Source organism: Geotrypetes seraphini, chromosome 12 (genome assembly GCF_902459505.1).
Source record: "Geotrypetes seraphini chromosome 12, aGeoSer1.1, whole genome shotgun sequence".
NCBI lineage: Eukaryota > Metazoa > Chordata > Amphibia > Gymnophiona > Dermophiidae > Geotrypetes > Geotrypetes seraphini.
The window spans coordinates 61,629,817-62,206,532 of NC_047095.1; the positions used below are offsets into that span (position 1 = coordinate 61,629,817).

The window sequence follows — 576,716 nt, forward strand, 5'->3', positions numbered from 1 at the left end:
CTTAACTTTCCTACTAGTACAGAGGTGTATAGGCATGCCTATGGATGCCTACGGCTGGCATAAGCGTGGTTTAGGACCATATTAGTCCATATTATCATTTACTTCATTGGCTGCCTTTGGAGGCAAGAGTATTATTCAAATTTTCCTGTATCTGCTTTAAGCTAATATCGGGATTGTCTCCAGCTTACCTTTTTCCTCATTTTGTATTGTGTAGACCATCAAGAGAAACTAGAAACTTCTACTTATTTGCTTATCCAAAAATTAATGGGTGTAGATATAAGACCTTCTTAGATAGGACCCTAGCATTTCAAGCTGGTAGGCAACATTGCAGTTTTCGGAAATTAATTAAGACCACTTTGTTCGATAAGTTTTTTACTTAGTGAGTTTTATTATTGAAATTCTATTTTACAAATATTTGTATTTTTTTTACTGTATTATTGTATTTCGCTGATTGTCCAGCTCTTTGTATTGTAAACCGCCTAGAACTTTTGGTTATGGCGGTATAAAAGAATAAAGTTATTATTATTAGGCATCTGTAGGCGTGCCTAAGTGCTGTTCGTAGGCAAGAGTCAGACATCTTAAATGTAGGCTTGTAAAATGCTAACTTACATTTAAGGCGCCGTAGAAGAAAATATACACAATTTTGGATGGGGCGCCTATCGGTGAATGCAGTAGACGCCTGTTTTTGTAGGCATTTACTACAGCAGGAACCATTTCCAGAATCAGGCCCTTGATGTATTGAGGGAAAGTTGGGTAGTCTCATTAACGGCTATTTGCCAGACTGTTATACTGTGCTATTAATTCTCTTCCAATTAATTATTCCAGTTTTCTAATGTTTGTCTTAGTTGCATGCCTCTGTGCACCTACTTAACAGTCTACGTGCAGAGTTTTTCAAATTTCTCTTTTTTTATTTTTAGCATATTATCTCCACACAAGATATTTGTTTTTAAACAGCAGCAAGCGGGAGAGCATCTGTGCAGATTTTCTTGGAAACTGTAAACCACCATATTTCAAATGATAGTATATCAAACACTAGGGAAAAAATGCATAAATAAACTGTTCAACAAGCCCCCCCCCCCTTAAGATTAAAGGCCTAAGGCACTCCCTGCTGAGGAGTTAGTGAAGACATCATGAAGGGTGTCGTTCCACTCCGATCAGCAGAGGACTCAGGGATAAATTCAGGGATACTTTCGATCCATTGAAACTCCAACTGAAGAATATATATCCTTCTAGGGAAGTGAGTCATTTTAATTAAACTTACTTTAATATGTTTCCTCTTGGCTCTCTTTAATTATCTTTCCTCTTTTTACTGTACTTTGTGGTCTGAGAATAATTTTTTTTGTTACTTAAAGTGATTAAAATCATTTTTTTTCCCTTTTACAATGTTGCAATTCATGTTTCCTTAAACAAGCGCACACTTGCGATTGTATTTTCAAAAGCTATAAATAAAATATATATAAAAAATAAACTTATTCTCCCATTTTGAGACAATGTGAAGCCCCTTCATCCCTGTAATGTTCATTTTAACTGTTCCAAAAGAGGCCCTACACTACTCTTATCAAATTCTTAAAGAGTTTCTTCCAGTAACAACCTAACGCCTTGTCCCAGTACACCTCCCAAACACCCTTCTATATAAACCCAAACTTTTATCTCTAAATATCCTTATAGCTGGTGCCCCAGAGTACCCACCATATGTCTGCTTTTTTAGCCAGAGATCCAACAAAGCCTGCTGGAATCTATATGTGATAGGTAAACTCTGAGTAATTCGTTAAGGTGCACTTCTCTAAATTTGACTTCTGTAACCAACTACACTTAGCCATGTTAGCACCACCCAACTCTATCACAGATTTCCTCGGCCACTTCCACCGTAGGGCCACCAAGGAATGGATTCCCTCTATGCAGCCTAGATATAGTCACCCTGTCAGAGACCTCTGTTACGTTTCCCTGGATTCTATGAGGTTCATAATCAAAATGGAAATACGTCTAAAAACCCACCTAAGTCGGTACTTGGACGATCAAAAAGACAGGTTGTCCAAGTGCCGATAATCGAAACGGGTTTAGAAGCAGCTTAGGCCTTTTCACTGCTGCTGTGCGCCCAGAGTGAAAAGGGACGTTTTTGAAGGAGTGCTTAGGGTGGGAGGTAGGCGGGATGTGGGCCGACCTAAACTTAGTTGTCCTGCAGCAATAATCGAACGTTTAACGAGACTGCCTAGACTGAACTTATACGTTGTGACTTAAGCGATTTAAAAACAGGTCAAAGTGCCCAGAAGATATCCAAAGAGACCACATAACCACTGCAGGGATAAAATACAGACTCCCACACACTCCCCCAGTGATCAATGGCCCCTCCCCCACCATAAAAATCAAAATAAAAAAGTACATACCTGCCTCCAGAACATCAGCATCTGGCATAGGAATGTCTAGTAGAGCTGCACAGAGGTGGCTTAAGTAGTCTGGGGGTGGGCTAGTGAACCATAGAGAGGAGGACCCAGGCCCATAAGCCACTACATTAATGGTGGAAAATGTGCGGCCACCAACCCCCCCCCCCAAAAAAAAAAAGCCTACTGTAGTGCCTTATAGGTGCCACTTGCAGCCATAAGGGCGATTGGGGTGGTAGACAGGTGGGTATAGTAGGTTTTGGGGAGCTCACCATGACCTGCAAGGGAGTTGTGAGATGTTTATGTGGCACCCTTTCTGTGAAGTTCATAGCAGTGCCCTGTAAGGTGCCCCACTACTCTGTTGCCATGTCTGGGTAGCCAGTCCATCACTTTGCTGACCCCTTCCACACCCAAAAGGTCTTGTTCTAGGCATTTGGGACTTGGATGATTTTTTGGATGAGAATGGGGTATAAATATAAATGACTTAGCGGTATGGATGATCAAACGGCTGGACGTAGAAATAGAGGATTCTCGAAAAAAAATATATTTTGGACGCATTTTTCGAGAATGGACTTTGGACGCTGCCGACTTTGGTGCATGCAAATTATAAAAGCAAATCACATCCTCTGGACCAGGGGTCCCCAAAGTCCCTCCTTGAGGGCCGAATCCAGTCGGGTTTTCAGGATTTCCCCAATGAATATGCACATAGATCTTATGCATATTCATTGGGGAAATCCTGAAAACCCGACTGGATTCGGCCCTCAAGGAGGGACTTTGGGGACCCCTGCTCTGGACTCTGTGTGGACTTCTGCTGAACAATTCATCTCTAGACCCTCTCCATGTTCTACCTTCCCCACCCCCCATCCACTCTGCAAATCGAAGGCCTCTGCCATCATAAAGATCAACCTCAAGCTTCCCCCTGCAGCAAGAGCCTCCATCACCACAACGACCAGTAGCAGAAAAAAAAGAAAGAATACATCTGGACCTCAATCAAAGTGACTTCATAATGATCTAGTATAAGTAATAATTCAAAATTTCTATCTTGTGACATGTTTCCCTTGCATAAGATCCCTAAAACCGAATGCTGTAAATTAATGTATTGCCTGTACAGATCCATTAAAAAAACTTGCTCTTCTAATCCTTCCTTAACTTTGAGTGTATTTTGAGCAGGGATTGTGTGAGTGTATTTTGAGCATGGATTGTGTGAGTGTGACACAGCGGTTAAAGCTACAGCCTCAGCACCCTCTTGTTGTGGGTTCAAACCCACGCTGCTCCGTGTGACCTTGGGCAAGTCACTTAATCCCCCCATTGTCCCAGGTACATTAGATAGATTGTGAGCCCACAAAGATAGGGAAAAATGCTTGAGTATCAGAATAAATTAATGTAAACCATTCTGAGCTCCCCTGGGAAAGCAGAATTAGAAAATGAATAAATAAATATAATGTGAAGCCATGAAACTTACATGCTATTCCACATTTTTTTGTTTCAATGGGGCAAATGCATCTAGAACATGGGCACAAGTATAGGGAAACCAAGTCGTGACATCACTGGCTCTTAGGTATTGGTGGAATGAAGCATTATGACATCACAATATGAGGGGCCGCTGAAAAATTCTCAGTCCAGACGGGAAGTTACAGCTACAACCTCAGCAGCCTGAAGTTGTGGGTTCAAACCCCTGCTGCTTCTTGTGACCCTGGGCAAGTCACTCCACCCCCCCCCCCATTGCCCCAGATACATTAGAAAGATTGTAAGTCCACTGGGACAGACAGGGAAAAATACCTAAGTACCTGAATAAATTCATGCAAACCAGTAGTAGAAATAATAAATATTGAATAAATAAATACTACTACTGTATTTGGCTTCAATATTTTGCTGTGCAGGTTGGTGTTGTTCCCCCAACACATCTATTAAATTCCTCTTTCATTACTAACATTCCCAGAACCATCTCCCACGTTGACTTGTCAGGGGTATTCTTACTTCCCATCCAAACAAAATTGCTCCATTAGTTTCTTGATTACCAAGAGGCCCTTCTTCAACAATCTTTTTAGCTCCAGTCAACGAATATAGAGTATAACCATCTTTGGAGTAGAGTCATGGGAAGCCCCCTCCATTCCTGTTTTCATTGTTCCAAAAAAGGCCCAACATTTCACTTATGGAGCTTCAATGGATCAGCAGTAAGATGTTATCCTAAGCCCTGAAATGAGTCTTCAGTTGTTCAGAGCAGAAAGACACCTCTGCACGATGTATTCATTGACTCCTAAGTAGGGAGTGCCTAAGGACTTACTTAAGTTTAGTTGCAAGCCTACAAAAGGCCTAGACCAACTAAGCTTCACCATTAGGTTCTGCAGGGATGTCCAAGGAGCCATTATATGCACTAGGATATGGTCTGCAAAAGTTGCCACTTTGAAAACATGGGTAGCCAAGCACACCCCTTGAATATAGTGCCTCCTCCCTATACCCTTCAACAATAGTTCCCAAAGTAATTTTAAAAAGTGTGTGTGTGTGTGGGGGGGGGGGGGAAGGGCACCTCTGATGAGTGCCCCACTGAAAGCTAAAAAAATTTCTGATGCCTGTTCATGAATCAAGACTGCCACCTGATACCTCATTATATATGGTTTTTGGTAAGTCAAAAAATTGACCCTGAAATCCAAATCTTATAAATTATTACATAATAAAATCCATATTGTGGGTAATTAAATCAAGGCCAGTAAACCAGATTAACATTATATCACATTTGCATGTACTAAAAAAAAAAATTTGCTGAGCTGAATACATCACCATTTCTTCATTTCATTTCAGTATTTGGAAATGTGTTCCATTATTTAAGACTGGGGATTTGGTGATTCAATTTATTATTACTTTGAAAATCAGATTATTACAACAATGCAGACATGTAGACAGATGTATTCTTCTTCCAAAGTGCTTGTTTTCTATTGATTATTCAGAACTGGAAAATTAATAGGTATTTTTCGCATTGCTGAAATACCATTAGAATTGTTTTGATGGAAAATCGTGCCAACAGTTTCTAGACACCCTGGCCTTTACAGGTTGCAGATTTGCATAATACAGGATATAAGAATGTAAGAGAAGCCATACTGGTTCAAATCAATGGTCTCTCTAGCCCAGTATCCTGCTTCCAATAGTGGCCAATTCAGGTCACAAGCATGTGGCTAAAACCCAAATAGCAACAAGATTCCATGCTTCCAATCCAAGGGTATGAAGTGGCTTCTTCCATGTCTACTCAATAACAGACCATATAGGGCCATGCCCAAACTTTTTTTAAACCCAGATATGCTAACCACTGTTACCACATTCTCTGATAATGAGTTCCAAAGCTTAACTATTCATTCAGTGAAAAAATACAGACACATAAGAATAGCCTGACTGGGTCAGAACAATGGTCCATCAAGCCCAGTAGCCTGTTCTCATGGTGGCCAATCCAGGTCACTAGTACCTGGCCAAAACCCAAGCAGTAGCAACATTCCATACAGAATCCTAAAGAATTACAAAATATTCCGGAACCCCAAATAGTAGCAACATTCCATGCTACCAATCCAGGGAAAACAGCGGCCTCCCCCATGTCTTTTTCAATAACTATGGACTTTTCCTCCAGCTTAGTAAAAGGAGCCCAATATTTTAAATTGTGCATCAGTTTTGTAGTGCCATTCAAGTCAATTTCATTTTTTTTATTACCATCTTTTTGTATTCCATTTGTTTTTATCACTGTCCATTAGGTCCTTGATTTGTGTTTGATCATGTTTATTTTTTATTTGTATTTTGTTTTAAGACTCCTGATGCAGGCCTTTGGCCGAAACACGAATTGTATCACCAAATAAACCTAATCCATTACAGTATAGCCTTTTGGTTTTCATCTCCTTCGTTGTAGTATTGGCTGTTTTTTAGGTGCCAGTAGGCACCTTGAAATTTATTTTAAATGCTCTTTTAAACAGTGTCTAGGCAAAACCCAAAGTCTTCAAAATATATGGCACAACCCCATCAGGAAACTCAATGTCAACTGAATGTGTGAGCTTGCATTGAGTTTCCTGATTGGATTGTACGAGGAACCACTCGTACCTTGAAGACTTTGGATTTTGTCTAGACACATTGGGGCAAATTCTATAAGAAGCGGACAAAACTTAGGCACCGTTCAGCGCGATTCAAGTCAAATTGGGAGCTGTTTAGTGAATCACGCTCAGCGGCACCTCTTTTGGAGGTGCCCAATTAATAGGCCAGCTCTAGGCACAACTAAAAATTAGGCGGCCATGCGCGCGCTTAAGCACACTTAAGAGAAGCGATTCTGTAACAAGGCGCCTAACACGAAGCCACGCCCAACATGCATAGCGCCTAGATTTTTGAAGGCCGCCTAAATTGTTTGAGGCGCCTTGTTACAAAATCGCTCTTTCTTGCTAGGCGCCTATCAATCAGCGCTGATTAAAAAGCTTAATTGAGCTTGTTATTCCGTTTAGATAGGCGCCTATCTAGTTGGGCGCCTCCGAAATAGGTGCCTAACATTAGGCCCTGGTTACAGAATTTGGGCCTTTAAGACTTTTCATCTGGATCATTGGTTCCACTTTTTTTTTTTTAATTGTTTTGTTTCTTCTGTGACTTTGTGGAACTCAGTGGTTTTTCTTTTTTGTTTTCTGCTCAATATTAGAACATTATTAGCAGAATTATTTGGTAGTTTATAGTAAAAACATTTTTCAAAAATAGCTTGAATAATAGAAACTTGATAAAGAAATTCTCACATAATGTTCAACAGTGATATAAGCTATTACTTAAAGGGGTCCTTTTAAAAGGACCCCTATATTCTATGGGCGCCTTAACATTTAGGGCTCCTTTTACAAAGGTGCGCTGGCATTTTTAACGCATGCACCGGATTAGCGCGCGCTAGCCGAAAAACTACCAGCTGCTTAAAAGGAGATGGTAGCGGCTAGTGTGCGTGGCAATTTAGCATGCGCTATTCCGCGCATTAAGGCCCTAGTGCACCTTTGTGAAAGGAGCCCTTAGCGCACGCTACATCGGTTAGCTTAGTAAAAGAATCCCCACGTTACTTATCTGGCCCTTGATATAACTGAGATCATGACAAAAAACAAATCTGAATCAACACGTTTAAAAATCTGGAAAGTCCATAGCCATTCTACACACTTTCATTTATTGTCTGGACAAGTTAAAATACAAGTAATTCAAACACAACAAGGTTATGAAAATAATAATAATTTAAAAAAAAAACAAAACATTTACAACATTTTCCCTCAGAAATGACCTAAACTAGCAAGAGTAACACAAATCATCCATTGTAACTGAAGTATACAACTGCCTGGCCCTAACAAAGTTTTATTTCCTCATCGCGATATGAAAACACACTGACAGGAAAAGATTTTCACATGCCTTCCTCGTGAATGCATCACAACTTTCCCAGTATACTGTGCTCATTCATAACAGATGATGTATTAAGGTTTCCCCGAACACCGAGCGAGTGTTCTGTAAACTAGAGTCCATTGTATTTATATAGAAATAAATTAAAAAAAAAACCTGCTAAAAATATGTCTACTACAAAAAGTTGACCTTTAGTGTGAAAACAATACTCAGGTGTACATGCAGTTAGTGGATACAGCATGGGAAAAAATGCACAAAATAAGCACGAGTTATATATAACCATAACAACGTTTTATTACCATTAAAGACTAAACTTGTATTGAAAAGATTTTATATAACAAGACAAGAAAAGCAATAGCAAATTTAACTATCAACTAGATTATGCATTGCGAGTAACTGTTTCTAGTACCCAGGGAAGAGCATGACCCTATTTTTTTTTTTTTGTTGTTTTGTTTTCTTTTTAAAATATAGAACCGTACAAAGCACAGACATTCTAAAATAATCAGTGCACTGGACACGGGCGAGCACTCCCTCAGTCATTTTGTTCCCTTACCTACATTATCCCCAGTCTGAATTACATTAAAATAAAGACCCGGTTGTTCTTTTTCTACTGTGCAGTAAGAAAGAAAAAAAAAAAAAAATATTCACAACAAACATGACAATATATCAAACAATATTTTCTACACAAGTTACCGTGATACCTTTGCCACTTAAGTATCATAAGAAAACATCTTAAGACATACAAACAAAACTAGCAAACACAACTTAGAATTGTTACAACTTATAATAAATTAAATAAAAAAAGAAAAATAACTTTATATATATATATTATTATATTTTATATACACACAAACACACACAACAAAAGGACTCAATAATATGCTTCTTCCCATAGCTTAAGTAAACAAATATGTAGATTAGCCAAACTAGCTATATTGATTTTGGCCATATGCATCACATCGGCATTAAATAAATAAGTGTTTCAAACAACAAAAACAGTGTTTCAAATGTGCCAACACAGCCCAATTATATCAGCATGGGCTACAAAGTGAAGTTGAGAATTCTTAACAAATTTAAAGCAAATGTATTTGTTTTTTTTTCTAAACACATTACATTTAACTATGACACTAAGATATGTAAATAATTGCGTAGCACCTACTGCTCAAACTAAGGAAGTATTTGACCCAAAAAATCAATATATATATATATATTATTTTACTTTTGTTCTGCTGATATCCCGTACTGATGACTTAAAGAAAAATTGTCTTGCAACTCATCTCCTTGCTTTTGGGTTTTGACTGTGGGGACCTGTGTGCCTGGGACGAACACTCTCCCTTTGCTTCAAGGTATTTGTTACATGCTATGAAAAGATAAGATCATCTGTTTGTAGTCCATCCTTCAAAAAAAACAATCAGTTATTCCAATTTAAAACACACTTCTTGATCTCTAAAAAGTTACCAGTGCAGTATGAACACGACAAAGTTGTCAATTTCCCCTAAATTAGCCAGTCAAAATATTTTTTTTTTCTCAAATCCAGATTCTCTTGTAAAAATTCTTTATATTTTTATAAAAATAGATTTTTCTCGAAACCCATTTTCAGCAAAGAGACCACCTCTTTGGCAACATTGTTAATGCGATTTAAACTGTTATGTCATCAGGTATCCCCCTCTACCCTATTCCCTAACAGAAAAAGACTGTTTAGTTCACATGATATAAAAGAAAAAGGAAAAATAAAAATATTTGCAAAAGTAATTATTTTGCAACTTTTATTGTTCCTCTTTAATTTAAAGTTAGGGGACTTTACCAATCTGATTGGATCGATTTTGAAAAAAATAACAAATGGAGAAAAAATAATTTTTCTCTCTCCTTTTAATTTCTTTAAGTTTGTAAAAAGTGTTTGTTTTTTTTTTCCTTCAAATGGTGAATGGTCATCTTAAAAAGAGCCACCTTCAAGGAAGGTAGAAAAACTAGCTGGCCGGGTAAAAATCCCTGCCCATTGATATCTATGTATATTATATTCAATGACGACAGCTATGAAAGAACATTCAATGCATCAAAGGTTTGCTTTTCTTTTTTTCTAAGCATTATAAAATCCTTTCCTGTTTCACGACAGGAGAGTCAATGTTTTAATACTTAGGCAACACTGGCTTATAAAGTCCATGGTTGAGTATAAGCCTTGAAGAGTCTTATTTTAATTTTTTTTTTTCCATTTCACTTTTTGTTCATATATATATATATTTTTTATAATATATATATTAAAAGGTAATCGATATGAAATTCAAGATTTATGAGTTTTGTTGGTTTTAAAGGAAACTTGTAATACTCTGTCTCCTAAACGATATCCATTAAGGCTGGCGATTGCCATAGCAGCTTCATCGTAGTTGGTCATGGTAACAAAGCCAAAACCCTTGCACTTGTTGGTGTTGAAGTCGCGGATCACCTTGACGTTGTTGACCGCGCCGAACGGGCCAAAAAGCTGCCACAAAACGCTTTCATCCGAATCGGGAGACAAGTTGTACACAAAGATGCACCAGCCAGTTCCAGTGTGGCCTGGGATGTTCATCCCAACAAGGCTTGTCATTCCATCAATTGTGATCGGAGAAAACCTACGATATAAAGAAATGTACTTTTCATGATATGTTCTTTCTCATTTTTATTTTTATTTTTTTTTTTAGCATGAATTGCATGCAAATAAAACTGAAAAGCTGGAACACCTCCCCCCCCCCAAAATACATATGGAAGCTTTTTTTTCAACATTTTGGATCCACTTTTCAAGATGGAAATTGTTATCAGTGCATTTACAAAATAATACCTCCGCGCCCCCCCCTCCCTTTTTACGAAGCCATGTTAGGCTTTTTTTAACAACGGCTATGGTGGTATTAGCGCCAAAGCTCATAGGAATTCTATGAATGCAGGAGCTAATACCGCCATGGCCAGCGATAAAAAAGTCTAATGCAGCTTTGTAAAAAGGGTGTGTGTGTGTAAATCTGACCTCAACTTGTGTTTAGCTAAACTGTGTATCTGTAACTGGTGTCTTTATGTACTTGATGCCATCAATGCCAAAATATACCTTAGCTGTGCTATCGAAAGCTAGAACAACCTTAACCCACAAATTATTAAAGCTACAATATACTGTTTAGTGTGTGGGATATCTAATCAGTCTGTTGCTGCCTTTAGGTGTCTTCCACTGTTTCTTTTCCTTCAAAACAAAGTACACCAAGGTGCACATATGTCCTTTGTATAAAATCTTCAATTGGCAGAAGCCACAGGCGTAGTTTCACTGTTTATTTTGTGGGAGGGGCAAAGGTGGAGCTTGACACATTAGCATATCATTTGCATACATATTAAGAACATAAGAATTGCCATTCTGGGACAGACCGAAGGTCCATCAAGCCCAGCATCCTGTTTCCAACAGTGGCCAACCCAGGTCCCAAGTACCTGGCAGAAACCCAAAGAGCAGCAACATTCCAAAGCTTATATTGTGATGCCATAATGCCCCATCCACCAATGCCTAAGAGCCAAACTCAGCAGTGATGTCACAAAGGCTTGATTGTCCTATACTTGGCTCTCATAAAAATTGCCATATTGGGACAGACCGAAGGTCCATCAAATCCAGCATCCTGTTTCCAACAGTGGCCAACCCAGGTCCCAAGTACCTGGCAGAAACCCAAAGAGCAGCAACATTCCAAAGCTTATATTGTGATGCCATAATGCCCCATCCACCAATGCCTAAGAGCCAAACTCAGCAGTGATGTCACAAAGGCTTGATTGTCCTATACTTGGCTCTCATAAAAATTGCCATATTGGGACAGACCGAAGGTCCATCAAATCCAGCATCCTGTTTCCAACAGTGGCCAACCCAGGTCCCAAGTACCTGGCAGAAACCCAAAGAGCAGCAACATTCCAAAGCTTATATTGTGATGCCATAATGCCCCATCCACCAATGCCTAAGAGCCAAACTCAGCAGTGATGTCACAAAGGCTTGATTGTCCTATACTTGGCTCTCATAAAAATTGCCATATTGGGACAGACCGAAGGTCCATCAAATCCAGCATCCTGTTTCCAACAGTGGCCAACCCAGGTCCCAAGTACCTGGCAGAAACCCAAAGAGCAGCAACATTCCAAAGCTTATATTGTGATGCCATAATGCCCCATCCACCAATGCCTAAGAGCCAAACTCAGCAGTGATGTCACAAAGGCTTGATTGTCCTATACTTGGCTCTCATAAAAATTGCCATATTGGGACAGACCGAAGGTCCATCAAATCCAGCATCCTGTTTCCAACAGTGGCCAACCCAGGTCCCAAGTACCTGGCAGAAACCCAAAGAGCAGCAACATTCCAAAGCTTATATTGTGATGCCATAATGCCCCATCCACCAATGCCTAAGAGCCAAACTCAGCAGTGATGTCACAAAGGCTTGATTGTCCTATACTTGGCTCTCATAAAAATTGCCATATTGGGACAGACCGAAGGTCCATCAAATCCAGCATCCTGTTTCCAACAGTGGCCAACCCAGGTCCCAAGTACCTGGCAGAAACCCAAAGAGCAGCAACATTCCAAAGCTTATATTGTGATGCCATAATGCCCCATCCACCAATGCCTAAGAGCCAAACTCAGCAGTGATGTCACAAAGGCTTGATTGTCCTATACTTGGCTCTCATAAAAATTGCCATATTGGGACAGACCGAAGGTCCATCAAATCCAGCATCCTGTTTCCAACAGTGGCCAACCCAGGTCCCAAGTACCTGGCAGAAACCCAAAGAGCAGCAACATTCCAAAGCTTATATTGTGATGCCATAATGCCCCATCCACCAATGCCTAAGAGCCAAACTCAGCAGTGATGTCACAAAGGCTTGATTGTCCTATACTTGGCTCTCATAAAAATTGCCATATTGGGACAGACCGAAGGTCCATCAAATCCAGCATCCTGTTTCCAACAGTGGCCAACCCAGGTCCCAAGTACCTGGCAGAAACCCAAAGAGCAGCAACATTCCAAAGCTTATATTGTGATGCCATAATGCCCCATCCACCAATGCCTAAGAGCCAAACTCAGCAGTGATGTCACAAAGGCTTGATTGTCCTATACTTGGCTCTCATAAAAATTGCCATATTGGGACAGACCGAAGGTCCATCAAATCCAGCATCCTGTTTCCAACAGTGGCCAACCCAGGTCCCAAGTACCTGGCAGAAACCCAAAGAGCAGCAACATTCCAAAGCTTATATTGTGATGCCATAATGCCCCATCCACCAATGCCTAAGAGCCAAACTCAGCAGTGATGTCACAAAGGCTTGATTGTCCTATACTTGGCTCTCATAAAAATTGCCATATTGGGACAGACCGAAGGTCCATCAAATCCAGCATCCTGTTTCCAACAGTGGCCAACCCAGGTCCCAAGTACCTGGCAGAAACCCAAAGAGCAGCAACATTCCAAAGCTTATATTGTGATGCCATAATGCCCCATCCACCAATGCCTAAGAGCCAAACTCAGCAGTGATGTCACAAAGGCTTGATTGTCCTATACTTGGCTCTCATAAAAATTGCCATATTGGGACAGACCGAAGGTCCATCAAATCCAGCATCCTGTTTCCAACAGTGGCCAACCCAGGTCCCAAGTACCTGGCAGAAACCCAAAGAGCAGCAACATTCCAAAGCTTATATTGTGATGCCATAATGCCCCATCCACCAATGCCTAAGAGCCAAACTCAGCAGTGATGTCACAAAGGCTTGATTGTCCTATACTTGGCTCTCATAAAAATTGCCATATTGGGACAGACCGAAGGTCCATCAAATCCAGCATCCTGTTTCCAACAGTGGCCAACCCAGGTCCCAAGTACCTGGCAGAAACCCAAAGAGCAGCAACATTCCAAAGCTTATATTGTGATGCCATAATGCCCCATCCACCAATGCCTAAGAGCCAAACTCAGCAGTGATGTCACAAAGGCTTGATTGTCCTATACTTGGCTCTCATAAAAATTGCCATATTGGGACAGACCGAAGGTCCATCAAATCCAGCATCCTGTTTCCAACAGTGGCCAACCCAGGTCCCAAGTACCTGGCAGAAACCCAAAGAGCAGCAACATTCCAAAGCTTATATTGTGATGCCATAATGCCCCATCCACCAATGCCTAAGAGCCAAACTCAGCAGTGATGTCACAAAGGCTTGATTGTCCTATACTTGGCTCTCATAAAAATTGCCATATTGGGACAGACCGAAGGTCCATCAAATCCAGCATCCTGTTTCCAACAGTGGCCAACCCAGGTCCCAAGTACCTGGCAGAAACCCAAAGAGCAGCAACATTCCAAAGCTTATATTGTGATGCCATAATGCCCCATCCACCAATGCCTAAGAGCCAAACTCAGCAGTGATGTCACAAAGGCTTGATTGTCCTATACTTGGCTCTCATAAAAATTGCCATATTGGGACAGACCGAAGGTCCATCAAATCCAGCATCCTGTTTCCAACAGTGGCCAACCCAGGTCCCAAGTACCTGGCAGAAACCCAAAGAGCAGCAACATTCCAAAGCTTATATTGTGATGCCATAATGCCCCATCCACCAATGCCTAAGAGCCAAACTCAGCAGTGATGTCACAAAGGCTTGATTGTCCTATACTTGGCTCTCATAAAAATTGCCATATTGGGACAGACCGAAGGTCCATCAAATCCAGCATCCTGTTTCCAACAGTGGCCAACCCAGGTCCCAAGTACCTGGCAGAAACCCAAAGAGCAGCAACATTCCAAAGCTTATATTGTGATGCCATAATGCCCCATCCACCAATGCCTAAGAGCCAAACTCAGCAGTGATGTCACAAAGGCTTGATTGTCCTATACTTGGCTCTCATAAAAATTGCCATATTGGGACAGACCGAAGGTCCATCAAATCCAGCATCCTGTTTCCAACAGTGGCCAACCCAGGTCCCAAGTACCTGGCAGAAACCCAAAGAGCAGCAACATTCCAAAGCTTATATTGTGATGCCATAATGCCCCATCCACCAATGCCTAAGAGCCAAACTCAGCAGTGATGTCACAAAGGCTTGATTGTCCTATACTTGGCTCTCATAAAAATTGCCATATTGGGACAGACCGAAGGTCCATCAAATCCAGCATCCTGTTTCCAACAGTGGCCAACCCAGGTCCCAAGTACCTGGCAGAAACCCAAAGAGCAGCAACATTCCAAAGCTTATATTGTGATGCCATAATGCCCCATCCACCAATGCCTAAGAGCCAAACTCAGCAGTGATGTCACAAAGGCTTGATTGTCCTATACTTGGCTCTCATAAAAATTGCCATATTGGGACAGACCGAAGGTCCATCAAATCCAGCATCCTGTTTCCAACAGTGGCCAACCCAGGTCCCAAGTACCTGGCAGAAACCCAAAGAGCAGCAACATTCCAAAGCTTATATTGTGATGCCATAATGCCCCATCCACCAATGCCTAAGAGCCAAACTCAGCAGTGATGTCACAAAGGCTTGATTGTCCTATACTTGGCTCTCATAAAAATTGCCATATTGGGACAGACCGAAGGTCCATCAAATCCAGCATCCTGTTTCCAACAGTGGCCAACCCAGGTCCCAAGTACCTGGCAGAAACCCAAAGAGCAGCAACATTCCAAAGCTTATATTGTGATGCCATAATGCCCCATCCACCAATGCCTAAGAGCCAAACTCAGCAGTGATGTCACAAAGGCTTGATTGTCCTATACTTGGCTCTCATAAAAATTGCCATATTGGGACAGACCGAAGGTCCATCAAATCCAGCATCCTGTTTCCAACAGTGGCCAACCCAGGTCCCAAGTACCTGGCAGAAACCCAAAGAGCAGCAACATTCCAAAGCTTATATTGTGATGCCATAATGCCCCATCCACCAATGCCTAAGAGCCAAACTCAGCAGTGATGTCACAAAGGCTTGATTGTCCTATACTTGGCTCTCATAAAAATTGCCATATTGGGACAGACCGAAGGTCCATCAAATCCAGCATCCTGTTTCCAACAGTGGCCAACCCAGGTCCCAAGTACCTGGCAGAAACCCAAAGAGCAGCAACATTCCAAAGCTTATATTGTGATGCCATAATGCCCCATCCACCAATGCCTAAGAGCCAAACTCAGCAGTGATGTCACAAAGGCTTGATTGTCCTATACTTGGCTCTCATAAAAATTGCCATATTGGGACAGACCGAAGGTCCATCAAATCCAGCATCCTGTTTCCAACAGTGGCCAACCCAGGTCCCAAGTACCTGGCAGAAACCCAAAGAGCAGCAACATTCCAAAGCTTATATTGTGATGCCATAATGCCCCATCCACCAATGCCTAAGAGCCAAACTCAGCAGTGATGTCACAAAGGCTTGATTGTCCTATACTTGGCTCTCATAAAAATTGCCATATTGGGACAGACCGAAGGTCCATCAAATCCAGCATCCTGTTTCCAACAGTGGCCAACCCAGGTCCCAAGTACCTGGCAGAAACCCAAAGAGCAGCAACATTCCAAAGCTTATATTGTGATGCCATAATGCCCCATCCACCAATGCCTAAGAGCCAAACTCAGCAGTGATGTCACAAAGGCTTGATTGTCCTATACTTGGCTCTCATAAAAATTGCCATATTGGGACAGACCGAAGGTCCATCAAATCCAGCATCCTGTTTCCAACAGTGGCCAACCCAGGTCCCAAGTACCTGGCAGAAACCCAAAGAGCAGCAACATTCCAAAGCTTATATTGTGATGCCATAATGCCCCATCCACCAATGCCTAAGAGCCAAACTCAGCAGTGATGTCACAAAGGCTTGATTGTCCTATACTTGGCTCTCATAAAAATTGCCATATTGGGACAGACCGAAGGTCCATCAAATCCAGCATCCTGTTTCCAACAGTGGCCAACCCAGGTCCCAAGTACCTGGCAGAAACCCAAAGAGCAGCAACATTCCAAAGCTTATATTGTGATGCCATAATGCCCCATCCACCAATGCCTAAGAGCCAAACTCAGCAGTGATGTCACAAAGGCTTGATTGTCCTATACTTGGCTCTCATAAAAATTGCCATATTGGGACAGACCGAAGGTCCATCAAATCCAGCATCCTGTTTCCAACAGTGGCCAACCCAGGTCCCAAGTACCTGGCAGAAACCCAAAGAGCAGCAACATTCCAAAGCTTATATTGTGATGCCATAATGCCCCATCCACCAATGCCTAAGAGCCAAACTCAGCAGTGATGTCACAAAGGCTTGATTGTCCTATACTTGGCTCTCATAAAAATTGCCATATTGGGACAGACCGAAGGTCCATCAAATCCAGCATCCTGTTTCCAACAGTGGCCAACCCAGGTCCCAAGTACCTGGCAGAAACCCAAAGAGCAGCAACATTCCAAAGCTTATATTGTGATGCCATAATGCCCCATCCACCAATGCCTAAGAGCCAAACTCAGCAGTGATGTCACAAAGGCTTGATTGTCCTATACTTGGCTCTCATAAAAATTGCCATATTGGGACAGACCGAAGGTCCATCAAATCCAGCATCCTGTTTCCAACAGTGGCCAACCCAGGTCCCAAGTACCTGGCAGAAACCCAAAGAGCAGCAACATTCCAAAGCTTATATTGTGATGCCATAATGCCCCATCCACCAATGCCTAAGAGCCAAACTCAGCAGTGATGTCACAAAGGCTTGATTGTCCTATACTTGGCTCTCATAAAAATTGCCATATTGGGACAGACCGAAGGTCCATCAAATCCAGCATCCTGTTTCCAACAGTGGCCAACCCAGGTCCCAAGTACCTGGCAGAAACCCAAAGAGCAGCAACATTCCAAAGCTTATATTGTGATGCCATAATGCCCCATCCACCAATGCCTAAGAGCCAAACTCAGCAGTGATGTCACAAAGGCTTGATTGTCCTATACTTGGCTCTCATAAAAATTGCCATATTGGGACAGACCGAAGGTCCATCAAATCCAGCATCCTGTTTCCAACAGTGGCCAACCCAGGTCCCAAGTACCTGGCAGAAACCCAAAGAGCAGCAACATTCCAAAGCTTATATTGTGATGCCATAATGCCCCATCCACCAATGCCTAAGAGCCAAACTCAGCAGTGATGTCACAAAGGCTTGATTGTCCTATACTTGGCTCTCATAAAAATTGCCATATTGGGACAGACCGAAGGTCCATCAAATCCAGCATCCTGTTTCCAACAGTGGCCAACCCAGGTCCCAAGTACCTGGCAGAAACCCAAAGAGCAGCAACATTCCAAAGCTTATATTGTGATGCCATAATGCCCCATCCACCAATGCCTAAGAGCCAAACTCAGCAGTGATGTCACAAAGGCTTGATTGTCCTATACTTGGCTCTCATAAAAATTGCCATATTGGGACAGACCGAAGGTCCATCAAATCCAGCATCCTGTTTCCAACAGTGGCCAACCCAGGTCCCAAGTACCTGGCAGAAACCCAAAGAGCAGCAACATTCCAAAGCTTATATTGTGATGCCATAATGCCCCATCCACCAATGCCTAAGAGCCAAACTCAGCAGTGATGTCACAAAGGCTTGATTGTCCTATACTTGGCTCTCATAAAAATTGCCATATTGGGACAGACCGAAGGTCCATCAAATCCAGCATCCTGTTTCCAACAGTGGCCAACCCAGGTCCCAAGTACCTGGCAGAAACCCAAAGAGCAGCAACATTCCAAAGCTTATATTGTGATGCCATAATGCCCCATCCACCAATGCCTAAGAGCCAAACTCAGCAGTGATGTCACAAAGGCTTGATTGTCCTATACTTGGCTCTCATAAAAATTGCCATATTGGGACAGACCGAAGGTCCATCAAATCCAGCATCCTGTTTCCAACAGTGGCCAACCCAGGTCCCAAGTACCTGGCAGAAACCCAAAGAGCAGCAACATTCCAAAGCTTATATTGTGATGCCATAATGCCCCATCCACCAATGCCTAAGAGCCAAACTCAGCAGTGATGTCACAAAGGCTTGATTGTCCTATACTTGGCTCTCATAAAAATTGCCATATTGGGACAGACCGAAGGTCCATCAAATCCAGCATCCTGTTTCCAACAGTGGCCAACCCAGGTCCCAAGTACCTGGCAGAAACCCAAAGAGCAGCAACATTCCAAAGCTTATATTGTGATGCCATAATGCCCCATCCACCAATGCCTAAGAGCCAAACTCAGCAGTGATGTCACAAAGGCTTGATTGTCCTATACTTGGCTCTCATAAAAATTGCCATATTGGGACAGACCGAAGGTCCATCAAATCCAGCATCCTGTTTCCAACAGTGGCCAACCCAGGTCCCAAGTACCTGGCAGAAACCCAAAGAGCAGCAACATTCCAAAGCTTATATTGTGATGCCATAATGCCCCATCCACCAATGCCTAAGAGCCAAACTCAGCAGTGATGTCACAAAGGCTTGATTGTCCTATACTTGGCTCTCATAAAAATTGCCATATTGGGACAGACCGAAGGTCCATCAAATCCAGCATCCTGTTTCCAACAGTGGCCAACCCAGGTCCCAAGTACCTGGCAGAAACCCAAAGAGCAGCAACATTCCAAAGCTTATATTGTGATGCCATAATGCCCCATCCACCAATGCCTAAGAGCCAAACTCAGCAGTGATGTCACAAAGGCTTGATTGTCCTATACTTGGCTCTCATAAAAATTGCCATATTGGGACAGACCGAAGGTCCATCAAATCCAGCATCCTGTTTCCAACAGTGGCCAACCCAGGTCCCAAGTACCTGGCAGAAACCCAAAGAGCAGCAACATTCCAAAGCTTATATTGTGATGCCATAATGCCCCATCCACCAATGCCTAAGAGCCAAACTCAGCAGTGATGTCACAAAGGCTTGATTGTCCTATACTTGGCTCTCATAAAAATTGCCATATTGGGACAGACCGAAGGTCCATCAAATCCAGCATCCTGTTTCCAACAGTGGCCAACCCAGGTCCCAAGTACCTGGCAGAAACCCAAAGAGCAGCAACATTCCAAAGCTTATATTGTGATGCCATAATGCCCCATCCACCAATGCCTAAGAGCCAAACTCAGCAGTGATGTCACAAAGGCTTGATTGTCCTATACTTGGCTCTCATAAAAATTGCCATATTGGGACAGACCGAAGGTCCATCAAATCCAGCATCCTGTTTCCAACAGTGGCCAACCCAGGTCCCAAGTACCTGGCAGAAACCCAAAGAGCAGCAACATTCCAAAGCTTATATTGTGATGCCATAATGCCCCATCCACCAATGCCTAAGAGCCAAACTCAGCAGTGATGTCACAAAGGCTTGATTGTCCTATACTTGGCTCTCATAAAAATTGCCATATTGGGACAGACCGAAGGTCCATCAAATCCAGCATCCTGTTTCCAACAGTGGCCAACCCAGGTCCCAAGTACCTGGCAGAAACCCAAAGAGCAGCAACATTCCAAAGCTTATATTGTGATGCCATAATGCCCCATCCACCAATGCCTAAGAGCCAAACTCAGCAGTGATGTCACAAAGGCTTGATTGTCCTATACTTGGCTCTCATAAAAATTGCCATATTGGGACAGACCGAAGGTCCATCAAATCCAGCATCCTGTTTCCAACAGTGGCCAACCCAGGTCCCAAGTACCTGGCAGAAACCCAAAGAGCAGCAACATTCCAAAGCTTATATTGTGATGCCATAATGCCCCATCCACCAATGCCTAAGAGCCAAACTCAGCAGTGATGTCACAAAGGCTTGATTGTCCTATACTTGGCTCTCATAAAAATTGCCATATTGGGACAGACCGAAGGTCCATCAAATCCAGCATCCTGTTTCCAACAGTGGCCAACCCAGGTCCCAAGTACCTGGCAGAAACCCAAAGAGCAGCAACATTCCAAAGCTTATATTGTGATGCCATAATGCCCCATCCACCAATGCCTAAGAGCCAAACTCAGCAGTGATGTCACAAAGGCTTGATTGTCCTATACTTGGCTCTCATAAAAATTGCCATATTGGGACAGACCGAAGGTCCATCAAATCCAGCATCCTGTTTCCAACAGTGGCCAACCCAGGTCCCAAGTACCTGGCAGAAACCCAAAGAGCAGCAACATTCCAAAGCTTATATTGTGATGCCATAATGCCCCATCCACCAATGCCTAAGAGCCAAACTCAGCAGTGATGTCACAAAGGCTTGATTGTCCTATACTTGGCTCTCATAAAAATTGCCATATTGGGACAGACCGAAGGTCCATCAAATCCAGCATCCTGTTTCCAACAGTGGCCAACCCAGGTCCCAAGTACCTGGCAGAAACCCAAAGAGCAGCAACATTCCAAAGCTTATATTGTGATGCCATAATGCCCCATCCACCAATGCCTAAGAGCCAAACTCAGCAGTGATGTCACAAAGGCTTGATTGTCCTATACTTGGCTCTCATAAAAATTGCCATATTGGGACAGACCGAAGGTCCATCAAATCCAGCATCCTGTTTCCAACAGTGGCCAACCCAGGTCCCAAGTACCTGGCAGAAACCCAAAGAGCAGCAACATTCCAAAGCTTATATTGTGATGCCATAATGCCCCATCCACCAATGCCTAAGAGCCAAACTCAGCAGTGATGTCACAAAGGCTTGATTGTCCTATACTTGGCTCTCATAAAAATTGCCATATTGGGACAGACCGAAGGTCCATCAAATCCAGCATCCTGTTTCCAACAGTGGCCAACCCAGGTCCCAAGTACCTGGCAGAAACCCAAAGAGCAGCAACATTCCAAAGCTTATATTGTGATGCCATAATGCCCCATCCACCAATGCCTAAGAGCCAAACTCAGCAGTGATGTCACAAAGGCTTGATTGTCCTATACTTGGCTCTCATAAAAATTGCCATATTGGGACAGACCGAAGGTCCATCAAATCCAGCATCCTGTTTCCAACAGTGGCCAACCCAGGTCCCAAGTACCTGGCAGAAACCCAAAGAGCAGCAACATTCCAAAGCTTATATTGTGATGCCATAATGCCCCATCCACCAATGCCTAAGAGCCAAACTCAGCAGTGATGTCACAAAGGCTTGATTGTCCTATACTTGGCTCTCATAAAAATTGCCATATTGGGACAGACCGAAGGTCCATCAAATCCAGCATCCTGTTTCCAACAGTGGCCAACCCAGGTCCCAAGTACCTGGCAGAAACCCAAAGAGCAGCAACATTCCAAAGCTTATATTGTGATGCCATAATGCCCCATCCACCAATGCCTAAGAGCCAAACTCAGCAGTGATGTCACAAAGGCTTGATTGTCCTATACTTGGCTCTCATAAAAATTGCCATATTGGGACAGACCGAAGGTCCATCAAATCCAGCATCCTGTTTCCAACAGTGGCCAACCCAGGTCCCAAGTACCTGGCAGAAACCCAAAGAGCAGCAACATTCCAAAGCTTATATTGTGATGCCATAATGCCCCATCCACCAATGCCTAAGAGCCAAACTCAGCAGTGATGTCACAAAGGCTTGATTGTCCTATACTTGGCTCTCATAAAAATTGCCATATTGGGACAGACCGAAGGTCCATCAAATCCAGCATCCTGTTTCCAACAGTGGCCAACCCAGGTCCCAAGTACCTGGCAGAAACCCAAAGAGCAGCAACATTCCAAAGCTTATATTGTGATGCCATAATGCCCCATCCACCAATGCCTAAGAGCCAAACTCAGCAGTGATGTCACAAAGGCTTGATTGTCCTATACTTGGCTCTCATAAAAATTGCCATATTGGGACAGACCGAAGGTCCATCAAATCCAGCATCCTGTTTCCAACAGTGGCCAACCCAGGTCCCAAGTACCTGGCAGAAACCCAAAGAGCAGCAACATTCCAAAGCTTATATTGTGATGCCATAATGCCCCATCCACCAATGCCTAAGAGCCAAACTCAGCAGTGATGTCACAAAGGCTTGATTGTCCTATACTTGGCTCTCATAAAAATTGCCATATTGGGACAGACCGAAGGTCCATCAAATCCAGCATCCTGTTTCCAACAGTGGCCAACCCAGGTCCCAAGTACCTGGCAGAAACCCAAAGAGCAGCAACATTCCAAAGCTTATATTGTGATGCCATAATGCCCCATCCACCAATGCCTAAGAGCCAAACTCAGCAGTGATGTCACAAAGGCTTGATTGTCCTATACTTGGCTCTCATAAAAATTGCCATATTGGGACAGACCGAAGGTCCATCAAATCCAGCATCCTGTTTCCAACAGTGGCCAACCCAGGTCCCAAGTACCTGGCAGAAACCCAAAGAGCAGCAACATTCCAAAGCTTATATTGTGATGCCATAATGCCCCATCCACCAATGCCTAAGAGCCAAACTCAGCAGTGATGTCACAAAGGCTTGATTGTCCTATACTTGGCTCTCATAAAAATTGCCATATTGGGACAGACCGAAGGTCCATCAAATCCAGCATCCTGTTTCCAACAGTGGCCAACCCAGGTCCCAAGTACCTGGCAGAAACCCAAAGAGCAGCAACATTCCAAAGCTTATATTGTGATGCCATAATGCCCCATCCACCAATGCCTAAGAGCCAAACTCAGCAGTGATGTCACAAAGGCTTGATTGTCCTATACTTGGCTCTCATAAAAATTGCCATATTGGGACAGACCGAAGGTCCATCAAATCCAGCATCCTGTTTCCAACAGTGGCCAACCCAGGTCCCAAGTACCTGGCAGAAACCCAAAGAGCAGCAACATTCCAAAGCTTATATTGTGATGCCATAATGCCCCATCCACCAATGCCTAAGAGCCAAACTCAGCAGTGATGTCACAAAGGCTTGATTGTCCTATACTTGGCTCTCATAAAAATTGCCATATTGGGACAGACCGAAGGTCCATCAAATCCAGCATCCTGTTTCCAACAGTGGCCAACCCAGGTCCCAAGTACCTGGCAGAAACCCAAAGAGCAGCAACATTCCAAAGCTTATATTGTGATGCCATAATGCCCCATCCACCAATGCCTAAGAGCCAAACTCAGCAGTGATGTCACAAAGGCTTGATTGTCCTATACTTGGCTCTCATAAAAATTGCCATATTGGGACAGACCGAAGGTCCATCAAATCCAGCATCCTGTTTCCAACAGTGGCCAACCCAGGTCCCAAGTACCTGGCAGAAACCCAAAGAGCAGCAACATTCCAAAGCTTATATTGTGATGCCATAATGCCCCATCCACCAATGCCTAAGAGCCAAACTCAGCAGTGATGTCACAAAGGCTTGATTGTCCTATACTTGGCTCTCATAAAAATTGCCATATTGGGACAGACCGAAGGTCCATCAAATCCAGCATCCTGTTTCCAACAGTGGCCAACCCAGGTCCCAAGTACCTGGCAGAAACCCAAAGAGCAGCAACATTCCAAAGCTTATATTGTGATGCCATAATGCCCCATCCACCAATGCCTAAGAGCCAAACTCAGCAGTGATGTCACAAAGGCTTGATTGTCCTATACTTGGCTCTCATAAAAATTGCCATATTGGGACAGACCGAAGGTCCATCAAATCCAGCATCCTGTTTCCAACAGTGGCCAACCCAGGTCCCAAGTACCTGGCAGAAACCCAAAGAGCAGCAACATTCCAAAGCTTATATTGTGATGCCATAATGCCCCATCCACCAATGCCTAAGAGCCAAACTCAGCAGTGATGTCACAAAGGCTTGATTGTCCTATACTTGGCTCTCATAAAAATTGCCATATTGGGACAGACCGAAGGTCCATCAAATCCAGCATCCTGTTTCCAACAGTGGCCAACCCAGGTCCCAAGTACCTGGCAGAAACCCAAAGAGCAGCAACATTCCAAAGCTTATATTGTGATGCCATAATGCCCCATCCACCAATGCCTAAGAGCCAAACTCAGCAGTGATGTCACAAAGGCTTGATTGTCCTATACTTGGCTCTCATAAAAATTGCCATATTGGGACAGACCGAAGGTCCATCAAATCCAGCATCCTGTTTCCAACAGTGGCCAACCCAGGTCCCAAGTACCTGGCAGAAACCCAAAGAGCAGCAACATTCCAAAGCTTATATTGTGATGCCATAATGCCCCATCCACCAATGCCTAAGAGCCAAACTCAGCAGTGATGTCACAAAGGCTTGATTGTCCTATACTTGGCTCTCATAAAAATTGCCATATTGGGACAGACCGAAGGTCCATCAAATCCAGCATCCTGTTTCCAACAGTGGCCAACCCAGGTCCCAAGTACCTGGCAGAAACCCAAAGAGCAGCAACATTCCAAAGCTTATATTGTGATGCCATAATGCCCCATCCACCAATGCCTAAGAGCCAAACTCAGCAGTGATGTCACAAAGGCTTGATTGTCCTATACTTGGCTCTCATAAAAATTGCCATATTGGGACAGACCGAAGGTCCATCAAATCCAGCATCCTGTTTCCAACAGTGGCCAACCCAGGTCCCAAGTACCTGGCAGAAACCCAAAGAGCAGCAACATTCCAAAGCTTATATTGTGATGCCATAATGCCCCATCCACCAATGCCTAAGAGCCAAACTCAGCAGTGATGTCACAAAGGCTTGATTGTCCTATACTTGGCTCTCATAAAAATTGCCATATTGGGACAGACCGAAGGTCCATCAAATCCAGCATCCTGTTTCCAACAGTGGCCAACCCAGGTCCCAAGTACCTGGCAGAAACCCAAAGAGCAGCAACATTCCAAAGCTTATATTGTGATGCCATAATGCCCCATCCACCAATGCCTAAGAGCCAAACTCAGCAGTGATGTCACAAAGGCTTGATTGTCCTATACTTGGCTCTCATAAAAATTGCCATATTGGGACAGACCGAAGGTCCATCAAATCCAGCATCCTGTTTCCAACAGTGGCCAACCCAGGTCCCAAGTACCTGGCAGAAACCCAAAGAGCAGCAACATTCCAAAGCTTATATTGTGATGCCATAATGCCCCATCCACCAATGCCTAAGAGCCAAACTCAGCAGTGATGTCACAAAGGCTTGATTGTCCTATACTTGGCTCTCATAAAAATTGCCATATTGGGACAGACCGAAGGTCCATCAAATCCAGCATCCTGTTTCCAACAGTGGCCAACCCAGGTCCCAAGTACCTGGCAGAAACCCAAAGAGCAGCAACATTCCAAAGCTTATATTGTGATGCCATAATGCCCCATCCACCAATGCCTAAGAGCCAAACTCAGCAGTGATGTCACAAAGGCTTGATTGTCCTATACTTGGCTCTCATAAAAATTGCCATATTGGGACAGACCGAAGGTCCATCAAATCCAGCATCCTGTTTCCAACAGTGGCCAACCCAGGTCCCAAGTACCTGGCAGAAACCCAAAGAGCAGCAACATTCCAAAGCTTATATTGTGATGCCATAATGCCCCATCCACCAATGCCTAAGAGCCAAACTCAGCAGTGATGTCACAAAGGCTTGATTGTCCTATACTTGGCTCTCATAAAAATTGCCATATTGGGACAGACCGAAGGTCCATCAAATCCAGCATCCTGTTTCCAACAGTGGCCAACCCAGGTCCCAAGTACCTGGCAGAAACCCAAAGAGCAGCAACATTCCAAAGCTTATATTGTGATGCCATAATGCCCCATCCACCAATGCCTAAGAGCCAAACTCAGCAGTGATGTCACAAAGGCTTGATTGTCCTATACTTGGCTCTCATAAAAATTGCCATATTGGGACAGACCGAAGGTCCATCAAATCCAGCATCCTGTTTCCAACAGTGGCCAACCCAGGTCCCAAGTACCTGGCAGAAACCCAAAGAGCAGCAACATTCCAAAGCTTATATTGTGATGCCATAATGCCCCATCCACCAATGCCTAAGAGCCAAACTCAGCAGTGATGTCACAAAGGCTTGATTGTCCTATACTTGGCTCTCATAAAAATTGCCATATTGGGACAGACCGAAGGTCCATCAAATCCAGCATCCTGTTTCCAACAGTGGCCAACCCAGGTCCCAAGTACCTGGCAGAAACCCAAAGAGCAGCAACATTCCAAAGCTTATATTGTGATGCCATAATGCCCCATCCACCAATGCCTAAGAGCCAAACTCAGCAGTGATGTCACAAAGGCTTGATTGTCCTATACTTGGCTCTCATAAAAATTGCCATATTGGGACAGACCGAAGGTCCATCAAATCCAGCATCCTGTTTCCAACAGTGGCCAACCCAGGTCCCAAGTACCTGGCAGAAACCCAAAGAGCAGCAACATTCCAAAGCTTATATTGTGATGCCATAATGCCCCATCCACCAATGCCTAAGAGCCAAACTCAGCAGTGATGTCACAAAGGCTTGATTGTCCTATACTTGGCTCTCATAAAAATTGCCATATTGGGACAGACCGAAGGTCCATCAAATCCAGCATCCTGTTTCCAACAGTGGCCAACCCAGGTCCCAAGTACCTGGCAGAAACCCAAAGAGCAGCAACATTCCAAAGCTTATATTGTGATGCCATAATGCCCCATCCACCAATGCCTAAGAGCCAAACTCAGCAGTGATGTCACAAAGGCTTGATTGTCCTATACTTGGCTCTCATAAAAATTGCCATATTGGGACAGACCGAAGGTCCATCAAATCCAGCATCCTGTTTCCAACAGTGGCCAACCCAGGTCCCAAGTACCTGGCAGAAACCCAAAGAGCAGCAACATTCCAAAGCTTATATTGTGATGCCATAATGCCCCATCCACCAATGCCTAAGAGCCAAACTCAGCAGTGATGTCACAAAGGCTTGATTGTCCTATACTTGGCTCTCATAAAAATTGCCATATTGGGACAGACCGAAGGTCCATCAAATCCAGCATCCTGTTTCCAACAGTGGCCAACCCAGGTCCCAAGTACCTGGCAGAAACCCAAAGAGCAGCAACATTCCAAAGCTTATATTGTGATGCCATAATGCCCCATCCACCAATGCCTAAGAGCCAAACTCAGCAGTGATGTCACAAAGGCTTGATTGTCCTATACTTGGCTCTCATAAAAATTGCCATATTGGGACAGACCGAAGGTCCATCAAATCCAGCATCCTGTTTCCAACAGTGGCCAACCCAGGTCCCAAGTACCTGGCAGAAACCCAAAGAGCAGCAACATTCCAAAGCTTATATTGTGATGCCATAATGCCCCATCCACCAATGCCTAAGAGCCAAACTCAGCAGTGATGTCACAAAGGCTTGATTGTCCTATACTTGGCTCTCATAAAAATTGCCATATTGGGACAGACCGAAGGTCCATCAAATCCAGCATCCTGTTTCCAACAGTGGCCAACCCAGGTCCCAAGTACCTGGCAGAAACCCAAAGAGCAGCAACATTCCAAAGCTTATATTGTGATGCCATAATGCCCCATCCACCAATGCCTAAGAGCCAAACTCAGCAGTGATGTCACAAAGGCTTGATTGTCCTATACTTGGCTCTCATAAAAATTGCCATATTGGGACAGACCGAAGGTCCATCAAATCCAGCATCCTGTTTCCAACAGTGGCCAACCCAGGTCCCAAGTACCTGGCAGAAACCCAAAGAGCAGCAACATTCCAAAGCTTATATTGTGATGCCATAATGCCCCATCCACCAATGCCTAAGAGCCAAACTCAGCAGTGATGTCACAAAGGCTTGATTGTCCTATACTTGGCTCTCATAAAAATTGCCATATTGGGACAGACCGAAGGTCCATCAAATCCAGCATCCTGTTTCCAACAGTGGCCAACCCAGGTCCCAAGTACCTGGCAGAAACCCAAAGAGCAGCAACATTCCAAAGCTTATATTGTGATGCCATAATGCCCCATCCACCAATGCCTAAGAGCCAAACTCAGCAGTGATGTCACAAAGGCTTGATTGTCCTATACTTGGCTCTCATAAAAATTGCCATATTGGGACAGACCGAAGGTCCATCAAATCCAGCATCCTGTTTCCAACAGTGGCCAACCCAGGTCCCAAGTACCTGGCAGAAACCCAAAGAGCAGCAACATTCCAAAGCTTATATTGTGATGCCATAATGCCCCATCCACCAATGCCTAAGAGCCAAACTCAGCAGTGATGTCACAAAGGCTTGATTGTCCTATACTTGGCTCTCATAAAAATTGCCATATTGGGACAGACCGAAGGTCCATCAAATCCAGCATCCTGTTTCCAACAGTGGCCAACCCAGGTCCCAAGTACCTGGCAGAAACCCAAAGAGCAGCAACATTCCAAAGCTTATATTGTGATGCCATAATGCCCCATCCACCAATGCCTAAGAGCCAAACTCAGCAGTGATGTCACAAAGGCTTGATTGTCCTATACTTGGCTCTCATAAAAATTGCCATATTGGGACAGACCGAAGGTCCATCAAATCCAGCATCCTGTTTCCAACAGTGGCCAACCCAGGTCCCAAGTACCTGGCAGAAACCCAAAGAGCAGCAACATTCCAAAGCTTATATTGTGATGCCATAATGCCCCATCCACCAATGCCTAAGAGCCAAACTCAGCAGTGATGTCACAAAGGCTTGATTGTCCTATACTTGGCTCTCATAAAAATTGCCATATTGGGACAGACCGAAGGTCCATCAAATCCAGCATCCTGTTTCCAACAGTGGCCAACCCAGGTCCCAAGTACCTGGCAGAAACCCAAAGAGCAGCAACATTCCAAAGCTTATATTGTGATGCCATAATGCCCCATCCACCAATGCCTAAGAGCCAAACTCAGCAGTGATGTCACAAAGGCTTGATTGTCCTATACTTGGCTCTCATAAAAATTGCCATATTGGGACAGACCGAAGGTCCATCAAATCCAGCATCCTGTTTCCAACAGTGGCCAACCCAGGTCCCAAGTACCTGGCAGAAACCCAAAGAGCAGCAACATTCCAAAGCTTATATTGTGATGCCATAATGCCCCATCCACCAATGCCTAAGAGCCAAACTCAGCAGTGATGTCACAAAGGCTTGATTGTCCTATACTTGGCTCTCATAAAAATTGCCATATTGGGACAGACCGAAGGTCCATCAAATCCAGCATCCTGTTTCCAACAGTGGCCAACCCAGGTCCCAAGTACCTGGCAGAAACCCAAAGAGCAGCAACATTCCAAAGCTTATATTGTGATGCCATAATGCCCCATCCACCAATGCCTAAGAGCCAAACTCAGCAGTGATGTCACAAAGGCTTGATTGTCCTATACTTGGCTCTCATAAAAATTGCCATATTGGGACAGACCGAAGGTCCATCAAATCCAGCATCCTGTTTCCAACAGTGGCCAACTCAGGTCCCAAATACCTAGCTAGATCCCAAGTAGTAAAACAGATTTTATGATGCTTATCCTAGGAATAAGCAATGAATTTCCCCAAACTATCTTAATATTCATTGTGGTTAGTCAAAACACTGACTATGAAACCAGCATATCAAAACGGAAAGTTTCTCTTCTTATGCTCCCTCTCATTTTCACATAAATTAGCAAGCACTTTCCCTCACCCTCCTGTTTTCTCCTGCAAATCCGAACTCTATCTCTTCCTCCCTTCTTACCAGCACTTTCCCATATCCTGCACCCCCCACCCCAAACAGGCAGAATGATTTTCTTGGGGCCATCCACATGTAGCACTTTTTACTCCTTCCCACCCCCCAGAGGCAGCACTTTATTTTCTAGCTCTTCTCCCTCATAAGAACATAAGAATAGTCTTACTGGGTCAGACCAATGGTCCATCAAGCCCAGTAGCCCATTCCCACAATGACCAATTCAGGTACCTGGTCAAAACCCAAAGAGTAGCTTCACTCCATGCTACCAATCCAGAGCAAGCAGTGGCTTCCGCCATATCTTTCTCAAAAACAGACAATGGAACTTGTCCAAAACTTTCTTAAAACCAGCTACGCTATCCGCTCCTACTACAACCTCTGACAATGCGTTCCAGAACTTAACTATTCTCTGAGTGAGAAAAATTTCCTTCTATTGGTTTTAAGAGTATTTCCCTATGACTTCATCGAATGTCCCTTAGTCTTTGTAATTTTTGACAGAGTGAAAAATTGATCCACTTGTACCCGTTCTACTCCACTCAGGATTTTGTAGACTTCAATCCTATCTCCCCTCAGCCGTCTCTTTTCCATGCTGAAGAACCCTAATCTTTTTAGTCTTTCCTCATACGAGAGGAGTTCCATCCCCTTTATCATCTTGGTCGCTCCTCTTTGAACCTTTTCTAGTGCCGCTATATCTTTCTTGAGATAAGGAGACCAGAATTGAACACAATACTCTATGTGAGGTCACACCATGGACTGATTCCTAGCATTCTGTTTGCTTTTCTAGCTGCCACTGCACATTGGGCGGAAGGTTTCATCGTTTTGTGGACCCTAGCATCCAGTAACTGTGATTCGGGTTATTCTTCCTAATGTGCATCACTTTGCATTTGTCCACATTAAATTTCATCTGCCACTTGGATGCCCAATCTTCCAATTTCCTAAGGTCTGCCTGCGATTTTGCACAATCCCCCTACAAAATATTTTCCTCTTGGACCCCTCCACTGTCAGCACTTACCCCCCAGGGGCAACTCAAGGCAATCTTCTGCCTGAAGCAAGGAATAAGTTGGCATCTCCCAAGGAACCCAAAAGAAAGGTCCCTCTAAAAACTCTGATCAGGAAGGAGGGCGAGGAGCTCCCTTAACACTAGTTAGGCAGTTGCCCCAAGAAAAAAAGAATGTACACTTCCCCCTCCGTATTCGCAGTGGTTTGGGGCAGAGCCGGCCTGCGAATATTAAAAAAATGCGAATAATATTCAGGCTGGTTCTGCCCCTAACCCCTGCTTCCCGCCAGCTATTTTAAGCCCTGAAAGTCTCCCTTAAGCCTTACCTGGTGGTCTAGCGGGTTTTTGGGGCAGGAGCGATCTACCTATGCTCCTGCCCTGTGCAGATCGCTCACAGGAAATGGCTGCCTTGAGCTCCCGTAGTCTCTCGAGCCATTTCCTGTGAGCGATCTGCATGGGACAGGAACGTGGGAAGATCGTTCTGCCTCAAAACCCGCTAGACCACTAGGTAAGGCTTAAGGGGGACTTTCAGGGCTTAAAATAGCCTGAAAAATGAAAATGTATTTTTGATTTTAAAATCGCGAATAAACGAATCCATAGATATGGAATTCGCAAATACGGAGAGGGAAGTGTAATTTACATATTCCTGAGCAAAAAAAGAAAAATACCTGCCAACATTGGTTATAATTAACAAAAGTTATCTGAGTTAAATTGTATTGCCTGGAACTTTGACTATAAAAAATATTGATCCCTAGGTTTACCAGATTTTTGATGTAAAAAGAAAATGTGTGGCCCCGCCCTATTCCACCCAGGGCCCCGCCTCATTCTGCCCACAACCCCCAACCCTGGCCTCATACAAATCTTGTCTCTTCAGGACCACATCTGGAGTGTCACTGCGCATGCCCCGAGCTCAACGCTTTTCAAAATGCGAACTGCCGGGCTTTGAAAACCTGTCTGGACGTCTAGACAGTCCTGTAAAAAAAAGGACATGTCTGGGTAAGCCCAGACATCTGGAAACCCTACTGATCCCTGACTCTGCATTGTCACCCACCTTTTTGATATAGCTTTCAATCCTTAACCTTACTCCTCTGCCCTGCAACCCAGCCCGCTGATTAACCGTTCCCCTTAACTTTATCCATGACATCCTGTTTGTCTGTCTTGCCAGTTTAGATTGTAAGCTCTTTGAGTAGGGACTGTCTTCTTTGTGACTCTGTACAGCCCTGCGTGCGTCTGGTTGCGCTAAAGAAATAATTAATAGTAGTCACAGTGTTAAATGCAAACATTTAATCTGCATTCACAGGTCGGGCGCAGCGGTTACAGCTATGGCCTCAACACCCTGAGGTTGTGGGTGCAAGCCCCACGCTGCTCCCTGTGACCCTGGGCAAGTCACTTAATCCCCAACTGCCCCAGGTACATTAGATAGATTGTGAGCCCACTGGGCCAGACAGGGAAAATACTTGAAGTACCCTTATATAAGAACATAAGAACATAAGAAATGCCTGCACCGGATCAGACCCGGGGTCCATCTAGTCCGGCGTTCCGCACACGCGGAGGCCCAGCCAGGCACACCCTGGCGAATACAATGTCACTCGTATCCCTCAATGTCTTCTGCAAGAAGATGTGCGTCCAATTTTCCCTTAAATCCTAGAACGGTGGTTTCCTCCACCAGCTCTTTCGGGAGAGAGTTCCAGGCGTTCACCACTCGCTGTGTGAAGCAGAACTTTCTGACGTTTGTCTTGGCCGTGTCCCCTCTCAGCTTCAGGCCATGACCTCTGGTCCGAGACTGGGTTACATTTGCCAATGTGAATAACGCTGTTTCTTGCTCACCATCCTTTCCCCCTGTTGGTGAGTGAGCTTGCTCCATTATGTCAATTCCTTTTAGCAATTTAAAAGTCTCTATCAGATCCCCTCTCAGTCTTCTCTTCTCAAGGGTGAATAGTCCCAGTTTTCTGAGGCGATCTTTGTAGCTCAAGTTCTCCATACCTTTTACTAGCTTCGTCGCTCTCCTCTGCACCCTCTCCAGTAGTGTTATATCCTTCTTCAGGTATGGAGACCAGTGTTGGACACAGTATTCCAGGTGTGGTCTGACCATTGCTCTATAAAGCGGCATTATGACCTCCCTTGATCTACTCGTGATTCCTTTCTTTATCATGCCTAACATCCTGTTAGCTTTCTTTGCCGCCGCTGCACATTGAGCCGATGGCTTCAGGGTTCTATCTATCAGTACTCCCAGGTCTTTTTCTTGATCGCTCTTCCCCAATGTTATACCTAACAGTTTGTACCCATGCTCCTTGTTTTTACTGCCCAGGTGCATCACTTTGCATTTTTCTACATTAAAACTCATCTGCCAATTTTCTGCCCATCTCTCAAGTTGCTTCAAATCTCTCTGGAGTTCTTCGCTGTCTTTTTGTGACCTGATTGCTCGGCATAGTTTTGTGTCATCTGCAAACTTGATGATAGCACTGGTCGTTTCTTCTTCCAGGTCATTTACGAAGATATTGAATAAGATAGGCCCAAGAACTGAGCCCTGAGGCACACCGCTAGTTACTTTCTTCCAGTCTGAGTACTTCCCATTTATGCCCACTCTTTGTCTTCTGTTTTCTAGCCATTTTCCTATCCATCTCAGTATATCCCCTTCTATTCCATGACTTTGTAGTTTCTTGAGAAGTCTCGCATGAGGTACTTTGTCGAACGCTTTCTGGAAGTCCAAGTATATTATGTCAACCGGTTCTCCGCTATCGACTTGTTTGTTCACTCCCTCGAAAAACTGAAGTAAGTTTGTCAAGCATGACTTCCCTTTCCTGAAGCCATGCTGACTACCTCTCAGCAGGTCATGGTTATCCAGGTGCTGTACAATGCTGTCTTTAATCAAAGCCTCAACCATTTTCCCAGGGACCGATGTGAGACTCACTGGTCTATAGTTTCCCGGTTCTCCCCTTGATCCTTTTTTGAAGATTGGTATTACGTTCGCTATCTTCCAGTCTTCTGGTATCTGTCCGGTTATAACTGACAAGTTAGCGAGAGTTTGCAGTAGTTCTCCGATTTCCACCTTTAGTTCTTTTAATACTCTCGGGTGAATTCCGTCTGGGCCAGGGGATTTGTCACTTTTTAGTTTGTCAATCTGATAGTATACCTGGTCCAGATCCACCTTCACTGTGGTGAGGCTCTCCTCTATTTCCCCCTTGAATACTTTCACTGTTTTGGGTATCGATGTGGTGTCTTCCTTGGTAAAGACAGAAGCAAAGAAGGAATTTAATCTGTCTGCAATCTGTTTGTCCTCTTTGATGTATCCTTTTCTTCCTTGGTCGTCGAGAGGGCCCACTGTCTCCTTTGCAGGTTTTTTCCCTTTAACATATCTAAAAAATGGTTTGAAGTTTTTGGCCTCTTGGGCTATCTTTTCCTCATAGGCCCTTTTAGCTTCTCTCACAGCCTTGTGGCACTTCTTCTGGTCGTCTTTATGACTGTTCCAAGCCTCAGTTGTTTTCTCACGCTTCCATTTTTTGAACGAGTCTTTCTTTTCCCTAACTGCATCCTTCACCTCTTTGGTTAGCCAAGCTGGTTCTCTTTTGGCTTTAGTTTTCCTTCCTTTGGCTATCTGCGGGATGTATAGATTCTGTGCTTCGGTGATAGTTTTTTTTAGTAGGGACCATGCTTGTTCTACCGTTTCGATTTTGGATATCCTTTTCTTGATCCGTTTTCTTACCATGGCTCTCATGCTATCGTATCTTCCTTTTTTAAAGTTGAAGGACTTGGTTAGGGTCTTAGTTCGCTTCCCCTTCCCGATGTCGAGTTTAAAATAGATCATACTGTGGTCGCTCGTTCCTAGCGGGACCGTGACTTCTACATCTTTGGTTTGCCCAGTTATGCCATCTAGGACTAAGTCCAAGGTGGCGTTTCCTCTTGTCGGTTCTCCTACCATTTGTTCTAGGAAGCAGTCTCCCATCATTTCCAGGAACTTTATTTCTTTGCCGCAGCTTGAGGTTACTAGGTTCCAGTCTATTCCTGGGAAATTGAAGTCTCCCATGATAGTTACATTGCCCGTCCTACATTCATGTCTTATTTCATCTATCATATCCGAGTCTGTTTCCTCCGTCTGACCTGGAGGTCGATAGTAGAGACCTATTTTTATGTCTGCTCCGTTTTGTCTGGGGATCTTTACCCAGAGGGACTCCAGTTTCGTTTTCTCCTCCGCCTTCCCTTCTCCAGTAGATTCTACTCCTTCCTGGACATATAGGGCAATGCCTCCCCCTTTCTGCCCTGTTCTGTCTCTTCTGTAAAGCTTGTATCCCTGTAGTACTGTATCCCATTCATTTTCCTCGTCCCACCATGTTTCTGTTATGCCAATGATATCTATTTCTTCGCATCTAGCTAGTGTTTCCAACTCCCCCATTTTATTTCTCAGGCTTCTGGCATTCGTGTACATACATTTAAGCTCCCTTTGTGTTGCCTTCTTAGATTTTCTGGGCTTCACAGGCCTTATTGTATCTTTTACTGCATCTATTTGCGCTCCATTGTTGTCTCCCTCATTTGCGTCGAGTTCTTCCTCTTCATCTGAGCGGATGTCCTTATTTCCTGCTGTCCGGGCCATCAACTGGTTGTCGACTGTCCGCTCTCCCCTGATCTTCAGTTTAAAGTCTTCTCAATGATCTTCTTCATGTTTCCAGCCAATATTCTCGCCCCTTCTTTGGTGAGGTGTAATCCGTCCTTCCTATAGTACCTGCTCCTTCCCCAGAACGTCGTCCAGTTGCGCACGAAGTCAAACCCTTCTTCCTCGCACCATCGTCTCATCCAGGCGTTGATTTCTCGCAGCTCATCTTGCCTCTTCGCATCTGCTCTCGGTACCGGGAGGATCTCAGAAAATGCCACTGTCACCTCCCTGACCTTCAGTTTTCTTCCAAGTGAGCGGAGCTGGTTCTTCATATCCTCCCTATCGTACTTCCGTCCGCTCACGTCGTTGGTTCCCACGTGGATAAGTACCGCAGTGTCCTTCCCTTCTGCGCTGTCTATGATCCTGATGATCCTGCCAGCCACATCCTTCACTCTTGCTCCGGGCAGGCAGGTGACCAGTCTGTCTTCTCTTCCTCCTGCAATGTGGCTGTCTACATTGCGTATAATGGAATCTCCAACAATGATCCCTATCTTCTCTATTCGAGGGTTTCTTGGGGGTCGCAAGTCCACATCCATGGTGTAGGTCCTGTCTTCTTTCTTCTTTGGCACATCCCCAACCTCAGCTGCAGACTCTTCATCAATTGTAGTGGTATCTCCGCCCATATCACCATGGCCTTCTTCCTGGGTAGTTCGGGTACAGCTGTCCAACCCTGGGACTTCCACATGTTGCTGGTGGGCTTCCTCGATGAATTTCTCAAGTTCCTCGATCTCTTCGCTGGCACTAGATGTCTCCTGCTTGCTGGGTTCTTCTTCTTTACAGTGTGGTTCTAAAACTACAAAATCCCTTTCCCTGATGTCATAATGCCTCATTCCACCAACAAGAGCCAACCTCATCAGTGAGGTCACAATGGCTTCATTGTTCTATACTTGGCTCACTTCTGCTATTGTATTGGAGGAGAGTATGGTGCAGTGGTTAGAGCTACGGCCTCAGCACCCTGAGGTTCTGGGTTCAAACCCTGTGTTGATTCCTGTGACCCCGGGCAAGTCACTTAATCCTCCACTGCCCCAGGTACAATAGATAGATTGTGAGCCCACTGGGACAGATACGGAAATGCTTGAAGTACCTGTATGTGAACCGCTTTGAATGTGGTTGTATTCAAAAAAGCAGTATACAAGTCCCAATCCCTTTCCCCTAGAGCGTTTTCAGCTGGATTTATTCCAAGATATTCAATGCTAGGTCATATCTAGGCACCCTCATTGAATATTTGGGAATGCACATCCGGATAAAACACTCACTAGACAAAAATATTCAAAGAGTGATCATCACATCAGGAAGAGAACACGCTCGTTCCACTGCCTCAGACACTTTGTTTAAAGCAGATGGGTTTTTGCTTGTGTGATGACCGTGCAAAATGTTTAGACAACGGGTTGAGTATATTTGCTCATAGCCTGCTTTAAAATAGGGCCAGACACTCAATGAAATAACACAAAATCCTGCAAAGAAAGACACTCAGAACCTATGCAGAAAACTTAATGCACCATAACAGCCCTAACCCCAATACGAAAAGACAGTGCAATAAATGATACACCGGGCCCTAGAGCACCAATATACCTACTGCTGGGAAACTGGGACAAGCTCGATCCAGGGGTGGACAATCATGGTCCTCGAGGACCGCAACCTAGTCGGGTTTTTAAGATTTCCACGATGAATATGCATGAGACCAGGAAGTGATGTCGGAAGGCAGCCGAAGCCAGCGCCAGCAGCAGGTGGAAAACACTGCTTGCGCAAGTGAACGTTTCAAGAGGTACGCGAGGGACAGGGGTTGCTCAAGTGGGGGGATGCTCAAATGGGGGAGAATGGGGGGGAGAGCATGGTGTGGCAATGCTGGGAGCTACCGCCCCTGGCGCCAACCTCCCCAGCTTCGACACTGAACCCAAGATATGTAGATTTCACTCAGCCCTCTGTATATGAGTGGGGAAGATGATTCAGTGACGCGGCAGAGGGAAGGCCCCGGTGGGGAAGGCCATGTAGCAGCCCATTCAGAGTGCTGCCGCCGCTGCTGTTTTGGGAGGCCTCTGAATGGAGGTATGTCAGGTCCCACCAGGGTGGGAGCTGCTGAATTGACGAGTTCGTTTTTTTTCAGTGAATCGGGCAGGGATGGAGTCAGGAAGTGTTGGGGACATTTGGGGGGGGAGGGGGGCTTCGGGGTTTGATCTTAACTAGGGCCAATTTTGGGGTAGGGCTTATATTAGGAGCATCTTTAAAAGTCATGCTAGGGCTTATTTTCAGGGAAACGGTAATATCTTTTTTTTTTCCTTCAGATGTACTTGAAAATATTTTTAGCAATAGGTCTTATCTCTACAACAAGCTGCTGTTCAAAGTCATCGTTACCCTATGGGGTAGGCAATTCCAGTCCTCGAGAGCCAGAGCCAGGTCAGGTTTTCAGGATATCCACAATGAATATGTATGAGATGGATTTGCATGCGCTGCCTCCTTGAGATGCAAATCTGTCTCATGTATATTTATTGTGGATATCCTGAAGGTGACGGGATAATCACGCAGCGCCGACAATTTGGCGCAAGACAGAAGCGTGCGGGGGAAAAAGTAATTTTTAAAGAGCTCCGACTGGGGGTTTGGGGTGGCAACCCCCCCACTTTATTAGTTAGTGTTCATACTGCCGTTGCGGGGGGGTGTGGGGGGTGAAACCCCCCACATTATAGAGAAAACGGAACTTTTCCTGAAAAAAATAATGGAGGTTTCCAACCCTCCGAACCCCCCTCCAACAGCAGCGCGAACACTAACCAATAAAGTGTGGGGGTTGCCACACCAAACCCCCCGTCGGACCTCTTTCAATATTACTTTTTCCCCCGTGCACTTCTGTCTTGTGCCGAATTGTCGGTGCTGGATTGTCAGAGCGCTGGTGTCTTGCGCGCCACTGTCTATGAACCATCCTGAAAACCTGGCCTGGCTCCGGCTCTCGAGGACTGGAATTGCCTCCCCCTGCCCTATCTTATTACTTTAAGTGCTGGTGCTCATTCCTATTTCCCCAGACATGTCCTCCTTATAGAGGACGTGTCCGGGCGGCTTTATCAAAACCCAGCACTTCCAGCTAGGAGCGACGTCGGGACGGGATCTGCGTATGCACGGAGGCAACGCGGTGACGTCACACATGCTCGCATGGTGGCAGGTGGGAGTTGGCATCCCTCCTGCTGTTTGTTTTGGGATGGGGGTGTGTGGAAGGAAGGAGCACCGATGGCAGGAGGGAGTCGGAATCCCTCCTGCCATTTTTTTTAAAGCGGTGGGGGGAGGAAACGTAATAGTGAATCAATCGCTGTTGGAAAATCAGCCAGAGAATTGGCCAACAGCGACTGAGTTGCTATTGTTAGTGAATCTAGGCCATAGTCAACAGAAAGTAGTAGGAAAGTTGAAAAGGTTTGGCGGTTTCTTTTGAAAAGAAACCATTAAGGGAAACTTGTGAAGAAACACTTTTCCCTGCTGTTTAACAAAGAGTTCTTTTTGTTCTGAACACTACAAAGTGTGATACATGTGTCTGTATAAAATGTTTCCTGAACACTGTCGCAGGCCCTTATATTTCGTAACTCCCAAATCCCCGTCCCCACAGGAACTCATTTTCCCGTCACCGCAAGTTCTTTTCCTGTCCCTGTCCCATTCCTGCAAGCCCTCTCCTCATCTGCACAAGCTCAAAACACTTTAAAATCGTAAGTGTTTGAGGCTTGTGCGGTTAAGACAGAGCTTACAGGAATGGGGCGGGGCTAGGGATAATGACAAAATTCATACCTTTGGCCTACGTGGCACTAAGCACGCACCAATGTTTGTTAGCGCATACTACATTTTAGTAAAAGGTCCCAAAGAGTCTTTCACCTTACATCAGGCCTTCAACTGTTTGGGTCATCATCTATATATGACACCAAAAAACTGGCGTCAAAAAGAACGGCACTCAGTATGGTTCTATAAAGCTCCTCCAAAATTATGCACAGTTTATAGACTCATGCTTAAGGGCCATATGCGTGATTAACATTTAGGCCAATGAAAGCCAGGCCTAAATACCTGTGCTTAAGCTGAGCACAAATTGAGCCTAACTTTTAGGAATGCCCATGTCCGACCCTTGCGCCTCCTCTGGCCATGCCCCCTTTTGAGATTCACGCACTAGAATTTATACTCACTACTTTATAGAATATGCATAGAGCGTTATGTGCGCAAATTCTAATTACTTCCAAGTAGGGCCAATTATTACTGGTTAATTTCCAATTATCAGCGTTATTGAAAAATTGAAAAATTCAATAAATAAAATTAAAAAAACAAAAAAAAACAACAAAATATTATTAGAGGTGCTGTAGAGATGTTTCTTGTATGACTGGATGAGCTATATTTTATCTTTTTTTGTTGTTGTTTAAATTCATGCAGAAATAAATGGCTAGATTGAACCTAAAAAAAAAAAAAAAAAAAAAAAATTCTCAGCGTTGATTAGCTTGTTAAACAATTAAGCTGCAGACTAGAGAGTTGCACTGGGACAGAAATCCCACCCATCCCCGCCTGTCCCCGCCAGGTTCCTCTCCGTCCCCACCCATCAGTGCCAGGATCCTTTCCGTCCCCACCCATCCCTGTCAGGATCCTCTCCGTCCCCACCCATCCCCGTCAGGATCCTTTCTGTCCCCATCCATTCCCACCAGGATACTCTCCGTCCCCACCCGTCCCCGTCAGGATCCTCTCCGTCCCCACCCGACCCCGTCAGGATCCTCTCCGTCCCCACCCGACCCCATCAGGATCCTCTCCGTCCCCACCTGTCCCCGTCAGAATCCTCTCTGTCCCCACCAGGATCATCTCCATCCCCACCAGGATCCTCTCCGTCCCCACCCATCCCCGCAAGGAATTACCTCCATCCCCGCCTGTCCCCATAAAAAGCAGCAATTACTTCTGACAGGATCATCAATTCCACAGTTTCTTTTGCTGTTTTCCTTGTGGAATCTCTTTGGTGGAGCCCTTTTTTTGTTTAGGTAATTAACTTATATACCCCCTCTTTTACTAAGGCTGACGTATCCATTATGGACGAACCCTGCTTCCAAAGCCTTCCATCTCCGTGGGAGTCCCGTTGGCTAGAGGGGAGTCCCGTGGGTTAGGAGGGATTCCCGCGGGAGTCCCGTGGGTTAGGAGGGATTCCCGCGGGACCCCTGCGGGAACCGCGGGATTCCCGCAATCCCCGTTCCCATGCAGACCTCTACTGCAGACTTAAATCGTCATTGTGCACAGATTTGCAGGCCCAGCATTGGTTGCATTACACAGAAACAGGACCTTTGTGCAGAAAATGCTTCTCCTGCTAAGTACCTTTAGGACAAATTATTAAAGCTACAATTGACATATTTTCATAATACTGTTTAGCGTGTGTGTATGTAATCAGTCTGATGCTGCCATTTTAATGTTATTTCACGCAACAGAATTTATGCCATAGGTGTTCTGAGGGCTGTTTTAAATATTTATCTACCACGCACGGCAGGCTCAGAGGCTAAACAAAAGGCTTTTGTAGTTTCTAGTGTACAATAGAAACAAATCCCTCGCCTGTAGTATTCATCTAGTTAAAAAGTCTTTAAAGGAGGATGAAAAAACTCTTATACATATCAATTTCATGCTGCAATTTTCAGACTACTGTATATTTGGAAGGCATCCATTATGAGCCATGACAATTTCCGACACTTGAAACATTCTAAATTAAAACCTCTTTAAAGCAAATAAAATTGGCAAGAAATATTTCAAACCATTGTTAAACCTGTAAGAAAAGATCCCCTGATGGATTAGGGTGCACAGAAGAAAGCATAACATAAATTAAAACTGAGAAAAGACACCATTTTACTTCTGTTTTTAGCTTCAGGCAGTTACTCCAAATTAAATTTTCTAATGGGAATTGCCAGACAATCAACTTTTCAATTAGCAGAACCTTGGTTTATAATTTTGTTTGCCTGATAGCAACATTTTTGCATTAATAATTGCTACCAAATGGTTCATAAAATGTTCAATATATGGTTTTCAATTAATAGGATTTGCTTTTGTTCCCAATAATAATGGTAAACGGGTCTATTTAGGTAAGATTAGGAGCTAGTTGCACCTAAGCCATCTTGGGGGTCCTTTCGCAAAGGCACGGTGGCGGTTTAACGCGTGGAATACCGCGCGTTAAACCGTCTGCTACGCCTCCGTTGACGAGGCGTTAGGATTTTAGGCTGCCGCAGGGGTTAGCGCGTGATGACATGTCTGACGCGCTAACCCCCGTAGCGCGCCTTGATAAAAGAAGCCCTTAGAAGCCCACCTGTAAATAAAAGGTGATAAGACATGCCTTCAAAAAAAAAAATCAAAGTGAGTTCCAAACTTATAAAGATGTTGACATGCTGGTGGAAAAAAAAAAAGAAGGAATTAAAGCAAAAATAAAGTTAGTGAATTAAAAATAAATAAATTATAACACCAAGCTATGCCAACATGGACATCTGGCATTCTAATTACCTCTTTACGCCATAGGCCATATTAAGCAAATTGTCCAGCCTGAAAGAGAAGGAGGGTCTCTGGGTTAATGTTTCGCAGATGGCAAAATTGCTCAATGGAACCATTATTATGAAAGTTCAGTGTTAAGAGTAAAAAAATTCTAACAACTTTATATGTCGAAGGACGTCATAAGCAGCTCCCTATTAATGGAGCTGCATACAACCAGTAAGCATAAAGCATCCAAATTGCTACTTTTTCATAACAGTGTTTAGTTAAAAAAATGCTGAATTAAAAGCTTTGACCTGGTAGGTTCTTGAATCTTATTTTTATCAAATCAAGGCAAACCTTTGGGCTTACTATGGTCATTCATGAAAATATCTAATGAATAATCACAAAAGTAAACTATTCGTTAATAGCTTTACATATGAATAAATTGACACATCCATTTCCATCAGTAATATTTCAATACTATAAAGAGTTTGGTTGTAGTGGGGTCCTTTTACAAAGGTGCGCTAGCGTTTTTAGCGCACGCACCAGATTGGCGTGTGCTACCCGAAAAACTACTGCCTGCTCAAGAGGAGGCGGTAGCGGCAAGCACGCGCGCTATTCCGTGCATTAAGGCCCTAACGCACCTTTGTAAAAGGAGCCCTAAGACGTGCTAGCCGTTTTAGCGCGCGCTAAACACTAACGCGTCCATAGACTTTAATGAACGCATTAGCATTTGGCCTGCGCTAAAATGCCTAATACGCCTTCGTAAAAGGACCCCATTATGATTAAAAAGTGAACTTGGCTTCCTATAGAGGTTAAACACCTTGAGAGGTTTATGTTTCTAACCCCACCCCCATTACAAAACCACAGCACAGTTTTTAGGGCTGGCCGCATCGGAGCTGTTACCACCGCGGTCGGCGCTAGAAACCGCACTACAGTTTTGTAAAGGGAGGGGGGGTGTAAGGCAGGTATTTGGTGTTTACTTGCTGTTGAACTTTAAAAAAATGTTGAAAACGCAATTTTTTGCCAATGCCTTCCTGTGCTAATGCTTTTCTCGATGACGGGACAAATCCACACCAACATTTGAGAGCAGACAATTGCGCGCAAGGCTCCAGCGTGCCGCTGTAAAAGTTTATTTTAAAAGGCTCCGACGGGGGTGGGGGTTAATAGTGTTCGCGCTGCCGTTGGGGGGGTGTTACCCCTCATATTATACAGAAAATGTAACTTCCCCCCCCAAATAGGGAAAAAGTTAAGTTTCCTCTATAATGGGGGGTTACAACCCCCCAAACCCCTCCCCCAACGGCAGCGTGAACACTATTAAATAAACTGGGGGGGTTCCCCTCTCACACACACCCTCGGAGCTCTTTAAAATATACTTTTACGGCAGCTCGCTTGAGTCTTGCGCTCAATTGTCTGCTCTCAAATGTCGGCGCGGCTTTGTCCCGCCCGCTGACTGTAAACCCTTTTCTCTCGTAATGCCTTTCTGTCCTGTAAATGATTTTGTGGAATCTTGTGTTTCCATCTTGTAGGATGAATTTAAAAGAAGATTTTAATAATGATACCGTTAGTTAATGTCTTCTTGAGTTTGTCTTGTTGAAACATGTTTAGCATTTCTTAAATATGTATGCATGTAATTTTGTAAACCGCATAGTTATTATGTGGTATATAAATTTTTAAATAAATAATAACATTTACTATTTGTTATAACATTCCTTTCGCAGAGAGCCGCGCTGAATGGCCCGCACAGCTCCCGACGCTCATAGGAACTCTATGAGTGTCGGGAGCAGCGCGGGCCATTCAGCGCGGCTCACCGCGCTAAAAACTGCTAGCGCAGTTTAATAGAAGAGGCCCTAAGTGGCATATAAAGTGTTTTAACAAATGTCACTTTGCTCTTTCTAACATGCTCATGCCCTGAGAGTTAAACCAAAGCCGAAGCCTTCCAGCATCTCAACATGGCATGATCCTGTGATAAAAAGGGTGACGGGTCATAAGCGCGCCGGACAAACGGGCGCCGACAACTGAGCGCAAGACAGCAGTGCACCGCACAAAAACTTATTGTAAAGGGTTCCGACGTGAGGGTGTTGGGGGGGAACCCCCCCACTTTACTGAATACTGTTTGCACTAACGTGTTGGGGGGGTGTGGGGGGGTGTAACCCCCCACATTATACAGATAATTTAACTTTTCCCCTAAAAAATAGGGAAAAAGTTGAAGTTTCCTCTATAATAGGGGGGGTTACAAACCCCCCAAACCACCCCCAACGGCAGCACAAATAGTATTTAGTAAACTGGGGGGTTCCCCCCACACACCCCTGTCGGAGCCCTTTAAAATAAGGTTTTTGTGCAGCGCGCTGCTGTCTTGCACTCAGTTGTCCGCTCCAATTTGTCGGCGCCTGTTTGTCCGGCACGCTTATGACTGTGAACCAATAAAAAGAGAAAAAAAGTTCATTATTTAAAAATATTCCTCAAACTTCATAAAGTCCATTTCAGTAATAGCAACACTTGTATGCTTCAGGCGCTCACTTTTCATTGCAAATGAAACTCATTAATGGAGTGTCACAGTTCAGAATTCAACTAACAAGAATTTAATGATTACTTTACAATTAGTAAGAGTACACTTCCACCCTTTTAAACATGACAAACACTTGAAACTGCGAGGGATCTGCAAAAAGTTTCCGCACTCTTATTTTTTTTAAACACCATTTATTAAATATCTCAAAAGCAAATGACATCACGTCCTGCGAGGTGAGCCGGCTTGCCTGACTGGCTAGTCCCACGACATTCTAGGACACGCCCTCTTACCACTTCTCCCGCCCCCAACCATTTCCTGCGAAACTTTGTGAAGAACCCTCAATAGAGTGAAATTGCTTACCTGTAACAAATGTTCCCTGAGAAGAGCAGGCTATCAGTACTTACAGGTGAGTGACATCATTCAGCAGGGCCCGTGTTGAACATATATAAACAAAGTCTTTTTTTTTTTAATAAAATTTTATTGTTTTTCAAACTAAAAACAGTGCAATACATTTAATTGAACATAAAATACTACAGAGATTGCACTATTTTTATACAAATATTATATAGACTATCATCAATTTCACCCATCCACCCTCCTCTCAATCATTAATATAATAAAACACATTTAGTGATTACCTTGTTATAAAGAAGTAATATTAATTTTTCATTCCTTCCTCCCACCCTGGATGTGTAAGAAAAAAACTTATATAAACAAAGTCGTTTGAATTTTCCAGAGCTATGCACTACTTGTGAAACGAGGGTGAGAGGCGCCCGGGTTGGTGACGACCTTTTCCCACCCTCTTCTCTGATTCCCCCCGCCCCCTTTCCCTACCCTGAGCCTCTTTTAACTTCCCCGGTGTGAGCAGCATCACCAACTCGCTGCCCACGTTGGCTCTCCCTCTGACATCACTTCATAGGCGTGGGACCTGGACATGATATCAGAGGGTGAGCCGACACTGGCGTGAGCAGCGGGTTGGAGCAGGGGGTTGTCTGGGGGCAAAGGTATGGTGGGGGAGAAGTGAAGGCACGCACGCGGCGGGGGTGGGGGAGGAGCGGTGGTGCGGAGAGGAGGAGGGTGCCAGCGCCCTTACCAAGATGGCGTCCAGGGCGGACCGCCCCCTCCCACCCCCCCCCACCCCTTAGTACGCCACTGCATATGTGGGCTCCTTATAAAGCAGTGGTCTCAAACTCGCGGCCCGCCAGGTCTTATTTTGAGACCCTCAGTATGTTTATCATAATCACAAAAGTAAAATAAAACCGTTTCTTGATCATACGAGGTCTCTTTAGCTATAAATGACAATATTATTATTAAGACTTAGCCAAAAGGAAAGAGTTTTACCTCATGCAAAATTGTCATTTCTTTAATAAGACATTCACTATTTTTTTCTGAGGCCCTCCAAGTACCTCCAAATCCAAAATGTGGCCCTGCAAAGGGTTGGAGTTTGAGACCACTGGCTAAACTGTAACCATGACATCTTGTTTGTCTTTGGGAAGCAGAGCTGAGATTGTGATGTCATAATGCCTCATTCCACCAATAAGAGCCAACCTCATCAGTGATATCACAATGGCTTGATTGTCCTGTTCTCCCCTCTGCCCTCCAACCCAGCCAGAAGATTAACTGTTCCCCTTAACTCAGTGGTCTCAAACTCGCGGCCTGCCAGGTCCTATTTTGAGGCCCTCAGTATGTTTATCATAATCACAAAAGTAAAATAAAACAGTTTCTTGATCATATGTCTCTTTAGCTATAAATGACAATATTATTATTAAGACTTAGCCAAAAGGAAAGATTTATAAACTAGAAAGAGTTTTACCTCATGCAAAATTATCATTTCTTTAACAAGACATTAACTATTTTTTTCTGAGGCCCTCCAAGTACCTACAAGTCCAAAATGTGGCCCTGCAAAGGGTTGGAGTTGGAGACCACTGTTATAAAGCTAGTACCAGCAAAAGATAACTCCTATGCTTTGTGTTGAGCTTTATGATGACTAATATCCTGTTGGTTTTAGAACAGGGGTGGGCAACTCCGGTCCTCGAAGGCCGGAATCCAGTCGGGTTTTCAGGATTTCCCCAATGAATATGCATGAGATCTGTTGGCATGAACTGCTTTCAACGCATATTCATTGGGGGAAATCCTGAAAACCCGACTGGATTCCGGCCCTCGAGGCCCGGAGTTGCCCACCCCTGTTTTAGAAAATACCCGCAACAGATACAGACTGAAATCTTCAGAAGTGGAAATCCCTAGCTACAGTTTGTTTTAATAATAATAATAATAATATTAATAAAAAAACTGGGGAAATGAGCAAAAGTAATACCAATAAGCACAACCCTTCCCCCCTTGCTTTAAGACTATAAGAATAGCCATACTGTGTCATGGTTGATTCGGACATTGCAATGTTCTCCAGCATTTGTTTGCCATAGCGATTGACCCCTGATATAGGCAGATTTGCCGAAACATGGCCCATGTCGGGTCCATTAAATTAAGCTTGGTTGCCCAGATTTGAAGGCACCTTTGTGCTTTTTTTCTTTAGATCATTTATTGTTCTATTGTCCATTTATTATGGCTTTTTGGAAATCAATTTGGGACCAAATTAATTGTTTATTAGAAAATCCGGTGGCATTGACCTATGATACTATATTATTTGGCATGTCAATAAGGGCAAAGAGTCAGATGTCTTCAAATAATAACAAGCTTTTACTTATAATGACAGGGGTGGCCATACAACAAATTACATGTAATTGGAAAAACTGGAGTAGATTGAACTATAATTTTTGGTGGAACTCGTTATGCCAAATATATAAAATGGAAAGAGCAATATCTACACAGAAGGGGTATTTAAGGAAGTTTCAAGATGTATGGGAGCCGTTAACAAAATATCGTACTGAATAGATATCATTTTTCCTTTAAATTTACGAGTTCAATACTGAGGGAGGGGGAGGTAATTTTTAGTTTATTATTGAACAATATAAGAATGATAGGGGGAAATTTTATCATATGATACATATGTTTTATATTTGCTATGGAAGGGTGGGGAGGGAGATAAGTTATATGATTTGGATTATTGCTGATTAAGTGTTCTATTTAATGTTAAAATGTTTTAACTCACTGTCATACTTATTGTAAGTTTTCAAACGAATAAAGATTTTATTAAAAAAAAAAAGATTATGTCCGCTTAACTAAAATAGAAGCATTTAAAAGTACATTTCCAAAATGGCTGACACAAAAGTATGAACTGAAATGCAATGTCGCTGTCTGCATACAGTCTCTTCCCTTGTAAACCGCTTAGAACTGTTTGTGATATGGCAGTATATAAAAATAAAGTTATTATTATTATTAACTCTCAGCGACAGGCATTAAGGGTTCCTTTTACTAAGGTGCACTAGCGTTTTTAGCGCCCGCAGGATTTTAGCGTGCACTAAACCCACGCTACGTTTCTAGAACTAATGCCAGCTCAATGCTGGCATTAAGGTCTAGCGTGCGTGGCAATTCAGCGCGCGTTATTCCACGTGTTAAAGCCCTAATGCACCTTTGTATAAGGAGCCCCAAATTTACAGGCTTTTTTGGGGCCAGCTGAGACACAGCCAGATAAGCCGCTATTCATCGTCTGGATGGCTAAGCCATAGCGGCTAAAGATAGGCATTTCTTTTTTCTGATGCGCATGTGAAAGATTGGTATGGAGAGAATCCTGGAAAGACGATTAAAAAAATGTATTTTTATGGTCTGTTTGTATTGATCATTGGTTTGTGTATTTCTGAATCGTTTATAACAGGGACGATTAATGATGTTGTTTAGACATGTCTATGTTATATGTGATAATCGTAGGGAAACCAGATTTTATGTATGTGATATGGAAACTGCATAGTTGTATGCGATATATAAATTTTAAAATAACTAACTAAATTGTTTTAATTTTTATATGATTTACGTAAACCTTTATCGATTGGTCTTTTAGGGTGTAAGCCGCCCAGAAGGCTTTGACCCTAAGAGCGGGATAATAACCCTATATAAACTTGGAAACTTGGAGATCTGCATTTTAGGCAGGTCTATCTGGCCGCTGAATATTTGGGGTGACTGGCTATATCGTGCAACACAGCCGGACACCCCGCTATCCGCCAAATGGGATATTTAGTGGGAGACAGCCGGAAATCCCCTTCTGAATATCAACAGGCAGCCAGCTACGTGCTATTTAGCCGTCCGAGAACGGCTCTCAGACAGCTGAATAGCGCTGAATATCGTACCCATGTGCAGCTAAGTGAAGCAAATTCTTCATTTAATGCATTCTGAATTGTATTTCGTGGACAGCAGAATGTGGAAAAATAATCAAGGTAAAAAGAGTTTCCCAAAGCACTTTATATTAAGGTCCTCTTTTATTACACTTCGGTAGAGGTTTCTACCGCGGCCAGGGGCACTAAATACTCGAACGCTGATAAGAATTCTATGAGCGCTGGAATGTGTAGCGCTAAAGGCCGCGGTAGAAACTTTACCGCAGTTTAGTAAAAGAAGGTGTATGTGTGTAAATTACTATTGCATGAAATGCATTCTAATACATGTTTGCGTCTGCATTCTAGTCAACCAATAGGAAAGCTATATCAAAGTCTACGACATTGTAGGGAAAAGCAGGTACACCGACCTTAGCGCGCAGGACATCGGCGCGCCAACCATTCCGCTCAATCGAAGGCACGCAGCGACAAGTGTGCGCACGGAGGGAACGGAATTGTCGAGGCGCAATTGTAAGTGTAGTGGGAGGGGGTGCGGCAATCTTTTAATTTAGAGCGCGTCGGCATTTGAGAACCCCCCCTAAGAACGCGAGAGTGCATAAATGTAAAAGGTTCCCCCCACACACCCGCGTCAGAGCAAGAGCGCGAGTTGTTATCAAGTTCTAAGTGTAGTGAGGGGTCGTCCCCCCACCCTCCTGAATGAGAGCACCAAACCTCCCCTGAACGACAGTGGGGGGTTCCCCCCCACACACACACCCCCTGAGAGCGGAAAACGGAAGGAATAGGGTAGCGTGCGTGTGTTTTGCACGCAAATGTCGGGGCTGAATTGTCGGCGCACCAATGTCCTGCGTGCATTGGATGGGTCACCGAAAGCACGGCAGATGCATGTCATTTTGGTTAATGAAGCACACATTAAGGACAACATCTGCTCCACGCACGACAACTGTACCGGTTCAAATGTTAGTTTCTTCACTGATAATTACCTGAATCTCTGAGCCTGATGATGAAGGGGCCCAGGGTAACGTCTGTTTGGAGACTGGTACAGCTGCGAAAGCAGTGCCTGGCTTGTTTTCTGGCTGGGGTTGTTGGCAAACTTCACAGTAATTGGTTCAGTAGCACCACTAGGTTTCTGGCCATTTAATCCCTTTATGGCTTCTTCTGCCTCTATTCTCTTATCGAAACGGATGAATCCTACGCCCCGAGACACACCTGAGAATAAAGCAAAAGTCGGTGTTACAACAGTTTTGCCAGAGATCAATATGGAAACGCTCGATTCAATAAATGACAATGTCTTATAGTCTACATGTACCAGCTCTCATATATAGGATGCGCTTGACATCTGGTTATATTATATGTACTGTAATGTTCCACGTGCCATGTTGCTGGCACGTAACGTCCAGAGCATCATAGACTTGGTTTTAAACTGAGAAAAAGGGGAAAGCCGATAGTCGATCTGGCCCCGACACATCGGACAAAAGTATCAACTAAAGATACTGAGCAAGGACACTGTAAACAAGGGCTCGGGACTGAGTGGGAATTATTGGAAAAAGGACCTAAGGACGCTATGCAGGGGCTCGGGACTGAGTGGAAATTATTGGAAAAAGGACCTAAGAACGCTATGCAGGGGCCCAGGGAGCAGAGGAAACTAGTGGGCAGTAATAACAGAGAGCAACCGGAACCAGAGGGACAACCAAAAATGGGGAATCAGGCTGAGGACGAAACAGGCGCACCACAGGAGGAGGATGACCAAGGCGAGGCTCGAGGTCCAGCAGCCCATGAGGGGGACGGCAGGAGCACCAGACCACGAGGAAAACCAGCAGGGAAGGCAACCAACCGGGACTTACTTTGTCTATATACCAATGCTAGGAGCCTGAGGGCCAAAATGGGAGAGCTGGAAGTCATAGCCAGCAAAAAGGACTTAGACATAATTGGAGTCACAGAAACGTGGTGGACTGATGACAACAAATGGGATGTGGCCATACCAGGGTACAAACTGTACAGGAGGGACAGGACACACAAAAAGGGTGGAGGAATAGCACTATACATAAAGGAATCCATACCTTCAACCAGGATTGAAACAACAGTAGGGGCTGATGGCTTAGAATCACTATGGGTCAAGCTACCGGGAGGATCTGGAACAGACATGAAATTAGGTCTGTACTATCGACCACCTGGGCAATCGGAAGAGATCGACCAAGACCTGGAAGCTGAACTGAGGCAGGTAAGCAAAAGCAGAAGGGTGATGGTGATGGGGGATTTCAACTACCCTGGGATAGACTGGAGTATCGGGCACTCAAACTGCACAAGGGAGGCCAAATTCCTGGAAGCCACAAGGGACTGTTTCTTGGAACAACTGGTCATGGAACCAACACGGGGAGATGCCACTCTTGACCTAATCTTCAACGGACTAGGGGGACCCGCAAAGGAGGTGGCAGTACTAGGCCCACTGGGGAACAGCGATCACAATACGATCCAGTGCAGGTTAGAAATTGTATCATCGAAGGTGAAAAGGACCGCAACAACAACACTCAACTTCAGAAAAGGAAATTATGATGCCATGAGGAAAATGGTGGGAAAGAAACTCAACAACGCAAGGAAGACGGAGTCCGTAGAAAAAGCCTGGACCCTACTCAAGGGCGTGGTACACAAAGCACAGAACCTGTGCATCCCCAAGTTCAGGAAAGGGTGCAAAAAAAACAGAACGAAAAACCCAGTGTGGATAACAAATGCAGTGAGGAAGGCGATAAGTGACAAGAAAGCATCGTTCAGCAAATGGAAAAAGGATCAATCAAAGCACAATCTAAAGGAGCATAAAAAACACCAGAAAGAGTGCCACCGAGTGGTTAGGAAAGCAAAAAGAGAATATGAAGAGAAATTAGCGGGGGAAGCAACAAACTTCAAATCGTTCTTCAGATACGTTAAGGGGAAGCAACCAGCAAGGGAGGAAGTGGGACCCTTGGACGATGGAGACAGAAAGGGGGTGGTAAAAGAGGAAAAAGAGATGGCTGACAAGTTAAATGAGTTCTTCACGTCAGTCTTCACGAGGGAGGACACAACCAACATTCCGGAGCCAGAAGAGATCGTAAATGGTGATCAGGAAGATAAGCTGGCCCAACTAGAGGTAAGTCAAGAGGATGTCCTCAGGCAGATAGACAGGCTAAAGAGCGACAAATCACCAGGCCCAGACGGCTTTCACCCAAGGGTACTCAAGGAACTGAGGAACGAAATAGCAGAGCCACTTCAACAAATATGCAACCTATCCTTAAAAACTGGAGAGATCCCAGAGGACTGGAAAATATCAAATGTCACGCCAATCTTCAAGAAGGGTTCGAGGGGCGACCCGGGAAACTACAGGCCGGTGAGCTTGACCTCGGTCCCGGGAAAGATGATGGAAGCGCTGATCAAGGACAGCATCTGTGAACACATCGAAGCCAATGGACAGCTTAAATCAAGTCAGCATAGCTTCTGCAAGGGTAGGTCATGCCTCACTAACTTATTACACATCTTTGAAGGGGTGAACAGACAGGTGGATAAAGGGGAATCCATAGATATCATTTACCTTGACTTCCAAAAGGCCTTCGACAAGGTACCACACGAAAGACTGCTTAAGAAACTATGGAACCATAGGGTACAAGGGGAGGTCCACCGATGGATCAAAAACTGGCTGGCAGAAAACAGAGGGTTGGAGTGAAGGGCCACTATTCAGATTGGAAATGGGTCACGAGCGGGGTGCCGCAGGGGTCGGTGTTGGGACCGCTCCTTTTCAATATATTTATAAATGACCTGGAGGCAGGAACAAAATGCGAGGTCATTAAATTTGCAGACGACACCAAACTATACAGCAGGGTTGAAACAACGGAAGACTGCGAAAATCTCCAAAAGGATCTGACGACACTGGAAGAGTGGGCCAATAAGTGGCAAATGAGTTTTAACATAGGGAAGTGTAAGGTCATGCATGTAGGAAAAAAGAACCCGATGTTCAGCTACAAAATGGGGGGATCACTGCTGGGGGTAAGTAACCTTGAAAGAGACCTGGGAGTAATGGTTGATACAACACTGAAGGCATCGGCACAATGCGCCACAGCCTCAAGGAAAGCAAACAAAATGCTTGGAATCATTAAGAAGGGCATCACGGCCAGGACAAAGGAAGTCATCCTGACACTTTATCGCGCAATGGTGCGCCCACATCTGGAGTACTGTGTCCAGTATTGGTCACCGCACCTCAAGAAAGACATGGCAGTACTCGAGGAAGTCCAGAGAAGAGCAACTAAACTGATAAAGGGTATGGAAAACCTCTCATATACTGACAGACTAAAAAAGTTGGGGCTGTTCTCCCTGGAGAAGCGGAGACTTAGAGGAGACATGATAGAAACCTTCAAGATCCTGAAGGGCATAGAAAAAGTGGACAGGGACAGATTTTTCAGATTATGGGGAAGCACAAGTACAAGGGGGCACTCGGAGAAATTGAAAGAGGACAGGTTTAGAACAAACGCTAGGAAGTTTTATTTCACCCAGAGGGTGGTGGATACATGGAACGCACTTCCGGAGGCTGTGATAGGCAGAAGCACGTTACAGAGCTTCAAAGAAGGTTTGGATAGGTTCCTAGAGGACAAAGGGATTGAGGGGTACAGATAGGAGTAGAGGTAGGTTATAGAAATAGTCAGGGACCACTACTCAGGCAATAGGCCTGATGGGCCGCCCCGGGAGCGGACCGCTGGGCGACATGGACCTCTGATCTGCCTCAGCGGAGGCAACTTCTTATGTTCTTAAATAGCTGGTTAATTACTTTGAATCGAGAGAAATCAATAACTATTTCTTTAATACCTTATTTTGAACCAGGCATTAACAGCACTAAAAAAAGTCTAATACATGCTTAGAATTATCTTTTAGTAAGTAACATGTTTAGAAGCATGCTATTTTACATATTGTGCCAATGTGACAAGAATATTGAATAAACAAAGTACTTTCTGATGAATAAAATAAAACTTCTTTCCTTTTTTTTCTCATTTTTCCTTGGGAAACAGCTTTTCAGTCTCAAACAGCAAGGGAGCAAGGTGTCTGGATGAAGGTACCTGGCATCCTCCCACCCAGCAATGGGAGGAGGGGGTGTGCCTCTTAGAGTACCTACTCAAGTCTTTGCTGGAGATGAGCAGGGTCTCTTCTCTGCTGCTCATGCTGGCTCAAGCCTGTCCTCTGATATCACTTCTTCAGGAAGTGATGTCAGAAGGAGGGCTTGGGGCCAGGAGGAGGAGTGGAGAGATGCCGCCACCCACTCCAGATCAGCACCCAGGATACTCTGCCCCTCTTGTATCCAGGGCAGATATTGTGATATTATAATGCCTCATTCCACCAATGCCTAAGAGTCAACCTCATCAGTGATGTCACAATGGCTTGATTGTCCTAGACTTGGCTCACATAAGAATCAGAGTCTGAATGGGCCCAGCCACTGACCCTCAAGCCTTGCATCGAAGAATGCTGGTGTAGAAGGACTGAGGTTGAGAGAGACACTAAAGAATGACACAAGATGGTTTCCTGTGGTTATCTTCGGGAATGGTAAAGAATTTTGTCACCCTGTCATTCTCTACGACCTAATACAACTTGTCATTTATAGTATTCTTTAAGCTACATGCCATACTGAGAGACATGCCCATGGCCCGACCATGCTCTGCTCATGTGTATGCCCCCCCTTGCAGCAGGCAATATGGCACTTAAGGCTGAATTCTATGAATGGTGCCTACATTTTAGGTGCCGTTCGGCATGGTTGTCAATCAACTGCTAGGTGCTGTTTAAAGATCCAGGCCTAGCGTGATCTAAGCAGACTTAGGCATCCTAGACGTAGGCACCGCTCCATTAGGTCAGCTTTTCCCTCGACTCATTTGGCGGAGCCTATGTTGGACACCTAATTAGGCTTTAAGTAGCCCTACTTTTTCCGATAGGCATTGTTAGGCATGGGAGAGTGCCTCAGGGAGGCAAAGAATTTGCTGCTAAACTCTTAAATTGATTAACATAGTAACATAGTAGATGACGGCAGATAAAGACCCGAATGGTCCATCCAGTCTGCCCAACCTGATTCAATTTAAATTTTTTTATTTTTTTTTCTTAGCTATTTCTGGGCAGGAATCCAAAGCTCTACCTGGTACTGTGCTTGGGTTCCAACTGCCGAAATCTCCGTTAAAACCTACTCCAACCCATTTACACCCTCCCAGCCATTGAAGCCCTCCCCTGCCCATCCTCCCCCAAACGGCCATACACAGACACAGACCGTGCAAGTCTGCCCAGTACTTGCCTTAGTTCAATTTTTAATATTATTTTCTGATTCGATTAATAAATTCTGATTCGATTAATAAATCTATTTTTTTTTTTTTTTGATTGGTTGAAAACTGGTGCGATCAATTACCACGCCAGTTTTTAACCAATTAAAAAAAAACCTGGCAAGGATCCTGAACTTAGGTGTCGATAGGAGGCCGCAATTAGGTTTGCATTCAGGTAATTGAGCATTTTTCCCTATCTGTCCCGGTGGGCTCACCCTCTACTTACCCCCTCTTTTACAAAGGTGCATGTTATCCTATGGATGTGTTCACGGTTAGCACACGTGTTGATCTAGCGAGTGCTAAATCTACGCTAAAATGCTTAGCGCGCCTTTATAAAAGAGGGCAATGGGGGATTAAGTGACTTGCCCAAGGTCACAAGGAGCAGCATGGGACACCTTGCATACCAAGGAAGCAGCGAAAGCTTATGCATATTCATTGTGGATATCCTGAAAAGCTGGCTGCTTGAATGTACACTGAGGACTGGTTTGAGAAGCCCTGCCTTAGGGATCCCTATTTTTCCTTCTTGTACTTCATATATGTTCATGTTTTGTGAGATGAAGCAAGTCAATATTTTGTTGTGGCTGTAACCTGTTTTAAAAGTCTCCTTCCTAGAGATCACTTTTCATTTATTTATTTGTTTGAAATATTTATAGACCGTATTATCCCACGGTTCTAAGCGGAGTACAAATCAGTAATCCAAACACAATAAAACAAAATACAAGACATGACATATAAAAAAATCCCCAAATTACATACTGCTTTGGATAACTAATACAGTCAAACCTTGGTTTGCGAGCATAATTCGTTCCAGAAACACGCTTGTAATCCAAAGCACTCGTATATCACAGCAAATTTCCCCATAGGAAATCATGGAAACTCAGACGATTCATTCCACAACCCAAAAACTTTAATACAAAATACTATACATACTTGCATTGCAAGACCTCACTCATTTAGAAGAGTCACTACACTCCCGCAGAGTCAGAGAGAGAAGAACCATCGGCTCAGTTGTGATGATGTGACGCGTGTATACTATATGTACTCGTATTGCAAGACCTCGCTCATTTAGAAGAGTCACTACGCTCTTGCAGTGTCAGAGCGAGAAGAACCATCAGCTCAGTTGTGATGATGGGACGCGTGTATACTGTATGTACTCATATTGCAAGACCTCGCTCGTTTCGAACAGTCACTACACTCCTGCAGCGTCAGAGAGAGGAGAACCATCGGCTCAGTTGTGATGTGTGTATACTGTATGTACTTGTATTGCAAGATCTCGCTCGTTTCGAACAGTCACTACACTCCTGCAGCGCCAGAGAAAGAAGAACCATCGGCTAAGTTATGATGTGTGTATACTGTATGTACTCGTATTGCAAAACTTTTCTCGTTTCGAACAGTCACTACACTCCCGCAGCGTCAGAGAGAAATGAACCATTGGCTCAGTTGTGATGTGTGTACAGTACTCCCCCGAGATTCGTGGGGTTTCTGTTTCAGGAACCCCCGCGAATCTCAAAAAAACACAAATTTGGTTTTTCATGGGGGAGCCTAAAGAGGGCAGCGGAAGAGAGCAGCAGAAGAGCAGCTGGAGTGCAGGAAATCACTCGCGGTACGCTCCAACCGCCTCTTCCTGCACTAAGTTGGGCCTCATCCAATCAGGAGCTGCATGTCAAAGCTGCTTCTGATTGGATAAAGCCCGACTTAGTGCAGGAAGAGGCGGTCGGAGCATACCGCGAGTGATTTCCTGCACTCGCGGCGCTCCGGCTGCTCTCTCCTGCCTCTCCCACTGCCCTCTCCTTGTCAGCGGTTTGCGGTCGGAAAATACCGCCAATGACCGGGGCTGCGAACCGCGAATGACCGGGGGAACACTGTATACTGTATGTACTTGTATTGTAAGACTTTGCTCATTTAAAACCGTCACTACACTCCTGCAGCGTCAGAGAGAGAGAAGAACCATCGGCTCAGTTGTGATGATGTGAAACCTGTATACTGTATGTACTTCTATTGCAAGACATTGCTTGTATATCAAGTTAAAATTTAATAAAATGTTTTGCTTGTCTTGCAAAACACTTGCAAACCAAGTTACTTGCAATCCAAGGTTTTACTGTACTTAAAATACAGCATACAATCATTAATCACACACAACATGAGGCGTTCAAGCTTTAAATGTATCAGGGATTTCTAGGATTCATGAAGAGGAATGGCTAGTTGTAAAACCTGGAAAAAGTAGATTAAGGGGTCATTTTACTAACCCCCATCTTTTACAAAGGTGCGCTTAAAAGCTTAGCTAAATGCTAACGCGTGCATGTTATCCCATGGACGCATTAGCAGTTAGCGCATGCGTTGATTTAGCTCTTTATGGCGCACTCAGGCGTCCCGAAGTAGTTATTGCATGTGCATGCGCTACCCACACACTAAAAAAATAAAATGTACTTTTCAGCACTGGGGCATGTCTGGGGGCCGAGGGTAGGCATGGGTATACTAATTGGTTAGCATAGACTGCAGGGGTGTCCAACCTGCGGCCTGAGGGCCACATGCGGCCCCGTGAAGTATTTTGTGCGGCCCCGGTCGAGGGCGATGCAGTTGAAGTAAAAGGCTGCTAACTTTTCTTCACTGGGAGTGTCCGATGTGATGGAAACTCCCCCCCCCCAAAATATAAAAATAAAAACAAAAAATATTACATTGTATATTCCAAAACAAATAACTTTTTATTCTAGTAATTAGTATTATAGCAGCATTTGTCAAATCAGAAATAAATTAGTTTGGACATATACAATGGAAAGAAAAAAACAGTGCCGGCATCTTTCTGTAAGCATGGCATAGTTTCTCTAAACTCTAAAGAGACTCTGCTAGAGCATGGGGGTTTTATACAAAAAGTATCTTTTTCAAGTAAGACCTTCCCCTGGCTATTATGTACCACCCTATTGGATAATTCAAATGCCTATCTAACTCCCTCTCCTAGTCCACGCCTCCATTCTTCCTTGGGGGGCCCTGGACAGGCATAGCTTCTAGAACTTTCTTCTTCTTGAAGTTTTCATTCTTCACACGAGTACAGCATCACGTTATCGGTTCTTAGGTTCCCGGATGGCGTGTTTTTTGCTGACTTGCATTTTCCTTTCAGCACTGTTCATTGTCTTCCCAGCACTGGTTAGTGTCCTTGAGAAACTGTTCACAGCAAGAAATCTACACACTCACATACCACACATTAGCATCTCAGCATCTGAACTGAAACCAGTTTATACAAGCCCGTGACTAACAACTTCAGTAAAATGTAGGAATAGGTCTCACAACCTGTAAAAGTCTCCCATAGGCTCCTGTCATCCATCTCACAGTGTTTTCCTCTGCCGCCCCCGGGTGTTTACCGTATTGCCGGCTCCCTCCTCTGTCTTGCAGCAGCGTTTGCATGGCCCCAGAAATTTTTTTTTTCGGACAATGCGGCCCAGGGAAGCCAAAAGGTTGGACACCCCTGGATTAGAGTATAAGCCCTTACAACCTACAAAATATGTGATAGTGGGCAGGGCCGGATTTAGATGAAAAGATGCCCTAGGCTATTCCACTTATGAGGCCCTTTCACCTCCCATTTTTAAGTTTGTAAATTACATGAGAGATAATAAAATACATCATTACTGTGATATAGATCAATATGTTAAATGAAACATGTTATTGGTACTAACCTTTATAAAAAATTTGACATGGATAATTAATAAAAAAAAAGTTGAGAACACTTATTTGGCCATTTATTTTCAGCACCATATATAGTACTTGTAACAATAACTAATCAAACATAACACACAACATTGCCCCTTCCTATGTCCATAGTGCCCCCAGTGCGTCCTTCCTCACCTCACCCCCCTCCGATGCCCACCTGCCTCCCATCCCACTTCCATTGAACACCCCCCCATGCCATCCTTCCTGCCTCCCATCCCCCTTCCACTGAAACCTCCCCCCCCCCCCCCGATGCCAGTCTGGGCCACCTTGTCCTGACGGATCCACGTTTTGCCTCTCTCCCCGCGGGGCTGGGCTTTGCCCAGCTGTTTCCGGACTGACGTCTTTCCCTCCCTGATCCTCCTTCCAGGGCGAGAAAAAGAAAGGAAGAAGCCGAGTCGGCGCCCCGTTGCGGCCGGAGCCGGTTCCGATCCAGAAGCATAGAATTTCTCCTTATTTTCGGTTCAGTGTTTTAGTGTTCACTGTTTTTAGAATAGTGTAATTTTAATTTTGCTAACAATTTGAATGTAGGCCCCTCTTGATCTTGAGGCCCTAGGCTGAAGCCTAGTTAGCCTATAGGAAAATCCGGCACTGATAATGGGCTTATGTGCTAATGGAATAATTAGCGCATGGTCATTATTGGAAAAATAGAAAAATCTGCCTTTTATCAGCGGTGCAAAAAGTGGCGTCAGCGCATGGGAGAGACTTGCGTTGGGGCTACCACAAGCCACTTTTCAGTGCTGCTTGGTAAAAGGGCCTCTTAGAAATGAAGCAAAAATCATGAAACTAAGATATTCTGTGTTAGCTAACACATTACTAGTATGAGACATGTGTGCAATAGAAAATTACTTAATAAGCCTTGTAAAAAATACTGCAGGGTTCCAATTGGAAGTAATTTAATGTATTTACACTGAACCATATTTCACATCAACTAAACTTGTATAGAAACAAGAGACAAACACAGTCTCTGCTCATTTTGTAGTTCAAAGCACTATTAAGATAATTTCTGCAAGGTCAAGCAATTTGCATGCATGTGTCTGCTTGCTGTTTTGAAAAGCTTATACAACTCTTAACTTCAGAATTAAAAGAAAAATATATGTAGGTCAAATAATAAAACCAGCAGAAATACCCCCAAAGAAATACACAGACACTATTATACACCCTCAAATATTATATACACCCCCAAATATTATTATACACCCCAGATAATAATAAGACCAGCAGAAACACCCCCAAAGAAATATATAGACACTATTATACACCCCCAAATATTATTATATACCCCCAAATATTATTATACACCCCAGATAATAATACCAGCAGAAACACCCCCAAAGAAATACACAGACACTATTATACATCCCCAAATATTATTATACACCCCAGATAATAATAAGACCAGCAGAAACACCCCCAAAGAAATACTATTGTACACCCCCACATACTATTATACACCCCCAAATAATAAGACCAGCAGAAATACCCCCCAAGAAATACATAGACACTATTATAGGGTTACCATATTTGGAGCATCACAAACCCGGACGCATGGCTCCACCCCGTTCCACCCCCACCTTGTTCCACCTCCAGTCCCACCCCATTCCAGCCCCGCCCCTAACCTGCGCCTGTGACATGGGATCTGCTTAGAGAATCGGGCAAGTTAGGCGGGGTTGGGCATCTGTCCCTTAAGGCAGAACCCGCATTTTTAACATTATAGTTACAGTTATAATACTTCTAGTCCACTTTTTCCGGTGTAGGTTCTAAGTGGATTACATTAAGAGCTAGGAATTAACATAGTGTTACTATTGTATGTTATTTGTTAATATTGAAAAGCTTCAATAAAATTATTGAACAGGAAACATTAATTCTAAAAATACAGTTATAATTCCCAAGCAAATTAAAGAATGAACGATCTTAATCAGGACTTGGTGAAGCTTGAAGAATGGTCCGGAATTTGGCAGTTAAAATGTAATGCTAAGAAATGCAGGGTAATGCATTTTGGCTACATAAACCAGAGGGAACAGTACAGTTTAGAGCAGGGGTGTCCAACCTTTTGGCTTCTCTTGTCTGCATTGTCCGAAAAAAATGTTTCTGGGGCTGCACAAATGCGCAAATGCTGCAGCAAGACAGAGGTGGGAGCCAGCAAGACGGTAAACACCCAGGGGCAGCAGAGGAAAACACGGCATCGCTTTTGACCAGGGCCGCACAAAATACTTCACTGGGCCGCATGCGGCCCTCGGGCCACAGGTTGGACACCCCTGGTTTAGAGCATGAAGAACCTTTGAGCACAAAGAGGAGTGGAACTTGGGTGTGATCGCATGTGATTATCTTAATGTGGCCAAACAGGTAGAAAAGGCGACAGCAAAAGCTAGAAGGATGCTAGGCTGCATAGGGAGAGTAATTCACCCCTCCCCCAAATCAGAGATGTCAAACGCAATACAATGTACGATGGCCTACTGGCCACCCAGGCAGGGCTTCAATAGCTGGAAGGGTGTAGATGGGCTGGAGTGGGTTTTGAAGGAGATTTCGGCAGATGGAACCCAAGCACAGTACCGGGTAGAGCTTTGGATTCTTGCCCAGAAATAGCTAAGAAGAAAAAATTTAAAAAATTTAAATTGAATCAGATTGGGCAGAGTGGATGGACCATTCGGGTCTTTATCTGCTGTCATCTACTATGTTACTATCCACTGAAGTAACCCGCTCAGCTATGTAACTCTTCTGGAAATGTCCAGATAACTTCTTATGTAATCCGCCTTGAACCGCAAGGTAATGGTGGAATAAAAGTCACTAATGTAATGTAATGATGATCCTGTATAAGACTCTGGTGCGACCTCATTTAGAATATTGCGTACAATTCTGGAATTGCACCTTCAAAAAGATATGAACAGAATGGAGTCAGTCCAGAGCAAGGCTACTAAAATGGTCAATGGTCTTCATCATAAGATGTTTGGGGACAGACTTAAAGATCTCAGTATGTACACTTTGGTAGAAAGGTGAGATGAGGTGATATGATTGAGACATTTAATTACCTACATGGCATAAATGTGCATGAGAAGAGCCTCTTTCAATTGAAAGGAAGCTCTGGAATGAGGGGGCATAGGATGAAGGTGAAAGGGGACAGACTATGAAATAACCTCAGAAAATACATTTTTACGGAAATGGTAGTAAATGCATAAAATGGCTTCCCATTAGAGGTGGTAGAGATGAAAAATGCATTTGAATTCAAGAAAGCTTGGGATAAGTACACTTCTCCATTCAAATCCGTGGTTTCAGTATCCGTGGATTCGGTTATTCGTGATATTTTTTTTATACAGGAAATGCTGCATTGCGGACCTTCCTGGACCTTACCTGGTGGTTTAGCAGGCTTCCGGGGCAGGAATGATCTTCCCATGCTCCTGCCCGGTGCAGATTACTGAGACAAAATGGCTCCCCGCAGCCATTTTGTCTCAGTGATCTGCACGGTGCAGGAGCATAGGAAGATTGCTCCTGTCCCGAAAGCCCGCTAGACCACCAGGTAAGGTCCAGGATGCCGGGGGGAAGGCGGTGGGGAGGGAGGTGGGGGTGGGTCAGAGCCGGCCAAAACATTATTCATGAATTTTCAGCATTCGCGGGCCGGCTCTGCCCCTAACCCCCGCGAATATTGAGGGAGAAGTGTAGATTGGATCTGTAAGGGAGAAGAAGAGATAGGCAAACTAGATAGGCCACATGGTCTTAATCTGTCTTCACTTTTCTAGGTTTCTGTTTACTCATAACATATTTCTGGTATAAATTGGTTTTAACCCTCTTTCATATAGGTTATAATTTAACAGAGATACAGTAAAGGGGCTTATTGTCAAAGCACTTAGGCACATGCACCATAATAACCTATTCTACTTTGTATGTCTAAGGCCTTCTTTTACTAAGGTGCGCGAACCGATTAGTGTGTGCTAAACGCTAATGCATGCATATTAGTTTATGGACGCATTAGCGTTTAGTGCGAGCTAATCGGTTCGCGCACCTTAGTGAAAGAGGGGGGGATAAGTGCTTTGAAAATGAGTCCCTTAATATTCACTGGTAAAACTGACCCAAAACTAGCCACCTGATAGGAAAACAAGGTTTTGAATAGTTTCCAGTAATATATATTTTTAGGGTTCGGATATGACAAAAATCTACAATTTGGCGTAAAATTATATCTTACTAATATATGTCTAAAGATTAGGGAAAGCGTATAGAGGAGGTCTTATCTGCCAATTCTGGAACATTCTTTAGGTCAGAAAAGCAAAGATTCTCATACTTCCCAGTAGTTAAGTATAGCCCAACCCAATTGCCAAGAAGACAAACTCCAGAAGTAAAATACATATCTAACTACATCTACCTAACTACCGGTCTACGACCTTCTAGCTACTCCTGTCACTAGCAGACCACACTTGGAAATTTAGGCTTAATGAATGCCAGGATAGTCGATAAAAATGTCCTATGACTTATACTAGTATTAGTGACCATGACCTAGACATCCTCAGAATAACTGAGACCTAGCTGCAGTGACATAGTATGGAGGGCAATGGGGGGGGGGGGGGGCTGTCCACCCCAGGTGCCATCTTGCTCGGGGCACCCGTACCTTTATAAAGTCAGCGCGAGCAGCCACCGGCTTACTGCCTGCGTCAACTTCGGCGCTCTCTCTCTGACATCATTTCCAAGACCCGCAACTAGGTCGTGACGTCAGAGAGAGTGCTGAAGCCGACGCGGGCAGTAAGTTGGTGGCTGCTCGTACTGAAGTTAAAAAGGTGCGGGGAAGGGATACGCACACACGCGGGAGGGGGGAAGGGAGCAAGGGAGGAGCACCACCGCCCCTGGCAAAGCTCACCCTTGCTACACCACTGCCTAGCTGGAAGAAAGTGGAGTCATCCCATTGACTGAACTATGCCAAAGGTTGCACCCTCCAGCATCAAGGAAGAAGGGTGTAGGGGTATCGGTCCAGAGTTCATATGTTTATCCATCCAACAATAAAGGCCTGCCGATACAAAAGATACCTGGACAGAACACCTGCTTTCCAAGCAGGTCAACTGAACGATTGGCTGGGTAACATTATTACGCACTCCTCATCCTATCTAAGTTTTAGAAAACTAGTAAAAACAAACTTGTTTAACCGATTTGTAACCTAAGAACTCTTAAAGCCTTATCTCTGTATTCTGCTTACATGTATTCGATGACTTTACATTGTGCCTATTTCGCTGATTATCCAACTCTTCATATTGTAAACCGCCTCGAATTATTATGGCTTTGGCGGTATATAAGAATAAATTATTATTTTATAAGAGACAGTCAAACTGCACTGAATGACCATCTGCCATCTGTCTGACTCAGAATGCCTTTTAACCCATCTATGAGAAAAAGGAACATACTAGTTGCTCATGGTCTACTGAGCACATTGCAACAACATGTCATCTGTATACAAACTCCTGGATCTGGTGACAGAACTTCTCTAGGTTAGTGGTCACAGGCAGGGCCGGATTTAGATGAAAAGAAGCCCTAGGCTATTCCACTTATGAGGCCCTTTCACCTCCCATTTTTAAGTTTGTAAATTACATGAGAGATAATAAAATACATCATTACTGTGATATATATCAATATGTAGAATGAAACATGTTGATATTGGTACTAACCTTTATAAAAAATGTGACACGATCCATGTTTTGCCTCTCTCCCCGCGGGGCTGGGCTTTGCCCAGCTGTTTCCGGACTGACGTCTTTCCCTCCCCGATCCTCCTCCCAGGGCGAGAAAAAGAAAGGGAGAAGCCGAGTTGGTGCCCTGTTGTGGCCGGAGCCGGTTCCGATCCCGAAGCAGAACCGAGGTAGCCGGCTAAAACCTGAACCGGAAGCAGGATCGGACTGGGGATCGGCGCGTGCCCCCACCCGGGACTGAGACCGATTCCCCTCTGGAGCCGGGAAAGGGGTGGGGGGAGGAGAGAGGAGCAGCGGGATCCAATCTGGAGCTGGAGCACGTGTGCAATTCGGATTCCCCACCCCCAGCTGAATTTTGATGAGTCGCTGGCGCAGGCGCCATGAGGAGTGACACAGAAGCACACCTCACGCTACCAGGACTCACGATATTTCAACAGCGCATGCACGCTCTAGGATTTTATTATTTATGATATAATCATGAAAATATAAAATAAAGCATGTAATATACATTTTAAAATATGCAAATTAAAACATATGTTAAGAACTTACTTAGAATTCTGCGAAATGAAGATATTGTCACAAAAATTTTTTTCAATAGTCTATAAACACTTCACTAAAGTATTGAACCTACTGAACTCAAAAGGCGAGAATCAAATGATGTTGACGCAATCCTAAAATAAGAATCTTTTCTAATAACATTAACACGTGTTTCATATTATCGAAGTAACACGAATATAACCGAACGTCGGGATATCAATAGGTCTGTTTGTTTGTCTGTTCCAATCTACACCAATCTGCACTTTATTGATGCAAGAACAAACCAGAGCTTAGTAGCATAAGGCACGTCAATCAGTGAACGTATGAACTATACTTTGGTGCAATCTAGTATATACAAAGGAACAGACCCAATGAGCCAAACGCGTTGACCTTAACCAATACATTTTTATGTTTGTTTATTAGTCATATGCGTAGAATTTCTCCTTATTTTCGGTTCAGTGTTTTATTGTTCACTGTTTTTAGAATAGTGTAATTTTAATTTTGCTAACAATTTGAATGTAGGCCCCTCTTGATCTTGAGGCCCTAGGCTGTAGCCTAGTTAGCCTATAGGAAAATCCGGCCCTGGTCGGCGTGCTGGTGTCTGGCGCACAATTATCCCATCACCCTGGAATGTACACTGAGCAGTAGCTATAGATGAAGGTCTTATGCTCTATAAGCAAATGCTCCCCAAGATTCCTCCTAAACTTTGGGTCCTTAGGCATCAAGGACTTAACCTGGAAAGAAAATGGCATAAATCTCACTTAGACAAAGACATGCTCAGCCATAGAAAATGCATGCCAATGTACCCCACCCCCCAGTATTTCTGGCAATGCATTGAACAGGCTGCATATTCAGCAAAGCCACTATTCAAAACAGTAGAAGGTCTACTGCATCCCCCATAACACAACTGATCTGACCTGCAGTGATTTTGTCACATACTTTGCCAGCAAAATCAAAGGTCTACATCAGGACCTATAGACAGACCTACTGAGCTTCCCAGATACTTACCCTTCTTTCTACAGTTTGGTATAAAGAGGTTGTGGTGGGAAAAAGTGCAATGGAGTTATCAGTTTATAAGATGATGTGATTATTTAATTTTTGATGTTTATTTTATGAGTGTTGAGTGTTTGTGTTTATTAAGCTGGTATTGTATTTGTATGCTTGTGTATTTTTAGTGTATGTCTCTGTGTATTTTATTATGTACGTGTAGGGGTTGTAAAATCCGGAGCCCTAGATCCACCCAGTTGCACCTATCCCCGCTCCATTACGCCCCAGCTCTGCCTCAAGCCCCGACCCCGCTGCCTGTTCGTCGGGCAGGAAGGCATCCGGGCATGCACGGATGCGCGGCGATGATGTCCTATGCATGTGCATGTGCTTGTGACATCACCGCATTGCATCCGCGCATGCCCAGATGCTCCCTCCTGGTGTGATTTCTTTTCATAACCCAGACAAAGTGCCGGGTTTTGAAAAGCCATCTGGACCCCCGGACCTGTCCTCAAAAGAAGGTCATGTCTGGGGAAATCCGGACTTCTGATAACTCTATGTATGTCTTTGGAAGCCGCTTTGTACAAGGCAGGCTAAAAATAAAATCCATACGCCATAAACCAGATAATGAGATGAAGACTCCTTCCTCTTCATGCACAGCCAACCAGATAACAGAGAAGGCTCTCAAAATTTATGAAAGGCCTATAATAATAATAGCTTTATTTATATCCCGTCATACCTTTTCAGTTCAAGATGGTGTACAATAATAACAGAGAACAGTGAGCTTACCGTGCAAATAGGTAGGCATAGATATTACAGCATTAGTATAGAGTGGGAAACATGCAAGTAGAGGTTACACATTGGAACTGGTGTGGGGATTATACAAACTGGGATTGAACGAGTGCAGGGGTGGGCGTGTAGCTTAGGTAGTGGAGTGGGGCGAGGGGGGAAATAGCTGGGAGGGGTAATAGCTGGAGCAGGGGCTCAGACTGTTAGATGAATCTGTCAAATAAGTTGGTTTTTAGTGCTTTTCTGAATGAGTGGTATGACGGGAGAGATCAGAAGGAGGCCACTTAGGGTGTTGTTCCAGATTCCTGCTTGAAAGGCTAGAGTCCGGTCAAGGAATCTCTTGAAATGACAGCCTCTTGGCGTAGGGAATGTGAAAAGTAATGATCTTCGGGAGAGGCGGGGGTTTGTCTTGTAGGGAAAAGTGACTCAGGAGATAGGTTGGAGCAACGCCAAATAGTGTTTTGTAGCATAGGCAACCGAATTTGAATATGATTGAGAAATTTCTTGAAATAAGCGGTGATATGGTCGAATTTTTTTAGGCCAAAGATCAGATGTACCGCCGTGTTTTGAATTAACCTGTTTCTTGATGGTTTTCTTGTGGGATTCAAGGTAAATGATGTGGCAGCAATCTAGAGATCCTAGGATGAGGGTTTGAACTAGCAATCTGAATGATGTGAAGTCGAAGAGAGGCTTAAGTGTGCGTAGTTTCCATAGCATGTTAAAGCATTTTTGGATTACGATGTTGGTATAGGCATCAAGTGTCAGATGTTGGTTGAGGGTGAATCCTAGGATTTTTATAATAATAATAATAATAACAGTTTATATAATCGCAGGACCATGAAGTTCTATGCGGTTTACAATGATTAGAAAGATGCTAAAATTGAGTAGAGCTTACATAATTGAAGAATAGTGGCTAACTGTTTAAGAGAACAGTTGTAATGGGGGGGATTGAGATGGGAGATTGTGATGGGAGAGATTGTGCAGATCTGCTACCTAGGTATTTCAAGAACAGGTATGTCTTTAGGTGTTTCCTAAATTCACCATAGTTATTTGCATTTATAATTAGTTTTTCAGGCCTTTGCCCCATAATGCTACCTGGTAAGAGAGAAGATGTTGATGGTGTCTTTTAAATTTACATCCTCTAACAGGTGGGGAGATGAACTTCAGGTGTGTACTTCTCTTATGTCTATTGGTTGAAAAGTAAAAGAGGTCATTTATATATTTAGGGGCTAAACCGGATAGTACCTTAAAGCAAAAACATCCCAGCTTGAACTTCGCACGTGCCTCCATCGGCAGCCAGTTTAGGAGTCGGTAGGAAGGGGTTATGTGATCGGACTTCTTCAACCCAAGGATCAACCTGACCGCCGCATTCTGCACCAGATGCATCTCTGCATGTTCTTCTGGGAGACTGCCAGATGGGCGATGTTACAATAATCGAGATGGCTTAGTATTAGGGATTGTACCAGAATTCTGAATGATGAGGCGTCAAAGTATGCTCTAATAGACCTAAGCTTCCAAAGAGTAAAAAAATTCTTTCTGACCAAGGAGGTCACTTGGTCTTTCATGGTTAGGCCTTGGTCCAGTATTATCCCCAGAACCTTCATTGTAGGTTGAATAGGGTAGCTGGGTTTGTTGATGCATAGTGATGTTGTGGTGACAAGTGGGTGTGGCGAGGCCACAAAGAATTTAGTTTTTTCTGGATTAAGCTTCAGTCTGAATTCTGTTGTCCATTGTTCCATCAAGTTTAGTACTTCTGTTGCCATGGGGTTAGCTTCAGAGAGAGAAGTAGCGAATGGGATAATGATTGTAAAGTCGTCTGCGTAATTGAATAATTTTATGCCTCGCTGGGCCAGCTGTGCGCCTATTGATGACATATACATTGAAAAGCAGTGGAGATAATGGTGATCCCTGTGGACGCCAGATGGGTTTCTCCAGGTATTAGAGAGGTTGTAATTGAAATGTGCTTGATAGGTGCGGGACATAAGGAAACCTTGGAACCAGTCTAAAATCTCACCTCTGATGCCAATTGCATCTAAGCATTGTAACAATTTCTCATGATTGACTAAGTCAAAGGCTGAACTCATGTCAAATTGCATGATCAGGGCATTATGGCCCTTGCTGAATAAGGAGCGTAAGTAATCCAGGATCGCCGCAATCACTGTCTCGGTGCTAAACAGAGGTCTGAAGCCAGATTGGGTTTCATGTAAAAGAGAGACCTGATCAAGGTATTCCATTAATTGGGTATATATACTAGACCTTCCATGATTTTTACGAAGAGTGGGATGGATTCTACTGGTCTATAGTTGGTTACCGATGCTAAGGATTGTTTACGATTTTTTGGAATTGGTGTAATTATAATGTGACTGTGATTAGTTAGGAATTTTCCATTTTTAAAATTATCAGTCAGATAGTTCCACAATGTTAGTTTAAAGTTTAATGGGGTTGCTTTCATAATGTCAGGGGGACAGGGATCCAGAATGTAGTGTGATTTAGTATACTTGTTATATAGTTTGATGTAATTATTCCATTCTAGATATTGAAAGGAGTTCCAAATCATATCCGCTGGTATTTCATTTCCTTGTATGTTGGCTATTTGTTGTGCACATATGTTGTTTGTCGAACAGTTGTTTCTTAGGTTTATAATTTTTGAATCAAAATGCTGTGCTAGATCATTTGCTGAAGGTGGCTTAGTATTATGTATGGATTGAGTATGGCGTGTGGTATCAAATAAATTTGTAACCAAGTTGAACAGTTCTTTTGTGTTGATTCCTTTCAAACTGTTATTGGATGTATTAATTTTGGATGAATAGAATGCTTTTCGTTTTTCTTTTATCAATAGTTTGTAGCTCTTTATATTGGATCTCCAATTGTATCGGTCTGATATTTTTCCCATTTTTTTCCAGATCTTTTCTAGTCGTCTAACTCAGTGATTCCCAACCCTGTCCTGGAGGAACACCAGGCCAATCGGGTTTTCAGGCTAGCCCTAATGAATATGCATGAGAGAGATTTGCATATGATGGAAGTGATAGGCATGCAAATTTGCTTCATGCATATTCATTAGGGCTAGCCTGAAAACCCAATTGGCCTGGTGTTCCTCCAGGACAGGGTTGGGAACCACTGGTCTAACTAATTGTTTCATTTTTAATAGTTCAGAGTTGAACCATTTATTATATTTATTTGAGCAATTTTTACTGTTTCGTTTAGGGGCAATTTTATCTAGAATGGATGTGCTTGTTTTCATCCAATGATCCCAAAAATCATCCCCTTCTCCTATTTCTTCTCGTAATTCTTAATGTGCCCAGTATTCCTCTGGGTTCATATGACCCCTTGTGAGATGTTCTTTTTTTATCTTTAGCTGTGTTTTAGATTTTAGATGATTCCAGATTAAGTTAAAGTAGTAGGTAAAATGATCAGACCAGATATCATGACACCAGGTACCGTCAGATAGAGAGATGGAAGGATCTAGGATCTCCTTTGTGGACATAGCTACCACATCTAACTGATGGCTTTTTTATGTGTTTGTGTGGGTAAAGGGAGATTGTAATTGAGCGAAGATAGGAAGTTTTTTAAGTCTTTTGCATCTGGATTGTCCTCGTCCTCTAAATGTAGGTTTATGTCTCCTGCTATAATATTATATGAAGGAGTAATTTAATTATGTAGAACGAATTCATAGAAGTCCTCTCTGGCTTTTGACTAACTTTTTGGTGGGACATAAAATAGAATACAAGAGAGGGATTCTTCTAGTTCCTTGTTACAAATTTTGCATGCTAGTATTTCTAACTGGTTGGTTATTTTAGATTCTAAGTCAAGTTCGATTTCTTCCTTCAGGATGACTGCTAATCCTCCCCCCTCCTTCTGTCCTCGTGATTTAGCATCTGGATTTTAAAGTTATCTGGAAGAAGGTCATTTAATATTGGATCCTCTTCAGACAGTAGCCATGTTTCCGTTAGAAAGAGACAGGCTATTTGCTTGCTGATGATCCAATCTTTGATTAAGAAAGCTTTGTTCCTTACCGATCTAATGTTGAGGTAAGCGCAGGGAACGGAAGTGGATGTGATGGGTCTGGTGAGTGTGGTGGTTCTGATAGGTTTTACTTCCCTTGTCCGTTTTTTAAGGGTACAATGTTGTCTTCCGTTATTTGTGATTACTTTAATTTGATTTACTCTTTCTTCCTGTTGGTTAATTAGAAGTCTAATGGGAGCATCAGGGTGATATACAGAGTGAAGTTGTGGATGGAGTGAGTTAACATCCTTAATGTTATTGCTTATTAAATAGATCAATAGAATCAATAGGAAATTCATTTTTGCAGATTGTTGTGATTCTTTCCTGTAACAATAGTTATGTTGGTTTCCCTGTCACTTCAATGTTAAGTTTGGTTAAAAGCCGTGGGGGGGAGGGGGCATCGGGAGGCGGAGCTGGACTCCCACACCGACCCGGTCTCTCTCCCCTGCCGCGGGACGCTGCGATTCCATTGGGGCAGCTCCTGATAGCAGTGGGGTTGATGGTGAATTTTGTTCTGTTTAGGTCGATTGAGGGTTCAATGGATCTGTTTGGTGGGGAGGCCATGAAGAATTTGTTTTTTTTAAGGATTTAATTTAGGTTTGACGTTTTTTGTCCAATGTGTTACCTGATCTATGACTGAAGAAATCATACTGCCCCCTCAACCTCTGTCCTGCAAAGAAAGTGCAACTAGCAGGCAGAGGACTCATTGAAGAGGACCTTGTGAGACTGGGAGAATGGGCATCAAAATGGCAGATGATGTTTAATGTGAGCAAATGTAAAGTGATGCATGTGGGAAAGAAGAATCCAAACTATAGCTATGTGATACGAGGTTCTGCGTTAGGAGTCACCACCCAGGAAAAGGATCTAGGTGTCACTGTTGATGATTCGTTGAAACCCTCTGTTCATTGTGCAACGGTGGCTAGGAATACAAATAGAATGTTAGAATTATCAAAAAAGTATATGAACCCACTATTAAGAAGTGACTTCAGATTTTAGCTTGGAGTTCAAATAATTGTATACTACTAGACGAATTAGTCTGTGAACCGGTCTAATTTGACTACTGTTTTATTTATTTATTTCCTTATATTATTTTCTTTTGTGTACGAATTTACAGATTTTTGTTTACTTGAGATATATCTTTAGAAAATAGGTGAATGTCTCCCATAATGTGGGCTTGTTGGAGTTTCTTTTGGTTTAATGTTTTAGACCTTTTCTTTTGTGGAATATTTGTATTATTATCTTCATTTTCTTTATTCTGTAAAGAACTGTAAACTTGAAAATCAAACTGAAAAATAAAAAAAGAATTATCAGAAAAGGAATGAAAACCAAAAATGAGAATGCTCTGATGCCTTTATATCGCTCCATGGTGTGACTATACCTCAAATACTGTGTACCGTTCTGGTCACTGCATCGCAAAAAGATATAGTAAAATTGGAAAAGGTACAGGGAAGGGCAACAAAAATGATAAAGGGAATGAGACAACTTCTCTATGAGGAAAGGCTAAAGTGGCTAGGGTTCTTCAGCTTGGAGAACAGATAGCTCAGAGGAGATATGATAGAGGTCTATATAAATACAGGGTGGAGCGGAAAGGATAGATATGAATCGCTTTTTTACTCTTTCCGTAAATGCCAGGACTAGGGGGCATGCAATGAAGCTATTAAGTATTAAATTTCAAAGAAGCCGGAGAAAATATTTCTTCACTCAAGATGTGGTGAAAGCAGTTAGCTTAGCGGGATATAAAAAAAGGTGTGGATAATTTCCTAAATGAAAAGTCCATACGTCATTATTAAGATGGACTTGGGGACATCCACTGCTTATTTCTAGGATAAGCAGCATGAAATCTGTTTTACTCTTTTGGGATCTTACCAGGTACTTGGAACCTGGATTGGCCGCTGTTGGACACAGGATACTGGGCTTTATCGATCTTTGGTCTGTCCCTGCGTGGCAACTCATATGTTTTAAAATTGTTAGCTCCTTTTTCATGGAAAGGCAGCTATTAACAGCAGTGGGGAAAAAAAAAAAAAGACTATGGGGCCCTTTTACTAAGGCGCACTAACCGATTTAGCGTGCGCTAAAGATTATCGCGTGCTAAATGCTAAGGCGCCGATTATATTCTATGGGCGCTTTAGCATTTGCTAAATCGATTAGTGCGCCTTAGTAAAAGGACCCCTATGGTTTGTCCCCTTACTGTAAATATCTCCCTTGACCAGAACTAGCTAGAAAACTACTGGCCAGATCTAACATTCCTTTACTGGGAAAACTTATAGATAAAGACTGTCTGCATTCAACTCAATGACTGGTTAAATGAAAGAAATGAGAGGTAATTTTACCTTTACTGTAGATAAAACAGGTTTGCCCACAGGTAAAAAGTTATAAAATACCCCCCCACACACACACACATACACTTCTAAAATAAGTCAGATGAAAAGCATACCATATAAAATATAGTGGTTAAAGCTACAGCCTCAGCACCCTGGGGTTTTGGGTTCAAACCCACGCTGCTTCTTGTGACCCTGGGCAAGTCACTTAATCCTCCATTGCCCAGGTACATTAGATAGATTGTGAGCCCACCAGGATAGACAGGGAAAAATGCTTGAGTACCAAGCCATTGTGACATCACCAATGAGGCTGGCTCTTAGGCATTGGAGGAATGAGGCATTATGACATCACAATAGGAGGGGCCACTGAAAAGTTCTTAGCCCAAACAAGCAGAGAATGGGGAGAGTGTGGCACAGTGGTTAAAGTTACAGTCTCAGCACCCTGAGGTTGTGGGTTCAAACCCATACTGCCCCTTGTGACCCTGGTACATTAGGTAGATTGTGAGCCCACCAGGACAGACAGGGGAAAATGCTTGAGTATCTGAATAAATTCATGTAATCCATTCTGAACTTCCCTGGGAGAACACTGTAGAAAATTGAATAAATAAATAGCGTGAAAAGTTTCAGCTTCTGATAACCAAAGCTGGTATTGTGACATCACAATGCCTCATTCCACCAATGCCAAAGAGCCAACCTCATCAGTGATGTCACAATGGCTTGATTGTCCTATACCTGACTCACTATTACTACACTTTGATTTCTAGAGTGGTGCAGTGGTTAAAGCTACAGCCTCAGCACTCCAAGATTGTGGGTTCAAACCCACACTGTTCCCTGTGACCTTCGGCAAGTCACTTAATTTGCCCCAGGTACATTAGAAAGATTTTGAGCCCACCAGGACAGACAGGGGGAAATGCTTGAGTACCCTGAATAAATTCATGTAAACATTATAGAAAATTGAATAAATAAATCAATCATCAACCATGGCTTTCAATTACAGTGAAACATGAATGACTAGTGGCAGTGGACCCAAGAGATGCCCTTCTAGTTTTGTAAAATAGTTGGTATTTGGGGTTTTCTTCAAAAGATTTACTATCCTCTCACTTCTTGCTTGCATAATAGAGAGTGGATGTACTAAAGTACGATTAAGGTTTATTATTTTTTATATTCAATTACAATATATATATATAGATACGTATATCCTTAAAGGATCAGATGGCATCGCCCAGGTTTACAAAGATTCTAACAACAGACATTTCTTACACGCTTATAGCAGGAAAGCAGATTATCTGTAAAGGTAAAGTGGAAAGACTATTTCCTCAAGAGAGCCACGATTGCAGTTGGGTAACGTATCGTCATCATGTCACTGGCAAAAAAGGTTTGAGAAGATGCAGCCCAGGAATTTAATCTATGTTTGAAATGTTGAGAATGTTCCAATATGTATATTTATAGAAATGCTTATATCAAAAAAAAAGATTTTAACCTGTAACTTGATCAACCAGAATTCGTGAGGTGATGATGCGTCCATATTGTGAAAATAATTGTTCAAGCTCTTTCTGAGTCATTGTTTTAGGAAGGCCGCTAACATATAAGTTGGCATCTCGGATTGATGCTGAACTTGGGCGAGCATATGAAACCTAGTGGGGGAAAAAAAAAGAAAATAAATTAACAGAAAGTGCTTAAGTTTCTTTCAGGAACAATTTATTTTCCTTAAAGCACCATAAGTTCTTATTTGCAACGACCAAGGAACTTCCCTCCTATAGTATAACCTCTGCCTGCAGACTGCCGTTCTCTCCAGGACCACAGTATCTGTGCACCATAAGACTATCCAGTAGATGTGACCATGGATTAATGGTTGAGATACTCCTACCTTCATAGTATCCTACCTCCAGATGTCCAGGGGGAGCTGAAGCTGGGCCCAGGAGGAATTAATCCTGAGCTCTCTTCACACCACTTCTACTAAGACAAAAGCCTGGCTGTAAACTAAAAGCAAACCAAGGAAGTTGACCCAATGACTCCACAGTAGAAAAATATGATCCAAACAAAAGACTCTGTGGAGAGTTGATGTTCCTGATATAGATTTTATTATTGATTCAACTTAATAATCCACAAAAAGACATATAGGATCCAGTCCAAGATGGGACCCAACATGAGATCAGTAGATAATCCACAAATTTTTTCTTCATGGACCTCAAGGTCCACTGAAGAAGACATCTTTGTCGAAACATGGACCGTGTTGGGTCCCATGTTTCTAGTGGATTGGGTCCTATATGTCTTTTTGTGGATTATCAGTAATAAAGTCTATACCCGGAACATCAACTCTCCACAGAGTCTTTTGTTTTGTAAACGAAAAGCCCCATAATATAGAAAAACAAAGCTCCTAAATTTGTGCCCTGTTTAAAAATTATGAGGTTGAAATTCTGCATGATTTAACTGGCCAGAAGAGGCTCCTTATTACTTAAACTATGCTGAGCCGACCAGTCACCAATATTCAGCAGCTCTTAATCAGGCAGTGCCCCTAAATGTTGGCCCAATCAGAATCTAGGAAGTGCCGGGTATTTTGGGGTCAGGGATGAGTCAGTACTTATGCAGGCATAGGTCATATTCAGTGCCAGTGTCTGCATAGCTAAGAGAGCAGATAGGATGGCAGAAAAGACATTCCTATCTTTGGCTGTTAGATATGCAGGTGCTGGAACTGAATATCAGCTGCCACCCAGAAAAGAGGGTCTTTCACCAGTGTGACAGGTCCACTGCCACAATCCTGTTTTGATCCCCTTAATCCCACTTCCAACTTTCCCCCCAGTTTGGATCCATATAACCCCCCTTTCAAATGTTCCCTCTTAAATCCAAGCTTCACCTCACCTGAACCTACCCCTCTGGGCCCTTCAACCTGTAGGGGGTAGGAGCGTAGCACCCTGGTCATCATCTTGGCAGAGTTGCCTGCACCTATTCTCTACCCTCCCAGTGATAGGGGAGGGAGTCTTTTAAATGCACTCCCTGCTCTTGTACCTCTTCAAGTCAGCGAGCAGGATCTCTTACTCGCTACTTGTGCTGGCCTCAGCCCTTCCTCTGTCATCACTTCCTGTTTTCAGGATCAGGAAGTGACGTCAAAGGGAAGGTTCAGCAAGCATGAACAGCGAGTAGAAAATCCTGTTTGCTAAGGGCGACAACTTGAAAGGGGGAGGGGAGTGCCTGGGCACCTGGCACAGTGATGCCAGGTTCCTTCCACTGCTGAGAGGGAGCCCAATACAGTGGTGCATGACAACTCTGCCTTGGGCACAAACTTTCCATGCTATGCTACTGCCTCCACCACCCACAAGGTGATCTTTGGTGGTCTAGTGGGATGAATGAGAGCCCTTTTGCTTTCGCCCCATCTGGATCTGGGTTGAAACATGGTAGCACTGACCCCTAGTAGTTCACAGAACTGCTAGGGCTCAGCTTTCCATGTAACGGCAGCTAGATAATTGCCAGCAGGCAGTTCATGCCCAGATATGCCCGGATATATAATGCCTGTGTTTGGACATTGCCCAGCATTGAATATCTGAGTCTATTTTAACTGGCAGTAGTTGGTGCTTAGAAAAATACTCACCGCTTCTGGCTGAATATTGACTGGTACTCTTATAAATATAGGCCTGCCATTCATTTGCCTAGATTTATAAGGCTAATGCTGAAAATCAGTGCAAAGCTCATAAGAATTTTCTCAAGCCTTATATCTGCTCCTGTTACCAGACACTTTTTATTCTCCTAAATTTGTATTTAATTAAATTTTGTGAATAAATTTAGGCACTTGGGGGCCTTGATTCTATAAATGGCACCTGAAATGTAGGTGCCGAGTAGCGTGGCGTTTAGATGTGATTCTATAAAAGTTTGGCGTGCCTAAAGGCAGTAGGTTGCACCGTATTTATGCCAGGGGTTTTCTTGGCCAAAGTACTGGTGCCTAATTCTAGAACAGGCGCTAACATGTAAACCACACCCACGATTTGCTCCCTAACCACACCTTAGACTAGGTGACTACCATATTAGGTGCCTACCATCCAATTAAGTGCAATTAACATCAATTACAAGTTGCTAATTGCCAATTGTCTATGCCAATTAACCCCTCCCCTTTTCTAAGTCACGGTAGAAGTTTCTACTGCGGCGCAGAGCACTAAATGCTTCGACGCTGCTCCGATGCTCATAGGAGAGTTATAATTAAAAATGAAAATTTGATAAAATTGAGCCTTGACCAGTGAGGATTTAACACAATAGTTTCCCCGTACAATAATACCTGAATGGGACGGACGGAGGAGTGGTGTTTCTGAGGTCTCTGGCAAAACACTGGATATATGGTGGAAGAGCTGAAGAGAATAGAAGCACCTTAGAACAAGTGTTGCAGAGACTTGTTGGTAATTCAAAGGTAATATAAGAGCCATTGATACGTATTATTGGACAGGGGCATAGGATTTCTATGAGCATCAGAGCAGTGTTTAGTGCTCCGGCCAGGGTAGAAACCTCTACCGTGGCTTAGTAAAAGAGGGCCTAAGATTTTTAAATATATTGACTAGGCACATCGATCTAAGCACCTAACTTTAGGAGTCATTTATAGAGTCTGGGCCTATGCCTTTGCAAATTTTCAAAGCCTCAGCGTTGGGAGCATAAATTCCTTGAATACTGGACCCTAGTTTTTTTATAATCAAAATCCCACTAAACTTGTTCTTTTTTTTTTTTAATTTTTTTATTTCTTTATGCCTATTCATTAAGTAGTCCTCAGAGGGCTAAAAGACCCTTATGGTTTATGTGAAGCAAGACACAAAACCTGATCGTAATAGGATCAATAATTTCTACTCTTTTATATTTTTATACGTTTTTTGTGACTTTTGTAATTTTTTAAGTTGTAATAACTTTAACATGCACATGTTTCAAGATAACTTTTCATCAGGGTTGAGGTTCCCGTGTTTAATTATCATGCTTCAAAGAAACCGCTCCTCTCCATGAAGTATCATGAAGTATCATGAGTATCATGACGTTTCATGAGTATCATGAAGTATCATGAAGTATCATGACGTATCATGAGTATCATGACGTATCATGAGTATCATGAAGTATCATGAATATCATGAAGTATCATGATACTTCATGGAGAGAAGCGGTTTCTTTGAAGCATGATAATTAAACACGGGAGCCTCAACCCTAACCCTAACCCTGATGAAAAGTTATCTTGAAACATGTGCATGCTAAAGTTATTACAACTTAAAAAATTACAAAAGTCACGAAAAACGTATAAAAATATAAAAGAGTAGAAATTATTGATCCTATGACGATCAGGTTTTGTGACTTACTTCACATAAACCATAAGGGTGTTTAAGCCCTCTGGGGATCATATAAAGAGACTGGATAATGTGTATATTGAAGCTATAACCAGAATCCAGTCTATGAATAGCCTGTTGTATTAAAACTATTCATTACGTAGAGCATTTCACAGATGCTCTTTCTTAATGTTCTTCTCTGATTCATTTAAGTTTCCATGTATTCATCATGGAAAGATTGTTGGCGTAAAATGGAACTCCTATTGCTCTATTTTGAAAATAAAAAATGTAGCTCTGACGTCTATAAGTAAATTTTGTTACTCGCTCTATAGCCCTGAGTATGACATTAAAACTCCCTGTGCTCAAACTCTGAGGACTCTCCAGGTCATTGAAAACCAAATAATTTTATACAGAAGAAAGTACATCAAAATGAAACTATTTTACTAAGGTACGCCAGCGTTTTTAGTGCATGCAGGAAATTACCAAGCGCTACGCTTCTAGAACTAACGCCAGCTCAATGCTGGCGTTAAGGTCTAGTGCACGGCAATGTAGCACGTGCTATTCCGCGCGTTAAAGCCCTAACGCTCCCTTAGTAAAAGGAGCCCTATGTTCATAACTAAGAAATAGACTCCAGTCATTATCCCCCTCCTTTACTAAGGTACGCTATGCTTTTAGCGCGCGATACATAGCGGGCGCTAAACACATGCTGAACGCAAACAAGTGCATGTTGTCCGCTTAGGGTTACCAGATGTCTGGATTTCCCCGGATATGTCCTCCTTTTCGAGGATATGTCCGGGGGTCCGGATGGCTTTTCCAGGTTTTGAAAAGCTTCCATCAGGAAAGGGAATCCACGCATGTGCGGACGCAACTCGGTGACATCATTGCTTCACGTCCGCGCCTACGCAGATGCCATCTGGGGGGCGGGACAGAATGGGGCGGGACAGAATGGGGCGTGACACAGGCGGAAGGAGGCGGAACTGGGAGGCCTGGGGCATGGCCGTTGGTCTGGATTTTCCTTTGGGAAAATCTGGTAACCCTAAGTATGCTGGCTTTCCTCTGTATATCTTGGATCTGCTTATTGCCTACGCACTCATAGGAGGCTATGTTAGTTCCAAAACAACAGCTTCATCTTCCTCCGCTGGCAGGAATCAGGCCTGAATTAACTCACTTTACAGTTTTCAGCTATTTTGCCCCATCAGTACGGAACTATCTGGTGCTCTCGCTCAGATCTGGGAATTCTTATTTCCCACTGGGCTACTAGCGCTGGATAGCTGCTTCCTGAAAGTGATCCTGGTGCCGCCAATATTCAGTGCTGCAATATATGTGGTCCTATATGCTCAGACAGTTATCACGGGATAGGTACTGGCCCTGGATATTGGAGATGCCCAGATAACTGCTGATTCTGACTCTGCTCTGTCCCCAGATTTCCCCCGTACCACCTAGATAGTGCTGTAGAAATCACAAGATATTCAGTAGCACTATGTGGAGACTGTCAGTGTGATTTAACCAGGCAGAAGACCTCTTTACCTGGTTATATCAAACTGAATATAATTTTACAAAATTATGATGAATACTGGTTCCATGGATTTCCTCTTTGGTCTTTACACTAGCCAGGCTTCACTTAAAATTGTTGAGCACCTAGGACTCATGATTTTTATATATTTTATGTATTTATGAATTTATTTTAGATTTTATGTTTATTTTTCATTTTTATAATGTAACTAATTATGCTCAAACTACTTTTAAAATTCTTTTTTTTTTTTTTTACTATAGACTGCTTTGATATTTTTTGAAGGAGAAATTAGTCTACACATGTTGAGGAAAGTGAGATCCTGCTTCCGCCAACAACATTTTGCTGTCCTTGTACAATCAATCATTCTTTCCAGGCTGGACTACTGCAACTCCATCTATCTAAGTCTAACCAAGAAAAGTCTTCAAAGACTTCAACGAATCCAGAACACTGGCTAGGTTGATCTTCACAAAAAGCAAATTCGATCATGTTTCCCTGCTTCTGTCAAAACTGGTGATTTCTAGGATTCACTTTAAATGTACCTGCCTAACATTCAAGATCCTAAATGGCATTCTTCCTCCCCTAATTCCACTATCCTGGAATTCTTCGAGACCTGATACTTCCAGATCCACCCACAAACTTAAACTATCTTTCCCCTTGTTAAAAGGCGTCATGTATGCAGGTAAATTAAGGAAATCCCTTTTCTTCAAATTCACTGAGCTTTGGAATAACCTCCCTGCCCTGCTGGGGAACCTAGGCTCATTCCAATTATTCCGAAAGCATCTGAAAACCTGGCTTTTCTCCAAAATGTAAAGCTATCTATCCTCTTTATAACCTCTAATTTCTTATTATGTCTTTCCCTCATTTATTGAATTACCTGTAAACCGTGCCGAGCTCTATCTTTATGGAGAGGATGCGGTTTAGTTTAGTTAGTTTAAATTAAGTCATATCCACTAATTTCCTTTAGTTCCACAAGTCCATTCCTGAATGTTTTTGTGAATGTAAAAGGGAATGATTATGTTACAAGTCTGCAGCTGCAAATCAGAAGTTTCACTCGCAACCTTGCCTACAAGATCAAAACACCTCTGGTAGAATATTTTCAAAACTTAGGAGCTCACTTTCTTTTGAAATGAAATGTATATGTCAATAAAATACTACCTTAGCTGCCGGGCAATGATAGTTTTAGGAGTTGGTTCACCTTACCTAAAACCTACAAGAAGCACAATCAATCTGCAAGTAGAAAAATCAATCTGGAACCCTCCAACCATGGAGAAAAAGTAAAGACTTGATTTAGCTGAAATGACGATACAACCTTTGGAGAAAGGGCAAAATTATTTCATCAACCTTCCTGTTTCTGCAAACTGGAGAAAGGGATCACTACACAATGGGTGAGATTCTTTCAAGATGCTCCTTAAAGTGGAGCCAAAAGACCCAGTGCGTTAAGCAGTGGAATCAAACTCCAGTCAGAAGAAGAGAAATGCACAGAACTTGTAGCATCTCACCTTAGATATTGGCCCTGATTCTAGTAATAGTGCTCTAAGTTGGGCAGCGGTAGGTGTCCTATTGCTGCCTAACTTAATTGTTTTAATTGGCGATAATGGTGTGGTAATTGATCATGCCATTTAAAATCCCGTCTATGGAGGCACTTTACAATGCCTAACATCACTGAGGTGCTGCTGACGCTGGAAGTGGCATTAGACGTTGTAAAGCACCTCTGCAGCTGCAATTCTCGCAAAAGGTAGGTGTAGGGTTGACAGATTTTCCAATTGGAAAATCTAGATCCCCCTAGACCTGCCCCCAGGCCCGCCCACCCCGCCCAAAACCGCTACCATGCTCTTGTGCTAATGTGGAAATTAGCGTGTGGCCATTAACTGAGAAACTAGGAAATGAGGTCATTTTATCGCCATGTTCAAAATGGCCTCAACATGCGTGAAAGCCCTGTGCTAGTGATAGCACTGGCCATTTTTTAGCCCTGCTTAGCAAAAGAGGAATGGGGCGGGGCCACGCATCCTCTTTTACCAGATGCAAAATCTGGTAACCCTAGTAACCCTACCCTTCCCCTTCTGTGATCAAAGTTGGACATCGATATTTTGGGCCCACTCCAGTCCTGCCCTAAACATGCCCTGCCCTTGCTCTTTGGACATATTGCAGAATGAGTCATCCATATCCTACTTTGTAAAATTGGGATTTGGACATACATTTACTAAGGACGTCTAAATTCCAGTTTTCAGATAGCCCATAGAACAGAGCTTCTTATACATGCACCATGGACATATAAACACACACCACTCCACTTTTACCCATAAGGCAGTTATTCCTGTACTATACCTTCAAAGGAAGTTGCTTAATAGGATAGAACACAAGGAATTTAATATTTAAAACGACTTATGTGGTTGGTATTGGTAGCATGGACTGCTACTGTGCTGCTACGGTGAAAGCAAAGAGGAATTACTTTTCTACAGCTACCTTGCTTGCCAAAATTAGGTCTAAGGAGTTATTTGCCTATACGAGAAAAACAGCTGTTTATACATGTAGATGGCACCTGACTCTCCTATAATGGCCTAGTTAGTGAGTTCCAGGAGGATTTTCTTTCCAGCAGTACTTTAGCCCCTGCTAAGCCTGTCTGAGGTAATTATGCTCTCAGTGTAAACATGATTGACCTGGATAGGGCAGGGTTCTTCATACGTAGGTAGAAAAAGAGGCACATGCACCACAAAAAAATAAAACAGAGTATCCAATCCAATCTTTAGTCATTCCCCTGAGGGACTCAAACCGGTTAACAAAAGTTAACTTAAGGAGACATTAATGAACAACAATAGGACAGTCAGGCAACAACTAGAAAATTCTTAACAGATACATCATCTTTCAATTCTCAGTTAGAAATTTCTTAAACATATACATTTTCAGGGTTTTTCTAAAGCAAGTCAGTGAAGAGAGTTCTAATATCTGAAGGGAGATCATTCCAGATTTTCACCTTAGAAAATGCCAAAGGGTGTGAGAGTCTACCTAAAGTTTGAATCCCTCTAATAGAAGGGAATATTAATTTGAATTTATCTATATTCTTAGTATGCAAGCACAAGAGACCAGCAAGCTAAATGTATTTTTTTATGGATAAAATTTTATTCAAAAAACAAATTTTGTGATTATCTCCATCTGGAAACCAATCGCAATGCACATTTTTAGAAAAAAAAACCAAAAACCTCAGGCGAGGAAGGTCGCCTACATTGTAGGCATTTGTCATGGATCTACAGAGCCACGTAGGAACACTTAAGCATGCCCAAGGCTGGGCGTGGGTTTACCTGGAAGTGACCTTGGGTAAGTTTAAGGGCTCATAAGAACATAAGAATTGCTGCTGCTGGGTCAGACCAGTGGTGCATCGCACCCAGCAGTCCGCTCACGCGGCAGTCCCCAGGTCAAAGATCTGTGCCCTAACCGAGACCAGCCCTACCTATGTTCATTCTTGTTCAGCAGGAACTTGTCCAACCTTGTCTTGAATCCCTGGCGAGTGTTTTCCCTTACAACAGACTCCGGAAGAGCATTCCAGTTCTCTACCACTCTCTGGGTGAAGAAGAACTTCCTTACGTTTGTACGGAATCTATCCCCTTTCAACTTCAGAGAGTGCCTTCTCATTCTCTCTACCTTGGAGAGGGTGAACAACCTGTCTTTATCTACTAAGTCTATTCCCTTCATTATCTTGAATGTTTCGATCATATCTCCTCTCAGTCTCCTGTTTTCAAGGGAGAAGAGGCCCAGTTTCTCTAGCCTCTCGCTGTACGGCAATTCCTCCATAAGAACATAAGAATTGCCGCTGCTGGATCAGACCAGTGACCCAGCAGTCCACTTGTGCGGCGGCACTATTTGAGTCTAGCTTTACCTGCGTATGTTCTGATTCAGCAGGAACTTGTCTAACTTTGTCTTGAATCCCTGGAGGGTGTTTTCCTTTACGACAGCCTCCAGAAGAGCGTTCCAGTTTTCCACCACTCTCTGGGTGAAGAAGAACATCCTTACGTTTGTACGGAATCTATCCCCTTTTAACTTTAGAGAGTGCCCTCTCGTTCTCCTTACCTTGGAGAGGGTGAACAACCTGTCTTTATCTACTAAGTCATTATCTTGAATGTTTCTATCATGTCCCCTCTCCGTCTCCTCTTTTCAAGGGAGAAGAGGCCTAGCTTCCCTAGTCTCTCACTGTACGACAACTCCTCCAACCCCTTAACCATTTTGGTCGCTCTTCTCTGCACCCTTTCGAGTAGTACCGTGTACGGCGACCTTTTACTAAGGTGCACTAGGGCTTTAAGACACGGAATAGCGTGTGCTACATTGCCGCGTGCGCTAGACCTTAATGCCAGCATTGAGCTGGTGTTAGTTCTAGAAGCGTAGCGTGCGGTAATTTCCTGCGTGCGCTAAAAACGCTAGCGTACCTTAGTAAAAGGAGCCCTAAGTGTCCCTACACACCTCCCTAGAGCTGCAACAGATGCCTGAAATGTAGGACCGCTAAATGCTGGGCTACATTTCAATCGTAAAAGTAGACACCGCAGCCGACTGAGCTAATCACGGTGCAGGAATGCCCAATTAGACACTTGAACCAAGATGATGGAAAACCAAAATGTCCCACCAGCTAAAGCAAGGGAGATGTTCATTTTGAGGGGCTAAGCTCATGGTTATGAAACCAATTGTGTTTAGTACAAAATGAAGTACTTGCTGAGTTTGTTTTGGGGTTTCCAGTTCAGTTTTGGCACATTTTTCTTATGCAACCATTGTCCTAAAAAGTGCCTCTTTCAATTCTGCTTTTAATGATTTTGATGCTGTATTGTTTGATTCTTTACTCATTGCTGGGCATCCAACAGGGATTCTTGTTCTCTGTCTTCTTGCTGGCATGTTCTTTCTTCTACTGGATACCTAATTGTTTTGCCTTGTTTCTATTTGATTCCCTTTTGGTTGTATGTTCCCTTTTGCAATTGCTAATATATATAATCGGAAAAAAAACATTTGTGGATCTTGGAAGGACTTTTCACAAGTTACCTTTGCCAGATGGTGGAACCAGATTTGTTTGCTCTACAGATAAGAGCTTTATATTGCCAAAAAATCAAACTCTTTTAACAAGAAATGGTTGACTCTACAGTCACATGACCTAATGTCTATTCTAATTCTTTCCAGTGATGTATGCATCTCTTATTTCTGTTCACTGTTTACTGTTATTTGTTTATTTTGTATTTTATTGTTGGTTTAAATAAATTAAGACTTAAAAAAAAAAAAATCCAAAGTGTCAGAAGTAATTGCTGCTTTTTATGAGGACAGGTAACTTTTATGGGGGGATGGGCGGGGACAGAGGAGATTCCTCATGGGGTCGGGCGGGGATGGGTGAGGACGAATGAGATTTCTGCCCCCATGCAACTCTCTGTTTCTCTCCCCTTCCCTCTCTTTGTTACCCCCCCCCCCACCCCTGTCTATAGTACAATGTTCAGAACTCGCTGCTCATGCCGATGTCAGGCCTTTCTCTCTGCCAGGTCCCACCTACTTCCTGTTTCTGCAAAGGCAGGGCCCGGCAGAGGGAAAGGCTCAATGCCAGAAGAGTAGTAAATTATGACTGCTGCCGCTGCCAGAAGTTGTTCCCGGAGTCAGATCATGATGCCGGCCCTCTCTCAGAGCACCCTCTTACGGGCTTCACCCGGGGTGGACTGCCCCCCTTGGTACTGCCTGCAAACCTGTTGAAGTGGTGTACATTCAGGTACAATAGGTATTTTTCTGTTCCCAAAGGGCTCACAATTATAAAACAAAATCACAAACGGCTGAAATGTTTTCGAAACTGGGTTCCCCGATTCTCAACCCATTAACCCATTACTATAACCATTAGGCTACCGTCTGCTCTACATAGATGTTTGTGTTACCATTTTATGTGATGGGCATTCCTTTACTCTTCATAGTTTAGATTTTTCAGTACGTAAAATGGATGTTCACGCTAGACGTTTCCAGTACATGGACAACCATCTCACGTGCGGTTTAGAAAAGGCTGCATCCTCTTCTAAGATACATTAGAAATGGACGCCCATTTGTGATGTTCTGACGGACTTCCATAATCTTCCTCTATGCACCGCCAAGCTTTTCAAAGCTCTCACAAGGAGCATCCCTAATTACATTTTTTAAATGTATATTCTTCTTGACTGTGAATTCAAGATGAATTTTAAAAGTGCATAGCAAGGATACAACACACCCTTGTACAAATGATATTCACCACAAGTGCATAGAAAACATACAAAAGATTCTCTTATAATAATAAAATATCCCCGAATACATTGAAATTAAATGAACAAGAATGCCATAACTAAGAAAGTTAATATGTTTGGAATATCTATGTTTTAAGGGTGCACCAAAGGAATTCCACAGTTGAGGGCCTCAACACAGAATGGTTTTGTTTCTAGTTTTCTCTGAGCTTTGTGACTGGCAAGACTCATTAGACATCATCTGCTAAACGCAGATGTCAATGTGGAATATACAGTAATTCAAGTGAATGTGAGTGAGATCGTGCTAGATCTCGCAAGATCTTAAATACGAACAGCAAAAATATGAACAAGGTCTTCACCTGCACAGGAAGTCAGTGCATTTGGATCAGTAGGTATCACCCTGTCCCTAGTCTTCTGAGGAGTAGCTCCCACACTCTGGAACAGCCCCAGAAAGTCTTGCATTAGATTAAGCCTATCTCGTCTTCAGGAAGTAGGTAAAAGCCGGGCTCCTTTCCTAAGCCTTTAATGGGAGCAGCAACTAACTAGCTAGTCATACACAAAGGGTTAGATTCTGTATATGGTGCCCAAAAAAATCAGCACTGATAAAAGCGCTATTCTAGAAGCTGCACTTAAAGTCGAGCGCGGTTTACAGAACAGTGCTTATGCCAGGAAACCGTGGCTAAATTTAGGCAAGAACGAACAAAAAAGTATTTTTGATGTAAATTCCACACTCTCAAATAACAAATTACACCCAAAGGGGGAGATATATAGTCAACAGGCCCAGGACAAATGTCAGGAAGTTCTATTTCATACAGCGAGTGGTGGACGCTTGGAATGCTCTCCCATAGGAGGTTGTGATGGAGACCACCATTCGGGGATTCAAGGGCAAGTTGGATGCACACCTTCTTGCGAATCACATTGAGGGATACGGGTAAACAAGGTATTCATCAGGGAACACCTAGCTTAGCCTCCGCGTGTGCGGGTCGCCGGTCTAGATAGACCTAAGGTCTGATCTGGTGAAGGCATTTCTTATGTTCTTATGTTCTTGAAGGAAGACAAATTCTTCTGAAAGAATTGTCCTATGATTTTTAATGTTGAACCATCATGTCTATTCAAGGAGAAAGAACCTCAGACAGGTTTTTCATTCCATACAAATTAGCTGAAACAGCTGTTCAGATGAATAAAATCATATTTTAATCATTGGTCCTCCTCCTCCTCCTAAACTTCTCTAATGTGTAAAATATAGCAATGCTACAAAAATCCTTAAATTATTTAATTAAATATGCTCGGTGTATCAAGTTCACTTGTCTTATTAATTCAACACTGATCCTGACAGGCCGCTTAATATATTGCGGTCAAAAATGCACATTAGAGAGACACCGCCTTATGGGTCTCATAAAGCACTAATACTCATGCAGCCGCTGCCGCCTTATCAAAATTTAAAATAGTGCAAAACACAGCAGTTCGTCTGATCTTCAGATTGAGGAAAAACGACCACATTACCCCTTACTACAAAAAGTAGCACTGGCTGCCAATGGAGGTGCGCATTCTGTTCAAATTTGCCTGCATTTGTTTCAAGCAGGTCTGGGGTCTAGCGCCTTCCTACCTGCTACCACCTTTCATATTTCACAACCCCATAAGACCAACCAGAAACTGAAACATATTTACTTACCCAAAAATCACAGGCTGCAAATACAAATCCTTTCTGGACAGGACTTTCAAGGTCCAAGCAGGCAGACAGCAGTCCTGGCTGGACAACTACATAAACGGCGCATTCCGAAAATCAATCAAAACCATTGTGTTTGACAAGTTCATCTCCCAAACAGAAGCCTCCAAATGATATATTCTCCCTCGATGAAATTTCGCTGTTTTTTGCTGTTCCTTTACCTAATTCTTATGTAACCCTATCTTCTTACATCCTGTACTTCGCTGATTGTCCAGCCTTCTCCAAATGTGAACCGCCTAGAAGTCTTTCGACTATGGCGGTATAGAAGAATAAAGTTATTATTATTATTATTTGCACCAAGGAAATTATGTGATCCAAATACCTGCACCTTATTCTATAATTAGGCATGCAACTTGTAATTGATTTTTAATTAGCACTAATAATTTCTTGTTAAAAAGCCCATTATTGGCCTTAATTGGCTTGTTGTTTAATTCAAATGTACACACAATTTTTAACATTTTTTTTATAGAATTTGGAGGTCAAGGACTTGCATTGGCTGCACCTTCTACAAATAGAATGTTAGGCATGATAAAGAAGGGAATCACGAGTAAATCAGAGAGGGTCATAATGCCGCTTTATAGAGCAATGGTCAGACAACTCTTGGAATACTGTGTCCAACACTGGTCTCCCAACCTAAAGAAGGATATAAAACTGCTGGAGAGGGTGCAGAGACGAGCAACGAATCTAGTAAAAGGTATGGAGAACTTGGAGTATGAGGAATGACTTAGGAGATTGGGATTGTTCTCCCTTGGGAAGAGGAGACTGCAAGGGGATCTGATCGAGACTTTCAATATACTGAAAGGAATCGACAAAATAGAGCAGGAAAAAAAGTTATTTACAATGTCCAATGTGACACGGACAAGAGGACATGGACTGAAGCTGAGGGGGGACAAGTCCAGGACGAATATCAGGAAGTTCTGCTTCATGCAGCGAGTGGTGGACACCTGGAATGCTCTCCCAAAGGAGGTTATTGCAGAATCCACCGTTCTAGGATTTAAAAGCAAACTAGATGCACATCTCCTTGCGAGAGGCATAGAGGGATATGGGTGACTAAAATTACGCCAGGTATACACCTGGCTGGGCCTCCGCGTGCGCGGATCGCCAGACTTGATGGACCAAAGGTCTGATCCGGAGATGGCAGTTCTTATGTTCTTAGAACTTGCTTGACAAGGGGAAGGTGTTGCTCACTGGTTGAGCTGCTGCCTCTGCACCCAGAGGGTTGTGAGATCATATGCCAGTACTGCTCCTTGTGATCCTGGGAAAGTCACTTAATCCTCCAGTGCCCACCACTTTGAATGCCAAAGCCACAAAATAGCAGCATACGAGTCCCTATTCCCTTTCCCTTACATCAAGCCCAGTGTCCCGTTTCCAACAGTGGCCAACCCAGGTCACAAGTTCCCGATAGAAACAAAGAGTAGCAACATTCCAGAGCTGAGACTGTGATGTCATAAGCCTCATTCCACCAATGCCTAAGTGCCAGCCTCATCAGTGATGTCACAATGGCTTGATTGTCCTATACTTGGCTCACATAAGATTGCCATACTGGGACCTCTGAACCCAGAGGTTATGAGATCAAATCCCAGTGCTGCTCCTTGTGACCTTGGGTAAGTCACTTAGGCCCAAATTCTGTAACCGGCCCCTAATGTTAGGAACCTATTATGGAGGCCCCCAACTAGATAGGTGCTTCTGTAAATTGAATAACAAGCTCAATTAAGCTTTGTAATGAGCAATAAATGAAACTTAGGCGTCTATCAAGAAAGAGCGAATCTGTAACAAGACATCTTTAAAAATTTTGGCGGCCTTCAAAAAAATAGGCGCTATGCATGTTAGGCATGGGTGTGGCTACGTATCAGGCGCCTTGTTATAGAATCGCTGCTCTTAAGTGTGCTTAAGCGCTCACATGGGCGCCTAACTTTTAGATGTGCCGAGAGGTGGCCCATTTACTGGGCGCCCCCAAAATAGGTGCCGCTCAGCGCGATTCACTAAACAGCAGCCAATTGTACTTGAAGCGCGCTAACTTTTAGGCGCCTCTTATAGAATTTGCCCCTTAATCCTCCAGTGCCCACCACTTTGAATGACGAAGCCACAAAAAAGGCAGTACACAAATCTCCGTTCCACTGATACACATGATCTAGCTGAGATCAACTGCATGTGGAATTTATGTTTGTCCTTCACCCTTATCTATCTAAACTCCCATTACTGTGGCTTACTTGTCTGCTTTATCTGTTTTAATATATGTCGTGTGACATTATAAGTAGCATACTATGCTGTAAATTGTACTATTTGTATACTTTACTGACAGAATTATTTATTGCTTACTTCTGAGTTATACTTGCTGCACTTGACCTTGGGCAAATTTCTTCCAAAAGATGGTGCATTCCTAATAAAAATGCCAATATTTAATAAACAGTAGACCGCTGCAAAGTACTTGTGACAGATGCAAGGTCAAACACTACTCTTCATTTTCGGCAGTTGGAACCCAAGCACAGTACCGGGTAGAGCTTTGGATTCTTGCCCAGAAATAGCTAAGCAAAAAATTTAAATTGAATCAGGCTGGGCAGACTGGATGGACCATTCGGGTCTTTATCTGCCATCATCTACTATGTTACTATGTTAGAGTCCAATAATACGAGGGTAAATCAAAAATGAAAGCCAATTGATAAATTATGCGATAACCAGAACAGGGATAACGCAACGCAACATATGCACTCGTACATTGCCTGTTGGATAATTTGTCGACACACAGTGCGCGGCTTTCCTCCTGCCTCGATGTGATTTAGAGGAGGCTTTTCAAAACCCAGCCAAAGTGTCGGGTTTCGAAAAGCTGTCCGGACCCCCGGACATGTCCTCAAAAAGAGGGCATGTCCAGAAAAATCTGGATATCTGGTAACCCTAGTCTTGTGGTAACACTGAACTACTAACAGATCCCGACGCATACTACATCTATTGACCATGTATTCTCCCTGGAAATGCCCAGGCCAACTCTTGTTGTAAACCGCCTAGAACTGAAAGATATTGGCGGGATAGAAGACACCAATGTAATGTATAAATAGGCAACCATATGAGCTGTACAAATAGCCCAGTGGTCTCCAACTCCAACCCTTTGCAGGGCCACATTTTGGATTTGTAGGTACTTGGAGGGCCTCAGAAAAAAACAGCTAATATCTTATTAAAGAAATGACAATTTTGCATGAGGTAAAACTCTTTATAATTTATAAATCTTTCCTTTTGGCTAAGTCTTAATAATAATATTGTCATTTATAGCTAAAGAGACATATGATCAAGAAACTCTTTTATTTGACTTTTGTGATTATGATAAACATATCGAGGGCCTCAAAATAGTACCTGGTGGGCCGCGAGTTTGAGACCACTGAGTTAAGGGGAACAGTTAATCTGCTGGCTGGGTTGGAGGGCAGAGGGGAGAACAGGACAATCAAGCCATTGTGACATCACTGATGAGGTTGGCTCTTATTGGTGGAATGAGGCATTATGACATCAGAATCTCAGCTCTGCTCCCCAAAGACAAACAAGATGTCATGGTTACAGTTTAGCCAGTGGTCTCAAACTCCAACCCTTTGCAGGGCCACATTTTGGATTTGGAGGTACATGGAGGGACGCAGAAAAACTAGTTAATGTCTTATTAAAGAAATGACAATTTTGCATGAGTAAAACTCGTCATAGTTTATAAATCTTTCCTTTTAGCTAAGTCTTAATAATAATATTGTAATTTATAGCTAAAGAGACATTTGATGAAGAAACTCTTTTATTTTACTTTTGTGATTATGATAAACATACCGAAGGTCTCAAAATAGAACCTGGCAGGCCGCATATGGCCCACAGGTCGTGAGTTTGAGATCACTAAAATAGCAGGTATATGAAGAACCAATGGGATCTGTAGCATGTAAGTTTCTTTCAAATTTCTTTCCTAGACAGTTGTTTTAATCGTAGCTAGGGTTGCCAGATTTTGCATCTGGAAAAAGAGGAGGCGTGGTCACGCCCCGTTCCATCCCCGGCCCGGCCCTGCTCTGCCCCCCCCCCAACTCCACGCAAACCTCAGCTCTTCAGGCCGAGTCTGGAGTGCATCTGCGCAGATGCGACATTATGATGTCGCATGCATACGCGCATGTGTGTGACATCACCGTGGATGCATTCCCGACTCGGCCCCGATCTCAGCAGCTTTTCAAAACCCTGACAAAGTGCCGGAGTTTGAAAAGCTATCCGGATGCCCGGACAGTCCTCTAAAACAGTGGACACCAACCCTGTCCTGGAGGACCATTAGCCAGTCGGGTTTTGAGGATCGCCCTAATGAATATGTGTGGGGCAGATCTGCACTCCTATCATCTTCACTGCATGCAAATCTCTTTCATGCATATTCATTAGGGCGATCCTGAAAACCCGACTGGCTGGTGGTCCTGCAGGAAAGGGTTGGGAACCACTGCTCTACAAAAGAGGACATGTCTGGGTAAATCCGGACGGACGTCTGGTAACCCGAATCGTAGCTGTAACTCTTTCCAGAAGAGCCAGTGAACTACAAGCATTGATGTCATATGCTTCATCTACCTAATTATTTTGAAATAACTTATCCCCCTCTTTTACAAAGGTGCACTAAGCTTTTTAGCGCACGCTAAACGCTAACGCGTGCATGTTATCCTGTGGATGCGTTAGCAGTTAGCGCACATTGATTTAGCTCGTGCTAAATCCACACTTAGAGATCCTTTTATCAAAAAGCGCTAGCGGGGTTAGCACATTGGACATTTCATCACGCGCTAACCCCCGCGGCCGGCTAAAATCCTAACGCCTCGTCAATGGAGGCATTAGGTACTAGCGCGGCAGGCGGTTTAACATGCGGTATTCCGCGCATTAAACCGGTACCGCGCCTTGATAAAAGGACCCCTTAAACTTAGCGCACCTTTGTAAAAGAGGGCTTTAGTGATTCTAATGCAGCCTAAGTTTCTAACAAGGTGGTTTCAGCTCTCCACGTTAACCAATGAATAATATTGCCAATGACTACCGTAAGCCTCATATTTTCTCCGGAGAAAGCTTTATCGACCCTTGTTTGTAGAATGGAACTTGCATTCTATTTTAACAGAGCACAAGAACAGCAGAAATTCATTCAAGTTTGTATAGCATGTGATCATCTCAAACTCGTTAGGGGAAGCCATCTCAAAGAGAACAATTACTGGTTAGTGGAACGTGTTCGGCTTTCCTACCAGCAAACTGGCCTTTTAACTCAAGATAAAGGAATAACTAACGTAAATAAGGGTGATAGCAGACTCATAGCAATCCAAGACACCTGAAAAGCAGTAACAGTCTTCTCTATGTACAATAATACAATAGATCAATCTCTAGACCGCATAACCAGGTAGTTCAATGCGGTTTACAAAAGATTAGTAATATGTACAGGATGAAATAGTTAAAGAATTAGTTGCCTGTGAATTTTTTTTTTTTTTTGAAAAGATGAGTTTTCAACTGCTTTCTAAATTGAAGATAAGAGTAAGAGGTTAGGAACAGATTCTTAAAGTCACTATCATGCAAAGTTGTCGCTCATGACATTTTTTGTACTTGCATCCACTAACTGAAAGCAAATAAAGCGTGAGTTTTTCTTGCATTTTTCTGAGTTGAAAAGACAAATGAATCGATCAAATATTGTGGAGCTTTACCAGTAGCGACTTTATAATAGAAACAACCCAACTTAAATACAATACGCGCCTCCACCGGGAGCCAATGCAGCTCTCGATACAATGGAGTAACATGGTTATACTTCCTTTAATTATATATCTAAGAGAGAAAGTGCTTTGGGTTAAGGAGTATTAAAAAAACCAAAACACTTTGCACAGTTACCTCAAGTCATTAAAATACAAAAAAGAGAGAAAGAGAAAAATCAAATTGGGCAAAACTACTACCTATTAGAGATCATATCTTAGAAATAGCTCCCTGAAAGGAAACTCCAGTCTCTAGAAGTTCTCATATGATCCAGAGCACGACCCCATCTGTATGGCTGATTTATCATAAAAACATAGAGTATGACGGCAGAAAAGGGCCAGCGGCCCAACAAGTCTGCCCACTCCAGAACCCTCCCTCCCGCAAGACTGCCCACTTAATCAATACGAACCCTCCTCCCTGGGGTATCCATATTTTGGGCATAACTCTGTGGTGCCCCCCACCTGTTTGTCCCATCGACTCTTGAAGTCGAGCACGCTACTGGTGTCGACCACCTGGCATGGAAGATCATTCCATCGATCAATAACCCGTTTGGTGAAGAAATATTTCCTGGTGTCACCTGCTTGTTGACAGAGAAAATGAAACTGCTATCCTGTAATGAGTGTTCTCCAAAGGCAGCAGCATAAATCAGATCAAATCCCACCTATCTCCTTGAGAGACAAACTGGGGTACACAGGGTAAAGAAGAAAACCAAATCTGAGTTCTGATTGCCGTGTGTGTCTGATTTATCCCTTACCATTATTTTTCAGGCTCACTCATATATGTCCTTTAGGAAACTACTAAAAACTGATTTATTTGACAAACTTGTAAACTGATGTTTTAGAATACTGGTTGGTATATGCATATTCTGTTCATAGCTTTCATATTTTAGTGGATTTTAATATATTTTTAGTAAATTATATTTTATTCACTGATTGTATCATTTATACTGTATGTGAACCGCCTAGAACTATGTGGTAGGGTGGTATATAAAAATAAAACTATTATTATTATTATCCCTTTGTCTACAGAGAACATCTGTTACAGGTAAGCAACTTTGTTTTCTCATAGAATCATGTCTTTTCTTCAAACATAGAAACATAGAAAGATGACGGCAGAAAAGGGCCACAGCCCATCAAGTCTGCCCACTCTATTGACCCACCCCATTAAGTCTGAATGCTAATGACCTAGTTCCTTAACTCGACCCTCGTAGGGATCCCACGTGGATATCCCATTTATTCTTAAAGTCGAGTCCAGTGATCTACCACCCTTTCTGTGAAGAAATACTTCCTGGTGTCACCACTAAATTTTCCTCCTCTGAGTTTGAGCGGGTGCCCCCTTGTGACCGAGGGTCCCTTGGGAAAGAATATATCGTTTTCCACCTCGACACGACCCGTGACGTACTTAAATGTCTCAATCATGTCACCCCTTTCCCTGCGCTCCTCTAGGGTATAGAGCTGCAGTTTGCCCAGTCTTTCTTCGTATGAGAGATCCTTGAGCCCCGAGACCATCCTAGTGGCCATCCTCTGGACCAACTCAGCTCGAAGCACATCTTTCCGGTAATGTGGCCTCCAGAATTGCACACAGTATTCCAGATGGGGTCTGACCATGGTTCTATAGAGTGGCATAATGACTTCAGGTTTACGGCTGACGAAGCTTCTATTGATACATCCCATCATTTGCCTTGCCTTTGATGAGGCCTTCTCTACTTTTTTGGCAGCCTTCATGTCTGCACTGATGATTACCCCCAAGTCCCGTTCCTCTGAAGTCCTAGCTAGCGTTTCTCCATTCAAGGAGTATGTTCTGCATGGATTTCCTCTGCCGAGATGCATGACCTTACATTTTTTAGCGTTGAAGCCTAGCTGCCATGTCGAGGACCAGTTTTCTAACGTGATCAGATCTTGTGTCATACTATCCTGGAGGTTACTTTCACTTACTATGTTACACAGTTTGGCATCGTCGGCGAACAGTGCTACTTTACCCTGAAGCCCCCGGGTCAGGTCCCCTATGAATATGTTGAAAAGGGATGGTCCCAGGACTGAGCCCTGCGGCACTCCACTAGTCACCTCCGATGTCTCAGAGAGGGTGCCGTTGACCACCACCCTCTGAAGTCTTCCACTCAGCCAATCCCTGACCCATGCAGTTAGTTTCTCACCCAAACCCATCGATTTCATCTTGTTTAATAGTCTACGGTGTGGGACACTGTCGAAAGCTTTACTGAAATCCAAGTACACTATGTCCAGAGACTCTCCCAGGTCTAGCTTTCCTGTCACCCAATCGAAGAAGCTTATAAGAAGGTCAATCCTATTACTCAAGGGTAGCCTTGAGAACAAAAATGAGAATTTCATAACAGTTTACATTTATCCATGAAAGCCTGAATCAACTGACTTCCATCAGTCATTTCCGTCTTCTGATTTAAATACCTAGTCAATCATTGACGTGAAGCTCTTATACGAGGGCTCTTCAAAAAGTGCGGGAGAAGTGGTTAGAGGGTGTGTCGTAGAATGTCATGTGACTAGTCAGTCAGGGAACAGGGTGATTATGTGGAAGAATGATGTAATTTACTTTTGAGATATTTAATAGCGTTTACAAAATTAAAAGCGCAGAAACTTTTTGAAGACACCTCATATTTAAAAATGTTAGCAGAGGGTAAAAGGTTTGCAAGTTAGATGAAAGGGAGCGTCAAAGAGGAAAAGGTCATAGCAGAAAAACGACATGAATTCTTTTCTTCAGCCTTTACTGAAGAGAATGTTGGATAAATACACATGTCAGGAACTGTCTTTGATAGAGATAACTAAGAGGCAGTGAAGCACATCACAAAAAGCCTGGAGGAAACCAACAGCTAAAGAGTAACAAATCAGCAGAGTTGATCTGAGAAGCTATAGAGAACATTGAATCTGACCTTGGTGCCAGGCAAAATGGCTGAAACTATACCAAAACAACAAAATTACCGACCATATATATATAGACACAGCTTAATCACGGCCAGTCCAAGGGTATCTAGTACCTTTGGCAAACCTTCAGCCATGCACTCCCTCCCCCAATAGTGCAGCATCTTTTACCCTTATGTCCCTTTCCTAAGTGTTCAGGATTTGTCATTGAAGGACCTGATTACATCTGTAGTAAGGGCTTTGTTTGCAAGTTTGTGATTGCATAGACGCTTGTGTTCACTGTTGGATGGGGGGAAGGGGGGAAAGGAGTATTACAATATTGATACATGTCCTTGCAACAAAAACACTTCCAGGAAGCGATACCCCATTTTTTCCTCTCGTTTTATCCTCCCTTCCTCATTTTATTTTTCTTTATACAATGTCATTTAAAAACCTTCCCTTCCCTTTTGTCTCATACCCTTCGTAATCAAGTCTTTGTATCGACATTATCCCCCTATTTTTATTTTGTTTTTTAAATAATTTTTATCTTTTATTATTGTAAACCGACCAGATACTTGTGATGGTCGGTACATCAAAATATTAATAAACTTGAAACATCTAGGTTAGACTACTGCAATAATCTGTACTATGGATTACCCAAGCAACAGATGCAGCTAGTACAAAATACAGTGATGTGCCTACTGATGAGTAAGTCATCAATGATCATATTTCCCCAGTATTAACAGTCAAGTGAGTACCAGATCTAATTTATAGTTCTTTGACTAGTATTTCATATAATTGCAAGACTTGTATGAACCCTTGAGATCCTGTATATAACCTCTTTGGATGTACTGCAGAAAGGGGTATATCAAATGTTTTACCCTTTGCCTAATCCTCCCAGCAGTTTTTGCTTTGAGTTCCTAGGAATGTTTGATTGCGCCGTACTTGTTAGCATACATCACAGTACATGGTTCCACGTTATACAATACATTGCCTGCTGAGTTGTGTTTTCATAGGCATTACTTGTACTTTTAGTGGAAAAAATAGCTCACAATATGATTTTTCGTTTGGGGGTTTGGATAAGGAACCATGGCGGTTGAGCACAGCTTCCCCCTCCTCATGTATTGATCCCTTACTATCTTATCAAACATTGTAGTTCTAAACCCCCTACTCTTCCTCATTTTGTATTGTCAAGACTCCATATTTCTACTCTATAATTAGATTATTCGCTTCTCAGATAACCCTGTTTATGGGCGAGACAACAAATCTTTACTAAACTTTGCAATCTGGAAACTTGGGTTAATAGGAGGTAGGCTATAGGAATCAGTGAATTTCATGGCCCTGGGTAGGGAGAAGGGTCATATTATAATTATGTTTTATACTGAGCTTTACACACTTCGGGCTATTTGGTAAGATGTGTTATCAATCTTTAGAAGCAAACAAAGAAATTTCCCATCCCAGGTGTGCAGCATCTCAACTTCCACCTCCCTACCCCCCTCCATGTCCAGCATCTCTTTTTCCCATCCCTCCACAATGTCCAGCATCTCTCTTTTCCTCTTCTTCCCTCCTTCACTTTATCCCCTGCCACTACTGCCAACGCCACTCTGTTTCTGTCGAAGCAGGAAGCACAGTGCGGGGGCCTTCAACTGCATATTTCCTATCAGGTGGTTGGCCTAATGGGCGATGGGTCAAAAGCGCGCGAGAACAAAGGCGCGCCGACAACCGAGCGTCGGCGCGCCTTTGTCCTCGCGCGCTTTAGACTATGAACCGGCCTCAAAGGTCCTGTGCTGCAGCTGTGTTGTGTCTTCCTGGCTGTGCCTGAGTGGCCGCTCCTGATATAGAAGTGAACATTGCGTAACTGTATGTATCACCGTGCATTTGTCTACGTTACATATTGAATGCCGTTTAGACGAGTCCTCCATCTTGCAAGGTCCTCTTGCACACCTAACAACCTAAACTTTGGCATATTACATTCATCATGGCAATCTTATTCTTCCAGTTCTCTAGCGAGCCAAGTTTAAAACGCTGGCTCCGATCCACAATGTCTTGTGTATGTGTACTGCATTAAAAATATATCGGCCCCCACCTTTAATGTGATCAGCAGGACCGAATTTGCTGGACATTCGCTCAGTCTGAATTGTACATCTAGCCGAGATCCGTGCTCAGGTTTTTTTCAGTAGCAGGCCCCAAATTATGGAATTCACTCCTGGAAGAATTAAGAGCAATCACCCATACCTTCAAGAAGCACGTTGAAGTAAGTTTGTTCAAGCAGGGTTTTAAATTGCCTAGTGTTTGAACCTCTGAATCACTATTTGTAATGGGAGCATTTTGCCAAATTTTAAAATATTGTTTTTGTTGTTTAATGTGAATTTGATTTACGCATGCCATTTATTATGTATGTGACTCGTAATTCATCTAGAATTATAGATAGTGTAGGTCCTACTTTTTTTTAATAAAGTGAATAAGGTTGCATTATCTACTGTTTACTAAAGTGTGTTAAGATTTCCACTTACTTTGCCTTACATGGAAATTGTAAGATGTAGTATTAAAAGTGCAAAGCCTGTGTGACTTATGTTCTTTATGTCCAACGCCTAGCCCATACCTACCACACAGTGCTGACTGTTAGCTTGAAGGCCAATGTCAAATACTTTATCAGATAGCACAGACATACCCACACCATCCCTGTAATTATATGATGGGGACCTTTCATGAATGCGCAAAAAACCCCCCCAAAAAACCAAGCTACTCAATTCCCCCTTCATTCACTGCCCACTTCTAGTGGCAAAACCACAAGACTACAGCTAGGGGACATAGAAGCCAGGGGCCCATGAGCAGGAGAAGGAGATACCCTTGGATAAGTCTTGGGGGGAAGGCTTTAGGGTGGTGGAGCAAAGGTCAGATCATTGTCTTTGAAGAGGTCTTGGATTAGGAACGGGCTTTGCTTTGGGGATGAGGCCTGTAGGGGGGGACCTCTTGACTTGGGGTGAGGGTGGGGGGCCTCTTGAATGGAAGGGGCCTGTGGGATAGGGTTACCAGATGCCCGGGAAAACCCAGAGATGTCCTCTTTTAAAAGGACTGTGCGGGCTCCCGGATGGACTTTCTAAACCCGGCATTTGTCCGAGTTTTGGAAAGCCCCAACGAGCTCCAGCCACACCTGGAGGGCCTCTGAGCATGAGTGGATGATGTCACACATATCTGCGCATGCTCCAGGCCCTCCAGATGTGACTGGAGCTTGCCTGGAAGAAGAGAGGAGGCATTGTGGGGGCTGGGCTGGGGCAGAACAGGGTAGGGTCATTTATCCGAAGTTTCCAGGAGAAAAATATGGCAACCCTGATGTGGGCTATCTCAACTTGGATGGTGTTAGGGGGGCTCTTGAGTGGAAGAGGATCAGATCAAGGGGAAAATGGGAAAGAAGGGCTTGTCATAGGGAGGGGGAATGTTGCTTCGGAAGGGTGGATCAGGCTGCCCTTTATTTTGCTAGGCAATGGCCATACTAGTGGACTGCTTGTGACACACCTGCACACAGCGCTACATCCTTAATCACCTAAGTGTGGCACATCAATTGCGCGCAGATCATTGATGCACCACCACCTGCGTGTAGGATGATTGTGTGCCGTTGTTTCAAGTGCTTTTAAGGCTTACCGGTAGCATTATGAGGGGGTGTGAGGGAGAACCCCCCACACACTATACTTATAAATGCTCACGCACCCACTCCCGAACAGCGAGAGAATGGAAGTTTTCAGTGTACTGGAGGTTCCCCCTCCCAACCCCCCTCCCCCAGAGGAGCACAACCACATACAAGTGTATGGGAGGGATTTTACCGGTAAGCCATAAAAGTGCTGGAAAAGGCAGCGCGCAATCATCCTGCGCGCAGGTGTCAGCGTGCCATTATCAGCGCACCATTGACCTACGTGCTTTATTTACGGAACCCAAATAGCAGAGATAAAGACTATAAAAGTTTGGAAGGGCAACTTTTATTTTTGAAAGTTTTGCATACTATAGGGTCAATGGAATGGCACTATCTAACTTTTTTTTTCACAACTTTGATATTTTTCATGTTCTAAAGCCTAATAATTGCAGGTATCTAAAGTAGGTTATATAACTTCTGGGGTTAGTCCTTTTTCTATTATTGCTATAAATTTTTAAAAGTCATAATTAGTCCGAACCTTTAAAAAATATTACATTTAGAGACCTCTCAAAATTAGAAACTAACAATATCACTCCTTTTTTCAGTTCCTCTAAAATCATCCCTAATTTTGAATCTATTGATGATCTATTACTTTACTGGAATTCCTCATTAGAATCTTTCTTGAATGACAAAGCTCCTACAATCTCAAAAACTATTTCTTCCCACAAATTGCGTAATCCATGGTACTCAGATGAATTATCCCTTTTAAAAACACAACACCGATCTCTAGAAAGAAAATGGCGTCTATCAAAAACACCCATAAACCTTCAGCGATATAGAGAACAGGCACACTTTTATAAAACAAAAATTAATCAAGCAAAAAAAAATTTTTACTCAAAAAAAATCTTTAAGGCTAAAAATAGCTCGGAATTATTTTCTATTCTCAAATCCATTACTCCAGAGTTTAAAAATAAAAATAACAATTCGGAATCTATTCCCAAAGCTCAAGATTTGGCCGATTATTTTTGTGAGAAAATTGCTCTCATACGAAAAACGTTTATTACAAACAATCTTGATGAGCCCATATCCAGTAGCTCTTATTCTTCCATACCAATGTCCAAATGTACAAATTTTGCAATTCCATCTTTAAAAGACATAGAAGGAGTATTCCAAAGAATTAAAATAAAAAGTTCACGTTCTGAACTAATCCCCCCATTTTACCTGAAAAATTTTTTTGTTTGTTTCGGCCCCTTCATTCATTTACTCATTAAAAATAGTCTGCTTACAGCCACTGTCCCTACCAACTGGAAAAAAGCTATAGTTACTCCGATACTGAAAAAACATAATCTTAACCGTGAAGACGTATCCAACTATCGCCCTATCTCTAATTTACCCTTTTTAGCAAAAATCACCGAAAAACTGGTTTTCGAACAGCTCTCTGATTTTATTGAATCTACAAACGCACTGCACCCTAATCAAATGGGATTTCGTAAATACCACAATACAGAATACTCCTTGTTAGGCCTTAATACTAATATTCATTATTTCTTGGATCATCACAAATCGGTTTCCCTATTTTCTTTAGACCTATCTGCGGCTTTTGATACTATTGATCACGCTCTATTACTTAATCGTTTGGAATCCTTTGGCATTGGCGGAAAGGTTCTAAACTGGTTTGCTTCTTTTCTCTCTAATCGATCTTCCACGGTCATAACTAAAGATGATCACTCTACTTCTTATTCTTCTTCTTTTAGAATTCCCCAGGGATCTATTCTGTCACCTCTTTTATTTAACATCTTTCTTTCTCCTCTGCTTACTATCTGTCAATCTTTGGGCTTTACCTCTTTCTCCTACGCTGATGATATTCAACTTCTTCACTCATTTGACCCCGAAAATGATGAAGAAATTAAATCAATCAATACCAAACTGGACACAATAAAAAACTGGCTTAGACTTAATAAATTGTCTTTAAACCTACAGAAAACTCAATCTATGTTCTTCACTTGGAGAAAAGATATTCTTCTTCATTTGCAATTGATAACACCCCTATTGAATCAGTATCTAAGCTGAAAATTCTAGGTGTAATTATTGACACTAATCTTTCTTTTCATGACCACATTAGTCACATTGTTAAGTCCTGTTTTTATAAACTCTGACTGATCCGATCTATCTCAGCTTTCTTAGAACCCAAATCCATCAATATACTTATTCATTCCATGATCATCTCTAGATTAGATTACTGTAACTCTCTATTATTTAATATACCGCAAAAAGAAAAGAAGAGACTCCAAATAATACAAAATACAGCAGTAAAACTTATTCACAAAGCACAAAAATATGACCATGTAACACCATTATTAATTAAGTCTCATTGGTTGCCTATCAACCATCGAATTACCTTTAAAATAGCATTTCTGGTATTCAAAATACTATTATTTAATGAACCGCAATTTTTATCTAGAATGATCACTCCGTATCATTCATCTCGTTCTCTTCGATCATCATCTCAAGGTTTACTATCGGTCCCATCCCTAAAAATTGTGGGAACAAGGAGAAATGAAATGTTCTCTGTTTTAGCTCCTCAAACCTGGAATGCTTTACCACTTTATATTAGACAAGAAAAAGACATCCTCTCCTTTAAAAAACTTTTAAAAACATTTTTATTTAACGACGCTTTTAATACCTAAACGACTAAACTAATTTGCATGTCTTTTTAAAATTATTTCCCCCTTCCCTATGTTTTTTATCCTTTTATGTTTTTTCTTGCTTAAAATATTGTAACTTTTCCCTTTTTCCCTTTTATATCATGTATGTCACTAAGCCACATGTAAAAAGAAACTCCCTAACACTTTGACTTTTTACTTGTTCCTTATTAATATTTGCTGTCTAACATATTGTCTTAAAATTGTTTTAAAATTGTTTTAAAATTTGTTTGTTTCCCTTTACTTTATTTTAATATTGTTCATCGCTTAGAATGTTATTAATAGGCGATTTATCAAATAAATTTGAACTTGAACTTAGTCCCTACCTGAGGCTGGAACTTTGCAAGATTATGCAGTTGATATCCTTCCATACTGTGGTACAAATAAGTCATATGCCTAAGGTGACCATATGTCACATTTTGAATGGGACCATCCTGTTTTTAGCTCACCTGTCCCATTGTCCCGACGCACAGCTTTGAGACGCAAAAATGTCCCATTTTCAAAAGGAGCGGGACAGGTGAGCTAAAAACGGGCCACTGCTGCCTATTTATCCAAGCCACCGCCACACTAACATCATCTTCATGCAGCGACTGCACAAGTCTCCCTTCCCCCCCCCGATGTCAATTCTGGCCCGGAACTTCCTCTTCGACATCAGAATTGACGTTGGGGAGGGGGGGGGAAGCTTGTGCAGTCGCTGCACGAAGATGATGTTAGTGCAGCAGTGACTTGGACAAATATGCTGTGGCGGTGGCTTGAGGAGGGGCCAGGCCAGGAGAGAGAATGAAAGACAGAGGAGGGAGGGGGCATGGAGAGATAAAGAAAGATAGAAAGGGGGAGCCGGGAGAGAGAAAGACAGAAAGAAGGGGGAGGGCAAGGAGAGAGAAAGAAAGAAAGGATGCACAGTCAGAAGGAAGTACAAGCAGAGACTCATGAAATCACCAGACAACAAAGGTAGGAAAAATGATTTTCTTTTCAATTTAGTGGTCAAAATGTGTAGTTTTGAGAATTTATATCTGCTGTCTACATTTTGCACTATACTTAACGTGTTCTTGGGGGGGGAGGGGGGTACGGGATCCAGGATACGGGGTAGGGCGGGGGAAGATCCAGTGAGGGTCCGGTCCCGTTTAGTTGGAAAAAAATAAATGATCACGTTGCATATACCCCACTTTTGTTAGCTTTTAATTCAATGGGTCACATGCGTTTAAAAAATACCCCAAAAACCACTGATCCCAATTCAGATTCCTGGGGCACTCCACCATTTCTCCACTCTGAAAATGTATCATTTAGTCCTACTCTCTATTTTCTATCCTTTAGCCAGTTACTCCTTCAGGAGTCTCTACTGAGTGACTTTATCAAATGGTTTTGGAAAATTCATTATCTCAAACAGCTTATCCTTATCCACTATGGCAGATTCTCCAAAGACATAAAACATAAAACAAGAAAAACAACATATAAAAACATGGTAAAATGCTCCCATTACAAACGGTGGATTGGCAGTTATGAGTCTAGGCAAGTGAAAAGTCTGCTTAAACAAAAATGCTTTAAGGAGCTTCTTGAAGGCAGGAATATGGGTGATTACTCTTAATTTTTCAAGGAGTGAGTTCCATAAAATGGGTTGTGCTACTGGTAAAACCTAGAGGATGTCTAGTAACTTCTGTCTTGCTGATCGTAATAAATGTGGGGGCGGATATATTTATTGCAGGACACGCACAATAAAAGGCTTTATGGATTAAAGTCACTAGGCCCGATATTCAAAGGATTTATGCTTCAGAGTTTAAGAGCTATGCTCATAAACTGGCCTCTGAAAACTTACTGGAGTTGAATGCATAATTTTTTTTACACAAAATTTCACTAAGGCTGATGTTCAAACAATTTAACTGGCTAGAAATGGTCACTGATCGGATAAAAGTGGCTTATTTGGGGCTATCTGCTAATTTTTAGTAGCAATTAACTGGTTAATGATACTGAAAGTTAGAGTTTAGGACCAGCGACATAGTGAGGGAAAAGTGTAGACAGTGGCATAGTGAGGATGCCTGGGGCAGTGGCGCCCCCATGCCTTCTTCTCTACCTGCACTCCTTCCTCACCCTCTTCCGCCATGTAGGTTCACTCCTTCCCTTCCCCATATCTTGTTAACTTCCCCAGTGCGAGCAGCATCTCTAACCTGCTGCCCACACCAGCCTCGACTCTCCCTCTGATGTCACTTCCTGATCCTGCAACCAGGAAGTGACTTCAGAGGAAGAGCCGAGGCTGGCGCAAGCAGAAGGTTAGAACTGCTGCTCGTGCCACTGGAACTGCTGCTCATGCCAGTGAAGAGTTAGAAGCACAGGGGGAAGGGAGGGGCGGGGAAGGACCGGGGGAGGGGGAGACAGAGAGGAGAAGAGGTGTCAGCACCCCCAGAAAGACAGTGCTTAGGGCGGTCTGCACCCTTACTATACCACTGGCTGTATCAAAGAGGTGGGTGTTTCCAAATGCACTCTCTTCATAAGAACATAAGAAGTTGCCACCACTGGGTCAGACCAGAGGTCCATCGCGCCCAGCGGTCTGCTCCAGCGGGGGCCCATCAGGTCTGTGACCTGTGAAGTGGTTCCTGACCATTTCTGTAACCTACCTCTACATCTATCTATAATCCTCAATCCTCTCATCCTTTAGGAACCTATCTAAACCTTCCTTGAAACCCTGTAGTGTGCTCTGGCCTATCACAACCTCCGGAAGCGCATTCCATGTTCATCTATTGAGAAATGCCTTGTCCTTCAAGGAATGGGCCAGGTGATCTTTTATTAGAAGATAAGTGGATTTTTGCAATGATTCACTTTAGAGCCATATGAATTGAAAATTAGAAACGGAGAGTGAAACAAAATGTATTGAAGGAATGAAAACCAAAGTCAAACCTCCACTATATATATGTTCAAATCACAATAGTTCCTCAGAATGCAACACAATAAAGTAGTGTGGTATCCGTCCTCACTGGAACATTTTTTTGTGAATATTGAACTAATGTGCAACTTCTTATGTCTTGTAATAAGTTATAAAAATTTATAAAGTGTCAGTGCATTATTTATAAAGCATAATGGTCTCTATAGTTCTATTTAGTACATAGTAAATAACTTAGCTTTAAACCGGGTCTGCCTCATTCCCCACCGACGCGTTCAAAATTTTCTTCAGGGTCGGGGACAGAGAGAGCAGAACTATCCGGATCTTACTGCTACTGCTCCAGCAATCAACATAGAGACTTAGCGTTTGCTAAAAATCCGGATAGTTCTGCTCTCTCTGTCCCCGACCCTGAAGAAAATTTTGAACGCGTCGGTGGGGAATGAGGCAAACCCGGTTTAAAGCTAAGCTATTTACTATGCACTAAATAGAACTATAGAGACCATTATGCTTTATAAATAATGCACTGACACTTTATAAATTTTTATAACTTATTACAAGACATAACAAGAAGTTGCACATTAGTTCAATATTCACAAAAAAATATTAGAGGCTACTTCTTATTCTGATTTTAGAAAATCATTAAAGACACGCCTGTTTGACATGTTTACATCTTAGTTGTGGTACTGTTTAACTGATGTATACCAATTTTTAATTGATTGTTTTAATATGTATTTTATCTACACTGACTGTATGTATTTTTCCCTTTGTTGTCAACCGCTTCGAACCTTCAGTATAGCGGTATACAAAAATAAATTATTATTATTATTTAAAGAGTGAATACACTTGTAGGTCAATAAGAAGAGTTTGAACTATGCGGAAGTGGATGGGGAGCCAGTGAAGTGACTTGAGGAGAGGGGTGATGTGAGCATAGCGACTCTAGTGAAATATAAGTCATGCTGCAGCATTCTGAATGGACTGAAGGGGAGAGAGATAGTTACGCGGGAGGCCAGTGAGAAGCAGGTTGCAATAGTCTAGGCAAGAGGTGATGAGGGAGTGGATAAGGGTAATGGTAGTGTGCTCAGAGAGGAAAGGTCAGATTATAGTGCTGTTATAGAGAAAGAAGCGATAGGTTTTGGCAGTCTGTTGGATTTGCACAGAGAAGGAGAGATAAGAGTCAAAGATGACACCAAGATTGTGAGCTGATGAGAATGTCATCCATTGAGCTAGAGAGAAGAGGTAGAGGAGATGTAGGTTTGGACAGAAGGATAAGTAGTTCAGTCTTGACCATGTTTAGTTTTAAGTAACGGCAGGATATCCAGGCTTGGATTCCTGTAGAAATTTCAGGTGTAGAGTGGTAGATCTGGGAGTCATCAGCAAAGAGGTTATATTGAAAACCATGGGAAGAGATCAGAGTACCAAGGGAATGAGTATAGATGGAGAGAAGGTCCCAGGAGAGAGCCCTAGGGTACTCCAATCGATAGTGGTAGAGATGTGAAGGAGGATCCACCACTGGATCCCCTAAAGGTGAAATGTAAGAGATGGGAAGAGAACCAGAAGAGAACATGGCCCTGGAATCCAAAGACAGCTGGTCAAGGAAAAGGCAGTGGTCTACAGTGTCAAAAGCAGAGGATAAATCAAGAAGGATGAGGACAGATTAGTGGTCTTTGGATCTGGCTAGGAAGATGTCATTAGAGAGTGCAGGAGGCGAAAGCCTGATTGGAGTGGGTCAAAGATGGCTAGGGATGATAGAAGGTCCAGGCAGCGGTAGTGAATAGCACCACTTAGATAAGAAGGGGAGGAAGGAGATTGGTCGATAGTTGGTAGGGCAGGTAGGGTCCAGTGAAGGTTTTTTGAGGAGCTGTGTAATTACAAGATGTTTGAAGGCATCAGGGACAGTTGCAGTGGAAAGTGATAGATTGAGGATGCAAGAGGTAGAAAGTGTGACCGTAGGAGAGATAGCATTGAGTAGAGGGGTAGGAATCGAGTCAGAGGAACAGGTATGAGTTTGGAAGCGGAGAGAAGTGCTGTTTCCTTTTCAGTGATTTTAATAAAGGAGGTGGGGACTGAGGGAGGGTTCACAAAGTGGGCAGGGGGAGGGAGTGGTGGAGGTGGCTTGGTTGAGAAGTCAAGGTTTTGTGGACCTTGTCATAGAAGTAATTGGCCATAGTCTGGGAGGGAAGTGATGGAGAGGGTTGGAAGTGGGGCACTTTGAGCAGAGAGTTCAGCGTGGCAAAGAGATGGCGAGGGTTGAAGCCAAGAGAATCAGTCAAGCAGGTATAGTAGTCTTGTTTGGCAAGCGTAAGAGCAAACTATAAGGTCAGGAGGAATTTGAAGCGAATGAAGTCAGCATGGGTGCAGGAAGTGAGCCAGAGATGTTCAGCAGATCTGGCACAGAAGCATAAGTAGCAGATTTTTGGGTACAACCAGGGCTGGGGTTTGATGTGCCTTACAGAGTGTGGGGTGGGAGAAGCAAGGGTATCTAAAACAGAGGAAAGAGTGGTATTATAGGAGCTTTGTTTACAGACTGGTGTAGCATAGTGGCAGAGAGTGTAGGGTTCATTAGCTGAAAATTCCTAAACATTTTGGTGGAGATTGGCCAGGTCTGGGAGGGGGGAGGGTGATGGGCTGTGAAAGTTATTAGATGGTTTTCCGAGTGGAAGAATTGTAGTACAGAAATCTGTGATAGAGCAATTAGAGAAGAGGACAAGATCAAGACAGAGGTTGTTCCAGTGGGTAGGGACGGTAGAGCACAGTTGAAGATTGAATGAGGATGTTAAGGCTAGATGCATAAGAGTTGAAAGGGTCATCAGTGTGAATGTTCAAATCACCAACATTGAGAGAAGGAGACGAGGGCTGAAGTAAGAAGGAGAGCCAGGAATCAAAGTCAGTGAGAAAGGAAGAAAGGGACTTATCAGGGGGGTTGATAAATGACCGCTATCTAGAGGGGTAGAGGAGCAAATAGTTGGATGGGATGGACCTCGAAGGAAGAAAAGCAGTGCAACTGAGGTGGAAGAAGGGGTTGAAATCTACAAGAAGGTGAGAGCAGTAGCTGAGCACCAACTCTGTGACCAGCTGGGAAAGTATGGGTAGAGTTGCCAGATTTTCCTTTCTCCTCATCTTCCAGCAAATAATTTCAGGGCTCTTTTATCTCAAACAGTGGTACAAAGCGTCCTTAGCACACCCTTACGTGGATCATTCCTGCAAGCAAGGACATTTTTACCACTGCCTATTTCATAGGCAATAGGGACTCAAGTGCACCAATTGGTCACTGCGTGGCAATGAAGCTGCTCTAACCAATGAGCGCAGAACATGCCGCTCATCGCCCAAGACATGGCCCCTGTGTCTCTGAATGCATGCTCCTACAAGTGACTTTAACCTTCTCTGGCAAAAACAGCACTGTTGGTTACATTAATTCTTTAAGATTTTCTAAAGTTCACTGGTTGTAAAGCCCTGATTTACAGACTTGCTCTGCCCTGCTCTTTGCAATCTCAGGTTGAGATGCTAATGAACGTCTCAACTAAGGATTTTTCTAATTTAGTCTAATGGTTTATTGTATTTGCACCCTCTTACCTTTATGGTTTTGGTCTGGAGTCTGAGTCCGTTTAAAGTGTTAATGGCTTTCTCTGCATCCTTTGGGTCAATATAGTTAACAAATCCATATCCTAAACTCTGCCCTGTTGGAAAAAAAAATGGAAACAAACAACAAAGAAAAAGAACTCAGTAATTGTTTCAGCACACGTGAGATTTACAATTGTGGCTTTATAATGCCCTTCTATCATTTCCCCCCTCACTTTTCACCACTTCTTTCTGCCTGCAACTCTAAGGAGTTAATTATGAAGGTCGCTTAAACACTAACAAATGTTGTTTGGTCCTCCAAATGTGTTATATAGCAATAATGAAATGCATGTTAATTAAGTTACTGCGAGATGCATAATAATGAGATGCAAAGGTAACATAAGGCCCAATGCTCCCAGGCTCCGACCTGTGAGCATCAAAATAAAGAGTTTCCCCTCCCCCTGGGAGGATACGCCTGAGCCTTCCCCCCAGCAACCAAGCCCGCTCTCTCCCTCTCCCTTCTCACTCTAAGGCTCTCCACCTTCTCTAGGTTTCCCCAGGCCTGATGAATATCTAATTGTGGTAGGGCAGGAGTTATTCCTAGTCACTCTTGCCCATGCTGGCACCAGGTTAAAAATGGCAGCTAGCAAATACTGTTTGGATGGGTATCTCTGGGAGGGGGAAAAGGAAAGCTGCTTATCCACTGTGGTCTCTTTAAAATATGCTCTCTGGGACCATGTGTTAATCAAGGACCATGGGTTGTTGTCTCCCATGCTAAATTAGGGTGTGCAATGACATGTAAATATGTTCTATGCAGTTATTAAAGAGATCCCATTAATTTTAATAAAGCTTATTTACTGACAATGCAAATTAATGTGCAACTGTTTGATAACTAGGCCCCTTAGAAAGAACAAAGCCTGACAATGTTGATGCTTTAAGTAATGACAACGAAGTCCACTTAATTATATAAACTCGGTCCTCCCGATATCCAGCCAATAGTGGTAAGGATTTTCCTGCTGCCACCAGGATATTCAACGAAAGGTCCTGTCTGGACTTTGACATTGAATGTCTTTTTTTTTTTTTAAGCTGGCTAACATAGTATAAACACAGCCAATTTAGTCAATATTCAGCCCTTGACCATATAAACCAAATGCTTAAATGACTGCTAGTTATGTGGCCTGATTTAAACGGTGAGTGGCTGAGTATCAGTACTTAACCCAATTCCGCCCCTGGAATGCCCACAACGTGCTAACCGGCCATTTTCAGTGGAGAAAACTGGTTAAATGTTGCTGAAAATGACTGAGCAGCCATAGACAAGCAACTTAATCGGTCGGTAGCCGTTTCTGGTGGTGAAATCATTTTGAATATTGGCCAGAGGGTTTCCAAAGTAAATATTAATTTAGAAAAAACAGAAATATACGATCACACATTTATAATGGACCAACACAATACATTGTAGGGCTAGACTTCAGGAGCTAAAACTTACTCAGGTCAAGACAGAATGAGCATAAGATGGCAATACTAGAAACTATATGTGAATCATGAAGAGCATTACAACGATAGTTTAAAGGGTCGCGGTAGAGGGAAAGATGGATGGGCGATTAGAATGTGTCAGGCAGCAAAGTTTTGTAATGATAATAAATTAGATCATCCAGATCTTTGCTAAGTCTTTCATTGTTAAGTAGTAGCATAGGTGGCAGAACGGGGAAGGCCACTGGGGCTATGGCCTCCCCCAAAAGTCTCGGTTGCTGTGGTTTTGGCCCTCCGGCGCACCCTTTTTCTGGTGTTTGTTTAATCTTTGGACAGCCACCGTGCAGCTGGTCTGCCCTGGAACCCTTCATTCTACTTCCAGGGCCAGGCCTACCCGTGGATGCTGCATGGCGGTTGCTGAAGACGTAAAACTAAAGCGCTAGTAGCAGGGACTCGGGAGCTGTTTAGAGGTCATGCCCCAGGGACCCCCCCTTCCCCCCCAAACAAAGCAGCCTTCTGCTGCCTATGAGTACTAGTACTAGCATAAAATCTGTTATTACTACTTGGGATCTAGCTAGGTATTTGGGATCTGGATTGGCCACTGTTGGAAACAGGATACTAGGCTTGATGAACTTTTGGTCTCTCACAGTATTACAATTCTTATGTTCTTATGTGAGCCTAATATAGGATAACCAAGCCATTGTGACATCACTGATGATTTTGGCTCTTAGGCCTTGGTGAAATGAGGCATTATGACATCACAATATCAGCTCTGGAATATTCCTATTCTTTGAGTTTCTGCCAGGTATTTGGGACCTGGGTGGACCACTGTTGGAAACAGGATACTAGGCTTGATGGACCTTTTTTTCTGCCTCAGTATGACAATTCATATGTTCTTATGATCATTTAACTTCAAAAATTTTATACTCCTGGATTGTTTTAAAGTTTAATTTGAAGGGTCCTAATTAAGATCATTGACTCTTCTCTAGTCCCAAAAAGTGGAGGTGTCACCTTGGTTTGTTTTGTGCCATCTTTAATATTTGGCCTGTTTCACGCATATAACATCCTTCTTCGCATTTTTTATACCTCGTAATATATGCTGTATTAGAGAAGGATCATGAGTAGTATGCCCTTATAGGTAACAGATGGCAAGGCCAGCTCAAGGGGTTGTGGCTCCCTGAGCCAACTTTTGCTTTAGGAAGGATTGTAGTGTGCACGAATGCGTTAGTGCACGCTAACCACTAAAGACGTCCATTATTCCCATAACACACTTAGCACCCTTTGATGAATTCCCCCTATCCTGGGATTAGTCTTAGGGTTACAGGATGTCCAGGAAATCCCAGACATGTTCTTTTTAGAGGACTGTCCAGATGCCTGGACAGACTTAGACTTTCCAAAACCCGGCAGACAGGTTGGGAAGGCAGGGGCTCTTCTCCCTTGAAAAGAGGAGACTCAGAGGAGACATGATAGAGACTTTCAAGATCATGAAGGACATAGAGAGGGTGGAAAGGGAAACACAGATTATTGGGAACCACAAGCACAAGGGGACACTCAGAGAAGCTGAAAGGGGACAATTTTAGAACCAATGCTAGGAAGTTCTTTTTTACACAGAGGGTGGTGGACACCTGGAATGCGCTTCCGGAGGTTGTGATAGGACAGAGTACACTACGGGGGTTCAAGGAAGGATTGGATAAATTCCTGAACGATAGGGGGATTGAAGGATACAGATAGAGGTAGAGATAGGTTTTAGACAGAGTATGGATAGAAGGATAAAAGGGATTGGAGAAGGATCACATTACAGATCATGGGCCTGATGGGCCGCCGCGGGTGCGGACTGCTGGGCACGATGGACCTCGGGTCTGACCCAGCGGAGGCAACTTCTTATGTTCTTATGTTTTGCAAATCCCCGAGCCTTGGCTGTGTCTGGAGGGCCTCTGAGTATATCACATGCATCCGCAGACGCTTGGAGGAAAGAAGAGATGAGGCTTTGTGGGGGAGTGGCTGGGGGCGAAATGGGGCAGGGCCATGTATCCGAGATTTTATGTCACTAAAAATGGTAACCCTAGTTAGTCTTGCAATATGAGCTGTGTAAATGGGTACACCGTCAATAGCGCGTAGGAGATTGGCACGCCGACATTTCTGCTCCGTCACATGCACGCACCGACAAGTGCGTGCATAAAGGGAGGGGAATTGTTGAGGTGGAATTCAGATTGCATTGGCATTGAACACCCCCCCTCAAGGAGAATGCGAGTGTGTGGGGAGGTTCCCCCCCTCTCAGAGCGCAAACGGGAAGGGTGGACACGGGAAGGGCGAAATGCTCAGAGTGGAGAGCGGAGAGCGCGAGTTGTAAGTTTAGTGGAGGGAGTTTCCCCACACACACCACTTCAATGAGAGGATGAGTGTAGTGGGGGGTTCCCTCCCCCCCCTCAGAACGCATAAGGGAAGGCATAGGGCGGTGGTCATTTGTCCTGTGTGCAGATGTCAAGGTGGAATTGTCAGCGCGCCAATGTCCTGCGTGCATTTGACGGGTCACCTTGTAAATGTTAGGGCTCATACCACAAGACTGGCTCCATGCTGGAAGAAAGTTGGTGCCATCGCTTATCAAGGTTTTGAACTTATACTCCGTACATTTAGGGAATAAGTGGTAAGTGGCATCTAAGCTACTTCCACCCATGGGTTGACCTAACCCTGGATATTCATTGCTGGGACATGCAGCTTCTCCAGACAGAAATCCCTGCCCAAAACCTCCGAAAAACAAATCCAAAGGAAATCTAGTAACATAGTAGATGACGGCAGATAAAGACCCGAATGGTCCATCCAGTCTGCCCAACCTGATTCAATTTAAATTTTTATTTTTTTTCTTCTTAGCTATTTCTGGGCAAGAATCCAAAGCTCTACCTGGTACTGTGCTTGGGTTCCAACTGCCGAAATTTCCGTTAAAACCTACTCCAGCCCATCTACACCCTCTCAGCCACTGAAGCCCTCCCCAGCCCATCCTCCACCAAACGGCCATGCACAGACCAGACCGTGCAAGTCTGCCCGGTACTGGCCTTAGTTCAATATTTAATATTATTTTCTGATTCTAGATCCTCTGTGTTCATCCCACGCTTCTTTGAACTCAGTCACAGTTTTACGCTCCACCACCTCTCTCGGGAGTGCATTCCAGGCATCCACTACCCTCTCCGTAAAGTAGAATTTCCTAACATTGCCTTTGAATCTACCACCCCTCAACCTCAAATTATGTCCTCTGGTTTTACCATTTTCCTTTTTCTGGAAAAGATTTTGTTCTACGTTAAAACAGTGGTCCTCCTGGGTGCTTTCCCCAGCCACTGGATGAAGCATTGAGGTCTGGACCTCCCTGTCCATCCTCTCATCCAGACACACGGAAGGCCATTTTTGATAGTGTGAATAAACATAGAAACATAGAAATAGACGGCAGATAAGGGCCCACGGCCCATCTAGTCTGCCCACCTTAATGTCCCTCCCCTACCTTTGCCCTGTGAAGAGATCCCATTGCCGATCCCATTTGGCCTTAAAATCAGGCACGCTGCTGGCCTCAATCACCTGTAGTGGAAGACTATTCCAGCGATCAACCACTCTTTCAGTGAAAAAGAATTTCCTGGTGTCACCTCGTAGTTTCCCGCCCCTGATTTTCAACGGATGCCCTCTTGTTGTCGTGGGACCCTTGAAAAAGAAGATATCTTCCTCCGCCTCGATGCGGCCCGTAAGATACTTGAACGTCTCGATCATGTCCCCCCTCTCTCTGTGCTCCTCGAGCGAGTATAGCTGTAATTTGTCAAGCCGTTTTTCGTATGGTAGATCCTTGAGTCCCGAGACCATCCGGGTGGCCATTCTTTGCACCGACTCCAGTCTCAGCACATCCTTGCGATAATGCGGCCTCCAGAATTGCACACAGTATTCCAGGTGGGGCCTCACCATGGATCTATACAATGGCATAATGACTTCCGCCTTACGACTGACGAAACCCCTGATTTGGATGTCCATCTTTTTTTTTTTGGGGGGGGGGGAGGTTTAAAATCACCTATTCAAACATCTCAGCCAACAGGACATCCAACCTTAGAATGCCTAACTTTTTGGGCCATTTTCAACCACAAAAATGTCCAAACCCAAGCCATTTGGACGTAGGAGGGACCACCATTTATACTACACTGGCCACACAGACATGCCAGAAGGTACTGCTGTAAACTTCATGTAAAGGGTATCAGGTACACATTTCACCATAGCCCCCTCATAATGTATGATGAGCCCTCCAAAATTCCCTCAAACCCCACTATACCCACCTGTCTACCACCCCAATAGCCCTTATGGTTGCAGGTGTCTCCTATATGGAAGTACAGTAGGATTGGGGGGAGAGGAGGGGGTTGGTGGGCTCACACTTTCCACCATAAATATAGTGGGTAGAATAGGATATGCGCCTGGATCCCCAACCACCTGCTTTCCCATTCCAGATGTTGCTGTTCTAGAGACAGGTATGTCCCTGTACATATGCCCTAACTTGGATGTCTCAGCTCCATCTTCAGCATTCTATATAAAAAGAGCTTTCATATGTCTTCTCCTATTAAAAATTCTGAACCAGTTCCCTATGTTAACTGGTACATTGAATATTTATGTTGATTTTTTTTTTTTTTATTGTTTCCAAAAACAAAATCCATAAATGTGAGGCTAGAATAGGATATGTGCTGTTCTAGAGACATGTATGTACTGTTTTATTCAGATATATTGAGGGTGGGAGGGGGGTCAGTGACCAGTGGGGAAGTGGGGGGGGAGTAATGACTTAATCCCTCCAGTGGTTATCTGGTCAGTTTGGGTACCTTTGTGGCACTTAGAAATTTCAAAAACAGGTCTAGTTCCGGACATCTACATTGCGTCCTGGAAGTTTTAGAAAATATTCGATTTTCACTGCAAGGCGTCCAAATGCGAGGCATGTCCAAAGCCCGCCCATAAAATGCCTCCAACGCGCCCCCTTGAACTTTGGATGCTCAGCGGTAAAAAAGTCTAATGAGACATCTAGAAAGATGGTTTGGAAAATCGGCATTTGGACGCCTTGGTGGTTTTTTGGGGGAAGTCTTTGTGTTTTGAAAATAAACCCCACGGTGTCTCTCATCCATCGACAGTTTTGCAGCGGGTGCTCTTGCTTTGCGCAGCTCACGGGGGTTTTCACTTTTTCACCCCTGAGCTCGCGCTTACTCTCTTCCGTTATCCCAACAGAGGTGAACTCCATGCCTCGCGGGCTGCTCTCTTTCCTTTCCCTCCCGGTCAATGGCAGGGAGCGTGGGAGACCAAAAACACTTTCTCTAGCCACACAAACACTTTTATCTCCCTTAACTCTCCTTCCCCCTGTGACATCTACTGTCGCTCACCTACCATAACTGTAGAATTCTGTAACTCTAAACTGTAACTTTTAGCGCAACTTTTAGGTGCCACTCCTCGCCAATTTAACACTTGAGGCATGCTCTGGCCCAGCCAGTTTCCAGCAATCCCTTGGGGAATCTTACCCAGACTTCTAAACTCTCATTCCCCAGAGGGATTACATGTGCTTTTTAATGATCCAGTTATAGGTAATTCTGCCATGATTATTGCTTTTGCAAGTAAAAGGTAACTAGCTGGATGGGACCTTTGCTTCGAATTGTCTCTTAGGTATTATGCCAACAATTCCATATTACGGGAAACTATTTAGGTCAGTGGTTCGCAACCCTGTCCTGGAGGCTCACCAGCCAGTCGGGTTTTCGGGATAGCCCTAATGAATATGCATGAGAGAGATTTGCATATAATGGAGGTGACAGGCATGCAAATCTACTCCATGCATATTCAGGACAGGGTTGGGAAACACTGCTATAGAGCACTGAATATATCTGATAGCGTTCTAGAAATAACGTAGAAAACTTCTAAAATAGCTTCCACTGTGTGCTAGAACAGTGGTTCCCAACCCTGTCCTGGAGGACCACCAGGCCAGTCGGGTTTTTGGGATAGCCCTAAGGAATATGCATGGAGCAGATTTGCATGCCTGCCACTTCCATTATATGCAAATCTCTCTCATGCATATTCATTAGGGCTATCCCAAAAATCTGACTGGCCTGGTGGTCCTCCAGGACAGGGTTGGGAACCATTGATTTAAGTAACTGATTGGGAAAGTTATCGCTATTAAAATTCCTTATCTATATCTATCTATCTTTACACACAACTTTATCATGCGAATTCATTATTATTTAGGGGCCCTTTTACTAATCCCCAAATTCTTAAAGTCCGCCTAAAGTTAAGCGCCTAAATCACTGATTAATAGGCTTAATCAGCACCAATAAATGGCCCTTAACACCACCTCATAATTGCCATTAATTGAGCTCAATTGAAAGTTTGGCTCCTAACTTGAAAACCACGATTCTATAAAAACTGGGCGCCTGTTCCAAAGTGCGCCGTCGAAAGTGGGCATGGTTAGGGGTAGATTGTGGGCGAGTTTTTGAATGAAGTGCCTAACTTAGGCATACGCATTTAGGCCAAGAAAACTCTGGCATAACTATGGGGCGTCTAAGAATTTAGGATGCCTAGCGACGCCTACAGCTGCGTAGGCAGCGCTAAGCATGATTTTATACAGTGTGCCTAACTTTTATAGAATGTCACTTAGTGCCACACTATTGATATTTTAGGACATATATAGAATCGGGGCCTAAAGGCTAAGAAGCCCATTTTATACCGATGGGCTTCTTAGCATTCAGGCCCTGATTCTCTAACCGGCGCCATTGTCAGTGGCTCTCTTAAAAGCGGCTGCCGATCATGTGCCAATCACACAATGCGCACCGGTTAGAGAATTGCACCTCCGGCAAAGGTAGGCACCGTGAAATGTAGGCCAGGATTTTTCAGGCTTATATTTCCAGCGCCTGTTTTTGACGTGAATCCTGCCTTCATAGACGCTTCACGGTGCCTAACACTACTTCTGGCGTTAGCCACACCTGCAGTGGTGTTAGGCACCGTAAAGCGCCCATGGATATGTGTGATTCTGGCATCATAGGCGCCTTGAAAATCAGTTTAAAAGGAACATTGGATCATATGCTTTTTTACTGTCCAATGGTATATGCCTGCTGGCAACAGATATGGAGTCATGCTCAAATATTGTTATGTATGAATGTACCCTTAACATAGGCAGGAGTTATATTTAATCTCTTTGACACTTCTATTGATATAAGACCATAAGAATAGCCTTACTGGGTCAGACCAATGGTCAATCAAGCCCAGCAGCCCGTTCTTACAGTGGCCAATCCAGGTCACTAGTACCTGGCCAAACCCAAAGAGTAGCAATATTCCATGCTACCAATCCAGGGCAAGCAGAGGCTTACCCTATGTCTTTCTCAATAACAGACTATGGACTTTTCCTCCAGGAACTTGTCCAAACCTTTCTTAAAACCAGCTACGCTATCCACTCTTACCACATCCTCTGGCAACGCGTTCCAGAGCTTAATTATTCTCTGACTGAAAAAATTTTTCCTCCTATTGGTTTTAAAAGTATTTCCCTGTAACTTCATCGAGTGTCTCCTAGTCTTTGTAATTTTTGACAGAGTGAAAAATTAATCCACTTGTACCCGATCCACTTATACCCGATCCACTTGTAGACTTCAATCATGTCTCCCCCTCAGCCATCTCTTTTCCAAGCTGAAGAGCCCTAACCGTAAGTAAGAATAATAGCTGTATTGACAGCTGTAGCCATTCAGTCCATTTTGAGAACATGGAAAGATTCATCTTCACTATCATTTCAATTCTGGTGGAATTCAGTTTATTTAAAATATGAAGCAAAAAAAAGGGGTAAAAAAGCAGAATTTGATAAAGTATGGTTGCCCATTAAAAAAAATATGTGGAAAGTAATCAGGTTTGATTGTCATGAATGATTGGGTGTCTATGTATGTAGTGGTATGTATGTATGTATGTGGGGAAAACTGTGGGATGGGATATGTTTAGGATACATGTATATCCCTTGCTTATGTTAACATTATATGAAAGGTTTTGTATATATATTCTTGTCTGGATATTTTGTTATGAAAAAATTTTCAATAAAATTTTTGGAACTTAAAATGTCATTTAAATGACCTTTTTCACTTAGCTTAGGCGCCTTAGCAAAACAGTGCTGTTTAGAGAAACCAGGCCTTAGTGCTTGCTAAGCTTTTGTAAAGGGGCCCCTAAATGATAGACTGCCATTCAAACCAATAGGGCAGTTCTTCAAAAGGTGTGCCTGCAATTCCGCATTAATATAGGAGTATAAGCTACTTACACATGTGCTTGCCTTAAGTGCTAAATTGTAATCTAATATGCAAATGCATAGTGCAAATTGGGAAGGGGGCATCCATCGGGAAGGAGCACAAGAGGGATGTAGGTATGGCAAGCATCAATGTATGCAGCTTATAGAATACTATAAGATGCCTGTGTTGAGTGGAGCATTCAGATGCACGCACTTGCACTTACCGTTGACCTGGCTTTTTTGGTACGCCAGTGCACGCTCTGTGCTAGTGTTTCACAACAGCGACAGGGTGCCTTGATGCCATTATGGAAGTGGTGTGTTGCCTGGGTGCCAAAAAAGAGAGGCCAATTTGCAATTTGCACATCTTAGGAGAACTGTATTTATTATTCCCTGCTCACAATTTTTATTTCATATAATTGCAAATGTGACATCACATGTTTAGTCATGTCTCCATATTTTGTAATCCACCATATAATCTACAATATGCAAGTTTTAAAATTAGATTTTAATGTACAGTTCCATTTGCTTTTTGTCAATTTGTTTTATGTATTCTTTTGCTTGATATGACATTAGCAATTTATTTGGCTTATATAGGTTTTATTACTACCAAGTTTCCCCAAAAATAAGACCTACCCCGAAAATAAGCCCTAGCATGATTTTGGGGGTAGGTTTTAATATAAGCCTCACCCCCGAAAATAAGCCCTAGTTGCCGGCGGCAGCAGCGCTCCACCTGCGACCCTTCCATCTCTCCCACCCATCCGAACCCCGACTGCGAGACCGAAATACAGTACTTTATAACAAACCGCATCATCGGCAGCACAGCCCCATTGCGGCTTTCTCACGCCCGGGTATCATCAGCAACGTGGCAGAAGAACACCCGGGAATGAGAAAGCTGTGATGGGGCCTGTGCTGCCAACGATGTGGTTTGTTATAAGGCACTGTATTTCAGTTGCACGGTCGGGGTTCGGATGGGTGGGAGAGATGGAAGGGTCATCAGGGAGAGGGGGATACGCGGCAGCGGGGGGGATGGGTGGGATTAAAAAATGCTCCATGGGGGGAGGGATATAAGCTGCAAAGGCTCTGCTGCACAAGGGGAGGGAAGGATATAGGATGCAAGCGTTCTGCTGCACAGGGGGATGGGAGGGATAGAAAGATACTGCATAAGGGGATGTGTGAGAGGGGAGGAAAGATGGGGAGAGAAAGGAAATAAGAAGAATTGGGGTGGAGGAGAGGAAGGGAGAGATAATCATTGTACATGACAAAAAATAAGACCTCCCCAAAAATAAGACCTAGTGCCTTATTTTCGGGGAAACACGGTATATATATATTTTTGGTTTTAATTTATCATGGCTCCTTAGACTCTTCACAAAGGCACAGACGTCGAAACACTGCCAGTGTCCAGTCTTCAAGTCTTCGGAGCAATAAATTTGAACTGTAGACCCGTGGCTGATTGACATCTTATAGGACAATTCTGCACAATAGGGAAGTCGTGAGAATAACGGTTTACAATTTTACAAAGCTAAGGAGGTAGATGATCTATTGACCGTCAGAATAGTAGCAATGATGGGAGCTGAAGATTCTTTTCTTTCCAGATAATATAAGAACATAAGAGTTGTCATACTGGGCCAGACTGCAGGTCCATCAAGCCCAGTATCCTCTTTCCAAGAGTGACCAACCCAGGTCACAAGTACCAGGCAGAAACCCAAAGAGTAGCAACATTCCAGAGCTGATATTGTGATGTCATAATGCCTCATTCCACCAATGCCTAAGAGCCAGCCTCATCAGTGATGTCACAATGGCTTGATTGTTCTATACTTGGCGAACATAAGAGTTGCTATAATGGGTCAGACCGAAGGCCCATCAAGCCCAGTATCCTCTTTCCAAGAGTGACCAACCCAGGTCACAAGTACCAGGCAGAAACCCAAAGAGTAGCAACATTCCAGAGCTGATATTGTGATGTCATAATGCCTCATTCCACCAATGCCTAAGAGCCAGCCTCATCAGTGATGTCACAATGGCTTGATTGTTCTATACTTGGCGAACATAAGAGTTGCTATAATGGGTCAGACCGAAGGCCCATCAAGCCCAGTATCCTCTTTCCAAGAGTGACCAACCCAGGTCACAAGTACCAGGCAGAAACCCAAAGAGTAGCAACATTCCAGAGCTGATATTGTGATGTCATAATGCCTCATTCCACCAATGCCTAAGAGCCAGCCTCATCAGTGATGTCACAATGGCTTGATTGTTCTATACTTGGCGAACATAAGAGTTGCTATAATGGGTCAGACCAAAGGCCCATCAAGCCCAGTATCCTCTTTCCAAGAGTGACCAACCCAGGTCACAAGTACTTGTCAAGATCTCAGAGTAAAACAGATTTTATACTGCATATCCTACTGTTGTTATGCTCACATTACCCCTCCCCTCAAACTGCTTCACTGGCTCCCCGTTCATTTCCACATACAGTTCAAACTCCTCTTATTGACATACAAATGTATTCACTCTACAGCTCCTCAGTATCTCTCCTCTCTTATTCATTCATTCAATTTTCTATACCGTTCTCCCAGAGGAGCTCAGAACGGTTTACATAAATTTATTCAGGTACTTGAGCATTTTTCCCTGTTATCTCTCCCTACACTCTTCCCTGAGTACTATGTTTTTCGGGCAAGTATCTCTTGGCGGAACCCTTCTCCTCTATGACCAGCTCCCCCAAATCCGTCCTTTCTACCTTGCTGTACTATGTGCCTGGAACAACTTGCCTGACTCAGTATGTCAGGCCTCTTCTCTGGTGATATTCAAATCCAGGCTGAAAGCCCATGTTTTGAAGCTGCGTTTAGATCCTAACTCAACCAACCTGCACAGCACCCAGTTCTGCTGGTTATTCCCTCTACAGCCCCCCCCCCCCCCACTCTATCCGCCTCATCATTCCCCTTCTAATTCTCTACCTGATCAGCATATATAGATTCACCCTTTTGTCCTGTGTGTCTGTCATAATTACAGTAGATTGTAAGCTCTATCGGGCTAGGATTGTCTCTTGCGTGTTTAATGTGTGGTGCAGAGGTTAGAGCTACAGCCTAAGTACCCTGAGGCTGTGGGTTCAAATCCCTCACTGCTCCTTGTGACCCTGGGCAAGTCACTTAATTCCCTCATTGCCCCAGATACACAAGATAGAGTTTGAGCCCACCAAGACAGATACCTCCTTTTTCCTACTAGCCATACCTCTCCCTATGCAACCTAGCATCCTTCTAGCTTTCGCCATTACCTTTTCAACCTGTTTGGCCACCTTAAGATCATCACATACAATCACACCCAAGTCCCGCTCTTCCGTTGTGCACATAAGCTCTTCACTCCCTAATCTGCACCGTTCCCTCAGGTTTTTGCAGCCCAAATGCATGACTTTGTATTTCTTAGCATTAAATTTTAGCTGCCAAATTTCAGACCATTCTTCAAGCTTCGCCAGGTCTTTCTTCATGTTATTCACACCATCCGGTGTGTCTATTCTATTGCAGATTTTCGTATCATTCGCAAAGAGACAAATTTTACCCGACAACCCTTCAGCAATATCATTTATTATGCTCACATTACCCCTCCCTTGGGCCTGTTTAAAAGAACAGGCCCAAGATCAGAACCTTGAGGCACACCACTGGTAACATCCTTTCCTCAGAGCAATCTCCATTGATCATTACCGTCTGTCGCCTTCCACTCAACCAGTTCTTGACCCAGCCTGTTACTTTGTGACCCATCCCGAGGGCACTCAGTTTATTTATTAGACATCTGTGTGAAACACTGTCAAAGGCTTTGCTAAAATCTAAATACACCACATCTAGCGCACATCCTCTATCCAAGTTTCTGATTGCCCAGTCAAAGAAATTGATCAGATTTGTCTGACAAGACCTACCTCTAGTGAATCCATGTTGCCTCCAGTCCTGTAATCCACAGAATTCCAGAAACTTGACCATTCTCCGTTTTAAAAGTGTTTGCATTAATTTGCTTACCACAGAAGTCAGACTTATCGGCCTATAATTCCCTACTTCTTCCTTACTTCCACTAGAGACTCATTGAAAAGGTCAGTTAGTGGAGCTACCAGAACTTCCCTAACTTCCTTCAGCACCCTCGGATGTACACCATCCGGCCCCATTGCTTTGTCTACCTTTATTTTAGCTAGCTCCTCACAAACACAACCCTCTGAAAATCGATCAGGGTCTATTTCTCCTCCATCCCTATTCAAGTATCTCTTCTGTAATCTCACACCCGGCACTTCAGCCGTGAACACAGAACAGAAATATCTGTTAAGCAATTCGGCCTTTTCTTTATCAGCTTCTACATATTCCTCCCCTTCACCTTTGATTCTCACAAAGCCACTTTTGCACTTCTTCCTATCACTAATATAACTCAAAAAATGTCTTGTCTCCCCGTTTTACCATGTCAGCTATTTTTTCTTCCATTTGCATCTTTGCTTTTCTGACTACACGACCAGCCTCTCTTAATTTTTTCAGATATTTTTGCCTGTCTTCCTCTCTCTGCGATCTTTTGTAGTTTATGAAAGCTAACCTCTTATTCCTTACCTTCTCAGCTACTACTTTTGAGAACCAAAGCGGCCTTCTTTTCCTCTTACTTTTACTTACCGGTACTTGCCTCACAAAAAGGTTTGTCGCCCTTACAATCGCGCCTTTCAGTTTTGCCCACCGCATTTCCACTCCTTCCACACGTTCCCATTCAGACAATAATTCCTTGATGTAAACCCCTATCTGAACAAAGTTAGTTTTTTTAATGTCTAGAACCTTTGCTTTTGAATGAGCCCTCTCTATACCATGCAATGATCACTGGATACCCTCTGTAACATCAGAAACTCTAGTCTTGGTATTTTTGGAAAGAATAAAGAAATGACTCACATCTACCCGCTCCACTCCACTCAGTATTTTATAGACCTGTATCATATCTCCCCTGAGCCGTTTCTTCTCCAGGCTGAAGAACCCTAGTTGCTTTAGCCTTTCCTCATAGGGAAGTCATCCCATCCCTTTTACCATTTTTGTCGCTCTTTTCTGTATCTTTCTCTAATATCCTATTATGGATTAAGAACTGGTTAAAAGAAAACAGAGAGTAGGTTTAAATGGTCAATATTCTCAATGTAGAAGGGCAAATAGTGAGGTTCCCCAGGGGTCTGTTTATGGATCACTGCTTTTTAACATATTTATCAATGATCTAGAGACGGGAATAACTAGTGAGATAATTAAATTTGCTGATGACACAAAGTTGTTCAAAGTTGTTAAATTGCAGGAGGATTGTAAAAAGTTGCGAGAGGACCTTGTGAGACTGGAAGACTTGGGGTCAAAATGGCAGATGACGTTTAATATGAGCACATGCAAAGTGATGCATGTGGGAAAGAGGAACCCGAACTATAGCTACATGATACTGGGTTCTCTGTTAGGAGAAGGGAAAGGATCTAGGTGTCATTGTTGAGGATACGTTGAAACCCTCAGCTCAATATGCGACAGTGGTTAAGAAAGCAAGTAGAATGTTAGAGACTTATCAGGAAAGGAATGGAAAACAAAGATAAAAATGTTATGAGGCCCCTATATCATTCTATGGTACGGCCGAACCTCGAATACTGTGTGCAATTCTGGTTGCCAAATGTCAATAAAGATATAGTGGAGTTAGAAAAGGTACAGAGAAGGGCACCAAAAATAATAGAAGGGATGTGACAACTTCCATATGAGGAAAGGCTAAAGCAGCTAGGGCTCTTCAGCTTGAAGAAGAGACAGCTCAGGGATGATATCTATAAAATACTGAGTGGAGTAGAAAGGGTAGATGTGAACCGCTTGTTTAGTCGTTACAATAATATTAGGACTAGTGGGCAAGTGATGAAGCTACAAAGTAGTAGATTTAAAACAAACTGGAGAATAGGTTTCTTCACACAACATGCAATTAAACTTTGGAATTCGTCGCCAGAGAATGTAGTGAAACCAGTTAGCTTAGCAGTTTTTAAAAAAGGTTTGGATAATTTCCTAAAAGAGAAGTCCATAGGCCATTATTGAGATGGCTTGGGGAAACCCACTGCTTATTCACAGAATAAGTAGCATAAAATTTGTTTTAGTATTTGGGATGTAGCAAGGTACTTGTGACCTGGTTTGGCCACTGTCCCAGTGTGGCAATTCTTATGTTCCTAAATTTCAAACATTTTGCGAAACTGTTCCTTTAGGAAATCATATTCTTTCAGAGTCAGCTAGCCAGCTTGGTTCCCGATCTCAAAAAGAGAATCTATATGGTGTTTTAAAGAATCTGTTGGATTTATTTTTAAACGTTTGTAAAACCTATCATCTCTGACTTGTCTGTAAATTTCATTGACCTATAAAATAATTGTTTTAAGATCTGTAGCTTTGCCCCTGCAAAGGAATAAAGCAAGGTTATTTGATATCTTTTTGGGTTTGGCTTTATAACAGATTTTATCTTTATAGAAGGACGATACAGCTTTATCAGATAATGCTTGGTAGGCTGGGGTTTGCCTTATTCGTAAATATGAAGAAGTGGCTGCAGTTAAGAGGGTTTGGGCTCCTTTGAATGTTTTGATGTGTAATGTGTTGGGATTTTTTCTATTGGACTTCTATGTTGACTTGTAATGCTTTGATTTGTACTGAGGGGGAGGGAGAGGAGGTTTTCTACAGTGGCGTACCTAGGGTATGTGACACCCGGGGCTCATTGATTTTTGACACCCCTACCATCATTTTTGACACACACCCCCAATGTAAAAAAATATTTTTAGTAATGTTCCCCCAGTTGCAAGCTGTGAGGGGGGTGTTCCCGGCCTTGGAGTCATGTTGCGGGAACTTCCCTTCTCACGGCCCAGTGCCAAGGCTCTGGATAGTCCCCGTGGCCCAGCATGTTCCCAGCCTTCTCTCCTGTCTGATGGCCCTTTACCTTCCGTGAAGCTGAAAAAACTGCCGGCCTTGGCAGTGATTCAGCTACGTCGCCCGCGGCTCCCCTTCCTGCTTTCTATGTCTGCCTCTGCCACAATCCACCCAGGCAGAAACAGGAAGTTGTGTCATTGGCAGACGCGGAAAGCAGGAAGGGGAGCCGCGGGTGACGTAGCTGAATCACTGCCAAGGCCGGCAGTTTTTTCAGCTTCACGGAAGGTAAAGGGCCATCAGACAGGAGAGAAGGCTGGGAACATGCTGGGCCACGGGGACTAACTAGAGCCTTGGGACCGGGCCGTGAGAAGGGAAGTTCCCGCACCATGACTCCAAGGCCGGGAACACCCCCCTCATGGCTTGCACCCGGGGTGGACTGGCCCTTGGTACGCCACTGGTTTTCTATATTTTTCTTTAAAATTAATAAAGATATTTTCTGGCTTTCATGGCTGCCAAGATGGTACTGGCCTTTCAATGGAAGAGCCCTATGGTGCCCACTCTGCAGATGATGACAGAGAAATTGGGTTGGGTATGCGAGAAATGCTTTACTGACTAGATGTTGGCAACAATTTGGGGAAATTTGGGGTAGATTTCTAGAGGTGGAGGGCAGGGATACTCTTGGCCTTGTAGAGTGATGTTGGTTTTGGGGGACATTATGTTTTGAGGGTGCTTTTGATTATGTCTTTGTATACTATGTTTTTGCTATATATCAAGCTGGAAGCTCTCGTGGATTTGGGGTATCTCAGTTGTCTCTTCTGGGGGATGGAGGCGGACGGTGGATGGTTGGGGGGAAAGGGAGAAGATTTGTTATTGGTTTGGGGGAGAAGATATTGAGGGGGGGGGTTTATTAGCGGGTTTATGGAATTTGTCAACACTGTTCATGAGTAGTTTGTCGGGGTATGGAGGGAGTTTCTGCTGTGTGCACTGCTTTGTTGTACTTTCTCAGTTGTATCTGAACATGTTATAAATAAAGAATTAAAAAAACAAAATTAATAAAGATATTTAACAAGAAAAAAAATCATCTCTGTTCATGACAACTACAGAACCCCCTTATCAGCCAATTTAATAACAATATTTTTATCTTGTCTTAAACTGTCAATAGCCAATTTTCAGCTTTTGTAAGATTAAAAAATGGTTTCTTATTCTGATGTTCCATATTCTTCACTTCATTTAGGGCCAATGGATGCCTCCCCTTTCTGGATGCAATGATCAGAAAGCAGTCAGATGGAAGCCTGGGACATCCGCTATATTGGAAACCCACCCATACCAACTGCTATCTACATGCCACCCATCCACAAAAAGAGGAGTTCAAGCACACTAGTGAACAGATCGCTAAGAGTTTGCGACCCAGGCAGCCTTCAGAAAGAAAAGGACACTCTCCAGGACACATTTCTTGCTAATGTCTACAGCACGAAGGCTACCTCTTGAGCCCTAAAACTGACGGACAGCCCAACCCAGAAAATCGGCAACAATCAACAACCATTAGAGGACAATGCTGCAATGGAACAAAAAAATAGCAGTGCTTCTCTATGTCCAAGGAGTAACAGATAGAATAGGGAAAATAGTAAAGAAAAATAATATCAAAACAGCCGATGGTGCACCACAGAAACTTACATCTGCATTCGCACATGTGAAAGACTTGTTACCTCTGCTCCAAACCCTGGAGTGTACAAAATCCCATGCAGAGACGGCCAGTCCTACTTTGGTGAAACTGGACGCCCTATAGAGGAAAGGCTGAAAAAGCACAAGAGACACCACAAGCTATGCAGCACAAAAAAATCAGCTGTAGCCTTCCATGACAGGAAAACTGGTCATATGATTCGATCTGAAAACACCTAAGTCCTGGAGAAAGAAGACCGTTGGTGGCCGAGAAGAATCAAAGAGATAATAGAGATAGCAAGACACCCCAATAACTTCAATGGAGATAAAGGGCTCTCTATAAACAAAGAATAGCAACTGCTCATCCACAAGAATTTAGCGCAAAAAGGACTGGAGCTGAAGACAAACGCCTTCTCCCTCCATCTAAAAGTTTCTACCCTTTCGTCTGACGGAAATTTAAAAATGTGACAACAGACTTTCCCACCAGTATTTAAAATTGTGCCCATGGATGCTGCCACCAAAATTCAAATTTGTGTTATCAACGATCTTTCCCGCCAAAATTCAAATTCACAACCAACTGACCTCTCTGTTCTCAATCAGGCCCATGGACCCACTATATATATCGAAACAAACTTCAGACCTCACAGCATACCCTGAAGAAAGCCACAGCATGATGTCAGAAATGTCAGTTCTACCTACTCAGACGCAGCGAGACCCAGGAAGCAGCAACAATCATGATGCCAGATGCGGAAACCTAAGAGAACATTATGGGGATAATTCTCCAAAGACTGCCTATAGTGAAGTGCAGGTATGCAACATAGTAACGTAGTAAATGATGGAAGATAAAGACCTGAATGGTCCATCCAACTTGCCCAACAGTTACACTCATTATAAATTCAGGTTTATATTGAATCATCTTTTTCTTTGATATTACTGGATGCTAGACTGTAGACGTCTGCCCAGAACTACTGAAGTTCCTATCGAAGCTCGATACCAAGGGTAACAACTACTAGCGTTGAAGCTCACTCCAGCCTATCCAAACCATCACATCATTTGCGGGATACTAATTGTAAAAGTCTGCCCAGCACTTTCATCATGTTCCAAATTACTGCAGTTCCCTTCGAAGCCCTCCCCAGCCCATCATAAACTGAAACTGAATTGCCATATACGGGACATAGGGGGCATAGACCATACAAGTCTACCTAGTGCCAGTCCTTGTTCTTCCATTAATGCCATTCGTTCCACGCTTTTTTGAATTCCATCACCGTTTTCCTCTCCACCACCTCCCTTGGGAGGGCATTTCAAGCGTCCATCACCCTCTCCATGAAAAAGAATTTCCTAACATTACTTCTAAATCTACCACCTCGTAACCTCAATTCATGCCTTCTTGGTTTTTTTAAATTCTTAATTGATTTTCAAACTACAAATGCGCCATAAAGGAATCACATCGCTTCTTCCTCTCCACAGGTCCCTTGCATTTCAGTCACTTGGATATCAGTTTTTACATAGAGAGCTACTTCTCCACCTTTTTGACCATCTCTGTCCTTCATAACAAAGATTATATCCCGGTATGTTTGCATCCCATCCATGGGATTCACTGAACCATGTCTCAGTGATAGCAACAATATCCAGGTCTGCCTCTAACATCAGGACTTGCAGATCATGAACTTTGTTGCTTAGACTTTGAGCGTTTGTGGTCATTGCTTTCCTGCTATTTATTAGTGGTAATTTCTTTTTTTTTTTTTTGTATAGTTTTTTTTGTTTCGTTTCGCTTCCTATTGCAATGCTAAGAAGTGAGTTGCTAATATTGTTTATGTTGCAATCTTTACTACCATCACATCTTGTCTTTTACTAGGGGTGGCCTCTATAATTGTCCTTCATACATACACCACCCACACCTTCTAGTTTAAACGCCTAGAAACAAATTGTCTAAATTTTTCCGCAAGGGTTCTTTTTCCTGCTGTAGTAAGATGTAGCCCATCAGTACAACATAATTTCTTGTCCTTCCATGTATTTCCCCATCCTTCTATGTGCTCAAAGCCTTCTTGTTGACACCAGGCTTTGAGCATCTATTTAAGTCCTCTGTGTTTTTAACTCTTTCCTCTCCCTTTCCATATATAGGCAGTACTTCTGAGAAAGCTACACTCTTTATAAAAGGTTTTAAGCACTCCCCTAGCTCCCAAAAGGCTTTCTGCATTGCAAGTGGGGAGTTGTTGGCCAGGTCATTTGTTCCCAAATGGATAACAACACCAGCTTTAGAATTCTTAGTTTCTTCCTTAATTATAGACAGTATTTGTTGTTGGGTACTTCTGGTAGCCGAGGATCCTGGGAGACACATTACTATTTTAGATTCCTTGACTTGTGTTCCAGTGTTAATGCCTCTGATGATGGCATCCTCTAAAAGCAATCATTTATTGGATTGAGCTTTCTTACTCTTCCTTTGTGAGTGCTTTTCTTCATGAGTTACCTTCCCTGGTTGTACATATCTATTCATCCTGATCACAGAAAGTTTCTACTTTTTTGGATAGCTCATCATCACTTCCAGTACAAAGTTCTGCTATTCGACCTAGCATCTTCTCCAAGACTATTCACCAAGTGCCTTGTAATAGCAGCAACCCTACTTACCCACGGGTTTCAAGTGTCTCCATATCTGGACGATGAAAGCTCCAGCTCATCAAACAGTGCACTCAGCACACAGATGATAATAAATTTTCTCCAGCTTCTAGGGTTTAAAGTCAACTTCCCCAAGTCGCAACTTCAACCTTCTCAAGAGCTGCAATTCATAGGAGCCCTCCTCAACACCACTCTTCTATGGGCTTTTCGACCTCAACAAGGACAAGACACCTTACTTCATCTTTGCAATCATGTCTCCACTCTATAAACCATCTCAGCAAGACAGATGATGTGACTCATAGGTCACATGACATCCACAGTTCATGTTACCCCCTTCATACAACATCATCTCAGATCAGCTCAGTGAATCCTAGCATCTCAATGGTCTCAAGCCCTCAATCCCTTATCCCAAAAGATCACAGTTACTTCACATCTTTGCCAGTCTTTTCAGTGGTGGATGGATCCGACAAATCTCTCCACATCAGAGAGTGCTTACCGTAGACACTTCCATGTATGCTTGAAGAGCCCATATGGATGGTCTCAGGACACAAGATCAGTGGTCTGCTCAAGAAAAGACATTCCACCTCAAGATGCAGGCAACTTGAAATGCTCTAAAAACCTTTCAGGAGAGTCTTTCCAACCAAGTCCTCCTTGTTCGAACAGATAATCAAGTAGTGATGTACTACATCAAGGAGCAGGGGAAACAGGCTCTCTTCCTCTGTGTCAAGAAGCTAAGCACATCTGGAACTGGTCAATTGCTCAAAACATATTTCTCAAAGCCATATATGTACAAGGGAAACAGAAAGCTCAGCAGATTTCCTCAGCCACATGAGAGGACTCTCAACTCCAAAGTCTTGCGCCACATCTTCTCACTATGGGGGACTCCTCAGATAGACCCGTTTGCATCTCCCCACAACCACAAATTGCCTGAATTCTGCTCCAGACAGAACTCACTTCAATGTCTCGAAGCAAATGCATTTCTTCTGGATTGGACAAACAAGATCATCTATGCATTTCTGACAATCCTTCTCATTCTCAAAACCTTAGTCAAGCTCAAGCGCAAATCAGTCACCATGATTCTGATATCCTCAGTGGCCCAGACAACCTTGGTTTTTCCTTCTACTTCAGCTGAGTTCCAAGGATCCAGTTCCTTTACAGATCTTTCCATCTCTGCTCACTCAGAGTCAAGGATCTCTTTTTAATCCCAATTTGCAATCTCTGCACCTAACACCTTGGTACCTCTCAGTCTGACTTCATCAGATTTTAATCTTTCTGACTCAGTAGAAGCCATTATAACTGCATCCAGAAAACTAAACTAAAACTTAGTTTTATAGACCGGGTCATTAACCAAATGGAACTCGACTCGATTTACAGTAAGTGGTAACATAATACTTTAAGAGAACAGAGAACAGAAAATCTAAATTAACAAAAGGGGCTAGTTTTCAAAATGTTAGGCAAACAGGAAAGTCTTCAGAGCTTTCCGGAAGTACAAGCGGTAAGTATAAGTGGTATGTTATTCCATAGCTCAATTTGAAAATGAAAGAGTAGCTGAATCTCCTGGTAGATCTATTACTACCCCTAAGGGAAGGAAATAAAAATGTTAATTTTTGAGAACTTTTTGCAAGGTGAGATCTATGGACATTCCAATCTAAAGGAACCAGAGTAGTGAAAATGCCAAATAGGATATTGAAAGCAATTCAGATGTATTTAAAATTAGTTCTAAGATACACAGGAAGCCAATGTAATTCCTTAAGCAAATGTAATTCCTTACTTTTACCAATGTAATTCCTTACTTTTACCAAAGATAAGCTTAGCAGCAGCATTTTTTATCATCTGAAGTCTCTGAAGTCTGACCTTTGAAAGGCCCAGATATATTGAATTGCAATAATCCAGCCTTGACATGATGATTGATTGAACCATGACAAAGAAGTATTGCTGATGAAAAAGTGCTCTCACTCTTTTCAAAGTGCTATCAACATAAGTGGACACACTTCAATTCGTGGTGTAATCTCCATGACCCTGATACTTCCTCCTCTTCGCTTTCTCCATTTATCCAATTCTAGACTTAAGACTATTTTGATCAGAATTCACCTCAGTGCTATTAGTGCTTTCCATGTTCCTGTCAACAATAAACCTCTGGCCACTCATCTACTTGTTTCTCGGTTTATGAAAGGACTTTTCAACTCCAAACCTCCATTCAAGCCATCTCCAGTTGTATGGGATCTTAATATAATCCTAGCCAGTCTGATGAAGCCACTGGCATCTACTCATATTAAATTTCTCACTTGGAAAGTGGTCTTCTTGATCTCTATCACGTCTGCTCGTCGAGTGAGTGAATTTCAAGCATTGGTTTCTGACCCACCATTCACATGATTTCATCATGACAAGGTCAATCTCAGGACCCATCCTAAATTCCTCCAAAAAGTAGTTCCAGAATTTCTCCTGAATCAGTCCATTGTGCTTCCAGGGGTTTTTTTTCCCCAAAGCCTCATTCCAATTCTGGAGAAACAGCTGTTCATACATTGCACTGTAAGCATGCCTTTGCTTACTATATAGAAAGGACTAAGCCACACAGGACTTCACCTCAACTGTTCATCTCTTTTGATCCTAACAGATTGGGCCAGCCTGTAACCAATAGAATTATTTTCACATGGTTAACAGCCTGTATTTCCTTCTGCTATGCTTAGGCTGGGCTGCAGCTCGAAGGACATGTTCCAGCACACAGGGTCCGAGCTACGGCAGCATCAGTAGCTTTCTTGCGGTCCATTTCACATCTCACTACTGTCTAGAATCCTATTCCAGACAAGATGGTCATTTTGGCCAAGCAGTATTACAGAATTTATTCTCTTCTTAATGGCCAACTCTCCCTCCATCCCATTTCGGTAAGCTAGGAAGTCCCACATAGGAGAATATGCTGCCTGCTTGTCCACGGAAAAAGCACAGTTGCTTACTGTAAACCTACTTATTTGAAGCTGTATTTAAACACTTATTCAACCAACATCTCTGTCTGTCATCCCCTCAATAGTCCCCTACCACCTTTTAGCCCCCCTCTGCATGTCTGTTATAATTAGATTGCAAGCTTTTACTCCACCAGTGGTCACGATCCCCTTCCACCACCCAAAGATGGGGAAAAAACTGCATATTCCTGCCAGCTCAGGATCTTGAATAAGAAAATAATGGTATATATTGAAGAACTAAGGCCAGTACTGGGCATACTTAAGAACATAAGAACATAAGCAGTGCCTCCGCCGGGTCAGACCATAGGTCCATCCTGCCCAGCAGTCCGCTCCTGCGGCGGCCCAAACAGGTCACAACCTGTCTAAATCACCAGAAGGGGCCCCCTTGCCACCTTGGTTTCCTATTGAGTCCTATCTTCCCATCGAAGTACTAACCCTCCGGTCTTGCACATGCACGACCTGGTTGGGTTTCTATACTTATTTTCTGGTTAGCTTTCTCAGTATCCCACGATCCCTTTATCCCTCAGGAATCCGTCCAGTCCCTGTTTGAATCCTTGTACCGTACTCTGCCTGATCACTTCCTCCGGTAGCGCATTCCAAGTGTCCACGACCCTTTGGGTGAAAAAAAACTTCCTTGCATTTGTTTTGAACCTATCTCCCTTCAGTTTCTCCGAATGCCCCCTCGTACCTGTTGTCCCCTTCAGCCTGAAGAATCTGTCCCTATCCACCCTCTCTATGCCCCTCATGATCTTGAAGGTCTCTATCATATCACCCATGAGCCTCCTTTTTTCCAGAGAGAAGAGCCCCAGCCTATCCAACCTCTCGGCGTATGGGCAGTGTTCCAGCCCTCTTACCAGTTTCGTTGCTCTCCTTTGGACTCTCTCAAGTACCGCCATGTCCTTCTTGAGGTACGGCGACCAATATTGAACGCAGTATTCCAGATGTGGACGCACCATCGCTCGATACAATGGCATGATGACTTCCCGCGTCCTGGTTGTTATGCCCCTCTTTATGATGCCCAGCATCCTGTTGGCTTTTTTCGAGGCTGTTGGAGTAAAAAATCAATCCACTTGTACCTATTCTACTCCACTTAGGATTTTGTAGACTTCAATCATATCTCCCCTCAGCCTTCTCTTTTTCAAGCTGAAGAGCCCTAACCTTTTTAGTCTTTCCTCATACGAGAGGAGTTCCATACTTTTTATCATCTTGGTCGCTCTTCTTTGAACCTTTTCTAGTGCCACTATATCTTTCTTGAGATAAGGAGGCCAAAATTGAACGCAATATTCCGGTTGAGGTCACACCATGGAGCAATGGAGGAACATTATAACATTCTTAGTCTTGTTAACCATCCCTTTCGTAATAATTTCTAGCATCCTGTTTGCTTTTTTGGCCACCGCCGCACATTAGGTGGAAGGTTGCATTGTATTGTCTACGATGACATCCAGATCCTTTTCTTGGGCACTAACCCCCAGGGTGGACTCTAGCATCCAGTAACTATGATTCTGGTTATTTTTCCCAATGTGCATCACTTTGCATTTGTCCACATTAAATTTCATCTGCAACTTGGATGCCCAGTCTTCCAGTTTCCTAAGGTCCGCCTGCAATTTTTCATAATCCGCATGAGTTTTAACAACTTTGAACAGTTTAGTGTCATTTGCAAATTTAATCACCTCACTCATCATTCCATTTCCAGATCATTTATAAATAAGTTAAATAGCACTGGTCTCAGTACGAAACCCTGCGACACTCCACTGTTTACTCTCCTCCATTGAGAAAAATGATCATTTAACCCTACCCTCTCTTTTCTATCCGTTAACCAATTCCTAATCCACAACTAAACTTTGCCACCTATCCCATGACTCTTTAATTTTCTCAGGAGCCTCTCATGAGGAACTTTATCAAAAGCTTTCTGAAAATCTAGATATGGTCTGTGTCCATATATGACTATTTAGTTAAGGATGGGCTGGGGAGGGCTTTGACAGCTGGGATGATTTAGATGTGCTGGAGTGAGCTTTGACAGAATTCAGTAGATGGAACCTAAGCACAGTACCGGGCAGAGCTTTGGGTTCTGGCCCAGAAATAGCTAAGAAGAAGGAAAATTTAAATTAAATCAGTAATTTAAAGAGAGGGTAAGGTTGGGCAGACTGGATGGACCATTCGACTCTTTATCTGCCATCATCTACTAAGTTACTATGTTACAAACAGAGCAGCTGGACATAAAGCTGGTTATGGACATCCAAAACCTGAGTCTGAAAGGGGAAGTGATGTTACTAGGAGATTTCGACCTTCTTGATGTGGACTGGAATGTCCCGATTGCAAATTTGGAAAGCAGCAAGAGGTTTGTGGATGTTTTTCATAGCACTCTACTCAGACAAACGGTGATGGAACCCATGAGGGAATGTACAACGCTGGATCTGGTGCTTACAAATGTAGAAAGTGTGTCTAAAATCTGTGTTGGCGCTTACCCTTGGTAGCAGTGATTATCATATGGTATGGCTAGATATAAGAGCTAAAGCGGACAGTGGGCACACAAAACTCAAAGTCCTTGATTTCAAATGTACAGATTTCAGTACAATGAGAGTTGTTCTGAAGAAAGAACTGGTGGGATGAAACGATATAAGGGAAGTGGAAAGACTGTGGTCCACACTGAAAGGAGCTCTAAAAAATGGCAACTGAACTCTACGTAAATTCAGGACTTTGAGTTTTGTGTGCCCACTGTCCGCCTTAGCTCTTACATTGAACCATACCATGTGATGATCACTGCTACCAAGGTGGGCTAAGCACAGATTCTATAACTCCCATTATAGAATACTATAGTTAGGTTGCATTTACCCGCATAAGTTTAGGTATAAATACTTATTCCAGCCAAATGGTAAATGCAGTTATGCGAGTAAATGCTAGTATTCCATAAACCACGTGCATAACTTCCTTACTTGCCCCTCTCAGATCCTCTTGGAGTTGTGCACTCTAGAATTTGAGTGTGCAACTTAAAGAATACCAGATAAATGAGTGCTAATTAATGCCAATTAGCCAATAATTGGTTGCACAATTAGCATCTAATTAATCTATTAAATTTCATTCGCAACTGACCTCATTCTATAAACTGAACACGTAATTTTGCACGCTTGCTGCAAATTGGGGTACGCAACTTTATACAATTGGGGGTATAGGTCAAATAGACCAAGAGAAGGAAGTTCGCTGAATTCTATGTAGGAAAAACTCAGTGAACCTTAGGATCTTTTGGGATCAAGAAGGTTTGGTAGGATATTAAGCTGCAGTTATTTAGTATCATAGCAAATAACAGAAGAAAAAGATCTGCATGGTCCATCTGTTCTGCCCAACAGTTGCATTCATTATCATATTGTTATTGAACCAACAATCCAATTCATTACAACATTTTACTCACTAAGGGCTAGATGCACTAAAGATAGGACTCGATTGCTGTTGGCCAGTTCTCCAGCAGCAATTAATGCGCTATCAAGTTTGCATGCAAATGATTTGCTTCTTTTTTTTTAATGTCTGTTACACATGTACAATCTGTCCCATTAAAAAGAAGACTCCCCTCACACACCAGGCACCCCGAGCCACAGCTCACCCCCCCCCACACCCCCCGAAACCCAAAAAATGGCAGGAGGGATGCCCATTCCCTCCTGCCACTGGACATACCCCCACTCCTCGAACCCCCCCAAAATGGTAGGAGGGATGCCCACTCCCTCCTGCCACAGGACGCCTCCCCCGAACCTCCCGCTTACCTTTTAAAATATTGGAAGCAGGAAGCCCTCTCTCAGGCTCCTGCTTCGGGTCCGCCCATCTAAATGACAGGCCTTCCCCTCCCTGGTGCATCATGTGATGCATGGAGAGGGGCCAAAAACCTTGATTGGTTCAGATACCTGAGGCCTTTGGCGTCTGAGTCAATCAGGCCTTAGGCATGTTCCTCTGTATCCAGAATACTGAGGTAGGAGCCTAAAGCCCTGATTGGTCAAGCCAATCAGGGCTTTAGGCTCCTACCTCAGTATTCTGGATACCAAGAGACGTGCCTAAGGCCTGATTGACTCCTCAGTATCCAGTAGCCTGAGAGGGGGCTTCCTGTTTCCACCATTTTAAAAAGGTAGGGGGAGGTTCGAGGGGGAGTCCAGTGGCAGGAGGGAGTGGGCATTCCTCCTGCCATTTGGGAGGGTCTTGGGGGCGGAAATGGCTCAGGGGTGCCTTGCGCCGGGGGGGGGAGAGAGCCATGGTGCCAGAATATTATGCATAGCAGGAGGGATTGGGCATCCCTCCTGCCAACTGTTTTGGGTTGGGGGGACAGTGGTTCGGGAGGGGGGGCCTGGCTCTGAGGGGCCACATTTGTCGGGGATCATTGGAGAGGGCCGTCATCGGCGGAACTTTTTTTCATTTTTTTAATAATGGGACAGATATTTTGCATGTGTAACACATGCAAAATATCTGTGCCATTGAAAAAAAACCAAACCAGTTAGATCTGTCGGTAACACAGTTACCTATTACTCCTATCGTTTTCTTCTACCTACTACTATCTCCTAACACAGTTACCAACAGGTTTAGAGCATTCGGTTTCTACGATCACTAAAACTCCATTTGGAATAGCCAAGTGATGTTAGCGCATCAATTGCTTGGCTATTTTGTATGGGGTTTTAGCTAATTTGCAAGACCGGATTGGAAAATGGGTGATCGAGGGGAAAAACATACGGTGGGCCATTTTGTGCATCAGGTCGATAACAGCGATCGTTGCTAAAGCTGTGAAAACAGGTTTAGCGACAATTGCTGACTTTAGTGCATCCCTTGGTACAGGGGTAGGGAACTCCGGTCCTCGAGAGCCGTATTCCAGTCAGGTTTTCAGGATTTCCCCAATGAATATGCAGGAGATCTATTTGCATGCACGGCTTTCAATGCATATTCATTGGGGAAATCCTGAAAACCCGACTGGAATATGGCTCTCGAAGACTGGAGTTCCCTACCCCTGCCTTGGTAGGTTCCACTGTATGATGTAGTGATAGCTAATGGTTCGTACAGTAGGCTGAAAACCCGGAGAACTGGGTTCATTTCCCACTACAGCTTCTTGTGACTGTAGGCAAGTCTCTTAATCCTCCATTGCCCCCAAAACAAAAATAATACCTGTATATTATACCTGTGTAGTAATACCTGTATTACATACCTGTGTAATAATACCAGTGTAAACACAGAAAAGCAGTATATCACATCCTGCCTTCTTTCCCTTTCCTGCAGTGAGATATATGGGGCCCATACTCATTTAGCATAAGATACAAATGTGGTTTAATATATGCATACTGGATACTGATCTGTCCTTGCCATTTTCAGAGCTCAGACCATTAAAAGTATGCCATGCACTGGCTCTATTCCCAGCTACCAAGGTTGCTGTCGAAACCCACTCCAGCCTACCCTGTCTTGCAAAATAGGGGGGGAAAGGGGATGGGGCTTCTTTACTGCTTTTTTGTGGTTACATGTTCAAAGCGGTTTTCATATACAGGCAGTCCCTGAGTTACAAATGCCCAACTTAAGTACGACTCGTACTTAAGAACATAGCCATTAAGCAGTATTTCCAATGACATAGACTCCTATACTTCTCTTGCAGCAGATCCAGGAATGAGGCAAGAACAGTCTGGACAATTTCCTGGAGGAAAAGTTCCTAGTCTGTCATTGAGACTGACGCGGGGGAAGCCACTGTTTGGTCAGGATTGGTAGCATAGAATGTTGCTATTATTTTTTTTGGGGGGGGGGGGGTTGCCAGGTACTAGTGATCTGGATTGGCCACTTTGAAGACAGGCTACAGGGGTCAGTAGCATGAAATGTTGCTACTTTTTGGGGTTTGCCAGGTATTAATAATAATAATAATTTATTCTTATATACCGCCAAAGCCGTAGTAGTTTGAGGCGGTTTACAACGAAGAAGAGCTGGACAATCAGCGAATGTAGATACAATGTAAAGTCATCAAAATACAGGTAAGCAGGATACAAAGGTAAGGCATAAGAGATCTTGGGAAACAATTCAGTTAGAGTTGAAGAGATGAGGCCTAAGAGGTCGTAGGTTACATGGGGACAGGCTACTAGTCTAGATGGATCACCGATCTGACCCAGTAAGGATATTCTTATGTTCTTATATTCTTACATCTCCCCTCTTCCGCCTTGCCTCCAAAGTAAGCATATGACGAAGAGTACTGACCATTTTAGTAGCCTTCCTCTGGACCAACTCCATCCTTTTTATACCTTGTTGAAGGAAGGGCACCAGAATTGCACACAATATTCTAAATGAGGTCTCATCAGAGTCTTATACAGAGGCATCAATACCTCCTTTTTCCTACTGGCCATACCTCTCCCTATGCACCCAAGCATCCTTCTACCTTTCGCCATCGCCTTTCAAACCTGTTTGGCCACCTTCAGATCATCTGCTGTGGAGACCAAGCTGCCTTAAGGACAAATTACTCCCTGTTATTTTTCTTTTCTTCTTCTTGCATTTCTCTTTGCTGTTATGAGAAGATTTTTATTAATATTTTAATATTTAGTTATTTTCCCTCTGCTCTGATTCTCTTCCTGCTCTTATTTCTCTTCTCTGTCCTTTAATTTGAACAAATTGCAGCATCGGCAGCACAGGTTACATCGCAGCCTTTTCACGCCCAGTCGTTCCTCTGCCGCATCACTGATGATGTCATCAGCAATGCGGCACAGAACACCCGGGTGTGAGAAAGCCGCGATGCAGTCTGTGCTGCCAATACTGTAATTTGTTACCAGGTATTTTGGTCTCGTGGTCAGGGTTCAGATGGGAGGGAGAGATGGAAGGGGCAGCGGGCGGGGGGGGGGGCAGGGGGGCTTGTGTGGAGGGACAGGAGGAAGCGCTGCTGCCGGCAACTAGGGCTTATTTTCGGGGTAGGGCTTATATTAAGACCTACCCCAAAAATCATTCTAGAGCTTATTTTCAAGGAAACACGGTATCATGCGCACCAATACCAATTCCTAAGGCACTCCACTATTCACCCTACTTTCCTGTGAACAAAATCCATCTACCACCACCCTCTATCATCTGTCAGTCAACCGATTTCTAATCCAGGTCACCTCTTTCTGTTCTAACTTCAGTCTGCTACTATACATTTGTAGGTTTAAGGCAGGAAGCTACAGGCCTGGATATGTATTACCTTGCTCTTTCGTTAGAAATTGATCAGTTGGGTGGTTTTGGCCAAGTCTTTCTTTGCTGACCTCTAACTAAAATGCCGATGCTATAATTTTAAACTGTACCAGCACATTATTTCAATGGAATGAATATAGCATCTCCCAAATTCTATATATGGCGCTCAAAGCTATGCATGCAAATTTGGCCACATGCCGAATTTGCATGTGCAATTTATTTTAATAAGTCAATAGTCGGTCTCTAAGAATGTTTTGGACATGAAGTAGGAAGAATTAGAATTTACGTACGCAACTTCCTATAAAGATGTGTGCTTACATTTTCCACCTGGATCTGAAAAAGGAGCATGGCCACTGGAGTGCCACGGATGTATCATACGTACTCCTAGCAATTGCGCACAATGTTACAGAATATAGTAGAGGAGAGTGTGGTGAAAGTGGTTACAGCTACAGCCTTGGCACCCTGAGAATGAGGGTTCAAAACCCCGTGCTACTCCTTGTGACCCTGGGCAAGTCACTTAATCCTCCACTGCCCCGAGATATGTTAGATAGACTCTGAGTCCACCGGGACAGATAGGGAAAATGCACGAGTACCTGATTTGTAACCCATTCTGAGCTTCTTTGGGAGGACAGGCTATAAAAAGGAATGACTAAATAAATGCCTAATTTAGGCGCAATGATTTACACGTTTCAGTTGGTGAAAATCCTTCCGCCCCAAACTGAGCACGGATCCTGGCTTTTTTTTTTTTTTTTGCTTTTTGGGCGCACAAATGTAGGTGTCATTTACAGAATCTAGTCCTCTGGGGTAAATGCTCTACAGGTTCCCTAGAGTCAGGGTGACGCACGCTAAGCGTGAACGCTGAATCCGCAATTACACGTGTAATTGCCAGAGCAGCATGCTAGCGTAAAGTCCACAGTTACGTGAGCACGTGCGCATGTGCGCTGGCTGAATGGCGGCTGGAAATGCTCGCACCCGATTGCTTTCAGTTCGACGAGTAACTGACAGTTTTCGACAGTATTTTAGGCCTGACACACCCATGCCCTTCCACGCCCCGTTGCAGTTGCACGCTGGGTATCTTGTGTACTCAGTTTGTAGTACACCGACTAAGGGCAGGTGCACATAATTGCAAATTAGTAATAGATAACCCCAATTACAGTCAATTACTGGTTAGTGCAGAGGGCTGAGGAACAGTGACCCATCAAAAGTACGCCAGACTTTGGCGCGCTGACCAAGGTGCGCCTACAATTGTGCGCTGCTGGTCCCACCACTTTAAAGCCTTACAGTCACCGCTGTGATGGGGTGTGGGGGGGGGACCCCCCACTACATGTACAAGTCCTCGCGTTCCCTTTGTGGCGTATAGAAACATAGAATATGACGGTAGAAAAGGGCCATCGGCCCAACAAGTCAACCCACTCTAAGAACCCTCGGGGAACCCCCTGCTACACTGAAAAACTGCCGACCACCCAAAACCGAAAGGAAAACGGAAGTTTTCAGTGTACTTGGGGGGTTCCCCCCCCCATGGGAGCACGAGGACTTGTACATGTACTTGTTCCCCCCATCTCCCCTTCACGGTAAGGCTTTAAAGCGGCGGGACTGGCGTCTTGCGTGCAACTGTCGGCACGCCTTTGTCGGAGCGCTTTGGTCCTGCGCTTAATTGTTATGGTACCCTGAGGAACTGGGTTCAATTCCCACTGCAGCTTTTTTGTGACCCTGGGCAAGTCATGTAGCTCTCTATTGCCCCAGGTGAAGAACTTAGATTGTGAGCCCAGTAGGGTACCCACATACAGAAGATATGTAAACCACTTTGATTGTCACCACAGAAAGCAGTATATCAAATCCATTACCCTATACCCTTAGTATTTTATATTTGGTACAAGCAATTTTCTGCGCTACGCATCAGATTCTGTATGCAAGTTTCTAGAACAAGGGGGTATATTACTCATGTCCCTAAAAGCAAGACAAACTGATTTAGATATTCTACTATTCCAAATTTGTTTACATTAAAAAACAACAACACACAGTGTATGCACTATTTCTCCCAATGTATTAATTTTAACTGGCACATTCATAATGGTTGTATACAAAGTGGCATGACTTGTAGAGTTGACATCACAATACACATGCACATTAACCCCCCCCTCCCCTACCAGAAGAGGACATATCCAATCCAAATTAAACGATATCTAATTCAATGGATTGTTCTAGAACACCACTGGAACGGGAGGTATTCTTTGCAGAAAATCACACTTTTAGATTTGTTTGATTTTTTCATTTCGACAGAGGGAATTTTAAAGAAGAACTATCACGCTTTTATTTCGGTCTGTGGCGTTATCGGATTATACTCTCCCACCAAACATATCATAAGTACAATATCATAAGTTAAACTCTCAAAAAAATCATCCACACTGTTATGCAAATGATGACATTGGTTTGGTTGAACTTATGAGAGCCGTGCCAGAAAAACGGCTTTGACGTGAGCTACGTTGTCATTATTTGTTCCATTGCGATTGTTTAATAGTTCAACTTTAAAATGGATATCTAAATTGAAGGATGTTCGTGCATTGGGGGTGCTATAGATTGGCCCATGCATATATTATTTTATGCTGGCAATTTATTCCAGCCCAAATGTCCTTGAAATCACTTAAAATCAGTTAAGTAGATAAAATTTACTTGCCATCAACATGCTTCCTCCCCTCCGACTCTGCTCCTGAAACGTGGAATAAGAAAAATGTTCTTTCCAAGCTGTTGTTGTGGCATATGTAACAAGTCTGGACGTTTATGTTGAAAAATGTTGCAGTGTTACAAACCCCCCCCCCCCCCCACACACACAAATCCTTTGCAATTATAATCAGTTTCAACTTTTCAGAAAACTCAAGTCAGAGCCCTCTTTTAGCATCAAAAAGGCTCTAGAGCCCCAGAAACTGTCTGTCAGTTCGTTCACTTGTGTTCATAAAACATGACTCTTTCACTTACCCTCTCTAGTCGAACTAAAGATGGAAAACAGTGACAATTCATTGAAACACTAGAACGATTCCTACTTCATGCATTCCTCCTCCGCACTCTTAAAGCAGTTCTGCGTGAAAAGTGCTGTCAGAACTGGGGCTTAAACCTCTTGACACTGCGTCATCACTTCAGAACCATATCGAAATATTAAATTCAGGTGAATATCTAAGTCCGAGGAAGGACAATCCACCTAGATTAAATATTTGAAATGAGACGCGGGTTTAACCATTTCCCACGGTCACGTCAGAGTCCAGGTAAGATTTGAAATAGGAAGTCAGAGGAATCAGTGGATCTACTGATTTATTTTAAAAAAGCTTAACTATCCAAGCACTAGCACTGTTGGTTTGGGGAGTGATAGGAATGCGCCTATAAAGAAGGAATTTAATTGGGGGAGAGTGTGGCATAGTAAGTGGGGGGAGATTCTGCCCTGGGCATCATCTTGGTGGGGGCGCAGCACCCCTCCTCCTCTCTGCCCCTGCTACTTCCCCATCCTCCCCCTCCCGCTGCATGCGTGCCTTCACTTCCCGCCCATCGTACCTTTAGCTCCAACCTGATGCTGCTCACGCCAGCGTCGGCTCTCCTTTTGGCGTCGCTTCTGGGCCCTGCACTTAGGAAGTGACATCAGAGGAAGAGCTGATGCAGATGGCGAGTTGGCGATGCCGCTTGTTAAAGAAGTAAAAGAAGTACGGAGAAGTTAAAGAAGTACGGCGGAAGGGAAGGGGTGTGCATGTGCAATGGGGGGCAGGGAAGGAGCGGGAGGGCATAGGAGGGGGTGCTACAGCCCTGGGCACCTCTCACCCTCGCTATGCCACTGGCTACAGTCTCAGCACCCTGAGGTTGTGGGTTCAAACCCACACTGCTCCTTGTGACCCTGGACAAGTCACTTAATCCCCCCCCCCCCACTGCCCCAGGTATATTAGATAGATTGTGAGCCCACCAGGACAGACAGGGAAAAATGCTTCAGTAACAAGCCATTGTGACATCACCGATGAGGTTGGCTCTTAGGCATTGGTGGAATGAGGCATTATGACATCACAATAGGAGGGGCCACTGAAAAGTTCTCAGCACAAACAAGCAGAGAATGGGGAGAGTGTGGCACAGTGGTTAAAGCTACAGCCTCAGCACCCTGAGGTTGTGGGTTCAAACCCACGCTGCTCCTTGTGACCCTGGGCAAGTCACTTAATCCCCCCCCCCCCATTGCCCCAGGTACATTAGATAGATTGTGAACCTGCTGGGACAGATAGGGAAGAATGCCTGAGTATCTGAATAAATTCATATAAACCATTCTGACTCCCCTTGAGAACAGTATAGAAAATTGATTAAATCAATCAATCTATGAAGTTGTACCTGCATACTGTTGAAAGCGAGATCATCACATAACCCATTTGGAGACAGAATTTCCATGCCATGCCCCACCCATGTCACCCTAGGTCTGTCCTAGCCCCTCTTCTCTTTAGTCTTCCTAGATGTCTGCGTATGTATGGTACGTATGTATGTACAAAAGTACTGCATGTATGAAGGAAACTGCACAAGATTTCTGCATAGATTTGGTGTTTAACACCCTTTCTTAACCGCATGAATTAATTTGAAAACTAACTACATTTTTTGCAAGAAACCATGGATCACTTAGCTCTATGCATACACTCACTGATACCCGGATTGAATAAGCAGAATTAGGAATCCAAGCTGTGTACACAGAAGTCTGAATGTTTACAATCCAAAGAACACCGGCTCAATAATTACTTCCTCAGTTTGAGAGAAGACGCTGCTGTGCGAAAAAGTGTAATTTTGCAAAGTCAATGTTAACTACATATGACAAATATGAATAAATATGAGGTTTGGGTACAGCAGTAGGTTCTATATTTCGTACAGAGAGCTCAGTTGCAACTGATGTAGAGCGTATATTTATTTTGGGTAGTTTAATTTAAAAATAAAAAATGCTTCAATCAGTTTAAAAGGCTTAGCTTACAAATTGCTATGGAATGATCTATTCCCGTGGTTCTCAATAGCACCTCTATGGGTGACTCCCAGATCTACCTCTCCAGACCAGATATCTCTACAGGAATTCAGGCCCAAATGTCAGCCTGCCTGCCTGACATTGCCGCTTGGATGACTCACCGCCATCTCAAACTGAATATGGCTACAACCAAACTCCTGATCTTTCCACCTAAACTCACCTCCCCCCTCCCACTGTTCTCTCTTTCTGTGGATAACACTCTACTCCTCCCTGTCTTGTTGGTTTGCAACCTCGGGGTGACCTTTGACTCCTCTCTCTTCTTCTCCGCTCAGATCCAACAAACCGCTAAAACCTGTCACTTCCACCTCTATAATATCACCAAAATCTGACCTCTCCTCTCTGAGCATACTAACAAAACCCTTATCCACGCTCTCATCACCTCTCCCTTAGACTACTGCAACACACTTTTCTCAGGTCTTCCGCTCAACCATCTCTCTTCCCTTCTATCCATTCAAAATGCTGATGCATGACTCATATTCCACGAGAGCTAATATTCTCACATCACCCTTCTGCTCAAGTCACTTCATTGGCTCCCCATCCGTTTCCGAATACAGTTCTAACTCCTCTTGCTGACTTACAAGTGCATTCACTCTGTAGCCCCTCAATATCTTGCCTCACTTATGTGCCCCTATGATCACCCCATGAACTCCATTTGTACCCTTCTCCTCCACCACTAACTCTGTCTTTTCTTTCTTGCCACGCCGTATTCCTGGAACAGACTGCCAGCTCAACACGTCCCGCTCCTTCTCTGGCAGTATTCCAATTCAAGCTAAAAGCCCACTTTTCTGAAGCTGCTTTTGGCTCTTAACTGAGCCAAGTCTAGGACAATCAAGCCATTGTGACATCACTGATGAGGCTGGCTCTTAGGCATTGGTGGAATGAGGCATTATGACATCACAATATGAGCTCTGGAATGTTGCTGCTCAGATCTCTTTATCCATTGCATCATGCCTCCTACCAGAAACTCCTCAATCCTCAGTTGTCCTGTCTGTCCAATTTAGACTGTAAGCTCTTCTGATCAGGGACCATCTATTGTAAGTTAATTATACAGTGCTGTGTATGCCTTTCAGCACTATAGATATGATAAATAGTAGTAGCAGTAATAGTAGACTGGGAAGGGGAAAAATTTGTCCCCGTGCCTGAACGGACACGTATCAGAACTTTAGTAAGTGTCCTTAGGCATATGTTGTTTAAAGATGCAAAGGTAGGCCCTGTTTATCTTTCCCTTCTTTGAAGATGGTATAAGGACATCTATGTTTGTCTTTCTTTCTTTGACATGAATGTTTAAACAGAGTTGTAGTGAAGTGAATTCAATTGTTTTGTTAAGCCGTATTTACAGACAGATTTAGATTAGGGTCTCTGCTGGTTAAGGCTTTTTCTGACCCTCTGTGGACTTCAATCTCCAGATAGGAAAAATGCTGATGTGTTTAAAGTTTCATGTGACCTGTATCCATATATGGTTTGCATTTACGTCACATGCTGACACATGCTGGCAAACCTGATTCGTATAAAAGATGTGAAACTCATAATAAACTTTGGACATGTTTTGGAAGACGATTTCTGGTCTTTAAGATGTGTCCCCAGGTACCTGACTTCCAAATGACAGAGACAGAGAAAGTATGGGGCAGGAATTGGGACCTGAATCCTTTTCAGTTGGGGGCTTGTCCGCGATGGGCAGATGATATCACCAATATTTTGTGAGTATTTCTGAATTTTTTCTGTTCTTTAATACTCACTGGGTAGTGGTGACCTGTACCCAACCCTTTATTTTAAGTTCAAGCTTTGGGTTCTATTATGGAGTTTTTTTGGGAAAAATCTCGGGGTACTTTCGGTAAGCGCCCCTCATGAATATATAAGCAGCTGCCATTCTTTCGGGAAGAATGAAATTATTTATAGAACCCCCCCTGCCCACTCTGTCATTTGTAAGGTTAAAACTTTTATAGAGTATAAGATTTTATTGTCTCTTATTACTGTACCTCGCTTATAAGGTAAGATAAGCGAATATTTTTGCATTGTTATATTGGGTTTTGTAATGAGTCATAAAGGCACTTACTCCTAGACAAATGAGACTTGTACGGCTGTGTGTGTGTATGACATTTTTCCTTCAGCTCCCATCTTTCTGTGTCACCAATGTTTACTACTGAGGTAGGACATGCTGTTATGTGGAATGAATTGAAAGCGCTGTTTGAATCAGTCTAAGATCTTTCCCTTGTAGTTAAAAAAAGAAAAAAGAAAAAGAAAAAATTCCGTTTTAAAGGTTTTCTTTCTTGTGCAGAGCAAAGCTAATCTGTTCTTTGCTTTCATTATCAGGGTCTGTGCATGAATGTTTTTGTCCCTTCCCCCAGACTTCTCTGTTTGGGCTTCCACTGACCCCCTATAGTGCTTCTTTGAAGTTACTCATTCTTGGTTTTATCAAGCAGTAAGGTGAGATTCCACTGCTTGTCTCTTGACTTTTCTCCGGCATTATCAAAGCCACCATCTCTTCTTATAATACGCCCATCGCTCTTGTTGTCAAAGCTGATGGCATTCCCCGTTTCGTGTTTTGGTAATTCTCATTGCACTTATGTTTCTTCCACCATTCCACCGGCAGCCAATGATTTTTTTCTGTCATTGTCCTAAAGAATGGTTTATTTTTAGTCCCTGTTGGTGAAGCTTTTCAGCTCCTTTTTTTGCCTTCACCTTTAAGCAACAGTATACCTAGTGTGGAATGTCCTTCGGGCTATTCTACAAGTCATGCACTGCCCCTCATGGTCCTATTCTCATTTTGTACAACTTTTTGTGTTCCATAATTCAGGAGACCTGTCAGGCTGATAGTTTGCACCTTTTATAATGGTTGTCTGTGTGTGGTCACAAGGTGTCACGAAATAAACTGCACTGGTGTACATCTGAAGTGAAATACCTGGGTTTTGTCCTGTCTCATGGTCAGAGGAAAATCTGCACTTTCTGCATTGCTGCTGTTCTGGGTCGGCCCCGCCCAGCTACCAAGAAAGACATGCTTACTTTTCTTGCTATGATTGGTCACTGCCGCCAATGGATCTCTGCTTGTTCCTTCTATGACCAGATTTTGAGACAGACCCTGGTTTCTGAAATGACTGCTCTTATCAGATGGACTTATGAAATGTTGGACATTTAAGATGTGCTTTGGTTTCTAGCTCAAGTCTGGGTTTTCCTGCTTATGCCCACATGTTTTATCTCTTTGTTTGGGACTATTGTAACACCATGAAGGGAGAACATGGCGGTAAGTTACGCTCTGTTGCCTTTTTTTTATAGTCACTCCTGTTCAAGTTCCCTGGCTGCTTGTGCTATGGTGGTAGAGATGGTTACTTCTCTGACCCTAGGTCACCCCATTACCCTTCATACTCTTCACGATGTTCAAGCCCTTCTTTTAAATGGGCTTTTGGGTCTCATGGGTGAACAGGATTCTCTTCCTCTCTTTTTTCACAGCTCCCTCTGAATTTGATGCCTGGCGTTTGGCAGGTGCCCAAAGCCGCCCTTTTGGACGGACTTTGGTGCAAAGAGGGGAAACCCTGGATACCAGCTGCTAGCTCCCCCTTATTCATTGCCCAATATCATGGTATTGGTTATCGTAGTGCTCACTCGACATTTTAACTTCTTGCTAGTGATATTTTCATTCTTGACCTTTTGCTCCTTGATACAGAGATATATAGCTCAATAATTACAGCTGGCACGGTTGTGAATTGAAAATAAATTGGAAAATACAATTCCTTTCTATTGTTTTAGCTGAAATTAGGATGTTGCTAATTTAAAATGTTTTTTCCGGATTTATACATAGCCATCCCAGATCCGTTTTGGCACAGATATTTCTAATGTTTTCCACGGGTCCTCTTTATCACTGCAGAGATAGAGACGCTCCAAAGAGACATTAGCTTTATGCCTTTTTTCAAATATGAGATGGTTATGATATACATTATTTGTTGTTTTGGTTTTTTTATATCAATGTGTTTATTTGCAGAGTTAAATTCAGCCCTGCACACTTGACAGATGGAGTAATAGCTCCACGTTTAAAAACTTTATGTTTTGTCTGTGTCATGTCTACTTGTCTTAGTTTAGTGGGTACCCCAGGATACATAATATTGGCCATTTCTAGAGCTCTTTTTCCACTTCTTACTAGCCTAACTGCGCAATGTTCTTTTACTTTTAGCTTTTATATTCTGAATATAGTTTAGTTAAGGGTTATATGTTTAAGAAAAAAGTTTTACTTTATGCAGCGTTTATTTCGTGGTGTTCCCTACATATGATCCATACATTTCTGAATACATTCAGTACATCAGTATGGTCTCTCTGAAGTGCATAATAGTTATATGAAGCACGAAAAAACATATCCTTTTGGATTGTTCAATTAAGAACCTTAAGTAAGTGAGTATTGTCTCTCTTTTGCCATGGCTATGCTAAGTGAATGAATTGGTATTGTTGCATGTTGCCACGTTCAGTGCAGGCAACATGGTTTCTCTTGTTTTCTATCTCTTATTTGGATCACATTGGAGTACAGCTGCTGAATGATATTTGGAATGCTTTTCAAGCATTTCTTTTCAAGTATCTCTTTCTGTATGCACAGACATCTGGCTGCTCTCCCTTTGAGATTCTCACGGGATGACCTTTCCCCGCCCCATGGGTAGATTTTCCCTTGATACAGGAGGAATAGCTAATTGAAATATTAGGGCTTGTTCAAAGAAACGTGTCTTGCACTTATCCTTTTCTCTCCACAGATTCCTACCCATTTTTTCCAGCCTGGTGATTATCCAGCAGCTTTCCAAGGATCGGAAGCAGACGGATTTCCCCTTTGGCCTTCCCACTACTGTGATCGCTGTGACCAGGCCCGCTGCACTCACTGAGGAGTTTCCTGTTTGGATCCACGCAAGTCGCTTGAAGAGGGTTAACCTAAAACCCCAGAAGCAAGTCTTCCCTGCGCAGATTTCACCTCCTCCAGTGGAACAACATAATGATCTCATTGCAGCATTCTACCAACTTTATCATTCTCTTACTGGCACTGCTGCTGCTAGTTTTTCTCCCTGTATGGATCATTTCTAACTGGGTCTACAGGGATGATGTGTTCTGGGTTCACGACACTTTCTGCCCATACCCATCTGTAAATGACACTCCTGCTGTAAACAGCACCCCCGACACCTCTTTGCGAACACGACGTCAAGCTGGACTACTCCCTCGCAAAGGCTGTCCTTCAATTGGAATCCAGAAAAGACTGATAGTATGCTACCCTTTGGTACATTTCCAGCAGTGTGCAAGTTGCCACCTTCTCCTTTGAGTATTGTGACATTGTGGACTGATATCCCAAGGCTGTGCCATTGGTCCTCAGAGATTCCTAAAACTAAGGACATATATGTATATGTTACTGACTTACGTTGGGGGGATAAGTGTGCATTCTGGGGAGTGGTAGGGTGGAATATTTATACTGACTGGGTTTATAAACTAGAAAATACTCTGAAAAACAGTGGACCAAAATGGTAAATCACTGCTTACTTGTATGACCCTTCATAAGGTTGGACACTGTTATAGGAAAAGTGTTCCTGCACAAATTATTAAGCTTTCTCTTACTATTGACAACCCTAGACCTACTGATGAAGGTATGTACATTATGGACATGTGGTTTAAGGGTGGGTCTAGCTATCCGACCCATCAGTTTTCTTACGGGATCTATCTACCTCCACTCATCTTCTCCCGCCATTTTGTGGGGGCCCCAAAAAATACTAACCCACTGGCCCCTACATTCAATAAACTTACTGACATGATGGCTATTGCCAATCCCACTTTTGAAGATATTGTGGCTGTTGAGGTAGGGTTTTCAGAACGTAACCTTTGGTTAGAATGGATGAAATTCACTGCTGATCAACATAATAAGAGTAATTGTTACATATGTGCTCAAGCTAGACCCCATCTAGGAACCGTACCTCTGGACCTCCCTCCTGGTATCCAACCATGCCTTTTTGGGTTATTTATCAGTATCTCCTCTAATTTTACCTATCCCCTTTGTGCACTGCAGTGTTCTAAATACCCTTTGTTGCCAGGACAGCAAAAGCTTGATATTGCCGTTACCATCTATAAGGGCAATTACACATGTCATGTTTCTAATCTGACACAGGGTAGTTTTGTAGGTAATTTACCCCCAGGTTATTGTTCTGTTTTGGCTCATAGGTGTGCCCCATTGTTGCTGCATCAGATTTGATATTTACTGGCTTTATGGAGACTTTTGGCTCCCTGTTAAGCTACCCAGCCAGTGGATAGGCCAGTGCACTTTAGTTAAGGTTACTATGCTTCTGCATATTTTTCTGAAAGGCATCCTTCCTATTCACATGGTTTTTCCTTTTATTTGTCTTGATATAAATCTGATCACATGTATATATAAGATGCTATAGGGGTCCCAAGAGGGGTCCCAGATGAATTTAAGGCCCGAGCTCAGGTTAAGGCTGGGTTTGAGTTCCTTATTCCCTTTATTACTATTAATAAGAATGTTGATTGGATTAGTTAAAATTATTATAATCAGCAACGCTTTGTGAACTATTCTAGGGACGCCTTGCAAGGTATTACTGATCAATTAGGCTCCACTTCTCAGATGGTTCTCAAAATCATATGGCCCTAGATATGATTCTAGCTGAGAATTCTGTTAAATTCTCCTCAGTATTTTATGCTGTTGTACTTTTCTTTCTGACAATATAGGTCCTCCTATGGACATTCAGAAATTAGCAGACCTCTTTGCTGAGTTCAAATGTAAATCTAATTCTTGGGATCAGCACTTTAGTTGAATGCATAATCTCTTATTATTTGCACTCTTATCTTGACTGCTCATGTACTGTGTTATTCGTATTACAGCTCCTAAAAAGACCCCTCCTTGAGAGACATACCTAGAGTATCACTCCCTTCCAGCTCATGCTGTGTATTTGTGACGTCATTTACATGACGTAAGAGGGGAATTGAACGGACACGTATCAGAACTTTAGTAAGTGTCCTTAGGCATATGTTGTTTAAAGATGCAAAGGTAGGCCCTGTTTATCTTTCCCTTCTTTGAAGATGGTATAAGGACATCTATGTTTGTCTTTCTTTCTTTGACATGAATGTTTAAACAGAGTTGTAGTGAAGTGAATTCAATTGTTTTGTTAAGCCGTATTTACAGACAGATTTAGATTAGGGTCTCTGCTGGTTAAGGCTTTTTCTGACCCTCTGTGGACTTCAATCTCCAGATAGGAAAAATGCTGATGTGTTTAAAGTTTCATGTGACCTGTATCCATATATGGTTTGCATTTACGTCACATGCTGACACATGCTGGCAAACCTGATTCGTATAAAAGATGTGAAACTCATAATAAACTTTGGACATGTTTTGGAAGACGATTTCTGGTCTTTAAGATGTGTCCCCAGGTACCTGACTTCCAAATGACAGAGACAGAGAAAGTATGGGGCAGGAATTGGGACCTGAATCCTTTTCAGTGCCAATGTCACCATAGTTACCCAGGTAAGCCGGCTAAGAAGCCTTCCCCGCTGGAGCGTCCTCCGGTCTCTATTGCAGCGAGCCCAGTCCTGCCGACCGTGAAACGCCAGCGGAAGCGCTCCGCCCCGATTGAAGTGAGTCCCTCGACCTCGGGCTCTTCATCTTCGGGGCGTCGAGCGGCACCGCAGGTACCGCAAAAGAAAAAGGCGGTACCGGTGCCCTCTTTGGATGAGCGCATTGCCGCCGTCCTCCAAGTGCAGCTAAAGGAACAGTTACAACAACTCCTTCCTGCTCTATTGACACCGAACCTTCCGGTGCCGGTCCGGTCTGAACCACAGGTACCGGTGGTAGACCAACCTCTATTATCGGCAGCATCCATTTCGGTACCGGCCCACTCGGCCTCATCGGTATCGATGCCTGTTCTTGCTCCGGAGCCGAGAGCCCAACATCATACCTGGGTAACTATGGAAGAAAACTATATGACAACCTAATGGCCACCAGAGCAGCAAAACTAGACAGACAAATCACCAAACTGCTATCTTCAACCACTGACTACAAAACCTTCAAAAAAGAAACAAAAACTCTACTCTTCAAAAAATACATAAAACCTTTTTAACACAACCAGTTCCTTCCCAAGCTCCACCTACCACACTGTCTACTCCTATCAAATCTAAAATGTTCAAAATACCCAACATGTATTACCTTAATTTCTCAACAATTCTTATATAATTCGCCTATATATCGTGTAACTTCATGACAATTCTTATAATCCACCTATATATCTTGTATCTTCATGACAATTCTTAGTAATCCGCCTATATATCTTGTAACTTCATGACAATTCTTATAATCCACCTATATATCTTGTAACTTCATGACAATTCTTATGTAATCCGTCTTGAACCGCAAAGTAATGGCGGAATAGAAATCACTAATGTAATGTAATGTAATTCTCTACTCCAAAGCTTACTTGATGCTTAAATGTCAAGAAAAATGACGTTGCCTGGATTAATTACAAAGAAATGTATATTGGTACCAGATCCCGGTATGTGTCGCATTAGGAAAAATCCTGTACTATAACTATGGCAAATTGTAACCTGTAAACTGTATATTATGTATGTTTAACCTGTAACCCGTTCTGAGCTCTTTGGGGAAGATTGGATAAAAAAAAACAAATTAAATAAATCAAGATGAACACATAAGTTACTGGTTTATGCGTGTAAGTCAGTAGGATTTAGCATGAACACAGTACATAATACTAGCACTATGTGTGTATACAGTATACATAGGATGAGTATATTGTGGTATAAATAAGTAGGATGAGTATATAGAGAGAGTGACTATGGGGCTCATTTTCAAAGCCCTTAGATACATGTGTGTCTAAGTGCTTTGAAAATGGGCCTCTATAGTATTCGCTGGTGTATATATAGCAGTGGTCTCAAATTCAAACCCTTCGCAGGGCCACATTTTGGATTTGTAGGTACTTTGAGGGCCGCAGAAAAAAACTAGTTAATGTCTTATTAAAGAAATGACAATTTTGCATGAGGTAAAACTCTTTATAGCTTATAAATCTTTTCTTTTGGCTAAGTTTTAATAATAATATTGTAATTTATAGCTAAAGAGACGTATGATCAAGAAACTTTTATTTTACTTTTGTGATTATGATAAACGTAACGAAGGCCTCAAAATAGTACCTGGCGGGCCGTATGTGGTCCCCGGGCTGCGTGTTTGAGACCACTGATATATAGGGTACAGAAAGTATGTAAATACTATGGCCCTCTATTACAAAGGCACGCTAAGCGTTTTAGCACAGATTTAGCGCACGCTAAATCAACACGTGCGCTAACTGCTAACGCGTCCAACAGGATAACGTGCACGCGATAGTGTTTTGCGCACCTTTGTAAAAGAGGGAATATGTACTCAGTCAAAAAAAAAGACTAGGATGCTCTTGTATGGAAAACCATCACAGAAACACTCTCCACGGTAGGGAGAACGAGAGGGCACTCTCTAAAGTTGAAAGGGGATAGATTCCGTACAAACGTAAGGAAGTTCTTCTTTACCCAGAGAGTGGTGGAGAGCTGGAACGCTCTTCCGGAGTCTGTTGTAGGGGAAAACACCCTCCAGGGTTTCAAGACTAAGCTGGACAAGTTCTTGCTAAACTGGAACGTACACAGGTGAGGATGGACTCATTTAGAGCACTGGTCTTTGACCTGGGGGCCCCCGCGTGAGCAGACTGCTGGACACAATGGACCACTGGTCTAACCCAGCAGCGGCAATTCTTATGTTCTTAACTGTTTTGTACCACCATTACAGAAGCTCGATTTAAGGTTACTCCTTTACAGAAGCTCATCTAAACCGCTCTGAATTGACCCCTTCACCCCAGTCATTATTTATAGGCCACTCAGAGCATTGCGATCTTCGGGGGCAGTGCGACTGACAGGTTGACAGGTTTCTCAGCAGTACGCTATGAGAGTACTAGGTCCTCCGCTATCTCTTTCATAGGAGTAACGCTATGGAATAAGTTGACTGGACCGCTAAGAGCTCTTGTAGATTTTCATAAGTTTAAGAAACTCCTAAAAGCTACATTATTTGTAGAAGCATTTCATTAAATGTCTATCTTGGGTTATGAACAATCTTATATTGATACATTGTTGAGTGAAGTAAATAATGGCTGATATGAAGGAATCGCTGTATTTATTGTTTGTATAACATGTATTGTATTTTTTCAATAAAACAAGAAATCTTTTGAATAAATAAAGAACGTCCACATTAGTAGCAGCATAGAAGCTTTCAATAAACAATAAGTTTTAAATGCAAAAGAAACAACTGAAATGTCATCAAAGAAGAGAAGTTATCTTAGAAAGTTAAAGTATTATATCCATGGGCGATAGCACCATATGTTGCATTACATAGTAACATAGTAGCTGATGGCAGATAAAGACCTGAATGGTCCATCCAGTCTGCCCAACCTAATTCAATCTAAAAATTTGTTGGGTTTTTTTTCATTCTTCTTCTTAGCTATTTCTGGGCAAGAATCCAAAGCTCTGCCTGGTACTGTTCTTAGGTTCCAACTATTGAAGTTGCCGTCAAAGCTCCCTCCAGTCCATCTAAACCCTTCCAGCCATTGAAGCCCTCCCCAACCCATCCTCAACCAAAAGGCCATAGACAGACATAGACCGTGAAAGTCTGCCCAGTACTGGCCTTAGTTCTTCAATATTTACTATTATTTTCTGATTCTAGATCCTCTGTGTTCATCCCACGCTTTTTTGAACTCCGTCACCATTTTCCTCTCCACCACCTCTCTCGGGATCGCATTCCAGGCATCCACCACCCTCTCCTTCAAGAAGAATTTCCTTACATTGCTCTTGAGTCTCCCACCCCTCAACCTCAAATTATGTCCTCTGGTTTTACCATTTCTCTTCTCTGGAAAATATTTTGTTCTACGTTAATACCTTTCAAGTATTTGAACGTCTGAATCATATCTCCCCTGTCCCTCCTTTCCTCTAAGGTATACATATTCAGGGCTTCCAGTCTCTCCTCTTATGTCTTTTGGCGCAAACCTTCTATCAGTTTTGTCGCCCTCCTCTGGACTGCTTCAAGCATTAAATTTATATTGATCATCCAAAAGATTTTGCAGCTGCCATACAAAGACTTATTCTATGAGTTTGGCTAGAAAAGGGAAACAAAATTGGTGGGGGGGGGGAGGAGGTGTTGGGTCAAACTGGGTCACTAGTTCCCTGTAGTGTCGCTCATTTTGATGGGAAAGGGAGAAGTTTAATGGGCTGCCCATGGATAAGTGAAGCTAACTATTTCAAACTAACTCTAAAAATACTTTATTTTAAGTCTAGGTACCACTAAATATGTATTTTTAGGTTCCAGTCAGAAGCTTCAGTGCTACTGGTTTTATCCTGCATTTAGGAGAATTAATTATGTATCAAGAAAGACAAATTAACCAGCAAAATCCAACTATTTCTAACAGGTAAATTCTGTGAGGGAGACACATTTAGGTCAGACACTTTGAACTGAGTCATAGGATATTTTACATTGATAAATTATTCTCCTTCAGGCAATAAAGTTGCCAGATTGTGCATTGTCTGGCTTGCTTTTTTAGATCAGCGTTTCTATTTTTTAATCATTTCTGATCTGCTCTCTGTTTGCTTCCACCCTCCCTCTTGTCTTCCTGCCTGTTCTCCTTTCCCCATTCCTCTTCCTTTTGCTTCAAGGTGTTTGGGACCTGGGTTGGCCACTGTTGGAAACAGGATACTGGGCTGGATGGACCTTCGGTCTGTCCCAGTGTGTCAATTCTTATGTTCTTTTGTGAGCTAAGTATAGGACAATCAAACCATTGTGATATCACTGATAAGGCTGGCTCTTAGGCAATGGTGGAATGAGGCATTATGACATCACAATATGAGCTCTGGAATGTTGCTGCTCTTTGGGTTTCTGCCAGGTACTTGGGACCTGGGCTGGCCACTGTTGGAAACAGGAGACTGGGCTAGATGGACCTTCGGTCTGTCCCAGTGTGGCAATTTTTATGTTCTTATGTTCAATTCTCTCTCTCTTCTATTCTTCTTTCATTTTTTTCCTGCATTATCTCTCTTCCCCACTTCTCATGTCCAGCCCTCTCCTCCAATGCTCTCAATCCTTTTCTGATTCCTGTCTTCCTCTTTTCCACCGCAAGTCGTTTCTAACTTTTCATCCAGCTAACATGCAGAACATCCAGCCAACCTCCAGGAAGTGATGTCATAAGGAATATGAGGCTGGTGTGAGCAGCGGAAGATTCGGCATGCACCGGTGAACTTCTATGCGAGGAGGGGGGGGGAGAAGAAGAGGCATTGGCACCCCCTGTGAAGATGGTGCCAGGGGTGGTCTGTCCACCACCATCACCCCTCCTTACTATGCCACTGGTAGGGGGTAACTGTTGTTACTACCCAGGTCCCTAGTACCTGGCCAAAACCCAAAGAGTAGCAACATTCCAGCATCTCAAGAATAGCAAGATTTCAGAACCCCAATGAGAGCAGCAATCCAGAGCTGAGATTGTGATGTCATAATGCCTCAGTCCACAGTGCCTCAGAGCCAACCTCATCAGTGATGTTAAAATGGCTTGATTGTCCTATACTTGGCACACATAAGAGCATAAGAACAGCCATAGTGGATCAGACCAATGGTCCATCAAGCCCAGTAGCCTATTCTCACGGTGGCCAATCCAGGTCGCTAGTACCTGGCCAAAACCCAAAGAGTAGCAACATTCCATGCTACCAATCCAGCACTTGGTATTCAGACATGCTGTGCTGCTTTTCCTTCCATCATCTTCCTGGAGGATTTGGAGTTCAACAGAAGGAATAGAGGGGAAAATTCTATAAGAGGCACCTAAAAATAAATAGGCTCCTAACTTAATTAGCAAATTGACTACAATTACGAGCTTTAACAAGCTTACAACTGAAACAAATAAAAAATGAATTGGGAAAAATGGTGCCGATCCTCTTGGGCACAATTCTACAATCTATCACATGGTGCCTAGCAGCGTCTAACTCCAAAGTAGGCATGTTTAGGAGTGGAGAAAAACGTGGGTGCCACTAAACACAGCTCTCTAAAGGACTTAGGGGCCTATAATGTAGGCCTTGAAAGCCTTGGCCTATATAACAGGCGCTGCTAAGCACGACGCTGTAATGGATGCCTAAGCGTGATTGACATGCAATAGGCAATCCAGCCCAGAGTGTCCACTACTACTACCATGTTTTCAATAGGGGGGGGTCTACTACTTTTTTTAATGAGGGTGGTGGGGTCATTTGGTTTGTAATAGTTGGGGCCAGCAAAGAGGAAGATCAGGGGCCTTATGCTTTCAAATTAATCCTGCTGTTTTATGGCAAGCCTTGAAAGTATAAGTTATAATAATAATAACTTTATTTTTCTATACCGCCAATACCCAAAAAGTTCTAGGCGGTTCACAAAATAAAAAGGACTGAACATTCCAGTGATGACACAAAGCACACGAAAAGGCAATAACGAAAAATACAGAATGAAACTATGACATGGGGCTCCTTTTACGAAGCCGCGTTAGCGGTTTAACGCACGTAACAGCGTGCACTAATTTGCCAGCTGCGCTAGCCGCTTCCGCCTCCTCTTAAGCAGGCGGTAGTTTTTCAGCTAGTGCGGGGGTTAGCGCGCACTAAAAAGTTGCGTGCGATAAAGCCGCTAACGCAGCTTCGTAAAAGGAGCCCATAGTCATCAATCGAGTGATACATTTTTTGAACAAATAGGTCTTAACCAGTTTTCTAAAGGTGCAATAAGATGCCGATTGATAAGCCAAATATCGATCAAAATACTTTTTAGAACAGCAATTTTTGGGATTAGGAAAAGTGAATAAATCAGTGCGCCGAGTAGACCTAGTCGAACAGTACAATTCAAAATGAGAGAAAAGATATAATGGAGCTAATCCAAATAAAATCTTATAGCAAATACAAGCAAATTTAAAAAGTACTCTTGCTTCCACTGGCAATCAGTGCAGCTGACGGTAGTAAGGGCTGACATGTTGCTGCTTTTTTAATCCAGACCGTTGTGTTTTGGATTAGCCTTAATTTTCCTAAAATGGTTTTAGAAGCTCCCACACAGATTATATTGCAGTAGTCAAGAATAGATAAAATTAATACTTGAATGAATAATCTAAAAGAAGTAGGGTCAAAGTATTTTTTAATGGAACGCAATTTCCATAATGCAAAGAAACATTTCTTAACAAGCATATCGGTATGTTCCCCCAGGGTTAAATGGCGGTCAAGTATAACTCCTAAAATTTTAAGAGAAGAGACTATTGGATCTTCTTGTCCTCTTAAATAAAGAGTTTTATCCGTAATTTTATCGTTAGGACAAGCCAGGAAAAATCTGGGTTTTTTTCGGTGTTTAATTTCAACTTATGTTCTTAACTTAAATTCAATAATCCATTGTTCAATCCGATTTAGGATAAAAGTGATCTGGTTTTTTATTTCACTAGTAAAAGAAATAACTGGTATCAATATTAGGCTCCTTCACCGTACAGCCTCAAAAGAACTCTACCATGACAAAAAATGAGTCCTAAAGCTTTTAAGAGCTCCCAGGCCACAGTTCTTTTAAAACAGCCTTCTGAAGAAGCAGAGCTAAGATCGAAAATGCAGAGCTGCATAAGTTCTCCATTCTAGCACAAATGGATAATGGCATGGTCAACAAGCAACCATGCTGTGACTGCAGAGTAGAGAATGACACGGTGACAAAATTCATCACCGTTCCCGTCCCTGCGGATAACCGCGGGAAATAATCCCATGTCATTTTCTAGTGTCTATTTCAACCTCGGTCCTTCTACACCAGCATTCTTCAAAGCAAAGCTTGCGGGTCAGAGGTTGTGCCCAATTATACTCTGATTCTTTCCTCTTTCCTTAAAGAATGACATGAAGATGGTTTCCCGCAGTTATCCGCGGGGACGGGAACGGTGATGAATTTTGTCACCATGTCATTCTCTACTGCAGAGTACGACCAGATGTACAGGATATCGCAGCCTTAAAACAATATTTGCGAAAATGCATTTGCAAGAGCTTTAATATGCTGTTTAAATTGAATTCTAAACAGAACCAGTGACTTCAATAAATAACGGTGTAACAGGATCAAAGTGCTAGGTTTTGTAAAGCCGTCCGGATGTCTGGACATGTCCTCTAACAAGAGGACATGTTGGGGTAAATACGGGTGTCTGGTAGCCCTATGTATCCTCTATAATAAAACCCTAAGCGCGCATACGCACTTAGGGTTTTGTGATCCCTGCCACCGTGCTTTGTCCACCCATGCCAAATTTGATTTCCGGCGCGTGGGGCGGCTTGCGGTGCATGGAGCAGCTTGCGACAGTGATTTCAGCGGCGGTTTGACTCCTGTGCTGCCGGGACGCCTCTTCTCACCCCCCGAACAGCAAATGCAGCAGCCGCGGGGCATTTGCTAGGCCGGCCCATTTTGATAATGCAAGGTGGGCCAGCCTAGCAAAAGCCCAAAGGCTGCCCGGGCTAGCGGATGCTGGACAGGGGGAGCAGGGAAAGGAGAAGGCCTACTGCTGGACAGGGGGGGGGAAAGGAAGGAAGAAGGCCTACTGTTGGACAGGGGGATCAGGGAAAAGGTGCTCCTGGACAGTGGGGGGGGGGGGGGTAAAAGGAAGGGAGAAAGGCTGCTGCTGGACAGAGGGAGCAGGGAAGAGGTGCTGCTGGTCAGGGGGGAGGTAAAAGGAAGGGAGAAGGGCTATTGCTGGACAGGGGGAGCAGGCAAGAGGTGGTGGTGGACAGCTGAGGAAAGAGAGAGACAGAAAGAAAGACACAGAAAGCGGCCAAGGAGAGAGAGAGAAAGAAAGAAAGAAAGAAAGACAGACACATACATCTATTCTAGCACCCGTTAATGTTAAAGACTAGTATTCTATATATAAGTTCCAGTTTAATTTTCAATGTAAAATGTATAGGGATCTGTGTATACAAATATATAATTTATATTTACATAGAATATACTTCAAAGATGTCTTTGGTTTGTGTGAAGCTGCCAGTTTTAATTGAAAGGATCTTTTTTGGAATGTGACATGTTTCTTTTTCTAACCATGTAGTTCATCATCCCTTTTTATATTTAGAATTCTGCCTTTTTTACACAGTCAACAAATCAAAATTCTTTTGTTCAACTATATGGAATATGCATATGAATGCTGCAGTGAGGTGATAAAGAAATGACAGATGCAAAATTGCCCGATTCTCTTCTTCGTTCTGAATAGACATCAAATCATGCAAAATATGGCTTTAGAAATACTGGAGAAGATACTGTTTTGTTTTAAAAACAAGTCCTGAAGAAACCCACAATTATGAACATATCTTGGAAAATTAGGAGAAGCTTTCTTCAGTGAATCAACTTTGAAACACAGATCCATATATTCTAAAGGAGAATGTATAGTTTTAACAGTATTTGTAATTGTTATTATTGTGAGGGTAACACAGTAAATGATGGCAGAAAAAAACCTTCATGGTCCATCCAGTCTTCCCAACAAGGTGCGCAGAGCCCCCATCCCCCCCCCCCCATCACTACCACACCAAACATGATGGGGGTGATACCTGGTGTACTACTGACAGTATTCAACTTATCAGTCAAGATGCCTTCCCTTCCCTCCTAGGTTGCCTAGGGAAGTTTCTCAACACGCTGTATGAATACCCTTAGGGGTATGTAAGCCGCTTGTTGGGGGTATGTGGCACTTCGCGGATATCCCGCTCCACTTCCTCTTTAATGGCTGCCACCAAGGATCCAATGCCCTCCTTATTGTCTGCCCACCCGCCCCTTTCTGCTGAAGCCACCGCTGCCACTGGGGATCCCATGCCCTCATTCCTGCCCGTCCCCTTCCACTGAAGCTGATCCAGAAGGCATCCCTCTGATGTCAGAGCTGACGTCGGAGGAAAGCCTTCCGGGTCAGTGGGGGATCCCAGTTAACTTCTTCCAGGTGAGCTGTTCATTCCTGTCTTCAGCGACATTTGTTGCAGGGACGCGTCAGGAAACCTTCTCCAATGTCAGAGCTGATGTCAGAGGGAAGGCTTGTGGGTCAGCCACGTGCAGCATGTGAGTAGCTGCCTACGCGTCCCTGTAACAAGTGCCGGTGAAGGCAGAAGGAGCAGCCCAGCTGGTTGGCCCTGAAGGAAGCGAGTGCAGCCCTGCAGCAAGCAAGTAAGGGAGAGAGGGGCATGAACTGGGACAAAGGGAGGGGGGAAGGAAAGAGCACATTGGAACATGGGAGGGGCATGATTTTGGGACAAAGGCTGGAAGGCAGGGAGGGTGGCATGAACTCGGGACACAGAAGGCAGGGAGGGGGCATGAACATGGGACACAGAAGGGAGGGAGGAAGGGGGCACTAACTTGGGAGATAGGAGGGAGGAATAGAAAGGGAGAATTGTTGAGTGTGCGAGTGAGAGGCAAAGAGATGGTGCACATGGGGAAAGGAAGAAAGAGGAAAATTGGGCATAGATAGAGAGAGGTAGAAATGCAAGGCGAATAGAAGGATGAGAGGGATCAAAACGCATGCACAGAGTATTCTTGATACATGTACTTGTGCTTCGCCCTTTACTACACAGTTCATGGGCGTGGTTTATTCACGTCATTTAAGAACATAAGAACATTTCCTCTTCCATGGGTAAGGGCAGCAAGAAGATAGTGGAGCCGACAACCATTGTCCATTTCGCACAATAATACATGTCACGTGCAGGCAAAAGTATACACAGCTAACACACATGGTTAACAAATGCTGGTACCACACGTGGTTTTATACAGTACAGCAATCCCATGATGCTCAGCGGCTTCTTGTGCTGTGAAGCAGACAATGTGACCCTGTGATGTCATATACACGCGACCATCGAGCCATAAGGAAGGGGGAAGGGTGAGTGCAGTTTACTAGTGCTGGCCCTATTAGACATTAATTTTTAAAAAGGTAAGATTTGTGACCGCTGCCATGCCTTACATTTTTGTGTAGGCAGACTACCGGCATGTATCGAATAGAACTTTAACACGCTTTAAACACACATACTCGCAATGCTACATGATACAGCATATAACACACAAATGAGTTCTTGTGCATATCTATAGTTATTTTTAATAGTTGTATTATGCGGGATTGTAACCGTGATACTGATATTTCAGGGCAGAAGAGTCGGCAATGATAGTACGCGACAGGTCCTCCGCAGTCGCTCTTTTTCGGATCGGCAAACCCGATTGGTATGTCTTCTTCTGGTTTGTGATTGAATCGCTGCCTACTTTTGCATGGCATTTCATTACTAATCCCCTCGTTAGCATGCTCGGATCGGAGATTGGGTGAATGCTCGGAGAAAACATCAGACAGCAGTTTTGTGAATTGGGTCGGGGAACAAACTGGTTTAGCGACGATTGTTACAGGATCGGTAAGTTTAGTGAATCTGGCCCTATGTATGTTACTGATTGCATTTTGCCAAGAACATTTGAGATTACACTTTTTCCTCCGTATTCGCAGTTTCGGCATTTACGGTTTCGATTATTCACGGTTTTTAGCTTGCTGGCTCCTCCTCCCAAAATGACATCAGCTTGCATAGAGAAATCGCTGATTCCAAGCGTTTACAGAGAAAATCGCTGATTCCCAGCACTTTGTTCACCGTGTTTTGCCTCTCCTTCAGGAACAGGCCAGGTCTCCCACTATGTTATTCGCGGTTTCACCATATTCACGATGGTTTTTTAATAGAAAACAGCAAATAACATATAAAAAAGTTATTCGCAATTTTTAATACGGAGGGAGAAGTGTATGTAGACAGGCCCAGATTCTGCAAAGTGTGTCCCGATTGTAGGCAGCTGTAGGTGTCCTACAGATGTCTAATCAGCCAATCTGGATGCATGTTAAAAAAAAAATGCTCCCCAGGCAGGCCTCTGGGAGCCTAGGGAGGCCTGCAAGCCCTAAGGATAGGAGGTAGCCTTAGGCGAACCTAGGCAGCCCTACACGTCTCCCTAGGCCAGCGGGAGATGTGTACAATATAGGCCAGCAAAATGCTGGCCTACATTGTAAGTAGATGTGACCACTATATTTATCGCAGCAAGGGATTTCCCTGCTGTGATAAGTATAGCAGCCACGACTATGGCTGCCAGTCTACCCCCCTCGAACGATCGAGGCAGGAGGGAGCCCAATCCCTCCTTCCTGAAGACCCCACCCCACGATGAAGATCGCGGCAGGAAGGAGCCCAATCCCACCTGCCCAAAGACCTAAGATACCCCCCACCCCCAACGAAGATCGCGGCAGGAGAGAGCCCAACCTCTCCTGCCCGAAGACCCAAGACATCCCCCCACCCCCCAATGAAGATCGCAGCAACCCAGTCGGGTTTTCAGGATTGCCCCAAAGAATATGCATATGGTCTATTTGCATTCATTGTCTATGAATCTTGCACCCACCAGAGTTGGGCGTACTGACTCAGTATTCTATGTGTGCAACTTTTTGGAATGCCTTGATGCACCCTATGCCCCCTTCCCACGGCCATGTCCTCTCTTGAGATTTGTGCTTTAGCTACACTGCCTTATAGAGTGCAGCCAGATGTGTGTTCAGATTCTAATGTATGCCAACGAACTTCAATAATTGGTTTTAGCACTAAATTATTGATGGTTATGAGCTCATTCCTCAATGAGTTTGAGAGCACACCCAAATTTGGGTGATATATAGAGAATTACATTACATTAGTGATTTTTATTCCGCCATTACCTTGCTATTTAAGGCGGATTACAGAAGAGGATTTCTGGACATGTCCAAAGGTGTTACAGAGTAGAGCGGGTTGCTTCAGAAGATTGAAATGTTTCATACGGTGTTAGTTTGTCTTCATGGAATCCAGAAGATAATCTGTCAAAGCCTCATCCACCTAACAATGAGTGCTGAAAGAACTAGGACATTTCCGAATAGAAATCACCACACACACACACACACAACAAAAATGTCTGATTCTGGTTTCATCTCAGCAACAGCAACAAACCCTCTCCATCACCAGGCATATTATGATAGAAATATAGAAACATGAATGGCTCATCCAGTCTGCCCATCCGCAACATCATAAGAACATAAGAATAGCCTTATTGGGTCAGACCAATGGTCCATCAAGCCTAGTAGCGCGTTCTCATGGTGGCCAATCCAGGGCACTAGTACCTGGCCAAAACCCAAAGAGTAGCAGCATTCCATATAGAATTCCAAAGAATAGCAAGATTCCGGAATCCCAAAGAGTAACAGGATTCAAGAACCTCAAAGAGTAGCAAAATTCCATTCTACCGATCCAGGGCAAGCAGTGGCTTTTTCAATAACAGACTATAGACTTTTCCTCCAGGAACTTATCCAAACCTTTCTTAAAACCAGCTACGCTATCCGCTCTTACCACATCCTCTGGCAACACATTCCAGAGCTTAACTATTCCTATGAGATCCCACATGCCTGTCCCAGTGACACTAACCTTTTAAATGTTGCTATTGAACCTACATATATAGGGGTCTTTTTTCTAAGGTGTGCTAGCCGCTTTAGAGTGCGCTAAATGCTAATGTGTCCATAGAATATAATGGACGCGTTTAGCGTGCCTTAGTGAAAGGACCCCATAATGTGAAACATCTGCTATTTGTGTGGCTTACTTGGATTCTACAAAAAAAAGTGCAAGCAAATTGAGGCTTAGGCCCAAATTCTCTAAATGGCACCTTAGGTTAAGCAATGGTAGGCGCCCTACCGCTGTCTAATGTAATTGTTTTAATTGGTGGTGTTAATTGGTGTGGCAATTGTGTCATTTAAAACCAATTTAAAAGCAAACAATAGTTGAAATACAAATTTAAGAAGACAGGGGGCGACAAAGACTTTTGGAAATGGAAAACCATAACAGGTGGAAACGAGGATAATGAGCAAGAACTACAATTTTCTCAGTCATGGCACCACCAATCTGGAATTCATTGCCAGCATATTTGAGGGACGAAAAAAGTCTAGATACCTTCAAACTTTCCGTTTAACGATGCATTTGTATCTTAGGAAAGCACTTGAGGCTCTTTCTCATATGGACACCCCTACCTTGTGTTAAAACCTTCTCCACTTTCCTGTAACAACTGTAGTTCTTCCCTTTCCCCTCTTGTGTATTGTCATGTCTATGTAATTGTACATTATTTAAAATTGTCTGTTTTCCTATTAATTTTAAAATGTACATCGCTTTGAAACTCTGTAAAAACGATCCGATCACATTTTAAATATACTTAAAACTTGAAATACGAGGATTCTTCAAAAGGTTTCTGTACTTTCATATTTTCGTGGGATATGGTTGGGCGGGAGAAAATAAGCCCTAATGCGTTTTTTGGACCCCAAATTAATATAAGACACTGTCTTATTTTTGGAGAAACATGGTAGCAATAAGAAAATCAAGTTCAAGTAAATCAAAACACGGCACAAATGCAGAGCTCATTGCCATCTTGTCCCGTCCCCCCTGGGAGCTTTTTGTGAAATTTTCCTTTGAGGCTTCATAATCTGGACTTATGCCACTTCCACCCAATGCACATTTGATAAGCTGGACAAGCATATTAAGAGTGGAACAGGCCTGACCACTGTGGGATAGGAAGGAGGAGGCGGCTTTTCAGACAGCATCAGTTTGGGGGTGAAGGGGAAGGAGGTTTCATCTGCAGTGAGAGCAGGGCCGGATTTAGATGAAAAGAGGCCCTAGACTATTCCACTTATGAGGCCCTTTCACCTCCCATTTTTAAGTTTGTAAATTACATGAGAGATAATAAAATACATCATTACCTTGATATATATCAATATGTTAAATGAAACATGTTGTTATTGGTACTAACCTTTATAAAAAATGTGACACGGATAATAAATAAAAAAAAGTCGAGAACACTTATTTGGACATTTATTCTCAGCACCATATATAGTACTTGTAACAATAACTAATCAAACATAACACAACATTGCCCCTTCCTATGTCCATAGTGCCCCCAGTTCATCCTTCCTCACCTCACCCCCCCTCTGATGCCCGCCTGCCTCCCATCCCCCTTCCATTGAACACCCCCCCATGCCATCCTGCCTGCCTGCCTTTCATTAAACCCCCCCACCCCCCTCTCCGATGCCAGTCTGGGCCGCCCTGTCCTGATGGATCCATGTTTTGCCTCTCTCCCCGCGAGGCGGGGCTTTGCCCAGCTGTTTCCGGATTGACGTCTTTCCCTCCCCAATCCTCCTCCCAGGGTGAGAAAAAGAAAGGGAGAAGCTGAGTCGGCGCCCCATTGCGGCTAGAGCCGGTTCCAATCCCGAAGCGTAGAATTTCTCCTTATTTTTGGTTCAGTGTTTTAGTGTTCACTGTTTTTAGAATAGTGTAATTTTAATTTTGCTAACAATTTGAATGTAGGCCCCTCTTGATCTTGAGGCCCTAGGCTGAAGCCTAGTTAGCCTATAGGAAAATCCGGCCCTGAGTGAGGGACTGTAGGGCAGAAGCACCATTTCTGAAGCCACACACCAGGCCTGGATCTCTTTATTGCTGACCTGCGAACTGAGTCAATGAGGGCCACGCTGTATATGCCCTGCAATTAGGCACAGAAAGAATTCTCCCTGTTCAGAGCTGATATTTAAATCTTCTGTCTGGAGTTAACGGGACATATTTAGTGGTAGTTAACCCAACAGTGCCTCTGAAAATGTCCAGTTAGTGTCCAAGCCAAAGACCAGCTATTTTGAGAGCATTTCGGGGGGCAGACTCAGCACTTACGTGGCTAAGGAATAAACGTCAGACCTGTCTTTCTACAGTTCACAGCCGGTTAAGTGTCGAATATCGCACTTAACCTGATATATTTTTGCTGGCTCCGAATTCTCAGAAATTCAATGCTGGAGCCTGGGCAAGGCACAGTAAAGAATTTCCAGGGATAACACTAGTGGTGTTGAGCACACGGCTGAATTTAAGTCCCTTAATTTTAAAACTCTGCTCTGTTTCAATAGATGTGTAAATTTCAGTGGTATTCAACTGCCTAGAAAACAAAGGTTTTATTTTACTGAAAAAAAAGACCTTCGGATTATATAAACATGGCAGCAGATAAAGACAAAATGGCCCATCTAGTCTGCCCATCCACAGCATCCACTATCTCCTCCTCTCCTATTGGCTAAGGCTCTTAAACATTTGCATCTCCTCTTCCTATAGGCTAAGGCTCTTAACACTTGCATTGTGAGGTCATAGAGCTTTATGGTTATGCAAACAGAGAAACATGATGGCAGATAAAGGCCAAATGACCCATCCAGTCTGCCCATCTGCAGCATCCACTATCTCCTCCTCTCCTATTTGCTAAGGCTCTTAACACTTGCATTGTGAGGTCATAGAGCTTTATGGTTATGCAAACAGAGAAACATGAAGGCAGATAAAGGCCAAATGGCCCATCTAGTCTGCCCATCTGCAGCATCCACTATCTCTTCTTCTCCCTAAGAGATCCCATGAGCCTTCATTAAACAACATTTTGCTCTGTACTTTGGGCATCACTAATATCATTTGTTTTGTTCATATTTTCTTTTAACCTTACCTATTGAAATAAAGTCTGAGGCTCTACCAAAACAACCAGTTTCCAAGACAACATTTGGTCTACAATACAAATGAGAATTCACTCACTTCAGGATATATTTCCATTATAAACTGGCCATGATTATGTTAATGTCTAGCACAAGGAAGGTTAAAGAAGTACATGGTATACCACACCACCATTAGAGCAATGGCTGACAGCATGAAGAATCTCTATTCCCTGATAATTCTCTTTGAGGTTGATCTCCAAAGCAATTTAAAACACCAAAAAATGACTTCTGGCCATTTAAATTGCTTGTCTTGGACTTACCCGGCATATTCAGCGGAAATTAACCGCATTGGTTACCTGTGGAGGCACATATTATGTTTAAGGCCACCTTTTATCAAGCTCGTTAGAGGTTTTTTTTTTTTTTATATTGCAGTGAAAACTCCGATGCTCAAAGGAATTATATGCGCGTCGAAGCTTTTACTGCAGTGGCCGGCGATTAAAAGAAAACCCTAATGCAGCTTGATAAAAGGGGGCCTAACTTAGGTTGTTTTTGTTATAAGGCACTTCACAGTTTGCTGCCTGGTTATTTACTGGATCACTTTGTATTTAACAATTCTCATCGCTCTTTGTGAAATCTGGCATTCTTTGTCTTTCCCACAGCCAGAGGATGCATGTTTAAGAAATTTCAGGATAGACTGCCTTCTTACCAGGCAGCAAGCTGGGAATCAGAAATTCATCCTCTATAATAAAACCCTAAATGCGCATGCGCACAGGGTTTTGTGATCCGTGACAGCATGCTGTGTCCTTTCGTGGCCATATTCTATTTACGGCGTGCAGCGACTTGAGGCGGCTTACGACGGCTGTCGGAGATGCAGGCATTTGAGCGGTGGTGGCGGTTTCACTGCTGATAGCTGGTGCCTAGAGGAACGGCTGGAGGGTGACGTGAGGTGTCCCATGCTGGTAAACATTCTGAAATGCTCAGGGAAGTGGAGGAGGAGCAAGGAAGAGGTGCTGCTGGATGGGGGGGGGGGGTGAAAGGAAGGGAGAGAAGGTCTGCTGCTGGACAGAGGAAGCAGGGAAGGGGTGGTGGTGGACAGCCGAGGAAAGAGAGAGACAGAAAGAAAGAAAGACAGATAGAAAGCTGTCAAGGAGAGAGAAAGAAAGAAAGACAGACAGACACACACATCTATTCTAGCACCCGTTAATGTAACGGGTTTAAAGACTAGTGCTTTTAGAAAAAATTAAATTCTACATCTTATCTCCAGTTTAAAGAACTGCTTAAAACCTACTTGTTTAAGAAATGTTTAGATGTATCGCATTTAAATATTAATTTATGATTGTCGATTTATTAATTGTGTGAATTATACTTGTAATTCGCTGTATATGAACAGTTATTTTATTGTTTACTGCCCGCATTGAACTGCAAGGTATTGAGTGTAGAAATAAAATTTTATGTTATGTTTAGTGCCTAAGCTGAAACTGGCTATTTTATGAACGTTCTGGGGATGGATTCAGCACTTAACTAGCTACAATAACTGCATAAAACATAGCCCTATCTTTATGATTTAAAACGAACTGGAGAAAATATTTCTTCACTCAACCTGTAATTAAACTCTGGAGTTAATTGCCGGAGAATGTGGTGATAGCAGTTAGCTTAGCAGGGTTTTAAAAAGGTTTGGCTACTTTCCTAAAACAAAAGTCCATAAGCCATTATGAAGATGGATTTGGGGAAATTCACTGCTTATTCCTAGGATAAGTAGTACATAATATGCTTGTTGTAAACAGGATACCTTTGGTCTGTCCCAGTATTGCAACGCAAGTTTTTATGTTAAGTGCTAAATATCACATTACATTACATTATATTAGTGACTTCTATTCCGCTTGTACCTTGCAGTTCTAGGCGGATTACAAAAGCTAGCTGGACATTTCCAGGAAAAACTACAGTTTAGGAATTAGGATTACAAAGAAGTTAACTGGACATTTCCAGGAGAATTGCAATTTAGGGAGCTGTATACATGGTTGATACTTTGGACAGAAGAAATTACAAGAGAGGGTGAGACTTTGGTGGGGGGGATTTACAAGGGAGGGGAGAGGACAGGGGAAGAGTTAAGATATCTGGATAAATTTTTTGAAAAGCAGGGTTTTGATTCCCTTTCGAAATGATTTGAAGTTGCTCGTTGTTGTCAGCAAGTTGAAGATGGAGTGGTCTCCCTCCTTTACAATGCCATGCCATTTTGAGCGGCAGCCAATCAGCTAGTGGCTCTGCACGGGCAGGAGAAAAGGAAGGTCGCTCCTGCCACAATTCACCGATGGACCACCAGAGATACTAAAGATGCACGGGGGAGGCAGGAAGGAGGCACAAATTCTTAGAATCGGTTGGGACAGGAGGCGGGAGGGATCCATCCTGTCCCGGACACCACTGGACCACCAAATTTCACAGCAGGCCTGGCAGAGGCCTGCAACAGGTTTAGGGGCGGGTCAGTGCTGACCCGAATATAAACTGAGACCTCCTTTTTGGGCCATAAAAATCTAGATTTATAATCGAATATATACAGGAAGTACAGTGGAACCTTGGTTTACAAGCATAATTTGTTCCAGAAGCATGCTCGTAAACCAAAGTTAACATATATCAAAGCGAGTTTCCCCATAGGAAGTAAGGGAAACTCACTTGATTTGTTCACCCTCCCCCCCCCCCCCCCCCCCCCGAGGCCACTGGCGATGCTCCACCTCACCCACACCCCCGAGGCCACCAGCGCTGCTCCACCCACCCGAGAACTGGCATCGCCCCCCCTCCCCCCCCCGTGAACCAGCATCCCCCGCCCACCCAAACACAGGCCTTTACCAGGATCTGGCACCAGTACACAGCACCAACCCACAGGACATGCCGGTTCCCGAAGATCCTGCCTCTTGCCGGGCTAGGCCTTGAGTATCTGCGCATGCTCAAGGCCTTCTGGCCCCCGCTCTTTCCGAGAATCTCCGAGAATCTTGGAGAGAGCAGGAGCCAGAAGGCCTTGAGCATGTGCAGATGCTCAAGGCCCAGCCCAGACAAGAGGCAGGATCTTCGGGCACCAGCACCGGCACATCCTGTGGGTTGGTGCTGCGTGTCGGTGCCAGATCGGGGTAAGGGCTTATGTTTGGATGGGTGGGGGTTGCCGGTTCACGGAGAGGGGGGCTCGCAAATCGAATCAACGCTTGGTTTGCGAGGCACGATTTGCTTGAGTGTTTTGCTCGTCTTGCAAAACACTCGCAAACCACGTTACTCGCAAACCGAGATTTGATTGTATATTCTCGAAAATCCTCAGAGAGCTGGGATAAAAATAGAATAAACCGAATCAGTGGCGTAGTCTGGGGTCTAACCACCATGGGTGCCTCTCATCCTCTCCACCCACCCACCCACCTCTTGAAATCCTTGAGCAGCACCGCTGCCCTGCTGCTTGCGCCGGCCTCTGCTCTCCTTCTGAAGTCACTTCCTGGTCACGGGATCAGGACGTGATGTCAGAGAGAGCCGAGGCCGGTGCGAGTAGCAGGGAGGAGGTGCTGCTTGCTGCCGGCCAAGATTTTAAGAGGTACGCGGGCGGGGAAGAGTGCGGGGTTGGCTTGCGTAGCAGTGCCTGGAGCCTCCTTCCCTTGCTAGGCCACTGAACCGAATAGTCACATCTAGTAACACACCATTCCAGCCCACATACTGAAAACAAACATAATACTGTATATGACCCTTATTGTACAATGCAATTAATAGGATTTCCCAAACCAGATATATTTCCTACCTTTCTCTCCCCTCTCTCCTGCCCTTGCCATCTTTCCTCTCTTCCTTCCTCATGTTTTCACATCGCCTTCTCTTCCTCGCTCATCAGAGATCTCTGCCTTCCCAGTGATGCTGTAGCTGCAGAAATCTCATTGATGCTTGCAGAGTGATTTTTTTTTTTTTTTTTTTTTACCCTTGCAGCAACAGTGGAAAAGATCTAATAACTGTGCTGACTGAGGCATGGAGGGTTTAGATGAGAGAATATAGAAGATGTTAAGACAGAAGAGAGATATTTACATTGAGATGGATAAGAAAAAAAAAGCTAATGGAATCTACGGCTGAGTGAGATACAAGACAGTAGAGTTGAGATGTCTGGAGATTTTTGCACTCTCAAGAGCACATTTAGGGCTCCTTTTACAAAGCCGTGTTAGCGGTTTAACGTGCGTTATAGCGCGCGCTAAACTGCCGGCCGCGCTAGCCGCTTCCGCCGCCTCTTGAGCAGGCGGTAGTTTTTTGGCTAGCACGGGGGTTAGCGCGTGATAAAATGTTGCGTGCAATATAAAGGAGCCCTTAATTACTACTAGAGAATCAGCTTTCTTTTATCTTATTCTTTCTTTTTTTTCCAGCACTTGGAATTCACTCCATCATCATCTAAGGCTAGAAAATGCGTTAGAATCCTTTAAGAGAGATCTCAAGACGTTTTCCTTTAAACAAGCATTTGGAGATTATAACTGTTGAGGTGAGACTTCGCATGTGTGAGATCCCATGTGGTGTATGGGATTCCCTTTCTTATGTTGGACTTATCCGGTTGGGTTAACGATGTTTTATTTGTTTGTATTGCTCTTAGGGTAATTCAAGTGATAATTTTTACTTATGCTTTTACCTAGCTGAGCATTTATGTGAACTGCCAGCGTCAGCAGCTGGAAGCGCACTGCCAACTTCTCCACTGTTCAGACCACACAGGGAGCTCCTACAGAGGATCTCTTTCACTGGCGTGACCTCTTTCACTGGCGGGGCTTGGGCATACCCACTGGCTATTGCAATATATACCACCCGAGGCGCCGGGCGGTGGCGTCCGCATGCAGGTGGGTGTGGCATGCTGACTGAGTGATAGCTGCGGCCTCCCGCTTCCGACCATAACTCGGTGGATGGTTCTTGGCTATTCTTGTACCCCCACGGTCAAGGGAAATAAATAGGGACACCAGAAGCACTGCCTGAATCAGGTTGGGTTCGTTCTGTTCGCTCGCAAAAGGCAGTTTTATTTCTGGATATCAATGACGGTACCTCACTACATAACCTCCAGGTTGTTGCTGACCCAAAGTTGGAGAGCAGGGATCTGGGTTTTGGCAGCTCGGTGGAAGTCCAGGGAAAGCTGGTGAAGAGCCACAACAAGAAGCATAATGTGGAGCTGCAAGCTGAAGATATTAACATTGTGGGCCCTTATGACCCCCATGGCTTTTCAAGGTTTAAGGTTTCAAGGTTTATTAAATATTTGATGAATCGCTATATCTTTATACAAAGTGATGTACATAATAATAAAATAAATTAAGTTAAAATACATACAGTATATATAAACCATAGAAATCCAACATGACCAACAACAATTGGGAGGGAAGGGGGGTTAAAGTTACATCTATTCTATTGAGAAATACATTTAAGGAAAAAACATTAGGGAGTAAGGGGATTTTAAAAGCAAAAATTAATAAAATAAAGTAAATTTTAGATATTAAAAGCCTGTTTAAAAAGAAATGTTTTCAGGGATTTCTTGAAAGATGAAATGTCTTTTTCAATTTTTATGTATTGGGGCAATGAATTCCACCATTGGGGGCCAACTACAGAGAACATATCTAATCTTCGAGTGCCTATTATTTTTAAGGAGGGAACAACTAATAGATTTTGGGAAGATGATCTAAGTGCGCGTGTGGAACTATGGGGAATTAACATTTTTGAAATGCACTGAGGTTGATTGAATATCAAATTTTTAAATATAAGTAACAAGACCTTAAATTCTATTCGCTGGCTAATAGGAAGCCAATGTGATTCAATGAAAAGAGGAGTTACATGATCAAATTTTTTGGCATCATGGATTAATTTAATAGCAGTGTTTTGAACAATTTGCAGTTGTCGTTTTTCTTTTTGAGTAATATTAAGTAACAAAGAGTTACAATAGTCTAATTTTGCTATTACTAGAGAATGAATTAAGATATTGCGGGATTTGGATTCAAGGAATTTGGATATAGATCTAATCAAACGTAATTTATAGAAACAGACTTTTCCTTTTAAATTAAAAGAGAGACATGCCACGGACTACACAAGGCAGTTCCCTCATTTGCGATGCAGGACCAACGCGTTCGGCTCTCTGTTGAGGATACGCAGAAAAACCACTGCGGCTATCCACTCCTATTTCTAGGATAATGGATATGTGCACATCCCTGTGATCACCTCAAATCACTGTGAAGCTCTTCCAGATACAGACTACCAGCAAAACCAGTGAACCCGGTAGAAACCCGCATTTCTTCAATGTTCCTGCATTTCTGACTGTGTCTGGACAGCTCCATTTGGAGGTGGTAACAGGTGGTTTTATGCGAGCGTTTACATTTGGTCCTACATTTCGAGCTGAGAATTGTCAAAGTCGTAGACATCTATCAGAGTTTTACATGGTAGAACCTCTCCCAATAGCAAGAAAATAAAATGATTATTATTCTGCCCAAAAAACCCAAAAAGCAATATATATCACCCAAACCTCTACATGGCTATGCCATTGCTCCACGCTCCCTCAACACTGGCGCTAAGACCTACAGCCTTACAACCAACCATACCAAATACATCTGTCCATATATTCAAATCATAGAGTCACCTCTGGAAAAGTAACACACTCTCCTTCTACTGCCACACACTTTGTGATATAACACAAACCCCCTAAAAGAGAGCCATCCCAAACCTACATAGCAAAATTACCGTAACAGCCCTACTCCCAGGACACAAACTACAAAAACCCTAACTATGGAAAGACAACACTGTAAATATTATGGCCCCCTTTTATCAAGCTGCATTAGGGTTGTTGTTGTTTTTTTAATTTAAATCACGAGTCGCTGTGTTAAAAGCTCCGACGCTCATAGGAATTCTAGGAACTTTTACTACAGGGTCTGAGATTTTAAAAAAACCCTAACGCAGCTTGATAAAAGGGGGCTTATACCAGTTTCTAGAGCTCCAATACAGTACAACACCATACAATAAAATCAATCTTAAGAAGCTGGTCATTTCCGGGATAGGCATCACAATTATCTAGAAAACCTACAAATTTCAGAATTAACCAATATGCACAATATAGAGCAGGGGTCTCAAAGTCCCTCTTTGAGGGCCGCAATCCAGTCGGGTTTTTAGGATTTCCCCAATGAATATGCATGACATCTATGTGCATGCACTGCTTTCAATGCATATTCATTGGGGAAATCCTGAAAACCCGACTGGATTGCGGCCCACAAGGAGGGACTTTGAGATCCCTGATATAGAGGTTGAACGCGGGAATAATTGAAATATAGTAAGTATATCATCGGACTCAGGTTTATTCATTTGAGTGCAAGATGTGGAGTGGTAAAATTTTGGAAGAAAAGTGACCTGCTGACATGAAGGAAATGTTTTTTTATAAATATGGAAGTTGAAGAACTTTACTTACTAAATTATAGAAAGGAAGCCCAGGTTTATTCAGATAGTTTCAAGTTTTATTAAAAATTTGATACAACGCTTATGATCAAATTATATTTATTGAGTTAAAAACTAAACCAGTATAGAATGCACTAAAACCATACAAGACTCAAAATTTTGCACAGATGCAAAACAAATGATGGCCAACATACAAAATGCAATCCACACTCAAAACACACTCCCACCCCCCCCCCCCTTTGGAGTCCCAGGACCAATACATTAACTCATGTATAAAGAGGAGAAAGTACTAGCATATAGCACTAAAATGATGGAACAGTCAACAATTCAGGATACGACTTCTCGCCAATGGAGTCATACTTGTCCAAAATGGCTCCCAAGTCGCTACGAAACGAGACAACGCTTATAAAATTTCTAAGCGATTTCCATAATGAAAAAGGGGGGAAAGTGAACATATAACAACAGACATCGACTTTTAATTACTTGAGGCTCAGGGAAGGAGGGGGAGAACTACAAATTATTATAGTAAAGAAGAATAAGAAGGGCTATCTTTCCTCTCTTATTTCTCCTTATACTCCTCCCTGGGTAAGTCTCTCTTATCTGCAACCTTCTCCTCTGCTGCCAACTCCAGACTCCGTCCCGTCTGTCTTGCTACACCTGGAACAGACTGCCTGAGTTGGTATGTCAAACTCTGTCTTTGGCAGTATTCAAATCTGGGCTAAAGGCCCACTTTTTCAAGGCTGTTCTTAACTCCTAATTCCCAGTTGTAAAGTACCCGTGTCTGTTTTGTCATTTCCTTTGTGAGAAACTCCCTAACTACTGTTTGTCCCATTTGTTTTAATTAGATTGTAAGCTCTATTGAGGAGGGGATTGTCTCTTGCATGTTATCATACAGTGCTGTGTACGTCTAGCAGTGCAATAGAAATGATATACAGTGCTCCCCTGGTCATTCGCGGTTGGCGGTTTGCGGTCATTGCAGTATTTTCCGACCACGAACCGCCGACAAGGAGAGGGCAGCGGGAGAGGCAGGAGAGAGCAGCCGGAGCGCCGCGAGTGCAGGAAATCACTCGCTGTTCGCTCCGACTGCCTCTTCCTGCACTAAGTCGGGCCTTATCCAATCAGGAGCTGCTTTGACACGCAGCTCCTGACTGGATAAGGCCCGACTTAGTGCAGGAAGAGGCGGTCGGAGCGTACCGCGAGTGATTTCCTGCACTCGCAGTGCTCCGGCTGCTCTCCTGCTGCCCTCTTTAGGCTTCCCCATGAAAAACCGTATTTGTGGTTTTTCGAGATTCGCAGGGGTTCCTAGAACGGAACCCCCATGAATCTCGGGGGAGTACTGTATAATAGTAATAGTAGAAACACAAAAAACTAAGCTCAAATCTTAATAAAATACACACTTGATAACATAACACTATGAAAAGACATAAGTAAGACAAATTAAAAGAACAACAAAAAACACGACAAACAGTGTCCATGGTGAGTCTTCCACAGCGTTCCAATAAATAGAACAATTTAGAGAATCAACCAAGAAGCCTGAATAAACAACACCCCTTTCAACTGCTTTTCAAATCTTGCTGGACTCATCAATAACCTAAAGCAGACATGTCAAAATCTGGCCTGCGGTGTAATAAAATTTGGCCCGCCAGACAATTACAAAATTTCACTTAAGCTGGCCCGCCGGCAGACAGGTACAAGCGCCGCATCAGCTGTAGGTTCACGCGGCTTCCCGGTCTCACATTAAAGCTGCCTGCAGAGGATCGCTGGTCGGCTGTAGTGATCGTAGCAGGTTGCCGTAGCCTCAGCAGCACGCTCCCTCTGCCGCGGTCCTGTACGTCAAAGGATGGGCGTGACCACGGCAGAGGGAACGTGCTGCGGAGGCCGACGGCAGCCTGCTAGGATCGCTACAGCTTACTGGTGATCCTCTGCAGGCTGCTTTAATGTGAGACTGGGAAGCTGGGATGGAGAGAGGGAAGGAACAGAGGGCCAAAAGAAAAGATACCAGACCTCCAGGGGTGGGAAGGGAAGAAGAGTTATCAGAAGATAACCAGAGCCTGGGACCAACATGATTTGAATAATGACCAGGCAACAAAAGGTAGAAAAAATAATTTCATTTTCTGTTTACATGATTACAATATGTCAGATTTCAAATGTGTATCCTACCAGAGCTGGTGTTAGACAGCGAGCGTGAACTAGGCCCTAAAAGAGAGGAAAAGTCTTTTTATTTATTTTGTTTCCATCACAGAGCCGGTGCGGGGTTGGAGAGATTGTAACCCTATATTTCTATTAAGACTAAGGGGTCCTTTTATTAAGGTGTGCTAAATCGTTTAGCGTACCTTAATAAAAGGACCCCTAAGTATCTTAATAAAAAAATTGGCCACCAACTTAGCCTATGTTTTAGATTTCGGCCCCTTATGTGATTGAGTTTGACACCCCTGACCTAAAGGAACTACCTTTACTACTATTGATCATTTCTGTATCACTGAGAGGCGTAGGCAGCTAGGAGCTTAGTTCACTCCTCAAAGGCACAACAGAGAAAGAACATGTCTCATCTCTGAGAAATGAATCTCCCTCAAACACTGCATGCCTTCTGAATGTAAACATTTGCTCGGTCTGTAAAATTTCAAAACCCATGACAAATAATATGGGGCATCACGCTGGAGGGCCTGGTGAAAGATTTAGGCCCGGAATCGGTACATGGTGCCGTCGGTGGCGGCCGCCTTAAAAACAGTTGCATGTCAATCGTGCGACTGCACCATTTATAGAATCTCGCCTTCGCGAAAGGCAGACACCGGAAATATAGGTCAGGGTTCTCGAGGCCTGCGCTTCCGATGCCTACCTGTCATGTGAATCGTGACTAACGCCACCTAATGCCATTTCCAGAATTAGCCACGCCTACAGTGGCATTAGGAATAGTAAAGCACCGCCATAGGCACAATTCCGGTGATGTTTTTTTAGGCACCGATAGATGCCTACATTTCTGTTTTAAATTCTTTTTTTTTTTTTAATGGCGTTTTCAACTTAACCCCCTCTTTTACTAACGTGTAGCATGGAGCAGCTACCTGCATCTAACTTAAGATGCCATTTATAGAATCTGGGCCTTAGTATTAAGAGTTACAATGTAAAGCTTAATCCAGAATTGAACAGGCAGCCAATGCCAAATGATTTTAGATAAAGTATAATGTGATGATGATGAAGAAGCTGTAATACTTTAATACTCATCTATGAAAGTTCCAGATATAATTACAACAATCAAAGATGGAGAAAATCATGCTTTGAAACTTAATTTTGAAGTCATCGCCTTCCTTTTGATCAGCCAACGCCCACCATGACAGACATACTACACAGAACTCTAGAAACCATAGCAACATGGATGAAAGACCACAAACTAAAACTGAACCCCGACAAAACAAAATTCATACTTCTCAAAAAAATAAAAAATAAAACCCCAACCATAACAAACCTAGTAATAAACTCAATCACATACCCCATTCAACCCACTCTAAAACTTCTGGGAATGACGATAGACAGATGCTGCACCATGCAACCACAAATCAACACAACAATACAGAAATCATTCGCGGTCATGAGAAACCTAAGGCAAGTTAGAAAATTCTTTGACAGAAAAGAATTCCAGCTCATGGTCCAGTCCCTAGTCCTAGGTCTCCTTGACTACTGCAACATCCTCTATCTCCCCTGCCCAGCAACAATTATAAAACAACTACAAACAGTACAAAACACAGCCCTGAAACTAATCTATTCACTAAGAAAACATGACCACATCACCGAGGTATACCTCGACTCACACTGGCTTCCAATTCAAGCAAGAATACTATTTAAATTCTACTGTCTATTATTTAAATCTATAAATGGTAACAGCCCAGCCTAATTGAACAACTGCCTAACCCAAACTACCACAACCAGACACAGGAGAACCCAGACACCATTCACATACCCTCCAATCAGAGACATCAAACGGGAAAAACTGTACGATGGCCTTCTAGCCACATAGGCAGCAAAACTAGACAACCAGCTCTCCAATCTACTAATCGCAAACCCAGACTACAAAATTTTCACAAAAGAAATAAAAACCCTGCTATTCAAGAAATCCATGAAGACTAGCTAACACCGTATGAAACATTTCAATCCTCTGAAGCAACCCGCTCTACTCTGTAACACTTCTGGACATGTCCTGAAATCGTCTTCTGTAATCTGCCTTGAACCGCAAGGTAACGGCAGAATAAAAATTGCTAACGTAATGTAATGTAATCTATAGACAAATAGGCTTAAATCTGTGCAAAAAATTTTTTTTTTAGATGTTGGGTCAGTCATTATACAGTACTGGGCTGTTTTTGGACTTCATAGCTGCTAGGAGCATCTTAGCTATATTTTGCCTGACATGAAACCTGAATTTTCCATTGAGTCACCTCTGAGGATAGGCCACGCCCACTGACATCATCAATGCCTGCAGAGTTTAAAAGTGAGCCTTTCCTGAAACGTTTACCATCTATACAATCTTAGTCCTCAACAAATGATCTTTAGAACTGTTATTCACTAACTCTGAACTTTGTTTATTCCACTCGATCTGTAATACCTTTTAATCATTGTAAACCGCATAGAACTTCACGGTCCTGCAGTCCTGCGGTATATAAACTATTATTATTATTATTCTGAAACATTTTTGGACTCTATAGTTGTTGGGAACATCTAGCTATGTGTATTTTGCCTGCAAAATGACCTTTTGTGGGCACCTTTTTTAAATAATTATTTTAGTCTACATAGTTTTATTTTTAATCATTGGTTCTCAAATTGTCAAAATACTTTGGCTCACAATTTATATAATTCTATGCTTAGGTATGGGTGGCTGAGGATTGGGGTTGAGAATGAATAGTGATATTTGTTACATCCTAGTTAGAATAATGGAAAGATATACCGTAAACACGGAGCTGGATTTAACTCTATTATTAGAGGTTCTAACTTGGAAAACAATAATAGATAGATGTAATTATAATGAATATAGAAAATATAACCAAACCAGTAGACCATATTCACATAGCAATCCCTCGCTGCTCCTTGTGACCCTGAGCAAGTCACTTAATCCCCTCATTGCTCCAGGTACACTACATAGAGTTTGAGCCCACTGGGACAGATGGGGAAATATGATAGAGTGCCTGAATGTAAACCACTTAGGATATAAGTGGTATATAAATAATAAAAGAAAGAAATAAAATAGCAGAAATTTGAAGTTAAGTCTAGATTATTTGACTCATGACTCCTATTTACCTGTACCAAGCTATTACGTGAACGCAAGATCATTAAACAATAAGACACATATTTTTAGAGATCTTTTAGAAGATTTTCAACCAGGTTTTTATTTAAAACAGAAATATGGCTTACCATGCTAGATTATCCTAAATTAGGATAATTTTTGGGCTACTTTTACTAAGCTGCATTAGCGTTTTTAGCGCATGCAGCATTTTAGCGCACGCTAAACCTGCACTATGCGGCTAGAACTAACGCCAGATCAATGCTGGCATTCGCGTCTAGCGCGCATGGCAATTTAGCACGCGCTAATGCCCTAACGCGACTTAGTTAAAGGAGCGCTTTGTGTCTCGGGATATAAAGTTTAACATCAACCACAATTAGGTAAAAGAGGAGGAGGATTGGCATTAGTTTATCATGATTTTTTTCAAGGTTTATTTATTTATTAATTTAACATTTTCTATACCACTTAAGAACTACACAGTTTACATGAGTTAAAACAAACCTAGGGATCCATTTACTAAGGTGCGCTAACCAATTTAGTGCGCGGAAACTGATTTAGCATGCATACACTGATTTAACATGTGCGCTAATGATTAGCGCACGCTAAATGCTAACACACCCATTATATTCTACGGACGCGTTAGCATTTAGCGTGCACTAATTGTTAGCACGCGATAAATTCAAGGTTTCAAGGTTTCAAGGTTTATTAAATATTTGATAAATCGCTATATCTTTATACAAAGCGATGTACATTAAAATACAATTAATTAAGATAAAAACATACAATAAATATATAAACATTAGATATTGGACAAGACAAACAACAGTTGGGAGGAAAGGAAGGTCAAAGTTACATATCTTATAATAAGAAAGACATTTAAGGGTAAAACATTAAGGAGGTAGTAAAATTCTTGAAACGGAAAAATTTTGTTAAAAAGAAAAAAATTTTTATGTATTAAAAATTTTTTTAAAAAGAAATGTTTTTAAAGATTTCTTAAAAGAGGGAATGTCTTTTTCGTTTTTTATATATTGGGGCAGTAAATTCCACCATTGGGGGCCCACGACCGAAAACATGTCTAATCTACGGGTGCCTATAATTTTTAAAGATGGAATAACTAATAAGTTTTGGGAAGATGACCTAAGTGCACGTGCGGAGCTATATGGAATTAGCATTTTAGAAATGCACTGAGGTTCTTTGAAAATCAAGTTTTTAAAGATAAGTAGTAAAACTTTAAATTGTATACGCTGACAAATAGGAAGCCAGTGTGCGTCTTTGAAGAGTGGAGTCACATGATCAAATTTCCGAGCATCATAGATTAGTTTTATTGCCGTGTTTTGAACAATTTGTAGTTGTCGTTTTTCCTTTTGAGTAATATTAAGCAACAGTGTATGCACGCTATATCGGTTAGCGCGCCTTAGTAAAAGAGGGGGATAATGATTATGACCAATTAAAATCTTACAATCAACAGGGAGAACTATCTTTCTTTTCCAAAGAACTGTTAAAGTCATAAGAATGCGGTGATAAACAATTAGGGTTTTAGCTGTTTCTTGAATTGAAACCGATCAATCCATTGCCGAACCGACCCACCAAAGCATTCCACGTCTTAACACCAGCTATGCAGAATGTCATCGTTTTTACAAAGAAGAACACACGTCGGGATGCTGTGGAGCAAAACAAAAGGGGGGACCCGTTCTTGAAAAAAGCCTTCGGGCGAAATTGGTTGAACCTTAAGGTCCTTTCCAAGGTTTAAAAAAAAGAATGAAGAAATAGCTAAAGCTAAGTACAAAAGTTTTAAAGTTGTATAAGAAAAGTTTATTGATTTGCACAAAACATAGAATATAGAGCACAAGCACTTTAAAAAAACACTAAGGTCTGATGATGAATAAAAGCCAGAAAGAGAAACAAGCCTTCAAATAATTTGGCTGGTGGTTGGCTGGAACTAAAGACCATAGAGGTACTTAGAAAGGTATTATCTGAAAAAACGATCACTTAGAAATTAGGCGCTTTGAAGTTTATTATATGCCGTGGTGGATTGATGGTGTGTATTGCTCTGGTGTCTGCATAGTAACTTTGCTTCCTTGAGGTTACTACATTTTTATTTTAAGATCTGCCTGGTTTATAGTTCGCAATGACTTGTTGAAAATACCACGGCGTTTGATGGTCAACAGTATGATGGATCACAGAAATTACCTTGTGTTGTACTCGAAATAAAACTGGTAGCCAGTGTAATTTCTTCAAAAGTGGTGTTATATGTGTCATTCTATCTAAACCCAAAATTAACCTCCTCCTCCCCTTCTGACCCACTCCCCTCCCCTGTGTCCCTCCCTCCACCCCTTCTTCTCTCCTTGCTATTCGCAACTCTACGATCAATTTGATATGCAACCACTTGTAACTACTATCTCCATGTTGTTTGGATCACAGAAATTACCTTGTGTTGTACTCGAAATAAAACTGGTAGCCAGTGTAATTTCTTCAAAAGTGGTGTTATATGTGTCATTCTATCTAAACCCAAAATTAACCTCCTCCCCCCCTTCTGACCCACTCCCCTCTCCTGTCCCCCTCCCTCCCCCCCTTCTTCTCTCCTTGCTATTCGCAACTCTACGATCAATTTGATATGCAACCAACACTATCTCCATGTTGTTTGCAACTCTATGACCATCTGGATATGTAACCACTTGTAATCTCTGTCTAACCAATGTGAACCGCCTAGAACTCTTCGGGGTATGGCGGTATACAAAAATAAAGTTATTATTATAAAGTTATTATTAATATATCCTCTGAAATTGAGATATTAATGTGTGAAATTAGCGATTCTTCTGTTATGAGCTCTTTCTGCTGTATTCTTTTTTTATTTATTATTTAATTATAATTTCTATACAACCAAAAATGGTTCAGGAAATACTGAAATACATATGGTTAGTCAACACTGACTAAAGAAAAATGTACAAAGCAATTCAAGGAGGTATATATTCTTTTTTATTATCCTTCAGGTAAATGAAACAAAGCTAAAGACATGTTTTTTTTTAAATTGTGACACAATACTCTATTAAATACCATTCCGTATTATTGTTAGGAGATTTGAATCTCCATTTAGAAACCTTATCTAATAAAAAGGTTAAGGAATGGTATTCTTTTATGAGTAGTTTAAATTTTTACTTCCCTTCTTGTCAAGCTACACATTTAAAAGGTCACCAGTTAGATGTTATAGGAATAACTAAAAAAGAGGGAATAAATCTGTCCCTTTCACTAGGTAATTGGTCCCTAGATCCATGGTCGGATTATTTCCTTTTAGATTTTACATTAAATGGGAAAGAATGAAAAACTGCTCTTAATGTTGAACAAAACATAGTAGAGGCCGAATTTAGACAGAAAATCCAATAAGAAACATTTTGGGAAGGTATTGACTCTGAAATTTATGATAGAAATATGTCTCCATTAGATTGAAATAATAATTAGAATCAAATCACTTCTTGTCTATTAGGTAGGTAAATTTACGCCATTACAGAGGAAGAGGAAGAAGATTAAACATAATGCAAGATGGTTTACTGAAAAATTACGAGATTTAAAATGAAACTGTAGGAAGTTAGAACGTATTTGGAGGAAAGATAATACTGAAGTGAATAAAAATAACTGGAGGTTAGCTATTAATCATTAGAAATTACTGTTAGGAAAAGGGAATATTATGCCAAACAAATGGGATTGGAAAAACTGGATACTAAGAAGATATTTAAGGTTACAAGCCAATTGATATCAGTAGACGGTAAGATATCTACTTCATCTTAAACAGCACCGGATGCTGAAAATTTAGCCTTGTATTTTGAAAGCAAGGTGGAGAAATTACGTTTGCAACTAAACCTATCTCTGATCGAAGAAAAAGAGGATCTATTAGCAGATAAAGGTTATTCTTCCAATAGAATATGGCATTCATTTCCAAAATGAGAAGATAAAATTTTGGAAAATATTAATATCTAAGAACATAAGAATTGATGCTGCTGGGTCAGACCAGTGGTCCATCGTGCCCAGCAGTCCGCTCACGTGGCGGCTCTTAGGTCAAAGACCAGCACCCTATTTGAGTCTAGCCTTACCTGCGTACGTTCTGGTTCAGCAGGAACTTGTCTAACCTTGTCTTGAATCCCTGGAGGGTGTTTTCCCCTATAACAGCCTCTGGAAGAGCATTCCAGTTTTCTACCACTTTCTGGGTGAAGAAGAACTTCCTTACGTTTGTACGGAGTCTATCCCCTTTTAACTTTAGAGAGTGCCCTCTTGTTCTCTTCACCTTGGAGAGGGTGAACAACCTCTTTTTCTCTACTAAGGGCTCCTTTTACTAAGGTGTGCTAGTGTTTTTAGAGCGCGCTAAAGATTAGCACACATAAACCATGCGCTAAATGAAAAATACTAACACAAGCTTCATGGAAGCGTTAGTGTTTAGCACGTGCGGCATTGTAGCGCGCGCAAAACCACTAGCGCACCTCAGTAAAATGAGCTCTAAGTCTATTCCCTGCTAAATCTTATTATCAACTAGATTCTTGCTCTCCATATTTGATGAAATTTCCATCTCATAATTTTAAAAATATGCTTTACGTGAATGGTTAAATTTTAAATATTCTCAAGGTATATTCCCAGAGGAATTAGGGAATATTATTTTGACACACTGATCCCCCCAAATAAAAATAATAGCTTAGCAGAGGTTTCTAACTATAAGCCAGTAGACTCAATGCCGATTTTTGCAAAAATTATGTATGGTTGGGTAGCGGAACACTTAGGGCTCCTTTTACTAAGGTGCACTATGCTTTTTAGCGCGTGCTAACCATATGCTAAACGCTAATGCATGCATGTTAGTCTGTGGACGCATTAGCGGTTAGCAAAACACTTAGGCCCTGATTCTCCAAAGTGCATCCCGATTTTAGGCAGCAGTAAGCGTCCTATAGCTGTCTAATCAGCCAATCGGGATGCACGTTTTTTTTTAAAAAATGCTCCCCAGGCAAGCCTGAAGGCGCCTCCGAGAGCCTAGGGAGACCCGCAAGATGCCTAAGCTCGTCTAAGGGCCTTAGGCGGGCCTTAGGCTGAACCTAGGCGGCCCTACGCCTCGTCGAAATGAAGCGGGCCCGCCCCTTCCCGGCCCATCCCGGCCTGGGCCAATCAGGCCTTAGGCTTCGGCGGGATGGGCCGGGAAATGGCGGGCCCGCTTCATTTCGACGAGGCGTGCCTGCCGGCTCAAGACGTGCAAGACCCATCTAAGAACAGGTTTGGTGGAGTGGAGGTTTGGGGGTTGTTAGCGCCGGGGGGGTGCGTCTTCAGGCAGGAGGGTTTGGACACCCTCCTGCCAGCGAAAGATATTGTCGGGGGGGGGAGATCGGTAATGTCGGGGGGGCGGACAGTCGGTAGTGTGTGGGGGGGTGAGTCTTCGGGCAGAGGGTTTGGGCAACCTCCTGGTCAGGGGGCTGCGGCCCGCTATACTTATAGCGGCAGAGAGATCCCTTGCCGCGATAAGTGTAGCGGGCCGTGTCTAATCTAACCCGTTTCTCTAACCCGCATCTGTAACATGGACGCCGGTTACAGAATCGGGGTTTAGTTTAGGCCGATTCTGAATAGGACGCCTCTCCCGGGCGTCCTATTCAGAATCAGGGCCTAGGTGTCTTGCGGGCCTCGCCTTCAATATAGGCGGCCTGCCTGTGGAGCATTTTTTTTTAAAACATGCATCCCACCTACAGCTGCCTAAAATCGGGATGCACTTTTAGAGAATCAGGCCCTTAGCGTACCTTAGTAAAAGAGGGGGTCAGTTTGCTTCATAATGCGCAATCTGGATTCCATAAAAATTTTAGTACGGAAACAGTTATCTGTGCAATAGTTACAACAGTAAAGTTATGGATGAGGAAAGGTATACTGACAATAATCCCCCAGTTTGATATGTCCTGCACCTTTGACACCCCCCCCCTTTACAAAATCGCACTGGCCACGGTGGTAACAACTCCGGTGCTAAAAACCGCACTATGGTTTTGTTAAAGGCAGGGGAGGGTTTCAAGGTGGATTGCAGAAGAGGATTTCAGAATTACAGAAAAGGATTTCTGGACATGTCCAGAGGTGTTACAGAGTAGAACGGGTTGCTTCAGAGGATTGAAATGTTTTATACGGTGTTAGTTAGTCTTCATGGATTTCTTGAATAGCAGGGTTTTTATTTCTTTTTTGAAAGTTTTGTAGTCTGGGGTCGCGATTAGTAGATTGGAGAGTTGGCGGTCTAGTTTTGCTGCCTGTGTGGCTAGAAGTTGAACTTATTATATCCCCAATTCAATAAGCTATTTCTAGTGCTTCACATCCCATAATGCACCAGGATAAATTTTCAGAAAAACAAGACTAGTTCAGAATTTCCCTCCAGGAACTGGGGAACTTGGCAGCTCTCCAGCTCTAACCATGAAGCTCTAACAGGATGCTGGGCATCATAAAGAAGGGCATAGCAACCAGAACACGGGAAGTCATCATGCCTTTGTATCGAGCGATGGTACGTCCACATCTGGAGTACTGCGTTCAGTATTGGTCGCCGCACCTCAAGAAGGACATGGCGATACTTGAGAGAGTCCAAAGGAGAGCAACGAAATTGGTAAGAGGGCTGGAACACTGCTCATATGCCGAGAGGCTGGATAGGCTGGGGCTCTTCTCTCTGGAGAAAAGGAGGCTCAGGGGAGATATGATAGAGACTTTCAAGATCATGAGGGGCATAGAGAAGGTGGATAGGGACAGATTCTTTAGACTGAAGGGGACAGCAAATACGAGGGGACATTCTGAGAAACTGAAGGGAGATAGGTTCAAAACAAATGCAAGGAAGTTTTTTTTCACCCAAAGGGTAGTGGACACTTGGAATGCGCTACCGGAGGAAGTGATCAGACAGAATACGGTACAAGGATTCAAACAGGGATTGGATGGATTCCTGAGGGATAAAGGGATCGTGGGATACTGAGGGAGGAGCTGGGAGGTAACACAAGTATAGGAAGTAAATCAGGTAATGAGTATAAACTAACCTGGTCGTGCATGTGCAAGACCGGAGGGCTAGGACTTCGATAGGAAGGCAGGACTTAAATGGGAAACCAAGGTGGCAAGGGAGCCCCTTCTGATGATTCAGACAGGTCTTGACCTGTTTTGGGCCGCCGCGGGAGCGGACTGCTGGGCGGGATGGTCTGACCCGGCGGAGGCACTGCTTATGTTCTTATGTTCCATCTGAGGCATGTGCTTGTAGGGTCCTCCTGCTGACCCACAAAGCATTCCACTTTCTTTGCCACTTCTGGAGAACTGAAATGTTGAGGTCGGAAGAGTGAGAAAAGAAGTAAATCAAAGACAGGGGATGGGGAAATCCTGGTAGGGGGACTTTTGTGTTCGTTATCTATAAGAAACAGTGGCTTTCACAAGACATTCACATGATTATGTGTAAGTCTATATACAAAGACAGTTTTCCTGTTTTCTCTAAAATCTTTATCTTTCACTACCATGATTAATTAAACAATGGTAATGGTATATAAATTTGCACAAACATATATTTGCCTATGGCCCAATATAGTGTTAATCCGGCCCTGCATCCGACATGAACAATGATGTACATCTTGGTACTATGTGATTTCTTGACACCATATTGAAATGAATCCAGCAATTAAGTTTTATGCATCAAATCATACAACTGAGTTAATACCACTCTCTTGATCACCCAGTCTACTATAGGAATTTGGAATAATCTATCTGTTACATTAGGACGGATATCAATTACTTAAGGTTATGTAAAAATTTGAAAACTTTTTTTTATATGACTTGTAATATGTTATGATTTTTAAATTATTGATTGTTTTTGTATTTTCCCATAGCTTTTACAGCCTCTTTGAATGTAAATCGCCTTGAACCTTTTTGATATAGTGTGATTAATAAACTGTGGATTAGATTAGATTAGGAAGACACAGGACAATAGCCACAACTAAGGGATCCAAGTACTCTTTCTTCAGAAGAATACGGACAGTGGCTACCTTGAAGAATTCACTACAACAATCAATACTGAAGTAATCTCTTCATTCAGTTGCCAAAACGATGAGGCTGCAAATCTAGCATCGTTATGAGCTACAGCTGAAGGCAGCAGATCTCATTCTGAATAACCAAATCAAATTCTGTCCAAAAACAACCAAAATCCAAAAATGAATTTCATCATAAGAAAAATGAGCATCAAAAAGTATTCATAAAACAATCTTTCAACTAAAGGAGAAAGATATGATGTCCTTTAGCAGATGTCTTTTCCCGAATCAAGTAGTTCATGTGAATGACTCAAAGCAAATTGGAAATTTGGATTTCTTGCCCGATCAAGCACATGTTTATTCTCCAATACAGTAAAATCTTGGATTGCAAGTAACTTGGTTTGCAAGTGTTTTGCAAGACAAGCAAAACATTTTATGAAATTTTAACTTGATATACAAGCAATGTCTTGCAATACAAATGCATACAGTATACACACAACATAACTGAGCCGATGGTTCTTCTCTCTCTGATACTGCAGGAGTGTACTGACTGTTCTAAATGAGCGAGGTCTTGCAATACGAGTACATACAGTATACACACGTCACATCATCACAGCTGAGCCGATGGTTCTTCTCTCTCTGACACTGCAGAAGTGTAGTGACTGTTCTAAATGAGCGAGGTCTTGCAATACGAGTACATACAGTATACACACGTCACATCATCACAGCTGAGCCGATGGTTCTTCTCTCTCTGACATTTCAGACGTGTAGTGACTGTTTTAAATGAGCAAGGTCTTGCAATAAGTACGTATAGTATTTTGTATTAAAGTTTCCTATGAGGAAATTTGCTTTGATATACGAGTGCTTTGGATTGCAAGCATGCTTCTGGAACAAATTATTCTCGCACTTTCTGGAACAAATTATTCTCTGTACTTTCAAATTATAGGATTCCACATCATCACTGGGGCATGATTTTCTCCAAGCCTTCTCTGTCTTCTTGAGCTTGCTCTTTAGCCCCTTAAAAACTGAATTATACCAGGTGTTTTTAGATCTAGAAGAAATCGCAACTTCTTTCATCAGTGCAATCAGATCAAAGACCTCACCTAAGGAATCATTTCGCAAATACACCACATCATCAACATCAAGAATTGTTTGGCTTTGAGAGAAAAGGCGCATTGATATGAGGTCTTACAGTATTTTCCTGTAGCCACCACTAGGGGCTCCTTTTACAAAGGTGCGCTAGAGTTTTTAATGCACGCTAGCCAAAAATCTACCGCCTGTTCAAAAGGAGGCGGTAGCGGCTAGCGCGCATGGCAATTTAGCGTGCGCTATTCCTTGCGATAAGGCTCTAGCGTGCCTTTGTTAAAGGAGCCCTAAGTGAAGGGCACATCTTTAAAGATGTATTATTACCATTATAGTTGATTTGGAGCATTGGTCATTCATGTCTGATTGTTGTATACTTTAAAACTGACAATAAAGATGGCTGAACTCAAAAAAAAAAAGATGAAATAGAAATGGCAGTGGGCAAGGCTAATAATGAGCAGTTCTATAATTATTTATGTAATGAAGGTTGTATGTTGACAGTAAGTTGGAATTTTTAACAAAGTGGATCGATTTTTCACTCGGTCAAAAATGACAAAGACTTTGTGACACTCGATGACGTTACAGGGAAATACTTTTAAAACCAAAAGGAGGAAATGTTTTTTTTCACTCAGAAAAGACTTGAGCTCTGGAACGCATTGCCAGTGGTTGTGGTAAGAGCGGATAGTGTAGCTGGTTTTAAGAAGGGTTTGGACAAGTTCCTGGAGGAAAAGTCCATCGTCTGTTATTGAGAAAGACATGGGGGAAGCCACTGCTTGCCCTGGATCGGTAGCATGGAATGTTGCTACTCTTTGGGATTCCGGAATCTTGCTACTCTTTGGGGATTCTATATGGAATGTTGCACCTATTTAGGGTTCCGGAATCTTGCTAATCGTTAAGATTCTGGAATGTTGCTACTCCTTGGGTTTTGGCCAGGTACTGGGGACCTGCATTTGCCACCGTGAGAACTGGCTACCAGGCTTGATGGACAATTGATCTGACCCAGTAAGGCTATTTTTATGCTCTTATGTGGGCAAACCACACGATACAAACAATTCTTGAATTATTCTCAGAAAGGATGTGGGGGTGGGGTAGGGGGTGGAGGGCAAAGAATGGGCATGACAGCACGAATCATTTACTGCAGCCACATTCCCACGCTTTAAGGAGCTGTATCTATAAAGGGAACCTAACTTAATTGACAAAATACCCTTAATAGCCTCAATAATTGGAAAAAAAAAAAATTAATTCTATAAAAGACGGCACCTATCAAAATGCGCTTAGCAGCACCTAATGCCTTAGTGGGTGCTTCTACGGACAGACTTAGGTGCAACGAAGCCTTTAAAACCCTGGCGTACATTTCAGGTGCCTATGTTTTTACATAGGTGCCGCTAGCTGCGATTCTGTAAATGGCGCCTAAGTGTGACTGACACATGGCCAGTGCCATTTCTCTAGGTGCTGTTTATAAAATCAGCCCCTAACTGATTAATGCAGGATAAATACGTGAGTCCGCACCGCCTACAGAATTGATGGTAATAAGAGCTTCCTCATTAGTTTATGTCAGTGGCTGTGCACTGAGCCATTAATTGGGAAAAATGACCATTTCAAGCTGCTGTAATGATGGCCTTAGTAACATAGTAGATGATGGCAGATAAAGACCCGAATGGTCCATCCAGTCTGCCCAACCTGATTCAGTTTAAATTTTTTTTTTTTTCTTCTTAGCTATTTCTGGGCAAGAATCCAAAGCTCTACCCGGTATTGTTCTTAGGTTCCAACGGCTGAAGTCTCCGTCAAAGCTCACTCCAGCCCATCTACACCCTCACAGCCATTGAAGCCCTCCCCATCCCATCCTCCACCAAATGGCCATATACAGACACAGACCGTGCAAGTCTGCCCAGGACTGGCCTTAGATCAATTTTTAATATTATTTTCTGATTCTAGATCCTCTGTGTTCATCCCACGCTTCTTTGAACTCAGTCACAGTTTTACTCTCCACCACCTCTCTCGGAAGCGCATTCCAGGCATCCACCACCCTCTCTGTAAAGTAGAATTTCCTAACATTGCCTTTGAATCTACCACCCCTCAACCCCCCTCCCCCTTTTATGAAGCTGCGTTCGGATTTTTAAAAAAATCTCCGGTCGTGGCAGTGTTAGCTCTGACGCTCATAGCTAGCAATAAAAAAGCCTAACGATGTGTTGGTTCCATAACTAAAGCGTGGAGGTCAATGTCGCGCAGACAATGGCGTGCCGACACCTGCATGCAGGATGATTGCGTGCCACCGTTTCCAGTGGTTTTACGGAGGATTGGCAGTACACTTGTAAGTGGTCGCGCTCCCGTTCTCTCACTGTTCAGAAGTTTTCAGTGTATCGGGGGGTCCTTCCCACTCCCCCAGCGGGAGTGCGAGCATTTGTAAGTATAGTGGGGGGGTCCTCCCACACCCCTCTTAAAACGCTCCCAGTAAGCCGTAAAAGCGCTGGAAACGGCGGCGCACAATCATCCTGCGTGCACGTGTCGACGCACCATTGTAGGTACACCATTGACCTATGCGCGATTGACGTGCCACCAGTGTCACAGGGAAGCCCCTGTGAGCACCAGAGTGCGTCTGGAGAAACCCGCAGTAGGTGAAATGCCCGCTGATCTGGCCCAGGGTTTCAATAAATATAAACCTGTATCACAGCCTAGAGCTTGGGGGAAGAAAGGAACATCTATCATTTTTATGGTCAGATAATGTCCTGGAAGGTTGAAATGTTCCTTCTACTGATTTCTGGATGTTGCCAATTCCAATGTGTTCATCCTGTATTTATTCTTTTTCTTAGGGACTGACCTAGCTATCCTCTTTAGATAGCAGCAGGGCAATGCTTGCAGAAAAGGGCATGACTTACATTTAAAAAAATCACACAGGTAAATGAGTTCTAGATGTTTGAACTGATGTTGGTGGGCCCTATAATGATACATCCTGGGTAGATATGGGGACAGAATTGGCATTTGAGTTGTGGCAGGACCAGGTCCCTGAGCTGGTGTTATTGTTTGCAATTTGTAGTTGCTGGTGAATATCCATTTGAAATTAGAGGACTGCTGGTAAGCCAAAATATGAATTAATACCCAAGAACTGAGTGTGTGGTATCATCTTCCATTATGGGTTAAAGATCTTCAATCATACATCACAGTGGTTTTATCTGTGTACTACAAATAATGACTAGAGGTATTCTATTTTATTTTTTGAGACAGTCCTATAATAGAATGTTCCTGGAGACCAACTTGTGCTATGAGCCTGATTGTGTGGGAGAAATTGACAGGCAATATGGAAGGCTACTCCTGGCACATGACATCACTTGAGAGGTCCTTGGATGTCTCACAGCAAGCACCCTTCCACAGAATATGACCACAAAGAATTGAAAACTTATCTATTTAGAAAGTTCCTTCAAGATATATATTTTATTTTTATGTTATCTGCTTTGAGCATGCCTGAAAAATCCAGACATGCTCGAAGTAGGAAGGAAACGTTGGAGAGTGGCGGCAATGTAGTTATTTGGCTGGCAGGGCTTAGTATCCATGCCAGCAAGGTAAAAGAGGGTGCTAGAGTTCTAGAGGGAGCCTGAACCCAAAATGGGGGCCCAGGCACCTATGCCCCCCCTCCCCTGTGATTATGCCACTGGTTCTTAGGACTATTTTTAAGCCAGGATGGGTAAGAGAAAAGTTGTAAATAAAGTGACCATGATTAAAATACGAGGGCCTATAGACCAACATGTGCAGCCTCAGATATCTATGATATCCTCTAGAACGGTAAGTACTTTATCACCGGACAGAACCTCCTTGACCTGTGGTGAACCTCTTAAATCCAGTAATGTTTCCCTAGAGAGGACTTCAATTCTAGTAGAAAGTAGTAACATAGTAACATAGTAGATGACGGCAGATAAAGACCCGAATGGTCCATCCAGTCTGCCCAACCTGATTCAGTTTAAATTTTTTTTTTTTTTCTTCTTAGCTATTTCTGGGCAAGAATCCAGAACTCCTATTATTTTTGAGTAGTGCATTGGGACCTGCAGAAGACTTGTGTCTGTAGCCTGTTTCAGTCTCCTCTCCCTGCTAGTCTCAGTTAGGGCGCAGATCTTTGACCAAAGGGCCGCTGCGTGAGTGGACTGATGGGCATGATGGTCCACTGGTCTGATTCAACAGCGGCAATTCTTATGTTCCGATCAAAATGAAATCAAATGCTGGCCCAGTATTATCTAGTCAGAAATAGATTACTCTAGAAGATGCTTGACAGACTGTTTGTCATATTGAACAAATGTAATAGCATAATTGTGTAAGTTTTCGTAAGATTCAGCGGTTAAGCTTTCTGAACATGAAGAAAAGATCATTGATCTTGATTCCCGCATACAAAAATCTGAATGTTTTAATCATGCTAATACAATCTGTAATAGCATCCCAAATGAGGAATAATTTGGTTGTTTCCTTGGCTTTTTTTTGTGTGTGGACAATTTCTCCCCCCCCCCCACACGCTTTTTTTTCTAAGCTGCTGTAGAGGTTTCTACTATGGCTCAGAGCGTTAAATGCTCCAACTCTGCTCCGATGCTCATAGAATTCCCATGAGCATCTGCACATTTAGCGTCCCGGACTGTAGTAGAAACCTCTACCATGGCTTAGAAAAAGGTGGTGGGAGGGGGGTGCAAATTGTCCACGCAAAAAAAAAAAAAAAAACCCCTTGGTTTTCATGCTCATGTAGAAAAATTGGAGAATCTTTTCTGAGCTAGAAACTTAAGACTTCTGAATCTTCCAGTTACTCGTGCTATTTAAAAATGTAATTGAAGGATATATTCCAGTATCTCCATGTTGAAATAATTCCTGTATTGAATATTTTTTATGTTTATAGCAGTTCAAGGGAAGTTAATGAGGAAGGTAATTTAGATCAAATGGCTTCACCAGGTATGTTGGATATTTCTCAGTTTTTAGAATCTTCTCAAGATATTATTGCAAAGAGTTACCTTATTGGTTACATTTTATATGTATTTAGATAGAAAAAAAAGCATATATTAAAGCTATGTTTTCCTAAGTAAAACATTCCTTTCTGTGGTCAGAAAATTTCTATATTTCCAGATGTAACTAGGCAGACTCAGTTGAGACATAGAGGCCCTGATTCTACAAAGTGCGTCCCGATTTTAGGCAGCTGTAGGCGTCCTACAGCTGTCTAATCAGCCAATTGGGATGCACATTTTTTAAAAAAATGCTCCCCAGGCAGACCGCCTATATTGAAGGTGCCTCTGGGAGCCTAGGGAGGCCGGCAAGACGCCTAAGCTCGCCTAAGGGCCTTAGGTGAACCTAGGCGGCCCTACGCATCTCCCTAGTAGAGACCAACAAAATGCTGGTCTACATTGTAAGTAGACGCGGCCGCTATACTTATTGCGGCAAGGGATCTCTCTGCCGCTATAAGTATAGCGGGCCGCGGCCGCCTGTCCAATCACTGGCAGGAGGGTGCCCAAACCCTTCTGCCAGAAGATGCCCCCCCCCCCGACAATATTGATCGCTAGCAGGAGGGTGCCCAATCCCTCCTGCCCGAAGACGCACCCTCCCCTGCGCTATCAGCCCCCAAACCTACACCCCACCAAACTAACCTTTTCTTTTGGCCAGACGGGTCTTGCCCGTCCAGCCGGCAGGCCCGCCTCGTCGAAATTAGGCGGGCCCGCCCCTTCTCGGCCCATCCCGCCGAAGCCTAAGGCCTGATTGGCTCAGGCTCTAGAAGCCAGGACCAATCACGGGTCCGCCCATCCCCAATAAGTTTAAGGCCTGATTGGCCCAGGCGCCTAGAGCCTGGGCCAATCAGGCCTTAGGCTTCGGCGGGATGGGCCGGGAAGGAGCAGGCCCGCCTCATTTCGACGAGGCAGGCCTGCCGGCTGGACGGGCAAGACCCGTCTGGCCAAAAGAAAAGGTTAGTTTGGTGGGGTGGAGGTTTGGGGGTTGTTAGCGCAGGGGGGGGGGGAGGGTGTGTAGGGGGTGCGTCTTCGGGCAGGAGAGATTGGGCACCCTCCTGCCAGCGATCGATATTGTCGGGGGGGGGGATCTTCTGGCAGGAGGGTTTGGGCACCCTCCTGCCAGATCGGTAGTGTCGGGGTGGGGAGGGGAGATCGGTAGTGTCGGGGGGGGCGGTCAGTAGTGTCGGGGGGGAGCATATTTCGGCATGAGGTTTTGGGCACCCTCCTGTCTGCAATCGGACAGGGGGCCACGGCCCACTATACTTATAGCGGCAGAGAGATCCCTTGCCGCGATAAGTGTAGTGGGCCGTATCTAATCTAACCCGATTCTCTAACCAGCGTCTGTAACATGGACGCCGGTTACAGAATCGGGGTTTAGTATAGGCCCGATTCTGAATAGGACACCTCTCCCGGGTGTCCTATACAGAATCAGGGCCAGAGAGTCTAGAACCTTCTAGAACTTTAGCTGAGGGAGCTACTTTCATTTTAAAATTTCCCTGCAAATGGCTGTGATGAACTTGTAGTGCATTTCAGAGATTCACTACCAAACGCTATTTTTCCAGGCTTCTTTTTGTGATATATTTCTTTTTACCTTTATTACCATGGACCCCTGATGAAGGTTGTCCGAAACACGGACCGTGTTGGGTCCCCTGTCTGGTAAAAGGTTTTTAGTTAAGATTTATTTGTCAAAATAAAATTTGCCTGCACCGTGTACAAGTCTGCAGTTTTGGTTTGTTTTCCCTGCAAATGGCTAGTCACATACGAAAACATGGAGTATATTTTCTTGGATCCCACTCATTTGGATTCTTTTTCTTCGTGATAAACCTGTTCCATAAAATAATGGTAGCTAATTATTGTCTAATGCTAGGATGCCAAATACTTTATTTAGATTGATACTGTAGCCTGTCCAATGTTGTCGATCGCAATTTGTTAATCTGACAGGTTCATGGTTAATTGGATGGTTTCCAATTTAAAAGCAAACTAGATGCACATCTCCTTATGAGAGGCATAGAGGGATATGGGTGAATAAAATTACGCCAGGTGTACACCTGGCTGGGCCTCCGCGTGTGCGGATCGCCGGACTTGATGGACCGAAGGTCTGATCCGGAGATGGTAGTTCTAATGTTCTTATGTTCCATAATGAGGACTTGTTAATGTGAATTTTTTTCCTTTTTTGTATTGTTATTTTTTTTTTCTTTAATTTCTTATTCTATCACCAATGTAATGGTATATATATAAAAAAAAGAATGCACCTGGGTATTTGTTTGGCTTTCTTGATTTGCATTCTCACTTCTTTGGGTGGATGCTGAAATCTTAAAAATGTCTGTGGTAGCTCCTCAAGAGTCTCTCTTTGAACAACTGGAACTAATATGATAGTACTGTGTTTTCATACATAAAACATGTCCACGTGTAAAATGCCCCCATATGCAGATTGCAAGCCTATGGAAAAATAAATTGATATAATGTACCCTTGTACCCGGTTTATTTTTCTAAGACATGCTGATTGGAAAACTAATGCATTTGTGTTTAAGGACTTTTCTTTAGCTTTTTTCAGTCATTATGGGCCAGATTCTATAAACAGCGCCTGACTCGGTAAGCACTTGGCAAAGCAGCGCATGTCAGTCAAAGTTAGGCGCAATTTGTAGAATCACGGAACAAGCTGCCCGAATCCCTATGTCACTGGCAGTGTTCAAGGCCCAGTTAAAAGCCCACCTCTTTGCAAGTGCTTTCGACTCCTCTCACTTCACCTATCTGCAACTCTATGTCATGTCTGTCAGTCCAAGTTAGATTGTAAGCTCTTCCGAGCAGGGACCGTCTATTAAATGTCAAAATGTACAGCACTTTCGGCGCTATATAAGTGATAAATAGTAGTAGTGCCGGTATATTAAGCCAAGGTTTTCTTGGCCTAATGTACTGACGCCTACCAGCGTCTAAGTCAATCTGTGCCCAAACTCTGAATCTAACCATGCTTACTTTTCGTGCAGGCACCTCGGGGCAGGCGCTTACTGTGAAGTGGTAGGCACCTACTGGCTGATTAAGAGCCTCTTTTTTTCAAGCCAAATAGTGAAGGCCTGCACGGTAAATGCGCCAAAGCCCAAAGGGGTTGAATGGGCTAAAGAGCATTTGCCGCACGGCACTTGCTACTGCAGCTTGATAAAAGAGGGCCTCATTTTAAAAAAAATCGTTGCTTTCAATTATCAGCACCAATTACATAGTAATATAGTAACATAGTAGATGACGGCAGATAAAGACCCGAATGGTCCATCCCAGTCTGCCCAATCTGATTCAATTTAAATTATTATTTTTTTTTTTCTTCTTAGCTATTTCTGGGCGAGAATCCAAAGCTTTACCCGGTACTGTGCTTGGGTTCCAACTGCCGAAATCTCTGTTAAGACTTACTCCAGCCCATCTACACCCTCCCAGCCCCTGAAGCCCTCCCCTGCCCATCCTCCACCAAACGGCCATACACAGACACAGACCGTGCAAGTCTGCCCAGTAACTGGCCTAGTTCAATATTTAATATTATTTTCTGATTCTAGATCCTCTGTGTTCATCCCACGCTTCTTTGAACTCAGTCACAGTTTTACTCTCCACCACCTCTCTCGGGAGCGCATTCCAGGCATCCACCACCCTCTCCGTAAAGTAGAATTTCCTAACATTGCCCCTGAATCTACCACCCCTCAACCTCAAATTATGTCCTCTGGTTTTACCATTTTCCTTTCTCTGGAAAAGATTTTGTTCTACGTTAATACCATTCAAGTATTTGAACGTCTGAATCAAATCTCCCCTGTCTCTCCGTTCCTCTAGTTGATCAAGTCGATCACTAGGCATTCTGATCTAGGTGCCTACAAGTAGGCGCTTTTTATAGAATCGGGGCCAATTAGAGCAGTGTTCTTCATCCACCAGTCCATGGACCAGTGCCGGTCCACAGAAATTTCCTGCCGGTCCTCAGGGCCAGCACGTGCACCAGGCCCAAAACAGTGTTCTTTAACCGCGATCGATGCAGTGTTATTTTGGAGCCAGCTGCCTCTTCCTAACTGATTCAGTGCACAAAGCCTCGGATAGTGGCTCCTACGGGCATCCTGCGCCTGAACTGGAAGCCTTCTCTCTGACGTTGCAACGTCAGAGGGAAGGCTTCCAGATGAGGCACGGGATGTGCAAGGTGCAATTAGTACTATTATGGGGGCGGGATCTGGGGTGGAGATTGGATAGAGATGGACGGGGGTCTGGCCCATGACTTAGCCCCGTGTTCCACGGACTGATGCCGGTGTAAAAAGGTTGAAAAACACTGAATTAAAGCACAAAACCTGCAAAAAGTTTAAAAAGAAAAAGCCTTAATGCATCTTTGTAAAAAAAAAAAAAAATACACCAATGCATACATATATACCCCCGGATTCTATAAAGGTGGCCCAACTAAATTATTTATTTTTAGTATTTATATAGCACTTATAGTCTAAGTGGTTTACATTCAGGTACTCAAGCATTTTTTCCTATCTGTCCTGGTGGGCTCAAGTTCTTTCTAATGTACCTGGGGCAATGGGGATTAAGTGACTTGCCCAGGGTCACATGGAGCAGTGTGGGTTTGAACCCACAACCTCAGGGTGCCAAGGCTGTAGCTTTAACCACTGCACCACTCTAGAAATCAAAATGTAGTAAAAGTGAGCCAAGTATAGGACAATCAAGCCATTGTGACATCACTGATGAGGTTGGCTCTTAGGCATTGGTGGAATGAGGCATTGTGATGTCATAATACCAGCTCTGGAGATCGGAGGCTGAAACTTTTCACACTATTTATTTAAATTTTCTATAGTGTTCTCACAGGAGAGCTCAGAATGGTTTACATTAATTTATTCAGGTACTCAAGCATTTTTCCCTGTCTATCCTGGTGGGCTCACAATCTATCTAATGTACCTGGGTCAATGGGGGGATTAAGTGACTTGCCCAGGGTCACAAGGAGCAGCGTGGGTTTGAACCAACAACTTCAGGGTGCTGAGGCTGTACCTCTAACCACTATGCCCCCACCCCCCCCCCAACTTCCCTTATACTCCTTCAAGAAGCCGATGTTCTCTAGATGCCTACCAGTTAATGCTTCCCTCCCCCACCCTCGCTTTTTTCTTTGTAGCCCAAAGTTTGTGAAACTCTTTACCATTAACAATCTGTTTGCTCCTCTCTTTTACTCCTTTTAAGAAAGCCCAGAAATCCTAATTTTTCAAACACGCTTTCATTTGTTCTCAATGCTGGAGCACTATGTGTGGTGGGGGTGTTCTGGGAGGGAACTCACAGCGTCTCCATTAGGGGTTTCATTTTTTTAATTTTTAAATCATTTGTATGCGTGATTTCTTGGATATGTTTGGTTCTGTCCTATTAAATATGGCATTCTTTTGCATGCTATTCCTAGTCCCTGTAAAAACGATATAGAAAGTTCCTTAATAAACAATACCTAAAAAGTTAATTTGCTGCAAAGTTTAGATTTGATAAAATGTGGTCTTTTCATATCTTAGACTGGCCATTAAAATTGTCACTATGGTCACTAAGCCAAGTTAATTTATTTAAGTTACTGTACTTCTTTCTGTTCAATTTTTTAAAGCACTAGAGGAAACTTAAGCAACTCACTGCTGGACAGAATGGCTCTATCTCAGGAATGGTACAGTAGGGACAGCTTCACTGTTAATTTAAAATGCTAGAATTAATTTGGCAGTCTAACTGGAAAAAAAATGGTAATATGCTGCATACTTTACATATCACAAACCAATGAACCTAAGTCTTCCCTATTTCTCCGTTCTTAAATCCTTCAGGGATAGGCCCTGCCTCTTGGGAGTAAGACAGAACAGCGACATCTCAAAAAGTCTTCAAGCTAAGAACCCCTCCCTTCCGCTTTGCTGGTCTCTGATGGGGAAAGACGGCATCAGTTCAACTTGTAGCAGATTGAGGTACTCAATGTCTTTAAGTTTCAAGTTTATTTAAAAAATTTTTATACCGCTCAATTAAAATAGACTGTGTAATAAATTAGACAAAACGAATAGTGTTTATTTGTTTTGGAGATGGAACTACAAGAAGGTTTTGTGTTATGGAGCGAAGCGTTTTAGATGGGCAATGTGGAATTAATAGGTTATTAATGAAATCCGGTTGGTTACTTTGTCGTATTTTGAATGTGAGTCGTATAATTTTGTAGCTAACCCTATGTTCCACAGGCAACCAGTATGCTTTGAGTAGTAGGTATGACTCAACTGAAAAATTCCTATCTTTGATCATAGAAGAAGACACCTTTTCCTCTACCATGGTTTTATTCCTAGAATTCTGCATAAATACTTTGAAAATTCTCCACACCTTACTTTAAAATCTGCATGCTTATGGAGGGAAATTCTATAAAAGGTGCCTAAAGATAGACACCCCTCATAGTTGAAAAAAGTAAAAATTAATTGGATGATAAGCTCCTATCTTCATAGGCACGATTCTACATACAATGGGCACCTATCACTCAATTAATTTTGTAAATCTCTTAGGCACAACTGCCCAGATCTCCGCCAAGGTGGTCACCCATATTTGTGTGGAATGCATGCAAAGCCAAACCACAACAGCATTTCAATGAATATATGCCGCCTCAATCGCTACCTTAATCCAATGCCGTTCAAAGGACTTGAGAAGTAGCATCTCCTTTGCATGAACCTTGAAATATGATGAAAAGTTTATTGGATTTCCAGAAGGAATTTGCAATGTCTGAATTAAAGCAATTTCAAGCTCTGCAGAACACTGTGGCCAAGATTCTAGGCCAAGCACATAGATGGGACCATATTTCTCCACCACTTATCAGACTTCACTGGCTACCTATAGAGTATCATGTGACATTTAAGATACTTTCTTTAGCTTTTAGAGCATATCATACTGGCACCCCTGAGTTTAATTCTGTTATATCTTTTTTGAGATGTGGTGACCAGAATTGTACATGATACTCAAAGTGAGGTCACACCATGGAATGATACAGAGGCATTATAATATTTTTGTCTTATTTTCTAACCATATCCTAATAATTCCTAACATCCTGTTTGCTTTTTCGGCTGCCATCACACACTGGGCAGAAGATTTCCACACATTGCCTACGATGACACCTAGTTCTTTTTCTTGGGTGCTGATTTATAAGGCGGAACCTAGCATCACATAACTACAACTTGGATTATTCTTTCCAAAGTGTAACCCTTTGCATTTGTCCACATTAACCTCTCCCCCCTTTTACAAAACCGTAAAATGTTCTGCACTGTTACCGACGCTCATAGGAACTCTATGAGAGTCAGGAGCAGCGCAGAGCATCCAGCATGCCGGCCTGCACTAAAAACTGCTTTTGCGGTTTTGTAAAATGGGGGAGGGGTAAAATTCATTTGCCATTTAGATGTCAAGTGTCCCAATTTTCTAAGGTCCTCTTGCAGTGTCACTGTCTGCATGCATTTTAACAACTCTGAATAAGTTTGTGTCATATGCAGAATCTAATCACCTCACTCTTTGTTCCCATTTCCAGATCATTTATAAGTATATTAAATAGTACTGATCCCAGGATAGATTCTTGGGGCACTCCACTGTTGACCCTTCTACTCTTTGTTTTCTATCCATTAACCAGATCCTATCTCATTGCTTTTTTAAAAAAGTTTTCTTAGGAATCTCTCATGAGGGACTTTATTCAAAGCTTTCTGAAATCTAGATATACTACACCACCTGCTCGCCTTTAGCCACATGTTTATTCACGCCATCAAATAAATTAAGAAAATTGGTGAGGCAAAACTTCCCTTGGTTGAATCTATATTGACTCTGTTCCATTAAACCATCACTTGTCTATGTATTCAATAAGTTTATTCTTTATAATAGTTTCCAATATTTTGCCTGGCACTGACATCAGGCTTACCAGTTTGTAGGTTCCTGGAGCACCTAGCGTTACATTGGCCACCCTCCACTCTTCAGGTTGTGGATCATTAACAGCAGATCAACAATTTCACATTTAGTTCTCTCAGTAAACATCCAGTCCAGTGTTTAAAGATGGGTAACTAGAGTCCATGCAGAGGGATGGGTGTGTTACTGGCCATATTGTCGGCAGACTGGATGAATTTAGTGAGTCTTTAACTTGTTGATTTGGCTTGATATGTCTTTCAAGTTTACCAAGATATTTTTCAGTTCCTCCACATCATCGCTCTTGAAAGGTGCAAGTAGATCTCTTACATCCTCTTCCGTAAGGACCAAAGCAAAGAATTCATTCAGTCTTTCTGCTATGGACTTGTCCTCCCTGAGTGCCCTTTTTACTCCTTGATGATCCAAAAGTCCCATGGTTTCCCTCACAGGCTTTCTGCTTCCGATATACCTGAAAAAGTTATTAATATGAGTTTTTGCATCTGTGGCAAGTTTTTCTTCGTATTCTCTTTTAGCCTTCTTTATCAATGCTTTGCATCTAACTTGCCAATGCTCATGTTATGTCTTGTTTTCTTCCTTCAGATCCTTTTTTCCTTTATTTGAAAGATGTTCTTTTAGCTCTAATAGCTTCTTTCACTTCGCCCTTTAACCATGCTGGCTGTCATTTGCTCTTCTTTCCATCTTTTGTGATAATGTGGAATACAACTGGTCTGGGCTTCTAATATGGTATTTTTAAACAATGCCCATGCCTGATTTGCAACTGCACCTTTTAGCTTATTTTTAACCATTTTTCTCATTTTATCTTAGTTACCCTTTTGAAAATTATATGCTTCTACAGTAAATTTCCATAGTGACTTCCATGTTATGATCATTGTTTCCTAATGGGCCCAACACCTCTTGTACTAAGTCCTGCATTTCACTAAAGACTAGATCTAAACTAGCTCCCACTTTTGTCAGTTCCTGGACCAGTTGCTCCAAAAATCAGTCACTTATTACGTCTAGGAATTTTACCTCCCTAGAACTCTATGATGGGACATTTACCCAGTCAATTATATTGTGGAACTGCTGGTGACATATTATGTTAGTGGAGAAAAAAATACCTCAAACCACACGTCTATTCTCTGACTGAGTGGACAATGTTCCTATCACTTGGTCAAAAAACTCTGGCCCTCTTTAACTAAGCTGATTACTGTGGTGACATGCGATAATTGCACCAAGCCCATTGGGAATTAACAGACTTTGGTGTAATGTAAAAGGGGGGGTCGGGGGGGTCTGATTTTAATCAATTTTTTTAAATATAGCAATAATTTCAGCAAAAACAAAAAGTGGCAAAAATTACCAGAACATACATCATCACCAATTCTCACAATACTAGGAATGAAAAATTAGGATTTTGAAACAGGAAGAACACCTTATCATTCAATAATCATGTATTCAAAATTGCACATAACTTCTACTCGTATAATTAGATGTCATCCAGTTTCTACAATCTTCTGGGTTCTCTCCAACAAATATCCCCTGGTAACACAGTGTCCCATTGATTGTCCTTTCTCCAGATTTCTGAGATGCCTATTAGATCTATTGCTTCATCTAGTGCTATATTCTCTATCTCTCCCAACTCATTTTTTAAGGCTTCTAACATTTGCATACAGACTTTTCAAAGTATGTTCTTTTTTTTTGAACCTTCAAGCTACTTTGAAGTTGACAGGGATAATTTGCAACCTTTACTTTGCTCTCCACTTAAACACTCCTAGCTTTCTTTCACCTTTGTTGAAGCCTCTCTTTGCTCCAAACCATGCACTCCTAAATGACTGTTAGCTCTCCACCATCACCACCACCACCACCACCATTTAGTTTAAAAGCTGCTTTATCTCATTTTTAAATGTTAGTGCCAGTAGCTTGGTTCCATCCTTTCAGAACAGGCTCCCCCTTTTCCAGAATGTTGCCAGTTTCTGACAAATCTAAATCTCTCATCCCTGTACCATTGTCTCAGCCATCACTGAGACTTTGGAGTCCTGCCTGCATCATGGGTTCTGTGCACGGTAGGGTTAGCATTTCTTAAAATGCTACCCTGAAGGATTTGGATTTCAACCTCCTACCTAAGAGCATAAATTTGGCTTCTCCCACATTTTGATAAGTTATTGGTACCCACAAGTAACAAAACAGCTGGCTCCTCTCCAGCACTGACTAAAATACTGTCTAGGTGGTGCGTGAGGTCTGCCACCTTTGTACCAGGTAGGTAAGTGACTAAGGGATCCTTACAGCCACCAAACATAAAGCTATCAACATGCCTAATGATCGAATCACCAGCTACCACAGCTATAAAACAGAGGGGGAAAAGGTGAGAATGGGAAGAGGAAAGGAATGGAGGGGAAGGGAAGAGATAGCATGTGAGGAGATGAGGGAGGTACAAGGGATCGAAGTTTGAGGACATGAGTGCATAGAGAGAAGGGAGCCATTCATTCTTGTTCTCAAACTCTCACCCCAATGCTGCCTGCATGTTGGCACGGGGTAGGGTTACCAGACGTCTGGGTTTATCCGGACATGTCCGGGGATCCAGACGGCTTTTCAAAACCCAACACTTTGTCCGGATTTTGAAAAGCTGCGTCGGGCAGGGAGAAATTCCGCGCATGCGCGGCTGTCACGTGACGGGCGCACATGCGCGGACTTCCTCCCTGCCTGACAAGAGCGGGGGTGGGACTAGGGCAGGCTTGGGGGTGGGATTAGGGCAGGGGTGGGCGGGACTAGGCGGGGCTAGGGGGTCTGAATTTTCCAAAAGGAAAATCTGGCAACCCTAGTATGCCAGATGGCAACCCTAGTGGCATTATGGCAACCCTAGTCCCATTTGCCAGGACTGATCTAACAAGGTAAGGAAACTAAATTACACATGGGGTCAAGATTCAGTCGATAGCTGTGAGAATTTTGCTGACTGTTGCTGGAATTATTCCTGGATATTTGGTGCAGGGCCATCTCCAGGCTTCAGCATTGAGTACCTGATTTATGCGGTGCTGGCTAACGCATGGCCAGTTAAGTCAATATTTAGAACTTAACCGGCCATGGGTAGATGTATAAAGATAAGACTGTGTTTTATGAATATCCAAATTAGTTAGCTTTTAATGTATGCGCTAACTACTAATTTTCAGCACTGATAACCAGTTAAATGCCACTGAAAATTAGTGGATATCCCTGAAGCAGCTTTTTCTGGATTCAATCGACCTGTATGACCTCCCTTTTATCACGCTGCGGTGGTAAAACCTCTAACGCTCATGGGAATTCTATGAGCGTTGCAGCTTTTACCGCCACGGCCGGCGATAAAAAATCCTAATGTGACATGATAAAAGGGGCCTATGTTTATTTAATTCATTAGTGTCTCCTTTAAATTAAAATACGAGAATGCCCTGTCTTGCATTTGGGAAGACCACAAACAAAACTGCACAATTTTAGTTTTGCATATTAATTTAAAAGATGTCTAAAAAGTTGTCATTTATACCTATTCAATTTTGATCACAAATTTGATCACAAATTAACATATTATTTTCTTCAGTAAAGGCCCAGGGCTGAGACAACACCATAAAACAGTATTTTCAACACTCCATTACTGTACTGAAAATCTTGAAATAAGAATTTGAAAACATCCTAAAACCTACAGGTAATAATAATATACACCGTGACACTCATTTTAATTTTACTTACAATAAAACAATGAGTCTCTTGCAAGCAAGGATAATTATTTTATACTTGGGGAGGAATGCGATTTTTCAAAAACTTTTTAGCGCACGCAGGAAATTACTGCCCGCTACGCTTCTAGAACTAACACCAGCTCAATGCTGGCATTAAGATCTAGCGCGCGCAGAAATGTCACGTGTGCTATTCCACACGTTAAAGCCCTAACGCGGCTTAGTAAAAGGAGCCCTAAAACAAAAAGAAACTGCAGACGAGCATACAAGATGCAGGCTATGTTTATTATTGCGGTTAATGTCACCACCTTTTTACAAACCAGGGGACCCAACATAGTCCATGTTTTGGTTAACACGCCTTCATCAGGGGTCCCTAATTTGTAAGGTATCAAATTAAACCGCAAACGGAAATAAACATAAGCCTGTATAGTCCAAAAATAGTCGCTGACCAAAGGTCTCTGTGTGAACTTGCATTATTAAGCAAGAAAACAACAATGGCAAAAGATTTTTTTTTTTTAAAGGGTTTAAAAGCTGCTCATAACTTTTCATAGAGCCTAGGGAAATTCTTTAGAATTACTCAAAGTAGAATTTGGACAGAATTCCCCACCTGAGCTGCTGCACTGAGATCTATACCGATCACAGCAACAGAAGGAGGAAAGCAGCTCCAGAGTGGGCTGCATCTTCCTCCTGGATCTGACTACACATTTGAGCTGTGCAGGACACCAGGCAAGCCATATTTTGAATCAGCAGTCTGATCGGATGGCCTAATGTGCAGTTACTTTCCTACTCCTCTTTTTGTCTGGTGATCAGATCAGCATGCATGGGTGGGGGGAGGGATAGAAGACTATAGAAAGAAAGAAGGCTGGGGTTATGTGCTGGGAGAAGAGAAAAGAAAGCTGTGCCTTGGAGTTGAGGGGATGGAAGAACATGAGGGGCTAGGGGAGGGGATGGTTAAGAGTGCTAGAGCTCTGTGCTTGAGGTTCAAGCAATATATGGGGTGGGGGGGTCTTGGGGAAAGAAAAGCCACTGCATTATATTTTTACTGTATTAATTGACCAAATGAAAGAGTTCTTGAATAGGGTGGGGGGGGGAATGTTTTGTAGTATTTCTTTGAACGATTATAAGTGCTGTCTTGAAGTCAATTGTACGTATAATTCAATGCACTGTTTTTGTATGGAAAATTAATAAAGATTTATTAAAAAAAAAAAAGTGCTGGTAGTCAAATGCAAGGGCTGGGGTGATCACTGAGGAACTTGTCCTACAATAGCCAGGTCCCTTGCAACTCACCACAGAAAAGGCAAAATTGGTGTTAAGAATCTGGGCTTTTTCATGGAGTGTGCTGTTGCTAAGTGGACTCAAGCCTGAAGAGGGAAAAAGCTGGAGGTGGAGGTATCAGTCGCAGGGCACAAAGGAGCAAGGCCTTATGATGAGGGAGTTTTGCACAAACACCCCCCACCCTCACCACCACCACCACCACACATAACTTTTATAACATTGTGCTCTATTATAAGCAAACAATAAAGCATTAATTATCATGTTTTTCTACTAATTTTGACATAGGATATGTCACTGATATTCCCAATATCACTGCAAATGAATCCTAGTGGATATTTTTCTGAAATAAAGGCCTTAATCTCTCAACATGCAAAAAGCAGGCCGTCCATGTTAGCTCCCACGTGCCCTTCAAGTTTTATTAGGATTTTATATACCGCCTATCAAGGTTATCTAAGCGGTTTTTACAATAAGGGACAGATAGGGAAAATGCTTGAGTACCTGATTGTAAAACCACTTAGAAAACCTTGATAGGCGGTATATAAAATCCTAATAAACTTAAAAAAAAAAAACCTCTTCACCTGACTCCTCAAGACAAGCTAGCATTCAGACCGTTACTCCCAAACCACTGTATTCTTAATAGATGTTCAACCGACTCTCTCCCTGTGCATGCTTCTGACTTCATGCGTCTCCCTGTGCACGCGTCAGGCTCCAAGGGTCTACGAATCCAGAACAACTGAACTAGACGCATCTCACAGTACACTATTGCCTTAGTCTTCTGTTCCTTGTTGCTAATTGTTATAGATCTTGTTGCTAACTGTTATACATGTTACCAAGTAACCCGTTCTAGGCTCCTTGGGGAGGACGGGATATAAATCGAATTTAAATAAATAAGCTATAGAATTTGGATATAACGTTAGTATTTTAACCGCATTCTTCTAAAGTGAGAGCCCGATGCAGGCTAGGCAGCTTTTCAGATCTGTTTCTTTGATCCTACAGGGTAGTTTAATGGTAGCTTAGTAAAGAATCTATTTACCAGAGAACATAGGTTTAGTAATATGTATCCGTACTAAAAGGTCAATAGAGGTAAAATGGACGATGAGGCAGAAATGAAGTAACAAGAGATAAAAGCAGTGCACAGAGGCCTTTTAAAGAACAGAAAAGGTTTCAAAGCAAACATATGCTCTGTTGTTATGTTGGATGTTATATTCTTTACACAGAGGGCACTGCTACAAAAAGTACTTTCAGAAACCAGGGGGGTCAATATTCAAAGCTAGTTATGAGGTAGCTGCAGCTGTTTCCTCGGTAACTAGGTCTCACCGGGCCTAGTCAGTGATATTCAGCAGTATTATTTGGATAATCCTGCTGAATTGGATATTTCACTGCCTCAGCACTATTCAGGCGGTGCCGGATCAGTCCAGTGGCAGAGCTAAGGCAATGTCAGAAGTTACCTGGGTATCAAATATTAAACAAAATGGCTGTCCTAAGTTATCCAGATAGCTATTTGTGTACTGACATTGAATAATTTCCTGCAGCTTCCGAATGCTCAGCTATTCTGTGCTCAACACTGAATATCTGACTGTAAAAAAACAGTGCCCACTACTTAAATATTAACCCCTGGTTACTTGTATTCATGCTTATTTACCAACTTTACAAGACAAAATATCAGGATTTCGCTCTTTCCATTGGGGTTTTATTTTTGGGAAAAGATAGCACTTAATCTGCCCTTATGATGCAAGAAGGTGCCGTAGGAAGAATATTTAAGAACATACCCGTAATTTTGTCTCGTACAAGCTTGCAGGATTCTATTTCGCCGATGCTCCCAAAGAGACTCCTGAACTCCTCTTGAGTCATATTCTGGGGCAAATAGTTGACTATGAGGTTGGTTTTGCTGTCATCAGTGGCAGCCCCTGTCTGCATAGGTGACGGACAGTTTCTACTGTTGCTGGAGGGTCCATTGCTTGTATTAGACGTTGGGCCATTTGACACCTGAGGTTCCATGGTGCTAATTATCTGCAAAGAAATAAAACATAATTATGCCGTGTGTGTTTTTAACAGATTAAGTGAAAGCACTTCTGAATTATTCTATCGACAACTGTCCAACAATAACTTCTCTGCAACCAAATCCTCTGCTTCTACAACAATAGGCTATGACAGTACACTCTCAGTTAACCGGCACCCATGGGGATTGGTAGATGCCGGATAACTGTAGTTTCTGGTTGCTTGAGAGTTACTATTAAAAATAGGCCTAACTAATATTATACCCCATGTCTTGTTAAAATGTTTATTTTATTTTTATTTTTCCTCTAACTCTACTTTTCACTTCTCTATTACCCTCCAGGTACTTTAGTTAGATTGTGAGCCTTCGGGACAGTAAGGGAATTTTTCAAGTACCTTTCTTATTTCTAATCTTAATGTATATTTTCTGTAAACCGCTTAGAACCTAACGGATGTAGCGGTATATAAGAAATAAATTACATTACATTACATTACATATATGCCATACCATAAACTGTTCCAGACAAGTACCCAATATGTGGTAGGCAAAGCGTGGGTGTACTTAGTGTAGCGTGCCAAGTTTACCCTTGAATTTCTTTTTTTTTTTTTAATTTAAATATAACAATTATAATACATACAGTATTCTATAGCAATATGAGTCCACATCAAGGAAAAGAAAGAGGTCATTCTTGAACATATATAACCAACAAATAAAAGGAAAAAAAAAAAAGCCTGTATATCTCTATTTTAAGTTTTAGTTTGAACACCCGTTTCCCTCTCTATCAGGAATCTTTCCAACTGATCAGGTTCAAAAAAAGCATATGACATATTTGAATAAGTAATCATACATTTAGCAGGAAATTTTAAGAAAAAAGTTGCTCCCGATGATAATACACGAGATTTGTATTGAAGAAATTGTTTCCGCCTAAACTGGGTAGCTCTACAACCGTCTGGAAACATTTGCAGTTTCTGCCCACAAAAGAGGAAATCTTTTTTCAAGAAATAATTTTTTCACCTTTAAATTTCTGACAGAAACTGATTTTATTTTCATTTTTATTTAAAGTATTACAGTATTTCTTGTATTTTTTTTTATGGTTGCTTGAATTCCAGTTAACAGAGAGTCTATTGTACTTGCCCTGTGCTAGCCAAAAAACTACCGCCTGGTCAAGAGGAGGCGGTAGTGGCTAGCGTGGACGGCAAATTACCACGCGCTATTACATGCGTTAAACTGCTAACGCGGCTTCATAAAAGGAGCCCTTAGTAGATAGAGACAGGTTGTTCACCCTCTCCAAGGTAGAGAGAACGAGAGGGCACTCTCTAAAGTTAAAAGGGGATAGATTCCGTACAAACGTAAGGAAGTTCTTTTTCACCCAGAGAGTGGTGGAAAACTGGAACGCTCTTCCGGAGGCTGTTATAGGGGGAAACACCCTCCAGGGATTCAAGACAAATTTAGACAAGTTCCTGCTGAACCAGAACATACGCAGGTAAGGCTAGACTCAGTTAGGGCACTGGTCTTTGACCTAAGGGCCGCCGCGGGAGCGAACTGTTGGGCACAATAAACCACTGGTCTGACCCAGAAGCGGGAATTCTTATGTTCTTATGTAAACATCTCCATTATTAGCACATGGTAAGCTCAACATGCACCAAACTTTTTATTCCTATGCACTGACCCTCAAAATCAGAGGTTTTCAACCCAGTACTAAGAGCACACCCAGCCAGTTAGGGTTTTCAGGATAGCCCCACTGAATTCTGAAAACCAAGACTGACTAGAAGTACCCCAAGAACAAGGTTGAAAATCCCTAATTGTATAAATATTATGCATGGTAATATGCACAATTAGAAACATAGAAACACGATGGCAGATAAAGGCACACACGTTATAGACTATTATCTGTTATGCCCAAGGAGCTGCAGTTAGTGTGAGCATTTACACCTGCCATGGACATGGCATAAGTAGTCAAGCCTAAATGCTGACTTATGCTAGTATTATATAAAGGCAATTGCGCGTTTTATAATCGCTGTTATGGAATTTGTGCTTCGTGCCCAAAATTTAGGTGGGGAACTTTAGGCAACTTTCTTGAACTGACCCCTTAGGGGGGAATTCATCAACGGGCAATAAACAATTTAGGCCACACTAATCCATTATATTCCAATGGGCAGTGCGGGGGGGGGGGGGGAACTATCCTGCGCAATATCTTCATTGGGGCTGCCAGCACCTCTCCTCGTCTTCGCCCCCCCCTTGTATCTCTTTGAATGCGCTAACCGTGTTAGCATGCGCTAAACACTAAGACCCCCCCCTTAGGCAGTAGGGTAGCAAAGGAAGTTGGCACCTGGGGCAGGGGCGCCCAGCATCTCTGCACCGTGTGCTCCCCACTCTTCCTCGCTGCTTGAGTGCCCCCCCACCCCCGCATAACTCTTGAAAAGTTTGCTGGCACGAGCAGCATCTTCCGCTTGCTGCTCTCACTGGCCTTGGCTCCCTTCCCTTGCTACACCACTGCCTAAGGGGGTCTTAGGGGCCCTTTTACTAAGGGCACTAACCGATTTGGCGCGTGCAAACTAACTTAGTTTGCGCTAAAGATTAACAAGCACTAAATGCTAGCGAGCCCATTATATTCTATGGGCGCCTTAGCGTTTAGTGCGCGCTAAATCGGTTAGTGCGCCTTAGTAAAAGGACCCCTTAGTGTTTAGCCCATGCTAACACGGTTATCTTATGCTAAATTGCTTAGTGCTCATTGATGACTTCCCCCTTTAATGTTAGATAAAACTGTCAAGAATGAGGAAGATTATTTTTTTAAATGTGTCATTTCATTAAATTAAGCCAACTACATATAGAAGTGATTCTGATTCAGTGTGCTTTGGCTCTGGGTGCACACTGCACAGAATTTGGAAATTTATCATCCATTATCCCCCTCTTTTACTAAGGTGCGCTATGCTTTTTAGCGTGCAATAAATATTAGCTTGCGATAAACACGCGTTAAATGCTAATCCGTGCATGTTATCCTATAGACGCGTTAGTGGTTAGCGCGCACGTTGATTTAGCGCATGCTAAATCAGCGCTAAAACGCTTAACGCACCTTTGTAAAAGAGGGCCTATGTGAACTCCTTAGTCAATATTTATTTTAAATGCCAGCCATGGCGTTTAAAGATATACATTACGTACCCTGATTTTCAGCATCAACCTTTGTCCGAAATAGCGATGCTTACAATCCAGATCTAGAGTTACAGTTTACATTTTATTTCAAATACCACTTAACTTCTAGTACTCACTACCAGAAAATGGTGTTCTAAAAAAAAAAAAGGTTTTCAACAGCTTCTTAAATCTTTTAAGAGAGCCCTCCATCCTCATCCTCCCTGAAGGAGCATTCCACAGAACAGGCATCAGATTGCAAAAATGCAGTGGATCTCATGAACGCCCACTGAGAAGGGCAGTGATGTTATTACCAGTTTAGTCCCACACTCAGATCTCAAGATACCAGTCAGACCGATCTGAGATCATTGATACTCAGTCCAATACCCCCTCTTTGCTGGCCTGTTTACCAGATAGGTTATATAGACGCCAGTGCTGAATGTCACCAATCCCTGGACAAAATCTGGCTCCGCCCACAGACCACCCAGATAGTGCTAGATTTCCAGGGGCATTATTCAGACAATGCCACTAAAAATCTGGGTATAGCCCTGGTGAGCGGGACTTATCCTGGTGATTGTGGTTCTTACTTGGGTAAGTCCTTTTCAGTATTGGATCTTTTATCATTGTGGTTAATTTTTAATATAATAATTTGGACATTTGTTCCATTATATAATTCTGTCTATGACTATAATCCGCTAAGATGTCTACCAAAAAGCAGTATTATAATCAATCAAGCAGCAGTTTATAATCCCATTTCAAAATACAGTGCATTCTCGCTATTCATGGCAGTTTGGTTTTCAAAACTCTTCGTGAACCATTCTGAGAAATGAAACAATGCATCTGTGGAGAAAATAGATGTTAGGCTCCAGCCATATATGTGGTTCTTCAAAACCGTGGGAAGCGAATAATCGATCCTATAGGAAAAACAGGGTTTCTTTTTGGAGTTACTGCTTGCAACTCCCTCCCTGGATGCTTGGTGGCCATTTTCAGAAGTGAAAGTGAAAGCAAATAAGGCCAATTTTTTTAATGTGCAAGTCTGTGAATACCCAAACACAATAGCATGAATGGCGAATAGCAGTCACAATTTACACACTCATGGATATGCAAATTCACGAATATTGGATGCACTGTAGAAGGTTTCCTTAAAAACAATATAGTATGGTTTTCTTTGGTAATGGAGTCCCAGATTTCAGGATTTGTTTGATTTTAAAGAGGTGGCAATGCTGTGCTGGTTCTTGCAAAGCTCATACATCAACGTTTCAGAACCTGCCGTTGGACGGCCATAGTCTTCATAGTTGGGTCACCGTGAGAGGAAGAACTTTGTATGTTTCATCATGGCAATTGAGGGGGATGTGTCTGTGAGAGTTTGCAGCACGGCTAATTGCTTCACCACCATTTGCTTGCCATAACATTTCAAGAGTTTCATTACTGCACTTTCCAATTCAATCACACACCTCTGGCGTACTCTCACAGACACGTCTTCCTCATAGAACATAGAACATGATGGCAGAAAAGGGCCACGGCCCATCCAGTCTGCCCACACTAATGGCCCACCCCCTAACTACCTCCATGAAGAGATCCTACGTGCCAATCCCATCTTTTCTTAAAATCAGGCACGCTGCTGGCCTGCCAGATTTTAAGAAGTTCTTCCTCTCGCTGTGTCCCAATAATGAAGTCTACGGCAGGTCCAGAAACATCAATGTACTAAAGGATCTTCACCAGAACCAGCACATGTCTACTTTTTGGAAGGAAAATTGAGGCAGTCTCATTACTTTTCAATCAGCCCTCACAGATGGCAGAGCGAGGTCTCAGAGTTGCGTCATGCAGATTCACTGAAGTGCCACAAAATTATCTCATTCAACATAAAAAAGGAGTCTTGTCAGTGTTGTACATCAAAGTCAAATGTGTTACTAGGTTGAATTGGATTACCAATGTTATTCTTATTCCAAATCAAAATCATTTGTTGTGTGTTGCTACTCTTTAAACAAAGTACAAAAACACTCCTCTCAGTTTAAAAATGAAGATTATTTTGTTTTGCAATATGGGATGCAAATAAAGAACACACTCTACAAAGAAAAACACAAAGAAAGGTAATTACACAGTTGGACATCACGCTGAGATAAATTCTTGTAAAGGGCAAAGAACAAACATTAGTGAAGCCTGAAAAACATTCAATCTGTACTGCAATTAAATAGCACAGTTGCTTACCTGTAACAGGTGTTCTTCAAGGACAGCGCAATATGGGTCCTTACAGATAAGTAGCATCATCTGGTGGAACCTTGGCAGGAGAGATTTTTAATATGCTGCACTGAGTATGTGCAAGATGACCACATCAAAACGATCTCATAGGGAACCAACTCCTCTCTGGGAAGCAGGAGGATTTTCTGAGGACTATAAGGGGGTGCTGAAAAGTTCTCAGCCCAAACAACCAACTTCCTAAATTCTGAGCGTTATTTTGCCACTGGAGCTGAAGAGAGTGTTGCGTTATTTCGTTAAATGCCAATTTGTAGAAACGAAATTCTCTGTTTTGGCACTGTTTCAGATCATTGATTGAACGTCATTCTCTTCTTGGTTGGGCTGAGAACTTTTCAACACCTCTTGGTAGTGTGAAGAGTTTCAGTCTCTGGCAACCAGAGCAGAGATTGTGATGTCATAATGCCTCATTCCCCCAATAAGAGCCAACCTCATCGGTGATATCACAATGGCTTGATTGTCCTATATTTGGCTCACATTTATTACATATGAAGAGGTGCTGAAAGTTCTCAGCCCAAACAACCAACTTCCAAAATTCTGAGTGTTATTTTGGTTCTGTAGCTGAAAAGAGTGTTATCTTATTTCATTAAGGGCCAATTTGCAGAAATGAAATTCTATGTTTTGACATTGTTTCAGATCATCGATTGACCCAGATCCAAGTCATTCTCTTCTTGGTTGGACTGAGAACTTTTCAGCATCCCCTGGTAGTGTGAAGAGTTTCAGTCTCTGGCAACCAGAGCTGAGACTGTGATGTCATAATGCCTCAGTCCACCAATAAGAGCCGGCCTCATCAGTGATGTCACAGTGGCTTGATTGTCCTATTCTTGGCTCACTTTTATTACATACGAAGGAGTGCTGAAAAGTTCTCAGCTCAACCAACCAACCTCCTAAATTCTAAGCGTTATTTTGCTACTGTGGCTGATAAGAGCGTTATCTTATTTCATTAAGGACCAATTTGCAGAAACATAATTCTATGTTTTGACTTTGTTTCGGATCATTGATTGAACCATATCCACGTCATTCTCTTCAGCACTCCCCTCGTAATATGTAACTGTCCTTGGAGAAGCACCTAACAGAACAAGCTGGTTATATAATCATCACAGATAGAAATCTGTAGCTAGAGAAGGAAAAATACAACTAAAACAATGTCAGTGAGAAAACCACATATTTTAGTTGGCAACAGGCTATTTTAACATATTTTATCTGTAAAAAGCAATGGAGTTGGATTCCAAGGGCTCCTTTTACGAAGGTGCGCTAGCGTTTTTAACGCACGCACCGGATTAGTGTGCGCTAGCCGAGAAACTGCCGCCTGCTCAAGAGGAGGTGGTATAGGCTAGCATGTGCGACATTTTAGTGCGTGCTATTCCACACGTTAAGGCCCTAATGCGCCTTCGTAAAAGGAGCCCTAAGTCTCAGATAGTCTGCAGGACAGAGTAGCCAAACTGGCAGTCAGATTGAGAATCCTTATCTAAATAGTATTCTGATGTGAAAATGTGGACAAACGTAACATTGAAGCCCTGCAGATCGCTTCCATGGACACTGATCTCAAGTGCATCATCGGCATTGCCTAGGTTTGACGTTTGTAGGGTTTTATATTAATTCACAATATCCCTAGCAGTGGGGGCTCCTTTTAGAAAGATGCGTTATGGCCTTAACGTGCGGAATGGCGCGCGCTAAAATGCAGCGCACGCTAGCCGCTACCACCTCCTCTTGAGCAGGCGTAGTTTTTCGGGTAGCGCATGCTATAACGTGCGCTAATCCAGTGTGTGCGCTAAAAACGCTAGCGCACCTTTGTAAAAGGAGCCCTGGATTTTGGATTTAGCTAAGTAGCAGCTGAAGTTGAGCTACATTCAAGTAAGGGTTACCATGTGGCTCTAGAAAAAGGAAGACAGATTGAGACATCTGGGATTTATTTCCATTGGAAATAAAACTCATGTCTCAATCCATCCTCCTTTTTCTGGAGCCATATGGTAACCCAATTTGGGTACAGTAGGTATTTTTTTATGGGACTGATATTCAGAGTGATTTAAAAGGGCAGGCTCCTGTCCACTTACATCACTTCCAGTCACCTAAGTGGGGATATTCAGGGGCAAAATATAGACAGCCGATATAAATTCTCAAAACTGGCATATTCCAATCACTGAATTGAAACTAAAATTATTTTTCCTACCTTTGCTGTCTGGTGATTTCATAAGTCTCTGGCTGCCCTTCATTCTAACTGTGCATCCAATATTTCTTTCTTTCTGCCTCCTGCATGCTTCCTCTCAAGATCTCATTCCATTCCTCATCTCATCCATTCCTCACCAACATCTCTCTCTGTCCCTCCATGAGTCCAACTTTTCTTCCTCTCTCCTCTGCCCCCATTGTCTCCTTCTCTCTCTCTCTCACTGTCCATCTATCTTGAGAGATCCAGGCATCTCTCCCACCCCCTCAACTGCCACATCCAATATTTCTCCCTCTCTTATCTCCCGGATTATGTGCAGCATTTTTCACTACTGCCCACCAGCTCCATGCCCATTTCTCCTTCTATTACTCCTTCTATCATCTCCTTCTGTCACTATCTCCAGCTCAATGCCACATCTCTCCCTCCATCACTATGTCTAACATTCCTCCCCCTTGAAATCCCCTTCAGTCTATCCCTGTATTCCCTCTCCAACATCATATCCATCCCGAGGGCACTCAGTTTATTTATTAGACATCTGTGTGGAACACTGTCAAAGGCTTTGCTAAAATCTAAATACACCACATCTAGCGCACTCCCTCTATCCAATTCTCAGTGCTTATTGTTTTGTAAACTGCATTGGACCCTTCTGTAGGTACTATAGCCTTATATAAGAACCATACTGACATTGACCCCTAACTAAGGGGGCCACCCCACACAATGACTGTGACATAGAACATCTTACCCATGTTCAGTTGAGCATGTTAAAACGTTCTACCAGGGTTCCATCAGATGAAACTACCCATCTGTGAGGTCTGCAGAGTCTGCTTGTCCTTGGAGAAGTGAAACTTATAGGGTTTGCCTTTTCTAATTAGTTTTTACAGACTATGATGAAAATAATGAGTATTAAAAATGTACTCACTGACTTTTATAGACTTCTTACATTTTCAACTCCTGACAAGTGAAAATGACTAATGCCCTCATTTTAAAATTAAATTTTTTAAAACCCTCTGTATTTCTTTTGAAGCAAATTTTAATTTTCCATAGAATTTACAGTTTAAAGGTACTAGATTGAGAGCACTAAATACTGATGGACAATGGTCAGCATCTCTCAACATATCCATGGACAAGACCTCTTCTAGAGGGTTAAGGAACAGTTTTTGCACATCCAATTTTCGGCCTCTACTGCAGCCAGTATCTAACGCCTAGTTAATGTTGGGGGTCACAGATTCTGCCACTTAGCCACCAGCAAGCAAACTAAGACAAGATCAGTGGTGTAGTAAGGGACCGCCCCGGGTGCTGTCTTGGTGAGGGCACCAGCACCTCTTCATGACCCCCCCCCCCACGCCATGCTCATGCCCTCCATTCCCCCTTGTACCTCTTTAAATATTTGCCATTGTGAGCAACTTCTCTGGCCTGCTGCTCGCGCCGCTCTGGCTTCCCTCTAAAATCACTTCCTGGTTGCAGGGCCAGGAAATGACATCAGAGGGAAAGCCAGTGCCAGGACGAGCAGAAGGCCGGAGAAGCTGCTCGCGCTGGCGATGATTTAAAGAGGTTCCGGGGGGGGGGGGGGAGGGAGGGCATGAGTGTGGCATCGGGGTGGTAAAAGAGCAGGGAGGTGGAGAGGAGGGCATGAGGGGTGCCCTGGGCACCTCCTAACCTTGTTATGCCACTGGGCAACATGACTAGTTATTATACTGTCTGGTATTTTTATGTCATAGGGTTTTTTTTGTTGTGTGGTTTTCTTTGTCTGTATTGTTGGAACCCGCTTAGGTTTAGGTGGGCTATAAGCTTTTAAAATAAATAATTGGTTTTCATCACCAGCAAGCTAATGCAGTGGTTTTCAGGTTAAGTCTATCCTTGAGATGCACCAGTCACTCAGGTTTTTGGAATAAAAAATGAATATGCATAAGAACAATTTGCATGCAGTGAAGGCAATGTATGCAAATCACATGCTTATTCATCACAGACATTCCTAAAACCTGACTGGCTAATGTTCCCCTAGGATAGATCTGAGAACCACTGATCTAAAATACACCAAAGGCCCCATTTACAAATAAACAATGTGCAAAATGACAACTGTTAATTTTATTCTCAAAGTACACCATCGCAACGCGAGAGTCTTTTCATCAAGTCTGAATTTTAAATCAGTTAATTTAATGAAACTGAAAGATATGGAACACAATCTTTAATAGGATCATGTTATCAAGTGGCAAAAATGTGACAGCCAAGATGTGGGGGTTTTTTTCAATCTAGTTTGCTCTATTACTGTTCTGACTTTTTCTCCCAAAAAGAGGACTCAAAACAGATTACAACTTAGGGCTCGATTCGCAAAGCAAACCGATCGGTTTGCGACCCCTTTACTATCAAATTTCCATCCGGCCTGATTCACTTACCTCTCCTGCGATCCACTTCGAATCCGTGCATGCAAATGAGGTGAAACGCATGCAAAGTAGGCTGGGACGCGATTCACAACACCAAATTTCCGATCCGACTGGGCTGGCCGATCACCTGAAGAAGCGACTGCTGGGGAACCAGTCGAAAACGTCTTCCCCACTGGAAGCCCTGCTCTCTGCCCTGCAATCTCTCCTGCCCGCGTGCTCCGAATGCTGCCCTGCTCTGCCCTGCTTCTTATCTCCTGCTGCTCTTCTTTCCGATGCTCTTCTCCTGCCTGCCCAAACTGCCGCCTGCCCCGAACTGCGGGACAATATCAAACGTGTCGGCGTCTCTACTTCACAATGAAGCACCGACACATTTGATAATTGTCCCCTGAGGAAGGCGACCCCATCGTCGATACTTGGATCCTAGTCGGGACTTTGTTTGTTTTTACATATTTGAATAAAAGACTCGTAACCATCAGTTGGCTGTGACATCTCCAGTGCCTCTATTTGTTGCTGTCTATACCAGTGGTTCCCAAACCTGTCCTGGGGGACCCCCCAGCCAGTCAGGTTTTCCAGATATCCCTAATGAATATGCATGAGAGCGATTTGCATACCTGTCACTTCCATTATATGCAAATCTCTCTCATGCATATTCATTAGGGATATCTGGAAAACCTGACTGGCTGGGGGTCCCCCAGGACAGGTTTGGGAACCACTGGTCTATACTGAGGAAGCACAGAAATTCGATCACATAACTCCTCTTTTGATAAAGGCTCATTGGTTGCCAATCAGTTACAGAATTATTTATGAAATTGCCCACCTAGCATTTAAAATTCAAACCACTAATGTACCAATCTTCTTAGACAAACTGTTGACTCCCTATGCACCTGCTGGCCCACTTAGATCAGCTGATCAGTCATTACAGTACTTTAAATTTCATCTTTAAAGAGAATTAGTACGAAACGCCCCGACATCTTTTCAGTTACAGCACACCATACATGGAATGCGCTACCTGCGGTGACCCGTCAAATGCACGCACGACAATTGTGCCCTGTGAATCGCGCCCCGTCAAATGCGTGCATTGATAAGTCCGCGCAGACCAATGGCGCCCCATCAATCGCGCTCCATACAGTGGATACTATTATGTCTTTTTGAGGGTTACAAAGTAATCCTCTTTTCTGAGGGTGGGTGGGGGAACCCCCCTCCCCACAGTACACTTAAAATATTCATTTGGTAACTAGTGTTAGGGTAAGGTTTACAGATTATGAGCATGGACCAAAGCACTTGTGCACTTTTCAAGTTATGTATAAATTAAATTTTTATCTGAATTTTTACACTATTCTGCCGGTTCTGTTATCTGAAATGAGCTGTTAGGCTAATATTTGTAGTAAAAAGTGTCTAAAGTCTTTAGTACGTTTTAGATAATGAAATAGAGAGAGCTTTTGGATGAATTTCACTGTAGCAATATGAGATTAAATAAAGTAAAATAAAATCAAAATTCTGTTCAAGTGATGTAAACAGGAGCCGGTGAAGAGGAAGTTCTTCATAAGAAGCCCAAAGTGGGTCTAAAGCTCCATAACCTGAGGTTTGTGACCCATATAGATAAAATATCTTCAGTGTCATTTCTGATTTTACTGGTGGTTTTGAATGTTTGATTTGATAATCTGGTAACCACTAGTTTTTCTAGTTTATTGTTGTATAACCCTTTAGGTTTAAAAGCAAGTTAAAATGCTTTCTTTTTAAAGATGCTTTTGACCGCTAGCTTTTTATAGTTAGGTCACACTTTTTAATTCCCGCTTTCGATCTTTACTTTTTATCCCTCCCTATTGTTAGATCCCTAACTCGTCTCATTAACTATCATACATTGTATTTCTTCCCCTACTTCCCTTTCGGGCCTGTTTAGGTTATGTGACTTGTCTATGTTATTTGTACTGATTCTCTGTATGTGGTACTGTATTATTATTATTATTTTAGATTTGTTCATCGCTTTGTATTAAGATTAAGTGATTCATCAAATTTTAAATAAAACTTGAAACCATAATCCTCATCTAAACCTTACTCTAACACTAGCACGATTGATGGGGAGCCATTGTTCTGCGCACACTTGTCGATGTACCGTTACCCGCCTATATTAGAGAAGAAAAAACATGGAGGATCGATTCAAAAGCAAACTAAAATGCTACTTATTCAAAGATGCTTTCCCTTTACCTTAATTCATAGACAGGGTTGCTAACTTTTCCTTTGGATTTCTCAATTCTATTCCCCATCCATATTGTTCTTGCCATCTTTCTGTCCTATTATAAAATGTATTTCTTCCCCCTTTCCTCTCGGATCATGTAAACTGTAATGTGTTTGTTAGGTTTTTTTTTTTTTTTTTAATTACATGCTACTTCCCTTTTATGCTTTGTACATCGCTTAGAATTTGGATAGGAGATTTATCAAATTTTAATAAAAACTTGAATGCATGTAAATTTATCTCATTGTGTTTATTGTTTATTGAAAGCTTCTAAACCGCTACTAATGACTGGGGTGTCAATTCAGAGCACTTTACATGAGCTTCTGTAATGGTGATACAATACAGAGTTAGCGCTTTCTGAGACGGTTTTCAATATAGACACGTTTAATAACATAATCAATCATCCTATGTAGTGTCTATACACATATAATACTAGTATCGTGTATTATGTTCATACTAAATCCTACTTATTTGCACACATAATAACTGTATCGTGTTCTAAGTTCATCTTAGATTTACAAACATCCCGTTCATTCTAGTTCTCTGTACTCCGTTTATCATATCCTCAGCAATTCTGGGTATCTAAATGCACATTCATTGTGCGTATCCTAAAAACCTGATCAATCCTTGGGGTGTTTCCTGAGGGCTGGTTTGGGAAACACTGCTCTACGTGATCATATTTTTTCACAGGCAGGTTTCCTCGCTAGAGCGAGTGCCTATTAGAAAGTGTAAATCAGTCCACACGCGTCAGTAATCGAGTGCTTGTGTGGCTGCACAGCTTTAGAAAAGCTGCTGTGAACGCCGTCCATGTCAGAGAAGGAAACAGGGCCAGAGAAAGACAATCAGCAGTGGTTCATGCTTGCAGCTCTTGCCGCTGTTGAAGGGGAGAAGAACCGGGCGTTCGTGTCCCCCGCGCCTACCACCGTGCCTGCAGCGTGGGTGGCAGTGTCACGCGACATGTCTGCCGTGGCTAGTAATTTTGTCAGCGAGGGGAGAGAAGCAAATTGCCAGGAAAGCTGCCTTTTTGAACTGCCTATTGCATATACTTTTCAACCTGTGTTTGGAAAAATCAATTGTTCCCAATTAAAGAAAATAATATTGTTCCAATGCGCTGAGCTAAAATAAAATATCTCTTGCAGTATGGATGTCGTCGAGAACTGGACACGTTCAAAGAAACCTTATGTTTGTCAAGAACCTGATTTTACAAAGAACAGAGACAAGAATTCAAATGTCATTTCTTGATCATGACAGGAATAGCCATCCAAATGGTCACACATAACTGGAAGAGCCACGACAGAATAAATTACACATTTTGGTGGGCAAATGTGTGTATCACATATAAATATGAGAGAATGAATGCGGAATGTAAGGGGTTTAGTAGTTCAATTAATAAAGTGTGGAGCCCATTGACTACATTTGTTACCTCACAATAAGGGTCATATATCTCTCCTTTTCTTAGATTTCCTTACACATCCAGGGTGGGTGGGTGGGGGGAGGGAAATGTATTTTGAGGATTTAAATTACTTAATTATAATATTGTAATCACATCATATGTCTATTGTATTAATAATTGGGAGAAGGATGGGAGAAAATGATTGTTTTATGTATTACTTGTGTAGTTAATAGTGCGTTTTATGCAGTATTTTATGTTCAATTAATTGTATTGCACTGTCAAAGTTTGAAAATCAATAAAGATTTAAAAAAAAAAAAAAAAGAACTCAAATGTCCAGGCGGTTTTTTTAAAAAAGAATCTGCTGATGTAGAGGCTTTTTTAAAATACACATCGCAGTATACATTTAGGAATTGATATTCATAACACCAAATCAAAACGTAAACATGCTGCTTTCGAAGAATTGTTGGGGCAACCGTTCACACATAATACCACCCAAAAAAATAGTGAAATTATAAAGACAAAGTGGAGAAAAACAGACCGCAATAAATTGACTCCCAGACTCACAAGAACCTGTATAATCATGAGTCTGTGAAAAAAACTCCACTTAACATGAAAGTAAACTTGAAATTAAAGAATAACACGGGGACAAATTTGTCCCGTGGGAACTCAATTTCCCCGTCCCCGTGAGTTTTGTCATTGCCCCTGCCCCATTCCTGTAAGCTCTGCCTTAACCGCACAAGCCTCGAACACTTTTGATTTTAAAGTGTTTGAGGCTTGTGCAGATGAGGGCAGAGCAGGCAGGAAAAGAACTTCCGGAATGGGACGGGAAAATGAGTTCCTGTGGGGGCAATACTAAGCGTGATTCCATAATTGGCACCTAAGTTTTTATAGAATCGGTGCTGATATTGTCACCTAACTGTAGGCAGATTTTCTACAATCAAGGCCTTTGTGTTTAACTTTAACCGTGCGATTCAGCAGTAATTAGTTAGGTAAGGGTCACTGAATATTAATGACTAACTGTGAACAAGCGATTTAACCAGTTAGCTAAATTGCTTTAAATATCAGGCCCACAGGGATTATCTACGGACAATGGAGGTGGTCGAGTGTATATATTTTTTTATTTCATGCTCTATTACAATGCAATCTATAACAACACATCATATCCATTATTCTTAAAACCTTATTCTAAAATCTTAAGACTTATTTTTAGTTACATTATGGAAACTTCAATTTTAACAGAGCTCAAAAATATGGATTTTAAATAGTTTAATTAGCGTGTGATCCGTTAAAATGCAACTTCAATATGGTTCATTGTTTAAATAGACAGTAACATTCACATCAATTAATGCACGATGTCAAATTGTGTAATACCAGAACAGCTCAGGCTCTACAAGTTAAGTAGGAGTCAGAAGACGCCTTCGGTGTCCCATTTCAAAGTCTGATCGGTCGTGCTACACCCTGAGGCAGCAGATTTGTGAAACGCTGGCCACCGTCGGAGCACCGATCAGCTGCAGATAAGTTGAACTATTTATCATCTATCTTTTTGAGTTTTCTACAGCTTAGCACAGAGTTTTCTCAATTTTGATGAAGGTTTTTTTGCCGATGAGGTGACCGCTCAACCACCTTTAATAAACCACGTTTGTGGAGGTGGGAGGGCCCTTTTTGGAGGCTTTTTCCTTTTACTTAACTTATTGTACAGCCTGTGCCGTTCTGGTATTACACAATTTGACATCGTGTATTCATTTATGTGAAAGTGTTACTATCTATTATCGTGGATTGTTCACTGTTTAAATAGAACATGGAAGATAAACTAGCTAAATCTTGTCACCAGCCCCTTATCAAAATCCCACCACGAGAATGTCCCTAAAAATCCTCTGACTCTTCCTTGTGACTAATGCCTCATATGAAGCTTATTACCACCCACCTTACCTCTCCCAAACCTACTCTTACCTTTTTCTTTAAATTAATTTTAAGTTTTTATTGTTTTGTGTATTGCCCTGTTATTGCTTAAGGAAGGGCGATATATAAAATAAAATAAAATCATAAACCATACTCTCACCTTTCCTGCCCAAACTCATAACCTCCCCCTCCCCCTTCACCCCATTTCATCAATTATTTCTCCACAAAGGATCTACTCAACCACTGTTATTAGCCCTTCAGTGTAAACTGAGGGATCTCAAATAGTAATTTCTCTTAGGTGGCTTCAATGAAATCAATGGTTGAAAGTATTGACTGAATACAGATCAAGAAGGAATAATGTGTCCTTATCCCCTGTCTGCCTGCATTTGATCTCCATTCAACTCCCAAGAGCACTACCTCTGTTTCTTCTCCTGGCAGAATCCAATGGATGCTATTTTCAGAAACGAATTCAGCCCAATTCCTCCAGTGAACAGGAATCGATGTTCGTGCTTTATACACTAGCAACCTGCTCTTAGATTGGTCTTTCCCTAGAAACCTACAGTTGAACAGTTAGACATCCTCTAGTCATGTTTTTCACAAGTTGAATGGTGTTATGAAAAATAAGAGCAAATCTCTCTTCCGTTCCTACGAGGTCCTGCTGTATAAATAAAAGTGAATCTGGCTGAACATGCTTGGGAGATGCTAAATGTTTTATTCTTGCTCAAAACAAAATCCAAATTGCACCGAAAGGATCCACAAAGGAAATGAAGCATTAAAACAACAAAAAGATCGTGGAACCAGTTTGCAGTTTTTAATAAGCATCCAGATAACTTAAAAAGAATCCACAGAGGGTGTATCCAGTCATAAGTGACCCACCGGATAGAAATCGAATGTATAAAATAAAAATGACCCAACCTTACCGAATACATTAAAATTTCTTGAAAAGATCAAATTGTGAATAACTGAAGGTTTATTTTCCGGATGGATCCAGCGCTAATCAATCCATCATTCAATAAAGGGTGGTAACTGATGCGTACACTTTGAACCCTGCTAATTAGCAGTGAAATCAAATCACAGGACTCTAGAGACCTCTTGAGGTGCCCTTCTGTCATGAATAATGTGACCATACATCCTGTTTTGAACAGGACTGTCCTGTTGTCCCCATGCACAGCTTTGGGACGTCAAAATGTTCCATTTTCAGAGAGAGCATCCCGAAGCTGTGTGTGTGGACAACAGGACAAGTGATCACAGAGCCCAGGATTTTTCTGACGCAGCAACAGATCAGGTGCGTGCAGCTGTGACTGCACAAGCCTTCCCCCCTCTCCCCCCCATGTCAATTCTGATGTAGGAGAGGAAGTTCTGGGCCAGCGAATTGCTGCCTGGCTGGCTCGGAACTTCATCTCCGATGTCAGAATTGATATCGGGGGGGGGAGGGGAAGGTTTGTGCAGTCGCAGCTGCATGCACCTGTTACTGTGTTGGCTTGGAAAATCAGCATGCATGGTGGCTTGGAGAAACCCGTTGCACGCATCTGTTGCTGTGTTGGCTTGGAGAAATCGGCATCGGTGACTTGGGGGGACAGGGAGAGAGAAAGAAGAACAGAAAGAAAAAAGGGGGGCAAGGAGAGAGAAAGAAAGAAAGAAATATTGGATGCACAGTGAAAAGGAAGTGCAACTAGAGACTCATGAAATCACCAAACAACAAAAGCAGGAAAAAATATTTTATTTTCAATTTAGTGATCAAAATGTGTCAGTTTTGAGAATTTATATCTGCTGGCTATATTCTGCACTATATTTAACGGGATCCAGGGAGAATCCAGGGGGTTCGGGGGGGAGGGTCCTGCCCCGTTTTGAGGAAAAAAATAAATGGTCACGTTAGTCATGAAGAGACACAATAGATGGGGTATATAACAAATATATGTAAACCACTTAAGCTGTATGTGGTATATAAATACTAAAATAAATAAATAATTAAATATAGTAGCCTACAACACAGAGCTTCCCAACTCTGGGTCATGTTCTCAAATAGGGTTACACCTTTGAGGGCTTGTGAGCTATCTGTGGCTGTGATAACGGGGCCACAGCCACAGAAACTTTGACTGCTGCTATAAGAGAGCTGAAAAGCTATCAAACAATGCAAAATTCATCAGCATTCATTCTTGTATGAATTTATAAATCGTATCTATATCCCAACAGAAAACAGGCATGCAAGATATTAAAGAAGTACAAAATTCAAACCAATTAAGACTAATTAAAGCTATCAATTGAACCACAACCTAAGTTACTGCTTGGCAATGTCAACACGTTAACGCTACACAGTCCGTACATATCCAACGGGCAGAAATTTGGAAGAGGCCCCAAAACCTGCCAGCAAGCTGTGTCTTCTTCAGCTCTGGACAGGCCGCGGGGCTCAGTAGGCCTTAGTTTGATTCAGCATTGGTCTTTCATATCTTCTTGTAGAAAAATAAAGGTTCTATATATTTTATTGTAGAATTAAGGAACTCAGGCCCAAATTCTGTAACCAGCGCCTAAAGTTAGGCACCTATTTTGGAGGCGCCCAACTAGTTAGGCGCCTATCTAAATTGCATAACAAGCTCAATTAAGCTTTTTAATCAGCACTAATTGAAACTTAGTTGCCTATCAAGAAAGAGCGATTCTGTAACAAGGCACCTCTAAAAATTTAGGCAGCCTTCAAAAAAATAGGCGCTATGCATGTTAGGCGTGGGCGTGGCTACATGTTAGGCATTTTGTTGCAGAATCACTGCTCTTAAGTGTGCTTAAGCGCTCAGCTAGGCGCCTACCTTTTAGTTGTACCTAGAGCTGCCCTATTTCTTGGGTGGCTCCAAAACAGGTTCCGCTCAGCGTGATTTATTAAACAGCACCCGATTTGGCTTGAATCGCGCTGAACAGTGCCTAATTAGGTGCACAAATTTTGGGCGCTTCTTATAGAATTTGCCCTTCAGTATTTTGGAAAGCTGACAGGAGGCCAGAATCCAAAGTGATGTATCCACCTAGCAATTTAAATATCTAAGTAAAGAGTCTGTGTTAGAGGGAAAAACAGAAATGCTGGGATAAGAAGCCTCATTGCTGTTCCATATACACTCTGGTATAAAGTTATGCTAGAGGACTGAATGTTAGCAGGGGAAGACTGGGGCCCAGGGAATATCCTCCCGGTAGAGTAATGCTAAGAGACTGAAGTCTGAGATATGTAGAGGCAGACAAGCCAAGAGCTGTAGTCGTCAATTGAGAAATCACAGGGAAAGTCAAATGGCAGAAGACAAACTCAGGCCGTAACTGTACTATGGAGGCTGGGAACAGCAGCAGTACTGCCAAGTCTCCCACTTTAGCGGGTCAACTTCCGCACATGAGGCATGATCTCCCCTTGACAATTACCTGGACAACACCAGTATTCAACAGCAGTACTCGATCAGCTACCCAGTTAACTTAGGAAAAGTCTTTTTTGCACTAAAACCAGGAACTAAGGCCCAGATTCTCGAACCGGTGCCAATATAGGCAATCGCCTTAAAAGCATCTGCCGAGCGCATGTTAATCACGCTTCGGTGCCGGTTTCAGAATTGCACCGACGTGACGGCAATGTAGGCCCAGAAAACCTTGGCCCGCATTTCCGGCACCGGTCTTCACGTGAATCACACCTATATAGATACTTTAGGCCACATAATGCCACTTCCAGTGTTGTCCACAATCCTTAGTTGAATGGAAATACTTAGCTTGCTAAGCAGCAACACCTCTCCGACAGAGTACCCGTTTCAACCCTTTCTTCAGGGAGCAGGTGAGCTCTTAAAGCAAGAAGTGTATGAACGCTGCCTAAAACTTCTCAATCTTCCAATGTTGGCCATGCCTACTTTGGCATTTTGTGACCTAAAGCGCCTACATAGGAATGATTCTGGGGCCGATTTTCTAGGTGCCGGTATGGACCTCAAATCTCAGTTAAAAACATCCTAAGTACTGTGGAACATCGGGCCTAGATAGCTTAAGAGCTAAACGGAGTGCTGATGTTTGACTTTAATGAATTTCAGTGTCCCATTTACAAAGTTCTTCTATTAATTCCTTCTTTACTACAGTTTTCTGGATCAATTAGTCGTGTTGAAAGCATTACATTTAAATCAACATACTATGGATCAATCTGATCGGGACACATCTCTCTTGGGTCCAGAATGCTGCCTCATGAGGATTCCAACACGTTTTGGATGGTGAAGCAAACTTGAACTGTTTATTATACCCCATCTGAGCACTACCTGTTGATGCACCTTCTTGCCCACTTTGTCTGTCTTGTCTAGATTGTAAGCTCTTTTGAGCAGGGACTCTCTCTTCCATGTTTTGATGTACAGCACTGCATATGTCTAGTAACATTATAGAAAGTAGTAGTGGCAGATGCCCAGGAATCACAATGCTGTCAGCAGCATCTTCTACCAATAGAAGATAATCATGATTAGGGAATAGTAATTTGTAGTGTATAATAAAAACATAGTAACATAGTAGATGACAGCAGATAAAGACCCGAATGGTCCATCCAGTCTGCCCAACCTGATTTAATTTAAATTTTTTTCATTTTTTCTTCTTAGCTATTTCTGGGCAAGAATCCAAAGCTCTACCCGGTACTGTGCTTAAATCTCCGTTAAAACCTACTCCAGTCCATCTACACCCTCCCAGCCACTGAAGCCCTCCCCAGCCCATCCCCCACCAAACAGCCATACACAGACACAGACCTTGCAAGTCTGCCCAGTACCGGCCTTAGTTCAATATTTAATATTATTTTCTGATTCTAGATCCTCTGTGTTCATCCCACGCTTCTTTGAACTCAGTCACCGTTTTCCTCTCCACTACCTCCCTCGGGAGTACATTCCAGGCATCCACCACCCTCTCCGTAAAGTAGAATTTCCTAACATTGCCTTTGAATCTACCACCCCTCAACCTCAAATTATGTCCTCTGGTTTTACCATTTTCCTTTCTCTGGAAAAGATTTTGTTCTACGTTAATACCCTTCAAGTATTTGAACGTCTGAATCATATCTCCCCTGTCTCTCCTTTCCTCTAGGGTATACATATTCAGGGCTTCCAGTCTCTCCTCATACGTCTTTGTATATGAATTCTTTGCTTACAATTTTCTAACAAAAAAAGTTATTCTATGCACCAAAGGGAAATCTAGGGAGACCAAAGTTAAGCATTAGGATGGCCTGCACTAAGCTAAGCTCATTCCACCTAGAACAGCCTTTATAGCATATTAGCTTAGTGTGCATCTTCATACCTAGCTTTAGGTGTGAGCATGTAAACCTGCCAAAAGCTACTGTAAATGCCCACTCCCAACTAATGCAGCTGGGTTCATAAATGATATTCTATAATCATGCAATTAAATCCTGGAAAGGTCTATGATCCTCCCACGAACACACCCTCCTCTGGCGTACACAATGAAAATTAGGCACGCATGCTATAGAATTAGGCACACATGCTATAGAATGCTAATGACTGCCAATTAAGTGCTTGATGCTAATTATTGATTGTTATTATCAATTAAGCCAATTACTTTGCACATCAATCTTCAACCCACACACAAAATTGCTACTATTGGTCTAGTTCAACTCCAGCATTATCCGCTCATAAGTAACCAAGTTTTAATCTATCAATTACAATGTATATTCAGCTACAGACCAAACTTTGGCTTAGCGCGGATTACAATAAAAAATAACTAGCTATACCCAGCGACATACAAGTGCAAAAATCTAAATTAGAACATTCATAATCATCACTACAGATTTCTGAAACAAGAAGGCCTTTACCAATTTCCTAGATGTCAGTTAACATGGTTCTAATCTGATTTATAAGTGGAAGATGTTCCAATGTTTTGCTACTTGATATGCAAAACTGACCATAGGAATAGATTTACAATTTACCTGCCTAGGCATCGGATATTGGCAAATAGAAGTATTGTAACTCTAGAATATAATTACTATGTGGAAGATGACTTTATAATCAAATTGACCATATATTTTGTCCATACACAATCTTATGTATTAGAGTACAAAGCTTAGACTGACATCAGGCCTCAATACTCGTAGGAAGCCAGTGACAACTAATAATAACAATGTTATTCTATCCGGCTTATAACTTCCAAAAATCAGTTTTGTGACAGCATTTTGTGGTACTTGTAAATGCCAAATTATAGCAACAGCACCTCCCAAGTACAGCGAATTACAGTAGTCTAACTGCGATAGTATAATTGCCTGTTCCACTAGCTGAAAATGATCTTAAAGAAAATATTTTTTTATGCACCAAAGCTGTAGTAATTTAATACATCACACCCTTACAATATATCAAAGACAAATACCATAATAATCAAAAATGATGAGAAAGAGAAGTAATATCTTTTCCAAACTAAATTACTCACTCATCAATTTCTTCTTTAATCTTCTTATGATTATTCAAACTGATTGATCTTTTATCCTCTTCAAACCACTCGTACTTAACGTTCATAGTCAACTGGAAACTCACATTAGTTATTGTTGGAAATAAATAGGGGATAAAGAAACCTCAACTGCTCATAGAAGTTTGTCTTTTAGAACTAGTCTAAGTTATAACTGCCTAATGCGAGCTATCACCGGTTTCAGCAATCTCCCTATACACTAACAGTACTTCTATTTAACTTTTGTTTGTATGCATATTAAAGGTACATGGTTAATCGTGCGTATACAGTATACTGCTGGGAGGGGAGAGGAAAGAGGGCAATTACAGTATAAGGGAAAAGCATCGGGTATATGCATGAAATGTTGCGGAGGAGGGTTGGAATGAGCACCCACTCTTGGCTGGGGCCATTAGGTTTGAAGCAACGATACTCTGTCAGTAGCGATGGTAGCCATGGTATTTAATCCTGATTGGATTTACATCATGTCATGTACTCCGGCGATCGCATCGAGGCCAGGTCCATGAGTTTAGGTCAATGGTTATAAAGGCAGAGGGAATGTCCGCAATTGGACTATTGACATGAGGAGGATAGAAGGCATCTAACCCCTGCATTTACTGCACAGGCTTTGCATTTACTGAGCCTTAACTTTTGCAGTTAAGGGGCAGTAACATAGAAACATAGAAACATAGAATATGACGGCAGAAAAGGGCTGTAGCCCATCAAGTCTGCCCACCTTAATGACCCACCCCCAGACTTCACCCGGCTAGAGATCCCACATACATATCCCATTTCTTTTTGAAATCGAGCACGTTGCTGGCGTTAATCACCTGCAATGGAAGTTCATTCCAATGATCGACCACCCTTTCGGTGAAGAAATACTTCCTGGCGTCGCCATGAAATTGCCCACCTTTGATTTTCAGCGGATGACCTCTTGTGGTTGAAGGTCCTTTAAGAAAGAATATATCGTCTTCCACCTCGATGCGGCCCGTGATATATTTAAAAGTCTCAATCATGTCCCCCCTCTCTCTACGTTCCTCGAGCGAGTATAGTTGTAGTCTATTCAGTCTTTCCTCTTATGGGAGGTTCTTGAGTCCCGAGACCATCCTGGTAGTCATTCGCTGAACCGACTCGATTCTCCGCACATCTTTTTGATAATGTGGTCTCCAGAATTGAACACAATATTCAAGATGAGGTCTCACCATGGTTCTGTACAGGGGCATTATAACTTCGGGCCTCCGGCTGACGAAACCTCTTCGGATGCATCCCACCATTTGTCTAGCCTTGGATGCAGCTTTCTCCACCTGCTTGGCAGTTTTCATGTCTTCACTAATGATTACTCCCAAATCACGTTCTGCCCCAGTCCTAGCTAAGGTCTCACCATTCAGAGTGTAAGTTCTGCATGGGTTTTTGCTGCCTAGGTGCATGACCTTACATTTTTTGGCATTAAAGCCCAGCTGCCAAGTCGAGGACCAATGTTCCAATAAGAGCAGGTCCTGCTCCATACTGTCGGGTAAGGTGCTGTTATCTACTATGTTGCATAGTTTGGCGTCATCGGCGAATAGTGTTATTTTACCTTGAAGCCCTTGAGTCAGGTCTCTTATGTATATGTTGAAAAGGATCGGTCCCAAGACCGATCCCTGTGGCACTCCACTGGTCACCTCCGATGTATTGGAGGGGGTACCGTTAACCACCACCCTCTGGATTCTACCGCTTAACCAGTCATTGACCCATGTCGTCAATATCACTCCCAATCCCATCGAAGTCATCTTGCTCAACAATCTGCGGTGCGGGACGCTATCAAAAGCTTTGCTGAAGTCCAAGTACACGACGTCTAGAGACTTCCCCATATCCAGTTTCCTTGTAACCCAGTCAAAGAAGCTGATCAGATTGGATTGACAGGACCTTCCCTTTGTGAATCCATGCTGCTGGGGATCCTGTAGATTCTCCTCGGTCAGGATCGTATCTAATTCTTGTTTAATAAGTCTTTCCATGAGTTTGCTCACTATTGAGGTGAGACTGACCGGTCTGTAATTTGCAGCTTCCGTTCTGCAACCTTTTTTGTGCAATGGAATGACGTTAGCTGTTTTCCAGTCCATGGGGACTTTTCCGGTACTTAGGGAAAGATTGAACAGCACGGATAGCGGCTCTGCCAGGACATCACACAACTCCCTAAGAATCCTGGGGTGTAGATTGTCCGGTCCCATGGCTTTGTTCACCTTGAGTTTTGATAGTTCGCCATGGACGCTGCTGGGTGTAAACTTGAAGTTTTGAAACGGATCTTCCAATGTTTGCCTTGCAATTGTGGACCAGTTTGCCTTGCAATTGTGGACCAGTAAGCACATAAAGATACTTTAATAAAGGGGCTCCGTTATTTATTTATTTATATTATTATTTCTTGAACTTTTAACATAATTCACAAGAATATCCTCTTGTATAAGCAAAACAGAAGGAAAAACAACTAAATACAAACTAGCAATTTGCCGCTATATTAACAAGGAAAAAAGAAACACAGAAGAAAAAAAATGCAAATTATGAAAGGCTTAACAGCTTTAACCCCCCCCCCCCCCAATTCTTTCTGTGATTACTTTAAACCTTCCCAGCAGCCAGGTTCTTCACATCTAAGAAAGCACGCAATTGTTCTGATGAATAGAAGACATATTTAACTCCTTGGTATTTTATCAAACATTTGCACGGATATGCCAGCAAGAATGTTACTCCGAGGGTTAAAGTCTCTGCCCTCATAGCAAGCAATAACTTTCTTCGTTCCTGCGTTGCTCTCGTGATGTCGGGAAACATCCACACTTTCTTTCCATGAAACAATAATTGAGGACTTCAAAAATACAATCTCATGATTGCATTCATAGCTTGTTCAAAGACAAAAGATATGAACAGTGTGGCCCTCTCCGTAGATTAAGAACATAAGAATAGCCGCTGCTGAGTCAGACCAGTGGTCCATCCTGCCCAGCAGTCCGCTCACTCAGCGGCCCCTAGGTCAAGACCAGTGCTCCAAATGAGTCCAGTCTCACCAGTTTAACATGAACTTGTCCAACTTTGTCTTGAAACCCTGGAGGGTGTTTTCCCCTTTAACAGACTCTGGAAGAGCATTCCAGTTTTCTACCACTCTCTGGGTGAAGAAGAATTTCCTTACGTTTGTACGGAATCTATCCCCTTTCTAATAGTTCAGTAACATTAAAGGAATCTGGTTGTGGAAGTTCCTCAGCTGCTGGGGCAGATTCAACGATTTTCTTTGTAGGCAAAAAGTAGATTCTATTAAGTGGTGGAATATGTTCTGGGGGATATTTTAATATTTCAATTAAATATCTCTTCCACATATCTATAGATGTCACCCCAAAGGCTTTCGGAAAGTTCAATAAGTGGACATTTAGGGCTCCTTTTATGAAGGTGCGCTAGCATTTTCAGCGTGTGCTACAATGCCACACGTGCTAACCCTGCGCTACACAGAAAATACTAACGCCAGCTCTATGAAGGCGTTAGCGTCTAGCGCGCGCTAAAACCGCTAGCGCACCTTCGTATAAGGAGCCCATAATCTTCGGTTGTAATTTTCCAACTGCTCAGTTTTTGTTACTCAACCCTGTTCTTTCCTTTACCAAACTATTAGTTGGCACTTGAATGTTTGCCATTCTTTTACCTCCTTAGAAAAATCTCCTCTAATTTTATCCAAGGATTTCCCCAAGGCGTCTACCATACTTACAAGTGTTGTTAGTTCTTGTGAAGATTTGGCCACCTGGGTGTTCAACCACTTCAGAGAGTCCCAAATTCTTTCGAGGGTAATCACCGCCAACTTTGTTGGTTCGCGAGTCCAACCCCCTGATTCGGGGTCTCCCGAGCATCCACTTCCACGCTCCCCCGATCGGACCGCAAGCTGTGCAGGGGGCGGAACAGCCACTGGAGGGGAGAGGGAAACCTCCAGTTCGCCATCCCCGGTCGCTGTTCCAGCCAGAGAGAGCTCGAGCAAACCTCCAAGTACAAAGGAGCTGCAGTGAAGTCCAGGATTAGTCTCTGGGTAGGGGTAGAAGTCCTAACCGTAGTGGGCTCGGGATGGACACTACCCTTTCGTTTTGAATGCGGCATTATTGAAGAAAATTGTATATGATGAAACACTCCTCCCCCCAAAAGGGCTCCTTTAGAGGGATGTTGAAAGTATGTTTTTCACTCAGTGGAATGTTTAACTTAGAATGCTTGGATTAATTTTTATAGGTATTCTAAGAACTGAAGGCGGACTTCTACATTTTATGAAAGGATTACTACTTTATTACTAAGTCATTTTAAATATTTAAAAATTATATTAGAAACATAGAAAGATGACGGCAGAAAAGGGCTATAGCCCATCAAGTCTGCCCACTCTACTGTCCCACCCCATTAAGTTAGAGTGCTGCTCGACCCACGTAGAGATCCCACGTGGATGTCCCATTTATTCTTAAAGTCGATCACGCTAGTGGCCTTGATCACCTGCAAGGCCACTAGCGTGCTCGACTTTAAGAAACATGATGACAGATAAAGGCTAAATGGCCCATCCAATCTGCCCATCCGCAGTAACCATTATCTCTTCCTCTCTCTAAGAGATCCCACTGACTATCCCAGGCTTTCTTGAAATCAGACACAATCTCTGTCGCCACCACCTCTTCTGAGAGACTGTTCCATGCATCAACCACCCTTTCTGTAAAAAAAAGTATTTCCGTAGATTACTCCTGAGCCTATCACCTCTTAACTTTTATCCTATGCCCTCTCATTCCAGAGCTTCCTTTCAAATAAAAGAGACTCATCCCATGCACATATATTCCACATAGGTATTTAAACATCTCTTTCCTACCTCCCCTCTTCCACCATTTAAGTCTGTCCCCATACGCCTTCTTATGAAGACCACTGACCATTTTAGTAGCTTTCCTCTGCACTGACATCATCCTGTTTACATCAGTCTCCAGAATTGTACACAATATTCTAAATGAGGTCTCACCAGTCTTATACAGTATGGATGGGCAGACTGGAAAGGCTGTATGCTCTTTCTGCCCTCATTTGGTCTATTTCTATGTACAACACATATTTAAATATTCAACTTATTGCTGACAGAAAGATGTGGAGTCCTACAGTTTGTTGTGCTACTGAATTAAAATCTGATTCATTTGTGCAATAGGGCTCCCTACTGAAGAACAAGCTGTTTCAGCCAAATATGTTTTTTTAATAGTTTACAGAAAGAAATCAAGGAAAACCAGACTGCTTCTATATCTCAGAAAAGAGAAAGAAAAAAAAAAATAAGGTAACAAAATTTCTGACGTTATATGGCAAAATGTATTCATACTTGATCATTTCTTTCCCTTGAGTCTTGCTAGACCAAACAAATGGGTTAAGTCACCCTCCCTGCCAGTAGAGGGGGACAGAGATGCTGAACTAGTCAAATGACATCACTGATATTTATTTACTGAATTAGGATTTATTTACCACCTTTATGAAGGAGTTCACTCAAGGCGATGTACTACAAGAATAAGTCAAACATATGCAATAGTGTGAAGTAATAAAATTCGCAGACGACACCAAACTATTTAGTGGAGTTGGGACTAAAGAGGACTGTGAAGATTTACAAAGGGACCTGAACAAACTAGAAGAGTGGGCAACGAGATGGCAGATGAAGTTTAATATAGAGAAATGTAAAGTCTTGCATGTAGGAAACAGAAACCCTTAGTACAGCTATACGATGGGAGAGCTGGTAATGGGTGAAAGTACCCAAGAAAAGGACTTGGGGGTAATAGTGGACAACACAATGAAGCCGTTGGCACAGTGCGCAGCGGCCTCTAAGAAGGCAAATAGAATGCTGGGTATTATCAAGAAAGGTATTACAACCAGAACAAAAGAAGTTATCCTGCTGTTGTATTGGGCGATGGTGCACTTACATCTGGAGTACTGCATCCAATATTGGTCATCGTACCTTAAGAAGGATATGGCAATACTTGAGAGGGTTCAGAAAAGAGCAACACGATTGATAAAAGGTATGGAAAATCTTTCATATGCTGAAAGATTAGAGAAACTGGGGCTCTTTTCCATGGAGAAACAGAGACTTAGAGGGGACATGATAGGGACTTACAAGATCATGAAGGGCATGGAGAAAGTGGAGAGGGACAGATTCTTCAAACGTTCGAAAACTACAAGAACGAGAGGGCATTTGGAAAAATTAAGAGGGGACAGATTCAGAACCAATGCTAGGAAGTTCTTCTTCACCCAAAGGGTGGTGGACAACTGGAATGCGCTTCCAGAGGGTGTGATAGGACTGAGCACGATATTGGGGTTCAAGAAGGGATTAGATGATTTCCTGAAGGAAAAAGGGATAGAAGGGTATAGATAGAAGATTACTATACAGGTGCTGGACCAGATGGGCCGCCGCGTGAGTGGACTGCTGGGTGTGATGGACCTCTGGTCTGACCCAGCAGAGGCACTGCTTATGTTCTTATGCAGTAGACAATTCCAGACTTTGCTCCTTTCATCTAGCTGCCCCTTATGCCTGGAATAAATTACTTGAGTTCATCTGTCATGTCTCTTCTCTTACCTTGTTTAAAAGCAGACTGAAAACTCATCTTTTTAAAATTTAGCCTTCAGTCCATAACCCTACTCCCCTCTGGCCACTGCTCAACAACCTATCGAGCAGATTAATCATCCTCCTCCTAACTGAATCCCTTCCCTGGCATCCTGTTTATCTTCTCTGTTTAGATTGTAAGCTCTTTTGAGCAGGGACTGTCTCATTCATGACTCTGTACAGCGCTGCATATGTCTGGTAGTGCTCTAGAAATAATTAATAGTAATTGTAGTAATAGTAAAAAAAAAAAATTTAGATTACAATACAAAGTAGGTACAAAGCTTAATGCAGCCTGGAATTCTCCAGAATGCCACTGCCAAAGTAAGATTAGGTCCAATGTATAGGGTTACCAGATTTTCCAAATAGAACATTCGGACCCCATGGCCCTGCCCCAGGCCCGCCCTGTTCAGGCTGTCCATGCCCCATTCTGCCCCCAGACCCACCCTCATATCCGCCCCACCCCCACCCCCTCGACCTGCACGAGCAACGAGTGATGTCGGATGGCATTCACACATCACCCAGTTGCATCAATGCATGTGCGAATGCCATCCTGACGTCGCTCGTTGCCAGAAGCTTTTCAAAACCCGGACAAAGTGCCAGGTTTTGAAAATCCTTCTGGACCCCCAGACATGTCCTGAAAAGGAAGACATGTCCAGGGAAATTCTGACGTTTGGTAAACCTATCCTGTGTTATCTATGTGCTAACTAGCTATCACACAATAAAGCAGATTTACTAACTGGTAGGCACAGGAATGCCCACTCACCACCCTGACATGTCCCTAAAAAAAAAGACATATTTTTTAGTGTGCAGGTAACGTGCACAGATTTCAGTTTCTGCTGGACGACTGAGTGGGTCCTGTGGCACTCCATTTTTTTGCTGCATTAGGTCCATGTTAATGCCTAGAACAAGGGCCACAAGTGAATATGCATGTACACTTTTCCGTCCATATCTGCAGGTTCAGCACTCGCAACTTCGATTATTCAAGGGTTTCATCTTGCTGACTCTGCCCCCCCTCCCCCATCCTGGAATGCTGAGAATAAAAGTTCCTTTCACCCCCCTTCCCTCCCCCTGTGCCACCAACTTTCCTTCCTCTCCTCCCCTGTACTCCAAGGTTTGCTTCTTTGGGTCATGGTATCAGCAGTGACTCTCACATGGTGCCTGCCGCTAACCCGGAAGTCTCCCCATCTGCTGCGGAGAGACTTTGGCAGCGTGAGGGAATTGCTGCCAATACCGCAACACGGATGTTTGTTTGGACCTATTTGGCTTGTACTACAGCCACGCTGTAGAGTCCTTTAATTAAGCTACATTATAAAGTTGCCTTACTGTGTCTTTATGAGGGGTTTTCCCATGTGCAAAGGCCATTTTTATTGATGCAGTAAAATGGCCATTTTTCTTTTTTCTGTATTCATTAAAGTTAACAAATTATACGAGGACGCATAACATATAACATATTCATATAATGAGTCAAAATGTTGTGTGATGGTGGCACCGAGGTTCCCCCCTCTTCAAACCCAGCATGCACCCAAAAAGAAGGAGAAAAACACTATAGAACCAAAAGGTACAAATCAAAACTGCTATAAATACTTTCACTGGCAAAAAAACTCCCTCACAGAACAGCTCAGGTCGTTTGTTAGGAAGATTGGAGAAGACATGACAGCGTTGGAGATCAAGTCGTCTTTTGTCAGCTAAGTCCTTGATCATGCCTCCGGGTGACTCTTCCCTTTTACTAAACCTGAGCTGTTCTGTGAGGGAGGTTTTTTTTGCCAGTGAAAGTATTTAAAGCAGTTTTAATTTGTAACTTTTGGTTCTATACTGCTACATTAGTCTGAGGCTTTTTCTCCCTCTTTTTGGGGGTACCTCGGTGCCACAATCACACAACATTTTGGCTCATTATATGAATTCATTAAAGTTGCCATTAGAACATGGCCATTAAAAGAAAATTACTGGATTAGCACTTACCGCCGCCTACTTTGCAGGCGATAAGGGCTCGCGCAGTAATCCTGTGCTAATCAGCAAGCACGTAGTAAGGTAGCTGCCCAAACTGATTAGCACAGAAACACCCATTATCCACCCCCAGATACACTTCCTCTATGGAAAATGCTAGCGTGGTTATCGTGCGCCAATTTGGCATTTACTGCAGGGCGCTGGAGCACATCTCACAGTAAGCCATTTTACGCTGCAGTAATTGCTCACTCATGGTTACTGCAGCCTACTAAAAGGATTCCTTTACCATCCTGTAAGATCTCTCAACACAGGTGGCTGCCTCGTCTGTCTAGGGTTACCATATGGCTCCATAAAAAGGAGGACGGATTGAGACATCCGGGTTTTACTTCTATTGCTTTCAGTGGAAGTAAAAGCCGGATGTCTCAATCCATCCTCCTTTTTCAGGAGCCATATGGTAACCCTAGACCGTCTGCCTCGTGCTTAAGCTAGCCTTGCCTATTTCTGTACCCTTGAAGAAAAGCGCACAATAAAATCAATTCTATTTATTATGCTGTTTAATTTTGGAAGAAACCGAGTGAGGCCTTAAAAGAGAGAAACAGGCAATTGCAGAAATAAATTACAGGCTTTTCAAAATGAATGGAATAAAAACTATTCTACACTGATTTTCTTGCCAATATTCTCAACACTCAGAGCCAGAGAAAATCTGTAACTGCTGAAGAGGAGGAGTTGGGCACGGCGTGCGTATCTAGCATAGTAGCAACAATAATAGATTTCAGGCCCAAGGGTGACTCATTCAATAAATATATGGTTGCTGATGAAGCTTCAAAGAAAGTCACATCAGTGAGTTTATAGAACTAAAGCAGGGCTTCTGAACCCTTTTCTAGACACAGATCTAGCCAGTCTGGTTTTCAAGAATACCACAATTAAGATGCATAAAATGGATTTGCATACCATGGCTGTCCAGTATATGCTAATTTATCTCTTATATACTTGTGGTAACCCTGAAAACCTAACTGGGTAGGTGTGCCTCCAGGAGAGGGATAAGAAGCACTGCACCAAAGCACTGGGATAATTCAGTGGCGAGGTAATCCAGGGGGTAATATTTAGCCTGCGATGGTCAGTGTTTTTTTAAATACTGACAACTACGAGCACAAACAGCCCCAGATATTTGGGGCTCCTTTTACTAAGGTGCGCTAGCGTTTTTAGCGCATGCTAACCCCGCGCTACATGAAAAATACGCAAGCTCTATGGAGGCATTAGCATGTAGCGAGCGCTAAAACCACTAGCGCACCTTAGTAAAAGGAGCCCTTAGTGCCCGGTGGAGATTTAGCAGCCATTTTTTTCAGGCAGCCACAAGGAGCAGGAGCACCTGTTTCCCTCCACCCCCCCCCCCCCCCCGCATACACACACATTGGACAACTATGGATATGAAGTAGTCTTGGGAGGGCCTGTCTGGAACCATTGAGGGGGAGGTTGGAGATGTTCCTTGGGGAGGGGAAAAGGAAGGGGGGCTGCGTCAGGAGGCAGAAGTAGGATTGCATGAAGTAAAACAAAAAAAAAACAAAAAAAAAAAAACCCACCAGTTATGCAGGTGCTGGTCAAAATTCAGTGCCAGCACCCACATAGGTAATCAGCAGCGTCAGAGCATTTAGCACTCTGGGCCACGGTAAAAAAAACCTCTACTGCGGCATAGCAAAAGAAGTCCAAAGTTAAAAAAAGTCCTATAGTTATATTTATGTCCTTTTATGGAAGTATATTCCTCCACTCCTGTATTATTGTGATATAATAAGACCTTTATGGAAGTATACATACTGCATATACTTTTACAAGACTGGTATTATTTTGTGCTTCTGGAACATACACCTTGGAGGGATTCTATAAACAGTGTCTAAATTAGGTGTCACTGGGTGCCCCTTATCAGCAATGCCTAGTGACGCCTAACTGAATTCTGCGCATACCCTAAATTTTTTCATTTGGCTTAATTGGCGTGGTAACTGACCATGCCATTAAAAAACAATTTTTAAATTAAAAAAAAAAATGACTTAAGCTTGTGCACGGAATTGTGCCTAGCAATACCTAAGTGGAGGCACCTAACACCTACCTTAAAAGTAGGTGTGGTTAGGGGTGGAGAGTAGACGTGGTATGACTTAGGTGGTGTTAGAAGCCTACCACTAGGAATGCCTAAGCCTGCTGAAACACTGCTAGGTGTGATTCTGTAAAAGGCACCCAGTGGTGGGCAACCATGCTGAGAGGCGCCTAGGAGTTGGCGCCGTTAGCTGCCATTTATCGAATCTGCAATACAAGGTCAATGCTGCTGAAATTTAATCTAGTTTCTGTTCTTGATCTTCTCTTATCCTCCCTCCAAGAGAAAATTAACCTGATGGTCCTGGCAAGCTGGTCCTTCCTATTGTGCATGATTATAGCCCTTGGTTTAGAAGCTCTAGTAGCGTCACCTCCTTAATCCCCTACTAGTTGTTGTCCCCTTCCCTCTCCCCCAAATGTGAAGCCAGCAAGAGATACTATGACAGCTTCAGGAGCTAAGGTGCTAAAATCTTCTGTAAATTAACTTCTTAATATTTAAAATCTTGGGATATTTTCCCCACTGGTTGCTGTCTCTTTCAATTCCCAACAGCCTTCAAATTCCAGGGGAGTTCACAAATACAAACTTGCCTTTCCTTCTGTTAAAGGAATCAAAGCTTTAGGCAATGTATGCCAATCTTTTGCTTTTTCTTTTACAAAAATTTAGAATGAACTTCCTTCAGAAGTTGGACTTCTCCCTTTCCTATTAACCTTTCAGAAAGCTTAGAAAACATATCTCTTTCAGAAATTCCTAATCAATTCTTCTATTTTAAATTAGTGATTATAAATGATGAAGCTTGTTACTTAATACTCTTTCCATGTCCTACAATTATTTCTGTAAACTGAGTCAAGCCCTAGGGATGAATCGGTATATAAAACCAAGGATAGGATTAGATTGGATTAATAGATCTCCAGGTACGCTTAAGGAATGGCCTAGTGGTTAGTGCTATAAGCTGAAAATTAAGGAACTCAGGTAGGTTCAAATCCCACATCAGCTTTTTCCGTGTGTGTTTTAACATTATGATCCACACTTCATATACTCCCCTTTTTTACAAAACCATACAACAATGGCTCCGAAGCCCTTTAAATCCCTATGGGCTTCTGGGCAGTTTCCACAGCAGCCCACGCTAAACGACTTTCTAAAAGAGGCCTATAAATTGATGCTCTTTTTTTAAAAAAGTGAATTTTTATTAAGGATGTTTGTTTGTGATGAGCTACATTTCTGCTTCATAACTATCAGTCAATCAGAATTTGAGTCCCAATAAAAACAAACCATTTTATAATGTGAAAGCATGAATTTTTATCATGTTACTTATTAAATCGTTTGTATTCTCTTTGCCTCTAGCATCATGCAATACAGATACTTCAATAAGAGGCCTATGCATCTCTACTGTAAAAATCCCTTTTGAATATTACTTCACTGCATCGCATTTTTGTTAAATGCCACAAAAGCTAAGGGGAATTTAGATTGCAATCTATTTTTCTTTATAATATTTCTTCAGCATCAAAAACTGGCTTAATTTATTCTATATTCACTGTGCTCTGAAATGTGCTCTGTACATTACTGTGAATGTTATTAACTCAAATGTCTTCTGCTAAAGTTATTACCCGCTGTACAGTGCTGCTTTTCTCAATGTGGATAAATATCAGCAAACTTTCACCTAGAGCTATAAATGTGTTATTGCATGAGTAATAATATGCATTATTAGTGACTAGTTCTTATTACATAAAATAAGCCTACGGTACAATAATGCATGTTAACAGCACTGTGGAGGGCAGCTGACACGTAGGCCAACATTAAGAAAGTTGTGGGTTTTTTTACCACTAACTTATGCAAGTTAGCACAGGTTCAATTCTATTCAATGAGACCTGGGAATATGTCTGCTGAAGTGTGCTGGTAAATGGGCTCAATGAGCCCGAGAAATAGAGCAATTTCCAGTATTTCTTTTTGGGATTGTGTACTAATGTTTGCATTAGCATGCCTAACCTGAAAAAAAAAATTGACAGGAGAGCACTTACCAATTTCTATTTAGGAGGTATTAAGAACTCCTGCCATTATGGAAGCATTAACAGTTACTGCGAGGTGATTGGAACATGGTGGCTGGTTAGTGCGATTGCATCCATTCTCTGCTTGATACGACCCTTCCAGAAAATACATTAAAAAATATTACATACTGCAGATTTAGTGGGGGGGCCTTATACAACTTGGGCCAATCAGAGCCTCAGGTCCCTCCCCGGTGCATCCCAAGATGAGCAGGGGAGTTCATTTGGCAGCAGGGAGAGCGGGCATCTCTCCTGCTGCGGGTGTGGGGAGGTGCGCGGCAGCAGGTGTGTCTTGGCAGTGGGGAGAGTGAGCATCTTTCCCACTGTTCTATTTTTGGTTTGTTTGTGTTTATGTGTTTTTTTCTGCGCATGTGCCCATTGCTATCACCAGTGATGGGCTTATGTAAATATAGCAAATCTTTGCTGCTGTTCGATGATCTCAGCTGCATATGAGATTTTTTTAAAATGTCTTGTTTTTTCAATTTGCTATCAAAACGGCTGCGTTAGCAGACCATTGCTTTTTAATGCATTTTTTTTTCTTTTTTTAGAATCCTGGCCTGAGTGTATAGCCCTCGATGGAGACTGCTCCAACTTTGTTGTTGGGCTGAGAACTTTTCAGCGGCCCCTCGTAAACATAAACAAAATAGTCATAAGATGGATAAGACTGCCAGCTGGATCAAGACTGGCAGGACAGGATTGATCCAGTGCATGCTGGGACAGACAGCTTTTCTTTTCTTAAGGAATGCAATGGGGAACTCAGAACTACAAGTCCCTGCATGCAATAGGGTAAACCCAGGACTGGAACCAGTTGGCAGCCTTAACCATGCAGCAACACAGAGGGCATTATGATAAGTCTGTTTTATTCTTTTCCTAATACGGTAATTCCTAATATTCTGTTTGCTTCCACTCCCCACTGAGCTTAAGATTTCAGCGTTATCCATAATGGCACCTTTCTTCTGGGTGCTGACTGCTAATGTGGAGCCAAGCATCAAGTAGCTATACTTTGGGTTATTCTTCCCTATGCGCATCATTCTGCATTTGCTCATGTCTTCTATCTGGAGGCCCCAGTCTTCAAGTCTCGCAAGGTCCTCCTGCAATTTCACACAACCCGCATGCAAAATGACAAATTAAACTTATGTCACTCAGATTTGACCATCTCACTTGTCGTTGCCATTTCCAGATCGTTAATAAAGGAATTCTATAAGCGTCGGAACATTTAGCACTCTGGGCCAAGGTAAAAACCTTTACCGTGGCTTAGTAAAAGAGGGCTTAAGTCTGCGTTATCCGGTTAGCGTGTGCTATTCGGAAACACACTAGCTGGATAACGCTGGCATATCCATTGCCAGCCTATGTCATGCTGCCTCCCATAAAAAAAGATTTAAATAAAAAAGGGGAGGATGGGGGGAAAAGTGTTTCATATTGAAGGTTGAGGTCCTTGTGGTCTAATATGCAATATAACCCTCCTGTGTTTTTGGAGATCAGGAAGTACCTGGGGCAGAAGCCCTGAGATTGAAGTCCCTCCGGTCCAATGTGATTTGATTCCTTTCCTGAATTAAACAGGATCTATTTCATCTGACTGTAAGAAGAATGTGGTTTCATAAAGCTAATGGAGACGAGCCTGAGCTACCCGGTTGATCTGGAATCTAATCTAATAGTTGTGGGTCGCGCACACCTAAACAGGCTCTAGGTGACTTAAGGAAGGAAGGGAAGTAGGGTATGGAAGGAGGATGGAGCGGAAGGGGGGACATGAAACATAAATCCTAGGCGAATCAAGTAAAAGTCAGGTGCTTATGACGATTTTAGAAGAATTATTGAAACCTGGGATGGTAACCCAGTTCTGAAATGTTGAAAAGCAATAGTTATCTTTTCTAATTGCTGGAGAAAAAAACCCCGCACCTGACCCCCTACAGGCAGGGCAGGATGCGCATTGCGTTGGCACACCGATTGTGACTGTAGAACACTGTCAAAAAGGGGGGGGGCATCTATTTCGGCTGTGTAGGTGCAGCCTGCTTCATCTATTTGGCAGAGCAGAAAAAAAAAAATCAAAATGAGGAGACCACAGAGTATGGGAAGGCCTGTGTATGCTTAGACCTTTACACCACATTCTGAGCTATGCGAGAGAGCTGTTTTTCATCTCAGTAATATGTAATGCATCGCCCACTTGTGTGCCTGACTCAGTCCTGCTTGTTGACAGAAAATTATATCTATTTATTTATTTAATTCATTCATTTTCTATCCCGTTTTCCCCAAAGAGCTCAGAATGGGTTACAGGTTAAACATACGTAGAGGGACATAATAATAATAATTAAAAAAAAAAAGGTCTAAGTCCTCTTTTGGCCTAAGTCAGTAGATGTTGAAGTTGGCAGCAGAGAAAAGTCAAGTTTCAAGTTTAATAAGTATTTGATTAATCGCTTACTCAAATATCTAAGCGATGAACAAATCATTCCATTTACAGATAATACAGGGGTTATAAAAGACAGATGGACACTGAACAAAACATATTAAATTAACGACTAACAGAATAAACAGAAAAGGAAAACAAAGGGAAAGGCAGGGTAATGAAATACAATAATAATGATAGAAAGAAGGACGATTATGGTAAAAAACAATAGGAGGGAAATAAAAGAAGTAGCCTTAGGAAAATAAGCAAAAATAGGCTGGGACTCCTAAATATCATAAGCGTCTTTGAAAAGAAAGCTCTTGAGTTTACTTTTAAATTTATCTAAGCTCTTTTCTTCTCTGAGATAAATAGGAGGGAGTTCCAAGTTTGAGGAGCTGTAACAGAGAAGATAAAGTGCCGCCGTGTATTAATAACTTTAAGTGAGGGCGTAACTAATAGATGTTGGTCAATAGATCTCAGTGATCTGATTGGGGTATAAGGGATCAATAACTTGTAGATGAAAGCTGGGGTTTTATATAACAGGGATTTGAAAGTAAGTAGATTTAGTTTATATTGAATTCGGTTCGATATGCTACTGGAAGCCAGTGCGCTTTCTTAAAAAGAGAAGTGACATGATCAAATTTCCTTGCTTTCATTATGAATTTAATTGAGGTATTTTGAATGATCTGCAAACGTCTAATTTCTTTTTGTGCTATTCCCATAAGTAAAACATTACAATAATCATTCTTCCCCCAAAAAATCCACATTGAGGTGTTTTTTGAGAATGGCCTACCTGCACGTTCAGCAATCTACTGGCCCAGACTGCTACTACGTCTATCCCTACGCCACATTCCCAAACAAAACATAGCCCAAGTCCCAAACGCCCAAACCCTTACCTTTTAGGCAAAGGGATCCCTCCTGCCGGTATTGTCTGGGGGTGGGAGATTCGAGGATCCCTCTTGCCGGCATTCAGGAGGGTGTCAGGGGTGTGCCTCGGCAGAAGAGATCGGGCATCTCTACTGCCAGTATTTGCGACAGTTTGGGGGGGGGGGATTGTGATCACGGCATGGGGTGGGCAGGTTTCCGGGGCTGCTGAGCTGATCGCGGCAGCCGTGATCAGCTCAGCGGCCCCTATTCGGAACTTATACCTGTTTTGACTTGGTCAAAGTCAAAACGTATAAGTTCAGACTGGGCAACCTTGTTAAACTTTTGGTTATACTTGCTGTATGACTAAGTCTAGGTCGGCCCACCTCATGCCCTTTCCCCTCCTCCAAAAATGCCTCTTTTCGCTCTAGGCGTTCAGAAGCAGGGGGAAAGCCTAAACTAGTTTTAGATACGTCTAAAACCAGCTTTGATTATCGGTACTTGGACAATTACTTGGACGATTTGTCTTTTTGATCGTCCAAATACTGATTTAGGCCACTTTTTTGATTTTTTTTTGTTTGATTATGAGCCCTATAATGTACAGTTACAGTTAACAGGTTACAATTTGCCATAGTTCAGTACAAATTTTACGATACAACTTTTTATCCTAACTTGTCACATACTAGGGATCTAATACTTAATATACAGTTTACTAAACTAAACTAAACCTTAGGTTTGTATACCGCGCCATCTCCACAAGCATAGAGCTCGGCACGGTTTACAGGGTTAGGTTGAAAAGGAGCTACAATGAAGGGTTGTAGGAAGAGCTAGGAAGATAAAGAACCAAAGAGCGGGAGGTGTTAGATTTTTGAAAAGAGCCAAGTTTTCAGGTGTTTGCGGAAGGATTGGAGGGAGCTTGAAATTCTGAGCAGGGATGTGAGGTTGTTCCAGAGTTCTGTGGTTATAGGTTAAATTTGCCATTGTTACAGTGCAAGATTTTTTTAAATGCAAGTTTTTATCCTAATGTGACACATACGAAGGATCTAGTACCAATGTGCATCTCTTTGTAATCCTTTGGTAATGGGCAAGGGAGTTAGGTGAAGAGGTAATGTTTCTATTGATTTCCAAAGGCTTATTGCCATCAGTATTTACAAGTCTAGGTGGGTAACAATGTCAAACATACACAAAAATATATCTACTCTTTGAGATCTGCCAGGTAATAATGAAAGGTGGTTAATCAAACCAATAACATTTAAATTTTACTTGTGGTTCAGACTGACCCTATCAGAGATATTCTGGGCTTGATGGGCCTTGGTTTGACTCAGCATGGCTTTTTTTATGTTCGAATGAAGGAACGCTGCGACTGCTTATTTGAAAATGTTCGGCGTGTTTTGAAAATATCTACCCAACAACATTTTACAAAAGAAAAATATTACCGGGGTAAAAAAAGCAAACACACTGAGGCATCCAATTCATAGCACTGAGAGGAACAGATTGTTATTTCTAGCAGTCACAAGTCCAAAATATTATCTATGCATAAGAGACTGTTTGCTGTACCCAAATGCCAGAAGAAGTGCTCATGGTAAATTATTCCTCATGAAAAATTCATGTGCTTTGATTTTATATTATTTCTACCGTTCATTAATAAAAAAAAAATTCAGTACATTCAACCATAGAGTGTAGTCTTGATAAATAATGCAAAACTACTATTTTATCTGAGAAAACACTTTAATGAACATTGAAGGTTGTTTATTTTGAAACTGAAGATGGATGACAATACTCTGGTACTTTCAGTGATCTCAGTAATGTGATTTGCAACTCGAATGCATGTACTGAAACATTTTTGTTTACTTATAGAGTTTCTGGTAGCATCTTCTGTGCTAGTAAACACCAGACTGGCAGCTGGGAATTGAAGTCCTCTAATAATATATAGGTAATGGAAGGGGTTTTGAACTTAGTAGATGACAGCAGATAAAGACCTGTATGGTCCATCCAGTCTGCCCAACATGACAAACTAATAGTGTAAAGTAGGATGTGATACTCTATATGCCCACTTGATCTTGATTTGTCCTTGTCATTTTCAGACAGACCATAGAAGTCCGCCTGGTTCTAGCCTTGTTCTTCAACTGTTGAAGCTGTCGTCCTTCCAAATCTCTCCAGCCACAATCAGGGCATAGATCAGGGGTGTCAAACTCCCTCCTCGAGGGCTGCAATCCAGTCAGATTTTCAGGATTTCCCCAATGAATATGCATGAGATCTATTAGCATACAATGAAAGCAGTGCATGCAAATAGATCTCATGCATGTTCATTGGGGAAATCCTGAAAATCCGACTGGATTGTGACCCTCAAGGAGGGATTTTGGCACCCCTGGCATAGACCATAGAAGTCTGCCCAGCACTGGCATTTGGCAACAGACAGTTCTGGTAAGGTTTTTGTTTTGTTTTAACAGAGGTCTCCTGAAACTAATAAAATTGAGCCCCCAAGGGAAAGGATTTGGATTCTAAACAACAAAGCGATTCTGTTGGATGGTCTACAGAAGTGATGTCTGAATGTGTGGACAGAAGTCCATGTTGCAGCCTTGCAGATCTCTTCTCTGGAGACCAACTTCAGGAGGGCCATTGACATCATGACTGACATTATGAGCTCTCACATGCCCTACCCAGGTCAAGCCTGGCTTGGAATAGGCAAGAGAGATTCAATTGGATATCCAATTAAAAATGCACACTTGGCTACAGCAGTTTCAGATTTATTGGGATCAAGAGAAACAAAATGCTGGCAGAGCTCCTAAGTAAAAGGTAAGCTCTCTTTTACAAGGCAAGGTGTGCAAGGAATGTTCCCATTCATGGACACGTGGCCGGAAGAAAAATGTAAGGAAAATTGACAGGCAACAAAACTTAGGACGTCAGTGTACAGAGCCAACCTGTTGTTGAAAAACTTTGTATACAGTAAATCAATCACTGTGGCTAGAAGCTCACTAATGCTCCATGTGGAAGTGACTGCCACCAAATACAAGGTCAAGTATTTCAACCAACAGAAATCCAGCTTTCACCAACTGAGTCAGTATCATATTGAAGTTCCAAGACAAAGAAGGAGGCTTGGTGGAGGACCTCAACAGAAGCAAGCCCATATAAAATAGTAACTGTAGAGATTATATAACTTAATGGAGGTAAATGCCACCTGCAAAGAGGTAAACTTTGAGCTCATCTTCTGACCTGCCTCATATAGAAAGCATTCAAGCAATGTTTGTATGGGACAGAAGAAAAGGCAAATCTCTTCCACTTAAACCATACAATGTATTAATGTAGCCTTCCCTGAAAAATGCCTCCACTGTGAAATCAGTAAGGAGAATTTTTCAGGTGGTCACTGAGCTAGTGGATAGTTCAAACTGAAGTTGAGGAGCAGGAGGTCCTTTCCCCAGTGGGAGGGACTTTTTGTGTTTTCCTTTCCCCTGCCAAAGCACTGGGACAGAGGGGGACTCCTGAAAGGATTTAGAAGGGAACAGAAAGAGAACAAAAAGAGAGAAGCTTGTGGTTATCCCAGGCTCCTGCCCAACTTTGGTATTTGAAGGAGGCTCTTTGAGTTACCCAGGGAGTGGAAAGAGAACTGAAGAAATTATGGTTGTAGGAGTTTTCCGGGTCTTGCCACATCTGAATAGAAAGAAGCGGCAGGACCCGGAAAACTGCTACAATCACGATGCCAGACACAGAAGCCTAAAAGAACATATGAGGGCCATTCAAAAAGTATCAAACCTTAATTTTTCTTGCATAAACAAATAAAGATAGGGAGGCAAGGTTTGGTTCACGTATGTAGGCGACCCAAATTTTTTCCTACCTACAGAAGCTGTCAGTTGCCGGCAGACTCCCAATGAGTGAGGAAGTGTAAGTGAGTGCCGTCTGATTTTCATTTTTGACAAAATGACAGAAAAAATTGAATAATGCTAACTGCATTAATTTTTGTGTAAAGCTTGGTGATTCCCAAGTGGAAACAATCTGCAAGATTCAACAGGCCTTCGGGAACAAATCAATGGACACCACACAGATGAAGGAATGGTACAACTGCTTCAGAGATGGCTGCACATCAGTGGAGAGTGAAGCATGTTCTGGTAGGCCCTCAACATCCAGAAATGAGATCATCATTGACCAAGTGAGGACCCTGGTGTAGCAGGATCATTGAATCATGATCAGAGAACTTACAGACGAGGTGAGCATCAGCGTTGGACCAATTCATTCCATTTTGACTGAGGATTTGGGATTCAGGAGAATTTCAGCGAAGTTCATGCCAAAGCTGCTAACGATCGAGCAGAAGCAACTCTGGAGTTCGCACAAGACATGCTGGAGACTGTGAACAGTGATCCCAACTTCCTCAGCACAGTGATCAATGGTGATGAGTCCTGAGTTTATGGGTATGACCCAGAAACCAAGTTGATGTCATCACAATGGAAGCATTCAACATCCCCAAGGCCAAAAAAAGCAAGGCAGGTCCGTAGCAATGTCAAAGTCATGTTGACTGTCTTCTTTGACTCCAGTGGCATGGTTCATCACGAGTACACATCACCGAGGGGTACTACCAAGAGCTTCTGCAACGCCTTCGTAACGCTGTGAGCAGCAAACGGCTGGACCTGTGGGCAGCGGGCAATTGGCAGCTCCATCACAATAATGCACCTGCCCATTCTTCACATTTGATATGGAATTTCCTGGCCACACCTGTGATTCCTCAGGCTCCCTACTCTCCCGACATGGCTCCGTGTCACTTCTGGCTTTTCCCCAAGCTGAAAATTCCCCTGAAAGGGGCCAGAGTTCAGTCACGAAAAGACATCATGCAGAATGTGATGGACCAGTTGCGAGCAATCTCAAAAGAGGCGTTCTAGCGCTGCTTCCGACAGTGGCTGAACCGTTGGAAGCAGTATGTGGCAGCCCAAGGGGACTACTTTGAAGGAGATTAGTATAAGATTGTTGTATCTGAATACGAGTATTTTTTATGAATAAAGGTCTGATACTTTTTGAACAGTCCTCGTATAACTCAGCTCTATGGGGAGAACATCTTCAAACTCACCAGGTTCTTTCTACTCAGATGCAACAAGACCCAGAAAACTGCTACAATCATGACGCCAGCCACGGAAACCTAAGAGAACACTTGAAGAAATTGGCTGACAAGTGTTGGACATTAGAAGGGCTTAGTTACCCAATCTCCTGCTAAGCCTGGACCCTAGAAAGAGATTCCCCTTCTTTTAGAGCCTCCAAGGGAGATGGGTAATCAAAGGAAAGAAAAGAGGAGAAAAGGAACTAGACTTTATGTATGGGAAAAAAAAAGGGGGGAGGGGAACTTTCGGCCTAAGTGATTTACTGAACCAAACCAAAACTCTTTCTACATAGTTGCTGTGAACCACTACAATTAAGTTGAATAAACTGTTGTGCTCATTCCAGTTACCTCCTGGCTCTTGTCTAATTTTTGCCATCCGAAAGAGGGAGAGGCTGGGCGAGTAATTTGAGCCTCAGATGTTGCCCAGCCTCTGACCTACTGGCAGTGGCGTAGCGAGGGTGAGAGGCGCCTGAGTCAGTAGCACCCTCCTGCCCTCTTCTTTGTCTCCACCTCCACACACATGCTGCTTCCCTTCCCCTGCACCTCTGTAATGTTCCTGGCGTGAACAGAAACCCCCAAGCTGCTAGACGCAGGTCCAGGAAGTGACATCAGAGGAAGAGCCGGTGCTGGCGCAACAGCAGGTTGGGGGTTACTGCTCACGCCAGGAACATTATTACAGAGATACAGGGGAAGGGAAGTGGCACGGTAATTGGGGGAATGGGTGCCTGCGCCCTCACAAAGACAGCACCTGGGGTGGACCCCTCCACCACTACACACACACACTTACTACGCCACTGCCTACAGGATTTGTCCGGCCCTAGTCTATACCCAATCTCGAGTGAGTTCATGAGTTATCTCAGTGACTGTGAAAGAAATCCTCTACGCTTAAATTCTCATACTTCCCCTGTTTCCACTACTTCCATGAGGAGGATGTTCCATGTAGCCCGGCGCCTAAATCGGTCAGCGCCTAGAAAAATGGCGCCAGCCGTGTGTCAATCGTGCTTAGGCGCTGGAAATATAGGGCAGGGTTTTACAGGCCTACATTTCAGGCACCTAAATTTTTGGAGAATTGTGCTTAAATCATGCTCTGCCCATAGAAACGCCTATATAAGGGAATCTGTCAGAAAGACATTAGGCTCAAACTACACACACACAGATCAATTTATAGATTATCCAACCCACAACTGAATATCTATAAACAAAGGAGGAGGGGATATAAAGGATCATTTATAATGCTTCCTTTCAACAATCTTGTTTTGCACATCAGTGTCTTATTTTATTTATAGTTTATTTATAGTCATAAATTTGGAAGTGGCTCAACAGCAACATTATCCCCCGATGAAGGCTATTTGTTAGCTGAAACACTCCAAGACTAGTTTGAGCGTCGGGGAGTTCATGGTTCCCCAATGTTGGTTTTGGCTGGAAAGCCACTAAGATAAGTTTTGTTGCTCTTCCATAAAGTACATATTTAGAAGTACATAATTGATAAATGGATTTTAAGCTTTGATAATACAATAATAAATTAAGGCAATGACGCCAAAATTTGATTAAAGGGTTGTACCCCCAGTTAGCTAGTCAGTCCTTTTAATTAATTAATCAATAAATAATTAATAAACAAACAATCAAACTTGAGGTTAGGAAGGAGGTTTTGAAGTAAATGATTACATCACAGACATTCAGGATGAGGACTTGAAATAACATGCATATTTTATGATACTTCAACCTCTTTATAGTTTTTGGGGATGAGTTCTATTTTCAAATTAGGGTATCGTCTAAACGATTAGAATAGTAGGTTAATAAGAGTGAACTATCAACTATAAATAAAATAAGACACTGATGTGCAAAAGAAGATTGTTGAAAGGAAGCATTATAAATTATCCTTTATACCCCCTCCTCCTTTGTTTATAGAAAGACATTAGGCGCCTTCAGTTAATACAAAATACTGCCATAAAAGTGATTACAAACACTGGAAAATATGAACAGGTTACCCCTCTTAAAAAAAAAAAAAAAAAAAGCCCACTGGCTTCCAGTCCAACATAGGATAACTTACAAGATTGCCCTCTTAATATTCAAAACCCTCATAACTAAAGAACCGGCTTTCCTCAACAAAAATCTTATACTTTATGAATCTAATAAATCCTTAAGATCCTCTGGACAACATCTGCAAAAGATATGTCTAAGTCCGTTTTGGGCCTAACTCACAAGTCGTCCAAAGTCAGACACGGGAAAAGGTCCATTTTCGAAAAATACGTCCAACATATTTATTTATTTATTTATTTATTTTTTAATTGTCTAACTGTACATCCAGCTGTCTGATCGTCCAGACCACTAAGTCGTCCATCTTTATATCCCATTTTTATCCAAAAATTTGTCCAAGTCAAAAACAACTAGAAAAAGACCTGGGCTGGGTCAGCAAAGTGATGGACTGGACACCCAAACATTGCAACAGAGCAGTGGGGTACCTTACTGGGCACTGCTGTTAACTTCACAAAAAGGGTACCACATATACATCTCACCACAACCTTATAGGTCATGGTGAGCCCCCCAGAACCGACTAGAACCACCTGTCTACCACCCCAATAGCCCTTATGGCTGCAGGTGCCACTTATATGGCAGTACAAAAGGGTTTGGGGGGTGTACTTATTTCAAAATACTTGCAGTGGTTAGAGTGGCTTATGGGCCTGGGTCCTACTCTCCATGGTTCACTAGCCCACCCCCCCAGACCACTTAAGCCACCTCTGTGCAGCTCTACTAGGCTTTCCTATGCCAGGCTGCCAGGTGCTCATGTTCTGGAGGCAGATATGTAAAGCTGTTATTATGATTTATATGGCAGTGGGGGGGGGGGGAGTGGGGCAGTGATCACTGGGGGAGCGTGTAGGGGTCTGTACTTTGTCCCTACAGTGGTTATCTAGTCAGTTTGGAAACCTTCTTGTGACTTAGACCTGGTTTTAGATGGCCTAAGTTACAACGTCCATGTTCCATCTAGGCAATGTTATAAAACTTTCGGTTATACATGCAATATGATTAAGTCTAGGACGGCCCACGTTCCGCCCAAATCCCGCCCTCACCACTCCTCCTAAAACGCCCCTTTTATTTCTGGGCATACTGCAGCACTGTGAAGGCCTAAGTCATTTTTAGATACGTCTATAACCGGGTTTGATTATCGGCACTTGGACAACTTGTCTCACTGATCGTCTAAGTGCCAATTTAGGCCGGTTTTTAGACGTATTTCTATTTTGATTATGAGCCCCTTAGTAGTTGATAAGCGTACAATCAAATTTACAATAAACTTGGAAACCTGGAAGCACCGCTAAACCTACTTGGGCATTAGGCGGCTACCTCTTATAGAATAGGGTAGGTGCCTATTACCCAATTCTTTTTTTTTTTTTTTGCAATTATTGAACCTATGAAGGGGATTTTGCCAATTAAGTTAGGCGCCCCTTAGAGAATCTGACTCTGTGTCCTTTTCTACCACTTCTGTTATGAAATATTTCATTAGTTTATTCCTGAGTATTATTGAATTTGATTTAGAAACATAGAAATATGATGGCAGATAAAGGTCAAATGGCCAAAAGGATGTTTCTACGAGCTTTCACAACATTCTCTACTGATCCTTCCACAGTAATTAGAGTGAATAAAGTTCATCTTGCCTAGCTTTAAGTTGGGATGGGGTACAAGATGAGGGGTATTTGTTCTCTCCTTTGCTATTTATATTACAATATCTCTAGAACCCTTATAATATCAACTTAAATTGAGCATTGACATGAATTGGGTACAGATAGGGACAGTGCACAAAAAAATCTTGTATTTGCAGACGATATTATGCTGCTGTCGACCCAGCCAGAAAAGGCTCTCTCAATGGTATTAAATATGAGTTCTGCATAGACTTCAAATTCAATGTCCTTAAATTAGAATCAATGGCTATATACATTTTGAGGCTGCACAGTGGAGGCTGTTTCCCCTTAAATGGGAAAATGGTTTCTTAAATATTTAGGAGTGTGCATCCCTTCAGATTTTATGCTGCTATATATGACTCCCTTACTTAAGAAGACAAGTGAGGTATTTCAAAGTTGAGAGGTTCTCCTCTTCTTACTGTTGGGAAGGGCCTGCTTATATCAAATGATTATTATTTCAAAGTGGGTGTATATGTTATAGCTACTCTCCATAATAATGGAGTGGAAGGACAACTGAATACAGGAATAGAAAACTTCTTATAGGGAGTGGAAGGATGGCAATAATTCCTTTAAAGTTGCTACTATTACCTAGAATTAAAGGAAGTTTGGGGGTACCAGATTTGCAGTTTTATAGTATAGCAACAGGGCTATAGCATATAGCAGACTGAATCAACAGGATGTCTTCCTTTACACCCCTACAAGTGGAAAGACAGCCTTGCCACTAGGCCGAGGAATTATTTTATTGAAAATATTTTTTGCCCCCCTCCCCATCCATTGAAATGTTGAAAATAGGGCAAGGGGTATAGCTATGATTAATAATAATGTCAAAATGGGGGAAGGTGGGAGCCCACATCCTGTCAATAGGGGGAAATTGGGAGTTCTCAGAGGGATTCAAATCATACCATTTTAGGAATTGGTGAGATAATGGCTTAGCATTACTGAGGGATGGACAATGGTGGGAGGTTGTTAAATCCAGAATTATTGATAGAGAAATAACATATTCCTTAGTTTTTCGGGGAACATTTTCCACTGGGGTTTAAAAAAGGTTTGGATAATTTCCTAAAAGAAAAGTCCATACGCCATTATTGAGATAGTTCGGGGAAATCCACTGCTTATTCCTAGGATAAACAGCATAAAATCTGTTTTACTACTTGGGATCTAGCTAGGTACTTGGGACCTGGGTTGGCCACTGTTGGAAACAGGATACTGGGCTTGAGGAACCTTTGGCCTATCTCAGTATGGCAATTCTTATGTTCCTATGTGAGCCAAGTATAGGACAATCCAGCCATTGTGACATCACTGATGAGTTTGGCTCGTAGGCATTGGTGGAATGAGGCTTAGGCTTTATGACATCACAATATCAGCTCTGGAATGTTGCTGTTCTTTGGGTTTCTGCCAGGTACTTGGGTTGGCCACTGCTGGAAACAGGATACTGAGCTTGATGGCTCTTCAGTCTGTCCCAGTATGGCAATTCTTATGTTCAAACACTACAAATAGAAGATATCGGAGAGGGACTGAGTAAGCAAATAAAGGAATCTTTTCATGTGGGAAGTTCAACAAGAGCAAGGTCAGCAGAGCACTACAAATTGCCACCTTTGCAAAAACTATCTGAAATAGGACAGGCGCAGGCGTTGTCTGAAAACAGGGGTTGCCTCCCTCAATCAAATTTGAGGGCTTTTTTACCAGAAACATTCCTATGGTACTGTAAATTTCTATCTAAAAATGTGCAAATGTATCATCCGTCTCAGAACATGAAGATTATGTGACAGAAAAAGTACTTTTAGTTATGGGGTCCTTTTATTAAGGTGTGCCAACCGATCTAACTTGGGCAAAATGCTAAGACATCCATTATATTCATATGGGCATATTAGCATTTAGCGCGCGCTAAATCAGTTAGCACACCTTAATAAAAAGACCATTATAAGAGGCATCATATAGCTTTTATCTTCAACCAAGAACAAGGTGTACAGATATAATCAGGTTACAAGCAAAATATCAATGAAATAACATTAAATAAAAATATATCTCAAAAGGTTCATTTACTTAGCATCAAAAACTGTTTTCTTTTTACTATCCTTCTTTTCACTCTAAGAACTTTTTTATTTTTATTTATTTTTGGCTAAAAGGTTCCATACACCATATTGAAATGCTTTGGTGGCCCTCGGAGCTTTCTCATATTTGCACTGTGGCCCTTTATGGCGAAAAGGGCGAACAGAATGCTAGGAATGATTAAGAAGGGGATCATGAACAGATCGGAGAAGGTTATTATGCCGCTGTACTGGGCCATGGTACGCCCTCACTTGGAGTACTGCGTCCAGCACTGGTCGCCGTAGATGAAGAAGGACACGGTACTACTCGAAAGGGTCCAGAGAAGAGCGACTAAAATGGTAAAGGGGCTGGAGGAGTTGCCGTACAGCGAGAGATTAGAGAAACTGGGCCTCTTCTCCCTTGAAAAGAGGAGACTGAGAGGGGACATGATCGAAACATTCAAGATAATGAAGGGAATAGACTTAGTAGATAAAGACAGGTTGTTCACCCTCTCCAAGGTAGGAAGAACGAGAGGGCACTCTCTAAAGTTAAAAGGGGATAGATTCCATATAAACGTAAGGAAGTTCTTCACCCAGAGAGTGGTAGAAAACTGGAATGCTCTTCCAGAGGCTGTTATAGAGGAAAACACCCTCCAGGGATTCAAGACAAAGTTAGACAAGTTCATGCAGAACCAGAACATACGCAGGTAAAGCTAGACTCAGTTAGGGCACCAGTCTTTGACCTAAAGGCCTCCACAAGACCCAGCAGTGGCAATTCTTATGTTCTTATTTCTAGTTACCCTCCATCCTGTTTCTTACAATCATAAATGTTCTATTAAAGAACAAATTATTGGCTCATATCACTGACGAAATCTAATCTAATCCAGTATTTGAGTCACGCTATGCCTAAATAGGTTCAAGGAATTACAGAATGCATGTGCTACATTATAGCTGTTGAGGAGGACAGAGCTATGAACGGAGTAATGGGGAAGGGAGAACTGAGGTTCCATGAAATCAGCATGTGTCTACAGTCTGTGATATCTTTTTTACTTTCTTCAGTTTTGTAATTTATTATTCACAGCATTTTATTACACTACCATAGAAAAAAACAGCCATCCCTGAAAAATCCCATGTGCTACTTACTAAATGCAATTGGACTTTATAGTGATTTTCGCCTTTGTGTAGTGTAGTGAGGAAAATACTGTACTGTATTACCTTAAAATCCAGTGTATTTACTCTTAAAATTTGAGTTCATGAGACCCAGAAATGGATTAATCCAGTTTCTATTATTTTAAATGGGAAAAAAATGGTCTTAGAACTCGAACAGGGTTCTGGAACGGATTAAGTTCGGATTCCAAGGGATCACTTTACTTACATTTCTGTAACTGCATTGAATCGAAAAGCATTTTGCAGTATATAAATAAAAGCTTATGTTATGTTATTATGTTATATAACAAAAGTAGAAAAAAAACCTGATGGTTACCTATCACTTGAATATAATATATAGAACCACCAAAATAAACCAAAATGATACTGGAGATAATTTCTTTTTTCTCTCTCTCTCTCTTTTTTTATTTTTTTGGCACTAGTGCACTTTCTGTCGGTCCAGAGTTTCTGAAATGAACTGTGAGGTTTAATTAGCTTTTATTATGAATGAAGTATACAGTCTCTCTAGTATTAAATAGTATTAAGCAGTAATCTTAATGAAAAGCAGTGAAGAAATAAAAATATATTTAGGACTCCTTTTATCAAGCCGCGCTAGCGGTTTAACGTGCGTAATACCGCGCGCTAAACCGCTGGCCGCGCTAGCCGCTAACGCCTCCCTTGAGCAGGTGTTAGTTTTTAGGCCAGCGCGGGGGTTAGCGCGTTAACCCCGCTAGCGCGGCTTGATAAAAAGAGCCCTTAATGTTTGAAAGATGGTAGCGAGGATGGGTTTAAGCCAGTGATGTGAATGTGAGTAAGAGAAAAGAAGTGTCTTCCTCTTTGAAAGAACCCTGGGTGAACATCTAATACTCCATATTCTGAGGCTTGTTCCTGTCTATAAAATGTTATTGTTATGCATGCAGATTTATCTCATGCACATTCCCTGTGGAGATCCAGAAATACTGACTGGCTAGGTGCCTCCCGAGGGCTAGGTTGACAACCCCTGCTGTAAAGAAAGGTGCCTAAATCTGCCAGCCTAGATGGCTAGGGCAGTGGCCCGAGAACCTGGAGAACTGGGTTCAGTTCCCGCTACAGCTCCTCGTGAGTCTGGGCAAGTCACTTAACCCTGCCTTGACGCAGGAACTAAAAATAAGGACCTGTATATACACCATCTCAAGTGCTTAGATCTCTTCAAGACAATAGATTAGTTTTCCCGGCAGTCAGCAAAACACATTGAGAATCCACTCGGCGCAAAGCTTTCTTTTATTTAGCACCAAGCCTTTAAAATAAACTTCCAAATTGTATACGTTTTAAATTGAATTTTAAAGCTTTTAAGACTCTATTAAAAACCTTCTTTTTTCAGCTCTGACATTCCTCAAAATGATCATATTTATTTATTGATTCATTTTTCTATACCATTCTCCCAAGGGAGCTCAGAATGGTTTACATTAATTTATTCAGGTACGCAAGCATTTTTTCCCTGTCTGTCCCAGCAAGCTAACAATCTCTCTAATGGATCTGGGGCAATGAAGGGATTAAGGGCTCCTTTTATCAAGCCGTGCTAGCGGTTTAATGCGCGTTAAACCGCCGGCCGCACTAGCCACTACCGCCTCCTCTTCAGCAGGCGGTAGTTTTGAGCCAGCGCAGGGGTTAGCGCGTGATGAAAAGTCATGCGCGTGAACCCCGCTAGCGCGGCTTGATAAAAGGAGCCCTAAGTGACTTGCCCAGGGTCACAAGGAACAGTGTGTGTTTGAACCCACAACCTCAGGGTACTGAGGTTGTAGCTTTAACCACTGCGCCACATATCTTAGCATATAATCGGTCTGAACTGGGACATATAGACACTTTTTTTTTTGTAAGATTGAATAGGTTTTTCCTGTATGGTGTTCCTTTTCTTTTTTTTATTTGATTTTAATTGTTAGCCACTGATAACTGTAGTAAGCTTCGGCAAGATATAAAATTTTAATAAACATAAATATATAAACCACAGAAGGGCAGTATATTAAATTCCATCCCCTGTGTTTTATTCCTTTTAAAGGAGCATAGGTACCTATTTTCCTTTAGAACAGCACCTCTCACACCGCGCGCCAGGGCACAGTGGTCTGCCAAGAGGAGATTCCAGGTGTGGCACGAGAGATTCCAGAATTTCCCTTCGTAACTATACACTAGAATAGGCGACATGTACATTGCGTACACAAGAGTCTGTCAATGTTATGTGCATCTGTGTGCGTAACAACCACCCAGACCAGCATCATTTGTTGACGTGATTGGTCCTTGAAAACTAACGGCCAGTCATTTCATTTGTTATGCAGTGGTTATCCTAACTTGAGCAACAACAAAGCAATCGAGGCTTTGTTACCATTTGGATCTTCTTATCTTTGCAAGCTTGGATTTTCAGCTCTGACAAAAATTAAATCGAAAAAAGAGAACGACTGCAGATGGTGGAGGATGAAATGTGTGTTTGCTTGTCGACTATTGAGCTGCATTTTGAGTTAATTTGCACTCAAAAACAAGCACATCCATTGCATTGATTAGCAATTCTATCTACTTTAGTTGCACCGCTGTTACAATTACCCATACATAGCTTGAAGAACTTTAAATAAATAACTCTCAAATTTCATTTTTGCTGGTTTTCGAATTTTATAATTTCAATTAGAATATGCCACAATAAACATTTCCTCCATTTAGTGTGCCGGAGCTAAAAAAAAGTTTGAGAGACATTACTTTAGAGAATACCATTATAGCCAGGTAGTAAAATGCCAAACATTTAGGCGTGAGCACTTAAGCCAACTTTAAAGCAGGTGTAAGTAGAAGCACCGATGTGTGTAACTGGGGACCCATGCCCCACCCCTTGCATCCTATGTAAACTAAGTGGATATTTGCTGAATACGGGAGGAGGAGCCTAATGTTTACTGCAGCCGCCTGAGGAACTGCATTCAGTTCCCCAGTGCAGCTTCTTGTGACTCTGGGCAAGTCATAGAAATAGAAACATGATGGCAGATAAAGGTCAAATGGCCCATCCAGTCTGCCCATCCGCAGTAACCATTATCTCTTCCTCTCTCTATTGGCTAAGGCTCTTAACACTTGCATTGTGATGTCATAGAGCTTTTTGATTATAGAAACATGATGGCAGATAAAGGCTAAATGGACCATCCAGTCTGCCCATCCACAGAAACCACTATCTCTTTCTCTCTCTAAAAGATTCCACGTGCCTGTCCCATGCTTTCTTAAATTCAGGCACAGTCTCTGTCTCCACCACCTCTACCAGGAGACTGATCCATGCATCTACCACCTTTTCTGTGGGTATTTCCTTAGATTGCTCCCGAGTCAATCACCTCTTAACTTCATCCAATGCGCTCTCATTGCAGAGCTTCCTTTCAAATGAAAGAGACTCGACTCATCTGCATTTACGCCACATAGGTATTTAAACATCTCTCAAGATCAAAAAAGTAGTGACAGTAAAACCAAAAAAATTACAAAAAATGTCAGTCACCAGCAGTGGGCTACCTCTCTAAGATCCAACATTGAAATTCAAAAACAGGTGGAGAAAAAGCCTCAAAAATGTTTTTAGCATGCAGCAATCATTGATGATTCACAGCTGGCATTGTTTTCTTATCATGGGTAAAAAACTTACACCCGCAGCACAATGTAAAAAGATCTAAAAGGGGAAAACCCCACTACTGTGCAAAGTATTTTTAATTTTCAATTATTTTTTATATATATATATTTAAATTTTTATAATACGTTTTTCTGTAAAAACTTTTTATATATAAATATATGAAATATAAAGTTCCAAATGCAAAATAGCTGAAAAAGGAAGCAAAATACTTAGCTCTGGCACCAGATGACGGAACTGGAAAGGATCCACCGGTACAAACTTCTCCTTCATTTTCCAACGGCAAACATAAACCTCTCAAAGTACACAGCCAAGTCCACGACAGAGCCAAAACCTCAAACAAGCACTCATTTCACCAACACATTTGGTTTCTTCAGGGATTCTCAAAAAAGCTTCCAACAGCCACAAAATTATCCATAAGACATTCTCCAAACAGCTTCCAACAGCCAGAAAGTTTCACACCAGCTTCAAACGAAAAAAAAATTTGGACGTATTTTACAAAAATGTGTTCTAAGCTGTTTTTTTTTTACTTTGGACGACTTGCGACTTAGACGAAAACGGGCTTAGACGTTCCTTTCGATTATGCCTCTCTATGTATCCACTGAATAGCAGGCCTAAATTAAATGCATATTGCCAGTACAGTGATCAAATACTAATCCATACATTCAGCACCACTGATTATATAGTGGAATTATATATACGTATTAAAACATCAACACCTATGTTTAAATTATTACAGTTGCTGCAATCACAGAATATTGACCCCTTGGCTGAAAAAATATCTTACATCTAGTCAGCCAAGAAATAGCCAGCTAGAATTAAGGCAGTCAGATTCTGTGGCTAGATGTAGCTAGCTAGTATTGAAAATCAACTTCACCAAGCAAAATCTTCCAAATTGCAATTAGTAACAACTGTCTGACAGCCCCTTCAGTCTCTCTTTCAGATTTAGGACCCATTCTCAAACAAATCATAGTGCCAATAGGGATCCCCCCAAAAAGTCAAGTGCTAACGACAACAGCAGGACAGAACAGAAGGTCAGACCATGGGACCTTTTTTTAAATATAAGCTGTATTGTCCGAAGGAGGATAATGAGGTTGTAGGATCTTTTCTAAATAAATAGTATAGTCACATAGGAAGAGGAAGGAGTTTAGGGGAAGGGTGTGACCCCCCTTTCCGTTTTTAAATGGAGCTGGAGAAAGGGAAGGTCTGGGTGTCCAGATTCAAGTGCTCTAAAAGCAACTAGATTTGGTTTTGCATGTAAACATGCTTGTACTGAAAATTAGCATGATATGCTAAACTTCTGTTGCCCAACTTGATCTAGTCTTGCCCACATACAGTATATTCATGCCTCTACAATTCAGGAATCCATTTTCTTTACATCAAATCATCATTGAACAGGACCATAGAAAAAGGGTTTCTCCCCTTCTGTCTGGACCTATGCCTAATAATGAAGTCAGCATTGGGTGTGAGTCAGAGAATGTTCACAGGCCCTGCCCCTCCTTCCTGTGTAGGCTTCCCATTAGATGGTAACCTATGCTGACTACTGGGGTCTGTAAATGCATATTAATACACAGAGCCCTGTACTCACTACTGCTACCATTGTCATAATATAACTGTTGTATTGGGCCAGACCGCAGGTCCATCAAGCCCAGTATCCTGTTTCCAACAGTGGCCAATCCAGGTCACAAGTACCTGGCAGAAACCCAAAGAGTAGCAACATTCCAAAGCTGGCATTGTGACATCATAATGTCTCATTCCACCAATGCCTAAAAGCCAACCTCAGCAGTGATGTCACAATGGCTTGATTGTCTTATACAGTACTTGGCTCACATAAGAACATCAGAATAGCCAATTCTGCTGCTTTATGTGAGTTTTTAGACTGGTTTTTGCTCTGACTCACAACTATCATATTCATTATCTCTGTTCATATATGTAGAGTTGCTCTAAGGATGTTATTTATTGGGTGAAGAAATCCCACTCAGATGTCAATTCTTTATACAGTACTGCTTCATCTAAATACATGTAATAGTTATTACACTGCTGACCTCCACAAGAATTAATGGTAAGGGAGGAAAAAAAGTGCAAATCTAATTCCCGGAGAGAAAAATATGGTTGTAATTCCCTGGATTCCAGAAACATAAGCATGCAATTTCATGCTTAGCATGCAAATTATGCATGGAAGTTATAGAATAGTGTCTCTTATGTGTCTAACATAATTATTAAATTAAGCATTACACATCAATAATGTTTAATTGGTATTAATTAATACTATTTTGCAATTCTGGATGTAACTGCACTTTTAGGGCCGTATTCTGCAAAAGGCGCTGTTCTCGGTGGCTGCCTACAAAACGACCGTCAATTGCATGTCAATCATGCAATGGTGACGTTTGGAGAAGTGCAACTATGTGAAAGGGAGGTGTCTAAGGTTTCTTCTGGTGTTATCCACGCCTACAATGGCGTTGCAAGGAGCCTCCTTAGGCGGAACAGTGACTGCATTTTGTAATTGCAGTTAATTACATTACATTAGTGATTTTTATTCCGCTTGTACCTTGCGGTTCAAAGCGGATTACATAAGAAGAAAGCTGGACATTTCCAGGAGGATACATGACATTGGAGAAAACAGATTGAGGGTAAGACTTAATAACAGAATGAATGTAGACTTAGTAATATTGGAAGATAGATCAAGTTACATTACATTACATATCAATAGTCTGTTTTCATGCGTTGGTAGGTAATCAGTTTCGGTAGGATGAATTAGGTTCCAGGTTTTTGTTTTTTTTTTTGGTCGATTGAGGGTAAGGTGCCAGGGAGTGAGCAAAACCTGGTCGGTGTAAGTGGAAGAGGAGAGGGGGATTAGGTAGATTGTATGTACTTTTTGAATAGAAGAGTTTTGATTTCTTTACGGAAAGCTTTGAAGTCAGATGTTGAGGTTAACAATCTGGTGATGGAGGGTTCGAGTTTTGCTGCATGCGTTGCTATGAGGTTATCATAAAGCTTTTTACGATGAGTGCCGTTGAGTGGTGGGTATGAGAATGGTGTCAGTGTTCTTCTTATTCTGGGTGGAAGGTTACGGTTTAGGCGATCGTTTAGATAGGCAGGTGCAGTACCGTTGAATACTTTGAAGATTAGACAGTATAGTTTGAATTGAATTCTGGCTCTAATCGGTAGCCAATGTGAGTCTAGGTAGGCGTTGGTGATGTGGTCATATTTTCCGAGGGAGTAGATTAGTCTGAGAGCTGTGTTCTGAATGGTCTGTAGTTTTTTGATCATGTTTGTAGGACATGGTAGATATAGGATATTGCAGTAGTCCACAAGTCCTAGTACCAGGGATTGGACAATGATCCTGTAGTGTTGTTTGTCGAAGAATTTCCTTATTTTTCTTAAGTTGCGCATTGTGAAGAATGCTTTTTGGGTAGTTTTGTTGATTTGAGCCTGCATAGTGCAGCATCTATCTATCAGCACTCCCAGGATTTTGAGGGAGGTTTGGATTGGGTATTTGATTGCTTTAATTTCCAGGTCTGTTATGGATGGGTTTTTGTCCGTTTCAAGCATTAAGAATTTGGTTTTGTCCGAGTTTAGTTTTAATTTGTGGTTTGTCATCCATTTTTCTACTTCGTCCAGTATTGTTTCCAGGTGTCCTGTTGAGGTGTGGTCTTGGGTTTCGAAGGGGAGGAGAATAGTTATGTCATCTGCGTAGCTGAAGGATGTTACATTTAGGTTGTCTAGAGTGGTACCAAGGGAGGAGATGTAGAGATTGAATAGAATGGGTGAAAGTGGAGATCCCTGCGGGACTCCGCATGGGTTTGACCATGTGTTAGATTTCGTATCGTTTATCTTAACTCTGTACGTTCTTGTTTTAAGGTATCCTTGGAACCAGTTGTAAACCACCCCTGAGATCCCTATTGCATCAAGTATCTGGAGTAGTATGGTATGATTAACTAGATCAAAGGCTGCGGAGAGATCTAGTTGGATAATTAGGATCCTGTGTCCTTTACTGAGGTGTTGTCGGGCTATGTCCAGTAGTGTTGCTAGTAGAGTTTCTGTGCTGTGGTAAGATCTAAATCCTGATTGAGATGAGTGAAGTATATTGTGGTCAGCTAGGTAGTTGGTGAGGTATTGAGCCACAAGTCCTTCAATCAGCTTGACATATAATGGGATCGACGCAATAGGTCTATAGTTGGTAGGTGTGTCTACAGGACCTTTTTGGTCTTTCAGTATGGGTATGATTATGATCTCTCCAAGATCTTGTGGGAATTGGCCTTCTATGAGAGTGCTTTGTATCCACTGCATGAGGCTGGTTTTGAATTTAGGGGAGGCATTTGTGAGTAGATACAATGGGCAGTAGTTCAAGTTGCATGAGGTGTGGCTGTATTTTTTATATAGTCGGTTCAAATCAGGCCATTGTAGAGTTGGGAAGGTGACCCATGTTCTGTCTGCTGTTATGGCTTCTTCTGTTGTGGGGGTAGTTATTAACTCGTCGAGTATGGTAGTTGAGTTGTTGAAGGTAGTTCTGATATTGATGATCTTGAGTTTGAAATGGTCAGCTAATTGGGAAACTGTTGGTGTTTTGTTGCCTTGAGTGGCAAGGAATGGGTTTGTGTCTGTAAGTTTTTTTACTAAGTTGAAGAGTGTTTTTGTGTCGGGGTTGTTTGTGCCAATTAGTTTAGTGTAGTATGTTTTGCGCTTTTCCTTAAGTTTGTTGTTATATAGTTTGATTTGGGTTCTCCAAGCGGATTTGGACATTACATTAGGGATTTCTATTCCGCCATTATCTTGCAGTTCAAGGCGGATTACAAATGGTTTGTCCGGATATTAGAAGTGTTTAGGGCAGGGGTAGGGAACTCCGGTCCTCGAGAGCTGTATTCCAATCGGGTTTTCAGGATTTCCCCAATGAATATGCATGAGATCTATTTGCATGCACTGCTTTCAATGCATATTCATTGGGGAAATCCTGAAAACCCGACTGGAATATGGCTCTCAGGACCGGAGTTCCCTACCCCTGGTTTAGGGAGTAGTTTGTACATTTCTTTGAGTTGTTAAGGATTACATCTGAGTTGTCATGATATTAGAAGTTCATATGTAGTAGTTGCAGGTGATGCCGGTGTTAATTACGTGATAAAAGGTGTATTATTTTACCTATTTTTTCTCACTGCGGCTCCTTGTGATTCTGGGCAAGTCACTTAAACCTCCATTGCCCAGAGTCACAAGGAGCTGCAGAGCGGAGAACAATAAATAATCACACAATTAATTGCAACTAAATTAAAAAAAGATTCAATTTTACACTGAAACCTGAAATATGACAAATGGTATAAATTTATAAAGTTAAACTTAAGACTTTAAAATTTTCCTATTGCCAAATATTTTTCTCCTCTAGAACTGTTTAAAAAATTTTTGGTAACGGTGCTGAAAGTTCCAGACTCTAACTTACCCCCTGTACAAAAAATGTATTACTTAAAAAAGATTGCAGAGGACACTCAAGGGGAAAAGACTGAGTTAGATGTCTCTGCACTTTTGGAATCATCTGTGATAGAGGTGCAAGGTCGTGCTACATTGGTAGTTACGCTTGTGTTTCTACAAGATAAATAAATGTTACTGAAATTATACTTTAAAATGAAACAGGTCTCCTATTTAGGTGAGAAGGTGAATATATTTCCAGATGTATCTAAGTGGACTCAATCTCGCAGGAAAGAATTTCTTACATACCGTACAAGAGTGATTTCTTTAGGGGCAAGTTTCCAATTAAGGTTTCCTTGTAAGTGTTTTATTTCCTATCAAGGGAATAAGTATATCTTTTTTGAACCGGCCCAATTGGGTTTCTTTTTGGAAGGTAAAGGGCTTCCTACCGTGGCCCAGACCGAAACCGTATAATGTGGCCATAAAATGTTAGGAATGATGTATGTTCGATCTTATTTACTCTTTTTTATTACATATTTAGTTTTTAAATTCCTGATTCCCACAAGGAAGTTTCTTAAAGCTTTTTCTCCCTTAACAGGTGGACTATATTCAAGAGATTTTCTTCTTTATTTTTGTTTCTGTTTCATATTCATTTGTTTAATGATGAATTGAAAAAGATGTATTCAGTATTTCTTGTACAATTTTGTATGTAATTATTTGAAATTAAAAATTAAAAAAAAAAAAAATTTATAAAGCATTTTGCATGTGTAAAGCATGTTGAAAAAGACTCTTCTATAACTGCATAAAGCGGGTCCATATGTGTTTCTGGGTGATAGACTGGACAGAGTTGGTAACATACATATCTATTTTACATATAATATGTATGTATATACCGGAATACAGAATATATGAATGAATTTATACCTTCTGCACAAGCACTGGTGTTCTACTGGGACGAGATTCAAGATTCAATTTTTTAGATATATTGCCTTAGGATTATCTATATGGCGCACTTTTTGGTGGCCACTTAGCTTCCGATCATATGTCAATCACACAATCGTGCCGGTCAAAGAATTGAACTAGAGAATGACATGGTGACAAAATTCATCACTGTTCCCGTCCCTGCAGATAACCGCGGAAAACAATCCCGTGCCATTCTTTACTGTCTAGCTCAGCCTCAGTCCTTCTACACCAGTATTTTTCAATGCAAGGCTTGAGGGTCAGTGGCTGTGACCATTCATACTCTGATTCTTATTTGAGCCAAGTCTAGCCATTGTGACATCATTATTGAGGCTGGCTCTTATTGGTGGAATGAGACATTATGACATCACATCTGCTCTGGATACCAGAGACTGTCATTCTTTAATGTTTTTCTCAACCTCAGTCATTCTACACCAGCAGTCTTCGATGCAAGGCTTAAGGGTCGGTGGCTGGGCCCATTCATACTCTGATTCTTATGTGAGCCAAGTCTAGGACAATCAAGCCATTCTGACATCACTGATGAGGCTGGCTCTTATTGGTGGAATGAGGCATTATGACATCACAATATCTGCTCTGCATACCAGAAACTGTCATTCTTTAGTATCTATCTCAACCTCAGTCCTTCTACACCAGCATTCTTCGATTCAAGGCTTGAGGGTCAATGGTTATGCCCATCCATACTCTGATTCTTCCCTCTCTCCTTAAACAATGACATGGAGATGGTTTCCTGCGGGGACAGAAATGGTGATGAATTTTGTCACTGTGTCATTCTCTAAATTGCACCTCCAGCAAAGGTAGGTGCAGGAAATGTAGGCCAGGGCATATTATTTCAAAATTCAGTAAATTTCTCAAAATAATAATCACTATATTTGAGTACAATAAAACTTAAAATGCAATAACAGAAATCATGATTATTCAGAAATGTAGAACATTATGGGGCTCATAATCGAAACAGAAATACATCAAAAATCCCGCCTAAATTGGCACTTGGATGACCTAAAAGACAGGTCATCTAAGTGCTGATAATCAAAATGGGTTTTTAGACGTATCCAGGGACTTCTTAGGCCTCTGAATGTCACTCTTGGTGCCCAGAGCTGAAAGGGGCGTTTTAAGAGGTGTGGTAAGGGCGGGACGTGGACCGACCTAGACTTAGTCGTACTGCAGGTACAACCAAAAGTTTTATGAGGCTTCCTACAAGGAACTTATACATTGTGACTTGGGTGATCTAAAAACAGGTATAAGTGCCCAGAAGATATCCAAAATGACCAGCTAACCACTGTAGACACAAAGTACAGACCCCCACACACTCCCCCAGTGATCACTGCCTCCCCCCACCCCCACCGCTATAAAAATCGGAATAAAAATGCACATACCTGCCTCCAGAACATCAGCACCTGGCATAGGAAAGCCTAGTAGAGCTGCACAGAGGTGGCTTAAGTAGTCAAGGGGGGAGGGAGAGGGTGGACAACGACAGGGGATGCTCAAGCAGCAGGGAAGAAAAGGGGAGGGGGGACATAGCCACCCCATATGCCAACCTGCCACACTATGCCACTGAGTGCATGCACAAACTATTTGAAAAAAGTGCATCTCTTTGCATATAGGTCACACTTTTTAAGAAGAATATGTACTATTGTTGATGAATGATATTTCATTTCAAAAAGCCCATCCCTATAATATAGGTAAAAAGACAGGCCTACCAAGCATAAAAAAAAAAAGTGTCTCCTTAGAAACCAACTAGAGTAATGTATTCAGTTCTGGAGGCCATACTTCTGACAGGAGACAGAGAGACTAGAGACTACAAGAGAGAAGAAAAGGGGAGAGGGGAAGATATTTATATAACTGAAGAAGTAAAGCTTTATCAATGGAAATGAAATTGTATAGGCCACATTTAGCTCCGAGAAGAAAACTCAAAAACAAGGTCAGAAATGGAAAAAAAACAACTTAACGGCAGTGGTTTCACTGCACTGGGAGTCATTTATAGAACAGTGAGTACTGTGGATGCGAGGATTTGCGCCAACTGAACCTTGGTTAAAATTCCTGCGCCTAAATTAAGTGTGGGTCTCCCAAATTCTATAACACTGCACACAAATCCTAGAAATACACCTGTCCCGTCCATGCCCTTTTTTAGATCTACACAGCAATATTTAGTTGCACATCTTGAAAGAACAGTGACCAGTAGAATGGGTACAAGTGGATCGATTTTTTGCTCCATCAAAATTTACAAAGACTAGGGGACACTTGATGAAGTTACACAGAACGTGTTTCGGCTAGACAGCCTGCATCAGGTGTCCTAAAAAAAATAACATGATAAAATACCACATAATATAAATAATATACAAATAACAAAGAAAATACCATAAAGAGAAAATAAAAAATGGTCAACATACCTTATGTTACATGGTATTTTATCATGTTATATGTTTTAGGACTCCTGATGCAGGCTGTCTAACCGAAACACGGTCCGTGTCGAGTCCATGACTTGCCAGATGTTTTAATGTATGCACTTTATCTTTGGTTGCTATTAAAGTGTGATTTGAAGACCAGGCTCTCTCTGCTCTGGTCCATTAGACTTTCTCTCCCAGCACTCGCCCTTTCCCAGCTGACATGTGGAGGGCAACGCGATAAAGGTAGGCAGACCAGAGGGAGAAAGCAACACAACTAATCACACAGTAGTTAAGGGCAAAGGTTAGGTGCCGTTCAGTGCGATTCAAGTCAAATCGGGAGCTGTTTAATGAATCATGTTGAGCGACACCTATTTTGGAGGCGCCCAATAAATAGGCCAGCTCTAGGTACAACTAAAAGTTAGGCGGCCATGCGAGCGCTTAAGCATGCTTAATAATAATAATAATAATTTATTTCTTATATACCGCCAAAGCCATAGTAGTTCGAGGCGGTTTACAACAAAGAAGGACTGGACAATCAGTGAATATGGTACAATCAGAGAAAATAGGTACAACAAAGTAGGGAAAGACAGTCTGCAATAAGGCGCCTAACACGTAGCCACGCCCACACCTAATTTTTTGAAGGCAGCTTAAATTTTTAGAGGCGCCTTGTTACAGAATCGCTCTTTCTTGATAGGCAACTAAGTTTCAATTAGTGCTGATTAAAAAGCTTAATTGAGCTAGTTATTCAATTTAGATAGGCACTTATCTAGTTGGGCGCCTCCGAAATAGCTGCCTAACATTAGGCCCCGGTTACAGAATTTGGGTCTTATTGCTTCTCAGTGTAATAAAGGTACCTATCTAGATACTTTGGAAGCCTTGATTTGGAACCTGTTCTATAATGTAAAAAATGAAGCCAAACACCTGCTTTCCTTGACAGAATACTTTAGTAATCAGAGAGGTATAAGCACTTACACCTGCCACAGAACTGACTGAAATGCTCAGACCTAGATACAGCAGATATGTGTATGTTATAAGTTAATACAAAAATTCAGAAATATCACTCCAACACAAAAGCACCACACAAACCAAGAAAGCTAGCTTATTACTTAAGCGAAAGAAAAGCCTCAGACAAACGGAGAGGTGTAGCCACTCTTCCACCCAAGCATCATAGGCAAAAAACTGCCTACTGTAAGTAGCTGAATGAGCTTTTGCTCTTTTTCAGCAGGTGAGCATTTTCATTTCCCTTTTGGGTTTGGGTTTTGTGTTATACGATAGCCTGGATTTGGCGCTAAGTCCCTTAAGCAGTGGTTACCGGCCACGACACGATCGTCGGCCTGGCCTGTTGGTGTTCAGTGGTTTTTACCATTAATCATTCTCGGCTATTTTTCGTTTGCTCCCACCTGCTAACTTTAAATTTCTGCGAAAGTTTTTTTGCCTACGATGTTTGGGTGGAAGAGTGTGGGTCCAACCTTTCCGTTTGTCTGAGGCTTTTCTTTCGCTTATGTAATAAGCTAGCTTTCTTGGCTTGTGTGGTGCTTTTGTTTTGGAGTGATATTTTTGAATTTTTGTATTATACTTCCCTCCATTCCTCCTTGTTTTTTTGTCGTTGTTTTTTATATGTCATGCACTTAAACTAGAATTATCTTTACACATAGTTTAAACATCCTTAAAAGGCTTTTTTATTTAAGGATGCATTTGATTGAACCCTGCCTTTCATTGCAAAATCTCTTGAGACTGAGGTCTGTATGATTGACCGTTCAGAATCTCTTATCTTTCCTTAACTCTCTATCCCAGTGGTTCTTAAACCTGTCCTGGGGCACTGGCTTAGTAAGAGGAATTGGGAGGGGGGGTGAAATGGTCTGCCCCAAGCGCAGGCGTCTTCCTGTCCACCTCCCCTCCTGCCCCCCCCCCGCCTCACACATGTGGCCCTTCCCTTCCCTTGTACCTCGCTGCCCATGTCGGTGTCGCCTTTCTCTGACGTTACTTCCAGGCCCCGCGCCTAGAAAGTGACATCAGAGGGATAGCTGACATGACGTGGGCAGCATGTTCGTGCTGCTGCTCTCGCCTAGAAAATTTAAAAGGTGTGGGGGAGGGGAAGGGGGGCAGAGAAGAGAGCAGGGGAGGGACGCCACCACCTGGGCATCACTGACCCTCGCTATGCCACTGCCTGGGGGTCACCAGCTAGTCAGGTTTTCAAGATATCCCTAGTGAATATGCATAAGTGAGATTTGCCTATAAAGTAGGTAGGAGGCATGCAGATTTCTCTTATGATAAATGTTGTTTAATTGAATTTTAAAATCTATGGTGCAATAAAAAAATGGTTTAATAAAAGATAAATATTTATTATAACATATAATGGTTTAATGGTGTAGCTCTTTTTTGTATTGAATAAATGCATATTTATTAGGGATATCTTGAAAACTCCACAGACTGGGGGTCACCCAGGACAGATTTAAGAACCACTGTTCTATCCTATCAATTATTATAGGTTTTTTTTTTTTTCTCTCTTCTTATTCAATATTTGCTCCTCTTCTTTTTCTTACAGTATTACAGGTTCTTCAAGTTCCATACTATCAAGTTCCTCAGCTACAGACAAAGGGGAGCTTGGAGGATCCATTCCGGGACTTTGAATTTACCCCGTGCAGTATCTACCAAGAACTGACAAAATTAAAGATCAATAAAGCTTTGGGTCCAGCTAATTTACACCCAGAGTGCTTCGAGAATTGAGAGATGTCCTGGCGGAGCAGTTAGCCGAGATTTTCAATTTATCCCTTAACAAGGGAAGAGTTCCCTTGGACTGGAAAATCGTCAACATTATTTCTCTTCACAAAAAGGGATGCAGGTCAGAGGCTGAGAATTACAGACCGGTAAGCCTCACTTTAATAGTATGTAAACTAATGGAGACAATGATCAAAAACAGATTAGACACGTTTCTGGATGAGGAAAAAATTAAGGGACCCCCACCAACATGGTTTTACGAAGGGAAGGTCTTGTCAATCCAACCTGATAAGCTTCTTTGACTGGGTAACAAAAAAGCTGGACGGGGGGGAGGCCCTTGACATTGTGTACTTGGACTTTAGTAAAGCTTTTGATAGTGTTCCACACCGCAGGTTATTGAACAAGATGAATGCGATAGGACTAGGAGGAACGCTGACTGCATGGATAGAAGACTGGCTTAGCGGCAGACTTCAAAGGATGATGGTAAACGGTACTCTCTCAAAAACGTCATGTGACCAGTGGAGTGCCGCAGGGCTCGGTCTTGGGCCTAATGCTATTTAATATCTTTGTAAGCGATCTGACTCAAGGACTTCAAGGCAAAATTGCGTTATTTGCCGACGATGCTAAACTGTGCAACGTTGTGGGCAGGCCAAAAGAACCTAACAGCGCAACCGCACAAAACACTATGGAACAAGACCTACTTTTGCCAGAACAATGGTCCAATACTTGGCAACTAAACTTTAATGCCAAAAAATGTAAGGTGATGCATCTTGGCAGCGGGAATCCTTGCACTACATACACCCTAAATGGAGAAAACTTAACAAAAACTGAAGTAGAAAGGGACTTAGGAGTAATCATCCGTGAAGACATGAAGGCTGTAAATCAGGTGGAGAAAGCCTCAGCAAAGGCTAGACAAATGCTTGGCTGCATCAGAAGCTTTATCAGCCGAAAGCCCGAAGTTATAATGCCATTATACAGATCCATGGTGAGACCGCACCTGGAGTACTGCGTCCAGTTTTGGAGGCCACATTACCAAAAGGATGTGAAGAGAATTGAGTCAGTTTTAGAGAATGGCCACAAGGATGGTCTCAGGACTTAAAGGTCTTTCATATGAAGATCGTCTGAGCAGTCTGCGCTTATACTCGCTCGAGGAGCGCAGAGAAAGGGGGGACACGATAGAAACTTTCAAGTACATAACGGGCCGCATCGAGGAGGAGGAGGAGGAAATCTTCACTCTTACGGGTCCCACGGTGACAAGAGGACATCCGCTAAAACTTAGGGGAGGAAGATTTCATGGGGACACCAGGAAATACTTCTTTACCGAGAGGGTGAATGATAGATGGAATGGTCTTCCACGTCAGGTAGTTGAGGCTAGTAGCACGCTCGACTTCAAGAGACAATGGGACAAACATGTGGGGTCGCTATAGAGGTATGATAGAGGATGGTTTCTCTAGGGTGGAAGGGATCATGATTGGGCAGACTTGTTGGGCCGTCAGCCCTTTTCTGCCATCATATTCTATGCTTCTATGTTTCTATGAGTCCTCAATAAAAGAAGGAATCTGATGAACTAAATCTTGTAAATAAAAAAATCAAGATATTGTGACAATGGTTGAAATAAAGAGCCTTCACTCAGGGCCGAATTCTATAATGGTGCCATCATTGTTGGCCGCCAATCAAATTTAAGCAGAGGGATTTGCACCAAGGTTTAGCTAGTGTAATCCTTCTGCCCAAAATTGAGTGCAGATCTCAGCACTAAGCACTATTCTTTAAATGATACCTATCATGAAGTACCATTTTTTTAGAATAGAGCTTAGAGCACATTTGAGACAAAAACATACACACCATAGTCTCTGCTTTATATGAACTGAAAGCACAAAACCACTTAAGAGGAGCAGCACTCTAAATTTTCAAATACAAAATCAGCTTCCGAAATGCATTTAGAAATATCACATTAAGCGTTGGCAACTAAGGAAAATTATTTAGCTGAGTCAACTTACTGCATATACTGTAGTGGCTGCAATAAAAAGAAAATGACTCGTATTCTAAATCTGGTAGCTCTGATAAAAATGAAATCTAATATGAGAGCTCTTTTACCTGTACAGTATACCAGGAGTTTATATATTTGGGGCAAGATTCTTTAAACAGCGCTGTAAGTTAGGTACTGGTAGGTGCCACACTGCTGCCTAACTTAATTGCTTTAATAGGTAGGTAATTGACTGCGCCATTAAAAACCAATTAAAAGCTTGTTGAAAAGATAGGCCAGTGTATTGCAAAGTGTGTGCCCACGGCAGATTCCAGGTGTGCCGCGAGATGGCAGCAAGGAAGAGAGATGCCAGCAATGGCGGACTGCTTACAGGACAGCCGGCACCTTCGTCTCTCCTCCTCATTGGTGCCTCTGCTCCTTCTCTTCACCTCTCCTCCTAGAGCCCCCCCCCCCACCCTCACCGGTGGTAATGGTAGGCTCAGGGTCACGGCTGGAAGACATCCACGCATGCATGTGATGTCATCCCATTAACATTTGTGCATTTCCTGGGGTCCTCCAGCCACGGCCGTGAGGTTAGTGCGCTGCACCTTAAAAAGTTAGTGACACACTGAAGTAGACGTCGCAACTTTGTCTAAAGAGGCATTTAATAGCGCCCAAGGTCAAAGTAGGTGTGGTTAGGGGTGGAGATGACCTTAGGCACCATTAGACAGTATTTTCAAAAGAACTTAGTTTTCTGGTAGGCTCCGTTAGCTGTGATTCTCTAAACCAGGGGTGTCGCATGTGACCCCGGTTGAGGGCAATGCAGTGTTTTCCTCTGCTGCCCCCAGGTGTTTACCGTCTTGCCAGCTCCCTCCTCTGTCTTGCTGCAGTGTTTGTGCGGTCCCAGAAAGAAATTTTTCGGCCAATGCGGCCCAGGGAAGCCAAAAGGTTGGCCCCCCTGCTCTAAACAGTGCCCAGGCATGATTGACGCGCAGCCGGTGCCATTTTTTGTAGGCGGCTGCCGATTTAGGTGCCATTTACGGAATCCGACCCTGTATGTTCAGATCTACTAGTTATCCTGGAAGATGTGAAGTAATTGCTAAGATAAAGTATTACTGTAACCACTGAAATTAAAAACATGAAAAGGAAAGAAGAAAGCATAATGATAGCTTTTATTAATTTTTAAATATGTAGAAAGACCATACAATTTGAAACTGAGATGGCCAGATCAGGACATCTGAATTTCCGCCTGTTCTAAAAATACATCCAGGAATGCATGCAGGAGTATTTATTAGTTTATTAATTATATTTCACATTTATTCAAAGTGGATTACAGTAAAACATACGCAATTACAACACAGTACAGATTTAACACAGCTCTAACATCACAAACATTAAAGCACACTGGGCCAGACTGGCCATTTTTCAGATACGCTTGCGCTTTTATCTTTTTAAACTATTTTCAAAACAAAATTTTATCAAAAAGAGAAATGCACAAGCCATTGGACTGTAGAGGGAGGGGGAGGGGCAGCATTCTTAGTAGACTGGCCACACAGACGGCCCAGCAGAGCAGTGGGGCATCTAATGAGGAGGCACTGAAGTGAGGCCCAGGTACACATCTCACCACAACCCCCACCTAGGGTTGCCAGATTTTACGAATGTAAAATCTGGACACCCTAGACCCGCCCCCCTGACCCGCCCATCTCCTGCCCAACAGGAATAAGAGGAGGCTTTTCAAAACTTGGACAAAGTGCCGGGTTTTGAAAAGCTTCCTCAAAATCGAAAAGTGCAGGAAGGCATCCGCGCAAGCGTGGATACCCTCCTGCCCGAGAGTAGTCAGTGGGGGGCGGGGCTAGAGCAGGATTGGGGGTGAGACTGAGGCATAATGGGGCGGGGATGGGTTGAACTGGGTGGTCCCGGGGGGCAGGTCTAGGAGTCCGGATTTTACTAAAGTCAAATCTGGTAACCCTATCCAGACACCTGCGTGCTGCTCTACTAGGTACTGGGCATAATATCGGCAGCAGGCATACGGACGGGTATGTAGTGTTTCATTTACATCTTTGTATCATGTCAGTCATTTTAGAAACATCCATCTCTATGTTTTCGAAAGCTGTCATTGGGGGAATGAAGAGGGCAATCACCCCTAATCCCTGCAATGGAATGCTGCACAAAACGAGGACGTTTCTCTTGTCTAGATATCTACCAGAGCAGTTGCAAATCCCCAGGGCGGATCTTGCCCTAGACTTATATAGAACGTTCCTAGACCACACCCTTCTCCATATGCACAATATTTGAGTTCTGGACATGTAGAGTTTCCAAAATAACCGCCACCACATCATAAAAATTGGGGAAATGCAATATTTGGGCTTTCAGTGGTTAAATAATTTTTTAGGACTGTCCTATGATTTTCTCCTCAACAATTAATTTAACTTCTTTTGGGGGTTTTATATACGTGGATGTCAATAAACATATTGGGGAGCTATGGCTGGATTGAGCTTCCAAATTTAGCCGTATCTGATATGGTCATTCTTTGGGATCGTTACTCTGACAAGGAATTAGATAAAACAAGTAGAAATGGAAAATGTTCTAGTGTCCAATTTTTGAGAAATTACTGTTCTCCTCCTATACACAAATCCATCCATTATAACTTCTCTCCAAGAAGAAAAGATGACATGTTTAAACATCTAAACAAAAATAAAATTGCAGAAAAGCTGCTTTTGGTTTTACTTGAAAAGCAATTCTGTATTAATTACGGGCCCCTTTGACAAAACCAAGGTAGTGATTCTCTTGCGGCAAATGCCCCGAAGCTCAAAGGAATTGAATGGCTTTGGGGCATTTGCCACAGGGAAACTGCTACCATGGTATTGCAAAAGGTGCCCCGTACTAATTGCAGAGTACTTAAATTTTGAACATTTTCAAAACTTCAACAGTGTGTGAAATACAGCATATGTGTATCTGATCATAACTAGAGGGCATAATTTGAGGTTGCAGGGAGGAAGACTCAGGAGCAATGTTAGGAAATTATTTTTCAAGAAGAGGGTGGTAGATGCTTGGAGTGCCCTCCCGAGTGAAGTAGTGGAGAAAAAAAAATGGTGATGGAATTTTAAAAAGTGTGGGATAAACATAGAGGATCTCTAATTAGAAAACGAAGGATGTAAATTAAAGAAGTAAGGCCAGTACCGGACAGACTTGCCCGGTCTCTGTCCCATAAGTAGTGATTTGCTGTAGGATGGGCAGGGGAGGGCATCAATGGGAACTCCACTAACTTGGAACATGAGGATGATACTGCCCAGACTTTATGTTGGATATCCTGCAAACAGGATGGTTGGATAGGCTGGAGTGAGCTTGGATGGCAACTTGGCTTTACAGTCTATGACCCAGAAATTTCAAAGAAGAAACAAATTAATTTACATAGGCCAGGGTTTGGCTGAGGCATGTATATAGTATGGCTGGGGATATAAATTAGAGAATTCTATAATTTATATGCATTCTGGATAATATCTAGGTAAAGACATTTATACTAGTTATACGGCTGGTATATATATGTGCATTTCCTGCCACTTGCCTACTTTCCTTTCTAGAACAAGTATGAAATAGGTGAGATTGTGATGTCATAATGCCTCATTCCACCAATGCCTAAGAGCCAACCTCAGCAGTGATGTCACAATGGCTTGATTAGATGGCAACTTCAGCCTTTGGAACCTAGGACAATACCAGGTGGACTTTACAGTCTACGACCCAGAAATATCAAAGAAGAGACAAGTTAATTTAATCAGAATAACTAATGGATGGACGGATGGACCGTTCAGGTCTTTCTCTGTCGTCATTTACTATGTTACTATGTATTATTGGTAGTAGGCTTGAAAACCTACACGAAAAGGCAACCACTCTAAAAGACGGTTTTACAAAGCTGCAGTACGCACTAGCACATGCTTACCTCGGCAAATTACAGCATCCTGCAGGCTGCATTGAAGCATCCTCTGTTAATTATGCCATGCGTGTGAGCTGCCCAAGGAGAGGGAGCGACTTCTGAACTGATCAGTTAGCACAGCTACATTGCCACACGCCAACCAATTAGTGTGCACTTAGCATGTGAGCTCTTAGGTCCATAGTCTGTAAACAGTGCCTGAAGTTAAGTGGCGGAAGGCACCTTACCGCCACCTAACTTAATTGATTTAATCGGCTGTGTTGATTAAAAAACCAATTCAAGTGTAATTTTTAAAAAATGGAGGCACGTAAGGGTGCCTCCAGAAAGGTCGTACTTATCCCGTCTATGGAGGCACTCTATGATGTCTAACACCACTGTAGGGCGTGGTTAACGCCAGAAGTGGTGTTAGGTATTGTAAGTTGCCTCTGTAGGCGCGATTCTCATGAACGATAGGTGCTGAAAATGCAGGCCTTCAAAGCCCTGGCCTACATTTCCGGTGTCTACCTTTCACATAGCCGTGATCCTGCATAAAGCGCCAATGCGTGATTGACGCATGATCGGCGGTTGCCAATAAGGGTGCCGTTTTGAGAATCCGGGCCTTACTGTCTGCATTATAGGTAGCAGTAAGGGTTCATGTGGTAATCTGTGTGCTGATGACAAAATTAGCACATAACCAGCTCACCTGGAGTATTGCATTCAGTTCTGGTCCTCTTATCTCAAGAAAGATATAGCGGCACTAGAAAAGGTTCAAAGAAGAGCAACCAAGATGGTAAAGGGGATGGAACTCCTCTTGTATGAGGAAAGACTAAAAAGGTTAGGGCTCTTCAGCTTGGAAAAGAGGGGAGATATGATTGAAGTCTACAAAATCCTGAGTGGAGTAGAACGGGTACAAATGAATCGATTTTTTACTCCGTCAAAAATTACAAAGACTAGGGGACACTTGATGAAGGTGCAGGGAAATACTTTTAAAACCAATAGTTGGAAATATTTTTTCATTCAGAGAATAATTAAGCTCTGGAACGTGTTGCCAGAAGTTGTGGTAAGAGCGGATAGCGTAGCTTGTTTTAAGAAAGGTTTGGCCAATTTCCTGGAGGAAAGTCCATAGTCTGTTATTGAGAAAAACATGGGGGAAGCCACTGCTTGCCTTGGATTGGTAGCATGGAAGCTTGATACTCTTTGGGTTACTAGTGGCTTGGATTGGCCACTGAGAGAACGGGCCACTGGGCTTGATGGACCATTGGTCTGACCCAGTAGGGCTATTCTTATGTTCTTAACCATTAATACCAAAAATAGGAATTTTTACTCCGGCAGTACAATGGCCTTAGAACACAGGCATGACCCACGAAGGGAGTGCTATGGCCACTTTTTACCATTGTCTGGTAAAGAGCCCTGTCTATCTAATAAGGCACGCAAGTTATTATTTTTTAACTAGTTGCTAAAACATGAAATCTACTCACAAACAGTTTAGATATGGAACACACAAATATATGTCTAATTGATTACAGCAACCGTTTAAAAGTGGAAATTGAAAGCCGCTATTTCCATGCAAGTGGAAAGGTCTTCTAACAAAGAATAGCTGCCTTAACAAAATCCTGAAACAAATCACAAATTGTGTTTATGTTATGGCATTGGTGAAAATATACCCTTCTAGGTGTAGTAAATATCTCATTTGTTATAAGATATAAAGACCAGAATTCCCAGAACTCTGGTTGGGTGTGGAGTGTTCTGGCACATGTTGCAATTATGAGTCATATCAAGTTCAAAAGCCAGATTCCAGGAACTCTTACTAAAATGACTTAATCTAATGGATTGCTAATATCATTAAAAAGACAGAAACACAAAATATAAATCCTCTGTTTCTCTAGATTTATTTTCTTTCCAAGCAGCACTGAAAACTAAAGTTTATTTATTTTATTACTATTATTACGGTAGTCTATGCTTTCATCTGCTAAATATTTAAAAGGGAAACATTTTTTTTTAAAGTTCAAATTAGGCTATTATTTTTCATTTACAACCTGAAAAGTAGCATTTGGAGGACTTTGACCGGCCTCTTAGAAAAATAATAGACCGCTCTGAACCGGTATCAACACACCAAGGACCTACGTGCAGAGCCCACCGCTACTAAAAAGTGCAATTCAATTACCTACACTGCTAGCAAATTTCTAGGTCTCACCACGCCGGGTCAGAAGGGTCAGCGCTCTGATGATCTACTCACAAGGGAGGCAAAGCTAGATGAAGGAATTAGAGCATCCTTCAATCAGAGGCAACATGCAAAGCTGCTATACAATGATTAGAGCTGTAGGACTTTTACTGGGGCAAAATCTCCAGTGGTGTCAATGCCCATAATCTCATCTTATATAAAATTGCCTAAGTGGGTAAATCATTTTGCATACAGGTTTTACTGATTTTCTAGCTGAAGCCACATGATCCCAATTGTGCATTTTCAACTGTTCCAAACCGAACCTAAACATGGAATTAACTTTTTTTTTTTTTTTAATCCAAGTAACATGAGTAAAAATTTCCATTCTAAGCAGGAATGAGTATTCTGTATCAAACATTCAAAAAAATGTAACCATATACTGTATTCTAAAATATATCCTAAGAGCTTGCCTTGCATTTTAATAATGCCAGACAGAAATGGCTCTTAAAACAGTATACGCATCCATTTAACTGACCTCATTTCTTCCTACATCTTAACCATCTTCATATTCAATTTAATTAAAGATTCCTTGCTGCTTCTCAGCACTTCCTGGCTTTTGCAGATTACATTTTTCACAAGGGAGAAAATTTTCATGCACACCATAATCAAGAGCAGAACAATGGATACACGTGCCTCTTAGCCTCCCTGTAACTCTTTCAAAGGAATAAAAAATGTGTTAAGTTACTCTACAAATAAGTTGAAAGAAAACATTTTTATTAAACAGACATGAAAATGTATCACTTACAACTTATTTGTTGACCTTCATTTCTAAGTCAGCAATCTTTTTGCTTACAAATGAAATAGTCCATGTCATTCATAGAAGCATATTTACTTTACGTAATTATATAGCACGGCTTCCCATACCTCTCGTGGTGATCCCACAGCATTGTCAGGTTTTCAGGACAGATATACTGTATGATCTGATCTGATCTAGAACAAACTGTTAGTCACTTATAAGACTAGAGTTTATTCCAGATTGTGCCATACAATGCATAGGTTTTCAAGATATTCCCAATGAACATGCATGAGATAAATTTGCATACACTAGAAAGTGTGCTGCCCAAGATTCTAGGTGTGCCACAAGACACAGGGGATGAGGAGAGGTGCTGGCAGACTGCCTACAGGATATGCCTCTTGCGACAAGAGGTACATCCTTTAGGCAGTCAACCGGTGCCAGCGCCTCTCCTACCCGCGCCTCTTCCCTTCCAGCACCCCCCATTAGCAGCTCAAGGCCCCGTCTGGAGGTCCTTTACACATGTGCAGTTGTCAATGTGATGATGTCACACATGCATGTGACATCATCATGTTGATGTCCACACACTTCCTGATGCCCTCAAGCCACGGCCACCATGTGTAGTGTGCTGTGGCTTCGCAAAGTATGTGAGACACTGCATTAGAATGTCGGTATATGTGTTTATTGGGGAAGGTCACTTTACTAATACATGCCAAAGGCACCAAAATTGGCAGGTGCTGTTTATAAGGTCACAGCTAAGTGCTACAGCATGTAATTGCAAGGGGAACATATATGTGAGTAGAACATAGGCATGTCCACAACTTACATACATGGGAGCTAATTCTATAAAGGTCGCCGAACATAATTGGCAAAATAGCCTCAATAATAGTCTCAATAATTGTTAAAAAATAATTGCAATAGGCGCTTATCCGATTTTATAAAAGGTAGGCACCTATCACATGGCATTTAGTGGCGCGTAACGCCTAAGTGGGTGTTTCTAAGGGCGGATCAAGGCTTGGGCACCGCTAAGGGCGACGCTCCAAAAATGTAGGCATCTGAAACGTAGGCCTTTAAAAACCTCACCCACATTTCAGGCGCTTGAGTTTTTACATAGGCGCCGCGGGACCACAATTCTGCAAACGGTGCCCACGTGGAATGCGCTCCCGAGGGTGGTGGTGGAGAAGAAAACGGTGACAGAGTTCAAACAGGCGTGGGATGATCTCTAATCAGAAAATAACGGCTATAGATTGAAGGAACTAAGGCCAGGCTTGCACGGCCTGGGTCCCGTCTATGGACATTCAGTTGAGGACGGGCTGGGGAGGGTTTCGATGGCTGGGATGGGCTGGAGTGAGCTTTGATGGCGACTCCAGTAGATGGAACCTAAGCGCACTACCGGGCAGGGCTCTGGGTTTCTGGCGCAGGAATATCTAAGAAAAAGGACCATTTAAACTAAATTAATTTACGGAGCATGTAGGGTTGGGCAGACTGAATGGATCACTCGGGTCTTTATCTGCCGTCATTTACTAAGTTACTATGTTAAGTGTGATTGGCACGCAACTGGTGTCAATTTTTTAGGCGCCATCCGACCTGGGCGCCATTTATAGAATCAGCCCCATCATTTAGAGAATTCTAGAACTTACATGCTTTGCACGATGTGCCTACGAACACCCATTTATTCCTGCCATTGACCTGTTGTAAATGGCCTTGCCTAAATTTAGATGTAGCAATTTGGATATACACTAGCACAGTACTCCCCTGAAATTCACAGGGGTTCCATTCTAGAAGCCTCCGGCGAATTTCAAAAAACTCCAAAAGCGGTTTTTCGCCTCTCAAAAGGCAGGGGGGAGAGGAGAGGGCAGCTGGAGCGCCGGCGGGCGAAGAAAACTACTCGCGGGCTGCTCCGACCGCCTCTTCCTATAGTAGAGCCAGGCGACACCAATCAGACGCTGGGGTAATTTCAAAAGGAGTTTAAAGCTCTCACCAATTTGGTTTTGCTATTCTTACTTATGAAACATATAAAAGAGACAAGATTGATATTTGTATGAGCCATTGATATGTTAGTCTTAGGACAGGATCTGACAGTGACTAGTGGAGTGCTTACTCATGTAGCTCCAGTGATTAGAATAGCCATTCCCAACCCAGTCCTTGGGCCATACCATTGGGGTTTCAGGATATTCACAATGAATAGGCATGAGATAGATTTGCATGCACTGCCTCAATTGTATGCAAATATAACATGAATATCCATTGCGGATATCCTGCAAACCCATGGAACCAGGTGTGCCCAAAGGGACTGGTTGAGCTGGATGCAGTAAGAAAAAAGCAAAAGGGCACCTGGCATGAAAAAAAAAAAAATGCCAGTATGCAATCCCTGCAAACCGGCAGGAGCAGAGTACAGTAGAGAAGACCACAGTGTGAGGAGGAGATTATAATTGTTGCCTCAGTTGTGAAGTGAGAGGGAAGAGAAGGCACAATGAAGCCAGTAGTGTCCACTGAATCAATAGATGACAGCAAGTATCTATAAAAATTCAATTTCTATACCAGATTGTAGCTAACATGTTGCACACTAAGGGGGGAGGGAGGCAATTTTATAAGGCCTGAAACAATCAGAGGTTTTTAAGCCACTCTGGAATTTATTGCCAAAGAATATGGTGAAAGCAGTTAGCTTAACAGGGTTTTTAAAAAGTTTAGATAATTTCCTAAACAAAAGTCCATAAGCCATTATTAAGATGGCTAGGGGAAATCCACTGCCTATTCCTACAATAAGCAGCATAAGATCTGTTTTACTTCTTGAGATCTTGCCAGGTACTTGTGACCTGGGTTGGCCACTGTTGGAGACAGAATACTGGGCTTGATTGGCCTTCGGTCTGTTCCAGTATGGCAATTCATAGGTTCTTATGTTCCCTGACAGCCACGGGCTAAATTAAGCCTGGATAGTCAATTCCAGGCCATGTCCATGCTCCAACATCAAATATCCAGGTAATTGTAGTCACCCAGAGGAGAGGAATGGTCTGTAAAAAAAAAAAAAAAAAAAAGGATGTATTGATGCCCCTGTATAAGACTCTGGTGAGACCTCTAGATTGCACATTCAAAAAGATATAAACAGGATGGAGTCAGTCCAGAGGAAGGCTACTAAAATGGTTGATGGTCTTCGTCATAAGGTGTACGGGGACAGATTTAAAGATCTCAATAGACTTTGGAGGAAGGGCAAAAGAGGGGAGATATGATAGAGACATTTAAATACCTATGTAGCATAAATGCGCATGAGGCGAGTCTCTTTCAGTTGAAAGGAAACTCCAGATTGAGAGGGCATAGAATGAGGTTAAGAGGTGATAGGCTGAGGAGTAATCTAAGGAAACATTTCTTTACAGAAAGGGTGGTCGATGTGTGGAATAGTCTCCCAGTAGAGATTGTGGAGACAAAGACTGTGTCTTAATTCAAAAAAGTGTGAGACAGGCACGTGGGATCTCTTAGGGAGAGGAGGAGATAGTAGATGCTGCAGATGGGCCGAGTGGATGGGCCATTTGGCCTTTATCTACCATCATGTTTCTACCTGCCAATATTCAGACTGGTTCCCAGTTAGCTTGGCAGATTACATTGGAACAGCTTACCAGTTAACAGACTGAATATCACCGCTAACCAGTTAGGTGCCAGCTCCACCCATCTGAGCCCCCAGTTTGCCCCGGTACTAATCAGACAGTGTCCCAGCAGTCATAGGCAATATTCAGTGGCAATAACTGTTACATACCACTGAATATTGGTGGATGGCCAGATCAGTAGGGTTTAATGGGCAGGAGTCACTCCTACCCAGTTAAACACTTTTCAGTATTGGGGCCCATAGTATTTTCTGCATATAAAACATGGTTTACAGATAGGAAAGGGATGTTATTAAATTTCACAGCTGAAAGTACGTCAGATAATTCCCAGGGGTGAAAGAGGATCGGGTTGTTATACATCAATGTGTGAGCATTTGTATTATATTAAGGGTAGTTCTAAGACCCTCTCTTTAAACCCATGATGCCTCAGGCATAAAACACGAGGGGCCGCCGAAAAATTCTCAGCTCATCCAACAAAATCGGGGCAGTCTCCATCGAGGGCTATACACTTAGTCCAGCAATTTTCCACTTTTTTTCATTCCGTTGAACTAAGTGTGTAGCCCTCAATGGAGACTGCCCCGACTTTGTTGGCTGGGCCGAGAACTTTTTAACAGAACCTCGTAGGTGCCTTTTTCAACTTTCCACATAAGTACATATCCAGTTATAAAATTAGCTCAATAGCTCACATAATCAAAATACCTAAATATTTTATTTCAAGTGGGGTAGGGATCATGGAAACACACTGGGACAGGTTAAATAAATGCACACATAAGTTGGTAACAGCAAAAGCATAAATCTTGCCACTTGAGAACAAAGCTCAGTTTACATGGGATGGAGCCCCAGAGCGAGTGACGTATCGAGACCCTACATTTTTCTCAACAAGCGTCCACATCATTTAATTCTGTGTACGCATTATAAAGTTAACATTTGTAAAATTAAGTAAAATTTAACAGTAATGCAGCACAAAGAGGAAACAAAAGTAAATAAATATTCATATTCTGATACTTGTACTTCCAAATGCTTGCCTCTCAATGCTGACGTTCCGATTGCTACTGTGACCGGAGTTCTAAATATTTACGTAAATAACTAAACAAAGGACTCTTTTCTGATCCACCACGCTGAAACTTGGTATCATTAAGGGTGTAGATAAGAAAGGTAAAGTTGTAAGAAGATAATGCATCCCATTATTGCATCATTTCAAATGTATAACTCATTCGCTCTTCGATTAATACAAAGCATTCCAAATGTTTGTGGCTGATTCTTCCTTCCTCCTATCTTTTACTTTCCAGATGACTAATTTGAAACAATTTTCCCTGGATTTCCCCATAAATATGACGGGCACCTTTAAACTCTATAAGCATTACAGTAAGATGCACTTGACTGCAAACAATTAGAAAAGTATCACAGTGACACCATAAAGGCATCTACCTATTCCGGTGACCAATGGGCAAAACTAATCAACATATATTTCAAATAAACTAGAGCATCCAGTATCATGATTTGGCCCATGTTTTACATAGGAAAATGTTAAGCCCAGAAAAATCTTGAGTTTCTTGCTCCACAGTGCCTCAAAATCGCAGAATGACCATTATTCGTTACTATGAATCTCAAGACTGGTCGGAATATCTTTTACACACAACACAATGCACTACAATTACAATACTGACTTGCTATATATAATATGCATGCAGCATGCACAATTTGCATCTGGGAGGGCAGGAAGTGCCGTGCTCATTAAATGGGTTGGCAAACATTCATAAATTTGGCCTATCAAACGGAAGCTTACCATGTTTTCTGATGTTCTGTATGAAACATGATTTCATAAGTTCCCCAACCCCGAAAACCACTTTAATGGCTAAAAAACCAAAACAAAACCCCTACTGCATTGCAGCAGTTACCAGGAGGTTATAATATAAAGTATGCCAAGATAGTCTGCATATACATTATGTAAATTTTAGTATGTCCAGGCAACGTATACTGCATTCTGCCAAGAGATTTCCACTGGAAACAAATGAATATATCAGTTGACGAATATTTCCACCTAAAACCAATTCTGAGCATCATTCTATATGTTTTTGCTGGCATTTTTACCTGAAATGCACTCAAAAAAGATGCTGTCTACCAACACTGAATACAAATAGTCTACAGAAGGCAAGAATCACCTGTACATCCATACATGAATCAGGAACATGTATGACATGCAAGGATTAGAAGGAAGAGAAAAATCATCCCAAGAAACTACAAAATGCAAATGAAGATATTCTGATGCAGGGTTCTGTTAAGTAAGAACAAAACTAAATAAGAAAGTTAAGAATTTTCCATCATTTATGCATTAGGGGTTTTGTGGCTTTTGGTTTATTCTTTATCACCATAAATATCCTGTATAGCAACCAGTTAGGGAAGTGTATCATGACAAATATCAAATAGACTCAACCTGCAAGAATTAAAAACAAATCACACACACACTGAAACACATCAGCTGCATGTCTTAGGAGTTTGGTCCAAATAGTTAGAAATGGGGAAAAATTGTCTACACTTCCAAAAGCATTGGCTGGAAAATAAATAAACAAACCCCATAAAGTTAGGAAGCCGTGTAGCGGGAGATAAGGGAGTGAATGACAAAAAGAACATACTTCTAACAAGGATGGTTAGTAAACTGATAAGAAAGTATTTGAACAGAACAGGAGTAAGTGAGGAATTATTTGTAAAAATGTATACACTGTTAACAATATACAGCAAATTCAATAGTCTAATCCTAAATATGTTTCATAAAGATAAGTTATTCAGGCTTTCAAGTTTGAATTATTTCAAAATAGATTTTACTAGGGGAATCAAAGGTTGTCATTGCATATGTGTGCCTTTATTTTACATATATCAAAGGCCACCTAAATTTAAAATATCCTACCATATAAATATATATATGGAATGGGAAGGACAAGAGACACATTCATAATTTAATGGATATTTTATTTTCGATTAAAAGTTTCTAGAGTATTTAAGAAATTCCTCAAACCAAATAATAAACTCTACTCTCATTTTCAAACAATAGATTTAAAAAAATAACTCATTTTAAAATGGAAGTTAGTCTACTCTATCTAGGAAGCAGCTTTGTGCCTTTAAAAAAAATACAACTCAGGTTTTTGAGTATAGATTTTTAAACATCCACTGCTTGCAGAAAAGATCACCATTGAGAAAATGCTCCAAATGGTAAAATCGCTTTCATTCTCAACCAGATGGTCGCAGCCACCAGTAATTTCCATCTCACATGCATATATCAGGCTGAGGAAGAAAAGGAATGGACATTTCCCTTACAAAAAGCCTCTCATTGTCTCGTTTGCCTTTTCTTGCACGTCTCATGTTGAAATATTGAATATTATCAAATTAACCTCTGACTACCATCTCTGGGCATACACTATAAGGAGGGAAAAGACCTGCAGACCAGTTTTTGTTTGGTAAAAACAGGCACTTTAGGCTGCATTTTGTTTTTTAATGTTGGTGGTTCCCGAATCCAGCTCTTGCCAAAGCCCAACATCTATGTCTTACGATATTCAGGATGAATATTTATAATATGTTTTGCATAAGTTCTACCTGCATATTTTCATCTCCCTAAGAACCACACCCATAGGAGTTCGGTGGAACTAGTTGGGAACCATGCTTTTGATCATATGAAAGGCAGGTTGCATTTTATGCTTTTGCAAAAGGTCTATTAAAAGCCAGACTTGGCACTATGTTGAAATGGAAAGTGGAAGCTGTAAGCTCAAGTAGGTTAATTGTATTGTGGGCTGAGAAGGGAAGCTTCGTTTTCGGTAAATCCTGCTCTTCTTAAAAGTCACAACATATTAAAATACACCCCCTCGGCTGATATTCTGACTCATCTACGTCAAGATTTCCAAAATCCGTGCTTAGAGTAAATTCATTCTGCCCACTGTCCTCCTAGAGACACTTGCTAGAAAATTCTAAGACAAAATATTTGACTGTGATACCTCTTGTGCCTGTCAGGCTCTTGCATTTTGCCACCACAATTTAAGAACAAGAGAAAAAGAATAAGAAAAATGGTAGACCCCTTTTTGTCATTTTTTTTCTTTCTAAACAAACTACCGAACAGATGCTGAAATATAGATTTCTGGACATCATTGCAAGCCTGAGCCAGAAATGTAATTAACAGCTATTTATAAAGAATAATTCAAGTTGTGACTGCCACGGCCAAGAGCCGAGATAATCGAGGTGGCCCCCTGTTTTCCCACTGTTTGCAGTATTCCCACTTGATCGCCACCTGCTCCCCCTCTCCTGCTCCCCCTATGCTCGTTTCCCCGGCAACCTTTCATTGGCTTTTCCTCCCAGCTATCGCTTTCAGTTCGGCTGCTCAGTCTAATCTTATTTGTTTTACACCCATCAAAACAAGCAGCTAGACAAAGACAATCCTATAAGAATTGGAGTGGGGGGGAGTGGGGGGAGCTACAGTCTTCTTTTACAGGATATTATAGTTTCTAGCACAAAAATAAAGTCTGTTGGAACATTTTAAAGTACTATCAGCAAAGATGAGCATTTTCTTATTTTTTAAAAAAAGCATTTTTTTCCGCCTAAGGGTATGCGCGCTAAAAAGCCCAACGCGCAATGAAATGCAAAGTGTTGACAATTGTAGTCCAGCGCAGCGTTTCAAGCCATTTTGGGGGGGGGGGGGAAATAAAGTACCAGAAAGGCAAGGCGAAGTACTTTTGTGTTCTTCAAGAGATTGTAAGCTCTTCTGAGCAGGGACTGTCTATTGTATGTTAAAATGTACAGCGCTGCGTACGCCTGTCGGCGCTATAGAAATAATAAATAGTAGTATTGGGGGGAGGGGGTGGGAATCATAACTGCTACTTTTGCATAACCCCCCCCCCTTTTAATTCACACTGAAGAAAGATGCGGTTCCTAGATTACTTTTGCAGCCATCAGCCGTTCAAACAATGGGGATATTTTATGTACACTCCCCCCCAAAAAAAAAACAAAACCCCCCCCCCCACACACAAAACACCCGACAAGCCTGGATCCGGTGCCACACTCATGCAATTCAAATGAAGATTACGAGGCATCAGCTGTTGGCTGGCCTGACCAACATACAATGACATTAGGGGCTGTCGGCAAAGCCTTCTTTGCTTTGCTCGAAATACGCATCTACGTTCACAGGCGGAAGCAGCATGGAAGTCCTGTCTGGACATCTCGAAACGATGGTCGCCCAAAGCACCTCCAACCAAGTTCAATTGATGACTTTAGGAGCTGACAAATCGCCTCCCCCCCCCCTCCCCCAACCAGAAGAAAGAGAAATAAGAAAGAGAAAAAAGAGATAAAAGCTGCAAAATCCCCTCCCCCCCTCTCGGCGCTGCCACTTACCATTTTCAAGCCATTCCACTCCATCTGTAATGGTGACGATGGAGCCCTTGCAGCCCCTCACGGTGTCAAAAGCAAAGAGGACGCTATGTAAAAGCTGACATTCCTTCTTACAGTACTGCTTTGCCCAACGATGCAACAAATCGACATATACTATGCGCTGCAACACACACACACACGCAGCCTCCTCCTCTTTTTTATGAGGTCACGACAGGAAACTCTTTGAAATACAATATGCAGCATTTACTGAAGCTCACATAAATCACTCTCCAAATTACCATATCGACCGGGCAGGGCCACCAGAAACAAAACCAAAACAACAAACAAACCCACCCAAAAACTGTTCTTCCCTTCCTAGGCATTTGGGGGGGGGGGCATCGGAAAGATGTTGTTGGGGGATGTGGGGGGGGGGGGACCTAGAAACAGCTGCACCTTTCCAAAGAAACACACACACACAAAAAAAACACACCACCAACATCAGTTTCACCCCCCTCCCCCCCATACACACACACTGTGGTCATGCTCGTGTTGAGACAACATGACACTGACCTTGCAATGACCAAGCAGGAGCTATTGTCCTTTATTAAAAGGATCTGCCCCCCCCCCCACAAGGAGCCAGTCAAGAAATGACAAGAAAAGCAACACATCTGGAGTCACAAACCAATGTGCAAACACAGTACACAGAGACAAAAGGTGCATACACGGGGATTGCACGTCTATTCCGCGTTCTTTCCACTGCTAACAGCAAGATGATAATACAAAAGCTACTCATACCTACCATCACCATTCTGATTGGACAAAGTAAGGTGTCTTTCGCAAGGCTTCAAACTCGTCTCGTGCCAAGTTTATAAATATTTCAGGTTTGGGGGTTGTTGTTTTTTTTTTTTGTTTGGGTTGTTTTTTTTTTTTTTTATGTTGTGTTGTGTTTTGTTTTACGATCCACAAAAAAAATAAAATAAAAGCTAAAATAGATGCAGATTGTTTGCTCAGCAAACGACTGACACAAAATGAAAAGAAATAAATAAGTTAACTCAGGAAAAAAAAAAGAAAACGCTTAAAAGGCTTAAGCTCCCCCCGAATCTTAGATGTCGATAAGAAACTGAAAACGGAGACCTGCGGAATATTTAGCTTTCAGTTTCTCCGTTTTTGACGTCCATTTATGGGGCCATCTGTCAGCCGAGGCGAGGATCCGATTGGACGCGAGGACCGAAGGGGGCGTTCTCGCATCAGGTGCTATTGAAATTAGATTCTGCCAGAGCGGAGATGTTAATGATTTCGTGACCTCCACGACGACAGAGAGTAGATTGCTGAGCTGCAGCTTGTGTCTAGTAATTAAGGGACCCAGCTGAAGAAACAAAACATGCAAGCATTTTGAACTTTAATTCCTCGAAAAGTGCTGCAGTTACTACAGGTCACAGCGACAGTTTGCAAACCTATATTTAGGAGATGCCCCATCTCAGTCATTCCCCAGTAACCCTGCCCTCTCACCTCTTTATAGCACGTATAGCTCTGAAGTCTATAGTATTTTTTTTTTTTTTACCTATCTATTCTTCAGTTACTTCCTACAGATCTCTGTTTTGAATCATCCGCCTCTTAGTTTAAAGATGTGATAAACATTCTTTCCTAACAGGGTTTAAAAAATGTCTGCATTTTTATTTATTTTTATACAAGAGCACAAATACTTCTTTTTTGCTTTGCCCACAGCCATGCAAATATACATATATAAAAATGATTCTAGATTTGGTCTAAATTCCTGGTATATATAAGGGAGATACTTCATATCTGACCAGCCATCATATATTTAATGTTTGAATGAATTTTGTATTTGAATTCAATTATTTTCTTGCTTTGCAAGTATTCTTCTTTAAATTTATGCTAATCTGGTCCACTAACCTGGCGATGGAGTAAACGTTCAGTTTCGATAGGACAAACATAATGGTGAATAAACTTATTAAAATGCTATTATTTAATATTCAATTTTCCTCCTATCTTTAAAAATGTTAGGGTTTCAAGGGCAAAACATTTAAACAAGAAATAGATTTTGATAAAGTTTTATGCTCTCCTCTGCAGCCAACCAATATTACTGCTTTCCTATACAATAGGTAGCAAGTTTTTTATTCTTCATGCTATGTTTTCTTTTGATTTCATCTTGCATATCCAGACTCAAATTCCACAGCACTGATGATTAACTGAAATGGATTTTTCTAATAAACACTTTTCAAGAAGCTAAAAGTGACTGATTGGCAAAGCGCCTGCTATGGCCATAATAACAGCAGATATACTAAACAAAACAAAAAACCCCAAAATAAACTAAACTTATATATCAACTAGTCCACATTTTCTAACTTCAAAAATTAAATGCAGTGATTGTGCTGCTAACTCCATAAACAAGTTTTAACTTGCAACAAAATTTTAAAGAAAATATGAAAAAAGTAAAATTAGTTAAACATAAAAAAACACCATTTGGTTAAAAATAAAGTTAAGAAAAAAATCATTAGGGTGCAAGAAAATTTAAACACACATGGGATGTTTATGGCAAACACTGTAGCCTTTCCCTGGTAGACTGAGTACTTAGATTAAACATAAAGGGCATGAAAACGTAAATTTTATATTTTGAATAGAGTATGTATTTCCATAATATAACTGAGACTGAGCTACTTAATTGAATGTATTGCCTCAAATGAGTATTTAAAAAAGTACAGAAGTTCATTACCAAACACTAAAATATACAATTAAGGCATTAAACGCTAGCTTTTACTTATTCTGTGACTAAAATAGTTTAACTGGCCAAAAAAGGATTTTTAGCAAAGCCCTATGGAGGATAATTTTTAAAATCACTAGCATAGTTTATGAAGAAAACCAGGAAGCCTCGATTACTTTTTATGCCATTGTAGCAAAAGGAAGGTTAAAATATTTTCCTGAAATCATAATGACTTTAGTACATTTATTAAAATTGATAGCTCTGGATCTCAAGCTAAGAAATGAGGCGAGTTAAAATCTCGATTACCCTCTCTAAAACCTACATTGACGTGCACTTACAGAATTCAAAGACAAAAGCATAGATGGGTTTGGGTTGATTTTTTTTTTTTTTTAAGAAAAGGCCTCTGAAGACAAAAAGCAGAATCCAATTGTTTTGGGGTGAAAAATCAACCTTAAATCATTTCCAACAGAACAATTTCTCTTTTAGCATTAAGATGCATCACAGCTGCCTGACAGATCCGTAAAGCCTCAAATGTACAAATGTGGGGTTTCTCCCAGAGTCAGGCAGCAGGCTTCAGAACAATGCATTATTTCATCCTCCATCTCCACTCACTCACACAAAGAGAAACTTGCCCTGCAATAACTGAGCCAAAATACCTGCATCAAATCACAGGAATTTTGTTTCTCTCCCCTTTCCTTACCACAAATGAGCAATGTCTCGACTCATTAATGGCAGCTTCTTTCACACACACAAAAAAAAAAACCCAATCTCATATCATTGAGCCCCTCTGCACCATGCATACATCCCAAAGGTTGCGGGTATTTCGGCATCAGTGGTCGCCAGCAAGCTCTTTCACTCGCAGCCCAGATGGACTAAACCAGAAGCCAATTCCGCGTTAATAACTACCTACTTTGTGCAGTTTAGAAGCTTTACGTGGCATAATGTCCTAGGCTGAAACCACAAAGACAAGTCAATTCTTCAAAAGCATCACAAAAGGAAAAAAGAAAAACCCAGAACCACCACCGTCTAATCTGAAGCACATACAGTCTATGCCATTACTTTTCATAAAAATGAAGAGAGAGAGAGAGAGAAAGAGAGAAAACCCTTTACAATGAGCTGAATCCTTCACGAGAACATTAAACAAAAAATAAGGTGTTTTCCAGAAGAAGTGACAAAATATTACCTCATTACTTAACAAAGCAGCATTAAGAGTCCTGCTGATTTCAAACATCTTGCCCCAGATTTCTGGCTCACAAGAAAAGGTTTGCAAGCAGCCCCCGTCTGCAAAGGGTTTTTCAATTTTACTTCATGCAACAGAATAGTCAATATATTATTTCCCTGGAGTTCGCACATTAAAACATCTAGTCAGTGAGCTGCATTTTCCTCTCTTCACACAACGTAGCCCACTGTTACATGTACTGCTCTCTTGCAAGATTATCCTGCCCAAAACATGGCTGTTTAAACTATTCTTTCAAGTGACAGTTCACTACACAACCACCAGGTGGGCAGCATGCAGAAATTAAAAAAAAAAAAAAAATCTTAAAGTGATCTTCTGCTTAAAATAGCTTTTAGGTGTAAAATGTAACAGTAGATACATCTAAGCTGAAACAGGCAGGATATATTTTTAGTATGTTTTGTCACACAGAAACAAGTTTGCCAATCGACATATAAAGGAAAGAGTGCAGTGCAGGATTTGGTCATGTTAAACTGAATTTTACATTACATTACATCACATTAGGGATTTCTATTCCGCCATTACCTTGCAGTTCAAGGCGGATTGCAAAAGAATTATCCATGATGTATTACAACAAGAACTTACAAAAAAAAGAGAAAAAATTGGTCATTTTCAAAAAGAGTAAGAAATGGGTAAGGTTATTTGTTTGGGGTAGTTGGCTTTAGTGAGAGGTGGAGTTTGAGACTTGCGGTATTATTTTTTTTTTCAGAGTTTTCTTGAAGAGTATGGTCTTTATTTCTTTTCTAAAAGTCTTGCATATGAATAAATATCTAAAAGTCTTTGCACGAATAAATATCTAGGGAATACCTATTGTAATAGGACACGTGAAAAATTATTTTCGATCACAAAAAAACTAAATACAATGAACTATCAATGACAACCAAATCTATCCTTCCAGACAATTGGGTTATGTTCCCCAACCAGCAGACAGAAGCAAAGAGCATTGGCCATCACCAATGCAGTTCTGTAACTAGCCAATATACTATTGCCAAAGCCGATTTTCAGCACTTACAGAGGAAATGACAAGGTACGGTATAAGGCAGGCTTTTACCACATCTTGATGTACCACAGAAGCCACCAACCTGCAGTATTTTATTTTATTTTTTTTATTCCGTTTTCTATACCATTCTCACAAGGGAGTTCAGAATGGTTTACATGAGTTTATTCAGATACTGAAGTATTTTTCCCTGTCTGTCCCAGCAAGCTCACATAGTAACATAGTAACATAGTAGATGACGGCAGATAAAGACCCGAATGGTCCATCCAGTCTGCCCAACCTGATTCAATTTAAAATTTTTTTTTTTTTTTTTTTTTTCTTCTTAGCTATTTCTGGGCGAGAATCCAAAGCTTTACCCGGTACTGTGCTTGGGTTCCAACTGCCGAAATCTCTGTTAAGACTTACTCCAGCCCATCTACACCCTCCCAGCCATTGAAGCCCTCCCCTGCCCATCCTCCTCCAAACGGCCATACACAGACACAGACCGTACAAGTCTGCCCAGTAACTGGCCTAGTTCAATCTTTAATGTTATTTTCTGATTCTAAATCTTCTGTGTTCATCCCACGCTTCTTTGAACTCAGTCACAGTTTTACTCTCCACCACCTCTCTCGGGAGCGCATTCCAGGCATCCACCACCCTCTCCGTAAAGTAGAATTTCCTAACATTGCCCCTGAATCTTCCACCCCTCAACCTCAAATTATGTCCTCTGGTTTTACCATTTTCCTTTCTCTGGAAAAGATTTTGTTCTACGTTAATACCCTTTAAGTATTTGAACGTCTGAATCATATCTCCCCTGTCTCTCCTTTCCTCTAGGGTATACATATTCAGGGCTTCCAGTCTCTCCTCATATGTCTTCTGGTGCAAGCCTCCTATCATTTTCGTCGCCCTCCTCTGGACCGCCTCAAGTCTTCTTACGTCTTTCGCCAGATACGGTCTCCAAAACTGAACACAATACTCCAAGTGGGGCCTCACCAATGACCTGTACAGGGGCATCAACACCTTCTTCCTTCTACTGACTACGCCTCTCTTTATACAGCCCAGAATCCTTCTGGCAGCAGCCACTGCTTTGTCACACTGTTTTTTCGCCTTTAGATCTTCGGACACTATCACCCCAAGGTCCCTCTCCCCGTCCGTGCATATCAGCTTCTCTCCTCCCAGCATATACGGTTCCTTCCTATTATTAATCCCCAAATGCATTACTCTGCATTTCTTTGCATTGAATTTTAGTTGCCAGGCATTAGACCATTCCTCTAACTTTTGCAGATCCTTTTTCATATTTTCCACTCCCTCTTCGGTGTCTACTCTGTTACAAATCTTGGTATCATCTGCAAAAAGGCACACTTTTCCTTCTAACCCTTCAGCAATGTCACTTACATACATATTGAACAGGATTGGCCCCAGCACCGAACCCTGAGGGACTCCACTAGTCACCTTTCCTTCCTTCGAGCGACTTCCATTAACCACCACCCTCTGGTGTCTGTCCGACAGCCAGTTTCTGACCCAGTTCACCACTTTGGGTCCTAACTTCAGCCCTTCAAGTTTGTTCAACAGCCTCCTATGAGGAACTGTATCAAAGGCTTTGCTGAAATCCAAATAAATTACATCTAGCATATGTCCTCGATCCAGCTCTCTGGTCACCCAATCAAAAAATTCAATCAGGTTCGTTTGGCACGATTTACCTTTTGTAAAGCCATGTTGCCTCGGATCCTGTAACCCATTAGTTTCAAGGAAATACACTATCCTTTCTTTCAGCAACACTTCCATTATTTTTCCAACAACTGAAGTGAGGCTCACCGGCCTGTAGTTTCCTGCTTCATCCCTGTGACCACTTTTATGAATAGGGACCACATCCGCTCTCCTCCAATCCCCAGGAATCACTCCCGTCTCCAGAGATTTGTTGAACAAGTCTTTAATAGGACTCGCCAGAACCTCTCTGAGTTCCCTTAGTATCCTGGGATGGATCCCGTCTGGTCCCATCGCTTTGTCCACCTTCAGTTTTTCAAGTTGCTCATAAACACCCTCCTCCATGAACGGCGCAGAATCTACTCCATTTTCTCGTGTAACTTTGCCAGACAATCTCGGTCCTTCTCCAGGATTTTCTTCTGTGAACACAGAACAGAAGTATTTGTTTAGCACATTTGCTTTCTCCTTATCACTCTCCACATATTTGTTCCCAGCATCTTTTAGCCTAGCAATTCCATTTTTTATCTTCCTCCTTTCACTAATATATCTGAAAAAATTTTTATCTCCCTTTTTTACATTTTTAGCCATTTGTTCTTCCGCCTGTGCCTTCGCCAAACGTATCTCTCTCTTGGCTTCTTTCAGTTTCACCCTGTAGTCCTTTCTGCTCTCCTCTTCTTGGTTTTTTTTATATTTCATGAACGCCAACTCTTTCGCCTTTATTTTCTCAGCCACTAGGTTGGAGAACCATATCGGCTTCCTTTTTCTTTTGTTTTTATTGATTTTCTTCACATAAAGGTCCGTAGCCATTTTTATCGCTCCTTTCAGCTTAGACCACTGTCTTTCCACTTCTCTTATGTCCTCCCATCCTAACAGCTCTTTCTTCAGGTACTTTCCCATTGCATTAAAGTCCGTACGTTTGAAATCTATCTAATGGGGGATTAAGTGACTTGCCCAGGGTCGCAAGGAGCAGCGTGGGTTTGAACCCACAACCTAAGGGTGCTGAGGCTGTAGCTTTAACCACTGCCCCACTCTAGAAATGAAAGTGTAGTAAAAGTGGGCCAAGCATAGGACAATCAAGTTGGCTCTTATGCATTGGTGGAATGGCTCTGGTTACACTGGTCAACAAGCATTTTGGTACTGGAGTTCTGTACCTTAACAAGGGCGACATGCTGACTGTAAACCTGAAAACAGTTTTCATCTATCACAGGGGTGCCCAAATGGTCGATCACGATCAACTAGTAGAGCGCAAAGGCAACGTGAGTCGATCGCGTTGCTTTTGCAATCTTTTTCACCCTGCTGCTTCCCCAAGCCAGGCCTGGCGCATACAAGCGCCGGACTCACAAGACTTCACCTCCGACTTCAATTTTGACTTCAGAGAGGAAGTTCTGGGCCAGCCAATCGCTGCCTGGCTGGCCTGGAACTTCCTCTCCGACGTTAGAATTGACGTCAGAGGTGAAGTCTTGTGGGCCCGGCGCTTGTACGTGCCAGGCCTGGCTCAGGGAAGCAGCAGGGAGAAATCGCGTTGGTGGCTTGGGGGTGGGGGTAGGGAAGGAATCGGGGAAGTTGAGAAATCAGCACGATGCGGGGGGGCAGGGGGAGAGAGAAAGAAAGACAGGCAGGCAGGGGGAGAGAGAAAGGAAGGCAGAAATAACATGTAATTAAATTCTGGAATTCGAATGTGGTGAAATCAGTTAGCTTAGAAGGGTTTTAAAAAGGTTTGGATAATTTCCTAAAAGAGAAGTCCTTAGGCCATTATTGAGATGGCCTGGGGAAATCCACTGCTTATTGCTAGGATAAGCAGCATAAAATCTGTTTTACTACTTGGGATCTAGATGGGTGCTTGGGACCTGGGTTGGCCACTGTTGGAAACAGGATACTGGGCTTAATGGACCTTCGGTCTGCACACAGATCCTAAATACAATGGCCCCCTTGAAAACAAAGAAAATGAGAAACAAAACACTGGACGGCTGGTTTGATGCCGAACTTGGAGCAGTAAAACGGGAACTTCGAAAATTGGAAAGACTTTGGCTTAAAACCAATGACAACAAAGACAGATCCAACTGGAGAACAAAACTAAAAGACTACAAACATCTGATAACCACCAACGCACTAACTTCTACGCCCAAAAAATCGGATCCCCTAACCCTGATATCAAAAACCTATTCAAAATAGTCAACCACCTCTACGATACTCAATCCCTTACCCGCCCTTCTTCAGACTGGCCGCGTTCTTCAACAACAAAATATCCAATCTCAGAACCACTCTACCTACTTCCTCCAACAACCATCTGAACTATCTGGACATTCAGTCCCATCAGGGCTGATTTTTACTGGAACAACTTCACCACCCCCACCCGGCAACAATTCTGCAAATTCTACTCAAAATACGCCAAATCCTACTGCAAACTAGATAGCTGTCCACCAAATGTAATGCAAGTTGCCCCGATCTCCTTCAAAATCAAATTATATACTTGGCTCTCCACCCAACTACAATCAGGCTCTTTCCCTGTGGACCTAGACCAGATTCTGATTACGCCTATCGTCAAAAACCCCAAAGATCCCATCTCCCTCATATCCAACTACAGACCCATTGTGAACATACCCTTCTTTACAAAGTTGATGGAAGGTCTGGTCAACCAAGATTTAACAACTTACTTGGATAAATTCAACATCCTAAACGACAACCAATCAGGTTTCCGCCCTGGACACAGCACTGAAACCGTCATCGCTTCTTTGGTAGATTACCTTCACAACCTGTTCAGCCAAGGCTCAAGTGCACTAGTCCTACAATTAGATCTTAGTAGCGCCTTTGACTTGGTTGATCATGCCATTCTTCTGGACTGTTTGGAATCTATCGACCTCTCAGACAACGTGTTAAAATGGTTCCAGGGTTTCCTAGGTCAACGCTCCTACCAAGTCTACAGCGACAACTTCCATTCCGCCAGCTGGGCCAACACCTACGGAGTCCCACAGGGTTCCCCCCTGTCCCCCATGCTGTTCAATATCTACCTGGTCACCCTAGGGAATCTACTGCTAAACTTAAAGATCAAATTTTACATCTATGCTGACGACATCACCTTAGTCTTCCCCCTCTCCAACATAACCCCCGAGACAAACAACCACCTAGCTTCAATCCTAACGCAAATCGAACTATGGATGGCCGACTTCAAACTGAAACTCAACTCAGATAAAACCAAATTCTTCCTGGCAAGCCCAAACGACAAAATCAAAGACACCTCAATCTCCCTGAATGGCCAAGTCTTTCCCTTAACAAACTCCTTAAAAATCCTCGGAGTGACTCTCGACCGCAACCTTACCTTCGAAGCTCACACCGACTTTCTGGTCAAAAAAGTGTTAAAAGACAAACCCAAATTTGCATTCTCCAGGGCATCAAATCTTGGAGAAAAACTTAAATACAGACCATACACCTTAGGAAACAACACTTCATACCAACCACATAAACCTTGTGGCAAATGTAAATTGTGTCATTTTGTATGGGACATTTCCCAGATCAATATCCCTGGATTGATGCGGAAGAATTACAAACTGCACACTGGAACTGACTGTGACTCCGCAGGAGTAGTTTACTGTATAGTATGCCCATGCCACAAATTTTATATTGGACAAACGTCACGTAAAATCAAGGTCAGAATATCAGAACACATTAGCGGTATACACAATCAACGATTATCCGCACTAGAGAATGACACGGTGACGGTTTACCCGCGGCCACCGCATTTAAGCCGCGGGTCACCGCCGAAAACGGGGAAGAAAACTAGCAGTCGCTGCGGTGACGGGGACAAGGCCATTCACCGACCGCGGAAACGGTGAACAGGTTTGTCCCCGCGGGCCAATGTACCCCCTTCTAGGAACCGCTATTTACCGCCCGACGCCCGATTCACCCCCCCAGCAGGACCGCTCGCACCCCCACCCCGAACGACCGCTCGCACGCGCTCCCACCCGCACCCGCGATCGGAGCAAGAGGGAGCCCAAGCCCTCTTGCCCGGCCGACTCCCCGACGTCCGATACATCCCCCCCCCGGCAGGACCACTCGCACCCCCACCCCGAAGGACCGCCGAGTTCCCGACAATATCGGGCCAGAAGGGAGCCCAAACCCTCCTGGCCACGGCGACCCCCTAACCCCACCCCGCACTACATTACGGGCAGGAGGGATCCCAGGCCCTCCTGCCCTCGACGCAAACCCCCCTCCCCCCCAACGACCGCCCCCCCCAAGAACCTCCGACCGCCCCCCCAGCCGACCCGCGACCCCCCTGGCGACCCCCACGACCCCCCCACCCCCCTTCCCCGTACCTTTGGTAGTTGGCCGGACAGACGGGAGCCAAACCCGCCTGTCCGGCAGGCAGCCAACGAAGGAATGAGGCCGGATTGGCCCATCCATCCTAAAGCTCCGCCTACTGGTGGGGCCTAAGGCGCGTGGGCCAATCAGAATAGGCCCTGGAGCCTTAGGTCTCACCTGGGGGCGCGGCCTGAGGCACATGGGCCCAACCCGACCATGTGCCTTAGGCCGCGCCCCCAGGTGGGACCTAAGGCTCCAGGGCCTATTCTGATTGGCCCACGCGCCTTAGGCCCCACCAGTAGGCGGAGCTTTAGGATGGATGGGCCAATCCGGCCTCATTCCTTCGTTGGCTGCCTGCCGGACAGGCGGTTTTGGCTCCCGTCTGTCCGGCCAACTACCAAAGGTACGGGGAAGGGGGGTGGGGGGGTCGTGGGGGTCGCCAGGGGGGTCGCGGGTCGGCTGGGGGGGGCGGTCGTTGGGGGGAGGGGGGTTTGCGTCGAGGGCAGGAGGGCTGCAGTGCAGAACATAAGCCTTTCATTAAGACAATCCTGGTTCGCTTTTCCAAGTTAAAACAATTAGAAAAATATTTCTGGAGTGCTGTAATAAATTAAAATTAATAGTGCTCAGAACCCCCAAGGTAACTTCAGGCATCATTTTGAAGCTGGGGGGGGCGGTCGTTGGGGGGAGGGGGGGTTGCGTCGAGGGCAGGAGGGCCTGGGATCCCTCCTGCCCGTAATGTAGTGCGGGGTGGGGTTAGGGGGTCGCCATGGCCAGGAGGATTTGGGCTCCCTCCTGGCCCGATATTGTTGGGTAGTCGGCGGTCCTTCGGGGGGAGGGATGTATCGGACGTCGGGGGGGGGCATCAGGCTTTCAGGATGGGGACAGACCTTCAAGGGGGGACAGTGCAGGGAAGTCAGGGAATTTATATTAATTAATTTTTTCTCTGCGTGTTTTGTTTTTGTATAGTTATTAACTAATATTTAACTAAGTTTTAAAGTTTTAAAGAATGTTTCCTTTATACGTAAATAAAGAAAAGTGAATGGGATTGCAGTGGCGGTGACGGGGCGGTGAATGGGGTGGCAGTGGCGGTGACGGGGCGGTGAAGAGGATGGTGAGACGGGGACGGGGCGGTGACGGGGATGGTGAGACGGGGACGGGGCGGTGACGGGGATGGTGAGACGGGGACGGGGCGGTGACGGGGACCAATTTTTTCACCGTGTCATTCTCTAATCCGCACCACTCACAGCTCATTGGATGGAAAAATTCCATACTATTCATGATTTGAAATATACAGTTTTGCTACATATTAAGAACTTCAACGGTGATCTTTCAAAATGCTTGATAAGAAAAGAACAAAGGTTTATCTATGAATGGGGTACATTAATCCCTAAGGGATTGAATCACGAGATAGAATGGTTGTCCCTTTAAATGGAACGATATCAATGTAACTGTCTTCTTCTCCTCTGACATCACTTCCGTCTTCGATTGCGGCGTTTTCACAAGACCCTTATATAAGGCCCGCTCACAGGGTTTAAGTTCATTTAGCAACAGATGTCAGCCCCAAGCCTCTAAAAGGAACCGATATAAGGTAAAAGACTATTGTTATAAGATGATATATGCTGAATGAGTTAAAGTTAAGTTATAGTATCAACAATGAATGTGGCAGGTTCATGAATATGTTCAAGATAAAATATATTTTAATGCTATAATTACCCTGTATCCTCGTTCTAACAGAGTCCTTCCCTGAAGACGATATCTATCGAAACTCGAGTCGGGGGGACCCGGATAATGTTTGGAGGAGTTACTACAGCGGTTTTTAACACTTTATACACATAAGTTAAATACTTCACCGATGGGGAATAACATCAAGATCTAACCATCCGATCCATAAGATAAGTGACCATACTTTGGAATTTTCAATTATACAAATTAGGATGGTGAGGGGACAGTGAATTTCAATGATGGTCCCCCAATTAACCCTATTTTGGTGAATTCACCAGTCACGGGTGTTGGTTCTGAGATATTCACTATATTTAATTAAGAATTAAAAAAGACACTGTGATTATAGTATAAAAAACAAAAAAGGCTTTGCCACCTTATGGAAGCTAAGATCCATCAGAAAATACTTTGACGCCCCCTCATTCCGCCTACTTGTGCAATCCTCCATCTTAAGTCTAATCGACTACTGCAACATCATCTACCTGGGATCTTTCAAAAAAACTACACAAAGATTGCGAATCATTCAAAACACAGCAATCCGACTGATCCTCGGACTAAAAAAATGGGAACACATAACTCCCTATTACCACAAACTTCACTGGCTACCCCTGGAAGCAAGAGTGCTATTCAAGTTCGCCTGTTTCTGCTACAAATCCATCCTTGGCTCGGCCCCCCTTTACTTGGTACCCCATTTTATCCTAGACCGCCCATCCAAACTCACACGTAGAACCCACCTGTTTAGTTACCCTACCCTAAGGACCTGCCGTTACAAAAGATATCTAAATAGAACTCTTGCCTTCCAAGCAGGTCAGCACAATAACTGGCTGGCCCACATCATCTCACGCACTTCATCCTACTTAAACTTCAGGAAACTACTAAAAACTAATCTTTTCACCCGATTCATACCCTAAAACCCCTATGCCCACCCTGGCCCCATCTTTGCTAACTGTACCATCCTTCACCGATTGCACCACTGCTCGCTGATTATTCTATTTTTCTCTCTGTTTGTACCATTTTTTTCTCTGCCACCTATTTTCTCTGATTGTAACATTGTACCATTTTCGCTGATTGTCCAGCCCTTCTTCGTTGTAAACCGCCTCGAACTACTATGGCTTTGGCGGTATATAAGAAATAAAATTATTATTATTATTATATCTCTAGCCATTTTGTCTTCTGTCTGTATTTTTGCCAGCCATATTCTAATCTTTGGGTTAAGTGACTGGTCTGACCCAGTAAGGCTATTCTTATGTTCTTAAGGTATTCTCCCACTGTACTAAAGTCAACATGTTTGAAATCCAGGATGTTGAGTTTTGTGTATCCACAGTCCACTCTTACATCAAATAATCCTGTGTGATGACCACTGCTGCCTAGGTAAGCATCCATCTGGATGTTAGACACACCTTCCTCGTGAAAGGTACACAGGTGGTGTATAATCAGTGGCATAGCGAGGGTGGGAGGCACCCTGGATGGTGACTCCACCACCCTCTTCTCTGCCCCCCCCCCATTGCTTTCCCACCTACTGCTGTGTGCACCCCTTCTCTTTCCTTCCCTGCACCTCTTTAAATTTCCTAGCATCTCCAACTTGCTGCCTGTGCCAGCCTCAGCTCTCCCTTTGACATCACTTCCTGGTCCAGTGACCTGGAAGTGATGTCAACGGTAGAGCTGAGGCTGGCAGGAGCAGTAGGTTAGAGCTGCTGCTTGTGATGGCGAGCTAGAGGTACTTGGGGAAGGAAAGGCGCACGTGTGCAGTGGGGGAGGGGTGGGAAGGAGCGGGGATGTAGAGAGAAGAGGTGCCGGCGCCCCCACCAAGGGTGCCCAGGGTAGTCTGCCCCTCCCCCCTTACTACACTACTTGGTACAATCTGTTTAGGAAGAACAGAGATGGCTGAAGAGGTACATGAATAGCAGTTTAATTACTGTTTTTCCACCTACAGAGTACTACACCTCCTTTTTGGGCCATTTCTGTCCTTGTTAAATAGATTATAGCCTGCCGTGGTCGTGAGCATCTGTGCGCATTGCTTTCCAGCTATATTTTATTGACTAATCTTTATATATATATATTTTTGTCCAATGCCCCCTTCTACTTTATTAAGAACATAAGAATTGCTGCTGCTGGGTCAGACCAGTGGTCCATCCTGCCCAGCAGTCCGCTCACGCATCGGCCCTCAAGTCAAAGACCAGTGCTCTAAATGAGTCCAGCCTCACCTGCATACATTTCAGTTTAGCAGGAACTTGTCCAACTTTGTCTTGAAACTCTGGAGGGTGTTTTCCCCTATAACAGATTCCAGAAGAGCATTCCAGTTTTCCACTACTCTCTGGGTGAAGAAGAACTTCCTTACATTTGTATGGAATCCATCCCCTTTTAATTTTAGAGTGCCCTCTCGTTCTCCCTACCTTGGAAAGGGTGAACAGTCTGTCTTTATCTACTAAGTCTATACTCTTCAGTATTTTGAACGTTTCGATCAAGTCGCCTCTCAGTCTCCTCTTTTCAAGGGAGAAGAGGCCCAGTTTCTCCAATCTCTCATTGTACGGCAACTCCTCCAGCCCCTTAACCATTTTAGTCACCATTCTCTGGACCCTTTCGAGTAGTACCGTGTCCTTCTTCATGTACGTTGACCAGTGCTGGATGCAGTACTCCAGGTGAGGGCGCACCATGGCCTGGTACAGCGGCATGATAACCCTCTCCGATCTGTTCGTGATCCCCTTCTTAATCATTCCTAGCATTCTGTTTGCCCTTTTCACCGCCGCCGCACATTGTCGATCAGAACTCCCAAGTCTCTTTCATAGGAGGTCACTCCAAGTACCGCCCCGGACATCCTGTATTCGTGCATGAGATTTTTGTTACCGACATGCATCACTTTACACTTATCTACGTTGAACCTCATTTGCCATGTCGATGCCCATTTCTCAAGCTTGATTATGTCATGTTGCAGATTACTTATAAATGGTTACTAAGAAAGTTTATTTTATTAATTTCCCCACTGCTGTCACTCTTTTGCTGCTGTTGGGGGTGACATCCTGAACTTACCTGCTGTCTTTTGTCCCCTCACCTCCCCGCCTCTTGCTTTTTTTGGGTTTGTGATGTAACCACTATACTGCACAGCCGGGAGAATAAGCCAATGTTTATTTTCATAAATGCAGTGATATAATTTTCCTTTCAATAAACAGTGCTATTTAGTTGAAGTGGTAAATTGTATGGTTTCATTTGCATGTGTTATTGTATTCCCTTTGAGCTTTAAACTCAAAATTTCTAATGTGTTTAGATAAGGACCACTTAAACTTACAAATACAGGTAAGGTAGTTTTAAATTATAAATCCTAAACCCCTAAACCCCATTTTAATTTTAACTATCTTTTGGATGGCTAATTGTCCGTTAAGTTGTGTAACAGAAATTCCTTATGTATCAGATTTTTAGAAATGCATTTATTCAATTTCTTTTACCGTTCTCCATGGGGAGTTCAGAACGGTTTACATTAATTTATTCCGATACTCAAGCATTTGTCCTGGTGGGCTCACACTCTATCTAATGTACCTGGGGCAATGGGGGGATTAAGTGACTTGTCCAGGGTCACAAGGAGCAGCATAGGTAGCTCTAACCTCCATACCACACCATGTAGACATATACTGTAGAAATACAGTTCTTAACTGACCCATTTCATAAAAAGCCTGTACAGTTGAATCACAGCCACAACTAGCCCAATATTTGGAGTCAGGTTCCTATTTTCTTTGTCCCATCAAGCACTAGAAACTAAAGAGCTGATGCAACTGTAAAAGATAGACACCAGACTCCTCAGCTCTGTAAGCCCAGCAGCAGCTAGGTTACTGATTGTGCTTCTTTTCCTCCATTGTTAATTGCCACAACTAACTTACCCCCCCCCCCCCCGCTTTTACTAAACCTCAATAGCGGTTATTAGCGCAGGGAGCCACACTGAATGCTCTGTGCCGCTCCCGACGCTCATAGGAACTCTATGAGCATTGGGAGCAGCACGGAGCATTCAGCACAGCTCCCTGCGCTAATAACCGCCATCGCGGTTTAGTAAAAGGGGGATTTAAAGCGTGTGAAGATCCATTTTAGATAGAATATAGAAATTGGAATTGATATATCCAGTACTATGTACAGCTTCAGTATTACTTTTTATTTGTGGCATAGCTACAAGTGGGTCTGGGTAGACACAGGCCTGCCCATTCTTGGCTCAGGCCCACCAGCACCTCACTCCCCTTCTCCTCTACCAGTGGCATAGCATCTGCTCCTCTCTCTGAACCCCTGTCTCTCTCTGGTTACAGCTTCTGTCTCTGTGCAGACAGAAAATGTTACCCTGGCAGAGGGAGTGATTCCACGTTATAAAATATGTCCAATTTGCACCAAAGTTAGGCACTATTCTATAAATTATACCTAGGTGTTCTTCAGCAGTACAAGATCTCCTTCTTGTAAGTTCAGCCGCTTGTCTTGCCTCTTATTCCATGGTTGAAGAGCAGGAAGGTATTCCCTCTTCCATTGTTTCCAGAAAATATCAGCGAGATGCTGCACTTGGTTCCACTGGTACTTGTAAATGTTGCCACCCTTAAAGTCTCCAGGTGGAATGGCATTGGATTCGGTTTTCTGTGTAAGAAGTGTAGCTATAGTCAAAATTAATGGTGAATCTGGATCAGATGACACTGGTACTAAGGTCTAGATGCACTAAAGATACCGACTCGATCACTGTTGGCCGATTCTCTGGCCAATTCTCCAGCAGCGATCGATGCGCTATCATTCCAGGCAGCCAAACTGAACACATGGCTCGTAAAGCCCATACTTGAGGCCACTTCATACGCTTACTTCAGAAAATCACTGAAGACCCGTCTCTTTAACAAATTCTGATCCCAATTATTGTCCACAGCCACCCATCCCAATCCCCAATCCTCTTGATTTTAGATTAACTCATGCTCTTCCCATTTGCAATTGTATTCCACCCTAATTGTTCCCCCTGCACCCCATTCCCTGACTAGTTCTTCCTTTGATTCAAACCAACTTGGTTCTTCCATTTATAATTTGTATCCCACAAAGTACTTTTCTTTTCCCCTAACATCTCATACCCTCATTGTATGTATCTTGTTGTAAACTTCTCATACTCTCATTGTATGTATCTTGTTGTAAACCGCTTTGAACTTATGGTATAGCGATATAGAAGAAATAAAATTATTATTATTATCAAGTTTGCATGCAAATGCAACCAATCAATCGCTCAGTGAGTGATTGACACAGGCCTAGAGCCCTAACAGCAGTGACAGGGGAAGCAGCCTCATGTCACTGGTGTTAGGGCTTCTTTTTTGTTTAATGGCACAGATGGGTGTATGTTACACATGCACAATTTGTCAAATTAAAAAAAAAGAACCCACCTCCATGCCAGGCAACCCCCAGCCACCGTCCCCCTCCTGAACACAAAAGAAATGGAAGGAGGGATGCCCACTCCCTCCTGCCACTGGATGCCCCTCCCCCCAACCTCCCCCAGAACCTCCCTTGTACCTTTTTAAAACATTGGAAGCAGGAAGCCCTAGCTCTCAGGCTCCTGCTTTGGCGCTGCCTGTCTAAATAGTTCATAATTTATAGGTTATTAAAATTTGATATACCGCCTTATCAAAATTCAAAGCGGTTTTACAAAATTTATTTTAAAAAGAAGGAAACAGCAAAACATCAAAAAATGACAAAGGACTAACAAAAAGACAGAACATACAGAAACAATAGAAGATGGGGAGGAACTACAATATTTGGACAGAAAAGAACAAAAGGAGGGGGAGAACGAGGGGCTCAGCTAAATTGGCTGAACTAGCGAATGTTTAAAACGTCCTTAAAAGGACGATCATAAATCAAACACATCTTTAAAAAGAAATGTTTTTAAACTAATGAGGTCCGTAACGACAGTACATGGAGGGAACCTCCCTTGATTATCCTCTTTATATTGCATACTTAGAGCTGACCATTTTTCTTTGATATCATATGGCAGCTTTGCTGTGAACTTCTTTATGCCACAGGATGTGTCTAGGTAACTCAGGCCTGGAAGACTCGGATCAGCTTTGAGTGCTTCCAATTCTTGATGGAGGTCTTCCATATCCAGCTGTGTCACTCTGGCCCATAGTCTTTGCTGGCGAGTTTTGGAACGTTATCTATTCTCTTCATTAATGCTTGCTGGATGGCTTCTGGGCTGCTGCACTGCTGCTCGAGCTTCTCCCACATCTCCTTCAGGCCCTGAGCGTCATCATGCTGGAGTGCATCTTTCAGTCTTTTTATCTTTTATTATTTGTTTTATCTTGTACATCGCCTTGAATGTAGAGTAGGCGATTAATCAAATCATTTAATAAACTTGGAAACTTGGAAAACTTTTCTGATTATTCAGGCCTCATCTTATCATCAGATTCATTTCTTGCCTGGGGGTTGGCTTTATGACTGCTATGGCATCTCTAAAGGAGATTAGGTCAGACCAACGGGCTACTAGGCTTGATGGACAATTGGTCTGACCTAGCAAGGCTATTATTTTCTTTCCACCCACAGTACCTTTCTGGGCGGTCACTGAATTAGGTGAGACCTATGTTCATTATTTTCTTGTGTGCCATGTAGGTTGCTAGATCTTCTTTTTCTGAGATCCCTTTATGCTGGCAGTGGGTAACTGTGGCCGACTACTTGCTGCCGTCTGTATGTAGACAGGTACAGAGTAAGAAGTGTTGGGTGCCTCTTGCTTAGATCACTGTGTGCTGTATGGAATATAGCTGCTCAGCCTTCACTGGAGCCAGGTTTCTGTATGACGCCAGAGACTTTCCTTGAGATGAAGCGTTCTTCTCGGTTCTTTTCTTTTCTTCAAATTCACTGAACTTTGGAATAACATTCCTGCCCCGCTGTGGAACCTAGGCTCATTCCAATTATTCCAAAAGCATCTGAAAACCTGGCTTTTCTCCAAAACGTAAAGCTATCTATTTAAAATGTAAAGCTAGCTCTCCTCTTCATAACTTCTAATTTCTTATTATGTCCTTTCCTCATTTATTGAATTACCTGTAAACCGTGTCAAGCTCTATCTTTATGGAGATGATGCGGTATACAAACTTAAGGTTTAGTTTAGTCTTTTGGGAGCAAAAGCCTATGGCGGTGCGTCCGTTGGCATACTTGCACGTGGACCACTGTATTGGTGTGATGTCTCTGTGGCGTGCCCCACTTTACGCTTGCTGCTCTCAGGCAATCTTGACTCCGCTGCTGAGGAACGTGCCTTCCTTTCATCAAGTGACTCCTCCGAGTCGGACTGTGATTGATTGCTCTGAGGCGGGGGCTGTGTGGGCTCTCCCCCGTTTGATATGGCTAAGCTTACTCTCCCGGCCATCAGGCTCTGTGGCTTCCTCCAGCACCTCAGGCTGCGCCTCAATGGCAGCCAGTTCCTTCTTCTTGTTGAAGCACCTTCAAGGCGATATCTAGCTCTGCCTTCTCTGTTGCTGCTTCTGCCGCTGCCTTTTCTAGTTTTAACTTCTGTCTCTATAGCTGCTTCTATAAAAAAAACAACAAACCTTTTATTTTTGCAGCTTCTGCCTCCATTCTCAATTTAACAGACATGGGGACTGTGGATGAGCTGCTGGAGTGTCTTGTTGACTGGCCCGAGTGTTCTGTTTTGTGGGTTCTAGAGGTTCAACTGGTTCTGGAGCTCCTCGTGAAGTGTTTAGAACTGCCTGAGTATTGGGATTCTGTGTCTTTATGCCTCTGTTGGCTGCTCTGTCTCTTTCAGAGCATCCTTTACAATGGACTGCCGTACCTGGCCTGTGGTCCTTTGGCTCTCAGACTGGGCCATATTATCTTAATTACACTTTCTGGCCAAGTAAGCATAGAACTCTACTGCTGTGTTTTCATATTGCTGATAAATTATTTGACTATCTTTCCATTTATTTGCTGTGTCACTCTGGCCCATAAAGTATTTTTGCACTTCTAATTTATAGTTCTCCTGAGCCTTCTCGATTAAAGTATGTATTTTTATTTCTTTGCTTTCTTCCCTGGCAAGGTGACTGTCTGCAAGGCTGGCATCTGTTGTTTTTTTGTGCCATGATGCTGGAATAAACCTTTTTTGGTTTTTTTCTCTTTGCACACAGTTCTGTAAGGTGCCTCTAGCTGGCTTGAGCTGGACTGGCTACAAATGTTTCTATTTTGTAAAGGGAGGCCACTCTCTCCTTGCTTATGAATTATTCATGCAGCTCCACCTTTTCTAAGCTGTCACAGTCTCTATGGCAACTACTTGTTACAATTAGTTACTTTACGATAGCAGGGTTTATGAATTATTCATGCCGGTGGCTATGGTACTTACAAGAATCTATAAACTTTTGTTTTCTTTACAGTCTATGGCAGCTCTAAATACAGTTGAAATACAAGCAGCAACACCCCTACTGTATCTTTCACAGAACACAGATGAATTTTTACTTGCTTCTTGATTTAATGAGTGACCTTACTCTGAAGATTGTCTGGCTTACTTCTGATTTCATTAAGAGGCTGGATTCACTGATTTTTCCACAGACCTCTGCTCTATAAAGTTCAGCTATAATAATCTTGGCATCAAGCAAAACACTGCCTGTTTCAGATTTTTTACACAAGTTACCACTCCAGGTTAACAGGTTTCCACTTCAGGTTTTCACTATGCTGACTATAGCTTACTGAACAGTTTACAGCAGTGGTCTCCAACTCAAACCCTTTGCAGGGCCACATTTTGGATTTGTAGGTACTTGGAGGGCAGCAGAAAGAATAGTTAATTTCTTCTTATTAAAGAAATGACAATTTTGCATGAGGTAAAACTCTTTATAGTTTATAAATCTTTCCTTTTGGCTAAGTCTTAATAATAATATTGTAATTTATAGGTAAAGAGACATATGATCAAAATGGTTTTATTTTACTTTTGTGATTATGATAAATATACCGAGGGCCTCAAAATAGGACCACTGGTTTACAGCTTTCCTGAAGAGGTTTTGTACTGGAAAAACGGGACTCTTGTGAATGGCCAAACACTGTTAAACTCAATCTGATATTGTCAATTGTATGAAGCTCCTAATCAGTTAACCCTTACGTCTGTAATCTTAGGGCTCCTTTTACGAAGCTGCGTTAGCAGTTTAACGCGCGCTAAACTGCCAGCCGTGCTAGACGCTAACACCAGCATTGAGCTGGCGTTAGTTCTAGCTGCGTAGAATGGGTTTAGCAAGCGCTAAAAAGCTGCATGCGCTAAAACCGCTAACGCGACTTCGTAAAAGGAGCCCTTAGTGTTACCAGCCAGATACTGTATTTCTTGAACATCTTTCTTTAATAATAATAATAACTTTATTTTTGTATACCGCCACACCAATAAGTTCTAGGCAGTTCACAGCAAAATGATACTTAACAATCAGTGAATCTTGTACATACACATTACATAAAACAATCAATATAACGCAGATAATCAGGTTAAAAAATTATCAAATAGGTTTTCAGTACTAGAAGTAAAGAATGAACACTTACATGAAGTAAAGAATGAACACTTACAATTGATGACTTCAATGCAATTCAAGTTTGTCACAGAATCTTCTTACTTTACCAGCCCCTTCTATTCAAAAGGGGAACTGGGAGTGTGTCCACACCTTATGAAAATAACACTGTTCTCCAGATTTAGATATAAAACTAAGCTGTTAGATATAAAGGTGAAAATCTGGTAGAACAGTGCTAGTCTCAGGTTCTCATACAGCCATGAGGTCCACAAACATGGCAACTGTTCTCTCTCAGACTTAAAAAGAAGGGCGGTCTTAAGCTCTGTGGATGCAGCCTAGCTCTTTGGGAGAAGCAAAGCCCTCTGGTGATTTAAGTCCACAGAGCACACCTTACTTATACATCTTAACACAAACACTTAAACTTGTTCTTATATAAGAAATTGAGCAAATGCCCACATAAAGTGGGGGCCAAACACCCTTGCTGTAGCTGGTGGGGATTCCCTAGATTTACCAGCTGATGACCCCCCCTCCTTAGGGCCAGTGACCAGAACTTTCCAAGTTTTGCAGCTGGCTACAGTATTACAGAGCTGCTACTGCTGCCTTTCCTCCTCCCTGCCCCCGCTTGGCTTTCATGCATGCATAAAAGCAGTTGTAGCTTGAGAATACTGCCACTAGCTGCAAAGCTTGGAGATTTCTGGTTGCCGACTGGAGCTAGAGATCTTCAGTTGCCAGGGCTTGGGGATCGCCACCAGCTCAAGTATTTATATTTTGTATTCAGGCACGGATAAAATTTGGTGCCCATCCGCTCATTTTGGGATCCAGCCCCTTCCCCAAATCAGCCACTGAATACAATACAAAAATAATTGCGATGCACATATCCCAAAGCTAACATATTCCAATTAATAAGTTCAAAATAAAACACTTTTTCTATCTTATCTAGACATTTTGACCCAGATTCTATGAAAAGTACGATTGTCGGTGGTCGACTTAAAAGTAGCTGCCGATCACATGTGACAGTGCTGTTTATAGAATCACGCCTTCGAGAAAGGTCGGTGCGGGAAATGTAAGCCAGGGTTTTCAAGGCCTACATTCCCACACCCGCCCTTTTAAGTGACAGTGCCTAACGCCACTTCTGGCATTAACCACACCTAGAGTGGCATTAATGCACATCTGTCAATAGGTGCCTTGAAACTTGTTTTAAGACTGCTTTTAAATGGCATTTTGCACTTAACTTATGCACCAGTAGGGCGCCTACCAGTGCCTAAGTTAAGGCACCGTTTATAGAATATGGGCCTTTGTCTTTCCATCATCTTGGTCCCAGTTTCTATTTCTGCTTTTTGCCTATTTTCTACTAATTCTCTTTCCAGTATCTGCTGTCCATTTTTTGTCCTCTTCTCTCTTGTTCCATTCCCTCACTATGCCTGTCTCAAAAATATTGATTTTTTTTCCCTTTCAGCTTTCCTCCTTTTTCTTTTCTGCCTCTGTCCACTCAAATTTCACTCTTTCTCACCCTTCTTCTTTTTAAATTTTCAACTACCTATTTTCCATCTCCTCTCAGTCCAAGCTCTCCCATCTCACTCCATTCCCAGCCTTCTATTTTCTTCTATCTATTACCCAATACCATATTTCTACCACTGTATTCACAGTTCTCTCACTCATCTTGTCATCCCCCTTTTGACCTCTTCCACATGGCTCACCACTTCCTGAATACTCCTCTCTTTTTCCACTCATCAGGCTATATCTCAATGCCCCTTTCTCTCCATCCCCTAGCATCTTCTTATTCCACCTCTCTTCCCTCCTGTCTTCCCATAGGTTCATCTCTCCTCTTCTGTCCCCCATGGTCCAACATTATTCTCCCTCTCCTTTCTTTGTTCTTCTTCGCTCCCCCCTTGACGCTGAAAAATGAGATGGAGGGAGAAAAGAGATGTTGCATCTCTATCTCTTCCATCTCCAGGCCTAACATTTCTTCCTACCTCCCTTCCTTCTATCCCCAGGTCCAACTTCTCTCCCTTCCTCTTCCCAACTGCCCCCATCCCATATTTCTCTCTGCTTGTCTCCCTCCCTTCCCCATGTCCATTTTTCTTTTCCTAACTACCCTCCCCTATCTGTCCCTCCCTAGGTCCACCCTTTCTCTTTTCAACTACCTTACCCTATCCTCCTATCCTATCTCTCCCTACCTCTGCACCACCCTCAGGTCCACCTGAGGCGGTGGACCTGAGGGTGGTGCAGAGGTAGGGAGAGATAGGATGCTCAAGGCCCAGCAAGATGCTCAAGCACATGCTCAAGGCCCAGCAAGAAGAGGAGGCCGATCTTCGGGCACTGGCACCAACGCACAGGATATGCCGGTGCCGGTGCCGAGATGAAAGTAAGAAGTGGGTTCGGGTGGGTCGGGGGACTTCAGATCGCGGCGGGGGGAGGGTGCCGGATCACATGGGGACGCTCGTAAATCGAGGCACGCTTGGTTTCCGAGGCGCCAATTTTGTGAATGTTTTGCTCCTCTTGCAAAAAACTCGCAAACCGGTGCACTCGTAAACCAAGGTACCACTGTATTCTGATTATCTCGTACACATCTACAAGAATTCTGAGATCCCTACTAGACAATGGATTAATAGTTCCCTCATATATGAGAGCCAAATGGAAATTCCCAAGAACAAAAGCTATTACTTTGCCCTTTATTTATGGAATCAAATTCCAAAATATTTATGTCTGAAAGCTAATTTGAAGAGTTTTAAAACTCTTTAAGACTTACTTTTTTCAACAAGCGTTTGGCATTGAAAATACTCAAGAGGTGCTTATTTATTGAGGGGGAACAGTTGATTCAGCTGAACTGGCTATCTCTTGGAGCACATTTCAATGGGCCTATATTTTTTAATACATATTTTTGCTTGTTTAATGATTGACCCCTTCTTCCCCCCTCTTACAAAACTGCAGAAGCAATTTTTAGCGGTCAGCACGCTTAAATGCTCTGCACTGCTCCCAACACTCATAGGAACTCTATGAGTGTTGGGAGCAGTGCAGAGCATTCAGCACGCCAGCCTGCACTAAAAACCGCTTTTGCGGTTTTGTAAAAGGATGGGGGTGGGGTTGAGTGAGATAATTATAGATCTTTACAATCATTTTTAGGGAGCTCTTTTTATTAATTATTAGAATATATTGTAACCACTTAGATCTATTGCAAGGTGAATGGAATATCAAATTTTAATAAACATACTTAGCAAGATGTGTGTGCAAATCCAAATTGATGCTAGCACCCAATTATTGGTGCCAATTGCCTCATTAGCCAATTTAATTGCGCACGCATCTCAGGATAGCATCCAGTTTTGCACATGTAAATATACACACCATTTATTGAATCTGGAGGTAACTGATTAGCAAAGGATTAGAGCATGAGCCCTTCTTTTTCTCCATGTTTAAATGCCACAATTAACTTACACCCCCCTTTTTACAAGACTGTAGTGCATTTTTTAGCTGCGGTGGCGGCGATAACAGCTCTGACGCTCATAGGAATTCTATGAGCATCAGAGCTGTTACTACCGAGGCCGGCGCTAAAAACCATGCTACAGTTTGGTAAAAGGGGGGGTTAAAGCTTGTGAAGACCCATTTCAGAAAGAAAAATCAGCCATTTTCCAGCTGGGCTAAAAATGGCCTTAGCAAGCGGAAAATATCCATCCACCAGAGCTTAGGCCACTGTTGACCACAGCTTAGTAAAAGGGCCCTGTAATAGGTTACATGCACCCCTGCTACATTTAAGCAGCTGTGGATATGCAATGCTTATTGCTGCTGTAAATGCGGATGTGTAAACATAAGGTGCAATGTTAGTGTTCTAAACTGGAATCTGGGCGTCCAAATGTCAATATAGAATAGGCTTATTGCATGGCACTGGGGCCCCTAAAAAGAAGTGCCCACTTATAGAATTATCCTCTAAATGTGCTAACAATTACACTTGCTTCTGAGCAAGCATACATGTCCCTGGCTTCATTCTAGTCACAATTACTGCAAGTTTATCCGTAATATTTTATAAAAGCATATATGTCTTTGTATAGTAGAACAGGTTAAAAAAGGCACCTTCTTGACCTTCAAATCCAGGTGACTTGTTATAAAATTAATTTCTTAGTTACCTTGACGTCCTTTTCAATTATCCTCACCATGTTCCTGTTCTACTGTGAATATGTTGAACACATCTGTGATAATTATCCATAATTTTACACCTGAAATAAAATTATTTTAACAACTTCAGGTTTAGGAAATTGTCAAATCATTTCTGTCTCCTAAAGATTCTGCTTTGATACTCTCATGAATGCCTGAGAATGCTTCATGCTATGAATAGGGTTCTAAATGCATTCTTTTGTGACTATGAACTAAAGGCGGTGGGATGGGGTGGGCCAATAGAGCAATAGCTAGACCAATATTTTACTCAACACAGCATTAGCAATTAGAGAGTTTGCGATCCCAACCAGAGATTGGTTTGTTCCCATCTCCCAAAAGGTATTCCACTGCTCCTATGAAAAATAAAATTCTGAAAATATAGAAATGTCGATCTTGTGGACCATGATAAACTATTAGAATGTCTGGATGCAATAGGTAAACATGGTCAAGTCTTGAAATGGTTTGAGGGTTTTCTTAAATTTAGAACTTATCAAGTGAAACTTAACAATGAGCTCTCAAACAGTTGGAGTAACCCATGTGGAGTACCCCAGGGTTCTCCTCTGTCTCCACTGCTTTTTAATGTTTATTTGGCCTCTTTGGGAAACAGATTATCCCAGTTCAAAATTAAACTATTTAGTTATGCTGATGACATCACTATCTTAATTCCTGTTTATACTTCTCTTTCTCAAGCAAATCAAACTGTGGTAGAGATTCTACAGATAATTGAATTTTGGATGTCAGAATTTAAATTGAAAATTAATACGGAAAAAACTAAGTTTTTCTTTGCATCAGGAAATCTAAATGAAGATGTTACATCTATTGTTGTAAATGACACAATTTATAGCATCCATCCAACCATACAGGTACTTGCGGCCTCTTTTACAAAGCCGTGCTAGTGGCTGCCGTGCGGCAACAGCCCTGAAGCCCTTTAAATCTCTATGGGCTTCGAGGCCGTTAGTGCAGCACAGCCGCTAGCGCGGCTTTGTAAAAGAGGCCATTGGTGTAATTCTAGATTGTACCCTTACAATGAAAAATCAGGTTGACTCGTTGGTTCGAAAGGGTTTCTATACTTTATGGAAACTGAGAACTATTAGAGCATATTTTGATATTAATTCCTTTCGATTGCTGGTTCAATCACTTGTCATTAGCCAATTGAACGACTGTAACATTGTTCATCTTGCTGGTATTCAGAAAAACCTTTACAAACTGCACATAATTCAGAATGCAGCAGTCAGATTGATTTTCAACTTGAGGAAGTATGATCATATCACTGATTTTTATAGCCGACTGCACTGGCTTCCAGTTGAGGCACGGGTTAAATTTAAGCTCGGCTGCATTTGCTTTAAGGCACTAACAGGCTCAATTCCTGAGCATCTTATTGAATCTTTTATTATTACAAACTCTAAACACTTTTAAAAATCTCATTCATTGTTTTCATTCCCCTCTGTAAAGGGATGTAAATACAAAAATTTCAGGAACGATTACTATCTTTACAGGTAGCCTCATGGACTAGGGATTTAACTCATATATTCACATTCCTAATTTCATATCAGCAATTTTGACGTGCCTTAAAGACATATAGAACTTAATGGTATTTGCGATATACAAGTGAGTTTTATGTTATGTTATAGTGCAGCTAGTACACCATTTTCACACCTAATTAATATTGCCTTTGAAACTTTTAAAAGAAAACATCAATCCTCATACATATGCCATGTAATTATAATGTTACTAATGCTGATGTTGTGTTAAAGCAAATGCCTCTGATCATTTTGTGGCAAACATGAAATTTATTTTCATAAAGCTAATTATGGTTTCATTGACAAATTGCAAATAGCGATTGCCAGCTTTAAACGTAGACACAAGAACTTTAGATCTATAATACAAGGACCATTTATGAAAGAGAATTGGTATTACCTTTCTAAATACTTTCAGGGTCTCCATAAAGACTGATGATACCCATGCTATATCAACTACCATAATAGATTTAAATGTCTAGAATTTAATTGAATGTTACAAGATTTTATCAAGTGCTGTAAGTTTTTTTATACCATTACATTAATCAGTGATCTGCTCAATGTCACAGTATATAACTATTCCTACTTAACCTCATACTGTCCTCTCCCCTTTATAAAACCACAATAGCGTTTTTTAGCGTAGGCTGGCATACTGAATGCTCTGTGCTGCTCCAAACACTCAAAGAGTTCCTATGTGTATCGGGAGCAGCGCGGAGCATTCAGTGCGCTGGACTGCGCTAAAAACCGCTATCACGGTTTTGCAAAAGGGGGGCATTCTTTGTATTTGTTTATCCAGATTCAGAAAGGTAACAGTATTTTAAAAATACTGTATAGTAGGATCCAATGCTCCCTCTAAGGAGTGACTGGGTGTGTGCAATTTTTTTCTTTTTTTGTGAGCAACAAGTAACCAACCATTTTTGATCCCAGTATTTGCAATGCATTTCTGTATATAGGATTGTGAAGAATTGCAAGAGGACCTTGTGAGACTGGGCATCAAAATGGCAGATGACGTTTAATGTGAGCAAGTGCAAAGTGATGCATGTGGGAAAGAGGAACCCAAACTATAGCTACATGATGCGAGGTTCCACATTAGAAGCCGCTTGCCAGGAAAAGGATTTTGGTGTCATCGTTGAAGACACGTTGTCAATGTGTATTGGCTCGGCTCAATGTGCATTGGCGGCTAAGAAACCAATAGAATGTTAGGAATTATCAGGAAAGAAAATGAAAACAAAGATGAAAATGTTATCATGCCCTTGTATCGCTCTATGGTACAGCCGCACCTCGAATACGGTGGTCAATTCTGGTCACCGTATCTAAAAAAAGATATAGAAGAATTAGAAAAGGTACAGAGAAGGGAGACAAAAATGATAAAAGAGATGAGACACCTTCACTATGAGGAAAGGCTAAAGTGGCTAGGGCTCTTCAGCTTGGAGAACAGCTCAGAGGTGACATGATAAAGGTTATAAAATACTGAGTGGAGTGGAAAGGGTAGATGTGAATCACTTGTTTACTCTTTCCAAAAATACCAGGACTAAAGGGCATGCGATGAAGCTATTAAGTAGTAACTTTCAAACAAAACAGAGAAAATATTTCTTCACACAATGTAATTAAACTCTGGAATTCATTGCCCGGAGAATGTGATGAAATCAGTTAGCTTAGCAGGGTTTAAAAAAGGTTTGGATAAATTCCTAAAAGAGAAGTCCATAGGCCATTATTGAGGATTAGCCTAGTGATAGAGTTGCTGTCTCTGCATCCTTAAGTCGGGGGATCGAATATCAACACTGCTCCTTATGACCCTGGGTAAGTCACTTAATCCTCCACTACCCTAAGTACAAAATAAGAACCTGTATATATGTAAACTGCTTTGAATATGTAACCACAAAAAGACAGTCTACTGTCCCCCTTTTCTGATTCTGAAGTATAACACTTACAATAAAAAGAAGCATCAGATTCATTAATTCCCCTGGATGACTGCAGCATCTCAGACTCTTCCTGAATATGAAGCAATTATTGAGATGGGTTATCTGTTTTCTGGTAGGAATGAATGTTGAAACGCATAGTGTGCTTTGTGTATTTTAATTTTGTGGTTAACCATTACGTGTTGTTAATATGATTATATTGTGTGTGTATATATAAAAAATAAATGGAAAAATGGTGTTACAATTAGTACTATTATGGGGCGGGATCTGGGATAGAGATTGGGTGGAGATGGGCACGACAGCCCAGTTTTCTTCAACTGCCAGTCAGTGGACCGGCGCCGATCTACAAAATAATTATTTTATTTCTGCCGGTCCATAGGTGTCAAAAGTACTACTATTACTTCGAGAGCACTACCAGAAGTACGCAGTGCTGTAAAGAGTCACCAAGAAGACAGTCCCTGCTTGAAAGAGCTTACAATCTAAACAGGCAAGACAGACAAACAGGATATCACGGATATAGTTAGTGGGGATGATTAAACTTCTGGCTAAGATGGTGAGTAGAAGCAGTGGGGAGTAGGGTTATGAGTTGAAGGCTGTCTGAAAAAGGCAGGTTATAAGCCTACTTTTGAACAAGATAAGAGAAGGCGTGTAATGCATGGGCTCAGGTAGTTTATTCCAGGCATAGGGGGCATCAAGAAGAAAGGAATGAAGTCTAGAAGTGGCAGTGGAGGAAAAGGGTACAGATAAAAGCAATTTATCTGAGGAACAGAAGGCTGGATGCACAAAATTCACCATGCATTTAATGATTGTCGCTAAACCAATTTTAACAGGTTTATCAACAAAGTATACTTCTCCCTCCATATTCATGGTTTCAGAATTCGCGGTTTCGATTATTCACGTTTTTTGCTTGCTGGCTCCTCCCCCCAAATTACATCAGTTTGCATAGAGAAATCACTGATTCCATGCATTTACAGAGAAAATCACTGATTCCCAGCACTTTCTTCACCGTGTTTTGCCTCTCTTTCAGGAACAGTCCAGGTCTCCCACCATGTTATTCGCGGTTTCACCATATTCACAATGGTTTTTAATAGAAAACAGCGAATAACATATGAAAAAGTTATTCATGGTTTTTCTGTATTTGCGGTTCTGTTAATCCCCTATCACAGCGAATATGGAAGGAGAAGTGTATTGCATCTATCAATGCACAAAACAGCATTGTGGTCTTTTCCGTGGTATCAGCCTCTGATAATCATATGTAAATACATTACCGCGAGCTCAATATTTAAAAAAGTACTCTGATTGATGCCCACATGATGCACAAAATAAAGCGCCAATTTTAACTCTCCAAAATCTCTGACAGGTTTGGAGGTGCTGGTAGCCTTAAAAAATCACTGATAACAGCTTTTTTTTAATGGGCATAGATGATGTGTGTATATTACACACACACAATCTGTTCCCATTAAAAAAAATTTTTTAAAAGTCATGCCAGCCACCTCCCCTCTCCGACAATGGCCCCTTTCCAATGATGACCCCCAAATAAAAAAAAAATTGGCAGGTCACCAGCCACCCTTTAAATCTTGAAAACCTTGCTTTGTTAATATTATGTGCAATCTTATATCCCTCTGAATCCTTGCAAATCGGAGTTATAGGCGGGTTACAAGCATCATACAGCTATATAGAATTATATGTACATAGAATTTCTTGTCAAAGCTGTACTTGGTTGTTGGGGTTATCTGCATCACACTCTTAAGGATCCACTGTCTCCGCTGCTATTTTGGAAGCATGTCTCATGAGCTGTGGCATTGGACTGAGAAAATGCCTTGTTACCTTGTCGCATTATTGACGCTAAGGTCCGCTATTATAGTTATTTGCAAGGTAATAAGGTTCCGATTCTCAAACTCATGTTGATATTGGAGGCCGCCTTAAAGGTGGCCACCGAACGAGTGTCAGTCACGCATGGGCACCGGTTTCGGAATTGAGCCAACACATAAAATAGGCACCAGAAATGTAGGCCAGAGTTTTTCAGGCCTACATTTCCGGCATCCATCTTCATGTGCTTTTTAGGCCACACCTACTTTGGCATTTGAGGACCTAAAGTGCCTATGTAGGCGCAATTCTGGCGCCGATTTTCTAATTGCCGGTATGTGCCTAAATGGAAGATTAGGTTTCTACCTTTGATAATTTTTCAGTTAGTCCTTGTAAGATTCCATACAACACACTGTCTGTATACACTCAGTTGTTTGGCATAGCCTGCTTCTTTTGTCCTCGATTATTCTTCTTACAGGCTTGAAGATTTTACAGCCAGTTGCCAGATCCTGTGGGGCTTTTTCTTGGGGTGCTCGTTGCACACAGCAGGTTAGTTCCACATCGTTCCTCAATGTTTTTCTGAGTTGCCTTTGTGCCTGTTTATTACTTGTTCATGTTTTGCCAAGCAGACCAGTTCAAGAATTGTGTTGCTGGGGATCTTCCCCTGTACCTCCTTGTCATGGATTTGTTCAGGTATGTTACTTGGCTTTGGGACTCAACTGGATATGTTTCTAGCTCTCAGTCTAAGGGGGTAGAGCATGTGCTCAGAAAAGTGTTGGATTTCTAAACTCCTGGATTGCGGGTTGGGATTGAACACCTAGTTTATGGACGGGACGGAAGGGACGTAACAGAAATCTCGGTTAAAAATGCCATTTAGACATCGTTTTTAATGGAGGAATGGGCGCCTACTGGTGCCTAGAAAATTGGCACTAGTTTGAGAATCCGGGCCTAATTGTATAAGTACCAGTGCCCAATTGCTGGTCAAAGAATGTTAGTTTAGTTCATTGACATGCCTTGGAATCCAGCCCTTAAGCTGTCATCATGATCAGTGAGTGATGCTATTACCTCCCCTTTCTAGGATTTCTCTGTGTTGTATCTACTCATTCCTTCTCATCTATTTTATCTTGCTTTTACTTTAGAATAACCAAAATGGCAGAGGTTCTCGCATATGCTCCCTCTTTATGCCACCATGCTGCTTCCATCCACTTTCTTATCCTAAAGCTGTTTGTCACTTCCAATCCCTTCCACCATCTTTCTTCACTCTGGGCCAGATTCAGTAAATGGCACTCAAATTTAGGCACTGAAAGAATCTGCAATAAGTGCTATCCTACAGAGGACATTTTGGGCTGAGCAGAGCCGATTCCCATGCTCAACTCTGGATGCAAGGCATTATGGCAGCCGAAACCTGGTACAGACCAAGGCGTGCATAAGCCACCCATGCCCCTTTTGGGTAGTTGCGAGCGCATTATAGAATAGCACGGCAGCAGATACACACGCAAATCCAAATTAGTGGCATTTGAAGTGCCAATCTACTCCAAATAACATCAATAATTGGTTGTTAGCACCCAACTGACTAATTTAGTTTTGCATGCTCATCTGAGCTCTGTGCCAAATTTGGGGAAACTTAGAATATGGGGGTTTGCCATCAATCTAACACAATATGTTCTACTGGTCTGCAATCAAGGTCTAGGCTCAGGAAAGCACAGCCCATTTGAGGACATTTTGGAAGAAACAATGACTGTAGTCTCTCCTTCATTTCACATTATTTAGACACTACTGACATTTTGCACGTATGTTCTTTTTTTTATATATATATATATATTTTCCTGCCTTAAAATGTTTCTTTTAAAAAGCCAAAGGGATTTTATTTTTAACGAATATCCATCATCCCATATCTGAATCGCTCACTTTCCCTAGCTCCTTTCCCTGCCGATGGAACGGCCACATTTAATAACCTTGGCGGGGGGGTGCCATTCCCATTTTCCAGAACTGACGCCCGCTCTTTGTTTCCCGCGCTTTCTTTAACGGCACCGCCGAACGCTAGCTCGGCATATTTACAAGAAAGCCCCACCAGCTCAGAGGCCAAGCAACCGTCTGCCGACTTCGTCGCGCGGCGCTCGCACGCCCCGCCCCGAGCGCAGGCGCGAGGAGGCCGCGCCCCGGCTCTGACGTCCACGGTTGTCAGGGAAACGCACCGGTAGCGTCTCCACCTGCGTGAACTGTCAATGACAACAAAAATGGCGGAGAGGAGCAGGACCACTGACTCAGGTTAGTGAGCCTTTCCACATCCTTCTGAATGGCCGGCGCCAACCGGCAGAGACCCGGTTCAGTCCACTGCACAAATCCTCGCCCCCTAGTTTTGTGCAGTCTTCTGGTTTCTGGCGTGCCACCTCCCCCCCCCCCCTTCTCCTTGTAAATTCAAAATGCAACCACCTTTGGGATTCGTTAAAGAGAGGTTCGGCCTAAAAGGAGTTAGCCATACTGTTTGAACTTTTCAAAGACAAAAATGTGTGGTCGTTTTCGCAGCCTCTTTTATTCATGTCTGCCTTTTCTGTGGATTAGATGTGCAGCTGGTAAAGCACCCAGTCTCTGAAAGCAGACTTTAATCCTGTCTTGACTCTTAGACGTCCCAGTCTGGTGAACTTCACTACTTGGAGTGGTTATAAATATTATAATATTATAAATACCAAAGTGTGTTGAAACCTAAATACAAAAAACCGGCCAAAAGTCACCTTTTGACTTTTTAATGTGCTGGACACAGCATCTTGGTGTATATATTTATATCTAAAAATAATAATGCTCTTTTATCCCGTTAAATCCCAATGAATGACGGTTCAAAGCGATTAATGAAAATAAATAAATAAAAGAAATGTATTATGTCAGATATTTCCTGAATAAATAAGTTAGTTTAAATTATTACAGATGATATTGAGCACAGATTAAGAGGAAAGAATATCCCAAAACAAACAGCCTGATGGCTAAGAAAATTACCCAGGATTTTTTTTTTTAAATGTATCCCTGAAAAAGAAGGAATAACAAAAGAGGATCTCTGGTCCTGGATCCTCTTCGTTTAGAAGGAAATGACAATAGACATAATATATATTCAGGAATAGATCCATCAAACATCTTGTATGTTATGCATGCTAATTTAAACAAAATACGTGCCTCAATAGCCAATGAAGGCTGCTTAACACTGGAAATGACATCATTTTTCTTCAGATGGAATAATAGTTTGGCAGCTGAATTTTGAAGCAACTGGAGCTTTGTACACAATTTAACTGTAAGTGTAGAATACAGACTTGCAATAATCTAAATGGGCTAGGACAAATGCTTGTACAAGGGAAATGAAATAGTTATCAGTGAAATATTGTCTTATATTGCACAGTTGACAAAGTCTAAAAAATACAGTTTTTACCACATGATTGATCTGAGGCTCAAAGGATGGATGAAGTCCAAAATAATATGTAACACTTTATTTAACAGTGTGTTCCACCTTTAGGGATAGGTTTTGAGTTATCACCAATTCCTCCAGTATAGTAGTAGAATGGTCTAACCAAAACAGCTTGGTCTTGTCTTTGTTAAGTTTGAATATGTGAAAGGAACTATAATCCTCAGGCATAGAAATGTATTTATTAACCTTGTCCAAAGTAATGGATTGGTTCTCATCTACAGGGATTAATATTACTTTATCATATGTATAGGAGTAAAGGTTTATGATGAAAAACATAGATTGAACAAAGACATGTAGACATTAAATAGAACGGGGGAAAGAGGGGAGACCTGAGGAACTCCAAATGAAGGGATCCAGCTGTATGACAAAAACTTCCCTCATTCTTACTATATAATGTCAGTGTGACAGGGTGAAGTTCCTGTCATGGGCCAGCAGAGGGTAGCCTCAGTAGTAGGAATGGAGCTCATTTAGATATAAGATCCTGGAAAAGCACTTGGGAGCTGTCCACTCACCCTGAGTGAAAGAAGGTGCTGAAAAGGACAGTTCCAGAACAAAGATCTCCTTTGGAGCTAGGTGACCCTTAAGGGGGGGAATTCTGGCATTAGCTTAACTCTCAATAAGCCTGACCTAGACCTGGTTGTCCAGTAGAGCTTGGAGTGACCAGAGAGGGCTCAAGCTTGACGAAAAAGACTGAGTGACTGGGAGAGTCCTCAGGGAGAGTCCTCAGGGCATGTGTCCAGAAGAAGATGACTGAGCGACTGGAAGGGTCTCCAGGTCATGTGTCCAGGAAAAGGAGACTGGGAGCAGTGTCCTCAAGGCATGTATCCGGCAGAAGATGACTTAGTGACTGGAAGCAGTATCCTCAGGATGTATGTATGGGAGAAGATGACTGAGTGACTGGGAGCAGTGGAGTAGCTGGAGGGCCCAGTAGAGCTTGGAGTGACTGGAGAGTACTCAAGCTTGACAACCATCAGAGGAACTGATGAAGAGTGTCCAGGACCAATGGAGACCCAAAAGGTTAGTAATTTGAGTGACAGGTGGTAGCCCCAGAGTGATCTGGTAGACGGACAGAAGAAAACTATAGAAGAGTTCGAGGCCCTAGCTTGATGGGGACTGGCGCATTACCAGCAGAAGGACCGGTGGGGCTGGTGGGGACCAGTGGAGAGACTGGTAATGGTACTGAGAGCTGTCAAAAGACCCAGAAGGAAGCAGCCTGTAGACTCAGAGAGCATTGGCCAAAGATGACTGGTAAGTGACTGGCGGAAGAACCAGTGAGGGTCTGGTGGCAACTGGCGGAGAGACCGGTAATGGTACTGGAAGCTGCCCAAAGACCTGGAAAGCCAGAGAGGACCTAGTAACGATCACATTGTCTGGTGTTTTAGAAGTGTGAGAAGCATGTGAGTTGTGTGAGTAAAAAAGAAGACCGGAAGTACCTGGAGGTAATGGGTGATGACTGCTCTGCCCGACCACAGTCAGTTTTGCAAGAAGTTTGAAAAACACGAGAGGACCTGTTCTTCAATACCTATGGAGCTCACTTTGAATAAAAAGACATCATAGTTTACAGTATCAATGCCGCAGTAAGGTCAAACTGTAACAATATAAGAGGTTGACCTTTAGCCAAAAAAGCTCTGGCATCTGAAACTAAGGCAAATAAGACTGCTTCCATACTATGATGAGCCCTGAATTCAAATTGTCTAGGACTTAAACAGTTATAATGATTCATACTATTAGATAGAAGAGGAATACTGGACACTAGTCTAAAATTGGAAGAAATACTAGGGTCCAGGGTTTCTTTCTTAAAAATGGGAGTTAGAATAATGCCACCTAGATTAGAGGAATATTGTCCTTTTTCTAAAATATTATTCAAGAAGGGGTCCTTTTACTAAGGTGCGTTAGCCAATTTAGCGCACTCTAAATGCTAATGCGCCCATTATATTCTATGGACGCGTTAACATTTGGCACGCACTAAATCGGCTAGCGCACCTTAGTAAAAGACCCCTGAAGTTAGTAACCCAAAATAAGAAAGGGGTAGAAGGATTTTTCATAAGATATGAAGCTATTTTAATAAGATATCTGATGCAGAAGTTTTTCTCACTGGTCACTTTTGAATTACAATTGAATCAATTGATAGCAAACGTATTTAATGAAATAGAATATACTATGACATAAACTACTTATGTTAAGTTAAAAAAAAAGGTATTGTCTCAAATTCAGTACTCCACTAGCTTCATCCAATAAATAACACAGAATGGAATATTAATTATATTTATATAGAAATCTATAGATAATGAGACTCGTAATCGAAACATAAACACGTCTAAAAACCCTCCCAAGTCAGCACTTGGATGACCTAAAAGATCAAGTGCCGATAATCAAACCTATTGTTGGAGATATCCAGGGACTTTTTAGGTCTCTGAATGCTGCTCTGCGCCTAAAGCTAAAAGGGGCATATCTGGAGGAGTGGTGACTTTTTAGGTCTCTGAATGCTGCTCTGCGCCTAAAGCTAAAAGGGGCATATCTGGAGGAGTGGTTAGGGTGGGATGTGGGCCGATCTAGACTTAGTTTTCCTGCAGGGATAATCGAAGGTTTTATGAGACTTTCTGGACGATGTAAAAACAGGTATAAGTGCACAAAAGGTATCCAAAGTGACCAGATAACCACTGCAGAGATAAAGTAAAGACCCCCACATACTCCCCCAGTGTTCACTGACACCCTCATCCCCGCAAAGATCAGAATAAAAACATACATACCTGTCCCCAGAACATCAGCATCTAGTATAGGAAAGCCTAGTAGAGCTGCACACAGGTCTCTTAAATAGGCTGGTGGGGGAGGAGGGGGGCTAGTGAACCATAGAAAGGAGGACCCAGACCCATAAGCCATTCTAACCACTACATTTATGGTGGAATATGTACGCCCCCAACCCCCCCAACCCTACTGCACCGCCTTATAGGTGCCACCTGCAGCCATAAAGGCTATTGGGGTTGTAGACAGGTGGGTATAGTCGGTTTTGGGTGTGTTCTGGGGGGCTCACTCTAACCTATAAGGGAGTTGTGGTGAGATGTTTATGTGGCACCCTTTTTGTGAAGTTCACACCAGTGCCCTGTAAGGTGCCCCGCTTCTTTGTTGTCATGTCTGGGTGGCCAGTCCATCACAATGTTGGCCTCTCCCACATCCAAAAGGTCTGACCACTGCCTCCCAGCCTCCCATTACTGTCCATTTCCTCATGCCACCCCGTGATGAGGAGGATGGTGTTCTGAAGGTGGAGATGGTCTCTGATATAGAGGAGGTCCTGGACATCCTGTTGCTGCCATCAGGTGCATCTCAAACAGCCAGTGCACAATCCCCTGTGGCATCTATTGCATTAGCTACTGTGGGTCATTGAAGGGCAGACTGAAAGGATAGAGCTCATTCAAGGTCAAATGTTGCATATACTTTCTCTTATGATATTTGCTCTTGAATGAATGGGCATTTTTCAGATGTCCTCTTCTGATGTCCTTAAGCTCTGCCACATGCCGAACCTATCCTCCTCCTCCTTTCACTGAGATGATCTCTCTCCCTCCCCACTATCCATTTCAGCAGTACAGGATTTTGAGCAGCCCTAAATTGGTGAGAACAATAATGAGCCCCTCCATGGAACTTGCAGTCCTATGAATATCATGCACCTGTGAGATAGCAAGCTAATTTTCAAAGAGAAACTATTCAGAGTTTTCCACTGAAAATCCTACTGGCACTTGGAATGTGAGTACAAAGTACTGCATGATTGGCACCGGCACTGAAGCAAATGCAAAATGTGCACCTGAAATTACTCATTGGTTATGAAGTGCTAATGGCAGAAAAGTTTTATACAGAAAGGCACAACAAGGTGGCACAGCTTATTCACTGGAAACTCTGGAAACATTATAACATCACTATACTGGAAAAGCACTGGGATTATGACCGTAAGAGAATTGTAGAGAATGAAGTGGTTGTGATAAACTTGGTACATCCCCATCCAGGCAGATAAAAAGCTGGATGCAAAATATCAGACACATAAGTAAAAGAGAAAAACATTAATTATAGAGGTGTCAGTCTCAAGCAATTATTCTGTAAATCACATGGAGCGAGAAAAGATCCTCAAATACCAAAAAATGCAGTCTGAGACCAAAAACAATGTGGCATGAAGATGCAGAAATATTTCCTCTTATTTTGGGCACCAAAGGTTTGATCAAAAAGAATTTTCAAACACACATAGGCCTTCTTTTATAAAGCAGATTACTGTGGTGGCCTGTGGTAATTGTGCCATTGCCACACGGCTTTGAAAAAGGGTGAATAGATAGGTTGCTGATAAATACTACATATAATGAACTTCAGAGGGAAGCTCTGTTTGGCACAATGCAAATTTTAGGGTGAGGGTTAGCATTAAAGTTGAGAGACTGAGATCGTGTTCCACATGCTCTAACTTAGGAGTGAGTTTCATTCCTGTCCTGGTATGGCCAAAACATCTGAAGAAATAGCTCCCAAGAGATGTAATTACGCAGTCTCTGTGCATATCTTTTCTCCCCTTTCTTTTTCTTGGTGGGTAATGGAGCTGGTGGGGGCAATCATTAGATTGCATTTTTACAAGAGTATACATAAAACCTTCTGATTATTGCCTGCTCATTGAATTTTTCTATTGTTATAAACACGCTGTGAAGCTCCTCTGCCAAGCAATAACTACAAATGTAATCCCCAGTTTTGGTTGCTCTCCAATCTTTTCTTCTGTAAAGATGGTTGGAAAGTAATTATTTAACACTACTGCCATTTCCTTATCTTGTGTTTCCAATTTCACAGGTATTTTAAGAAAACCAATTTTTTCTTTATTCCTTGTTTACTTTGAAAATAAATTAGAAAAATCTTGTGGCTTAAGAAAGGATTTGCAATTTGACTTTCAATATTTTCTTTTGCACCTCTAATTGTCTTTTTTAACTTCTGTTCCTTTTTTTATAGTGTTCACTTTGTAGATGTTTTTAGCAATTTTGTCAATGATTCTTCTGCTGTGTGTTTTCAGGATGTGAACATATTCAAGAAGAGTTATGTAAAGTAAAACTGAAGGACAGTTACAAAGGATGATATAGAAAAGACATGTCAGTACTATGGAAATACACCAAAAAATACTTAAGAGTACATGATTATAGTTTATTATTTATATTCTGCCTTTATACAAGGCAGATCACAACATTACATAAATAATTTAAAAATACCAAAATACACAAGTATATTGTAAACCACTTTGGGTAAATCTCAGGCAGTTAATAAATCCAAATCCATAAATAAATATAGAATATATTAGACATTTAATTACACTTAAATTAAACAGCTTGACCTCTTATGGTTGTACCACAAGACTAATGCTAAGTGTTGACTAAAACCATTTTGATGCCAGCAGCCTACTAGGCAGGAATAGCCCTGATAGGGGTTGTTTTTTTTGGGGGGGCGGGTGGTTGCTCGGTAGGGGGGCTTTTCTTTGTTCTCTTATTTTGAGGGAGAAGGAGTCTCTTTGGAGGAGATGGGGTTTGTTACAGGAAGGGTGTCCATTTGGGGGGCAATGTCTGTAGGAAGGGTTTGATGGGAAGCTCTTTAGTGAAGGAGGGTGTCTTTGCTGTGGGCAATCAGGGGATGGCTTATGCATTATGATACCAACTGGCCCTTTTAAAATACAGCTGTTGCAAAGTGGAGGTTGTTATTCGTATTATTGCAGTCAGAAATGTGCAATGTTCCCAGAGAGCTGGATCAAGGGAGAGTGCTAAATATATATTTAGATTATTGCAAAGCCTTTAACATAGTTATTATACATAGACAACTAATAAATAAACTGTGTGCCCTATGTAAGTGCCTTAAAGAGACTGAATGGGTTAGGAACTGACTGAGTGAAAGATGATGGAGGGTAGTAGTAAATGAAGTCGCAAGGTTCCTTTCTTGGGCTGGTTCTTTTTAACATTTTTGGAAGCAATATTGCTAAAGGGCTGTCTGGTAAGGTTTTCTTTTTGCAGATGACACCAAATTTTGCAATAGGGTAGACCCCCGTGATAGTATGGATACCATGAGGAAAGATCTAGCAAAGCTTGAAAAATGGTCCTGAATTTGGCAGCTAAGGGTCATGCATTTGGGCTGCAAAAACCCAAGGGTAGTGGTACAATTTATGGGGTGAAGAACTGTTGTGCATGAAAGAGGAGTGGGACTTGGTTGTGATCATATATTATGATCTTTAGGTGGTCAATCAGGTAGAAAAGTCAATGTTGACAACTAGAAAGATGCATGGGTGCAAAGGGAGAAGAATAGCCAGTAGGAAAAAGGAGTTAATGATGTCCTTGTATAAGATTCTGGGGAGATCTCATTTTAGAATATTGTATACTTTCAAAAAGATATAAACAGGATGGAGGCGGTCCATAATGGTGACTACTAAAATGACCAGTGGGGACAGACTTAATGATCTCAATATGTATATTTTGGAAGAAAAGCAGATGAGGGAAGATATGATAGAGAAATTTAAATCAACAATTTATAAAAATGTCACTCACCAGCAGTGGACTTAAATCCTCAGATCCCACATTCAATAAAAAAGGTGGAGAAAAAGCCTCAATTAATATGTCACACAGCAATCATTGATGATTTTTAAGCTAGCGTTGTTTTTGTCATCGGCAAAAAACTCACACCAAAAAGAATGTCAGGATCTAGAGAAGTAAAAAACCCACTACTGTGCACAGTAGAAAATAGTATTTTTATAATTTTTCATTTGTATTTTTATGGTTTTTCATTTCATGATTTATATAATTAATTTATCAAAAGCCCATATTTTAAAGGCATCTAAACAACAACAGATGAAAGATAGAAAAAAGAAAAACTTAGCTCTGGCGCCAGAACTTTTGCTATAACAAAACCTCCTCTGCCGAAAGCAGAAACTTTCTTTTCAACGGCGTTTAGGGTTGCAGCACAATCAACGGACTTGACTGTGCGCAAGTTGTTTAAGCCTTCAGCACTTTTGGAGGTGATTACAGAATCCCTCCAGAAAGTAAAGATAGTGACCTTGCAGGCCTCTGCTACAGTGCTTGCTTATGAGCAGCACAAAAGTATAGACTACCTGTGTCCCTCTCATCAAGACATTCCAAAAATGCTAATGGACCATTGGGAGGTTCTGGAGGGGCCTCATCAGGTGGCCAAAGCCATGGCAAAGCTCTATCCGATGGAATTTAACTTGCTGTTCCACCAAAAGTGGATTCCCTGGTGGCACAGGTTACCAAGCATACCTCCCTTCTCAGTGAAGGCGGTGTGGTATTAAGGGGTGCCCAGGATCATAGTCTAGATTTTGTTCATAAGAAGCTCTTCAAAGCCATGGCTTTGGGTTTAAAAGCAGCTGCATTGGCATCTTTTGTCGCCATGGCTTGCCACTCCAAGTTGTGCTGTGATCTGGAGGCAATAACCGGGAGGGATCACCAGTTTCTAATGTCTGGAGTAGATTATGTAGCTAATGCGCTGTATGATCTTTTCAGAGTTGTGCACATTTTGAAGGGTGACTAGTGCAGGGGTGTTGGTCCCCTTTTCAGAGGAAGTAGTCAATCAACCGCTTGGAACTTTGAGCTATCCGCCTGATGATTCAGGCATTCGGGAGCGTGGTCTACAGCAAAGTGGTACAAGTTTTCTCAAACAATGCAACGGTGGTAGCCTATGTCAATTGTCAGGGGGGCACTGAGAATGCTACTCAACACTTGGAAGCCCAGATGCTGTTTTATTGGCAGAGGACCATCTTTTGGTACTCTCAGCAGCACATGTAGCAGGAGTGGACAATGTGCAAGTAGATTTCCTCAGCCGGAAGACCCCAAATCCCAGAGAGTGGTCACTGTGTCAGGAAGCCTTCACCTGCATTGTGAGTCGGTGGGGGTGCCCAACATTCGATCTGATGACATCAGTGACCAACAAGAAGGTGACTCAATTCTTCAGTTAAAGATACAAGCCAGGAAACGAAGGCCTGAATGCCCTGCTTCAACCTTGGCCAAAGGTAGGACTTTATGTCTTCCTTCCTTGGCCCATGATAATCAGACGTCTATGCAGGATCCTGATGCATGAAGGGCTGGTGATTCTAGTAGCACCAGATTGGCTGAGGTGACCATGGTATGCAGACCTGGTCTGTTTTCAAAGGGACCAAGGTCTCAGATTTCTATGTCATCCGCTATTGCTCACGCAGGGCCCAATTGCCCTGCAGGATCTGGAACACTTTGGTATTAGCAGCATAGCTATCTAGACAAAGTGATGTCCACCCTTCTAAGATGCAGGAATAAAGGAACTCTAGCTGCATAGAAGTGTTTCCAAGCTTGGTGCGCTCAGAGGAGTGAAGACCCAAACTCAGCATCGATATCTGTGATGCTCCCCCCTCTTCCTTTAATTAATTTGTTTTTAATGATGTAATTATTAACTTCCCCCCCTTTTACCCTCAAACTCATGTTTGTATTTAATTTGTCTATTTAATGTTCACATTTCCCCCTCCTACCCCCCTACAAAAATTTATTTTAACCTTTTTTAGCTTTGTAAACCGGCCAGGTGCACGTCGATGATCGGTATATTAAAATTTAATTAAACTTGAAACTTAAACTTGAAGAGTACTTTGCACCTCTGTCCTCTGGTGAGACAGCCTTTACCAGCATAAAGTCTTAATCTGATCCTACGGGCACTAGCTAGAGTGCCATATGACCTTTTTAGAGCAAGCTTCTCTGATGGATCTTACAATCAAAAATGGTGTTTTTGGTGGCGATTACCTCAGCCCAATGAGTGTCAGAACTGCAGGCATTGTCATGCAGAGATCCCTTCCTCAGAATTTTGGATTCCGGCGTGGTCTTGCTCACAGGCCCATCTTTCTTACCAAAAGTGATTCCATCTTTCATATTAATCAAGATGTACAATTGCCTACCTTCACTCCCTCAGGATCAAGGAAAAGTGATAAGATGCTGAAATTGTTGGATGTATGCAGAGTATTTCTGTAGTATCTGGAGGTTACGAACAATTTTTGACTGTCGGATCATCTTTTTGTACTGGTGGGGCTGCCCGAAAGAGACCATTTCAAGATGGATTCATATGATCATTTCTTCAGCCTATATCAGAAATAGAAAGTGACCGCCAGTATCCATAAAGGCACAATCCACTAGAAGTGTGGCTTCGTCATGGATGGAGTCTTCAGTGGTGTCTCTGGAAGAAATCTGTAGAGTGGCCACATGGTCCTCTCTCCCTATGTTCCTGAAGTTCTACAGGGTGGACATAGCGGCCAAAATGTACTCTGCGTTCAGGTCATCCATACTGTCTGCATGCTCATCTGCCCCACTCTAGATTCTGGGGACTTCTTTGATATGTCCCAAAGGTCCAGGAATAAAGTGCCTGTCGCACTAGAAGGAAGGATTAGGTTCTTACCTTGGTAATCTTCTTTCTAGTAGACAGACACTTTATTCCTGAAGTCCACCCTGTCAGATGAACATTTGCCTGCTTACTGCTTCGAATGTGCCGGGGAATCTGGACATCTTGTTTCTTTCCTTTATCCAGCTTTGACAAGGCTAGAGGATGTGACTGCTGTAGAATCACCCACACTTTTAGTGCAGGTTGCACTCAGGTTGTTTGCTTTCACCTTGTTATATATTACAAATATATAAGTTTTTGATTCACATGTTATATTTTAATGATATGAGCAGAACAAACATATTTCTCGGGGATTGTCCCCATACCCCCCTCCCATTTTATTTTCTCTCCAGGGCTGACCATCTGCTTTGGTATGAACTGAGGAATTGGAGGACAGTCCAGAGGGATGGGAGGCAGAGCAAATGAATGGTAATGAGGCTCGCAAGAATGGGTTGATTACCCTAAGGTTCAGGAGTAAAGTATCTGTCTACTAGAAAGAAGATTATCGAGGTAAGAACCTAATGTGGTGCCTACAGTGTAGACTAGGTGTCATTTATAGAATCTGGCCCTATCTGCCTTCATTTTTCAGGGTTTTCTTTCAATAATGCAAATTTATATTTTATCACACAAGTCCATGGTAAATGTTGCTGTGGTAGAATATGATATTTTATTGTAGTTTAGTAAATACCCTTCCAAATTCAGTAACAAATAAACATCTGAAATAATCTTGAGACAAACATGACATATTACTATAAAACAAACTTGATCTAAATTGAAAGCTTTTGCCATTATTGTCATTGACTCCATAAACATTAATGTTTTCAAACCTTTCCTAAATTTGGACAAATGCAACTTGGTTCAAAATATGAATAAAACGGTGTATGTTCCTTATTTGGCAACTTGACCTCTAGCAGAAGTAATGTAAGACTACACTGTTGACCATTAACATTTTGAACCTGATGGCCTAAAATGCAGGCTCAACTGAGGACCATTTCAATGCCTCCTCCTGTTAGACATTAGGGATAGGGCAGTGGCTCCATGGGGCTGTTTATAGGGGGAAAGGGGGTGAATGGTTGTTTGTTGGGGAGGGCCTGATTGGGAGGATATGTTGGCAGGAGAGATGGCTCTATAATTTGAAAACTTCCAGGACATTTAGGATGGCTCTAGTATTCAGAGCAGTGGATTGTTAACCATAGAAGTCAAGTTCCAAAGTACACTGCTGTTCCTTGTGATCTTTACTCCTGGGGGAATTCTGTGTAAAAAATGTTCAAAATTCTGCACACTAATTTTCTTGTACAGAATTCCTGTTAAAAGGGTTGGTATCTCACCCCAGATGCTCAAATCCCCCATCTTTTTCTAGTCCTCTACCCTATGATATATACACATTATTCACCTTTCTCCAGCCTCCTCCTTATCATGGTGCATGTATTTATTTATTTATTTATTTATTTGGTTTTATATCCTGTCCTCCCTAGAGAGCTCAGAAGAGGTTACAGTTTAACATTCACAGTATTACAATACCACCCCATCCATGTTGCTTCAGTCCCCAATGGCATACACAACTCCATGCACCTTCCTGTAGTTCTCTACCTCCTTCCCATAGTGGACACATGCTTGCACACATGCATACACCTCATCCACCCTCCTCCTCTGCCTAGGGTGACCAGATGTCTGGATTTACCTGTACACGTACTCTTTTTAGAGGACTGTCCAGGTGTCCGGATGGCTATTCAAAACCTGGCACTTTGTCCGAGTTTTGAAAAGCTTTCAACTCGGGGCTGCATTGGATGCTACGCAGTGACATCACACATATGTAATCGCATCACACCTATGCATGCTCAGAGGCTCTTCAAACGCTGCTTCAAGCTTGAGAAGAGGTTTGGGGGCGGATCTGGGGCAGAATGGTGTGTGACTTAGGAAGAACAGGGTGGGGCTGGGTGGAACTGTGTAGGGCTGGGGGCGGGTCCACGTGTCCGGATTTTACTGTTGTAAAATCTGGTAACCTTACCTCTGCCATCCTTAGCCCACCAGTTCCTTTGAGCCATGTGGGCTTCTGTACAACCATATAGCTTAATGGAACTGAGAAGGCAGAAGCAGTCTGATGTGCAGCTCTACTCTCTTGCCATGCTGTAGTGGTATTTGTGCAGGTAGGCAGAGAGGGAGTGAGGGAGGGACAGAGATTGTCAGCTGGGAGACTGCATATTCAGCAGAGTGCACAGTGTTGTGGAGGAGAATTATTTGCAAATTGTGCAATAGCTCAGAATTCTCCCAGGAATAGATCTTGGGCAACTCAGTTAATCCCCCATTCCCCAGGTACAAAATTAGATGTAAACCCTCTGAGGACAGGGAAGTGGCCTAAGTACTTCAATGTAACTTGCCTTGAACTACTACTGAAAAGGTATGAGCTAAATTCAACTAAATAATTAAATTTTAGTAGCCTGATGCTTCCACAGAGGAAAAATAATGCAGTCTGTGAAGTTCAACACAAAGCTGCGCTTTTCAATTTGCATAACGAAGTGCTTTGCATACAATTATTATGTAATGTGTATTATGGTAAACTAATGTGCGTTAAGGCCAAATAATGCAGGATTTTGCCTCTAAAATGTTTACATGGCAAAAATCTTGCACTGTCCCCTTAATGCAGGTTAGTAACTACTCCTCAATACTTTTTAGTTTAAGACAGCCTGCCTTTCATTATCCTCATGCCATTCAGCAGATTGTCATCATGTAGACTTTGAAATGTAGCTCTTAGAATGTGCTCTGTTTGTACACACTGTTAAAAAAGTCTAATGTCATTTTAGTTTGTTCTCAGAATGGTAATAGGATTTTTTTTTTCATCCTTGTAAATAATGCAATCTTAACTGGGCTCCCTAGTTGCAAAGAACTGCTATATGTCTGGCGCTAAGAAGTATGTCATGTACCTCAGCTTCTGTTATCACAGAGCTAATGCAGAAGTGTCAGAGGATATTCAAGTTGTTTTGCTAAAAGGTTTGTTTCTGAATAAGTAATCTAAAAGCTGTTGTGATCTAGACTTTCCATTCTGCACTTTCTTGACAAATGTGGATTCAAATTAGAAAGCGCAATTCTGATTTATAATAATAATAATAATAATAACTTTATTTTTCTATACCGCCATAGTCAGGCGACTTCTAGGCGGTTTACATTGTAAGAAGGCTGGACATTCAGCGAATAACAAAAGGTCTTAATACAATACAATAAGTCTACTTACAATACCGTACAATGAGTCTCAATACAATACAATACAATAAGTCTAAGTACAATACCGTACAATGAGTCTAAATATTAAACAATAATCTAAAAGGGAAACTTATGTATTAATTGGAGTTCTGTGGGTAGAGAATACCTGAATACATGAAAGGAGCTTCTTGAGAGAAAGAAAAAGGCGTTTACAGGGGGGAAGTCCTAGTGAGGGAGGGGACAGTTTTAGTCAATGAATTTGGCGAAAAGGGCGGTTTTGATCGATTTTCGGAATGCACTGTATGTCAGATTGGGTTCGTTTATGTAGTTTTTCAGCCAAACTTGCTGTCTGTTCACTTGGAACTTAAAGGTTCTGTCCAGGTATGATTTGTATCTGCAGCCTGTAATCTTTGGGTATGCAAAGATGTTTTTGTTTCTGGTTGTTCGGGTGGGGTTGTGTAGGATGAAGTGAGATTGTAGGTAAGAGGGTGCTAGTCTCCAGGCTTGCCTGAAACAGGTGCAAGCAAATTTGAATAATATTTGCGCTTCTATTGGTAGCCAATGCAGCTTTTTATAGTAGGGGCTGATGTGGTCACTTTTTCTTAGTCCGAAAATTAGGCGAACGGCGGTGTTTTGTATTAGTCTCAGTTTTTTTATTGTGAGTTGTTATATCTTCTTTTCAAACACTAATATATTGTAGACTGTAATGCCAGTGTATGAATTTGTGCTTTTATAAAGTTCTTTTTTATTGGACTTCTCTCTGCACTGATCATCCCAACAGCAGAAAAGTAATCTTTTTTCAAGAAAAAGTGACTGAAACATTAAATTATCCATAAACTCTGGATGACAGCAGATTGCAGAAGGACATTAAAAATAACCAAGGAAATGAGTAAAATTCCAGATTAAAAAATAAAACAGACTTTAGATAAAGGGGGCAGTTTTCAAAGGGAATTTTGTTTACTCACGGAAAAAAATTCAATTAGAAAATTTCTCCCTCCTCTTCAGGAAAAAGTAGGTACCCAGAGGCCAATATTGAGACTGAGGGCTCCTTTTACTATGCTGTGATAGTGGTTTTAGCACGCGCTTAGCGTGTGTGCTAGACCTTAACACCAGCATTGAGCTGGCGTTAATTCTAGCCGCAAAGTGCAAGTTTAGCGTGCGCTAAAATCCTGGGTGCGCTAAAAACGCTATCGCAGCTTAGTAAAAGGAACCTTGAGTGAGAGAGGGCAGTTAATTCCCATGATTGGCACTGAGCTTGGTCATTCATTGCTGGACCATTTCTAGTCACCAACATTGAATATCCGGTTTACTTTTGGCTATCTCAAACTTAGCTGACCTAGTTGATTTTAAGTGCTGGCTGGCTAAGTTATAGTGACCAAAGTTAGACTAGCTATTTGCAAGACCCAATTAGACCACTAAACTTGGCTAGTCAGTGCTTAAAACTGGCAGCTATTGCATGATAACTGGCAAAGTTTTAGCTGCTAAGGCTTAGATTCTCAAAAATTTGTGTTAAAAACCGATGGTCCACTGTTGCAGCCGTTATACACAGTTCATTTTAAAAGAGAGCTGTTTTCAATACAGGTTAGAAGGCGTGAAACAAACTTATCTGAGTCAGTGGCACTAAGTGGCTTCAATCTTAGCTGCCACAAGCTGATTAGTCCCAACAGCAAGTACTACTGTTTCGCAGATTTCACTGCTGCATCAGGGGGAAAAAAAATTGAAATTCTTTACAGCAAAAAGAGTATACAAATGGCTTCCACGCCGCTAAACAGGAAAGCAGGCAAAACGGAAATGGCTGCAGGATAAATTTGTTTCACGCCTTCTAACCTGTATTGAAAACAGCTGTCTTTTAAAATGAACTGTATATTTCCCAGCTGTAGTTTTTGGTTTTGAAGTTTCTTGCAGTTTATTTTTACTCATCCAATCTGCAACTACATTTGACCTTAAAATTTGGGAAACTGAAAATTGCATATATGAAAGATTTGTACTCTATTGATGTGTGGAGTTTTTTCAGACCCGTAATGATTCAAACCGCTTAGGGTACAATGTAGTCCCGGTGGTCTGTATATGAAGTCTGTTTTTCTCCACATTTTTATTTATTTATTATTTATGACTTTTTTCTTTGATGTGTTTTTGATTTGTCTGGATGTGTGATTGATTCTGCAAGAGCAAGTCAACAGTCTGTAATTTATTATTTTTTCTAGAAGTCTATACGACTTTGCCCTGATTTTTTTGTTTGGTTGGTTAAATAGTGCTAAATATAGGCTGGACACTCTACAGTACACATTTTATAAATACAAGAATTTCAGTTTGAAATGCTCATGTTGTTTTTCTGCATAGTACAAATTTCCTTCACATTAGCCTCTGCAGGATTTTCAAAGGGAAACTCTATGAGTAATGTCCTTTTGGAAATCAGTTTGTATACATGCAAATAGAATTACTTGTCTAGTGCCTTTCCTCCTTTTGTTCCCCCTGCCTCTCCTGTCCTTTAGGGGACAGAAGGGGGAGGGGTGGTCCTGACAGTGCAGAGTAAAGAAGGAGATAATTATATAAAATATAGGAATTTTGGAATATAGTTGCCAATATGGTGAGAAATACAGTAAGGGTGATTTTATAAGGGCACAAAATGAGCTCATTTATAGACAATGGTGCCTAATGTGTGTATCTGAAGAGCAGGAGTCTGTGTATGTGTCTATTTGTATGTATGAAGAATGATGTTGTGCATGTGCCTTATACCTTCCCTTACTAGTTGACTTGCAGCTTCCTAGCCTGTCTGTTCTCCTATTCCCCAAGGTTTTGAAGTTTTTATCAATAATCATGATCATCTCACAACAATCCTATAAAAACACATAATTGGACATCATCCACCCAATATGTAGTCCCCGATATTAAATCCAGATATTCAGTACCAGTCTGTTTTTGGTGACCAGCATTGAATATCCAGGTTTTTCAGTGTTGGTTATTGTTGTGACTGGTTAAGGTGATATCAGACTTAACCAGCCAAGGCTTAGCCGGCAGAGATATGAGTGCTTTTTAAATGGCCTTATTTGCCTGCTAATCCTGGCTGTTTAAGTTCCAAATATTGTGACTTAAGCACTCACATCTCTGGAATGTCCCAACTTATTTTTTTCAAGCCTAAAGAATATGGCTTTTTTATTAATTATTTTAGCTTTGGTCAATCAGTATAAATAAATCAAGGACCTAAGCTATAGTGTCCACAAAGCTGTTTTTTCAGTCTTTGAAAAGTAGCCTCAGCCCCACCACTCCACCGCTGCGTTACTTTACCATTGCGGGAAGAATTACATGAGAACTCATCATTGGCTGCTTATACTACTATTTTAATGCATTTTATTTTACTTTCAAAATCTTTTCAAATAAATATTTAATCCTTTAGTATACTAATGTACTTAGCTTTTTTTGCTGCTGAGCCAACGTCCGGGAGTTATACCCGACATGCCATGTTTCGCACTAAAAAGTGCTTTATCAAGGGTCTCCCTAGGATAATGAAAGGAAAACGGGCCGTTACAAAACTACTCAAAACCGCCCCCTCTCCCCCCTTTTTTTTCATCTTTTCAACACTCAATATCTTAAACACTCACCATGACCGCCCGTGTCATCCGACTATTCAGATTTAAGAATGTAAGATGGCCGCGGCGTCTCAGTCTTCAAATTTAAATATCCCTCCTTCCTATCCAAACCGCCTCCCCCTGAATCCCATTGGCCCGACCTCATCCAATGAGAGAAATCCATTCAATTTCTACGTTCAGCCCCCGAGGTTCCACAGTATCTAACATAAATATATGCCTTTGTTCACACTCATTCAATTTATGTAGATCCTTTTCCCCATCCCTCCCAACAACCTGACATATGACCTGCCATCTAAGTTGTTCCACTGTGTGGTGGTAAGCTGCCCAATGTGCAACTAAATTTTTTTGGCATTAACCAGGCATTTTTCATCAGTGATACAGTTAAATGCTGCTAAAAATGTCCAGTTATCTGCTGAGACATGAGTTAACCAGCTGCCAGCTATTTCCAGCTGGTTAACTCACACTGAATATCAGCAGGCAGCTGGCATAAGAAGGGCCATTTCATTTATAAGGGTTGAATTATATACCTGAGCATTGCAGTAGTTTAACATCAGAACACATAGGAGAGAATTATATAAGTGGCACTCAAAATTTGGCACTGTAATAAATCAGTGCATGTCTTTTATAGAATCACACTTAGTGCCAATTTCCATGCATAACTTTAGACACAAACATTTATTCCCGCTGAACCTTGGGATAAATTCTGGCGTGCACGTTAGGTGTGCTGAGGCCATATTCTATAATTCTACATGCAACTTTTCAGAATGCTTTTGACATGCCTATAGTTACATGCTATTAGAGTTAGACATCATATATTATAGAATAATGCACAGCCAGATGTGTGCTCAATAAGTAATGTGGAGGGGCATTTTTGATAGGACGTTTAAGTCTGAGGTTGGACGTTTTGGGCAAGATGTCCACAAACCCAGCAGAAAAAAAAGTGCATTTTCAAAACTTCCAGACATCTATCTTTTATTTTTGAAAATGACCTATGTATAAGTTTTGGTCCGTAGGACATCTATCTTTTTTGGCCATTTTCAAAAATAAAAACATCCACATGAAAAAGCAAGTTTTGTAGACGTACTCAACTACCTTGTCTGAACATAGCAGAGGAATCCACATCAGCTGAGCCAGTTTTGGGGATTCCTGCCTGCTCAGCTGATGGGGATTCCCCCTGCCAACATCAGCTGAGCCGTGGAGCCCTCCCCCCTTCATCCTCCAACATCCGCCTGACAACCCCGGCCCCCTTTCTCTGCATTCCCTCCACATCACCCAACATTTCTGGACCCCTGACATCCCCCCACATTCTCCAACATTTCTGGACCCCCCACACACATTCCCGGACCCCCTATACCTTCCAAATACAAATCAGCAAGAGGGAAGCCCATTCCCTCCTGTCTACAGGGCCGGTGCTGAGAATGATGGGCCTTCCCCCTCCCAATACATCTTGGGATACAGTGGGAGGAGCCTAAGATACATTGACCACCCTGCAATCTTCAGGTACTACTATTACTATTTACAAATATATTAAATGGAACGGCCCCCAGTACCGATCCCTGGTGCATGCCACTACTAAGGTATCATATCACATGTCAGGAAGAGCCACCTGAATGGAAGCTGCTATGGCTCAAAGGGTAAAAGCCCTGTTCTCATCTTCCAAAGGTCATGGGTTTGAGTCCCAAGTATGGTCAGCTCCTCCAGCCCATATTCCTATTTTATTAGGAACATTCTACCTTCCAGGGCATTCTATCTTACTTGATGATCTCACAATGAAGTCACCATTGAGCAGCTGGAGACATCCATTTGCTCTGAACTAGAAGCCAAGGTGAGGTCTGTATCTCTTTTTTTTCTGTTCTTAACCTTTTGGAAATTTAGTTATTTATGCAACATATATATTTTTTCATGAACCTTGCTTGCTTAATGCAGCTCTTCCAAGACTTTGCATATTGCAGCACTCTTTACTCAGAAAAAGAGAAGCTTTTTAAGTAAGCTATATAAAGATATCTTTTTTATGAGCTGTGCTTGTTAATGGATCTTTTCCTATAATTAGCAAATACCATTGCTGTTTCCCCACAAAAATAGAAGATTTTGCATGCAATATATCTGTATTCATGTGCCCTGTTTATGTGGTGCATTAGTAAATGAATTTTGAGCTTAATAAAACAAAAACAAAAGCCCCATAAACCATTTAGTAGAACGCATTGGAGACGTTTAAAGCCCGCCTAAGTCCTGCCCCTAACCATGCTCAAAAGTAGACCTGCTTTACAATGCCTATAAGACCTAGGGCCTCTTCTATCAAACTGCGCTAGCCGTTTTTAGCACAGAGAGCTGCGCTGAATGGCCCGCACTGCTCCCAACGCTCATAGGAACTCTATGAGCATCGGGAGCAGCGTGGACCATTCATTGCGGCTCACCGTGCTACAAACTGCTAGCGCAGTTTGATAGAAGAGGCCCCTAGTTTTACAATTGCTATGCAGCTTGCTAACTCACTCTGTGGCACACTGGTTAGATCTACAGCCTTCCACGCTGATGTTGCTGGTTCAAATCTCACTCACTCTCTGTGACAGAAGAGAAATAATAATGATAAAAAGATTTTAGAAAATCTGATTAAAAAAATAAACTATAGTGGTGCTAGCTTTTCACTGCCTACAATTTTAATGAAAAATAGCATAAAATCGCCATTGTAATAACATCATAATAATAAAACATTATAACGTTAAGGACATTGGATGGACCTATGTCTAACTTTTGTAGAATTGCGTTTAGTTGGACACCTAAACAGCGCCTAACTTTAGACACACTTTTACTGAATATCCGGGTCTTGGCCAGCTGTTGGATGTTATCTGGTTGCTGAGGGATATTAAATCCGGTGTCCAGATAATTGGCCAGATAAAGTTAGCACAGTCTTTTTGCTGTCCTAATTTTCTCGGGCCTCTTACCTGGTTAGTGGTCTGAAAATTGTCACTAATCGGATAGATCCGAACTCCTTCCAGACTCCATTACCACATTGCCTTGTCATGAACTGGATAGTGCCACAGTCATTTCCCTGGATTTTCAGCAGCACTGTCTGAATATTCTGAGAACATCTGACCAGTGCGATTTAAGTGTCTCCTGCCCAGTTAAATTGTTTCAAACATTACTACTGCTACTACTATTTATTATTTCTATAGCACTGAAAGATGTATGCAGCGCTGTACATTTAACATTTAATAGACAATCCCTGCTCATTGGACCAAATGTTAGTTCATTTTAAATTGGTGTTTTGCAGGAATACTGAAACATTTTTTGTAATAGACCTAATGATGAAATTAGTGTTTTAATAAAATATATGGCATTGTTTGCAAGTTGTTTTGTGGAGTAAGTATTATGTTGGTAATATTAGTTGTCATTTGAGTATTCTAAGTGCTTTATTTGCAATTATCTTGTTATATATCTCATTTACCAGCTAGATGTAATGATCCCATTAGTCACAATGAAATTCATTCTTAGCTTTTTGCATGTATAGTACTGAAGTATAAAATACTTCCCCCTAGGTCAGGGGTGTCCAATGTCGGTCCTTGAGGGCCGCAATCCAGTCGGGTTTTTAGGATTTCCCCAAAGAATATGCATTGAAAGCAGTGCATGTATATAGATCTCATGCATATTTACTGGGGAAATCCTGAAAACCCGACTGGATTGCGGCCCTCGAGGACCAACATTGGACACCCCTCCTAGGTGAAATATAGAATATAAGAAATAAATAGAACAGTCAAAAACAGTACTTCTTCCTTTACATAAAACAATGTTGTATACAGTATATGAGTTAATATACATGCAATAGATTCTTTTCACTTACAGTCACCTGCAGATATCTAAAGTGATGGGGCTTAATGAGCTGGACGTTATGCTCCCCTAACCCCCCATAATATCCCTTCCATGATGTCAGTGTTTCAGCTGTATCTATAACCCCACCTCCCAGCCTCCTAGGAACTTAAGATCACCTATACCCTGTATCCATCTGATTTTTTTTTTTTACCTCAAACCAGTCTTCACAGGTGCAGGTGCCTTTATTTGATATACCACAAAGTTATAATAAACAGTAAATTGATGCTGTTTACAATAAAAATTAAGGCCCCCCCTTTTATCAAGCCATGTTAGTGGCCGCTGCAGTAAAGGCTCGAACACTCAAAGGGACATTCGTAGGTTACAATTGATACAAAACACTGCCATAAAAATTATTGCAAATAAGAAAAAATTTGATCATGTCACTCCTCTGTTAAAATCTGCTCATTGGTTACCAGTCTCACACCGTATCATTAATAAAATAGCACTTCTTTCCTTTAAATCTTTAGTCACTAAAGAACCGGTTTTTATTTATAAACTTCTTATCCCGCACGAACCTACGTGAGTCCTAAGATCCACTTCACAGTATCTTCTTCATATACCATCACTGAAAATTATTGGCTCACGTCCGGTTACTTCTTTTGCAGTTACAGCCCTTACAATATGGAACTCCTTACCTCAGTATATCAGATCGGAGAAAAACTTAGCAAAATTTAAGAAGAAAATTTAAAGACCTACCTTTTCCAGGATGCATATGACTCCTAAATAGATCTCAAACATAGCCAGAGTTGCTCCATAATCCTGACTGCTTCCCCTCCCTATTGTGGTTTACCTTTTTTGTATTCTTTACTATCAATTTGTAGTTCTCCCAAATTTCCTATTGTTTTTGTCAGTTAAGTATTGTTAAATGGATATTTGTTAACCTCGTTTCCCTCGTTTTAATATAATTTGTAAAACACTTAGAAATCCTGATTTGAGTTTAATCAAAATTTTAATAAACTTGGAAAATTTGGAAACTTGGATTCTATGAGCATCAGAGCTTTTACTGCAGCAGCTGGTCATAAGAAACTTTAATGTGGCTTGATAAAAGGAGGCCTAAAAGAATTAAGAAAGTAACTATTAAATTAAAGGAAAGACTTAACCCATAAAACCACCCATAAAGCCCAAAAAACAAACATGATGGCAGATAAAGGCCAAATGGCCCATCTAATCTGCCCATCCACAGTAACCATTATCTCTCCCTCTCTCTGAGAGATCCCATGTGCCTATCCCATGCCTTTTTGAAATCAGACACAATCTCTGTCTCCACCACTTCTTCCGGGAGACTGATCCAGACATCTATTACTCTTTCTGTAAAAAAGTATTTCCTTTGATTATTCCAGAGCCTATCACCTCTTAACTTCACCCTATGCCCTCTCATTCCATAGCTTCCTTTCAAATGAAAGACACTCGACTTATGTGCATTTATGCCATGAAGGTATTTAAACATCTTTATCCTATCTCCCCTCTCCTGCCTCTCTTCCAAAGTATACAGATTGATATCTTTAAGTCTGTCCCCATATGCCTTATGACGAAGACCACCCACCATTTTAGTGGCCTTCCTCTGGACTGACTCCATCTTTTTTATCTTTTTGAAGCTGCGGCCTCCAGAATTGTGCACAATATTGTATATGAGGTCTCACCAAAATCTTTTATGCAGGAGCATCAAAACTTCCTTTTTCCTATTGGCCATACCTCTCCTTATGCACCCTAGCATCCTTCTTGCTTTTGCCATCACTTTTTCAACCTATTTGGCCACCTTAAGATCATCACATACTATCACACCCAAGTCCCACCCTTCTATTGTGCACAAAAGTTCTTGACCCCCTAAACCAATGTTTTTCAACCTTTTTACACCCGTGGACCGGCAGAAATAAAAGAATTATTTTGTGGACCGGCAAACTACTAAGACTGAAATTTAAAAAACATATTTCTGCCCCATCTCCGCAAGCTCGGTGCCCGCAAACCATCTGATCCCATCCGCACAAGCCTCAGTTATGATTTTATATTGAACATATTCCAGTACCTCCCCTCTTTTCCCCATCTTAATCCAGCAGATACCTTCCATCACCCTACTCCCTCCATTACTTATTCAGCATCTTCTCCTTTTCTCCCTATTCCCCCTTCACCATGTCCAGCATATCCCCTCTGTCTCCCTACTCCCTCTACCCATGTCCAATATCTTACTTCTGTCTTCATACTCCACCCTCGTGTTCAGCATTTTCCATGTCTCTCTGCCCCCTGCAAGGTCCAGCATCTGGCTTTGTGTCCCTATTCTTCCAACTCCCACCTAGTTCCAATAATTATCCTCCCCCAAGGGGATCCACCATCTCCCTTCTGTCATACCAATCCCCCCTCCCTGGATCTACCATCACCTTCCCACACCACGTGGGAATCCAGCATCTCTTATTCCCTCACTTGGCTGCTGGCCCCAGAGTGACTCCAGTGTCACAATGGCTGGTCTCACCATAACTGACACTAAATCGGAAGCAGCCTGGTTCTTAACTTGCATCAGTTTACTTACAGTTCCCTTGCCCAGAACTCTGGAAGCAACTTGAAAGGCTTGTTCTTCATTCAGAGTTAAGCCCAATAATGCTGCTGTCTGCCTCCCCTGCTCACTGGGACTTGCCTCAGTCAAGCGCTGAACTGCAGTGGCAGGGGAGCCACCCATTCCATGGGGCTTAGGGATGTCTCTCCCGAATTCGACTGCTATCAGCCCTGCCTTCAATTGTAGGCCCTCTAAATCAGACGGCTAGAACAAAGACAGAAGCCGCGGGACCTTTCCTCTCGCCTGCATTGCTATTCGCTATAAGCTCTGCTGGTCTCAATCCTGCCCCTCAAACACAGGAAGTCACTTCAGAGGGGGACGGGATCAGGATTGGCAGAGCCTATAGTGATGCAGGCAAGAGGAAAAGTCCCGCGGCTTCTGTGTTTCTTTTTGCTGTCCGTTGTAGCAGTACCGTAGCCGATCCTAACGCCAGCCCTGGAAGGGAAAGGGGAAGAGATGCCCGACAGGAAATTTAACCGCTTTAATCTCGCCGGCCCTCCGCAGACCGGCAGGAATTTTCTGCGGACCGGCAACGACGGTTGAAGAACAGTGCCCTAAACTGTACCATTCCTTTGAGTTTTTGCAGCCCAAATGCATGACCTTGCATTTCTTAGCATTAAATTTTAGCTGTCAAATTTCAGACCATTCATCAAGCTTCACTAGGTCTTTCTTCATGTCATTCACACCATCTGGGGTGTCTACTCTATTGCAGATTTTGGTATCATCCGCAAAGAGGTAAATCTTACCTGATAGTCCTTTAGCAATGTTGCTTATAAAAATGTTAAAAAGAATAGGCCCAAGAACAGAACCTTGAGTCACAACACTGGTAACATTCCTTTCTTCAGAGCGATCTCTATTGACCACTACTCTCTGTCATCTTCACTTAACCAGTTCCTGACCCAGTCCGTAACTTTGGGGCCCATCCCAAGAGCACTCAGTTTATTTATTAGCCGTCTATGTGGTACATTGTCAAAGGCTTTGCTAAAATCTAAATATACCACATCTAGTGCACTCCCTCTATCCAATTCTCTGGTCACCCAGTCAAAGAAATTGATCAGATTTGTCTGACAAGACCTACCTCTAGTGAATCCATGTTGCTTTTGATCCTGTAATCCACTGGATTCCAGAAACTTCACCATTGTCTGTTTTAAAAGTTTTTCCATTAATTTGCTTACCACAAAAGTCAGATTTACTGGCCTATAATTCCCTACTTCTTCCTTACTTCTATTTTTGTGTAGAAGGGACCACATCTGCCCTTCTAAAATCGTTCGGTACCACTCCCAACTCTAGAGAAGCATTGAAAAGGTCAGTCATCCTAGCCACCAGAACTTCCCTAGTTTCCTTCATCACCCTTGGATGCACACCATCCGGCCCCATCGCTTTGTCTACCTGTAATTTGGCTAGCTCCTCATGAACACAACCCTCTGAAAATCAATCGGGGTCTACCACTTCACCATCCCTATTCGCATTTCTCTTCTGCGGTCCCGCTCCCTGATCTTCAGCTGTGAACACAGAACAGAAATATTTGTTAAGCAATTTAGGCTTTTCTTTATCAGCTTCTACATATTCCTCCCCTTCACTTTTGAGTCTCACAATGCATTTTTGTACTTCTTCCTATCACTGATATATCTAAAAAATGTTTTGTCTCCCTGTTTTACTGTGTCAGCTATTTTTTCTTCCATTTGTATCTTTGCTTTCCTGACTTCTCGACCAGCCTCTCTTAACTTTTCCAGATATTTTTGCCTGTCTTCTTCTTTCTGCGATCTTTTGTAGTTTATGAAAGCTAACCTCTTATTCTTTACCTTCTCAGCTACTACTTTTGAGAACCATAGCGGCCTTCTTATCCTCCTTCTTTTACTTACTTGCCTTACAAAAACTCCTAACAGTTATCTGAGCAGTCATCACCATAAATCTCTATAAAGCCTTATAATCTCCCAGATTTCACTTTCCTACTTTCTTTTCATTTTCAAGCATCAGTTATGCAATTAAAACCTTTCTAAATAAATAAACTTTCAAAATTTTTTTTAATGATTCAAATACATTTCTTGCTTAATTGTCAGAGGAAGGGCATTCCACAATGTTGGACCTACATAGAAAAAAGCTTCTTGAAATTGAAAAAAATCCTCCTTTCTGTTTGCTTCCAACCTTGCTTCTTGTATCCCTGGTACCACCAACAAATTCACCTAATTAGATCGTAAAACTGTACTAGGTCTATAAGGCTTTAAAAGCTTCGCCAGAGTGACTGGAAGTCCAGACTACAGAATTTTAAAAACTAACAGAATCATTTTGAAATGAATTTGAAAATACACTGACAACCAATGATTCTGAATAAGTAAAGGAGTAACATAATCTTGTACCCCTTTCCTAGTAATCATTTTAACTGCAATATCTGTAACTGTTTCATATTATGACTCATTATACCTATCAACAAAGAAATAGCATCTAACTTGGTCATAAATGGAGCATGAACTAATTCACAAAGAGGATTTATCTAATGAACCCTTAATTGCTTTCAGCATAGGCAGGATCATAATACCTTGTTGAACCATATTAGTCACCTGGAGATCAAAGGTCAGAGTAGCATCAAAGGTGACATCCAGATACCTAAAAGAACTGGCTCTTGGTAATGTATTCCCTAATAAAGGCAAAATCCTTCCAAGATGGAATTCTCTGAGTGCAGTTTCTTCTTCTCTAGTGTATGCTGTGACAGGAATCCCACTAGCCTTACCAGAAACAGGGAGGAAGATCCTGTAAGCCCCATTAGAAACCCTGTCATCAGGTCTGTGGAACATCCTGAGGTTCATAAAAATCCTGTGCACAGCTTAGGCAGGAGCCTCCCCTTTAAGAATGCCTAGAGCTCAAGCTGATAATCAGAGTGCAGGGCCCTTTGAGATCTTGCCTTTCCCTGCTAGGAGGGGGCATGGCTGGAAGGAGGCCAGTCCTTCCAGCTGAGCAGGAACCAGCACAAGCCAGTTCCCCCACGGAGACTGCTGACTGGGAAATGGAGGAGCTTGCTGAAAGCCATGCTGAGCCAGAGGACTATGGAGTGGATTACCAGGGGGACTGTGTTTTGCCTGACCTTAATGAGGAGCGAATGGTCTGTGAGTAGGCTGTAAAGCCAAACAGCTTGTTTTTCATTGAAGTTTTCATTTTGATATTTTTGTTCAAGCCTGCCTAAGTTTTGTGCTGGTGACATTGTGGGGTGTGTCCCGCCACCCCAAAAAACTGTGATGCAGAGACTGCATTTTTGATTTATGTTTTGTTTTTGTAGCAGCGTATGCACTGCTCTGAGTTGTGTGGTGGGAGTGAGGAATAAAACCTGTGCCTGTCTTTTGGGAGGGCGGCAACACCAGTGGTGTACGGGCCTATCTCCTCCCAGCCTGTTTGAGGAATTTGGCTCTACCCAACAGGGCTCCAGCCAGAGCATGTGCCTTGAGAAGGGGAAAAAAAGTTTGTTTGGATATTGGGTTGAAACTGTGGAATGAACTGTTCTTGATAGGCCAGCTATTTGGGGCCTGAAGAAAAGTTTTGTTTTGTTTTTGTGAATGTTGGACTAAATTCCACTACACAAGAGAGGCTCCAGGATGGAGATGGCAAACTACAGACCAGTGAGTCTCACTTCAATAGTGAGCAAACTAATGGAAACCCTAATCAAACGCCAATTGGATAGGATCATGGACGAGGAGAATCTACAGGATCCCCGCCAACATGGATTTACTAAGGGGAGATCCTGCCAATCCAATCTGATCAGCTTCTTTGACTGGGTGACGAGGAAGCTGGATGTTGGTGAGTCCCTGGACATCTTCTACCTGGATTTCAGCAAAGCATTTGATAGCGTGCCACACCGCAGGTTGCTGAGCAAGATGAGTTCTTTAGGTTTGGGTGACACATTGACCAAATGGGTTGGGAACTGGCTTGGAGGTAGGCTTCAGAGGGTAGTAGTGAATGGCACCCCCTCTGAAATGTCAGAGGTGATAAGTGGAGTGCCACAAGGCTCCGTCCTGGGCCCGATCTTGTTCAACATCTATATAAGAGACTTGACAGAAGGGCTCCGAGGTAGAATAACATTATTCGCCGATGATGCCAAACTAAGCAATGTAGTGAGCAAAAGCACAACAGACAAAAATGCAATGGCAGACGATATGGTGCATGACCTACTTCTACTGGAGCACTGGTCTAGGTCCTGGCAACTCAGTTTCAATGCCAAAAAATGCAAAGTCATGCACCTAGGAAGCCAAAATCCATGCAAGATTTACACCCTAAATGGCGAGATCATGACAAGAACTGAAGCAGAAAGAGACTTAGGGGTGATTGTCAGGGAAGATATGAAGTCTGCAAATCAAGTGGAGCAAGCTTCATCCAAAGCAAGGCAAATCATAGGTTGCATACGCAGGAGTTTCGTCAGCCGTAAACCTGAAGTCATTATGCCACTGTATAGATCCATGGTGAGACCGCACCTGGAGTACTGTGTGCAGTTCTGTAGGCCGCATTACCGCAAGGATGTGCTGAGACTGGAATCGGTCCAGAGAATGGCCACCAGGATGGTCTCGGGACTCAAGGAGCTCCCGTACGAGGAGCGGTTAGGGAAATTGCAGCTCTACTCACTCGAGGAAAGTAGAGAGAGGGGAGATATGATCGAGACATTCAAGTATCTCACGGGCCGCATCGAGGTGAAAGAAGACATCTTCTTCTTCAAGGGTCCCGCGGCAACAAGGGGGCATTCGTGGAAAATCAGGGGCGGGAAACTGCACAGTGACACTAGGAAGTTCTTCTTCACTGAAAGGGTGGTTGATCGCTGGAATAGTCTTCCACTTCAGGTTATTGAGGCCAGCAGTGTGCCAGATTTTAAGGCCAGATGGGATAGACATGTGGGATCTATCCGCAAAGATAGATAGGGAGGGTCACTGGAGTGGGCAGACTTGATGGGCCGTTGTCCTTATCTGCCATCTATGTCTATGTTTCTATGTTTAAATGCACTGCACTGGTTGTGCCTGGAAGTTTATTTTCATTCAAGAGACTTTGTGCTGAGTTTAAACTCAAGAAACTTACCTAGAGCTAAAGGTGGACATTGCACTTAAAGCTCAAGTGTGTGGAATTGTAGAAAACTTTATTTTTTCCAATAAGAAATAATTGGAGGATTTAAGAATCCTTATTTGCTGGTGCCATACTTACCGTCTTAGAAGTCTCAGTGTGCATTTCTGGGAGGCACTGAGAGCTGTGTTCCACTGCCTTTCTTTCTAATCTGGGCCAGGGATTCATAGGGGCAAGTAGGCCTAGCTGGGATCCTGTCCCACAATGCTCAGAATATATATTAGGGGAATACCATTCACACTTTACCCAGTTAACACATTCAGGGCCCTTTTACAAAGATGTGGTAAGCACTTTGAGTGCTTACCACAGTTAAAAATAGCTACCATGAGTCCAGAATATGCAGAATTATAATAATCAATCCTGCTTGTAATAAAACAGGTTTGAGCTATATCAAATTTAGACAAGTCAAAAAAGGCTTGAGCTGGTAAATTAATTGTATTTGAAAGTAACAAGATTTAACAATATGAGTAATATGTTTATAAAATTTCATGGTTTAATCACAACAAAATGAAGGGTTAGTATTTCTTCTTTAAGGGGGATTTGATGACTGCCCATAGTTGGATGAACAAACACAGGTCTCCCTTTATGTGAAAGCCACAACCCAGCAGATTTATCTATGCTCAAAATCAAATCATGATCCAACAACCATTTTTCCAAAAGACCAAATTTACTGTTGGAATTAGATATAAACCTGAGATTGATCATCCTTTGTGGAACCAATTATCTGAATGTTATTAGCAAAAAAATGAAATTTGAATTCCCAGCTCTTAAGTAGTTCTGCTAGAGGTGCCATATACAAATTGAAAAGCAGTGGTGAGTGTAACAAATCTTGAGGTACACTACATTCCAAACTCTTATTGGAAGATAACACTGCATTCCAGAAGACTAATTGCGAGCAATTGGAAAATAAGATCTAAATCAATGAAAGACAATGGATTGAATTCCAATTTTGTGTAGCAGTTTGGGCAATGTGGAATGCAAAACAATGTCAAAAGCAGCACTGTGATCCAATTGGATCCATAATGTATCATACCAAAACATCATTAACAATGGACACCAAAAAGGACTCAGTGTAAGCAATTTTTTGCAGAGGTAGGCATGCATTAATGTTTACTGCAGCTTTGTAATAGGGCTCCTTAATAGTTCCTGGACAGAGATAAAATATAAGTTATATTATAAAGTTGTTAATAATGGTGATTGAGAGAGGTATAGATGTGTGTGTATTGTGGCAGGGAAGATTCTGTGGGGCATGGGAAAACTACAGGGAACACCATAATAGAGGATTTAACATCCACAGTTGTACAGCCACAGCCCAGAAGTACAATAAAGCTGTGCCCAAAAGGGGATTAGTGCCAGAAACCACTGCACAATCCAGGGTTAAACCGGAAGGTACCTATTTGTCACTTCCCAGGTCCTCAAATAACCCTGTCAGTGCTCAGTTAAAACTTCCCAAAGAAACAGCACAGAAAGGGTTAAGTCCCAAAGCTCAAGATAGAAGCCTGGTAGCTAAGCAGAGAACTGTTTCAGTTCTGTGTGGAGCTGTGCTTTGCCCTCAGCCAATCGGAGGCGCACACAGCAGAGCCTGATAATAGACTGGCAGCTCCAGGAGGAGAAAAGAGAGGAACTTTTTTTCACTAAGGGAGAGTAGCAGGCAAGACCAGTAGTAAAATCATGGAGGAGCACAGTGGAAAAAGCAGCTTTAGAGGATCTGTAGAATCCAGCTTCAAGTATTTTCCCAGGTATTTTCAGAGAGTGAGGAAATGCTATGGGAGCAAGAGTTCCAGGGTTCTGAGTCTGCTGAATGTATGAAAGTGCAGGAAGGTGGGGGCTGATCTACAAATAGTGGCAAAAAAACAAATGGTTTTGAAATGTTTGAAATGGACACTGTTTGAGAATGTTTAAAGTACTGCTCTGCTCTTGGGAAAAGAAACAAAAGTTATGTGCAGAATTTGTGCTAACCAAAATCAAAGTGTGAAGTTTGGTGAAGAAAACTGTTTACAGTGTACTGTGAAGCCAGCTCTAGCAGAACTTCTAGCAGTGTCACAAACAGGGCTGTGCAGGCCAGTTGGAGACTGTTTGGCAATTAGTGAATGTACAGTTCAAAGTTACTCACTGTGAAGAAGACCTATGGGATTAAATTATATCTTCGGGTGGTATCTTTAGTTGATCAAAGGGCGGATGATCCCATAAGATGGTTTTAAAATCAGAGCTTAAAAACCAGTGCAGTGCTTCAAAGAGCAGTGGTAATTGAGAGAGCCAGCAGTGCTTATAGGCTAAAGCAGATGCCAGTACATTTAGCAGCAAGTCGGCAGAGCTGAGGCATGAGGCCTAGTTCTGTCAAGGACTTGTGGTGGCTAAAACCCAAACTGTTTTGGGATAAATATTTTCTTCCTGTTTTGGTGGAAAATTTAAAACCAGTGATATGAACTACAGTATTTTGTTTCAATTTTGAATGCACAAGTTTGCCTAAAGGAGTGAATCCTGTATTTTTGCTTTTGTACTGAAACACTTTTGTTGATTCTTTTTGGGTTATGCTGTAAAAGAGAGAGCGAATAAACTGTTATGCTTAAACATTTGGAGTCTTGATTCTTTCAAGCAGCCTGTTTCATCGACTTCATATTGGACAAAACCACTTGGTCCAGAATCTGTGACCGGATCTACCCTGTTAGGCACATGCCTAGCGCCAACACCCGGCCACAGTATGTATTCGCTATAATAATTCCCTTTGCGCGCATGCGCACTTCAAACCTGGTGGCTCCGTACTTCCGTAGCTCTGTGGCCAGCAGAGAAATTGTATTGTAAAGCAGAGAAGTTGGTAAAGTGTGCGGCACATGCACGCATTTGGCGTGTGAGCACACATTCGATTTGCTGCGAGCAGTGGTTTACTTTACCCAGCAGCGGTTATTCTGTGCTGGTTGCCATTTCCAACACAATGCGTGATTTAAAAAAATAAATAAATAAAAGGTAGGTGGGAGAAGGGGCACGATAATTGACATCCCCCCCTATCATCCCCAATATTCCCACAACATCCCGGACCTCCCCCGACCTCCCCTTGACATCTCCACACACACACACAGAAGGACAGGGGGCCAAACAGACGGGACATAGATAAACTGACATAAAAGGTGGTAGTGAAAGACACACACAGAAGGCCAGGGGGCCAGGGAGAGAGACTGAAATAAAAAAACAGACAGCGGACAAGGAGAGAGAGACAGACAGCAAAAAAAGACAGATAGACATACAGCGGCCAAGGAGAAAGAGACAGAAAGACAGACCGGCCAATGAGAGAGAGAGAGACAGAGACAGAAAGGCACACAGACAGCGGCCAACAAGAGAGAGAGACAGAAAAACAGACAGCAGCCAACAAGAGAGCGAGAAAGAGACAGACAGATACACAGACAGTGGTCAAGGAGAGACATAGAAAGAAAGACAGACAGACAGTAGCCAAAGAGAGAGAGACAGAAAGAAAGACAGACAGCGGCCAAGGAGAGAGAGAGACAGAAAGAAAGACAGACAGACACATGTAATGTAATGTAATGTAATGTAATTTATTTCTTATATACCGCTATATCCGTTAGGTTCTAAGCGGTTTACAGAAAATATACATTAAGATTAGAAATAAGAAAGGTACTTGAAAAATTCCCTTACTGTCCCGAAGGCTCACAATCTAACTAAAGTACCTGGAGGGTAATAGAGAAGTGAAAAGTAGAGTTAGAGGAAAAATAAAAATAAAATAAACATTTTAACAAGACAGCATTGATCTAAATACTTTGGAAGGTAGAAGAGAGGAGAGAAAGGAATAGAAGCAGAAGGGGGAGCCGTTGAACATTAGAATTCTGGAGAAATTTAAATGATAGAAATAGAACAAAACAAAGACAAAAGGCAAAACAATAGATAAGATTAAAGATAAATCATAAGCTGGAAAGAAAAATAAAATAAAACTTTGTCTTCAATCCACGGTTTCAGCGTCAGTGATGAAGTGGAGCAAGTAAGTTTAGGAGGAGCGATTGACGTTTCCAGAAAGGGCTTCTTCAGGGAAGAGACTTGGCAGACAGTCCCATCTATTCTAGCACCCGTTAATGTACCGTGAATGACCGAGACCGTGAATTCGTGGGGGAGCACTGTATTTCTGTTTTGATTATGAACCTCATGCGTGTCAAAGCAGCTCCTCATTGGTGAGGCCCGACTTTAATACAGGAAGAGGCGGTCGGAGCATACAGCGAGTGATTTCCTTCACTCGCCAGTGCTCTGTCTGCCCTCTCCTGCCTCTCCAGCTGCCCTCTCCTGTCTCCCCTGCCTAAAAACTGTATTCACGGTTTTTCAGAATTCACGGCTGTTCCTGGAACGGAACCCCTGCAAATTTGTCTGAAAACCAGCCTAAAGTGGCACATGGATGATCTAAAAGACAGGTTGTCCAAGTGCTGATAATCAAAACGGGTTTTTAGACATATATCCAGAGACTTTTTAGGCCTCTGAATGCCGCTGTGTGCCCAGAGCTCAAAGGGGCATATCTCAGGTTATATCTAATTTTTGGATGAGTGGTTAGGGCGAGAGGTGGACGGGATGTGTGCCGACCTAGACTTAGTTATCCTGCAGGGATAATTTAAAGTTTAACGAGACTTTCTAGATGGAACTTATACATTAATAAACAATAAACGTTGTGACTTAGGTGATCTAAAAACAGGTCTAAATGCCCATAAGGTATCCAAAGTGACCAGATAGCCACTTCAGGGACAAAGTACAGACCCCCACGCACTCCCCCAGTGATCACTGACCCCCTCACCACCATAAAACTAAAAAGCGTACATACCTGCATCTGGAACATCAGCACCTGGCATAGGAAAGCCTAGTAGAGCTACACAGAAGTTGGTTAAGTAGTCTGGAAGATGGGCTAGTGAATCATAGAGAAGAAGACCCAGACCACTGTAACCATTGCATTCATGGTGGAAATAGCCCACCAAAACCCCCCCAAACCCAACTGTACTGCCATATAGATGGCTGTTGGGGGTTGTAGACAGGTGGGTATTGGGGGTTGTAAACAGGTGGGTATAGTGGGTTTTGGGGGACTTGCCATGACCTGCAAGGGAGTTGTGGTAAGATGTTTATGTAGCACCCTTTTTGTGAAGTTTACAGCAGTGCCCTCTAAGGTGCCCCACTACTCTGTTACCTTGTTTAGGTGGCCACTCTATCATTTTGCTGGCCCCTCCCATGTCCAAAAGGTCTTGTTCTGGGTGTTTGGGACTTGGACAAATTTTTGTTGAGAATGTGGTATAAGGTTAGATGACTTGGCAGTCAATGGCTGGACTATAAGAAGACAATTTTCGGGAAAAAAAAATTTTGGACACATTTTTCGAGAATGGACTTTAGGCCTAGGCCCAAAATAGACTTAGACGGGAGATTTTTTTATTATGCCCCTCCACGTGGGTGTGTGTGTATGTGTGTGTGTGTGTGCTAATGTATGTCTATTTATCGTTTTTTTAACATGGAAGAAATAATTTTTAAGGGTTGTTTTTTTTTTCTTTTCAGAAATTGACATTCTTCAAATACCTTTTAATAATGCAGTAAAATTGAGGCCATTTTGGTTACTTTGCAAAAATGTAGCACTTTATCCAGATTAGTATTAAATTATAGCAGAAGGCATACTTTACAGTGGCATTCATTATTCATTTTGAATTAGAATCGATGCAACCTTTTGCTATGATGATTCATGAAAGAAAGGATTCAATTTCTTTAAGATATTCATATTGTATTTATTATTCTAATAGCATCAGGAATTGTGAAAAAGCAAGAAGCCATAGCCTGGATAACAATATTTTCTTGTCACATATGAGATTCCCTTTTCTACACTCATAAGTAGTCACCTTTCACGTATTCACCATGGGGGTGTGAAACTCCAGAAGAAAAGTCAGCTACAAGAAATGGAGGGGAGTGGGGAATTAAGCATTTTCACATTACTGTATATAAAAAAGAAAAGTAAACCAGTTATCGTAGTCTTGGGATACCACGAAATGAAGTACCAATAATTTACATGACTGATATGCCTATTTAATCTGCTGTTCATTACCCCACCCCCTAGTTGCCATAGAAACTGCCATGTCCCATTGTTATCTGTATTATTTCTTATGTACAGGACACCTTCAGCAAATGTGTAAATTCTTCTGTATCAAATGTAAGCAATGCAGATTGAAGTACTGTAGTTTCAATCCTTTAAAATTACTACACTGTTATTTTATTTAATGTTGCAGGTTCTCACATCACTTTTTTTTAATCAGATTAGTATCCTTGTAATTTGAAATACATTTTTCTAGTTTTCATGGTTTTGAAAATATATTTGTTCTACTTAAGATGTTTTACTACCCATTTTACTTTTTTAGTAGCCAAGTTTCTGAAATAATAACCCTTTTTATTTTGGATTTATAAAGTATCCTCTGATTGAAAGTGAACTCCCAACATATTTTAGATTCATAATACTTCTAGATCAGGGGTGTCCAACCTTTTGGCTTCCCTGGGCCACATTGTCTGAAAAAATTTTTTCTGGGGCCACACTAACACTAGCTGATGAGCAAAAAAAAAAAAAGGCTAAGCAGGTCCCAAATTTGCAATCACTAATATAGAAGATGTACGTATCTAATAATAAACCTTCATTAAAGGGACACTGTGGAGAGGAACCTAAAAAAGCAGTAACACTTACCCTAACTGAGTGATCCTCCATATGCACCTCTGACAGTGGGAGCAGCCACAGGCTTCCGCATCCCCACTCTGATGAGCAAGGATGCACGCTCCTGGTTTTCCCATTCACTTATATTACAGCTACGGTTAGCCTCATCAGAGCGGGGATGCTGAATCAGCTGTCAGCGGCACGTGGAGGATCGTTAAGTCAGGGTAAATATTACTGCTTTTTTGGGCCTCTCACTTTGAACTTAAGCTCCCTCAAAATGAACATCTCCCCTGCTGTAGCTAGTAGGGATCCCCAAGCCTCACCAACCGACGGCCACCTCCTCCCCTCCAACTTCCCAAGTTCTGCAGCTGGCAGCAATGTTGCAGAGTTGCTGCCTTCCCTGCTCCCTCCACCTTGGCTTTCATGCATGCATGCAAGCAGTGGCAACTTGAGGATATTGCCATTGACTGCAAAGCTTGGAGATTTTGGGTTGCTAGACTTAATTGAAGATGTCTTCAGTTGGCAGGGCTTGAGAATCCCCAATAGCTCAAGAATTTGTAAATTGCACTCAGGCGGGGAGAAACTTTGGTGCCCATCCACTAATTTTGGGCTCCAGTCCCTCTCCCAAATCAGCTGTATATGACTATGCTACTGAATACAAAAATAATTGTGATGCACATATCCCAAAGCTAACATATTCCAGTTGATAAATTCAAAATAAAACAATTTTTTTCTACCTTGTCTGGATATTTTGTTTTTCCATCATCTTGGTCCCAGTTTCTCTTTCTGATTTTTGTCTATCTTCTACCAATTCTCTTTCCAGTGTCTGCTGTCCAGTTTTCTCCTCAATACTGTTCCATTCCTTCCTTATGCCTGTCTCCAATGTATTGATTTTTCCCTTTCAACTTTCTTAACTTTTTCTTTTCTGTTTTGCCTCTGTCCACTCAAATCATGCCTTCTTCTTTTTAAATGTTTAGCTACCTCTCAATTCTCCATCTTCTCTCAGTCCCTAGCTCTCCCATTTCCCATCTCACTCCTTTCCCATCCTATTTCTTTCTATCTACTCCCCATTACCACATTTCTACCACTGTACTCACTGCTCTCTCACTCATCTCGTCATCTCCCTTTTGACCTCATCCACATGGCTCACCACTTTCAGAATCCTCCTCCGTCGCTCCACTGGTCATGCTATAACTCCCTGCTCCTTTCTTATCCCAGATCTCATCCCTCCTGCCCTCCCATGGGTCCATCTCTTCTTCTCTATCCCCATGGTCCAACATTTTGCTCCCTCTCTTTTCTATTTTTCTTCTTCCCTCCCCCATTGATGCGGAACAATGAAATGGAGGGGGAAAAAGAGAGATGCTGCATCTCTCTGCCTTCCATCCACAGGCCTAAAATTTCTCCCTACCTTCCTTCCATCCCCAGATCCAACTTCTCTCCCTTTCTCTTCCCAACTGCCCCCACTCCATCTCTCCCCATGCCTGCCTGCCTCCCTCCCCCTGGTCCACCATTTCTCCCTCTCTTTTCCCAACAGTTCTCCCTTCAAGTATCTCGTTCCTTCTTCCTCCACACCACCCCAGGTCCAACTTCTCTCCCTTCAGACCATTGCAGACCATCTCTCTCTCCGTCTTCTGTTTGTGGCCCCATAAACTCTCCCTCCACGCCCAATCTGGCACTTCTTTTAATACCCCCCTCTGTACTTTAAAAAAAAAAAGCCCAGTCCAGGAGGCTTCCTTGGCCCAGCATTTTCTCCCCCTCCTCTCCACGCCCATGCATTTCTACCTCACTCCTCTCCCACCACCATGGCGATAATTCTCTCTCTCTCCCTCCCTCCTCTCTCTGCCCAACAGTTTTCCTCTTTCTTCATCTCTCCATGTCCACCATCTCTTTCCCTCTCTCAGACACCCAATTCTCCCTTACTGTTCCCTCCCTCCCTCCATTCTTCAATCCTATGGCTCATGCGCCTTCCCTCCTTCCTTCATCATTTGTCCAAAGTTTGTGCTCCCTCCCTCTCGAGTCCCAACATGACCTCCCTCCCGCCCTTCTGTGCCTCTCTCCGGCGGGTATTTACCTTCTGGCCGGCTCCCATGCTGCAATTATTTTTCTGGTGAAAGCTGTATGCAGTGGTGGCTAGCTCCTCATGCGGTCCGTGGCTGTGCTGGAAGCATTTATTTTATGGCTTTCGACGATCCATGCCTGTGCTGGAAGCATTCCCTTCCTTCTGTACCTCCCGGTGGATGTTTGTTTTCTGGCTGGTTCCTTTGCTGCAGTCGTCCGCAGGCAGCGTCGGCTCCTCACGTGCAATTCACGGCTGATTCGGAATCCTTCTTTGTGATGTCAGAGGGAACGCTTCTGACACAGCCACAGATCACACACGAGGAGCCTAGGATGTTTGCAGACAACTGCAGCAAGAAGCCGGCCAGAAAACTACCCACTGGAGGGAGGCATAGAAGGGAGGGAGGGAAGGAGAAGCTGGGCCGCACAAAACTCCTTGTTGGGCCGCGGGTTGGACACCCCTGTTCTAGATTCTGTTAAACCAGTTTTGCTGCCTGTTCTTTATGCCAAGTTCTTTTTTTTTTATAACTTTATTTTTATTGAATTTAACATACTTTACAAGTATAACTACTTGATTTAGAAATACAGAATCATGTTCCAAAAGAAAAACATCATTAAACATTACGATCTTTAAAATAAATATATATGAAACTTAACTCTTCCTTAGACCTCAATTAGAAGGAGGAAAAGAAAACAAAGATATTATAGGGAGTAATATTACAATGATACAACAAAAAAATAAAAGTAAAGACTTAAACGCTAGAACCCAGCATTTCCTTTACTAGATAAACCTTTGAGATCTAAAAAGGAACGTAGATGATCTGGTGTAAAATACACATATTTCAGGCCCTTAAACTTAATGACACATTTGCATGGATAGGCTAGCAAAAAATTAGCACCTAGCTTCCTTGTCTCTTCTCTCATGCCCAAAAATATTTTCTGTCTTTCCTGGGTTATTCTAGTTACATCATGATATAACCATAAACGTTGACCACAAAAAAGTGATCCAGACTTTTTAAAGAATAGCCTCATAACTGCATTAAGATCTTGTTCAAAGATGAAGTTAACAATTAAAGTTCCTCTTTCTTTAACTTCCATAGATGATTCCTCTAATATTGCCGTAAGATTTTGCAGGTCTTTATCAGTAACCAAATTCTCACCCTTACGTATATCTAAATTTCTTTTTGAAGTAGGTAAAAAGTATACTTTATTTAAAGGCGGAATCTGATCTTGCGGATAATTCAAACATTCTACCAAAATTTTTTTTAAAATCTCAATGGGTGATATTGCCGAAATCCTTGGGCAATTTAGGATTCTCAAGTTCAATCTTCTGTTAAAGTTCTCAATCATTTCTATTTTACGGGCTGTAGAATTTTGTTCTTTAACAATGGTGGTAATTGAATTTTTCAGTGAAGCTGACTCAATTTGTATTTCATCCATGCATTCTTGCTTGACTTTTAGCAAACTTTCAGAAAAGTTATCCATTTTCTTAACTATTACCTCAATATCTGAGGCAGTCTTTTCCACCTTCACATCCAGTCTCTTGATAGCCTCCAAAAGTATCTCCAGTGTCACTGCTGGGGTGCTTGTTGGTGGTACTCCTTCTCCTTCAGCAGCCCTTCCACCCAGCGTTCCAGCTAGGGCAGTAGCTCCTCCCATTGCCTGCTCCGGGGTCTCCAACTCCTCTCCCTCGGGGCCAAGCTCGACACTCTGCGCCTCTGCTGGACATGGGGGCGCAGAAAGATGCGGTGGAGACAACGATGTCAGCAAGTCCAGAGACCCGAGTGCTCCCTCACTCAGGTCCGACGCGGAACTCTCCCGCCGCGGGGACATCTGGGCGTCGGCTGGGCTCAGCGGCTGCAAAAACCGCTGAATTGACTGCTGGGCTGGAGACGATGTGAGCAGCGGCAATTGCCCCGCTCTCACACTCCCCTTCCTCTTCGCATGAGGCATTCTGACAAAGTAAGTATCTGGTTGAAGTATTGATATGAAGAAAAAACGCTAAGCCTGCCGAGCACAGCTACATAGCGTCCGCCATCTTGTATTCCTCCTTCCCACTGCCTATGCCAAGTTCTAAAGGGGAAGATGAAGAAATGAAAATGTTACTGGTATTTCTAGCTATAGTTGATTAAAATAAGGTATTACAAGTAAAAGGGCCTTGCCTAAGGTTCCACAGAGTGTAAAGGGAGAGCACTAAAAAAAAAAAAATGGCAGTGTTCAGTTAACAAGGGGGGCAGATTCAACCCTCTGGCTGCACTAGGCATGGAGATAGCTGGCTGACCCCCCTCCAAATCACAAACATTTGGGTGGATGCTGGAGGAGGGGAGAATAGTTGACCTCTGAAATAGTGACACAGTGACAGAATTCATCACCGTTCCTGTCTCAACCTCAGTCCTTCTACAGCTGCATTCTTCGATGCAAGGCTTGAGGGTCAGTGGTTGTGCCCAATTATACTCTGATTGTTCCCTCTCTCCTTAAAGAATGATATGGGGATGGTTTCCCGCGGTTATCTGCAGGGACGCTTTTGTCACTATGCCATTCTCTACTCTGAAACTCACATTGTAGGGAATTCAAGGAGTCCCTACTCAAATGTTGTGCCAACTGGCTATCACAAAATAATGATGGGGCCATGCAAGAATGCCATTTACAGTGACAGGCAAGTTGGTTGCCCCATGCTGTTGCGTACTTTGCCTCTTGAGAAATCAGTTCCTGATGACAGGTAATCAGTGTTTACAGAAAGAAAACAAAACACAGCAAAGAGATTTTGGAGCCAGCGTGAACAGTGCAATAAAATTTTCATCCCACTGTGCTGAGGCTGCAAAAAAACAAAAACGAAATAGAATGTTATGAAATTATTCAAAAAGGAATGGAAAACAAAACAGATAACTTCCTTATGCCTCTGCACGGGTCCATGGTGCCTTGAATATTGTGAGCAGTTTGGGTTACTCCATTTCAAAAAGCAAGTACTGTAGTGAAAGTAGAAAAGATTCAGGGCTGGATTATACCAAAAATAATAATCAGGTTAAGGTTATTCAGCTTGTAAAAGAGGGATTATGATTGAAGTTTATAAAATCTTGAGTGGGTTGAGTTGCTTATAGGGAATGATTGTTTAACCTGTTAACTTTAATGCATGAAACAAATGTCCTATGGCCTGAAAACAAATCGTAAAAGGTATTTTTTTCACACAGCACATATAGGGTTCCTTTTACTAAACTGTGGTAAAAAGTAGCCTTACACACCCTTATATGGCTCTTTAAATTTTTTGCATGAATGGCCATGTGTTAATTTTGCCATTAGCATGTGACCATTAAAATAATATTATTTATTCTGATAGTGTCATAAGAACATAAGAACTGCCATCGCCGGATCAGACCCATGGTCCATCGAGTCCGGCGATCCGCACACGCGGAGGCCCAGTCAGGTATACACCTGATGTAGTTTTAATTACCCATATCCCTCTATGCCTCTCGTAAGGAGATGTGCATCTAATTTGCCTTTGAATCCTAGCACAGTGGATTCCTCAATAACCTCCTTTGGAAGAGCATTCCAGGCGTCCATCACTCGCTGCGTGAAGCAGAACTTCCTGACATTTGTCATGGACTTGTCCCCCCTTAGCTTCAAACCATGTCCTCTTGTCCGTGTCACGTTGGACAATGTAAATAATTTGTTTTTGTGCTCTATTTTATCGATGTCTTTCAGTATTTTGAACGTCTCTATCAATTAAATCACCACCATTAAAGAGGTGGAGGGGCATAATCAAAAGAAACATCTAAGTCCGTTTGGGCCTAAGTCACAAGTTGGACACGGGAAAAGGTCCATTTTTGAAAAATAGTTTCTAGGTTTCAAGCTTTATTAAATTTTGTTATGTACGCAATGTCAAATGCTTCAATGCGTATAACATTTTTTAAAAATGGGGGGGGGCCAATCAAGACTTTTATACAATTACATTCAAATTCTATACATTCTAATACATGACTGGTACAAAAGGTGAAGGGGATGAACTACAATCTTTAAAGAAAGAAAGGAAACATTTAGGGGGGAACACATATGGTAGGTAACACACACACAAAAAATAACTTTATAATCTATGCATAAATCTGATTAAGATCTAAGAAATTTGGTGATTTGTAAATTATGTTGTCTATTTTTCAAATGCGTCCTTGAACAAGAAACTTTTTAAGGAATGCTTGAATTTTTCTAAAGAAGATTCATTATGAATATATATTGGTAAATTGTTCCAAAGCTGGGGTGCTATAACCGAGAAAATAGTAGATCTCCTGGTCCCTATTATTTTTAATGAAGGGATAGTCAATAGATGTTGTTGTGTTGATCTAAGTGCCCTGGATGGAGAATACGGTACTAAGAGATGATGCAGAAAAATCAGAGCATGAGTTTGTTGAATTTTAAAAGTTAACAAATACGTCTAGCATTTTTTTTGAAAATTGTCCAACTGTACATCCAGCCGCTTGATCGTCCAGATCGCTAAGTTTTCCATCTTTATACCCCATTTTTGACCAAAAATTTGTCCAACTCAAAAATGCTTAGAAAAAGACCTTTTGGGCATGTGAGGGGCCAGAAAAGTAAGGGACTGGACACCAATACATGGCACTAGAGTAGTGGGGTACCTTATAGGGCACTGCTGTACACTTCACAAAAAGGGTTCCACATATACATCTCACAACAGCTCCCTTATAGATCATGGTAAGCCCTCCAAAATACCCCCAGAATCTATTAGACCCACCTGTTTACCACCTCAATAGCCCTCATGGCTGCAGGAGCCACTTATATGGCAGTACAAAGGGTTGGGGGGGGGGGTTGGGGGGTGCACATTTTTCACCATGAATGCAGTAATTAGAGTGGCTTATGGGCCTAGGTTCTCATCTCTATGGTTCACTAACCCACCCCCAAGACCACTTAAGCCACCTCAGTGCAGCTCTACTAGGCTTTCCTATGCCAGGCTGTCAGGTGCTGATGTTCTGGAAGCAGATATGTAAAGTTGTTATTAAGATTTTTAGGGGGGGTGAGGTCAGTGATCACTGGGGCAGTGTGTGGGGGTCTGTACTTTGGGTCTGCAGTGCTTAGCTGGTCACTTTGGATACCTTCTTTTGACTTAGAGCTGGTTTTAGATGGTCTAAGTCACAATGTCCAGGTTCCGTCTAGGCAGTGTTGTAAAACTTTTGGTTGTACAGTACATGCAGTACGACTAAGTCTAGGATGGCCTATGTCCCGCCCAAATCCCGCCCTTGACACTCCTCCTGACATGCGCCTTTTAGCTCTGGTTGTTCAGCAGTACTATGTAGACCTAGGTCATTTTTAAATACGTCTAAAACCCAGTTCGATTATCGGCACTTGTATGACTTGTTTTTTAGATCGTCCAAGTGCCGATTTAGGACGGTTTTTAGATGTTTTTCAGTTTCGATTATGAGCCTCCAAGTCTTTTAATTTCATGGTCCCAGATCCTCAGAGACAACACACTAGGCTCAAACTTTTCATATACCTAGTGATTGACATGTCACTTCGTCAGTGGATCATAATAATTTATGTGCCATTCCTTTAAATCTTAACTTATTCATAAATATTCACTGTATTTTAAATAAATATTATACTTAGCTTTGTGGTCAGTTTAGGGATTAGTGTACTGTCGACCAGTGGCGTACCTAACATATGTGACACCCGGGGCCCATCATTTTTTGACACCCCCATCTATATGAAAAATATGATTTTTAGTAACAATCTACATATCGCACAAGAGTGTACCTAGGAAAAGGCAGCATCTTAAACACTGCAGTGAGCACTAGAACACCAACACATACATTGTAAAACTAAACAAACCATATCCTGCACAGTCAATTGATCCTGTACAGTCGATGCTATCAGAAAGCCATGTCCCTTTCATACACACAGACAGATACACCCTCGTCCAATATGGAATAATCACAAACTAAAAATAGAAATATGTACCTCTACAGAAATATATACCTCTACAGAATTCCTTCGCTCCACTAGTGCACTGCGATACTCAGGAAAACAGAAGGGAGGTGGGACTGGAACCAATGAAGGAAACTCAAGAGAACAAGAGCACCCTAAGTACAAATAAAAAAGCCAAAAACAGAAAACTATTACTGTTGGGGGATTCCATCATCAGAGGCATTAACCTTGGAACACAGGACGAGGAGACCAAAATTGTGAAATGTCTTCCAGGATCCTCAGCTACCAGGAGTTCCAGGCAAATACTGACTATAATTAAGGAATAAACTAAGGATTTTAACACTGATGTTGTTATCCATCTGGGAACAAATGACCTGGCCAACAACTCCACACTTGCAGCACAGAAAGCTTTTCGGGAGCTTGGTGAGGGCGTGAAACCTTTTGTAAAGACTTTAGCTTTTTCTGAAATACTGCCTGCATATGGAAAAGGAGAGCAAAGAGTGAAAAACACAGAGGACTTTAATAGATGGCTCAGAGCCTGGTGTCATCAAGAAGGCTTCAGGTACATAGGAGGATGGGGAAATACATGGAAGGACAAGAAGCTATATTGCACTGATGGGCTACATATTACTACAGCAGGAAAAAGAAACCTTGCAGAGAAATTTAGACAATATTTTTCTAGGCATTTAAACTAGAAGGTGGGGGTGGTGTATGTACGAAGGACAATTATAGAGACCACCCCCGGCAAAAGAAAAGATGTGATAGTAGTAAAGGCTGCAACATAAGCAATATCAGCAACTCATTTCTTAGTATTGCAACGGAAAGTGAAACGACACAAAAATCCATACAAAAAAGGAGATTATCGCTGAAAAATAGCTGGAAAGCGATGACCACAAATGCTCGCAGTCTAAGCAACAAAGTTCATGATCTGCAAGCCCTGATATTAGAGGCAGATCTAGATATTGTTGCTATCACAGAGACATGGTTCAGTGAATCACATGGATGGGATGCAAACATACCGGGATATAATCTTTTTAGGAAGGACAGAGATGGTCATAAAGGTAGAGGAGTAGCTCTCTATGTAAAGATCAATATCCAAGCGACCGAAATGCAAGGGATATGGGGAGAGGAAGAAGCGATATGGATTGCTCTGAAAAGAGAAGATGGAACTTCTATCTACGTGGGTGTAGTCTACAGACCTCCGACTCAATCGCAGCAAATTGATAAGGATCTGATTGTGGATATCCAAAAGTTTGGAAGGAAAGAGGAGGTTCTGCTGTTGGGAGATTTCAACCTGCCGGATGCGGACTGGAATATTCCGTCTGCGGGATCGGAAAGAAGTAGGGAGATTGTGGATGCCTTTCAAGAGGCTCTGCTCAGACAAATGGTGACGGAACCCACAAGGGAAAAAGCGATATTGGATCTGGTCCTCACTAATGGAGAGAGTATCTCTAATGTTCGAGTGGGTGCTCACCTGGGTAGTAGCGATCATCAAACGGTTTGGTTTCATATAACGGCTAAAGTGGAGAGCGGCCGCACGATACTTAAAGTCCTAGATTTCAAACATACGGACTTTAATGCAATGGGAAAGTACCTGAAGAAAGAGCTTTTAGGATGGGAGGACATAAAAGAAGTGGAAAGACAGTGGTCTAAGCTGAAAGGAGCAATAAAAATGGCTATGGACCTTTATGTGAAGAAAATCAATAAAAACAAGAGAAAAAGGAAGCCGATATGGTTCTCCAACCTAGTGGCTGAGAAAATAAAGGCGAAAGAGTTGGCGTTCATGAAATATAAAAAAACCCAAGAAGAGGAGAGCAGAAAGGACTACAGGGTGAAACTGAAAGAAGCCAAGAGAGAGATACGTTTGGCGAAGGCACAGGCGGAAGAACAAATGGCTAAAAATGTAAAAAAGGGAGATAAAAATTTTTTCAGATATATTAGTGAAAGGAGGAAGATAAAAAATGGAATTGCTAGGCTAAAAGATGCTGGGAACAAATATGTGGAGAGTGATGACGAGAAAGTAAATGTGCTAAACAAATACTTCTGTTCTGTGTTCACAGAAGAAAATCCTGGAGAAGGACCGAGATTGTCTGGCAAAGTTACACGAGAAAATGGAGTAGATTCTGCGCCGTTCACGGAGGAGGGTGTTTATGAGCAACTTGAAAAACTGAAGGTGGACAAAGCGATGGGACCAGACGGGATCCATCCCAGGATACTAAGGGAGCTCAGAGAGGTTCTGGCGAGTCCTATTAAAGACTTGTTCAACAAATCTCTGGAGATGGGAGTGATTCCTGGGGATTGGAGAAGAGCGGATGTGGTCCCTATTCATAAAAGTGGTCACAGGGATGAAGCAGGAAACTACAGGCCGGTGAGCCTCACTTCAGTTGTTGGAAAAATAATGGAAGTGTTGCTGAAAGAAAGGATAGTGTATTTCCTTGAATCTAATGAGTTACAGGATCCGAGGCAACATGGCTTTACAAAAGGTAAATCGTGCCAAACGAACCTGATTGAATTTTTTGATTGGGTGACCAGAGAGCTGGATCGAGGACATATGCTAGATGTAATTTACTTGGATTTCAGCAAAGCCTTTGATACAGTTCCTCATAGGAGGCTGTTGAACAAACTTGAAGGGCTGAAGTTAGGACCCAAAGTGGTGAACTGGGTCAGAAACTGGCTGTCGGACAGACGCCAGAGGGTGGTGGTTAATGGAAGTCGCTCGAAGGAAGGAAAGGTGACTAGTGGAGTCCCTCAGGGTTCGGTGCTGGGGCCAATCCTGTTCAATGTGTATGTAAGTGACATTGCTGAAGGGTTAGAAGGAAAAGTGTGCATTTTTGCATATGATACCAAGATTTGTAACAGAGTAGACACCGAAGAGGAAGTGGAGAATATGAAAAAGGATCTGCAAAAGTTAGAGGAATGGTCTAATGCCTGGCAACTAAAATTCAATGCAAAGAAATGCAGAGTAATGCATTTGGGGATTAATAATAGGAAGGAACCGTATATGCTGGGAGGAGAGAAGCTGATATGCACGGACGGGGAGAGGGACCTTGGGGTGATAGTGTCCGAAGATCTAAAGGCGAAAAAACAGTGTGACAAGGCAGTGGCTGCTGCCAGAAGGATTCTGGGCTGTATAAAGAGAGGCGTAGTCAGTAGAAGGAAGAAGGTGTTGATGCCCCTGTACAGGTCATTGGTGAGGCCCCACTTGGAGTATTGTGTTCAGTTTTGGAGACCGTATCTGGCGAAAGACGTAAGAAGACTTGAGGCGGTCCAGAGGAGGGTGACGAAAATGATAGGAGGCTTGCGCCAGAAGACGTATGAGGAGAGACTGGAAGCCCTGAATATGTATACCCTAGAGGAAAGGAGAGACAGGGGAGATATGATTCAGATGTTCAAATACTTAAAGGGTATTAACGTAGAACAAAATCTTTTCCAGAGAAAGGAAAATGGTAAAACCAGAGGACATAATTTGAGGTTGAGGGGTGGTAGATTCAGGGGCAATGTTAGGAAATTCTACTTTACGGAGAGGGTGGTGGATGCCTGGAATGCGCTCCCGAGAGAGGTGGTGGAGAGTAAAACTGTGATTGAGTTCAAAGAAGCGTGGGATGAACACAGAAGATTTAGAATCAGAAAATAATATTAAAGATTGAACTAGGCCAGTTCCTGGGCAGACTTGTACGGTCTGTGTCTGTGTATGGCCGTTTGGAGGAGGATGGGCAGGGGAGGCCTTCAATGGCTGGGAGGGTGTAGAATGGCTGGAGTAAGTCTTAACAGAGATTTCGGCAGTTGGAACCCAAGCACAGTACTGGGTAAAGCTTTGGATTCTCGCCCAGAAATAGCTAAGAAGAAAAAAAAAAAAAATTTAAATTGAATCAGGTTGGGCAGACTGGATGGACCATTCGGGTCTTTATCTGCCGTCATCTACTATGTTACTATGTTACTATGTTACTATGTATGTAGACAAAAGTTAAACTGAACTGCCAAGAAACCAGACTCTGCATACAATGCAACACCACAACACCAGTAATACATGTCCTCTAATACTGTGCAAAATATAAAGACAGTAGATGTAAATTTGAAAAAACTGATACATAACAATCACCACTTTACAAATTAACAAATAAAATAAAACAAATAATGAGAAATAAGAAAATACCATTTTATTGGACTAATCCCCGTAAGCTCGGTCATCATCCCCACAAACCACCTCATTCCATCCACACAAGCCTTGAATTGTTTTATATTGAACTTATTATATTAAAGTATAAAAAAAGAAACAATATTCTGTGCAATTGTCAATTTATAAATCAGCGTCTTTTCCTCACTCTCTCTTCCCCATTTCCCTTCAGCGTCCTCAGCCCACTCTCTCTCCACTTTCCTTCAGCACACGCACATAAAAACAAGCAAGTAATTTTATATAATTTTCATTCTATTCATTCATAGAAATTAAAGTCTAAATAATGCTAGTCACATAAAAAAACATGATTTTACAAAAATAATTCCCTGCATAGTCAAGCCTGCAAAGATTACTAGATGTCTTTCAGCAGCTCACCTCCCTCCCTCCCCCTTACCTTCGTGGCCAAATCAAAATGATCTACCAACAACAAAATTTTAAAAACACAAAGCACACTGTACGCAGAGAAAATGTTAATTATCATTTATATTCCACGGGTTTTCAAAGAGGTCAAGGCAGATGACTTTATGCAATGTCACCTCAGTAACAACTATATAAAAATAGACAAATATACCCCCTCCCTTTTTACTAAACCGCGATAGCGTTTTTTAGCGCAGGGAGCTGTGCTGAATGCCCCACACTGCTCTCGACGCTCATAGGCTCCCTGCGCTAAAAACTACTATTGCAGTTTAGTAAAAGGGGCCCATAGTGCAAAATATAGACAGCATATATAAATTCTCAAAATGGACACATTTTGATCACTAAATTGAAAATAAAATCATTTTTCCTACCTTTGTTTGGTAATTTCATCAGTCTCTGGTTGCACTTTATTCTTCTGACTGTGCGTCCAATATTTCTTCCCTTCTTTCAGCCGCCTGTATGCTTCCTCTCCTCCAGACCTCATTCCCTCCCCCAACTTTTTCTTTGTTTCATGTTTCATCCTGTCCCCTTCTTTCTTTCTCTCTCCATGCCCCCTTTCTGTATGTCTGTCTTTCTCTCTCTCTCTCTCTCTCTCTCTCTCTCCGTGGCCCCTTTCTTTCTTTATGTCTGTCTTTCTCTCTCTCTCTCCGTGCCCCATTTCTTTCTTTCACCCTGCCCCCTTCTTTCTTTCTCTCTCCATGCCCCCTTTCTTTCTCTATGTCTGTCTTTCTCTCTCTCCCCATGCCCCATTTTTTTTCTTTCTTTCACCCTGCCCCCTTTCTTTCTGGATCCCTGTCCCCCCCCCTTTCTTTCTGTCTCCCTGTCTCCCCCCCCCTTTTTCTTTCTTTCTCCCTGCCCTCCCCCATGTCATCGCCATTGGAAACATACTGCTGCCACCACCGCCGGGTAAAGGCTGCCACTGGCCATCGGAAACAGGCCGGCGCCGAATTCGCCCTGCTTCTTTTCCCGCGGGCCGACCAACTCTGGCTGCCCGACATCAATTCTAACGGTCGGAGAGGACGTTCCAGGCCAGCCAGGCAGCGAGTTGGTCGGCTCGCAGGGAAGAGAAGCAGGGAGGGAGAACTGGCACCGGCTTCTTTCTTTAAGGGAAACTGACTCATCTTGGCCTAAGTCTGCTCTTCTGAGGCAATACCAGTATGGATGGCAAAAATAACAAACAAAAGTGATTTGAAGATGTCTGCATAACTTAAGACTGGGTAGATATGGGGAGTGGACTACTTGACTCATGGTACTGACATGAAGAGTATATCAGAGGTGTATGGATTGGTTGCATGTGTGTGAGGGTTGTGGGATTTTTTGGGGAGGGGAGGGGCTTGGATTAGTTTGATGGGTATCTTTTTCTACCATTGGGTAAATGGCAGGAGGGTAATAATGTCTTTGGAATTGTTGGTGTTTGAATTGAAGAAAATCACATTCATCCAAAACAAAATTGAAAGACGACAAAAAAATAATAAATACAAAAAAACGGAGAAAATAGACCTCAAACACGGGCAGCTGGGACTGCACTGTACCCTAAGCCACCCGTATCATCACAGGTCTGAAAAACCTTTGTACAGATATATATTATATTAATCTTTCATTTATTTCAATAAGCTTATTTTTCCAAACTCATTCTCTTTCTTTGCATTTAGGTTGGATGAAAAAAGATTTACTCTGCATCAAACATGTTGCAATGACTACAGTTGGGAAAAAGATTATTTTTCAATTATAACTTTGATATGCAAAAGCGTGGAAAACTTATCTTAAAGTCGTCTCTCTCAGGCAGTCTATTACTTGCTTCTCATGGAATGCTCCAAAAAGGTTTGCTCCTGACAGAAAGTACTTCTGTTTCGCCTTATCAAGGCTACATCAGGGGAAAAATAATAGCATAACTTCCCTCATCATTAGCACTTCCACACGCTTTCACGCAACAAAATAAGCAGAAATGGTACACCCCAAAATGGCCGCAGGACCATTTATGATTTTTTTTTTTTTGTCTTCTTTCAATTTTGTGATTTTCTGCTAAACTAAATTACAGCACGTTTTCTTTTTTTGAGTCTTTGCCTAGTATACATGACTGTATCCCCTGTATTTATTGGCTTAAAATACTTCTTTACAGAAAGGGTGGTAGATGTGTGGAATAGTCTCCTGGTAGAGATGCTGGAGACAAAGACTGTGTCTGAATTGAAGATAGTGTGGCACAGGCACATGGGATCTCTTAGGGAAAGAGGGAGATAGTGGATGCTGCGGATGGGCAGACTGGATGGGCCATTTGGCCTTTATCTGCCGTTGTGTTTCTATGGAACAGCTTGCTGCATAATGACCTGTTTTAAAAAAAATCTTTAAATCACTCCGTTATTCAGATGGTTATTGTGTTTCATAAATTACCAGTATGATGTCTGAAAAGGACTTAAAACAGTACAACAACAGCCTAATTTACTTGAATTCATAAGGGTGAGAATAGTTAATTAGAAGAACCTTCAAAAACTGTAAATGCAATTATCTCTTCAGGAATTAAGTAAAAATCAGAACTGACAGCTGAATTACATTTATTTGCTGATTCTGCTACTTTGATTACAAATTTTACTTTTAAGTGGCCATAAATGAAATGTTAAGATTCTACCTTGCAACAGAAAATCAAGCAATAGACTATCAACTTTTCAAAGGATTGCACCTTATTTATATATTAAAAATAGAATTTAACCTAACAAAAACAGGCAACAAAAATTGTTCATCGGATCTTCAGGTTTAGTTACAAAATTGCCAAATTGTAGCATGTTATGTGTTAGGAAGAAATGAGGGAAAAGACGAAGGAAGAAAGATTTTCTGGGGACAAAGCAGAAGAATGGGTTTACCATTACAACAAGCTAATGTACACAATTATGAAATGCAGAAGCACATAGAAACCCAGAAAATGATAGTAGATAAAGACCATCCAGCCAATATTGAGCTGGTGGCGGTTAGTGGATTTTTAAAAGCTGTTGTGAAGTATTGAAGATTAATGCCTTTTTTTTTTAACTTACATTTAGTTGTAACTTATGATAGGTTAATCAATATGCAATGAGTTTTTTTTGTTAAGTGCAGAAATGGAGAAGGGAGAAGACAAGTCTGCAAGTGTGGTTGATGCCTGGATTGCCCTCCCAAGAGTTGGTGGAGATGAAATCGGTGATGGTATTCAAAAAAGCATGGGATGAACACAGAGGCTTTCTAATTAGAAAATGAATGGTATAAATTGAAGAACTGGGCAGATTTGTATGGTCTGTGTCCCTTATATGGCAATTCAGTTTAGGATGGGCTAAGGAGGGTGTCAACGGGAACTCCAGTAATTTGAAACATGAGGACAGTGCTGGGCAGACTTCTACGGTCTGTATCCTGCAAATGACAAGATGGTTTGGATAGGCTGGAGTGAGCTTTGACAAGAACTCCAGTATAGTTTATAGTTTATTACTTATCCCAGGACAAGCAGGCAGCATATTCTTGACTGATGGGTGACGGCACCGACAGAGCCCCGGTACGGACAATTTTAGAGTGATTGCACTCTAAGAACTTGGAAAGTTCTAGTAGGCCGCACCGCGCACGCGCGAGTGCCTTCCCGCCCGACAGAGGCGCGCGGTCCCCAGTTTCTTAGTTTCCGCGGAGCTAAGAAGACGCGTTTTCTTCAACGGCTGTTGAAGACTTTTTTCATATCGCCTTCCCGCTCGCGTAAACTCTTAAGGAAATATTATTTCCTTCATTTTCTTTTATTTTCTTTTCTTTAAAAAAAAAAAACCAACTTTGTTTTTTTTTTTCACTTCTTCAATTTCGCCCCGGCGGGGCCTGTTGCCACCATCGAGGCCTCGGCCTTCGATTTGGCAGAAGCCGTTTTTACCTTCATGCCCCCTCAACCCTGGTTTAAGAAGTGCCAGCGGTGTGCACGACCAATTTCACTCACTGACCCACACAACTGGTGTCTACAATGTCTTGGTCCTGACCATTGAGCGTCTACCTGCACCCGCTGTGCGACTTTAAAAAAGAGAACTCTGAAAAATCGGCAGATCCAGCAGCAATTATTGTTTGGTGCCGAGATGTCTGACTCTGCGGCACCGGCACCGACATCGGCCCCGTCTCAGTCGGCACCCACCTCGTCGACACCGCGCGATACCGCGTCGGCGTCGCATCCCTCAGGTAAGCCGGCTAAGAAGCCTTCCCCGTTGGAGCGTCCTTCGGTCTCAGTAGCAGCGAGCCCAATCCTGCCGACCTCGAGGCGTCTACGGAAGCGCTCCGCCCCAATAGAGGTGAGCCCCTCGACCTCGGGTTCCTCATCCTCGGGGCGTAGAGCGGCACCGCAGGTACCGCAGAAGAAAAAGGCGGTACCGGTGCCTTTGCTGGACGAGCGGATCGCCGCTGTCCTGCAGGTGCAGCTTAAGGAACAGTTGCAACAACTCCTTCCTGCACTTTTGGCACCGAGCCTTCCGGTCTCGGTCCGGTCTGAGCTACCGGTACCGACAGTGGAGCAGCCCCTTCTTTCGGCATCCACTTTGTCGGTACTGCTACATTCTGCTTCCTCGGTCTCCATGCCAGTCCTCGCACCGGAACCGAGAGCTCAACACCAGGCTGTTCAGACTTCGGCACCGATGCAGCCCTTAATGTCTCCCGGTACCGTGTCTATGAGGTCAGGTAAGTCGGCACGCAAATCCCGATACCTGGAACCCTCCACACCGGAATCTCGAGACCGCAGTTTTCAGGTTCGGGATCCTGATCTGTGGGGTGACTCAGAGGACCCTCTTCTCTCTGAAGGGGAATGTTCATCTGGTGATGAGGATCCTTCTGCTTTAGACCCATCCTCTAGACCAGATGTAACCTCTTTCTCATCTTTTTTAAAAGAGATGTGTGACTCTCTCTCTATTCCCTTGGAGGCTGAGTCAAAGAAATCCAAAGCTTTTCTTGATGCACTGGATTTTGACCAACCTCCAAGGGAATATCTCAAATTACCTCTCCATGACATCTTGAGAGAGACGTTTTACAAGAATTTAGAGACACCTTTGACCATACCTGGAGCCCCCCGCAAGTTAGACTCCTTATATAAAGTCATCCCGATTCCTGGGTTTGACAAACCACAACTCCCACATGAGTCTCTATTAGTGGAATCCACTCTAAAGAAATCCACGGGAGCTAGTGTATACGCCTCAGTCCCTCCTGGCAGAGAAGGTAAAGCCATGGACAAATTTGGCAAGAGGTTGTACCAGAATGCGATGTTAGCCAACAGGTCAAGGAATTACGCTTTCCACTTCTCATTCTATCTCAAGCATCTCATACAAAATCTGACTGCTTTTGAGAAGTACCTCCCTGACCGTAAAAAATCTGCCTTTCGCCAAACTTCTTCATCGCTCTTACAGCTTCGAAAGTTCATGGTCAGGTCGATCTATGACAATCCATGGACTCCACTACTCAAAAGCTTTTGGCTCATGAAACTAGGTGGGATACTCTCCTCAAAACAAAAAAGAAGACCCCACCTACCAGGCCTTTTCGTTAGCAATCGGCCTACCAGCGTCGATTTGTGGCTCGTCCTTTGCCACCGGCAGCTCAACAACCCAGGCGTCAGAGGCAACAACAAAGGCAAAACACTAGACCTGCACAGCAGCAACACCAGGTGAAGCCTCCTCCTCCACAAAAACCTTCACAACCCTTTTGACTTGGTTCTCCAGGGCATAGCCAGTATCCCTCCATCTGCCCATCTTCCGCTGCCTATAGGAGGACGCCTTACTCATTTCATAAGCCGTTGGGAAACCATCACCTCGGACCAGTGGGTCCTCAACATCATCCATCACGGCTACTCTCTCAACTTTCAGACTCTTCCTGCCCAAGGTCTACCAAAAGAGTCTGCTTTGAACACTCCTCAGTCTTCCCTCCTTCTTCAAGAGGTTCAATCCCTCCTCCTTCTGAACGCCATAGAGGAAGTTCCTCTAGATCAAAAGGGGCAAGGATTCTACTCCCGTTATTTTCTAGTTCCCAAAAAGACAGGAGATCTCAGACCCATCCTAGATCTTCGCGATCTAAACAAATGCTTGGTCAAATAGAAATTCAGAATGCTTTCTCTGGCCACTCTTTACCCTCTTCTCAATCAAGGTGACTGGCTATGTTCCCTCGATCTCAAAGAAGCATACACTCATATACCGGTCAATCTGGCCTCCAGACAGTACCTACGCTTCATGATCAATCGTTGTCATTACCAATACAAGGTGCTGCCCTTCAGTCTTGCCTCCTCTCCAAGAGTGTTCACCAAATGTCTGATTGTGGTGGCTGCCTTTCTACGCTCTCACCACCTTCAGGTCTTTCCTTACCTGGACGACTGGTTAATCAAGGCCAATTCATCACAGACTGTTCTCCTGGCCAATCAAGGCCAATTCATCTCAGACTGTTCTCCTGGCCACCAACCAAACCATCCTGTTTCTTCAACTTCTGGGGTTCGAGATCAATCTACCCAAATCTCATCTCATCCCCACTCAGAGACTTCAATTCATCGGAGCTGTCTTGGACACAGTCCTCATGAGAGCGTTCCTGCCATCCAACCGTCTTCAAACGCTTCAATCTCTATGTCAGCAGGTGCTTCCACAACATTCCATCTCTGCCAAGCAAATGATGATACTCTTGGGTCACATGGTCTCCACAGTTCATGTCACACCCTTCGCACGTCTTCACCTGCGCACTCCTCAATGGACCCTAGCTACCCAGTGGTCCCAAGCGATGGATCCTTGCTCACGTCACATATCTGTGACATCATCTCTTCGTCAGTCTCTACAATGGTGGTTGATATCCTCAAATCTCTCCAGAGGTCTTCTCTTCCATCTACCTCCTCATCAACTTATCATCACCACCGATGCCTCCCCTTACGCCTGAGGAGCTCATTTGAACGAGTTCCAAACTCAAGGACTTTGGACAGCTCAGGAAATGAAGCATCACATCAATTTCCTGGAACTCAGAGCGATGTTTTATGCCCTCAAGGCCTTCCAACATCTTCTCTTTCCTCAAGTCCTCCTGCTGTGCACAGACAATCAAGTTGCGATGTACTACATCAATAAACAGGGTGGGACAGGCTCTCGCCTCTTGTGCCAGGAAGCCCAGAAGATCTGGACTTGGGCCATAATTCACCATCTATTCCTGAAAGCTATCTACATTCAGGGAGAAAAGAATTCCTTAGCGGACAAGCTCAGCAGAATTCTCCAGCCTCACGAATGGGCACTCGATCCTTTCACTCTACACTCCATCTTCGCTCAATGGGGCACTCCTCAGATAGACCTTTTTGCAGCTCCTCACAATCACCAGCTGCCCCTTTTTTGCTCCAGACTTTACTCTCCTCACCGTCTGGCAGCGGATGCATTTCTCCTCGACTGGTCCAATCTGTTCCTGTACGCTTTCCCTCCTCTGCCTCTCATGTTGAGAACCTTGTTCAAGCTCAAGAGGGAACGAGCCACCATGATTCTGATTGCTCCGAGGTGGCCCAGGCAACATTGGTTCTCCCTTCTACTTCAACTCAGTTCCAGGGAACCTTTTCTTCTTCCACTGTTTCCTTCTCTGCTTACACATCATCAGGAGACCCTTCTACATCCCAACCTCCAGTCTCTGCACCTGACAGCTTGGTATCTCTCGGGCTGACTTCTCATGATACTCTTTTATCTCAGCCTGTTCGTTCCATTCTAGATGCCTCCAGGAAACCAGCCACTCTGCAATGTTACCATCAGAAGTGGACACGATTTTCTTCCTGGTGTCTTCTTCATCATCTTGATCCCACTTCCCTGGCAGTGGAGACATTGTTGGATTATCTGCTTTCTTTGTATGACTCTGGCCTTAAGTCTACTTCCATCAGAGTCCACCTCAGTGCCATTGCTGCTTTTCATGAGCCGGTTCATGGAAAACTTCTCTCAGCTCATCCCCTGGTGTCCAGGTTCATGCGGGGTCTTTTCAATGTGAAACCACCTCTTAAAGCCCCTCCTGTTATCTGGGATTTCAATGTGGTTCTTTCCGCCTTAATGAAGCCTCCATTTGAACCTTTGGCTACCACTCCTTTCAAGTTTCTCACTTGGAAAGTACTTTTCCTTATTGCTCTTACCTCTGCCAGGAGGGTCAGTGAGCTACATGCACTAGTTGCAGATCCACCTTTTACGGTCTTTCATCATGACAAGGTGGTTCTGCGTACACATCCAAAGTTTCTCCCTAAGGTTGTCTCTGAATTCCATCTCAACCAATCCATTGTTCTGCCTGTCTTCTTTCCGAAACCTCACTCTCATTCTGGGGAACAGGCTCTGCATACTTTGGATTGTAAGAGGGCTCTAGCTTACTATCTAGAGCGTACGAAACCCCACAGATCAGTTCCCCAACTCTTTCTGTCCTTTGATCCGAATAAATTGGGACATCCTGTTTCTAAACGTACGTTGTCTAATTGGCTAGCAGCGTGCATTTCATTCTGTTATGCTCAGACCGGACTGACACTGGAAGGTTCTGTCACGGCCCATAGAGTTCGAGCGATGGCAGCATCTGTAGCTTTCCTCCGTTCCACTCCTATTGAGGAAATCTGCAAGGCTGCCACTTGGTCCTCAGTTCATACTTTTACATCTCATTATTGTCTGGATGCATTCTCCAGACGGGATGGACACTTCGGCCAATCTGTTTTGCAAAATTTGTTTTCCTAATGGCCAACCTTCCCTCCATCCCTCTTTTTGTTAGCTTGGAGGTCACCCATCAGTCAAGAATATGCTGCCTGCTTGTCCTGGGATAAAGCACAGTTACTTACCGTAACAGGTGTTATCCAGGGACAGCAGGCAGATATTCTTGCGTCCCACCCACCTCCCCGGGTTGGCTTCTTAGCTGGCTTATCCTAACTGGGGACTGCGCGCCTCTGTCGGGCGGGAAGGCACTCGCGCGTGCGCGGTGCGGCCTACTAGAACTTTCCAAGTTCTTAGAGTGCAATCACTCTAAAATTGTCCGTACCGGGGCTCCGTCGGTGTCGTCACCCGTCAGTCAAGAATATCTGCCTGCTGTCCCTGGATAACACCTGTTACGGTAAGTAACTGTGCTTTATAGTCTGCCTAAGACAGTACCAGGCGGACTTCTATGGTCTACGGCTCAGAAATATCAAAGAAAAAAGAATTTAATTTACTCATGAATTTATAATGTATATAACTATGAGTAAAGGATGAGAAAGAAGGCAAGATTTGAGTGGACAGAGGCAGAAAAGAGAAAAGTTGAAAGGGAAAAATCAATATGTTGGAGACAGGGACTGGAGCAAGAGAAAAGAGGAGAAAAAAAATGGACAGCAAAAACTGGAAAGAGAATTAGAAGATAGACAAAATAAGAAAGAGAAACTGAGACTAAAAGCAAAATGACCAGACAACAAAAGGTAGAAAAAATAATTTTATTTTCTATTTTGTGATTACAATATGTCAGATTTGAAATATGTATCCTGCCAGAGCTGGTGTTCGACAACAAGCATGAACTAGGACCTAAAAGAGAGGAAAAGTCTTTTTTATTTATTTTGTAGCCGGCGTGGTGTTGGAGCGGCTGCATCCCTACACTTCTACTGAGACTAACCCCCTCCTTTACTGGCGCCGGTGATTGATCCAACGCACACCGAAGTCCTGTGAGCATCAGAGCCGCCACCGGCGCTGGGGCCTACACTGCGCATCAGCAAAGGAGGGGGCAAGTATCTTAATAAAAAATCTGGCCTACAACTTAGCCTGTGTTTTAGATTTCAGTCCCTTATGTGATTTGAGTTTGACACCCCTGTATTAGGCAGTACTGTTGCAATATCCACTGAGGTAAAATACTTAGGGGTTTTACTAGATTCTTGTCTGACATTCAGGGGGCATGTATTTGCAGTGGTAAAAAAAGTATTTTTAAAATTGCTTCTGTTGAACAATTTGCACCCATATTTGTCTGCCTCTATGTTTAGGACTGTCTTGCAGAGTATGGTATTATCACGTTTAGACTACTGCAATTTGATGCATCTGGGTTTACCTGCATCAGCACTGAGTGCATGCAGGTAGCCCAGAATGCGATTTTTCGCACTCTGTTTCGATTAAGAAAGAGTGATCATGTGACAGAATGCTATATACGTTTGTATTGGTTAAAATTAGAACATCAAATCCTTTATAAATTACTGGTCAAGGTGCATCTTTGTATACACAGTAAGGCACTGAAACATTTGATGGATAGCATTCTGCCATACGAACCACAGTGCATGTTGCGACAGTGAAACAGCTGCGTCTAGAGCTAGCATATTTTCGTGTGTGTGTCCTCGAGAGTGGAATAAGCTTCTGGGATATTTACGACAGCAAACATGTTTGAGAAGGTTTAAGAAAATGTTGAAGAAATACCTCTTCTGTAAGATGAAATATGGGACTTGATTTATGGTTTTTTGATGCGAGGCGCTGGTAGCCTCTTTGTAATTTTAGGAGGCTTTACATGATCACTATTGTGTTTTATTCATGTTCAATTTGTTGTACTGTATGTGATTCTGTTTGTGTATGTACTCTATTGTGACCCGCCTTGGGAAAGGCGGGGTATAAATAAATAATACTAATACAAATTATATTAACATAGAATTAAAAGCATAAAATAATGTAGACTTTATACCTGTATTTGTTCTAACTTCTGGATATTGTAATATTTTTCTTTTAGTTGTCCTGTTTTAAAACTACAAGGCTAAACATAGGTTTTATTGGAGACACCATGGGCTCCTTTTACTAAGATGCGCTAGCGGTCTTAGCACGCGCTACAATACCGCATGCGCTAAATGCTAATGCCTTCATAGAGCTTGCGTTAGTATTTTTCATTTAGCGTGTGGTTAGCGCAAGCTAATCACGCTAGCACACCTTACTAAAAGGAGCCCTATATTTTACAACTGTTTTTGAGAGTGTCCATTACAAGAAGAATAGCAGTTAAAGCATTTCCTAACACTGTTTTCTTTTTATTGCAATAGGAAATGAAATTGGGAATGAGGACATCATAGCAGGGAATGTAAGCAAATATACTGTCTTTCCAACGGGCTATAATGGATTGACTAAAAAAGGACATCTAATATTTGATGCTTGCTTTGAAAGTGGTGAGTATTCAAAATTAATAATGTTGCTAAGAAGATACTGCTCTTGGCAATGGATTGACTGCAAATGGTTATATGGTGAATTGGTTCAAGCATTTTGGCCTTGATTCTATAAATGGTGCCTACCAGTGGGTGCCTACTGTTGTAGATGCCTAACTTAATTTTTAAAAACTGGTTAATTGGTACAGATAATTGAAAGTGCCATTAATTGTGCTTGCATTTCTGTATTTGCTGGCTGCATTGTTGCCCAATTACTATAGTTGTTGAATTGACCACTGTCACCTAGATTCTGTTTTGCTGTTTTCCCAATAAAAATGATTATTTTTAAAAACTCCCAAAACAAAAAAAAGTTTAATTTACTAGTAGGTACTTAACTCTAGGCATGATGTAGGCACATAGAATTAGGCTCACGTAGGCGATGTAGGCTTATAGAATTCCTATGATCATTGGAGCTAATAATTCTGCGGTTTCATAAAAGGGGGTCCTTAATTATTTCTAGTTTTACTGGTCCATCTGTCTGAGAAGTTGTATCCAAAAAGTTTCTTCCACAGTTTTCTCAAAGATACTCCTCTAGAAAAGATACATAAATTATTATATCTACCTTATAACCATTCAAATTATTTTATATTTAAAACAAATCTTATCAGAACCATCCATGCCTAAATTATCAAGTCAAGATGGCAGCGGCATTTTTTACTTCCAATTTATACTTCCGGCTAAAACAGCTGAATAACTCTTCCTCCAATCACAAAACCTTCCGATTAAACTAAAGATGCCCACTCTAGCTCTGCATTTAACACATGAGGGGCTGTTGTATGTAATTTATGTATCCATTGTTGTTTTTTTTCATTTAACCATTTATCAGAGTTGCCACCCTCCCTTTCTGCCATTAATAAGAATGCTGCCAGACAGACATTCCTATGTCTTGTTTTCCTTTGTTTCTAAATTAAATATAACATAATATAACTTTATTCTTCTATACTGCCATAACCGAATGATTTCTAGGCGGTTTGCAAATATTCTTTAGGAAAATACAATACAAACTTTTGCTTAGAATAACAGTTCATAATGATGCAACCACACTAGGAAATGAATTTTTCAAACAACGTCGTCTTGATCACTTTCTGAAAAGTACTGTATGATGACATGGCTTGACAAATGCATTTACCCAACCAAGACTTCTGTTTACCTGCTTGGAATGTAAGGGTCTTATTCAGGAAAGTTTTGTATTTACAACCATTAATTTTCGAGTAAGCAAATAAATGTTGACTTCTAGTTTTCCTCATTGGACTATACCATATAAAATTTGAAAAGAGATAGGTTGGAGATAGTCCCAAGATCAACTTGAAACAAATACAAGAAAACTTAAATAAGACTTGTGCCTCTACTGGCAGCCAGTGCAACAAACGATAATAAGGACTAATATGATCATTCTTTTAAGCCAAAAATCAATCTGACAGCCATATTCTGAATTATCCTCAATTTTCTTAATAGTTTCTTAGAGGCTCCTAAATAAATAATATTGCAGTAATCTAAAATGGATAAAACTAATGCCTGCACCAATAGTCTAAAAGATAATGGGTCAAAATATTTTTGTATAGTCTGTCCATTTTTTATCACAAAGTCAGTATGTTCCATCATGGTTAAATGGCAATCTAATGTGACTTCCAATATTTTAATAGTTTTTAAAATCAGGTAGTCATAACCATTTAAATGAAGCAATTATTTAGTTATTTTATCATTTGGGCTGGCTAAAAAAGTTTAGTCTTTTCTGTATTAAATTTCAGTCTGAAACTAATTGTTCACTGCTCTATCAAAGTCATGATGCAGGATATATGTTTTAAAATATCAGAAATAAAATCATTTAGGGGAATTAAAATAGAAATATTATCCGTGTATAAGTAAAAATTTAAATTCAGGCTCTGCAGTAAATTTACGAGGGAAGAAATATAAATGTTAAACAGGGTAGGTGACAGCGGGGATCCCTGAGACACCCCTGATGGATTTCTCCAAGAATGAGAGTAATTATCATCAAGCCACTCGATATGATCTTTTTATCAACAAACCTTGGAACCAATTCCAGACTTTTCCTGAGAGCCCGATCGCATCTAAACAGTTCAGCAATATCTTGTGATCTACCAAATCAAAAGCGCTACTAAGATCTAGCTGAAGAATCAAGGCCTTTACTAAAGAGACAATGGAGATAATCGAGCATTGAGGTTAGAACAGACTCTGTGCTATATCCCTTTCTAAATCCTGACTGATGTTCATTGAGGATATCATATTTGTCTAATTAACTCATACTTCTAAATTGACTAATCCTTCCAGTAGTTTAATAAACAGGTTGTTTAGGATAGGCATTTTGGAGAAATTCTATATAGAACACCTGTTTCTGTAGCCACCTAAGAAGCGGCTGAGAATCACACACCAACGTCCTATACAGAATCGAGTCTGCCCTAAGGGATAGATGCCCAAACCCACCTAACCGACCCAATTCTCTAACCGGCGCCCATGTCACAGCGCAAGATCTCTTCCCAGCAGCTGATCGCTGCAAGAGAATCCCCCTGCCATGATCAGCTGAGTGGCTGCGGCAGGGAACTGGAACACCCCCCCCACCGGTGAACTTGGCCAGCAGGAGGGATGCACAATTCCTCCTGCCACCACCCCGAACCCCCCACCCGACACTGTCCATGGCAGAAGAGATGCCTTGTTGATTCTCTGAACCCCAAGCACCCACCTGATACTCATCTGACATTCCCCAACACTCACCTGACATTTCCCAACACACCCAAACACTCTATCATAGCCCCAAATTCCCCATGACATCTCCTGAACCCCCTCCCATATCTTTAGGAGATGGTCAGCAAGAGGGATGCCTACTCCCTCCTGTCAGTAGGCATGTCTCTTCTAAAATGGCCTTCCCATTCCTGATGCATTCTGGGATACACTGGGGGAGGGCTAAGCCTCCGATTGGCCCAGACACCTAAGGCCCCTCCCATAGAAGGAGCTTTAGGCACCTGGGCCAGAGTCTTAGGCCTTCTTCCCAGTGCATTCTGGGATGCACTGGGAGAGGCCAAAGATTCCAATTGCCCAGATACCAAAGGCAACTCCCATGTCTACCCTCTCTCATTTCAAATATCAAATATTTGTCTCAAGATTTGCATTACTAGGTTCAACAACTTCAGTTGGTCTAAAAAGGTCTCCTAGCAGAGAATCCCTAGAATCTGTTTAGGATGCCACTGTGCGATTCTCAGCTGCTTCTTAGGTGGCTGCTGAGACTGGTGCTCTAAACAGAATCAGCCCCTTAGTTCTGTTCTATAAAAGTTGGATGCTGTTTATTGAATATTACTTACCGCCGGGATCTGAGAATTTACATTACTTGAAACCTTGTGTAAATCCTCATATCTAAATTAGGCGTGAATGGGAGGAAAAAAGATGGCGTCCTGAACAGAGCACATATTGGAGTGCTCTCCGTTAATGGGGCAAATTCTTTTGAATTAATATAATTTCTACTGCTATTCAATGCCCAAAAGACGTGGGAAATAGAGGGGCCTCCCTCCACTTACCTCTGTTATCTCCAATATGCGACAGACTGTAATGCCATCGTTTACAGTCCAGCCAACCACTTCGGGCGGATCTGCTGCTGAGTCTGGGGGAAGACTCAGCTTGGATGGCGATTTATCGCTGAGCCCAAGAGAACCACACATGCCCCCAATGCCTGGAGGAACATTGAACCTCTCCCACAGTCCACAATACGCTTTCCAGGAGGCTTGCCGCTGAGATGAATAAGAGTCCAGTTCATATCGGGCTTGTTGTTTCATCAGGGCGATCCACCTCGGAAAAGTGGGAGCTTCCTCAGAGGTCCAAGACTGTAAAAGAAGCTTCTTCCCTAATAGTATGGCATGCAAAGCAAATTTCTGAGAATACCCATCCAGGCCCTGCTGAATCCATTCCTGTACATCCCCCAACAGTTGAGCTGAACCATGCCATGGCAGATCACAGCTAAGTAACCGGCGTAAACAAGTTTGTACTGGTACCCAGAATTGCAATGCTGGGCAATCAAAGAAGGAGTGAAGGAAAGTCCCTCTCTGAAGTTTACATTTAATACAGAGACTATCAGACCAAAGTCCCATGCTATGTCCACGAGAGCATGTGATATATGCCATGTGTAGTATCTTATATTGGGTCTCCTGCAGGGACACCGCCTTAATGTGAGTGTACAATGTTTGGAAAACCCACTCAGTCTTACTCTCTATAAGCGAAGAGTAGGGAGTCTGTCTATTCTGATGGAGTTTTACCAGATTTTTGAAGGGAGCCTTATGTCTTCACCCTCCAGTGTACCAGCATTTTCCATCTTGGAATCTTAATTTGGTACTGTGGGCCCTTGCGATGGCCCCATATGAGCCTTTAGAGGTGGTGTTCTTGATGGATCTGATGGTTAAGACAGTTTTCTTAGTGGCTGTGATGTCAGCGAGAAGAGTGTTGGAGCTGCAGGCGCTGTCCTGCAGGGAACCTTTTCTTCACATCTCAGATTCTAGTGTCTCGATTCAAAAGGTACCTTCCTTCCTACCAAAGGTCATGCCCAGTTTTCATATGAACTAGGAGCTGCGACTCCCAGCCTTCACACCTGCGTAGTGAAGAAAACAGATAGATGATTGAAACTTCTGGATATGTGACGCATTTTGATTCATTATTTAGAGGTAACCAACAAGTTCCAGCTGTCTGATCACCTCTTTATGCTTATGAATGTGGCACATCAATGGAGACCGGCATCTAAAGCGATTTGCTGCCCCGGAACTTCCTCCCTGACGTTAGAATTGACGTCGGGTGGCGAGAATGGGTCGGCTCCGAGCTGGGAAAGATAAGCAGGGAGAGCTAAGACTTCGGCGCTGGCCTGTTCCCCGATTGTGGCGGTGGCGGCCTGTTCCCCAATGGTGGTGGCTTGGGGGAGGGCAGTGAGAAGGGAAGGGAAGCAGATTGGGGACCCCTGCTGTAGGCGAGCCGCAGTCGTAGTCTGTATGCGATTGTCCTCTCCACAATCGGAAAACTTGTGAAGTGGAGAGGACAGATCACGGGCCGCAGAATAGTACCTGGGGGGGGCCGCATGTTTGAGACCACTGGTCTACAGTATATAAGGACTAGGACTACTTCATTAAGAGAAGAAATGCCTTTAACCTGTTATAGGCTAGAGGTCACAGAAAATAATAAAAAAAAGAAGATTGATTTTTTTTAAGTTTTATATTCTCAACTGACACTTTCTGCACAATCTTTGGCATAGATTAATGGATGCACTATGTGCAGACTGATATCAGTTAACATGTATGATATTACTCAGTTGTCTCTAACTTCAGAAGATTTATGTCAATGATTTATGGAATTGATATTAATCCCTTTCCAGTAGATGCATTACTAACATTACATGGGAAATGGATGTTACTGGGATAGTTCCAAATTAATTTATTTCTTGCAAAGTCAACATTGGAAATGGAACTAAATATTAACCTTTTATGCTTCTGAATGGACTACAACATGGAATTATTTTTTGCTTTTGCATTTGTCTATACTATTTTCTATCTTTTCCAATGTTGCTTAGATGTTCATTTGTGTTTCTGTATCAACATGTCTGATTCTCTTTATTCTCATGCTGTTCTAATTGCTCCCACTCCAGCTGCTCTTGAGTTTATCACATCAGAACAGGTTGTTTCATTTTTGCCTATTCTCAACTTTAAAAACAAAACAAATTGATGTTCTGTTGGAAATCTTCTACAAAGAGCATTGGTTTCCCTAAAGAATATTAATAGGTCTATTAGGATAACACATTGTTCTGCTGATGTCGGCTCAAGTGTTGCTCTCAGAGTTTACTGACAACAGCAAAATCCCTGGGTACCCCAAAAGCCCTGTAATTCAATTTTTAACAACCACTGTCTGAGCCAATGTATATATATATATATATGTATGTATTTATTTTTTTGTTGCAGTTCTGCATTTTTTATATTTTTTGATGCAGTGTAAGGGAAAGCTCTGTGCTTTTCAAAACTTAAAGACAGCCAGCTTCATTTACATTAAGGTCTTGTAATTATGCATGCTTTCACTTTCTGGGAAGCTTACCTAAAGGTATCTGACACAAAGGTCCATTTTAAATAGGATGTAGAGAGGGGAATTAAGACCTCTTAGGTTAGGACATAGAAAATCCCCACTTTATTTTACAAAGGTTCTGCCATACACAAGGCATGCACATCACTTCATGACCAGTGAGAGAAACAATTCTTAAATGTGCAACTTTCTTCCAAATGTGCCTAGGAGCAGTTTTTAAAAATCACTTCTCCCAATAGCAGCTCTTTCCCTAACACTTGGATCTTCGCCCCTTCTAAATCCCTAAGAACAAGAAATCTTCTCTTCCAGTCTCCCTGATAGCAAGAAATTTCCCCTCCTGACACTCCCAACAGCAATAAATCCTCTGATCGCCCCACTCCAAGAAAGCCCCCCCAACCTCTTACTGTCATTTACATAATGTTTGTCAGATTAACGTTTTGTTATAATGGAATCTGTTTAGAACTTAAAATTGAGTAGAGGGGTAGCCTAATGCAGTGTTCTTCAACCTTTTTACACCTATGGACCGGTGGAAATAAAATAATTATTTTGTTGACCGACAGACTAATAAGACTGAAATTTTTAAAAAACCCATTGCTGCCCCGTCCCCGCGAGCTCGGTCCCGATAACCATCTGATCCCATCCGCACAAGACTCAAATAGTTATGATTTTATATTGAACATATTTTATTAAAGTATAAAAAGAAACAATATTCTGTACAATTGTCATTTTATAAATATAAATAATACAGGGCAAGGATCAACAAAAACCCCGTCTCCCCTCCCCTTCACATATATCCTCTCTACTATCAAGAAAACTGAATAAGCCAAATTATTACAGAATGCTACACAAATATCATGCTAACAGAATACCGCAGTCACACGTGGCAGGAATGGTGTTAGGGGGAGTGCAACTAGGGCAACTGCCTCCTGGTCAGAGAGAGCCCTAAGCCAGCTGGAAGCTAAAGAAGCACTGCCTGGGCTTTGCACTCCCCAGTTATGTCTAACATCAGCTCTAGCAGGATACATATTTTAAATCTGATATATTCTAATCGCAAGATAGAAATAAAATTATTTTTTTCTTTTTTTTTTTAATTCTTTATTCATTTTTAAACTTTCATCAAGTGTACAAAAATTCATAATAAACACTATTAATTAGACCACTTGAACATCTTATCATTATATCCTATAAATATAAATGTAACCCTCCCCCCACCCTCCCTCAAAGCCCATTATTCATTATAAGATCATAAACCCTACACTTGAAACCCTCCCCCCACCCAACATTAAGTGGTGTATAATTAATAGAAAAATGGCATTTAATCATGACAAAAAGATGTTAATGGCTCCCATATTTTAATAAAATTTGTATACTTTCCATTCTGTATCACCAATGATCTTTCCATTCTATATATATGACATAACGAATTCACCAGAAATTAAAATTAAGCCTACTATGGTCTTTCCAGTTATTAGTAATATGTTGGATGGCAACTCCAGTCATGATCAATAAAAGTTTATTATTACACGATGATATCTGACTCTTTTTTCTCATACATTCCAAATATCACAGTATCATAAGATAACGCTACGTGGTTTTCCAATAAACAATTTATTTGATCCCAGATTGAATTCCAAAAGGCTAAGATTATGGGGACAGTAATACAAAAGATGATCCAAAGTCCCTACATCCAGATTACAATGCCAGCATCTATTAGACAAGGAACTATTTAATTTTTGTAATCTAACTGGGGTCCAAAAAGCTCTTTGTAACAAAAAAACCAAGTTTGTCTCATAGACGCTGACATTGTACATCTCATTCTCATTATTTTTTTCTACCTTTTGTCGTCTCTGGTTTCTGCTTTCATCGTCTTTTCACTCTCTTCCATCCAGCGTCTGCCCTCCGTCTCTTCAATCCAGCATCTGCCTCTTCCATCCACTGTCTGCCCTCTACCCCTCCCCCTCCCATATGGTATCTGCGTTCGTTCTATGCCCCTCTCTCCTACACCAGATCTAGCATCTTTGTCCCTCTTTCCTTATTTTTCATCTGACCCCCCCTTCCCAGCATCAATCTCTCTCTACTTTGTCATTTCTCTGTCTCTCCCCTTTTCCTCATCTGATCTCTCCATTCCATCCTGACTCCTTCCCCTCCTCTAATCTCCCTACCAGCTGTTTCCTTCCAATATTCTTCCGCCCCTGTCCAGCAGTACCTTCTCCCTTTCTTCCTACCCTTATCCAACAGTAATTCTCGTCCCTTCCCTTTCCCTTCTCAGCAGTAGCTCCTTCCCCTCCCTTGTCCAGGAGTACCCCTTCTCCCTTCCCTCCTTCCCTTTCCAGCAAATGTTTCCTCTATGTAGGCTAGCGGCAGCTCTGTGTGCTTTTAACTTCGGCACACAGCTGCCCCTAAGCAGTATTTTAGCTGTGGTTTCATGAGGCATCATCGGGTCCTTTGGTAGGCCGGCCCGCTTCGATGATGCGATGTGGGCCGGCCTACCAAAGGCCCCGAGGCTGCCTCATGAAACCGCGCTAAAATACTGCTTAGGGGTAGCTGTGTGTCGAAGTTAAAAGCACATAGAGCTGCCGCTGCTTGTCTGGGGGTACAGAGACATACGCGGCAGGAGTCTGTGGTGGAAGGCAGGAGTGCTGACATAGCGACGGTAACAGGTAGTTGCATGTCAGCTGACGCTGGCACCTTTGAGATCCCTGGTTTAAACTGTACGTACAGAACTTATAACTACTTTTATGCATCATAGATAATTAAAAGATTCAAATTACCTTTTACTTAAGTGTACATACTTAAGTGTGCATTTTATGTTTGTGTATTTTATTTTATGTACGTAAATGTGTATTTTGTTTTATAGTGATGTTTGTTGTCGATGTGACTTGTATGTTAAATGTAATGTGATATTTTGTATGTAAATGTGGAACTAGCCCTGGATAAGAGTGGGGGATAAATAAACAAACACACTAACTAAAACTTAGTACATGCTAATGGAATTAGTGTATTCTAAAACTTATAAAATGGGTTTTGTTAGCATTTGCCCCCCTCTTTTACAAAGGTGTGCTAAGCTTTTTAGCGTGTGCTAAACACATAGAAACATGATGGCAGATAAAGGCCACAGTAACCATTATCTCTTCCTCCCTCTAAGAGATCCCACGTGCCTATCCCAGACTTTCTTGAAATCAGACATAGTCTCTGTCTCCACCACCTCTTCCAGGAGAATGTTCCATGTATCAACCACCCTTTCTGTAAAAAAAAGTATTTCCTTAGATTGCTCCTGAGCCAATCACCTCTTAACTTCATTCTATGCCCTCTCATTCCAGAGCTTCCTTTCATTTGCATAGTCATTCGATGCCCTAGATCAGGGGTCTCAAAGTCCCTCCTCGAGTGCCGCAATCCAGTCGGGTTTTCAGGATTTTCCCAATGAATATGCATGAGATCTATTTGCATGCACTGCTTTCATTGTATGCTAAAAGATCTCATGCATATTCATTGGGGAAATCCTGAAAATCCGACTGGATTCCGGCCGTTGAGGAGGGACTTTGAGACCTCTGCCCTAGATGAACCTTCAAGCATGTTTCCTCCCCTTCAAGCATATTTCTTTCCCCTTTACATATCTACCTATTGGTCAAGGAACTGAAAACCTTTGTTATTGAGTTCCATGTCTTACAATCATTTTCGAAAGCAACTGAAGACCCATTTGTTCGCAAATTAATCAATTTTCTTTAGATTGTACTATTCGTTAAATTTTGTAACCCTCATCGAACATCGGTTATGCGGTATAGAAATGACTTGTTCTGTTCTGTACTGCTCTTTCATTTCCTTCTTTTCTGCCAGCCTAGCATGTCCCTTCCTTTCTCCACAGTCCTTGGTACCTCTCCTTTCTTCTTCTTCCTCCCCTAGTCCAGCAACCTTCCCTTCCCCCCTCTGCTGCCTGACCAGCATATCTGCATCACCTCAAAGTATAGTGAAGAGTGTATATGTAGGTTTGTATATATATCTTTCAAAGGATGTATTACCACAGTGTGAATTGAGTAAGTTAATTTAACTTTGATTGGTGAAAGGTAATGCTATTACTTTAACAGCTGTTCGCTTGTAGATTTGTCCTTGGTGCTGAAATTGCTTTTGTAACTGTAACAACACAGTGTTTTTATAGGGCTAGAGAATATGGAGATAAATCTAGCCTGTCAAGCAGATTTTTTTTTTTTTTAGGGGAGTTGTTTAATATTTCCCAGAGTAGATCTTGACTATTGCACTTTAATACTGAGGTATATATATGACCAAATATCTCACAAAGATGAGCGTATAGCTTTTTATCTCTTGATTTATGTTGAGTCAGTCTGGACTTGTGAGCAGAGTTTATTCTTACTTGTCATAAGAAAACCTAATTGCATGAATCACAAAGCTTTTCTCATTGTGCTAATTTCCTTTGAATGACAAATCAGGATTACAAATGAAATTAACTTTAACAAGCATTTGCACATTCATGTGATACATATGTTACACGATACCAATGACAGAGCTATTCATCTCCAGGTTTTTAAAATACTACAAATACATTCTCTCACAAAATACTTCTTTACTTCTCAGTCTAATAGAGGATGCATGAAAGACATACAAATTCTCACAAAACAATTGTGATATTTTTAATGGGTTTTTGTTCCTAAATTTTAAAGGACAAAAGAGTTTATAACATTAATATTTTATTTTATACAAAATAATTTAATATTGTTTAATATTTCATAGATTCATACTTAATCTATCATAAAAAGTGGAAACAGCTGAAGCGGAAATAAACTAGTTCTTTAAAGTAGACATATGAGCCCACTCTTATAGTACAATAAATATTGTCATTACTGTGTTGAGCAGATAGGGGGAAATTTTGTATAGGATGCTGGTTTATGCATCCACTTATGAAGCGGCTGAGAATCGCACATCGGTGTCCTATACAGAATCACTAGAGGAAATGCAATTCTGGACTTAATTCTAAATGGCCTACGAGGACCGGCACAAGATGTAGAAGTAGAAGGGACACTGGGAAACTGTGATCACAATATGATCCTCTTCGATCTGGATGCAGGGGAGAAACATCAGTACAAAACGACAGCCACGGCACTGAACTTCCAAAAAGGAAATTACGAAGGAATGAGACTCATGGTAGGGAAGAAGATTAAGAAGAGGATAAGCACTGTAAAACGCTAGAGCAAGCTTGGTCCCTTTTTAAGGACACAGTCACAGAGGCGCAAAATCTATATATACCGCGTATCCAGGGCAGGATTAATTCGCGAGGGCCCCTAGGCACACAAGTACACTGGGTCCCCCGCATCATCCCACCCCACCATGTGCCCAGGCGGAAACAGGAAGCTGCGTCAGGGGGAATCTTTGGGCAAGCAGCACCACTTGCACAATTACAGTTCCCGTTGCATTTCTTACCCGTGTTGCTTGCTTGTCTTACTTTCCGTCGATGGGGGGGCTGCGTTGCTGATTGGGGTGGGGCCTGCATTGCCGATCAATGCTGGAGGGGCCCATCGCCGTTTGGAAAAAACAACGTTGATGCCCTCCTTCATCGGGCCCCCCTGACAATTTCGGGCCCTAGGCACGTGCCTACTTGGCCTATTGGTTAATCCTGCCCTGTGCGTATCAATAAGGGATCAAAGAGGAAAAAAGAACAAAGAACCGGCGTGGCTTACTGTAGAGGTGAAGGAAGCGATAACAGATAAGAAAACTTTGTTTAAGGAATGGAAAAGGTCAAAAACGGATAAAAACTGGAACAAGCACAAATGCCATCAACGCAAGAGCGGGTAAAAGGGGCCAAAAGAGACTACGAGGAAAAAATAGCCAAGGAGGCGAAGAACTTCAAGCCGTTCTTTCGATATATTAAGGGAAATGACCCATGAAGGAAGCGGTGGGACCGTTGGATGACCATGGAATAAAGGGATCGCTAAAGGAGGACAAAGCAATCGCCGACAAACTGAACACATTTTTTGCATCTATATGTACCGAAGAAGATATACACAGCATACCGGAACTCATCAGGCTATATGCTGGAAATGAAGACAAAAAGCTGACAGGATTGACGGTCAGTTTAGAGGAGGTGTGTAGGCAGATTGATAGGCTTAAGAGCGATAAATCCCCGGGACCGGATAGCATCCATCCGAGGGTCATCAAGGAACTGAAAGGGACCATAGCTGAACTGCTTCAACTAATGGCCAATCTGTTGATCAAATCGGGAAAGATTCCGGAAGACTGGAAGGTGGCAAATGTTACGCCAATCTTCAAGAAAGGTTTGAGGGGAGATCCGGGAAACTACAGACTGGTGAGTCTGACCTCAGTACCGGGAAAGATGGTAGAGTCGCTGATAAAGGACTGCATCATTGATCGCCTTGACGGACATGGGCTGATGAGGACCAGTCAGCACGGTTTTAGCAAAGGTAGATCGTGTTTGATGAACTTGCTGCACTTCTTTTTTGAGGGAGTAAACAGACAGATACACAAGGGCAATCCGGTCGACATTGCATATCTGCCAGCACCCCCCGAACTGCTGCAAACTGGCAGGAGTGATCCCAAGATCTGCCGGCACCACCACCGAACTGCTGCAAACCCAATCCCTCCTGCTGGCACCCCCACCCAATCCCGCGAACCAGCAGGAGGGATCCCAAACCCTCCTGCCAAAGGTGCACCCACCCTGACACCTCCGAATACTGGCAGGAAAGATCCCAAGCCCTCCTGCCAAAGGCACCCCTCCCCCCACTAACCTGAAGGTTGTCTGGATGGATGGGTCCTCTGGCCAGCAGGCATGCCATCCTCGGATTGGCGGGCCCACCCCTTCCCAGTGCATTGTGGGATGCACCAGGGAGTGTCCTAGGGACTGATTGTCTTTTGGGTGGGGCCTTAGGCAAATGGGCCAACCAAAAGCCTCACGGGTTCGGGTGGGGGTGCTGGCACGAGGGCTTAGGATCCCTTCTACTGGTTCACGGCAGTTTGGGGGGGTGCCGGCAGGAGAGATTGAGCATCTCTCCTGCTAGGGAGGTTAACAAGAATCGCGGCAAGAGAGATTAGGCAGGTTGCCGTGGCTGCTGAGCTGATTGTGGCGGGCCGTGAACGTTGTTTATTTTGTATTATGAGCCCCTTAGTGTATTAATGCTTTTCTATTGCTTACATGTCAAGATATTTTGATGAAGAATAGTGTTTCAGTACTTGGAGTGTATGGTTGGAAACGGGGGAGCAATTTCTGTGATTTTCTTTTTGAAAAAGGACCTCTTTAAAAAAGAGAAGTAGCCACAGCAACTTTCATTTAAATGTATCTTGAGCAACAAACTTTTTGATGTTTTTTAAGCTAAGGTTTAATTCTTTTCACTCTTCATCCTGGTGCACACTTTACTTTATTTAGTAATCCTGAATTATAGCCCAACAAAATAGACTAGGCGTAAAAAGAAGTTTTGTTCATTTGTGACAGGTGCAAGCCATTTTCTTCAAAACAGTATTAATTTGAGTGTGCAAGTTCACTTCCTGCAACCTACATTCTCCACAGCCATCACAGAAGAATTGATTCTACTAAGTGAGCATTGTAATGGGCAGTTGAACTGGATAATCGCTCATATTTGAGAGCATTCACATTTGGAAGTTCATCCTTTTGTGCACACTTGATTTTGCTGCTTATTAAGAAGGCCAGAATTAGTGATATTCATTGCTGGATGCAAAAAAGTATCTAAAACTTCATGTGCAAATTAGTCTTTTTACCATTTTTGGCAAACTTATTACAAAGTAATCACACCCAGTGTTGAAGTGCACTTCCTCTGGGACCTATAACTGAAAATAAGCAGAGCTGCAAGCTGGCTGATAAGTTGTTGTTCTGAAGATAACAGTTCTTTTTAGCACAATGTTTGACCTTTTCCCTTATATTGCCTCAGGCTTCTCTAAAATCCTCAAGGCCTATTTTTCATCTTAATACTAGCTATAAGAAAGCACAATATGAAGTTCAAGAAGATTTTAGGTTTGCTTAACATACATCTATTTTGTTTTCTAATATTTTTTTTAATAATTATAGACCTGCTTAGTAATTTTAGTTTGCACTTACCTGAACTGATTTTTTTTCATCCTGTAGTGTATGGTTTTTTTTTTTTTAATGAAGGATAAATGCATTTAACATGATAAAACCTTTTTGTTTTGCTGTTTTATAATAAATATTGGATTTAGGAGAAATATAAATAGTACATTTGTCTTAGAGTGAATTTTCTGGTATCACCAAGCCAATCCTTGGGGAAATGCCTTAATTATGAGCTTTTTACCACGGCCGCCTTTTAGAAAGTGGTGCTAGTGAATGCTGCGCGGCAAATGCTCCTTCCTTTCCTCTGCTCTGTGTCCACTTGTATGGCTCTACCGAAAAGACTCTAATTCAGACCACTCATCCATAGCAGATTTCTGTCCCGTTTCTAACATCCCTTTTCTGTCCAGTGTAGCAGAAAAATGTTGCAACACAATTTATAAACTTCCTTGACAAAACTGATGCCCTGCATCTACATACACCAAACTGTTTTTCAAACACACCATTCTATTAAATGAACTCTCCTTGGATTTACTAACTATAACAGACTGATCCTTGATAGTAGCAGAGATCTGCTTCTAGTGTCCCTCAATCTTTCTGCTGTTTTGGGCCTATTAATAATTCCAAACTTCTCCATAGGCTTGCTGACTTGCATATCTCTGACACTGCTCTCTATTAGTTTGAATCCTATTTTACTAATAGGACATTCCTGATTCACTTGGCTTAGATGTCATCTGTAACCAAGCCACTTGTTTCTGAGGTTCTCTGGGACTCCAGTCAGGATCTAATCCTCTTTAATATCTTCCTTGTGCCTTTGCTATGCTCATTCAATCTCTTGGCTTTATACCAACTATACCAATGATGTCCAGATTCTTTCTCTCCTTGATTTGCACTCACCTTCCACCATAGTTACCATTTAAACCAATTTATTTTATTTTTTTAAATTTTTATTTATACTTTTACAAATTAACAAATCAATCAATATTTGAAAGGAAATATAACAATCCAATAAGGAAAACAAATATTAATTATAAAATAATAACACATAGTAACTATGATTAAAGTCCACAATCTAAGAGGAGAAGGAATCAATCACTTCCAAGGGTAGTTGGATTCAAGAAATAAACTAAATTAATCAAATAACAGAGTGCAGTTGGAGTTATTAACTAATAGCCTGCTAGGCTGATTCCATGGAGGTGTCTGGAATAGAGGACCACAACCTACTCCACCCCATGCAATCAGGCTTCAGAACAAACTTCAGTACAGAGACACTACTAGGCTCCCTTATGGATACCGTCAGACAACAACTTAGTACAGGGAAAAAAATGCTACTCATACAACTGGACCTATCGGCGGCATTCGACTTAGTAGACCACAACATCCTTCTACAGATCTTAGATGCAATAGGCATCTCAGATAAAGTATACTCCTGGTTTGAAGGATTCCTAAAACTCAGAACCTACAGTGTAAAATCAAACAAAGAAAAGTCAGAATCCTGGTCAAACCCCTGCGGCGTACCACAAGGATCTCCACTATCCCCTACCCTCTTCAATCTCTACACTGCCTCTCTAGGAACGCATCTGGATAATCTAGGCATAACCTCCTATAGTTATGCGGATGACATCACCATCCTCGTCCCATACGATCATTCTAAACCTACCATGACAGACAAACTTCAACAAACACTTGAAACAGTCACAACCTGGATGAAAAATCACAAACTTAAACTCAACCAAGACAAAACCAAATTCATCCTCCTAGAAAATGACAAGATCCAAACCACAACCAACCTAGACATAAACGCAATCAAATATCCCATCCAAACCACCATAAAACTACTAGGCATGACCATAGACAGATGCTGCACTATGCAACCGCAAATAAATAAAACAATTCAAAAATCATTCGCAATCATGAGAAATCTGAGACAAGTCCGAAAATTCTTTGAAAGAACACAATTCCAACTTATAGTACAATCCCTAATACTAGGTATATTGGACTACTGTAACATACTCTTCCTTCCATGCCCTGCAACTACGATAAGACAACTCCAAACAATCCAAAATACAGCTTTGAGACTCATCTACTCATTGAAAAAACATGACCACATCACTGAAGCCTTCATCAACTCACACTGGCTCCCAATCCAAGAAAGAATCCAATTCAAATTCTACTGCATATTATTTAAAACCCTACACGGAGACAGCCCATCATACCTGAACAATCGCCTCATCCAAGCACCCAGTACCAGACACAGAAAAACGCACTCCCCATTCATACCCCCCCCAATCAAGGAAGTAAAAAGAACAAAACTACACGACGGCCTCCTAGCCACTCAAGCCGCAAGGCTGGACAACCAGATCTCCAACCTTCTGATGACCACCCCAGACTATAGGACGTTCAGAAAAGAAATAAAAACCACACTTTTCAAGAAATTCCTGAAGCAGCAATAACAACACGACCTCTAAATGCTCTTAAGATCTACAACTTACCTCTCTAGCTAATCATTGTAACTCTGTTTTTTAAATTAACCTTTTGTAATCCGCCTTGAACCGCAAGGTAATGGCGGAATAGAAATCCCTAATGTAATGTAATGTAATTCTTGTGGTTACTTTACCTCAAGAAAAAACTGCAATTGATCGGGTTCATAAAAAATATATCTATTACTCTAATAAGTAATGCAGCATTTACAGGGGAAACGTAATTGAAAGGTTGCCCCTAAACTCAAAACAGACTGACGACAAGCCAAGAACTTCTTACGTCTGGCTTGTGTACACTTAGATACATCAGGAAATATAGAAATTTTGAATCCATGAAATTCCACCTTATCAGTCCTATAGAATAGACGAAGAATTGCTTCTTTATCTTGAAGAAAGACAAAAGTTACCAATAAAGTAGCTCTAGTCTTTAAATCTTCTTGAGATGTCTCCAGCATACCAATGAGATCCAATTCTCCTGGTACTGCGTTCCCTTTATCTTTATCCTCCTTTGGTAAATTTAAGTAATATATCTTTTGTAATGGTGGCATATTATTTTCAGGAAATTTCAAAACGGTGTTTAAAAAAGACTGAAATAAATCCCTAGGAGATTGAAACTTGGAAACAGGAAAGTTTAAAAGTCTCAAGTTCAAATTCCTATTAGCATTTTCCAGATTTTCAATTTTCCTAGCAAGTAAAACTTTCTCCTTAAGTTGTAAATTAGTGGTAATCTTCTCATCTGCCACAGATTTCTCCAATTTGTCCATTCTGAGAGACTGTTGCTGGAGTTTCTCTTCAAAAGTTTTAAATTTACTATTAGAATTTTGTGTGGAAAGTACAATCTGGGAGCATACCTTGTGTAAAATCTCCATAGCGCTCCATAGTGCCTCCATGTTAATCACCGCTGGTTTAATCAGGGGAGCAGGGGTAGCTATTCCGGGGGACTCCACCATGGGATCCATCTCCACCTTCCCCGTTTCCCACTGACTTTCAGGTCCTCCGGTTTCCAATGCTGACTGTAAGGAAGTCAGCAAGCTGTGGTTTCCATCCGGGGTCAGGGGTAAGACCTGCAGCGCCGCCGGAGACATCAATTCCGGCGCTTCCTATGCATCTAAGGGCGTCCACGACATCATCCCGGGACGCAGAGGAACTCCAGGCCCGAATGGGCTAAGCGAAACGTCGCCTTCCAAGACCGAGGTCTGCCCTCCTCGGTCAACGGATGCGCCCACTCCAACTGGCAATAAGATGTTATTACCGCTTGCCAAGTCAATGAAGTAGAAGAGGAGGCAGGAAGCACGCTCCTCTGCTTACCCCTGCGCTTGGGCATAGCAGGTAAGTCTCTAAGGAAAAAAAAAGTTGAAAAAATTGCCAAACAGAGCAGGAGCCACTTGATAGCTCGACTCACTCCGACGCCCAATCAATTTAGACAAGATAACTGACTCATCAAGTCTGATGACTATTATCCGATGCTGCTCATCCACATTGATACTGCCAGGTACCCCTGCAAACGTATCAAAAGCAATTTTGTGGCTCTGTGAGAGAAGGTGAAGCAGACAGGTATGCAGGTGGTATTCTCATCCATCCTCCCTGTCGAGAGTAAAGGCCAGGGCAGAGAAGTTCGCATCCTGGAGATGAATGTGTGGCTATGTGGATGGTGTCATCAAGAGCATTTTGGCTACCTGGACCATGATGTGCATCTATCAAACAAGGGAAGAAGTGTCTTTGGCTGCAGGCTGGCTAATCTACTGAAGAGGTCTTTAAATCAGAAGTGATGGGGCAGGGTGATCAAAGCCCCCAGGTAAGATAAGCCCTCAGGTAAGTAAATCTCTGAATACCTCTCCATGGGGGCAATGTCTGAAAAGCAGTATATATTAATGCTCGAAGTATGGGAAACAAGATTTTGGATCTAGAAGCTGTGATGGAAAAAGATGAGTTGGATATAGTGGTGCTCAGGGAGACATAGTTCACGGAGAACCATGACTGGGATGTATTTATAAAGGGCTATAATCTGTTCAGGAAAGACAGGGTAGGAAGAAAAGGAGGGGGAGTAGCATTATATGATAAAGATCATATTAAAGCCACCCAGTTGCAGGATCTTTAGTGTAAGGAAGAGGCACTGTGGATCAATTTGGAAAGAGGGAATGGTGAATATATTTACATAGGTGTGATATACAGGCCTCCTTCACAGACAGAAGAAGTGGACAGAGATTTAATGGTTGACATTCAGAACATATCTGAAAAAGGGAAGTTTTACTAATGGGTGATTTTAACATGCCGGATGTTGATTGGAGTATTCCTATTGCGGGGTCTTCTAGAAGTAGGGAGATCCTGGATTCTTTACAAGGAGAACTTTTCCAGAAGTTGGTAATGGAACACACACAACACGGAGTCATACTGGAGTTAGTGCTTACAAACGGGGAAAGTGTTTCTGATGTTACAGTGGGTGATCATCTGGCATCCAGTGATCACTGCATGGTACGGTTTAATATTAAGATGGGTATAGAGAGGGCTCATTCAAAAGCATAGATTCTAGACTTTAAAAAAACTAACTTTGTTTGCATGGGGGATTACGTCAATGAATTGTTGTCTGGATGAGAACATCTGGAAGGAGTAGAAATCCAGTGGGCAAAAATGAAAGGAGCAATTGTAAGTGCGACAAACCTTTTTGTGAGGCAAGGAAGTAAAAGTAAGAGGAAAAGAAGGCCACTTGGTTCTCAAAAGTAGTAGCTGAGAAGGTAAGGAATAAGAGGTTAGCTTTCATAAACTACAAAAGATCGCAGAAAGAGGAAAACAGGTAAAAATATCTGAAAAAGTTAAGAGAGGCTGGTCGTGTAGTCAGGAAAGCAAAGATGCAAATGGAAGAAAAACTAGCTGACACGGTAAAACGGGGAGATAAGACATTTTTTAGATATATTAGTGATAGGAAGAAGTGCAAAAGAAGCATTGTGAGACTCAAAGGTGAAGGGGAGGAATATGTAGAAGCTGATAAAGAAAAGGCCGAATTGCTTAACAGATATTTCTGTTCTGTGTTCATGGCTGAAACGCCAGGAATGGGACTGCAGAAGACAAGCGTTAATAGGGACGGAGGAGTAATAGACCCTGATCGATTTTCAGAGGGTTGTGTTCGCGAGGAGCTAGCTAAAATAAAAGTAGACAAAGCAATGGGGCCCGCGGGTGTACAACCAAGAATGTTGAAGGAACTTAGGGAAGTTCTGGTGGCTCCGCTGACTGACCTTTTCGATGCTTCTCTAGAGTTGGGAGTGGTACCGGAGGAGGAGAAGGGTGGATGTGGACCCTCTCCACAAAAATGGAAGAAGTAAGGAATTACAGGCTGGTAAGTCTGAATTCTGTGGTAAGCAAATGAATGGAAATGCTTTTAAAACAGAGAATGATCAAGTTTCTGGAATCCTGTATATTCCAGGACCAGAGGCAACATGGATTCACTAGAGGTAGGTTTTGTCAGATAAATCTAATCAATTTTTTTGACTGGGTGACCTGAGAATTGGATAGAGGGAGTGCGCTAGATGTGGTATATTTAGATTTTAGCAAAGCCTTTGACAGTGTTCCACACAGACATCTAATAAATAAATAGAGTGCCCTCGGGATGGATCTCAAAGTGTCAGGCTGGGTCAAGAACTGGATGAGTGGAAGGCAACAGAGGGCAATGATCAATGGAGATCGCTCTGTGGAAAGGGATGTTACCAGTGGTGTACCTCAAGGTTCTGTTCTTAGGCCTATTCTTTTTAACATTTTTATAAACGATATTACTGCAGGGCTGTCAGGTAAGATTTGCCTTTTTGCGGATGATACCAAAATCTGCAATAGAGTAGACACGCTGGATGGTGTGAATAACATGAAGCTTGAAAAATGGTCTGAAATTTAGCAGCTAAAATTTAATGCTAAGAAATGCATTTGGGCTGCAAAAACCAGAGGGAATGGTATAGTTTAAGGGGTGAAGAACTTATGTGCATGACAGAAGAGTGGGGCTTAGGTGTGATTGAATGTGATGATCTTAAGATGACCAAACAGGTTGAAAAGGTGACGGTGAATGCTAGAAGGATTCTAGAGTGCATAGAGAGGTATGGCCAGTAGGATAAAGGAGGTATTGATGCCCCTGTATAAGGTTGTGGTAAAAGTGGATAGCCTAGTAGGTTTTAAGAAAGGTTTGGACAAATTCCTGGAGGAAAAGTCCATAGTCTGTTATTAAGACATGGTGGAATCCTCTGCTTGCCCCTGGATCAGTAGCATAGAATATTTTTACTCCTTGGGTTTTGGCCAGGTACTAGTGACCTGGATTGACCTCCATGAGAATGGGATACTGGGCTTGATGGACCATTGTTCTGACCCAGAAGGCTATTCTTATGTCCTTAGAATATTGTTTACAATTCTGGAGGCCGCACCTTCAAAAAGATATAAAAAGGATGGAGTCAGTCCAGAGGAAGGCTACTAAAATGGTGTGTGGTCTTTGTTATAAGGTGTATGGGGACAGGCTTAAAGATCTCAATCTGTTTACTTTGGAGGAAAGGCAGGAGAGGGGAAATATGATAGAAACATTTAAATATCTACGTGATGTAAATGCGTACGAGTCAAGTCTCTTTCATTTGAAAGGAAGCTCTGGAATGAGAGAGCATAGGATGAAGTTAAGAGGTGATAGGCTCAGGAGAAATCTAAGTAAATACTTTTTTACAGAAAGGGTGGTAGATGCATGGAACAGTCTCCCAGTGTAGAGGTGGTAGAGACAGAGACTGTGTCTGATCTCAAGAAAGCCTGGGATAGTCACGTGTGATCTCTTAGAGAAAGGAAGAGATAATGGTTACTGCGTATGTGCAGACTGGATGGGCCATTTGGCCTTTATCTGCCATCATATTTCTATGGGCCTCTTTTACAAAGCCACGCTAGCGGTTGCCCTGCGCTAACGGCCCCAAAGCCCATAGAGATTTAAAGGGCTTCAGGGCTGTTGCCACGCGGCAGCTGCTAGCGCAGCTTTGTAAAAGAGGCAGTATATTTCTAAATCAGCAATCTAAGAATTTACATCCATTAATAACAATAATTCTTATATAAGCTCACTTTAACTGCTTTTCTCATTATTTTTAGAAAATTTTCCATGAGCTCTGTATATGAAGACTTCTATATATGTATCTTTGTAGCCTGTTCTGGGCTTCTGGGGAGGACGGGCTATAGAATGAAATAAATGAAGCCATATATTTTCACAATATTAGAGAAGCTTTCTCCTTTAACAGTTAATGAGACTATGGGCTCCTTTTACTAAGGTGCGTTAAGGCCTTAATGCGCGTAATAGTGCGTGCTAAATTGCCACACGCGCTAGACCTTAACACCAGCATTGAGCTGGCGTTATTCTAGAAGCATACCGTGTGGTTTAGCGTGCGGTAATTTCGTGCGTGCACTAAAAATGCTAGCGCACCTTAGTAAAAGGAGCCCTATATTTAGAACCTAGGTTGATCTTCAGACTCTGTTATGGTACTGGAGGCAGCAGAAGGGATATTAGCTTATACGCAAAAATGTGAAAGGAACTTGGGGATCTCTTTGGGAATGAATAATGGGAAAAAATATTTTTACATACCTCAAATTATTATATTCAAGTGTGGTTGCAGAAAATAGATTTATGGTATTAATGTAGTGGTACTTCATTCCCTTATGCTTTAGTAATAGATTGGGTATTGGGGAAGGTGTTGGGATTGTGAGCAGTTGAGAGGATATTTTCTTGTATGGTGGGAGTGCCCCAAACTTCATGCTTTCTGGAGGGAGATTTTTGAAGTATTGTCCTGAATACTGGCTGTTAAAACTTGGAACAGCAGAAGTGGTGCTGCTTAATAGACCTGTAATTAGGATTGAAGGTCCATGGGATAAGCCAAGATATTGTGTTTTTGATGGCAGTTGGTCAACTGATTATTGCAGCAGTGGTTTCTAAACTAAATATCATTAGGAAGAAAATTATTCAGTACTGCAACTTTATAAACTCATGACTTTACATATTGGTAGAATGACTCAATTCAAGTATCCATCAACTTGTATATACATGGCTGATGGCGGGAAGATAGGGTTGAGGGGTTTATTGACCTAGCTGGAGATTTTTATTTTTCTATTTTCTTTTTATCTCTATTTATTATTTTTACCAGTATTTATGGTAGAGAATGCAGTCTACTGAAGGAATAAGAGTAGCTTGTTGTAGATGTTGCTGTCCAATTTGGTATTGCACTTGTTAAAATTGTTAAAAAACAGTTTTAAAAATCCAAAAACAAATACCCAAGTCCATTGACTTATATGATTAATTATGATGTATTTTTTATTAATTATTTTAAGTCTAACCAGGCAATTATATTGACTGATTCTCTTATGGTCCTCAAGGCCCACAACTACCTCGACTTCAGAAAATTACTCAAAACTCACCTATTCCGAGACCAAGACCCTCAATGCCCCTTCCAATCCTCTTCCCCCCCCTTCTGATCCTCGCCCCCCCTGTTCTCCCTCCTCTTCCCACTACTTCTCTCCTTGCTGTTCGCAACTCTATGACCATTTTGATATGTAATCACTTGTAAATACTCTCTCCTTGCTGTCTGCTACTCTATGATCAATTTGTGTAACCACTCGTAATCTCTGTCAAACTACTCCATGATCAATTTGATATGTAACCACTTGTAATCTCTGTCTAAATAATGTGAACCGCCTAGAACTCTTCGGGGTATGGCGGTATACAAAAATAAAGTTATTATTATTAAAGTTATTATTTATGACAGGTAATCTTGGTCGTGTGGACTACATCACTGAGTTTGAATATGATTTGTTTATCAGACCTGATACTTGTAACCCACGGTTTCGAGTTTGGTTCAACTTCACTGTTGAGAATGTTAAGGAATCCCAGGTAAGTTTCAATGTGAACAGTGCAATGTTTTATTATTGCTTTAATGAAAAATGCTTTTAGATAGCAATTTCTAAATAACAGAGAAAAATGAAGGCAGATAAAGACCATATGGCCTATCTAGTCTGCCTAATCATGCCATCTACTATCCCTTCCTCTCCCTTAGAGATCCAATGTACTTGGCCCAAACTTTATTGAATTCATATACACTTTTATTCTCCACCACTTCTACTGGAAGGCCATTCCAGACATTCATCACCCTTTAAATTAAAAAGTATTTTCTGAAGTTACTTCTGAGTCTGTCCCCTTTCATCTTCATCTCATGCCCCCTCATTCCAGAGTTATCTTTTAACTGAAAGAGACTTGCCTCTTGTGCATTTATGCCATATATGTATTTAAACAAATCTGTTGTATCTCCCCTCTCCTGCTTTTCCTCCAAAGTATACATTTTGTGATCTTTAAATCTGCCCCCGTACATCTTATAAAGAAGACCACTGGCCATTTTATTAGACTTCTTCTGGACTGACTCCATCCTGTTTATATCTTTTTGAAGGTGTGGTCTCCAGAATTGTACACAATATTCTGAATAAGGCCTCACCAGAATCTTATACAGGAGCATCAATATTTCCTTTTTCCTACTGGCCATTCCTCTCCCTATGCACCAAAGCATCCTTCTAGGTTTCGCTGTTGCCTTTTAAACCTGTATGGCCAGCTTAAATGACTTAAGTTTTGATAACCATTTAATCCAGCTAAGATTTTTAAGTGTTATTTATAAATAATTTCTTGTTCTAATTTCAAAGGGCTTATTAGACAGAAATCTCAGGCCATACAGCATTTACACAAAGCTCAAATTTAAAACTCCTTTTAAGTCAGGATTTATATGCATATAGGCCAACCTGAATGATCTAAGCTTTCTGTCTAGAGCTGACTGACATTCTTGCTAAACAGTTTACACAATGTGTAATCACTGTTTTGAGTTAGTCACAATGCTTCTATTGATTACAGAGGATACTATAAGATTTGTCTTATCTATCCTTAATATTACGTTTTCATTATGACTGTATTTCCAGGAATTAATTTAATTATGCAGTTAATTTCAGCTAATTTCATTATACATATGAAAAGAAAATATTTGTTCTTGTTTGATGCTGCTATTCCTTCATGGGGAAGGAGGAGGTCATATCTGTGCCATATATTCCCCGCATCCCATCCTTTTTACAATCAGAAATAATGAAAATGACTTCCTGGAGTCTGATACTGTATCAGTTTTTCTTGCGCCATACCTTAAGTCAACTATAATCAATTATGTAATCATGAAATGAATGGGAATCGGTTTCAAGGAGACAAAGAGATTGGATAGGAAGATACAATGTAAGTAGAGCCTACAGGATATTTGCTGTCGCTGTTGTGTACATAAAAAAGAATGTTTTTTTTCTATTAACTTTAACCTATGAGGTCTGTTTTTATAATGTTTCTTCCTATAATCTGTTTTCATCTCTTCCAATTTCCGTTGAAATGAGACTTGCATGAATGTAATCTGGTATGGAACCTTATTTAGGGCTTGATAGTAACCGACATAGGCTGAATTAGTCATTTCAGTTGCATTAAATAAAATGTGAAAAATTGATATAAAGTACTGTATGACCAGTTCTTTGATTATTTTTTATTAGCTTTTACATAAAATGATAAAGGGAAACAACATTCCATGCTATACTATACAATGTCAAATAAATATAAAATGGTAATTAAAGTGCACTAGACATCAGCAGATTTGTTAAGGTCTTAGAAAATAACCCCCAAATTCTATAAAGTCCGCTAAAGTTAGGCACTACATTAGCGCTCCTAGATGATGTAGGAGCATAACATAATTGATTAATAGGCCAATAATTGGCAATTAACACCTCATAATTGATGTTGACTAAAGTTAATTGAATGTTAGCTGCACAACTTAGTATATGCATACCACAAAGTGGTATGCGCCTAGTCCATAACACCAGTCTAAAAGTGGGTATGCTTAGGGGCAGATCATGGGTGTGTTTTTGATGTAGGTGCCAGTTTTTGACAGGCGTTGTTGCACATACAACCTAGGCACATGGATTTAGGCTAAGAAAACCCTAGCATAAGTAGGGTGTGCCTAAAAGTCAGGATGTATAGCGATACCTAATGCTGTTTCTAGTGCAATAGGTGTGTCATTCTGGACAGTAGGGCATTTTTTGGCATTGAAGCTGAGTTGCCAGGACCTAGACCAGCGCTCCAGTAGGAGTAGGTCGTGCATCATGTTGTCGGACATTAAATTTATGACTGTTGTGCTTTTGCCCACTACATTGCTTAGTTTGGCGTCATCGGCGAATAATGTTATTTTACCTCGCAGCCCTTCTGCTAAGTCTCTTATAAAGATGTTGAATAGGATCGGGCCCAGGACCGAGCCCTGTGGCACTCCACTGATTACCTCCGTCATTTCGGCTGGGGATACTTATTTTAGACTAGTATGGATATATGGAAAAGAATCTAGTAGGCAGAAATTTCCAGTGTATTTTTATATTTGAGTTTAAAGCTGCTGAGCGTACGAATAGATTGGACGCATTATTTAGTTATTGTTACTAATATTTTTAGCAGGTTTCGGCCTGTTTTTGTTTCTGATTGTGGGCTGACTCCCTAGATTTGATTTCATGTTTTAGTGTATTGGTTCAATTATTCTGTTTTCTCCTGTTTTTGTTAAAAACAATAAAAAGCATGTGAACTTAAAAAATACATCTTAAGTTGCTCAGTCAATTTATTTTCACAGGATCATTCTCTTTTCCCATTAATGAACAGAGTTGCTCGGCCTTTTCCTGAGGGAGAGTTCCTGCAAACTCAATACTGCAGACAATGTTCTACAAGTATATGGCCATGAACAGCTGTTAAGCTATACAGAAAGTGAGCATAGTGTACTGGAAAAAAACCCCAAATCCTCTCACCCAAAAGATTCCAATGGCCGAGTTTCTTAGGGGCACCAAGGAATAAGCCGTGGAGCTTTTGACACTTTTGAGAGTGGATTTCCACTACAGAATGATGAGGGAAACTACTGTGAATGAGCACTAACACAGCTTCTTGGGGGGGGAGGGGGGAGGTAGGATCAAGGAATTGGAGGTTTTCTAATGTTTTTGTCCTAGGTTCCTCCTCTGCCTGTAATTTAAATAGAATGCATTCAGCCATTTTTATGCTACAAAATCAATGAATAAGAGCTCCTTTAATAAGGACTTTCTTCTCTCATATGGGAGAGTTGGTTCTGATAGCGGCCCATTTAAATTATATAAAGATAAAAAACCTAGTTCATTATCAGAGTCCCAGCAGTGTTCAGCTGTTGACTACAGGACTCCCCAAGCATGCTTGGTTCTTACACAAACTGACATGTATGAGGAGCTCATAGTTTGATGCAGATCTACTGCATCAAAAGTGATTATGAAAAATTTAGAAAGATGGAGGAAATTAATGAGGGAGTCCAACAATTTAGAGTGGAAGTCTCAGATACAACAACATAAATTTATGATTGAATTGAAGAAAAAAGCACACCATCATAACATAATTGGAAGGGAATTAATAAATCAGTCTACTCGTAATAAACCCATTTTAAATAACTAAATGGATTATTGCAATCTAAGAGCTGCATTGTTCCAACAGCGTAAATGTTAGCCTCCTACTTTCAAGATAAGTTTAATAATATTTGGAAACAAGGAGATGTTCACAAGATAAAATTTATGAATTAGGTAGATCTATTTGTAGTATAAACTGTAATATTATCCTCTTCTATAGGATAATATTACAGTTGATATATGGCTTAATTTTCATCCTACTAATGAGGAAGAATTTAATCAGCTATTCAGATGTTATGCTTCATCTTACTGTATCCTGGATATTTGTTCTCTAAACTGATCAGGGCAGCTCTATAAAAAATTTTAAGCCAGCTTAAGGGCTGATTAGATCAAAAGCTTCCACAAGGGTTATTTCCAATGAATGAAGGTAATATTGTTTTTACACCCATTCTAAAAAATATAAAAGCAGGGAAACATGAAGTCTCGAATTACAGACCAATTGATTTGATACCTCTATTTGTCAAGAGAATGGATGACTTGGTTACAAATCATTTAGGGGTCCTTTTATTAAGATGCGCTAACTGATTTAGCGCGTACTAAATGCTGAGTTGCCCATAGGATATAATGGATGCCATAGCATTTAGTGTATGCTAAATCGGTTAGCATACCTTAATAAAAGGACCCCTTAGTGGCTTATTTAGATAAATTTGATATTTTGCATCATTCCCAATCAGGTTTTCACATATTGTATAGCACCTAGACAGTGCTGGGTTCTCTATTAGCAGAGGGAAGATCTCTACTAGCCAAAGGACATAGAGCTGTTTTATTGTAATTTGACTTTTTATTTATTTATTTTATTTATTTAGCCCGCCTCCCAAAGGAGCCCAGAACGGGTTGCAGGAATGCATTCATAGCATGGGTAGGATAAATTTTAGTGAGACACACAAATTTTTACAGCATTTAGAGCATGGACAAAGGGGTTTAGATTACAGCAATTACAGTATAGACATAACATGCAGCCTTACAAATACAGACTTAGTAGACATAGGGTAAATTTTTAGTGTAGATATTCTAGGAGGTGAAATAGCTTTTCTTTGCAGGTGGGTGCATCTTTGTTGTCAGAGAGTGTGGTAGTAATTCAGGTTATATTTGTGGTGGCATGCGAGTTTTAGCGAGATTCTGTTTGGTATATTAGGTGGTGTCTTTGGGATTCCATCCATCCGGGGTGTAGACGGGGTCTTCAAGGAGCTGGGTTTGTAAAGAGGAAGGTTTTCACGGCTTTTCTGAAGTTCCAAAGACTGTCTAGTGATCTAATGGATGGGGAGATGATGTGCCACATTCTTGGTATGTAATGAGAATATGAGCGTCTTCGGGCTGTCTCAGACATGAGTGAGCAGCCTGGTGGCAGGACCAGCCATTTTTCTGTTTGGGATCTCAGTGATTGGTTGGGGATGTAATTTTGTAGTTTTGATGCTATGTAGTTTGGTGTCATTTTGTGGAAAGTCTTGAAAGCTAGCACTAAGACTTTAAAGGCGCATCGTTTTTGGATAGGCAGCGAGTGCATGTATGTTAGTGCAGGGGTGACATGGTCACGAAAGCTCAAGTTTTTTAGGCGTCGAATTGCGGAATTTTGCACACCTTGTAGACAGGAGAGTGTTTTTGCTGGTAAGCCCACTAGTACAGCGTTGCAGTAATCTAAGCGGGATAGTACAAACACGTATAGTAGCTGGGCGAAATCATTTTCTGAAAAGTAAGCACGGATGCATTTTAGTTGGCAGAGGTAATAGATGGATGAAGATACTAAATTTGATACATGGTCTGAGAGCGACAGGTTTGAGTCGAGAATCACTCCTAGGCTGCGGACGTTGTCTTTGGCTGTAAGGGTGTCATTTCCCTAGGAAAGAGATGGGCGTGGGTATGCGCAGGAGTTCTTATCCAGAGAAGTTCTGTTTTTGACGCGTTGAGCTGTAGTTTATTTGCAGTCATTCCGTTTTTTATTTCTGTTAGGCAGCAGTGAAGTTTTTTCATTTGTACATCTTGCATCTCAGTGTTGACCTAGGGGAAGGTAGAGTTGCATGTTGTCTGCGTATGAGTGTATTTTGATTTGGTATTTTTCTGCGATGTCGAGTACTGGGTTGACATATAGGTTGAAGAGGAGTGCCTTTGACCTGATAGACTACAAAAAGAGATTATATACTTACCCTGGTAAACTCTTTTCCAGTAGATAGGTGAGAGATTCTGATGTCAGAGGAAGGGCTTCTGGGTCAGGCATGGACTGAATGCAGGAGCTGCTGCTCACGGCTTTGTGAAGAGAAGAGCAGTTGGGAGGAGGGAGCTGGCCAGAGTAGGCAAACACCCATGGGAGAGAGGCACAAATTTGGGACGCAGAATAGAGGGAGGGAAGGATAACAAGGGATGTGTTAGGATACAGAAGGAAGGAGGAGGTCACGTTGGGACAAGAAGGGAGAGGCAGTTCCCCGGTTCGTAAGTACGAGTCCAACGTAAGTCAGATGTTCTTAACCTGGGGACTGCTTGTATCCCTCCGAGGGACCAGATTCTATATATGGTGCCTAACTTAATTGGAAAAATACCTTTAATATCCTCAATAATTGGAAAAAAAATAATTGTGCGATAGGCACCTATCTGATTCTATAAAAGATAGGCTCCCATTACATGATGCTTAGTGGCGCCTAATGTCTAATTGGACATTTCTATAGGCCTAAGTATTTACCAGGGGTTGGGCAGGATCTTGGTTAAGATTAGGTGTGTCTGGCAATGATAGCTGTCATGACTACTGATATTAAAATCAAATACAAATATTCTTGCATTCCACTAATACCTTGGAAGGTGACTTAGGCACTTCTAAGCGCAATTCTTCAAAAACTTAGGCACTTGGAATGTAAGCCTTTAAAGCCCTGGCCTACATTTCAGACGCTTACATTTTTACATAAGCGCCGTTAGCTGTAATTCTGTAAATGGTGCCTAAGTATGATTGGCACATGGCCAGCACCATTTTTCTAGGCTCTAGCCAATTTAGGCGCTATTTATAGAATCAGCCCATTGCTGTGGGAATTTTGCTGCAGAGTAGCAACATTTAAATAGATATGCCCATGAGTGTCTTCTGTTTATATACTCTTGGGTAAATGTCCAGGCAGAAACACAATGATCCAATAATCGTCTAAGTGGTGGCAGGGAGTAATAATTGGTCCATAAAAGCTAGAAGCATTCAAGAAAGCTTCTGAAATACATTACCACTGTTTTCTGCCCAGAACTATTGACACTTTTAAAGACGTTCATCCTTTTAATTTTACTATAAAATGTATAACAATGTTTCTCAGATTCATCAAGCAAGACATTTCATAAGAAAACAAAATCAATAAATCTAAATTATTTGCCTTATACTTTCTTGATGAAATGCGATTATAATATATTCCACTTCAGTTAAGAAGCATTCTTGTCTTAAGCCCCTCTGTGAGATAATCTTTATTCAGACTTCCATGCTATTTACTACAAAAATGTCCAAACAAGTTGATTTTATATTGGAATGTTCATCTCAGAACAACTAGAGCAATGTACGGGGAAATAATTGTCAAGTCAATCTCTGGCTCACTTTTTATTGCAGAAATAAATTGAACTCTGCTCTAGCTTTTTGACACATAATTCTAATACTAATAGGTTCAAATCCATTTCTCTTTCCTCTACCTACTAACAGGAAGCTTTCTGTAATGGTGTGTCAGAAATCTAGTAGTTACCAGTTAATGTTTCTGTTGAAATAAAAAGTCAATGCCTGTAACAGTATCAGCAGCTGCAACTGCCAGTATAATGAGCCATAGGATATTGAGCTGGCTCTAGTACGAAAATAAGATGCTTGCATGTAACTTCTCATTCTTTAAAAACATTCAAGAAGCATCACTAGGGTTAGGAGAACAACAGACATTTCCAGATTTGGACTGCATTTAGGGGGTTAGTTACAAGTTAGTGACTCTGTGGCACATGAATAATGCAGCTTATAATCAGTCATGCAAGGTGCACTATTCCTACTGTCCAAGAGCAACCCAATACTTCAAGACTACATATTAGAAGGGCCGACGCATTAAAATGCCAATATTCTTCCCTTCTCCCAAATGACACTTTGAGGCTCATTTTCAAAGAACTTAGACACGCAGTCCCAGATTCTAAAAATGGTGCCTAACCTGCTGGTCTGTGTGGTTGTCAATCATCTGCTAGGCATCCTTTACAGAATCATACCTAGCAGTACCTAGGCAAACTTACATGTCGCTAGGTGTCCTTGTGGTAGGTATATTAAACCAGGGTTTTCCTGACCTAATTTACCAGCACCTTATTCTCTACCCCTAACATGCCTTCTTTTCAGGTAGGCGGCAAAGGGTGCCTCAAATTAGGTGTTGCTAGGCGCCATGTGAATATCCGCGTGCAACCTAATCAATTAAAAAATTATTTTTTAAGCTAGCAACACCTAACCTAGGCACCATTTATAGAATCAGCCCCAAAGTACCATAGAGGGCCGTATTTGGACATTTCCTGCTAAATGTCAAAAGTCAAAAGCCAAACCGCATTCCCAAAAACAATTTTTTTTTAAATCACCTTGGACGTCCAAGTGCTGAATTAGGTGTTTTTTTTAATGTTTTAATTTTTTTGTTTATGAGCTCCACAGTATCCTATGGTACTTTGCTTTGAAAATGAGATCCTATATCTCCCAAGATCCCCCACTGTCCTGTAGGCCTCCCTAGACTTGCTTATCTATCAAATTCCTGGTAGCTAGTGGATTCAGAGCAGGACAGTCACTCCTATCAAAGCCAACATCGGGTTCTAAATGGCACCATTGACCCCTAGCAGTAGTCTTGTGATACTATCACTCAAGCTACCATATAAAAGACCAGATCAGCAGGTTGATAAATTTAGGCCTGCCATCAATTTGCCTAGATTTATGAGCCTACTTTACAGCATAGTGTTGAAAATCTATTCTAATCTCCTATTCCTACAACACAAATCCTCCCCTGTTTCCATCTACTTTTTATGCTTATACATTTAAAAATGTTTTATGAAATTTAGAGTATAAATTTAGGCATTCTCCTTAGTAAATATTCACAAAGGCCAATTTAGGAGTATAACTCTCAAAGTTAGGAATATAAATCTTTTGAATACTTTGCTCACAACTTCCGTGGAGACTATAATTTCACCCATCCACCCCTACTTTACATAGGTAAACCAAGAACACCAGCCCAGACTAAGAACAAATATATGAAATGTCCCATTTCATTTATTCCATTGCATTCACCCCGACTTTTCTCCCCACCCCTTCATCCACCCTCTGTATACAATTTTTGAAATTCAATAAGCCTGTCCTAGTATGGCAGATGGGAACCAATTTTCTTGTGAGGCACCCATACACTAGGCCAGTTTTCATCACGATCCAAGGTGCCATACACCTCCTATATGCACTGATTCTGTTCTCTATGGGCATTTAGTCCAAGGGACATGGTCACAGATTAATCCACCCCTTGATCTACATATACCCAAATTTGTGTCAGCATCTCTTTTGTTAAGGTCCTGTAAAGTAGCAGAACAGGGAGAGGAGGTCATAAGATGTACTGAACCAGAGCACAGGGATTTTCCTTGGCTCCTTTAGCAAACTTCTAACCCCATCAGGATACGATCCTGAACGAGGAGAATCTACGGGATCCCCGTCAACATGGATTTACTAAGGGGAGATCCTGCCAATCCAACCTGATCAGCTTCTTTGACTGGGTGACGAGGAAGCTGGATTTTGGGGAGTCCCTGGACATCATATACCTGGACTTCAGTAAAGCATTCGATAGCGTACCACACCGCAGGTTGCTGAGCAAAATGAGTTCTATAGGATTGGGCGACACATTGACGAAATGGGTTGGGAACTGGCTTAGAGGTAGGCTTCAGAGGGTAGTGGTGAGCTTTGGAGTTGTTACTGCTGCAGCCGGCGCTAAAAACCTTGCTACGGTTTGTAAAAGGCGGGGGGTGGGGGTGGAGTTTTTATATAGTCTTATGGAATCTCATGAGTATCACCAATACAGAGCTGATGTGTGGATAAATATCTAGATAAGTTAGGAAGCTATTTTTCTGTCTTAACTTACCCAGCTAGTTATCCAGGTATCAGTGCTGAATATCACCAATATGTGGTTAATTTCCAGCTCAGCCCCCGGACTTCCTAGGCACAGTGATCCTGATACTACCATATTTCCCTGAAAATAAGACAGTTTCTTATATTAATTTTAGGCCCAAAAAACGCACCAGGTCTTATTTTTGGGGTATGTACATGATCATCACTCACTTTTTCTCCTTTACCCCAATTCTTCCTCTTTCCTTTCTCTCCCCCACATGTGCAGCATCTTTCCTCCCCTCTCTCCCATCCCTCATGCAGCAGGACCTTTGCCCAGCTTCTATCCTTCCCTCCCTCCCATCCCTCGTGCAGCAGGACCCTTGCCCAGCTTCTATCCTTCCCTCCCTCCCATCCCTTGTGCAGCAGAACCCTTAAGTGAGCACCCCCCCCCCGAGCACCTGCCCCCCCATAGCCAAACAATTGGCATCCTTCCCTCCCTCCCATCTGAACCACGCCGACCGCGAGCGAGCCCTACATACCTCTCTAAGCAGTGTCGGGCCAGCAGCATTCTAAACAGGCTGTTTGGCCTTGCCTGCCCGTGAATTCATTCTGCCGCGTAGTGAATTCACGGATGGACAAGGCCGAAGCAACTTGTTTAGGGTGCTGCCGGCCCGACGCTATGTAGGGAGGTATGTAGGGCTCGCTCGCACTCGGCAGAGTTTGGATGGGAGGGAGGGAAGGGAAACTGCCGGCGAATCCTGGGACTACGGCTTATTTTTGGGGTAGGGCTTATATTAAGACTGCTAGGACTTGTTTTCGGGGTAGGTATTATTTTGGGGGAAACACGGTATAAGTGTGCCAAGGTTAGGCACATAGATCGGCAGTACCTGGCAGTACCTAGCCAATTTCCACACATAAATAATTGTTATAATTGGTTTAAATGGTGTGATAATTGAAAACGCCATTAAAATTCAATTAGAAAACGATTAAAAATAATCAGTTAGAGTTTCGCATGGAAATCGGTGCTAGTGCAATCAGTGAAGATTTATAGTGGTATTGTCCAGATCAGGGGGGGGCAATATTTATTCTCTGAAGCCCACATGAATGTCTATACCATCCCTAGTGGGCTGTGGAAACTGTAAATATACAGAGCTCCATAAGTAAAAATGTAACTAAAAATGATAGAAACAAACTGTTAGAGTGGTTATTCTAAGAAATATTTGTGAAATACAGTATTTAAAATTGCCAAAACTCTGGTTAGTAATGTTTTTTGTGTATACTTCCTATTGTTTAAGAGGCTGCATAAAATTAATTGATGGGCCACAGGTTGCCCATCCTTGGCTCAGGTCTCAGTGTGCAGCACTTACCTGATTAAAAGAACCACTCCTACCGAGATAAGTGCCACAGAATATCGACCCCTTATTTTGTAATTTTATTTACTTTTCACATTTATATTCCACTTGAAACCAAAGCAGATTACAACTTGGAATTTTTATCTGGAATAAATACTGTACCAAGGAAAACAATATTTTGTAGCTGATTTTTTTTTAACTAATAATTTTATTATGCTATTAGTTGTATGCAGAGCTGAAGGGGATTTTTTGATCTTTTGAATTCAAAACTCACAATAAAAGGTCATATTAATTGATACATACTTAAACTATGCCTCTTGACAAAAGTTATCAAAAGATAGATAGAGAATAGTTAAGCTCTGGAACGCATTGCAAAAGGTTGTGGTAAGAGCGAATAGCATAGCTGGTTTTAAGAAAGGTTTGGACAATTTCCTGGAGAAAAAGTCCATAGTCTGTTAATTGAGAAATACATGGAGGAAATCACGGTTTGCCCTGGATCGCTAGCATGGAATGTTTCTACTCTGGAGATTCCAGAATCTTACAACTGTTTAGGATTCTGAATGGAATGTTGCTACTCCTTGGGTTTTGGCCAGGGACTAGGGACCTGGATTGGCCACCATGAGAACAGGCTACTGGGCTTGATGGTCCATTGGTCTGACCCAGTAATGCTGTTCTTATGTTCTACTGCTTGTGTACTGTATATGATTTGTGTGTACAAATGGGTACTCATAAGTAAAATAGTATACACATTATTCAGGTCAGTGCTACATCACAGGCAACATCAAACAAAAGGCATGTTTTCAAATATGCAGTACTGTGTCTGCAAAAACAAGTCAAATAATAGTCTATTCCTAGCTGTCTCATTTATCTTTTCCCATTTGCCCAGTTGTCATTAACTCTTGATGTTTGTAAGACTAGTTAGACATTGATATTTTCCTGAAATTGCAATCTTTGGGTTCTGTTTACTGAGTAGTATAAACTCTGGATCTATTATCTTTGCCAAAGCATTTTTTAAATTTACTGACATATTTTAAAGTGCAAATCAAGGAACCTCTGTGCTTGTTTATTTGCTGTGTTTGCAGATTCCAGAAGGATTCCAGTTATAAGCAGAAGGTAAAGCCCAGGCAGACTACTAATGTCCCTGTATGTGAAGCAGTAGCTTGCCATGCAGAACAGATGTTCTTGTAGTAGTGAAAAGCCAGCAATTGGCATAACAAAGAGACCTTCCAAAGTGATGCACTGCATACATTTTAGCCACAGAGGCCTCAGGTTTCAAATATTCTTACAGTGATAAATGAAAATATAGCATTCTAAAGAATACGTTATATCAATCTGCAGGCCCTCTTTCCCTTAAAGCTAAAACAATTAGCGCTCTGTTATTTATTATATGAAAACTCTAGAGATTTCAAATGGCAGGCATAATGTCAAGTAGAATGCATAGCCTTGCAATTCAGAAAAGACAAGACCTTAGAGCACATTGGCATCTGGATTGATGTTTCCCTTCCTGGTCTTAATATTCATGTATAGCAGTGAAAGACACCGGTGATTAGTAATGAAAGTCAAAAGTAAAAGGTTCTCAGCGTGGAACAATCTCCCACGCTTTCTTGAATTCAGACACAATCTCTGTCTCCACCACCTCTTCCAGAGGCTTGTTCCATACATCTACTATCCTTTCTGTAAAACAATATTTCCTTAGATTACTCCTGAGCCTTTCACCTCTTAACTTCATCCTATGCCCTCTCATTCTGGAACTTCATTTCAAATGAAAGAGACTCTCCTCGTGTACATTTATGCCATGTAGGCATTTAAACATCTCTATCTTATCTCCCCTCTCCCACCTTTCCTCCAAAGTATACATATTGAGATCTTTAAGACTGTCCTCATACGCTTTATGATGAAGACCACTCACCATTTTAGTAGCCTTCCTGTGGACCGACTCAATCTTTTTTATATCTTTTTGAAGGTGCAGCCTCCAGAATTGTACACAATATTTTAAATGAGGTCTCACCAGAGTCTTATACAGAGGCATCAATACCTCCTTTTTCCTACTGACCATACCTCTCCCTGTTCAACCTAGGATCCTTCTAGATCATCATGTACTTTCACAACAATTTAGATTTGCATGTGCATCTTGTTATGTGCTATTCTATAAATATGTGTAGGTAGGTCAGGGACATTCACTAAAGATGTGCTCATTACACTGCACAACAAAGTTTTTGCTTCCTGAACACTGCTGGGTGTTTCTTATAGAATTTTGGGTGCTGATCATGAATATTACATCAAAAATTACCCATCACGTACCATTTCAGAGAAATCTTCAATTTTGTCGTGATTTTTTCTTATATTTGGATGCAAACAATTTTTTCTCCCATAAGTGTCTTATCAACAACGGTTTGTGCCGCCTGGGTATGTCCATGCATAAAATCTAGCCAGGTTGGAAGCTGTTTTATGGAAGATGACATCCTGGGCATGTCTGGGCAGGTCTGAACGAGCTTGCGCTGTCTCACCATGCTATAATGGTGGCTTCCATACACCGATCCTGCTCATTTGGTTAATATAGATAGTCCGTGTGTGTATATAGTATCAGTATAGTAAAGTATAGTAGTATAGTAGCTGTAGCAATATAACAGTAAGTAAGCTTGATGCTATAGACGTTTTGGTGTCGGGCAATATGTCTCGTCGGTGTCGTAACAGCCGCGACACATTCTGCTATATCTGTGGGGAATATACACTTACGCCTCAGAGACGTTCGATGACTGCCCTTGTAAAGAAAGCCTATCATCTGTATTTTGGCTGCAAAATAGGTGATCAAGACAAGCAATGGGCGCCTCACATTTGCTGTGCGACATGTGCTGTTAGTCTGAGAGCCTGGCTCAGAGGTACTCGAAAGACGATGCCATTTGCTGTTCCGATGATATGGCGAGAACAGAAAGACCATGTGACGGACTGTTATTTCTGTTTGACTAATGTGTCTGGTTTCTCTGCCAAAAACAAGAAGTCAATTGAATATCCTAATCTGCCTTCAGCAATGAGACCCATGCCACATGATGACAGTCTTCCAGTTCCGAAACCACCAGAGGATTGGACCTTAGACGAACCAGATGAAGAAACTGCAGTGCAGGGTTCTAACAGTGACATTGACCCGGATTTTGAACCATCCTCATCAGGCGATCCACATCTGATAACACAGTCCGAATTGAACGATTTGGTCAGAGATTTGGGTCTGTCAAAAGCAAAAGCTGAGCTGCTAGGTTCGAGACTGCAGGAATGGTGTTTGCTATCACCAGGTACGAAAATTTCTGTGTTTCGAGACCGGCATCATGATATAACCAAATTTTTTGCACAAGTCGACAGTCTCTGTTTCTGTTGTGACATTGAAGGATTGTTCTCGGTCTTTGGTTGTGATCACAACCCGGAAGAGTGGCGTCTTTTCATTGATTCGTCAATGTTAAGCCTGAAAGCTGTTCTGTTGCACAATGGCAACGTTTATCCTTCAGTACCTGTTGGCTATGCAGCACATATGAAAGAAACATATGAGAATATGGAAATGTTACTAAAGTATGTCCAGTATACCAGGTATAACTGGAATATCTGTGGAGACCTCAAAGTCGTTGCTCTGTTACTAGGACTGCAGCTTGGATATACAAAGTACTGCTGTTTCATCTGCGAATGGGACAGCCGAGACAGAGAGTCGCACTATTCTAGAAAGAACTGGCCACTCCGTAAAAAGTTAGTTCCAGGACAGAAAAATGTAGCACATGAATCGCTTGTTGACCCGACAAAGATATTTTTGCCTCCTCTTCACATTAAACTGGGACTCATGAAGAATTTTGTGAAAGCAATGAACAAGGAAGGGGAAGGTTTTCGTTATTTAAGACAGATGTTCCCAAGAATAACTGATGCCAAGATCAAAGAGGGTATTTTTGTTGGCCCCCAGATCAGACATGTTATGAGTGACAAGCGATTTGAAGATCTGTTAGTTGGGCCGGAAAAAATTGGCTGGAAAGCCTTGAAAGACGTTGTTGACAATTTTCTGGGCAATTACAGAGCCCCAAACTACATTCAGCTGGTAGACAAACTTCTCAAAGCATACAAGAGAATGAAGTGCAATATGTCACTCAAGATTCATTTCCTCCATTCACACTTGGACTTCTTCCCCGCAAATCTCGGTGCTGTGAGTGACGAGCACGGTGAAAGGTTTCATCAAGACATAGCTACGATGGAGAAACGATACCAGGGCAATTGGAATCCGTCAATGCTTGCCGACTATTGTTGGATGCTACAACGTGATGCACCAGACACTGAATATAAAAGAAACTCGGGAGCAAAACACTTTTAATTCTGTTTCATTTAGTCGCTTGTGCGAAACGTAAACTTGACTATATATTTTATTGTCAGTAAACATAAAAATGTCTATTTCTCATAGTTCTTACGTGATGCAGTAAAACCAAAACCATATTTGAGCATACCAAGTTGGTACCTGTCATAATCACCAAAAACTTTTCAGGAATCAAGACTTAACCAAAAAATTGTTGTGCAGTGTTATTATAGAATTTGAGGGATCTGCACCTAATTTACCTGTAAATCTTCATCCCCAAAGTTGGGTGCAGATGTCAGCACTTTGTGCTGTTCTTTGCATGGTATCCAACTCAGCGAGCCTTTTCTAGAATAGCACTCAGTGCACATGTTTGTCAGCACTCAAATTTGGGCACTCTTTATTGCATCTAGGAGGGAATTCAATAAATGGCACCGAAAATGCGGCACTAAAAAATTGAGCACTAAGGTCCAGATTCTATAAACAGCACCTAAGCCGCTCCACGTGGTTATCAATCAATTGCTAGGCACTGCTTATAGAATCACGCCTAGCAGTACCTAAGCGGCTTAGGCATCACTGGCCTCTGTAGAGGTAGGCACTGGTATATTAGGCCAGGTTTGATCTGGTCTAATTTACTGGTGCCGATCTCGCATGCCTAGCGATGCTTAAGTTTACCATGCCTGTTCTCCACCCCTAATTTCAGGTAGGCATCTTTAGGTGTCACTAGGCATCCTGATTTAGGCATTGCTAGGCAAACTCTTGTTAATTTAGCCAATTAAAAAAAAAAAGTTGCACACAGATTCCGAAGTTAGGTGTCGCAAAGCATCCTTGATTAAGTTGTCTAGCAGTACCTAATGTAGGCATTCTATACAGAATTCAGCCCTAATTGCTATTAAGCGAGTGTGCCTTTTATAGAATAGCATTCTGTGGGGGAACTTTTGAGTGCTATACTTATGGCTATTAAAGCAAGTGTAAATACCGGTGCCCAATTTAGGTGCTCTTGGAACGAAATCTGTAAATTTGAGCGCAACCTTTTGGAATGCCCATGATGCACCCTAGCTATGCCACCCCTTCATATTCATGTAATTAGTCAAGCACTAAGCTTTATAGATGACTGCACAGCGAGATGTGTGCATAGATTTTTAAGACTGACATTTAATTATTGATGTTTCCGAGCTAATTAGTTAATATATTTGTGTGTGCATCTCTGAAGTATGCACAAAGTTTAGGCTCTAGAAATTTGGGTGTGATATGTAGAATCTGGCACATAACTGCAAGGGGGTATTCATAAGGGGAGGCACATGGGTGGGGCATAGAATTCCTTGTTTAGGTTGTAGAGTAATGTCAGTTGCATGCTAAAGTTAATTACTACCACCTATTTTGTAGCCAGTAAGGGCTCTTGCTAATGCTACACTAACAGCGCAGGGCAGTGCCGACACACTAAGGCCCTCTTTTACAAAGGTGTGCTAAGCGTTTTAGCATGCGCTAAATCAATGTGTACGCAAAGCGCTAATGCGTCCATGGGATAACATGCACGCGTTAGCATTTAGCGCGTGTTTAGCACACGCTAAAAAGCATAGCTTACCTTTGTAAAAGAGGGGGTAAATGATTAGCACAAATAAACCCATTCTGTGCCCCCAGAGATCCTCCCTTGGTCAAAAGTTAAAAAAAAATTTTTTTAGCATGTGGTAGTGCATGCATATTGGGATTTTATTACAGCATGCAGCTTAGTAAAAGGACCATTAAATCAATGTAAGGATAACGTAAGTAAATGTGTATGCGTTTCAGTATACTTGGCTATATATTTATTATAACAAAAATATCCAAAAAATCAAGAAAAGGATGCCCAAAATAAATCACAAAAAATTGCACCCTCCAAAATACAGGACAAAAAAGTCACCTTTCTTTACAAAAAGGGAGAAAAGACCTCAGTGTCTAATAGGGGCTCTTTAAGCTTCCCATATAGACAGGCTAGTTTTAAACAGAATTTAATCCTAGCAGACACATCCTTGATCAGAAAAACTCCCAATTAGTAAGTGAACCTCTATTCTAATTTTCTAATAGTTTTATATATTTTCTTATAGTTTTATATATTTTTTTAAACTTTTCTTCAAACAACAATTGTCAAAAATAGAAGTCACTTATCTGAGCACTTCGATATTCAGGTGTAGTCCTGGAGTAAAGCAAGCAGGAAAAACTGCTCTATGGAAAAAAGCTATCAGTCAAAACATTCTTCCAAAATATCCAACAGGGGCCCCTGTTTCGCAACAAAATGCTTCGTCAGGGATTTGCTGTAAAACATGAAAGACACATTGTAGAAAGTTTTCAAAGAACTTGAGAAAACAAGCAGAAAAAGGATAGCTATACCCACAGCGATCACACACCCGCTTCCACTCCTGTCATAAAATGGCCCCTCAGCGTTCTCCTTAAATAGGCACCTCCCAGTGACACCACGTCAAAGTGTGATGACATCATCTTTATGCAAATCATGCAAAAAACGTGGTGACATCATATTACTGCAATTCTTATTGTTCTCATTGCAGACTATCAAAACCAGGCTTTCCAATCCACCCCACTATTCAAACCCATAGGGGTAAAAGTTTGCAAAGAAAATATCCAGCGTTGTTCCCTTTTCAATAAAACTTGTTTAAAATCACCACCCCGTGCAGACGGTGACACTCTCTCCAAAACCCAGCAGCGCAAATCTTCAAAAACATGTTTACAGTCCATACAGTGCTGTACCATGGGAGCCTCAAGCCTTTCTCGTGCAAGGTACAGCACTGTATGGACTGTAAACATGTTTTTGAAGATTTGCGCTGCTGGGTTTTGGAGAGAGTGTCACCGTCTGCACGGGGTGGTGATTTTAAACAAGTTTTATTGAAAAGGGAACAACGCTGGATATTTTCTTTGCAAACTTTTACCCCTATGGGTTTGAATAGTGGGGTGGATTGGAAAGCCTGGTTTTGATAGTCTGCAATGAGAACAATAAGAATTGCAGTAATATGATGTCACCACGTTTTTTGCATGATTTGCATAAAGATGATGTCATCACACTTTGACGTGGTGTCACTGGGAGGTGCCTATTTAAGGAGAACGCTGAGGGGCCATTTTATGACAGGAGTGGAAGCGGGTGTGTGATCGCTGTGGGTATAGCTATCCTTTTTCTGCTTGTTTTCTCAAGTTCTTTGAAAACTTTCTACAATGTGTCTTTCATGTTTTACAGCAAATCCCTGACGAAGCATTTTGTTGCGAAACAGGGGCCCCTGTTGGATATTTTGGAAGAATGTTTTGACTGATAGCTTTTTTCCATAGAGCAGTTTTTCCTGCTTGCTTTACTCCAGGACTACACCTGAATATCGAAGTGCTCAGATAAGTGACTTCTATTTTTGACAATTGTTGTTTGAAGAAAAGTTTAAAAAAATATATAAAACTATAAGAAAATATATAAAACTATTAGAAAATTAGAATAGAGGTTCACTTACTAATTGGGAGTTTTTCTGATCAAGGATGTGTCTGCTAGGATTAAATTCTGTTTAAAACTAGCCTGTCTATATGGGAAGCTTAAAGAGCCCCTATTAGACACTGAGGTCTTTTCTCCCTTTTTGTAAAGAAAGGTGACTTTTTTGTCCTGTATTTTGGAGGGTGCAATTTTTTGTGATATATATTTATTATGTCATCCTTCTGAATAATGCCTTATAATTATTAGGGAACTATGAAGCAGAATTATACTTAATTTTATTTTTATTTCTTTTCATCAAATGCGGTTTTTAACATTAGGATAAGGATATTAGAATATTATAATGAGTCTGGTTTAATTATGAGACAGAACAATCTAATAATTTAAGTTCTGCTTCACTTTTGTGCCTATTCATTATAGCTGTATTTGAAGATAGTAATTTTCTGCATTGTTGTTTAGATGTTTGCAAGCCATATTTTACTAGCTTTATGAATTTAATTAAAGGGGAGAATGTATAATCTTCATTTTTAGGTGTGATACAAAATTCTCCAAACTATTTGATTGTGAGGAATGGAGCATGACTACATTGTTAGTGTTTGTGGTTTATCTCTGTAAAAGAACAACCTGTCAGACAAAATTCTCATTCATTTATCAGGAATCCCACCTTATCTTTTGGCTGATTGAGCATGCTCAAGATCTCCTAAGACAAAGAAACAGTATACATACAATGAACTCTTAGTGAAAGCTTTTTAGGGAAATTGATTACTGAATTGTATTTCAGCACCATTATTCCACAGATAGCAGGTTTGTCCTTAGAAAAGCATGTTTGATCCAATAATTAAATTCATTCATACAGATGGCAACAGTACTTGCACACATGCTTTTTTGTTTGTTTGTTAAATTCTAGGGTGGTGGTACTTAGAGGTATCATTTTTATATCTAAGCAGGAATATTCCGTTGCTAAACATCTAAATGTGAAGAGTAATTCTTTAGGACACTGGTTATGAGTATAGCACTTATTTAAAGACTATTCTGTAAAGAGAAGTGCACATCTACTTTTCGTTACATTTGATATTCACATTAACACTCGTGTTAGAAAATGTTATTTTCTGGTATGGAAGCTTTGAACAATTAGGCCATATTTTGACCTTTCCTCCTTCAGGCTATTGGTACAGTCACTTATTCTAAGCACTTTAGATTACTGTAATGTCCTTTATTTGTCAGTCTGTAAGAAAAACATTGAGGTTGCAAGTTTTTCAAAATACCGCTGCTTGTTTGATATGCGGTTTGAAAAAAATTTACCGTGTAACAAAATATTATGAAAAATTGCACTGGCTGCCAATTGAGGCGAGACTATTGTCTAAGTTTGGTTGTATATGTTTTAAGTCTTTACATGTTTTTTTACCTAGTTATTTTCTTGACCACTTTGAATTTGTTAATAGAAAACGCCCTACGCAAGGTTCACAGATACAGTATTTGACTTTCCATCTATTAAGGGATGTGTTTACGAAAGATTCTTTGACAGAATTCTATCTTATCAGGCTGGTATATGGGTAATTTTGGTAATTTTATATTAAGGGCTCCTTTTACGAAAGTGCGCTAGCGGTTTTAGCACACGAACAAAATTACTGCACACCAGCAAAATTATTACCGCCTGCTTAAAAGGAGGCGGCAGCGGCTAGCACGTGGGGCAATTTAGCATGCGCTATTCCGCGTGTTTAGGCCCTAGCGCACCTTTGTAAAAGGAGCCCTAAGTTCCAACACCTATCTGGCATTTAGAAAATTGTTAAAAATATACTTGTTTGGTAAATTTTTTACTTATGGATTGTAATTGACTGTGAATGTCTAGTATCTTTACTCTGTAAACCGCACAGAACTGAGAGATAGCTGCGGTATACAAGCATATGTTATGTTAATACCTAATACTAGCACAAATCTGAAAAAACATGTATATTATTACAATTTTATAAATTGCTTATTTTAATAGAAAATCTAAGCGATATACAATAGTAACTAAGACTAAATTTGAGAAAAGAATCTCACCCATTATGGACTCTATTCTGTAATTGTTGCCCAAACAAATGCACACAAAGCGCCATTCTGTAAATGGTACTACAAGTTGAGCAATGTTTATTGGGATCCATGCCTAATTTTCTACCAGGATTTTCACCAGCTGAACTCTGGTGCCTAAATTAAGGCATGGCTCACTCAAATTGAGTGCAAATCCTTGAACCACCACCAACCCGCCCTTGCCTTCTTTTTGAATCTGTGCAGAAAAATTAATCTGCACATCATCAAGCACTCCTCATCCTACCTCAACTTCAGAAAACTAGTTAAAACCAACCTGTTTAACCAATTTGTGACCAAGAATTCCTAAAGCCGTTCCCTGCATCCCACTAGATGCCCCATAATGTGACCTTACTCTGCCTCCCTTCCCCCTACCAATATTCTTGTACTCAAAGACTTCACTGCTTTCTCCCGTTGAATTTCCAGCCCTTCTTATTGTAAACCGCCTTGACCTACTTCTTACTGTAAACCGCCCCTTCCATGTGACTTTACTCTGTCTCCCCTCCTCCCTACAAATATTCATGTACTCAAAGACTTCATTGTTCTTTTCGCTGAATGTCCAGCTCTTCTTATTGTAAACCGCCTTGAACTACTTTCGCTTTGGCGGTATATAAACAATAAATTATTATTATTATTATTATAGAACAGAGAGTATAATGATATGTGCGTAAATTCCAATTAATGTCAATAATTTTTAGCAACTCCTAAAAATAGGCTAATGCTAGATCAAGAATGTCTATGCAAATAGTATTTGAGATAGAGACTGTGGATCTCAAGTGCTCGCAGTTATTTTGCCGTTAGAACAAGTCTTAGCTAATAACCTACATGTGGGCTATCATCGGTCCAAATGTCTCTTTTTTATTTTTTATTTTATTTTATATGAAAGCTTTTACTGTTATTCTTTATTGTTCTTTAATTATAATTGCCTCTATGGGCACCAATAAAAATGGCATTGTATAAATTATGCATGTATTACTACTTGGATGGCTTAATTTATAAGGCGGTGTATCAAATAAATGTAACCTTGAATGTTTTAGAGAGAGAGGGTCGGGGGGCTTCTTTTATTGCTTGCACTGGGTCCTGCATTTATGCAGCACAGGTGCACCAACTCTATCTGCTGAGGCATGGTACATGGGCATGTGTATACCTTGTGCAGCAAATGGAGGGCATATGCTGAGCACAACCCCTGCATTTACTGCACCTTAAATTTTGCAGATGGATGGCAATCTAAAATTAAGGCCCCTGAGAGATCCTGGTAGAAGCCTGTTCTATAAAGGAATGTTGGTGCTTACTTTCCATTACAGAATACTAACCTCCTCTTTTACTAAGGCGCTCTTGCCGATTTAGCGTGCACTCTAACATGCCCGTTATATTTTATGAACACTTTAGCATACGCTAATCATTAGTGCGCACTAAATCAGCTAGCAAGCCTTAGTAAAAGGACCCCTAGATTAACTGGCTATATTTGCACTTAATATTTAGTTACAAACACTTATGCCAGTCATAGAGCTGGTGTAATTGTTATGTAATCTAAGTGCTATAGATATGCAAGTAATTTACAGTATTCTATAAGCTATTCAGATAAGTTTGAGCTGCACCCAGCTGTATACCCCCCTTATAAATAGCGCTCTATCAGTTAAGTGGGTGTTGAAAGAACAGTGCTTAGGCAAAATTTTGTCAGTTATGCATATAAATCCCATTCTCTGAGGACAAGCAGCCCCTCATATGAGATTCTCACAGCTGGGTGATGTCATCCTACAGAGCCTGGCACAGATGCTTGCTAGTAATATTTATGTAGAAGCTTCTATTAGTGCTGTACTGTGCATGCGTGGGTGCCTTTCCACCTGATACATGAACGCCGGTCCTGCCGTGTGTGAGCTTTCTATTTGCAGATTATTTTTGTGCAGTAGTGCCTTCTTGTTCAGATTTTCTGTGGCTTCTTACAGACCCAGTTGAAAAACTCATCCTCTTTTTAATTTTCCATCTATCCAGGGTTGCAGTACAAATCAAAACAACTACCCCATACATGGATCTACTAGCCTGTCAACTCTCAAGCACATCACTCAAAGGAACTCTAACATGCATGCTCTGCTACATAACTCCAGGAAACTGGAACACAGCAAAACCAAACTTCGAAGATTTCATATACCGAAACTCACTGACGACAACCTACAACTTAATCCTAGGAGACCTCAACCTCCACCTCGAAAACCAATCCCACAAACAAGTTGAAAACCTACTTCGAGGTCTTAACATACAAGATACTAGACCCTCAAGCCACACATGAAAAGGACACCAACTAGACATTGCAGCCTACATGTCCCAACAGCCCACTCAACCAGAAATCCACACATCAAATGGATACTGGTATCGCTCCCTCTGGTCTGACCATTATACGTACTCCTTCAAAATCAACTGGACCAAAAACAAAAGCAAACCAATTACACAAAAAAATAACTTAAAACTCACGTAAATACATCGACCCCACCAAATTCTGGACAAAAACAGACACCATTATCCAAAACTACAACCCCAAAGACTTCATCTCACAATGGAGCCATCTAAGCACAGCAACCCTAGATGAGCTAGCCCCAGAATAGCCCCAAACCAGACTCCATAGAAAATTAGACAAATGGTTTGAAAACGAACTACTCCAACTCAAAAGGCAATGCAGACAACTAGAAAGAATGTAGAAAAAATAGCCAAGATTCCACAAAAACAGCTTGGAGAACACTACACCAAAATACAAACAAAAACTGAAAGAAAAAAGAAAGATATATTACACAAAGCAAATAGGAGAAGGACCCCAAGACACAAAAAAGCTTTTCCAGTTACTAAAAGAACTGACAGACACAACGCCATATCTGACCAATAATAACTTCCCCCTCTCCCTCAGCCAACCTATTAGCCACATTCTTCAAAAATAAGATCACAAATATCAGAGCCACGGTCAATGGAACACCTACTCACCTAGAAGAGATCTCAACTTCCCCCACAGAGAATCAGACAGCAGCAGCAGACAGAACTTGGTCCCACTTCTCACCTATAAAATGGTCAGACCTCAACAAATTATATAACAAATACAGTCACACAGCCTGTGACCTTAACCACTGCCTACCGTACCTATTGAAAACCTCCTGTACGCTATTCCACACTCTGCTCCTACAATGGATACAAACTCTACTCACAGATGGCCAATTCCCACAAGACCTCAGCGAAATCATCATAACTCTGATCCTAAAAGACCCCAAAGGAGAAATGGACCAACCATCCAACTACAGACCCATAGCCTCAATCCCACTTTATGTCAAGCTAATGGAAGGCCTCGTAGCTAAAGCCCTAAATGTATACCTAGAAAACCACAATTTACTCCACCCTACACAGTCAGGCTTCAGAACCAACTACAGCACTGAGACCCTGCTAGGAACACTCATGGAAATCACGAGACAACACCTCAGCACAGGCAAGAAAATGCTGATCATACAATTAGACCTCTCCGCAGCATTTGATCTAGTAGACCATGACATCTTCTTACAAACTCTAGACTCAATAGGAATTACAGGAAAGGTACTAATATGGTTTAAAGGATTCCTACAATACAGAACTTATAAAGTCAAAACAAACAAAGAAATATCAGAACCATGGTCCAACCCATGTGGAGTTCTCCATGGATCACCCCTATCTCCCACACTATTCAACCTATACATTGCCTCCCTAAGCTCCGACCTAGACAAATTAGGCATTATCCCAGGACAAGCAGGCATGATATTCTCACATGTGGGTGACGTCATCTACGGAGCCCCAGCGCGGACAGCTTTTCAAGCAAACTTGATTGAAGTTTCAAGTTTGCACACTGCACCACGCATGTGCTAGCCTTCTTGCCCACTAGAGGGCGCATCCCCACCTCGTGGTCCTCAGTTCATTTTCATCCGCGGAGCCAGAAGCCCTGTGGAGAATTTGTGCTAAATTGTGCCTTCTGTCGCCGCGGCTGTGTAGGGATTTTCGCACGGTCGCTGCGTTTTTTTGTCTTCTTCTTCCTTTATTTTCTTTCTTTTTCAAAAAAAAAAAAAAAAAAATTTTTCGTTCGTAGCTACCGGGGGCTCCCGGTAGCCGTGGCCGAGGAACCTCGCTTGTTCCCGGCTCTCTTTTGGGCCCATGTCCCGGCCCGTAACGGGCTTTAAAAAGTGCGGGCGCTGTGAACGGCTTCTCTCTATTACTGATCCGCACGGGTGCTGCTTGCAGTGTTTGGGGCCCCAACACCCGACAGCGTCCTGCGAGAAGTGTGCCACTTTCCAGAAGCGGGCACTTAAACGCCGCAAAGCCCGCATGGCAGAACTTTTCTCGGTCGAGTCCCCTCCGGGGAAGGCCTCGAGTTCGGCCTCGGCTTCGGCCCCGGCCTTGACCTCGGCCTCGACATCGGCCTCGACCTCAGCCTCGGGACCCTCGGCTTCGCCTCGGGCCTCGATGCCTTCGAAGCAGCTGGCCTCTTCCAAGGCCTCGGGTAAGTCTCCGCTTCCCTCCTCAGCTCCAGGATCGTCCAAAAAGCCATCCTCGGGCTCGTCGGCGGGTGGGTCCGCCTCTGTTAAGCCCAAGATGCCTGCGTCCGCCGCCCCGAGGGAATACTCGAGACCGAGGTCGCCCTCTGAGGAGCAGCGGCAGGTCTTGCCACAGGGAATGTCAATCCCCGTGTTTCAAGACTTGCTCCGGGCGTTAATCGCCTCGGAGCTCACCGGGGCCATTGAACATCTGCAGCAGGCTTCGGCCTCGAATGCTTCGGCCTCGGCTGCTTCGGCCTCGGTGGCCCCCCAGTTGGCGACCTCGGCCTCGGGTACCGGGGCTTCGGCTCCCGAGGCGCCCACGGCCTCGACCTCGGTGGTGCCCTCGGACCCGGCTTCGCGGGATCCGCCGGAGCGTAGCGTGCGCCCAAAGGACAAGGTGCGCCGGGTGCGAAGAATCTCGTCTTCGTCCTCGAGGTCCTCGCGAGGTTCATCGCCCTCGGGCAGGTCTCGGGCGAGGCGCCGTCCGAGGAAGGCCAAGCGGTCTCGGACCTCGCCTCGGCGGCGTGGTCGCTCGTCGCCGGCCGGGGCCGATGCCTTGCAGGTGCGGGACCTGCGGGTCGATAACCCCATTTTGTTCCGGTCTCCGGCCAGGGAGAGCTCCCGGGCTTCCTCGCCGGGGCCGAAGGGTCGGGCTTCGGTGCCTCGGACCCCGGGGGGATCCCCGAAGGGTTCCTTCAGACGCACACGGTCTCCGACTCCGTCGAGGTCGCAGGAATGTGCCTCGTTGGGGTCGGGGTCAGGTAGGGAGCCCAGATACTCCCACGAGGCTTCTCCCTTCGGCTCCGCCGGGAAGTCTCGGTCTCCCTCTCCTCCTGCAAAACCCTCATCCTTTACGAGGTTTGTGCAGGATATGGCGACGGCTTTGGGTGTTGACTTGTCTGAGGGGTCCACTTACACCAAGGAGTTTTTGGAGGAGCAGGATCTTCCTGCCCCCCCTAGGGAGTCCCCGCGCCTTCCGATTAACAAGGTCCTCTGTCAGACCTTCCTGAGGAATCTTGAGGCTCCATTGACGGTCGCTGTGGTCCCCTCCAAAATGGAGTCTAAGTATCGCACCCTCCCCATCAAGGGGTTCGAGAAGGGCCAACTTCCCATACTTCGCTCCTAGTGGAATCGGCGGTCAAGAAATCGCAGCCCTCCAGGGTCTCGGCGACGGTCCCGCCGAGTAGGGAGGGCCGGACCCTAGACAAATTTGGGCGCCGTCTCTATGCGAACTCTCTGATGGCTACTAGGGTCCTAAACTACGCATTTTCGTACTCTTCCTTCCTCCGTACGATGGTGAAGGACCTCCCCTCTTTTCGTGAGGTGATGCCTGAGTCGCATAGGGACCGGTTCGCCACCTTTAGTTCGAATCTGGCCCAGCTGCGCCTATATTTATTCCACGCAGTTTATGATGCGTTTGAACTCGCCTCGAGGGTGTCAGCCTGTGCGGTGGCCATGCGCCGGCTGGCGTGGCTTCGCACCCTCGAGATGGAGTCAAATTTGCAGGAACGCCTGGCAAACTTGCCTTGCGTTGGGGTGGAATTATTTGATGATTCTTTGGATGCGGCGACGGAGCGACTGTCCAAACAGGAACGCTCCCTGGCCTCTCTGGTACGGCCGAAGCCTAAGGCTCCTGCCCAGCGTCCTTTCCGGCAGCCCCCGAGGAGGTCGACGCCGGCCTTCTCCAGACCGCCGCCACGGCGACAGCCCCAACAGAGTAGGGGTGGCCCCTCTAAACCTACCGCGCAGGGGGCCGCCAAGGCCGCGCCGTCCTTTTGACGGGATAGGCGGTTGGGGGCGGGCCCTCACCGCAATATCGCACCATCACCTCCCCATCGGGGGTCGGCTGACGACCTTTGCCGGGGCCTGGTCGGCGATCACGTCGGACGCATGGGTGCTCCGGACAATCTCAGAGGGCTATTCGCTCAACTTCTCCAGTCAGCCTCCAGACTTGCCACCCGGGGCTTGCCCTCCCAATCGGAACCAGTTGGCCCTTCTCCAGGAAGAAGCCAGGGCCTTGTTGACCCTCCGGGCGGTAGAAGTGGTTCCTCCCGATCAGAGGGGACGGGGGTTTTACTCCCGCTACTTTTTGGTCCCAAAAAAGACCGGGGACTTGCGCCCCATTTTGGACCTGCGGAAGCTCAACAAGTTCCTGGTCCGGGAGAAGTTCCGTATGTTATCGCTTCCGGTTCTCTATCCGCTGTTGGAGGAGGGGGATTGGATGTGCTCCCTGGACTTGAAGGAAGCATACACCCATGTTCCGGTGCATCCCGCTTACCGCAGGTTCTTGCGCTTTCAAGTGGGGGATTTGCACCTGCAGTATCGGGTTCTTCCTTTCGGTCTGGCGTCGTCCCCTCGGGTGTTCACCAAGTGTATGGTAGTGGTGGCGGCGGCCCTGCGCACGCGGGGTCTGCAGGTCTTTCCCTACCTGGACGATTGGCTAATCAAGGCCCCGTCCAGGGAGGGGGTTATCTTAGCGACCCGACAGACTATCAGTCTTCTACAAGACCTGGGGTTCGAAGTGAACTTTCCCAAGTCTCAATTGTGCCCGGCACAGTCTCTCCAGTTTATCGGAGCCGTGCTGGACACGGTTCGCCTCCGCGCTTTTCTCCCCCCTCTTCGGCGGGATACCCTGCTTCGGTGGTGCCGCCTCTGTCAGGGGCAGCGGGAGGTGTCGGCCCAGCGCATGATGGTTTTGCTGGGTCACATGGCGTCGACGGTTCACGTCACGCCGTTCGCTCGCTTGCACCTGAGGCTCGCGCAGTGGACTCTGGCGTCGCAATGGCGACAGGATCGCGACCCGGTATCTTCCCGGATATCGGTGACCCCTTGTTTACGTCGATCGCTCCGTTGGTGGACCGACTCTTCCAATTTGTCAGGGGGTTTGCTGTTTCTCGTTCCTCCTCACACCAAGGTCTTGACGACGGACTCCTCCGAGTACGCGTGGGGAGCTCACCTGGACGGTCTACGGACGCAGGCTCTGTGGTCGGCCGAGGACCGTCGTTGTCACATCAATGTGCTGGAGCTTCGCGCCATTTTTCTAGCTGCGCGAGCCTTTGTCCACCTACTGCACGACCAGGTGGTACTCGTGCGGACGGACAATCAGGTAGCGATGTACTATGTCAACAAACAGGGGGGTACGGGCTCTTGGCCTCTGTGTCAGGAGGCTCTCCGCCTTTGGGACTGGGCGATCTCGCAGAACATATTCCTGCGGGCAGTTTACATTCAGGGAGAGCAAAATCGGCTGGCGGACAAGCTCAGTCGTCTTCTCCAGCCGCACGAGTGGTCTCTGAATTCCCGGGTCCTTCGCATGGTCTTCGACCGCTGGGGAACTCCTCAGGTGGATCTGTTTGCCTCACCGGAGACCCACAAACTGCCCCTCTATTGTTCTCGGATTTACTCTCCGGATCGTCTCGAGGCGGATGCCTTCCTTCTCGATTGGGAGGGGAAGTTCCTTTATGCGTTTCCGCCGTTTCCGCTGATTTTGAGAACGTTGGTTCATCTCAGATCGACCGGAGCCTCCATGATCCTCATTGCGCCTCGTTGGGCCAGGCAGCCCTGGTTCTCCCTACTTCTTCAACTCAGTACCAGGGAACCTCTGCTTCTGCCGGTGTTTCCCTCTCTGCTGTCTCAGAGTCGGGGTTCGCTGTTGCATCCCAATCTTCAGTCTTTACATCTGACTGCTTGGTTTCTCTCCCCCTGACTTCGATTCCGGTGTCTCGGGCTGTGAGGGACATCTTAGAGGCCTCTCGTAAGGTCTCGACTCGGCTTTGCTATGCTCAGAAATGGACCAGGTTTACATCCTGGTGTTCTTTGAATCGTCTGGAACCGGATTCGGTGCCTGTGGCTTCGGTTCTGGAGTATCTTTTGCATTTGTCTGAGTCTGGCCTGAAAACGACTTCCATTCGGGTTCATCTCAGTGCCATTGCAGCATTCCATCGGCATCTTGAGGGTCGTTCTCTCTCTCTTCATCCTCTGGTGACTCGTTTCATGAAGGGGTTAGTGAATATCCATCCTCCTCTGAAACCTCCTCCGGTGGTGTGGGATCTTAATGTGGTCTTGGCCCAGCTGATGAAGCCTCCCTTTGAGCCCATCGACAAGTCGCATCTTAAGTTTCTTACTTGGAAAGTAGTCTTTTTGATTGCACTCACGTCTGCTCGTCGGATCAGTGAACTACAGTCCTTGGTGGCGGATCCTCCTTTCACGGTGTTTCATCATGATAAGGTGGTTCTTCGCACCCATCCAAAATTTTTACCTAAAGTTGTGTCTGATTTCCACCTCAATCAGTCTATTGTCCTTCCGGTGTTTTTTCCGAAGCCCCATTCTCATCCTGGTGAGGCGGCGCTTCATACCCTTGACTGTAAGAGGGCGTTGGCCTTTTATCTCCAACGCTCCAAGTCTTATCGGAAGGTTCCTCAATTATTTTTGTCCTTTGATCCTAATCGTTTGGGACACCCGGTTTCAAAGCGCACCTTGTCAAACTGGTTAGCTGCTTGTATTTCTTTTTGCTACGCTCAGGCTGGTCTCCCGCTTGCGGGTCGTGTTACGGGTCATAAAGTCCGAGCGATGGCAGCTTCTGTGGCCTTCCTCCGATCTACACCTATGGAGGACATTTGTAAAGCTGCCACTTGGTCTTCGGTTCATACGTTCACCTCCCACTACTGTCTGGACACTTTGTCCAGAAGCGACGGCCGGTTTGGCCAGTCGGTGTTACGTAACCTGTTTTCATAATTTGCCATCCTCCCACCTGCCCTTTTTTGGTTGGCTTGGAGGTCACCCACATGTGAGAATATCATGCCTGCTTGTCCTGGGATAAAGCACAGTTACTTACCGTAACAGGTGTTATCCAGGGACAGCAGGCATATATTCTCACAACCCGCCCACCTCCCCGGGGATGGCTTCTTTGCTATGATATGGAACTGAGGACCACGAGGTGGGGATGCGCCCTCTAGTGGGCAAGAAGGCTAGCACATGCGTGGTGCAGTGTGCAAACTTGAAACTTCAATCAAGTTTGCTTGAAAAGCTGTCCGCGCTGGGGCTCCGTAGATGACGTCACCCACATGTGAGAATATATGCCTGCTGTCCCTGGATAACACCTGTTACGGTAAGTAACTGTGCTTTACCTCCTACAGCTCCGCAGATGACATCACCATAAATCTCCCCCCTCAAGCAACTTGAGCCCTTCATGATAGGCACAATACACAGAACACTTGAAACAGTAGCAACATGGATGAAAAAACACAAACTAAAACTTAACCCTGACAAAGCAAACTTTATCCTTTTAGAAAACAGCAAATCCCCAACTTTGACTAAACTCGGTCTCATACCCCATTCAACCCACGCTAAAACTCCTCGGAGTACTGACAGACAGAGGCTGTACCATGCAACCACAAATCAACAAAATAATAAAAACATCATTTGCAACCATGAGAAACCTAAGAGAAGTCCGAAAATTCTTCGACAGAAAACAATTCCGACTAGTGGTTCAATCACTAATCCTAGGCCTAATAGACTACTGCAATATACTATATTTCCCCTGCCTAGCAATAATGATAAAACAACTTCAAACAATCCAAAACACAGCCCTAAGACTTATCTATTCATTGAAAAAATATGACCACATCACAGAAGCATACCAGGACTCACACTGGCTCCCAATACAAGCCAGAGTACACTTAAAATTCCACTGCCTACTATTCAAAGCTATAAACGGAGACAGCCCTACCTGCTGGAACAATTGACTTACTCAATCCACCTCAACCAGACACAGGAGAACCCACACAATATTCACACACCCACCAACCAAAAATGTCAAACGAAGAAAAATGTATGATAACCTACTGGCAACCAGAGCAGCGAAACTGAACCGACAACTCATCAATATATGCTGACTTTGACCACAGACCAGAAAACCTTCAAAAAAGAAACAAAAACCCTACTCTTCAAAAAATACATAGAACCAATATAACACAACCAAACATGCTCAGAACTCCTCCTGCAACTACCAACTACTCCTTAGCAAATTAGATAATGTTCAAACTATTTCTTAAGTACTTCTTAATATCTTAACAATATGTACTTCTCATTTTCATAACAATTCTGATGTAATCCACCTTGAACCGCAAGGTAAAAGTGGAATATAAATCATTAATATAATGTAATGTTGTAGGAGTAAGAAATTTCTTAATCATACTTTGGCATCTCAGGCAGCTCTTCTTGACAATTAATTTCTAACATTATTGCTCACAACCCATTTTTACAGACATTTTAGAAGACAATTGAAGACCTATCTTTTTTCTAAGCACTTGACTGACTAACTAACCATCTTATTTTATGTAATATGCTTACCTTTATAATCTTTTGTAGACCGCATTGAACTTTTGGTTACACAGTTAATAAGCACAATGTTATGTTATGTTATGGTATGTGTTTCCCTATCTGGATGATTGGCTGGTCAAGAGCATAATCAGGAGGGAGCGTCGGTGTATATGTGCAGAACTATTTGTGTGCTGGAGCTACTAGTGTTCATGATAAACTACCCAAAGTTCCACCTGATTCCTGTTCAACAATTGGAGTACATAGGAGCCTTTCTAGATACATTGGAGGTTTAGGCTTACCTGCCCCAAGTGAGAATTGAGACCTTTATCACTCTAGCTTTGTAAATCCAAGCCAATAAGCAGGTCATAGCTTGGCTCATGTTGAGCTTGATGAGCCACGTGGCTTCCCCATGTCACTCTTATGGCACAAGTCCATTTTAGAGAGTCCCAGTGGACCCTAGCTTCTCAGGCTTCTGAGAACCTAGCAAATGTCATCCAAGTGCCATCTGAGTTGAGACAATCTCTTCTCTGGTAGATGGTTCAATCTAATCTGACCTTGGATTCCATTCCAAATTCTTCCTCCTCAAAAAGTGTTAAATACAGATGCATCCAACTTGAGATATGGAGCTCATGGAGGTGGGTTTTACACACAGGGGAAATGGACAGCTCAGGAAGAGGATTTTCATATCAACCTCCTCGAGTTCAGGACTGTTTAGAATGCTCTAAAGGCTTTTGAGATCATCTACAGAGTCAAATTGCTCTTTTTCCAATGGACTACCAGGTTGCAATGTTTAATGTGAACAAGTAGCGAGGTATGGGTTCCTACTACTACTTGTGTCAGGTATGGCAGTGGGCTCTCCTGGAGTGGCCCTTTGAGTCACTTTCCTTGTAGGAAGAGACAATAGCCTGGTGGATAGACTGAGCAGGGTTTTTAACCATATGAGTGGCCACTCAACATGAGCATAGCCCACAATATCATCTGAGAGTGGGGCACTCTTTGGTGGATTTTTTTTTTGCCATTTATCTCAACAACAAGGTCCCGCAGTACTGTTCCAGGTGCAGATCACATGGCAGGCTAGCTTTGGATGCCTTTTTAAATTGGGGTAAAGGTCTTCTGTACCTGTTTCCTCTGATACCTCTCAAAGACAAGACCTTGCTGAAACTCAAGCATGATCATAGAACCATGATCCTTGTTGCACCTTATTGGTCAAGGTAGATCTGTTTCTCTTTTCTTCTGGACTTATCCTCTGAAGAACCATGGATTATTTTCCAGCCTTCATCATGCAGAATGAGAGATCCTTTCTGCACCCCAACCTCCAGTCTCTGGCCCTCATGGCCTGGATATTGAGAGTATAGAATTTGAATCTCTAGGCCTGCAAGTGTCTCTGAATCTTGTTTGCGTCCAGAGAAGACTCCACTAAGAGGTGCAACTCTTAAGCGGAGGAGATTTTCCATCTGGTGTGAGGGCATGTCCCTAGATCCTCTTTCATGCCTTACACAAAAATTGCTTGAATACCTCCTACACCTTTCTAAGTCTCGTTTAAAAACTAACTCTAAGGGTACACCTTAGTGCAGTTAGTACATTCTTGTGTGGGAGGTAAACCCATTTCTGTACAGCCTCTAGTTGTTCAATTTATAATAGGTTTGTTGTTGACAAAGCCCCCTTTAAAACCTCTTTCTGTGTCATGGGATCTCAATGTGGTTCTCACCCAGCTGATGAAGGCTCCTTTTAAGTCACTTGATTATATAATTTTTTAACCTTTGTTCACCGCATAGAACTTACAAGGTTATGCGGTATAGAAGTTATTTGTTATGTTATGTTGATTCCTGTAATCTGAAGTTCTTGACCGGGAAACTTGTGTTTCTGGTGTTAGTCACTTCAGCTCATAGGGTCAGTGAGCTTCAAGCTCTAGTGGCAGACACTAAATTTAATCAGAACAGAGTAGTTCTCCACACTCACCTGAAGTTCCTACCTAAGGTTGTGATGGAGTTCTGTTTTTAACCAGTCAATTGTTTTGCCAACAGTTTTCCCTAAATCTCATGCTCATTCTAGTGAAAGATTACTGCATACCTTAGACTGCAAGCACACCTAAACCTTCTATCTGGAGTGGACTAAAGCCCATAGACAGTCCACCCAGTGTTTTATATCTTTTGTCCCAAACTGATTGAGAGTAACCATCAGCAAATGCACAATTTCTAATTGGCTAGCAGATTGCATCTGTGTTACTTATTCCAATCTGGGCTGATTGGGGTTGATGTCAAAGCTCATAAAGTCAGAGCCCTGACAATGTTGGTAGCTCACTTGAGGTCAGCCTCCATAGAGAAGATATGCAAGGCTGTGACATGGTCATCTGTCCACACATTCACATTCCACTACTATCTTGAGCAAAATTCCCCAGTGTGACAGCCAGTTCAGTCAAGCAGTCTTGCAGAATTTGTTCAGTGTCTAGAATACAACTCTACCCCTCTAGTCCCAATTTTTATTCTGTTCCTACTGTACCTTCATATTAACATGTTTTATTTCTCAGGTTAATTGCTGTATAGGCCTCGATGTTTCAAGTCCCTATTATCCTAGACTTGTTTTCCATGAGCCTGGTAGCTAGGAATTCCTAACTGAGAGTATGAGGGTCCACTTATCCTCAGAGAAAGCAAAGTTACTTATCTGTAGCAGGTGTTTTCTGAAGGCAGCAGACCAAATAGTCTCATATACCATCCCACCTCCCCTTGCAGTTGTATTCTGTAAGCTATGTTATAGGACTGAAGGACTGGCACTATGGCTGGAAGGCACCTCCCCCCTTCCCCCCCGCCCCCCATGCATGGTACAGCACTGCTAGAAGCGTCTACATAAATTTTTATAGCGAGCATCTTGGATGATGTCACCCAGCTAGGAGAGTATTTGTCCTACTATCCTTGGAGAACACCTACTTACAGTGTTTTAGTACACAGGTCTTATAATGCAGCCTTTTGTGTCATAGATCTTAGATGGACAAATTTAACTGGTTAGCCAATTAAACTTGAAAACCTTGTCTTAAGCATTCCCTGACCATGTTCTGCCAAATCTGCACACACAATTATTTTATGTAGATAGATTTTAGCTGGACAAGACTGAGGTATTTTTACATACCAGATTAATATTGACTCTTAAAGCATTAAGACTTCCTTTTCACCAATCAATAAGGGTATGGATGTGGAGGGTAATTATCAAATAGATCCAGACTGCTAAAAAGTTAGCCAGTTAGATCTTTTGGGATGAAAATCTCTCTCTGTTGCCTTTGTTTTAGGAAGCTAGATTGACCATTTTAAAAGAGGCCTTATAGGTCAAACATAAGGGGTCATTTTGTAAAGATTTTATCACATGTAATGCCTGTCTTACATGCAGAAAAGGCCTTGTATATAATTCCATAGCCAAGATGCAGTGCATTCATATGCATATTAGATATGCACCCATATACATTAAGTGAATTTTCAAACATAAAGCTTTTCAAAATCCTCTTCAATTTATCAGGGCACAAAGCACCTGTATGTTTTGTAGTGGACAGGTTTTTGAAAATTACTTCTACAAAGTACAAACAAAACGGTAGATTGGATGATCCTTTTATACTCATGGATTTATCTCTTTATCATGTTATATAGACCATTTAATTGTATTACATTTTCCAAACTACATTTCTTTTCACAGAATATGTATGTAAAATACTTATGATTTGCATTTTCATTAGATTTAGCATGCAATCCTTAATGTCATAAATTTGGTTTTGAAACTCTATAATTCCCTAGAGTGTTCTAACATATTGAGTGCTATTTGCTTTGTGTTATGTTGGCAGCAAATCTGTAGCAAAAATGCTGTCAATATATATTCATAACTAACATTGTTAACTAAAAGCAATATTGTTTTTCTGCTGTAAACTGTCATGAATATTTGGCATCCAGTTGTGCAAGCCCAATAGTGTCAAGGAAGTGCATGAGAGATTTGGAAGAAAGCTTTGATACTGTGTCAAGTTTTTGTCATTTAAATACACTTCTTTTTTAATGCAGTCTAAACATTTTCTCTTTGCCAAAAGAGAGGCATTTTCGTTCCATTGTAAGGATGCACAGTTATAAAAGTATGCATGTTACAAAGGGTATTATAACAAATATCTTGCAGATATGACAGTGAACTGAAATTTGCATTTATCTCAGTTCCTAATCTCTTTTTTGGGCATGGTCTGGAATGAAAAATAAGAAATATTATATTAAGTGACGCATATGTGGGAATTAAATGGAAAATACTGTGTATGCAGCAGCTTTTGCATATTATAAAAACTGTCTGTCATGGTCATAAATGTTAAAATGCTTTTCTCCTCCAAGGAATACTCTTATCGAGTGATAGATAAATCTCTTTTTCTTATAATATACTTATTACTCTTCCTCTGTACCAGTCTACTTTAACTGCTTTATCTTTCCCTTGCCTGCTCCTTGACTAAAAAGCAGTGTGATAAATATATGCTATAATGTTTGGGGGCATTAGAATTAAAAAAGAATTGCATTGGCATTTTTTTTTCATAATGTGAATGTATGCATGCTAAAATAAGAAAGGAAGAGATATTCTATGCTTGTATTGGAAATAATTTAAATTATATGGATTCTTTTCAGATCATTGAGCCATGAACTGGTTGCCAGTGATATCCTAACACAGACATTGTTAGGTTTCACTGCTCCCAGCTAACTCAAATGCAGTCGAGCACCTAAAAACTACACTAATCATTCAAAGTATATCACCACTGGAATTCTTTAGAGAAGGAAATAATGCACGTTCACATCAAGGCAGTTAAACAGAAACTCTGGGCACAAAGGGGTAAATTCTCTATTAGTACGTCTAACATAGGCGTGCTTTAGACGTCCGGGAACCGCAAGTGTCAATCAAATGGTACTTAGGCGTGCGGTAGACGTCCCTACAACCTCTTCGCGCAAAATAGACGCAGGTTTCTGAAACGTCATTAAGACATCTCCAATGGACCCGTGATAGACGTGGGTACGGTTTTGTTTTTTGTTTTTTTTCTTAAGATTATACTTTTTTTATACTCTTTATTATCACTCATTCAGCATTGTAAGTATAGGATGATGAAAAAGATAACCAAAACACAGTATACCATTTTGTAAACTATATATTAGTTGATCTAGCAATATCAGTGAGGTAGGGAATGGCAGACAGAGAACACTGCTGTGTTGTATCTTTTTCCTCTAGGATATCAGAATTGTACTGTTTACCATTAATAAAAGGAAAAAAAATATGTTATGTTTCAAAGGAGAACTAGAAGATGAAACGTACCGAGTGGGTGTTGAACTTACATTATCAGTATGGAAGGTGGGAACCGATAGATGTATGCTACACAGAAAGCTGTACAGAAATGGCATACTCACCTCCTATTAGAAGTGGAAAGGATAGGACTTTGAACACCATATAAACTTAGTTTAAGTTCCACAAAGACTGGCAAGAAAGGCACCCTAAGTCATCCAATAAGCTTTCTCTCGATTTCCCAGAGACATTATTTCAGAGAGGATAGTTTAGAAGTGATATCATTATCATTATCATTGTGTATCATTAAGAAGGGTATTACAACCAGGACGAAAGAAGTCATCATGCCGCTGTATCGTGCAATGGTGCGGCCGCATCTGGAGTACTGCGTCCAGTACTGGTCACCGTACCTCAAGAAAGACATGGCGGTACTTGAGGGAGTACAAAGAAGAGCAACTAGACTGATAAAGGGAATGGAAAATCTCCCATATACCGAAAGATTGAAGCAGTTGGGACTTTTCTCCCTGGAGAAGCGAAGACTTAGAGGAGACATGATAGAAACCTTCAAGATCCTGAAGGGCATAGAAAAAGTAGACAGGGGCAGATTTTTCAAATTAAGGGGCGCCACAAGTACAAGGGGGCACTCGGAGAAATTGAAAGGGGACAGGTTTAGAACAAACGCTAGGAAGTTCTTTTTCACTCAGAGGGTGGTGGATACATGGAACGCGCTTCCAGAGGCTGTTGTAGACAAGAAAACATTAAATGGTTTCAAAGAAGGTTTGGATAGATTCCTAGAAGAAAAAGGGATTGAGGGGTATAGATAGGTATAGACCATTGCTCAGGCAATGGGCCTGATGGGCCGCCGCGGGAGCGGACTGCTGAGCAGGATGGACCTAGGGTCTGCCTTAGCGGAGGCAACTTCTTATGTTCTTATGATATCTTGCTCGAAAGAACACTCTCCTGGTCTTAAAACATTGCAACAATCAGCTCATTCTTCAGAACAAAGGTAAATCCCATAACTTACACTGGCCCAACTTAGAAACAGTCTTGTATCCCCATGCACACACTTGACAGAGACCTTATTAACTTTCCCCCTACTTAAGGGAGAGGCATCCACCCGATTCCAAAGTTGGCGTGAGATTACAGATTGTTCTGCCCCTGTGTCTAATAATGCCACTATCCTTTTCCCGGCTACCCACACTGGGACCTGACACCCTGAAATGTCTGGTCTGTTAGACTCCTGGGAAATCACAAAGTCCCTTCTCTCCCTACAGAACCGTTGTGTGTGTCCCGGCTTTCCACACCTGTAACACCTTCTGTCCCCACCCTGAGTGTTAGGTTTAGGACTTGGACCACAGGGATCCTTAACCTGAGGCTTCTTACCCCAACCTTTGCCTAACTCCCGTGGGTTCGGTCTAGGTGTGTGCTCATGTAAGGTACTCGTGTTCTCCCCAGAAGGTTCTTGGGCATCAAGAAACGCTTCAGCTACTTCCAGAACTTGTCCTAGAGTTTTACAGTTCTGTCTCTTAATCCAGGACCTGATGTTCTTTGGGACAGCTTCTAACAGTTGTTCCTTCACTATTTCTGTGAATAAAGCCCTGGCATCATTCAGAACCGGCTGCAGCCATTTTTCAGCCAGTTTGGTGACACGCTGAAGTAAAGATTTAGGCCGTTCTGTATGTAGTGTGGTTGCCCTGAACTTCTGTCTATAGTGTTCTGTGGTAAAGTCTAAGTAATCCAGAATATGGGCTTTCACTACGGGGTAACTATTGGCATGCTCTGGGCCTAGGGTTTGGAAGGCTGCTAGAGTCTCCCCGGCCAGGCAGGGCAATAACCGGTACACCCATTGCTCTGGAGGCCATCCGGCAGCCACAGCAATTCTTTCAAAAGAATTAAGGAAATCGTCCGGTGCATCCCCAGGCGCTATCTTGCTTAAATTTAAATGCGATAATGGGTTAGGTCCTACCGGAGCTGGAACAGATACAGCTGGTAGTGTCTGTTCTCCCTGCTGTATAGCAGTCGGTTGAAGAAATTGCGAAAAAACTTTGGCCTGGTCCTGCATTGTGGAAATCAGTTCCCCATGCTGCCGCATCATTGCCTCCTGGTTTGCCTGCCAGCGTTCCTCGCTTGACTTCAGGATAGCCTTCAAGTCATCACACTGCCGTTGCCGCTCGCCGGCCAATGTGGCTAGTATCTGGGCCTGCTCCATCACGACCACCTACAAAACAAACAACAAGACAAGGGAACCCAAGTGTGGCCGCTTGGAAAGAGTGTTCCTTCCTCACTAGCCTCCCCCAGCTTCCAGTCCTCCCCAACCAGCACCACTTTATCCTCACCAGCTACCCCTAGGTACTCTTACCAGAGGTACTGATGAGTCTTCGCATTCGTGCTGATTGGGTGCACCGCCCGTGCTGTCTCCGGTCTGGAACTGGGTCTCCGGCTCGGTCCACTGGTCCCTCTGGGTCCTCCTGGAACTCGGCTCTGGAACTCTGGTCCGGCTCTCTCCACCTCCGAACTCCAACTGAGCTCCTCGCTGCACTCCTCCACAGGATATGCTGCTGTCTTTATCCTCGCTTCCGCCTTCCAGTTTGAAACTCCTCCTCCGAATAGGTTATAGGAAACTCCTCAGATAAAGTACTCCCAGTCCAAATAGGGAGTCAATAAAACAAAATAGCAAATAGTTCAATAGTCCAATTACCAAAATAAAGGGAAAGCAAATATGCCTTTCCCAGCACAAGTTCAAAATGGCAAAGCAAAAAGAAAAACTTTTTTTTTTTTTTCAATTGCAGTTCCCTGGTGTGTCCTGCAGGAGGTGCAATATCCCACTCCTGATACCAAATTATTGTAACCAGGACTGTGGTCTGAGCGAGACTCAACAGCGCCCCTCAGTGGTTACAAAAACAATAGCACTAGCGTGTGACCCGGACTGGAGTCACCCTGCAGGCTTGGACTGACACCATCAAAAGAAACAAAAATCACAATCTTCTCAAAAAGGAAGTAAATCAGAATCTCAGGTTTATTCCTTCCAAAGCATCAAAGTCCGGATAATTATGAGTTCCACAGAACAGGTAAGTAGAACATCCAACTTCAAACCGTTCAAATTCAAAAGTAAGAATAATAAACAGTTCAAACATAAACTTCCAAAGTGTTTTCCTTTTTCACACCTCTGAGGTTTGTGCTCACCTCAGCATTCAAATCAGCCTGCTCCTAAGCAGGATATTCAGTTCATCAAAAAAAAACAATAGGGTTTAAGGCACTGGATACCCTATTCTCAGTGCTTCAAAGTGAAGCCTCTGGCAGCCTTTCACTGCACTGCCAGGCAATGGAGAGTTCCTTAGGTTTGCTTTCAATTAGCTACAATATAGCCTACAAAATTGCCCTCCCAGGTAACAGCAAACCTCTCCCAAATCAGACACTATCAGCTTCACAAAAAAGGCAAAAACAGCAAAAGAAAAGCAAAATCCCAAAAGGTTCAGCTTCAATAAACAGTCTCTCAAACAAAGCAAGCTGAAAACACACTCACAGTTTCTGCAAATTAGGATCTGCAGCTGGTGGAAAGACCAACCTCCATGGCTTCCTCAGTAGGATTTGCTTCTTCAGGCAGGTTGTCAAGTTCCATTGGAAGTTCAGTGTCAGAAAGAACTTCCTCCAGCATTTCACCAGCCTCCTGTACCTCCATGGGTGAGGCTGTATCGTCCCTGCTTGGCCCGAGGAGACTCTCAGGGAAGAAAGGTCTGAACCTTCTTCCTAGCCTGCCTCCCTGCTTGTGCTCAGCAGCTGGTTTTTGTACTGCAGGGGCACGCCCTACTCTACCTGAGTCAGCAGACCTGCCTGTGGCTCTTGGGCTCCTCCTGTGGTGACCTAGATATAGCTCTTCCAGGAGATCCTGGGAGATTTCAGGCTCCCCCTGGTGGTTAACCTGCAAATCATCCCTATTTTTCCTAACACAACCCTGGTCCATTCCCTTCCAGGTTTTACTCTGTGTCTTAGGAAGAACTTTAACTGGAACCAGGTCAGGCACGATGTCTGTCTGGTTACAAGTGGCCGTGTTTACTTGAAGGCGCCAGAAATATAGGCCAGAATTTTGCTGGCCTACATTTCTGGTGCCTTCCACTGGCCTAGGGAGGTACCTAGGGTCGCCTAGGGCCACCTAAGCTCGCCTAAGGCCACTTCCAGGCAAAACCACGCCTATGCCTAGCCTTAGGTGAGGTTAGGCAGCCCTTTGCGTTTCACTAGGTTCCTGGAGGCACCTACAATGTAGGTAGCCTGCCTCAGGAGGTTTTTTTTTCCAAAAGCATGCATCCTGATTGGCTTTTAGGCAGTGGTAGGCCATCTAAAATCGGGATACCATTTATAGAATTTGCTCCTAAGTGCTACTCTGTTGTTGTATTTTAAAATAGGTGTACACTAATGTTTATATTAGGGTGCACTAAGCTCATTATTAGTTCAGCTTGGTAAAAGGGCCCCTTTATGGTAAAAGGGCCCCTTTAGATGTTGCCCTCAAAATGGAAAAAGTCCTTAAGGACATAAGTATATTAAACAATGGTGCTTCTGTGTGGTGTCTAATGCTAATTTGTTTGATACGTGATATAACAGTCTCAAGGTCTTGTGATGCTAACATAATTCCATTTTTCCTTGCTGAGATTTTGATCACTGTGTCAATATACAACTTTTTCCAACATGCAAATCATCCAGTTTTTTACCTTGGTATCTTGAGAAATAATCCATATTTATATTCAGGTTTTTCAGACTATTGCTGAAAGTAGATATTATTTTGATTTGTTAAATCTCATCATTTTATCCTTAGAACCAGTTTTTTTCATTGAGGAATGAGTAAGAATTATCCCATGGGTGATTTTTGCAAAAGGACAGTGGCAAATAGGAAGAGTGAGAAATGAATAAAATAGCAATAAGAAAAGTCTGTAAATATAGATCAAAACATTCACATTTGCTGTCAGAACTAAGATAGGAACAGTATTAAGGTACATAGATGAAACAAACCAGCACTTATCCTCAGTGAAATCTATAAAGTATCTTCGATTGCTCAAGGGATCTTTAGATATAGCATTATTTTCTCTGTCTTATGGATGACTTGACCACCTCTGCTATGAATTTTTCATGATTTTCCTGACCCAGCAGCTCTTGCCTGTGGAGAAAGTAATACAGTATTGATTTGGGTGTTAGGTTGCTGCCTTTTTTGCCACAACAGGATTTTTGTAGCCTAGAAACCTCAATCCCTGATTACTCATTAGAGATTTAAGCAACTTTTCTTAGATCTGGAATGTAAAAGGAGAACCATTTGGATGCTTGAGTCATTGGCAGTTATTTTAGTGGAATCTTAATAGATTCGTGTAAAGAGAAATGATGTTAAAAAATGGAACCAGTATCAGTATGATTATTGGAAAGAAATAATAGAAGGTTGACTTGGTTTCCAGAATAGTATGTTGTGGCATGCACTTTAAAAATATAAGATAGGGATTATTGTGGTTCAGAGTGATGTTATTTCAAAAGAACTCCTTTCCATTTATTAAAAAATAGAAAGGGTACAGAAGAGTGCTTTAAAAGTGTTATCCTTTGTTCTAAATGTTTGGTAGGCTTACTGTTAGTGCAGAGTTACGGTTTGCCGCACATTACAATGTGACTGTCAAGGTGTAGTATATTCTATGGGGTAATTTTATAGAGGATTTCTTGCACATAATCTAGTTTTATGAGCGTAAAAGGTGTTTTATAAAATTAACCCATGCTTATATAGTAGTACCTGAAGATTAGGGAGTGGTTAATTTTTTTAAAAGAGTTCCAAGGGGAGATCCAGGAAATTATAAACTGGTAAGCCTTACTTCAGTGCCGGGCAAAAGAGTGGGAACAATTATAAAAAAATAAAATTGTAGAACGGAGATCACGTGATGCAGTGAGGAGCGTGGTCGCATGTTCTGCAGCTCTCGGGCCTCTGCCGACACCCTGCCCAACTAACCTACTTTGCAGCGGCTTCAGCGCCCTGTGCAGTGTTCCGATGTTCCAGGATTGCATGGACCACTTTGTGTCCAAATTAGAGGGTGGTATGACAAGCAAAATGGCGGCAAAAACTAGGGACAAGACGCGGCCTGCGGAGGATAAAATGGCGGAGCCATGCCTGGTGCAGGCAGCGGAGTTTAGGGAGTCACCTCCGCTCTAGCTCTGCAGATGGAGAAATTGTCCATACAGCTGACCCATATGGAGACTCTGTTGGGGGAGACGGTTGTGCGCGCCACAGAGCGAGTGTCTACAATGGAGGACTCTGGCCAAGCCCTCACGGCTCACCTCACCCGCCTGGAAAAATGCCTGACCGAGAGCGAGGAGAAGGTGGAAGACTTGGAGAATCGGTCGAGGAGGAATAACCTCAGATTTATTGGGGTGCCCGAGACTCTTTCTGACTGACAATTTGGCACCACCTTCAAAGATTAGCTGGCCGCAGAGTTTCCCTTCCCACCTGGTCTCAGTTCCATATGCCTAGAGCACGTGCATCGCATGGGCCGTGCAGCGGTGGATCGTCGACAACCTCGCGTAGTGGTGACAAAATTGCATAATTACCTGCACAAGGTGGAAATTTTGAGGCAGTATCTACTTCGGAGGGACTCTCTCAAGTATGATGATGCACCAATCCAGATTTTCCAGGATTATTCGGTGGCTCTACAGGACCGACGTCGCAAGTTCCAGCCACTGTGTGGGGCCTTGGCTGAGAAAAAGATCAGGTTCCTGTTTTTGTACCTGGCAATTCTTAAGATTCATTCCAATGGAGTCTGGAAATCTTTTGATACTGTGGAGGTAGCCCAGGACTTTGTGGACACATGTCTTGACTGTGCAGCCATGGTTGGGCCACCTCTGGTTTGATTCTTTCTCGGATTCAGTAGCTTTGGCGCGTATCCTTTGGACGCAGTGCTGATGGACCTAGAGCTCTAAGGTTTTCCTTTATTTTTGTGTCTTCTGGTTTGTTTACTGTACCGTTGAGGGTGTTTGGGGGGGAGGGCCCTTGCATCTTAGTGCTCTCACTGGGATCCATGTGGCTATGGGCCCTTTTGGTGGGAATAGTTGTTGGGGGGGATATTGAGCGTGGGGTGCAGGGGTTGGGGTTTGGGGGGTGGGTTTGGGGGGTAAGGGGGGTAGGATTCCAGAGTTCCTATTTTTAGCTTTGCAGTTTGTTTCATTACCTTTCTTTTTGCCTTGTATGTTTGTCTGGCGGAGGCATACGGAGATGGGAGCATACTATGACTGTAGTGCTCCGGGGGAGGCTGGGCTCCCAGAGCTTTTGTATAATTGGTCTTGCTGGAGTTTGATCTCTTGGCCGTGCGATGAGCACCCTTTAGGCTTGTCTCCTGGAACGTGTGGGGCATTAGCTCGCCAATAAAGAGGCAGAAAATTCTTGCCTCCCTCCAACGCTCCAAAGCAGATGATGCATGTCTTCAGGAGACCAGGCTATCGGATGAGGATCACCTTAAGCTGAAAAGATCATGGGTGGGGGAGGTCTTTTTTTCTTCTCCCACGGATCGTCATAGTGAGGTGGCTATTCTCCTCCATAAGTCTTCTCCCATTGGCGTCCAACTCTTGGATAAGGATGCTGATGGCCGATACTTATTATTGCGTATGTAGGTGGGAGATCCCTTTTATTTTTTGTTAGTGGTATATGGGCCCAATTCATCTGCATTGTCCTTTTTTCAAGGTTTGATTGTGCTGCGCTCCCGTTATTCCAGTGACCCTTTGCTCCTGGTGGAGGATGTTAATTTGGCAATGGACCCTGAGTTAGATAAGTCTTCTTGCCCGGCCACTCCTCTGGGTCCGTGTGGTTTATTGCTTCAAAATGTTTACTCCACCCTTGATTTAATTGATCCTCGGCGGCTCCTCCAACCTGAGGTGCAGGACTACACCCATTTATCTCGAGTCCATGACTCTTGGTCTCGTCTCGATTATGTTTTATTGTCTTCCTCTTTGTTCTGTTACTGCGGCTCACATCAGTCATATTCACATTTCTGATCATGCGCCCGTTTGGATTGATATCCATTTGGATGCTTCTTACGTTCGCTCGGGACATTGGCGGTTTCTCGCCTATCTCGCTCAGGATTCTGAGTTTCGGAAATTCCTGTTGGATCAGTGGGAGGACTTCATCCAACACAATATACAGCATCAGAAAGATCCACTTCTGTTTTGGGAAACTGTTAAATCGGTCCTTCGGGGCCATATTTGAGCTTATTCTTATACCAGGATGGGGGGGGAGTGCTTGTATATTTGAAAATTGTTTGAGCTTTGTTTATTGGATGAAACGGTTGATTTTGTGTATTTCTCGTGGCTCAATAAAAATCATTTAAACATAAAATTGTAGAACACGTACACAAAGATAATTTAATGAGACAGATTCAGCATGGGTTCAACCAAGGAAGATCTTGCCTCACTCACCAATTTGCTTGACTTCTTTGAAAGTGTGTATAAACATGTGAATAAAGGTGAGCTGCTTGATGTAGTGTATCTAGATTTTCAGAAAACTTTTAACAAGGTTCCTCCTGAGAGGTTCCTGAGAAAATTAAAGAATCATGGAATAGGAGGCAGTGTTCAGTTGTGGATTAGGAATTAGTTATCAGACAGAAAACAAAGGGTAGGGTTAAATGGCCTATTTTCTCAGTGGAGGAGGGTAAATAGTGGGTATGCCACAGGGATCTGTATTGGGGCCGGTGTTATATAATTTATTTATAAAATATCTGGCTTCCAGTTCGTTTTAGGATTCAATTTAAGTGTGCATGTATTATCTTCAAGTTTATTTATGGAATTTTTGACCCTTTTGTTCCCTTACATTGGAATACTTCTAGATCTTGCCACTTGAGAACTATACAGAAACATAAACTATCGTTCCCTTCTCTTAAGGTAATTAAATCTGTCGGGAAGCTTAGTAAATCTCTTGTGTTCAAACTGGTAGAAACTTGGAATAGACTCCCTGACTCTGTAAGATTGATAGATCATCTACAACAATTCCGTAAAGCTCTAAAAACCGTGGAGGGGCATAATAAAAAAAACTGTCCAAGTCCCCTTTTGGCCTTAGGCCTTAAACGTTGAAAGTAGAAGCAGGGAAAATGTCCATTATCAAAAAAAACACCCAAAAGGTTTTTTTTTTTTATAATGGCCTGTCTCTACATTCAGCTGTTTAAACGCCCAGACCACCACTACGTCTACACTAACACCATATAATCAACCTACAAAAAGCCTAACTCCCAAACGCCCAAAACAAGAGCTTTTAGGTGAAGGAGGAGCCAGTCCTTCGCCTAAAAGCTGAATTCTGTAACCGGTGTCTGTCAAAAACAACACTAGTTACAGAATCCCCCCTACAATGATTCGGGCAGGAGGGAGCCCAAGCCCTCCTGCCTGGCAGCACCCTCACCCCCCCTACCGGCCGATTCCGATGGGGCCAGGAGGGAGCCCAAGCCCTCCTGGCCTGGCGGCACTGCAACCCCCCATCCGCCCAACACGATCGGGGCCAGGAGGGAGCCCAAGCTCTCCTAGCCCAGTGATCCCCAACCCCTCTCCCCCCCGCCGTTTCCATTGGGGCCAGGAGGGAAGGGCATTCCCCAACCCCCCTCCCCCTGCCGATTCCGATGGGGCCAGGAGGGAGCCCAAGCCCTCCTGGCCCTCCTACCTCCCACCCCCACTAAAATACGAACCCACCCCCCCCCCCGCCAACCCCATGACCCCCCCAACCCCTCTACCTTTAAATCATTGGTCGGACAGACGGGTGCCAAGCCCGTCCGTCCAACAGGCCAGCCATCTGTTGAATGGCTGGCCTTAGGGCCTGATTGGCCCAGGTGGCTCAAATCCCATCCACAGGCAGGGTCTGAGGTGCTTGGGCCAACCGGAATAGGCCTAGTAGGCGTAGTCCCCTCTTGTGGGTGGGGCCTTAGGCACATGGGCCCAACCCGGCACAAGGGCCCAACCAATCACATCACTCCCCTTTTGCATAAGCTCTCATTGGCTTCCAGTGAAACATAGGATCTCTTATAAAATTCTGTTACTCACTTTTAAAACCAGAGCAAATAACCAATTAGAATTTATTAACAATTTACTTATTCCATACAACCAAACTAGGACTCTAAGATCTACAGCCCATAACCTTTTATCTATCCCCTCGTTGAAGTATATTAACACAATGAGGACTACAATTTTTTCTGTTAGCGCCCCTTCGCTTTGGAACAATATTCCAAACCTCCTAAGTGAAATAACATGTCTTGCTAATTTTAAATCAAAGCTAAAGACATTTTTATTTCTCGATGCTTTTGACACGTAAACTGCCCTTGTAAGGGCGATCTAGTTCCTGTAAAGGTCTTTTACCTTTATTTTCCCTTCCTTTTGTCTTTTCCATAATTGTTCTTTTTCTTTCTATCAATTGTAGTTCCAACCCTCCTTCCCTTCATTCGGTTTGTCCATGTTACTAAAAATTGTACATTCCCCAGTTCTGTCCTTAAACTTACAGTGATACATAGTTTTAATATATTCTGTACACCGCCTTGAAGATATGATAAGGCGGTATAAGAAATTTTAAAGAAACTTGAAACATAACGTAGCTGGTTTTAAAAAAGGTTTGGACAATTTCCGGAGGAAATTGAGACAGACATAGGGAAGCCACTGCTTGCCCTGGATCAATAGCATGGAATGTTACTACTATTTGGGTTTTTAAAAAGAAAGTAGTAGGAGGGTATTTTATATCAAAACACTACCCAAGAGCAATGAATTTGCACAAAAATAGAAATATGCCCAGGGTGGAAAAACTCAAGAACTAAATCATGAAAAAACCCAACAGCAAAATCTAGTTGAGGTATAATGGAGTGCTACCACCACAAAATATTATCTGTGCATCTATATGGAATAACAACATTCTTTAGCCCTTAAAAATGGGGAAGAGAAACATCAGACTTGTATGTTAGTAATTGATCATCGGGCCTCCTACAACACAAAGGTATTTCAGGGTCCCGTTCTATAGACCCAAGTCTTCAATCATACAGCTCATATCTTGGGCTGATACTTCTGGTTATCCAAGGCTCATGGGAAGAAGCTGATACTGAGCACCAAACATAGCTAAGAGCCCTTAGGCCCAGATTCTCTAAATGGCACTGGTTTTATAGGTGCCGGTAGGTGCCCAAGCTCAGTTAAAAAAAAAAGCCATTTAAACAATGTTTTTGGCTGAGTTTCAAGGTGCCTACTGAAACTGGAATCATGCTTTATTTATTTATTTAATTCATTTTCTATCCCATTGTCCCCAAAGAGCACAGAACAGATTACAGGTTAAACATACATATCAGTACAAGATTACAATGCAAGTTTTCATCCTAGTTGGCACATATTAGGTGTAGTTATCCTTACGTCGCACAGACTGGTTCAGTTACCAATATACAAATTTTCTGTAGTCCCTGGATCAAGGGCAGGGGGTCAGATGAAGAGGTATGTTTGTAGTGCTTTTCTGAAGTTGAGCCCGCCTAACACCCCTGTAAGCATGGCTAACGAAAGAAGTGGTGTTAGGTGGCCTAACACGCCTATGGAGGCGTGATTCACATCAAAGGTAGGTGCCAGAAATGTAGGCCTGGAAAACCCTGGCCTACATTTCCAGCGATTCTGTAACTGGTGCCATTGTGTGACTGACACATGATTGACGGCTACTTTTAAAGTGCCTGCTGACAATGGCACTAGTTAGAGAATCTGACCCTAAGTATATTGACATTAATATGTTTAAAGCAGTAAATCTTCATAGTACAAGGATCTCGTTTGATACACTCTATCTCCATCCTAACGCATTACTGAGCATAGAGTAAAATGACCACAGTGCAGGTTTTTCTGTGTACCTCCATGCTCAAAATGTATGTTTGTTGTGCAAATTCAGTCAAGATATCAGGTTAGGCTTTTTTTGAGCCTGTTATTTAATTGCTATTAGTATAGTGGTTTTTTTGCCCTTATAATCATACTTGATTTATGAAACAAACAGATCTTTCCTTGCTTCCCCTCACTAAATAGGAAGTAGGCAAAAATTAATTTATTTTAAAATTGTGAATGGTCTCTTTAGTACAGTTGAAAACAAGAAAGTGTACAAAACACAATAGCTGTTATCCTGATTATTAGAGAGAATCATCACAGTATAAGTAGCGAAATAATAATAATAACTTTATTTTTTCTATACCGCCATAATCTTGCAACTTCTAGGCGGTTCACAGTGAAGATTAGCTGTACAGTCAGCAAATTACAGCGTACAGATAAAGAAGAGGTCACTGGGCAAGAGGAAAGATATACATAGGTTACAATATAATTTTGACATGTTACATTGAAATGGTTGAAAAGCCAGCGAATAGCTTGATACAAATTGTGAAGAAGGCATTGAACAGTCAGTGATTACAGGATGCCGTTAAAGAGGAAAAGTGGATTCAGTATGATGAGTGGTAGCTTTGAAAAAAGGGGGGAGGAAGTCTGGCTAGGAAATGAATTTATTGAATAGAGTTACCCCCTCTTTTACTAAGGAGCGCTAACTGATTAGTGCGCTAAACATTAACACATCCATAGACTAACATACACGTGTTAGCGTTTAGCACGTGCTAAATCGATTAGTACGCGGTAATCGGTTAGCACATCTTAGTAAAAAAAGGGCCTTAATTGCATTTGAAAATGGAAATGCAAGTTATTGAAATGGAAGCAGAATATAAATGATCTCTATTTGATTTATGTTTTTATAAATTCCAAAAACATTTAGGTCTCAGATCTGCAAAATTCCTAAGCCAAGTAAAGGGCAGAGATGCTAAGAGGCTCATAATCGAAACAGAAAAACATCTAAAAACCGGCCTAAATTGCCACTTGGACAATCAGAAACAAAAGTCATCCAAGTGCCAATAATCGAACAGGGTTTTAGACGTATTTAAAAATGACTTAGGTTTCACAGTGCTACTGAATGACCAGAGCTAAAAGAGGCATTTTAGGAGGAGTGGTGAGGCCAGAATTTGGGCGGGACGTGGGCCATCCTAGACTTAGTTGTACTGCATGTATAATCGAAGGTTTTACAACACTGCCTAGATGGAACTTGGACGTTGTGACTTAAACCAGGTCTAAGTCCCCAAAACGTATCCAAAGTGACCAGATAAGCACTACAGACACAAACCTCACACACACAGCCCCAGTGATCACTGACCCCACCCCCATCAAAAACGTAATAACAACTTTACATATCTGCCTCCAGAATGTCAGTACCTGGCAGCCTGGCATAGGAAAGCATAGTAGGGCTGCACAGAGGTGGCTTAAGTGGTCTTGGGGGTGGGTTAGTGAACCATGGAGAGGAGGACCCAGGCCCATAAGCCACTCTAATCACTGCATTCATGGAGAAACATGTGCACCCCGCAAAAACCCCTCAAACCCTTTTGTACTGCCATATAAGTGGCTCCTGCAGCCATAAGGGCTATTTGGGTGGTAGAAAGGTGGGTCTAGTAGATTCTGGGGGTGTTTGGGGGGGGCTCACCATGATGTATAAGGGAGCTGTTGTGAGATGTTTCTGTGGCACCCTTTTTGTGAAATTCACAGCAGTGCCCTGTAAGGTGCCCCACTATTCTGTTGCCATGTCTGGGTGTCCAGTCCCTTACTTTTCTGGCCCCTCTCACGCCCAAAAGGTCTTTTTCTAAGCATTTTTGAGTTGGACGAATTTTTGGTCGAAAATAGGGTATAAAGATGGACGACTTAGCAGTCTGGATGTCAGACGATTGGACATACAGTTGGATGATTTTCTTAAAAAAAAAAAAAATATGCTAGACGTATTTTTTGAAAATGGACCTTTTTCCATGTCTGATTTTGGATGACTTGTTTTAGGCCAAAACGGACTTAGACGTTTCTTTTGATTATGCTCCTCCACGTTTCACTCATTAGCTTTTTCACTTGTTAGAGTTTCAATACCAGTGCACTCATTGATCTTGATCACTGCTTTCATGAGAGAAAAGCCTTAGAGAAATAAACCAAGTGGTCCAACCAGTAGAAATATATCTGAGTATACCTTCCTGCCTGCTGCTTCCCTTGCCCTGCCTCATTTCCTTTTACTGCAGGTACATGTGCTGTGAAACAGATATACATACTTCAGCTCCCAAATTGCTCTCCACTTTGTCTATTATTTCAGAGGCAAGAAAACAAAACAAAACTGCAGGGAAATGCGCAGGGTGCAGGAATTTTAATTTGCAAAAATTAAACCAAATGCATAAAAATATATAAAATGAAATCAATCACACATTAAAAAACATGAAATAATATCCAAAATTCTGGTCCTGACATTCTTGACTGGATCACAGCTACTGTATATAATATAAGATATTTGTTACTCCAATCTACTAATCGCGACCCCAGTCTACAAAACTTTCAAAAAGAAATAAAAACCTTGCTATTCAAGAAATCCTTGAAGACTAGCTAACACCGTATGAAACATTTCAATCCTCTGAAGCAACTCGCTCTACTCTGTAACACCTCTGGACATGTCCAAAAATCCTCTTCTGTAATCCGCCTTGAACCTCAAGGTAATGGCCGAATAACAATCACTAATGTAATGTAATATAATTGCACATTTATTTTGTATTTATATTTGACCCATTAAGCATCTTTTTGTGCTATTGTTGAATGGCTAATAAAAATTTAAAAAAAATGTACTCATATGGTTGCAATATTATACATGACATTGTAGTTGATTGTCATAGATTTTACTAAGGAATTTTACAAAGCAGAACTTACTAGCCTTTAATTCAGTTTTCAAATATGATGGGCAGTTATATCATTATAGCACAATGCAGTTATAGGCTTCTATTTTATTAAAAAATAAAACTAGTTTTATTTATAATCTATATTTGCAATCTGTATTCACTTTTTTCTGTTTTAATTTTCTCTTTTGGAAAATTTGATTTAGTCTCAGTGTATGAGCTATGCAGTGTAACACTTTCACTGTCCTTGATTCAGTTTAGCTGCTGCATCTTAGTCCAAATTGACCTTCATGCAGAGCTGAGCTTGTAATATGTTTCCTAGTTGCTGAGTAAATGCTTTTCCTGGCTGTCCCTGGTTTACTTACTCAGCCAGTCTGTGTCACCTTCAAAACATTGAGATACATGTATTTACAGTATAAGAAATAATCACCTGAGCTGGGCTAATAAAAATGGAGGCCCCCCTTTTACAAAGTTACGCAGCCAAATGCTATGTGGCAAATGCTTCGATGTCCATTCAGTTCCTATGAACATCGGAACATTTACCGCACTGGCCTGCACCGCCAGCTTTAGTAAAAGAGGGGGTGAATTTGGTGAAATATGGCTGATTATATTAAAACCTATTTATTATAATTTGCATTATTTGAAACTAATTTGAGCTGTATAAAATAATGGAGAAATAACATACTACCTCTGCTTATCAAACCACACTGCCAAGCAACACAAACTAAATGCCAAACCGCTCATTTTATTCCTAAGGGTGACTCAACATTTAGCTTGTGCTGATAAAAGGGTGGGGGGGGGGCATAAGCAAAACTGCCATGTGCTTTACTAACTGCTGCATGGAAGAATATTTTAGATATATGGGCATATCCTTTAATAATTATTATAAGAAATTGTTTTCACAGGCAATAAAAGTCAACTTATGTGGGTCAATTGAAAGGTTTCCAGCCTGACCAAGAAAGAGCAAGATTAGCATCACAATTCTATAGCTGTCCGACGGATGGCATTGACAAACGTCTATGACAAGATTTTCAAGTCAGTCTGACATCTAGTTTTGTTGTGTCAGCCTTTTAAAGAGAACAGCTGCTCCATTTTATTAAAAAATGGACAAAATTGAGTATTGTGCTGTGATAAAATTCCTTCATTTGAAAGGAAAATCGCCTATTGAAACTAGAACATAAGAAGTTGCCTCCGCTGGGTCAGACACGAGGTCCATCGTGCCCAGCAGTCCGCACCCGCGGCGGCCCATCAGGCTCATGACCTGTAATGTGATCCTTCTCTAATCCCTTTTATCCTTCTATCTATACTCTGTCTAAAACCTATCTTTACCCCTATTTGTATCCTTCAATCCCCCTATCGTTCAGGAATTTATCAAAACCTTCCTTGAACCCCCGTGAGTTAGATGCAGTGTATGGTGATGCATCTCCTTCATTTTCAATGGTGAAAGTGTGGGCTGCTGAATTTAAATGTGGCCAGACAAGCATTGTTGAAGAATAATCTAGACATCTAAAAACAGCAACAACTGATGAAATGATTGATAAAGTTCACGAAATCGTGATGGAAGATCGCCGATTGACCCTAAATGAGATAGCAGAGGCTGTTGGCATTTCATCAGAATGTGTACACACCATTCTACATAAATATTTAGGCATGAGGAAGTTGAGCACATGATGGGTGCCATGTTCGCTAACCATCGACCAAAAAGGAGTTCAATTGGACATTTTCAAAAATGTGTCTTGATTGTTTTAAGCACAATAAGAATGACTTTTTGCAGCATTTTATGACTGTGGATGTTCATCACTATACTCCTGAGACAAAACAATCCAAACAGTAATACAAGAGATGAACCAACTCCCAAAAAAGCAAAAAAGGCTCCTTTGGCTGGGAAGGTGATGGCGACTGTCTTTTGGGATTTCCACAGGGTAATTTTTATTGATTATCTGGAAAAGGGAATACAGTGGTACCTTGGTTTACGAGCATAATTTGTTCCAGAAGCATGCTCAAAAGCCAAAGAACTCGTATGTCAAAGCAAAGTTCCCCATAAGCCATAATACAAACTCAGTAGATTCGTTCCACAACCAAAGTTTTCTAAGGTGGCCCAGGGGTGGGTACCTACTTGTGGGTGCTGCAGCCCCTTCAGCGGGGTGGCTTCCTTCCTTCGGGGTCCCCATGCGGCTGTCCTCCCGCTTCGGCCAGGATGGGCTCCGCGATCGACTCGCATTGCCTTTGCGATCTACTGGTCGATCGCAATCAACCTTTTGGGCAACCCTGACCTAGATCCTTTTCCTGGGAAGTGACTCTTAACATGTAGCTGTAGTTCGGGTTCATCTGTCCCACATGTATCACTTTGCACGTGCTCACATTAAACATCATTTGCCATTTTGATATCCAGTCTCACAAGGTCCTCTTGCAATTTTTCACAATCCTCTTGTGATTTAACAACTTTGAACAACTTTGTTTCATCAGCGAATTTAATTATCTCATTAGTTATTCCCATCTCTAGATCATTGATATATATGTTAAAAAGCAGCAATCCCAGCACAGACCCCTTGGGAACCCCACTATTTAAGAAAAAAAACTATGCAGAATATTGAGAGAACAAATCTATGCATTAAAAAAATAAATCCCTCAATGTATACTCCAACACTTATGAATTCTTCTTGAAACTATCTCTGCCTGTAAGGTGAATGACATAATTCAACCACTTTCATAGGAAGAAAAAAGCCTCAGATCCCCATATGCTGCCAGAGTTTATCTTGCAGGCAATACTAGAAAGGGAAACCACCTGATAGGCAAAAAAAACCCTCCTTATTTAGTAAGTTCCCCATGCACACCTGTTAGTCCCCTGATTCCTCTTCAAATTAGCAACACTGTACTGTTATTCATTCAAATCATTTTAAACTCCAATGTAAAGGAACATATTTCACTTATCTCTGTTAGTAAATTTTCCAGATGCTGTGTTCAGTGTTTGTTTTCTGCCATTCTAATGGTCCACCGCCGACGAAGGAACGCCTGCGTTTCACTTCACGCTGCGTCAGGGCAAGGGACCCAAAACCTTCAAACAAACAGAAAAAAGAGCCATAAACATGTGCAGCGTTTCTAACAATAACAAACTTCTTACAGACTAAAGATACAGTCAGCAGCCTAACTTCGTGCTCACTAGCAGCAAAGATGGCTGCTCGGCAGACTAGCCTCAGTTTATAATAGCATGTCAAAAAAATGGTGTCAGCTCAATTACTCAATAGTGTTCATTCTGTTGCATCCATTTATAAAAATGTTAAAGCAAATCCTCAGATTAGAATGTTCGTTCCTGCAATTGATTCACAAATTTCATGCTGACTTACAAATTGGAAGAGATTGTGCACTGTGCAATGTTCTGACAATGCTGAACATTGTCATTCAATTTTATTGTGCCACACTTCATTCACAGACACTGATTTTACTCAACCTAGTGCCTGCTCCGCTCCTCAAAATCTCCATTGCGACGATCGTTCTCGAGCAGGTCGATCAGGCAGAGGTAGTTTAAAGAAGAATGTATAAGTGTTGCAGTATACATTGAAGGAACTCCACTATTTATCCTTTCCATTCAGAATATTGACCATTTAAAACCTACTCTCTGTTTTCTGTCTTTCAACTAGTTCTTAATCCATAATAGGACAGTACCTCCTATCCCATGACTTTCTAATTTCCTCTGAAGTCTTTTATGATGTACTTTGTCAAATGCCTTTTGAAAATCAAAATACACGGCTCACTTTTATCCACATGTTCATTCACCCCTTCAAGGAAATGCAATAGATTGGTGAGACAAGATTTCCCTTGCCTAAATCCATGTTGGCTTTCTCTTATTAATCCATGCTTATGTATATATTCTATCATTTTGTTCTTTATAATAGTGTCTACCATTTTGCCTGGCAGCAACGTCAGACTCACTGGTCTATAATTTTCCAGATCAACTCTAGAAAAAAATCCTTTTAAAAAATCAGCGTCACATTGCCCACCCTCCAGTCTTCTGGTACTATCCTGGATTTTAAAGAAAAAATTAAAAATTACTAACAGTAGCTCTGAAATTTCATTTTTCAATTGTCAGCAATCTGGGTTGTATTCCATCCTATCCAGGTGATTTGCTACTATTCAGTTTGTCAAACTGACCTATTACATCATCCAGTGTTAAAGAGATTTGTTTCAGTTTCTCTGATTCATCAGAATTAAATACCATTTCTGGTACCAGTAGATCTCCCCACATCTTCCTCGGTGAAGACCAAGGCAAATAATTTTTTTAATCTCTCCACTATGGCTTGTCTTCCCTGAGACTCCCTTTTATCCCTCGGTCATCTAAGGTCCAACTGATTATCTTCCAGGCTTCTTGCTTTGTCTTCCCCTGGAGATGATACCTACCCCTCCCCCCCCCCCCCCCCCCAAGAATATAGATGACTGGAGAGGATGTGATAAACAGGAGCACGCTACATGGGTTCAAAGAAGCTTTGGATAGATACTTGGAAGACAAAGGGATTGAGGGGTACAGATAAGAGTAGAGGTAGATTATAGGGATGGGATTAGAGGTAAATTATAAAATTAATCAGGGATCACTGTTCAGGCACTAGGCCTGATGGGCCGCGGCGGGAGCGGACCACTGAGCAAGATGGACCTCTGGTCTGACTCAGCGGGGGCAACTTCTTATGTTCTTATGTTCTTATTCAGCTTAATATTGATAAAGTTCAAAGTATCAATGACTATACAAATTCATTCAAAGAAGATACATTAGGAGAATAATCAGATTCATGTCCCTTTCCCAAGTGTTTACCTCATTAAATAGATGTTGAAAGTCCAACATTTAATTTAAAAAAAATGGCACGAAAAGCAAATGTTTTTCTCTCTGATATTGATGAATTAGGAACTATTACAAAACCAGCTTCCCAATAGGTATGTTTAGATTGCTATTGGGATGCATTTTCCCATTTTGAATATGAGCCATTTACTAAGGTAGTGGTCAGTGCTCATTTTTAAAGTCAGGGCCACTTTGGATCCAGATGAGCTGAAGGAGAGCCACCAAATATTATCACATATAAAGATGAGATGTTACTCATCAATGTGTGTAAGCAATATTCATCACATGCAGACTACCTTCAACTTTTTCACTGGGGATATCCTTAAGGAGGTAGACATTTCCAAATGTATTTTATATTTCTATGTCTATTGAGAAAGTCCTTCAAGCATGCAGCTCTTTCTCCCCATCCAGTTTCCCCTTCTGAATGACCCCAGAAGTCTCCAGAGCTGCCATTGGTCCCTGGGCCCTGCACTGAAGAACACTGTACTAAAGACTCCTTTTACTAAGCCACAGTAAGCACATGCTTACTTCTGCTTAAAAGGGGAGCAGTGAAATGTAACAAAATAGAAAAACAGTTACCTATGATGATAATGTTGTTACAGAGAATACCACATTAACCCTATTCACACAAATGGAGAAAAAAGCCTCAAACGTCAAGTGACAGCTATTCTGAGAGAGTCCAACACCTCTTTTCTACTGTCTTCAGTAATATCATTGGCATAAAAAATTCCACCAGTGATCACAGGTTTCTTAATAAAATGTAACATGCCCAAGGTTCTCCATAAACAACATGTGTCAATGTACGAAACAGTTCACAATCATAAACTCCACTTATCTGTATCCATTATGGAAATCCTAAAACATCCAACTGTAACACAGGAGTTCAACACATGTTCTCCAAATGATTTAAATTCATATTCCCGTGATGTCCATGACGTTCAAAAATCACAGTCCTGGCAAAGATCTTCGATTCGCCAGTCCCAACCGGCTGCCTCAGGGGATTTCAAACAAACACACTTGTTCACTGTTGTCTCATGGTAAAGATCAAATGTGTGCATGCCATCCACAAGCTAAAAAATATTTTTAAAAGATATTTTTATTGATAGTGTGCATCGGTACACAAACAACATGTGATAACAATACAAAAACATTATAACAAAGAAAGTCATTTTGCAAGTCAAAACAGAACTGAAATCGACTGGCCAAGGCCAGCTAGCAGAATAACGCCGGCTCCTTCCCATCCCAGAATGGTCCCCAATCTGTATGCTTGTGAGAGACTGTTAGTTTGCTTGGGAGGGGGGGGGGGGGAGGCAGGATGCATTTTGCCTGTGGTGTCTGGTGGTTAGACACAATGAATGTATATTTTTTATTTTTTGATTGAGGGGGTGTTTCCTGAGGGATGAAAAGTGGAAGCATTTCAACCTCCCCAGATCCTACAACCTTCTAACTAAATTATCCATCTTTTAATGACCCTGATACATTGGCCAGATCCCCCCCCCCCCCCCCAAGTAACCCACTCTACTTTGCAACTCTCCGGGAAATGTCCAGATAACCTCTTGTGTAATTCACCTTGAACCGCAAGGTAATAGTGGAATAAAAGTCACTAATGTAATGTAATGTTTCCTCGCTAATCAATTAGTGTGTCAGCATTGTCACAGTATTTGGACATGAGTCCTCACTTCCTACAAAATAGATGGTTGTAAGGACTCACAATGATAATTTTTATTAATGGTCACGTACTAATGGCAACACAGCATGCAAACTCACTAGAGGGAGCAGGATTATTAGGAATATTTCACACACATTGGCACACTGAAATCCTACCACTATATCAGATATGGTTCAGGCTTTGTCAGGACCAACACAAATTAGAGGGAAATAAACAATGCACACACCTTCCATAATTCAAGGTCCACTCAGCGATTTAAGATACCGTTTCCATCCTCTCAAGGAGTACATTGGAAGATAATGTTTAACTTCACTTTTGAGTTTCTAGGACCATATATCTGGAACAGTTTACCTGCCCATCTGCGACCATTACCAACGCATTGTCTGTTCGGGAAAAGATTAAAGACATATCTCTTGCCCCAGTAGACTCAGCTCTTCCCAGCCCTCTTCATCCCACACAGACTGCCATTCTTAAAATGACATGGCAATATTGAACTTGCCTATCAATAACGCTGCATAACAATGTAACTCAACTTGCTATAAGCTGCAATGATTCCATACTGATATTTGTGGGATATAGGATGCCATTTGCATTAATTGGATATACATTAAAGCAGTGGTTCCCAACCCTGTCCTGGAGGACCACCAGGCCAGTCTGGTTTTCAGGCTAGCCCTAATGAATATGCATGAGAGAGTTTTGCATATAATGGATGTGACAGGCATGCAAATCTGCTCCATGCATATTCATTAGGGCTATCCTGAAAACCCAACTGGCCTGGTGGTCCTCCAAGACAGGGTTGGGAACCACTGCATTAAAGAACATATATTACATAGCAATAGCATGGATTAAAGTACAATAATGTGCATTAATGCAATAACACAGCTTAGTAAATCTAGCCCTTATCTGATTAACCCCCCTTTTACAAAACCATAGCATGATTTAAAGCACTGACCGCAGCCGTAAGAACTCCAAAACTCATAAGAATTCTATGAGCGTCGGAGCTGTTACTGCCATGGCCAGCGCTAAAAACGACACTATGGTTTTGTAAAAGTGGAGGGGATTAAGGTAAACACAGCTGCAATGCAGACAAAGCTAAAGTTAACTTTTTCAGCTCTGCTGTTGCTCATTATTGTGGAGAAGCATTTATAGGTCAGAATACTAAGAAAACTGTAAAGTTCTTTGTACGCTATACGTACAACCTTGTCAAAGTAGATGTAAAATCTTAATTATACATGGGACTACAATTTTTTAATTCAAAGTTAAAGTTCAGATTTAGGGTTATTTTGAAGGAGATGATTTCTCATTATCTGCGGGCTTTGTGTGTTTGTAAAGAGGATGATGAAGTCCCTAGAGAATTAATTAAGAGAAGGGCAAGTGAAATATGTCATCTGGATTAATGCTGATAAAGCAATAAGTACATTTGATAATATCTTAGCATGTAAAAGTATCATGATGATAATTTTCAATAAATGGTTCCTGCCTTCTGGTCCCATCTTATATAAAAATACATACCAACAATTTGATGAGTTTGCACTTAGTTTAGTACCATAATGGTGATGGAGGAAAATTGGGAACATCAGTGTATGTTTTTAATCTTGTCACTTCATTTTTGTTTGAATGAAAATTAACTTTCTCTGAAGATAAGCAGGACATACAGTTCTCACGCGTGGGTGACATTCTCCACATAGCCAAGTACGAATCCTACCCAAAGTTCTCTTATCTTCTAGAAGCTTTTGGGAGGCCTGACTGCACATGCGTGCATGTCTTCCCACTTGACTGACTCGCATGGGACCTGTAGTTTTGTTTTCTTCACAGAACAGTGAAGACCTGTTGGCTTTTCATGTATTGCAGTTTTCCACAGAGAGTTTTTGCTTGCCTTTCTGCCTCTCTCCTATTTTTATTTTGTGTAATGCGGAACCATTTTCTTTTGTTTTTATTAGTTCTCTTTTATTTTTGTAGTATTTTGGACTTTTTTTTGTTTTCTTATTTTTCAGCAGTTCATGGACCCATAGGTCTGAGCTCCTGGCTAGGTCCTTATTTTTTGTAGTTTAACCATTTGATTCTGCTGTGGCTGTTTTTCTGTTATATCCCAGAAGCCTCCCAGTGGGTTTAATAGGTGCTCAGACTGTGATAGGACCATGTCTGTGACATGATCCTCACAATCTGTGCCTATCCTGTCTTGGTCTGACCAAGAGCTCTCTCCACTTTGTGCTCAAATGCAAAAGAAAACATAGGAAGTTGGGAGGCCCTGCATGAGAAACTTTTTAGCACATCAAAGTCCTGTCCATTGACATCAAAGGAATCAGTCCCTGTGGCTTCAGGAACTGCACCGGACACTGGGGATGCATTGAAATTGAGGAGGTCCCTCCCTGCCTCAACATCAGGCATCAGTAGCACCCATTCAGATTGAGCATCATTGAACTTGACACAGAGGATGCTTGAGGATTCCACGTTGTCCTCATTGGAACTGAGGAACCCTGATGTGGTGCATTGAGCGAAGATGAAGAAGCACCGACACTGATCCTCACTGAAGCATGGTGCTAGGAATTCTTAGACACCAGCATCACTAGTACTCGAGAAGCATTGGTACCACCAGTCTCTCCAAAGATTTGATCCAATCAGGGCCTTAGGCCCCTCCCACTGCATCCCAAGATGCATTGGGAGGGGGAAGGCCTGTCATTCTAAGCATGCATCCCTATAGGCAAGAGGAAGTAGGCTTATGGTTACCATATTTGTGAAGCCAAAAAAAGAGGACACATGGCCCCACCCCTTGCCTCGTCCCCATGCCCTGCCCTTCACCTATGTGGTTGCCTGCTGTGTGCAGTCAGGGTTATAGCAAGCTATAATTGCATTCTGTGTGATTTGCATTCCATGTCACTGTCATCCTTTCTTGTGCTGCGCCCATGATATATCAGACTTTCAGTTGTGAGTCTATAAAATACTGAGTTGATAACCATGTGGAAACAGCATTAAACAGTTCTCCAGCTGTAACAGATCCGATGCATCAGGGGCAATTGAAAACACCAACCAAACACCAAAACAGCAGGCTCATTGGGCTTTATTTCAAAGCCTAGCTAGGGAAACTAACTCTCTTTCCTGACCATTCCTGGCCTGGAATGCGCTTCCGAGAGAGGTGGTGGAGAATAAAACTGTGACCGAGTTCAAAGAAGCATGGGATGAACACAGAGGATCTAGAATCAAAAAATAATATTAAATATTGAACTAAGGCCCGTACTGGGCAGACTTGCACGGTCTGTGTCTATGTATGGCTGGGGATGGGCTGGGGAGGGCTTCAGTGGCAGGGAGGGTGTAGATGGGCTGGAGTAGGTTTTAACGGAGATTTCAGCAGTTGGAACCCAAGCACAGTACCGGGTAGAGCTTTGGATTCTTGCCCAGAAATAGCTAAGAAAAAAAATTAAAAAAATTTAAATTGAATCAAGTTGGGAAGACTGGATGGACCATTCGGGTCTTTATCTGCCGTCATCTACTATGTTACTATGTAGGTTCAATACCTCTCCCAACTTTTTAAAAACATTCAGCAAATGGTCACATATAGCAAACAGCCCCAGAGGTCTCAATAGCACATGCTGAGTACAAGTTACAGATTGCCAACCCTCCTCCCCCCCAAAAAAAAATCCTCTACTCATCTTAAATCCATAGCATCCATTCCATTTGAGTTCATTTCTTGAGGACCTGGCAGCCAATCCATAGCCTTTTCTTTTCTCTTTACCAGGGAATAGACAATTGGGAAGAACTTCCTGATACGGCCTCCTTTTGATTGCCCCTAATCTTAGGAAAGAGAGCATTATTTTATTTTGTCTCTACTTCAGGTTAACTTAGGCTGCAGAACACTGGTGCACCTGCACTATCCATGCAGTAAGTCCCTCCCAGATTCTGGCTCGCTCCTTGAATCTTTCCTTCTCTCCTCGGGCCTTGGTGGCTGCCAGCTACGCGCAGTGCAAAAGATCGGAGGAGAAAGAAGGCTCTTTTTGCTTGCTGCACAGCATGCACCAGAAGATAAGGTGACCAGTATTACCTGAGCTGACCTCTACTGGTGCAGGGCCGCCATCAGGGCAGTACTACCAGTCCTGCATTCAGGGGCCCGGAGCTGAGAAGTGGAGTGGAGTGGAGTGGGGTGGAGAAGAAAAGACGCTTAAGGGAAATGGGTAAAACTGAGGGGGGAGAAGGCCGCTGAAAGCACTGGGGAAGACAAAGGGGTGGAGAAGGACGCTGAAAGGACATAGGGAAGACAAAGGGGTGGAGAAGGACGCTGAAAGGACATGGGGAAGACGGGAGGGGGAGAGAAGGATGCTGAAAGCACATGGGGAAGACAAAGGGGTGGAGAAGGACGCTAAAAGCACATGGGGAAGACAAAGGGGTGGAGAAGGATGCTGAAAGGACATGGGGAAGATGGGGGGGTGGTGGAGAAGGACGCTGAAAGGCCATGGGGAAGACAGAGAGGGAGAAGGATGCTGAAAGGACATGGGGAAGATGGGGGGGAGAGAAGGCCGCTGAAAGCACTGGGGAAGACAAAGGGGTGGAGAAGGACGCTGAAAGGACATGGGGAAGACAAAGGGGTGGATAAGGACGCTGAAAGGACATGGGGAAGACGGGAGGGGGGGAGAAGGACGCTTAAAGCACATGGGGAAGACAGAGGGGGGGGAGAAGGACCCTAAAAGGACATGGGGAAGACAGAGGGGGGAGAAGGACGCTGAAAGGACATGGGGAAGACGGGAGGGGGGGAGAAGGACGCTGAAAGGGCATGGGAAAGACAGAGGGGGGAGAAGGACCCTGAAAGGATATGGGGAAGACAGAGGGGGGAGAAGGACGCTGAAAGGGCATGGGGAAGACGGGGAGAAAGAAGGACGCTGAAAGCACATGGGGAAGACAGAGGGGGTGAAGGACCCTGAAAGGATATGGGGAAGACAGGGGGGAGAAGACACTGGCAGGGAAGAAGACAGAGATGCCAGACTATGGGGGGAGCGGAGGGAAGAAGATGGGTGCCAGACCAATTTGGGAGGGGGAGAAAGGGAGAGGCACAGTAACAGAGCAAATGGAAGACGCAGAAAGAAGAGAGACAGTGGATGGAAGGAATTAAATGAGAAAATAAGAGTCATGTGAAATTTCCAATTACATTCTTACAGTATTCACAAGAGGGACCCATTTCCTAGTAAAATTAACAATATTGTTTTGTATGAATGCTGTTATTTCTTCATATTTTCTGATTATGTACAGATGATTCCACCATTTGAGAAAATTAAGTGTAGAATTATCCTTCCAATTACATGTAATGTGATGAATAGCTAGAGCAATCATAGTGTCAAATATTTTGATGAATGGTGATGGAATCGAGGTATCTGGGTTTGAGGAGTGCAATATGTAGATTTAATGGACATAGGTAAATTGTTATCCATTTGAGTTATAGAGAGAATTCTGGTCCATAGGCTCGACCAGGATATTTGTAAGTTAGGACATTCATAGAGGAGATGTATAAGAATACCAGGTTGCGTATGGCAAGACCAACTTAACCCTGAAGAACCTGAATGTGAAATCTTGGCAATTTTAGTAGGGATCCAATAGGCCCTTTTGCAAAGTAAAAAAATATAGATTGACAAATTGATGCCGACATAGTGGGTCGAGTTGATAGTGACCAGAAGGAATTCCAGCGTAGCTGGTTTTAAGAAAGGTTTAAACAATTTCCTGGAAGAAAAGTCCATAGTCTGTTATTGAGAAAGATATGTGGGAAGCCACTGCTTGCCCTGGATTGGTAGCATGGGATGTTGCTACTACTTGTGTTTTGGCCAGGTACTAGGGATTTCAATTGACCACCATGAGAACTGGCTACTGGGCTTGATAGAGCATTGGTCTGACCCAGTAAGGCTATTCTTATGTTCTTAGAAAGACTTACGTGCTACTAGGTGCAATTCTTTAAAGGACTTAGGTGCCTATAATGTAGGCTTTTAAAACCCTGGCCTACATTACAGGCGCCTAAGGTGCCGCTATGCATGATTTTGTAATGGGTGTCTAAGTGTGATTGACATGCAATAGGTGCCTATCTTTTTTAGATGCCAATTACAGAGTCTGACCTTAAATGTGTACATTCTTTCCACAGTTCATAGCTTCAACATTTCATAGACTTAATTTTCTTTCCATGGCATCATAACCATATGTTCTGGGTGTGAAAATATATTTTTATATGCAGTTGAAATATTGTCTATGTAGATGAAATATCTCAAGATTTTGAGAGGCAGTACGACATTATTTTGTTTTTGGTGCAGATACACCTAAGTTCAAATTTTATATTTTCAAGTCATTGTTCTTCTTCTTTTGTTATATACCCTAATCTCCTTTTTCTAATACTGTCTCAGAAAGCCTCATTTGTGACAGTCACAGAAGCATGCACACCAGCATCCACACGTGCAGGTAAACCTGCTGCAGTGATATATTTTAATTACAGATATAGTCAAAAGTAATTAAGGGTCTATTTCACAGGGATGGTGCAGAGTTTTAAAAATTCATATAATTTGAGCCTTTATGTGTACACAGTTTCCAACGTGATGGTTTGCAAAATCAAATTGACCTCATAGTGCAGTTAGATTAATTAATAGTAAAAGAAGAAACTTAATGGAGCTAGAAAAGTGCAAAAAATTGTGTTTTTTCCACTGTATATCATACAGATGGAATGGTTGTCCTGGGATTGCGGTGGGGGACAGTAATTGCATTTTAATTACAATGCTGATGGCTTCTGGTTTCTACCAGATGGAAGGCCCTTTTTAAAATAGTGGCACAATATCACGTCTCTGCTTATTTTTCCTTCTGATGTGGGCTAACATAAATTGAATCAAGACAAAAGCAATTATGTTTTTGTTTGATCATAATGAATTGATTTCACTTTCTGATATTTTCCTTTGCATTGAAAAAAACATTTTGGCAGGTATTTAATAGTCTTTTTCTTGCAATCTAGACAAGAAAGAAATTCTTGGGAACTACTTTTTTCCTTTCATTAATAACAATCCTACTTAATCACATTTCTCTTAATTGGAAGACTTTAATAGAAACTAGCATCCTTATTGTAGGATCTGGCCTGTACATAGAGAAAGGTGGGAGCTTTGAACTGAAACCAGCTGGTGTCAATGACTCAGAATGCTTTTTATGTTTTCAAATATTATTACATGTGTTTGCTGCTCAATAAACTGCCTCCAAGAGAAGAGTCATGGTCTGAATGCTTGGAAATTGTAATTTTAGCCAGGAAATCATAAAAAGATATGCAAGGTGTCTTTATCTTAAGTCGTTTTACTCAGCAACATGCAGTTTCACTGTCAGTGATACCCTTTAGAGAAAAAAAATAATAATAATTGACTGATCAGTTGAATTGCTGTGACTTGTAAAGATAATTCTGTAGAGCTTTGTTCTTTTAATGCATTTTGGCTTCTTATCTTGTTATTTTTGTTATTCTTGCATTGTGGTGACGGGATGGAAAGGGTATGTCAAGCTGAAGGCTTTTTTTGGGGGGAAGGGGGGGATTCAGGGTTGAAGCTTTGTAAGGGTGAACAGGATGTTCATGCTATGCTTTTCTGTTAGCACTGGTTGTGTCTTGTTCTTATGCATTTGTCATGTATGTCTTTGTTTATCAATAAAAACAGATTTGAAAGTAAAGATGCATTTTGGATGCTTGGTGAAAATACTAAATATTATCCTGATCAGAAAATAACCTTAAAAAGTTTTTTTAAAATGAAAAACATGGAGTGGCATTTGATAGCACATCTAAGTCTGATTTGGACATCCTGAGAAGTGCATCCAAATTTCAAATGCCGAAAGCATCCATTTTTGAAACCGCTAGATGTCTTATCTATTTTTTTTAATGGCCTATTTAGATGTCTTAGCCATCAGGATGTCCAACCTTAGGATGCCTAACATTTTTGGACATTTTCAAACACAAGTTTGTCACTTCTGTGTTCCAAACCTGCAGATCGCAATACCTTATTATAATATTTGAGTATGTATCCAATTCATATTAAGAAGAGTATTCCTACCTTAGTTTTTATGATATCGCATAATTTGTTCTACCATGGAAGAATATAAAGTAAAAGTGACAGAATTGTTAGACAGACTAGCTAGGGGATATCCTCAAGATGTAATTGAGCTTTGTATAATCAGAGAGAAACTTTGATAACTTATAATGAAAAGGATGCTTCTTTGGATATGTTGGCTTCTGCTATGAAGCACAGTACTCATACTTCTTTGATAGTTAAAGCTATTAAACATAATATACTCATTTCACAAATCCATCCTTGCTTTCAGAAGATGAAAGTGAGAAATAAAAATATGAACAATCTTCTCTGTACTTCAGAAATATGGAACAGGCTCAAGAATGGGCTTTGGTTAGGTGGTTTTCATAAACAATGTGGAAACTGTTCTGTTTGTGAGATCATGCTTAAACATCTCACCTAAGGATGACAAATCATTTTCCAACCTACTGTGGTTTCCCCTTTCCCTCTCCTCGTTTATTTTTATTTAATTAAGTACTCCTTTCACCACTTTCTTCTTGGTTTCATATCAGTTAAGCTCAAACTGTGAACACCCCTTAATGGTTTTAATAGAATAGCTTTTAATTTTTTTATACTATTAACCCTATTGTAAACCATTAAGATAAGTATGATTGATGGTATATCAAGAAACTATTAAACTTGAAACTTTACAGTTTCATACTACTTATTATTCTCAAAATGTTATATAACATATTCATTGTTCTTTTAAATTATATTATATTGGCCAAATGTCAAGATCTTTAAAAACAAGGCAAATTAAAAATCACTACTATGTTTGCACTGGAAAAGTATCTCAACCATTGGTTGTGCATTGTGACAAGTATGGACATGATTTTTCAATTCTCCAGTGTCTTGCATTGGAGCAAATTCAGCCATCTGCTCAGTGGGGAGATTTAAGATGCTGACTTAGCTTGAACAGAAATGAATTTTTTTATTGAACACTGGAACCAGAGGGGTTAAATGTTTCTATTGAATGGAATGCCTTTTTTTGATTATGTATTGCTCCTAGCCCACGATTTCTTCTGGAGTCCCATGGAAGGATGATCCACCTCTCTTTGTTCTGCCATCTTAGTGGGCTGACGGAGTTGCAGCATTTTTGCTCCAGCCTTTCAAGAGCAAGGAAATTGAAGTGGTGGAGTTGCTTCTGTGGTACCAGCCCAGGCTGGCCTGGCTCGGTTCAACTGAGGACATAGAATTTAGAAGCTGACTGAGATTGAGGGTAATGAGAATGACTGGAGTTTATTTATGTATTTATTAATTTTTACATTTCTTATTGCTTTATTTTTGTTGGGCTTGTTTAATTTTGCTATTTTTTTCCTGCTTTTATTTTTAGAATTTTTCTTTGGGGTCCTTTGATATTAACATTTTCCCTTCTGTTTGTGCCTTTTTTGCACCTATAATATTGAATTTATTATATTATCTTTTCCTTCTTCCTTCTCTTTATATAGGTAAATGTAAGTAATTATTTCTTTCATTGGTACTGTAGTTAGAATGTGAACCCATTGGGACAGAGAGGGAAATTAAAAGTACCTCATTAGATTTTTGACCATTACTTAAGTCAATTTAGGCCCTCTTTTACTAAGGTGCGCTAATGCGTGCATGTTAATCTATGGATGCGTTAGCATTTAGCGTGTGCTAATCGGTTAACACACCTTAGTAAAGGAGGGGGTTAATTGTTTTGAATCCTTTGGGAGATTTAGCACTATATAAGATACTACATTAAATTAAATTAATTTAATTTAATTATTGTTTTGGGAATGTCATTTATGATATAGTACCTTCAGTGTTAGATTTTCACATCTCGGTTGAGCATCAGCCATTTTGGAAGCCACTAATACAAGTAGAGTCCAGTGCTGTCTTCCTTGAAACAGCAAATTTTATTTGAGAACAAGATATCCTGTTGGATGAAGGTATTTGAAGAAGAGTTTGGTGAAGAGAGATTTCAACTACCTTGACATTGACTGGGTAAATGTAACATCAGGGCATTCTAGGGAGATAAAATTCCTTGATGAAATCAAGGACTGCTTTTCTGGAGCAGCTAGTTCAGGAACCAACAAGAGTAGAAGCAATTCTGGATCTAGTTCTTAGTGAAGCACATGAATTGGTGCCGGAGGTAATGGTGCTGGGGCCACTTGATAACAGTGATCATAATATGATCAGATCTGATATAATCCCAGGAATAAGTTCACACAGGACATCCAATACAATAGCATTTAACTTTAAAAAAGGAGAATGGTAAAAAAGAAATTTAGAGGAGCAACGTGGTTAACAAATGAAGTGAAGGAAGATATTAGAGCTAAAAGAGAATCCTTCAGAAAGTAGAAGGATCCGTCTGAAAATAATTGTAAACAGTACAAGGAATGGCAAGTCAAATGCAAGGTGTTAATAAGGAAGGCAAAGAGAGACCTTGAAAAGAAGATTGCGCTGGAAGCAAAAACACTTAGTAAAAACTTTATTAGTTATATTAAAAGCAAGAAGCCAGGAAGAGAATCAGTTGGACTGCTAGATGACTGAGGGATAAAAGGGACTCTCAGGGAAGACAAGGCCATAGCAGAGAGAATAAATTAATTCTTTGCTTCAGTCTTTAATGTGAGTAAGTACAAACTGATGCATGTGGGAAAGAGGAACCCAAACTATAGCTACATGATGCAGGGCTCTACATTAGGAATCTTTGCCCAAGAAAAGGATCTAGGTGTCATTGTTGAGAATACATTGAAACCCTCAGCTCAGTGTGTAGAGGTGGCTAAGAAAGGAAACAGAATGTTAGGAACTATCACGAAAGGAATGGAAAACATAAGAACATAAGCAGTGCCTCTGCCGGGTCAGACCATAGGTCCATCCTGCCCAGCAGTCCGCTCCCGCGGCGGCCCAAGCAGGTCACGACCTGTCTGACTCACCAGAAGGGGCCCCCTTGCCACCTTGGTTTCCCATTGAGTCCTATCTTCCCATCGAAGTCCTAACCCTCCGGTCCTGCACATGCACGACCTGGTTGGGTTTCTCCCAGCACCTCTCTCAATATCCCACGATCCATTTATCCCTCAGGAATCCATCCAGTCCCTGTTTGAATCCTTGTACCGTACTCTGCCTGATCACTTCCTCCGGTAGCGCATTCCAAGTGTCCATGACCCTTTGTGTGAAAAAAAACTTCCTTGCATTTGTTTTGAACCTATCTCCCTTCAGTTTCTCCGAATGCCCCCTCGTACCTGTTGACCCCTTCAGCCTGAAGAATCTGTCCCTATCCACCCTCTCTATGCCCCTCATGATCTTGAAGGTCTCTATCATATCTCCCCTGAGCCTCCTTTTTTCCAGAGAGAAGAGCCCCAGCCTATCCAACCTCTCGCCGTATGGGCAGTGTTCCAGCCCTCTTACCAGTTTCGTTGCTCTCCTTTGGACTCTCTCAAGTACCGCCATGTCCTTCTTGAGGTACGGCGACCAATATTGAACGCAGTAGTCCAGATGCGGACGCACCATCGCTCGATACAATGGCATGATGACTTCCCGCGTCCTGGTTGTTATGCCCCTCTTTATGATGCCCAGCATCCTGTTGGCTTTTTTCGAGGCTGTTGCGCACTATGCAGATGGCTTCAGTGATGCATCCACCAGCACACCCAAGTCTCTCTCAAGACTGCTGTCTCCCAACAATGCCCCCCCCCAATTTGTAGTCGAACAACGGGTTCTTTTTCCCTATATGCATGACCTTGCATTTTTCCACGTTAAAGCGCATTTGCCATTTGTTTGCCCAGTCTTCCAGCTTGCCCAGGTCCCTTTGCAGGTCCTCACACTCCTCCCTGGACCTAACTCTGCCGCACAGTTTGGTATCGTCTGCAAATTTTATAACCTCGCACTTTGCCTCCTTTTCCAGGTCATTGATAAATATGTTGAAGAGTAACGGCCCCAGCACCGATCCCTGTGGCACACCGCTCGTGACTCCCCGCCAGTCAGAATATTGTCCCTTTACTCCGACCCTCTGCAGTCTACCCGACAACCAGTGCTCGATCCATCTGTGCACATCCCCTCCCACCCCGTGGTTCCACAGCTTCCTAAGCAGCCTTTCATGTGGCACCTTGTCGAAAGCCTTTTGAAAATCGAGGTAAATGATGTCTATAGGTTCCCCATTGTCCACCCGACTGCTTATTCCCTCAAAGAAGTACAGAAGGTTCGTTAAGCATGACCTTCCCTTACAGAATCCATGCTGGCTTGTTCTCAGTAGGTCGATGTGCTCGCAAATACCGTCCTTGATCATAGCTTCCACCATCTTCCCTATAATTGAAGTCAGGCTCACCGGCCTGTAGTTCCCGGGGTCAATCCTCGATCCCTTCTTGAAGATAGGTGTGACATTCTCCAATTTCCAGTCCTCTGGTACCTCTCCAGTTTTCAAGGATAGGTTGCAAACATGCTGGATTGTGCCCGCTATTTCTTGTCTTAGTTCTTTCAGAACCCTTGGGTGGATCCCGTCCGGGCCCGGCGATTTGCCGCATTTTAACCTGTCTATCTGTTTGAGGACATCCTCCTTACTTACCTCTATGTGTTCCAATTTTTCAGCCTGTTCCCCACTCATGAGTTCCTCTGAGTCCGGTATATTAGATGTGTCTTCTCTCGTGAAAACCGATGAGAAGAACGTGTTCAACCTCTCAGCTACCTCTTTATCCTCCTTAATCACTCCCTTCCTATCCCCATCATCCAACGGTCCCACCTCCTCTCTCGCTGGTCGCTTCCCCTTTACGTAACTGAAGAATGCCTTGAAGTTTTTCGCCTCCCTGGCCAGCCCCTCTTCGTATTTCCCTTTTGCTTTTCTAACCTCTCGGTGGCATTCCTTTTGGCATTTCCTGTGCGCCTGGTGATTTTCCTCCGTTGGGTCCTTTTTCCATCTCCGGAAGGACACTTTCTTGTCATTTATTGCTCTCTTTACTTCTGTTGAGATCCAAACGGGTCCTGTGACCGCTTGTTCTTGCCGCCTTTCCTGAAACTGGGGACGTACATTCTTTGTGCTTCCTGCAGGGTGTCCCTGAATAGGGTCCAGGCGCTTCCTACAGTCTCCATCCTAAGGATGTTTCTGAGCTTCCTCCCCACCATTTCCCTCATAGCAACATAGTTCCCTTTCCTGAAGTTGAGCGCAGTTGTTGCGGTCCTCCCTACTGTGGGTGTCCCCCTTTCTAATGTGAATCTGATCGCGTTGTGGTCACTGTTGCCTAGTGGTCCTCCCACTTCTACCCCTCTTGCAGGCCCCCCTAATCCGTTTAGGATGAGGTCAAGAGTAGCACTCCCTCGCGTCGGTTCCCTGACTAGTTGCTCCATGAAGCAGTCCCTCACAGCTTCTACAAATCCTGTTTCCCTAGTGCAGTTGGAGTGACCCATACTCCAGTCAATCCCCGGGTAGTTGAAGTCCCCCATCACTGTTACACTTCCAGTCCTGCATTCTTGTCTCAGTTCAGCTTCCAAGTCTTGTCCGACTTCTTCCGGCGTACCAGGTGGGCGATAGTACAGCCCCAGTTTTATGTCTGCACCCTTGTTTCCCGGCAATTTGACCCATAGCGATTCCAGCCCCTCTGCCTTCTTTGCCATATCCATCCCGACCGAGTAGATAGAGTCCTTTATATATAGTGCTATGCCTCCCCCCTTCTTGTGGGTCCTGTCCCTCCTGTAGAGCTTGTACCCCGGCAGCGCCACATCCCATTGATTCTCCTCTGTCCACCATGTTTCTGTAATTCCAATTATATCCAGGTCCTCCCCCTTGGCCACGACCTCTAGTTCACCCATCTTGGCCATGAGGCTTCTTGCATTTGCGTATAAGCACCGCGGGTCCCGTCGTTTTTCCTCCACCTCCGTATTTACCTGGGCCGCCTCCCCTTGAATTTCGGGCAGTTCTCCTGTTCCCTGTGCTTCTGCTTTGCCCTCAGCCTTTACCCTCGTAGCTTTCGGTTTTCCCACATTCCCGCCACCCCACTCCCCCGCTTTTCCTCTGGGTTTTCTAGCCCTACCGGCCCCCTCCTGGACTATCATCCCTTGAGCCTCTGTTTGATCCCCCTCGCCTTGTGGCACCCCTATATTGCCCTCAGCTTTCGCCCTCGTGCCACCCAGTCCCCCTGTGTCTCCATGCCCCTTAGTCTCCTCCCAGCAAGCTCCCTTTACCTGGTGTTTCCCTCGCTGTCTGATCATAAGATTCACCGGTCTCTCTACTTCATCCTTGCAGTCAGCCCGTTCAGCATCTGTTCTGGATACTGTTGTCCGGAGCGTCAACATCAGATCAGCTGTCGGCTTTCCCCCTCTCCTCAGTTTAAAGCCCTCTCGATCTCCTTCCTCACATTGGCTGCCAGTAGTCTAGTTCCCGCTGTGCTCAGGTGCAGGCCGTCCCGCCGGTAGAGCTTGCTCTTTCCCCAGAAGGACGTCCAGTTCCTCACAAAGTGGAAGCCCTCCTCCTGGCACCATCTCCTCAACCATGCATTTACAGCCTGGAGGTCTGCCTGCCTCTTTGCATCTGCTCTCGGTACAGGCAGGATCTCTGAGAATGCTATCCTCCGGATACTCCGCTTCAGCTTTCGTCCCAGGGCCCTGAACTGGTCAGTCAGTGTGGCCATGCTGAAGTTCCTCCGGCTCACATCATTCGTTCCGATGTGGATTATCACCGCAGTCTCCTCTGTCTCTGCTCCGTCCAGGATCCTCTCGATCCTATCAGTGACATCTCGTGTCTTGGCCCCTGGGAGACAAGTCACTAGCCGGTCCTCCCTTCCTCCAGCTACGTGACTATCTACCTCTCTCAAGATCGAGTCTCCCACCACAATAGCAGACTTCCCTTTCCTCAGCAACCTCCTCTGTCTCAGGTCCATGTCCTCGGTGTAATGCGGTGTCTCTCCCTCGGGGTCCCGGTGAGTCACGGTCTCCTCCTCTTGCGTGGTTCCTCCGCTAGGTCCTTCCCCGGTGTCGCCTTGTGGATCCTGGGTCTCGTCTGCCGACATCCGTCTGTGCAGCTGCTGGTCCTGTTCCTCCACCTTCCTCCTATAGGCCTCCTCGATGAATCTCTCGAGGTCCCTCACCTGGTCCACAATGGGGCCTGCTCCATCTGTGTCCTTGTTTGACCAGTTCGTCTCCTCTGTGTTGCGCAGTCCCTCCAGTCCCTCCAGTTCCTGGACCTTGACCCTCAATCTGCCGACCTCCATCCTCAGGCTTTCCAGTTCCTGACACCAACTGCATATGTACTCCCGCCTTCCCAAGGGGAGGTAGTCGTACATATTACACTCTGTGCAATGTTATAATGCCATTGTAATGCTCTATTATATGGCTGCATCTTGAATACTGTGTGCAATTCTGGTCACTGTATCTTAAAAAAGATATAGCGGAATTAGAAAAGGTACAGAGAAGGATGACAAAAATGATAAAAGAGATAGGACGACTTAGTAAATGATAGAAAGACCTGAACGGTCCATCCAGGCTGCCCATTAGTCACTTTTATTATGCAGTATATTCATGGAAGTCCTCCCAGTACTGTCTTTAGGTTCCCACTGCTGGAGTTGCTATTGACTCTCACTCCAGCCTATTCTAATCATCCTGTCACTGGAGCTTCTATCAAAACCTTCCCCAGCTCATCCTAAACCATATCATCATATATGGGGCACAGACCATGCAGGATTGCCCAGTACTGACTTTAGTTTGTTTTACAGCACTAGTTTTCTAATTAGAGATCCTCTGAGGGGTATTTTCAATAGGATGTCTAAGCCTAATTTGGACATTTTGGAAAAAACATCCAGAAATCAAGTAGAGAAAATGTTCATTTTCACAACAGCCAGACGCCTATGTTTTATTTTTGAAAATGGCCTATGTAGATGGTTTGGTTCATGGTATATCTGTCTTTTTTGGCTATTTTCAAAAATAAAATCCTCCACATGAAAAACACACAAAAGCAAGTTTTGCAGATCTACCCAACCATCTTGTCTGATCACAGAAGGGGAGCTGGTTTCAGGGATTCCTGCCAGCTCATCTGATGGGGATTCTCTCTGCCAGGATCAGCTGAACTGGCAGGAAGAATTCCAGGCACTGATCCCCTCCAGGCACTGATCCCCTCCAGTACACCTCCAAACTAACCAAATAAAAAAAGGAATCGCCAAGCCCTATATCCCTCCCCCAACATCCCCCAACATTCCTAGACCCCTCTGAAATCCCCAGATACCCCTATATCTTCAGATAACAAATTGGCAAGAGGGAAGCCCACTCCCTCCTACAACTTGGGATGCAGTAAAAGGGGCCTAAGGCCCTGATTGGCTCAAAATCATGGTGGAGGCTTGTTAGAGTTTGCATTGGTGGCTCCAACTGGAGTCATTGCCCAAAGGCTTGCCTCTCTGAATATCTTTTTGTGTGATCCTGACAACAGATACCAGCCTTTGACTGAGGAGGTCATCATGAGGGTCATCTAGCTCAGGGCCAATGGTTACCTTCTCAGAGGAAGTGGTCCATCAAGATATTGGAGATTCAAGCCATTTTGTCTGGTACTGCAAAGTAGTCAGTGTGTTATTGGGCAATGTCCCTGCTGTGGCATACCTCAACGGGCAGGGAGGTACCAATCAGGGAGGCCCCTGTTGAGAAAGGAGGCCTAGTTGTTTTGTTGGACAGAAATCCACCTGCAGGCTCTAACAGCAACACATGTAGTAGGAGTGGACAATGTGCAGGCTGACAGCATTGTGAGCCACTAGGGGCATCCAATGTTCAATCTGATGGTGTCAGCAGCTAACAAAAAGTCTTTCGGATCTTCAGCCGAAGATTCGAGGCCAGAAGCAATGGCACAGATGCCCTAGTACAACCTTGGCCAGAGAAAGGTCTGCCGTATGTGTTTCCCCCTTGACTAATGATAGGCCAGGTTATTCATAGAATAGCAACCCACTCAGAGTTGTAATTCTGCTTGCTCCAGATTAGCCATGTTGGCTGTGGTACATGGATCTAGTTCGGCTACAGAGGGACAAATGTCTCAAATTGCCACTTCAACTACCTTTACTCTTATAGGGTCTGATTGTCCTAGAGGATCCAGAACACTTTGGGCTTACAGTGTGGCTCTTGAGTGTTCAGTCTTAGCATGGAAGGAATTCTCAGAGGTGGTTATAGCTACCCTCCTAAGATCTAAGAAACTGGTTTGGAAATTGTTCCAGAGCTGGTATGCTAAGCAGAATGTGGCTTCAATGTCAGTGGTTCTTGTGTTTCTTCAGGATGGTCTTGAGAAGGGTCTGGCAATTGGTTCCATCAGAGTACAGGTGGCAGGCCTCTCGTGCTTTAGGGCTCAAGATGAGAAAATTTCTTTGGCCTTTCATCCTGATGTAGCCAGATTTTTGAAGAGAATGTTGCAGCTGCATCCTCCGGTGCGACAGCCATTTCAGCCATGGAATATTAACATTCTTTGACATGCCCTTAGTAAGGCCCTGTATAATCCTTTACAAGAGGCATCACTGATAAATCTTATGGTCAAGACAGTTTTACTAATAGTTATCAGCTCAGCAAGAAGGGTTTTGGAGCTGTAGTCTGTTGTACAGAGAGCCTTTCCTCAGATTTATGGGGCTGGCGTTTTCACTGCGCATGGTATCTTCCTTTCTGACACAGGTTGTCTTGACCTTCCAAGTAAATTAGGAAGTCTGACTGCATGCAACCTATGCCACTGGTTTGAAGAAAAAGAATAAAATTTTGGCATTGCTTGATGTTAGGAGAGTTCTCTGTTACCTTGAGGTGACGAATGATTTTCATCTCTCAGATCTTCTTTTTATACTAATGAATCCTAGCTGCCTGGGGAAGCCAGCTTCTAAGGCTTCCATTTCAAGATGGATTTGCATGGCTATTTCTTCAGTGTACATCGGCTTACACCAATTTCTTTGAAAGCACACTCTGTGAGGAGTGTGGCTTCTTCATGGGCAGAGTCCTAGGCAGTTCCGCCCAAGTTTTGTAGGGTGCTACATAGTCCAGTCTCCATCCTTTCTCAAAACTTTGCAGGGTGGATGTAGCACCACGACTGGATGCTACTTTTGGGTCCTCAGTGCTAGCTCCAGGCTTGCCTACACCACCCTAAGAGACTGCTTTGGTATATCCCACTAGTTCAAGACGCATTTGCCTTTTGTATTACACAGGAAGATTAGGTTCTTACCTTGATAATCTTGTTTCTAGTAGAAAGGTATATGAATCTTGAAAGCCCGCCCTGTTAGATTTCATTTAGCCTGCTTACTGTCTCAGACAGATATGTAATTCCAGATGCTGGATTTTCTCCTGTCCAACAGATCTAAAGAATGATGAGATAACTCTCTACTGCAAAAGATAAATGAGAGACTCTGAGAACTACATAAGTGTTAGTGCCTTTTGCACTCAGGTAGGTGGATAGTTCTGTTCTACCTTATTTGATGTTATGTTCCTATTGACATTGGTGTGTTTGATTGTAATCATTAAGAGCAGAGCAGATTTGGCTTTGTCAGAGTTTTCCGTGCACTTAAGAACATAAGAACATAAGCAGTGCCTCCGCCGGGTCAGACCATAGGTCCATCCTGCCCAGCAGTCCGCTCCCGCGGCGGCCCAAACAGTTCACGACCTGTCTAAATCACCAGAAGGGGCCCCCATGCCTCCTTGGTTTCCTAATTGAGTCCTATCTTCCTATCAAAGTCCTAGCCCTCCGGTCTTGCCTGCACGACCAGGTTGCGTTTCTGCATTTATTTTCTGGTTAGCTTTCTCAGTATCCCACGATCCCCTTATCCCTCAGGAATCCATCCAGTCTCTGTTTGAATCCCTGTACCGTACTCTGCTTGATCACTTCCTCCGGTAGCGCATTCCAAGTGTCCACGACCCTCTGGGTGAAAAAAAACTTCCTTGCATTCGTTTTGAACCTATCTCCCTTCAGTTTCTCCGAATGCCCCCTCGTACCTGTTGTCCCCTTCAGTCTGAAGAATCTGTCCCTATCCAACCTCTCTATGCCCCTCATGATTTTGAAGGTCTCTATCATATCACCCCTGAGCCTCCTTTTTTCCAGAGAGAAGAGCCCCAGCCTATCCAACCTCTCAGCATATGGGTAGTGTTCCAGCCCTCTTACCAGTTTTGTTGCTCTCCTTTGGACTCTCTCAAGTACCTCCATGTCTTTCTTGAGGTACGGCGACCAATATTGAACGCAGTATTCCAGATGCGGACGCACCATCGCTCGATACAGTGGCATGATGACTTCCCGCGTCCTTGTAGTTATGCCCCTCTTTATGATGCCCAGCATCCTGTTGGCTTTTTTTGAGGCCGCTGCCTTTTTATTTCTCTTCTTATAGTGCTTTGGTACAAAAAGAGGAGCTATAATATAGCCCAGAGATACAGGAGGCATAGCCAACAAATTTACATGATGCCTTCTACACAATTTGCTATTAGAGGTGAATAACCGACTGGTTCAAGACTCGTATGCCTTTCTACTAGATTGTACTGTCTTTCTTGATTGTGAACCGCCTAGAACTCATGGTTGGGCGGTATACCAGAATAAAGATTATTATTATTATTATTATTATTACTAGAAAGAAGATTATTGAGGTAAGAACCTAATCTTCCCTTATCCTAGAAATAAGCCATGGATTTCCCCAAGTCCATCTTAATAATGGCTTTTGTACTTTTCTTTTAGGAAATTATCAAAATCTGTTTTAAGCCTTGTTAAGCTAACTGCTTTTACTATATTCTCTGGCAACAAATTCCAGAGTTTAATTGCATGTGGAGTTTCATATTCTATATCACGCCCAAAAATTGGTGCCAACTAGAACGGCACTTAGCACAATTCTATAAAAGGTACACTCACCGCATAGAATTGCACTAAGCACCAGTGTGTGTCATAACTTCTAGGCACACCCATTTAGGCCAAGGAAAACCAGATCTAAATACGTGTCTAACGTGTGCAAATTGGGCGCATTCTATAATAGTGCACCTAACTTTTGGGAATGTACACGATTCCCCATGTTCCTCCCTTGTCCACGCCCCTTTCAGAACTGACATGTAGAACTTTATAGAATATGCCTACCAAGTTGTGCACATATCTTCTAATTAGTGCCAATTAGCATCAAGTATTTATTATTTTATTGTATTAATTTTCTACACCGTTCCCCAAGGAAGCTCAGAACGGTTTACATGAATTTATTCAGGTACTCAAGCACTTTTCCCTGTCTGTCCTGGCGGGCTCACAATCTATCTAATGTACCCGGAGCAATGGGGGGATTAAGTGACTTACCCAGAGTCACAAGGAGCAGCGTGGGTTTGAACCCACAGCTTCAGGGTGCTGAGGCTTTAGCTTTAACCACTGCACCACACTCTCCCTATTATGAGGTGTTAATTGTCAGTTATTGGCACTGAATTAGGCTTGTTAACCAATTAAGTTGTGCATGCAGATTGGCTGTGCACACAATTTAAGGTGCCATAGACCGAATTTCTTTTGATAATATATTTGAAGCATCTGTTTATTAGGAATCTGTAAGAACAACTTGAGCTATCCATAGATGAACAGTCTACCGTTTTAAACAAATAGAATAACAGGAACAGAAAAGTTATGCATTTAGGGGTCCTTTTACAAAGCCGCGCTAGCAGTTTTATTGCACGCACCGGATTAGTGCGCGCTAGCCGGAACTCTACCACCTGCTCAAAAGGAGGCAGTAGTGGCTAGCGCGTTCGACAATCTAGCGCACGCTATTCCGCGCATTAAGGCCCTAGCGCGGCTTTGTAAAAGGAGCCCTTAGTCTAGGCCACTATCAGTGCTGTTATATACATAGTGGTACTAAAAATTTTCACAGAACATGAAGTTGTCCATCCAAAACATAGCATTTAGCTAGCACTGAATTGAAAAGAGAGCATGTATGCAGTTAGCATCAGGTGCTGACCACATACCTGCTTCTGAATATTGACATGATATATTATAAGCTATAAACCCTTAGCTTCAGTTTCATCCTTGATATTTTATCTACATTTTCTCATGTTGAAACTTTGACACTCCCATATCTTCCACAATACAGTAGGAGTGAAGTTTGCCTAGGAAGAATATTGACTTTGTACTACAGTGACATTTCTACAGAAATTGATTATAATAGCTACTAAAGTACAGAATTAATCAATTTGAAATTACAGTGGTAAAACAGAAATGTAGTTTGATTTTTACTGCCATTATAAGAAATGACAAATGACTGAGTACATAAAAAACAGCAGGAAGAATAGATTTCAACCATTATAGTGGTTATCAAGAGGGAACATCCAATTATCCTATTTATATTGAATGAGAATACTAGAAAAACAATATTGCTATTTGTTTAATAACCATCTGAGGATATTATTTAATCTAAATAGTATATTTGTTTTATTTATAAAAGAAGTCTGGGTGACTTGCTGTATTATATTAATACCATATTTTTTTGCTCCATAAGACACACCTGACCATAAGATGCACCCACCTCTAGAGGAGGAAAAACCTAGAAAAAAAAATTCTGAACTAAATGGTGTGCCTTGTACCCTGTCCCCCCTCTAGTGGTCTAGTGGTAAGCCGGGACAGGGTACAGGGCACATCTAGCAGTGGGCACGTCTAATAGTATACAGCCCCAAGCCAGCCCGCCCCCAGCCAGCAAGCCCTCAGCCAGCCTGCCAGCCCCAAGCCATCCAGCACAGTCCGCCAGCTAGCCCCAAGCCAGCCAGCCCCCCTGTACCTTTTTAAATCCTGCCCATCCATCCCCTGCTCGTGGGGCCATCAGCTCCAGCCTACCCAACTTGCTCGTGGGCCCAGCAGTTCCAACTGGCTTCTCTCCCTCCCTGCCACAGCACCTACCTTGAAGACGGTGCTCGCAGCCTTTGCTCTGCCGGGCTTCTCCTTATTTCCCGGCAAGCGGCACACAGATCAGCATTGTGGACATCAGGAGCAAGCCTTATGATCGCCCGCTCGGCCCCGCGCTGCTTTCTGAACAGCTGCAGTAAGTTCTTGCAAGTACCATGAGAACCTACGGCAGCCATTTGGAAAGCAGCGCGTGGCTGAGTAGGAGAGCATAAAGCTTGCTCCTGATGTCTGTGCTACTGATCTGTGTGCCACTGGCCGGGAAATAAGACGAGAGAAGGATGCATTCTGGACCACCAGGTTAAAAAGGGAGGACAATGACGAGGGGGAACGACGATGACGGGCAGGGTTTTTTTTTTTTTTTTAAGGTGGTACGGCAGCGGGCGGGTGGGTGGGTTTAAAAAGGTGGTGCGACAGCAACAGGTGGGTTTTACAATGGTACGGGGGTAACAAAATTTGTACTTTAGCTTCATGAAACGCATGAAGATTCACACCCACTTTTGGGTGGAAAAGAAGTGTGTCTTATGGAACAAAAAATACAGTATATTGATTGTATATTTTAAGGACAGAATAACTGTGTGTGTGTGGTTTGTTTGGGTTTTTTTTTTTTTTAGTTCCAGTAGGGCTGGTCTTTTAAACTTAGCAACAAGTGAAATAGATTGGCAAAATTTGCACGTTGCAGGAGATTGCCCCCAGGTTTAAAGTGACTGCACTGTGTATCTTTACAGGTAAACCAAATTCCAAGTTTATTTTTTGTTTATTTGAACAGTAGTTTCTTCCTGACTGTTTGGCTTCCAGCTTAATTGGAATTTGGTCTCTGTTGGTCATGGTAAATATGAGAGTTTCCCCCCTTAGTTACTAATGTGGCCCAGAGCACTAAATGCTCCAACGCTGCTCCGACACTCATAGAGTTCCTATGAGCATTAGAGCATTTAGCACCCTGGGCCTTCTTAAAAACCTCTACCATGGCTTAGTAAAGAGGGCCCTAGTTATTGTAGTGTCACCACTTATTTGTAGCTGAAACTTCTATTTTCAGTGAATGATGACTTTACAGCTTCCTTGGTCCCAGATGACCCAGAAATTTGCAGCATGCAACATTGCCACTAAGCCACTAAGCTTGCCCAGCTCTATTTTACTAAAATACTGTTCAATCAATCATAATATTTTTGTGAAGCTGTTTTCAATTTAACTCGTACCAGAGCATCCTTTACAGTGTTTGATAAAATTTAATGCAATTGTGTTTAAGAGGTAAATTGAAATGGTTTCCATCCACAAAAAAATACTAATTATAAACATCTGATTCCCCTCAAAACATAAAATTACAACCTTAATAATTATAAATTCTATTTTATACTGTATTACCATGTGCCTATATATAGGTCCCTTCTTCAAAAGTGCATTAAGTACTTAAGATGCAGTTAACATGTGCAAACACTAACAGACTGAAATGTAGTTTGCCAATCAGTTAAACATCAGTTTTCTGTCTCCTAAGCTCTGTCAGATAGAAAATATACACTGCTAACAGCTACCGTGTTTCCCCGAAAATAAGACAGTGTCTTATATTCATTTGGGGCCCAAAAAAGGCACTAGGTCTTATTTTCGGGTAGGGCTTATTTTTTCATGTACATTATCATCTCTCCCTTTCTCTCCTTTACCCCAATTCTTCCTCTGCTTTCCACCACACGGGCAGCATCTTTCCTCCCCTCTCACCCAACCCCTTGTACCTTCCCTCTGCAGCATCTTTCTATCCCTCCATCCCTCCCATCCCCCCTGTGCAGCAGATCCTTTTGCCCAGCTTACATCCTTCCCTCCCTCCCATCCCCCTGTGCAATAGAACCCTTGCCCAGTTTCCATCCTTCTCTCCCTCCCATTCCTCATGCAGCAGAACTCTTGAGCACCCGTCGCTACCCCCGTTGCACAGCTGAACTGCCAATGACCCTCCATCCTTTCCTCCCAACCGATCCCCGCTGACCGCGATCATAAATACCTTACTGCAGAGGAGCGTCAGGCCAGCAGCATTCACTGGCTGCTTCGCGGCCTTCTCTCTGGGGCCATCTGTGTACTGGGAAACACCTTTAACTATCACGGTAGCTCCAAGAAAATTGGATTCCATTTACAGAATAAACTACAGCTAAAACATCTCAGTCATCAAGGAAGGTTACTCTCTTCATTTTGTCACTATACCTCCAAATCATCTTCCAAGAGAGTCCTCTTTTAACCCTCAGCAGATGTCCCTTCTTCTTCGGGAAATAGAGGCTCTGCTTCAATGAATGCCATAGAGGTAGTACCTCCTTCTCAGAAAAATCAGGGGTTCTACTCTAGGTATTTTCTCATCCCAAAGAAGAGGTCTCCATCCAATTCTCAACCTCTGAGACTTATACAAATTCCTAGTGAAAGAAAAGTTTTGAATGCTATCTTTGGAAACCTTATATCTACTATTAGACCAAAATGATTGGCTATGCTCTCTAGATCTAAAAGAGGCTAATACCCCTATACCAATTCATCCTGCTCACAGAAAGTTTCTGAGGTTTCGGATAGTCCATCAACATTTTCAATACAAAGTTCTGCCCTTCGACCTAGCCTCCTCTCCAAGAGTATTCACCAAGTGCCTAGTAGTAGTGGCAGCAGTTGTAAGAGCTCAAGGGTTCCAAGTTTTTCCCTATCTCAACAATTGGTCTCAAGATTTTGATCCATTTTCACAGAAAATTACAATCACATCATTGCTTCATCAATCTCTTCAGTGGTGGATGAATTCCTCAAAAAATTTCCAAAGGACTGCTGTTTCAAATGCCTCCACATCAGAATGTTCTGACTACAGACTCATCCAAGTATGCTTGGGGAGCTCCAAGTATGCTTGGGGAGCTCACCTGGATGGTCTTCACACACAAGGTCACTGGTCTACTCAGGAACAGAAGCTCCACATAACCCTCTTGGAATTCAGAGCGATTCACAATGCTCTGAAGACTTTTCAAAATAGTGTATCCAATCAAGTCCTCCTAGTATGCATGGACAATCAAGTTGTGATGTATTACATAAACAAACAAGGAGATATGGGTTCTCTGACTCTCTGTCAAGAGACTGAGAAGATTTGGAACTGGTGAATTGCTTGAAATATATTTCTAAAAGCTGTTTGTGTTCAAGGAGTGCAAAACACTCTTGTCGTAAAACTCAGCAGATTTCTTTGGCCACACGAGTGGATGCTCAACTCCACAGTCTTGCGTCAGATATTCTCTCTTTGGGGGACTCCTCAGATAAACCTATTTGCGTTCCCCCACAATCACAAACTGCCTCAATTCTGTTCCAGACAATATTCTCCTCATTGTCTAGGGGCAGATGCCTTTCTCCTGGATTGGACAGACAAATTCCTTTATGCGTTTCCACTAATTCTTCTCATTCTCAAGAAGCTAGTCAAGCTCAAGCAAGAATCAGCCACCAAGATCCTTCTAGCCCCTCGGTGGCTCAATCAATGTTCTCCTTTCTACTTCAGATCAATGTCAAGGATCCAATACCCCTGCAGATCTTTCCATCTCTTCTTACTCAGAGTCTCTTTTACATCCCAATCTATAATCATTGCATCCGACATCTTGGTACCTCTCGGGATGACCTCAGCAGACACTCATCTTTCTGATCCTGTCAGAGTCATTGTAGATGCATCCAGAAAACCTTCTATACAGCAGTGCTACCAACAGAATGTTTTCCAACGTGGTGTGCTCTTCATCGTCAAGACACTTCATTCTCCATATCTTCAGTGTTGGACTACCTTCTCCACTTATCCAATTCAGGTCTTAAAACCACTTCAGTCAGAGTTCACCTTAGTGCTATCAGTGCTTTTCATGTTCCAGTCAACAATAAATCTCTGACTGCTCATCCTCTTGTTTCCAGGTTTATGAAAGGACTTTTCAATATCAAACCACCTCTCAAACCGCCTCCAGTGGTTTGGGATCTTAGCATTGTTCTCACCAGACTGATGAAACCTCCATTTGAGCCAATGTCTCTTACTCATCTTAAATATCTCACTTGGATAGTGGTAGTTTTAATCTCCTTCACTTCTTCACGTCAAGTGAGTGAGCTTCAAGCATTGGTGTCGGATCCACTGTTTACAGTTTTTCACCATGACAAGGTAGTTCTCCGCACCCATCCAAAATTCTTGCTAAAAGTAGTTACGGAATTTCATTTAAATCAATCGATTGTGCTTCCAGTTTATTTTCCAAAGTCTCATTCTCATCCTGGAGAAACAGCTCGTCATACCTTAGACTGTAAACGAGCCTTGGCTTATTACGTACAAGGACCAAGCCACACAGAACCTCTCCTTAACTATTCATCTCCTTTGATCCTAATAGGTTGGGCTGGCCTGTAACCAAGAGAACTATTTCCACATGGCTAGCAGCCTGTATTTCCTTCTGCTATGCTCAGGCTGGGCTGCAGCTCGGGGGTGGTGTAACAGCACATAAGGTCCGAGCTATGGCAGCTTCAGTTGCATTCTTACATTCCACTCCCATAGATGAAATCTGCAAAGCAGCCCTTTATCCTCAGTTCACACGTTCACTTCTCACTACTGTCTGGAATCTTTTTCCAGACAGAATGGTCACTTCAGCCAAGCAATATTACAAAATTTATTCTCTTAATGGCCAACTCTCCCTCCATCCCATTGCAGTAAGCCAGGGAGTCCTATATGTGAGAATATGCTGCCTGCTTGTCCTAGGATAAAGCACAGTTACTTACTGTAACAGGTGTTATCCAGGGACAGTGGGTAGCTATTCTCACACCCACCCATCTCCCCTGGTTGGCTTCTTAGCTTGCTTACAGAACTGAGGTGCGGGCGTTGGGTGGGAAGGTACTCACCCATGCGCAGTATGGGCAGTTGCAAAGTTTCTCAAAAGTTACAGTGACAGTACACTTTTTAAATTGTCCGTACTGGGCTCTGTGGAGGATGTCACCCCACAAGTGAGAATATATGCCTGCTGTTCCTGGATAACACCTGTTATGGTAAGTAATTGGTTGTATGTGGTTTTAGGAAACTGAAAATCAATTTCCCCACATATAGCTGAATTACACAGGATAATGCTGTTTTTACTCATTTAATAGACAACTGCCTCTCTCAAAATTTAGCCCCTAAGTCTGACTTCAGTGATGCATATGCTACCAGAAAAGCAAATATTTAATTGTTTTTCTAGTTATCCTAACAAACCCTTCATGTCTGGGATAGATGTTTTTTTGGTTGGGGTTTTTTTTTTTTTTTTTTTAATCTTTTAAGCACACGTTACAAAGACTCACTAGGAGGTGGACATTATTAAGAAAAAAAACATTAGTTCTTGTATAAGGCTGTTCCACAATGCTTTGCTTTGTCCTGCTAAATAAATGGGAAACCAGAAATTACCAGTAATTTCACTGGGGAAGTGAAGGAGAGTAATTGTCTGTATGAATCACAGACAGTGCTCTGAATAATGATAGCACAGGACTGACTGATGTTTTAAATTAAGGGCACTTATCTTAATTGAACATCTGAAATAATGTTTTATTTATACAAAGAAAAGGTGTAAGAAAAATTAAGCAATCCAAAGGACTAACAATGGAGCAGTTCTTTGTGCACGATACTCATCTGTGAGTGCCTTCTCTCGTTTGTCAGCTGAGTGGAGAGTGTTTTAAAGTCAGTAGTATTGTCAAAGCACATTAAAGATTCTAAAGACTTTTTGTCTGAAAGGCTTTTACATTTAGTCTCCACAACAGAACTGTTGTGGTTTTAATTTGCCATATAAACTTGCATTTCAAGCTCAGCCTGTTAAATTAAAATTCTGATCACAGATCACTAATGGTATGATGTTTCCTCCTTTCAAGGGGTATTATTGCTAAGTACTTCCACCTTCACTTCAGCACAGTTTATTGTGTGACTATAGGCACAAAGATAATATCAAAGATAGAAGTATCTGTAACTTTGAATCAGCTGGTATCATTTATTATATAAATCTGATACAAAAATAAAGGAATGCTGAAATAATTTGCTTAACAAATGTATGCATGTTTTAACCCAGAAAGAAGCAACAAACATATATGTAGCAATTTCATTAAATATTCAGAAGGCATTTAGGGCTGGATTCTGCAACTGGCGCCAGTCACATGTAAATCAGGTACCGTCACCGGTTGCAGAATTGCGGCCATGTGTAAAGTAGATTCCGGAAATGTAGGCCAGGGTTTTACTGGTGCCTACTTTATATGAGAATTGCATCCACAGGCGCCTCTACGGTCACTTCCGGGGCAAGCCACACCTACTTAGGCCATAGGCACCAGTAAGCACTTCTGTGGATGGGACATATTCTACAGGCACCTACATATTTTTAAATTAGTTTTAATTGTTTTTAAACAACACATTGTTTGTCTTCAATAAAACCAATTAAGTTAAGCGGTGCTACATCACCTACCGCTGCCTAACTTTCAGCATTCCTATGAGAATCAGGGCCTTAGGGCCTAATTCTATAAATTGTGCCTAGCAGTACCTACATTGTAGGCACCATTGAAGCTGTTGTCAATCAACCACTAGGTGCCATTTATAGAAACCCACCTAGTGGTGCCTAGGTGTGCTTAGGTTTTGCTAGATGTCCTAGAGGCTTAACTCAAACACTTAGGGCTCCTTTTACAAAGGCACGCTAGCGGTTTTAGCGCATGCTAAAATGCTGCGCGCTAGCTGCTGCCGCCTCCTCTTGAGCAGGCGGTAGTTTTTCAGGTAGCGCTTGCTTTAGCGTGTGCTAAAAATGCTAGCGCACCTTTGTAAAAAGAGCCCTTAGTGACGCCTAAGTCAACCACACCTATTCTCTGCTCCTAGCTATATCATTAGGTGTTGGAAGGCACCTCAACTTAGGTGTTATTAGGTGTCGCATGGAATTCTGTTCCTAACTTTTAATTTTATTTTTGAAGCTAGAGATGCAGGAATTGTAAGAAAGCGAAAGATGTTATTTATACAAATTTGGGATTCATATTTGCAAGATTTGCATCCTAAGGGTCGTAATGCGATTTTAAGTTGGATCTCTTAATTGGGCTTTTTAGTAAGTTAAATGAAGAGAGTAACATTGGTAGAGAGTACTATTGGGTGAGAAAGGGTGGGTGTGGAGAGGAATAGTAAAGGTTCAAATTCATATAGATAAGTGGGAGTTTATTGATATTGGAATTTGTCTTTTATTATGTATATTAATAATTGATGTATTATTGATGTCTTTTGATGCTGTATTTATTTGCAAGTTTTGTACCCTAAGGGCTGTAATGCGATTTTAAGTTGGATTTCTTAATTGGGATTTTTATTTAGTCAAATAATGAGAGTATCATTGGGTAGAGAGTACTATTGGGTGGGAAGGGGTGGGTGTGGAGAGGGATGGTAAAGGTTCAAACTCATATAGATAAGTGGGGGGTTTATTGATATTGGAATTTGTCTTTTATTACGCTTATTAATAATTGATGCATTATTGATGTCTTTTGATGCTGTATTTATTGTATTTGATGATATTTGCATCAATAAAAACTGTTTGATTCTAAATTAATTGTTCAATTCACCATTTAAGTTAACTGAAGTAATTTAGGTTTGGTGTGGATTTTAGTTAGGTGTCGCTAGGTGGCCTCAATAGCTGTGAGTTGTTTACTCACGTGGGTCTCAATGATTTTTGTTAATATAGACATGCCCACGATGGGTCTGTAGTTTGAGGCTGAGGAAAGATCTGCCTTTGGTGATTTTGGTATAAGGGTGAGAGTTATTTTTCCCATTGTTTCTGGCAAATGGCCTTGATTTAGTGAGCTATTGAGTACCTGCTTGAGTACCTGAATAAATTCATTTAAACCATTCTGAGTTCTCCTGGGAGATCGGTATAGAAAATTGAATAAATAAATAAACATAGCTGGTTACTGGACTGGCCAGTGAGCTCGATATTCAACAGAAAATAGCAAAACGGTACTTAGTCATTTGGGAGTGTGCACAAATTCACAAATTGGCCTGTTAACCAGTTTGTCGGGCACACATCTTGGATTAGGCAGCACCAAGTGTGATTCTATACAGTGCACCTAATTTTTATAGAATCACACTTTGTGCTATGTGCTAATAAAAAAAATGAGGGCAATATTTGCAAAAATAAATAGCACTATTTTAGGGACATATTAGAAATGGGCTTAGCATAGGGGAAAGACCTAGGTTAGTATGTACTAAGCCCATTTCTTAGTACATCATAGTAAAAGGGACTCTTAATTTGGGAAGTTATTGCACTGATTTGCAGAAGACTGCATTCAGATCATAACTTAGGGCTAGATTTACTAATGCTTGTCTTCCATTCTGTGGCTTTGAGAAAAAAGTTTAGTAAAGCAGAACCTTAATCTCTGTTGCTGCTGAGAGGTGAGCTGAACACAGTTGAATGAAACAGGTCACTGTGCCAGTTTAAAGGATGTACTTTAGTCACATCTTGACAGTCTTTCCCCAAATGATATGACTGAAGGAGGTCAAAGCTTGGAGACTTCTAGCAGGCACTAAAGAATCCTCAAATATATCCTGAGTGCAAGAAAAACACAATTATTATCTGCAATGTAATTATTCATGAAGCACTGAAGGATAACCAGAATGTCACCCAAGAGGGACAGGTAAAATTTCCGTCGCAGATGGTTGCACAGTTATAGACATTAAAGACCGCAACATTTCAAGGAGGGAGAAAAGCTCAATCACTGGTGTCACACAACAATGCACAACTGCCTCACTAAAATTCAAATCAGACCAAATGGCTTCAGAATGACATATACTGTAAAGTTGGGAAATCAGACTAAGCATCTGGAGATGGGGGATGAGGGAGGGGGGAACTATCTCCTCTAAGAGTGACATTTTCATTAATGTCCATTGAATAAGAACACGTGAAATATTTTAATAAGAATTACACATTCAGGGCTGGTGTACTAGAGAGCCATAGCCATAAATGTTTTTATAGACAACTATACAAATATGGTCACTGGCATGCTAATGAAGAATGTCAGAACTCCCAACCTGTGCCCCTCCCATATATACACCCACCCTGCATACTACAGTCCAGTAAATGATATATTATTCTCCGTAGGAAATTAAAGTCAGAAAAAAATTCAGCACTATACTACTGTATATACTCTCTTAAATGTTTTATCTTTAAAAAACACCCTTCTCAATGTTAGTAAAACAAGTCTACCATGTTGCAAAGTAGGCACTTTTATTCTTAGGGAACATGATGAAGGATGAGGGAAGAGAAAAATGTACACCATGGGGATAATTCTACAAGAAGCCTCCTTGATTAAAGTGGCATGAATGCCTGTAAATCATTGGATTCCAGTCTTATTGAATCTGGGCCCAAATGAGCATATTACATTGGCTCTCAGTTGAAAAATGCTTTGGGTTTGATTTTATAAATGGCACCTTGGTTAGGCGCTACTAGGCACCATATTTGAGGCTGCCTAGCTGCGCCTAACCAAAATTAAATCAATTAGCTTAAATGGCATGGTAATTGACCGCACCATTGAAGTTAATTGAATAATTAGTAAAAAGAAATTACTGTAAAATTAAAAGTTAGGCGTGGAAAACTGCACAGCACCTAGCGATGCCTAAGTGGAGGCACTGTCCAACACCTAACAGTGCCTACCTAAAAAGTAAGTGTGGTTAGGGGCGCCTACCTAGGTGGGATTCTATAAATGGTGCCTATTGGCTGATTGACAATTCTGCCAAGCGGTGCCTACAATATAGAGTAGGTGCCACTATAGATTCAGGTCCTGTGTTTTAAAATTGTTAGTGATGGCTTTTAAGGTTTATCAGGGTTTGGCTCCAGAATACATTTCACAGAAACTACATTACATTACATTAGTGATTTCTATTTCGCCATTACCTTGCAGTTCAAGGTGGATTACAAAAGAAGATATCTGGCAATTTCCAGGGAGATAAAGAGTAGAAGAGGTTGCTTCTGGGAATTGGGAAGGTTCTTGCAGTATTAGTTCGTTTTCAGGGATTTCTTGGAAAGTAGAGTCTTTATTTCTTTTCTGAACGTTTTGTAGTCTGGGGTCGTTATCAGCAGATTGGAGATTTGGTTGTCTAGTTTTGCTGCTTGTATGGCTAGAAGGCCATCATACAGTTTTTTCCGTTTAACTTCTTTGATTGGAGGGTGCGTGAATGAGTGTGAGTTTTCCTATGTCTAATTGAGGTAGTTTGGATAAGGCGGTTGTTCAGGTAGGTTGGGCTGTCACCATTTATAGTTTTAAATAGTAGATAGTAGAATTTGAACAGTATTCTTGCCAGAATTGGAAACCAGTGTGAGTTGAGGTATGCCTCTGTGATGTGGTTGTGTTTCCTCAATGAATAGATAAGTCTCAGTGCTGTGTTTTGGATTGTCTGTAGTTGTTTTGTCATTGTTGCGGGGCAGGGGAGATAGAGAATGTTGCAATAGTCTAGAACACTTAGGATTAGGGTTTGTACTAAGAGCTGGAATTGTGTTCTGTCGAAGAATTTTCAAACTTGTCATAACTACCAATTTATACTCCTGGCTGTGTGTTAAGATCTCAAAGGGAGAGGTGGGTTATGTTGCCTGCTGCTAGATCTTTTCACTTGGAATGTGCTCATTCTTGAGCTATTTATTTTTTCTAATTTGGCTTTGGAATGAACTACCTTCCTCACTGAGGCAGATTGATAATTGAAGAACTGTTAAAACTTGTATAATGTTTGAAGGTTTTATTGGAAATTATTTTAGTTTATGTATAATAAGATTTGTTAGGGAATTGTATTTTATATATATATATATATATATATTTTTTTTTTTTTTACTTTATTTAGACATTTGCTTATTTTTTTGTAATTTATTATTATTACTGCATGTTTTACTGTGTATGTTTATTTTATTAAGTGTGTGATTTTGTAACCCATTCTGAATGTTATCAGGAGGATGAGCTAAATAATGGAATAAATAATGTATATACATGTGTGAATATATACCCAAGTAAATGACCATTTTCCAGCTAATCACTATTCTGTAAGTACAATATGTGCCTGAGAACATAAGAATAGCCATACCGAGTCAGACTACTACTACTACTACTATTAATTATTTATATAGCGCTACCAGATGCACGCAGCAATGTACAGAGTCACAAAGAGTAAGAAAACAGTCCCTGCTCAAAAGAGCTTACAATCTAAACAGGCAAGACAGACAAACAGGATGTCATGGATACAGTTAAGGGGAACGGTTAATCTAGCACAGTATCCTGTTTTTAGCAATGGCCAATCCAGGTCACAAATGTCTGGCAGAAACCCAAATAGTAGCAACATTTCATCTTACCGATCCCAGGGTAAGCAATGTCTTCCTTCAACTCTGTCTCAATAGCAGTCTAAGGATTTTTCCTCCAGGAACTTGTCCAAACCTTTTTTTAAACCCAGACAAACTAACCACTATTACAGCATCTTCCGGCAATGAGCTCCAGAGATTCCCTATTTTTGAGTGAACAAAATATTCCCTCCAATTTGTTGTAAAAATATTTCCATGTAACATCATTGAGTGTCCTCATGGAGTAAAAAAAATGGATTCACTTGTACCCATTCTATATCACTCAGGATTCTGTAGACCTCAATCATATCTTCCCTCAGCCATCTTTTTCCAAACTGAAGAGTCTAACCTCATTAGCCTTTCCTTATATGAGACGAGTTCCATCTCCTTTGTTATTCTGGTTGCTCTTTTTTGCACCTTTTCTAATTCTGCTATATCTTTTTGAGATATAGTGACCAGAATTCAATACAATACTCAAGATACAATGGCATATACTTTGCAGGAGGGGTGGAATTTAGGTGAAAGATATGTGGGGTGCATACTTTATACATTCAGATTATACCAGCTGTATGTCTGGTGTAAGGGTCATTTGTCAATACAAGAACTTATTTTGTACTAATACTATTTTGTACCACAAGACTACTGCTAGGGATTGCCAGTAGCATTTTGCATCGTAGTGCTGGCAAGGGCAGGAATAACTGAATATCACTTCTGCCCAACCCCTAGACTCTTAGGGATTTTTGCAGGTATGAATGAGGGCTGCTGGAGGTGGGGCTTCTTGACTTAGGCATGGCCCTTTGGAGTAGGGAGCATACATGGGGGGGTTGTATTGGGGGAACTAGTGCTGCCCGATTCAGGGAAAAAAATTTCGATTCGATTTGATTTTCCTGCTCAATTGGGTGTTTTTTTCAAACATCCTGGTGGGTTTATTTTATAGCCTCTTCACCCACTCTACTCCCTTTGCCCTCTCCCACCTACACTGGCACTGTGGTGTAAACAAAATAAACAAAAAAGACTTTTCCTCTCTCTGTTAAATCCTAACTCATGTTTGTGGTCTAATACCAGCTCTGCAGGATACACATTTCAAATCTGACATATTGTAATCACAAGGATAGCACAAGAGTGTGTGCATGATATATCACGGTAAAAGATTGCTAATCATGCAGGATTATATGAGGAATTAGACAAGATAAAATGAACCTACCGAAATGATAACGTGATCTTACAAATGTGGGATAACCTCAAAGGCTAGGTTAGCCTTTAGAAAGCTAAACAACTAAAAAAACCCAAAATATACAAGGTTGCATAACATCAAAAAGGGAAACAAAAGTTAAAAAATAATTTAAAAGTAAAAAATAGAGATATATGATGTCATAAAAGTAAAAATTAGGTGAGAAAATGGTGACAAAAAAGTAGAGCACAAAAAGGGCTGGGACACGTACAACCACAAAGTGATAAAAGGAGGAGCCTCATTGACAAAGGATTACCAAAAGGGACCCAATTTAAACTGGATAAATTTAAACCGAAAAACCAATCATATAACTAAAAAATAAAATACCATGACATTAAAACGTAATTATAGTATACAGCGTAGCATGGCTTAAAACAACGGTACTAATGTAGGATAAAATATAAAATAAAATCTTATAAAAACATGTGTGCAGAACAATACATTCCTGATGAGCTGTGTGGAAAAATGATAGTAATGAATACTAATATGTGAAAAGGGTCAAAAACACGACAGCAAAGAAACTAAAGTCCATGGAGGGACGTGCAGAGATCAACCTATGCATATAATATGATACAAGCACCAATGTGCTAGAGTGATCTGAGTGAAATGATGGGAAACCTAAATAAAAATGGTCTAAACCTAATCTGGCCACCAGGTAGCACAGAATCTGAGCGCAGGAAACACGATAATATAGGACACCGCCACAAGAGAGTAAAAGCACAAACGTGTGCACAGTCACTCAAGTGACAGGCCACTCCAAACAAACAGTATGAGGATACGTACTGACAACGACGGATATGTGAAAGAAGGCAGGACACATCATGCACATAACAAGAGACTAGAAAGATAATAAGGACTGTGCAGAAAATCCAACAATAAATATAAATGTAAAATGAAGTAGTGTTAGCACTGATATGCTAGAAACGATCCAAACAAGAGAAGCTATAGATCGACTAAAAAGTGAATAAATAAATAGGACTTATCCAAACAGGCACAAGATATGCAGTGTAAAAAGATGCCGCGGGAAACAGAAAGCAAGGATATGCTAGGGGAATGTGACATTGAAGCACATGATTGGAGGAGAACGATACCATGTGATGAGCTGTGTGAGAGAGTAAGGGGCTGTGCCAAAACTATCAGCTAGATTCTAGGCAGTGCAAAGCAGGGGGCAGTGGGGGGGACTGAGACAAAATTACGTGAAGGCATGGGGAGGCTGATTTTTTTAAAAAAAAGAAATCAATTTGAATCGATTCACCTGAAGTGAATCGGTGAATCGATTCGAATCGGAAATTGGGCAGCACTAGGGGGCACTATATAGGTAAATATGAAATTCTTCTAAAATGTTGACCTATTTTTATACAATAAGGAGAGTTTAAGCTAAAATAAACAATATTTATTAGTTGATAATAATACATTTTGTAAAATATTTATGCATATCTAGTGCCTCCTTTTATCAAGTTACGTTAGGGTTTTTTATCACTTGTCGCTGCAGTAAAAGCTCCAAAGCTTATAGAATTCCTATGAGCATCGGAGCTTTTACAGCAGCAGCCAGTGATTAAAAAAAAAACCCTAACGCGGCTTGATAAATCAGGCCTATATTAGAAAGAAGTTCTGTTATTCTGGTTACTTGCAAGTTTCTGTTTAACATCTCCACAGTACAGCAGAAGCAGCTGTGTTCTTTGTAAATGTGAATCTAGATGAATGAGCTGTGATGATGGAAAATTAACTGCTAGATATCATTTACTGTTTGTGAAATAACTATCAGTTTGACCTAGCTGCTGATTTAAAGAAATATTGTGTGGGTTTCAGAAGCTTCTCTTCGTTAAAGGTTGTTATATTCACTATGCATTCTTTCTGAAAATAAAGGATTACAAATGAAATTCCAAAATAGCATTACAGGGTTGTGCTGCAATGTCCGAATTGGATAGAGGGGAAACAAAATAGGTAAACCAATGATAGTTGCTAAAGAAGTGTCAGGATGTCTTAGCCCAGTAAGAACAGGTTCTGAAAACTAAAACCAAACAATATATAAATTACTTCTGCAATCCAATTTTAATGTACATATTAGTTAGCAAATATATTGTTAAAAATGACAATGAGCTCTAGTGTTTTTAGCGCGTGCTAACCACGCGCTAAATGAAAAATACTAATGCAAGTCTATGGAGGCGTTAGCATTTAGCGCGCATGGCATGGAGATGATGCGGTATATAAACTTAAGGTTTAGATTAGATTAGATTAGATGGCATTGTAGCGTGCGCTAAAACCGGTAGCGCACCTTAGTAAAAGGAGCCCATAGTAAAGCACAGTTACTTACCGTAACAGGTGTTATCCAGGGACAGCAGGCATATATTCTCACATGTGGGTGACGTCATCTACGGAGCCCCAGCGCGGACAGCTTTTCAAGCAAACTTGATTGAAGTTTCAAGTTTGCTATGCTGCACCACGCATGTGCATGCCTTCTTGCCCACTAGAGGGCGCATCCCCACCTCGTGGTCCTCAGTTCCATAACCAGCAAAGAAGCCATCCCCGGGGAGGAGGGCGGGTTGTGAGAATATATGCCTGCTGTCCCTGGATAACACCTGTTACGGTAAGTAACTGTGCTTTATCCCAGGACAAGCAGGAATGATATTCTCACATGTGGGTGACCTCCAAGCCAACCAAAAAAGGGCAGGTGGGAGGATGGCAATTTAGGAAAACAGATTTCGCAAAACTGACTGGCCAAACCGGCCGTCACTCCTGGATAACGTATCCAGACAGTAGTGGGAGGTGAAAGTATGAACCGAAGACCAAGTGGCAGCCTTGCAGATATCCTCCACCGGAGTAGACCGGAGGAACGCCACAGAAGCTGCCATCGCTCGGACCTTATGTCCCGTGACCCGACCATGAAGCGCGAGACCAGTCTGAGCGTAGCAAAAAGAAATACAAGCAGCCAACCAGTTGGACAAGGTGCGCTTGGAAACAGGACGTCCCAACCGATTAGGATCAAAGGACAAAAACAATTGAGGAACCTTCCGATGAGACTTGGTGCGTTGAAGATAAAAAGCCAACGCCCTCTTACAGTCAAGCGTGTGAAGCGCCGCCTCCCCAGGATGAGCGTGGGGCTTCGGAAAAAACACCGGAAGAACAATTGACTGATTGAGGTGGAAATCAGACACAACCTTAGGCAAAAATTTAGGATGGGTGCGAAGAACCACCTTGTCATGATGGAACACAGTAAAGGGCGGGTCCGCAACCAAAGCCTGCAGCTCACTAATCCGATGAGCAGACGTGAGCGCAAGTAAAAAGATCACCTTCCAAGTGAGAAACTTAAGAAGAGACTTGTCAATAGGCTCAAAAGGAGGTTTCATCAGCTGAGCCAAGACCACATTAAGATCCCAAACCACAGGAGGAGGTTTCAGAGGAGGATTAACATTCACTAAACCCCTCATGAAACGAACCACCAGAGGATGAAGAGAGAGAGAACGTCCCTCGAGATGCTGATGGAAAGCAGCAATAGCACTGAGATGCACCCGAATGGAAGTCGTCTTTAGCCCAGACTTGGACAAATGCAACAAATATTCCAGCACCGAGGACACCGGAACCGAACTCGGATCCAGATGGTGCGAGGAACACCAGGATGAAAATCTGGTCCACTTATGGGAATAATAAAGCCGAGTCGAGACCTTGCGCGAGGCTTCCAACACCTCCCTGACCGACTGAGAAACAGAAACCGAAGTCAGGGGGAAAGAAACCAAGCCGTCAGATGTAATGACTGAAGATTGGGATGCAACAGCGAACCCCGACTCTGAGACAGCAGAGAGGGAAAAACAGGCAGAAGTAGAGGCTCCCTGGCACTGAGTTGAAGGAGCAGGGAGAACCAGTGCTGACGAGGCCAACGAGGCGCAATGAGAATCATAGTGGCTCTGGACGCCTTGAGATGAACCAAGGTTCTCAAGATCAGAGGGAAAGGAGGAAACGCATAAAGGAACCTCCCTCCAAAGTCGAGAAGAAAGGCGTCGGCCTCGAGACGGTCCGGGGAGTACATCCGAGAACAATAGAGGGGCAGTTTGCGAGTCTCCGGGAAGGCAAACAGATCCACCTGAGGAGTCCCCCAGCGGTCGAAGACCTCGCGGAGAACTCGGGAGTTTAGCGCCCACTCGTGCGGCTGGAGAAGACGACTGAGTTTGTCGGCCAAACAATTCTTCTCTCACTGAATGTAAACCGCCCGCAGGAAGATGTTCTGGGAGACCGCCCATTCCCAAAGGCACAGGGCTTCCCGGCACAGGGACCAAGAGCCCGTTCCTCCTTGCTTGTTCACATAATACATGGCCACCTGGTTGTCCGTCTGCACAAGGACCACCTGATCGTGCAGCAGGTGGCAGAACGCTCGAGCCGCCAGAAAAATGGCACGAAGTTCTAAAACATTGATGTGACAACTCCGGTCCTCTGCCGAACATAGACCCTGAGTCCGCAGACCGTCCAGATGAGCTCCCCACGCGTACTCCGAAGAGTCCGTGGTCAGGACCTTGCGATGCGGAGGAACGAGAAAGAGCAAACCCCCGGAAAGATTGGACGAGTTGGTCCACCAAAGGAGCGAGCGTCTCAAAGAAGGAGTCACAGTGATAGGGGAGGAGACAGGGTCCCGATCCTGACGCCACTGGGAGGCCAAGGTCCACTGAGGAAGCCTCAGATGCAAACGGGCGAACGGAGTGATATGGACTGTCGACGCCATGTGGCCCAGCAGAACCATCATGCGCTGCGCTGAAACTGAGGGCAGCAACGAAACCTGGCGACTCAAGCGAAGCAAGACCTCCAACCGTGGTGGGGGGAGGAATGAACGGAGGCGAACCGTGTCCAGCACGGCCCCGATAAACTGAAGGGATTGAGTCGGGCACAACTGAGACTTGGGGAAGTTTACTTCAAACCCCAGACGTTGAAGGAAGATGATAGTCTGTCGGGTCGCTGAAATAACCCCTTCCTTGGAGGACGCCTTGATCAGCCAATCGTCCAGGTAGGGAAACACCTGCAGCCCCTGAGATCTCAGGGCTGCCGCAACCACCACCATACACTTCGTGAAGACTCGAGGGGACGAAGTCAGTCCAAAGGGGAGGACCCGATACTGGAGGTGCAACTCCCCCACCTGGAACCTGAGGAACTTGCGGAAGGCGGGATGCACCAGAACATGAGTATATGCTTCCTTCAGGTCCAGGGAGCACATCCAGTCCCCCGAGTCTAACAGAGGGTACAGGACTGGAAGGGACAACATACGAAACTTCTCCCGGACAAGGAACTTGTTGAGCCCCCGGAGGTCCAGAATGGGGCGTAAGTCCCCTGTCTTCTTCGGGACCAAAAAGTAACGGGAGTAAAACCCCCGTCCCCTTTGGTTCAGGGGCACAGGCTCCACCGCCCGAAGGCTCAACAAGGACCTGGCTTCCGACAGAAGAAGAGGAAGCTGGGCTCGACAGCCAAGAGAAGCCCCCGGTGGATGTTCTGGCGGCATGGCTAAGAAGTTTAATGAGTAACCCTCGGAGATGATCCAGAGCACCCAAGCGTCCGACGTGATCTCGGCCCTGGCTGGAAGAAAGGCCTGCAATCGGCCCCCGATAGGAAGGGGGTCCTTTGACAGTGCGGAGGGGGCCCACCCCCAACCGCGCATCACGTCAAAAAGACGGAGCCAGTTTAGACGCCCCTTGCGCCTGAGGCTTTGGTTGGGACGCTCTGCCCTGCTGAGGGGGACGCCGGGGCGGAGGCCTCGAGAAAGCTGGCGTCGACTTCTGCGGGTATCGCCGCGGAGGAGGTCTAAACGGCTTCTGCGGCGGGGCCCGGGGTTTAGGACGGACCAATGAGGCGATAGAGCGCTCATGTTCAGACAAGCGTTTGGTCGCCGCCTCCAAGGACTCGTCGAACAACTCTGAGCCAACACATGGAAGATTGGCCAGACGTTCTTGCAAGTTCGGGTCCATTTCCAGGGTCCGAAGCCATGCGAGACGGCGCATCGCCACCGCAAAGGCGGAAACACGCAAGGCCAACTCAAACGCATCGTAAACTGCGTGAAAAAGATAGAGACGCAGCTGAGACAAGTTGGCCATAAAGGTACCAAAATCCCCCTTATGGGAATCCGGCATGACCCCATAATACCTGGGCAACGCCTTCACCATCTGCCTTAAATAGGATGAGAAGGTGAATGCGTAATTAAGGACCCTGGCCGCCATCATGGAGTTTGAATAGAGGCGACGACCAAACTTGTCCAGGGTCCGTCCCTCCCGCCCGGGGGGGACCAAAAAACAAAGAAAAAAGCAAAGTAAGTACAGCGACCGAGAAAGAAACACTCAGCCGCGGTGTCAGAAGGCTAAAATAGAAGAGCACAAATTCCACAGTGCTTCTGGCTCCACGGAAAAGACTGAACTGAGGACCACGAGGTGGGGATGCGCCCTCTAGTGGGCAAGAAGGCATGCACATGCGTGGTGCAGCATAGCAAACTTGAAACTTCAATCAAGTTTGCTTGAAAAGCTGTCCGCGCTGGGGCTCCGTAGATGACGTCACCCACATGTGAGAATATCATGCCTGCTTGTCCTGGGATAATTAGAGTTACATGATACCTTTTGAAGATAATATCACATCCTAAGGCAATTTTATTTATGGAAGGTAGTAGAATTTGGAGGATTTGTGTAAAAATCAACAATATCCACAGAAAATGATTAACAAGTCTGGTTTACTTACAGCATATACACTATTGCACACGTTTAATCCCAGTTTAAAATTTTCCAGCAAGAGTAAACATATGCAAATCAAACTGAAAAAGCACAAAGATGCATAAGTAAATCCTTTGAATAATAAACCTGATATAAATTATTACCAGAAGTTTTATTAAAAATATTATATCTACTGTGCTTTTATGCAGAATAATATACACTATGGAAGAAAACTGATGACATTAGCAAGTCAAATGCATCTCATCAACACCAGTATAACTAAAATGTTATTTTTTCCCCCTCAACCTTTCTGTTGTAAAACAAACAGGGCATCAGAATACAAACACAGATATGCAGAGAAAATTTAGATCTCTATCCCCATGGGATCACTATTCCATTCTCATCTACCACAGCTGTTTTTACAGGAAGAAAACTGCCATCTGTGCAGTAGGAAAGAAGAGATATACCATTCTCTCTTACCTACTACCAGGCTTCTAATTTCTCAGCCTCAAGCTTCCATTAAAGAAATAAGATACATTTGAACTCAGCCTTACCAAGTACAAATAAAAGGCAAATGGGTCAATATTCAGCTGCTACGGTCAGCATTTTTAAAAAAAGTCCAGCTGCAGCAGTCAAAAATTATCTGGCTATTCAGCTTCACTATCTGGATAGTGGTTGGCACTGAATATCTGTATAAGGAAGTCAGCATCGGAAGTTGCCGGATAATGACAGTAGTCAGTCTGCTATCCAGATTAATTATCCAATAACTTAGAATAATTATATGTGTTTTTGGGGAAGGGCTTAATTTTAGAAATGTTTTTCCAAAAAGAGAAGGGACTTAAAGAAACTTGAAGAATGGTCTACAATTTAGCAACTAATAAATAATGCTAAAAACCTGTGATGAGTTAGGCTGATGCTTCACACCCCTGTCACCCCTTTTCACACTGGTAGCCAGGTTAACTTGCAGCCTAGCATGGAAGCTCAGTGGGGGAGGAAAACCTAGCTAAGATTCCCCAAGGAGAATGGGCTAAAGCAGGGGTGGGAAACTCCGGTCCTCGAGGGCTGGAATCCTGTCAGGTTTTCAGGATTTCCCCAATGAATATGCATTGAAAGCAGTGCATACAAATAGATCTCATGCATATTCATTGGGGAAATCCTGCAAACCCGACTGGATTCCGACCCTTGAGGATCGGAGTTGCCCACCCCTGGGCTAAAGGCACACCAAGATAATCTCAGCCTGGTACTGGAGCCCTGGGAAGAGAGGAACACCTGAGCTGGAATCCCATAGGGGGAGGAGACTTTCTAGTCCCAATAAACCTCAGTGAAGAGGGAAAAAGCCTATAGGAAGAAGTTGGCAGGCATCATTCCTCAGTCCTACCACTCAGGATAATAAAGATCCAGTTAGAGAGGAGAAGGGAAAAAATCCGAAGCCTACAGTCCAAGGTCACTGGGAGTTCTGGAAAGAAGCCAGCTTGGGGAGTACAATCTAGGAAGCTCCGAATGGAACCACTAACAAGGAAGGAATCTTGTTAGCAGGTGTGGACAGTTCAAAGCAAGGTTCAGGATGCTTGATTTTTTAGCATTATGATGGATGAACTGCAAAGGTGGAACCAAAGGGAATGTTTTCCCGATGTTTTATTTTTGTTAATAAGACAACTGGGGTGAAGTATAGTACTGAAGAGTTGTTGCATGAAGTGGTATAGCGAGGGGGAATGGTGGCGCCCCTCCCCACCCCTGCTCCTTCCCTTCCCTCACACCTCTTTAACTTTCCTGGCGCAAGTAGCATCACCAACTTGCCCATATTGGTGTCTGCTCTCCCTCTGATGTCACTTCCTAGGTGTGGGATCTGGAAGTGATGTCAGATGGAGAGCCGACGCTGGCACGAGCAGCAGGATGGATTTGCTGCTCACGCCGGCAAAGAACTAGAGGTATGGTGGGGGGAGGGAAGTAAAGGCCCACGCAGCAAAGGGAGAAGTGGGAAGGAGCAAGGGATGGAGAGGAGGAGGGACGCTAGAGCCCTCACCAAAATGCCCCCCCCCTTACTACACCGCTGGTTGCATGTGTTTGATGTTATCCATATGAGGTGTACCTAATAAAAGGAAGCCAGTCTTTTTTCTTCTGTTTGATTTTTAAGGCAACACTGAAAAGCAAACACCTATAGGAAGTCTGTGGAGCCATACATGCTAGAACCTGAGGAGGCTGAAAATCGAATTTTCATATTGACTTAGCACTAACACTTGCCATTTGTCTTGTTCCCCTTTGACAAGAGAAAGATACAAAGGATGCTCCAAAGGACTCAGAGCAGTATTCTCTAAAGTCACAGTGCATTAAACAATGGCGTTAAACCATTATTAAATGCATGTATTTTACCAATTATTAAAACGGCTCACCATGATCTTTTCTGTGCTTTCTAGCAGCCTCTGATTGTACTATGTAAATGTTGTACAATGAGGTCATTAATATTAAAATTATCTCTCCAGGCGATTCTCAAAAAGGAATGCCCCTCCATTTATGAGAAATTGGGGTCGATATTTACCGGCAGGCTCTGAGCTGTTGTAGCCTTACTTTACTGTCAGTGCCTGGGCACTGATTAGCTCAGGCACTGACAGGAAAATAAAGCATCTCAGACCTGCCACCACACAGGGCCCTGATTCCACCTAAATGGAACCCCCCCCCCATAAGCCTGGTGGTCTAGTGACCCCCTGCCATTGCCACCCCACCAATGCCCCCCTCCATGCGGAAAAGTGGCAGGAAAGATGCCAACTCCTTCATGCCAAAGGGTCAGAGTCCCCCCCAAACAGTAAATTCCCCCCGACAACCTCCCACCACACCAAGTCTGGTGGTCTAGTTGGCCATCCCCCCTCCGACCCCACCTTGTATCATTTTTAGAAGACCGGCAGGAGGGATGCTCCCTCCCTCCCACTGGCTTGCCCACCTCTTCAAAATGGTGGCCTGGCCCCTTCCCAGTGCATCCTGGTATGCACTGGGGTGGGGTCTAAGGCCCTGATTGGCCCAGGTGCCTAAGACCTCTCAGGGCCAAAGACTCTGATTGGAAGGATCTTAGGTGCCTGGGCCAGTCAGGGCCTTAGGCCCCTTCCTGGTGCAAGCCAAGATACACCAGGAAGGGGAAGGCCCGCAATTGTGAAGAGGCGGGTCTGCCGGCACAGGGAATGAATACCCCTCCTGCCAGTCTTTTAAAAAACATATGGGGTGGTTGAAGGGGGGGACGGCCCACTAGAGCAACAGGCTTGGTGTGGTGGGAGGTTGTCGGGGGGGGGGGGAGGAGGGTCTTTTTTTATAGACACAGTTTGTGTGTGTGTGTGTGTGTATGTGTGCTGTGCACACAACAGCTGCACCCATTAAAAAAAGCAGTTCCTACTCTCTGCTTGCTGGTTCAGACAGGGAGAGCAGAGGCTGCTTTTGTTCAACAGGCAGGCAGGAGGAGGAGCTGTTCTTGCGATTTTTCTTCTGAGCATAGCTCTTCCCCCCACTTTACTGTTGATTTTCCGCACATACAGCATGCATATAATTTGCATGCTATTGTGCTGAGAATCGCCAATAAAACAAAAATCACTCCCACCACGGTATTTTTTTTACTGTGGTGTTAGAGCTTAGATAATCAGGCCCTAAGAGCATCTTTAAAGTTTCATGAACAATGGTGTTCTATTACAGTGTTTTTCAACTGCTGTTCCGCGGCACACTAGTGTGCCGCGAGATGTTGCCTGGTGTGCCGCAGGGCCGCCATCAGGGCAGTACTACCAGTCCTGCATTCAGGGGCCCGGAGCTGGCAGGGGGCCCGAGGCAGGGGCGCCAGTAGCTCGCCAAGGCAAAGTGAGTCGATCACCCAGGACTCACTTTGTCTTGGCGATCTAATCTATCGAGCCGATAAGTCTTCTTCTCCCCGACGTCAATTCTGCAGTCGGAGAGGAAGTTCGGGCCAGCCAATCGCTGCCTGGCTGGGCGGAACTTCCTCTCCGATTGCAGAATTGACGTCAGGGAGAGCATGCGTCGGCGTCGGCTTTGGGGCCTGTTATCCATTGGTGGGTCCTGTTCCCCGATGGCAGCGGCAGTGGCAGTGGCTTGGGGAACGGCAGGGAGAAAGAAAGAAAGGGGGCAGGCAGGGAAACAGAAGGAAAGAAGAGAAACAGAAAAAAAGAAAGAAAGGTCAGGGAGAGAGGAAGAAAAAGTTGGGGGAGGGAATGAGGTGTGGAGGAGAGAAAGCATACAGGCTGATAGAAGGGAAGAAAGATTGGATGCACAGTCAGAAGAAGAAAGTGCAACCAGAAATCACCAGACAAGGTAGGAAAAATGATTTTATTTTAAATTTAGCAAAGTGGAGGCAGTATTACCACAGTTTTCAAAGGAATTTGCCCAACTGGGTAAATTCCCAGAGATGAAAACTTCCCTTCACTTACTATGCACAGTTCTGAATTTATATCTGCTGTCTATATTTTACAATATGGTCACCTTTTACTAAACCGCAATAGTGTTTTTTAGCGCAGGGAGCCTATGAGCGTCAAGAGCAGCGCTGGGCATTCAGCGCAGCTCCCTGCGCTAAAAACTGCTATTGTGGTTTAATAAAAAGGATGGAGGGTATATTTGTCTATTTTTGTATGCTATAAAAACCAAATACAGAGAGAGACTGAGAGCTGTTGACGAAGAGCTACGTGTGTGTCTTTCTTCGATTCCAGCCAGAATATCAGCTTTGTGTTCAGCCAAACAGGCCCAGGTTTTGCACTGAATAAAGTATTTTATAATTTTTCACTATTCTGTTTACTTAATATTTCATAATAAAGTAATTATAAAATACTTTCTTTGTGTTTATTTGATTCCTATTCAAGAGAATTACTTTATATATAGTCAATATAGGCACAGAGTTAAATTTTTTAACATTTTCTAATGGTGGTGGGCCTCGTGATTTTTTTCATGAAACAAGTGTGCCTTTGCCCAAAAAAGGTTGAAAAACACTGCTCTAGTATATGGAGTTGGTTTCAACCTGTGTTTGTTTTACACCCTGAGAAAATAACAACTATTGCTGCTGAGAATGCAGTTGGTAGATTTTCTCTGGTTATTTTATTGTAGGATAGTCTTTAACCCCTCACCCTTGATGGGATTGTGGCAGGTACTTGGGAATTGACTGTCATTTGAGTTTTAAAAAGCAGGTTTCATCTACAGTTGCGAAAGGATTTGGGGCATTAAGACAACTTAGAGCTATTTGAGATTTTCTGGATGAGAAATCATTAAATACTTTTGTTTTATTTAAATTGGATTATGGCAACTTGGTATAAGCGGGAATAACAGTAGGGCAACTGAAACGTTTACAAACAGTACAAAATGCGGCAATTCGGCTGTTAGGTTGCGTACACATCTATGATCATGTAACTCCATTATATTTGAAAATCCATTGGTTACCAATGGAATTTAGAATTAAATTTAAAATCCTGATGCTGGCACATAGGGCATTATTTGAGTTACAACTAGAGAATGACACAGTAGATGTTACCCGCGGATAGTGTCACCCAGTTGGGCCCGCGAGGGGTGGCAGCACAACCCTGGCGTGGCTCCCAATGAGGGAAGACCCTACATAATAGTTCAGTTCACTGATGTATTAACTAAATCAATATCAGATACACTGTATATGGTCAACAGTTTTAATTCAAACAAACAAACAAAAAAAAAACAAAGCTGACTTTCTGTCTCAGCACAAAAATGGCAAAAGACAATACTTCTGTCCAAGTTCTTGGAAGCTTAATTGGCCAAATGGAATCAACACAAAAATATCCTGCCCCAGGTGAGTATTGCTAAGTCCTCAGTTCAGCACAGTCTTTAACTATTCGTTCAAGGAATGCCAAACTCACAGTCCTCAGTTCATTATATTCCAAGGATTCCTGGACTTTAGCTTATCTCCGTCCCGGTCTTCACCAGGTCCTTGGGGTTTTTAAACAAGCCAAACAAAAAAACTCCAGCACTGTGCAGCACTCCAGTCCTGGTGTTCCAGGAACAGGATTGCCGGGTTCACTCTCACAAAAAAGCTTTTCACAAGCACCCACAAAATTACCCAACCCCAATCCTGTAAGTTCTCAGTCTTGCTCCAGTACTCACACCAGCCACACACCAGCTTCTCGCAAAGCTCTCTCCCAGCTGGTGTATAGTAGCTCAATTAGTGCAACACACCAATTCAGTACTGCTTCCAGCCCAGGCCCAGCTGCTGTGCAACAAAAAAAAACAGTTTTCAAAAACATGCTTTGCCAGGTCCTTGTAATTCAAAATAGTCCCAACAAACTCTAAGACAACTTCCCAAAAGCAAAAGAATAATTCATGAGCAGGAAACTGCCACACTCATATCCATGGGTTCCAGGGATTCCACTCCAGGCATTATAGATTCTTCCACTTCCATTTTCTCCTCTGGAACCTGTTGCTCTGCCATGTCCTGTGTAACAGGATTTTCCCAATCCATAGGTTCTGGTTTGGGCGCTTGCCCTTGCCTGGCCAGAAGGATCCTTTCTGCCAGCCCTTCCTGAGCTGTCCCTCTCAGACTCTTGGAGAGCTGCTTTAAGGGAGAAGAGCCACTCCCAGTCCTACCTGGCTGAGGTACTGCTTTGTAGGCTCTTTGGCTCCCTCTCAGTTCAGGGGTAAAATTACACTCTGGGAGCTGATTGTATCTCCTCAGGGAGCTTGTTTTCCTGACAGACTTTGTCTTGGGAAAGGGAACTAGGTTTGCATCACCTTCATTTTCCTCAGGATAGGCAGCCCTGTCCTCCACAACCTCTGAGGCTCTACCTGCTTCGGGATTCCTGGCTAGGGGAGTCGGCTTAATCCCTATCCTAACCTTGACAGGGTCATCCTTGGTGATGGGAATGCCACAATAGCCGCGAGTAGCTGCAGGTAACCCGGCAAAACAGTGGAGGGGGAAAGGTGCTCACCGCAGGTATGGGGACAAGGCCATCCACCGCCCTGTGGAGCAGTGAATGGCCTTGTCCCCACAGTTAAGGGAGGGAACGCGCGCAGTCACCGATCATGTGCGGCCCCCTCCATCCTTCCTACCTACCCAAATCTATCTATCTCCCTCCCTCCCCCTTATCTTTGCAGCGCGTTTTAAGGTTTGAGACTTGTTGAAAGCCACCGGAGTGTACGTGCAGTCGCGTGCGTGCGTGGGCAGAAGCTTCTCCTCTGACGCAACTTCCGGTTGTGTCAGAGGAGAAGCTTCCGCCCACACATGTACGCGATTGCATGAACACTTCGGTGGTGTTCAATAAGCTACTCAAACTTTAAAACGCGCCGCGAAGGTAAGGGGGAGGGAGGGAGATGCACGGTCAGTGCGAGGGGTGACGAAGGGCAGTGAGGTGGCGAAAGAGAAGGGTGGATGCTGCGGGGATGCGACGGTGAAGGGGACGACGGGGACAGTGGTCCGGTGACGGGGCAGTGACGGGGACCACTATATCTCTCTAATCTAGTGTTATTTTATGCACCTAGTCGCTCTTTGAGAACTTTAAATGACAATAGAGTAGCTGTTCCCCATATCTCAAAGGCTCACCTTGCCTTAAACAGAAATGGTGCATTTTTTTACTTGGTTCCAATATTGTGGAACAATTTACCAGTAGAGTTAAGGAAGGAAGAATCATTTCAAAATTTTAAGAGACATCTAAAAGCACATTTTTTTCAAATGGCTCTCCCGAATTGAATAATGGAATGAGTACCGCAATCTGCCTTAATTTGTATTAATTTGTACTGATTAGGGTGATTTGGGTTTATTTATTTCATATAACAGTTTTGGTGGATATGTTTTAGAAATGTTAATTTCTTTGATGCTCTCAATTTCTGCCAGTGACAGATCTGTGAAGTGTGCTATGCCGGGAGTTGTATTAAGAGCTGCACTAAAATATGACTGTTTGCTATCAGGCCGCTTTAGAGACTTTTCTATCTCTTAAATTTGTTTTATTTTATTTTATTTGAAATTTTTTATCTTCTTTCATTATTTCTATTTCTTTGATTTTTGATCTTGGAAATGTATTACATATTTTAATTTTAATCAGGTACTTTAGCTAGATTGTGAGCCTTCAGGACAGATCGGGTCGTTTTTCTCAAGTACCTAATTTCATTTTAGTTTGATACATTGTAAACCACTTAGGTCAGTAAAATGCAGGAGCAGTAGATCAAATCTTAAATAAACATAAAAATACTTGTCATCTGAGGGCTATAGGAGAGGAAGAACCAGATCCACTTATGTGAAACCCTGATAAGGTCTACATAATAACAACACCCCATTGCTTCAGCTACCAGTAGTTAGAACTGTCATGGGACCGACTAGGGGCTAGATTCACTAAGCAAACCGATCATGTACCGATTGGTTTGTGACCCCTTTGCGACCTGATTTCCCTCCGACCCGATTTCACTAACCTGTGTACCGATCATCCTCCGATTCGATCCTGATCTGTGCAGGCAAATGAGGTGAAACAGCATGCAAAGCAGGAAGGATGCAATTCACTAAACTTTCTTCTGGCACACCGACTGGCTGGCCGATCAAAAAACAAGCGACTGGTGAGGACCAGTCACTTGTGTAAAAAAACCTGCTCTCTGCCCCATCAAAAGTGCCCTGCTCTTTGCCCTCTGCCGCCTCTCCTTCCAGTGTTCCCAAGACGATCCATGCACAGAACAGCACCGGAGGCAGTGAACTAGCCCTTACCCTGCTCTTGCTGCCACGACTCTCCTGTTCTCTGCCGCCCTTCCCCACAGTGCGAGCCCCGTGGTTTTAACCCGCGGGTTTAAAGCAGGGCTGCACTGCGGGGAAGGGCAGCAGAGAGCAGGAGAGTCAATAATTATGCCTACTTAGCTGTAGGGACTTGCCGGGGCTGAATGAGCGCTGCTAACCCCAGGAGAAACGTTTTTGTGCTTCACGGAGGGGAATTGTTAACGCAGGGCTTGGATGAATAGGCGGGACAGTAAACGCATGTGCAGACCATCTACAGGCAAAGTAGATGGTCTGCGCATGTGTTGTGATTGCTACACAGTGATCCTTGTCATTGGATGTGGGCATGCCTCCGATCGCCCCATTTGAATATTCTCCCTTTGTGAATTGGTCGGCCTGCTGCGGATTGGCCACGGATCGGGCACGGAGAGGCAGGTTAGTGAATCTAGCCCTAAAACTCTTAAAGGCTAAAGTATTAGTAGTGTCAGTTGAATAACACTACTGTAGCACCCTGATGGAGATGCTATATTGCAAAATGCAGAGCTGGGCATCTGGGCAGCAAAAACCCACGGAAACAGTATATGGTGTGAAGTTGTGCATGCAAAAAGATCTATAATTCAAAATATATTTCTGAGAGGAGGAAAAACCACTCTTAATAAATAGACTAAAAAAAATTGTCACCTTACATCAAAATTAGAAAGGAAACCAAATTATTCAGAGCAGTCAAGCTACTGCTAAAATGCTAGCATTGATATACTATTCTTAGAGCTGAGATTGGCTCACAGCAGTATTATTTTTTTTAATATCACATCATCAGTATCTAATCTCAAATCATAATAAATGCTAAATATTGTCCAACTGAAAGTGTTAAAAAAAATTACCCTTATACTGTTAAGTAATGTATTAAAAATATGTTTAAGCACCTGCTACAACTAACATGTAGTTTAAAAATGGCCATGGTCCTGTGGTTTAAAGATAATCTAAGTGCTGAAAAAATATTTTTAAGATTATATAATACATCTGCAAGCCTGAAGGCTATTGAAATGGTGTATATTCAGTTACAGTAGATATTTTTCTGTTCCTGAAGGACTCACAATTAGAAAAACAAAAAGTTAATGTGGAATTTGAACCTGAGTCCTTTGATTTACAGTCAACCGCACTAACCATTAGGCTGACCCTCTGTCCTACTTAGATACTTTGTGCAACCATTTTCAAATAATGCTGCTATATAGATGCCCATGTCCCTAGTTTTCCCTATTCAAAATTTGTTTCAGTTTGTAAAATGGATGTTCATGCTGGATGTTTCCAGCACATTGATGTCCTTCTCATGCATTTTCAAAAATTCATGTTGAGATATCTGAGACATTCTGACTTGGACATCCCTTTTATGACTCGGATGTTCTTTAGAAAATGCATCTCCTAGTGTAATACTTTTAATTTCAGGGCTAGGTAGCAATTGCAGAGGGAGGCTTGATAAAACATGTCTTCCACTATTCATGTTCAACAGTGGCTTTTCATTGAGGTTTTTATTTTTTTTTTTTTGAGGGGGGGTGACTTTATTTCTCTGGAATCCCCCAGTCTAATCTGGCCAATTTTTGAACTAAATGTGTAGTTTCCAGAGGTGATCTGGGTCCTGGATAAAGGTGAGCTGGTCAATACTGTGTATCTGGATTTTCAAGAGGCACTTGAGAAAGTACCTCATGAAAGACTGCTGAGGAAATTAGAAATTCATGGGATAAGAAGAAATGTCCCATTATGAATTAAGAACAGGTTAAAAGATAGAAAAAGTGTAGGGTAAAATGATCAATATCTTCAACAGAGAAGGGTAGATAGTGGGATTCTCCAATGTCCTGTGCTGAAACCACTACTTTTTAACATATTTACAAATGATCTAGAGATGGGAATAACTCAGTGGAGTAGCAAGAGGAGAGTAGTCTGCCCTAGGTACATGCTCTAAGGGGGTGTATAGCCAGCACATTGGGTCAGGGCCTCCTGCCGTACTCTGCCATTGCTGCTTTCCCAAACTAGCAGCAGCAGTAAACTTTAAATTCAGCTATCACGGGACCTTCCTGCATCTCCCCGTGGCTTCCGGTCCACCTCTTCCAATGTTACTTCACTGTTTCAGAGCAGAACTGGCAACTGCAAAGAGATGCAGGAAGGTCCCACAATGGCTGCATTTAAGTTTACAGCTATTGCTGCTGGTTTGAGAAGCATACAGCAGTGTTGGGGAGGTGAGGGGGGCAGGATACTGGATATCATTGGGGTGGATGTGGAGAGAAGGGAGCAGGATACTGGTATGGGAAGGATGGTTGAGAGATAGGGAAGTGGGGTGGAGGGAGAGAAAGGGGCAGATGCTGATGGAATTGGGGTGCAGGGAGAAGGAAAGAGATATAGAGAGAGACAGACGGGGGAAGGATACTTGATGGAATTGGGTTGGCGGGTGAGAGAGAGGGGGCAGATACTGATGGAATTGGGATGTAGGGAGAGAGAAGGGGTAGATACTGATGGAAGTGGGTGGATAGAGAGAGAGAAGGAGACAGACATTAGATATTGGGAGGGGAGAGGGGGTGCGGATACTGGACAGAAGTTGGGATGGGAGAGAGAGAGGGGAGCAGACGCTGGATGGAAGTGGGGAGGAGAAGGAAAGAGGGGAGTAGATGTTGGATGGAAGTGGGGGGAGAGAGGAAAAAGAGGAGTAGATGCAGGAAGGAAGTTGGGAGGAGAGAAAGAGGGGAGCAGAGAAGATGCTGGATGGAAGGGGTAGAGAAAGAGGGCACATGGTGGAAGGAGGGAATTTAAAAAAGGGCACATGTTGCATGGGGGAAAGAGAATAGAGTTTGTGAAATACTGGAGGGGTGAGGGAAAGAGATGGCAAACTATAGGTAGACACAGTGAAAAGAGGGAATTTGAGGATAGTAAAAATGAATTTAATCTACACAGATGCAGAAAATAAATTGAGAAGGAAGACAAGGGAAGGAAAAGGAATGAAGAGGAAAGAGTGAAATGCCAGGGGTGGAGAGGAAAGGGTAGGAGAAGAGAGAGATGCCAGATCATTGGGGAGGGGAGGGAAGAGAAGAAGATGTATGCCAGACTAATGGGGATGGAGGGAGAGATGAAAAGGGGAGGCAGAGTTTCTGGAAGAGGCATATGGAAGGGGCAGAGAGAGGGCAGACAGAGGATGGAAGGAAGAAAGTCGTGAGAAGATGAGGAAAGCAGAAACCAGAGACGACAAAGGTAGAAAACATTTTTCAATTTCATTTATTTATTTATTTTTTTGCTTTAGGATAAACTAGTATTGTAGCTGTGTTGATAAATGATTATAAATAGAAAATGGAAATAAGGTGATCCTTTTATTGGACTAATTTTAATACATTTTTTTTTACTAATTCAGAGGTCAAAACTCTCTTCTTCAGGTCAGGACAGAATACCATAAAAGCAGTATCCTTTACAGGCCTGAGGAAAGAGGGTTTTGGCATCTGAAAGCTAAATGAAAAATTTATTAGTTTAATAAAATGGTATTATCTTATTTTCCATTTTTGTTTTGTTTTTATTTGTTAATTTGTAAAGTGATGATTGCTATTTCTCAGTTTTTCAAATTTATATCTGCTATCTTTATATTTTGCACATTATTATGTGATATGCATCACTATCTCTGTTTCTGTGGTGCTGCATTGTATGCAAAGTCTGACTTCCTTGTGGTTCAGTTTAAGTTTTATCGATATATTTCTATTTTTAGTTTGTGAGTACATATTCCTTACTGGGTGAGGGTGTTTCTGTGTTCTGTGTATACAAAAGGCATGGATTTCTGTTAGCATTGACTGTGAAGGATCAATCTGTACTAGACTGACTTGCTTAGTTTTACAATGGGTGTATTGATGTTCTACCGCTTGCTGCAGTATGTAAGATTCTGCCTTTTTTTAGGTACACTCTTATTGTGCAACATGTGAATTATTACTAAAAATCATGTTTTCCATATAGAGGAGGGGATGTTAAAAAATGATGAGCCTTGGGTGTCACATATGCTAGGTACGCCACTGGAATAACTAGTGAGTTAATTAAATTTGCTGATGACACAAAGTTCAAAGTTGATAAATTGCAAGAGGATTGTGAAAAATTGCAAGAAGACCTTGTGAGACTGGGAGACTGGGCATTAAAATGACAGATGATGTTTATTTAATATGAGCAACTGTAAAGTGATGCATATTAGAAGACACTACCCAGGAAAAGGATCTTGGTTTCATCATTGATGATATGTTGAAACCTTCTGCTCAGTGTGCAGCAGCACTTAAAGAAAGCAAATAGAATGTTAGGAATTATCAGGAAATGAATGGAAAACAAAGAGGAGAATGTTACAATGCCTTTTTATCGTTCCAGGTCTACCCACTGCACTCATACAAAGGCCCACTCATTCTCTTAACACACAAAGAAAAAAAGTGGAGAAAAAGCCTCAGTTCATCTTCATATGGCAAAAAACTCCACTTATAAACAACCATTAAGCAAGGTCCAAAATGTATCAGTTCACTCAGCAGTGAAAAACACTATAGTAGCCCTCGTAGGAACCACCTCAAAAAAACTCTAGCATGCCAAATTACAAAACTTCAAAAAAAAGTGAGTAAAGCAACCAGCACTCCAATTTTTTTTCTTGCTTTTTGTGAGTTAAGTGAATGAGTGGGTCTTTGTATGAGTGCAGTGGGTAGACCTGGTAGTATCTAGGTAGGTCCCTCCTATGGTTTCCAATAGGGCATAATTCATTAGTTTTAGGAGTTTTGTATGCCCTTCCTGAGATTTTTTGGGATTAAGTGATTTGCCCAGGGTCACAGGGAGCAGCGTGAGATTTGAACCCACAACCTCAGGGTGCTGAGGCTGTAGCTCTAACTACTGCACCACACATTCCCCATACCTTGGATTTGTGTGACTGAGGATTCAAGCATGGTTATTCTTGACAACAGAGATTCCATTAACTGTTGAGAGACTGCTATTTGAATCTGAATGTTTTCAAGTTTCTTTCTCATATCTTGTGATATAGCCATATGATTGTTAAAAAGTTATTTTATTTTGCGAAGTTTAGAAATAATTGAGATTTCCTCCTCAACAGTATCATTGACTTTTCCAGTTTTGTCGGGTGAGGAGAATTTTATTTCATGTGTTTCAAGTTTAATAAACACTATATTGTGATTCTGATTTGTTTTTCTTTATCTTAATAGTAAGTGTGATATAGAAAAAAACTAATAAAGAAAAAAAAAAAAGATTGCTGTGAGTTTTCGTCGATTTCCGCCGAGTTCAATGTGAGATAGTCGATCAGGCAGACATTTAAGCTAGCAAGCAAACTGGAAGCCTCAAGGCCTACCTTGAACAATGCCGGAACAATGCCGACTCATTTCTGCCCATGTCAAAGGCCACCACAAAATGGCTGCCACAAACTCTAGCTAGTTAGAGGGCAATATTCAGTGCTGCCACCCATACAGCTAAGTAGGCAGATTTAGAACAGATTTCAGATACTTAGCTCTGAATATCAGCTGGCACTCACTTAATCAAAAAACAGTGCAGAGCCATTCTGAAACTTCTCAGGTCCAGATCCCTCCTTCCCCGACCAAGCATAACACTCACCCAAACTCCCATTTCTCTCACTGCGCCTACCTGCAATCCCTGGTGGTTCAGTGGGGTCTATTGGGGGATGAGGGGTGGTAGACTCAAGAGCAATGTAAGGAAATTCTTCTTTACAGAGAGGATGGTGGATGCCTGGAATGCACTCCCGAGAGAGGTGGTAGAGATGAAAACAGTGATGGAGTTCAAAAAAGCATGGGATGAACACAGAGGATCTAGAATCAGAAAATAATAGTAAATATTGAAGAACTAAGGCCAGTACTGGGCAGACTTGCACGGTCTGTGTCTGTAAATGGCCGTTTAGTGGAGGATGGGCTGGGGAGGGCTTCAATGGCTGGGAGGGTGTAGATCAGTGGTCTCAAACCCAAGGCCCGGGGGCCACATGTGGCCCGCCAGGTCCTATTTTGAGGCCCTCGGTATGTTTATCATAATCACAAAAGTAAAATAAAACAGTTTCTTGATCATATAAATGACAATATTATTATTAAGACTTAGCCAAAAGGAAAAATTTATAAACTATAAAGAGTTTTACCTCATGCAAAATTGTTATTTCTTTAATAAGACATTAACTATTTTTTCTGAGGCCCTCCAAGTACCTACAAATCCAAAATGTGGCCCTGCAAAGGGTTGGAGTTGGAGATCACTGGTGTAGATGGACTGGAGTGAGCTTTGATGGAGACTTCAGTAGTTGGAACCTAAGAACAGTACCAGGCAGAGCTTTGGATTTTTGCCCAGAAATAGATAAGAAGAAGAAGGAAATAAAACCCAACAACAAATTTTTAGATTGAATCAGGTTGGGCAGACTAAATAGACCATTCGGGTCTCTATCCGCCGTCATCTACTATGTTACTATGTTAGGAAAAAAGCGTACTCACTCCTGCCCCTTGGCTGATTAAATGACACTGGATGTCAGTATAAAGATAAATGGATAATTTTACCTGATTATTTCTGGTTGCTCTATGTTTGCTGAATCTTCGTTTCATAATACGTAACATGAAAATGTATCTCTTTTAACTATGGGCTCTTTTTACTAAGGGCTCCTTTTACAAAGGTGCGCTAGCGTTTTTAGCGCACGCACAGGATTAGCATGTGATATAGCGCATGCTAGCCGAAAAATTACTGCTTGCTTAAAAGGAGGCGATAGCGGCTAGAGCGTGTGGCATTTTAGCGCGCTAAGTGCGTCTTTGTAAAAGGAGCCCTAAATGATGCTAGAGGATTTTAGAATGGAATTCCTATGAGCTCTAGAGGGTTTTAGCATAGAATTCCTATGAGCATCAAAGCATTTACCTCGCCGGGCCGCATTGGCTGAAAAAATGTTCTGGGGCCGCGCAAACGCTGCAGCAAGACAGAGGAGGGAGCCGGCAAGACAGTAAACACCCGGGAGCAGCAGAGGAAAACACTGCATCGCGTTCGACCGGGGCCACATAAAATACTTCACGGGGCCACATGCGGCCCTCGGGCCACAGGTTGGACACCCCTGCTCTAAATACATTTAGTAAAGCCAAGCATATGTGATGGACTTTATGCATCTAAATCAGGGGTGTCCAACCTTTTGGCTTCCCTGGGCTGCATTGGCCGAAAAAAATGTTTCTGGGGCTGCACAAACATGTAAACACTGTAGCAAGACAGGAGGGAGTCGGCAAGGCAGTAATCACCCAGGGGCAGCAGAGTAAAACACTGCATCGCCCTCGACCAGGGCCGCACAAAATACTTCACTGGGCCGCATGCGGCCCTCGGGCCATAGGTTGGACACCCCTGATCTAAATTAAGAAAGTTATTTCAATAATCACACCATTTTAATGTTTATGAAAAATGGAAGTGACTTGAATCGATCTGTGAACCTTTTTATTCTGTCTCTGTACTCTTAGGGCTTGTTTTACAAAGCTGCGCTAGTGGCTGTCGTGCGGCAACATCCTCGAAGCCCTTTAAATCTCTATGGGCTTTGGGGCCGTTACCGTGCTGCAGCCGCTAGCGCGGCTTTGTAAAACATGCCCTTAGTCTCTTAAATGAGAGTAGTTCACTTTAGTAAACTTCGATAACTTTCCGATTCATATTACACTAATGGTATTTCAATCCTATTAACACTTAATAATGACTTTTTTATTATTGTTCAGTACAGCCATTTATGAAGGAATTACTTGAGTTATGTATTGTAATGAAATTAGTACCACTTTGATGAGCTTAGATTGGATTTTTTTGTTCTTGCCTAATGTGTGTAAAAGCATTTAGAAAATCAAGAGCACTGTAAATGAATAATGAAAAACTGCATTTACAACAATTGAAGACTATCAGGAAAAAGATGGTAAACAGTGTGATATAAAGGTACAAATTAAAGATATATTTATTTCTAATGTGGTGGTGTTGACATAACTGACCATGACAACTTTTCACTAAAATGTGAAAAGATTTTAACATAACCCACAATAAACTTTGGCAGGTAGTTTTTTTCCATATCATTCCACTCGAGTGAGCAACTGGAACTAAAGAACTTCTGGCACAAAGTTGTAGTAATTTTATAAGAACATCTGCTAGTAAGGGAATACTGTTATAGTAAATTTGCAAATGAATCTTTCGGGGAGGGGTTGTATTTTCAGTTGGTATAAATATTCTTCTGGCGGTGATCAGCACTTTTATTTATATTTATTTATTTATTTGGTTGGTTTTATATCTCAACAAGCTCAGAACAGGTAATAAGGTTGACATACATAATGCATAAAAAAGCAAATTATGAATTTACATGTGTACAGTAACGTTAGATATACAGAGAGTCTCATAGGACCAATATATGACCAAATGGAAGAGATTTAGGCTGTAAATTGTCCCTTGATAAATTTTGTCAAGATATGGGCTTTCACAGAGTATTTTATGACTGCCCCTCAATATGAGCAACATTATAAATTTTTATTATGCATGTACATTTCACCCCATAGAGCTTTTCTTGCGACATTGTCCCAAATGATCTTTTCTGGCCAGTGTCCCAAATGATCATGTATGGATGCTTCCCTTAGTTATATGTTTTGGACTTGCCCACAGGTTCTGTCTTTTTGGTCATCTCTGATTTCTTTTTATTTATTCCCTCCTTCCACCATGTGCCCTCTTTCTCTATCCCTTCCATCCAGCATCTTCTCCTCTCCTCCCCTTTTTCTCTCCTACCCACTTCCTTCCTGCATCTGCTCCTCTTTTTCCCTTTCTCATCCCTACTTCCTTCCTGCATCTGCTCCTTTTTCCTCTCCACTTCCATCCAGGATCTACTCCCCTCTTTCTCTCTTCTCCCCAATTCCATCCAGCATCTGCTCCTCCTCTCCCCTCCCAATATCTGTCTGCTCCTCTCTCTTTATCCACCCACTTCCATCAGCATCTGCCCCTTCTCTCTCTCTCTTCACCCCACTTCTATCAGCATCTGCCCCTCTCTCTCTCCCTCCAACCCAATTCCATCAAGTATCCTTCCCCCTTCATCTCTCTCCCTCTCCCCATACCCCAATTCCATTAGCATCTGCCCCCTTTCTCTCCCTCCATACCACTTCCCACCCTGACACCCCCAAGTCCAGCCGTACCCCTCCCAATACATATTTCTTGCAGGCCAGCCAGTGGAATGGTCAGTAGGCCCATCTCCACAGAATGGCGGGCCTTCCCCTTCCTGGTGCATCCTGGGATGCACAGGGGAGGGGCCTGTGGCCCTGATTGGCCCAGGCGCCTAAGGAGAGGCCTTGGTACCTGGGCCAACCAGAACCTTAGACCTCCCTCACAAATCCCTTAGGCCATTCCCATGAAGTGTGGCCTATTGGATCTGGCCAATCAGAGTCTTAGGCCATTCTCAATGCATCCCAGAATGCACTGGGAAGGAGGCCGAAGATTCTAGTTGGCCCAGGACCCACCCTGGTGCATCCCAGGATGCACCGGGAAGTGGAAGGCCCACCATCCTGTGGTGGTTGGCCTACCTGCCGGAGGGAATAAGCATCCCTCCTGGGCATCCCTTCTGCCGTTGATCTTTGGGAAGGGTTCACCATTGCGGCAGGAGGAATTGGGCAGGAAGATTCCCTTGCCGCGATTGGCTTAGCGACCATGTCTATTTGAAATTTAGATTAACATTTTGCTGGCCTACATTTCAGGTACCTATCACAACCCTAGAGAGATATAGGGCCACCTAAGCTCACCTAATGCCTCTTCAGGGCAAAACCACGCCCACACCTAGACTTGGGCGAGCTTAGGCGGCCCTACACTTCTCCCTAGGCTTGTGAAAATACCTACAATGTAGTCTGCCTACCTCAGGGTATTTTTTTTAATGGGCGTTCTGATTGGCTGGCTAGACAGCAGTAGGATGCCTACCGCTGCCTACAATTGGGACACCGTTTATATAATTTGTCCCCAAATGCATAAAGTCATCCATTAAATTTATATAAATGTCTTTATTCAAATATTATAATTTCTGCAGCCCACTTATATTGAACAATTTGTCTAGATAACAACTGTTAACTTTTTCTGGATAAATGTAGACCTCGACTCCTAGAACACCCTGGCCCTATCACTTAGCAAGGTAGAAAATTTAAATCAAAACACTTATGAGGTCAGCATCCAATGCTAAACACACAAGCCCTTTTGAATATTGATCTGAATATGTTTCAGATATGTGTATCTGTATATAAGATTATGTTTTAGATATCCCTCTTAACACTGCAATTTAGTTCAAATGACTTAAAATAGCATATCTGTTTGGCAGGATGTTTCAGAATTAATGATCGACTGTTTAAAGCAGTTCTTACCAATAATTTGTGGAGAATAGGAGGATGTCAGAAAGATAGGAGTTGAAATTGAAGGATTCTTGGCTGAAGTTATTTTGAAAAGGCAATTCTTTTGATAGCTCTTTCAAACCATAGTTCAGCTTCTAATTAATTTTGTTTACCATTAGAAGTGATTTTAACTAATGGTTTCTTCATACCACCATAGTAATCTTCATTAGTCTTTGTACAACATTAAGCTAATATAATCAATTAATAAATGGATTAGAAAGTTTTGTAATTGTCTTTTCATGGTTTTCTTCATTAGAGTAGATATATCAAACATGAATAGCACACTACAAGCAAAATTGATTTTGGCATCCTTGGAATGATAAAATTGGAAATTCAAATTCTGTGTGCCTCCTGTGAACTTGTTATAGTCAGATTTCATAATGTTGTTCTTGATACAGTAGTCAATAATGCATTTCTAAATAAACTCTTACAATAAGGTATTATATGGCAGGAGAGACTATTTCATTTGTGTAAATTACAAAATGGCAAAATAAAAGTTTCTGTCAAAAATATAAAGAACAATTTTCAAATGACTTTAGGAGGATAACAAAGAGGCAATCACTTAGATTACTCTGGGCTTAAATTGTAGAAAGAAAGCATGTGTAGCTGGGGGAAGTGGTCAGATAAGGGCCTGGTGCCTCAGAAGAAGGGCTGGATTAGGAAGTAGAGTAGAGGTTCTCTACCCAGTCCTTAAGACACAGTCAGCCATCAGGTTTTCAGAATATTCACCAAGAATATGCATAAAATAGATTAATGCATGCAAATTTATATCATTCATATTCAGTGTGGATATGCTAAAAACCTGCCTGGCTGGGTTTGTTCTGATTCATTATTCTCAATGGAGCTTATTTACTAATTATATACTTTATGGTAATTAATGTGTGTTGATATGTACTAACACACATTAATTGTTAATGCACATTAGTGAGGCCTAATATTTTCATGAGTATCATATAAGTGATGAAACACATATATGTCTATTGTGACCTTTCTTCCAGATCATTTTTCAAAAGTCTTTTATCCTCTCTGAGGTTGATATTTAGAAGGATATAAATGACATCTAAAGTTGGGCACCCAAATGTGCACCCAGTTATACTGAAAGGAAATTTTTAAACTATTTTTAAAAATTCACACAACAGGACTCAATAAGGACCTTGGCTTCCTATCCCTTTTCACCTGCCCCATGTCTCTCTGACTCTCACCCATCCTACCATCTTTACCTTACACCTCACCCAACCCACCTCCTCCTGTGAAACCTATCATTGAAATGCTTTTATTTAGCCCGTCCCCCCAGGAACTCAGAACAAGTTACAGTGAAACATGCACAAAGATTTTGAGGCTTATGAATAGTGATGCATTCACAGTATATTGCCATAGGATTGATGCATACGAATAAGGGTACATTTATATTGTAAGGTGTATGACTTAAGGGTGGAATCACATTAAATTGACCTGGGACTTAGGGTAATTTTCCATTTTAGAGTTAAAGATAAGGGGTGTAGCGGCTTATTCATAGTATTTACTGTACTCGATTGTTGTCAACATTTGCCTATTTCTGATCTGAAGAAGAAGGGTCATCTTCGAAAGCTAGTCAAACAATGTACTATGGGCCTCTTTTATCAAACCGCAGAAGAGCGTTTTAGCATAGCATAGGTAAATGCTCTGATGCTCATTCAATTCCTTTGAATGTTAGAGCATTTACCTCACTGGCCTGCACTAAAATGCTCTTCTGTGGTTTGATAAAAGGGGCATGAGTTAGTCCAATAAAAAAGGTATTACTTCTATTCTTTTTGTTTTTATTGGGATGGTTTAGATGGGCTGAAGTGAGCTTTGATGGGTACTCCAGCAGATGGAACCTAGGCACAGTACTGGGCAGAACTCTGGGTTTCTGGCCCAGACATAACTAAGAAAAAAACCAATTTAAATCATTAATTTATCCCAGGACAAGCAGGTAGCATATTCTGACATGTGGGTGATGTCACCGACAGAGCCCTGGTACGGACACTTCAAAAGTGCATCGCCACTTTAAGACTTTCAGAAAGTTTGCGATAGCCTGCACCGCACATGCGCGAGTGCCTTCCTGCTCAACATAGGCGCGCGGTCCCTCAGTTTAATAAGCCAGCTCAGATGCCAACCAGTGGAGGTGGGTGGGTTGTGAGAATATCTGCCTGCTGTCCCTGGATAACACCTTTTATGGTAAGTAACTGTCCTTTATAGAGAGTGTATGGTTGGGTAGACTGGATGTACCATTCGGGTCCTTATCTGCCATCATTTACTACGTTACATTATCTCAATCAGTGGACTAACATGACTACCAAACCATTTCACTCAAGATTGAAATTAATATGAAAGTGAACTATAGTTCTGCATATATGTATGCAAAATTCTGAAATTTTCATGACGGTAAATTGTAACTTTTGTTTTTAAACATTTGATTTGAAATTTATGCACCAAAAAACTTTTGGAAGAACACTATCAGGATTTTTTTTTTAATTTTTGCTTTGTTGTTTGTTTATTTTTATATTTTTTGAACTTTCAGTATAACACCAAAAAAACACTTGATACAAAAAACAAGTTGAAACAGGAAATAATATATAGAAACATGATGGCAGATAAAGGCCAAATGACCAATGTAGTCTGCCCATCCACAGTAACCATTATCTCTTCCTCTAAGAGATCCCACGTGCCTATCCCCCACCTTCTTGAATTCAGACACAGTCTCTGTCTCTACCACTTCTTCCGGAAGACTGTTCCATATATCTACCCCCCTTTCTGTAAAAAAGTATTTCCTTAAATTTCTCCGGAGCCTATCACCTCTTAACTTCATCCTATGCCCTCTCATTCCAGAGCTTCCTTTCAATTGAAAGACTCAGTTGATGTGCATTTATGCCACGTAGGTATCTATCATATCTCCCCTCTCCCGCCTTTCCTCTAAAGTATACATATTGAGATCTTTAAGTGTGTCTCCATACTCTTATGATGAAGACCATGCACCATTTTAGCGGCCTTCCTCTGGCCTTCCATCCTTTTTATAATTTTTTGAAGATGTGGTCTCCAGAATTGTACACAATATTCTAAATGAGGTCTCACCAAAGTCTTATACAGGGGCATCAATACCTCCTTTTTCCTACTGGCCAAACCTCTTCCTATGCACTCTAGAATCCTTCTAGCTTTCACCATCACCTTTTCAACCTGTTTGGCCACCCTAAGATCATCACATACAATCACACCCAAGTCCTGCTCTTCTGTTGTGCACATAAGTTCTTCACCCCCTAAACTGTACCGCTCCCTCAGGTTTTTACAGCCCATTTACATGACCTTGCATTTCTTAGCATTAAATTTTAGCTGCCAAATTTCAGACCATTCTTCAAGCTTCGCTAGGTCTCTCTTCATGTTATTCACACCATCCAGGGTGTCTACTCTATTGCAGATTGTGGTATCATCTTCAAAGAGGCAAATCTTACCTGACAGCAGTTAAGCAATATTGCCTATAAAAATGTTAAAAAGAACAGGTCCAAGAACAGAACCTTGAGGCACACCTCTGGTAACATCCCTTTCCTCAGAGCGATCTCCATTGACCACTACCCTCTGTCGTCTTCCACTTAACCAGTTCCTGATCTAGCCTGTCACTTTGGGGCCTATCCCAAGAGCATTCAGTTTATTTATTAAACATCTATATGGTACACTGTCAAAGGCTTTGCTAAAATTTAAATACACCACATCTAGCACACTCCTTCTACCCAGTTCTCTGGTCACCCAATCAAAGAAATTGATCAGATTTGTCTGACAAGACCTACCTTTAGTGAATCCATGTTGCCTCTGGTCCTGTAATCCACCAGATTCCAGAAACTTCACCATTCTCTGTTTTAAATCATTTGCATTAATTTGCTTACTACAGACTGGCCTGTAATTCCCTACTTCTTCCTTATTTTATTTTAGTATTTATATACCACACTCTATGTAATGTACCTGGGGCAATTGGGGATTAAGTGGTTTGCCCAGGGTCACAAGGAGCAGCATGGGATTTCAACCTACAACCTCAGGGTGCTAAGGCTGTAGCTCTAACCACTGTGTCACACACTGCCTGGGCACTTCCACTTTTGAGTAGAAGGACCACATCCACCCTTCTCCAGTCCTCTGGTACCACTCCCGACTCTAGTGAAGCATTGAAAAGGTCAGTCAGTTGAGCTACCAAAAGGCTCCTACTATTTCATAGAAAGCTCCCCTTTAGGAAAGCACTGTAACTTACAGTTTAGAAGATGCTGGAAGTCGGTAGAAGCCTGGGAGGGCCGTGCCATAATCAGAGAGAAGGTTCTAGTGGCAGTAAAGCATTCCCTCCGAGTATTTAAGTTTATTCTCTGCTACACCACTTTGTCTTAGGTCCATCTCCCACCTTTGACCTGCATCTACAAGAAGATTATTTATACCTGAAGCAGCAGCTCCAATAAAGAATCAGCTGATATATACCTCTACTGGTTGGCCATTAAAGGCACTTGCTAAAGGAACAAAATTTCAAGAAGGATCCAAGAACAATTAACAGAACTAAACCAGTTGCTGCCTTGTTTTAGGGGAAAAGAATGGGGAGCTCACCCACCCCTGCAAGGTCTTAGAGAAAGGAGGAGGAGGCCAGTATGAGTTTCCGCTATAACAGCTGTTTTGCACCTCTATAGGGCTGAAGGTTGTAACATCTACTATTAATTTTATAATCTAACACAGGATGCAAGTACAGTATTCATATGCTGGAGAAACCTGGAAGTGTTTTCATCTATGTTCAGTTCTGATCACTTCCAGCATCTGTCACTGAGAACAACAGATATATTTATCTATGTGCTTGTAGGACCCTCATCAACCTGATGAGTAGATCTAAACAATGTAAGGGAACTAAAGTAATCTTTAAAGGTATCTACATATATTCATTTTAGAGAAGATGAGAGAACTGTAAAGAGGAAGGAGTAATACTATAATACTACTATCCATTCAGTCATGTCTGACCCTTGGATACTCTGAAGGCCAGTCCTCATCATGCTTCTCTGTTTTCCATGGCTTCTTTCAATTGCTTGATGTTCATTCCCGAGTCATTCTTGATGGTATCCAGCCAATGGGTGGGAAAGTGTAACTGTGCCTTAATCATCTGAAGAACAGCAAAGTTTTTGTTCAGACAGAAAAGGCTATCCCCCTCTTCTGTTAAACTGTGCTAGCAGTTTCTAGCACAGGGAGCCACGATGAATGGCCCACGCTGCTCCCGACGCTCATAGGAACTCTATGAGCGTCGGGAGCAGTGTGGGCCACTCAGCACGGCTCCCTGCGCTAGAAACTGCTAGCGCAGTTTATTAGAAGAGGCTCCATGCGGTGTGGATTATTGAATCATAGTCTGATGCAGTTTGCTGTGGCCTCCCAAGATAAATCCTGGCCCCACTTCTGATCTCGTTCACCCAGTTTCTCAAGCTCATACTAGATAACTGCCTAGGTGTGCCGACAGAGTTATTTTGAACTGAAAGTTTCAACAGGTCTTGTGACTAAGAAATTTCTGATACTCCCATATATATTTTATGAACATTTTAATGAGTAATGTTTGACAGAGTTCATGATGTCAGGATGTCCCACTGTTGAATTGTGCGTGGCATTTTGTGTTGTAGGTCATTAGAAATATTTCCCATGGTCTTTTGTGTTTTTTCATAGATAAAACTCTAGCAGTGGGAATGTCTTAGAAAATTAAACTTTTTATTCTTACTCACTGGCATTACAACAAGCAGATACAGTTTTCGGGCACTCTTTGAATCACTGTTTTATTTATTTATTGGGATTTATTAACCGCCTTTATGAAGAGGTTCACCCAAGACAGTGTACAGTAGGTACAATTCAACACAAACTTACAATTTTGTTAACAGCATAACAGTAGTAAAAAGACCAAATATAAATAAAATTACAATGAATGAGGTAAAGTTAAAATCAGCAAATTGAAACTTAATAATAAGACTACCATGAAACAGTTTCAAAAATATACTTATTAACAGCACTGAAATTCAAATGAAAGAGATATAATCCATACTAAAAGGGAGACATAATACTTATGAAGCATCTAATAAGCAGAAATCAGAACATTCAAATAACATATCTGTAGATATGACACTAATGTTTTTCTATAATACAGCAGATATTAGATAGGGACAAGATAAGTGGTACAGCATGAGTTGGGATAAACAAATGGAAGGCTAAACCCAACTCAAGTTGTTTATACGGTTAAAAAAGGTATAAGGAACTGATTTAGGTCTCCTAAATTGCAGACGAGCTTCTACTACTATTACTACTTATCACTTATATAGCGCTGAAAGGTGTATGCGGCGCTGCACATTTTGACATTTATAGACAGTCCCTGTTTGGAAGAGCTTACAGTCTAACTTGGACAGACATATACTTTTTTAGTTTATAAAAACAGTTTGAGTAGATTATAAATTGCTTAAGTATGGCATATGAGTAATTCAATAAAAAGTCAATATGGAACTGACATAATTATACAGTATTAGTCCATCTATGTTTCCATTTCATCCTTGGCTTACATTCAAAATGCAAGACTGGTTTTTATGCACATATTTAACCATAGGGTGATTGACTATACACTGGCAAGGTAAATGCTCCGACGCTCATAGGAATTGAATGAGCATTGGAGCATTTACCTCGCCGGCCTGCAGTAAGAAGTTCTTCCAAAAACCAGTGTTAGTATGTGTGGTGAGCTAGTCCTGGTGCAAAATGAGTATAGAGTCAATCCCCCTATGTATAGAAAGCTTGGGTGAAGAGCCAGGCTTTTACTAAAACTGGATGAATCCAGATCTAAATGTTACTAGATTCAACTACAAGTAGCAGATTAAATATGTGCATAAAAACCAGTCTTGCATTTTGAATGTAAACCAAGGATGAAATGGAAACATAGATGGACTAATACTGCATAATTATGTCAGTTCCATATTGACTTTTTATTGAATTACTCATATCCCATACTTAAGCAATTTATAATCTACTCAAACTGTTTTTATAAACTAAAAAAGTACAATTCATAAGGTTAATTTAATACCATCAAAGCGTTTAAGCTAATGTCTTGGTCCTAAGTAATTAAACTCCTGCTATTTTAGATTAAAACAAGTATAATATTTTAGTTCCAGTTCAGGCTTTTATGAAATTAGTTAATTGTTATTTATACTAGCAAAATAATATCTACTTTTCAACAAAAGGTATAAAATAAAACCAGGAAAGGAGAATGGAGGCTGATGCCAGGCACCCTTGAATGGTCTGTGTCCCGCACAAGGCCAAATCCAGCATGAGGGAATGGAAGTTGATGCTGGACAGACTTATACGATCTGTGTCCAGTATGTGGCGAGAGACAGGTGAAGGTTCGACAGCTCCATTGTATTGATCATTTTATTGTCACATGCTACTATTAATTATTTCTATAACGCTACCAGACATATGCAGTGCTGTACAGTCAAAGAAGACAGTCCCTGCTCAAAAGAGCTTACAATGTAAACAGACAAGACAGACAAAATGTGAGTATAGGGACTGTGTAGCTTAGGAGGGGAAGGGGAAGGCTTCTTGACTGATAAGTTAAATACCGTCAGCAGTACATCATCCCCATCATGTTTAGCTGCCTATATGGTTAACATAGTGGTGATTTCACAATTAGCATTTAAATATGGGTGATCTGGACAAACTGGATGGGTCTTTTTCTGCCGTCATTTACTGTTTTACTGTGCTACCTTTGTAGGTTACTGACTTCTACCCAGTAGATATGCAGATGCTGGCTGATAGATAACTGGACAAAGTTAGAACTGCTATTTAGATGGTCCTACTTGCCTGTTTAGCTTTGCAGACACCAACACTGAATATTGCCAGCATTTGTATAATTTGTAACTCTTCCTTGACCCTGCCCCAGGATATCCCTCTGTGACCTGTTTCCAAAATGATTGATTAGTGCTGATGTTCAGAAACATTGTCCAGTCAACAGTGGCTAAATATTGGCAAATAGCTATTTTCAAATGATTGTAGTGGGCAAAAATCTCTTCTACCCACTTAAATCACTTTGAAGATTAACCCCAAAGTATTTTTCATGCATTTTCATGCTTTGCACCTTGTTATTATGTAGCCCACAGTACCTTAAATTAACATGTTACAGTAAGCTAATACACTATTTTGCTGTTTATTGTATGTTGAGGTAATCATTGTGCTTTATTCTCCTAACTCACTTTGAATTACCCCCTTAGTAATTAGAAGCATTTTTACTAAATTATGGTAAAATGTGGGCATGTTAATTGTAGACTTTCCTTAGCCTAATTTCCTAATTAGTCATGAGCCCCTACCACTACCCATTATGCAGGTGGTAAAGGCTCACATGCTAACTACACACTATAGTAATTAGTGCACAGCAATGTAGCTGCACTAACTGAATAGCATAGAACACACCCACTCTCCACCCCAAAATCAGCTGCCCCCAGTGCTAAAAATAAAATTATGGATCCTATTTACAAAGCCACAGTAGCGATGTTGCCGAGGTAAATTCCACAACGCCCAAAGGAATTGAATGGGCGTTGGGGAATTTACCACGGCAGCATCGGCTTTGTGAAAGGGACCCTATGTTTTGGCAAATGGGTAGGGCACACACCTGCTAAGATTAACATGAGATGCTTGAGTGTGCCCCACAATAAGCCCTTTTCTGCTATGGTAAGCATGTTAGTAAAAGGACCCTTAAGTGACTTGCCCAGGACGATTGATTATGGTATAAATGTGTCTGTATTGAAAACCATCTCAGAAAATGGTAACTCTGTATCAGTGGCGTACCAAGGGGGGGGGGCGGGGGGGGAGGTCCGCCCCGGGTACCAAGCCCTGAGGGGGTGCTCCCGGTCCGGTCCAGTTACCCCCCCCTGCGCCGGGTGTCGCGTCTGGAAACAGCCTGCAGCAAGATCGCGATGCCAGAGATCTTTGCCTGCTTCGACTGTTTCCTCCGCCACGGTCCTGCCCCTCCTCTGATGTCAGAGGAGGGGCGGGACCGCGGCGGAGGAAACAGCCGAAGCAGGCAAAGATCTCTGGCATCGCGCGATCTTGTTGCAGGCTGTTTCCCCAGGGCAGTAGCGTACCAAGGGGGGCGAGGGGGAGGTCCATCCCGGGTGCCGCCTTAGGGGGGGGGTGCACAGCTGGCCCGGTCCCTATCGCGCTCCTACCCTCCCAGCGAAAGCAGCATCGGCGCCATTATCGAAAAAGGTAATGGCGCCAGGCCTTGGAGCACCAAGGCAGACCGCTTCTCCCCTCTCCCAGCCGAAACCCCGCTGACCATCCTATCTCTCTCCCCCCCCAAGTGAACCTTTCTGACCCTCCCAGCGAAAGCAGCAAACCTCCCTCCAGTAGCGTCGGCTTTATCCTCCCTCTGCCGCATCACTGATGACGTCATCAGTAACGCGGCAGAGGGAGGAGAAAGCCGCGAAGGAGGTTTGCTGCTCTCGCTGGGAAGGTCGGAAAGATTCACGGGGGGGGGGAGATAGGAGGGTCAGCGGGGGTTCGGCTGGGAGGGGGAGAAGCGGACTGCCTCGGTGCTCCATTACCTTCTTCGGGCAGCAGCAGCGTTTACAATTCGCTGCTGTTGCCGGCTTCAGGCCTTGTTCTCTGCCGGGTCCTGCCTACTTCCAGTTTTCATGAAGAAAGGACCCGACAGAGAGGAAGGCCTGAAGCGGGCAACATCAGTGAATTGTGAATGCTGCTGCTGCCCGATGAAGTTCAGGACATCAGGACATCGGGGAAGGAGCAGGGAGAAATCGGCTGCTGGCTTGGGGGTGAGGGTAGGGAAAGAATCGTGGAAGTGGAGAAATCGGCACGATGGCTTTGTGCAGGCTAGGGGGAGAGAGAAAGAAAGGAAAAAATAAAGAGGGGGACCAAGGGGAGAGAAAGAAAGGCAGAAATAAAGAGGGGGACCAAGGGGAGAGAAAGAAAGGCAGAAATAAAGAGGGGGTCAAGGGGGAGAGAAAGAAAGGCAGAAAGAAAGAGGAGGGCCAGGGGGAGAGAGAAAGAAAGGCAGAAAGAAAGAGGGGGACCAAGGGGAGAGAAAGAAAGGCAGAAATAAAGAGGGGGGTCAAGGGGGAGAGAAAGAAAGGCAGAAAGAAAGAGGGGGGCCAGGAGGAGAGAGAAAGAAAGGCAGAAATAAAGAGGGGAGCCAGGGGGAGAGAGAAAGAAGAAGGATCAGAAGAAGGACCAGAGACTCATGAAATCACCAGACAAAAAAGTAGGAAAAATGATTTTATTTTCAACTTAGTGATCAAAATGTGTCCGTTTTGAAAATTTATATCTGCTGTCTATATTTTGCACTATGGCCCCCTTTTACTATACCGCAATAGAGTTTTTTAGCGCAGGGAGCCTATGAGCGTCGAGAGCAGCGTGGGGCATTCAGCGCAGCTCCCTACGCTAAAAACCGCTATCGCAGTTTAGTAAAAAGGGAGGGGGAATATTTGTCTATTTTTGTATAGTTGTTACTGAGGTGACATTGCATAAAGTCATCTGCCTTGACCTCTTTGAAAACCCGCAGAATATAAATGATAATTAACATTTTCTCTGCGTACAGCGTGCTTTGTGTTTTTAAAATTTTATTGTTGGTAGATCATTTTGACTTGGCCACAAAGGTAAGGGGGAGGGAGGGAGGGGAACTGCTGAAAGACATCTAATAATCCTTGCAGGCTTGACTGCAGGGAATTATTTTTGTAAAATCATGTTTTGTTATGTGACTGGCATTATCTAGACTTTAATTTCTATGAATGAATAGAATGAAAATGATATAAAATTACTTGCTTGTTTTTATGTGCGTGCGCTGAAGGAAAGTGGAGAGAGAGTGGGCTGAGGATGCTGAAGGGAAATGGGGAAGAGAGTGGGGAGAAGACGCTGATTTATAAATTGACAATTGTACAGAATATTGTTTCTTTTTATACTTTAATATAAACAATTCAAGGCTTGTGTGGATGGAATCAGGTGGTTTGCGGGGATGGGGACCGAGCTTACGGGGATTAGTCCAATAAAATTGTATTTTTTTATATCTCATTATTTGTTTTATTTTTATTTGTTAATTTATAAAGCGGTGATTGTTATGTATCAGTTTTTTCAAATTTACATCTACTGTCTTTATATTTTGCACTGTATTAGAGGACATGTGTTACTGTTTTTTGTGGTGTTGCATTGTATCCAGGGTCTGGTTTCTTGGCGGATCAGTTTAACTTTTGTCTACATATTTCTATTTTTAGTTTGTGATTATTCCATTTTGGGCGAGGGTGTATCTCTGTTCTGTGTGTATGAAAAAGACATAGTTTTCAGTTGGCATTGACTGTAGGATCAATTGCCTGTGCGGGATCTGGCTTGTTTAGTTTTACAATGTATGTGTTGGTGTTCTAGTGCTCACTGCAGTGTTTAAGATGCAGCCTTTTCCTAGGTACACTCTTGTGGTGCGATATGTAGATTGGTACTAAAAATCATATTTTTCATATAGATGGGGGGGGTGTCAAAAAATGATGGGCCCTGGGTGCCACATACCCTAAGTACGCCACTGCCTGCAACTACTCCATATGTACTTCTAATGTCATGACAATTTAGACATAATTTATGTTTTGTTATGTTTGGAATAATGGTTACATATATGAGGTTCAATAAAAGAAAATTTTCACTGCCTGTTTCTATTCTGACCATTTATTCCATTTCATGGTTATTGCAAAAAAAAAAAAAAAAAATTTTTTACATGGGGGGGGGGGGGGTGTCAAAAAATGATGGGCCCCGGGTGCCACATACCCTAGGTACGCCACTGCTCTGTATTGCAACACGTTTACAGAAGCTCATGAATTGTAACACCTTTACAGAAGCTCATATAAATCATTCTGAATTGACTTTCCAGTCATTAAAAGCGTTATAGAAGCTTACAATAAACAAGGATCACGAGGAGCCACAGTGGAAATTGAATCCAGTTCTCAGCCCACTATGCTATTAGACTACTTCTCTCTCTTTAAATGAAGACATTTCATTTACAGTAGCAGAGTCTATGAATCTTTAAAAAATGATCAAAGCTTGTCTGATTATACTTTTAAGAGAAAATAAAATATTTAAATGAGTTGTCAGGCTGATTTAAAAAGCCTTCAAGTCAACAGTTATTTTTGAAATGATACAGAAAAAGAACTTCCTCTTCACTTGTTATACTGAACATAAGAACATAACACAAGACTCTATCTTTAGATCTTACACTTAAGAGTTTTTGAATTGCATGTACTTGAAAGAAATGAATCTATTATGAAAAGCCAGCTCTTATTCTTCAAAAGATAAAAAAATAGCAAGATTATTCTGTTTTGAATATTGGCTCAGTTTGGACTATAGTCTGTACATAGTTCTGTTTACTTTCATTTTCAACTACTTAGAATTTCTCTAAAATCAAGGAGGACTGCATTTCTTTCACAGGAGTGATGCCATCCAACACAGCCCAGGTTAGAGTGTTGAAAACAATAGCTTTCAAGAATGCTCTACTGCAGTACTTTTCAGCTAGTGTGCCCCTGAGACATTTCTGGAGTGCTGCAGGACAAAACTGGACGTAAGGAACAGTCAGTGAAAAGATGCATCAAATCAGAAAATGAACCAGATAGGATGGATAGTTACTTAATTCCCAGAGAGAGAAACTTTCATCCCCTTATAATACTTTTCAATTTCCATTAAGTAGAAAATAATTTTTTTAAAAACCCAATCTGACTTGTAGAACAAGAAGAAATGAGAAGTGGGAAGTGGGAAGAACAGTGAAAAATCACATATCAGAGAGGAGAAAACAAGAAAGTTGTGAGACAGGAACACAAGTATTAAAAATTTGAGCTTGGCAAACACGAAATTGAAGGGGACCTCTGGTGGGGCTGCTGAACAAGATGGCTGCAGACTACAGAGTTCCCAGTTGTCTCCTCCTCCTAACCACTCCTGAGATGGATGAATTATTCTTGAACCAGTAATAACTGACTATATAAAGTTTTCAAGTTTTATTAAAATTTGTTATGCACACAATGTCAAATATTTCAATGCATATTACAAGTTTAAAAATTGGGGGAAAACCATAAGACATTCTACTACAAGATAATAATATACATACGTACAAATTTAGTACCGATACAAAAGGAGAGAGGGATGAACTACAATCATCAGAGAAACAGATAAAACTAAGGGCATTACTTGGCTGAACCTCCTCACCACAAATGACTGCTGGTCAGGGGGAAGGTGTGCAACACAATAGAAGGGATAATGGCTGGCTCACCAATAGCTGGTCCTAGCCTGGCAGATGTTCAGCAGTTCTGGTACTTCAGCTCTTGGGCATACTGAAGGGGAGAAAAGGCACCAATCTAATCAGTATGTCTGTAAATTACTATTCATGTGCTTTTGGGAGATGACAGCTACCCTTGATCAAATCCACAGGGAACTAATATCTAAGCCTGACCCAAATTTACCACTCAGAGAACTGGTAATGAAGTTGCTGAGATTCCAAGAAACATGTCAATTTGAAGGACTGGAAGTAAAAATCTTCCTGGATCTCAGTATAGAGAAATTAGGAAACAAAGAGCGTTATCCTTACTGGAAGAAATTGCAAGACAAGGGCTTCCAAGTAGGAATGTAGTTTCTAGAGATGGAGGAAGGTGGAAAGGAAGATTAGGAGACATGCTTGACACAGAAGAAAATGGAAGAGGAGTGCAGGGGGACATGCTGGACACAGAGAAAAGTAGAAGGGGATAGGGGAACATGCTGAACACGAGGAAGGTGAACAAGGGAGATTGAGGTCATTCTGGATGTGGAAGAAGGTTGAAGGGAATATCGAGAGCATGCTGGACAAAGAGAAGATGGAAAGGAAGATTGGGGCATACTAAACGTTGGAGGAAGGTAGAACAGAAATTCAGGGGACATGCTGGGCAGGAAGGAAGAAGGGGAGATAAGGGTGGATGCTGGAGAGGAGGGAAGATTGAAGGGGATATCAGGGGAGATTTTGGTGAGGAGAGAAGGTAGAAGGGGATATCAGGGAAGATGCTGAATAAGAGAGAAAGTAGAAGGGGAAATAAGGACATGCCAGAGACAGTGGAAAGGGAGATGAGAGAATATACTGGACATGAAACTAGGTGTAAGAGAAGATAAAGGGGAGATGCTAGACAAGAGGAAAAGTGGAAGAGAAAGTGGGGGAGATGCTGGACAAGTAGGGAGGTGATAAAGGGGATTGGGAGACATGTTAGACATGGTGGGAAGAGAGATCAGGGGACATTGGTGGACAGAAGGGAAGGTAGAAAAACAAGAACGGGTATGCTGGAAAAGAAGGAAAGTGGAAGGGAAGATCAGGAAGAGATGCTAGACATAGAGATGCCTGGCAGGGATGGAGAGGAAGGGAAGAGAGAGATGTACAGCTAGACAGAAGTAGTAAAACAAGGGGACTTGAAACTTGAAGATAAGGAGGGATGAAATATGAGGGAAAGCTGGGCATAAAAAATCAATGTCTGAGGCGAGGACATGAAAGATAGGAGGAGAAAAAATAAATGATAGCTGGACAGGAGGCTCTGGACAGTGGGCTAAGAAGATAGAGGAAATAAGAAGCAAGGACTAGGACCAATATGTTTATTTTTATGTTTATGTACTTTCTCTGTCCCTACTGGGCTCACAAAATAAGTTTTTGTGCCTTGGCAGAGAAGGGTTAAGGTACTTGCCCATGGTCACAAGGCAAAATAGAAAACAAATAATATATAATCACTAGACCACAAAGGTCAAAGAAATAATTGTATTTGTCATTTATTGATTAGAATGTATCAATTTTGGAAACTGACATCTGCTATCTTTATATTTTGCACTGTACAAGAGGTAATGCATCATAATTCTCTGGTGTTGTGCTGCATGCAGAGTTTGGCATCTTAAGGTTTCAAGTTAATAGAGTCCTATCCTGTGGCAGAAAGAGGCCAAAATATACAGATGATAGTCAAAGAGTAAATTTGGAGAGCCTAAGAAAACATGCCAAAATCTCAGGATGACTGAAGACACCAGTATGTATCAAGGAAATTTATTCAATCATCAACCAAACCCCAAAACTTAAAATGTTGTTCCATTCTAAGAACTCCATAATGCCTCGACAGAAAAGTGGACAGGGAGTCTAACAAAAGGACAACATATGCAGATGATAGTCAAGCAGTAGACCAGTCCGGACAGACCACATAATACAGTTGTAGTTTTCCTTTCCTCCGATTCTAGCCCTCTCTCACCTGCACATTTCCTCCTTTTTGAAAAGTGCATGATTGCTGTGGGCACTGTCTGCCACTCCCTGAAGCACAACTAGAAAGACAAAGAGATAACTCACACTGTCGGAGTACTGAGCTCACCACCTCATGTGAAAAGAACTTTGTTACTGAGATGCATTCTCCATTTCTTCCTAGTGACTCTATTGGTTGTACCATGCCTGATGTCATTGTGCCTTCTGTGTCTTTGGCTTACTGTCTGCCAGAAGAGACACACACCTCTCTGGCAGTGGGCCATCTGCCACTCTCAAGGAAAATTAGAAAGACAATCAACTCACAATGAGTCTTGTTTCTAAGTTTATCAAGCTCAGGTTGTAGAGCTGCTCACATCGTTTTGCATGTCAGTTTGCTACCATTAATCAGTAGCAAGTGGCAATATATCTGTGCTAACCAATTAGGACAGAACACACCCACTCTCCACTTCCAGACTTGCTCCCTAGTGTTAATTTTTTTTTTATTTTGTAGCACATGGATTGAGCGCACATCCAAAAATTACTGCAGGATATCTCAGCTTAACTGGCCAACATTCATTTTGGTACCTCAAATGTTAGGCCTGTTTCTGGGTATATTTGACCTGCTGATTCCAAAAAATGGCATCAGTTTTCTCCTATCAGCTCTAGTTTTTGAGATACAGAACAAGTGCCAAATACCACTCTTCACTCTGCTCGCCCATTTATAAAATTAGGATATTTTAATGTGGTGTTTAAATTAATATCTTTTAAAATGAAGGAAACATATTAAAAATTAAAAGAAAAGTGTACAACATGAAAATCTACTTATTTCGTACCAAAAGCACAAGTTTATGAAGCAAACTTTCCAGTCATTCGACACACAAAAAGCTCCTTTTCTAAGACTTCCGAGAGTGGGATCTGCCAGGACAATCCCGCTTAAGATTCCAACAATAGTCTGACATCATGTGTGCATACCATCTTCCTTGGTATCTTGGGGTATAAGTCTGTAATGTTTGTGTGTTTGTTGTAGTTAGTAACTGAGACCCCATTTTTAATTGTAAATTCCTTTGAATTTATGATATTGCGATACATCAAAATTTTAATGAAACTTGAAAAGGAGGAAGATAAACTTAAATAAAAAAACATTTTGTTCATTGGATCTTGGAATTCCCTTTTTTTCCCACTGTACCTGTTTCCTACTAACTTTACAAATACGCTCGGTCAGGTTTGTGGGCTGGGCAAGTGCAGGTTTGACCCTAACAGCGAACTTACGCCCGGTCACAATACTCAGCATTAATCACTATCTGGCGATTGCTGCTGGATATCTAGATTATTTTTAACCATGGCAACTAGTGGTTAAAAGGACACTGAGATCGATATGCAGTGATATTTAGCTTATCGGAAAATAATACATAGCTGGCTATCCCACAACATTCAGCAGGAGATAGACAGCTAGTTATTTATTAAGATTTCTTAACCGCTCTTTATGAAGAGATTCACCCAAGGCGATATAAAGCAGGTATAATTTAACATACAACAGCATAACAGTAGTAAAAAGACCCTTGAGAAGAGGAGACTTAGAGGGGACATGATAGAGACTTACAAGATCATGAAGGGCATGGAGAGAGTAGAGAGGGACAGATTCTTCAAACTTTCGAAAAATAAAAGAACAAGAGGGCATTTGGAAAAGTTGAAAGGGGACAGATTCAAAATGAATGCTAGGAAGTTCTTCTTTACCCAACGTGTGGTGGACACCTGGAATGCGCTTCCAGAGGGCGTAATAGGGCAGAGCACGGTACTGGGGTTCAAGAAAGGATTGGACAATTTCCTGCTGGAAAAGGGGATAGAGGGGTATAGTTAGAGGATTACTACACAGGTCCTGGACTTGTTGGGCCGCCGCGTGAGCAGACTGCTGGGCACGATGGACCTCAGGTCTGACTCAGCGGAGGCATTTCTTATGGTCTTATGTTCTTATGTACATAAATGCAATGAATGAGGTAAAGTTAAAATCAGTAAATTTAAAATAATAGGACTATCATGAAACAATTTCAGAAATATACTTAACAGCACTAAAAGTCAAATAAGAGAGATATAATACATACTAAAAGGGAGACCTAATACTTATGACATATATAATGCAATAATCAGTCACTGCCGATATTCAGTGGCTTGCCGGCTATGTTTGCCGGTCAGATAGAGCCACCTAAAAGGATGACAGCTGGCTAGCTGATGAATACTGGCTTAGCTGACCAAAAATTCAATGCTGGTTGCTGCCGCCGTTGAATTTCTGGGTTTTCCGCAGACTGCAGGAGATTGCCGACAAATCTCCCATGTTCTGAATTTTATATATTTAGTATTTACTATACTGCTATTAACTGTAAGTAACAGTGCATAGCAGTTTACAATCTAAAATGAGTCAATTTAGTTTGAAAAGAACTATAGTCATTCAAATACTGTTCATAGGACATATACAGTATAATAGGGAGGGAGCGAGGGCAGAGAAGGTACATAGTAGAAGTAATGGGAAACAGGAGGTGGGGAACAGAAACTGGCTGAACATGTTTGCCTGGGAAGCCTCCATCTCATTTACCCCCTCCCCCCTTTACAAAACCACACTAGTATTTTTAGTGCAGGTCGCGGTGGTAACAGCTCCAATGCTCATAGAATTCCTATGAGCATCAGAGCTGTTACCGCTATGGCCGGCACTAAAAAGCATTCTACGGTTTTGTAAAAAGGGGGGTTATCGAATGTCAGGTTGCAAAGCCAGGTTTTTATTGATGTTTTAAAATTCTTCAATTGAAGTTCAGAACAGATAGTTTGTGGCAGAGAGCTGGGGCTATGAAATAAAAAGCACTGTTTCTTGTGGACGCCAGATGTTCAAACCATGGATGTGGGAGAACTAAGCAATAATGATTTAACGAATGGAGGGTCAGAGATGTCATAGAATTAAGATAGGCAGGGAGTCCTGTTCTTAAGATTTAAAAATAAGGAAAAGGATTTTGTATTTTATTCTGTATTCAGGGGGACTGACTTTAAGTTAGATTTTATTAGAGGAAAGATCATAATATAGATTTCATACACAGTTGAAAATCAGGTATAAATTAATTCCAGTCCATCCTTCACTTGCATGTATTGTAGTTGAAGATGCATAGCCAGCCCATGGCAATCCATTGTCATCTTCTCATTTGCAGTATTCGCCTGATTTAAATATAAACTGACTGCTGAAAAATCAATGTAAAGATTCCCTTAACTGTTTTCCTATGCAAAATAGCAATTATGACCTCTTTGACTTAGCACTTATTCTACAAAAGTAAGCAATTGGCATTTGGCTTTATTCATTTGGTACTTTGTTTCACACTTTCATAAGATGTATCAGCAGGCTTTTAATTATCCTGTAAATGATTCTATTAAACATTCCCCTTGCATATTAAATGGAAGAGACATTGTTTTGAGCTTCCCCTATCTCTTGTGAATAGAATGTGGGCAGACATAAAAAAATCAAATTATTTTACTAAATGAAAACAACCTGAGCAGAAGAAATCATTTTGAATAATGACAGCTTGGGTGAAGGTGTCACAGTTTTCTATCAGTTTTGCTCTGCACTGCACAGGAGCTCAGCTGATAGAATGTAAAAAACAAACAAACCCAAAACAACACACCTAGTAAAAATAAGCTGCAGCAGTCTCTAAGTAAATGTACTAAATCAGGAGAATTTTCAAAGGGAATAAAAAGTGTCATTTATGATAGTTACAGCTTATACGCCCACTATGATTCCTCTGCTGGTACAGTTTATATTCTCCCATGGTAGATGGAATTATTACTTGATCTGTCAAAACGGAGCAACACAATTTTCTTCTGTGTAGACAAGTTCCGTTTTGTGTTTCCCACTTCCACTATATAGCTCAAGAGTAAAAGGAAACCATATTGATACAAATGTTGGCATAAGAACATAAGAATTGCCGCTGCTGGGTCAGACCAGTGGTACATCAGTGCCCAGCAGTCCGCTCACGCAGCGGCCCCCAGGTCAAAAACCAGTGCTCTAAATGAGTCCAGCCTCACCTGCTTACGTTCCAGTTTAGCAGGAATTTGTCCAACTTTGTCTTGAATCCCTGGAGGGTGTTTTCCCCTATAACAGACTCCGGAAGAGTGTTCCAGTTTTCTACCACTCTCTGGGTGAAGAAGAGAACATATGCAATCATCTTGGGGAAGTAATGCACTTGTAAAGAGATTAGCAAGAGAGAAAATAAAATGGAAGCTCATTGGTGCTTCTTATAAACAAATGTATCCATTCATTATAGTTAATAAATCAAAAAACTGTAAGTAAATTCTGATCAAAGTGCATTTCTTGTAATATCTGTAATATTACGGTATTATAAAAGTGATTCCCTCCAATCTATTCCTTTAAAGGCTGCCATATTTGTTTTGCAAATATCCACATAAGTTACTGCACACTTCAAAAAAAAATAGCCATAACAGAGACTGTAGTATGCATATACTTTCCTGTTGAAAGTTAGCTCATGGAATATCCAGATCTGGATGTGATGACCACCTAATCCTCCATTGCACATGGAAATACATGTACACCTGCTATTTAGTACACACAGATGTCCTGGTTTATTTTCCATTCATATGTGTATACTTTATAATTCAAACCTCCCAACCCAAGTCCTAGGACTACTTCTGCTTAGGTCAGATAAACTCATACAGGCTGCATCCTCCAGATTCTAGAAACTTCTGACTAGCATGCAAATCGAGGTATATTAGTTACAGAACATCTAACTTAAGTGCCTGCTGGCCTTAGGTACCTATAATGGCCCTCAAATAGCATTAATTGAAGCTAGTTCACGCTAATTTGTAGTTACACATGTAAATGCACTTAGGCATTATTTTGTAAACAGTGTCTAAATGCTAGAACATAAGAACATAAGAACATAAGAACTGCCTTCTCCGGATCAGACCTTCGGTCCATCAAGTCCGGCGATCCGCACACGCGGAGGCCCTGCCAGGTGTACACCTGGCTTAATTTATAGTCCACCATATCCTTATATGCCTCTCTTAAGGAGATATGCATCTAGTTTGCTCTTGAAGCCTAGGACGGTCGATTCCGTCATAATCTCCTCTGGGAGGGCATTCCAGGTGTCAACCACTCTCTGAGTGAAGCAGAACTTCCTGACATTAGTCCTGAACCTGTCCCCCCTTAGCTTCATTACATGTCCTCTAGTCCGTGTCAAATTGGACAATGTAAATAATCTTCTCTGCTCTATTTTGTCGATTCCTTTCAGTATTTTGAAGGTCTCGATCATATCCCCACGCAGTCTCCTTTTCTCAAGGGAGAACAATCCTAGTGTTATAAGTCTGTCCTCGTATTCCAGTTTCTCCATACCCTTCACCAGTTTTGTTGCTCGTCTCTGCACCCTCTCCAGCAGTTTTATATCCTTCTTTAGGTAGGGAGACCAATGTTGGATGCAGTATTCCAAGTGTGGTCTGACCATTGCCCTATAAAGCGGCATTATAACTTTCTCCGATCTACTCGAGATTCCTTTCTTTATCATGCCCAACATTCTATTTGCCTTCTTTGCCGCTGCCGCGCATTGCGCCGACGGCTTCAGGGTCCTATCTATCAGTACACCCAGGTCCTTTTCTTGTTCACTCTTCCCCAGAGTTGCACCTGACATTGTATACTCGTATTCCTTATTTTTATTGCCTAAATGCATTACCTTGCATTTCTCCACATTGAACTTCATCTGCCATTTCTCCGCCCATGTTTCTAACCGACACAAGTCGCTCTGGAGTTTCTCTCTATCATCCTGCGATCTGATCGCCCGGCATAGTTTTGTATCGTCTGCAAACTTGATGATCTCACTGGATGTTCCTTCCTCCAGGTCATTGATATAAATATTAAAAAGGATCGGCCCAAGTACCGAGCCCTGGGGTACACCACTAGTCACTTTCTCCCAGTCGGAGAACTTCCCATTTATGCCCACTCTCTGCTTTCGGTTTTCCAGCCATTTGCCTATCCACAGCTTCAAGGAGGAGGGTACATGGGTGGTTCAGGGGCATTCATAAGTTATGGAATACTATGACTTACATGTGAAACTGCCAACATTTGGTGTGACTGTTTACATCAGTCCTTGAAATGGCAAAAGTGCGACACCTAAAGTTACACACACACACATGCCGGGTTATGCTCTGTTCTATAATGGCAATTTTGCATAAATTGCTGTTCTAGAATTGGCTCTATTCATCCATATTTTTTGTGCCTAAATTTTGGCACTCTTTTCTTCAGTTTGCATGTAACTAGGTATCTTAGAACATAAGAATAGCCTTACTGGGTCAGACCAAAGGTCTATCAAGTCCAGTAGCCCCTTCTCACGGTGTTCAATCCAGGTCACTAGTACCTGGCCAAAACCCAAAGAGTAGCAACATTCCATGCTACCAATCCAGGGAAAGCAGTGGCTTCCCCCATGTCTTTCTCAATAACAGACTATGGACTTTTCCTCCAGGAAATTGTCCAAATCTATCTTAAAATCAGCTACACTATCCCCTGTTACCACAACCTCTGGTAACGCGTTCCAGAACTTAACTATTCTCTGAGTGAAAAAATATTTCCTCCTATTGGTTTTAAAAGTGTTTCCCTGTAACTTCATCGAGTGTCTCCTAGTCTTTGTAACTTTTGACGGAGTGAAAAATCAATCCACTTGAACCTGTTCTATTCCACTCAGAATTTTGTAGACTTCAATCATATCTCCCCTCAGCCATCTCTTTTCCAAGCTGAAGAGCCCTAACCTTTTTAGTCTTTCCTCATAAAAGGAGTTTCATCCCCTTTATCATCTTGATTGTACTTCTTTCAACCTGCTATATCTTTCTTGAGATAAGGAGACTAGAATTGATCGCAATACTCCAGGTGAGGTTGCACCATGGAGCGACACAGAGACATTATAACATAAGAATGGCCTTCCTGGATCAGACCAATGGTCCATCAAGCCCAGTAGCCCGTTCTCATGGTGGCCAATCCAGGTCACTGGTACCTGGATAAACCCAAGGAGTAGCAATATTCCATGCTACTGATCCAGGGCAAGCAGTGGCTTCTCCCATGCCTTTGTCAATAACAGACTATGGACTTTTCCTCCAGGAACTTGTCCAAACCTTTAAAACCAGCTACGCCATCCGCTATTACCACAACCTCTGGCAATGTGTTCCAGAGCTTAACTATTCTCTGAGTGAAAAAAAAAAATTCCTACTATTGTTTTTTTAAAAGTATTTCCCTGTAACTTCATCAAGTGTCCCCTAGTCTTTGTAACTTTTGATGGAGTAAAAAAAAAATCAATCCACTTGTACCCGTTCTACTCCACTCAGGATTTTGTAGACTTCAATCATATCTCTCGTCAACCGTCTCTTTTCCAAGCTGAAGTCTTGCTAACCATCCCTTGTTTTAATAATTCCTAGAATCTTGTTTGCTTTTTTGGCTGCCGCCGAACATTGGGTGAAAGGTTTCATCATATTGTCTACAATGACACCCAGATCCTTTTCTTGGGCGCTAACTCCTAAGGTGGACCCTACATGTCCAAGTGTGCCCTGGGCTTTTTCTAAAATGTTCAATTATTGCAGAAAAACTTTCAAATTATAAACCTACCCTAGTCCAACCCACACCATGCCTCTTTCATGTCCCCTTAAGACTTAGATGCACTGCAGATGAACAGCATGATATCCGTCTAGAAAATAGGTTTCAAAAACAGCGAATTGGAAGGGTTTGGTGAGAAAAACTTCCATCTGCCCCTTTATGCCATTTGGGGGATTTTTTTTTAATTTAAAAGAGCTCCATAACCATTTTGTCCAGTTAAACTAGGATGCGTTTCTAACAGACAATCAACTTCCACTCAGCTGATGTGACTCTTCATATACAGAATAAAATCTGTTGCCTATACAGTGGAACCTCGATTTGCGAGTAACCCGGATTGTGAGTGTTTTGCAAGACGAGCAAAACACTCAGCGAACTTTTGACTCGCAAACCGAGCACTGCCCCGATAAATGAACACTTACAGCCCAGGAAGCGCCGCTTCGGGGTATTCTTCTTCCGTCTTCCAGCCAGCCTTCCACGTCGGGTGCCTTCCGCAGGTTGGAGGACCTCTGTCTGGGCCTACCCGTCCGGGTGCCGTCCTGCCTGCGCATTTCGTGTGACGCGCACAGCGTCAATCATCGGCGTTGTGCGTGTCGTTCGTGGTGTGCGGGTGGGGCAGCGCTCGGCTGCGTGGGCTCGGGTGGGGACTTTCCAGCATGCGGGGGACATCTAACGTGGAGGGCTGGCTGGCAGATGGAGGAGGCATCCCTCTGAAGCGGCACTGCGGGGTTCTTCTTCGGATGACGGACAGAGGAGACGGACGGAGGAGATGGCGCTGCAGCACCTGGCACCCGACAGGTACAGACCCCGGGTTCTGGAACGAATCGTCGGTGTTGCCACTATTTTCTATGGGGAACTTTGCTTTGATAAACGAGCATTTTGGATTACGAGCATGCTCCTGGAACGGATTATGCTCATAATCCAAGGTATCACTGTAATATGTTTTCCACTATCTGCTTCCTAGCTTCTGACTACTACTCTTTGTTAAGCAGGAGCTAAAGATAAAAGTTCCAGCTTTGTCTGTCTTTCCCCAGTGCAGCCTTCTTGCCCAAATAATTTCATCTACTAATCAGATGTGTACAACCTCAATTCTTGAGGGCTGCAACAGTGGTGTACCTAGCATATGTGGCACCCGGGGCCCATCATTTTTTGACACCTCCCCATCTGTATGAAAAACATGATTTTTAGTAACAATCCACACATCACACAAGAGTGTACCTAGGAAAAGGCAGCATCTTACATACTGCAGTGAGCAGTACGTCAATACACCCATTGTAAAACTAAACAAGCCAGACTAGAACAGATCAATCCTACACAGTCAATCCTAACAGAAAACCATGTCTTTTTGAACACAGAAAACATCTTCGCCTAGTATGGAATCACAAACTAACCCCTCCCCCTTTTACAAAACTAGTGTGGTTTTTAGCCAACGCTAAAAAACGCTCTATAGTTTTGTAAATGGGGAGATATAATAAAAATACGTAGACAAAGATTAAACTGAAGCACCAAGAAGCTGGACTCAAACCTGTGTGATAACCCTGTGGTAACCAAGCTCTTTGGCACATTATAGTTTTCTGCATTGGTTCCTGTTAGAGAATGACACAGGGACAAATTTTCCCCCATCCCTGCAGAACTCAATTTTCCCATCCCCATGAGTTTTGTCACTGTTTTTGCCCCTGCCCCATTCCTTCAATCTCTGCCTTAACCGCACAATCCTTGAACACTTATGATTTTAAAGTGTTTGAGGCTTGTGCAGATGAGGACAGAGCTTGCTGGAATGGAGCAGGGACAGGAAAATAACTCACTGCGATGGGAAAATGAGTTCCTGCAGGGACAGGGAAAAATTTGTCCCAGTGTTATTCTCTAGTTGCCGTCTGTTTTTTAAATTACTTCTTAATAAATTATATATTAGTATTCTTTCCACTGAGTTCCAACCTCGCATCAGAGTTTTGACATTCCTGACAACTAAACCATCTCCCACTTTTCATCATCCTGCTTCTGCAGTCTGGCTTTTTTTTTATCATTCCACAGCAGTTTTAGATTGGCTCTAGGTGTTTAACTACCTTAATCTGTATTCTAATCTTAGCTGCTTCCTCACTACATCTCTCAGATGACTCTCTATCAGGGTGTGGCTATTTCTTGCCTGTTCAGGACATCACAAACTACATCTCCCAGCATTACTATGACATTTGTTCAATATAGGGGAGGTTCCTTTTCCTCTACAACAGAAGGTGAAAACTGATGTCTTTGGACTTTGAAGTTCATAGAAACTCCTCCATGTGGAAGAGTCTAATTGCTTTTCAACAAATCTTTAAAAAGCTGGATTTTCAAATATAAAATACAACCAACTCGTGGATTCAGCAAAGTACAGCTTTCTCATATTTCTATAGTAGCTGTGTCAGCATTGAAACAAATTAAGAAATGTAGAGCATTTTCTAGTATAACTTGTGGAAAAAATAAGCCTTTTATAGGCACCCTGTTATAAATCCCCCCCTGGCCTCCCCCCATCCCCCACACACCCAAACACATGTCTTGCTATTTCCTTAATGGGGAAATTCAGTTGAATATTTATGAGGCACAAATATGTTCCCTCCAGGATGTGCCATAGCTCGTGGCATTGGAACTTTTCTGCACCAGTGTTGTCAGCAAGTATCTTAGCATATTTATTATTTTATGACTTTGTTGAAATGATCTAGGTTTGCTGCAACTTTGTATAGATACTCGTAGATGTAAATTACTTTCTTTATAACAAAATGTGTTACTAGAAGAAACATACAAACATGATGGCCGATAAAGGCCAAATGGCCCATCCAATCTGCCCATCCGCAGTAACTATTCTATGTATCAACTAGTTTGAAGCCTCATTAAGACCCCTTTTACAAAGGCGATTATCACAGCGGGCCACAGTAATCGCTAGGACACCCATAGGGATTCAGTGGGCATCAGATCATTTGGTGCGCGGCACCCACTGCTGTGCCTTTGTAAAAGGGGAAGGGGATAAGAGAACTGTGAAATTCATGACAAAAATAGTAAAAGATGTAAACAAAGCACAGATTTTTAAAAGAGAAAATATTTCTAAATATAGATTGTAGTAATTTACTTTCATTCACTTCCAGCATTTGACATATTTATTAACCCCAGGAAGAAAAATTGTCGTGTTGCATTAATTTTTCACCAATGAGGACATCTGTCATATTAGCAAGTTTTTTTTGTGCCACCCAATAAGATGGGAAAGTCTCCTGTCTGTATCTAAACAAGAGATGCAGTTGAATGTTAACTAGGGTCTGCTGAGTTGTGTGGGTTATCAACCCTTACACGATTTTATACATTGCAGCTTAATTAGATTGCTCTAGAATTGAATCACCAAATGACATTTTTTGTAAATAGGGAGGACAGAGATAGAGGCTTTTAATAAAACCAAGTAACACAACCAGATTAATTAGTAATATGCCACTACTTGTAATAAAGTACATATATATTTGAACATTTATTTCTGTACACACCTAGGCTAAAGTAGTTTGGTAGTCATGACAGTCCACATGAATACATGGAAAAATATAAAATAAGGTGATAACATTTTTATTGGACTAAATATATTTCAGTTGTTATGCATCAGGACATATATATATGCATACTTTTACACAGTATATATATAGGCTTTACTGGGGGCAGAGGCTGGGTAAATTGAGAGCACTTGTAAAATACATGCATATGAATGCAAACTTAGGGGCCCTTTTACTAAACCACGTTAAACTCTACCACACACTTGATGCAGGCCATAAATCGGTAATTATTTTGGGAGGGGGCATTATGCAGCTAGTGCATTCACATTAGTATGTGGCATCTGAATAAAACAGAGTTAACTTTTTCACTAAGCCCATTTCCTAATACAGTTGAGTAGATGAGCCTCTTAGGCAAAAAGTGCTGGACCTTTAGAGGATACAATTTTATAAAAACACATAGAGGGGCATTTTTGAAAGAACGTCCAAGTCAAAATCAGGATGTTTTGCTCATGGCATCCAAATAAACCTCTGCCCTCATCACAGGATTTTCTATTCGAAATTTACATGAGAAGGATGCTCTTGTGCTGAAAACATCCGAAATGAACAGCCATTTTCCAAAATGAAATGTCCAAAATATGAATGGCAGAAAAGCAGGCACAAAAACGTTTGTCTTGACATCATTTGTACAAAAATGGCAGAACAGAGGGATAGCCAAATGGACAAATCCTACCTTAATTTTTTAAATACCTTCTTACTTCTCATTTATAATCTTAATGTATATTTTCTTCAAACCGCTTAGAACCTAACGGATGTAGCGGTATATAAGAAATAAATTACATTACATTACATTAATTCCTTTATCTGTTACAGTATAATCTCGTTATAATGGACTTCAAGGGACCTGGAAAAACAGTCCGTTATATCCAGAGTTGCATTTTTTAAAAACTTTATTTAGGTCAACTTGAAACAACGTACAATCAGTGAACAACAGTCACTACACAAGCATATGAGCAATGATTCCAATGTTTCACAAAAATGTTTCAGACAGAAAATTGAAATTAGAAGGCTCTTTTAAGAATTTAGGCATCTCTTAAAATGCCTCTAGCTTGGCAGAAAACAAAAAGTAGAGAAAATAATGATCCAAGATGGCTGCCAGTAGCTGACACGCTTTATCCCTCTCTGGAACTTCTTTAAGAAATTTCCTCATTGTGCTGAAGCAGAGGGGAAAGTCTGTAGCATGTTCCTCCCAGAAGTTCTTCTCCTATGGTCAGTCCGATGGACTCTTATGCGAGGATTAGGACCCCAGTGGAGTCAGTGAGTAGCCTGCTACATATGTGGGAAGAGGGAGGTGTAATCCTGCCATTTCCTGGGCTGGAAACCACCTTGTGCCCTGACTGGATATCCTCTCCTCCACCACCACAGAGTAGCAGTTCACCACTCATGGTGGAATTAGTGCTGCAACTGGGTCAAGTGGCAATAGCCTTTCCTTGGGAGGAAATCTGTTATCCTAGTGGTGATTCCGGGTCCTGAGGGATTTCAGGCCCCTTGAATGGAGCTACACTTGCTGCAACTTCCATTGTTGGGGAGGAACTAGCAGCTGGAATTGAGTCAAGAGCGGTTCCAATAAAACTAGAAGTAACTGAAACACAAATGCCTTCTTTTTTATTAGAGAGACCCGCTGAAGTGACTCTGGAATCTGTTTGGAAACTGCTTGCAGACTTGGGTAAGAACTTATAGCAGGGGTCCCCAAAGTCCCTCCTTGAGGGCCGAATCCAGTCGGATTTTCAGGATTTCCCCAATGAATATGCATTGAAAGCAGTGCATGCACATAGATCTCATGCATATTCATTGGGGAAATCCTGAAAACCCGACTGGATTCGGCCCTCAAGGAGGGACTTTGGGGACCCCTGGCTTATAGCCTTAGATTAATATTTTGCAACAAAAAAAATGCAGGATGTAACATTAGAAGTTGATAAGAACACTTCTGAGTTAAACAATTTGATAACTCAAGTTGCAGTGTTAGAAAAAGATGTTAAGAAGATCAAAACTACTGATGTCGGAGAGCAAGAGATAGTCAATGCTGGAATACCACGCCCTTGAGCTCTTGATCTAAATGAAAGGATATATGAACATTATCTCTATTCACAGTGGTGGGCTTAGTCCCTATTTGTTTGAAGTGGAGTTTTTTATGCCTTTGATAAAAGTGGGAAAAGAAAAAGAGAGAAGGTATATACCAATACAGTGTATATTACTTATAATAATTTATTTTGACGGCGGCTCTACTGTTTCACAAGTTAATGGCATCATTAGGGGCAAGTTGTTGAAAGTGATAATGGTGCATAATGTGCAAATTGCTAGTAAACTTTAAACTCTTCAGTATTACTTTAAGAAAAACATATACACCATATTAGTTTGAGAAAAAGGATGGAGATACAGGTAAGTATCATTGCAAACTTCATAACATTCATTAAACACATTATCTGTTCTTCATTATAACAATATTGAATTTAATGTCATGATGTCTATAGCAATTCAAACTGTCCTCTTTTGTTGGAAAAATCTAGATAAAGTTGTTTACCATGCTTGGTGGAATACTCTGTGTCTTCATAGTAAATACGAACAGGTAATAGCAGAAAAAAGAAACGCCCTTAACAAGTATAAAAATGTTTGGTCTCCTTTACACGACTATTGTTCGTCTATGTAAATGCCACGCTGATCCTTTAATTGTACATATAAAACTTCATCCTCACAGCGACCTGCTTGTACTGTACCTAATACATCAAGTACCTGCTTTGCATGTATGCCTCACAAATTATTTCAAAAGTTGTTCTGTTGCATACGGACCATGTACTTTGTAATTTTGTATTATTTTTGTTCTGTGTTTATGGAAACTCAATAAAAATTATTGAACTACAATATTGAATTTAACAATCTGTCACTTATTGAGCTGAGAACTAATACTCTGCATTAACAATATGTCCAGTGTTTTTAGAATTATATATTTTTTTAAAAACCTCAACTACAGACTGGTAGCACTTGAACATTATAAATGGCCGGACAATTCTATATTATACACTTATCACAACAGTGTTTAATAAATGATCATCACCCACTTTAAGGCCAATAATAAATATCAATTTCAGAGTGAGGCAGTATCATTAGATAATTGAAATTATTTAATTGAAATTATCTATTTTGAATAATTGAAAGTAACTGCTACACGAGTGTGGTTTAAGATTTGGACTGTGTTATTAATAAATGATCATAACATATCATTGCAGCATAATTACCTCTTGCTCTCATTCTTAAATAAAACCGCTTACCAAAGTTCAAAAAGACACTTTTTACTGACCTACAAGTGTATTCATTCTGCAGCTCCTCAGTATCTTTCCTCCCTTGTCTCTCCTTGTGCTCCATCCCAGAAGCTCATCAGGCGAGTCTCTTCTACTGCCAACTCCTGACTCTGTCCCTTCTGCCTTGCTGTGCCTTATACCTGGAACATCCTGCCTGACTCAGTGTGTTGAGCCCTGTCACTCATGGCATTCAAATCTAGGGTAAAACCCCACTTTTTTTTGAAACTGCATTTATACCCTATCCTTCCAACTTGTAAAGCACCATATTTGTTTCCATTTCTTCTTTACCTCTAATCCCTTATATTTCCTCACCTAAGTGACATGTATAAGCTTTTGTCTCAAGTTTGTCTTAATTAAATTGTAAGCTCTTTCGAGCAGGGACTTTCTCTTGTGTGTACATTGTACAGTGCTGCTTGGGTCTGGTAGTGCTTTATAAATAATAAATAGTAGTAGTAGACCAGGAGGCCGATGTTCAAAACTAACACCAGCAATAAAATTGTTCTCATCCAATTGAATAATCACATTGCAATGTACTATGTCAACAAGAAGGGATGCTCAGCTCATGCCTCTTGAGTCAGAAAGCAGTCAGCAAGTGGCACTAGATCTCCAGAACAGCATGGAGTTCAGGGCCATGTATTTTGCTGGCAAAAGCAACATTCTGGTAGACAGACTGAGCAACGTGATGCAATTGCATGAGTGCTCTCTGAATATGGGTGTAGCCAAACAGATTTTCCGTGGGGTACTCCCTCGATGGAACCTTATGCCATTCATAAGAACATAAGCAATGCCTCCGCTGGGTCAGACCTGAGGTCCATCGTACCCAGCAGTCCGCTCACGTGGCGGCCCAACAGGTCCAGGACCTGTGCAGTAATCCTCTATCTATACCCCTCTATCCCTTTTTCCAGCAGGAAATTGTCCAATCCTTTCTTAAACCCCAGTACCGTTCTCTGCCCTATTACATCCTCTGGAAGCGCATTCCAGGTGTCCACCACGCGTTGGGTAAAGAAGAACTTCCTGGCATTTGTTTTGAATCTGTCCCCTTTCAACTTTTCCGAGTGCCCTCTTGTTCTTATATTTTTTTGAAAGTTTGAAGAATCTGTCCCTCTCTACTCTCTCTATGCCCCTCATGATCTTATAAGTCTCTATCATATCCCCTCTAAGTCTCCTCTTCTCCAGGGAAAAGAGACCCAGCTTCTTCAATCTCTCAGCGTATGAGAGATTTTCCATCCCTTTTATCAGACATGTCGCTCTCCTCGGAACTCTCTCGAGTAACGCCGTATCCTTCTTAAGGTATGGCGACCAATATTGGATGCAGTACTCCAGATGCGGACGCACCATCGCCCGATAAAACAGCAGGATAACTTATTTCGTTCTGGTTGTAATACCCTTCTTGATTATACCTAGCATTCTATTTGCTCTCTTAGCGGCTGCCACGCACTGTGCCGTCGGCTTCATTGTCATGTCCACCATTACCCCCAAGCCCCTTTCTTGGGTACTCTCATTCAATAACATTCCTCCCATCGTATAGTTGTACCTCGGGTTTCTGCTTCCCACATGTAATACTTTACATTTCTCAACATTGAACTTCATCTGTCATCTCGTCGCCCATTCTTCTAGTTTGTTCAAGTCCCTTTGCAATTCTTCGCAGTCCTCTTTGGTCCGAGCTCCAATGAATAATTTTGTGTCGTCCGCAAATTTTATTATCTCACACTTCGTCCCTGTTTCTAGATCATATATGAATATATTAAATAGCAGCGGCCCAAGTACCGAGCCCTGGGGAACACCACTCGTGACCCTCCTCCAGTCCGAGTAGTGGCCTTTCACCCCTACCCTCTGTTTCCTACCCGCCAACCAGTTTCTGACCCATCTATGTACGTCTCATTCGACCCCATGGTTCTTCAGTTTCTGGAGTAGACGTTCATGAGGTACCTTGTCGAAGGCTTTTTGGAAATCTAGGTAAATGATGTCTATGGGTTCTCCTTTGTCCATCCGTTTGTTAATTCCTTCAAAAAAGTGCAATAAGTTAGTTAGGCACGATCTCCCCTTGCAGAAACCATGTTGGCTGGTTATCAGAAGTTCGTTTCTTTCAAAATGTTCATCGATGCTTTCTTTTATCAGTGCTTCCGCCATTTTCCCCGGCCTTCGATACTTTTTTTTTTGCCCTACACAAAAACTGCTTGAATAGTTTTGAATACCTTCTATACCTTTCTTAGCCTGGCCTCTAGACCAACTCTGTAAGTGTTTACTTCAGTGAAACTGGCGCTTACCAACACTATGTGGAAGATAAACCCATCTCTGACCAGCCCTTAGTTCAATTTATGAGAGGTTTGCTGTTTACCAAGCCCCCTATCAAACCTCCCACAGCGTCATGGGATCTCAATATTATCCTCACCCAGCTGATGAAAGTTCCTTTTGAGCTGCTAGATACTTTTCACCTGAAGTTCTTGACATGGAAAGTCCTTTTTCTGGTGGCAGTCACTTCAGTACGCAGGTTAGTGAGCTTCATGACCTAGTTGGTCCACCTTACACAAAGTTTCATCATAATAGTGTGGTTCTCTGCACCTGTCCTAAGTTCTTTCCAAAGTAGTGTTGGAATTGTACCTTAACCAGTCAGTTTTTCTATTTTTATCCAAAATCCCATGCTCATCCTGGCAAAAGTGATATGCATACTTTGGACTGCAAGTAAGTTTTAGTCTTCTGTTTGGAGTGGACTAAAACCCATAGATGGTTCAGCCTGCTTTTTGTTTCTTTTGTCCCAAACAGGATGTGAATAGCATATAGTTGGCTGGTATATTGCATCTCCCTTACTTATGCCAAGGTTGGGCTGACACGGGAGGGTCATGTTATGGCTCACAATTTCAGATCCTTGGCTACATCAGTAACCCACTTGATGTCAACTTCCATTTAGGAGACTTGCAAGACTGCAATGTGGTCTTCAGTCCACACACAGATCTCATTACTGCTTTTACAAGATTCCCAATACAACAGTTGGTTTGGTCAGACAATTCTGCAGAAATGTTTTGGAGTATAGAATCCAATTCCACCCTCATAGGCCTATTTTTGTTCTGTTCCAGGATGCATTTTCACAATAGCATTGTATGTACGTTCACAGCTGGCCTTGCCTTTTGCAAGTTCCTATTGTTCCCAGTTGTTTTCAGTGAGCCTGATAGATAGGGATTCCTATATGAGAGAAGATAATGTCCTGTTTGTCCTCAAAGAAAGTAAAGTTACTCATCTGTAGGATGTGTTTCTGAGGACAGCAGGACATATATTCTTACATAGCCTCCCACTTCCACAAGGAGTTAATAGAAACATAGAAGATGACGGCAGAAAAGGGCCATAGCCCATCAAGTCTGCCCACTCTAACAACCCCACCCCCTTGAATTTACCCCCCTAGAGATACCACATGTGAATCCCATCTACATTTTTACCCCCCTAGAGATCCCACATGTGTATCCCATTTCCTTTTAAAATCCGGCACGCTGCTGGCCTGAATCACCTGAAGTGGAAGTTCATTCCAACGATCAACCACCCTTTCGGTGAAGAAGAACTTCCTGGTGTCGCCATGAAATTTCCCGCGGATGTCCTCTTGTGGCCGAGGAACCTTTAAATAAGAAGATATCATCCTCCACCTCAATACGGCCGGTGATATATTTAAACGTCTCTTCAGCTTTTTTTTTTTTTTTTAAACCAGACAGCTGGTCCAATGTGATCCAGGTAGAAAGGCACCCATACATGTGCTATGTGGCACTGTCAAAGGCTATGAGAAAATTTTTGAGCACTGGGTATTATTTGTCCTGGGGCTCCATTGCTTGATGTCACGCATATATGAGAATATATGTCCTACTGTCCTTGTAGAACAACTACTACAGATGAGTAACCACTTCATCTGCAAAAACTTACATTTTCCTGTGAATAAGATTGGGTTTGCAGCCCTTCTTCTGTTTTCTGTACTTGACAAGTTGAATGCCAGTAGTCTTTTAGCCTCAGAGAGGCATTTTTGAAAAAAAAACCCATCTAAGTTCAACTTGGACATTTCCAGCTGAACGTCCAAAGTTGGAGAAACAAAAATGGCTATTTTGAATGGCAAACTGCTGGACATCCAAATATAATTTTTTTTTTTTTTTTTATCGTGTGCTTAGGCATCTTGGCCACCAGGATTTCTAACTTTATACCACAGTTTCGATCAGAAAAACATCCATGTTGAAAATGTCCTAATCCTGACATTTGGATGTGGGTGAAGCCAGCATAGTAATGGACTGGCCACATAGACATCCCAACAGAACAATGGGACACCTTATAGAGCACTGCTGTGAACTTCACATAAAGGGTGCCAGATGTATATCTCACCATAACTCCCTTATAACTTAGGGTGATCCCCCCCTACTATACCCTCCTGTGTACCACTCCAATAGCACTTATGGCTGCAGATGGCACCTATATGGTAGTATAGTAGGTTTTGGGTGGGCTCACACATTGTACCATAATTGTAGTGGTTAGAGTGGGTTATGGGTCTTGGTCCTCCTCTCTATGGTTCACTAGCCCACCCACCAGGCTACTTAAGACACCTGTGGAAGCTCTACTAGGCTTCCCCACACCAGATGCTGCTGTTTTAGAGACAGATACTGTATGTACCTTTTTGGTCTCATTTTTTGTGTGGTGGAAGGGGGTTAGTAAGCACTGGGGGAATGTGGGGGTGTCTGACCTTGAGGCATGCAGTGGTCATCTGGTCAGTTTGGGCACCTTTGTGGCACTTAGACGCTTCTAAAACAGGTTTAGTTCCAAACATGTAAATTCCGTCCAGGATGTCTTGCATAACGTTTGATTATGTCCATGCCTAACCCTTCCTTAGGCACACCCAGAACCCGCCCATAGCACACCTCTACCACACCCATCGTGCTCTGGATGCACAGAGGCTGGGACACCTCGGTAGACGTCCAGAAAGGTGGTTTCGATTATCGGCACTTAGACATCCTGGCGATTAGGACATCTGTGTTTTTTGATTATGAGCCTGTCAGTGTCCTTCTAGTCTCTAGAGCCTGAGTATGACTGTAGTCCTGGCTACAGCAAACAAATGGATCATTCTTTAAAGTCCTCGGGATAAAGCTCAGTGTTCCTGGACTTGAGTACCTGATTGTAAAAACCGCTTAGATAACCTTGATAGGCGGTATATAAAATCCTAATAAAACTTGAAAACTTAAACTTGAAAACTTGAAGTACTGGATTTCATCATTTATATCTTTTCCCTTTTTTTTTTTTACAGTGAATCAGAAAAATAAATGGAGGATATGCTGAAATGTGTTATCTGATGAGATGCAAGTGGTGGTGTGCTATTCTCAATACAGAGATTAAGATCTTAACGATTACATACTAGTTATCATGACAGCTGAACATTTCCTGTAGCTCTCCAAAGAGAAGCCTAATTAGTTCAAGTCTTTGTGGTGGTAGTCTGCATAACAATGTTATTTTTTCTATTTTTATGTTTTGATTTTCTTTTTTTTTTTTTTTTATCTGTCTAGTAATTTGTCTAGTAATTTGCTCCTAACATTGAAGTGACAGGCATGGTGCAAAACCAAACTATATAACAAATACTCTAAATCTTATTGCGTTCTAGATTCATGCCCCCCAGAAATTATGAAAGCGGCGCCTTTAGAATTTAAACTATCGTTGCTGCAATACTTAGCCCATAACCTAAAAAATGAGAAGTTCCTCACTAATAACGGTCACATAATAATAACCCCAATCCTAAAAAAACAGTAAAGAATCTTCAGCCCTAGTAACCAACTACAGACCAGAAGCATCCATTCCATTTATTGTAAAAATCATGGAGGGATTGGTACACACCCAATTGATGGAATATCTTAATCAGTTCTCTCTCCTACATGAAACTCAATCCGGTTTTAGACCTTTATTCAGTATGGAGACAGTAATTGTGGCTATTGTAGACAATCTGGCCCTGATTCTCTAAAAGTGCGTCCCGATTTTAGGCAGCTATAGACGTCCTACAGCTGTCTAATCAGCCAATCGGGATGCACGTTTTTTTAAAAAAAATGCTCCCCAGGCAGGCCTGAAGGCGCCTCCGGGAGCCTAGGGAGACCCGCAAGATGCCTAAGCTCGTCTAAGGGCCTTAGGCTGAACCTAGGCGGCCCTACGCGTCTCCCTAGTAGATGAGAAGCTTAAAAATGTAGGCCAGCAAAATGCTGGTCTACATTGTAAGTAGACGCGGCCGCTATACTTATCGCGGCAAGGGATCTCTCTGCCGCTATAAGTATAGCGGGCCATGGCCAATCAGACCTTAGACTTAGTAGGGATGGGCGGACCCGCTATGCCTAAGGCCTGATTGGTCCAGGCTTCTAGAGCCTGGGCTAATCAGGCCTTAGGCTTCGGCGGGATGGGCCGGGAAGGGGCGGGCCCGCCTCATTTCGACGAGGCGTGCCTGCTTGCTCGACGTGCAAGACCCATCTGTAAGAACAGGTTTGGTGGAGTGGGGGTTGTTAGCGCCGGGGGGGCGGGGTGTGCGTCTTCGGGCAGGAGGGATTGGGCACCCTCCTGCCAGCGACCGATATTGTCGGGGGGGGGACGATCGGTAGTGTCGGGGGGGAGCGGTCGGTAGTGTCGGGGAGGGGGGTGCGTCTTCGGGCAGGAGGGATTGGGCACCCTCCTGCCAGCGACCGATATTGTCGGGGGGGGGCGATCGGTAGTGTCGGGGGGGCGGTCGGTAGTGTCGGGGAGGGGGGTGCGTCTTCGGGCAGGAGGGTTTGGGCACCCTCCTGCCAGTGATTGGTCAGGGGGCCACGGCCCGCTATACTTATAGCGGCAGAGAGATCCCTTGCCGCGATAAGTGTAGCGGGCCGTGTCTAATCTAACCCGATTCTCTAACCCGCGTCTGTAACATGGACGCCGGTTACAGAATCGGGGTTTAGTTTAGGCCGATTCTGAATAGGACGCCTCTCCCGGGCGTCCTATACAGAATCAGGGCCTAGGTGTCTTGCGGGCCTCGCCTTCAATATAGGCGGCCTGCCTGGGGAGCATTTTTTTTTAAAAAAAACGTGCATCCCGATTGGCTGATTAGACAGCTGTAGGATGCCTACAGCTGCCTAAAATCGGGACGCACTTTTAGAGAATCAGGGCCTCTGTGCCTACTGTTTAGCAAGGGCCTCAATGTCCTGGTCTTGCAATTTGATATGAGCTCCGCCTTTGATCTGGTAGACCATGAGAAAATGCTACAATGCCTAGACACTATTGGTATCAGGGATGAGGTGTTGAACTGGTTTCGTGGCTTCCTTATATCCCGTACCTATCAGGTATGTTTCAATTATGATCTCTCCGATACCTGGAACAATCCATCTGGTGTGCCACAAGGGTCACCGCTATCCCCATTGCTTTTCAGTGTCTACATGTCCTCACTGAGCAAGCAATTAACCTAGCTGGGGATAAAATTATTTAGTTACACAGATGACTTTACGATTATCATCCCATTTGCTGACTCTATCTCGGAAACTATTCCCAAAGCTTCAGAAGTATAAACGTGATGGAGCAATGAATGACAGACTTCAAGCTCAAACTTAATTCAGAAAAAATGAAATTCTTCGTTGCTTCACCACATCCGCTTGACACCAAACACCACTATGCATCAGTGAACTTAGTTACTCTAGTCAGTCCACCATGAAGATACTGGGTGTAACTCTGGATCAATGCCTACCCATGAAAGACCAGGTGGACTCCTTAATCAGAAAGGGTTTTTTCACTCTTTGAAAACTTAGAGTTGAACATCCAATGAATTTTCGATTTTTAAAAAATCTCTCCTCCTCCTCTTCCTCCCCCCTCCCCCCCCAACTAGCCAGCTTGGGAGAGGGGCCACCCAGCTCCCTGTTACACAGAGTTTCTTGGGAAAAAACCCTGCCCTTACAAATAAATGTTCCATAAAGTATGTGAATGAAACAGAATGGAGATGGGGTGTGGATAGATGTGTTTGAAAGGAAATTGTGAGGGTCATACCTAAAGAAATGAGGCTGCTAATACATTTCATATTCTGGAATATGATGGTCTGAAATGCTTCATTATATGCCAATTATTTCCCAGTTTGCTGCTATTCAACCTCCCACACAACCCTGCTCCATCTTTGAATAGTGGTTCTTTTATATTCACCCACCTTAGATGTCCATAAATTGAGTGAACTGACCCTATTTTGCAGAGATAAATAAAAAGAGAACATCTTTGGAGAGCAGTGCTTTTAATATATAATGACTGTTTTAAAACTGTTTCTCCACTGCTTTGCCTACATCTAAAATTTTAAATATAAGATCTAAAAAGAAATGGTTGGTTAAAACAAGCACAGTATAAAAACAGGCAGTCCTATATAAAAAGAATGATATATGATTTATAGTCATCTAGTTTAGATATGAGCAAAATAACTTCTTTCTGTAGAGAGAGAGAGAGAGAGAGAGCGCTTTTAAGGTCACTGACAATGTAATATAGAAAAGGAAAGCAATCCCTATCCTATAGCTGAGTACACTGAGAAAGAGAGCAGACTGGTTTCCCACAGTGCTAGTTCTTTAGTCTTCAGAAGCACAAATGGTTTATTCCAGTTTTGATTATATGAAAGAGGTACAGTACATGATACCCAACAGATAATAATGAAAAATATGATTAAAGAACAAAGACTTTGTGAAAAGTGAGTACTGGGAATTGAAACAACATCTTCTCATGCTGTGTTAAAGAAAAATGGTCCATTTTTTCTTTAGCTTGTATTTTTCTTGCACAAAGAAACTGAACTTTTGCTTGGGGTTTTGTTAGATGGTTATTATACAGGGATTAGAGAATTCTCACCTATCATCTTCCAAATCAGCTTCATGGAAGCTTAATCTAATTAGGTTGATGCCAGCTTTTAAAAAAACTAGGTAAAATTTCTTCTGATGTTGCTGATATAATTAGTGCTGTAATAAAGACATTTCTAGTGCAATAGGTGTGTCATTCTGGACAAGCAGGTAATTTCCCTATAGCCACGAACCTTGCAGAAGAAATTCACTCCAGATTTTTTTTTCTGTATCCCTCCTACTTCACAGAGGGCTCTGCTGCCACCTTCAGTTTTTTCCTTCTGCACGCGAGCCTAAAGGAGTGTTTCTGTTCTGTTCTGCCTTTTTCTTTATTTTAGCCGGGGGTGTTTTTCAGCTATTTTCTTCAGTTTTCAGTGCTAAGAGCTTCCTGGTTCGAGGGTTCAGCTCCACCTGCTTGGAGAAAAAAAGACTATGGTCTGCAGCTGACAGGCCAATCCCTTGTGGTAACTGTTAGCCAGCCTGCAGAAGCATTTTTGGAGCTCAGAGCCATACGTATATAGCAGGCTCACCTAATTGCAGGGATTTAAGCGCAGGCTGTCAGGCATCCTTAGGAGGCTCAGCGATGTCTCAAAGGGTGCCATCTGCATTTCACCTTCCCTCTTTATTTTTGCATGTCATAGTTGGCGGGGGTAGAGGCTCAGTCAGATGCCGGTCTGACTGTCAGCCTGAAGATTCAAGGACAAATTTTATAAGAAGCACCCAAAAGTTAGGCACCTATATAGTCACAGTTCAGCGCGATTCAAGTAAAATTGGGTGCTGTTTAGTGAATCATGCTGAGCTGCACCTATTTGAGCACCTATTTTGGAGGTGCTCAATAAATAGACCAGCTCAAAGAACAACAAAAAGTTAGGCGCCCATGCAAGCGCTTAAGCACGCTTAAGAGCATCGATTCTGTAACAAGGCACCTATAACGAAGCCATGCCCATGCCTAACATGCATAGCGATTATTTTTTTGAAGGCCGCCTAAATTTTTAGAGGCGCCTTGTTACAGAATCGCTCTTTCTTGATAGGTACCTAAGTTTCAATTATTGCTGATTTAAAAGCTTAACTGAGCTTGTTATTCAATTTAGATAGGTGCCTATCTAGATGAGCGCTTCCATAATATGTGCCTAACATTAGGCGCTGGTTACAGAATTTGGGCCTCAGTGCTGGAAGGATTTTTTCTGAGGCAGTGATCTCTTTTCCCTGATCCAGCTACCTTCGGAGCTGAGGCAGGCTGCAGAACATTGCCAGCACAAGTCACAGTAAGTAAAGCTCTTTCAGCCTGTGAGAAGAATCGGGGGGGGGGGGGGGTGGTAGGGGAGGTCTGAAATTCTGAATTTTAAAGGTTTATGCATATTCCCCTGTGTTCCCCCACCTCCCAAATCCTAAAATTGCTAGTTTTTGTTTTTATTGTTTTTAAGAGTTTTTTGATTCCAAAATGCTGGTGGTGGCTATCTTGGCTTTTTCCCAAATTTTTTCAAAGTTCTTCAAAAGCTTCAAAACTCCTCGTTTTGCCTCAAAACTGGCAGGGATGGAGTCCTCAGGCTCTTTTGTCCATAATCCATGCCAGGATTGTACAAGTTGCATGCCCAAAGAGTGTCCTTGCGCCAAGTGCCATGCAGCATATGAAGGGGTGGTAGGAGCATCTGGCGTAGCCTCTCCTTTGTGCTCTGGGTTGAGGAAAGGGTGGGAAGCTCCCCAGTTCAGGCTATTTTTCTTACTAGCCCTCGGAACAATTGTTATTCTGCGCATAGAAGCGCAGAGGCCGCAGAGCCCAAGAGATATAAGCTGGAGTCATCCTCTGGAGACTCAGTACTGTCTAGTATGGCTTTTCCCCCAGAATTTGTTAATTTGAAGAAGAAAGCCTTTCATGAGAGCCATCCTTCTAAGGAGAAGTCTGGCAGCACTTTGGACATCGCACGAGGGGGCAGAGGCTCCCAGGGTGAATCTGCTTTGCCAATTGCAGCTAGCTAGTATTTGGGAACCTTTTCTGGGGGTGACAAAGATGAATTAGCTCCTATTACTATGCCATTGTTTTCTCAGGACTGTGCTCTTCCTGCTGGGTGCAGTCCGGTGCTTTAGAGCCTATGATAGCTCTTGATCCCAGGTTCTGTGCTTATTTAAACCTTCCGCTCTCTTGGACCTATCAGTGATTCGCTTCAGGAGTAAAACTTAAGACTCCCTGAATGTCCCTTCTACTTCATCATCTATTATGAATGGTTTGAGAGCTCAGTCTTCTACATTTCTCCGGCATCCTGACATTAACATTTTGGTCACAGAGCATTAGAACATTGGGATGCTCCTGAAGGGTCCCTTAAGGTGGCAAGAATTATGACTCTGCTGTACTCTGGCACAGGAGTGTCACCATTATTCACACAACAAAAGGTGGATTCCTTAGTGGCACAGGTTACTAAATGCACCTCCCTTCTGAGTGAAGGTGAAGTGGTTTTAAAAGATATGCAGGATCACCAAGTGGATGTGGTATTCAAGCAGCTTTTTGAGGCTTTAGCTTTGGGAATCAAGGCTGCTTCTGAAGCATCCTTTGTAATCCGTGCCTGTCATACCAGATTACAGACTCTGAAGCGTGAAAGTGAAAACCCGGTGCCCCAACTCCTTCTGGCAGGAATGGATTATGTGGCTCATGCTCTATATGACATCATTAGGGACATGAGCAAGGCTTCAGCTTATTCAGTCTCTGCCTGGAGAATGTTCTGGATCAGACAATGGGCTGGCAATTCCACCTACAAAGCTACCCACAGCAGGTTCCCCTCCAAAGGCCAAGTGTTATTTGGTTAAGAGTCTATAGAATCTTATGACCACTGTAGTTGATCGTTGTCCAAAATCTTTGCCCAATAGGAGAGCTAGAACCTTTAGATGTGGCTCCAGGTAGTCTTGGCGGTACTCATGAGCCATGTCTCAGAGACCCTTCCAGGATTACAGACAGAGGTTTGCCGGATCCATACGCAACCAGTTTCTGTACTGTTTCATCCTCCAGGAAGACACAATGCCAGGTCCGGAGCAGTCCCTCTCAAAATAGGGGGACAGCTCTCAGACTTTCTGCAGACCTGGGCTCAGATATCCTCAGACTGCTGGGTTCTGAAAATCATCCAGAGTGGTTAGAAGCTGGAATTTGCCTGGCCCTTAATGAACTGGTTTGTGGACTCCCCAGCAGGGTGTCCAGAAAAAGCACTCAAGGTGGAGACCACAATGAGAAGGTTGCTGGAGATTCAGGCCATAGAACCTGTACCACCCAAAGACTTGGGCTCGGGCAGATACTGCATATACTTCATTATGCCAAAGAAAGGCTCAGATAATTGGTGACCCATTCTAGACCTTACTTATGTCAATGCAGCATTCAAGGTTCCGTGTTTCTGCCTGGAGACAGTTCATTTTGTCATTGCAGCGGTGGCTCCAGGAGAGTTCCTCGCCTCCCTGGATCTGACAGAGGCCTGTTTGCACATTCCCATCTTTCCAGACCACAGAAAGTTTCCGAGGTGTCATGTTCTGGAAAACCATTACTAGTTCTTGGCCCTTTCCTTTGGCCTGGTGACTGCTCCTCACACCTTTACCAAGGTGATGGTCGTGGCTCACCTGTGGAAGATGGGCTTACAGGTACATCCCTACCTGTACAACTGGCTGATCAGGGTTCCCTCATGCACCGAAGGGCAGCACACAGTATTTCAGGTTCTCTGAGTCCTGGAGAGCCTGGGTTGGATTGTGAATTACCGGAAGAGCCATCTGTCACTTATACAGAACCTGGAGTAACTGGGCATCTTGTTAAACATGGTGGACAGCCGTGTCTATCTTTCAGAACCATGCATATGGAAGCTGTACTCCCAGATAACAAACTTACTAGCCAATCCATCTCTGTCAGCATGGCACTATCTTCAAGTGCTAGGATTCATAGCGGCCACAATAGATGTGGTCCCTTGGACGAAGGCTCATATGCGTCCTGGTGATCTTTCCAGATGGACTATCTGCAGAAGTCCCTGCCTTGGATGCTGGAAGCGTGGGCCAGTCACCCTCAGTCTCTCACCAAGGACATGCCTCTCTCCACATCTGCATGGGTGGTAGTAACAACAGATGCCAGTCTCTTCAGCTGGGGAGCTCAATGCAATCGTTGATCAGTTCAGGGATAGTGGTCAGCCTCACAAAGAAATTGGTTGATCAACAGGCTGGAACTCAAAGTCATTTGGCTTACCTTGCTGAAACTGCAGAAGACTCTGAAAGGCCGAGTCTTCTCAGACAGTGCTATAGCGTTGGCCTATGCCAATCACCAGGGGAGCACCAAGAGTGCCCATCTGTGTCTGGAAGCCCACTTGCTCTTCAGCTAGGTAGAATGTCATATTAAGGTGTTCTCAGCGGTACATGTGGCGGGAGTGGACAATGTGCAAGCTGATTTCAGCAAGCAAACCTTTAATCTAGGCAAGTAGACGCTGTCGGCATCAGCCTTCCAAACCATTGTTCGTAGCTGGGTTCAGCCGGGGTTTGACCTTATGGCAATGGCAAAGAACAAGAAAGCAGACAGGTTCTTAAGCTGCAGATCCGAGCCCAGATAGGTAGTTAGGTTCTGCTCTAGAATAGGCTCCTGCCATTTGTTCCTGTGTTTCCTAAATGGGGGCCTCAGGGTATTTTGCAGTTAAAGTAAGTACTAAAAGGTAACTGAAAGGGCAGATGCTGGACATGACCCCAACAGTTACCACACAGGCTATGCAGTTATCATGTGTTAAATTTTGCAGCTAATGTGTGGTAAGTAACTGCAAAAGTTTCCACATCTTGGTAACAGATGCCTTGCATCTAAACTGAATAAAATGTTAAAATTGGATATTATTCACAACAAGCAAACAAAATTGCAGCTAAACATTATACTTCTGTTTTTCTGGTAGATGTAAACTTGAAGCAAAGTGACCTTGGTTATAAAAAGTAAGAAAGCAATGTCAGAATTGATAGGACCCACCATTAGTATTTCATTCTGACAGGTAAGAAATAGGCATGTCAGCAATGAATGTTAGGGATTGAGCTGTGGCCCTGATCACGGTTAAAGCAGTAAATTTTGTCTTACAAAAGTAATTTCCTTCAAAACAAAAAGTGATTAAATAATACAAGTGAGCTATCCAGAGAAACAAATAATTGTCTAGAGCTGAGCTAGAAGATAAACTGGAAACACCAGAATGATTCACAGCACATGTTTCTTGTGCTTCATCAACAGAAATACATAGTCGATAATATTTCACTGGCTAAGTTTACACATCTTTAAACCATTTTCCCCAATACAATTTGCATTTTAAAGGTAGTATAATAAAGTTTAAGTATCCTGCTCAAATATTGACCAATCCAGGTCACAAATGCCTAGCAGAATCCCAATTAGTCAGGGCCGGATTTTCCTATAGGCTAACTAGGCTTCAGCCTAGGGCCTCAAGATCCGTGTCACATTTTTTATAAAGGTTAGTACCAATAACAACATGTTTCATTTAATATATCGATATATATCACAGTAATGATGTATTTTATTATCTCTCATGTAATTTACAAACTTAAAAAAGGGCCTCATAAGTGGAATAGCCTAGGGCCTCTTTTCATCTAAATCCGGCCCTGCAATTAGTACCAAGATTCTATGCTACTGATCCTAGGGTCAAGCAGTGGCTTTCCCCATATCCGTTTCACTAGCAAACTATGGACTTTTCCTGCAGGAAATTGTCCAAACCTTTTTTAAACTCAGATACACTCACTGATGTTGCCATATCCTCTGGCAATGAGTTTAGAGCTTAACAATTCACAGAAAGAAAAAATATTTCATTTTAAAAGTACTACCATGTAACTTAATTGAGTGTCCCCTAGTCTTTATGCTTTTTGAAAGAGTAATAAATTGATTTACGTGTACCCATTCTATATCACTCAGGATTCTGTAGACCTCTGTCAGTTCTGTCCTCAGCTGTCTCTTTTCCAAGTTGAAGAGCTTTAATCTCTTTAGTCTATCTTCATATGAGAGGAGTTCCATCGCCTTTATATTTTGGTTTCCCTTCTGTAAAACTTTCCATTATATCTTTTATGAAATATGGTGACCAAAATTGCACAAAATACTCAAAAGTTACAGAGTGTATGTAGAGTCACAAAATACATGCAAAAGTTAGGTCCTCCTCTTTATGATTCACTAGCCCACCCATCAGGCTGCTTAAGACACCAGTGTGCAGTTCTACTAGGCTACCCCATACCAGGTGCTGCTGTTTTAGAGACAAGTATGTTCCTTTTTGTTATCATTTTTGTGTCGTGAAAGGGGGTCAGTGAGCACTGGGGACTTGTGGGGGTGTCTTACCTTGATGCATGCAGTGGTTATCTGGTCAGTTTGAGCACATTTGTAGCACTTAGACGCTTCTAAAACAGGTCAAAGTTCCATCCAAGATGTCTTGAAAAATGTTTGATTATCGTTGTAAGACGTCCATGTCTAACCCGTCCTTAGAAATGCTCAAAGCCTGCCCATAGCACGCCTCCACCATACCTATCTCATGCTGTGGCCGCACAGAAGCTAGAACACCTTGATAGACATACAGAAAGACAGTTTTGGTTATCGGTTCTCAGGAGTGAACAAGAAATGCTTTCCCAAAGAAATACATAGAAACATAGAAACATGATGGCAGATAAAGGCCAAATAGCCCATCTAGTCTGCCATCTGCAGTAACCATTATATCTTTCTCTCTCTGAGAGATCCCACGTGCCTATCCCAGACCCTTTTGAATTTAGACACATTCTCTGTCTCCACCTCCTCTTCTAGGAGACTGTTCCATGCATCTACCACCCTTTCTGTAAAAAAGTATTTCCTTAGATTACTCCGGAGCCTATCTCCTCTTAACTTCATCCTATGCCCTCTCATTACAGTTTCCTTTCAAATTAAAGAGACTCGACTCATGCGCATTTATATTATGTAGGGATTTAAACATCTCTATCATATCTCCCCTCTCCCGCCTTTCCTCCAAAGTATACAGATTGAGATCTTTAAGTCTGTCCCCATACACCTTATGATGAAGAACACATACCATTTTAATAGCCGTCCTCTGGACTGACTCCATCCTTTTTATATCTTTTTGAAGGTGCGGGCTCCAGAATTGTATACAATATTCTAAATGAGGTCTCACCAAAGTCTTATACAGGGGCATCAATACCTCCTATTTCCTATTAGCCAAACCTTTTCCTATACAACCTAGCATCCTTCTAGCTTTTACCGTCACCTTTTCAACCTGTTTGGCCACCTTAAGATCATCATCTTAAGATCACCCAAGTCCCGCTCTTCTGTTGTGCACATAAGATCTTCACTCCCTAATCTGTACAACGGTCCCTTGCGTTTTTGCAGCCCAAATGCATGACCTTGCATTTCTTAGCATTAAATTTTAGCTGCCAAATTTCAGACCATTCTTCAAGCTTCACCAGATCTTTCTTCATGTTATTCACACCATACGGCGGGTCTACTCTTTTGCAGATTTTGGTATCATCTGGTATAGTCTTCTGGAACCTTCATTTCAGGGCTCGAGGACCTGAGAATTACAATGTTGTAGGAGATAAGTGTAGTATTTTTCCAATGGAATTATAGAGGTAATTTTTCCCCATTTTCTTTCCGAGAAGTGTAAATTAATACATTAGCACAACAGATGAGGTAGAATACTCGGTTCCAGTTTGCAGGAACAGCACAAATTTGAAGAAATATCTATAGAAATTATCTAGATTTTCTGATACTTGTACTAGTTCCTTTCTTTTTTCCTTTGTCACCTGATTATGGCCCCGTTTTACTAAGCTGCAAGAGCAAGTACCATACGGCAAATGCTCTGATGCTTATTCAATCCCTATGGGCATTGGAGCATTGAATGCTTTGGCCCACACTATCAGGCTTAGTAAGAAAGGAGATATGTTTTTGATTTGGGAAATGTTCAAAGCCTTTTTGTTACCAGTAGACATCTCAAGACAGTAGAAAATGTGTTTGAGATGTGACTAGATTGTTAAACAATTAGAACCCCTTACAAATCCAACAGCCATTCAATTCCTATGGATATTGGATCATATTGGCATCTTACGCATCCATTGCCTACATTAATACACTCAAGATCAAACTTTATTGACTTCATTTTCCTCAACATAGATGTTACACCAAAAATCTTTCATCCTAATCTGATTTACTAATGCTTTTCTCCCATTTCCTGGCTTTGGGTGACTAATGTGAACTTTTGAAAGATATTCCTTATAATTTATATATATAAGAACATAAGAATTGCCATACTGGGACAGACCAAAGATCCATCAAGCCCAGTATCCTGTTTCCAACAGTGGCCACCCCAGGTCCCAAGTACCTAGCTAGATCCCAAGTAGTAAAACAGATTTTATGATGCTTATCCTAGGAATAAGTAGTGGATTTCCCCAAGACATCTCAATAATGGCTTATGGACTTCTATTTTAGGAAATTATCCAAGCCTTTCACCACATTCTCCAGCAATGAATTCCAGAGTTTAATTACACGTTATATGAAGAAATATTTTCTCTGGTTTGTTTTAAATCTACTATTTAGAAGCTTCATCGCATGCCCCCTAGCCCTAGTATTTTTGGAAAGAGTAAACAAGCGATTCACATCTTCCCTTTCCACTCCACTCAGTATATAGACCTTTGTCATATCACCACTGAGCCATCTCTTTTCCAAGCTGAAGAGCCCTAGCCGCTTTAGCCTTTCCTCAAAGGGAAGTTGTCCCAAACCTGTTATCATTTTCATTGCCCTTCTCTGTACCTTTTCTAATTCCGCTATATTTTTATTGAGATACGGCGACCAGAACTGCACACAGTATTCAAGTTGCAGCTATACCATAGAGCGATACAAGGGCATTATAACATTTTCAACTTTGTTTTCCATTCCTTTCCTGATAAGTCTCTAACATTCTACTTGCTTTCTTAACCACCGTCGCATATTGAGCTGAGGGTTTCAACGTATCCTCAACAATGACACCTAGATCCTTTTCCTGGGCAGTGACTCCTAACAGAGAACCCAGCATCACATACCTATAGTTCAGGTTCCTCTTTTCCCCCAAGCATCACTTTACAGTTGCTCACATTAAAGGCTCCTTTTACAAAGGTGTGCTAGCTGCTACCGCCTCCTCTTGAGCAGGCGGCAGTTTTTCAGGTAGCGCGCGCTAATCCGGTGCATGCGTTAAAAACGCTAGCGCACTTTTGTAAAAGGAGCCCTAAATGTTATCTGCCATTTTGACGCCCAGTGTTCCAGTCTCACAAGGTCCTCGTGCAATTTTTCACAGTCCTGCGATTTAACAACTTTGAACAACTTTGTGTCATCAGCAAACGTAATTATCTCACTAGTTATCCCCGTTTCTAGACCCCTGGAGAACCCCACTATTTACCCTTCCCCATTTAGAATATTGACCATTTAAACCCATTCTCTGTTTTCTGTCTTTCAACCAGTGTGCTTATTTTCCAGAAGAAAGCTTGAAAGAGTTATGGAAAAAAAGGAAACACATTTGGGCCCTCTGCACTAATTTTTTTCTTTTCCTCTAGACTGAAAGCAGGAGAAAACCTTAAGTAGAAAGTTCCCTAATGTCTAATAATAAATCATAATGGATTCCATACTGTTCATAAAAAAGTTATTTAATTGTATTATATGCACTTTGGAAACTTTCCTAGAGGAATACTAGATAAGTTAACAGAGCACTTTTTAATCTTGCAAAGTGCACTCTTCCTTATAATTTACTTAATATCGAGATTAAATGTACTGCAGTTTACTGAACAAATTGCATTCAAAGTATTTTAGAGTTAGCTTGGGAGCTCTGCTTTAGTAGCCATTTGGACTTTATTACTTGATTACCAGGATAAGGGCAAGCAGTAACAAAGTTCTGTATCTTAAGTGGTTTTAGGGATTATCTCTTAACCATTACCAGCAGTGAATGAATAATTTAAATTCTGTGATGAATGGGAGTAATCCATCATTTTAACCAGAATGCAGTTGCTATACATTTTCATTTTTTTGCTAGAAGTTGTTCTCTCTGATATTGTTGAGATACATTTTTTTTTTCCTTTCTAAAAGAATAAAGCTATCTGTTCTGTGTTAGGGGAATCAATACAGATGTTTTAGAATTAGTACATTGTTCATCACAGGGCATCTCTTCCCAGGGTCTCACTTATGACTGAGCTATGAAGCACTACCAGACAACAAAAAATATATGTTTTTAACTGTTTCTAAACTAAACCTTAAGTTTATATACCGCATCATCTCCACAATCGTAGAGCTCGGCACGGTTTACAGGAGCTTAGTAAGAAGAAGGAACTCCATAGTAATGGTTACAGGAGCTTAGTATAAAGAAGGTTTAAAGGAACTTAGTATAAAGAGGGAACACTGTAGTAAGGGTTAGAGGAGGAATATAGAGGGAAGAAAGTGTTTCATTTTTGAGAATAGCCAAGTTTTCAGATGTTTTCGGAATAGTTGGAAGGAGCCCAGATTCTGAAGTGGGGTAGTAAGGTTATTCCAAAGCTCTGTGATTCTGAAGGAGAGAGATGTCCCTAATTTTCCTGCATAGATGACGCCTTTTAACGAGGGGAAGGATAGTTTAAATTTTTGGGTGGATCTGGTGGTATCAGGGCTCGA

The 576,716-nt window shown here is 42.3% G+C and overlaps 2 protein-coding genes across 5 annotated transcripts in view; one reads left to right on the top strand and one right to left on the bottom strand.

The window, feature by feature from the left end:
- Window positions 1–9,994: 9,994 nt before the first annotated feature.
- ELAVL4 (ELAV like RNA binding protein 4) lies at window positions 9,995–292,988 on the bottom strand. Its single transcript, XM_033917154.1, has 7 exons — window positions 292,885–292,988; window positions 210,095–210,335; window positions 109,359–109,462; window positions 74,761–74,914; window positions 49,964–50,189; window positions 42,288–42,326; window positions 9,995–10,360 (listed from the first exon to the last, which is right to left on the bottom strand). Exons 1-7 carry the CDS (start codon window positions 292,906–292,908, stop codon window positions 10,033–10,035), a joined length of 1,116 nt encoding a protein of 371 aa, XP_033773045.1. The 5' UTR covers window positions 292,909–292,988; the 3' UTR covers window positions 9,995–10,032.
- Window positions 292,989–326,556: 33,568 nt separating this feature from the next.
- The window catches only part of BEND5 (BEN domain containing 5), a 1,015,515-nt gene continuing 765,355 nt past the window's right edge, over window positions 326,557–576,716 (top strand). For 3 of the 4 annotated variants that reach the window (XM_033915518.1, XM_033915519.1, XM_033915515.1), the window contains exons 1-2: window positions 326,557–326,616; window positions 385,664–385,786. In XM_033915518.1, coding sequence (XP_033771409.1) covers window positions 385,769–385,786 — 18 coding nt within the window. In that variant the 5' untranslated portion in view covers window positions 326,557–326,616; window positions 385,664–385,768. Of the gene's footprint in view, window positions 326,617–357,124; window positions 357,217–385,663; window positions 385,787–576,716 lie in introns of those variants that run through there. The other variant, XM_033915516.1, reaches the window with a different exon arrangement.

Coding starts and splice junctions, on each gene's coding strand:
- ELAVL4 (XM_033917154.1), bottom strand. CDS start 292,908: ATGGAGTGGAATGGCTTGAAAATG. Junction 210,336..292,884: donor AGTGGAATGGCTTGAAAATG/GTAAGTGGCAGC, acceptor ATTTCTTTGCAG/ATAATTAGCACCATGGAACC. Junction 42,327..49,963: donor CATCAGGCTCAGAGATTCAG/GTAATTATCAGT, acceptor CTTCTCTTTCAG/GCTGGACAATTTGCTTAATA.